Source organism: Pseudorca crassidens, chromosome 6 (genome assembly GCF_039906515.1).
Source record: "Pseudorca crassidens isolate mPseCra1 chromosome 6, mPseCra1.hap1, whole genome shotgun sequence".
Lineage (NCBI taxonomy): Eukaryota > Metazoa > Chordata > Mammalia > Artiodactyla > Delphinidae > Pseudorca > Pseudorca crassidens.
In genome coordinates, this window is record NC_090301.1 from 77,487,944 (window position 1) to 78,015,500 (window position 527,557).

The following is a 527,557-nucleotide window of genomic DNA, read 5'->3' on the forward strand; positions in this document are numbered from 1 at the left end:
GAGGTGGGAGAGCCGAGTTCAGGATATTGGTCCACCAGAGACCTCTCAGCTCCATGTAATATCAAATGGTGAAAGCTCTCCCAGAGATCTCCATCTCAATGCTAAGACCCAGCTCCACTCAAAAACCAGCAAGCTACAGTTCTGTACACCCTATGTCAAACAACTAGCAAGACAGGAACACAACCCCACCATTAGCAGAGAGGCTACCTAAAATCATAATAAGGTCACAGACACCCCAAAACGCACCACTGGACACGGTCCTATCCACCAGAAAGAAAAGATCCAGCCTCATCCACCAGAACACAGGCACTAGTCCCCTCCACCAGGAAGCCTTCACAACCCACAGAACCAAACTTACTCCTGGGGGCAGACACCAAAATGAACGGGAACTATGAACCTGCAGCCTGCAAAAAGGAGACCCCAAATACAGTAAGTTAAGCAAAATGAGAAGACAGAGAAACACACAGCAAATGAAGGAGCAAGCTACAAACAAACCACACCAAACAAATGAAAAGGAAATAGGCAGTCTACCTGAAAAAGAATTCAGAGTAATGATAGTACAGATGATCCAAAATCTTGAAAATAGAATGGAGAAAATACAAGAAACGTTTAACAAAGACCTAGAAGAATTAAAGAGCAAACAAAGGATGAACAATACAATGAATGAAATTAAAAATTCTCTAGATGGAATCAGTAGCAGAATAACTGAGGCAGAAGAACGGATAAGTGACCTGGAAGAGAAAATAGTGGAAATAACTACCCCAGAGCAGAATAAACAAAAAAGAATGAAAAGAATTGAGGACAGTCTCAGAGACCTCTGGAACAACATTAAACGCACCAACATTCGAATTATAGGAGTCCCAGAAGAAGAGCAAAAGAAAGGGACTTAGAAAATATTTGAAGAGATTATACTTCAAAACTTCCGTAACGTGCTTCCCTGGTGGCACAGTGGTTGAGAGTCCACCTGCCGATGCAGGGGACACAGGTTTGTGCACCGGTCCGGGAAGATCCCACATGCCGCGGAGCGGCAGGGCCCGTGAGCCATGGCCACTGAGCCTGCACGTCCGGAGCCTGTGCTCCGCAATGGGAGAGACCACAACAGTGAGAGGCCCGTGTACCACTAAAAAAAAAAAAAAAACTTGCATAACATGGGAAAGGAAAGGAAATAGTCAAGTCCAGGAAGCTCAGAGAGTGCCATACAGGATAAATCCAAAGAGAAACATGCCAAGACACATATTAATCAAACTATCAAAAATTAAATACAAAGAAAAATATTGAAAGCAGCAAGGGAAAAGCAACAAATAACATACAAAGGAATCCCCATAAGGTTAACAGCTGATCTTTTAGCAGAAACTCTACAACCCAGAAGGGAGTGGCAGGACATATTTAAAGTGATGAAGGAGAAAAACTTACAACCAAGATTACTCTACCCAGCAAGGATCTCATTCAGATTTGATGGAGAAATTAAAACTTTTACAGATGAGCAAAAGCTAAGAGAATTTAGCACCACTAAACCAACTTTACAACAGATGCTAAAGGAGCTTCTCTAGGCGGAAAACACAAGAGAAGGAAAAGACCTACAATAACACACCCAAAACAATTAAGAAAATGGTAATAGGAGCATACATATTGATAATTAACTTAAATGGAAATGGATTAAATGCTCCCACCAAAAAACATAGACTGGTTGAATGGATACAAAAACAAGATGCGTATATATGCTGTCTACAAGAGACCCACTTCAGACCTAGGGACACATACAGACTGAAAGTGAGGGGATGGAAAAAGATATTCCATGAAAATGGAAACCAAAAGAAAGCTGGAGTAGCAATTCTCATATCAGACAAAATAGACATTAAAACAAAGACTATTACAAGAGACAAAGAAGGACACTACATAATGATCACAGAATCAATCCAGGAAGAAGATATAACAATTGTAAATATTTATGCACCCAACAAGGAGCACCTCAATATGTAAGGCAAATGCTAACAGCCATAAAAGGGGAAATCAACAGTAACACACTTACAGTAGGGGACTTTAATACCCCACTTTCACCAATGGACAGGTCATCCAAAATGAAAATAAATAAGGAAACACAAGCTTTACATGATACATTAAACAATATAGACTTAATTGATATTTACAGGACATTCCATCTGAAAACAACAGAATACACTTTCTTCTCAGGTGCTCATGGAACATTCTCATATCTTGGGTCATAAATCAAGCCTTGGTAAATTTAAGAAAATTGAAATCATGTCAAGTATCTTTTCCAACCACAATGCTATGAGACTAGATATCAATTACAGGAAAAAAATCTGTAAAAAATACAAACACCTGGAGGCTAAACAATACAGTACTTAATAACCAAGAGATCACTGAGGAAATCAAAAAATACCCAGAAACAAATGACAATGAAAACAAGACAACCCAAAACCTATGGGATGAAGCAAAACCAGTTCTAAGAGGGAAGTTTATAGCAATACAATCCTACCTCAAGAAACAAGAAACATCTCAAATAAACAAGCTAACCTTAAACCTAAAAAATTAGAGAAAGAAGAACAAAAATAGCCCATAGTTAGCAGAAGGAAAGAAGTCATAAAGATCAGGTCAGAAATAAATGAAAAAGAAATGAAGGAAACGAGCAAAGGTCAACAACACTAAAAGCTGGTTCTTTGAGAAGGTAAACTTGATAAACCATTAGCCAGACTCATCAAGAAATAAAGGGAGGGAGAAGACTCAAATCAATAGAATTAGAAATAAAAAAGGAGAAGTGACAACTGACACCGCAGAAATACAAAGGATCATGAGGGATTACTACAAGCAACTATATGCCAATAAAATGGACAACCTGGAAGAAATGGACAAATTCTTAGAAATGCACAACCTTCCGAGACTGAACCAGGAAGAAATAGAAAATATAAACAGACCAATCACAAGCACTGAAATTGAGACTGTGATTAAAATCTTCCAACAAACGAAAGCCCAGGACCAGATAGCTTCACAGGCGAATTCTATCAAACATTTAGAGAAGAGATAAAACCTATCCTTCTCAAACTCTTCCAAAATATAGCTGAGGGAGGAACACTCCCAAACTCATTCTACAAGGCCACCATCACCCTGATACCAAAATCAGACAAAGATGTCACAAAGAAAGAAAACTACAAGCCAATATCACTGATGAACATAGATGCAAAAATCCTCTACAAAATACTGGCAAACAGAATCCAACAGCACATTAAAAGGATAATACACCATGTTCAAGTGGGGTTTATCCCAGGAATGTAAGGATTCTTCAATATATGCAAATCAATCAATGTGATAAACCATATTAACAAATTGAAGGATAAAAACCATATGATCATCTCAACAAGATGAAGAAAAACCTTTCAACAAAATTCAACACCCATTTATATAAAAACCCTCCAGAAAGCAGGCATAGAGGGAACTTACCTCAACATAATAAAAGCAATATATGACAAACCCACAGCCAACATCGTTCTCAATGGTGAAAAACTGAAACCATTTCCTCTAAGATCAGGAACAAGACAAGGTTGGCTACTTTCACCACTATTATTCAATATAGTTTTGGAAGTTTTAGCCACAGCAATCAGAGAAGAAAAAGAATAAAAGGAATCCAAATCGGAAAAGGAGAAGTAAAACTGTCACTCTTTGAAGATGACATGATACTATACATAGAGAATCCTAAAGATGCTACCAGAAAACTACTGGAGCCAATCAATGAATTTGGTAAAGTAGCAGGATAGAAAATTAATGCACAGAAATCTCTTGCATTCCTATATGCTAATGATGAAGAATCTGAAAGGGAAAATAAGGAAACTCTCCCATTTACCACTGAAACAAAAAGAATAAAATATCTAGGAATAAACCTACCTAAGGAGACAAAAGACCTGTATGCAGAAAACTATAAGAAGTTGATGAAAGAAATTGAAGATGAAAGAAACAGATGGAGAGATATACCATGTTCTTGGATTGGAAGAATCAACATTGTGAAAATGACTCTACTACCCAAAGCAACCTACAGATTCAATGCAATCCCTATCAAACTACCTAATGGCATTTTTCACAGAACTAGAACAAAAAATTTCAGAATTTGTATGGAAACACAAAAGACCCCGAATAGCCAAAGCAATCTAGAGAAAGAAAAACGGAGATGGAGGAATCAGGCTCCCTGACTTCAGACTATACTACAAAGCTATAGTAATCAAAACAGTATGGTGCTGGCACGAAATCAGAAATATAGATCAATGGAACAGGATAGCAAGCCCAGAGATAAACCCACTTGCATATGGTCACCTGACTTTTTTTTTTTTTTTGCGGTACACGGGCCTCTCACTGCCGCAGCCTCTCCCGCTGCGGAGCACAGGCTCCGGACATGCAGGCCCAGCTGCCATGGCTCACGGGCTCTGCCACTCCATGGCACGCGGGATCCTCCCGTACCGGGGCATCAACCTGCGTCCCCTGCATCGGCAGGCGGACCCCCAACCACTGCGCCACCAGCGAAGTCCTGGTCACCTGATATTTGATAAAGGAGGCAGGAATATACAATGGAAAAAAGACAGGCTCTTCAATAAGTGGTGCTGGGAAAACTGGACAGCTACATGTAAAAGAATGAAATTAGAATACTCCCTAACACCATACACAAAAGTAAACTCAAAATGGATTAAAAACCTAAATCTAAGGCCAGACACTATAAAACTCTTAGAGGAAAACATAGGCAGAACACTCTATGACAGAAATCACAGCAAGATTCTTTTTGACCCACCTCCTAGAAAAATGGAAATAAAAACAAAAATAAACAAATGGGTTCTAATGAATCTTAAAAGCTTTTGCACAGCAAAGGAAACCATAAGGAAGACGAAAAGACAACGTTCAGAATGAGAGAAATTATTTGCAAATGAAGCAGCTGACAAAGGATTAATCTCCAAAATTTACAAGCAGCTCATGCAGCTTAATATCAAAAAGACCAACTACACAATCCAAAAATGGGCAGAAGACCTAAACAGACATTTCTCCAAAGAAGATATACAGATTGCCAACAAAGATATGTAAGGATGCTCAACATCACTAATCGTTAGAGAAATGCAGATCAAAACTACAGTGAGGTATCACCTCATAACAGTCAGAATGGCCATCATCAAAAAATCTATAAATAATAAATGCTGGAGAGGGTGTGGAGAAAAGGGAACCTTCTTGCACTGTTGGTGGGAATGTAAATTGGTACAGCCCTTATGGAGAACAGCATGGAGGTTCCTTAGAAAACTAGAAATAGAGCTACCATACGACCCAGCAATCCCACTACTGGGCATATAGCCTGAGAAAACCATAATTCAAAAAGAGTCATGCACCCCAATGTTCATTGCAGTAGTATTTACAATAGCCAGGACATGTAAGCAACCTAAGTGTTCATCGACAGATGAATGGATAAGGAAGATGTGGCACATATATACAATGGAATACTACTCAGCCAGAAAAAGAAACGGAGTTGAGTTATTTGTAGTGAGGTGGATGGACCTAGAGACCATCATACAGAGTGAAGGAAGTCAGAAAGAGAAAAATAAATACCGTATGCTAACACATATATATGGAATCAAAAAAAAAAAAAGGTTATGAAGAACCTAGAGGCAGGACAGGCATAAAGACACAGACGTAGATAATGGACTTGAGGACATGGGAAGGGGGAAGTGTAAGCTGGGACGAACTGAGAGAGTAGCATTAACATATATACACTATCAAATGTAAAATAAATAGCTAGTGGGAAGCAGCTGCATAGCACAAGGAGATCAGCTGCGTGCTTTTTTACCACATAGAAGGGAGGGATAGGGCGGGTGGGAGGGAGATGCAAGAGGGAGGAGATTTGGGGATATATGTATATGTATAGCTGATTCACTTTGTTATAAAGCAGAAACTAACACACCATTGTAAAGCAATTATACTCCAATAAAGATGTTAAAAAAATGTATTAACAACAACAGAAAAACTAGGATAATTGCGTAAGAGACTACAATAAAGATATTACACAACAACAACAACAACAAAATGCTAAGCTTTCAGCAGCAAAGCCAACATCTACAAAAGTCTGGAGGGAGTCAGGATTTTAAGTTTGAATTGCTCTTAGGAATTCATATCTTTCCTGACATATCACAGTATAAACTGAATATCCAGGTCCTTTCTAGAGCTGACCCAAAGCCACTAACTGGCTGGTCTTGCAGTCTTCTCTAAAGAGAAGGAAAATATGAGTTCACTGAGTCCAGGATCGGCCCATCTCAGCAGTTAGTTTCATATAAGCAGCTGTAAAACGGTGCCAATTTCTGGGAATATGGGGAGGAACAGGGAGTATGTTGCTGGAAGAGGTGGCAAGGAAACTGTGTTTTATTAAGTTTTGTTGCAAAGAAAAGGCTGTTAGGGTAAATGGCAGTGATTTTCATTCAGTTTAATGCTCTCTCACAGTGGTAACACAAAACAGCTCTCACTTTCCAGAACCCTTTTTTCCCCACAAGATTAATTATATCTCTGAAGTATTCCACCTTCAAAAACTGCAGTATTCATCTTTTGTGGTTTTATAAACTTTTATCAAAGCTATCTAGATTTTTAGGCCATACTAACTATAGGTAGAAACTATCATAACTGCAATGCACTGAGGATTTTTCTTCTAACACTACCACGTACAAGCTCTAAGGATCCTTTATTATTTCATATATATATTGGGAATTTGCCCATGTCCATTTTAATTCTATTCATTTCTTTTATGATGTTTTAATAAACCACTAGTGACTACTCCCCCCCCAGACCCCTCCCCTCCCAAAACATGCTCTTCAACTTAAAACTTTGGTCCATCTTTTCAGCATGGGTTTGAAACATTTCTTTTTCTTGAGTAGCAGAGGCTACTTTAGCTCAATGTATGTATTTCGATTTGTTTCTAACACTTTTCCTCGTGGTCCTTTATGAACACATTGGATTCCCCCCCACCCCTGCCACGTTACCAGGGTGTCCACTGTTAAACATCTGTCATTTTTCTGCCCACTTGTACATCTTTCTGGGATATTCTTGTAGTTTTTCCAAATTCCAGTATCTAGGGGAGTTTAGTGTCATAAATTTGGGTGTTTTATTGTATACAACTTTTTCAGATTATAAGTAAAAACATTATCATTCTAAGCACTGATGGTTGACTAACCATCTTATGTTGATGGCTACTTCTTTACTCAGAGAAGTGACCTGTAGTTCTGTACAATTCAGGTCTTTATCCCAGTGACTTAATATTTAAGACTAATTTACTGTGGAGGCTGGTTCTGATACATGAATTTACGAAAATCTAATTGCATTCTGATTTTCCTTTAATTATACCACTTGTCTGCTCAGTCCTATGTCACTGCAAATGGTTAGACCTAAAGGAAATCCAAGGGTATGTTTTATTTCAAATCTCACGCTATTTATACATTCCTATTACATTCCTTTGTATTTCTGAAAAAATTTTAGCCTTGTATAAAAAGATATTTGTACTAGTATAAGGAACACTTATTTGTTTGTAGTAAGTTTTCTTATTGTCAATTTATGTATTTATAAGATATGTAAGATCTGAAGTCATTTCTTTCAAAATTAAAAATTTTTTTTTCCTTTACCACTTTGTAATTCTATGTACAAATTGTGTTCAAAACATGTCATACAGGGCTTCCCTGGTGGCGCAGTGGGTGAGAGTCCGCCTGCCGATGCAGGGGACGCGGGTTCGTGCCCTGGTCTGGGGAGATCCCACATGCCGCGGAGCGGCTAGGCCTGTGAGCCATGGCCGCTGAGCCTGCACATCCGGAGCCTGTGCTCCACAACGGGAGAGGCCACAATAGTGAGAGGCCTGTGTACCGCAAAAAAGAAAAAAAAAAAGTCATACACAATTACTGAGCACCTGCTGTATGTAAGCTTCAGCCTAAGTACTGTATACATTTGAAAAGAGTCTAAAAGACTCTTTTTAGAGGAAGATGGTAGAGGAAGATGAGTCATTATAAAATAATAAGGCTGGATAGCATATGATAATTTTTTAAATTAGTAAAAGAAATGAGTCTAGGTGGCTGAAATCATGGTGGAATAAAGTTTTTTCAAGAAGCTTCATGGACAGGCAGTGATGTAAAGTTGATATATGAATTCTCAGTACTTGATTTTAAACATCAGAATCTAATTTTAGCTGGCTAGGAAGAAAATAATTTTATTATAAGGTTGGGAGTAGCTCACAGAATTGAAGAAAATATCAGAAAACCAGGATCATAAAATGACAGAAACCAAGGAAAGCCTGGTAGCAGAGACAGCAAAAGTCATGCATCAAAACAGCCTGATTAGGAATCTGTTACTGGCCCAATCACAGCAGAACGCTGCTAGAAACCATTGCCAATGCCACAGAATGGCACAACTATGAATGAATTCTAAGTTTTCTGTTAGTTATGGTGCCATCCATTCACAACTCAAAACTCAGGCAGGAGCAGTACAATTGGTGACACCAAGGTTACATATTAGCAATCAGTTTGGGAGAAAGAAAATATCTACTCTCTTAGCCTTTTCTAATGCAACACGGAGGCTTGCCTTCTAACAGACACTCACATTCTCCCAAAATAAAAATGGGTTTTGGGGTTTAGTAGTCAATAAATGACAAAATACCCACTAAAGTCCACTCCTTTTCCTGCCCAATATACACATACTTACTACACATGATTACACTTCAAAAAATTATCTCATCTACCATAATGTACAACCATTGCTCGTTCAATTCAGAATGCACTGATCTTTCTTCACAGGAAGACAATTAAAAGTCTCACAGGTTACTATATTTAGTTCCATATCCAGGATAGCAGGGAATGTCCATTCCTCCCCAATCCTACAGTAATCCCATCACAATATATTCTGCAAACAATGCCCTGCATTGTAGTTACAGCCATTGTCAAAATCTTTCATACAATAATGGGAGAAACAAAGAAAAAAAATAAAAAGGAAGTTAGTTAAAATACACGCATGCCACAGGAAAGAAAGAAATACGGGTGAAGGCTCTAGCTTTTTGTTTCTGAAACTGGTTGTGAGACCCAAAATAATACCTAGCTGGTATTACTTTGTCTAATATCTATTTCATGTTCCCTTGCTTTCATCCAGAACTCTCAACACGTGTAGGTTTTCAATCCAGTGGCGTGACCAAAACCTCATTCTTGAGGGATTTGAGGCTCTGCCTGTGTAAGGCTGTTGTGATATTCCACTAACTTAATATGAGAGTCTAACAAGGAAGCAACTCGGGGCCTTTGGGGTTTTGTCCATACTCCTCCTGGCTCCCATTGTGTAGCAGTAACTCAGTTTCCCCTTGGTGGGTTCTCAGTCACTCCAGTCAGTACCTTAACATCCATTTTGCCTGTGAGCCCAGTGCTTAAGGAATTTTAAATGGCCAAATATGTTCTCAGCTTCCAATTCAACAATAGCATTGTTGTACATAACATCTGTGGAAGCATTTCTCCCTTGAGCACAACAGGCAGCATATGGAGATAGGAAGAAAATGTTTTGTGGGTAGGTTTTTTTATGAACTGAATTCTTTGACTAGGAGTAGTATCATGTGGGGAATCTTTAATAATATACAAGGCCATAGTAGTTAATGACTGGTGTCTGTGACAGACCTTGCCAATCAGAGGTCCACAGGGTTCTGGCACAGAGACAAGTTCTCTTAGGCTAATAACTTCCTTCTGAGAAATAGGCTCTTTGTATTTGTCCTTTTTGGAGAATGAACACCTGATCTTGAACTCCAAATACCCTATGACTCCAGCTATCCATTCTGAACAGGATATTATCTGATTCACTTAGTCATGAATATAGATCATGGTTTCTCAGCCTCGGCACTACTGACATTTTGGCTGATTATTCTTTCTAGTGGGAAGCTGTCCCAGGCATTACAGATGTTCAGCAGCATCTCTGGCCTCTATCAACTAGCTGCCAGTGGCATCCCCCAATTATGACAATAAAAAATGTCTCTAAACACTGCTAAATATTTAGCTAAATTGCTAAATTTTGCCCCTGGAAGGCAAAATTGCCCTCAGTTGAGAACTACTGCCTTAGGCCATATTTTGAATTCCATCATTCAGGAGAACTAGTCCTAAAGGCCTGAGTAGTTGTATGATCACATTCCCAGTATGCATTCTCCTGTCACACTGCCTCTTTTCATTCAACTCAAAACTATGGCCTCGGGCTTCCCTGGTGGCGCAGTGGTTGAGAGTCTGCCTGCCGATGCAGGGGACACGGGTTCGTGCCCCGGTCTGGGAAGATCCCACATGCCGCGGAGCGGCTGGGCCCGTGAGCCATGGCCGCTGAGCCTGCGCGTCCAGAGCCTGTGCTCCGCAACAGGAGAGGCCACAACAGTGAGAGGCCCGCGTACCACAAAAAAAAAACGAAAAAACCCCCAAAAAACTATGGCCTCATGAGAGTTCCTTATGGATAACTGACTGATTCGGAAAAAAACCCAAGCTTGACTCATAGGTAGTTTGGATATTATGTTACTACCAGTCAAAAATGAGGTGGTAGAGGGCATTAAATCCCCTGTTAATGGGTGGCAGTGAAGAACAGGGGAGGAAAATCCTCCTAGGGAGTAGAACTTCAAGCAGTTCATATTGTTGTCTCCTTGGCCTGAAGAGATATGCTATGAAATAAGGATTATGCATATTCATGGAGCATGAACTAGCAGTTTGGCTGGATTGTCAGGGGCTTAGAAAAGAACTGGTGCCAACTTAAGAAAGGTTGGGAAGGGGTATACAGATGGATCTCTTAAAATGGATCCAGAATGTGAGAATACGTCTGAGCTATGTTAATGCTCACAGCAAAGCCCTCACTGTGAAAGAAGCTCTGAATAATCAGGTAGACAAGATAACATATTCTGTAAATGTTAGTCTCCTTCTGTCAAGCCAGTGCTTAATGGGAGGATAAACAAAGTGCAAGGATGGAGTCTACAGATAGAGCTGCACTTTCAGAGGCTTTCCTGGCTACTCTCACATCCCCTCCCCACCTTCACTCCCGTACCCCCACTTTACTAAGAGCCCTTTTATGGTATCATATACTGGGGGGGTCAGCCCTGCAACCTGGTAGCCAACTAACTGCATTAGAAGGGGTAACATTTTAGCAGTTTTGTCCTCATTGGTAGACATATTATGGTCTTAGATTTGCTTTTCTTGTCTATGATACTTCTAGCAGCACCATCATTTATGGATTTACTGAATAGTGTATACATTATCATGGATTCTCACACAACACTGCTCTAGTCAAAAGAACTTACTACACAGAAGAGGTCAGATAATGTACTTAATTCTTGTTTTGTTAACCTATCGCTTATCAGCTGCTGGTTGTTTTTTAGTTCCCCTACCAGGGATCGAACCTGGGCCCCAGCAGTGAAAGCGCTGAGTCCTAACCACTGGACCGCCAGGGAATTCCCATTAGCTGCTGTTTCTGAACATTGGGATAATCTATTGAAGACTGGTATGAAGCCAGTTGAGACACAACATTTAAAGTTGGGGTCTTTGTCATACAGAGTGAAGTTAAGTCAGAAAGAGAAAAATACCGTATGTTAACACATATATATGGAATCTAAAAAAAAAAAAATGATTCTGATGAACCTAGGGGCAGGACAGGAATAAAGATGCAGATGTAGAGAATGGACTTGAGGATATGGGGAGGGGTAAGGGTAAACTAGGACGAAGTGAGAGAGTAGCACTGCCATATATACACTACCAAATGTAAAACAGATAGGTAGTGGGAAGCAGCTGCATAGCACAGGGAGATCAGCTCAGTGCTTTGTGACCACCTAGAGGTGGGATAGGGAGGGCGGGAGGGAGATGCAAGAGGGAGTAAATATGGGGATATATGTATACATATGGCTGATTCACTTTGTTATACAGCAGAAACACAACTCAGTAAAGCAATTATACTCCAATAAAAATCTTAAAAGGGGGGGGCAGAAGAACTGAATAGACATTTTTCCAAAAAAGATATACAGATGGCCAACAGGCACATGAAAGGATGCTTATTATTGCTAATCATTAGAGAAATACAAATCAAAACCACGAGATATCACCTCACACCTGTCAGAATGACTACCATCAAAAAGAACACAAATAACAAATATTGACAAGGGTGTAGAGAAAAGGGAATCCTAGTACACTGTTGGTGGGAATGTAAACTGGTAGAGCCACTGTGAAAAACAGTACAGCGGTTTCTCGAAAAACTAAAACTACCATATATGATTCAACAATTCCATTCCTGGGTATATATGCAAAGAAAACAAAAACACTAATTCAAAAAGGTAAATGCACCCTAATGTTCACAGTAGCATTATTTACAATTGCCAAGATACGGAAGCAACCCAGGTGTCCATCAATGGATGAATGGATAAAGAAGTGTTTTACATACATACATATATATATATATATATATATATATATATATATATATATATAAATGGAATACTCAGCCACAAAAAGGAATGGAATATTGCCATTTGCAACAACATGTATGGACCTGGAGGGTATTATGTTTAGTGAAATAACTCACACGAAGAAAGACAAATACTGTATGTTATCATTTATTTGTGGAATCTAAAACATAAATAAATGAATATAACAGGAAGAAGACTCATAGGTACAGAGAACTAGTGGTTACCAACGGGGAGAGGGTAGCAGGGAGTGGCAAGATAGGGATAGGAGTAGGGGATTAAGAGGTGCAAATTACTTTGTATAAAATAAGCCACAAGGATATATTGTGCAGCACAGGGAATACAGCCAGTATTTCATAACTTTAAATGGAGTATAATCTATAAAAAATTTTGAATCACTATGTTTTATACCTGAAGCTAATATTGTAAATCAACTATACATCAATGAAAATTAATTAATTAAAAAAAATAAAGTTGGGGTCTTTCTGGATGTAGTGTATATTTTTATCTAACAACTGACTTTTGATGCTGTCTGAACCTTGAGCTGATCTTGCAAGGAACAATAACAAATGACAAGGATTCATTTTATCATCCTGACCAGGCTTTTCCACTAACAAATAGTCCCCTTGCTTCCTCCTCCTTGACCCTCTAATAGTTTTTTGATTCCTGCCTACCAGTTCTGAGAGTCACTGGATATCCTTCCAATAAATTCCTTTTCCTTAAGTTAGTCAGATGGTATATGTTGCTTGCAACATAGGGTCCTGATATAATGAAGTAAACAGAAATGGAAAAATGGAAAAATTTCTTTTAAGATGTTTTACTGGAAGTCCGTCTTTTTTTTTTAAATAAGTCATTATCTTGGTGTTTTAGAACCTGAAAAAAATTTTTTTAATTTATTTTTATTTTTGGCCGTGTTGGGTCTTCGATGTTGAACGTGGGCTTTCTCTAGTTGCGGCGAGCAGGGGCTACACTACGTTGTGGTGCGCGGGCTTCTCAATGCAGTGGCTTCTCGTTGCAGAGCACGGGCTCTAGGCACACAGGCTTCAGTAGCTGTGGCACACGGGTTCAGTAGTTGTGGCTCGTGGGCTCTAGAGCTCATGCTCCGTAGTTGTGGTGCAGGGACTTAGTTGCTCCGCAGCATGTGGGATCTTCCCAGACCAGGGCTCGAACCCATGTCTTCTGCACTGGCAGGTGGATTCTTAACCACTGTGCCACCAGGGAAGTCCAAGTCTGTCTTATCTTTTCAAAGACCCCACTTTTGGTACTGGATATTGTTGTGGACTGCACGTTTGTGCCCCCCAAATCCCACCAAATTCATTTATTGAAACTAACTCCCCACAGGATGGTATTAGGAGGTGGGGCCTTTGGGAGGTAATTAGGTTATGCATGGTAAAGCCCCCAAGGTGGGATTAGAATCTTTCTAAGAGGAAGAGAGCTAGCCCTCTCTCTCCCCACCCAAGTAGGATACAATGAGAAGACAGCTATCTTCACTAGAACCCAACCATGCAGGCACCCTATTCTTGGACTTCCAGCTTTCAAAACTGTGAGAAAACCAAATTTCAAGAATGGCAGGGTCACCACTGGGCTTCAGGAACTAGAGGAATGTCATCAGTAGCATCAGTGTCAGCCTTATTCTTTCCCACTGAGTTTGGCTAAACCCTGGCTGCCAGCATCTCCTGGGCTTGTATCTTCCCAGCTTAATTTACCTTAATTTCAACTTGAAAAATCCTGGGAAGGGACTGGCCTAATTTAAGTCATGTCTCTATTCCTGTTGAAATCACTGTGGCCAGAAAAGATAAGAAACTAGAATTGGCCCAGCTTTGGTTAGGTACTTATCCTCAATCACTCTGCTAATGAAGCAGGATAGTTTATATCTGGATTCTATGTTAGACTGGAGAGAAAAATTTCCCAAGAAAGAGGAGTGCTAGTCCAAAATAAACAGAGTTCCGGAAGAAGTATCTTACAGATATATATCTATATTATATATAGATATAATGTCTTACAGATATTTACATGTAAAGGGTCTACTATATGTTTCTTAGTCATAAGACAGAAAGATCTGGAAGAAGCTATCCAAATTTGATGATGGGGTGGGGGAGGGGGGACGACTTGGGAGGTGGAGAGAAAAGCCCTTTAGAGCCAAGGTTAGGGGGAAAGGAGGAGGTTGGGTGAGGAACGCAGGAAGTGAAAATAGGTTCATATGACAACCGCTCTGGAAGGAATACTTAAGCCATGGGATTTGTGTATATGTATGTGTGTATATCTTACACCTCCCCCCATATTAATCTAAACACTTCAGATAATTTAAATTAGAGCAGCATTTGGCATTTCCAATAAAAGGTTTTTGAGTAGTAAAAAAATGTTAAGACTTTTAGAAACATTATTAAATCATTTACTCAGTAACAACAATCAGCAGATAACAGGAACACACTGCAGATACTCATTTCCCATTTGGCCTGAATAAGCAGTTTTGCTACACAATGCTATCCTAATGCAGGTTTTTCTGTGGCCAGGGAAAACAGTATTTAAAATAGTCCATCTTTCTAAAATTGAAGTGACTATTCTAAACAGGTATTTAGAAAGGAAGTGGGAACAATTAAGGCTTAATTACTATGAAAAAACAAAACAGCACAATTACAAAAGAACATTTAAATAGGAAAATAAGGAAACTATACATTAAAAAATTATACATGTACACACTGTATCAAAATACCTTTTCTATTTTGGTAACCAAATTTTGGAGATTAAAAACAAACTAGTTCAAGCATTTCTAAACATAAAAACTTCAGGTTTATATTTATTAAAAACAAGATAATATCAGTTTTGTTGAAGTAATCATATATACACCATGATAAATATTTGGAATTGTGAAAATGGAAATAGTGAATAGCTTTAAATTTCCTGAATATTTTCATGGCTTAAATAATTAAACTTTTTTGTTGTTTTTTTAAAATAAGTTTACTTAGTTTTAAACTCAGGCCAGTGTGCTTTTCTTAAAAGACAAAATACTTATTAAAAACGGTAGGTATTAAGGTTTGCACGAGCTAAAAAATAACATTTACATTTGCCTAGATGTAACAATTTAAAAACATACAAATTCAAGATATAGTAGGAAAATATGTAAAAAACCACATAAAGAACCATAGCCCATTAAAAAATATAAATGCACCTTCTATATATCGAAAACTAAATATTCTGATTTAAAAGTAGCTTCTGTAAAATGTCAAAGTAGTAGGCATTGTTTGCTTTCCTAATATAATGAATAAATAAGAAATATTTCTATCTCAAACAGTACTATCAGTATTTCTTAGCAAAAATGTAGTATATACATATACATGAGAAGGCAGGCATTGATACAGGATGTTCTGCATCCAAGTTTTCGAGTTTGAGTTCCATTAAAATGTGTTCTACAACTTATAAGGACAATGCACACAAAAGTAAAAAGATGAGGTAAACGTCTTACACTTTTAAGCATTACTTGAAACTTAATACTTAGATATTCCCAATGCCTAGGCTCTAGAACGATGCTTAAAAAGTCCTCCATAATGATGATGATATGACACGTATCTGAAGCACATAACGAGCAGCAGGTTTCTTGGTCTTCTGAGTAGGCAATGATGTTCTTCCCTGTTATTACAAAGCAATCGTGACTAAGTTTTGTCAAGAATATTGCTTCAGTGTGGGTTTACATGAGGCACCAAGCTACAGTAAGAGCAGCTACAATGCCATTCAAAATTGCCATACTATAGCCCATGTGGAAAGAATGTCCAGTCAGTTTCCTAGGGGGAGAAAAAAACAAACGAAAAAAGGAAAATGTAATTTGGTATAACAAAAACACCATCAGTTTTTATCAAATATGCTTACAATCTGGAAACATGTTTCCCAAATATCTTTTATACATTAATATACAAGTTAAAGAAGAGTATTAGACATCTTCAGAATTAGTAATAGATCTGTCAAATATAAGTCTTGGTTATCAAATGTAATTTTTTCAATTTCATTACTTAGAGCAAAATGCTCAGTTTGATCCCTATAACTTCTTTACTGTGCCTCATAATCACATGCGTGTACCATCACCTAATTCTAAGGTACATATCTTGTTACATTACAAGCATGTTCTTTCATTTAAATTAGCATTGTGTTTCCCCACTCTCTTGTTCTCACTTATAACTTAAAATACATATTATTTCAAGTCTTTGTCCTGTTTGTACCATTTTTTTAGATTACATGAAGGAATTCTACTTTTTCTTTGAGCACTAAAAACAGCACTTGTCCATATGTGAGTCATAAATCAGATTATGTCTTTTATAGACATTTCAGTTCTCAATAGGTTACTTAAGTGGCTTTCAATGAGTTCCTAGGTGTCAGCAAAGACACTGTTTAATGGTTACTATGAGAGCCAAATAGCTCATGTGACATTTGTTCCCTCTATCAAGCAGCAATTTTACTTATTTTACTACATTTTCTTAACACTCCTTGCACTAATTGTATTGCAATAATACTCTTTGCTTATCCTAATAAGGATGAGACATACTAAAAAGAATAGAAGGTAGGGTCCAACTGGTGTCAGAGACAGAAAAGAATCTTCTCACGGGAGCAATCCAAATCAAGGACATATGAGGAGGTACACACCAGCAGTACTAAGAATGGAAAGTCCTAAGTAATAAGGGCCCTGGGCTGAGAGGGTTATCATTCTCCTTGTCCTCTTCTTTCCTAAGCACAGATCAAAGCCAGGGAAGTACTTAGATCAACATTAACATCCGAAGACACCTCATTATAATGATTTCCAGTCCAGTAAGATCAGTGGCAGAGAGTATAGAAGATACTCTCTTTGAAGAACAACCCCGTTGCATTCACCTGAGACTATAGAAGACCCTGACGTATCCTGATGGCCCCCTGTTTTGGTCCATGGGAGTTATTATTTACTCTCTCCACTCAATCTTACTCAACTGGGACTAGTTTAAGATGCTTCTCATGTGCCATTAAGGGCTAATCTACCTAGCTGTATTACCTACTGTACGGTAAAATAAAATAGATACACTAAATGCTTTGCTCCTTTTAAAAAAAGAATTCCTCCAAAAATTGATTAGGAAAAAGAAATCTAATCATAACTATCAGCATTATCATTCACTGTAAAAAAAAAAAATACTACTGACCTGAGAACATTTAAATTCATACTAACAAAGTTAATCATGGAACAGAATTTCAGGAGTTAATTGTTCTCTTCTACTAGTTTGAGAACCTGCATTCCCACAAAAATAGAAGAATCTCTAAAGTACAGTTTACTGAACTTTAGGAAATTATAATAACTACAATGTTGATATAATTGAACTTTACTGAGATATACAAGTTCAAATGCTTAGTGACCGTCACAAACCAGGCACAACAAGGAAATCTAATGGCAATGAAGAAATACTCCAGAGCAGTGATTCTTAGTCTTTCTACCATCTCAAACACACCATACTCCCACAGGGAACGTTGTAGCCATTGTCACACATGTACTGCCAGGCAAGGGACTAAAAATCTGACAAATCGCTTGATTTAAATCTCCTTTTCAAACACCCACCGTGATTTTTCTCCCGAGGAAGATACAGAGAACCCCTGGTAAGTCTTCCCTCCTATGCCTCTTGTGATCTTTGAAGTCCTGTAAAAAGCTGAAGGTATCTTGATTCCCCTTTGTCAAAGCCTTTCATTTATTTCTTGTAGAGGGCACATTTTGAATTGAAAAATTATGACTAAGTATGGTGCCTATTTTACTCAATCTCTCTTTATATATATGCATTTTACTTTTTAAAGTATACACACTAGGGCTTCCCTGGTGGCGCAGTGGTTGAGAGTCCGCCTGCTGATGCAGGGGACACGGGTTTGTGCCCCGGTCCGGAAAGATCCCACATGCCGTGGAGCGACTGGGCCCGTGAGCCATGGCCGCTGAGCCCACGCGTCCGGAGCCTGTGCTCCGCAACGGGAGAGGCCACAACAGTGAGAAGCCCACGTACCGCAAAAAAAATAAAAAATAAAAAAAAATATACACAGTAAAGTGCAAATGCCTAACATATATACAGATCAATGAATCTTTATTATGGTATACCCTCATGTACCTACCATCCAGATCAAATACAGAACATTTCTAGCACCAGAGAAAGCTCCTTTGTTCCTCTCCCCTGTCAATATCCACCTTCCCTCACTCAAACCCTCAGATAACTACCACACTGTCTGCTATCATGATGACTTGTTTCACCTGCTGTTGAAACTCCATTTACATGGCATCATGATGTATTCTTTTGTGTCTGCATTCTTTCTCTCAAGTAGTGTTTGTGAAATTCATCCATGGTGCTGTAGTAGCACTGGTGTGTTCTTCTGTATTACAGTTTAGTACTCCATTGTATAAAAATACCAAAATTTATTTATCCATTCTACTACTGGGAATTCAGGTTGTTTCCAATTTGGCGCTCCTATAAAGAGAGCTACTATGAACATGATACTATGTACACACCTGTGGTGGGTGGTAAGCATCTGCACTCATTCCTCTTGGGAAGTCCTAGGAATGCAATTGCTGGGTTATAAGGTAGATGTATGATAAATGTGGCTTTAGTAGAAAGCATCAAACATTTCCCCCAAATAGTTGATTACTTTACACTTCTACCAACAACATATGAGAGTTTCAGTTGCTCCACAGTGTCACCAACATTTAGTATTGTCAGTCTTTTTTAATTTTAATAGACCTACAGATTTTGTTGTTGTGGTTTTAACAGTTATTTTTCTCATAACTAATGTATTTATTGCCCAATTATTATTTCATATATAAATGTGACTGAGAAAATAAATTCATGATGAAATTTTTTCCAAGTCATTCTCTCCTTATACCTAAAACATATTGTACAGATTAATTTCCCTAAAATACCCCTTTGCTCAAAATGCTTTTTTGTCAACTGGATATAAAATACAAGTGAGCAGAGCAAATAACAGAGTTAACAAGGTCAACTTTCCTTGATGTCAATTTTCAAAGATGTGGCAATGGACTAGCAAATGAGATACTGTGGTATAAAGGGAAAAGGACAAAACCAGGAGAAGTGAACTTACACACTTAAGATTTCATGGTTATCAAGTAAAGGACTGGATCAGATAAACTTAAGATCCCTTACAGTTTTAAATTTCTATGACTATTCAAGTAGCAAAGACAGAATAAGTAAAAACACTTGAATGAGATTATGTAGTTTTTTTCCTACCTATTAAAATTGGTTAATTCATCAACATTACCTGTGCTTAAACTGAAACAATGATGTAGGGAGTATAACTATCAATACATAAATATTTTAGTCCCAAAGAATCAATCCAGGAGACACACAAATATAATGAAAATTAATATATGACCTCACTTAACATACTAATCCAAAATTTTAAGACCTGACTATTCAGTTGACCATTTAAAAATAGGTAGAAAAATACACAGAGAACTCAATGACAAAACCAGAATGTTTCCCAAAGTAAATGTTAGGATTCTTAAATATGGATTTTATTATCCTGAGATAAAGTTCTAGTCCACTGCAGTACATTTCTGAAATCAATATGGAAATGGGAGATATTGCTCAATAAGAAAAAATTACTAGAGAAAACATGGTTACAAAGAAAGGCTCATTATAATAGAACTATTTCCATATCCTAAAAGATTAGTTATAAAAAGGTACTATTTTGTTTTGGTTCTAAAGAATTCCCTTCTAAGAATAAAGAATCCTACAAAAAAGTACTCATGTGGTTCCTATTAGTGGTTAAGAGTTCGAGCTCTGTAGCTAAACAGAGATGGTTTGAGGGCCAAGCTTTGCCACTTACAAGGGGTATGAAGCCAGAATTATTTGACCTCTGAGCCTCAATTTCCCAAAATGGAAATGAAAATAAAATCTACCCTTATAAAGTTTTTATGAGAATCAAGTGTCTGGCACATACCAAATGATCAATAAACGTTAGCCACTATCTAGTACAGAAAAGAAAGCTTCGCTACAGATGAGATTTTAAAAAATTCTTTTCATCTTCTACTTCAACTCTTCCTTCCTTCTAAGTAAAACACCTAAATCCAGACCCATCCCCAATCCAAAACAGAGAAGAAAACAATAACATACAAGCAGACTCAGGAGGTGGAGGGAAGAATGAGACTGAAGAATTATAAGTTTGTGTGCATTTCTGCTTGGTATTACCCTCTTCCTATGAGTTCTTAATCACTCCTCCCTTTATAATTCACTAGAGAACTCAGACTTCCACTATTTATATCTAGATTTTGTAGTCTGGAAATGTACTTTCTAGCAATATATTTATATTTAACAGAAACTTGTAAAGTGAATAAATCATCATATACCTTAATTATTTTCATTTATTCAGGAATGGAATACATTTCAAATTTAAGATTCAAATTAATTCAATGATTCTGGCAATTTAAGTGACTATGCTCTTACTTTTGAACCACAAATAAAAGCACTGAATAAGCCACTGTCAAAAGTTTCATATAAATTACCTTTGTTTATTTAAGAGAGAGACCAAACAGATTAGCAGCTTTTTTTTCATTTCATGTTGTTTATTGTTTTTACTCTAGCCTTGGTTTGGCTGACTCCAAACTGAATCTCTGTACTACATACTAGACTCCACGTTCTTGAAATCTTCATTCCTTACCATATTAATTCCTGTATTTCCTTTCCCTCACATATATTCCCACATTTCAGACATGTTTTTATGACAGAACTCCTGCAATTTAATACAGTAGCATCACTGCCAACTGATTTTGCTCTAAGCAGAAAGCTCTCTGCTTGTCAGAATAGGAAATTATATTAAAGTCCTACATTAAGAACCAGCTGGCTATTTGTTTCTGTGTCTGACTGACTCAGTAGGAGACAGGATGAACTAGCTGGTACTAATCTATTCCTTCTTCACACATCTGAGCTGCCTTTTATTTCTCATTCTATACCTAGCCAAGAAATCTCTAATTCCTAAAGAATTTTAAGCTGTGTGAGCTTGGTTGGAGTAACTATCAGTTCTTTATCTGGAGTCAAAAGTTCTTAAGCCAAACCCAAAATCTGAAAGAAAATACTAAACCTCACCATATTTCAATCACTTACCAAGCATTTTTTATGTTTCTTTCAGAAACACAAAATGATACAACAAATTACTTACAGAAATTGCTGGGGAACTGTGTGTATTCCAAATAACTTTACCAGTGTTATTTAAGAAATAAGGGTTAGAATTTCAAAGAGAAAGCTTTCTTCACTGAGGAAATGCTATATCTCTCATTTAGAAAAAAACATATATTACATTCACCCTTTATACTCTAAAGTTCTTTATTTTATAATTTTCTTAACTTTCTTTCCATTATTTTACTTCACCAAAATTTACAGTATGAATTTCCTATATCAGGCATTATATATGGGAGACAGAGAAGTAAGCAAGAATCAATGTTGTCCTCAAAGATGTGTCTAGTCACACAGTGTGCTAAGTAAAGTTCTGTAGACAGCATTACCTGGAAGACAAAAGAGCCATTCGATTTGTAGAAGGGGAGAGATTTTAAAGAAGAGTCAACACCTGAGCTAAAACTGAGTATGACTAATTTAGAGTTCTAAACAAATACAATATGTGCAGAAGCAACACACAATGGAGAATGCAGGAAATCGTTAATAGTTTGGTATGGTGAGAGTGAAAGACTTGGAAAGCTAACTTTATTCCACAGGGTGTTTAAACATGGCTCTATTATTTACAGGACTACTTTAGCCTACCTGGAAATCTAATTCCCCATCTTTAAAATAAGGTTAATAATTCCTCTCTTTAGTGTTCCTGTGAAGACTAAATGAGTTACTATTAACAAGCACTTGTTGCAGTGCCTCCCATTTACTGAGCACACGATCATAAACACAATAAATGTCAACCATTATTTTTTATCCTTAACTGGCTGGAGTTACTGGGGGAGAAGGAAGAACTGAAGGTGATGCCAAGTTTCTCATTTGAGTTACTGGCTGGATGAAACACCGTTCACCATGATAGGGAACCCAAGAGAAGGTACAGGTCGGTGGGAAGTGGGAAATAATGAAGTCAATTTAAGATGTGCTAAACTGCAAATACCTGTGGGACACTGAAGTAAAAACTCCCAGTAAGCAACAGGAAATACAAATGAAAACCAAAAGGAAGATTCTCAGGACAGAGGCTCAAGACAGGCTAGACAGACTAAGAAATTTTTGGCCAGACTTCTGCTACTCAAAGTAGTAGCTTATGAAACAGGATTCCACAAGTGAGAAATAGTGATCAGAAAGCTGGACAGGAGGGAGTGATGCCAGAGAAATTAAGAAAGAAAGGCATTTCGAAAAGGAATGATAAACCGTTTCAAATAATGGATTGAAAATGAAAGTTAAATTTTGTAATTAAGAGTTCTGCAGGCAATTCAAGGAGAAAAATTGTAGTGTAGGAGTGAACACACGACACATGTGGTAGCACCTACAGTCACTGTGAAACAGGGACTATCTCTTCTCTAGTCTTATAAGATATTTAGCTATGGAGAGATCTGGGCATGAGGATTTTTTTCTCTAACACAGGAGAAACTTGAATGTTTAAAAAATATCCTAACAAGAATATTGGATATAAAAGGAAAGGCTGAAGGTATATGAAAAGGGGAGGTGCGGTGGGAAAGGGGGGCGGTGGATCTACAACAAAGGAAGTAAAATTGGGAGAAGAACACTTTATTCTGAGATAAAAGGAATGGGTGGTATGATGAAAGTGGATGTAAATTTAAGTTCGTAATCATGAAAGGGGGAGGGAAGAAGCAGGAAGTACTCTCATGATGACCTTTCATGAAACTGGAAGTGAAGTCCACTGAAAACTAAAATGCAAAGTGAAGATTTAGAATAGCTACAGAAAAAAATGGGAAAGGGATGTAAGACAGACGGATGGATGATTGATAGTGCTAGCTAATACGATTCTAGTTCAGACTACAAAGGTTGTGAACTCTAGTTACTCAGATCTTACTTTGGATGATTCAGCTCTGCCTCTTGATCCATTTTATATGGAACATCACAGCCCTTGGCCTACTTTAGAATGGATTTCAGGTCTTCTGCTTTTACAACATTTCGTTAGTTCCAGGCTCTCTCCTACCTGACCTTTCTTTGACCTCTATAACTTTGCAATTTTACAGGGCAGGCACTTCATCCTTCCTTCTCTGTACAAGGCCTGGTAAAAGGAAGCTAGTTTTACTTATAGTTCCTAGTCTATTTCTTAACCCTGAAAAATTCTTCCCATTCTTGGCAAGGAAGTAACTTGTAGACTCGCAATCTAAAAGAAGTGAGTAAAATTAATACAATGGGTTTTTTTTATAACTCATTTATTTTGTTATAATTTTAAACATCCTCAAATTGTAAGCTTTCCTGTTCGTTCAAACAGCCTTTAGCCGACCTTTCATCACTACTTCATCATCATCATTTATTCATTAAAACTCAGATATTCAGGAAAAGTTATTATGTTCACCATTTAGGTGTGCAGTAATTATTATAAATTAGTATAAAGTAGTGTAAAATGAGATTTTTAGAAATGTGTGTTACATCCTAACAACTATAAAACTAACCTGAACAAACAAGCCCACTCCATCTTACACTGAATATATATAAACATATATATACTTTTTAACCAAAAATTAGAAATTTTTTATAAGCAATATCTAATTTCAAAGTCGTCTCCTAAAGGAGGGCTTGGCAAGCTAAGGTACACCTATCCTGCCACCTATTTCTTTTTATTGGAACATAGTCTCACTCATTCCTTTAAGTATTGTCTTTGGCTGCTTTGGTGCTACAATGGCAGAGTTGAAGAGTTGTAACAGGGACCACATGGCCCACAAAGCCAAAAATACCACTTGGACCCTTACAGAAAAAGTTTGCCAAGTTTTGTCCTAAAGCCTTCCTCTTCAAAGTGTACTCCAGAGATCAGCAATATATTGGCATTGCCTGGGACTTTCTTAGAAATTCAGAATCTCAGACCACACGCCAGACATGCTGAATCAGAATCTCTCTTCAGCTAGAACTTCTGGTGATTCTAAGATCCTCAAAGTGAATACTACCACTATCTGGAAATATATAAATTAGCAAAGAGATTTCCCAGGAGATCATCACTTGAAAAATCTATCCCAATTGCTTTCTACATGAAAATTTCAAAAAATACTATAGTTTTAAACAAAAAAAATATATAAGTTGAACAAATACTTTAAAAACTTGTTTGTTTCATTGTATCATCATGTTCCCATACAGATTTTGACTTCTTTAAAATGTTATATGACAGATAACTCAAATAAGAAATCAGGTAAGACTATGCAGGAATTAAAAAAAAAAAATTCCCCCATTTGTCCCTCTCTTCTTTTTGTATATATTTACCTTGCTAGGACAGTTGGCTACACATTGGATGTATTGTATAAGTGTGTATGCATATATACATTTGTATTTCTTTCTTTTTTTTTTTTAATACATTTGTATTTCAAAGTAACCTGTCAGGATAAAATACAGCAAAATATTTTTTTAGAATCAAGTACCAGAGAATAAGACTAAAACTATCATGTTAGCTAGTTTACCAGATTTTAAGGTATAGTTATATTTGGGTGGAGTGATGTATTTCAAATGCATATACCACACAAACCATATACACACATACATATGTGTGTGTGTGTATATATATATATATACACACACACAGTCATAAGGTTTTAGTAATCAAGACTACAAATATAGAATTATTTTAAAAATATGTGTGATATGATTATACTATTATAAAAACAGAAATATTTGCATGTGTATAGATTTTTTAAAAATCTGAGGTATAATTCCCCGTCTGTTAACACTAGTTAGTTCAGAGTTATTTGAAATCAGATTTTGCAGCCTTTAACTTTCTGAGTTATATAATTCTGTGATGCATGTATTAATTCTGTAATCATTAAAAAAAAACCAGTAAGGGGAAATTTTAAATCAGTCACTGTCCTAGCAAATAAATTTCTCAATTATTATTTAAAATAGAAAATGCTATTAAAATATAAAGTCGTGGGCTTCCCTGGTGGTGCAGTGGTTGAGAGTCCACCTGCCGATGCAGGGGACACGGGTTCGTGCCCCGGTCCAGGAAGATACCACATGCCGCGGAGCAGCTAGGCCCGTGGGCCACGACCGCGGAGCCTGTGCTCCGCAACGGGAGAGGCCACAACAGTGAAAGGCCCGCGTACCGCAAAAAAAAAAAAAAAAAATATATATATATATAGATATATATATAAAGTTGTGAGAAAAATGACCACTGGCTTCAAGGTTTCATGATAAATCTGAGGTAAAGACTATCTGGAGAAACATATACTTAGAAGATGTAAAAAGTGAGGAAAAAAGTATAAAATGTATATACACTTAATGTTGAGCTATAATGTATCATTCTTAATACCTAGAAACTGATGTTGAACATTTTAAGCATTTACTCCATTGCCTCATTAGCCCTGTAATTAGGCTAATGATGTGCATTATGAATAAGTATCAGTTATAAAGTAGCCACCATTTTAATGGAGCAAGTTGATTTATCAATCTACACAATATGTTATAATGGAATTCAAAATTTCAGCTTTAAGGATTATCTCATTTTTATTTTGTTTTCCCCATATACTCCTTTATTATCCTTTTAATGTCCATGGGATCTGTAGTGATGTCCCCTCTTTAATTTCTTTTTTTTTTAATTTTTATTGGAGTATAGTTGCTTTACAATATAAAGTGTGTTAGTTTCTACTGTACAGCAAAGTGAATCAGCAATACGTATACATATATCCCTTCTCTTTTGATTTCCTTCCCATTTAGGTCACCACAGAGCACTGAGTAGAGTTCCCTGTTCTATACAGTAGGTTCTCATTAGTTATCTATCTTATACATAGTATCAATAGTGTTTATATGTCAATCCCAATCTCCCAATTCATCCTAACCCCCCTTCCCCCCTTGGTATCCATACGTTTGTTCTCTACATCTGTGTCTCTATTTCTGCTTTGTAAATAAGATTGTCTATACCAGTTTTTTCAGATTCCATATATATGTGTTAATATATGATATTTGTTTTTCTCTTTCTGACTTACTTCACTCTGTATGACAGTCTCTAGGTCCATTCATGTCTCTACAAATGACCCAATTTCATTCCTTTTTATGGCTGAGTAATATTCCATTGTATATATGTACCACATCTTCTTCTTCCATTCGTCTGCTGATGGACATTTAGGTTGTTTCTATGTCCTGGCTATTATACATAGTGCTGCAATTAAGAATGGGGTGCATGTATCTTTTTGAATTCTGGTTTTCTCTGGGTATATCCCAGTAGTGGGATTGCTGGGTCATATGGCAGTTCTATTTTTAGTTTTTAAAGGAACCTCCATACTGTTCTCCATAGTGACTGTATCAATTTACATTCCCACCAACAATGCATGAAGGGTTTCCTCATTTTTAAAAGGCTTTCTTTACCTTAGCACTAAGTTTCCTAGCTATACTGCCAACGTCTCTGGTCCTACTTCTGCTTCTCAAGCATAAGGTTAGTCTTTATGATCTCTTTAATCCCTTCTGGATCTCAATTCTGCAATAATTATGCCTCCATATATACACTAAAGTCCTTCATCTAGAATTTTACCGACTAGAACTTTTAATTGAATCACAACCCTATGCTTTGCTGGTGTGATATTAACTAACTTAATAACGTACAGGCTCTGAAAGATCCTAACAATGAACAAAGTTCCTTAACATGGAATTAAAATGTATACATTTAAGATATCTCTCATTGTACTACAACTCCCTGAAAATCAGTCAGAGAGAAATAAATGTATATCTGGTTGGATGAAACTGCATACTAACCTACACTCTACTTTACTTATATGCAGCAGTCTACTTGGTTGCAAATTGAATTATGTCAAACATGTTAACTTTATTCACCAGTATATCGAGGTAGCAAAATGCCTTAGGATATCTATCTGTCCTGGACACTACCTTGGTTAGACAAAGTCCTTATTCATTAGAAAGTTAGGCCAAACAGTACAAAAAGTACAAGAAAAATGGGATTCCCAAGCCTTTAGATTTCATGAGTCAGTTTAAAAATGATTTTTTTTTAAAAAAGGAAGTAACTGACTCCATGTTTTGTTGTCAAACTTGTTTTGCCAGAAACAGGTTTGAAAACCACTACAATCTACTATCAGCATAATTTCATACAAGAAAGAGCATCTTATTATCAAAAGAATAAAAAGGAGAATAACCAAAAGGATAAAGATCTCAAGATAAATAACAATTAGTCAACAAAAGATAATTGGCAACCAGTGGTAGGCCATAGTCAGATATCCAGCTTGAAAAATCTCAATTAAGGAAAGGAAAGAAAAGCTCTGGGACTATATCTGCTTTATCATCTGATGTATCTGTTGCTTTAACTAGTAAAGTTATACTTTTGCCTATGAGGGTAGGCATCATTGTTTTTAACCCATTTTGGAGAGAGGAAATTAAGGCTCAGAGACACCAGCTGACTTTCTCAAAAGCTCTTCTGGCAGTATATGGTATAGCCTGCATTTGGAAGTCACTTCCTGACTTATAAGCCCTTTTTAATATACCAGGCTGCCTAGTAATTTATAAAGATTGTTGAACACACAGAAAGGGTTCCAAGTTCAACACTGCCACGTGCTATCTCTTATGTATTTCTTATCAGTGCTATTCTGTACATATGGATACCCATGTCTTTTCAGCAGCCCAAACATAACACATTGTAAATTAGCATAAGCAAAAGCCATAGCAAACAGGTGCAAACACTTACTAGCTATATTGCTTTATGAAAATAACAAAGAAACCAAGAATATTTGATGAGTTCTTATAAGATTTTGTTACATCTATTTAAGTCTCCATTCAGAACTTTAATAGAATATATTTTATAAGACACGCATATATTTTAACCTTCACTTCAATAAGCCACAGTTTGGTGCCATCAATACATTCATTAATAGTGACAGCATTACAACTGCTGGCTCCAAACAGTCCCTAGATAATGAAACTTCACGATACTCAAATATCAAGGCCAAGTTCTTGATCTATCTCTTTTGTCAGTAGTTTTTCCTCTCCTACTGCAATTAGCCATCTGATATCTGTTTCATCAGTCCATGGCAATAAAGAATCTGATCTGACAAAGAGGCAGCCCTCCAAAGTCTGTATGAAAGAGTCATAGCATCAATTTATTGTGCTCAATGTTAAATCTAGTGTGCTTAGAAAAGAAACTTCTAATTTAAATACTAAATCACCCACTTTTCCTGACCTTCAAGACTTATATTACTGCCCAAGAACCCACAACCCCTTTTCTATTATGATTTTACTATTCTGTTTTGTACTGTATTTTAACCCCCAATAATTAAGGCCCCTAATGTCAAGAAGAGCAAGAAGTCAGAGAAGACCCTTTAATAACATAGAAAAATAAACTTAATGTTGAGTAGAAAGGGTATTATTATAATACAGCAATGGCAATCCTAAATCCTGAATCTGCTTCCCTCCTACAACAATAGTAACAACAAACACATTCATATACAAATGTAATGGAGATTTAAATGTTTCAGCATCTGATTACATCCAGAACTTTACACAGAAAATAACACATGAAACAGTATCAGATCACATGTGTTAATTTTTATTCTGTAAAAATAGTTACCAAAAAGAGTTTACCAAAAAGCAATTCGAATGAAAATCAACTGTTCCCATTTCTTTCTTACTTCAAATTTACTTTGCAAATACCAAATACCACTGTAAGAAAATACAATTTAAAAAAAAAGCTGCAAAAAAATAAATTTAAACTGAAGTTAAAGCATGTGTTTATTGACATTGAGTGTCCTGATATTTACCAAATACCATTAGTGGTTGGAAGAAGAAACATAAAGGTGAATAATTCAGAGTGATCTAGACAAAAAGACCAAGAGCATCAGCAGTAGATACCCCTGGTTTGTATATTTACTATGAAACACTGTAGATTGCCAATCAAATTCTATAAATTATATTTTAAGCAGGCTTTAGTGAAGACACTACTCTCTACCTTAGCACATCCCTAGAAATCATGACATAATAACCAATAATTGTAAAGGTTCCCTGCATTTTGACCATAAGTCCCACATCAAATAAGTCATAAATACAAGCAATAATACATTTAAAAGCAAATACCAAACTTCAAACTTCTCTACCAATATAAAAGTGAATTTATGCTCTTAGTTCTATAAAATGAACATCCAACTATGCCTTCCTATCTGCCTCATTTTAGGAAATACACAGATGTGACCATCTCAGAGGCACTCAAAAGACAAATACTAACTTTGATTTTGAGTCTAATTATAACAAAAATACAGTATTTTGCTTATTTCTGATAATTCAAAATGGCTACTTCAGGGATAATTTTGAGGGTTTTGGTCTCTTTTAAAGCTATCTAAGAAAACTTAAAATGATGTCTCCTTTTTCCTTTAACAAGTATTCCTATATCCTTAATAACTTGAAATACAAGCATTGGTTTTTCCTCCTTGGAAATGAGTCTCTGTGGGTATTACCAGCACAAAATAATAGTTCTATCCCTATAATGAAGTAACACCCTTAACTTATTTAAGAATACTGGCCCTTAAAAAAATTGGTCCTTGAACTCTGACTCTACGTAAAAGTACTGTAAGATAGACAAACTTAATGATTTATTTAACTATTTTTCATATCACTTTTTTTGACTCAATTACAAAACTAATGAGCTGTCTACATTGTGCTTTTTGCTAGACCCATCATATATATTATCATTTCCCCAATAAATTTATTTTTAGACTATAAAGTAACATTTTTACCCTAGCCTGGACCTATTATAATCACTGAGTTATTTATTAGCAAGCTGATAATTATAAACCTGCAGCCACATCACTGCACCACTAGATGGGGCTTGTGCACACGTAATGTGAAATGCGAGAGCAGTCATTCTGAAGGGGAGAACTCTGATCACTGAGAGAAAACAGTGAAGGAGAGAACAAAGAGTGAGATTTTAAGAACAGATTTTAATTGCATTTGGCAATATCGCATTGGCAAAAATGTCATAGAGCAAAGGCCCACAGCAAGTGCCTTTAATTGTCAATAAAATGATGCTGTTTCAATTAGTGAAATTCCTCCTGTTGATTCTTTTCATAATAAAAAGGAGGTGGGCAAACAAAAACAATAAACATAGAGTTAGGTGCTAGCTATGACACATGCAAATTATTTGGCTTTGTGCAAGGTACTTAAATTCCTTGGGCCTCAGTTTCTTCATCTGTTAATAAAAATGATAACCCCTAAGGATGACTTAGCAGAGACTCAGTTCTCCCATAATCTTTAATAGGAATGTCTAAGACATCCCTAGCAATCCTAGAGTATTCATTAAAAAGTTGTACTTGTTAGGAAAAACGCAACTTTGGGGCACATCTCCTATCCATACCTATCTTCATCCCCAACCAGGAGGACTTAAATAAAAGTTCTGGTGCTGGGCTTCCCTGGTGGCGCAGTGGTTAAGAATTCACCTGCCAATGCACGTGACACGTGTTCGAGCCCTGGTCTGGGAAGATCCCACGTGCCTCGGAGTAACTAAGCCCGTGTGCCACAACTACTGAGCCTGTGCTCTAGAGCCCACGAGCCACAGCTACTGAAGCCTGTGCGCCTAGAGCCTGTGCTCTGCAACAAAAGAAGCCATCGCAATGAGAAGCCTGCACACTGCAACGAAGAGTAGCCCCCCATTCACCGCAACTAGAGAAAGCCCACGCCAGCAACGAAGACACAACACAGCCAAAAATAAATAAATAAAATAAATTTATTAAAAACTATAATATATATATATTTAATATATATATATATTAAAAAAAAAAGTTCTGGTGCTGCCATCGGCCCAGCCTGGAAACAACCCAAAGATTCTTTCAAGCTCTGGGTTCTCTCTGAATGCAGTATCTTTACATGGGTAGGTCACATATTTATATGCATTAACTCCTGGAAACTATAATTAAAGCAGATCACCATAATGTGAAATATTGATTACATATACACTGCTAAATTTGCCTGCTTGGAAATCACTAACAACACCCAATGAGTAAACAGGGAAAACTAATGAGAAGTGAACTAAAGATGTTGATTAAATAGTGTAGGAAAACAGGATAATGAATTATAAAGTAGCAAGAAGTAGGCAGTGCCTATATAGATACTCCAAGGAATCTAAAGTTACTGCCTCTGCCTCTTATTAACACTTTAACAGATTTTCAGAAACAACTAAGAAAATAATTTAAAAGTACAATTGACCCAAATTTTCTTTTCCACAAAGTAACTGCATCCTAATGGAGTTTGCATATTTGACATTGCAGTATAACTTCTAACCCAGAAAAGTTTGCAAAGTGAGCATGACATCCATCTTTCTTAAAATACGCCTTTGAAGCCCATTAAGTACCTGACTGAAAATACAACTTGCAAACTTTTTTAACCATCTTATTTCCTAAAGGTCTGTGCCTATGTAAAAGTGAAAGTTTCTAAGCTGTATCTGTTATGGACTATGTTTGTGTCCATTTCCTTACCACCAAATTCATGTCAAAACCTATTCCCCAATGTGATGGTATTAGAATTTGGGGCCTTTGGAAGGTAATTAGGATTAGATGAAGTCATGAGAGTGAAGCCCTCATGAATGGGATTTGGGATGAGTGCTGTTGTAAGAGTCACAAGAGAGCTTGCTTCCTCTCTCTGCTCTCTGCCTTGTTAGGATACAACAAGGTGGAGGCCATGTGCAACACAGAAGATGGACCTCACCGGAAACTGACCATGCTGGCAGCCTGATCTTAGAATTCCAGTCTCCAGACTGTGAGAAATAAATTTCTGTTGTTTATAAGCCACCCAGTTTATGGTACTTTGTTACAGCAGCCTGAACTAAGATAATATCTAACAAATAGGAAACAGTAAATAAAAAAACTTTTTTAATGAGTACAAAGGTTTTCTTTTTTTTTTTTGCGGTACGCGGGCCTCTCACCGCCGCGGCCCCTCCCACTGCGGAGCACAGGCTCTGGACGCGCAGGCCCAGCGGCTACGGCTCAGGGGCCCAGCCGCTCCGCGGCACGCAGGATCCTCCCGGACTGGGGCACGAACCCGCGTGCCCTGCATCGGCAGGCGGACTCCCAACCACTGCGCCACCAGGCAAGAACCTCTTCTTTTTTTAAAAAAATTAATTAAATTTATTTTTGGCTGCGTTGGGTCTTCGTTGCTGCACGTGGGCTTTCTCTAGTTGTGGTGAGCGGGGGCTACTCTTCGTTGCGGTGCGCGGGCTTCTCATTGCGGTGACTTCTCTTGTTGTGGAGCACGGGTTCTAGGCACGCGGGCTTCAGTAGTTGTGGCTCGTGGGCTCTATAGCGCAGGCTCAGTAGTTGTACTGCATGGGCTTCATTGCTCCGCGGCATGTGGGAACTTCGCAGACCAGGGCTCGAACCCGTGTCCCCTGCATTGGCAGGTGGATTCTTAACCACTGTGCCACCAGGGAAGCTCCAAAGGTTTTATTTCTTAACTCCCCTAATGAATTATTGATCCAAATTGTGATTTCATTAAATGTCTCATCTAATATTTACTACATATCAATAAAGATTATTATTTTCTTCCCTTGAGGAGTTTATGTCCCTAGGGAAGTACAACTAATTGATAGCCATAGTAAACATGGTCTTCTCAAATTTTTTTCCCACTTCTACTAATTAGTTTTAAAAAATGCCCTTGTATTTTAATCTGCAAAGGAGAACAAACGACTTTTTTTTAACAAACCAGTTAGACCTGATTATTTTATTCTCTTCATGCCTTATATTCATGGAGTTAGAAACGGAATATTTTAAATAATAATCCTAATCTTAAAAAGAAAAAGTAAAGGGCTTCCCTGCTGGCACAGTGGTTGGGAGTCCGCCTGCCAATGCAGGGGACACAGGTTCGTGCCCCGGTCTGGGAAGATCCCACATGCCGTGGAGCAGCTGGGCCTGTGAGCCATGGCCGCTGGGCCTGCGCGTCCGGAGCCTGTGCTCTGCAACGGGAGAGGCCACAACAGTGAGAGGCCCGCATACCGCAAAAAAAAAAAAAAAAGTAAAGAGAAAATTCTCTTCATTTTATGTCTCAATTATCTTGCCTTTCTTTAGTTTCTAATTAGTTAAGCAGACCCGTTAATAAATTATCTTAGAATTTAGCCATCATTTGTTAGATTTCCCTTAAAAGATAGATATATATAATGATTGGTCTTTAAAATATATTTAAAACATTGAAAATTCCAAAGAAATATTCCAATAGAAAGAGTATAGAAATATTCCAATAGAATAGAAAATGTTCCAACAAAATGTTAAATAAAAAATGGATTACAAATATGTATATTGTGATCCCAGTTTTAATTTTTAAAAATATGCTAAGAATGGAAAGATATACATTAAAATGTTTTGTCACTGTCTCTAATTATGGGTTTTTCCATTATTTTTCTTTTTGTCTTTTGAATTTTCAACAAAGAACTTATATTACTTTTATATAATCAAAGAAAATATTTATATTAACATCACTTTATTTTAGATAACAAAAGAATACATAACCTATTATAAAGATATTTTTATAAAAGTGTGATATTACAAAATAATAAAATATATCAATCTGATTTCTAAGAAAATACAGTCTGAAGATTTCAACTTTCTCAAAAGGTAGAGAAGTTGTTTCCCTGTACAAGCACTCACTCTACTGGTGACATAGAGAATACTTATATTCTGCCATTTCTGAAGTAATTGCATTATTTTCTACAAACGCTAGAAGGCAGGGTTTTCACTATAAAACAACTGTACCAATCATCACTATTATATGCCTTTCTGGGTCTGTGGTTTCTGTTAATATGTGATCAAATATCACTGTATTTATTATATGTCTTTTTTAGACTGTACTTCTATTAAGCATATGATCATTTTAAATTACAGTCTGACTCTCATGAGATTTAATAGCTGATTTATCATATATAAAATTAACATCTCTACTTACATACTGAAAGGAATTCAAATATATATGTACACACAATGTACCTATTTCAAAACTGCATTTTTTGGATTGTATTAACAAATATGTAACTCTCTGATCTGATACCATCTCATATTAAATTTGAATGACTAATAAAGACGTTGAAAACTGAGGCCCATCTGGTTCTAGTCTAATAAAAAACGCAAAGATAATTTTTAAGAAATTAGTTAAATACCCTCAGAATTCCAGATCCTTAAGAGAACAGAAATGCTTTTCTCTAACTCCAAAAGCATCTAACATATGAGTCTTAGGAATTCTGGTAGTAGTGGAAGAGAAGCTGAGAGGGAAAATGACATTCCAGGAAGAGAGAACAGCAAGAGTAAAGCCATGGCATCTCAAAAGTTCGTAGCTTATTTGGGGGATGTCAGAATAATCTGATATGTGGCTACAGGAGAGGGTACACTGTAGAAATAGCTGAAGATAAAGTTGGAAAAGTAGAGTAAGGTGGAAAAGTAGAGTAAGGTCACTTGGGGAAGGACTGTTAAGCTATACTTGGGAGCACAGACTTTATTTTGAAGGCAATGGGAAAGCTGCTGAAGGCTTTTAAACCAGGGAGAGCTGTGACTAAGATCTGTTTTTAGAAAGGTTATAATATACAGGACAAATGAGAAGAGTGAAAGCTTGTAGTAGGGGACTTCAAGGAGTGAAGTACCCTAGCCAAGATCTGAAATAGAGCAAAAACACTGTGGGTGCTAAGACAAAGTATTCCAATAACACCTCAAAAGGCAAGAATGACTAGACTTGGCGAAGGGATATAAATACAGTGAAAAAGGGTTTCAAGCCTTGATAAGTGAGTGGATACTTATGTCTTTAAGACAAATTGAAGCTTTAACAATTCTAAGTGCCAGGTGCTTTCTGAATCCAGGTTGCAAAATCTACTTAATACCTGGAAATGTACGACTAGAATTCAGGGGAGAAGTGAGACATAAATAAGTAAAAGAAAAAAAATAAAATTAAGAGTTTTTGTGACTTATGAAAGTAGTCTCATTATGTCATCTATATTAGACTCATACCCCCTATTAAAGTAACTAATTGATGTCAATGAGCAGCAATAGAATATAAATTTGAACTGAGAGCAAAATTAACTTTCCAACTGAATGGTACCCATGTAAACTATGGGATGGTACTGCACCGTTAGGTATAATTTAGTCAATTTAGATTATTAATTAATCATTATCCACTCAAAATACACATAAATGTATTGGCAGGTATGTGATTTATGTTACATTTACAGATAGGGATTTATTAAGATGTTTAAAATACACTTATGCATTTAATTGGAAGTGATTAAACTTATTTACAGAGTCCCTCAAATAGATTTTATTTTATCTCCACGAGTTGTCCATGGGGTGGGCTGGAACTGGTAGTAACAACAACAGTAACAACTATAATACTCTTAATAACATACATATCATTAACAGAATTTATTTTCTACTCTTCATTCTCTCCCCCTACTCCTTCCACCCTTAGTTTGTAGAATAAACTAGAGGTCTTAGATGCTTTTATTTGGCAATTTATAAAACCTAAGTCTTCCCAATATAAATAAACTAGATTAGAATGCTGATTACTGAATTTTCTGGAACTCTTTGAAACAGAAAATATAGACCAAAGAAATATAATGTTTCACTATGAAACGCATCTAATCTGGTCTAGGCATATAAACTGGGTGCCATAAATGCCTGCTAATTATTATACGAAGTTTAAATCTGAGGAAAATTTCAATCCAATTATTAAGCTGTTACAAGTCTGACTATCTATGCATGAATCTTGTAAAACTTTCATACTGCTAACATTAATTCAGCCTTCATATACTGTTTTAAATGAAATTCCATCCCAAAAGGACAAATAGCCATCAAAGTTTCCTACTTATTAGATTATTCCTTGAATTAATTTTTTTAGACCACCATTGAATTATCTACATACAGAGTTTAAAATATTCTTCTCCACTTATCTAAAGGCTGAGGCAAGCTGAAAACTTTGAGTCATCTGTATTTTATAGATTAAAGACTGGGGCCTCAACGTATTATCTCACAAGCAAGCAGCCTCTTGCTTCTATTTTAGTAGGTTTCAGCAGAATGGCTTGGGAAAAAAAAAGAAGAAACAGGAATACTTACTTGAACCTGGCAGGTGAAAGAGGAGTAGGAGGAAACATTCCTGGTTCAAAAGAATCAAAATAAGTCACTGTCCAAGAAAAGCTGCAGCAGGAGAATCCGGCAGCTAGGGATATTATAAGTAGAGTCCAGAATCCTTAATGGGAAAAGAAAGGGGAAAACTTGAATTATTAACATCAAAGCAATTTAAATTAACCCAGTAGATCATGTTCAGAAGATCACACGTATTTCTGATCTTCTAAATTATATGTAAGTGATAAAAGAGATATGAGCTTAGTAGAAGCTCTCCCATGTGGAAGTGTAAAATATTAAAGCACAACTGGAAGTCATATCATTGAATATTTTAATTCAATTATAATTTACTATGTGGAAAAGAGTACAAATTCAACTTAAAAATATAACTTTTAGCTTCAGTTTTATAAAATTCAACTGTGGAAAAAATGGCAAAACACTTCACTGTTAAAATGGCTTGCCCTTTTTCATTTAACGTTGTGATTATAGCTTGCTGCCTTTTATTACTTAGTACTAAGCGATCCCTTTCCATACCATGCACTATTGACATATGAATCAATTTTAGTGTCTACTCTTTATAGCTTTCCTATAAACATTACAAACCAATTCTGATTATTTAACCTTGCTCAGTATATGAACAAAAGTTAATGTCCAATTTATAAATGAGCTGGGATCCTAGACTTTATTTTCAGTCACACTGGAGCTGCATTTTGTAAGGGATATCAAGTCAAAAGCACAGTACTACAGGAGTTGCGAGAGAAAAGGGTTAAGAAATGGAAGAATGTGGGGAATAAACAAAGTGACAATAGAGGGAACAATTTAATTTGAAGGATTTTAGATACACATTCAAACTGCCTCCTTAAGACAGTTTACTAAGACACTAATACTGGTAAGTGTGTGTGTCCCAGGCCTCAGTAGTACACAGAGGAAGGAAGGTTGAGAAGACAACAGTAGAGAATGGCTTACGAATTATCAGATTTACTGGTTGCACAAAATGCACAACCAAAGATAGCTTTATTTTAGCAAGAAGCAGGAAAGAAATATGTGCATTGGACCGTCTGTAAACCATTTGAAGCTCAGTAACAGACTGAGCTGCTAAAAGATAAACTCAGAGGAATGAAGTATTAAAAAATCAAGCCAAACAAAAAACTATAGCAAAGTATTTTTGAAAGATGAACCTAATTTTTTTTTCCTGGAAGACCCCTTCCCTTACCCCCTTTTAAAAAGATAATGGACTTTGTATTCACTGCCCCAGAAGAAGGATGTGGCAAAGAAAGGAGAAACAGCTCAGTACCTCTTTGGTTTTCATGTTGCAAAATAATTAAGGGAACTAGTAGGATAGATAGAAGCAGGAGGAGGGTAGATAAAGACAAAACGTCCTGAATAGATAGCAAGGATAATCAATTGACTGGGGTGTAGAAAAAACATTTGTGTAGAACAGAGAGAGAAAGTGAGGGTTTTATCTACAGGTGAGAAAGATTCCCCCATTTTGAAGAGTGTTATGTGTGTGTATATGGGGAGTCGGTAGTGCTGCTGGGGCTTCCTGGTGGAGCCATCAAGCCACACAACACCAGAGAGGAATTGGAGTGGTGTACAGTATCCTGGCAGATGGACCCAGAGCCAAGCTTGCAGATGCCTCTAAGATGGGGCATAGAAACAGCAGATGGTCATGTGCCTGGAAGGTGCTACACCTGAAAGGCCATCCTGACCAGAATGCAAAATATTTCAGCAGTAACTCATTTGAGCAAACGTCTTGAGGACTAGATTGCACTCCTATCCCAATATCCTTGCACAGATTCTAGAACCTTGCCCAACCTGTGACTGAGTAGAGAGAACCTTAGTAAAGACTGAGGTGCAACCTTCCTGCCAACCCAGAGACTATATGTTTGGGGACTGCTGTGGAATGATGGAAACTTCTCAGTATCTAAAAACGTGAGAAAGACACAAAATAACCCAAAATAACAAAATGTGAGGCTCCCTAAAGCCCATCAAATTTTTTCACATAGGTGCTTTAACAGAACACCTGCCAAATTTAGTACAAAAATATTCTTGAGTTTTCAGAAATGACTACTATTCCATGATCTAAGTGCTTGCCTTACTTTGGACATTTTAGTTATTTTATATTCATTTTGAATTAATCAACAGTTATATCCCTAATAAAACTCAGGTCACAAGGACAGGGCTAAAAAAGTACATTGCAATATTGTGGTCTAGAAGTGCTTATGCTTCTGAAATTACTCAATTCATGTATGAACAAGCAAAAAAGCCACAGAAGTTGGCAATTTGCAACTAAATTTTTAACGAGGCCCTACCTTCAGAATCCTGAAGCTACAATAACTTATGTTTTGTAAACCCATTTTACCAAGTATTAACATAATTTTTAAAAGGTACCTAAAAATGAAGCTAGTCTCCCTTCCCCAATTTACCAACTCCATTCCTGAAAGCAATCATTTAAGAGTTTATTGTTCACCTTTTGTAAATTTATAGGTAATGTAGATAGTCATGTACAAGAATGGGGCCAGTTATATACAAGAATGTATACTATGTATATATTTTCTCAGTTTATTTTCCGCAAATGAGATTCTCAGCAGAAAAACTGTCCTGAACTTTTTCACACAACAATTTTGGAGACCTTTCATATCACTACACATAGCCACAATTCCACTGCATATTTTTAAATTAATTAATTAATTAATTTTGGCTGTGTTGGGTCTTTGTTGCTGCGTGCATCTTTTCTCTAGTTGAGGCGAGCAGGGGCTGCTCTTCATTGCAGTGCACAGGCTTCTCATTGCGGTGGCTTCTCTTTGTTGTGGAGCACGGGATCTAGGCGCACGGGCTTCAGTAGTTGTGGCACAGGGGCTCAGCAGTTGTGGCTCGTGGGCTCTAGAGTGCAGGCTCAGTAGTTGTGGCACATGGGCTTCATTGCTCCACGGCATGTGGGATCTTCCCAGACCAGGGCTTGAATGTGTGTCCCCTGCACTGGCAGGTGGATTCTTAACCACTGTGCCACCAGGGAAGTCCCCATTGAATATTTTTATTATTCCACTTTTTCACTATTAAAAACAATACTGCAAGTAACATTATTATACTTAACTATAGTTACACAAGGATATCTGTAACAAATTTCTGAAGAAAGAACTGCTGTGTCAAAGGATATAGGTCTTTTAAATAAACACACATCCTTCTTTCTTCTCTACAGTTCAATTTTCATCAGTTGATGATATGATGGGAATTTATCTCTTCCATCCTCTTGGACTCAATATTTTCACTTAAAGCAAACATAAGGGTAGGTGGGAGGGACTTCTCTGGTGGTGCAGTGGTTAAGAATCCACCTGCCAATGCAGGGACACAGGTTCGAGCCCTGGTGCAGGAAGATCCCACATGCTGCAGAGCAACTAAGCCCGTGTGCCACAACTATTGAGCCTGTGCTCTACAGCTCACGAGCCACAACTACTGAAGCCCACGCACCTATAGCCCACGTTCCACAACAAGAGAAGCCGCCGCAATGAGAAGCCCACGCACCACAACGAAGAGTAGTCCCCGCTTGCTGCAACTAGAGAAAGCCCATGTGCAGCAAGGAAGACCCAATGCAGCCAAAAATAAATAAATTTATTTTTTAAAAAAAGGGTACGCGGGAAACTCCTATTCTAATCCCTTTACTGGAGTTGTATATTCACTTATCTAATTGGGAGATCATTTTTCAAAATAATGACTTTTGTTTCAAAGTGTAGTTACTTTTCTAAAAATATGGTAGCAGCTTTGTGTATTTCTATAAAAGCTTCTAGCAAAGAAAGATTATGATATGTTCTAAATATTTTAATGTTATTTAGCAGTTTCAGGCTTACAGTGATGAGATGACTTTTAGAAGTTTTATAAAGTCAGAGATGTGGAAGGTGGTCAGCACATGTTAAACGTAAGCAGAAAAAAACAGAAAAACAAAACCCTCCCATATTCCCATACTGGGAAAGGTTTCTTATTAAAACAATGTTAAACAATCAATTACACATTCTTCATAAGGTGTATTCCTGCCATAAATAAACAATGGGACGAAATGTGACAGCACATTGCTAATTTCAAGGACTGTTTTACAGTTTGACATTTGAAATGTTTAAACAAAGTAGTATACTATGAAATACAATAATAATAAATAAAAAATAATAAATAAATGTAAATAAAAAAATAATAAATAAAAAATGAGGTAGATCTATATATACTGATACAGAATGAACTTCAAGATACTTTAATAAAGGTACAGCATATGCATGATTCCAACTGTTTTTTCTACAACACTGACAAAACCACATATTTTAAATTATCATATATATTCATATTTCTATATACCATATATAGAAAAAGACCTGAAAATATACACAAGTATATTGTATATTGTGTACAAGTAGATTAGTGGTAACCTTTGTTTAATTGTCGGAATTTTTTTTGTAGTGAGACTATATTATAACTTACATAACTAACTTATAAAATTAAAAATGAAAATTAAATAGGTCATTTTATGAGTTGTAAAAGCTATAACCAGCTGGCTACTAATAAAAGTTTCGACGTACTCATGCATAAAACTAATCAACAACTTTTAAAAATTTTATCTAAGCAAATTTTTGCAACTTTATCATAAAGCTAGACAGCCTTGGATCTTCAAACTTATTATTTCCAAGTACAGGAGCAGAGGAAAGGGATCTTCCTCCCCTACCAGTGCCACCTGAACACACAGTTGGCGTACAGCAGCTACATTGATAAAGGTCCCTACCCAACTGCCTGTCCACCTGCCACTCAGCTTGTAGCAATTCCACTCCCCTTCCTACTAAAAAGGGTAAAGAGTAGAAGGGGACATTCTGACTGGACCTGGTGAAACTTGAAAACTAAGTAACATCTGTAGTTTCCAACCATGTTAAATCATCATATCCACATGGGAAACTTTAAACTTTTTTATTACGGACAATTTCAAACATACACAAAAGTAGAAGGAAGAATACAATGAAACCCCATATACCCATCACTCACCTTGCAACAATTAACTCATGGCAAATCTTGTTAAACCTGTATTTTCCCCTGAAGCCTGTAATTTTCAGTATACTAGGAAAAATAGTTATCACTATCATCTTGTTCCAACATATCTTTTCCCTTATTTTTTTAAAATAAATTTATTTTAAAAAAGACAATTGTATCCTAAGTAGTCATTTGTTAAATGTCAAATCAGTCATGCAGAATAGACATCAAGTACTATTCAAAAAAGGGCAAGAAAACGGGGGTTACAACTCATCAGGAAATTCTTCACGACTAAGCATGGTTTAAGAAAAAGTATAGACTCTGCATCAGACTCTGGGGCCAGAATTCCAACTTTGACATTTACTCCCTCCATGAATTTGGGTAAGTACTTTAACTTCTCCAAGCCTCCTGTAGAATGGGAATAATGATACCTACTTTGAAAGGTAAGTAGAAAGGATTAAATGAGGTTATGTATGTAAAGTATCTGGGAGAATACCTGGTTCATGGCAGATGTTCAACAAAGAGTAGCTGTCATTGGTATAAAGGAAGAATAACTTCAGCTGGCCTTTGAAGGATGGCAGGGGTGGGGGAGGGAAGGTAGGCACAGCGTGACCAAGGCCTGGACGTGGAAATATCTATGTTGGGTTTTGCAGTAAATAGTCTGGCAAAGAGGGTGAGAGTGGGAGGCACGATCAGCAAAGTGGGCACATTTAAGAGGGTGCAGCCTTGAATGCATGGCTAAGGAGGCTAGCATTTCTTTTTTTTTTTAAAATCAATCAATCAATTAATTAATTAATTAGGCTGTGTTGGGTCTTCGTTGCTGCACGCGGCCTTTCTCTAGGGCTACTCTTCATTGCAGTGCACGGGCTTCTCTTGTTGCAGAGCACGGGCTCTAGGCGTGCGGGCTTCAGCAGTTGCAGCGCATGGGCTCAGTAGTTGTAGCTTGCGGGCTCCAGAGCACAGGCTCAGTAGTTGTGGCGCACAGGCTTAGTTGCTCCACAGCATGTGGGATCTTCCTGGACCAGGGCTCGAACCCCTGTCCCCAACTGCATTGACAGGCAGATTCTTAACCACTGTGCCACCAGGGAAGTCCTCTAGCATTTATTCTTGTTGGCTAAGAAGACAGTGAACGTGGAGCAGTCCTAGACATAACCTAGGTTAGAACCGAGTGCAGACAAGCCCAGCAAGAGCTACAGTCCTCACTGCTCTAAAGAGCTGTGTTCTCCACCAGGTGCTTCTCACACTGCTCTATGCCTCAGCTGAGGTGAACTGATGTGGCCTTGGACTGGAGAGCAGCCTGTCCAGTAAGCTGTGACTTATGATTAAAAAATGTGTCAGCAAAACTGAGCTGTGCTAATCCAGATTCTTCTTTTTGGAACAAGAACAAGACAGCAGCTGCTAGAGCTGAGCAGAAAGGTCTTGAGGCAGACCTGGGGCTGCGGTGTCTGCTTGGGACCACAGGTACCCTGAGGCTAGGAGGATGCCGGGTGATAGAGAGTGAGGAACCTGACATGGATGGATGGTTGGTCAAAACACACAAAGGACCTGCCAAAGGTAGATCCTAGAAAGAGCAGTCCTCGCACCCCTGGCCTCTGCAGCATCCTCCAGCGTCGTGCCCAGCCCGGGACTTTCTCCTGGCCACTGGCCGCCCACGGCAAGCCTCGTTGGGGCATGCTGCATAGAGACGTGTCCTCCGACGTGCAGTGCAAGGCGCTGGATAAGATGTTCCAGAAGCAGAAGTACATCAACAAGCCCAACCGCAAGAAGCTGGCGGCCAAGCTGGGCTTGAAAGACTCACGGGTGAGGGCAGTCTCCCCAAAGGCCCTCCCCGCACACATTGTACAAATGGGAAGGTTCTCTGAAACTGCTTAGGTCCCACTGTACAGAGGGGGTAAGGTCTAGAGAGGGAGTAAGTGCACGAGCCAGCTTCGTGGAGGCTTCTCGCGATCTATTTTGCCTTATTTTTAATCATTTAATGAACAATTTACAAAAGAATAAAAAGCCTGAAAAAACTGTTAGAAATTTTAATAAGATATAGTAAACGCAAATTTTTATTCTGAGTTTCCCTGATTTAAAAACAAACAAACACACTATAAATGGGCATTTCCTCTAAGTGCAAATAACTGCTTACTATCTTCATGCATGTATCTGGAACATAACCATCCTGTAAATACTGATTTTAGACTTCAGATACATCTCTAATTGGTTATAGCTTATTATTAGTTTTGCTTTTTCTTTATGCACTTGCATCATCAAAACACAATGCTTGAAGGAATTTTTAAAATCTTTCATGGCTTATAAGACATGGAAGACAACCATCTTTGCTCCATAATTTGTATAACATTTTCACTTTTAGATTTACAAACAATTTGAATACTCAATCCAATGATTTTTTTTCCATTCCTTTCCAGTCACCTTCCATTAGCATTTCTCTACTTACAAACAGTATCAAATAAATTAGCATGCACAGATTCATAAAAGATAAAGACTGTTATACATTCTTTTAGCAAAAGGGGATGGTTCTTGTTTTTGCCTGAAGTCCTTTCTGTTGAATGACTAACTGGATAAGAATACTATAGTTTTCTGAAAAGAATCAGATAGTAAAATATCTTCAGCTTCACTTGCCATCAGGTTTCTTTCACAACTACTCAACTCTGCCGTTGTAGCATGAAAGCAGCCATAGTCAATATATAAAACAAGAGGCAAGGCTATGCTACGATAAAACTTAATGTACAAAAACAGGTAGCAGATCAGATTTGGCCCAGGGGCCACAGTTTGCTGACCTCTGCTCTGGAGGATTCCATCATGTTATTCTTTTTAGCATAGTTGAGAATAATTGATGAGTAATATTAGATGATTCCTAAAATAATGAAATAGCAAATGTATCTTAGGTTTATAAAAGGGGCCAATACACAAATATGGTAATTTCAAGATCAAATATGCTTTATTCTATAGAAAAAAATATAACTCAATTTTCTCTTTATTTTCTGGAAGGTCCCCTAAGAAAAAGTAAATGACATGAAATAACAATTCTTACAAATAGAACTGCTCAAGAAAATTTAAAAATGAAGACTGGGTCCAATGGACCCTGATGGCATACTGAGCATGCAGCCAATTAAGTGACTTTAACTTTGATTCAGGAGATAAGGATAGGGTCTGAAATTTTATAAATGCAAAAAAAGAAAATCTTCAGGTTTTTGTTTGTTTGTTGTTGTTGATACGCCTGGGGGATGGGAACTACTAGACCAGTGGTTCTTGTAAACTAGCAGCATCAGCATAACCTAGAAACTTATTAGGAATGCAAATTTCTGGGCTCTACCCCATACCTGAATCAGAAACTCTGGACCCAGTGCAGCCCAGTAAAATGAGTTTTAACAAGTTTTCCAGGTGATTCTGATGCTAGCTAAAGTCTGGCTTTGTTAGCCTCAGAAACATCCCTCCTGATCACCAAAGTTGGGCCAGGCAGTATCACACTAACAATAACAAACCAATTTCTTGAGATTTAGAGGTCCTAATGTCTGGTTCGCATTACTGCTTTTACGTGTTAAGAGGAGATCTGCAATGATTTCATGACTAATAATTTAGCTGCACACTGATAATTCTTGCTAATAACCTGTACTGCTTCTGCCTTGCTACCATGCCTAAACTATCTCATGGTTTAGAAGGGAATATTTTATACTGATGGATGCAGGATAGTTGGGAATACCAGGTGAAACAACACGTTTCTGGCATACTGTAAAAGTTCAACAGTGTTGTTAATTGTTGAACGTGTTATTCACACTTGCATAAACTTGTGCTTTCTTTTTAAACAAAGTTTTTCTCTTTGGGAGTTACAGTCATTCATTATAAAGACTAAAAAGAGATTTTAAAAAAACTATTATTCCAAAACCCATTTTGGTTGTATCCTTCTAGTCTTTTGGGGCTTTTGTTTTTCTCTTCTTTTTTGCCTTGGTTCTTTTACTGATATGAGTAAGCAATTACACAATTTTACAAAGACTGTGCTGCAGAATAGGATAACATATTTGTAAATTTTTAAATTAAATATTAGAGTTACTCCACCCAGCTGCAGATAGCACTGTATCATTTCCTTAATAGACTGTGGGCTCAAATTACAAGGTTCGTACATTCCCTAAAAAGCTCAAGTTCATGGTTTCAATCATCTTTCACTGCAAGGAAGAAACTGAGTGAGTTGCTCCCAACTTGTGCCTTTCTAAGGGAATGGGTCATTTTGCAACACACCCTTTCTCTTGGAAATTTTTACCATATTTCTAATGTTCTGTATCATGAAATTATGATGGTAAAGTCTCACTTATCACTCTGCAGAAGAAAAGTAATAAATCATCAACTCTTTAAATGAGCTGGCTTCATCTCTGATTGAACTCAGTATATGTCAGTCATCTCTGTAAATGTGTAGAAGCCTGGAAACATCTCAGGCATAAAACAGGCAGTAAATGGGCAGCTAAAAAATAAGAATAGCCCTTGACACTGCAAGATGCTAGGAATCTGCTCCTAGCCACAAAAGGGACTTAAAGGTAACTATTAAGCAGTAGGTGTCAAGAAATGACAGGCACCAAAGATCAAGTTTAAAAGCTTTTTAGACATTGAAGAAACTCCATCAAATCTGATTACAATTTCTGTATGACGCTATTTACAATGTTTATAAAAGTACTAGACCTACATTTAACTTGGTAACAATATTCTTAGATTAAGTACTTTCTGCTAAAGGCAATTCCTTCTATTTTTCTTATGTACTTATTTCAAGTTTGCCTCAAATAAAAGGTCATTTTATCATACTTTATATTGACTAGGAAAAAATGCAAAAATTGGAAATAGGGCTGTGTGAAATGTGGTAAAATTTGGGAAAATGTGACAGATACAAAAGCCAATGTGCAAAAAAGAAACAACTCAATGTCTTATATGATTAGTTCAATCCACTTGGCCGGAAAATAACTTCAAGGAGGAATGAGTGGAATGTGATTTTAACTAAATAATCAGAAGTTTTATTTTATTAATCTCCTTGAAAAACAGGCTTACAGTAGTGGATGGTTTGCAGGATAATTATAAAAGGAAAGCCCTAAGAACTCTGCAGTGTGACTCTAATGCTACCCAGGGAAGATTTGGGGAGATGAGTTCTAAAATCAGCTGATAGTATTAATCACACCTCCCTGGCTGGGCTACCTCACTAGTGAAGATGAACACTGTGACAGCCTAATCCTGTTAGCCATTAGGATCAATTAACTCTCCAAAGGCACTTATACAATGCTCATCACGAACCCTTTTTGAAAAACTATAAACAGGTCTTCCCATGAATATTTCTTTCAGAGAAACAAGGATGACAAGAGAATAGCAGTGTCTCAGGTCCTTAAGTTTCTTAACAGGCATTTAGGCTTATATATTGTTTCCTGTTAGCCTGTTAGTCCTTAGTCAACTCTCAAGAACTTTTAACTACTTTTGAATACATTTTTAAAAACTGTGATTCTGGCCCTGCAAAAGTATTTCTCAAACTGTGGTTTATCAGAACTTGTAAAAAAATGAGGATTCTTAGGTCCTACCCTGGGACTGAAACAAAGTCTAGAGATGATTTTTAAAAGAAAGCCTGGTGATTCTTACACATACCAAAATGAGAATCACCGCTATAATCTGCTCTTACTGAGCTATGCCAACATTGGACTAGGATTAAACTGCAATAAAAGATATTTGTAGTGTGCAAAATTTTTATCAGTCTGTCTAGAAAGAAAACTGTTTCATGGAGAGTAGTTACTGGGCTCACATTTGTTTCTAAAAACCAACCCACTTTCAAACAAGAATTGAGGCAGTGTATGCATTAAAATTTAAACATTAGTCACTGAAATATAAAGATAACAACATGTATAGACAGTACTATGATTAAAGAAAGGTAATACACAATCAACATTACATTTAGCTGTGAGGTTCCTAGTAGACAAGACAAAATAAATACAATGAAATACAACAGTAAAAAAAAAAATCAGTATCATCTGATAAAAGGCTGCATTCTGATTTTTCTGAATGGATGACTTCAACAAGAATGTTTATTACAGATTCTGGATTCATGTGAAAACTTTTACATCAATTGTAAAAACGTAAGGATACAATTTTATAGGCATTTCCTCAGCTGTAATTTGGTAATCTTGCCAACTATTAAATAGCAAGTTAGAATTCATGTCTAGTTCTTACGATTCAGTTTCTACTGCAGCAAGAGTTGACAGATCAATAAATGCTGTGAAAAGTCTTAAAATCTTGGTTGTTTTTTAGAGATGAAACAGTTTAACAACACACACTGACAAAATGGGTAACTAAAAAGTAAGTGTTTTTGGAAGGCCAGCAGGTCCGGGGAAGGGCCCAGGGAGCCAGACGGAACCCCCACCAAGGTGGTTGATGCAGCCGACCCACAAGTGGCATCAGCCCGGGACTTTCCACCTGCCCAGGAAACAGACCCGGGACTTTCCACTTGGCCCCGGCTTTCGCGCTCCCCGAGGGGCGAAACCAACGGCTCTATGGCTTTCCCGCTCCCCGATTTCCCGCTCCCCGAGGGGCGGAACCAACGCAACCGGCACCGACATTGCCACAACACCCGAGAGATTACCAAAAAAGGGGCTGCTTCACACAGCAAGCACCTCCCCTGCGTCCACCCCTATAAATTTGGTTCGTGCCTGCACCCGGGCGCGACTTCCCTGGCCCCTTTCTCTCGGACCAATGAACCTCGCCTGGGAGCGTTCCCAAATAAAGCTTGCTTAAGTTCTCCTCCGTTTCTTGGTGCCGTTCCTTACATTTGGTGCCGAAACCCGGGAGGGGTACCCAGCCCCACAAATTACCGCGGGGCCACCCCTCACACCCCCTAGGGGACGACCGGGGACCTCTGCTCACCCACCCGATCCGGCAGAAGCGGGGTAAGTCCCTCCTTCGTTCCCCTCGACCCCCGGGGTCCCTACCTACCGGACTCCCTGTCCTTAGCCGCGGCCGCGTCAGGGAGTCCTCCATCCTCCCTGAGCCTCGAGCGGTTGTGGAGACGTCCCAACCGCCTGACTGCTCTCCGATCTGCCGTGACCAGAGATTGAGACCAGAGACGTCTCTCTCTTTCTCTGTTCACCCGGGGACAGACCGGAGGTCATGGGGACCTCAGAATCTAAACCAGATCCTAAGACACCCCTGGGGGTGTCTCCTGGCCAACTTTACAAAACTCGGCTTTTCTCAAGACCTCCGCCGCAGGCGGCTCATATTCTATTCCACCGAAGCCTGGCCACAGTACCCTCTAGACAATCAGTCTAAATGACCTCCTGAAGGGACTTTCGATTTCAACATCCTCCGCGATTTAGACAACTACTGCCGCAGGACGGGCAAATGGTCCGAGGTCCCCTATGTCCAGGCCTTCTGGTATTTACGCTCCCGCCCTTCCCTCTGCGTCGATTGTTCCACTTCCCAGATCCTTCTTGCCAAACAGACATCTCCTACATCCAAGCCCCTAAATTCCTTTGACGATGACCCCTCTCCACTAGCCGACCCACCCGAATCTCTCACCTCTCCCCACTCCAGAGCTCCTCTCCAACCCCCACCCTACCCTGGACCGGCTCCTCTCCCTCCCGCTCACTCCAGCGCCCCCCACCGCTCCCCCGCACCAGGCAATCTCCCCCTTAGCCCCGCCTTCCCCCGCTTCCTCTCCCTCCGTTGCTCTCCCACCACCACTCTCCTCGCCAGTGAGCTCACACACCCGCTCTCACCACCACGACTCCCAGGACCCAAACCTTCTCTGTCCCATAAGAGAGGTGGCCGGAGCGGAAGGATTAGTTAGAGTTCATGTTCCCTTTTCCCTCCAAGATCTCTCTCAAATATAAAAGCGATTAGGCTCCTTTTTCTGCCGACTCTTCCCGCTACATCAAAGAATTTCGCTACCTCTCTCAAGCTTACGATCTAACCTGGCACGACATCTTTGTGATCCTATCTTCTACTCTGACCCCCGACGAGAGGGAAAGAATTCAAACTGCTGCCCGAAACCACGCAGATCAGGTCCACCTCACTGATAACTCTATGCCCGTCGGAGCCACTGCCGTTCCTGGCACCGATCAGGGCTGGAGTTATCAGTACGGCCAAGACGGTCGCCGCAAACGCGATCTAATGATCCAATGCCTCTTGGCTGGTATGCAGGCTGCCTCCCACAAGATTGTCAACTTCGAAAAACTAAAAGGGATAACCCAAGAGCCCAATAAAAATCCGGCCATCTTCCTCAACCGCCTTACAGAGGCCCTAACTCTCTACACCCGCTTGGACCCTGACACCCCCGGAGGCGCAACGGTCTTGGCCACCCACTTTATCACCCAATCAGCCCCTGATAGCAGAAAAAAACTTAAGCGGGCAGAAGACGGCCCCCAGACTCCCATCCGAGACCTGGTAAAAATGGCCTTTAAAGTCTATAACGCCCGTGAGGATTTGGCAGAATCCAGCCGACAGGCTCGGATGCACCAAAAGGTGGCCCTCCAGACCCAAGCCCTCGTAGCCGCCCTGTGGCCGGCCATCTCCCATAGACAACATCCACGGGACCCGCCAAAGGCAACCCCACCAGGGGCCTGCTTTAAGTGTGGAAAAGAGGGACACTGGGCTCGCCAATGTCCCAATCCCCGGCCTCCTTCCAAGCCCTGCCCTGGCTGCGGGCTAACAGGCCATTGGAAGAGTGACTGCCCTATGGCCGGCCCTCCCTCAGCGCCTCCATGCGGAGGGCAAACCGACCCAACGGCCCTACCTCTCGAACTCCTGGGATTGGCTGACGATTGACAACACCCGGACTCGAAGACCCCCAACACCCTCGCCGAGCCCAGAGTAACGCTACAGGTAGCGGGTAAGTTCACCTCATTCCTGGTGGACACGGGGGCTACCTATTCGGTCTTGCCTACATATTCCGGGCCAGTTTTTCCTTCCCAGGTCTCGGTAATGGGCATCGACGGTAAGCCATCCTTCCCCTTCCAGACCGGCCCCCTTTCATGTTACATCGAGAGGTTCCCTTTTACTCATTCTTTCTTAGTCATACCGTCCTGCCCGGTTCCTCTGCTAGGTCATGATGTTCTCTTCCAATTAGGGGCCTCTCTCCAAGTTGCCAAAGTTGACCCTAAGGCCCCCTCCTCTCAACTCCTGCTCCCCCTCCTCGGTCTGGCAGCGGAACCCTCTCCCTCCTCTCTCTCTTCTCCCATCCTCCCCAATCTGATAGACCCCCAGGTCTGGGATACTTCAAAACGCATACTAGCAACCCACCACCCCCCTGTCCTAATCCGTCTTAAAGACACCTCCAAGTTTCCACCCAGGCCCCAATTCCCCATTTCTGAGACTCATCTAAGGGACTTGCGACCTATTATCACCAGACTCTTAGATCAGGGGCTCCTCGTCCCCACGGACTCGCCCTGCAACACCCCTATCCTGCCTGTCCGCAAGGCCTCAGGAGATTACCGCCTGGTCCAGGACCTCCGACTGATCAATGAGGCGATAATTCCCCTCCACCCAGTCGTGCCAAACCCATACACTTTGCTCTCCCATATTTCCCCGTCCACCACCCATTTTACGGTCCTAGATCTCAAAGACGCCTTCTTTTCAATGCCCCTACACCCTGATTCCTATTTCCTTTTTGCTTTCACCTGGACAGATCCGGATACCCAGGCTTCCCGCCAGCTCACCTGGACAGTTCTTCCCCAGGGCTTCCGCGACAGCCCCCACCTCTTTGGCCAGGCTCTGGCACGGGACCTCGCTTCCTGCCCTCTCACCCCCAGTATAGTCCTCCAATACGTGGATGACCTCCTCCTCTGTAGCCCATCTCTCAGCCTCTCAGAACAGCATACTGCTGATCTCCTCAATTATCTCGGCTCTCGCGGCTATCGGGTCTCTCCAGCCAAGGCCCAACTGTCTACACCCTCAGTAACCTACCTGGGAATCCACCTTACCCCCACAAAAAAGAGCCTGACAGCCGACCGCACCCAGGCCATCCCCAACCTCCAACCTCCAGAGACAGCTGACCAGATTCTCTCCTTTCTGGGCCTAATAGGATTTTTCCGACACTGGATCCCTAACTTTGCTCTTCTTGCTAAACCCCTATATTTAGCTGCTAAAGAAACCCCCCAAGGACCCCTTACCTCTCCCTCCACTGTTCGACGGGCCTTTCTCACCCTCAGAGACACCCTGATATCCTCCCCTCCCCTGTCTCTGCCTAACCCAGACCGTCCTTTCCACCTCTTTGTAGATGAACGGGTCGAAATAGCTACTGGACTCCTTGCCCAACCCGTAGGGCCTTCCAATCGCCCCGTGGCCTACCTCTCCAAATAACTTGACCCAACCATTCGGGGATGGCAACCACGCCTCCGAGCTTTGGCAGCAGCAGCCGAGCTGACCAAACAAACACTCAAACTGACCCTGGCCCACCCGCTGACTGTATTTTCCTCTCACCGACTGGCCGACCTCCTCGGCCATAAGTCTCTCTCTCTCTTGGGCCCCTCTCGCATCCAGGAATTCCACCTGCTGTTCATCGAAAACCCTGCCATCTCCCTTGACCTCTCCCCCCGCCTAAACACGGCCTCCCTCTTGCCCATTTCCGACACGGGGACCTCCCCTTCCCACTCCTGCCCCCAAGTTGTAGAAGCCCTCAGCCTGCCGAGGGAAGGACTCTTTGATACTCCACTGTTAAACCCGGACCGCACCCTCTTCGTAGATGGCAGCTCAATACTCGGCCCTGACGGACGCCGCCGGGCAGCCTACGCGGTAGTAACCATCTCAACCATTATCGAGGCCAACCGCCTCCCAGAAGGGACAAACTCTCAAAGGGCTGAACTGATCGCACTCACGCGGGACCTTGACTTCTCTAAGGGCCAAAGGGTCAATATCTATACAGATTCTAAATATGCCTTCCTGATTGCACACAGCCATTCAGCTCTTTGGAGGGAGTGTGAAGTTTTGACCACTAAGGGCTCCCCGGTGGTCAACGCCTCCCTCATCGCAAAACTCCTGGATGCCCTCCAACTGCCTGAGGAGGTGGCAATCATCCACTGCAGGGGCCACCAGTCTCCCTCTAACCCAATAGCACAAGGTAACTCAAAGGCCGACTCCGTGGCCCACAAGCTCACCAAAGGGGCCCCTCCAGCTCTGATCTTGTTCCTCACCTCAATCCAACACGCATATGACCCCCACGAAGAGACAGCACTACTATCCAAAGGGGTCCACAAGGACAACAAAGGATGGATTTTTATGGACAACAAAGTTGCCCTCCCTTCAGCTCAAGCGGCCAGCCTCCTATAAGACATCCACAAGTCCCTACACATTGGCCCAAAGGCAATGTTCCGTTTCCTAGATCCCTTCTTTTATATGCCTGGACTCAGAGATGCCATCTCAAAAACTCACGCGGCTTGCCAGACTTGTGCGTCCATCTCTCCACAAGGAGGCCTACGGCCCCGAATTCCTACTCACCAGATGCGCGGACACCAACCTGGCAAGGACTGGCAGACTGACTTCACCCACATGCCCTGCTGTAAACGCTTCCAATATTTCACCTTTTCAGGTTGGATCGAGGCCTTCCCAACGGCCCGAGAAACAGCAGATACGGTCTCCACCATTCTTCTCCAACATATCGTCCCCCAGTTTGGCCTGCCTATCTCCATCCAGTCGGACAACAGACCCGCCTTCGTCTCTCAGGTGGTTCAGCAGGTATCTGAGGCTCTTCAGATCACCTGGAGACTCCATATCCCTTACCACCCCCAGTCATCTGGTAAGGTTGAACGTGCCAACGGGATCTTGAAGGACCACCTCACCAAGCTGTCCCTTGAGGTCCATATCTCGTGGCCCGATTTGCTCCCTCTTGCCCTTACCCGAATCTGAGCCTCACCTCGGACCCCTACTGGTCTCAGTCCATTCGAACTGCTCTACGGCCGCCCTTTTCTCCTCCATAACCTACCAACCCAAAACCCACCCCTAGCTTCCTACTTCCCCTACCTGTCTCTGCTCCGCCACCTTCTCCGTGAACACACTGACCGCAACCTGCCGACGGTCACTGCCTCTGAAACTTCCCCTCTCCCTCTACAACCTGGCGATAGCATCCTCCTCAAAGAATTACACCCCCAATCTCTCAAGCCACGGTGGACAGGCCCCCATACGGTGATCCTCACCACTCCTACGGCAGCCAAACTCTTGGGACACCCCTCCTGGTACCATGTCTCCCGCCTTAAAATGGCCCCAACTCCAGAGACTTGGACGGCCCAACCGCTGGGTCCCACAAGACTACGGCTTGTCTGTCACCCTGTCTCTCCTCCTGCTGCTCCTCCTGCCACCCAGGACTCACCAGATGTCTCTATGGCGCTTCCATGTCCATGGGACATGGCAAGCTAAAGGTCGGACCCACACTCGAGTCTTGGGCACAGGGGACTGCCAACCAGATGGGTGCCAGGCCCTGGTGACAGTCCAGATCCCCATCTCTAACATAGAAGGTGTTCCCCTGGGTTGGTCCACCCCCGCTGTCTGCTTCACTTACGATCAGACCAGAGACTACTGTCAATGGTGGGATGAGACCTACGGGGGGTGCCCCTATCACTCATGTAACATCCATGTGGCAAAACTAGATACCAGGAGCTCGCTCCAACAATCCCACCTGCTCACCACAAATGGCAAGGGTCAATTATTCATTAACATCAAAGATCCCTGGGACACAAGATGGGTAAAAGGGGTACAAGGAAAAATCTACCGGTGGGCAACTGATGCCTACCCTGTGGGCTCTATCAGGGTCTTCCGCTCATACGTCAGAGTGATCCCTGAAATTATCCAGCACTTGAGCGAGCAGGCCACCATGGTCCAGGAGACAGAACAGGCCCTAGAACGCCAATTACCCCACCATGACCATAAGACGGACCCTTTTTCTTGGTTGGCCCTCATCCGCCAAGGGGTGCAAATGCTTAATCACACCGGAATAGGCAACATCTCTGACTGCTTTCTATGTGCCTCACTTGGCCGACCACCATTAACTGCTGTCCCACTCGACCAGCCCTTCACCTCTACCCTCCTTAATTCCTCCCAGAACTTACCTTTTCCCCCTTTAAGAGTCCCCATATTCCTTGATTTAGAAAAAAAGAACCTCACAATTTGCTATGGCAGCCGACCAAACTTAACTAATGATGCACTCCCTTGCAACTCATCCCTCCCTGTAACTACGCCAATGGGGGCCCCACCAGGTCTGTTCTTTTGGTGTAATGGCTCCCTTACAAAAGAGATCAACTCTTCCTCCCCCTTTCCATGTATCCCCGTCACCCTTGTTCCACAGCTCACATTATATGGCGAAGCCGAATTTCTCTCACTTACCACACAACTCTTCGGCCGACAGAAAAGGGCCATCTTTCTCCCTATGGTAGCAGGCATTTCCCTCGCCTCCTCCCTCGTTGCTGCAGGCATCGGGGGAGGAGCCCTGACACACAGTGTCTCAACATCCCGCAACCTAGAAGAGAAACTCCAGCTAGCCATTGAGGCCTCTGCCGCCTCCATCACCTCCCTCCAGCGCCAGATCACCTCAGTAGCCCGAGTTGCCTTCCAAAACCGACGCGCCCTGGACCTTCTGACAGCCGACAAAGGAGGTACCTGCCTCTTCCTACAAGAAGAATGCTGCTACTATATCAACGAGATAGGGGTCGTTGAGGACAATGTGGATGCTCTCCGACGCTTAAAAGAAGAACTCCAACGCAGGCAGCGACAATCCACCTCCCCCATCCCCGACTGGTGGCGGTCCTGGCTGACACCAATCCTAGGCCCCTTAATCCTTATCTGCATCCTATTCATGCTTGTCCCCTGTTTCCTCAGGTTTCTCCGCAATCACATACAAGAAGTATCTCGGGTGGCGGTGAATCAGATGCTACTCCACCCATATACCTTACTACCCACAGAACCCCCCGCTGCCGCCCTCCCCTAATCTCCGGACTGTTGGCCGCCCGACTCCCCTCCAGCGCCCCCATACAGCAGGAAGCAGCCAGAGAACAAACGTCGCCCCATTACACCAAAGAAGTCAGGATGTAAGGCCAGCAGGTCCGGGGAAGGGCCCAGGGAGCCAGACGGAACCCCCACCAAGGTGGTTGATGCAGCCGACCCACAAGTGGCATCAGCCCGGGACTTTCCACTTGCCCAGGAAACAGACCCGGGACTTTCCACTTGGCCCCGGCTTTCGCGCTCCCCGAGGGGCGAAACCAACGGCTCTATGGCTTTCCCACTCCCCGATTTCCCGCTCCCCGAGGGGCGGAACCAACGGCGGCTCTAAGGCTGATGCAACCGGCACCGACATTGCCACAACACCCGAGAGATTACCGAAAAAGGGGCTGCTTCACACAGCAAGCACCTCCCCTGCGTCCACCCCTATAAATTTGGTTCGTGCCTGCACACAGGCGCGACTTCCCTGGCCCCTTTCTCTCGGACCAGTGAACCTCGCCTGGGAGCGTTCCCAAATAAAGCTTGCTTAAGCTCTCCTCCGTTTCTTGGTGCCGTTCCTTACAGCTTTCTCATGCAAGAAGTTGAGACAAGCATAGACAAGTTTTCATGGGACAAGCAAACTACGTTGTTTGTAATCTGAAGATAAAGGTTCCCCTTCTGCAAAATCAGGTGAACTATACCTTGTATCACCATGAGAACTTTAGCCTTGAGGAGGCAGTTTAAATAGGTTAGCTAAGATTGGAGGAGGGAGCAACATGTGGCCTAGGAGGGCAACCATTTCCCACCCGCCCCACCCTAATTCAGAGTGGTCAGCCAAAGAAATTACAGCAAACAGGAGCAAAACATGCCAGACAGGTCAAGTTCTGAAGTCTTCATAATCATTTTGGCGCAGAGAGAAATAAAGATAAATAACAACTGAATTTTTCACTACAAACCTGTAAACTGCAGCATTCTACAGACATACTATAGAAACTCAGGTTGACTCTTTCCTAGTCATGATTAACCTGTGTACGTATGCCCAATGCTTTTCATATTTTTTGAAAAACCAAGTTGCTTATAAGGGGATCTGAACTTAAACTTCTCATGAGGTCTGCTTAAGATGTTATCTTTGTTAAGTTTGTGAGGTAAGGTTTTTTTGTTTGTTTTTAATTCCTGGGAAGAAGTGTAGAGAGACTTTTCCAAAAGGTAACTAAGAAACGTTAAGTATTCTCTGAGTCTTTGTTACATACAGTTGTATTCAAAATGTATTCCTAGTATGTCTGGTATACATACATATACACACGGAGATACCCCCATACACATGTAAAAAGAGAATCTAATAAAAGTTACCACACACAAATGCAAGTGAAAAAGAGTAAAACCAAACTGCACAGGGAATATATTAAGTATTTAACCAAAATTCTGCATAGTTTAAGCATAATCTAGAAAAACAAAAGTGAGCTCAAAAATCAAATTAAGTGACAATAAAGTCCATACCTAACAGTCCAGTGTGTACATCATCTTCATTCTTCAAATTTTCAGCATGTAACTCTGTAAGTACAAAAAGGGCTTGGGTAAAAAAGACAGTTTTATAATTTGAAAAGTAGCTCAAAGGCCAGAAAGACATTGTGGAGTTGTGGAAAGCACTCTGGAGCCCAAAACAACTGGGTTCAAATTCTGATTCCATTTACTAGCTAAGTGACCTTCAGTAAGCAAATAAGATGTCTTTATGAGTCAACTGCCATGTATATAAAATGGGAATTTTTATTCCCTAGACATTTTATGTAATGCGAATTACTAGGTTTTGAGTTCAGCTCCTTTCTCTACCCTCCAAAATAAGCACAGCTCAATGTGTCCTGCAATGTACTTCAACTTCTCAGGTTTTGTGACTTTATGAACAAAGGCAATCTTTCAGAGCAAAAGAATTAAACTACCTACAAGACAAAACTCTGAGCTGCTTTGAAAAAATGGGGGAGGGAAGTGATAGAGGAAAGAAACATTGGCACCCATATTTAACATTGACAATTTACACCCAGTATCATTGTTTGAAGAGGTAAAATTCTCATATTAACTTGCCAATCTGTCTTGTGCATGAAAATCAAGCATGGTAAAGTGTTAGATGCCATCTACACCCCACTAGGGGCTTGGAAGCAATGAGGAAAAGTAAAAACTGGAATTAAATAGATTTAATTCTACTTAGTGAAGTAAAATACTTGAGTGGCAATGTGTTGGGTGCTTTTCATACAACAAACTAAGGTATTTTTTCTTGTTTTAATTTTTCTTTTTCAGTAACTTAACCAAAGTCACACACCACTGAGAACTGAACTTTAAACTGACGTCTGACTCTTTCCACTGCAACATAAAATATCCAACCACATAATACATCTGTATAAGCTTTGGAAAACCTTTCAAGGCACATCTCTTTCTATTCCAACCTGGCCAATATTTCAACTTAAGACACGGAAAATAACACCATTAATCAGAGAAAGAACCTACTATCTTGCTCCTGCAACAGAACTTCACCACTACACTGGGTTGCAAACCTAATTCAAAACCCAAGAGGGTCTATTTTACCTATGCAAGTATAAATTTGGGTTGGGATGGAAATCCTTGTCCTTCAGCAATTCAACGTGTACAGAGGAATCAGTGGATTGTACATCTTTAACCATTTGTGGATTAAACGTGTATAACCTAATATTTACACTTTGCACCGTTCCTTTAATGACGGTTGTTATGCATTTTGCTTGATTTTGCCAATATTTTACCGCAAGTGTTCACCGACTTTAAGATATTTTTTCTTCAAGACTACCCACTTATCAAGACCTTTTCTTAAAATGGGTCTCCTGATCACGGACCAAAGTCCTCTACCTTTAAGGAAAGAGAAGACAAGGGAGAAGATCAAAGAAAGGTGCGGACGAGGACTCTGGATGAAAGCGGCTACCAGCTTGCCGGCCTTTGACGGAGCGAGGGCGACGAAGGGGAGAGCCACGTCCAGGCTCAACTAAAGTAAACTCTGGACACACTTTCAAGGCCTGGGCTTCATTCCGTACCTTTTACGATCAGGTAGGTGATAGCGAGAAGGAAGGCGAGGAGGATGGCAAACAGCAGCGAACAGAGAACTGAGAGGACCTGAACCGGCCAGCGCCGGGCTTGGGCTCTGCCGCCCGCATCCGCCGAGAAAATACCATTGCGTTTATCGGGCAGGGCGGGAGACCCGTCCCCATCTGGCCGGAGTAGCGAGTCCTTTCTAGGTTCCGATGACGCCCCGGCCGAGAACTCCGCCCGCAGGTCACGGGCCACTCGGTTGCATCCCTCCTCCTCGTCGACTTCACCCTCACCCCAGCTGTCTCCCTGAGTGAAAGCGGAAAACGCCGGTTGATCAAACGGGACAGCAGTGCCTAGACGGCGGCGAGAAGGGGCTGGGCGCCTCCCACTCTCCACGAACGACATGGCGGGAAAGACAGTTAGGTCCGCAGAGGTCAGGCGTCGCCCACCTGCCCCGCCCCGCGGTCGCAACAGCCAATCAACGGCCAGGCCCTCCACGGCCTCCACCACCTGGCCCCGGCGCGCAGGGGTGCACAAGGGTGCGTGGCTGGGCGAGGAAGGGCCGTGGGGCCCGAGAAAAGGCTGGGCGCCCCCGGACCAGAGCATGACCCTCAAGTAGTACAAAGGAAGGGGCGCAGTGAAGTGCGCGGAGAGAGACAAGCCGAGGCCCAAGGCAGCCGAGTGTCCTCTCCCTGCAGTGCTTAGTCCGGGCCAGCGATCTCCGCCGCCGCCGCCGCGTCATCTCCATGCAAGCTCGCGCCCCGGCAGCCCCAAAGCCGCACCTCCCCGATGCTCGGTCCTAGCGCCCGCCCATGCCCCTCTAATACACATTCCCGAACCTATTTGCTTTCTCTCTTCTTCCCCTCTACGCCTGCACTAGCCCCGGCTTCCACCATTAACGGCAGCTCACCTCGCCACGCCCTCGCCTCCCTTAACTGCCCTTTCCTCCTTCCCTGTCGCATTGTTCTCCCCGCCCCTACCACAACTTCCCTCCACACCGCTCGGCACGCCTCCTCCCCCCACCCCGGCGCGCGCTCGCCAGCTGGTGCGTACAGAGCTCGAACCCGCTCCTCACGACCCCTCCTCTCGCCTTCCCCGCCCCCTCCCTCCACCTCGAGCCCCGCGCGCGCGCATCCAGCCCCGGCCACCGCTAACGCTAGAAGCTGCTTACTCCACCCCCACCCCACCCTACCCCACCCCCGGCGGCCTCAGGTTTGCGGGGCGTACGTGACTCGGGCGGGGGGTGAAGGTGGCAGGCCCCCACTGCCCCACCCCCTACGGGGTGAGGCTGTCTAAGCTCGGGAAGCTGGGATACAGTTGTCTTCCCTTCCCCGGGGGAAGTTGGTGGAGTTTTCCCGGCAGAGGAGTCGGCGCAGAAACTTCCTCCGTCCCCCTATTCCCCCCTCCATGCAGGCGACGCCGAGTGAGGCTGAGGCTGGGGGCGAATCGCCGAAGAGCTGCGTGTCGGCAGCGCAGTCTGATTGGACAGCGGGGAAGCCTGTCAGCTTATTGGCCCCGCTGATCCCGCCCCGTAGCGCAGGGCAGCCTTTAACCTTTAGCCCCAGTGGGCGCCAGCCACTCAGATCGCTTCTTGTTGGTATGTGTAGCGGCAGTGGCCGCCGGCGGAGCAGTCTGAGTCCGACGATGAGGCCGGGGACGGGAGCCGAGCGTGGAGGCCTCATGGTGAGTGAAATGGAGAGCCATCCTCCCTCGCGGGGTCCCGGGGACGGGGAGCGGAGATTGTCCGGCTCAAGCCTCTGCTCCAGCTCTTGGGTCTCTGCTGACGGCTTCCTGAGGAGACGGCCCTCGGTAAGGGATCGGTGGGGCAGGGGGAAAGCGGCACAATGAAAAACGGAGTCAGAGACAGGAAGCTTTCTCCAGGAGGAGAAGATGAGAGTGGACGAAGGAAGAGCTCGAGATGGTGGGATATGTTCCGAGGGAGAGAAATGGGAGGGCGGGGATGCACAAAGGAAAGGAAGTGGGACCGTGGAAGTTCCCAGTGGGTTTGGCCTAGGCAGATGCGCGGTGGAGGTGCTGGGCCCTAGGCGGGGTGAGCATTTTGGAGAGGTAGGCCCGATTAAGCAGGCGGGGGGAAGGCAGAGACTTTCTTCGGTAGACTTTAATAGAGGCTGCCAGAATTTCTTCACTAGTAGTAGTGTTGTCTGCAGCGGGGGGACAGCTGGGAGAATTGGCAGGAGATAATTTCCTGCTTTTAAGACCTGTAACAATAGACACACAAGTAAAGAAAGTAGTTGTCTTATAAAAGCGCGTTAAGATGGATGAATTAGTTGTTTGCATTTAGTGTCCGTGAGTGACAGACCTCATTCTTTGGGTTTTTTGTTTTGTTTTGTTTTTTGCAGGAGTAATTTTAGCTGTGTTAGAGATTCTCTTAGGAAATAATATGTTTGCTTGTTAGGAGGGAAGTGTCCCCGGGTATCCAATACTGTTTGTTTTGTGTAAGACCAGCCCTCATCTGAGTTAATTGGGTAAATTCAGCGTTTTAAAGCTTAAAATCATCTTAGACATGAATTTAAGAATAAATGAAGTTATAAAATAAAAATAGTTGACTAGCTGATATCTGTGTGAAGTAGGACAAAGTTGTGGTTTTCACCATAACAGTTAAGTTGGCCTTCACATGCATTTCCTCCCAGTTTAACAAACTAGTTGGTAACTGATTAAATCAGCATACTTAAAACAACAACAACTACGAATGAGGTGTCCAGTGATGATTTTAATTTTTTCCATTTTGTTCTGAAATTTGGTCAGGTGCAAGCTCATAAATACTGGTGTTGTACATTTTATTTAAGACAAGAAAGTATAAACTAACTCAGTAATTGAATCACACATTAGCCAGATATTATGTCATGCATATAACTGATTTGTAGAAATCAGATTTTTGAGAAGCATTTATTGGTACTTACTAATTTTTAAATTGTCCCTCTTTTTCAGATGGGGCACCCTGGCATGCATTATGCCCCAATGGGAATGCATCCTATGGGTCAGAGAGCGAACATGCCTCCTGTACCTCATGGAATGATGCCGCAAATGATGCCCCCAATGGGAGGACCACCAATGGGACAAGTAAGAATGTTTTGTTTTGTATTTCTTTGTTTACTTTTGCCCATGGTATTCTTGTGTCAAAGAATTTCAAAATCTGGGTCAATACTTACAGCTGTTTAAGTTTCAGTTTATGCCAGAATAATGTTTTTAAGTGAAATGTTGTATAATCATGACAGTAACCAAATTTTGAGTGTAATGAAAAATCTGTATAAGAGATTTACTTTCTACAGCAACAAAATTGAGTTGTTTTTGTTTGTTTTTTTAAATTTAAAAGTAGCAAAGTACATGTAGGCTTTTTAGTTTAATGACTTTCCCCCCAAGTATGTCAATTGAAGTAAATATGCTATGTCAATATAATTTTTGTTGGTGGACCTTGTACATGCATAGAATCTGAAAACAGCAGTTGTTTAGGCCTTTGGCTTAAGATTAATTTTATTCCTGAAAAAGCTTCCTGGGGGGGGGGGGGGGTGTGTGTGTGTGTGTGTGTGTGTGTGTGTGTGTGTGTGTGTGTGTGTGTGTGTGTGTGTGTGTGTGTGTGTGTGTGTGTGTGTGTGTGTGTGTGCGCGCGCGCGCGCAATGGGGGTGGAGGTGGGAAGGTTCTACTCTGATTTGGTTCTTCATAGGACGGTGCCAAATAGGTAGTTTATTTTCCACTTATACTATTTTGTTTTTTTAAAATGATTTTTGCTTCTGCACTTCTGCTTTTGAGCTGTCCCTTCCATCTCCAGCATAAATTGTAAACATTTTGTGGGAGTGATTTGGACCAAAAGGTTTTAATGCTGACTCAATGAGTTCAATAGAACTTAATTCCTAGAAAAGCATCCAAGAAAGGTAACAGGTTCAGTTACCGTAAATAATTTTATGCCCCCTGTTAGGTTCTATAATACACATATCCTTTGGTGGCTGGGTTCTTTCCATTTAGTGTTTCAATAAATCATCAAGTATTTAGGGTAACAAAATATTTTGGAAAGCCAGTCAATTAGGTATGATCTTTCTGCCAGTTGGGGGCATCATTTGCTTTGATAATCATTTAAGCCTTGATGGTTTGAATTATTGGTGAAATTGTAGTGGAGAAAGGAGCTCGCTCTGTGTGTATGTTTTTGTTTTTTTTTTTCTTAAGAATAGAAGGGCTTAATGTCAAGTGGTTTTCTTCTTTTTTATTTAAGGTATTTAAGAGTATAGCCCTTAATTTTGTATAAAAAGCTTTATTCAGAGGCACCAGGCCCAAAAGATTCTGCCTGTAGGAGTTCTTTAAATAAAAGAACTATTTATTCTGTTACTCTAGGATAGCACAAGTTTTAAAACTCCCTAGGTGATGGAGAAACAACTCTGATTCCTCTTCTGTTTCTTTCCATCTCTAAGCAGCAAGGAGCTCTTCTTGTTTTCTCAGTAGAGCTGCTCTAACTAGATAATGAGCTTTAAAAAATATTTATTCTTTAAATGCTCTGGTTCTTATTTAAAATTAGTTTCTTTCCACAGAAAGATAAAATAAAACAATTTGCTACTGCCAGATGCTTCTCTCTTTTCTGGGGCCTTCTGTTTCCATTGGGCCAATCAAGGTAAGTTTTGCAAGGGATTGACCTGCTTGCCCTTGCTGTATTGGTGCTGTTGCACTACCAAAACCAAGATACCAGCTAGTCATTTTGAGTAAAATGCAGATTTTATTTTTTAAGTACTCATGTATCTCATTGACATAAGCTGGTCACAGTTTGCTCTATGGCCCTTTCTCTTTAGCTCTGTAGTGACCATCTTCCTAGTAAGGTTATTTGCTACTTGGTACACATCCATTCAAATACTCTGAATTTTACCTTGTGGTTTTCTTCTACTTCTTTCCTAGACCAGTATATGCCATGTGCCTTTAAGCGTACCTGACTGTTTAGATGTTCAGAAGTCTCTCTCTGTTGGCTCCTGTTAGGATAACGATTGAATGACTTAAGAATCCAGCTCTGAGGAACTCAAGAGAATACCCATTTTTTTTTCCCTTAGATTATTCCTTTTTTTCCTCTTGATATCTAACAAATATGGGGCCCAAGTCTTGGTAAAACAAATTCTTGTTTTAGCTTTGATAACAGAGTGGGAGGGCATGGATAATATAAACAGTCATGTATTCAGAAATCTAATTTAAAGCCCTATAAACAACTACCTTAAAATAAAAGTTGATAATTCGCAAACTTGATCCTTTTTTCTGCATCATGTCTTCTGTCTACCCGCCCTCAGAAGTATAAGTGAGCAGTAAGTGATCAGAAGATAATGAGAAGAAGCAGGATGCCTATATAGCTCACTGCAGTGACACAAAGTTGGTAGGGTTCTGTCATCAAATTTTAAATAGTTAATTCACAAATTCTTTAGACTTTGCAATTGAAGGTTATGGAACCTTCATGTATATTGCCTAGTTCACATTAAGATCTCATTCTGGGACCAGCTGAGGACTAAAATTGGTGGCAGTCTTACTTGCTAAGTGATTGTGGTCTTTGGGATGTTACTGAACATGACATGAAATTTTAAAACTTGTTTGTAAAATAATATGCAGACTGGACATAACAGTCTACAGAAACCAGAGTTTGTACTTTTTGAAATGCAGCAGATGATTTAGATTAGAGGAGTAGCATGTTTGTTTTAGTTCAGGAGATAACCTAGAATGCCTTTTTAGAATTTAGGATGAATCTATTAGTAGTAATAGATATTTGGAAATTATCAAATAGGTCTTAATAATATTCTTTCAAGTTTATCCTGTAGGTTAAACTTGCCTTTCTTATTGTACATTAACTTCAGATGGGAAAGTTGTGCTTCTACTTTTACAGAGTTATAGGATCTTACAGTTGGAAGGGACCTTACAAGTTTACAAATGTTAATGATAAAATAATTTTCCTGCTTGGTGGCAGTAGAGATTTGTATTAAGATATAATTATGTATGAAGCTGTCCTCTTTCTCTATGTGTATTGTAAATAATGTTTTGCTTTAAAATATTTTCACGTCTTATTCTTTTGTTGTCTTTTCTACAGCATAAACCATCCTTATCACAGGCAATTTGGCCTTCACTTAAGCCCAAGAGTCTTTCTGCCTGACTTTGTCTTCTTTCTTTAATTCTTAATTTTCCTCTTCTTTTAATGAGAAGAGTAAAGTAAAAGAATTAAGGTCCCTTTCAGCTCTAACAACCTATGATTCAGTTTAGATCATTTGATAAGGATAGGTGATATGTATAAGATTTTATGGGTTGATATGCAAGTAAAAATAGGAAATTCTTTTAGTAATGCCCCCCTAATTCTAATTATTCATTATTTTTTTCTTGTTGCCTTTGTTCAATAAACTGATAAATGAATAATTCCTCTTTAAAAATAAGTCAGATTTTCATGTTCTCGTACTGAGTAAGGCGGGTTTTTATAGACCTTATTTCTGTTCCTGCTGCTATCTGAGCTTAAATCATTACACTCTCATGCCTAAGATACTCTTTACAACTTTTGAGCTGGTTTTCTTGCTTCAAGCTTGTCCCCCAAAAAACTCTTTTTAGATTTCAATGAGTTATCTCCTTGCCGTAGAACTTCCACTGTTTTTCTGTGCCTATAGCGTAATGTCTACGTTCCACAATTTAACTTTCAGTTATCTCCCATAGTATATAATTCAGAGCACGATTCTGAGCTGCATGTCTTCACATTCCCTAATATGAACGCGGGCTGGTCTTTTCATGGTATTTTGAGTAACTATATTAGTTCATGACCAAGGTTGTGCTGTTTTTCTTGCTCTCCTGCCCCCCAGCTCTCTACTACCATGAGCTTTCCTTTATTTACCTAAATTCTGCCATTTCAAGTCCTGCCTTCTCCAAGAGGTCCTCAACAATAAATTTTCCCAGCATATACCTCCCCTTCAGATTATTAAAATAAAATCCTACGTAATCCGCCCATAACTCTTACTATTTCACTTATTTTAGCACTTGTTTTGTTTTATTATGGTTTATTTGCTTTGCCTTTCCAACAGTTGTAAGCTCTTAGGGGGCAGGGGCTATGTTCTGAACTTTTAAGAAGTCTATAGGTGCTGAGCACAGTTCTTGGCACATCATGGGTGCTCAGTAAATTACTTGTTGAATGAATGAAACAAACGCAGATACCCTTTCCTACAATATAAGCCAGAAAGTTAGTCAGTGTTACATGTGACTTTTCAGCGGTTACTTATGACTTCACACTGTTACCACTTATTCTTGTTTTTAGGGTCTGTCTCTACTGTTGATTTTCAATTTGACAAAAATGGAAGATAATTAAGATGAAATAAGTAATTTTTGTTTGGTGAATAAAACTAAAGAACTTCCATTTACTTTAAATTACAGGCAAATGTATTTCTGTCTGTATGACTTCATTGGTGATCATCTCTTTAAGTTTTACCAGATTTTTCCATACCCTAGGGAGAAATGATGATTTGGAATATAGGCCTTCCAGAGAAATCCAATATATTGATTGGTGTCTTAGATTTATCTGACTGACTTGATAAATTGTTATGCTGTTGTTGCTTGTGAGTTATCCTCACTTTTGGGTGTTATAGGGTCCTTGCCATTGAATTGAACATTAGCCAGTGAAAAAGATTTTTTTTTTAGCTTATCTGCTCGTAGATTGTTGAATCTAGGTAACTTTCTTTATGTATTTATATTACCTAGGTGAGTGCATTTTAAAACATAGATTGACCCATACCTACTGTGTTGGTATAACTTTTGGGCTGTGTATATGGTTAGATTTTGATAGGTTTTAGTTTCATTATCTTTAGATAGCAACTCATTTAAATATGAACTCATCTATTCAAAAACTTCAACTAGAGTAGTATTTCTGAGTATATCGGGATTACTTGAAGAGATGTAAAAAGACCATGTCACTTTGGAAGAATGAACTGCACCCCTCCACCCCTTTGAGATTCGCAGGGTGCAGTATTTTCTAAAGATGCTAAGAAGTCTTGCAGAAGCCTTTTAAAACTTTTTACTTAGTATTTTTCGGTTTTAGTTGGCCATCTTCCTCTCCCCCACTTCCACAGTCTCCCTTGCCCCCGTTATCTGTTTATTTTGCTTTGTCTAGCACATTGCATAGAACTAACACTGCCTGTAATTAACATTTTGCGAGAAAAGCTGAATTGGGATCACTTACCCATTTAGTCTGCTCTTCAGGATAAAAGGGCAATGTGGAAATCAGTATTAACACACATAAATGTAGCAGCTCATAGAGTTGTAGAGTGCAACAAATGTATTCATTAATGGTGGAATCAGAAAGGAAAGAAAAAAAAAGGGACTTCCCTGGCAGTCCAGTGGTTAAGACACCACTCAGGGGGCACGGGTTCCATCCCTGGTGGGGGAACTAAGATCCTGCATGCTGCGCAGCCTGGTCAAAAAAAAACCAAAAAAGATCTCAATGGGTTAACCTGTTGGTTTTTGATTGGGTTTGTTAGAAATGTTGATGACATGACTTCCAGTCATTATCAAGTGGTATATCAGTAGATAGTGCACATTTGGCATCTACTTATATCCATAGCTATGCACTTGAGTTTTTGTTTGTTTTTTTACCTAGAGAAAGAATTAGCCTAAGTTGTGAAGGTTTCTAAGTTGGAATGAGTAGATATACACTGTCTCATTTAAAGTTGTTATTAGTCTTTCATTCTTATTTCCTATTTCCATATCTTCATATTTCCATTGTCAGGTCAATTTAGCCAATAGACTTTGCCCATTTTCGTCAATAGACATTTAAGCCTCTTCTTGACCGTGTATTAGTACAAAGGTGAACACTGTATATATATCATGCACTCAGGGAACTTACAGGTATCACTCAGGTGCCTGGCCACACTGTTTTCTCATCTTTTAACTGCTGATTTGACTGTCACGATACTTGTAGACATTCGAATATTTAGTGGAGATGAATCTTTTATATTTGTATTCTTTTTCTCCCTGGGCAAGTCGTCATGTTTCTTCTACTTATTAAAAAAAGTTAAGTATAGTTAGCGGTTACTAAAGATGTGGTATTTTGTATGACAGGCTTGAAAGAAAATCCTCTATCTGCTTCTTTCTTACTTGGGGCACTACACTCAAAGTGGAAATCTGAATCTTCTCCAAATCTGAGTGTTGCTGTTAGCCGTGTCTCTTAAAGGACTAAACATGCCAGCAAGTGAGAACTGAGTTGAAATACAGTTTGCTTTATCTTAGGCTTTCTTTTTTTTTTTTAAACAAAATTTTCATCTCATTTATCTTAGACTTTTTTTTAACAAAATTCTCAAATCTTATTTATTAGCTCCTGATCTGTTTGGGTTAAGACTTTTTAAATTATCTTTTGATTAATGAATGAGCATTAAGTTTCTGTTTGAGAACGTGGGCTTGGTATACTTTCTTTGGTCATTGGGTATCAAGAAAGTTGTTAATTCTCTGAAAGATGATTTTTTTTAGTACTTTTAAGATCATTACATATTTATGATCATATATTTGTTGAATATAATAGAAAATTACCCTCTCTTTCCTTATACAGAAATAAGGGCTAGTCATAAAGTTGTCTACTACAAGTGTTTGAGTCTCTGCTATGTCTATGTAACTCTCTTCTGTACGAGTAATACTTACATAAATTAAACATGCTCTTTGTCCTAAAGGTGCCCACAATTGAGAAGGAGCTAAAAATTTTCATATGGACAAATATTTAATGATTTAGCTAGATATAATACTGAATCTAGTTTAAAGGAATTGGGGAAGAAGATAGTAATAGTCTTGTGTTCCTCTGTACTTGCGTTCTGGAGGGCTCATGTCCAAAAGGAGGTTTAGATGATTTTTAGAGTAAGTTTTATAAAATCTTTGGTTCTATATGACTTGAGACACCACAATCTGTGTGTGTATCCACAGTATGTTTAGAGCTTTTTAAAATTCAAGTGATACAATTCATTTTTATTCAGCTCCTTTTCTAAGTTTTTGTGTCACATATCAACACCCAGTGATTTTCTTTTTATATTTTCTGTACCCTCATTTAAGAAGTTTGGGGTTTAGCAAGAGACAGTGGACTAAATAATTTAAACTATTTACTTGCCTTTTTTTCACATAGTTTTGTTTTTTAAGGTTTCAGGGAATAGAACTGTGATACCTAATCTGTGTTAGAATTATAATTTTTATCAGATGTTTGTATATAACTGATTCATATACCCTATTGAATTTGATCCTCCTGACTGAAAAGTGGATTGGCTAGATAGATGTCCAGTTTATAGATAGGAATAGGAAGGCCTAGAGAGTTGAGTGAATTGTAAAGCGACATTGAAGAGCCAGCACTAAATGTGATCCTTAATCTGGGATTGACTTCTCATTACGTGTGTTGATTCCTACTGAAGGTGATGGTTTTACAGTATTTACTAGATGCCTTTAAAGAACCAAAGTGCCTAACTAACAGATAGCTAGGGAATAGATGAGAGAAGGGGCAACATGAGAGATACTTTCATTACATGAGTTGAAGGAGAGCAGTGGTAATAAAACAGCTTTCATTTATTGAGCACTGTTCTAAGTGCCTGTGTGTATTCATGTATCATTCCATTTAATCCCTACAACAGTCCTATCAGATAAGTACTATTTTTTCCCCCATGTTGCAGGTGAGGAAATTGAGGGTTAAGTAAAGTTGCCCAAGATCACATAACTGGTGAGTGGCCAACTGGGGTAGGAATTCTGGCAGTCTGAATCCAGAGTATACTCAATAGCTGTACTAGGCTGCTTCCCTATATAGCAGTATGAGATTATGCCATGTTACACCTCCTTAGAATTTGAAGGAATAGTGTATACTATAGTGAATTCTAAAGTCTCCAGGTTGAGAGAATTTAGCAAACTAAATAATTTTGAATACTGGCAGTTGATTTATTAAATGGTAAGGTTCTACTCCCTGTGGGAGCACTTTGTGCAAATAATGTCTATTTTTTATCTAAATGTTTCTTATATAAGAAAATGACATGTTTTGAGTTTATATATAACTGTAGATGAAGAGGAAGTAAGGTTAAATGATTGTCCGAAAATTAAGCCACTTTGGGTTGTTAAGGACATGCCTTTAAACAGGTATTTCCATTTATTTCCAATTGAATGAATATTTAGTTACATTCAAAGATGTAGTTTTTGCATTTATTCAAAACTTAATTTTTTGCATTCATTTATGTATTTGTTTATAAGGTAAGTTAGTGGTGTAGGGAATAGTTGTTTTAAAATACTGTGTGCTTAATGTTAATAGCCTCTGTAGAGTGTATTTGTGGAATTGACTTTAGCACATTTAAAAGGAACAAGTATAAAGGCAAGAATCAAACTTTTTAGGTAATCAATTTGTAGCTACAGGTTGGCAGCAAGAGTGATTTTTAAAAATCAGCCAAATTCAAGAGTTAATATTTAGACAAAAAATAGGTTAGATTGTGTGATTTCTTTCCAGCAGGAAAAACTTCAGGAAATAATTATGAAGAAAAGAACTTTTGAGGTACCCACATGAAGATGTACACTTTTGTTTTCATATCCTAATAAAATTGGGCTAATTTACATTTTGTATAACTAATTTGCTGTAGCACTGATAGGATTACTTTTATTACTGTACCTTTTTTTATAATTCAAATATCTAGAGTGATCAATGAATCATGCTTGTTTTTATCTAACATTAGACATTTTCTAAACTGGGATGCTAAGAATGACTGAGCGGATTCTGTGGTGCTCCCTAGTTTTTACTCATTTTTAATTTTCTTCAAATGGGTGATTCTTAGAATTTTCAAGAGATTCTTCTTGATTTAACTTTTATCATTAAAAGAAGAGAAATAGAAACATCACTCAGATCGTTGGCCACTTTGAATAAAGCATATCAAGTTGTATATCTGAGTTACTTTTTAAAGGTGCCAAAGTGTCCATTAAATTTAGATGTTTAATATTTTAGGCAATTTAGCTTACATCTCACATATATGTCTTTCACCCATAACCATTCTTTCTCTGTCTCCTAACAACTGAAATGCTTAATTACAGCACTTAATATATTTGCCAAAGTAGCTTAAATGGAAATTTATGAAGCTCTACAAGGTTATTGTAATTTTATACCGTGCTTCACAATAAGCTTAGTATGAGCTACCACTTTGTAGCTTTAAGAATGATCTGGCTTGTGGAATTTGTTGTGGCATTACTGTAGCAACTATGTTAAGAATTTGTCCCTGTAACCATTTTGAACCAACATCCTGTTTTCATTGAATTTAAGATGTCATCATTGATGAGACACTCCATTATATTAGGTGCCCTGTGTGAGAAAAAAACAAATGAGAAGTCTACGAATAAAGCTGGGATGCCAAAGGGCTATTCCCTCCGTGTGAAGCAAGAAGTAAATCTGCTATGGAAAAAAGGACAGCAAAGTAACTTGAATGTCTCAACTTTGTTTATTGGGCAAAAGGAGGGAAAAATCACTTCTGATCAGGATTTAAACCACACGCCAATTCTCTCATAAGCTTGCAGCCTATATTCCCATTATCAGTGTGGTGTTAAAACAAGTAAATAAATAACTTAGAAATTTTTAATGGTCTCAGGTTGATGGTGCTGCCAAGTGACTGGCTGAAGTCAACACAAATCCTCTGAAAGAATTCAACTTCAGTCAGACGGGTTGACACATGCATCTCCATATTAGGTGTATCCTAGAATTAATGAAAAATGGAAATCATAACATTTCCGCAAAATAGATTCCTCAGGCTTTGGGAAACAGGCCAAATTCTTGTAATAGCTTTTCATAAAAACATAGTATTTTGCATATTTATATTTTTGTTCTTTGGTTTCATGTTAATAACATCACAGTTTTGCTTTAGAATTATCTATTTACTTTTAGAATATTCGGTTGTACATAATTTAAGAATCTTGCCAATTTTTGTCAGGTTGAACAAGCTTAACTAGTTGCTACCCCTCAGAATTTACAGAGATACAGAGGGAGAATTTAGCTTTTTATTTGACATTAAATCTCATTATATAACCGATACCATGAGTTCTAGTCTAAAGGCAAAGTTTTGAGATGTTTTAAAGTTTGAAGTGTGGGAAGAAGAACAATTGAGAGAACTCTGTCAAATTCTGTTCTTTAATGATTTTCAAATATTGTTTGCTGTGTCATTGCCTGGTCTAGTAAACATTTGTTATATGTAAGCTCTTTTGTGCTTTGGTTTTGGATGGGCTTTGATCACTGTGTCTCTTATGAAGTAGAGTACTTTAATTTGAAATTACATTTATTTGTACAGTCATTTGTACTGCTATCGTGTGGAAATGCTGTGTTGCATGATGGAGATTTTTCCCCCTTTTTAAATGTCTTTAATTCTTTTTTTAAGATTTAGCACAGAATTCTTCTAATTTACATTTTTAGTTTTAAATACATCATTCCAGAAAGTTTGAAAGTAGAATGAAAAATAAATAACCCATATTCGATCTCCCTAATTATCATTTTTGGTATATTTTATTCCAAATTTTATTGTGTGTACATCTCTGTTTAAAAATTTTAATCGTAGTGTACACACAATTTTGATTGTGACTTTTTTCTCTTAACATGGAGTCAGAAGCATTTTTCATGTTGCCACAAAGTCTTTGTAGTCATAGTTTTGATATTTGCTTAATGTGGAATTTCTTTTTCTTTTCTTTTAATTGGAATATAGTTGATTTACAATATTATGTTAGTTTCAGGTGTACAGCAAAGTGATTCAGTTATACATATATATGTATGTATCTATATTCTTTTTTTGGATTCTTTCTCATAGTTTATTACAAGATACTGAATATAGTTCCCCGTGCTATACAGTAAATCCTTATTGTTTATCTATTTTGTGTATGGTGGAGTGCATCTCTTAATCCCATACTGCCAGTTTATCCTTCCCCCCACAGTTTTTAATTCTTATGAGAAAATACTTTGATTCATTTTTCTCTTAAGTTTTCAAATTTCAGGTTCTCCATTTAGATTAGAAGTCTAGTTTTTGGACATGTTATTAGCTTTTGATTTTATATGCAGACCATTTTAATAGCAGGCCATTTCTCTCTGTGGCCCACTGTGCTTCCCCCCATAATTACTTAGTTCTTAAAAGAATTCAAACATATTTGCTATTAGCCTAAAGCAGAATTAATTGTGAGGGTATATCTGTTGAGGGGAGAAGGGGAAAAAGCCTAGTTCTCATTCTGTTAGTTTGAGTTGTAGATGCTTGTCACTGCTTTGTTTTCAAATTCTGCACTTTTATTTTTGTCAACTATTATTTGACCTGTATTTCAGGTTCTAGTCACATTTCTAGTCAAGTTCTTGTTTAGTGATGTTTTAACAGTTTATTGAATATTTTGTGGAACAAAAAGGCTTTTTTGGTTTTTTCATCCATTAGTACCATGCTACTTCATTTTAATGATAAGTTAGCCTGGTTTTGCTTCATGAGTTGACTTTCAAAAGTAATAAACGTCAGTGTTCAAGTGTTTTCTACCTTAAGTAGGCTTTATATATTCCTGTTGACCAATATGCTTATTTCTTTTTTGTTGTTCCTATTTCTCAGATTGTTCATTTAATTTAAAACTGTTGAATAACTGGTTACCTTGTTCCAGGACCTATGATTGTTTTGTATAATTTTATCTCCCTTCATGTTTTCCTTACATTCGTTCATATTAAGATTAAAGTTATGATGTGAGATTATACTAATATATGTGAACATTGTGTCAGAATCCTTTGGAAATTTATGTTAATCTTCATGATTTTTATTCATACTAAGTAGTGAAGATTGATTCATAGATTTGGATAACAGTTATTGGTAGATGAGTTTAAGCCCCCAAACTAATATATTCTTTCCCCAGATATGCATGTGTGTATGTGCTTTATTAAGTTTTTCTTTATAAGAGACAGCATAGATGACTTGAGTTAGAAAAATCTGTTTTTTATGTATTTGTTTAAAGTCACTGAACTATAAGCACCTTTGAGCTAGAAGTTTTAAAAAGACCAGATGGCTATAAATATTATTTAATCAGATATTAAAAATCAAAGGTGAGAAACACTGAAAAATTTTTTTTGCCTTGCTCCAAAGAAGAGAAAAACATGGGTGTTGAGTTAAAATTAAAAGGAAATCAATATTCTTAAATTTTAAGTTACAAATAACATACCATAGTCTAAACTTTTAAATGTATTAAAATAATTATGACAATACATATAAATAATGACATAAGTATTAAAATAGGTCATTAAAAAAATACTTCATTCATTCAACAAGCACTTACTAAGCATACTATTCATGTAGTGTAGTATTCACTGGGTTTTAATCCTAAGTTGTACATATTAGTTTTAATAACCAGATAGATTCTTAAAATCCTATTAGGTGCTTTGGTCTTATATAGTAATCTTTTTTTACTTTTGTTCTAGATGCCTGGAATGATGTCTTCAGTAATGCCTGGAATGATGATGTCTCACATGTCTCAGGCTTCCATGCAGCCTGCCTTACCGGTAATCTTGTGAAAGTAACTGTTTTCTGTGATGTTTTGATTTCTTTTGTCTATGAGATAACATACGTATTTTGTAGGCAATCATGTTAGCTTTTTAAGTGCCTCCTAAGTACTACACGGTGGGAATTACATGGACTTTTATTTTTAGTTTCTTGAATCCAGGCATTTACATTTTTTCCTATATTTATATTATAATTGTTGTACATCCTTAGTTACTAAGTTAATTCTACATTAAACAAGTCTAGAATTCTAAAAAGCATAATTCCTTAGCCAGAAGCACTTTATTGTTCTTGTAGCGTTCTAATCTGAAAGAGCAGACGTTTGCTTTACCATATACTAATTAAAAATTGATAGGATGTGATTTAATACTAGATCCTAAATTTAGAAATCAGAAGATTTCATTTGAAATCCACATTTCATGAGACTTCAGCTGTGGCACATTACTTAGAAAAATCTTTGAATACTCTTATCACCCTTATTGGGTGGTATAGCAATATAGAAATCATTATGATATTCAAGTTAGCATGACTTATTTATTAGTTATAATGAACAGATGTGGCATACTCCACTGGGGTAGGCTTTCAGTGTCGTATCCAAAACCCCTAGGGCCAGATACATTTCAATTTTTTTTTATATTATAAAGTAATACATTGCATATAGTATATAATAATTATGTAAAAATTTCCCACGGGATCTTGGGCCGTGCACTTTAATTTCTAACACAATATTTCTAAAGCAGAACTTAAAGATACTCATTCTGATGTGGGATAAATAAGACTGTAAACAGTTCATATCATTCAGGATAAGTTTTGCCACTGATGAGTTTTGGTGCCAAACTTAAAAAAAAAAAAAAACTTGTTTTTCAGAGCTTTTTGGATCTTAGAATTGTGGGTAAAGGGTTGTGGATCTTTATATAACCGATAATTATATAAATAAAACACTTAAGATTAAAGTGCTTCAGTAGTCCCAGATTACTGCAATTTTTTTTTTTTACAATTTATAGCAAGCTCAGGGAACTGAGATCACTAAAACTTAACCAAGAATCTTTGAGTCAGTGGCTAGAGAATTGATACATAGAGGGGACTGATTATGCTTTAAGAGAATCGTATATAAAATACAGTTTAAGCAAGGTGAATGTTACTAATTTCATTTTTATTCTTACAGCCAGGAGTAAATAATATGGATGTAGCAGCAGGTATGTATACCATTTATGGTGATATATATTAGACTTAATTTGGACAGTAGCAACCGTGTTACAGTGAGGAATAAAACAGTGTCTCTTGGGCACTATAATCAGCTCCTGATTCTTTTTTTTTTTAAGCAATGGAAAATGGAAATCCATAAGAAATTATCACAATTTTAGATATTGGAATTCTGAGACCAGATTTGATCTTCAGATATACTTTGGCCCACGGGATGTTTTTAAATTTTATAATTAGTTGCTGACATTTAAAGTCTGCAGGCTTACATAAAGATTGAATTTATCATTCTATACAAAAATTTAATTTATCTTGAGAAGTTGGATGATCTGAACTTTTATTATTTACAGTGGTCTTTCTCAACACAGTAGATACTCAGAGAATATTTGAATGGAAAATTCTGGTTGAGTCCATATTTGCACTCAATATTGCACTCATTTATTGCACTCATTTATTTGCACTCATTTATTGCACTCAATAAAAACTTTAGTGTTTATTCCACTAAACATTGTGGAATGGGTAGCAACTCCATACTTCAGATATCGAGCATGTGCTCTCAGACTTCTGGACTACTTCACTCATTTTTCTGATACCTGCTTGATCCTTATAGTCATTGCAGTTTGTAAGCCCTGTGATAATATATTTTTTTCAGCTAGTTACTAATAAGTGTTTATTATGACTAGTGTGACTTTAACATATAATAATGCTTCAATTATACATGAGTAAGTAATGTTCCATGTAATTTAGTATTCCAGATGGTGAACTTTGTCCCATGATTATGCCAAAACTTTTTTTTTTGAACGTTATGGGTCGAAATATGTTTAAAATGCACTGTGTGCTTTCCTGGAGGTTTATATGGGCCATAACTGATCTTTTTAAGATGTTTCACAGATTTCATTCTTTAAGCTGTAATGATGTTCTGATATATCAATACCTCTGATATATCAATACCTTAGAATAGTATTTTAGCCTATTTAGATATCTAGAGGTGGTTACTATTACCCTAAATAATCCTGGAAAATTACTTTAAAGTTTTTTTTTTAGTTACTTTTAAATGCTTTGACTCTATTATTGATGTTCCATACTAGCTTTTTTTAATTGCTCTCTGTATATATGTACTTAGTTGTTTCCTTTTTACAGTCTCTTGTTTTTTTTACATATAGTTTTAAGCTACTAGTTTCCTAAATTAAAGATTATTCATATGAACTTTGTGACTAATAGGGATTTCTCCTTATGTCTTAAGATGGCTTTGATAGTTTAGGACAGTACCATCTAATAGAACTTTCTGTAAGTGTAGAAATGTTCTGTAATCTGTAGTGTTGTATACAGTAAACACAGCCACATGTAATTATTGAGTACTTGAAATGTGGCTAGTGCAAAGGAGGAACTGAATTTTAAAATTTTATTTAATCTTAATTAATTTAAATGTTAGTTTAAACAGGCATATATGGTGGCTAAAGGATTCTGTATTGTACAGCATGTGTTTGGAACCTAGATAATTAAACTTGTCAGAAATCTAAAGCATAGAATCAGAGTTCTGACACATTACTGTACTTCAGCAGTATAGCAGAGAAACAGGAATTAGTTAAGATAAACACCTATTTAGCAAGAAAAGGAGAAACAAAAGGCAAGGGTGTGAATACTGCTCAAACAGCTCCCAAGTGAGTTTGCACATTGAAAGTTCAAAGTGCCAACTTAATTCTGAAAGTGCTTTGCACTATCGATGTTTTTCTTGTGGGAAAGAGAGCAAGTACATAGGTGATATGGGACAGTCTTAGGATATTTAGTCTGATGGGATGAGGAGGAAAAAATAGTATGAATAAATATTTTAACACTGTTAACCTAAGGAGAGCATAATTTATCACATTGTAATATTGTTCCAAAAAATTTTTTTTTAGGTACAACATCCGGTGCAGTAAGTACCTTTGGAATATATTTATTTCATTATACTTCTTTAGCCTACTACGTTGATGCTTATTTCTGTTTTGAAGATTATCTACTAAGTTGAACCCTTTTCCTTTATCTTCTGTGCCAAAGGTTGAAAATTTGTTTGAATAATTTATTTTAAAATCTGATTTTTGTGAGACTTAATCAGAGATATGGGAATCACCAAGGTTTTTTTGTTGTTTTTTTTTTAATTCCTTAAAACTCAGTGAAGAGTTTATGTGTGTAATCTCATTTCATCAAAACAGTAGTCCTGAGAGGTAGCTGTTATTCTCATATGGTTGAGAAAATGCAGAAATCTGAATGAATTTTAAGTATGTTAGTATTTTAAATTTGGGGTGAAAGACTTTTAATTGTGACCTGTATTTAAATATTTTAAACTTTTATCTTTTGCTTTAAAATTGAATAGTTATAAAATATCCATTTGGTATTCTTCCATTATAAGTGTCTTTTTTTGTTTTTGACTAATAATAGCTTCATGTTTTTCCTGCTTACTTAAATAATATGGGCTCACTGGGAGGAAAATGAAGCAGACTTAAGTTAAAAAGAAGAAAGTAAATTACCCTAAGTTTTTCTACCATGAGGGAACCACCATGATTAATATTTTGGTTGTGTCAGTTGTCCGTCAAACTATTTTTTTTCCTCACTTAATTGAAACATCTTTTTGTCATATGTTAAATTCTCACATATTCTGACATCCATTTCTGGGTTTTCTTTTCCACTCTATTTCTAATTCAATATTACACCATTTTCTGATTAGAGTAGATTTAATATTTAATAAGACAAGTCTTTCATGGTTTCTCTTTTCATTATGTCCTTTGCTGTTTTCAGATATTAGCATATGAATTTCCCTGTCCCCCACCAAAAGCAGTCTTTAAATACACACACAGAGACATGCTCAAAAGGCAAAAATTGTGTTTTTATCTGGGATTAATTTAATTCTTTCCATTTTAAGAGAACTGACATATTCATACTTTCCAATTAAACTTTCCCATCCAAAAATATTGTGTATTTATTTGAAAACTTGCTATTGTTTTATTCTTTTTTGATTTCAGGTACACAAATTTCAGTTACTTGTGCTTTTCAGGCTATGGTCATTATTGTTGATCCATGGCGGTTCCCTCATATTTTTTCCCTCTATTCTTCCCTTTATTCTTTTTCCCTTTACTCCAGTCCACCCTCCCCAGTAGGTGCTTACTTGGATATATGTCCTAAGACACGTATATTGGGAAAAGCTTATGAAATTTTTTTGTGTAGCTTTTTTGTGTGTTTTTTCTTTTTTCTTGATCTTCATCCTTATTTTATAATTGACATACAGTATTATATTAGTATCAGGTGTATAATGCAATGGTTCAGTATTTGTATACATTACAAAATGCTTACCAAAAATAAGTAGTTAACCCATCACCACACATAGTAACAAAATTGTGTGTGTGTGTGTGTGTGTGAGGAGGACTTTACTCTTCAAAGATATAATACAGTATTACTAACTATAGTCACCGTGGTGTACATTTTATCCCTCATGACCTACTTATTTTATAGCTTGAAAGTTTGTAGATTTTGACCCTCTTCACCCATTTCTCCCACACCCCCAAACCATCCTCCCCTATGGCAATCATCAGTCTGTTCTCTGTTTCTATGAACTTGGTTTTTTTGTTTCATTTTTCAGAATCTACATGTGAGATCATACAATACTTGTCTTTCTCTCTCTGGGTTATTTCACTTAGTATAATGCCTTCAAGGTCCATCCATGCTGTTGTAAATGGCAAGATTTCATTCATTCTTTTTTTTATGGCTGAATAGTTTTCCTTGTGTGTATGTGCATTTTATATATATCTTTATCCATTCATCCATGTATACTTAGGTTATTTCCATATCTTAGCTATTAAAAATGATGCTTCAGGGCTTCCCTGGTGGTGCAGTGATTGAGTGTCTGCCTGCCAATGCAGGGGACACGGGTTCGTGCCCTGGTCTGGGAAGATCCCACGTGCCGCGGAGCGGCTAGGCCCGTGAGCCATGGCCATTGAGCCTGCGCGTCCAGAGCCTGTGCTCCGCAACGGGAGAGCCCACAACAGTGAGAGGCCCACATACCGCAAAAAAAAAAAAAAAAAAAAGATGTTTCAATGAACTTTTTATAGGAACTTCCATACTGTTCCATAGTGGCTATACAATTTACATTCCCACCAACAGTGTAGGAGGGTTCCAGTTTCTACACATCCTTGCCAACATTTGTTATTTCTTGGTTTTTTGATAATGGCCATCCTGACGAGTGTGAGGTGAAATCTCATTATGGTTTTGATTTACGTTTCTCTGATGCTTAGTGATGTTGAGTATCTTTTTATATACCTGTTGGGCATTTGTATGTCTTTTTTGCCCATTCTTTAATTGGATTATTTGTGGTATTTTGCTGTTGATTTGTAGGAGTTTCTTATATATTGTGGATATTAACCCCTTATTATGGTTTGCAAATATTTTCTTCCATTCCAGAGGTTATATTTTCACTCCGTTTACTGTGTGGAAGCTTTTCAGTTTGATGTAGTCCCACTTGCTTTCTATTCCTAAACATGAGGAACTAGTTCAGAATTACTTTAACTTCCTTTTAGACTCCCTTACAATGAGTGGTGGTTTAAGGATAGCAAAACATGGTTCTAACCAGAACTCTAATGAACATTCTATGTAATTCAGGCTATGAATATGTACCTGGCAAGAGAAATTCCTGTGTATTTAATCTGTGGTCAAGCAGATCCAAGAGAGTCACTTCCCTAGGTTTCCTCTGCTGTCCTCGCAATTCTTTTTGCCTTCTGGAGTCAAAAATTCAGGTATTAGTTGCCTTGACATTTGTTAGAAGAAATTGACTGTTTGGATCTTTCTAGTCAGTCATTCTGACAGGCTTTCTAAACAGAAATAGCTTTTTCTGCATAGCACCTGGTGCCAGTGCTGTGCAGGTTGAGGTGCTCACTACAGGCCTATCGCAGTTATTGGTTCAGTTCCAGACCACTGCAGTAAAGTGAATGTCAGTCACGAATTTTTTGGTTTCCCAGTGCATATTAAAGTTATGTTTACACTACACTGTAGGCTATTAAGTGTGCAATAGCAATATGTCTAAAAAAGCAATGTATATACCTTAATTTAAAAATACTTTATTGTGAGAAAATGCTAACCAATCATCTAAGCCTTTAGCAAGTCATAATCTAAAGATTACTGATCACAGATCACTGTAACAAATATGATAATGAAACGTTTGAAATATTGTAACAGTAACCAAAATGTAGCACAGAGACACAAAGTGAGCAAATGCTGTTGGAAAAGTGGTGCTAATAGACTTGCTCCACAGAGTGTTTCCACAAACATTCAATTTTTTAAAAAGGCAATAATCTGCGAAACACAATAAAGCTAAGTGCAATAATACCATGTAAATGTGTAAAGTTGCCAGATTACAGCAAGTTCAAGTTTTTCTTTTTGGAGATTTCTGGAATTTTTAAAATATTTTCAATCTATGGTTGGTTGAATTCACTGATGTGGAGGGCCAACTGCTGTAGTTCAGTCTTCTTTTAAGTCTGTTTTATGATAGAGTTTTAAATATTCTCCATTAAATACTGTGCATTCTTCATTCTGTTAGATTACAGATACTGTATAAGATTTGGAGCCATTTTGAATTTGTTGTGCTTTATGTTATCATTTTTCTATGTGCTTATCCAGCAGGCTTGCTGAACTCTTCTTGCTTAGTGAGTTTTCTGTGTAATACCACTACCCTCAAATGACCGTTTTGGCACCTTCTCTTCTGGTCCTCATATTTGTGTCTACTATTATTGTTTCAGGCAGAACCTCTAGTGCTATGGTGAGTGGTAGCAGTGATAAACTGGCATCTTGTCTTCTTTCCTCTCCTAAAGGGAATAAGTTTAAAATTTCTCCATTAAATATGATGTTTACTATAGTTTTTTGGTATGCAGTCTATGTTAAGTTGAAGTTTTCTTCTATTCCTGATTTGCTGATAGTGTTCAATATGTACTTATTTTTTAAATTCTTCAGTGTTTTTTTCCATGTCAACTAAGATCATATGATATTTCTTTTCTACTCTGTTAATGTGAAAGTACATGGATAAGTTTTCTGACATTGCCATCTTTACATCACGAACATGAACCCTAGTTATTCATTATGTGTATTTAGTGGTATGTATATGTGCATACATGTGTGTTTAATTTCTTCTGAATTTAGTTTGCTAGTATCTTTTTTAGGTTGCTTGTTTCTGGAGAATAATCTCTCTTTTCTGGTCCTTAGAACAACTTAATAAGTAACTTATTTCTTAATGCTTGATAGAACACAACTAAAAACTGACTGGACCTAACACTTTTTTTTAAATTAAAGTATAGTTTCTGTATAATAATATATGTTACAGGTGTGCAATATAGTGATTTACAATTTTTAAAATTTATACTCCATTTAGTTATTGTAAAATATTGGCTGTATTCCCCATGTTGTACAATATATCTTTGTAGTTTATTTTATACAAAACACTTTGTACCACTTAATCCCCTACACCTGTATTGACCCTCACCCCTTCCCTCTCCCCACTGGTAACCACCAGTTTGTTCTCTGTATCTGTGAGTCTGCTTCTTCTTTGTTATATTCACTAGTTGTATTTTTTAGAGTCCACGTGTAAGTGATATCATACATTTGTCTTTCTCTGTGTGACATATTTCACTTAGCATAATGCCCTTAAAGTCCATCCATGTTGCTGCAAATGGCAAAATTTCATTCTTTTTTATGGCTGAGTAGTATTCCATTGTGTGTGTGTGTATCACACCTTCGTTATCCATTCGTTTGTTGATAGACATTTAGGTTCCTTCCTTATCTTGGCAATTGTTAATAATGCTGCTGTGAACGTAGGGGTGCATGTATTTTTTCAAACTAGTGTTTTTATTTTCTTTGGATATACACCCAGGAGTGGAATTGCTGTGTCATATGGTAGTTCTGTTTTTAGTTTTTTTGAGAAACCTCCATACTGGTTTCCACAGTGGCTGTACCAGTTTACATTCCCACCAACATTTACGAGGGTTCCCTTTTCTCCACGTTCTTGCCAACATTTGTTATTTGCATTCTTTTTGATGATAGCCATCTGACGTGTGAGATGATATCTCATTATGATTTTGATTTGCATTTCCCTGATGATTGATTACTGATGTTGAACATCTATTTTCATGTGCCTGTTGGCCATCTGCATTTCCTCTTTGGAAAAATGTCTATTCGAGTCTTCTGCCCAATTTTTATTGGGTTGTTTTCTGTTGTTGTTTTGTTTTTTTGTTCATTTTTTTGTTTTTTGATGTTGAGTTGTATGAGCTGTTTATATTTTGGATATTAACCCCTCATTGGTCATATCATTTGCAAATATTTTCTTCTATTCAGTAGATTGTCTTTTCAATTTGTGAATGGTTTCCTTTGCTGTGCAAAAGCTTTTAAAGTTTAGTTTGGCTCTAATAGTTTTTGAGGATAATGGTTTTGCATTACCATTTCAATTTCCTTAGTGGTTATTGGGCTATTCCAGTTTTCAATTGCTTCTAATAATTTCATGTTTTTTCCAGATTTTTATCTATGTTATTGAGGTTTAATAATTGTTTAGCATAGAGTTAGAAATCATGATTGCTATCATTGTCCGTTTTTTGGGTTTTTTTGAAGAGGGGAGAGGGTAACTATTCAATTTCTGTTGTCATCTTTACTTCCTTCTTGATTACTTACTCTCTCGGTCTTTTTCTAGCATCTTGAGTCCTTTTAATTTTAATTTGAGTCCTTAGCTCACTGGTTTTCAGACATCCTTAACTGTGCTGCTTAAGTTTTTTTTTTTTGTTTTTTTTTAATAAACTTATTTATGTATGTATGTATGTATGGCTCTGTTGGGTCTTTGTTACTGCGTGCAGGCTTTCTCTAGTTGCAGCGAGTGGGGGGCTCCTCTTCGTTGCGGTGCGTGGGCTTCTCATTGCAGTGGCTTATCTTGCTGAGGAGCATAGGCTCTAGGCGCACGGGCTTCAGTAGTTGTGGCACGCAGGCTTAGTAGTTGTGGCACACGGGCTTAGTTGTTCCGTGGCATGTGAGATCTTCTCGGACTAGGGATCAAACCTGTGTCCCCTGCTTTGCTAGGTGGATTCTTAACCACTGCTCCACCAGGGAAGTCCTGGCAGGCAGATTCTTAACCATGGCGCCTCCAGGGAAGTCCCTTAAGTTTTGACATAAAGAATTTTTGTTGTTATTCAGCTCTCAATATCTTGTTTTCTTTTTTCCTCATTTGATTTCTTTTTTTATTAGGTATTAAGTGGTTGGTTTTTTTGGTTTCCAGATGTCAGATTTTTTTTTTTCCAAATTGACTTTTTTTTTTTTCCTAGAGAAATTTTAGATTGAGTGCAAAGTAGAGAGTTCCCAAATACCCCCTATCCCTCATACATACAGCCTTCCCTTCTATCAACATCTCTCCCCAGAGTGGTATGTTTACTACAGTTGATGACCATACATTGACACATCATTATCACCCAAAGTCCAGTTTGCATTAGGTTTCACTCTTGGTGTTATGCATTCTATGAGTTTGACAAATGTTTGGTGACGTGTATCTCTCATGATAGTGTCATACAGAATAGTTTCGCTGCACTAAAAGTCCTCTGTGCTCTGTCTCTTCATCCCTCTCCCCATCTCCCCCCACAACCCCTGCAGCCACTGGTCTTTTTACTGTCTCCACAGTTTTACCTTTTCCTGATGTCTTATAGTTAGAATCTGAAAGGGTATGTGACCCTTTCAGATTGGCTTCATTCACTTAATTTTCCTCCATTTCTTTTCTTTGATAGCTCATTTCTTTTTAGCACTGAATAACAAAATAATTATAATAGAGGTGAATAATATTTTGTTGTCTGGACATGCCACATTTTGCTTATCCATTCAGTTACTAAAAGACATTTTGGTTGCTTCTAGGTTTTAGCAATTATGACTAAAGCTGCTAAAAACATACAGGTTTTTGTGTGGACTTAAGTTTTCAACACGCTTGGGTAAACATAAAGGAGCACGATTGCTTGATCATATAGTAATAGTATATATACTTTTGTAAGAAACTACCAAACTGTCTTCCAAAGTGGCTGTACCATTTTGACTTCCCACCAGCAATGAATGATAGTTCCTGTCGCTTCACATCCTCACTAACATTTGGTATTGTTGGTGTTCTAGATTTTTTTGGTGTTTTAATAGGTGTGTGGTGCATCTCATTTTAATTTGCAGCTCTGTAATAGTGTATGATGTTGAGCATCTTTTCATATGCTTACTTGTATCTATGTCTTTTTTTGTTGAGGTGCCCAGATTTTTTACTCTTTTTACAGATTTAATTTTATTTATTTTTGGCAGCGTTGGGTATTCGTTGCTGCGCGCAGGCTTTCTCTAGTTGTGTTGAGCGGGGGCTACTCTTCATTGCATTGTGCGGACCTCTCCTTGCAGTGGCTTCTCCTGTTGCGGAGCACCACCTCAAGGCCGCAGGCTTCAGTAGTTGTGGCGCGCAGAGTCTAGAGTGCAGGCTCAGCAGTTGTGGTGCATGGGCCTAGTTGCTCTCTGGCATGTGGGATCCTCCCAGACCAGGGATTGAAGCTGAGTCCCCTGCACTGGCAGGCGGACCCTTATCCACTGCACCACCAGGGAAGTCCCTACTCATTTTTCTTAATAAGTTTAAAGAGTTTTTATATATTTTGGTTAACAGTACTTTAACAGATGTGCCTTTTGCAAATAATTTCTGTTTGTGGCTTTTTGCATTCTTTTAACTGCATTTGGCACAGCAGAGGTTTTTAATTTTACTTAAGTCCATCCTATCAATTGTTTCTTTCATTGATCATGCCTTTGAGAGACTTATTTTTTATAAGGTATACCTTTTTGCATTATGATCAGAAAGCACAGTCTATAAGATGTTGATTCTTTGCAGTTTATTAAAGCTTCCTTTATGTTCTATGTCAACACCAATTTTAGGAGTTTTTTGTGCTAATAATTTAAAGTTATTTTGTTTTTCTGTATCTTGACATATCTTTCATCTAAGGAGAGGGGTATATTAAAATCTTTAACTTGAAGGGATGTCATCTTTTTCTCCCATATTTTTCTGTTTTTGCTCTGTATTTCAAGGCTCATTTGCAAATAAATGCATATATGTTGAGGATAAGTTCTTTATCTGTTAACTCTTTATCAATATACAAGTCCCTCTTTCTATTTCGGTGGGACAGACAGTTATTATAGTTATTTTTATTTCTTTTTACCTTATAAAAACTTGTTATATTGTAAATAGAATATTTTTCCCATTTTTATTACAAGCTAGTTATTGTCATTCAAAAATTTTTGTATGTTTATCTTATAGCCAGCTAGATTACCAGAGGCACTGGATAATTAGTTTGTTTTTTTTATTTGAGTCTTTAGCAGTAAAGGCAAGAGAATTTATCTCTTTCCCAATCTTAATACCAGTCATTAATTTTATTGCCATAGTGTATTTGTGAAATTATAGTGATTGCAGACTTATGTTTTGGTCATGATTTTAATGGAAGTGGCTTTAGGATAATTTTTATTGGCCTTTGATAAGCTATCATTTAAATGTTTTTCTCTTTATTATTGTATTATTTGAGGATTTTTTTGTTTTTATTTTTTGAAGACTTATGAATTGTCATGATATTCGGGATATAATTTGATCATACCAAGTCTATTAGTGTGATCATGTGGTGTTTTCTTTTTTCAATTTGTTAATAGAAATACTTTCTTTTATAGATATCCCAATATTGAACTACCCTTGCACTTCTACAATAAATTCTACTTTGTCAGAGTGTATATACTGAGGATTCTCTTGGCTTTTATTTAAATTCTTTCATTTATATTTATAAGTAACATTGCCTGCTTTTCTTTTTTTGATACCTTTTCTGTTGAGTTTTGTAACTGATAAAGAGCTTTTCATCTCTTTCTATGATCTGAAATAATATTGTAATCCTCTGTTCTTTAAAGGTTGCATAAGGTTCTACTATAAAATCATCTGGTTAGGTATCTTTCAATTGCGTCTATGGTAATTGGAATATTCAAGTGTGACGTGTTTCTTCTGGGTGAATTTTGGTGAAGTAGTTTGGGAGGAAATCATTTCCTCGAAATTTTGAAATTGGTTGTGAATCTGTTCTATGTCTGTGGTTATTTTCCTTATTTAGAGTAGTGAGGGGATTTTCCTATCTGTCTTAGTCTTTGGATTTAGTCATTTTTTTTCTCTTTCAGTTTTGTTCAGCTGAGCTTATACATTGTATAAATGTTTACATTTTGAGTTTGAATGTACTGAATTAATTCACAACCCAATGGTTGACTAGCTTTTTTGAATCTGAAAAGTATATTAGCTCTCTTGATAATTGCTCTCTTGATAATTATATATGTGCATTTGTTTTCCTTATACCCCAGGTTTTTGTTTTGGGGGTTTGTTTTGTTCTTGCCTTTCAGATATTTTCAGTATCTATTGTGCTGCTACATCATTTGTTACAGTGTTTTGCTTTTTTTATTTAGTGCTGCATCTTAGACATTTTTCATTATATTAAAAATAGACCTGGGCTTCCCTGGTGGCACAGTGGTTGAGAGTCCACCTGCTGATGCAGGGGACAGGGGTTCGTGCCCCGGTCCGGGAAGATCCCACATGCCGCTCTGCGGCTGGGCCCGTGAGCCATGGCCGTTGAGCCTGCGCGTCCAGAGCCTGTGCTCCGCAACGGGAGAGGCCACAACAGTGAGAGGCCCGCGTACCGCAAAAAAAAAAAAAAAAAAAAAGACCTGTATAAGAGAGTTTGTAGTATGAATGGACTGTAATTGAACTGTCATTGGGGGGTTATTGATTTATCTCTATCTTGTCACCACTATTAGTAATCTGGAAGAGACTATCCTTGTACAGTCTTTGCAGCTATACAAATGGGATTTTGTAGAGTGAAACTTCAGGATCAAGAGATTATGTTTGCATTTTTGATTTGATAAGAACTACTAAATTGACCTTCAGAGAAATAATACTAATTCTGTTCCCAACAGTAGCCTGAGAGTACCCTTTTCTTCACACCCTTTTAACATTGCGTACAGCTGCTCTTTGTCATTCATCTGATGAGCAGAACGTTTCATTTTAATGTGCACTTTCTTCATTTACTAATGAAGTTGAACATCCAATTATGTTATCTGTATTGAGTTCTGTTAGTGGCCATGTTTATATTTCCATTAGAATGTCTTTTCTTATTGATGGTAACAGAGTTGTGTATGTTAAGGGCAATGATTTTTTAATCCCTTGTTTTGTAAATATATACTCCCAGTTTATCGTTTGTAAAAATGTTTCCTTTCCGTTGATTGTCCAGGACTGCCATTTGTGTCATCAGTTTTTTATTATTACAATAAGTGTGTCAGTAAGAAAATAGTTTTGTGAATGGTGTCATCTGTGATGAAAGTGCAGAGTAATACTAAGGCTCCAAAGCAATGAATATCTTAATAACTCCTGCAGTGCCCCAAAGAAACTAACGTTAAGGTTAAAAGTAGTGTCCTGGCTTTAGCTCATTTAGAATATACATTTAGGTCTTTGTTACGTTTTTCCCAGTTTTGCAAAGGCAGTCTAAGTCTTTGATAGGTAGCATTTGCTTATTGCTCTAGAGAGGTCTTATGTTTAAAAAAAAAAATAGTAATTTTGTAGGAAAATGAGTCTTATTAATAGACTATGCTAATATGACTATCAGTACTTAGTAACTACTTGCATAGGTCATATTTTATACTATGAAGATAACTCTCCAGTTGTTAGTTGTTGATATATTCTTTATGCCACTCTTCATCTTACACTCAACATTCAGATACATTTGTTTTTAAATTTTTCTTTTAAAATATTAATTATTAGTTTTGGCCAGAAGCAAGACATTTTATAATTTTACTTTAAGTTGCAAATCAGATATTTCTAAGGAAAAAGAGCAAAAAATTTATCAGATAAATTACTTTTTCCACTCCAAACTTGACTTTTATAAGTGAATTTGATTATTGCTTAAGACATTTGTACAGAATTTATATTCCTGTCTGAAATGATTTCATTTCTGTTGATGCAAACAGTTGGAGCCTTGATCCATAGTAGGACCTTAGTTTGGGCTAGGACAATGTTGTAATGAACTTAAGCTAGCTATGTTACCATGGTCATATTACTTTACTTTCTTGTGCTCCATTTTCTCTTCTATAAAGTGGGGATAATAAATGGTACCTGTCTCATAGGGTTATTAAAAGAATTAACTGATAATTGATGCAAAGCAGTTAGTACAGGGCTTAATACTTAGTAGTTGGCCAGAATTCATCTGTTCTTATTGATAATTAGACTGTCCCTGAATACAAGCTTGAAACAGTATTTCACGGTGGGTAAAATGTGTTTTTTTTAAGGCAGAAATTACTGAACTGTTCTAGTTTTATCATTTATTTCCTGAATCATTATGAGCAAGTTGTTAACCCTCCTAAGCCTTGATTTTTTAATTTGTAAAATGCGGATAATGGTCTTACCTGCTTTGTAGTACAGTTGTAAAATTCAAATAAAGTAATAGATAGTGAATACTAAATTGCTTACTATTTGTTTTACTAGTTTGTATACTTCTCTTCTCATGTTTGGTCAAGTGTACATAGTCCCTTTCTTTTTCATTCCATTATCTCATATGTTTATTTCTGGTGAACTTCCTCTTTCCTTGATGCCTTTAGCAAATGTGACTTGGGAAGTTTAAATATAATTTTGGAACTTAATAGATTTCTTCTTAGTTAGTGCAATCCTGAGTTGGTACTGAGTTCATTTTTATTTTAATAAGAAATACAGACCTCTTTATCTCTCTTAATATCACTTAATTTATGAAATAAAGCATTATGCATATAATTGAAAAAGCTTCCATATATGTCTCTTATTGCACCACTTTTTCATTATAGGATGTTAAAATAGGTGAATAACAGCAAGCTAAATATTTTTCAGCAGTTATTTAATGTTTGCTCCAGAGAGATTATAGTTGTCATATTCTGCAGAGGTACTAGAACAAGTTAAGGAATTTAAATACACCTTTGGAATTATCTAATCATCCTGGTATATCATTCAGAAATCTGTAAGATTCTGTAAGTGGTCGTGTCAGACTCTTTACAGAATGGACTTAACAAATCTCTATAGCAAGGGCCGTTTTGTATTAAACAACCCAAATTTGGTTAAGTTCTTTTCTGTGAATTCTAATGGCGGTCTGTAATTTCTTCACTTAACTCTAGTTCTTTTCTCAGAAATTACAGAAAATAATCATCTTACCTCATCTACTTTTGTTAAAATTACGTTGATTTATGTCCTCCTTAGGTCGTCTTTTCTTGTTCTCCATCCCCACAATTTGCAAATATTCCTTATACAGTTTTCAATTAGCATATTTCAACATTTAACACATCTGAAATTGGAATGCATTCTATCATCCATGATGTCCTATGATCTTCGTTCTCCAGGCAGCACTTATCACCTAGTTGTGCATGACTGAACAGTAAAAGTGCCAACATCAGAAGACTGAATGTCCGTGGTTTGCAAGAAAATCCTAGAAATAATGGCACAACACTCTTTTATCAGCTAGGAATAAAATGATTATGTGAGAGAGTAGGAAAAGCAATGAATCACATGTGTTTAGCCACATTCCCAAAGCAGAAATCAAAAGTAGATCTGCTCCATTACTCAGTAAAGTTGATAAGGAGGGAAGAAAGGTAAGCCAGTTTTAAATAGGTAAGGAGAAAGTTAAGAACCAGTAGCAGTGGTTTTCAGTTATTTTATGGCTTGTTTCGTTTTGCTTTTCAGAAATGCTGCATTATTAGTAGGATTCTTGGTATGCAACAGGGGATGGATGGTATTGTGTGGAAATATAATGGACATTAGCACCTTGGATACAATAAGGGGTCTGAGTGTAAAGTTTAAGGAATAGATTAATTATTTTATTTGCCTATTTTCCTTTTTATGTATTCACAGGAGTGATAGGAGATAAAACCTAAGTCTAATAAGTAAGAATAAGTCCTTTCAAAACGTTTAACATAAATCTGAGTGATAAAAAATGTGATGGTTTGACAGTGACTTTACCTTTTCTTCCTTAGAGGAATGTACAACAATCTTTTGTTTCAGATTTTAAGAAATTTGGTATAGATCATTTTTATAACCCTTTTTTGAGCATACTTTAGTCTGAAAAATCTGGTGCCCAGAATTGGGCTTAGTACCTTTGATCTCATCCAGTAATTCATTCATTCATGATTCTTTGTAAAACTGCTTTTTAAAAACCACTTTATTAAGGTATGATTGACATATGAAAAGCTATACATATTAAATGTGTATGACTGGATGATTTGGGGAATAAATACACATCCATGAAACTATCACCAAGACCATAGACATCTATCATCTCTCAAAGGTTCCTCCCAGCCCCTTTTATTATTATTATTATTTTGTGTTTGTGCACATGTGTATATATGGTGACCTTATAAAACTCTTAACCAACCTTTTATTTATTTATTTTCTTTATTTTTTTGACTGTGTCAGGTCTTCGTTGTGGCGCGTGGGCTTCTCTCTAGTTCCAGTGCGCGGGCCTCTCTCTAGTTGTGCCGTGCAGGCTCCAGAGCGTGTGGGCTCTGTAGTTTGCAGCATGTAGGCTCTTTAGTTGCGGCCTGCGGGCTTAGTTGCCCTGCAGCATGTGGGATCTTAGTTCCCCGACCAAAGATAGAACCTGTGTCCCCTGCATTGGAAGGCGGATTCTTTACCACTGGACCACCAGGGAAGCCCCTTACGCAACCTTTATTTGAGCTATCATGTCTGTTGATACTTGAGGTCTTACTAATAACTTTTAGTAGTTTCTTACTAGTTCTTTTGGACCCCATTAGTGGATTTATATTCTGTATCAAACTAGTTTCATGTAAAACTTTATCTTACTCATCTTGTGTTGAGGCATTTGTATTCACATTTTATCCCTGTTAAATTTCATCTTGTTGATTATTAAGTTCTGATTGTCATACAAAGGCATCCTTTCTGATTTTGATGCCTGCATCTTTATGGCATGTCAATTTAGAACTTTGTCCAACTTGATGTAAATATTCTTTGGGTTAGATATTCTATTTTCAGTTACCTCCCTGCTTGCATTGATCAATTATTCTAAATAACTGTCAAAAGTATGCCCATTTTATACTTTTAATTTCTTCATATATTGCTTTGAAACTAATGATACTGATATTTATTTACAGTGGCACTGTTAAATAATTTAAATCTTTTTATAATTATTTTTCTTTAGAAATCAATGTGGACTGAACATAAATCACCTGATGGAAGGACCTACTACTATAATACTGAAACCAAACAGTCTACTTGGGAGAAACCAGATGATCTTAAAACTCCTGCTGAGGTGAAAGTTTGAGGACTGGAATTTAGAGATTAAATAGATTGGGTCTTTTTTTTTTTTTTTTTTTTTTTAGGATTTTGGTGGGTATTTGGCTTTCCAAAGAATAGTATTGCTTATATCAGAAAAGGATGGTACAAAGGCATTCAGAGGAGAAAAGGGTTTATACAGTCACACCAATCAGCAAAAAGACAAATAAAATTCATTCCCTTCTATAGGCAGACCAGTTTTGTTTACTGATATTTGCCCCTTCTCAGGAACCTTTGTCAGGTGGTATCAATTTAAGAAAGGTATTTAAAGAATAAATTGGAAGAAAAAAAGTACTCTCTCTCTGCTTGCCCTTTATTTGTTTTCCTCTTGATAGCAAACCTGAGTGATTTCAGATATCGTCTACTGGGCTCTTACATTTTTCCAGTGGGGCTAGGATAATGGAGATGAAGTTAAATTACAAATACAAATACTTCCATCTTTTAGAATGGGAAATTGTCTCTTTGGAAAATATCCCCCCCCAAAGTATGTATATTTAATTTTATGTTGTAAATTTTACCATTCAAAATATACAGATATGAAAATAAGATTGAAGGAATAAACTAAGTAAGCAATATTACCTGTGGTTTAATTAGGAAGTCTGGAGTCCTAAGTAAGAGCTGATCTGGCATTTCAAAGCTATACTTGAAGTTTTTCCTAGTAGGCAGCATATTCTTTTTTTCCTTCTCTTAATTAAGAATTTGAGGAGGTAAAAATATTTTCCAGGCCACCACACTAATTATAGAACAGCAGTACTTGGGAGGGGAAGTTGGCAGATGATAAAATTTTTTATTTATCCCAATACTGACATAGATATTTGCCCAAGACACTGATTAAATTTGAGTTTTCAGTAGCATTCTCATTCCACCCTAACAGGTTCTGTATATTAGGTTTTAAGTATATCATACATAACAATGCTTCCTTACATAAGGTAGTTCACATAGGTTTGTAATAAATTGTTTGTGAAACTGAAATCTAAGCATAACCAGATCAGACTTTGGTTTCTTCCAAATTTTATGTTTTTCCTACTTGTATTAGTATTTAAGAAGCCTGTTTGTGAAATATGGATGGTAATTTTTACCTATGGTGGGATGTAAATGGCAAGAGCACATAGGGTTTGAAATTCAGATAGACCTGGTTTTGAATCTTGTCTTTGCCCCTTAATAGGTACATTACCTTAGACAAACATAATGTATTCAAATAACATTAGTTAGTAAGTGTCCTATAGTTGGTAGCTTATATTATCACCATCTCGCAAGCTTTAGAATTGTATGGGTTGATAGTATGTAGTAAAAACAGTGATGTAAATGATGAAAGATGCTAAGTATATTACTGTTAACTGTAGGTTTTTATTTTGCTTTAGCAACTTCTATCTAAATGCCCTTGGAAGGAGTACAAATCTGACTCTGGAAAGCCTTACTATTACAATTCTCAAACGAAAGAATCCCGCTGGGCGAAACCTAAAGAACTTGAAGATCTTGAAGGTAAAACAGGGAAAGATAATTTTTAATGTTACTTTTTTATGTATATATGTCATTCACATTGGAACAGTCCTTCATAAATAGGATTGTTCAAACAAAGGCCTTATATTTTTTAATTAAGTGATTAGAACGTTTTAAATGGTGTAACAGTTTTATGGGCTCTTATTTTCTTGTTGCTCTAGAACTCGGTTCTATAGATTTTAAATAGATTTTTATTTGATTTGATTCCACTGAAACTAGGATACCAGAATACCATTGTTGCTGGAAGTCTTATTACAAAATCAAACCTGCATGGTGAGCTGCTTTGATAATTCATTTTCTGTCATTATTTAACATTTTAAGAGTATGTCACGAATGTTCACTAACCATAATTGGATAAATCTGCAGTGAGAAATCTCTAATTCAAAGAATTCCTTTCATTTAAGGGTTATATTATAAATGAGCTTGTAGCTTTTAACATTGTACTTTTTACTTTCTTTTTTAAACAAAAAACATCATTTACTATTGGAAAATTGAACAAAAACATCATATACGATATTTCTAAAGACAGCTATGAGTGTTGGTGCACACATGGAATATGTGACAACTCAGCAGATAGCAGAGAACCTTGAACTCTTATCATTTAAAATTTTGTTAATATAGTGTAAGACTCTACATTTAATGCTGATTTTATTTTAGCACAACACTGCAGAATAGCCTTTATGTTTATTATGGGAGAATTAAAGTAAATAGAATACTATGCCTCACTTACAAAAGGAGAATTTTCCAACATCCTCAACTATTCAGAATATCCCTGAGAATCTAGAAATACTACGTAATATAAAACCTAGGGCTTAAAATAGCAGAGATTCAGAGTAGGAATTGAGAATTTAGTTCTTTTACTCTTCTAATAGAATCTGGTGTCATAAACTATTGGCTTAGAAGCAACAGATTATAGGAGAATGGGGCTAATAAAGTAGTCTGCAACGTATAACAACTTCTGACAGGAAAGTGAGAATAAAAATTTCTTAAAGGCACTGTGGTCTTACGTCTATTTACCTTTTCCCTGTGTCATCTCATTAGCTTGGATGGTCATTATCCGAAATATTTGTTAATTCGTAATGATAACCCCTTTAGTATGTTTTGTCAGCCATACTAAACAGATTTCCTTTAAAAGGGGATAAGTTTTAAAACTATTTTCATAGAGTTAAGCTTATATTATCATTTACATGGAGCACCTCATTCCCTAATAATGCTGAATAAATGAGATATCTTTGTTACCCGTAAAGGAAAATTTACTTTAACTAGAATGAAAGCTGAAATATTGAGTACAGATCTTTAAAGCTCAATTTATACTTCTATACTAGCATTGGCTAATAATAATATTGTAGATAGGTAGATTCTGAGTTCATTCATGTAAGAAATATCAAGCTCATTTCTGATATAACCCTATTACAAATAGTTGGTGTGCATAACTATCTATCTACCTGTCAATGCTAGTATATATGTGCTGGAATTTCATAACATACATTCGACCCCATTTTGAATTTAGTATCTTTAAAAAAAACAAAAAACAAGTAGTTTTATCCCTGGGGAAAGTAACTATTTTATTCAGAATTATGCAGATACTTTCAGGGAGTTTTTGCAGTAGCCAACAGCCTTTGAGAAAGTAGCATTGTGGGAAGAAGCTTTCCTAAAACTTGCTGTTATTTAAAGTTTGTTTTTATTCTTTAATTGCTGCCCTGGAATTTACAGAACCTTTGCTCTATAAATGTAGTGATTTTTTTTTTTAAAGGGTGGTAAATCTTACTGTATAGAACTTTTATCTCCTTTTAAAGTCTGTTTTCATTGATTGTATTTAAAAGCTATGTAGTACGTAACTGTTCTTTTTTTCTCTTTAATAGCAATGATCAAAGCTGAAGAAAGCAGGTAAGCAGTTTTGGACATCAGTACATATTTACAAATTTAGTATCTCCTATAACATCCTTGTTTTAACTGTATAAATAGTATTTAGCATGGTAGGCCTGATAGTTTGATGTCTTCAGAGGATTTGGGGTAGGGAAAGAGATATTTACTCAAGATACACACTTGATGCTTTCCTAGACAGTTATTAGAATTTGGACAGCATTCTTAACAAAAACTGTTACAGAAAAGTCCAAAATTTGATTTGAATTAATTTGGGAACGGATGAAGTATTGTATCAGTATTATCTCCCTTCCTTTACTCAGGTTTTCCTTTTAATGGGTGAAATGAAATTAATGATATAGGTCAAATTTTATGGCATAATACAATCTGATAGGACATTTTGTAAATGAAAACAGTTATTGGACTTTGGGAAATGCAGATTGTTGCATGAGTGCCTATCATACATTATCACGAATGTTTGCTGAATTAAATCAAAGTAATTCAGTTTCATACTGTGGTTTTAATCTTTTTGAATGGCTTAATAGTTTGGCAGCACTGCCGTTTTTCCCTTATAGTAGTTTCTCTTATTCATTTGATTTTATGATAATTTAAAACTAACTTTATTTGGCTTTGCAATTATTCATAATGAACTGACTAGCTTTCTCTTTTTTAAATACATAGTAAACAAGAAGAGTGCACCACATCAACAGCCCCAGTTCCTACAACAGAAATTCCAACCACAATGAGCACCATGGCTGCTGCAGAAGCAGCAGCTGCTGTTGTTGCTGCAGCAGCTGCAGCAGCAGCAGCTGCTGCTGCAGCCAATGCAAGTGCTTCCACCTCTGCTTCTAGTACTGTGGGTGGAACTGTTCCAGTTGTTCCTGAGCCTGAGGTTACTTCGATTGTTGCTACTGTTGTAGATAATGAAAATACAGTAACAATTTCGACTGAAGAACAAGCACAACTTACTAGTACCCCTGCTGTTCAGGATCAAAGTGTTGAAGTGTCTAGTAATACTGGAGAAGAAACATCTAAGCAGGAAACTGTAGCTGAGTAAGTTTAGTAACTTGTTTTCTGCAAATCAGTACCAGACTTCATTAATATAAGAAATTGCTGATCTAGTCAGTGACCATTAAATGTTTAATAAAAGTTTTTTGAGAATCAAAACATAAGCCTTTAGATAATGGATAATTTTTGAGATTGAGTTTTGTGGGGTCATGCTTTCAAACTGTTGCAAAACTAATCCACACAAGTTTAGGAAGCAGAGCTGGTGATAGGGTAAGAGACAAATTTGAAGGGGTGCCAAAAACTTAGTAATCAAAATGCAGTATTTTAAATCAAAATCAATGCAAAAATCCCATGATTAATAGAATAAAATTTTAAGTAAAGACAGGATCAGAATTATTGATTTTCTTTCTATTTCATTCTGAAATATGGCTTACTACAGCACTGCAGGGAAGTTGCTGTAGTTCAGTATTGAACAAACAAGCAAAAATCAAGTAGACAAAAATCAAGATAACACTTAACAGTGTACAGGAAAACTGTTAGTGAGGTTAAATTGGTACAACTTTTTAATAAGGCCAAATAGCTGTATCTCTAAGTTTACAGTTTGTATGTACCCTATGATCTAGTAATATTTCATATGGCTGTGCTTTTTATAGCTATAAAAAGTAACCTTGAGCTGTGCTTCTTGATTTTAAAGATATCCACATATATTAAAAAATATTAAAAAATCATGATGTCAAGATCCAAACATGATCACCCATCTTAATATTTAAGTATATTGATTTCATCTTCCTACCCCCTTTTATAAACTTTTTTGATTAATTTTAATGTTCATTTTCCAAAGTATGAAAATAGCTTTATAATTTTTTCTGATGTTTTAGAAGTTTAAAAAGATATCTATATAGTATATTTGAAGGCGTAAAAGAGTGAGTTAACATTTTAATTATATCCTTCTTCCTTTTTTGTGCATTTAAAATACATGCATATTTTAAATTTTAAAAATATATCAGAGATGTCTACATCAGTAGAGATCCAATCCTATCGTGTTGATTATTATTATTTATATAATTAATATTCAACATGATATTATTTATATATACATTAATTTCAGTATTCTCCTACTGATAGACATTTAGCCCTTCTAGAATAATATTGTTTTACATCTTTTCATACCTATTGTATTTTTTCACAATAATTTGTTTTTCACATTTTTAACAAACAACTGTTTTCTGCTTCCTTTTTTGTTTCCTTATTATAGTACTTGAGTCAGTATAATGAACTTGATTTTAATTACTTTGAACGTAGATCATTTACAGCTCGTAACTTTTGGCTGTGCTCTTTACAATATTTTTGATGATTTTAAATAAATACTCCAAAGTAAGGTTACTTGATTCAGAGGGTATGAATTAATTGTATTTTTTATTAGTATGTATTCCAGAATATGCATTCAACTTAAAGGTGGGGGGTGGGGTTTGTTTTTTGATTTGTCTTTTCCTGCATTCTCTTCTATAAAGGAAGAAATGTTAAGATTATACAACTTTTTCATAAAGATCCCTCAAACAAGTACAGTTGACAATTCTTGGGTAATTCTTTCTGTTTGAGATCAGTGTTAGCAGACTTTTTCATAAACCTTCAAAGAGTAAATACTTTTGGTTTTGTTGGTGATACAGTCTGTCACAATGACTCAATTCTGCTGTGGTAGTACGCAGTCAGCCATAATCAGTATGCAAACTCTTGAGCAGGGCCATGTTCCAGTAAAGCTGTATTTACAGAAATTGGCAGCAGGATGGATTTGACCCATGGGTTGTAGTTTGCCAATCCCGATTTAGATTGATCTCTACATCTTTTTTATATTTTATGCACACTTGTCCAAATCCTATTATTAAGACACTAAAATGAGGACGCTGAATAAGTTTTATAAGCCATTTGAAAGTATTAACTTGTGGGCTAGTGAAACTAGTGTTGTAGTATAAATGTTTATTTTAGCCTTTGTACAAGGTCTTAATAACCAAATGTTAGAGGAAAAAACTATATAGTACTTTTATTTCTTTATGTTGCATTAAATGTGTCTCATGGAGACTTTATTCTAAACTTGTCAAATAAGTTTATTTGTTTACCTCAACAGCAAACAAATAATAATAAAATATTATTTTCCTAAATGAAGCAAGTGTTTATTTAAATTGTAAATACAGTGTATAAATTTCTCTCTAGTTTTACTCCCAAAAAGGAGGAGGAAGAAAGCCAACCAGCAAAAAAAACATATACTTGGAATACAAAGGAGGAAGCAAAGCAAGCATTTAAAGAATTATTGAAGGAAAAGGTATTTATAATAGAGATTTTTATTTTAAGTATCTAATAAATGAAATTATCCTTCAGTGCAGTTTGTACCTTGATGCTTTTATTAAAAATACTAATCTTATAAACGGCTGTGACTGAAAATTAGCTAAAGTTGTCTTTTTTCTCTTTTTAACTTTGAGAAACTGACTTTCAACCAAAAAGAATGTGTAAGGTACTACACAGCACATTCCACCTCAGTATTTAATATAAGGTTTTTTATTCATAAAAATTGTTCTGTCTTCTAATCAATAGTCTGAGAAAGAAGTATTCATGGTCTGTTTAAATTTCAGTTGTTCTTTTTAGTCTATAGATACATTACACAGATTTGCTTGCTTCAATGAATTATTTTTTAGACCTTTTTTCAAACTCCTGCAAAGGGAAGTGATTGATGTTTGCAGTGAGTATTATACTTTGTTCCCTGTTGTATGACTTACTATATTTGTGTGAAATTTTAACTTTTCATTAAATGATTTTCAGCGGGTACCATCTAATGCTTCATGGGAGCAAGCTATGAAAATGATCATTAATGATCCACGATACAGGTAACAGTTTGTTTTTTTAATTTACTTTCCACCTTGAGCAAACTAAGCCTAGAAAATTTAAATTATGTAAAATAATACAACTTTTCACTCCATGGTCTTCTGTTATTTTGGATACCAATAATTGAGTTGCTTTATGTCTGATAAGAACCAAAAAAGTTAAAAGGCTTGTCATATAGTCTGGGCACCCTGCTATAGATGTTAGAATTATTTTTAAAGTAGAAATTATTTTCTGTAATTATTTGCTATCTTTAATAACTTACATTTTCTTAATTTGTGAATGAAATTTATTGTTTTTTCAAAGCACTAACACTTGATCATCTTACGTTCATTTACTCTTATATGATATTTTTCTATTTAGTGCTTTAGCAAAGTTGAGTGAAAAAAAGCAGGCCTTTAATGCTTATAAAGTCCAGACAGAGAAAGAAGAAAAAGAAGAAGCAAGATCCAAATACAAAGAGGCTAAGGAATCCTTTCAGCGTTTTCTTGAAAATCATGAAAAAATGACTTCCACAACTAGATACAAGTAAGATTTTTACTGATCATGGTATATGTTTACTGTACTGTTTCTGTGTCAGACTTTTTACCAAGTGCAGTAACTGATTCAGATGTTCATTAAAGCTAAATGATTGTGAATGTGACAGTTTCATAAGGTAAAAGGTAAATCAGTAGTTAAATGTGGAATTCATAGACTTACTGAGTTTTTAATTAGGGACTGCAATAAAAAAGGGAGAAAGACTTTATTTCATAATGAAAGCTTGACTCCTTTCTCCTTAATATAAGAATTCAAGATGCAAGTTGGGGGAGAGATAGGGGAATATATGTTTATGTATAGCTGACTCACTTTGTTTTACAGCAGAAACTAATACATCATTGTAAAGCAATTATACTCCAAAACAGATGTTAAAAAAAAAAAAAGAATTCAGATTTTTTTGTATTTGTGGAATAGAAATAGGCTATTTTCATTATGTATATAGCATTTTTGAAAATTTACATTTATATAGCATTCTTCTTTTTGGAGTGCTTTGTTATTTAAAATTGTAATTCATTATTAACATCTTTGCAATAAGCTGTTACGTTCATTTTCCCTATGTGTTTTCTTATTTTCCCCACTTTTCCAGAAAAGCCTTAGTGAAGAACTCTTCCATTTCTTTCAATAGTCCTATTTTATCTGTTAACTAAATTTCTTACAGTTATTGAAGTCTGTAATTTAGTTCCATGGGCAGTTTGTCGCTACCCTGAGAAGTACAGGTAGTCTTAACTACAAAACATTGCTCAATTGGAATTATCTCCTCTATCTCTAAAGGAGAAAACAAGGCCTAAGCTGTTTTGTTCTTTTTCTTAATTATCCAAAAGTTTTCTTTTTTTTTTTGAACCAGTGAAACCACATCTTGTTTATTTGAAACAAAATCAACAAAATTTATACAAAAGTTTTCTTTTATAATACAATCATGGACTTAAGAGTGGAAAAGAGTGTTCATTTGGTGGTATTAAATTTAGAATAAAATTAAAATGGTTTAAAATTTTTATGGTATAGTATAGAGTAACATTTAATCTTTTTAACAAACAGAAAAGCAGAGCAAATGTTTGGAGAGATGGAAGTCTGGAATGCAATATCAGAACGTGATCGTCTTGAAATCTATGAAGATGTTTTATTCTTTCTTTCAAAAAAAGAAAAGGTATTATTCACTCTTACTGGTGTTTATTGATAAAACAAGATTTTCTTCATCCTGTTTAGGAGTTACTTTATAACATGTTCATTTTTGTTGGTTTATTTAGTTTATATGGTGCAACAGATCTATTTATTAGAAGTTACATTTAAAAATAGCTCCTATAATAATAAGTACTGATGTGAACATAGTAGGTAGAGATTTGTGCAGCTGATACTTAGGTTGTCATTAATTGGCTGTCTTATGCCCACTTTGAAAAATACTTATTTTTAGCTTGTTGGTTTGAAAAAATGCTCAGTGTTTTTGCTTATAAGGCATTTATTTATGATTATTTTACAAGAACAGCAGTAATGTGTAATTATTACCATTAAAATGTATTTGTAGGATAGTGTTTTAAAACACTAAAATACTATGCTACAAATACATTTAGTTTTGCTCATTTCTGTTTTGTTATGCACTAAGTTGTATGCTGTCCAATCTTCCAAGAGACTTACAGAAATGTAAGTAGTATTGACAAAAATTTGAACATAGCTGAAAGTGGTTGAACACATTATCATTTACCTGTTGTGTGATTTGTAACTTTTGTTTGGACAGTGTCTACAATGCATAGTTGTGGGAGGAGAGATTTTGCAAGGGGGTGAGGGAGGTGGGATTCCAGCTTTAGACGAGAGGTTAAAAAAAAATTTTGAAGGTAAGAGCCAAGCAGTTAGGCAAGAGCACTGGAAAGGTAAAGAGTGTTGATATTTAAAGTAAATGGGTAACATTTGAAATTTGGACATCAGTTAGAATGTGAAGAAACCTTCACTAATTACAGTTTATATGTCATACTTTATTTGAAATTCAAAACATATATTCATATTTTTGATTTAGGAACAAGCAAAGCAGTTGCGAAAGAGAAATTGGGAAGCCTTAAAAAACATACTTGACAACATGGCTAACGTGACATACTCTACTACTTGGTCTGAAGCCCAGCAGTATCTGATGGATAATCCAACTTTTGCAGAAGATGAAGAATTACAGAGTAAGAATGATGACTAAGTGGAAGGAACAGTTTTTTAAAAGTTGTCCAGCAGCGAAGAATGGTCACTTTTTTTATGCAATCACTAACTGAATTTTACATAATTGTTTGTCCATCCCTGAAAAGCTGTTTTGTTTGTTTCCAAATAGGATATTTCTTTCTAATTGAGTTTTGTGATTCAGGACAAAATATTTCCCCCAAAATCTGAAGTTAGCTTTATCAGGTATTCTTCAAATGTTTATTAGGTAAAGCCTGAAATTGTCCCTTGCCATTTATATGTGACTTAGTGGTAACCAAATTAATAACCACATTTTACTCATGCTGTCCTCTCGAGGTAATGACTTTAGAGATTTGCTTGCAAAAGGCAAAAAATGGATTAGCATTACTTTACAGTAAGCTTCCCCAAGTTCTGTCTTTTTCTGATCTACCTAGTTGCTTTTTAAATTACAGCTTTCTTGATTATCCTTTTGAATACCATACTTCAGTAAGTTTGAGGGAGGGCCTAGAATTCTGTACTTTGAAAAACTCCTTGGGTAATTCTGATATTGCTGACAAATTTATCACAGCAGTTTTATTTTCATTTTATTACTTGTGTCATATGTGTTTTCTCTGTTTCATCCTCGGATTCGGGGGCTATGATTTAATGAGGTCTTTTTGAAATTTTTCATATGGGAATTCCCTGGCGGTCCAGTGGTTAGGACTCCGCACTTCCACTGCAGGGGGCGCAACAGGTTTGATCCCTGGATCGGGGAACTGAGATCCCACAAGCCGCACACTGTGGCCCAAAAAAAAAAAAAAGTTATAAATAAATTTTCCTTGAACACTTCCTATTTAGATAATTAGAAGTCATATTTGAGTTTAAATATAAATATTTTGGTAAAACGAATTTGAACTTTGTAGGGAGTTAATGCAAATAAGTAAACTGCTTTCTTTACTGATATTTGACGTTTTAATTTTTTTTAACTGAAAAAAATTCTAGACATGGATAAAGAAGATGCGTTAATTTGCTTTGAAGAACACATTCGGGCTTTAGAAAAGGAAGAAGAAGAAGAAAAACAGAAGAGTTTGCTTCGGGAAAGGCGACGACAGCGTAAAAACAGAGAATCTTTTCAGGTAATTTTAAAAGCTCTGTTTTCTAGCTTAATTGTATAATATGGTTAAAGACCTGTAATAGTGATGTAAACAATTTTGAGAATCTTGATCTCAGATCATTAACTTGGGCTTTTGCAGAGGATCCATACAAATTTAACTCTTAAGTTCTATATTTAGTTATGAATCCACTTAAGGAGAGTAGCTATTTCAGGCTAGGGGAACATGGAAGGCTATAGCAGATTTGGTATTTAAAGTGAGCACTGATAGATAAGGTTTCACTTGGGAAAGAGGAATAGATATCATGAGGGGGGACTGAAAATAAAATGTGTGATGAGTTATTAGTACTAATTGATTTTTAGTTTCTAGAGAATGGTTTTGAGGATGGGCCATAATTTTTAAACACTATACAGAGGAGCTAAAATTACATGTTCTTTATATAGGCCAGTGGCTTATTTTGACCTCCAAGTATCACTTTTAGTCTCTCAGTAATGGAGCCTATCACAGAGCAATGAATTTTTGCATTTTATATTTCACCAAATTTCCATTTCAATAATAATTATAATAGCAGTTAGCATTATTGCTTATTGCTGTGCATTTAAAATTTATAACCTCTTTTTATGATAGCCTTATTTTATGATAGTAGGTACTATTTTTGTTATGTCCATTTATATAGGTAAGGAAATGGGCTTAGAGAGATGAAGTGACTTGCCCAAATTCAGCTACTGAGTAGTGGAGCCAGACTTTGAATCTATGCTGTGTTTTAATTACTGGGTCTCTTTCATTAAACACTGTATTAGGGTAAGTGCTAAATTACAGTGACTTAAATAAGAGGTTTTATTTCTTGAAAGAACAGTTGTTTTGGTTTAGGGTAGAGCACATTGTCATCTCCTAAGGCAGTGGTTCTCAAAACTTAGCATGTATCAGAATCACTTAGAGGGCTTTTAGAAAACTCCCCATGGTGCCAAAGATCATTAATCATCTTAAATGCCATAGCCAATAGCATTATTGCAGTCTTCATTCCATAAAAACGTAACATTTACTACTCTCTGTGGTTTCCTCTTAGTGGTTTCCCAAAGGATCATTCGGAGTATTGTTAAAACCAGGGACTGTTGAGCCTCACCCCCAGAATTTGATTCAGTAGGTCTCTTTTAAGTTTTGAATATACGTTTTAAAGGAGGTATAGTAGCAGAGGAAAATTACTGAGCTGAATATCTGAAGCAAAACATGCTAATACCAGTTATATCAATAGTAATCAGAAACGATGCCAGACACATAAAAGCCATATTTTAGGCTTAGCAAAAGATGCTTGTGGCCTTTATATTAGGATTTCTGACCCACGTTCTCCAGTTTCAGTATTGACATTGTACTTTCTCTTATATTTTCTGTGACCCAGATTTCCTTATTTTTGTTATATTTTACCTTATAGTTCTCCTTATTTTAAACCATTGCAAAAGCTTCATAAGAGATATTAAAGCTAAGTGGTTGCAGAAGAGTATAATCAACCTCGTGAAAATCTGTTCTCCCCTTCCTAGGCACATGGCTCCTTAGTTAAAATCTAAGTTTTCTAGCCTCGTTTATAGCTACTTGTGGTAACGTGACTGAATTTTCAGCTGAATGTGAAGGAGACGAGTAGAACTCCAGCATCATTTTTTAATTAATTAATTTTTTAAATTTTTTGGCTGCATTGGGTCTTTGTTGCTGTGCGCAGGCTTTCTCTAGTTGCGACAAGTGGGGGCTACTCTTCGTTGCGGTGCACGGGCTTCTTATTGCGGTGGCTTCTCTTATCGCGGAGCACGGGCTCTAGGCGCGTGGGCTTCAGTAGTTGTGGCACGTGGGCTCAGTAGTTGTGGTGCACGGGCTTAGTTGCTCCGCGGCATGTGGAGTCTTCCCAGACCAGGGCTTGAACCCGTGTACCCTGCATTGGCAGGCGGATTCTTAACCACTGGACCACCAGGGATGTCCCACAGCATTGGTTTTTAAAAGAACTACCATTTCAACTTCTTCCAAGCTGAAATGTGGTCATGGGGATAACATACCCTAATCATGCAGAGAAAGCTAATGGCCTCGGGCAGTTCTCTAAGTATGGGCCAGCATGTCACTGTCTCTTGGAAACTTATTAGAAAGGCAAACTCTTAGAACCCCACTGAGACCTAATGAATCAAATTGGGACGGGGAAGGGGACTACAATCTGTGGTTTTGTTTTTACCATTTCTTCACATGATTCATTGAGATACCACCTAAGGTAATTTACCAAAAGTGGCAAATGTTGAGATTCTTTATGAAATAAGACTGAAAGAACTATAGTTAGATGTGACATTTAAGGTCAGTGACTGTCGACATCTAGGGGAAGTTAAAGAGTTGCCAAATAGTTTAAAGGTAAATAGAGGCAAAATCAGACCTTTCTCTGATGTTTTGATAAGACAGTTCAAGAGTACTTTCAGGGTTAAGAGTGTGGCTTTTCTTTGGTAAGAGAGAACCAGTCAAGAGGGAGAGAATGGGGCTTCCCTGGTGGCGCAGTGGTTGAGAGTCCGCCTGCAGATGCAGGGGACACGGGATCGTGCCCCAGTCCAGGAAGATCCCACATGCTGTGGAGCGGCTGGGCCTGTGAGCCATGGCCGCTGAGCCTGCACGTCCGGAGCCTGTGCTCCGCAACGGGAGAGGCCACAACAGTGAGAGGCCCGCGTACTGCAAAAAAAAAAAAAAAAAAAAGGGAGAGGATGAAGAAAGAATTGAAGGATAGGGGTATTCTGTTATTAAATAAAATCTTTGAAGGTTTATTCAAGCATATGTGAGTGGTTACATTATGAACCTTATATGAGGAGACAAAAAGAAGGAAGATGAGGGAAAAGACATATTATTGAGTTGGCCTGAGGCAGTGAGTGGTGTTCAACTAGTGCTTTTGTTGATGGTCATGATTTGGGGAGAAGTTGCTACTAGCATCTAGTTGGGTAGAGACCAGAGGTATTGTTGAACATCATCCAATGTACAGGACCAACCCCCCCCCGCCCAAAACAAAACAAAAAAGTTTACGAGCTCCAAGATGTCATTAGTGCCAACGTTGGGAGCCTTCTCCTCTAAGGGAAGGAGAAATAACCAGCCTCAGCCATCTTTGAAGCAACTTGGTTTCCATCTTCTCCTCCCCTTCCCAAGGTGGGGTTAGTAAATAAAAGAGAGAAAGAGCCATACAGTTTTAGCATAATGGTTTTCAAACCTGAATTCACATAAAACTTACCTGGTGAGTTTTAAGAAATAAATTACAGATATCTTTATTTTAATTCATATTTTCTTTAAAAAAATCTCAGGTGATTTCTAATTTTCATTCAAGTTAGGAGATTCACTACTGAAATGGATTCAGTGTCGAAATTCTATGACTTTATCAGCAACCTAGAAGTGAAACAAATACTAGCAAAGCAGGTATGATGAAGTAGATTTTAAGATCCTAGAGAGCATCATTGAAGATGGTTTCTAGGCTGTTTTAGGGACTCAAAAGGGAGTAGGTGAAGAACCTTGGTTATCACACAGCAGGGGTGGGTTGAGCTCCCATTATGTTGAAGGGTAAGGACTAAAGGATAGAAATTAAGTTTGAGGAATAAATTTTGGAAATAGAGACTGAATTGACATGCTTATTCCTATTTGGAGAGAAGTGGTATTATACATGTCTGGTGTCATTCAGGACAGTGCTACCCAATAAAAATTTGTATGCCACATACATGATTTTAATTTCTTACTAATTTTAGTAACCTTTTATTTCACCCAATATATCTAAAATATTGTCTTTTAACATGCAACCAATATATTTTTATTTAATTTATTTTGGTAATAAACCTTCAAAATCATTGTGTGTTATATACTGCTGGCGTTGAACAGTGCAGGTATAAGAATTTTAGAAGTAGAATTTGGCCCCTAATTTAGGGACATTTATAGAATTAAAACTCCCTAAGGATTTCAGGATATAGGAAATGTGGAAATTGCTGAGTACTAAAGTCCCACTATGTTGCCCTGAAAGTTGGCAAATAGTAAAAAAAAATGGATAAAGTGAGCATATAAAAATTTAAGTTGTAACAGTAATATGGAAGAAAGGAAATAGGTTTTAAAATCAGACATGGGGGTTGAGTCCTAGTTCCCCACACTATATGTATGTTGCTTTAGTAAAATTGTATATCTTCCTCTTAGAAAAGAAAATTAAATTAAAAAATCCTCAGAACACATTAGGCGTTATGTTTAAAAACAAAAAGTATATTTTGCAGTAAATGTGCATGCACATTCTTTAGCCTCATCATTTGAGATAACATCCAGTGTTTTGACTTTATTTGTATATGTTATTTGCAAACTGGAAATGATGATCTATCTTAAGGGACAGTAAACTGAAGCCTGGAAAGGTAATGTAGCTTTTCAACAGTCCTTTTCTCTGAAGTCCAAAATAGTTTTTTGCCTAAAAGCTGATTTTACTTTCATCAAAGAGCAAATATGCTTTGCACCTAAACATATTTGTGATAACATTGGCAGAAGAGTTTTAAATATAGCTGTTTTTAACATGTATCTTCGTTCATGTTATACCAATATTTCTAAAGTCCTTAAAGATGGCTTTTCAATATATAATGGGTTCGTTGTTGTTCTCCCCTTCCCCCAGATATTTTTAGATGAACTGCATGAACATGGACAACTGCATTCTATGTCATCTTGGATGGAATTGTATCCAACAATTAGTTCTGACATTAGATTCACTAATATGCTTGGTCAGCCGGGTGAGATTCTTCTCTTTCCTAATTTGTAGTTATGATAGTTGGAATGGGCCAGAGGGAAAGATGGTTGTGTTGGGGCATGGGGGGTGCTTTCTTTTGTTTTATAAACAAAAAAGTAATTGCAGCTCTTTGATTAGAGCTAGCTTTTGACTTCTTTAGTTTTTTCATTAGGATCAACTGCACTTGACCTTTTCAAGTTTTATGTTGAGGATCTTAAAGCACGTTATCATGATGAGAAGAAGATAATAAAAGACATTCTAAAGGTAAATAGTATATACTTGGTATTATTAACTAGTATACTTGCTGTTAACTGTTAATCCGTGCCATATATTTTAAAGTGATACTGTGTTCCTTTGATTAGTGTTATTAATATTAACAAGATTTCTGTTTTTTAGGATAAAGGATTTGTAGTTGAAGTAAATACTACTTTTGAAGACTTTGTGGCAATAATCAGTTCGACTAAAAGATCAACCACATTAGATGCAGGAAATATTAAGTTGGCTTTCAATAGTGTAAGTTATCATCTTTACTGTTATGAACAACTAGATTAGTAGTATAGTTTTTAATACATTTGGCCAAAAATACTTAAGTTGTATGTAAGCTACTGAAATAAGGGAATAGGAATAGTATTTTACAGAGTAGTGGACACTCTTCCAGGGTGAGGTAACAGAATATAATGTACTTAGATGATGGCTGATGGTAAGCTTCCTTTCCTAAAAATAATTGGCTCTCTAACTTATAGATGATAGGAGAATACTTAAATTAATTATAATGAATTATTTCAGTTAACACAGATTATATTATACTATTATAACTGATTAAATATGTTTTCTAAAAGTTACTAGAAAAGGCAGAAGCCCGTGAACGCGAAAGAGAAAAAGAGGAGGCTCGGAAGATGAAACGAAAAGAATCTGCATTTAAGAGTATGTTGAAACAAGCTACTCCTCCAATAGAATTGGATGCTGTCTGGGAAGATGTATGTATACTTGTAAATTTTTTCCTTTACAACCGAAGATAAAAATTTTTTAATTCTTTCTCATAGCCACAGAGATAACTAGAGGAAAGGAAATAAACACTTTGAGGGGGCTGGGCTGTCACAGTTTTCACTTGCTGCTATGATTCCTTTTAGTCATATTGGTATACTCTTCTCAGTATTCATATATTGATTCCATATCTGAATTTTTCAGATCCGGGAGAGATTTGTAAAAGAGCCAGCATTTGAGGATATAACTCTAGAGTCTGAAAGAAAACGAATATTTAAAGATTTTATGCATGTGCTTGAGGTAATTTTAGTTTTATCGTAAGTGGCTGAAATATTACAAAATACATTAAAATTTTTTAAAAATTGAAGAATTTAGAATGATCAAAGTACGTTTTTTAAATTATACTTTTAAGTAATTTTATACAAATGTACTTACTACCTGGGATGATTAGGGAATGGTTTATTCTATAGAAATTGCTTTTAATTGAAACAAACTAAGCTTGCATGGGAATTTAAAGATCTGTTTAGTGGACACTTTTCATATTTGTTTCATACTTATACAGTGTTACAGAAATTCATCAATTTAGCAGTCAAATGGGGTGACTTAGTAAACCTAAAAAGAAATCAGAATCTTGTAAAACAGATAGAAAACAGCTTTTAAGCACATTTCAGATATTATACTACATTAGATGTGTTGGAAGCGCAGAGATGTTCTGAAAAATAATGGAATAAGGTAGTAAGTTTTTGTTAAAATAATAAGTAATGATAAAATTGCAGTTATTCCACTAGCTGAATTAAGGGTATTTTGATGAAGATTTCAGATGGGCACTTGGAGATAGTAAATATGCTAAATTGACCAATAATTTTTGAATAGTAGTATTTGCTGCCTATATGGGCCAGGCACTGTTCTAATTGTTTTACAGATATTTCATATATGAGCTTAATCCTCATAACAACCCTATGCAGTTACAGATGAGCAAAATTGAGGCAAAGAGAAAAAGTAATTTGCATGGAAGGGATTCCAACATAGGCTTTTGATTCCAGGGCCAGTGCTTTTAACAAATAAGCTGTGCTATCAGTTATAGACAAACCAATACGTTACAGCAAGCCAACGTTAGCACATACTTAATATTATAGTGCTGCCGATGGTCATTGGGCATAGCAGGTCACTTAATTGACTGTTGCATTGCATTTATTGTTCTTGATGAATATCATTGTTGACAACAGTTTGCTCTGTTAACATGTCACACATGTACCATATATTGTTTCCCAGCTGCCTCTAGATTTAGTGCTGTTGACCTATAGATCTTTTCTACTCAAAGTGTGTTTCAGACCAGCAGCATCTGTTTTACCTGGAAACTTGTTAGAAATACAGAACCTCAGGCCCCATCGGCAGAAATCCTGTATCAGAATTACCATTTTAACAAGATTCTCGAGCACTAGAATGTACATTTAATTTTGATAAGCTCTGCTCTAGGTAGTGTCTTAACATTTTCCCCCAATTCAGGAATCTCCAACAAGATTCTTTCATGATCTGTGCTGGGGGGTATTAGTGGTGAGGTCATAAATGGAGCAAAATGATGGCAGCATAGGGAAAAGCTGAACATATCAGAATAGGACTTGGACCCCAATAATGTGGGCCTTGAAGTAGAAAAGGAAGAAGAGTTAACATTCAGTGACATAAAGAAAGAATGAGGACTGCCCTTGTGGTCCTTTGGTTAAGGCTCTGCACTTCCACTGCAGGGGGCGCCAGTTTGATCCTTGGTCAGGGAACAATTAATCAGTCAATAGAGAGAGAGAGAGAGAGAGAGAGAGAGAGAGAGAAACAGAGAGAGACAGAGACAGAGAGAGACAGAGACAGAATCCCTGAACCAGATTTTCTGTTTCCACTTACTCGTAAACTGAAGCAGAATTTATTTTCAAAGGCTTAGATATGTTTGGGGGCAAGGAGTTTTTACTGCAGCGTTTTTCCTTCCCTACTAGCCTCATAATTATTTTAGTGACAGAGTTAATCCACAGAGACAACATTTCCTTTTCTGATTTCATGTGTAGTTAGATTGCCTTTGGATATCTTAAGCTTGGCTAGGAAGGGAATGCTCCTTGGGTGAAAAGAGCTGATTTTGCATTTAATTTCTGAGACCAACCTCCTTTATGGATGATTCTGAGGTAGTTCTTTATTTCAGTGCTGAGCCACGTTCATCAGAAAAGCCACGTATGAATAACATTTTGTTGTTTTTGAAAGTAGTGTAACTATTCTGCAGATTATACCTTTATGGAGGGTATCAATTGTCCCTACTGTACCCACACCATTCTCATTGCTAAAAAAAAGTATTTTATTAATACTTTTGAACGTTGTGTTTAGATGTCCAAATGAGTGGGTACAGGATAGTTAAAATGTTCTCTTCTGTTCCTTGTTAAGTAACTCTTTGCACCATTTCAAGGGGGGAGTACATCCTAAATACGCAAAATGAATGCAGTTTTACTCTAAGAACCTATTTGTAAAGCTTTTAAAAATTCTCCATGATGTACTGTCTAAAGTGTGAACTTCTGAAATTTTTTTCTTTTGCCCCTGTAGCATGAATGTCAACATCATCATTCAAAGAATAAGAAACACTCTAAGAAATCTAAAAAACATCACAGGAAACGCTCCCGCTCTCGATCAGTAAGGAAGTTTATTAAAAATGGCACCATAAGTGTATTGAAATATTTGTTAGCAGCATTATGAATGAAATTATTTGTATTGTGTAGGGATCAGATTCAGATGATGATGACAGCCATTCAAAGAAAAAAAGACAGCGATCAGAGTCTCGTTCTGCTTCAGAACATTCTTCTAGTGCTGAATCTGGTAAACATATCTTTTAACTTGATTAAAATCATTGACACTTGGATGTCCTCAAATTCTGACACTTTTCTTTTTGTGCTGCTTAGAGAGAAGTTATAAGAAATCAAAAAAACATAAGAAGAAAAGCAAGAAGAGAAGACATAAATCTGTAAGCAAACTCTTAATTTTTACACTGTACCTAGGCTTTTGCCCTTCACTTTCTCAGTGGCAGTAGAAATTTCTGTCTAGTCCGATGCAGTCAACAGAGTTTAGGTATGTACCTAAACTCAAGAGTTTCATAGTTGTTGTTCACCTTAATCTTTCATTAAAATCTTTTGGTGAACTTTGAAAAAAAATAACACAGTGTTAAGACTTCCACTCTGGTTTTTTATAGTAATCTTACAGAAAGACCCAAGGGTGTGTGATTGTATATATATATATATTGAGCTGTTGTTGAGAACCACAAGTTTAAATGTTTAAACTTTTTCCTTTACCTTCAGCTCTTAATCTTAGGTACACATCAAGATACACCTAATCTTAGTGATGAAGGCACACTTAATTTAGTGACGCTCTTTTAGTGGTATTTTACCCTATCAGAATGTCATCTTTCCCATAGGAAAGACCAACTTCATCTCATGAATCTTGGGAATGTTTTAAATTCCTTGAGGTTATCGATTCAGATTCCACCACTCTAGGAACACATACATACTCTGTTATATGTGGGTGTTCTTAAATATTACCTATATAGGGACTTTTTTCTAATGGAATGGTTTCTTTATCAAAATGCTGACATTGTTTTTTTATTTACACAGGACTCTCCAGAGTCAGATGCTGAACGGGAGAAGGATAAAAAAGAAAAAGACCGGGAAAGCGAAAAAGACAGAACTAGACAAAGATCAGAGTCAAAACACAAATCACCTAAGAAAAAGACTGGAAAGGATTCTGTAAGTATTTAGAATTCTTTCATCTCTGCATTTTCATAGTACAAAAATGTCAGCTACTTTTCACACACAGTTTTCTAACGTATATGATCATGAATGACCCAAGTTAAGCATCCTAAATTTTATATTCCTTAAAAAAATAACATAGCATTCTCTAACAGTTGTTTAACCCACTAAGAAAGTATATATTCTTCTGCTTTGTACATTCTCACAAAGAAATACCAATGGACATTGTCTACCTAATTTTAGAATATAAACTTTAAGAGATTCAAATCAGGTTTTCCCTCCACCATATCCACAGTTGTCATTGTTACTAAATCCAGTTTCAAAAGGTAGCTTTCCAGCAGCTTTTAATCATTGGGAGGGAAGAGTTGAGGGCAAGTAGATAGGAGGATACAATAAGCCAGATCTAATGTTTTATTATCAAATTACATAATTAGTTTTCAGTTTCCCCTGTATGTGTGTTTGTGTATGTATGCCAGAGCACAGTAACACAAGCCTTCTTCACCTTGCCGTTCGTTCCACAAATGCTGTGGGCTTAGCAAGTATAATGCCTGTGAGTTACCAATTGAGAGTTTAAATTGTGTAGGTAAGCCCTGGTCTCCCTCTGGATATTCTCATTCAGTGGGAATAGGGTGGAGGGTTTTTTTTGTTCTTGTTTTGTTTTTAAAGCTGCACTGGTGAGTCTGATGCACATCCTTGGTGAGGAATGATGATTTCCTCTATACTTACTTAGCAACTTAACAGTTTCTTTTTCACAGTAGGTTAAATGAAATCCCTGAAGGGGGAAGGAAGATAGGTGAAAAATCTACTTTTGAAAAGTTGCTTCTCACAGTTGTTTTGGTTTTTTTGTCTGTTTTAAATTTTTTCCAGCCAAACTATTGTCCTCATAAATCTGGAATGTTTCTTTATCTGGGCGCAATAGTATGCTTAAAGCTTGATACTTTTATGTAATATAAAACACGTATAGGACAACCTAGAATCGAAAAAAATAGCAAGGAATATAATACTTAGGAAATGAACACCCAGCTTCCATTAAATGGAAACAAGGTGTTTCATATTCAGTTGTATTAAGAGGAAGAAAAACTGGTACTTACTATTCCCCCGATCTACATATTAATGTAAACTGAAAGTAAACACCATATAAAAGTCTCATTCTAAGTTAAGTGTCTCCCCTAATGTAACCAAGGAGTACTTAGTTAACAACCCATTGGTAGGCTTTTAGGAAAGAGATCAGTCTTCATACCCTATGATGCATTTGTTTTTGTGGAAAAGAATCCACATAGATGTGGCTTCTTTTTTCAAAGGTTCATTACTACTTAACCTTTTGAGTCCTGACACAAATATAATTGTATTCGTTGTCTTTTCAGGGTAATTGGGATACTTCTGGCAGTGAACTGAGTGAAGGGGAATTGGAAAAGCGTAGAAGGACCCTTTTGGAGCAACTGGATGATGATCAATAAATTATACCAAATATGTTTACAGTATGATTTAAAGTCTAATTCAGACCAGGGATTCTATTTTAAGTTCAATTGAAATAACACTGGGTTTTAATTATATCACAGAAAAAAAAGTGCATTTAAGTATTGTTATTGTGGACTTTATAAAAAGCAAAGGAAATTGAAAATAACTTTTGATTCTGTATCAAGAATCATATTTTCATACAGTCATAACTGTCTTTCTGTGACCCTTTCATAGGGCACTGCAGAATGGATTAAAGGTGGCAATTTACTGATAACTGCAGGTGTCTCTACTTTGTTCTAAAGTCTAAGTCATGAGGTGATTTGATTTACTTTATAGAAGTTGGATTTTGAAGATATAATGAAAATTTTTTAATATCTAGTAGTACAAAAAAAGCACCAGCAACTGATAAAACTGCTTTTTTGTGCACTATCCAACTGGTTGAAGCCGATATGATCTTTTAAGGTGAACTCAGACATAGGTGTTCTTAATGGAAACCTGGTAGACCCTTAACTATAGTGGTGCTATTGAGCACTACTATAATAAAGCCACCATTATTTTTTATGAAACATCTAAATACATTTTAAAAAGGCTATTGTGAGGGCATTATTTTGAGGTGATGTTTAAAAAGTTAACATCAAATCAAATTGTAAATTAGCTTAAATATATTGCCTTAAGGACCTACTAAAGAATGTGCCACCAAACTTTAAGTGATGGTTGCAATATCCTTGTCTAAAACAAATCAATGTTGACTTAAACGATTTCTTTAACAGTTGTCTTTTTTTTTTTTTTAAATCCGATCTTTCTCTTGCTTTTTTTCATTGAGGAAGTCTTTTACCTTCCCTCCTCACTGAGAAGTACTGACTTCGTGGTACACATTCTGAAGCATTTCTGATTTGAATATTTTTGTACATTTTTATCAATTATTAAATCTTCTCTTCTAGTGTGTACTAGTATTTATTTCTACTTAAACTGCTCAGCTGTAAAAAATTGTATGATCCTTTAAGGGTTAAGATACTAAAATCCCTGAAATTTTGCTTTAGCTAACCCACACAGCTAAGTTACTTTCCTTTTTTAATATTTAAGAATATTATAAATCAGTGCATTTGAGACCCCTGTATTTGTTTTTGATCTGTGAATTTCCTACAGAATACTCTACTCTAAGAAAGGCAATGGTTTGAAGTTTAGAATACTCTTTACATGCTAACTTTTGAAGGTTGGTAATGTAATTTATACTATTTTCCTTCAGTGCAGGAGATTTTTTTAAGTAAATAAATTATAGCACATAGTCTTTGGTATTATCTTAGGTATTTTTTTATTTTGGACACTTTGGGCAATCCTGTTTCAGGTTGGGATTCAGAAGAACAAAAAGTTTATTTTTCCTTCACCATCCTAATTTAAAAGTGGGACTGACCAGGATGACTCTTTTTCCATCCCTGCCCGCTTTGTTTCAATTAATCTAGCATCCACTATTGAAAGGCTCAAGGCAGGTTGGTGGGCGGGGCAGGGAGGGGGCCCTGAACTTTTCTCGCTGCCAAGTCATTTTTCTGTTGTGAAATATGACATGACTTTGTAGAAAGTGAGAGTGACTATCTTTAGAAAATGTGAAGTAACCAATTGCTTGCTTGAGGTTAGTCTCCTATTGTATATTAGAACCAAAACATATAACAACAGCTTTGGCAACAGGCAAGTTGCCTAGACTTAATTTTCAGAGGTCCCTTCGTAATGATAGTTAATATTGCTAATCATGTCAGACACTTGACATGGAAGTCAGAGTAAAATCTGCATATGATATTGGCAGAAATACTAGTGATGTTTCACAAGAGAATGTAGAATCTAAAACTTTTAATTACTTCCATGAATGATGATTTTTTTAAGTACAACTTTAAAGTTTTGATTTTTCTATTTAAATAAAAAGCTATTGATGTGGTTTAGCATGTCCTCAAATTAGATTTCTTATTTCTTATAGAGATACTGTCTTATCACAACCTCAGATCCCTACAAGACAATACAAATTCAAGTTTCCTTATAGTTAATCCATGAAAACTATTTGACCTAAAAGCGAAACTGATAAATTCTAACGCAAAATACAACATCCTTGTTATAAAACATGTAATTGAAGTGACTCTAATTCCTTAGTGATCCCATCAAATGATACTTAGTTGCCAGAAAGATACTATGGCCTGAAGGTACAGGCAATGGGAAGATTGTTTTAAAACAGTTGTGTGTGAATATTTTTAATCCATTTGATTAGGTTTCTAAATCTTCAGTCTGGTAAAAGTTGAAATGTCTTGGAATATTGGTTAGAGTTGAACAGATAATGTTAAAAATGTGTTCAAATAGGAAAGTATTGTTTATATTCAGATAAGGGGAATTTCTGCTTTTCAGTTAAGCCTCAGACTTTCAGGTAAATGTTAAGGGCTTATCTTCCCTCACTATCAATCATTAATGTTAATGAACTCTTAGATTAAATTCACTAATACATTTAATAATATCATGCTTAATAGTCAAAATCCAGAACCTCAAATATTTGATGTTTTTATTCCTCCCAGTACATAATTCCTGTGTGGGAAAATTGAATTTGTATGAAAAGTTAATGAAGTATAAAGAACTCTTTGCACCTTTCCCAACTGTATTTAAACAACGTAATACTTCTAAATAAAAGCAATGGTCCCAACATTTTTTTTTTAACACAGTGACGGCATTTCATTATCATTACCCAAAGGAGCTTCAGCATATAGATTCATGGTTTTCAACAATAAAAATACTTTTTATGCCTTGGGAGTAATACTTTTTATGCCCAGTAAATTTGAAAATGATCAAAGTATCACAGCTATTTCATCTTTTAATTTTTGCTAATTGGGCCCCATATTATCCAGCTATAAAATGAAAGGGATTGGCCTAGAGTAAAGCAGTCTTAATTCACAGCATTAAGACTGTAAAACTTCTTGAAATATCTGTGTACATTTTTCTGGAAGGATGGTCCATAGTTTTCATTCGGTTACCAAAGGGCCTGCGTCTTGTGTTAAGAAGCATTTGCCTAGATGATCCTGGTTTTCTTCGCATGTTAATGGTCACCTGAGTGCTGACTAGGCAGCCACTTTTATTTTTGCATCCAGAAAGGGGTAGCTTCTTTATTTAAGGATTTTCATTTAAAACTTGGATACTAAAAAAAAAACAAAACTTGGATACTATTTAAGAGAGAGCTGTTTCTAATCAGAGTACCCAGGGAAGAGTAATGAATGCTTTTTTTAAGAGTTTATAGGGTATTTAAGTATATTATGTAATTTAAATGTAAATCACAAAGCCAAAGAACTAAATAAGCATTTCTGAAAGCAAAATGAGGCAAAGCACGTTAATTCCTTATACCTGAAGTCAGACTTTTTCTATTCCCTTGGGGATTTCTCTCAATACTAGGTAGAATTTTCTTTTACATTTTCTAGGACTCATTTTACATAAAGGAAAAACAAAATAACGTCATGAGTAATTTTCATGGAACTGTGTTCTAAATCTCATGCTATGGTTCTAGTAATGGCATATAGCAGTCTAATAAATTCTTACCTTCCTTGTTAATTTCTTACCTTGCTCTTAAGTTTTTCAATTGTTTTGATGTAAATGATGGTCAGATTCCTTGGGGGCAGGGATTTCTGTTTCACTCACTGTTTTATCCTGTGAGTTAGAACAGTGCCTGGTACATACATAGTAGGCATTTACTGAGTGAATGTAAAATCTTAGTTGACAGACGTACTCATCCAGCATCCATGGTACTTGGCATCTGTTAAAGGGCTTGAAAAAGCATCGTTGCAATAAACCATACTAAACCCCAAACTAATTGAAGTACACTAAAGATAAGTTCTAGTGACTGTACCTCAATCTTAACTGTTACTTCAGAAATGTCCAAAAGCTTGTTACGTGAAAACATGAAACTTTCACGTGGTTTTAAGTAGGAAAGGCAATCCCTTGTGATGATTTGAAACATACCTTCTTTCATATCATATTCATACTACTATTACCACAGTAGTAGTTTAAAAGTAGTAACTTTTGAGGAGCTAACATTTAGCTAGATAAGAGTTGATCTAAAGGCCCTAATGGACAAAAAAAATTCCTATTTTAACTTCTGAGAAGGGGTGAATAATGGTGACAGGGCATGCACTTCAGTGTTCTTGGAGCTAACTTACAGGTGAGGTGAGAAGTGAGCAGATTTTGCTCCAGTTACCCACACACTCCCCCCTAACCCTCCAAACATTACTTGGTTTCTCTCTACCTGGCTTAAGTTCCTTAACTGCAGATTTTCTGTGCTTTTTGAACTTGCTGTATAAAAACTGCTCTTATGATTCAATATGATCTCGTTCAAGGCCACCTCATTGTTAGTGACTGGTAATTGACTATTAATTTGATGGTAATTTGTCCTAGGTTTAAGGTTGATGTTTGCATTTCATGGAAACTGGCTAACCTCGCTCCAGTTTTCATTCAGACTATGAAAGTGGCTGCCTAATCTCACATCAGATTCAAACTAAGCCATTTCTTGATGCCCTTCTTTTATGCTGTTCTTTGGGGGTATCTAAATGTGGTATTCAGAAATATCTTTTTTTTTTTGGTCCTGCCTGCAAACTTTTCTGGTAGGTGTTGATCTCTTGCCTACCTCTGCAACTAAACTGAAGACTTGTTCTGAAAGGTGAGTAATAGGGGGAACAAGGTTTCTACTTTGTGTTTATAATTACCAGATTTTCTCTTATGTTCATATATTGTTCTGATGTAAAGAACATCAATTACATAAAAGTAGACCTTTTGTAAATAAATATAATTTATTAGAAAAAAATGGCATCTCTTACTAAGTTGGATTTGTGTCAGCTTTTTCCTTTAAGCACTGTCATATGCAGCAGTTCTGTGCTGTAAGATGATAGATGCCCACATTCTGTTTTCTCAGTGTAATATTTGCTTTTCTCTATAAAAAGATCAAAGAAAAGTTTGTCAACTTTCGTTCACACATTTGTTTCTTCAAGTTTTTTCTTAGAAATAGATGATGGGGTATTTTAGAAAAAATGGAAGATTACTCCTTTGGTATGAAGTGGGCTGATAGTATATTCACCTGTGCACACATTTCTGATAAAAACTATATTAGGGCTAAGAATTTAATAATCAAATTTAAAATTAATAGATGTGAATTATAAAGCTAATATTATGAAAGTATTACAGTGTAAAATTAGGTAATTCTACAAAATCCAATACCTTGAACCAACGAAGTCAGTGATATCAAGTTATGTCATCTACTGAGCATTGTTGAGTCATCAGGGTCACCGGACATTCATTGCAGTGTCATTGCAGTGACTTTTAGTGGGTTAAGATTTATATTTTTAGTCACAAAGACTGGGAGAGGGAAACAAATGGGCTTAACTCTGAGTCATTAGGAAATATCTTTTAAAATGGGTGCTGGGCATTCCCTTACTCTCCAGTGGTTAGGACTCCATGCTTTTCACTGCAGGGGGCCTGGGTTCATAAAACAATCCCTGGGTGGGGAACTAAGATCCCACGAGCCACACGACGCAATCAAAAACAAAAACGGGGGGTGCAACTGATAAAAGATGTCCAAACCCAACCGTATCCACTTCATTTGACCTTTCTGTAGTTTGGGTTTGAAACATTCTGAATTTGTAGCATATTAAAGATCTTACTTCCTTTACCATGAGGCACTTCTGGTACAAAAAACATTTTTTGCAGTCTTACTAACTGCAAAATTTAACTTTTTTCCCTTCTTATAAAATAAAGCTTCAACTATAAGTCTACCTTAGGGATATCACAATAAAGCGAATCACTCAAAATGTTTGGTTTTTTTGTGCATGAAAGTTATGTTTACACCGTACTGTAGTCTATAGTCTATTACATGTACAATAGCATGTCTAAAAAACAATTACATGCCTTAATTAAGGAATAATTTATTGCTTAAAAACGCTAACCATCATCTAACACAGGGTTGCCACAAACCTTCAATTTATTAAAAATAAAAAATTATCTGCAAACACCATAAAACAAGGCATGCCTGTACATTGTGTAACTGTGGTGCAGTGGAAAGAGCACTGAATTGGGAACAAAGACCTAAATGCAACAATAATTCCTTAAAAGACTGATTTACGCCCCTCTAAATAAGTTGTTTTTAACCACTTGGACAGTCTCCTAAAATAAATTATAAATTTCTTTGCTTCCCTAAAAAAAATACTAAATGAATATACTAAGAAGAATATACTAAACTTTTCTGATAACTTGGAGTTATTACAAATACCAGTATGTGTGTGCAGTGGATCACACGGCTTGTATTTACCTGGCCAACCAATGTGGTCAGATGCTTGGTACTTCTGTGCAGTCCACGTGTAGCCTGTGTATATATATGCAACATCCTCATTACAACAAATGTGGAGAGACGCAATATCTCACCAAAAAAGAGTGCTATTTCTCTGGAAGTAATAAATTCATAACTAGGATTTTGGAGATACTAAATCTCAACACTAAAATACTCAACACTATCAAAATCTATTTGGTTCCTACATTCCATACAGCAAGTGATCCAGAGTTTGTAGGGGGAGGGGTTTTTGTTAAAATTTACCAAGTATATTTAGATTATGAATTCAAGCAGCAAGACATACCTGTTTGTTTCTAGAAGATAAGAGTGTACATAAAACCCCCTAAAATACAACATTGAAAGACTGCAGCATATTACAGGATAGTAGTGTAAATAGTTTATTTGCTCATATGCCATGAAAAGACCAGAAAAGTAACATGAACTGCTTTTATAAAACATTTCTAATATTGCTAAGAAGCAGGCCCATTAACAGACAGAAAAGAGCATGCCAACATTATTGTCTATTTGTAGATTAATAAATAGGCAATTATTTTAACATGTTCATCAGTATTGAGCTTTGGAAAACAGCTGCTTTGTGGTGAAGGACCACCTATTTGTGTTGTATTTATGGTCAAATTGCTTTTTTCATCAAAATGAATGTTGAGTCAGACAAAATCTTGGCATGTTCTTTTTTAATGTACACATTATGAAAATGTGCTAGCAGGTGGTAGTTTAAAGTAACCTTTCTGTAAATATGCTAAAGTGAAAATGTAGTAACTGATCCCTAAACTGTCCTTGTAGTTAAATATATATTAAAAAAAAAAAACCCTATAAGTTAAAATAACATTCAGATTGTATAGCATAGGCTGATGCATTTTTAAACAATATTTACAATATTACCCCAGAGGCTTAGGTGGGAATTAAAGAGAAGTGTAAAAACCATAAAAAACTGCACCAATCTTATAGCAAAATATCTGTACATTTAAAAAGAGATATATAACTACACATTATCCAAGGGAAATGGGACCTTCACCAGAGTTCACATAAGCACAACAAAATAAGAAATTCAGTGGTTAAATACTATACAATAAACTTTACAATTAATATAGTGATGTCATGTACCAAAAGGTAAGCCAGAAGCAGAATGTATATTATGAAAAGTACAAATTAGCTTCAGTCCAGTTTTTGACTTTGGAATGGATCAAGTGCCCTGCCAGAGAGGAAGGAAAAATAGCAGTGGCTTTGTTGGCCATTTAGTCCCATTACATATCACTTAAACTTAATCGTGATGTATTTCAGAAATTTAATTGCAATCCCCCATAAAGTAATCTTGGAAATGCAAGAATTTTTAGCTTTGATATATGATGCCAAATAAATCTCCAGTCTACAAAAAGAAGGGGGGAGGGGGAACCAACCCTGCCGATTGTCAGGATAATAAGGCCAGGATTCTAACACTACTCTGCTAGCAGAAGTAATCTTAAATGCTTGTTGCTAGAGCTAGTGAACCTCTCCCTGGCTAGCAAGGCACTGATTTCTATTCTTAGGATTGACCCAAAATGGTCCTCAGAAATCCTAATACTGATTACTGAGATGTTAATTTTAGTGCTAATTAATAAACATTTGCATTATTTTTTTAAAGCTGCCTCTAGCTGAAGAACACAGTACTGCAAATAAAGTCTTATACAACATCTGTGTGCCATCATATCGTCGCATTCATACCAATGAATGTCTCTCATAGGGCATCGTACCCCAGCACAGAAGCAGAATGTGAAACAAGAGTTGACTGATTCTGTGCCACTGCAATAACATGTTTGTACTTTGCTGGGGCTTGGTTATGGATAGAAGGAGTTTATCGTGTGACTTTTTCCTTCTTCCACGTTGCAAGCCCTTAAAAATACCAAGTTGATGGGTATGGCTGAAACACAAAATTAACTCCTTAAAAGACATGTCAGCAAAGGAAGCCCACAGCAGATGCATCCATGTTATTTACAACTTATCAGGAAACCAGGGTGGGCCATCATGGGACAATCACAATGGCAGGTAATGAATGTAATATGAATTTTACATTTTGGTTAAAAATTGAATAACACACTGGTGTAAAAAGATACCTAATCAAATCAAATCCTATTGCTTTGATTAATCTGAGCAGGTACTTCCACTTTTAGGCACTTGTTAACAAAGGTTGAAAGGAGAGCCCATCATTTTTAAATTCCTATGTGTTTGCTAAATCTGAGCCCTTAGAATATTTTCATCTATGTTCAAGGCTGCAGTTAAATGATAGAATATTTTCATCTATGTTCAAGGCTGCAGTTAAATGATAGCACATAAAATTCACATGGTCAGTTTCATTCACACACACCCTCTATTCATACAGGCAGGTCTCAGGTTCACATGGTTATTTCGGCACCATTAACAGAACGCAAGTTCTGATCATCAAAGCGCCGCCTGACACTTCTCCTCACCGCATCGGCTCGTCTGTATGGTTGGTTTCTAAGATCTGTGAAGAGGAGAGCACCAATAAGAGAAGTGGAACCTTTAATATCATGTTTCTAAGCAAGATAAAGGCCAGCTGGCAGCCAATCAAAGCAGCTTGTGTAGAAGAGTCAGCTAATGGGCCCTTCAAACTCATTGAGAATCTGAACCAAAACATGTACTTTGCCCTCAGTATTTACAGTCAAACAAAACAGCATGTAATACTGGTGTGATTCTGGGCTCTTTTAGAAAACTATATGAGAGACTGCTTCTGTCACTGGCCAGAGTCTAGCTGAAGTCTTATTTTGAAATGTTTCTTCCATTGGAAATAGCTATTGCTTAGTAGTTATTTTTCTTTCCAGAAACCTGAATACCAACAACAACTGCAATGAATTTTAAACTGCAAAACTAATAAAACAGACTGCCCTGTCCTGTCTTATCGGAAATTTTTACCAAGGAAGGAACTTATGCTTAGTTAGCAGACACAGCTTCTATTATTTTTATTACATTAAAATTAGCTGAAGTCAGATTTTTATTTTGCGAATTAGAAACATAATACTCAACCACTGAATAAAAGTAATCACTAAATCAAAATAACACTCCATTCCTGAACATTCTTTGCTGCCACCCAAGATTTTTTGTTTTTCATTAGAGGGGCAAGGTGGTATGGGCCCTCCAGATTCTCCAATTTGTACTGCCAATGAACAGCAGGATGCCTGACAGACAACAACAAAATGCCTCGTTGAATGAATGAATCAACCACTGCACATCATTTCAAGCAGGCATTGTTCTAGAGGGATGAAGTGAGATGAACAGGATGAATTTTAGTATATGTAAGCACTCTTAGTGTGAAAGCATGCTTTCTTGATGAATAAGGCAGGTAGCCTAGCCAGCAGGTAGCCACCATTTAATGGAGTCGGGACATGGTGAAAAGAAAAATAAAGCAGGCTTCATACTTTTTCCCCTTGATTTGTTTAATTAGTTTGTATTTCCCTTTCATTAACTTAGTATTGTTGATCTCTGTTTAGAAACAGTCTTACCTTTAGAAAGGGAAACACAAATAACAGAATTAAAACAGATTTAATCTTTTTAATCCCTTCACCTACTCAGATTGAAAATGGATGGGCCATACCTGGTCCACAGAATGTTTGGCCCCTGACTTAAATTTTTAAATACGGTTTCCTGCTATTTAAATTGGTGATTAACATAAAAGCCAAGGTTTCTGGCTTCTCTTGGACAACTGGAGGATCTTGCAGTACTGGGCCCAAATTCTAACATGGCAAAAACTGAGTGACTGCTCAGTTAGGCACAGTCCCCACCAGCTCCTGACTCATTGGAATCTGTGACTCTGCCCTACTCCTAAATTCAAGCCAGGAATAGTTTTGCATGCCCTAATCCTCTCGAGCCTTTGCTTCCTTGCCCAGAGTGGTAAATGGAGGTCAGAATTCCATTCTTGGCTAGGGATATGCAGGGACCTGCAGTTTTGTGGTTCCTGAGTCCTCTGAGCAATTAGTTCTAAGAACCCTAATCCTTCTTCAAAGACTACAGATCATGTTCCCTGGCCAGGACTTACTCTCAATTTCTTCAGATCAAAATGGGGTTAACTGAATAACTTGAAGGCCAAGAAGGGGTAAAGGGAAGGACAGCCTAGCACCCAAAGCAAGTATAATCATCAGCAAATACCCGTGCCCAAGCCATCACACTTGAGAACATGGAAGCAGACCAAAAAGTCCGAGAGAGAGGCTCAGCCTCACATCATTGGAATGTGAGGTACAAAGACTTCTCCCTGGTCAGACTCTCACCAGTATTACCCTCAGCCATAGATTGAAATCATTAATCTGCATACAGAGAGAGGAGGAAGCTAAGTAAAAAGTGATGCTTGCCAGCTCTGTGTATCCTCCACCACCGGTGTGCTAGAAGAAATCCTTACCCTCGAGTGAACATTTGGAAATTTAGTGATATTATTCTTCTTTAAAGCTAAACAGAAAAAAACAAAAACACAAAATGATGGTTAAGTAAAAATGGGATGAAAATGGAAAGCAATTCAACTTAGTGAATAACATTCCCGGGCATGTTAGCCAACAGAAGAAGAAAACAGGAGGCCATACTACAAGAGGTGTTAGAGAACACAAGGGAAGGGTGAGCATGTCTTCCCACCCAGCTCTCTGACCACCCAGATCCAAGCTGCTTTGAAGTTTGGCTCCAGAACAATAGTTCAGCAGCAAAACTGACAATAAACAGTAGCCAAGTAGATGACAGCTTCTAGCCTTGTTAATAAGTACTGGTGAGATAAGTACACTATAGAACAGGCAACAACACACCACATCCTTTGATATCTTCAGAGAAAGAGGAACATACATAACAAGTGCAATTCATAGAAGAGTTAACGCCACAAAATAAACATGTAACCAGTTCCATGTCAATCTCAGCATGGGAGTCAAACAATGGCTGTTTCACATACTCCAGTTGGAGTGTGTGCTTCCCTTGTTGTTATTCTAATCAACTGGGCACTACAGAGAAGTCTGTTCCTTATTTAACCATCAAGAACTAAGCCCAGGCAATTACTTCTTGGGAAAGTTATTATTTCTGGTGCCCCCATCTTGACCAAAGGAGCAGATCCAGATATGATCTCATCACAGAAGAAATGCTCGGGGTTTGACATGGAACAGAGCCACCAGTGAAGAAGCATGAATGAGATAAGACAGTGGGAGCTCCTAAGCCTTTGTTCTCATTTCTTGCTTTGCAGTCTTGCTCCAACATGGAATTGCTGATAGCTGAAATTTGGGCATGACACTCGGAAAAGAGGTGAGTGTAAAGCTATAGATTGCCTATATCAGCTTATACAGGCTTTCTAGGTCATAAGAGCTCCCTGAGTTTAGCTTGTACCATGAGCTCCACCACACTGTGGATGATGGCTACAGACTATATAAGACAGTTAAGAGAGACCCAATTTAAAGCTGTGTGTAGTTCACAGCTCCTTCTGCAAATCATTTTGCAACTTTAGAGCACCTTGTATTCCTGAGAGTTTGTATAGCAGCTCATTTTACAATCAAAGCATGCTAAGTACAAAAAGGCTGGTTTAATATCTGTAAATCTATTCAAACACACTAAGTGCTCCATAAGTGTTAGGTATAGTAATTACTGTTATTAATGACTGTCATTTTGTGTTCAAAGATATTAGCCCCCAATTCTTAAAAGCAACCTAGTTGGTCCTAATCCTGACTCTCAAAGAAGTGTTCTATTCATCGTTTTCTGAAAATTTCTATAAGTAATTGTATTAATTCAACTCGCACACACCATCACAGCCATGTGGATTCATAGATGTATTGAAAGTGCTAGTGAGTAAGCAGTTATGACTGAAATGCAAAACCATGCAGTGTGAAGACAACATAAAATACAACATGATGGAGATGGCAATTCCATGCTAGGATGTTGGGTGGCCCTGACACACAAACAGAGGGTCATTAGGGGTCAAAAAATCTGTAGCAACCTTTTAAGAGCATCAGGTGAGAAAGAGTAATAGTTTAGTAATGGTATTCCTCAGTGAGAACAGGTTCGCAGAAAAATCGAGAGCCACGCTTGGCGGTGCGAGCAGTAAAGGGCACAGTCTTCAGCACTGCATCGAAAATGACAGCCAAACAAGACAAACAGAAGAGAGTAAGAAGCCAAGGTCTACTGCATTAGTACACGGTTAGTGCTTTGTTAATCATACCTGGGGTAAGGGTGGCAGAGGTGAGCAGGAAGGGTGTAAGGCAATATATACCCAAGTGAGCTAATAAAGCCTAGAAGAGCTACTCAGTTTTTACTCAGTCTGGGATAGAACATGGAAAATAGTCCAAGGAGAAAAAAAAATCTGCTCCACAGACAGATATTCATTTACCTCCTATGGCGTATCAGGTCAGACAAACAGAAACTGTACATTTCACAAGCCAGGTGTCGCTAAGCTGGAGAACAGACTGATGAAAATGGCACTCTAAGTTCTTCATGTGCCACGGCTGGATGCTTCTCTACCTACAAGTCAATCTTACTGTGGCCCTGAGGCTAAGCGGTGCCACCCAAGGAGATCTGTTCCTGCTCCTGCTCATAGCAGAGCTGCTCCCTCAATGTGGGAGAGGCAAGGAGAGAGGCTAAACAAGGAAGCTTTATCTGGGAGCCATCTGCAAGCCACTGCAGGGTGAACACAGACACGGGCGGGCACAAATGTACAGAACACGTGTGCACCCTATGTAGACACCCATCCCACTGCGTGTGCACCCTATGTAGACACCCATCCCACTGCTTACACTGGTTTACTCTGGGCAAGGAACTCTTTATTGACTTCCGTTTTAGTGATTTATTCACGTATTTTATTTCCTTGGGTCTGAGCTGATGAAAGAAATCTGATTTGGGCAGTTGGGGATCCCTATTTCCAATGCTGACTAAGCTATTCACAAGAAATGAGAAGTCAAAAGGCTAAGAGTTATATTTTTTTAAAAATTAGGACAATTGAGGAAATGTGAATAATGACTAGCTATTTGATATTAAGGAACTCTTAGTTTTGGAGGTGTGCGATAATGGTCTTGTAGGTATGCTTGTTTGCTTTATTAAAGAGTCCTTATCTTTTGAAGATATATGTGGAAATATTTCCAGATGAAATTGTATGTCTTGGATTTGCTTCAAAATAATTCCAGAGGTTGGGGGTGGGGAGTAGGTAGAAGCAGACGTATAACAAGATTGGCCATGAGTTGAAAACTATTCATGGGTGAAGGGTACGTGGGAATTCATCATACTAATCTCTATACTTTTGCGTAACATTTCCTACAAGAGAAGTTTTAAGTACCTTGGAAGCTGATAAACAGTATTCCTATGCAACAAATGTGAAAGGAAAGTCACTTGTAGCCACTGCCCCAAATTATTGCCCTGATCCTTAAGAGGGAATGCAGAAACTCAGAAGAACTGGTTCGAGCAGCAGGCACTAGGCTACAACTTAATCAGACAAGAACCAATCTGGGTTAGGCACCATTCCTAGCTGAGAGAATGACCATCCCCCAACCCTGGGCTTCTGGCCTGTTGGTCTATCTGCATGAAAGCACCAGCTCCTGATTTCCTAATATCTTCACTTACTTTGGGTGCGTAAAAAGGCTTTTAAAGAGCATGTTGGAAAAGCATGTGTTGACTGTGCTTAGTACAGTATGGGTCCTGTCCATAGTAGTTATTAATCAGGCAGGTGGGTAGGAGTGGTCATGAGGGAGAAAATGGAGCATGGTGACAAATCGAAGACAACGGAACATCATTAGGAAAAGGAGCCCTGGTGAAATCTACAGGGTTCCAACGATATTGAGAAACAGAGATTTTTTTCAGAGAGAGTGTTGGGATTCTTTGACAGGCAGTATACAGGCTACTATAAATATACTTCAAATACTAGCATGGAGTTTCTCTGTAGTTCTGGATCTGAATAAAATCAACTGAAGAACTTGTAAACCCGGGACAAAATCGGTAGCATAATCTGTAAATGGCCTAGTAACGGTGAGGCCAGTGGGATCTCCATGGGCCACAATGAGAAAATAGCCTTTACCTGTGATAATATCTTCAATGGCACCGTCTTTTCCTTCGTATACGTGTCTATTATCTTTAACTTGTCGCCTTCTTAATTCCGCAATTAATTCTTGCTGCTGCCTCTTTGATTTGTGGGAAGGAGACTGAGAAGAAAGAAGAATGGCAGAGATTAGTGGGATCAGCACCCACTGGAGGTTTGAGAAAATCCAAAATGTGTCTGAGCATTTTGTTACTAACAAGCAGCCTCCGTCCGAAACACAAACAGCACCATCCCAAACATTCTGCTCAGCAGAGGAAAACTCAGAAAGCTTCTAGGAAGAAAAGCTTTTGCACTAAAGGACGCACAAAACTGGCAGCAATGGGAAGGCTGGACACCATGGCAACAAGAGGCAGCTGGTAATAACCAGTGACTTGTTAACCTTTGGTCCAGAGGATCCTGAGGAAGAATTCTTCGACCTGCCAGCCTTCGTGGTCTTCACCTATGTTGTTTCCCTCCATAGAATGCTCCCTCCCGTTCCCAGAGAAGCCCTCCCACTATCAAGGCCAGCATCAATGGCGACCCCGTGAAGCCTTCCTGTCCCGGGACACTGAGCCGTCCAATCATCAGGTTACCCGGGACGGCCTCTCTGTGTATCCAACTGAGATTTAAGTTCCCGATCTCTATAAACTTGGAAATGCCACACAAACATGCTCTCGGCCCCATTCCAGTGACTGCTGAACAAAATAACGAACGAACAAGTGTCCATCTGCCAAGTTTCCAAGGCCTAGAAGGAAGCGGAAGGCATCCTGTGCAAATCTGGCTTTCTGGCCTCTTGACGGCTCCATCTCAGGAGCCTGGCACACCTCACCTTTGGGTCCTGCTGCTCGAGCAGAGCTTCCTGCTCCAGGAGTTTCTCCATCAGCGCTTGTTCCTGCTTTTTCCTCAGCTCGTTTTCCTCTTCTGCTTGCTGGGTAAAATCAAAAGTGGCAGAAGATTATGTCAGTGGAAATGCCAGCAGTCAAGATTTTTAGAAGCCATTCTTAGAGAGTCCTTGGTTAGCCAGGAATTAGAGTTAAGGGAAGGTTTGGAAGATCTACACTATGTGCCTGATTCTAGGTTTTGCTGTCGGTCTGTATCACACCTCGTCATAACCTAGTAGTTGAGATTCACCCCCTTCCAGAGAATTCCTTTCCTGATGGTTCTCTCCCCACTCAGGCTGCTTCTCAGCCTCCATACCATATATATCGGGGTAACTCCCCTTTTGGCAGCTCTGCTCAGTGATTTTCATGTGAGATTGTTTTTCTTACAGAATCTCTCCCCTCCCTACAGCTTCTCTGAAAGGAGGGTCTCAGATTCCTCTCCTTTTGCCCATTGTTAGGGGAAAACCTCCATTCCCTTGCCTCTTGTTTCCTCAGGAGCCTCACCAAGTTGACACTCCTGGGCTTTCTTCCCACAGCTCACTCATTTCCAAGGGAGGCAGTGACAAGTGTGATGAATTAGGGACAAGGAATCCAACAGGCCGACCTCAGCTCAGTCCCGCGGGGCATCCCCTCTTTTGAAGCCAGCCTCCTTAAAGCAACTTCCAATAGTCTAGCTGTGCACTGGTAAGTCATCTAATTCAGGGCCGAAGGGTAAGCTCACAGAGACACACCCTGTCCTCCAATCCAACTTTTGTCAGTAATAAAGTTTACATTTTCATCTCTGTTGCTTTTGTCTCGTTTCATTTTGGTTCAAACTTAGGAAGGGAAATGACAGATGACATCCTAAAACCCTAACATCTGCCCATCAAGTCCCTGGGTCAGTGACAGGCTGGGCAGTTATTCACTAGGTAATATGTTAGGGCAAACAGAACATCCTGCCACGTCCCTGCCTGAGAAGCGCCTCACACAGCCAGCGAACAGGACCCCGGGGAGAAATGATAACGTAGAAGGAGCACCTGATGGGCTCTGACCTGTCACACCCCACAGACCAGCTTCTCTTTTTCCTCTGCTCTATGCACGACCCCGCTGAAGGGCCAGACTTGGAGACCAAACAGGGGCACTTCCCAGCTTGTATTATACAATTTAAAAACAGCATATATTTTCTTTTGAGACCTTAGACTTACAATTTATTTATTTATTTATTTTTTGCAGTACGTGGGCCTCTCACTGTTGTGGCCTCTCCCGTTGCGGAGCACAGGCTCCGGATGCTCAGGCTCAGTGGCCATGGCTCACGGGCCCAGCCGCTCTGCGGCATGTGGGATCTTCCCAGACCAGGGCACGAACCCGTGTCCCCTGCGTCGGCAGGCAGACTCTCAACCACTGCGCCACCAGGGAAGCCCTAGACTTACAATTTTTTTTAGTGAAGAAGCATGGTCCCAGCTCATACCAAGAGCTACCTTGAGTCATCTCGGTAGCACATCAGGGGACCCCAGAGCACCTCAGCCAGCAGCCCTGGTGACCAGTGCTTCTTATTGCTCATGGCCCCCAGCCTCTCGCACATGGGCTTGGTGCTGTATTTGTGTTCATCCTCGCTGCCAGGGACACTTTCTTTTTGCTTGTGATATCACTGCTACACTAAGCCATGCTGAGAGACGATGGCTAAATATCGTAATCTTGTGAGTTTCAAGTAAAAGGCCCAAGGATGGTTCTCCAATGCCATCAGATGATGGTGAAGTGACCCACTGTTTCCAATCACATGTTTCTCAAAGATGTCCACAGCCCTGCCGCATCCCTCCCCGCTCCACAATCACACTCCTCCTTCCTAGACCAACATTACCCAGCTTATACATAGACAAGCCTGGAGAACACAGATCGCAACGTCTCCTAAGAGCACTGAAGTCCCCTCATGCCCTGCCCTCCTTGTCCTCCTTTCTCAAGGGACAAATTCTTCTGACACAGATCTTTCTGGGTCACACGCTTTTTCAAGACCACGGTCCCGGATTATGTCATAGAAGGCCTCCCATTTAAAGGAAGGGCCGTTATGGGTCCAGATAAAGAAACAGGGATCAACTGTCCTTCCTAGAGCCATCTTTTGGTCCACACTAGAGAAATGTTGGTCCAGAGGCCCACGGGCCTGGGCAGAGCTACGACACAAGCAGGCTCTCCCTGACCTCAGCGACAGTGCCGCTGCCATAGGCCAGGACTCACTCCTTCTACCCTTTACCCACTCAACAACTCCACGGGAGGCCTGGGTTTCTCAGTCCTTCAACCTGCCTGCGAGGGTCAACAGTCAACGGGGCAGCAGTGGTCCTGGATCTCACTTTCCCACAGGCAGCCAAGAGCTTTTGTTTGGGGGCTGAGCCCCCAGCTGGCCGGGTAGAGACAGGGAGCATGACGGGCTGAGGGCCTCAGGAGCAGGGCCAGAGACCGCTATCTCGTCCTCACCACCCATATCTGCTGCCCGAAGGCACAGGGGAGGTCTCTGCGGAGCCACCGAGACCCAGACACAGCTCGAGGAGGGCACCCACTCGAGAAGTAATGCCAAGGAAGGCTTGACAGAAACCAGGCTCCTGCTTACCTTATAGGCTTTCACAAACCGGACAAAGACGGGAAAGAAGACAGAAGGTGGTGTCGTCTTGGGGTTTTCTCCAAAATACTTCACCACATCATCGAAGGCATCCTGTGAAGAAGCGAATTTCTCTTGAATGTCATTTTTCCAGCATTTGAACTCGGCACTCTGGGAGAAGAGCTGCAGCATCTCCCACAGGTCTCTGGCCTCCATCCTCCCTCACCTCCCACAATTCTCTACAGCCTGTGTTTCCTCCCAACACCCAAAGGCAACCAGAAGAATGCAACACTGCTACACTGGGACCTCCTGCCACTTCTACACACACACACACACACACACACACACACACACACACACACACACACACACACACAAATGAGGAACTACTCCTTTCAAAAGCGTCCTAAAGCCATGGGAAGACTCCTTAAAGCCAACCAGGTTAGAAGGGACCTTAGAAGTTTGCTCAGACTCTAGATCCCAGCTCACTGCTTCAATGCTCCTTACCGTAGCCACTCACTCACTCAAGTCTCTGCTTGAACCTTCCCGGGACACAAGGAAGCCAGCCTCACAAGGGAACCATCCCACCACGTCTGCTTCCTGAGTTTCCACAACGCTCTGCCTTCCCTTCTGGTGTACAGTCCATTCTGGCTGCTTCTCAGGTGTGTAAACTTGACCCCCAGTGTGGTATAAGATTTCAAGGTCAAGGCCTCCTGGAACCCAACATACTGGGGAACACTGCTGTGCTGAGCACAGGCCTACCACACGTTGGTTGAAGTGAACACAGGACCCACAATAAAGGGAGCCTAGGAGTGGAAGGGGAGGGGGCGGGGAGGGCCTCTAGAGAAAACGGTGAAGACCTCAAATTAGAAGAGACAATGAGAGCACAGGGGCATCTCCAGGTACAAAATGCAGAAAGATCCCCATCCCCCTTAATAACAGCTACATAAGAAATCTACCCTATGGGGCTTCCCTGATGGCGCAGTGGTTGAGAGTCCACCTGCCGATGCAGGGGACATGGGTTCGTGCCCCGGTCCGGGAAGATCCCACATGACGTGGCACGGCTGGGCCCGTGAGCCATGGCCGCTGAGCCTGCGCGTCCGGAGCCTGTGCTCCGCAACGGGAGAGACCACAACAGTGAGAAGCCTGTGTACCGCAAAAAAAATTAAAAAAAACCCCAAAGAAATCTACCCTCAGCAGACAGAGGACAATTCCCCCTCCGCCCCCAGAGCCTGGGCCAGCACCCCAGGTGGCTTTAACGGATCCAATCCCTTCTTCTTCATGGGTGTTGGGGGCACAGACACTCACCTGTGCAATCTTGGCATCATCCTGCAGCTTCTTCAGCTTTCCCTCATTGTTGAGGATGAACTCCTTCAGCAGTGTGTTGTGGTCATGCATGGTGTACTCCCTCTTGGTCAAGTCCATGCCCCTCTGCAGCTCCTTGACGTCCAGTAAAACATTCTCAAGGGAGACTGAAGTAGAGAAAGCAATGTCCCCGTGACTTCAGCCGGGAAAGTCAAAGCCACAGTGAGTCTGGCTGATGAGCCAAGTTCTCAGTGGGTTTCTAGGGTTACACAAGGCCCTTAGCTCTAGTCTCCGGCCTTCAGTGCAGACATCCTTTAATAGGAATAATTTACTAAGTGCTCACCATCAAGCACTGCATTAAATCCTTTACCTGCACTAATTCAGTTGCACCACTAGCCCATGTTGCCAACGAGGAAAAGCAACACAAAGAGGTTATGTGGGCTGCCCTAGGTGACACAGCTAGGAAGTGGCAGAGATGGAGTTTGGATAACCAGCACGGATCCCAAATCCTGTGCTTGTTCCCAACTATTCCATTTCTCTTACTGGAGATGATAACCTATTGGTTGGCCTGTAGGGTTAGAGGTTCCTTAACTGACAGGCCCAAGAGCTTATCCTCTACCTGACTCTTTGAAGTCCTCTGCATTTCTGTGGCTCTCCAGCAGGGGGTAGCATTTTACCTATTGAATTTTTAGCTGTACTGTCCACAGGGACCCAAAGCAACTCTGACCAGCTTCTTTTTGCTAAACAACCCTTCCGTGCGTCAGAAGGGGTTATTAGCACAAACCTTTCCATCTGCAGTGTGGCCACCCACCCAGAGTGGATTCACTCCTGCAGCCTCCTGCAGGAGGTCTGGGCGCCACCTCTGGCTCCCCACTGCCTGACGCAGCTCTGCACATGGATGGATTACGGAACAACGTAGCATGCTTTTCCCTCACTAGACCCACACTGTTATTCATCTTTGACTCCTCAGTGCTTAGGCCTGTGCCAAGTACAAAGCAGAAACTCAGAAAGGTTCACTGGATAAAGGAAGGATTGAGTAAATAAATGAGTGAAGGGATATGGAATCCATGTCAGCACACCTGGGCCCCAGAGTGAGAATACAGAAAACAAGTCAGCCAGAGAGCACCTCAATCTCCCCATTTTCCTCCACTGACTTTTCTGAAATGACACTTTAGGGGAATCTCATTCGGGCCAAACAAAATGTGCTATAGGAAAATTTTTTTCACTTTTTTTCTTAATTAGAATGGTGATGCTAAAGAACCCCTCATTTAGACAAAGGGAAACTTGAAAGGAGGAAAACCACTCTACCAGAAGAGAAATCCTGGTAACTGCCTAAGTAAGCCCTGAGCCCTCAGTAGGTCTGGCACGGCCTGCGCTGCACAGTCCTCTGTAGTCAAAATATCATTTCCTCCTGCCTCTCAGCCTCCTCTAGGGCTTCAGCAGCGTCTATCCCAGTAACAGGGCATCATCTCATTCATTAATTCACTCATTCATTTGTTCCCAACCATCAATTTGCCAGGAGCTAAGGAAATTATAAAGATAAATAAAATGATTATACCCATACATGAACAGGTTGCAGTGGACATGCAAAATGTTGTGATAAAATTTATTATATCTTGTATGAGAGGCTTGTATGGAATGCTCTTGAGTAAGAACACAGAAGCAGCAGCCATTTACTCTGAGGAAGGCAGAGAAAGTCTTGTCCTCAGAGATTCAATTCGCTAAGTCTGGGGTAGGTCTCAGGAATACAAATTTACAATAAACACTGGCTGCTTAAGATCATCATTTGAGAATCACAGCCTGTATCCAACTCCGAGGTCAATCTGCATCTTGTTCCTTTTTCTAGGCTAATGTTCTTTTGAGAGGATGTGGTACACTGGACAACATACCATATGAGAAGACTATCTGAGTTCAAGCTCTGTTTCTATCGTTTTCTACCCATGTGACCTTGGGCAAGGCATTTAATCTATAAAAATGTCAGTTTTTTTCATCTGTAACAGTACAGCCCAACTATCTCAGAGCAGCCGATGATTTAAACGAGAAAATGCATAACTGTCATAGCAAAGTAACAACCAAGAAGTACCGATAATTTAACTTGTGCTCAGGCTAAACACAAAATGTTTAGAACGGCCACACCTGAGCAAATGGGACAGCACAAAATCTAATTCAAGTGTTTGTTGAGGGGGGTGAGTCTCAGAGTCTCTCCTTTCAAATGACAGCAACAGAATAAAAAGGGCAACAGATGGAAGAGGGAAGGCACATGAAGCCCAAAGACCTGGATCTTTATAAAGAGAACACTGTCCTCTTCACGTCCATGTTTGTTATTGCTCCCAGGCGCGGGCAACACCAGAGGCGATGTGTTTCAGCTCAGAGCCTCTGACGTTTTAGCCTCCCCTTTGTAGAGGGGTTCTGAAGAGTGTTGTTTAAGCAGGGAAGGGTTCCCCCATGATTCAAGGCATTCATACCCAAGAGTAACATTAAGAGCTGAAATCAAGTACCTGAGGCAGCTTTCTCCACGTAATGAAGCTCATTATAAAATAGGGACACTTGGTGATATTTTTCTTTCACGACATTGGATATATAGTGCAACAGTGTTTGCTTTCGGTCCGTTGACTTTGTATCTAAGAGCTGAAAACCAAAGGGGATGAGGGTTAGAGTAACAGATGATGGGAGAGTTACCTGCCAGATGATGCTCCCCCGCTCAGGATAAATACCTGAGCACAGGTGCCCCAGAGCGGAGAGAAAACATTCCCACAGGAGAGTCAGCTCTGTTCTCGGGTGAACCAGCCCATGGATTATTAAGTGACAAGAGGACTTCCTGACCAGGGGACACGCTCAACTTTAGGGACGACTCTAAGCATGAGAGCTGTTCACACGTCTCTCCTCACGTGAACTCCCCGCCCCCACCTGCTCCACCACCTCCCTGACTTACAAGCAGGAAGACTCCAGTTTCAGTGCTCTCCCAAGTGAAGGCCAGAGTAGGAAGTGAGGCTGGAGCCGGGAGTGTGCATAGGTGTGCACAGGTACACCTATGCCATAGTCCTCACATCTGCTCAGCCCCACTTACTCCCCAACTCAAAGCAGATGTGCGTAACGTACGTACCATGGCCTTCTGGGGCCCAGACCTGTGACTAACTAGACAGTCCCTATCAAATAACCATGTACCCCCACACCGGGGGCTGGGGACTCCAACCACTGCCCATCCTGCTCCCGTGGAAGCCACGTCTGCCAGTGCAGCCTGGGGGACAGGGCTCCATAGAGCATTCTCTCTAGTCCTGTTCCTAAGTCAGGTGACTCTGAAAAGCAGAGCACCCTTCTTCATCCAGGAAAAAAAAAAAAAAATTTTTTTTAGAAAACACAGAAAAGTATAAAGAAGCAGCTCAAGAAACCTTCCTAATTCCATTCAACCTCTCTGTTAATATCTTAATCTACTTCCATTCGGGTTTTTTTTCTCCATATTTTACCTAGTTAAAAATCAAACTGTACAGAAAATTTATACCCTGCTTTCCTTCCTAAACACAAAATTACCTATTCCTTTGAAAACTCTTCACAAATATTCTAACAGTTGAAGAATAGTTCACCGTATTAACTATCATTACAGCATATGTAATCATTTCCCCAACTGTTGAATCTTTACACTGTTGCTAATTATTTGCAATTATAAATAAAATATAGCACCCATAATTCAGACTCCTGAGGAAAGATTCCTAGAAATGGAAATATTGGGTCAAAAGGTATGAGTATTTTTAAGGTTCGAAGTGCTTGCTGCCATATGGCGTTCCAGAAAATTTGTACCCACTGCTCCGCCCACTAGCAGAGAATCTTCATCAAAACATCCCACCCCACTTCCAAGAGCAGACTCTCTCTGCTCCAGGGCTTAATCTTTGCCAGCTGTTTTGTCTCTCATATAGCTCTTGTACTTCTTTTAAACTCTGAAGTTTAAAAACTCACCAGATCTAAACTCTGAAGTTTAAATCCATAAACTGCTCCTCGTTTACTGCTATTCATATAGTTGCCAAGGGCCAAGATGATCTGCAAAGAAAGAGAGAAAAGAGAAGTCCATCGGTACAGCATCCCAGGCATTCCCAGGCTGAGGAATGCAGCTGACAAGTCAGCTCTTCCATACACGTATAAGAGGAAAACTTCACTTGCCTCCAGAATTTTCTTGAGTTTTTGGGACGACTTTATAGAGACAGATGCTGCTATAATTGAGTGCAGTTGCTAGATTCCAGTCAAAGGAAAGAGGAGGGGGGGAAAAAAAAGACATGTTAAAAATGGGAAACTCCGATTGAAAACTAAAACTTTAATACAGAAGAAAACAGACCTGCATTTAGAACTTAAAGCCTTAATGCTGAGATTCTATTTTTTCCTAAACATAACAATTTTAAGTTGTCCTGCTAGGTCTTAGGTAACTAGAGCATTATGTGTAAGCTCTTCTCTAAATAGGAAGTATTATCAGAACTAGCTTATCATAAAATCTGTAAGCAATGAGACTTAAGTTAGGAGTCAACAGCGTCGTCCAGGAGAACTCAATAGCCTGCCCACCGTCTCTAATCATGTAATACAATTCATATTTTTAAATCAATGGAGCTAGCCAAGAACAAAAACAAAACAAAACAGCAAAGAAATATAATCACCGTGCAGAAGTTCTCAGAACATATTTTGGACACACATGCTACTATAGTCAGTAATTAACAAACATTTATTTAGAAATAGAACTGGGAAAGAACTATTTATGATATTCATAAGTCTCTACCAGATTAACACAAAGGAACAAGCGATGGTTAGCTATTATTTCTACGTCACCACAGTGTACTGTAACAAACTTCCAAGGAAGAAGACCCCCATGGCAAATTTAACGCTTCCAATGAAAGTCAATAAGCCTGTTCACTAAAGATATGAGATGGTTTGTAGAAATGAAGTTAAATTTTCAGTCTTGGTAACCCAGCCAGAGGACTGGTACCCTGAGGAGGGGACCAAATTTGAGAAAATTATTCTCCTTGTCCTCTGTATTGAGATGTCCTTTAAAATCCAAAGGATATCTGTAGACACAGGAAATGCCATTCTCTAGGGAGAAGAGCAATATGGAATGGGGAAATTCACCGTTTTCAATTTTACTTGGCATACACAATGAGAAAAAGAGGGTAAAAATAAAAATGCCATGTCGAAAGTTCTGGGAAGAAGTCTTAGAGCCCATGACATTAAGTGCAATTCTGTGAGAAAGTTAAAAGAAAACAAAACAAATGCTATCTGTTTGGACCCCTTCCCTTGCCAGAGTTGGTCCACTCACAGGAGTCAGCATCTGAATACTTTCGGCAAAGTTCCCAATGAAGGCCATGATGGTCATCTTCTGCATGAGCCTCTCAATTTTACTGAACTGCATCATGAACCGGTCTTCATCTGACAAGTTTTCCAGGGGCTTCCTTTCCCGCTCATAGAGCCGCAGCACTTTCACCTCATTCTCAGTTGGCAAGAACCTCATCAAACACTCTACAAAGTCTACAGGCAACGTCTTCAAGTCAAATCTGAAGACAGAGGTGGACATGTCAGTATTAAAGAGAAAACCTCCTCCCCTCTCAGCCACACCTCCACCTGGTCCAGGTCATGAACCACCATGTCGATGAGTTGATGCCCACAGCTGGACGATGCCTACAGATGTGAACATGCCCCTTGGTGCTGGCTCCTGACCGTGCATCAAGCACGTTCACTGGTCCTTCCTGGAAACCTGGACCTTATCACAACTGCCACGCTCAGTTTTTAGGCTATTAGTATAGCTCTAAGCCTCTAGACATCAATAGTAAATGACAGCAGGTAGAAGCAGAAGGAAAGCTGAAGTCTCTGGTGGTTAAGTGGTTCAAGGACATGTTTTTTTTTGGCCTGTGAAGTACTGCTAATTAAGGAGATGTAATATTATACACACAATTACAGAATATCTGATGAACTCTGTAAAAGATTTCAATTAAACCAGGAAGTCTGGGGTATTTTTTCTCCTTTAGAAAAAAATGCATCCAAATGTCTGTACTATATGATGCTTTGGCTTAAATGCATACATCCCTTGGGGGAATACTCGGTCTTTGTGGACCTATACTCCATCTGAACTAAAGAAGTACCTGCTACAGTCTCTATTCTATTCTCTGGGCAACCTTTGTTCAGCAATAGAATTACACTTAATCATCATGACAAACAAGATATGCGAAGATTAAAAACCAGAATTCATACCAGGTTGCAACACTAGAAATCGGAACAGATGACAGGGTGCACTAAACTACTAGCTTATGATCCCGGCTGAGGACATGAAACTGGAACAAATGATTTCTCTGTGTCTTTTACTCCCCTAAGAACCTCTGATCAAAATTTAGGAAATACCAATTAATGATGAATTAGTTCCTAAAACATCTAATAACATCCCTATCATATTTGAAAGTCACCATGACTCAAAGAGTAGAAAGATTCTTCTAATAGAAGAGTAAATAAAATCAATGCCTTCTCTGCAGTTCAAGGATTAAAAAAAGAACTAAACTTGCTTTAAGAGGCCCTGAAAGGGCTAAGGAGCAACAGGAATCACATTCCTATTGTTACGAGTTAAGACAAGCCTCTGTCTCCTATTTGCATCTGGCATTGGGTTGAATCATTCCACAAATGCCATCAAATTTGTACTCAGTGAATCTGGATAAAATTCAGATACTCCACAGAAAACTGATATTTTCTCCCTTTTCTCAGCATCTGCAATACTTCTCTCAACTTTCCTTTTATGTAAGCATTGCTGCAGGCATATGTAAGAGAACAGACCAAGATAATAAACGATGTCACGATCCAGTTGTTATTCTTCTAAAACAATTAATTACTCATTCTAACATAGCACCCCCGAAGGTCATTTCTGGTCCACCTCTTCAGCGTTACCATTTTCATTCTAAATTTACTAGGATATAATCTTTCAGAATGCCCTGAACTTACACATGAATAGCTTTACATATTTCATCCGCGGTCTTTCCAGCTTTCCTTAAAGTTATGGCAAGATTTTTAGCCCTATTTGCTTCTAGTAATGTCACTTTGTTTGACCCCTTCTGCGTTATCTTCTGTTTGCTTGAAGAAAGATCAATGGCAGGACCTTGGGCTTTTGTCTTAAATATTTCTTCAAATTCATCTACATTTAAGTCCTGGGTTGGAGAGGAATGAAATAGGCAAATTAGATTATACTTAAAAATGAAGTCAGGAAGCCACCATTTAGACAGTTTCTTAAGCATCAAAGAAGTTACTTTTTCTACTAAGTACTGATACTTGTCTTGGGCCATGGCTTGCTCTATTTCTCTATTTGTGTCAGTGTTGTGTGACTTATGCCACATATACAGACAAAAATGTCTAAAGTAGACAACTGTTTCCAACCAGTTAACTCAATTGCCTTTCAATTACTGCCTTGTAGGGATGGCCAGCACAGACTAAAACTATCCACCAAACCAGCTAGTAGGCGTGATTACTGAGTCCTTTTTCACTTATAGTTCAATAAAGGGTTTTTATGCCCCTTTATAAATTAAGGGCAGAGATTGGGTCAGATGTACCTTTTGTGACATACAGTGAAAGATGTTCAAAACTATTCCATTTTAATGTATAATATGTTTTTAAACGTAGTTTTAGAACCACCTTACAAAACAGCATCCAATTTTATTCTCCTTTTCTCCTTTACATCAAGACACTTAAAACACTAGCTTTTATTGCAGAAACTTTCAGGTTAACACAGCACCCATTCTGGCTTTGCTGCACAGAGAGGGCCCCTTGTTTCTAACCCATGAGAAAGATACCTCCAGAATTCGCTCATCATCAATTTCGTTGAAGACTGTGCCATTGATCTGATTTGGCTTCAGGGCAACCCAGTTAAAAACTGGCATTCTGAATTTCGTCTTGATTGGCTTCTTAATTTTCACAGCTACAGAGGTCAGAGAGAATGAAATTAAGATTCCACCAAAACCCTCGAGAACAATCAGACAACAGTCCTTGCAGATGACACTCTAACACTGGAGGAAGGCTAGCAAGAGGTGGCCAGGTGTTTTAAAATATGGAAAACATCAGGCAACACTGTGGCCAGGGCAACTTGAGGTCATCAATTGATACAACAGTGTGTTACAGTTGCCTAAGAGCTGGGGTTTTGCTTTTATTTTATTTTTTTAATGCAGGCAACTGGGTGGTTGAAATACAGTCACAGTGTCAGGACAATGCTTAGGACAAATAAAGAGTTGGGGAATAAAAATGATTCTTTATATTATTAGATAGCAGAGAGGGCAAATACTCTGTGTCACTTAGTTTGACACTGGTGAATGTGAAGTCGCATTCTGACATCCTAAATTTCTGGCTCTCTAACACACATTTCCAAAACAAATCTTCAAAGATGATCAGAGACTGCAGACAGTGTCTGCTTAAACCACCAGGAATGAAATGTCAAGAAGGCTGACTTCCAGCCAGAGCAATACACTCCTGTGGATGATTTCAATAATGGGGATGATATTGGCTGTTGAGAGTTATTCCAAACAGACTAAGGGCCACAAATGGCCCAAAATAGAATGTTTAAGAAGACAAAAGGGGTACTTAGAAATCTGGGTTTGTATTGCTTTCTGGAGAAGGGCCACAGTCCCCTCCCCCTCTCTTTTAAGTGCAACCTCTCGCCAGGAATCAGCTACTGCTGCAACTAGAAGGTAAGAATGCACCCATTAAAAATACTGAAAACCTCTTAATAGAGAGGAAGGGTCCCACCTTTGAGGGGATGGGGGTGGGGGGAGTGCCACCTCCTCTTACTTTGGGGAAATGAGCTAAAAAAGGCAATCCACTAAAAATTCCATTAATTAACTACACACCATAAAGAAGTCTTCCCAAACCAATTCGCTATAAATATTCACCATCTTAAGTCTGTCTCAGGGATGCCCACCACACTATTTGGGAAGGGAGGGAGAAGAAATTCAATGCAGAACAAAAGAAATGGAACACACAACTGGGCTTTTACCTGGCTGCCTGCCTTACAGAAAAAAACGGAGACAGTGCCTCTCGTTCCTCCAGAGTTACAAAGGCCACGTAAACAGCGGGAATGTCATCTGACAAATCCACACAGAAGCATGCAGGAACACAGAAACACAGCTTTTGCCAAAACAGGCTTTCCACCACCAAATGTGACACTTCACTCTCTACTACCCAACAGTGTCCATTTCTGTCCTTGCTACCCAGGAAAGCCCATGTCCTCCAGGGGACAAAGGACCAGACCTTCCTCTAGTCTGGCACTTCTGCAGAGTTGAGGGAGAAGAGGTGGACGGGAGCGGGGGTGACAGGTCAGCGCCATCCGGTTCCATCATCCCTCCACAGACAACGCAGGCCTCAGGACACTCCCTACAAGCAACTCCCTGTGCAGCCACCCTACTTTTAACTCTTTAAGCAAGATTACGTATAAGCCTGAGATCAGAGCACAGGCCAAAAAGTTCTCTTCTGAAAGGCTGCCCTGATTCTGACTGGGGAGTTGGGGGGCTGGGTCAGCAGAGGCGGGGTCTATAGGTGACCACGATACGCACCATGTTCCCAGTGTTCAAGCTACAGGAAGTGGCTCTGCGTGGGTGGGTGGGTGTTCTGTGGAGAGAACCGATCACCAGAGGAAGGGGACTAGGAAAGCAGCACCCAGCAGCTTTCCCTTGTTCTGGGGAGGAGACTTCCTCTCTCCCTCAGGATAAATCTAAAATCCTAGGGACTTCCCTGGCGGTGGTCCAGTGGTTAAGACTCTGCGCTCCCAATACAGGGGGCACGGGTTCGATCCCTGGTTGGAGAACTAAGATCCCACATGCCACGGCGCATGGCCAAAACCAAACAAACAAATAAAATTTTTAAAACCCCTAAAATCCTTCTAGAGTTGAGGTCTTAGATCCAACTTTTAAAACTAAACTAAAAAACGTTCCTTTCCCCAGGGAGAAAGGAACAGGGCACCTGAAACCCAGGATGCCTGCTTAAAGGGCCATAACCTCTTCTATAGGTTCAACTAAAACATGTGGGCAACCCTGGAATCACAGCAGCCAGCCAGCACCACACCTCCCCGCAGACACAGAGCAAATGCAACGGCTCAATGGGAGATGGGGTGGAGATGTCAAGGCACAGCGTGACCCACAGGAACACAGGGCAGACACTCAACACACTCAGGGAGGAGCAACCTACAGAAAAGCTTGATTGGCCCGTCTTTTGTGGAAGCAGAAAGAACAAAGAAAATACAAAAGAAAAATTAGATACGGTTAGCGTTCGGCGGCTCAGCAGTCCACACACTCTTAGCAGAGAATTCCATGCTTCTGGGACACATCTCACAAGGCAGCCCAGAGCCAAGAATTCATTTCCATTCAGACCTGCCTTAAAGACGCCCTTATTATTTTATTTTAAAAAATAACTCTTTTTTTAGAAAAGGGGGAAAAATGATTTCATTATAGTGCTGCCAAAGAGCCATACTGCCCTGTGCTAGGTATTCCGTAAGACATAAACAAGGTTAATGAAAAGATAATCAGCTGAAGTCCCAATTCTCACTGTGAAGTTCCAAAGCATATTCTTCCGAAGAGGAACAGCAAAGGTTACAGACTACCCAGGGGTCTGTCAGTGATGACCTGACCAGGCAATGGGAACCAGGTTGGTCTAACAGATTTGAGGAGGTATGCCTTACACTTCAAATGCACATGTCACACTACTAATATATTCTGTATAAAATGCAAAGAAAAGTCCACAAGATAAACTCAGGGGACCTCCTCCTGGTCCCCTGACTTGGTCACCAAGAAGACACTTGCTCATTGCCTGCTGAAGAGATAAGACATCCATTTGCCTGTGGATCTAGGGGTCTAGTGATGTCACAGGTTTTTGGCTTCCTGGGGGGTCCTTGGCATATTATCTCAGCTGTCTCTTGGCTCTATGGGGACATCCTGATGCTGTCTGGCCTCTTGGTTCCAGAGAGAGAGTGTTACTGAATACACTGGCAAAACATCTCACAAAATGGGTTACAACCACTAAGTATTAACGGCCGAATTAAGGATGAGTAATGAAAAGAGATTAAAGGCCTTGTAGAAACTACCTGATCTCAAGCTATCAAAGACTCGTAAGGATTTTATAATCCTTATGTCTTGTAAAACACAACATCATGTAATTGTTTAATGGACGCTTATGGCACTGAAGAGGAGTTTCTTCAGTTCCACATACAGTCCTTCAAATTGCATAAGACACAAAGGGGACAACTTCCAAATGTAGGAATCCTGAAGGGAGCAGTGAGGGATCAGCTGAACACAGAGCTTCACACTGTAAAACTGAGGCAATCATTGGAGCCAACAAATTATAAAGATTAAGTAGGAGGAAGAACCCAGGCAAAAAATTTAACAAGAGAGGCCAAGACTCGTTCAGAAGGGAGTCCTGGACGTGCACATCTGAGACTCTTGGCTCTTCTCTCCGCCAAGGCAGTTCTGAGGTCCAAGTTGGAGCCCAGGTGAAGGGAAGTAGAGGCCGTATCGCACATTAGGTTTTGTCAGACAGAAAGGAAGCAGGACCAAAGGAGAGACACGCTCATGGTGAGCGCTCCTGGGAGGCTACAGGGAAAGCCTCATCAGTGGGCCCAGATGCACATGACAATGACACTATCACTGAAAACAGCCTGTTGATGTAACAGATTCCTGGGGCTCCTTAACAGGTCTTCTGTTTGTTTACGTTTCAAAATCCAACAGTTTCATGATGACGCTCCTTTAACTTTTGTCCTTCAGAAGCAATAAAAGTTCTAGAAGAAAGCGGTAGACGAGGGAGACCTTGAAAGGTCGAAGTCAGTCATTGGTTTACTGCCAACACGACTTTGAACAGGCATCTTGTTTGACAGTTTTATACGAGCTGGGGTGGAAGTAAACACCACAGATCTGATGTGGAACATGTTTGTTACAGGTGGTTTATTGGTGTCGAAAAGGGCTTCAGTCACCAGGATAAACTAGTCCTAACGACTGGCTGGTAAAGCTGTAGATGGGATGGACATGCTAAGAGATGGAGACTGGGAGATCATTTACAGCTGAGACCATCATTTACACTGGGGCAAAAGGCTCTGAAAACCACTGCAGCCTTGGAAATGAGACCATTATTGTGCTAGTTCATCAGAAATAAGAGACCTCACGAAGGGACTGAAATGGTTGAGGAAGCAGAATTATCTGACGTCACAGGAACGGCTTGGCAAAGCTCAGAGCAATTCCAAACGCCAGGGGAACACTCCGTGACTGGGAAAATGGCTTGCGGTATTTTAGAAAAGAGTAAAAATTTATTTTTGTGAGTCAAAAATAAGAACTTATATTTCAAGACATTAGAGCAACTCTCCCCCTCTCACCCACACCCGCCCCGTTTTATTTCTGGTGAGGGAGGGATGCCGCATTCTATCCTGGGCAGTGGAGCACTTCAAGGCAAGAAGGTACTGCTGGTGGTAATGCTTCCCTTTGAAGCTTAATTCCACTGTAGTGAATTGTGATGCCCTCAAATGCTCGGAAGAAATGCCTGGAAGCCTACATCAAGCAATTAACACAGAGAGGCATTTTCCCCTTTTATAGATGCCATCGAAAATAGCCTCAAAGAAAAGAGCCATAAGCACTGAAAGCACGCTGTGTCAGAGCTTGGACTGTCATGTTTTCTGAACCCATGAAAATGCACTGATCCCTAAGAAGGTAACCTGTCTCTCTTCCCTTCTCTAGGTGGGGAGAGAAAAGGTAGGAAAATGGTGTGAGATCAGAACTTCCTGTCAGGGAAAGAGTGACAAAGGCTACTGAAAGAAAAACGCCTCCTGTGCACAATTTCCCCTTTACTGGCTGCATTAGCAGGAATGTTCTTATATTAAGAGGAGACACATGTGATTTTGCAAGAGACCTGGACTTTGAAAGAATGGCCTGGACCCTCTGGAGGTCAGACAATTGAGTATTTGTATTAAATATCTGGGTCTTAAGTCTGCACTCTTACCTGCTAATCCTGAGTTGAAAACCACTGTGGGTGAAGACGTCCCGGGCAGCGGGGGTGCAGAGGGAGGAGGGGGAGGCAAAGGGGGAGCCGGCACAGTCTCAGCTGCAGGACCCGGGAGAGGAGGCGGGGGCGGAGGGGGAGGTGGGGGAGGGGGAGGTGGGGGAGGGGGCATAGGCGGCGTGGCTGGACCATTTCGCGCTAGCAAAAGAAAAGAAACAAATCGACTTTGAAAACAGGGGAACGGTTTTTCCTGCAATATGCCATGTGTACATAAAGGACCTGAAAACAAACACTGAGGAGGACAAAGGGTTTTTTCCCCAAAGACTACAAAAATGTCCTCGGTAACAAATGGGGAACATTCTGTGCCATGTGTGAAATGAAGACGTATACCCTTCATCTCAAAAGGTAAAAGTTCTTAGAATCAATCAATAAAAGAAATGCCAACAGAAACAGACAAAGGACATAGATGAACCGTAGGTAAAAGAAGTACAGATATCCCAATGCTCTACCTCAGCTCTCTCGCCAAGGCTTCCTACCTGCTTCAGGTGTGTCTGACAACAGAGGCAGTGGTGGGGGAGGAGGGGGCAAGGGTCCCGAGGCGGCAGCCCCCGTCACTGGCCCCACAAAGTCACCCACCGCCACTTCGGACCCCGTGGGCAACGTGCCAGAAGCCACAACCGGCAGGATAGCGATGTCCCCATCCCCTTTCTTCTGAATTTTAATGGTCCCTTGTTTCTCCAGCTCATGAATCTTTTTTTCTAGGGTAGACTGTCTTTGAATGGCTTCTTCTTTCTCTTTGACCATTTTCCTTAATGTGTGAACCTGGGTATTTGCATCTTTGTAGATTTCCTGCAAAAAAACCCATGGTCAAGAGTTGGTCTTCACGTGACATTCGTGCCTATTACCGTTAGATTGGCAAATTGAGGATAAAGAAAATAACAAAAAAAAAAAGGAAAAAAGAAAAAGGATACTTATAATATATATATATACACACACACACACACACACACACACACACACACACACATAGGATGGAACTCAGCCAGAACTTATAAAGTCCCATTCGTTATCAATTGTTCACTGGTAATGCATGCAATACATTCTAGCAGTTGTTACTGTTGAGGTAATTCTTTCCATTAATAAATACAGCTGAGTCAGTTTTCCCCACAGGTGAAGAGGAACAGGGCAGAGAAGACCCAAAAATAATTTTATAGCTGACTTTGGAATATCCTGAGGGTATTCTGGTGGTGCAGCATGTTTTCTTTTCACTTTTGTTAAAATTCGTTTGTTACTCCTAGATACATATCAGCTAACAGTAGACAAAAGGTCCCTAAATCAGACTTGAACCGAAGTCAGACTGGGATTAAAAATCTGCAAATCATGGAATAATCCACTTATGAGTAACCAGCGGCTGACTGTTTTGAATGGATTTCTCTGGCCTTCACAATGCCCCCTTGACCAAGCTCAGGACAGCAACTGTTGTAACGTTTTCCAAAACAGGCCAATGTTTCCCTCCACTAATTCCTTATTTCTGTCTAGGTTCTTCACAGAAAACAAAGAAGTTACAATTTTCAATTCAAAGGCTGTCCTGGTTCCTTTTATAAGGGGTCCACAGAGGTTCCAGTGGAAGGAGTTTATGGAACCCACTTGCTGGGCCTTACACACGTGATCTCTCACCACAAACCTCCAGCAGGTAGGGAAACATTCTTCACACCCTGTCTATTATTAACAATCTGAGAGTCTGAACTTGAATTGAGTCCATATGCTACAACTCTGTCTCGATGCAGTGCCAGAAAATAAATTTCCTAGAGTTAACTGTAGGACCTGTCAGAATATCAAGCAACACACACAGACATGATAACTATCACATAAAATGTGCCACGTCATTAACGGCCGTGTAAAGGCAAGCCATTTGCCTAAAAGCCCTCCAGGCATTTTGGTGTTTTTATGTTCAAGCACATGGATGGCGCTCCATAAATACCTGACCTGTAAGGTAAAACAATGCTAAAGCCAAACAAAATAGCTGGAATTATCTGATAATAAAATGGACTGATTTTGCTTTTGACTTTTTTCTTTCTCTCTCTCCTTTTTTTTTTTTTTTTGGTGAATGCCAGTAGGTCTTGTCTATGTTGTGATTTCACCATTTCCATAGCAACTACCAAATCTGGTTTCAAGCAGAAGCAAAGCAAAGAAATACAAAGAAGTCCAAGTCCTAAGAAAAATAAATAAGGGGCATGAATTAAATCCATGCTGTGTTTTTATTTCCAACCAAATGGGTGATCCACAGAATTCACTCAGACTCGTCCAGATGGGAAAATACTGTTGCTCCCAAAACCTGTGATAAGGAAGTAATGAAGCCCCAGCATTGGAATGCACACATATGTGAAGACATACGCTAACTATGTGTACTTTTCATTTGAGTTTCACCTCTGAAATGGTTCCAGTAAATATGCCGCATCCGTGCCTCCCTCTACTGTGAACATATGTGGGTCCTATCTACTAGGCTAAAGCTACAGCGCATGCCCTGCAGTGCCCACCTGGTGTGGCTACCATCATCACACGTACCCGAACAACATCCAGCTCCTTGTTCCTCTGCATGAGCTGCTTTTCCAGTTCCACGATCTTGGACATGGCTTCATTCTCTGTGTCTTGCAGTTTTTCTGACAACTGTAAAGTTTTGAAAGGGAAGATGTGTCACAACAAAGGATCATTCTCATCAGGTCCTTGGTTTTCAGAAAGTGTAGCTCAGAGACCACTAGGGGCCCATCAGAGTCCTGCATGTGTTCCCCAAGTTGTTTTCTGAAAATGTTAATATTTATAAGATGGTGCTGAATACATACTTGTTTCTAAGAGGAATTCATTTACAAGGGATCCTTAATAAGACCCATAAGTCAGCTCCTTAGTGTTTTGACATACACAGTGTGTCTTTCTCCATTTCTGCAGGGGCCAGCGAACGTAGAGAATAGTAGGTGAGGGAGGAGGTCGAGTCACCTTTCCCTCCCTAAGAAAAGGCCATTAGGCAAAAGCTTTTGAAAACTGTTGACCCAGAAAACTTGGTTTTGTTGTTGTAAGTCACCAGTTGAAAAAATACTACTGCTTGTTTTGACTCAAACTATCCAAATAATAAAAGTCATTTTGGAGGGGTAGTTCAAATAAACAGGTGGTTACTACAATAGCAGGTTATGTAAGTATGGTCATGCAATGCCAGCTAAGGCTTCAGAGAAAGATGGGGTGAGCCATGAGTGAAAGTTACTTTCCACATAAGGCTCTAAAATTGGGCACCTTCTGATTTCTTACATCTCACTGAGAATAATCACACATAAAGAAAATCAGGGAGGCAAGGTAAAGAGGAAGAGTGGAGATTTATGCTGACCAAGTTCAGAATATAATATAAATATTTTAAGGGAAGAGACAAAAAGAGAAAAAGGAAGAGCCTATAAGTGCTCTCCTAAGCAGGTACCAACTGAGTCAGCACAGCACTTACAAAGGGAGGGCTTTTGGCAACTTGGCTAAACCACAAGCCATGAAGATGCCCCTTTTCAGACTGATGGGAAAAGAGGAAGGACATTAAGCACAAGTAATACTCTTAACTAAGAAAATGCAGAGAAAAATAAATGGACCGTTCAAAGAGAAAAACCACATCCTTCCAAAAAGAGACAATTCCTTTCACAATCAAGGACACTTTCAATCAGAATTCAGTAAAAGGATGTGGTCCTCACAATGTCTGGGTTTTAAGACACACCATATTCCTGTTCATTATACTGAGAGGACACTTCTTGCAAGAAAAGGATATATGGGAAAACTTGCTGATTTCCTTGAAAATGCTACCGTTGAGATGAAGCTATTTAGAACTTGAGTGCCCATGAGGCAGGAAAGTGAAGACCCGCATCATGAGGACACTAGATCAGCCCGTCCACAGCCTGCATGGACACATTTGGTAGAAGATGACTCACATTCAGAAGAAGATACTTCTTCACCAAACGGACATATTTTAGTTGCATTTCTCTTCAGGTAATGCCCATCTTCTAACTCTCCTGTTCTTATAACTAAGGTGGCCAGGGAATCTGGACGCAGCAGAAACTGAGCAGTGAACGAAGGCAATGGGTTCCACTTAGTCGTAAGTAACATACCTGCCTTCGTTGAAAGAGCCCAGAATGGCTTCTGATTGCTCTCTAGCTCAAGTTGCATCTCATTCCTAGACTCCAAATCCTTTCCTTAACTGCCGTAAAAGCTAACATCTGTTCTGCCTTGCACCTAGCTGAAACATTAGCCATTTTTCTTTTTCTGAGAGGTAGTTACATGAGAGATGTTTTCTTCCAGTTCTTCCACCCTCTCCAAAGCTGCATTCTTGGTTTCCGCGTCTTCCAGCAGAGCTCCCACATCAAACACGTTGTCCAGGTAAGCCTGAATCTGTACCTGCAGCTTGTCACTCTCAGTATGTTTCAGCTTCTAAAAATCAAAATGCAGGAGAACGTGGTGTTAGCATATCTGTGGAAACACAACATAATTACCCAAGAGCCTACATGTTTTTGTTTGTTCCTTCCAAGAGAGTTTTTTGTTGGTTGGGTGGGTGGGTGGGTGGTGGTTGTTTTTTTGGCCATGTCACGAGGCATGTGGGATCTTAATTCCCCAACCAGCTATGGAACCCGGGCCCCTTGCATTGGAAGAGTGGAGTCTTAACCACTGGACCACCAGGGAAGTCCCCCAGGAGAGGGTTTTGTATCTCATTCTCCTTAAGAGACCTCTGGAGTAACCATCTAAGAGGGTACCATCAGATTACTTTCTGGTGCTTACTGTCTCCCAAATACACACACATTTCCTCCCTAATCCTTCCTGTAGATATATTCCCCATGCAGATATATTCCACCCTAAAACATTTTTGATGCAGGTGAAATCAAGATAACAGAAAAATCAAAAGGGAACAACAGGGCTTCCCTGGTGGCGCAGTGGTTGAGAGTCCGCCTGCTGATGCAGGGCACATGGGTTCGTGCCCCGGTCCGGGAGGATCCCACATGCCACGGAGCGGCTGGGCCCGTAAGCCATGGCCACTGAGCCCGCGCGTCTGGAGCCTGTGCTCCGCAACGGGAGAGGCCACAACAGTGAGAGGGAACAACAGTCACAAGTAACATAAAACTTGAGGGGTATCTGTGTGATAGAGGAGATTAGAGTGGGTGGTATCTTGCTTGGGTAGTGATGGTAGTTCTGGTTGAGGGTGAGGGGTACATGGGAGTAGAGGAAGACACTGATACAGCATATTAGACTCGGGGATTATTTTAGCACTAGTTCCTAGAACCCATCCCCCATAATTACTTGGCTAAGACACTCCCCCAACATGAGAAGTTCAGGGCTCCCAAAGCACAGATCAGGAACCTTTCCCCCATTCACTGCATTCTAGGGCCAGGCATCCCAAAGGAAGTCAACTAGCTCTAAGGTAAAATTAGAGGTCAAGTAAATCAGTCAATTCTTCTTACAAGTAGCATAAGTCATGTCTTTCCCTGGGGAGCAGATGAGTGGTTAGAATAATATCTGGCACATGGATGATGCCAATACACATTTACTGAACAAGTCAATGATGACTTACAAGGTTGGGTTTTTGTAAACTAATGAAGCATTTATATATTATATGCTTATGTTATTATTCTTCTAACCACTTCTATCAAAGACTGGAACCAACAGACCAGGAAGTTAGAGAAATAAAGAGTTTTGGGAAAAAATCAAATTTTTAAGAGGAATTCTACTCTACAAATAAATTCTCAGGACAACAGATTTTCTCCTAGGTCTAATCCAGAATTCTACATCTTAGCTGTCTTGAAGAGAGTATGTTCCGTCTTAGTTTATGAGTCAGAACCGAAAAAAAAATTCTGAACAAGGGCAAAGCCTAGAAAAGAAAATGAAGAAGCAGCTTAGCGGGATTTTTCACAAGATTCACAGTGAGTAACAGGCGCTGATGTTACTACCTGTTATTGTATCCTGGCGCCTGAAATGAGCTCTGTGCAGCCACAACAAAACTGACCCTAAAACCCCATTAGGAATACACCCAACTTTCATTCAAATATTGCTACTCTCAGGACATGTGGAGAAAGAGAAGAGAGGAACCCTGATTTCAAAGTAGAAACAAACTGTTGAATACAATATTCTGTCAAAGATATTAGTCATTCTTTAAATAGGAAAGCAATTCAAACAAACTTTTCAATGGAAATCTTCCATGGTTCCACCTGAGTAGAGTCTTTAGACAACATTAGGCCAGTCTACTCGAGGGCAGCCCAGCTGGTCTGATAAACAAGGCCATGAGCTCAAGAGTAACCAACTCTGCAACTCCACTTTGTGATAAACTGAGGATACCCCCTGTGTAATCCCTGGCTTCACTCGAAAGGGAGATGGGCAGGTGAGCTCTGGAGATGTTCAAGGGAAATATTTCTATTTTCTTCACTGTTAGAAACAGGCTTGAAATTGAGGTCAACAATTCTTGCCCTATTACTAGTGGCCTTTCAAATTCAAGCAAATCATTCCCTACACAGAAGGGAAAACAAAACTTCCTGAGTCAAAAGACAAGGGCACATCCTGTGCACACACAGCTACTTAAGTCTGTTTATGATTTTCACATCAACTTTGTTTTTTAGGCAAAGAAGTTCAGGGAACTGGCTGAGCACTTCTGTAAGGGAGCAAGAGAAAGAGAAACTTTAGATCCCTCTTCTCTCAAGAACTAAAAGCAGAATTTCTAAAGACACAAACACTTTAAGCAGAATTTAACAGCTACATGAGGAAGTCTCTAGTGTCCACTTCCTCATTATTTTTTGATGCTCCAAGCATTTATTCATTACTCTACAGCAGTCTTGGTTTGACTTTCCCAGAGCAGATGGAGTCCAAAGAGTAACTAAGAATGCACATTGCCCAGCAGCCCGGATGAAGGGTAAAATGAGACTTGACCCAGACAGAGTTCAAAAGCAGAGGAAAGCTGTAGCAAGGCTCTAAGAAGTTATTTGACTCCAGTACTAAAAGGCTGCTGGCAGAAGACAATAGGCCCTAGGAGGTCTGCAAGAATCCAGCTTCTCTGGCAGATCACATCACTCAGATTGGTTCTTTTAACTAGCACTACAGCACCTGATTGCATGGAGCCTTAAGTGTTCTTTGGTCATTATGGAAGTGCATCTTTGAGGGTAGGCAATAAATCAAGTCTCATAATGCAACTAAAGGTTACAGCTATACTTACATCCAAGTATTCATCCAGGCCTAACTTGGTAAATTCATATTGGAGGTGAACTCTGAAATTCATGTCTTCTACTGAATGGACTACAATATTAATAAACTGCATAGAGGCCACCTGAAATGAAATTGTCAACAGGTTAGATGAGCTCCAAACTTGTTTTCTCAGTTTAATCATAGTCACATATTTTCAATTTCACAAATCTAAGCTCACTTACCAATTTCCTTTTCCTTTGTTTCATTGGGTCTTTAAAAATATTTTACAATTTTTAAAAATTCAAAAGTTATAGAGGTACCACAATAAGATACCACTTCATATCCACTAAGATGCTATCATCAGAAAGAAAGATAATAACAAGTGTTGGCAAGGATGTGGAAAAACTGGAACTCTCATCCACTGCTGGTGGGGATATAAAATGGTGTAGCCACTTTGAAAAGCTTGACAGCTCCTCAAAATGTTATTCAGAGTGTGTGACCCAGCAATCCCACTCCTAGGAATATACCCCAGAGAAATGAAAACATACATCTGCATAAAAATTTGTACACAAATGTTCATAGTAGCATTATTCATAATAACCAAAAAGTAAGGGGAAAAACCCCCAATGTCCATGAACTGATGGATTACACAAATGTGATAGCATTCATGTGAAATATCCAGAATGGGAATATCTATAGAGACAAACAGTAGGTTAGCAGTTGCCTAGGACTGGGGGTGGGAAAAATGACCGCTAATGGGTACAGGAATTCTTTGGGGGTGGGGGGAGGAGGCGGCAACAAAATGTTCTAAATTAGATTGCAGTGATGATTGCACAACCCTACAAATACGCTAAAAATACACTGAACTGAGCACTTCAGATGTGTAAGTTGGATGGTATGTTAATTGTATCTCGGTAAAGCTGTTTTTAAAAAGTCTTATAGGCATATAGAACACACGCAGTTATTACCAGTACATCGTAGAAATGTGATAATTATTACAACAAAGAACATTTAAATCACCTGTAATCACACCACAAGGTAATCACTTCTAAAATTTTACTGTGGGCCCCGCCATACCAACAGGACAGTAACAGAGCTTCTGACCCATCTGTCCATTTTAAACAATCAACCAGTTTCTGTTCCATAAAAACCCTGGATTTGCTACATTCTCCCCACAACTGCATCAGTGGCTCTGATCTGCCACAGATAAAACCAGTCCCCAGCTTAGTAAATAACAGAACAGAGTTTAACATATCTATTTTGTTTTCAATAGGGACAGTCAGTTTATTTACAGTGAAAATATCTCACTAATGCTTTCCCTCTATGGTTACCCAGAGACTTGCAAGGAGGTATGACTGTGGGACCCACATTCACACTTACTCTGAAAACTGCCTCCCTCTTCCTCTCTCCCCCAAACCCCACTTTTTTTTTATCTTGTTTAAGTTGTTTTTCTCGAGTTAGATTCTTCTTTGAGTATATGTTATCCATTGGGTATCTGTGGAAGATGTGTAAACTCTCTAGGTTACATGAGAAATCTATCACCATTTACTAAAAAATTACGTCAGTTGCTATGGCTCAATAAACTAAAAAAGATTTTGTCACTTTGTTTTCTTTTGCCCACTAAAAAAACATAAATACACAGAAGGGTCTTGTGCTACATGTGAAGCATTTATGTTATGTTTTACATGGAATATGTTGTTAGGGAAGCTGTGCAACTTAATTGCATTCCCAAGACAGTTTATGAAAAGCCTCATTTTCTGGAAAAAACAAATATGGCTAGATTTTGGCATCTTTCCATTTCTCTTCTAAAGCAGGTCTAAGTGATCTATTGAGTGTTATACTATGCCGAAGAGGCAACTATTTGCTAGACGGCACATGACTCAAGCACATATATATACTCGAGCACACATATAGTATATCCATACACTAACAGCCTCTAAATAAGATTCTCCAATGCATGTTCATAGGAATAAATGAACCGACAGGAAATATGCTCTCATTTGTCAACAGTGCAAGTGTTGTAAAGGGCTTAACATCATTATAATTTCAGTGGAAACTCAAATGGCAGAGAGATCTGGTAGGTATGATAAATGAGTGAAGTGGGCCATGTGTAATACAACAGGGAATGGTGTGGACTGTGACAGACTGGAAAGGCTATCTTCAGACTTGAGGAATAGGGACCACTTGGCTCCAGCAGCTGATACTCTACGAACAGGGACCTAGCGTTACCAGAACTTTTTAGTTCTCAGGAAAATCAGAAATCTGTAATTTAAGGCACAATTTTCAAATTTTTTAATGGAAGGACATCACTGTCAGACTAAACTCACAAGCCTGTATGTATGTTGGCTTCAGCCTGGGAGGCTCCAGTTTGCAATGTCAGCTCTAAAGGAACAAATAAGTTCCCCCTATGAAGGCAGAGGAAAGATCCTGGTCAGGTGAGCCAGGGCATGACTTCTTTACATATTTGTCACCAGTGCAAAAGTTAGCCTTAAACTCTCCAAAAAAATCCCAATAACAAGAACGAAAAAGTCAATGTAAAAGTATTCCTTGTTTCAAATTTATTTTTTACCTTTTGAAAAAGTACCTATACATATGCTTTATGGAACAGAAAAGCTCTGTAAAAGATTTCAACCGATACTGATTTGGTAAGGGGCTGAGGACTACAAAGTATATAAAATTTGAGGACCCAGAAAACATTTTTCATATAAAAGTGTTAGAAATCTGCAAAGCTATGTTCCATGTTTTATCATCACTGAAGCAATTCAAATGAAAACTGCCTGGCATCCCAAGCACAGGTTTTAGAAGACTTGACGACAGAAGAACTGAACAGAATATCTGCTCCAGGCTAGAAGGGATCTGGGAAATTAAGCCCAAGTAGAGAATCTCCTGGGTCCAGAAGTTTCCAAGGTCAACTGAATTAGGTCAAAGAAAGCAGACCTGGGTGTACTCAAGGGTAATCTGGCTCTGGAAATTCTCTACAGTGGATTCCACCTTCAGTCCAGGATTAAGATCTAGGTACATAGATTCAGAAGTGCTCAAACTCCTTTTGCTTTTTGTACCTGAAGATGACAGTCCTGCCGCTGAATCACACATGTTTGTATGTGATTTACCCTGCTAAGGAGACCTGCAGTATGACCACACCCTCACAGAATTACTAGAGCAGGAAATCAAGGGAGGAAAAAAACAATCACTGCTATGTTGGGGGATATATACCGTCAGTTCTACAAACCAAAGCACTTCAGTCTTTGAGAATACAGTCTGGAGAAAACCACTGGCTGGGGTGCGCAAAAGGCAGAATGGTTAACATTCTTGGTTTCTAATTTAAGGATTCTTACGAGCACTATTGACAGCTAAAGCTGGCTCTTGCAGGCATTTGTGCCAGGTGTTAACTTCCTTTTCCCAAATGCATGGCTTCACCCTTTGCTATAAATACAGTTGACCCTTGAACAACATGGGTTTAAACTGTGTGGGTCCACTCACACGCAAATTTTTTTCAATAGCAAATAGTAGGTACTACACGATTCACAGTTGGTTGAGTGTGCGGACACGGAACCGTGTAAGCAGACAGCCAACTGTAAGTTAACAGGCGGGTTTTCCACTGTAGGGAAGGTTGGTGCCCCTAACCCCCCGCATTGTTCAAGGGTCAACAAGAGTACTGTAATCAGTACTTCTGGCCTTTACTATAGTGTATACATAAAGAATAAAACCACAGATAAATGCCATAAAGGTAAAATACAGATTAAAAGAGCAAGTCTAAAATGGATCTTTAGCATATTAAACTCAGTTTCCTATCCTTTATAACATATAATACATATGTATGTATAATATATAAATATAAATGGAGTTAGCAAATAACTGCTAAAAACTGAGTTTGCTTTATTGAAAGTCGTACTGAAATAACTCACCATAAAATCTATGTTATTGTCCTCATTTCTGAAATGTTCCATCAACTTCTCAAAGCGCTGTTTTTCTCCACAAACCTGAAACACACATTATCATCATGCATGTGAAATTCCAAACATAAGCACTCCAAAATTAGATGCAGAAATTTTAGCATTAATAATTATTTCCAGAACATCTTTTTTTTTTCCCCTCTCTCGCAGGCTATTTACTTCTCTTCCTATAGTTAACACACAAACAGCAAAGTGAGTCAGGACCAAAGCTCACCCTTGGTTTCTCTTGCATGTTCTCTTGCTATTTTGAAATCCATACCGAATGTGCTCTTTTTTCACTGGTCATCTTTGTTTGTCCCACCAATCCTTTTAGCTGGCATTCAGAATCCCAGAATGTTGTTTATGGTTACAAAGAAAAAAAAAAAAAAAAAAAAGACCATCCTTTTCCTTTTTACAAAAGTACTTTTGAAACAGACATGCTAAAAGATTTTAATAACTTTGTATTTAGATTATTTGAGAAGCAGATTCAAAATGTTCATATCATGTCTAACCAAATCAAATAATTTTAAGCATAAACTACAACACAAAAACTCTGGGAGGCTATCTAACCCATTCAAGGTGGGTACAGAAATTTGCAGTAATCTGTAAAGCAGCACTCCAGAGGCCTGAAATACACACATTCAGCTTGAATTAATGCTTTTGCTGAACAGGTGAAATAAGCAGATAAAATACTGTGAACTCCAGAGCCGCAAGGTATTCTGCTTATACGTGGAATTAAATACATGGAGTTAAGAACACAGAGTCAAAGAAAGATTTGTACCAAACAACGACTCTCTGGAGACTTATGCCCCAAAAAATCAAAGGATGAACTTTAATTCTCTCAGTGTCCTTGTCTACCTTTTTTGGAGCAAAGACCTAAACCCACTGATTGATTCATTCCACCTTCAGAAACTATTTGCCCGGACACCCGTGGGCTCCTTGTTATGTTAGTAAGACACAGTCTCTGGTCTTAACATTTTTTGTGAATTTAATCCAGGTTTCACATGCTTAACGAAATTTTCTGATTCCCTTTGTGGTCTTAGGAATACTCAGGCCAATCCTAAATCCTAAAGATTTCTCCTAAAATGATATTTCATAATGCTATAATGCAGCCATTTAATTCTGTCATGTTAAATTCCGTGTGTGTGTGTGTGTGTGTGTGTGTATACACATACAGACACATACATTTTGGTGAAGAGAATGTCCAATGAAGGTAGGAATTTTATGTTTTGTTCCTTACTCTATCCTCAGCATCTAAAACAATGCTTATTAGCATGTTGTAAATTCTCACTATTTGTTGAATTGCACTGAATAGAGGATAAACAAGCAATTATGTTAAAATACTCCATTCCATTATGGTTTATCACCGGATATTGAATATAGTTCCCTGCGCTACACAGTAGGACCTTGTTGTTTACCCATCCTATAATAGTTTGCATCTGCTATATTCAATATCCAGTGATAAACCATAATAGAAAAGAATATGAAAAAGAATGTCTGTGTGTGTATATATATATATATAAATAACTGAGTCACTTTACTGTACAGCAGAAACTAACACAACATTGTAAATCAACTATACTTCAAAAAAAATTTTTTTTAAAAAGAAAAAAATACTCTTAACGAAAGGGTGAATGACTTACTACTACTCCCCATGATGTTCTAGAGCGAAACAAGAAGCCTCAGACCTCCGTAGACAGGGACTACGAGTCAGTCTTTAGTAGTGGTTCCTGTGCCTTAACCGTGTGCTGGGAATGCTAAGATGCAGCTCCCACCTTTGAAGGACTTCTAGTCTCAAAGCAACTTAATTTTCTCAACAGATTCAGACCACAGTTTACTATATTCTGATGACAAGTTCCCATTTACCTATACCCACCTAAACAAAAAATAATTATAGAAGATAGGAACAGTGCATGGGTCGGGTCTGGAGGAAGGGAAGGAGGCTCCAGACGGCAGAGTTTAAAGGAAAGCCTTTAAAAGACACGTGTGTCCAATCCCACCCCAGAGAGCCCAATGCAGGAGGCCCAGGTGGAGCTGGGGTGACACAGGCAGGTACATTTGCAAAGCACTACAGACCGTTCTGATGCTCTGCAAAAGCTGAGAACCAGAGATTTAAAGGATGCCATGTTCAGCCCCGGGGCCCACCTGCCCCTCTGCACAAGTTCCTGGAAAAAAAGGTTTGTTGAATGGTGCACGGAAGTGCAGGACCAGCTCCCTAGACCGTGACATCAGTCACATCTTGTGCCCAAAGGCATACGTGTCTCTAGCCTGCAAAAAAAAAAAAGCCCAATGGGTGAAAACTGGCAAGGCTTCGTATAGAAAAGGTTAGAATTACAACCTAAATTTTCTTTAAGAGAAACCTCAACATAAGAACTTGCGTCCCAGCAGAATAATTTACTTCGATCTGTTTTGGGAGGTGGGTAGCGACAGGAGAAAGGAAGAGAGGTGGCTCTGGGTGTGGGGACAGCTACCAGCTCTCCTGAGAAGCAGGCTGGGATTAATGTTCTGTTGAGCAGCTAGGCACTCACTGAACCAGGAGAGGTAGCGGCCATCAGTGAGCAGTGACGATGAAGACAATTCCTAGCAGGGCAAAGCCTTGCAAATCAAAGAATGTCAGAAACCTGCGAAGTACCCTGGGGAGTCTGGGGCCCTCAATTTATGAATGAGACTGACACCCAGACAGATCAAATATCTCCAACTTGATGAAACGTCCACACAGAGGTTAGAACCAGGTCCCCCACTGCCAGCCTGATGTTCCTTCCTTCACACAGCCCAGAATGTTCAGATAAACATATTCAAGATGATAGTAAAAGCACTCCAGAATTATCTGAGACACCAACAGAGATGGAAAATGTTATTATTAAAAATCGCAATCAGTGATCGCTTCGACAGCACATATACTAAAAACCGCAATCAGGGACTTACCGGGTGGCACAGTGGTTAAGAATCCACCTGCCAATGCAGGGGACACGGGTTCGAGCCCTGGTCCAGGAAGATCCCACATGCCTTGGAGCAACTAAGCCTCGAGCGCCACAACTACTGAGCCTGCGCTCTAGAGTCCACGAACCACAACTACTGATGCCCGCGCACCTAGAGCCCGTGCTCCTCAACAAGAGAAGCCACCGCAATGAGAAGCCCTCGCACCGCAACGAAGGGTGGCCCCTGCTCGCTGCAACTAGAGAAAAGCCCGCACACAGCAACGAAGATCCAACGCAGCCAAAAATAAAAATTAATAAATAAAAATTTTAAAAAACCCCAATCATTCCATCAGGCATGCACTTGATGTCCGTGCACCTGAATCTCCCATGGAACTTCTAAAAATGGACGATTCTTAGGGTCTAAATCAGGACACACTGAATGAGAATCTCCATGGTTAGAACTAGGAATTTGTGCTTTTAAATAAGACTCAGATTTGTTGGACCAGCATTTAGAAACCAATGGCTTATACAATATTAGACTAGCTGATTTAACCCTCAGCCTTTCTGACTACCAACTGTAAACTGGATAGCTACATCATTAACTCCACAACTCATTCAACTTCCAATTTAACTACACAAAAAAGAAATATAGTTACTATAACTGGGTGTCATAGGAATGCAGCAGGGATTCGTCCACTGTCCCTGCACTGGTACAGTGAATAATAAGGTTAACTCCCAAATAATCAGGGATCGTGTCCAGGACATTTAGGAAAGTGGATTTTATATAGCCAAGGAAAGCACATGTGGGCAACAACAAAACTACTCAGATTGTTAATAGAAAGAGATGGCATCAACTCCAGAACAAGCGATATTAGATTAATTTTAAGCTGAGTTAAGATCCCAAAAGTCATAGTACTAGCCTGGTAGATAGGACTGAAATAGACATTAAGAGGAGCCTTGAATATATGCCTTTCTTTAGAAATCCCTCATTCCATCAACAGACAAATGCATGCTGAGAACATGTGCTATGAAACAGAGTATTAAATACCTTTAATCTTTAAAAATAATAGACTTCAATGTCTTCCAATTTACAGCTCCTAGGAACTTGGTGAAAAGGATCCAAATACATGAAACAACACGTTGCCAACATAGATGCCAGCTTGGGGAAACTGTGAAAGATTGACCACTCTCCTCATTCACTATAAGAACCAGAAGGGCCCCTCCTATCAGCTCCACCAAGTCCTTCTCTGTAAAGGTTTAGACTGCTCAATCTCAACTAATGAATTCAGGGTGGTACTTTCTGACACTGTTCTACAGGAACAGCATGGATTCCCAGGGCCCCCTTCATTTCTGCTGGGGGAAAAATAAAAGGAAGCATATGAACAAGATTCGTATTTGTTTCTATGTTACTTTAGCAATCATTAAACCAGAGTATACTACAATCCCACAGGAAATGGGAAGATGTGTTTGGGGAAGGTTGGTAAAAGTCGTGTCCCACATCAAAGGAAAGTTATCCTAGCTCATACAGCTCACATCTGGACCACCCCTGCACACTTGTTTCAAATAAGATCATCATGGCTGAACATGCCTCTTCTCTCCTTTGAAACGGCCTCATTTAGAAAATCTGATGAGGATGAAAGGAACAAGACACTGATCCCGAATGATTTTCCGAATCTACACAATGGCCTTCGGGGGGTGTTCTCAAGGCCTCCATCAAACGTACAGGAGGGCGAGGAGCATGTTTGCACGTATATATTAGTGTACATTATAAACTGCTGCATATAACTTCCATCTGCCAACAAAGACCAGACAATATATGATCTGAAAACTTTCAAGTAAAACAACTGTACTATTGCAATTGAAACCTGTCATTTCTTGACTTTTCTCTTCACTGGTATTTCTCATTCCCCCACTAGCTTTGACATCGGTTTCCTATATCAGTAACAAACTCCTATATCACTGGAGTAGGGAGAGTAGGGAGTGAATTTAAGAGACACGGCCATAGAAGGCTGAGCAGAGACTGGAGAGAAGCCTACTGCATTAGGAATTAGACTTCCACAGCCAGGGCCACCAGAAGTAAAGTCAACAAGGCAGAAAGAAGTATATGCTTTGGAAAAGCATATATTCTACTGTAAACTTAAGAGGCACCTTCATGTATAAATCATTTATAAATCAGTCTCATGTGAATAAATTCACTGACCCTAATTAACAGTATGTCAAGTGAAAACACTCAGGCAGGGATCAATCCTGGACCACTTGTCTGCAAACACAGGCACCCATCTACCCATCCCTGTGGGGTCCTGCCTAACACATCCAGCCCTCTTTGCACCTTTAAGCTCTAACACTGGTGGGGGGTGATGGGATATGAGGGCAGAAATGAGTCTATGTGGAGTATTAAACAGGGGCATAAAACCTAGGTTACAAGTCACAGTACCACCATTACCGCACTGTGCGCTTGGGCAATTCCGTGAACTTCCCTGGTTTTCACATCCATTGATTTGAGAACCTTAGATTACACTGTTCGTTGTGAAATCCTTTTCTAGGAAGCTGTAAGGGTTACAGAGGAAAGTGTTGGGGGTTCCAAGGATGGGGGCGCACCAGGGATGGGGGTCCTGGCAGGGGCAGGAAAAGCACAAATAAAGTTCTTGAGACTTCTATCCTCATTCATCCAACTTGCATTATTATATTGAGTTGCCTGGTAAGATTTCTTCTGGGGGACAAAAAAGATTCATTGAACGTTTTCATTGCTAATAAAAGTTTGAAAAAAATTCTCTCTCTCGGTTTCTTGAAGCTCTAAAATTCTAATCTAGTCATGGCAATATAACATGATATTCCCAAGCAGACTGGCCTGGAAGCTCTACACAAAGCAGATTTAGAGAGATGCACTCGGCTCTGCAGGCCCTGAGTACCAAGCTTGAAGGGCAAAGCCCTATCTCACGGCATCTTGGCTCTCTCTGCTTGTGAAGTGGATAAATCCTGCCCTGCCCAGATAAAACGGGCCACACCCAAGGCAAGCAAGATACATTTTCACTTCAAGGAGAGCTGAAGCAAAAGCACAGCTCCTGCGAAAAAACAACTCAACCCTGTTCTCCAACATCTGTGAAAGATATTTCTGACCAGCGTCCCAAACCATTTGGATAAACCGGAGGCTCTGGAATGCAAAAGAGGCAGTGGCTTAAAGCGTCTCTAACGGTGGGCAGAGTTTAGGGGATGATTTCCCTAAAGGCTAACAGCGGAGAAAAGATGGTTTTACAAAAGCCTTGTAATAAAGAGCATTATCTTGCTAGCCAGATGTTGAAATGAACAACAGACTGCCGTCCTTCAGCCATCTCTCCTTCCCCTTCAAGGTTAGTGACTGTCTTTGGCTTCCCCCAGCAACAGCTCCCAGGGTACCACACAAAGTCTGCAGCCAGACTGAGGCCTGACTTACAAGGTGGCTATAAAATATGCTTCAGGGTTACTTATATAAAAATTAAAGGCCCCTCGCTTAAGTGTTTCCTTCTTGCCCTGTTGGCGCCTGCCTCAGTACTTTCTTTTTCTCTTCTCACAATAGGCACCTGCGATCCGCAGGGCTCCCTTCGGGAAGGCCCCGTTTTAAAGGCACCGTCTATTATGACTGATTAGACTACCCCTCTCAGGGCCTGCCAGGGAACAAAAGTTCCGTTTTCTTTTTGGGGCCACATGAAGTAAGCAGTTATTGCACCGTTAGTCCTAGGGGAAAGCATCTTTTACCTTCTATCAAGAGCACCAGCAGTCTATGGATTACTGACGCCATGGTGGCTCAACTTTTCTGGGGTGTTCTGTGGTTGTCGGGGTCTATTATCGTTTCCCCTGAGGTGACCAGACATTTCAAACACAGACACTGGGTGGCTGCCGTGTCAGAGGCTGACCACGCCAACCTGTTGCTGGCTCTCCTGTCTCCTTGGGATTTAAAAGCGGAAACGGTCATCAGATGGAAGCATTCGGAAACAAAACAACCTGATCTCACTCCACTGAAATAAAAACTAGCGAAAGCTAAACAACAATGTTTCTGCAATGGATCCTGCCTCCTCCCTCATAAATTAATAAAGCATTTGTAACCATCTTGGGCTGGCAGACATCTGATTACGAACCAGAGGCTTTGTCCACATAATGCTAAACACCCTCATGAAAACTTCAGTTACTTTTCCAGATGTTTCCAAATATCCAGATGTTTGGCATCAGGTACACAAACAACCAGATGACTGTTTTACTTCCCATGCATGTATTTTGCTGTACTGAATAAAGAATCCTGACTTAGAAGCAAAGGGCTAGTAAAATCCCCAGAGGATAACTTGTTGACACACCACACCTTAAATGAGAGATGCATTTTTATCACTCCCCTTAAAAAAAGATGGCCTTCATTAAATTCTAGAGAGTAAGGAAGGCTCCACAATACAATTCGTCATCAGTGACCTCTTTCAGAAATACTCCTAATGGTGGACTCGAATCTCTCTGGCTTCACTGCAAGACTCACATCTCTTGGTCATCAGTAAGGATACAGATTCTTACAAGGCTTCTATTCCTACAGGAAGGCCAAAGTACCTTCTAGTTCTTCAAAAAAGGCTGTTTTTTAAATTGGTAAATGATGAAGGCCTTCAGTCATCTCTGGGACAACTTGCCAGTCAGATCCCTCAACAGTAGAAAAAGGTCTATTTAACACTGCTTTATTACATTCATTTTTTCCTCTCCGCTTTGCCCTTTGAACACATACTCAATTTGGTCAAGCAAGGCAAGGGAGGGGACACAACGACACATTTCTAGGGGTCATCACGTGTTCACTAAACCACAGCAACAGCACATGGTAGGAGCTGTGTAAGTCCTGTGGCATTCCCACCACAGACCTTGGGACCTGCTCAGGAGGCAAACGTCAACCCATGCTCTCTCCTCTTGCATGAATCACGACAAATCAAATTAAATCAAACAAAGATGTGCTAAGAATTCAGAGCCCTTGAAGACAAGGACTCTGTTTGCTAGATCAAAGACCTCAGCCCACAAATAGGCAAATGCCTGAAGTTTGTCCACTGCTCCCTCCTAACTCGCATTTCACATCTCTTTTACTTTCTTCTGTGCTCTGCCCCAATTCTGGGTCTTCATCAGGAGGAACCTGCTCTTAGCTTCCTGTAACCACCTCCACCCGGCCCAAGGTGACAGCAGACAACAGACTGGGGCAGCAGTTCTTAAAGTGGGCTGTTTGAACCCTGAGGGCCCCTGCCACCCCATGACAGGGTCTGTGAGATCAAAACTATTTTTATAATAATACTAAGATGTTACTTGCCTTTTTCACAGAGTTAACATTTGCACTGGTGGTGCCAAAGCAATGGGAGGTGAATAAAACTACTGGTGCCTTAAAACAAATCAAGGCAGTAGCACCAAATTATATCAGTAATCACTGTATTCATCACAGCCATGCATTCTCAGTTGTTTATTTTTTAAAATTAAAAAAAAATTTTTTTTAATATTTTAGCCACACCGCTCATCATGTGGGATCTTAGTTCCCCAACCAGGGATCAAACCAGCATCCCCTCCATTGGAAGCACAGAGTCTTAAACACTGGAACACCAGGGAAGTCCCTCAGTTGTTTTTTTTAAAAAGCCAGTTTCACTTAAGAATACCCTTGATAATGCAATAAAAAGCATTAATTACATTAAATCACAACCCCTGAAAACACACCTTTTTAATATTCTATATGAGGAAATGAGATCTCTGCATAAAGAACTTTTGCTGCATATAAACACATGGTTGTCTTGAGGGAAAGCACTTCTGTAATTATTCTAGTTGCAAGATTAACTAGCCACTTTTTCGTTTTTGTTTGAAAGAATGACTAACTATTTAGTCATTCCTGGCTGTTATTTTCTTCAAAACTCAATTAAATGAACCTTCTACTTTAAAGGAAACAACTGACAATATTTGTTTCCAATGATAAAAATTAAGCTTTCAAGAAAAAATGAGAATTTGAAAACTTGTATCCACCATGAGCTTAACACAGCTTCCTAATATTTAAAGACTTTTCTGATAGGATTGGTGGCAATAATAACGAATGTGATTTTTAAAACTATTGCATTATAAGACGTGTCAATATTTAGATGATCTGGATAATTCAGAAAATTGCCATTTTCCAAGTGACCATTGCATATTGTTACAAAATTATGCATACATTCAACAAAGTAGAAGATAAGCAAATAAATTTTAATGTAAGAGAGTGTAAGAAGTTCATTAATATGGTTTCAGATTCTACTTTGCAACTCATTTTTAAGAAACTACTACTTATCCAATGTTTGTATAGTATAGTATCAAAAATGAATATCCACTATTATCTGAAAATGCTGTTCAAAATAATTCCTTCTCCATCTGCACATTTTCATGGGGCTGGATTTCCTTTGACTACTTCAACCAAAACAACACAAGTGACTAAATGCAGAAGCAGACATGAGCATGTAGCTACCTTCTATTAAGTTAGACTCTAAAAGATATATAAAATAATGCCACTATTATAGACTGAATTGTGTCTCCACAAAATCCATGTTAAAGCCCTAACCCTCAATTCAACTCTATTTGGAAATAGGGCTTTTAGGAGGTAAGTAAGGTTAAATGAGGTCATAAGGGTGGGGCCCTAATCCGATGGGATAGGTGGCCTTATAAGAAGAGGAAGAGAGATCTCTCTTTACACAGACACACCTAGAAAAGGCCATCTAAGCACAAAGACAGAAGGTGACCATCTGAAAGCCAGGAAGACTGCCATGCTGGCATGGGGACTTTCCTCTATAACTGTCAGAAAAATAAATTTGTTGTTTAAGCCATCCAGTGCACGGTATTTTGTTATGGAAGCCTGAGATGACTAAGACAACCACTGTTCTCACTGATTACTGGTTCTTTTAAGTTTTAGAGAGCAGGTGTTTTTTTTAATAGAAAAAGTTAACACATAATGAGTTTATTATGTTATTTTAAATGAAATTAAAAGTTTATCAAAATTTTATTTTAATTTCGAATATAGTAAATACCAATGCATAACTTACATTAACAAAAACTTTTGGGGGTCTTCAGTAATTTGTAAGGATGTAAAAAGGAGTCCTGAAGCCAAAAGTGTGACAACTACTGGACTAGAGAAACAGCCTCTTTATTTCTACAAAGACAATAAATTCTTTTTTTTTTAATTTTATTTTTTTATATAGCAGGTTCTTATTAGTCATCAATTTTTTTTTTTTTTTGGCGGTACACGGGCCTCTCACTGTTGTGGCCTCTCCCATTGCAGAACACAGGCTCCGGACACGCAGGCTCAGCGGCCATGGCTCACGGGTCCAGCCGCTCTGCAGCATGTGGGATTTTCCCGGACTGGGGCATGAACCCGTGTCCCCTGCACTGGCAGGCGGACTCTCTACCACTGCGCCACCAGGGAAGCCCTAGCCATCAATTTTATACACATCAGTGTATACATCTCAATCCCAATTGCCCAATTCATCCCACCCCCACCCCCACCCCACCGTGGCTTTCCCCTCTTGGTGTCCATATGTTTGTTCTCTACATCTGTGACTCATTTTCTGCCCTGCAAACCGGTTCATCTGTACCATTTTTCTAGGTTCCACATATATGCGTTAATATATGGTATTTGTTTTTCTCTTTCTGACTTACTTCACTCTGTATGATAGTCTCTAGATACATCCACGTCTCAAAAAATGACCCAATTTCGTTCCTTTTTATGGCTGAGTAATATTCCATTGTATATATGTACCACATCTTCTTTATCCAGTCGTCTGTCAGTGGGCATTTAGGTTGCTTCCATGACCTGGCTATTGTAAATAGTGCTGCAATGAACATTGGGGTGTATGTGTCTTTTTGAAGTATGGTTTTCTCTGGGTATATGTCCAGTAGTGGGATTGCTGGATCATATGGTAATTCTATTTTTAGTTTTTTAAGGAACCTCCATACTGTTCTCCATAGTGGCTGTATCAATTTACATTCCCAACAGTGCAAGAGAGTTCCCTTTTCTCCACACCCTCTCCAGCATTTGTTGTTTGTAGATTTTCTGATGATGCCCATTCTAACTGGTGTGAGGTGATATCTCATTGTAGTTTTGATTTGCATTTCTCTAATAATTAGTGATGTTGAGCAGCTTTTCATGTGCTTCTTGGCCATCTGTATGTCTACTTTGGAAAAATGAAAGACAATAAATTCTTAAAATCTAAAACTTGAAGAAGCAAACAAATGGATTTCTAACAGTAAAATGTCTTGCAAGATTGTTGGGAGTCAACCACACTATATAAAGAACAACTCATCTGCCATCTCTCCATGAAGAGGAAGTCACACTATTCAGAGACAGGATAGGTTTCTCTATACAGAAAAGAGCTCTTCACCAGTTTACAAGGTAGGAAAAAAGAAAAAAGACCTTCCTTCAGTTCTTATGTTTAACAAGGCAAGGTGCAATCTCTGGCATTTACCAGGCTGGACTGCAGCAATCCCTAACTGTTCTCTGGTTGTCTCTGGGATGTGTCCACCTCTGTCACATGGAGGCTCATTACAAGGCTAGATTTTTTTTCCCCAAAGCCAAGTAAATGTTAGATTTCAAGCAAGAATATGAGAGAAATACAGAAACAGTTTTCTCCCACATGGTCTATAGGACATGCATTCCCCAAGTTCAGGGAGAATCAGACTCAGTGTATCTGCCCAAATAAACAAATTTGTCCTGGAACACCTGACATGCTATAACATCAAACAATCAAGAACAAACATGCAAGGAGCCAAAAGATGATTATCTTTTACCAAAGCACTAACCATGCCCTTGCTACCTACCACATAGAATATACTCTTCCCTAGTTTTATACCTATTCCTGGAAAATACTTCAACATGGAAAATTCAGCATTGTTCTTAGTAGTATACCAGCGAATCTGGGCTACCACATGTGTTGCTGGCATGAGTACTGGGGAAGGAACCGTTACTTTCCACGGCTAAAACCAAACTGCTGAAGCTACAGCTATAGCTCAGTGTTCCTGTGATTGGTCATTTCCACTCTGCAGTGACACAGAGCTGAGGGGGAAACTCTGTCCGAGAGCTCAACTTCATGCTCATATATAACATGAAAGAGTTGGGAAGGAGCCACATGCACCACTGTGGCTATGGACCTACTGTGAGCAGGAGCTGAAGAGCCGAAACAATGACTCAAAAGCCCAGCCTTTGAAACACTGCCCAAGCCAGGATGCTTTCACAGACTAGACCTTCCTAGGGGCAGGTACCCGCAGTGTGCCCAGCACATGCAGCTCACTTCCTGGTTAGGGAAGCAGCAAACTTTGACTATGGGTTTGACTATGGGTTTAGAGACTAAAGCAACCATTTCCAGGCAGTTATAAAAGGGAACTGGGGACTAAAATCACAGTGTAGCCTAAAACCACAGTGATCTATTTCTATCCTAAGCTTGTTACTATCTTACCAAATGGCCTTGCACATGTTACTTTTTGTTCGTGTTCATAAATTTTTGTACCTATCATTTTATTATCTAGGTACCTTGCTTTTATATCTGTAGTCAAAGAAGCGCTTTATCTTTCTCAGCTGTAACGCTTTGAATATACATATTACATAGGCACGTGTAGGCAAAATTTTACATAGAATCATAAAACTATAGAATTGGAAGGGATATAGAGGTCATTTGACTAACTTGTCACCTAAAGCAAGAACTTGCACCACAAGATACCAGACCCACCAGATATCCTCTTCTCCTCTTGACTACCTCTGTGTTGTGCGCTTCATAAAGCACAAAGGCTCTTCTGAGCATCCTTCTAGCTCATTCTAGCCTGGTGCCCTTTGGAGTTCAACTCCTTAGTACAATTCTATTCTCTACTTGGAAAAAACACACACACACAATTCCCAGTCACCTCTGTTTAAGCCTGTTCTCTCATTCATTATCTTCAGTTCAGAACTAAGAATCTGACCTTGGACATTTTACCATCACTAAAAAAAAATTAACTTAATAAAAAATCAAAGTTAATTTTCTTCACCCGAAAAAAAATTCCCAGATCTTATTTGTTCATTGTGGCTGTGCTTCCTTCTTCTTAATTAAATGTATGCTGTTTGAATAGATTCTTGCTCTCCAATTATGTCCATCCCCATATTCAGTGGATCACTCTGTCTCTTGTTGACTTTTCTTCAATTTTATGGTTTCGTACCCATTGTCATGGCCACAAATTCGGTCCAGGGCCCAGTCGTTTAATGCCTGACCTGCCTATCTTCCAATCTCCAGCATCTCTCTGCTCTGTTTTTTATGCATATGTGATAATTTTTAAGATTTATCAGAATTACATAAAATGCCCTTCTCAGGTTTCCACAGAATCAAATGGAGTAGATATAAAAGCACTTTATAAACTGTAAAGTACTACAAAAGTATTAGTTGCTTCCCTTATCATTTTTCTTTTCCCTCCTACTTTTATCTGTCGTCCATTTGAGATTTTTTTTTTTTTTTTTTTTTTTAAATCACAGTGAAGGGACTTCCCTGGCGATCCAGTGGTTAAGACTCTGCACTCCCAATGCAGGGGGCACAGGTTCAATCCCTGGTCAGGGAACTAGGATGCTGCATGCCGCACAGCATGGTCAAAATAAATAAATAAATCACAGTGAAGATTTTCTGAATCTCCACTCTTCATCAGAACCTTAATCGTACTTGCCTCCTGTCGTGCTTTATTTTGTAACATGGGCCCCAGTCAAATATTTTTTCTTGTTGCTAGCACATTTATTTTGACATATACTGCCCCTAGGACGGACTTCATGCCCATCTCTTCCTCTGTTCCCAGAGTCGCCTCCACCAACCAAATCAAGTCTCTTCCTTTGTAACGGTGCTCAAGACCGATCCTCTCTCTTTGGGCCCCATAAAAACAGCCCAGTTTGTCCTGGCTTTTACTAATAACTTCAAACACTCCAATAATCTACCCAGTCAGTAATGTTTTGTTTGCCTTTTAGTAGAAGATCGAGGGTGTGTATCAACTTGTGTAGAAGGTGTTTGATAAGTAACAATATGTTATGTAACACTGACTCCAAGTACGGAGCCTTGGAGATCAATGGATCTGGGTAAAAACTCCAAACCTGCCAGTTACTAAAGTATGTCAGTAGGCCTATTTACTCTGAACCTCTCTTTCCTTATTCCTACTTCATAGGGTAGAGCTTATAACTAAAGTAATATATGCTAGCCTGTCGGCACTCAGCAAACAATAAATGGTAGCCTTACTCTTTCTATATATGCATATGCCTTTTTAATACATTCATCAAATATGCTAGCTAATGTTTATAATGTGGAATAAAATGCAACAGTTTCATGAACGCTGCTCGTGTTTTCTTTCTGAAGATGACTGTTTGCTAGTTTAAAAGAAACTAAACAAAACCCTTCTGTATTGACTATGGAACCCAAATAAATAAAAAATATGCTTATGTTTTACAAGTATTTAAATTTCAAATGAAATTTGAACTTGACTCATACAGGAAATCAAGCTCAATAAGCATATTCATTGGCAAAAGCAACTAAAACTTTAGCTTAAATTATAATAGGGAATAAAAATGCACATAAACACAATTCTAAAAGTTTTGAATTGTTGTTAACCTTAGCACACATTTGGTCCTTAACTAAATACCTATTAAAGTCAGTCCTGCCTTTTTCAAGGCAATGGTAGTTTTGTGGGACAAAAATCATGCCTTTTATTTTCTGTCAAACTCTCCTGATCTTATAACAGTGCTTTTCTCCTGGTAACAAATATATCTGGCTCAACAACTCCCTAGAACTTCCAAAGAATTCTGGCTTTATTAGTTCTGAAAAGAAGTGGTAATGATCAGTGCCTTTATTTTTGGAGAGATGTTACACAAAAGATAACTGAACATCTTTAGAAAGTACAAGAGAAAGCAAGTAAAATGAAATGTTCCTGGAAGGGAAAATCTCACCCTGCACAATAGGAACATTTAGCCACACTAGGCAAAGTGTTACTTCCCAAACAATACAAGCAATAGAAATAAACACACATACAAATTAGAAGCAGCACTGCCACTCCAAACCCTTTCACTGGTTTCCCTTTAGGGCATTACTACGCATAAATACATCTTCCTACTGTCACTCATAATACATGTACATACATATATATACACATAGATACGTACATATGATTTGTCTTATCATTTCCCTAGTTAACATATCCAGCACAAGCACTTTCGTAACTATTTTAACGGCTCTATTTGAAACTAGAAGCTTATTTAGTGAGATGGTGGATGTGGTCCTGTGCCTTGGCCTAGTCACTGCTTAGACTGGGCTTAATAACAACTGAAATAACCTGCAACAATATAATAATAACCTATAACCTACTGACATCTAAAAACAATTCTTTCTATTTCCACTTATTTAAAACGACTTAGAAAACAGCTAGAACAAACGTAGAATACTAAAGTATACTTAAGTCCCAAGATACAGGCTTAAAAAACATATATCCTTACTATGCAAGTCAGGGTGGAGTGAGGGAGACAGAGAATAAGAAGGCAGTTCTTTCTCACTGAAAAAGAAACCAAGGTAATCCTACAGTTAAAGATCCTTTAGCCTTACTCTGCAGAAATAAAATGCCAGAATGGCAAAAATATCCTGACCGGGAACTGAAACTCTCATTCCAGTGGTTTCTGGTGATGATATTACCAAAGCTAGAAGAGTTTTGACCCCAATTCTCATACCAACTCACGGCAGAGTGCTTTATACCATCCTTATGTACCCGCAACCAGAGCATCACTTAAGTGTCAAAGAAACACCTCCCAAGTGAAAGCTCCACGTGGAGGGCCCTGTGCCAGCCTCTGCTTCAGGTTCTCTGGGGCCTTAGAGTGACACACAGCTCTCGCTGCCTTCTCTCTAGGTCTTTTGTTGCTATCGTCCTAGAATATGATATCAGGGCACATAGGCCTACTGTTTTACAGTTGGCAGAGGGCACAGGTTTTAGAAATGGCATTTTTACATTAATAAAAACAAGGAGGTAACACCCTGTTTAAAAAAAAAAAAAAGAGTGGCTGCTACAAATGAAATGGAAGGGGAAGCTCCCTCTTGTGCAAAACTGCACTCAGGCTTGTGGAGAGAGAAGAGGGCCTAATTAAAGTCAGATTGAGGGGCTTCCCTGGGGGCACAGTGACTGAGAATCCGCCTGCCAATGCAGGGGATATGGGTTCGAGCCCTGGTCCGGGAAGATCCCACATGCCGCGGAGCAACTAAGCCCCTGCACCACAACTACTGGGCCTGCGCTCTAGAGCCTGCGAGCCACAACTACTGAAGCCTGTGCTCTAGAGCCCGTGCTCCACAACAAGAGAAGCCACCGCAATGAGAAGCCCGTGCACTGCAACAAAGAGTAGCCCCCACTCGCCGCAACTAGAGAAAGTCCGCACGCAGCAGCGAAGACCCAACACAGCCAAAGATAAAATTAAATCTTAAAAAAAAAAAAAAAAAAGGGTTGAGAAGCAAAGCATCTTTACAAATCCTCGCCAGATAGCGTGATAATCTGCCCCAGGTACCATTACCTCCTGTATTTCCTTTATTATTATTTTTTTGCCTTTTTAAACAAAAACTGTGTCATATATTTTTATTAAATCATAGAAAACTCATTTGTATACAAATTTTTCCACTTTGGGGACACTGGAATATTAAACAGCTGGGTAACAAAACAGTTGTAAGATATACCTCACTTTAAGCAGAGACAAGTTTTAAGTTGTCACATTTATTTTTTTTTTAAATGTTGAAATAATCAGTAACAGGTTATTGGCTTTTTTCACTTTGGGTCAGAAGAATAGTATCTCTTATAACTCCCCAGTTCTCTTTAAGGATGATTTTCATTACTCAAACCAACCATGAGTTTAAAAAGGTGATTAACTTGAAGTTTTAATACAAAATCCATTTCTTTTTCCCAACCATGGGCTTTTAGGGTATTGTAAATGCTGAATTTCAGGAGAATGGTCTCCTTTCACAGGACCAATTATGCTTCTTTTCTACAACAGCAAACATGTATAATGGTACAGAATATATTTCAGAATAAGTTAAATATTAAGACATACAGTATGGCAATAATGTCCTACTTTTCTTTCTACCATGTAAATTCAAAAGTTCATCCTAACCTTTCACATTTATAAACGGGTGAAGACTGAGGGATTCAATGATGATGAAAATGCACAACCATCAGAACCACATTTTCTAAACACTTTGGCCAAATATATCCAAGTGGTCCTGTCAGAATCACGCCTGCATTTGTTCCACAGGGATCTAAATGAACAGATGCCAAAGGTCACCAAACGAAAACGGGCAGTGGTTTTGCAGTTTAGGTTGTCACTCGTTCTGCTTTTGAGCAGAGACCCAGAGGTCACACTGTGACATGTCTGCACTCACCCCAAACACTCACATAACATAAACACAAATTAAATATTAGCAAACTTATTTTAAATTAAATTGAAGACCGTTATTTTCAAGTGCATGAAGTATTTCCCCCTAGCTTCTTGAACGCATGTTATAGAGCGAGAACTAACATCCTGGGTTAACATCCATGTTCCTACATATTAGGGGCCAACCCGCTTCCTGTGAGAACTCCCTGGAGTAACCCATGAGACCTTTAGGGGGAAGAAAAAGCAATTCTCCAATCTAAATGGAGGGATAGTCTCAAATAGTCATTTTCCCAAACTCCAGTTTGGATTTCAGACTCATTAAAGCAGGAACTCAAAAATGTGATCTTTGGGACTGGCTCCTGGTGTCACCCGTGGTGACAGTCTGTGTCCCAGGACACTCGACTGACCCTTAATACTACAAAGCCTCACTTCAAGCCGCCCCCAGGTCCTGGGTCCCTGCTGTCAACCTGTAGCCCTGGAGCTCTCCCAGGGAATGTGTAAACAAATCTGGGGGAAACCACGTTTCTGCAAGTTTTTGTTATGTCAGTGAAAAACCTCCTGGGCTAAGAAAAATAATAGGAAACGCCACCCCAATGGCAACTTCTCACAAGGCTCGTCTTCTGCTCATCCTGCTGTAGAAGACCATGAAGCCAACTCAAATATTCTTTGCCTTGCTTGCCCCAAATGGTAATTAAACAGTTAGAAACTTTTCTTTGAAATACCTTATTCCTGAATTACGACAAATGCTTATCTGAGCAAACATGGTCCCCCATCTTGTTACTGGAGGTGACTTGGAGAGGAGGCTAGGCTTCTGTGCAGGTTGGGATTCTGGCTGTGTCTGTTTCAACTGCAAACAGACAAGAACATGGCGCTGCAGAACTTGGACTTTGCATCTGTGGAGCTGGTGGAGGTGCACAGTTTTGTAGTGGGCCCTGATCTCCTGTATTTCCTTTAAAAAAAAAAAAAAGGCTTGGGGCTTCCTTGGTGGCGCAGCGGTTGAGAGTCCACCTGCCGATGCAGGGGACATGGGTTCATGCCCCGGTCCGGGAAGATCCCACATGCCGCGGAGCGGCTCGGCCCGTGAGCCATGGCCGCTGAGCCTGCGCGTCCGGAGCCTGTGCTCCGCAACGGGAGAGGCCACAACAGTGAGAGGCCCGCGTACAGCAAAAAAAAAAAAAAAAAAAAAAAGGCTTTCCCGGGCCCACATCAAAGGAAAGTCCTGAAGATGCTAGAAGTGAATGACTATAGCGGCTGAGGGAGCAGACGACTGTCAGTGGAGAAAGAGGCCCAAGGAGTGAGAAATATGAAGGGCAAAATGTCTGAAAGAAACCTCAGATCCCAACCACAGCCTGCTCTGGCAAAGTGACCTCATGCTGGGCCCACCCAACAGACTTTTGCAGCAAAATGTAACAGCCATTTCTTTACTAACTGAGAGAGTTAATCTAAATAGCCAATGCTTGGAGAAGACTGAGGAATACCTTTCCTGCCACTGCCCCTTGTGACCGTTAGGCCATTGGGCCATACAAAGACTCTGGAATAAGTAATGGGGTATTTCGTGACCTGCCCCTAACTTCTTATCCCACCTGTTCTCTTCCCACACATCCCTCCTTTAAGACTGGAGATGCAAGGTAAACAAAGACATGTATGTCCTAAACCCTGTTACCTGTGAATATTTACCTTAAATGTAAAAGGCACTTTGCAGATATGATTAAGTTAAGGATCTCGACATGGAGAGATTATCCTGGATTCTCTGGGTGGGCCCAATATAATCATGATGGTCATTAAAGAAAAGAGGCCAGAGGATGAGAGTCAGGGAAGGGGTCACGAGCCAAAGAATGTAAGCAACTTCTGGAAACTTGAAAGGGCAAGGAAATGGGTTCCCAGAAGAATACCACCTGTAGACTTATTTTATATACATACGACAAACAGAACTGTAAAATAATAAACTTGTGTTGTTTTAAGCCACTAAAGCTTGTGGCAATTTGTTAGAGCAGTGATAAGAAGTGAATATACCTGGTTAATTCTTATTCATCCTAAACTCAGGCACCCTTTCCTATAGGATGCCTCCCCTGAAAGCTCGGACCCCATATCTGCCCTCCTTCCCACCCCTCTTCTTGGTTAGCTGTTTCTCTTCTTTGTAAAGGAGAAACCTACAGCCTGGCATTACCTTCATACAGCCTAGTAGGATAACTATAGAAATATTTGTCTCCTTAACTAGATTGGGATGGTCCTTCTTAAGGGTAGAATTCTTAAGGGTCATATTTCTTATTTCCAGTGTTTATCAACGTTTCTGACACACAGGGGCACTCAAATATTCATGATAATTTTTTCCAGTAAGTTAGCATCACTCATCCCTTGATGATCAGAAGGGTACCAGCCTTCACTTCCTTACTACATGATAAAGACACAGATGATAAAGAAGTAACTAGTTCATTACCAGGGCCTCATAAATCCTATATAAATGGCTCCTTTCTCCTCTGAAAAGTCTCTCAAAATATTGTTTGCCCATTGTACACTGCTTCAAAGTAGCAACCATCCTTTCTATCACCAATGAAAGAGTTTATACAGTTTTCAGTCCAGAAGAGAAACCAAGTATTACACTGGGTGAAGAAGAGAGAGAAAACAGAAGAGGAACAGCTAGAGATAAATTGATAAATTCTCAAAAATTCATTGCGGTGAATTGTATTCAATATTTTCCAAAGATGACCACAGGAGTCCCTCCTACCTACATGTTCTTCTGCACTGTGACCCTCACACTCCCCCATCAAGAAGTAAAGTTACTGCCTTCCCCTTTGCACCTGGGTTGGCCTTAGTGACTCAGTTGAACCAACAGAATGCAGAAGTGACACTGATGACTTCAGAGACTAGTTCAGAAGACATGTGATTTCTGTCTCTTTGAAGCTCTGAAGCTGCTCCTTCCTGGACACTCCCTCCTGGAAGCCAGCTGTCAGGCTACGAGAAGCTCCAGCCACATGGAGGCCTGCATGGAGGCACTCTGGTTAACAGGCTCTGCTGAGCTCAGCCTTTAAGTCATCACAGCCCAGAAATTAGACACATGAGTGAGGAAGCCTCCAAGTGAATCCCTGCCCCTAGTCAATCAGATCTTCCTTGATGAGACCCTAGATGCAATGGAGCAAAGACAATCATCCATGCCATGCCCAGACTGACCTCCTGACACACTGAATCCACAGCCTAATAAAACTACGTTTGGGGTAATTTATTAGGAACAAGGAATAACTGCCACAGTGAATACACAGTCCAAAAGATAATCATGGTGACCTTGCTTCCCAATCCTAGGAAGATGGACTCGCCGGAGAAGAGTCCAGGTGAATTAGATCCATCTAATTCTGGCCTGATAAGGTGAAATACGTACATGCGCTAGAAGTGTCACTCCCAGAGTTTGAGATTTGAAAGAATACACTGCTTATAGTTCAATGAGAGACTGAAAAAACTAAGTACCCTGCCCTCTATGTTGAGAATTTTACCACTGAATGCGTTATCTGGATGGCTTGTGCTGGATTTATAATCCTACACCCTTCAAATATTTGAGAGGTTAGATTAGATGGGACTAGATTCTGAGGGATGCTGGAAGCCCACCAAAATGTCTGCTCTCCTTCCTGCCCAATTTGACCCGTTGTAAATAAAACTTGACAGGCCTTCTTAAATCAACGTAATAATGTGTAGCACAAGTGCTTTCAGATGCCCAGTAGCTAAACCACATCAGCTTACTTAGGAAGCCTTCTAGCAATACGTGAAAAAAACAATGGCTCCTGCCAAGAGTGTTGCGTACAAGAGAGCTGGTGGCCTTGAGTGACTCATTTCACAAGGCTCCGTCTATCTGTGCTGAAAGGTCGAAAGCGGGAAGGCATTGGGCCTTTAATAACCAAACTCAGGCCTCAGGCTTATTTGTTAAAGCCAGATGCTGTCATTTTGGAAGCAGATGAGAACACAGTTATAATAGATCTGGAATCCTGATGAATTCCAGGCGCACCTCCCAGCTGCCTGGGGGAGCTGGTAGCTCAAAGTCCCCAGAGGGTTTTATTACTAGTGTCACAGTGAGCTATTCTGTTGCAGAGTCTACACAGCCTCAGTAATTTTACCCTTTGATTCCAAGGTTTCTTTTTTTTTTGCAGACTTTTGGGGACACTTTCTTAAAGGCAATTTCTCAGATATATCAAAGAATATAATAGAAAAAAGTAGGAAGAGTAAGAAAAGTTGAAGAGAGTAAGGTCTAGGTAGGAGACCTCAAGGTTCTTAAGGGAAACTGGATTAAATATAGTGTTCCTAACTCCAAAATGGGGCCAGTTGATCCTTAACCAGTAAGTGTAGTTTTATGACCCAGCAGATTGCAAGCTATGGCCCATGTCATTTGAGAGAGAAGAAAAAGCATGACCAGAACCCCAAATAGTGTTTATGGCGGCTAGGCTTCAAGGTCACAGCCTGAGAGTCCAGCCACATTTTAGGAATGTCTGCCCATTTTCTAGGCCTGTTTCTCCAGGCTTCTTGTCAGCTCTGTGCATTGCTTGACATCCTTCCAATCAACCCTTTCTTCTGTATGCTAGAGTCAGTTTCTGCCTCTTGCAAACAAGACCCTGAACTAATGCAAATACCAACAGAGCGATCTTTACTTTCAAACGTATTCTTTTTTCTGTCTGGTAGAGCAAATGCTCATAAATATATACTGCCAGGTAAGTAAGAAAGCATCAATTTAGGGAAGGTGGTAATCTGTCCTTCCTTGTGGCTAAATTAGCCAATAAGGAAAAACAGATGGATGACTCCTTGCTCTCACCCTGGTCCTCAATTCAGGACCACAAATTTTCATGGGGAGATGTTTCAACATCACAATTAGATATGCTAATTCCCTTTATTTAAAAAAAACTTGTTTTTTGGGCTTCCCTGGTGGCACGGTGGTTGGGGGTCCGCCTGCTGATGCGGGGGGCGCGGGTTCGTGCCCCGGTCCGGGAGGATCCCGCGTGCTGCAGAGCGGCTGGGTCCGTGGGCCATGGCTGCTGGGCCTGCGTGTCCGGAGCCTGTGCTCCGCAGCAGTGAGAGGCCCGTGTACCGCAAAAAAAAGAAAAAAAAAAAAAAAAAAAAGAAAAAAAAATTTTTTTAAGGGAAAAGAATTCAAGGAGCATAATGGATGACTAAAGGTTTAGTCTTCAACTACTCACTACACTCAACATTTTAAGGCATGTTACAAACCATGCTTGGTACAAGTTTACTATCTAAATTTATGTAATTAACACTCATTTATCATCATATACATTGAGGTGATATATGTGCCTGCTCAGTGATGTCAGGCTTAGGCCCAAACCCCCAAAACCACCAAAAGCAAGGTCTTCGATGACTATCCTTCCCACCATCAGATACCATTAATTTGGAAGTGCTATTTTTCTAAAATATGTACTACAGATGTTATAAGATACATGGCATAAGATGTCTTTGCAAAAACATAGAAAACCACACTGGTTGGGATTCTGAATATTAATTGAAATATGAGAAATTAATGTAATCATACATTAAAATCTATGAAAAGCTAAAAGATACTTTCTTTTAATCTAAATCTGAATTAATTAGTGGTAGTCAAATAGGACAGAATGGATTTGTTGGCTCAAGAAGTAGAGGGGAAAACAATCGTGCCACATACTTAAGATGTGTGGTCTTTAAATATCCTTTTAGCATCTGGTGCCACACTGCAGCAGTATGCTTGGCTACACTCTAGCGGTGATACAAGCCCAAAGGGTCTGGCACTCTAATGCACATTATTTTATCTGCCAAAACAGATACTGATATCTGATACTGAAGCCCACCATCACCCTACACCATTCCCCCCAGTGAAAACAGGGATAATCCCTTCGTCCCTTCTTAAGGAGATGAATGGAATCCCACTTACTAAATGGGATAAAAGCATTAAAAACAATGTTCTTGAGGGCAAAGACTCTTCCTTGACCCTACTCCCTAGGACCCCCGTAGCTGGTATGGTGCTCTCTCGGCCATGGGCAGCTCAATGGGCATTTCTCACTGACCAAGACCCTATCTGCACAGGCATCTGACACCGTGAGGACAACTTTTCCTGATCAGGAACAGCTGGCTCCCAAACCTCTCTAAACCCAAAAGATTCCACTGACATTTTGTTAAAATGATTAAAGAATATACTCTTCACTAGGATGTATACGAAAAATAAAAACCACATAAAGACAGGAGAAAAAGAGAAAAGGAAGAGCTTCAAAAGATGCTGGCCTTTGTGTGGCATTACATTAAAAAAAAAAGAAAAAAAAAACCAAGGTCAATATACACTAACTTTTTTCACCCTCAAATTGAACAGATAAACAAGTGGATGTCTTTTGACCTACCGCTAAGAATGCAGTTTCTCAGGAAGGGGCTCCTGCCCTGGCCTCCTGCATATGGCTATTAGAATAATCCTTTTCCTGGCCTGTCTACATGAACACCACAGTCTGAGGTCAATGCAAGCCAAGAGCACCCACAGAACCAGCTCTGTCCGTGTCCCCTCTCCCACGTGACATGGTTTGTTTTCTGAGATGCAATTGCCAGTCCAAGGAGAAATCAGAACTTAAACACCCACCATCATTCACAAGAAATTCCAGAAATGAGGGAGATCTTGGTTAAAGCTCTAAATTCAAAGTCAAAATTTAGTCCTCTTTACTATTAGCCAACTATTAGATTTAGCAGGATAGCTCTTTTTTTTTTCCAACTAAGCACACGCAATGCCCTAAATGGCTAAACCATATACAATTCTGACACCAGATAGTTAAAACTCAATCCTGCAAGTATTTCTGTGCCTATTATGCATAAGAAAGGCACTCTACCTTATCTAAGAGAAAACAAATTTAACATTCATCTCGTGATTTACTGGCTTTAATGAACACTGATTCTATACAATTATAATTTTAGGACAGAATTTGACCTGCAGTATAATCAGTTGCTTGTTATAATATGACTTTTATTATAACAAGGGTCACTGATAACTGTATGGTAAGTGCTTCCAGTGTGGAAAAGATTTGGCATGTGGTATGTTCAAAATATGATCTAATGATAAAGATGTGGGAGTTATATTAGCTTCACATGCTGTTTTACTTTCATTTTAGAATCCACCCACATATCTCCTTATTTATAAATATAAGTTTTATGTCCTGTAAATGATATACAAAAACATTCACGGACAAGCACTCACACATTCTTATCTCTAAAGACTCTATTTGTTTTGGAAGCCAGAATATGAATTTAAAGAATCACTACTATTCTTCATCATTTTCTTAGAACCTGAATATTTTTCACTACTAAGGCTGAATACATAAAAAGACAATATTTGCTTCTGTCCATGGTTGGCATTAGCAAAATGGAGGATATCAAAATCTAAAGGCAGTGACTGCAGGGGAAGGAGGCAATGCAAATGAAGGGGCAGGAGGACTGTTTCCCCTGTTGACTGAAGTATCTTTGAAGTTTGCCAGCCCACGTAAAGGATTATGGGTTGCTCACTAGTACATCCTTCAGCTGGGGTAGTGAGTCCAATTAAGGGGATAGGGCAGGGGGATGGGCTCCTAGGTCCTGTCTCAGGAGATTCACACACAATGGGGACCAAAAGTCACTGGAAACAGAAGTTCAAGGTCAGCAGCACCAAATCTTAATCCTGGCTCTGCTGCTTATCTGGCCATGGGACCATGAGCAAGTAATGTATTTGAAATTTTATTCTTCTATAACATGGAGATATTAACATTTATCTGTAAGAACCAAATGATTTCATGTGTGTACCTGGCACAGCCCCTGGCACATAGGAGTTCTCCAATAAATACTAGCTGAGTTCTACTCCAGAGGTTCCCAGGAAAGATGAGAGGGGGTCTGGAAGTTCCCCTGAGATCTAGATTTTAATCCAGTTGGGGTCTTAATCCAAAAGCATCTGGAATCAAATGGGACTGCCAGGGAAAGGCACAACTTGGCCGATGCTATTGTAATCTGGGGCTCCATGTGCCTTCAATTACTTTGGTCATGTCCCACCTCAAAGTAGCCTCAGATGTTAGACACTTACAGGGGAGCTAGCAGGCACCCTTCCTGGCTATCTAAGGCTGCACACCACCACCAAGAGAAACTGGCTATGAGTTCAGTTGTGATGCCTTGATACTTTGGTTCAGAATTCTTGGTGGCATATTATCTATGTGTAACTGTTTCTTCTTTTGTAGTCATTTAGTTTCCATTTCAATCATGCATGTCCATTGGTTTACTGTTTTCCTGTGACAAGATCACCTGATTAAGATTACAGACTGCTAAAATCAGTGTCTGTAGTTATTTGAGTGACTTCTCATAGCATCCAGCAAAGCAGGGATCACACATATGATTTGAGGAAAGTAACTAGGATGAAAGAGTTCGTAAAATTTACAAGGTGGATGCTCGAGTAACAGTCATATGAAAACAACATACATTTAACAAAACCAGTTTTCAAACTTGGCTATTCTGTGTTCTCCAAAGGAAAATGAGCCCTGCAAATAGTTTTTAGCTCTTCTTAGAAATGAGACACCAAAAACAGCTTAGTGCATCCATTTATTTAGACTAGGTTCATTACTTCTCCCTCAGTGACACCTTAGAAAATTAACTATTATACCCCTTAGGCCCTAAAATAAATAAAAACGTGAACCATGGTGATGGATGTTAACTAGACTTACTGTGGGGATCATTTTGCAATATATACAAACATCAAATTACTATGTTGTACATCTGAAACTAATATGTTATATGTCAATTCTATCTCAATAATAAAACACACACACACACACACACACACACACACACAAGGCAAATCATTCTGTTCAAAGATGTCCAAATATGTTTGTGTGATTATTCTTTTTAAAACTAGAATATCCTACCTCCTTAAAGTTGTCAAATGCTGATAAAATGATTTCATGCCCGCCTCTGACAAGACAAACGGCTGCCAACAGCTCTAAGACAAGAGCTTTTGTTCTGTCAAAACAAGAAGGAAAAAAACCACACATCAGTGAAAGTGAATGAACGATGAGTCTGCTGTTCCTTCCAAGATGAATATGATATTTGTCCATGTATTTTTTTAAACTTTTACTAATTAAGGCATAGTTATATTAAAGCACATACATTTTAAAACCTTTACGAACTTCTATACATGTGGCTTATCTAGGGTAGCAAGTTTGGAAGGCATGTTTCCTATTCCCAAGATTACAAATTACTCACAAACGAAAATTAATTATGGGAAGATTAAGTCTTTTAGTCCTATCATCAAGTGACTCAGTGTAATGTGGTTAAAAAAGTATTTTTAATGAGCTAAAGACAACAGGAAACATGAGAATATTCAGTAAAACCACCCATTAGTTAAACACTTTCTCTGGTCCTAGAGTCAGAGATAAAACATTTGCTGAAACAGTTCAAAATCAACGGAAATCAACACCTTACATTGCAAATCTGCTAATCTGCAACGGCTCCATAAAAATCCCCACAATAATGCAAGCTTCCATCACTTCTTCCCACACAGGAGATCTGAAAGGAGCTGGGCTTACAGCTGTGCTAATACAAGAAGATTTTCTCTGACTCAAGAAAATAAAACTCCATCTGAAATATTTTTAGAAGGAAAACCTTAGAGATACAATCTAAGTTTTCAAATACAATGTCAAGGACAGTGTTGTTACTTCAGAGTACGATTACTTCAGTATTTCATCTTTTTTCTGGAATAAAAGCTATTGCCAACCTCTAAACAAAGATCATTCTGATAATCCACAATATCAATTGTCTTAAGAAAAATGAATAATGACTTCCCTCAGTGGAAGACAGTGACAAAGAAGCATGACTCCTTGGGATTCTAGTAAACTAAGGAAGCCATCAGAAAGTTGCAAAAGCGTTAACCAGGGGAAGTATGAATAATAAAATCCAACATTTAAATAGGATTTAGGGTTTGCATTGCAAGGATCTAATTTATAATCATATTTTTCAGCTGAATTAACAGTTTTCACATATGCAGTCTTATCAGAGAGGTCTGACAAAAGGGAGTAACAGTGTGAAATGCAGAAATGCACTAGAATGGAAAGTGCATTACACTGATGGAAATAAATTGACGAAAACAGGCTTCTAGAGGTAATCTGTGAAATGAATAATATATGGCACTTGCCTATATAGGAAAGTGAATATGAAAAGAAATCTGCGTGCAGTTATTTTTGTTTTGTTTGGGTTTCTCTTTTGGTTTGGCAATAAAAGCTACACACGTAAAGGCTGCAAATGAAGTGTAGACAAGCGGTAGTAGTTTTAGTTAGCTTTCAGCAAAAAGTGGTGTGGCTAAGTCTGTATCAAGACTCTCCTGGCCCCAGTCCTGACAACCTGGAAGCTTCATGCTCTAAATTTGCAAGGATGCTGAGAACCAGGCCTCAAGAGGAATGAAAGCTTGAAGACAGGGCCAGAGTTGTCACCAGTTGTAAAACTGTAACATAGCTGAAAAGAAAATTCTACTTAGCCAGGGAGTCTATCGACAATCTTAATTTGAAAAGTCATGCTTGGGCTTCCCTGGTGGCGCAGTGGTTGAGAGTCCGCCTGCCGATGCAGGGGACACGGGTTCATGCCCCGGTCCGGGAAGATCCCACATGCCGCGGAGCGGCTGCGCCCGTGAGCCATGGCCGCTGAGCCTGCGCGTCCGGAGCCTGTGCTCCGCAACGGGAGAGGCCGCAACAGTGAGAGGCCCGTGTACCGCAAAAAAAAAAAAAAAAGTCATGCTTGAAAGTTTCTCAACTCTAATTTGATTGTCGATGAGCTCTCTGGTGTCCCTAGTTCCATTCAGATTTGTACATTACAAAGCCAGCTTACCTTGGATTCTTGTTGTTCAAGCTTAGTGCAATCTCGTTGACAGCATGTGGATGAGACATGACCATGTTGAAACCATACTGAAACGGATGTGGAAAAAACAAAGCATTAGGAGTTAATTGAGAGGACTGTCAATGCTGATTAAAAAAAAAAACCCTGAAGTTTCTACCTAATGTGATTTTATACCATCATAAATGCACTTATGTCTCTAGCACATCAGTGTCTGCACATATTTCTCTATGAAAAATTTCAGGAATGATGTTATTATCAAGGTACCATATTCCTATTCTCCATGAATAAACTATATATGTGTCTCTTCATTAAAATGATGAAAAGGCTCCAGGGCCAGTGATTCTCAATCCTGACCGCTCGGCAAAATTACCTGGAACAGTCAACAAAACAAAACACCAATTCTCCAGGACCCACTTCAGGTCAATTTATTCTGAATCTCAAGGATGGAGCCCTGGCATCTGAATTTTTTAAGCAGCTTCACTGTGCAGCCGGGGTTGACAACCACCACCTCTGGTCCCTTCTCTTGGCAATGGTTATCGAGACCAAAAGCCTAGGAGAACCTTCCTTGCTCTGAGGCGTGGTACCTCATGCTTCTATAAAATGAAGCGAGTTCAATAACGGGATCAAGAATCATTCTTGATTCTGCCGAATTGAGGAATTATTCCTTCTCCTCCAATTCACTCTCAGCTCATGACCTTATTTCCAATTACACCGAGGAAACATAAGCAATCAGAAAAAAAACTTCCAAAAGCTCCCACCACCACGTCAATCCACCCACACAGATCTGTGTCTTCCCTCCTCACTTCTTCCTAAAGATGAACTCTCCACGCTCCCACCTAAGGCCATTCCCCCCACTTGAGTTCTTGATCGCATTCCCTCCAACCTACTCAAGAACAGTATATGCTCCAGCGATTCTCCCATTCCCCCATCATTATTTTTCCCTCTCTGATTCACTACCATTAGCGTAAAAACATGATGCAAATTCTCCTTTCTTAAACAACAAAAACAAAATCTCTCTTGACCCAATAACCAGTGTCCAGCCACTCTCTCATTTTTCTGCTATTCTTTTACAGCAAAACTCCAACCACTCGTGGTCTCCAATTCCTCTCCTCCCGTTCTCTCTTGACACCACTTCCGTCAGGGATTTCATCCCCAACACTACAATGAAACTGTACCAGCAATGATGGGCACTTTGCTGGAGCCCATGGCCAACTCTCTTCATCTTGCCTGACTTGGCAGCAGCACCGGACACAGCTGACCACTCTCTGCTCCATGAAATACTTCCTGTGCTTGGCTCCTACTTCCCTGGCTGCTTCTCAGTCTCTCTAGCTAGTTTTTCCTCATCTCTCTGACATTAAACAGAGTGCCCCAGGGTTATTTAGGACCTCTCTGCTTCTTTGTCTATCCCCGCTGATCTCCTTCACTCCCTTGGGTTTATATACCATCTGTTGACTCTCAAACTTTTATCTCCAGCCCAGACCTCCAGATCTTGAACTCCTGACTGGCATATCCGACCCCTATTTAAGATCTCTATTTGGATATCTATGGACACCTCAAAGTTAACATCCCCCAAACTGAACTCCTAATCAGGTCTCCCAAATCTGCTCACCCTGCAGCCTTCCCCATCTTAGTAGACGGCGACTCCAACTTCGAGGCACCCAGGACTGCTACTGTCCTTACCACCAAAACGAAACCAGAATCTGGCCACCTCTCATCACCTCTACTTCTATTCTCCTGGTCCATACCACCATCAACACTCACCTAAATTAATGCAACAGCCTCCTAAAAGGTCTACTTCCTTTTGTCTTTGCCCCCCAGGGTGATTCCTAATACAGAAGTCAGAGGGATCATGTTAAATTCAAGTGTCAGATTAAGTCACACTTTTCCTCAGAACCTTCAATAGCTTTCTAATCATAGCAAAGCCAATGTCCCTTCATTGGCTTATAAAGCCCTGCATAATCAGGACCCCCTTGTAACTTCAGATTTCATCTTCTACTTCTCTCCCTCTTATTCATTCTGATCCAGCCAACCTGACCTCCTTTCTGTGTCTTCAGTACATCAGACCTATTCCTGCCTCGGGGACTTTGCACTTGCCCTTCTCTCTGCCTGTAATTTTCTTCCCTTAATATTCCTTACCTTGTTCCCTCATTCTAGTTTTACATAAATGTTATCTTCTCCACGACACTTTTCTTGCTAGCCTATTTAAAACTGAACTCACATTTCCCGCACTTATTCTTATTTCTTGATTATTTTTTCTATAGTACTAAGTAGTAGTTCTCTGGAGGCAGTCTTCCTGGGTTCAAATCTGAGTCCACCATTTATTAGCTGTGTGATCCTGGGCAAATTACTTAACTTCTCTGTATTTCAGTTTCCTCATCAGTAAAATGGCGAGGGTAATATTATCAATCTCACAGGACTGTTATGAGGCTCAAATTAAGTAGTAGGTTTAAAAGTACTAGACTTTAGGAAGCACTATTTAAATGTCAGCTTTTATTTCATTTCATCACTATTATTATCTGGAATGCTATATAGTTTACCAGTTTAATTGTTTACCATCTGTCTCCCCTCAATAGAGAGTAAGTTCCCTTGGGCACTTATTTATTTGATGCTGTATTCCCTGTGCCTAGAACAGGGTCTGTCTGGAAATGTTCAAAATATATTAATTGGTTGAAAGAATAAATGCATATTTCCCTTCTTAAATTCAGTTTGGCATGCTCATGTTGGGTTTGAGCTCTAATACTGACCTATGCAATTTACCACCCATTTCTACTTGGACCCATCTATAGGATCCGTTTCAATGGAAATCAAACCCTATTTTCTGATGTGAACAATGTTTGTCTAATTCTCAGCCCTGGTTTGCTTTTACAACTATACTTTTGACCCTGTCAGCTCACCCTAGATACTTCAGGCTCTAACTCCCACTTTGTGGTTAGGATTAATCCCACACACTGTAGTTAGTTGCTCCCGTTGTTTTTCAGAGTGGGGATAACCTCTAAGGAGGACTCTGCACTTCTACCAAGAATCCTCCAAGTGTTTCTTATGAAGATCAGCAACCACAGGGTCCAACACACAGTAATTATAACTCCTTGCCTATTCATCATATAACCCTTTGAGAAGCAATGACCTGTCCAGTGTGAGAGTCTATCATTCCTAGGGTCCTAAGGCTGCTCCATTATTGCCCACAACCAGTGGCTTACACTGTCTTTAATAGTCACAAGTAATCTAGACAAGCTTGCCATTATAAGAGGAAAATGTCTTCCCTTAAATACATTGTAAATTATAAATGCTAGTTAAAATATAAGGGCGATGAATTATGAGCACTAGAATGAACTAGACCTTTCTTTTTTAATAGAATTTCATTAAATCCTGCTATTTACTTCAGATAGAAATAATACAAAGTCACCAAAGAGAACAAGATCTGAGCCTGATGAATTCAGATTTTTTTAAAGGATTATAAACAGAAACATACCTGATAATTCATGATGGCACGTAAACACATGATACAGACATGCACGTCATCTTTCTTACTCACTAATCTTGAATTTTTCAGGGTTCTTCTGCTTGGCAAAGTATTATATCTACAAATAAAAAGGGAAACTTCTATAAAGCTATAGATTACTTTCTTAGCAGAGGCAGATGCGCTTTAAAAATGGACACTGTTCTCTACGTGTACCTACAGCTAAATGAGGATTGCTGGTCAAACCACCACTAAGTAACCCATCACCACCAACCACCCCATCACCACAAAGCTGTTTCTGTAGACTATGAGGCCTACACAGTTCCGTGTACTGGCTATCATCTTGTCAGGCAATATACCCACGGACAGTGAAACAACTCCACTCGCTGCATATAATGAATCAGACTATACATGAGACTAACCAACAATCCAGGCTCTAATCAGCAGGCCAAGCCAGATTTGCAGAGGTGATTTGAGACAACACGCATACAGACGGCATTTTTAAACAAGTGAAGGGATAGAGCTCGGCTAATAGGTAGACCTCCTATCATGTGACCCAATTTTAACAGCACCTTCCCATCACTGTTATCAGGAGTTCCTGCTTCAGAGTTTAAACCTAGGCAAGGTCATACATTAGCAACTGTGATATCAGCCTGTGATACTGAACCTTAATAGTACGCAAAACCTAAATAGTATACAAATGCCTCCACAGCCTGATCCTTCACCCAAAGCCTGGTATGGCAGCTGAAACTGAGATGGAAATATGCTGACATTTCAAAGGGTTAGGATGTTTTAACATTAGGGTTCATTCTGGAGACCCTACATTGCTAAGCCTTAGTTCTCCTTTCTGCAGATTTATGAGAACCTGCAAGTCATAAAGCAGTGACAGTGTAAGATGGGGCAAGTAGAAAGATGACAATACTGAGGGCTTCGTTATGAGCTCTAAATGACTGCTTCAGAGGGGAAACAGATAAGTTTTCTCTGCAACTCCAAGCCTGAAATGAAAGCAAATTTCAAAAGTTGTCAACTACTTTCCCACAGAGTCAATGACAGAAATGTCCCACAAAAGAAGCTATAGGCCTTCCTTCTCCTTGAATTAAGCTAATTCAACATTTTTAAAGAAGGCATAATTAATATTAACTGCTTTCAAAAGTCTCACAGGTGCAGGCTAAGATTTGAAAACTGAACGGACAGGTCTCCCCAACTGTTCAGCTGAGCAGCTCTTTTACATTTTCTATTCAAAAACCATCAAACAGAAGAAAGATGATTCTTTCACACAAGCCTACTAATACACCAAATACATTTTTGAAAAGCACCTTGGTAAGTCACTGGCCTCAATATACCAGACTGTGCAAAACCTGGTTTGCTCACATTACTTTTAAAGAAGAATGCTTTGCTTGAGGACTCCTGCTTTACTCACACTGGAAAATAACAATTCAGCAATGGAAGGCGGCCTAATCCAGTTTTGAGTGCAAAACACAGTTAAGGAAACACATGCAGATTTGAATGTTACAAGCCCAGTTTCAACATCTAAAATACAACTTTAAAAGATGTCACTCTGGGGCTTCCCTGGTGGCGCAGTGGTTGAGAGTCCGCCTGCCGATGCAGGGGACACGGGTTCGTGCCCCGGTCCGGGAAGATCCCACATGCCACGGAGTGGCTAGGCCCGTGAGCCATGGCCGCTGAGGCTGCGCGTCCGAAGCCTGTGCTCCGCAATGGGAGCGGCCACGACAGTGAGAGGCCCGCATACCGCAAAAAAAAAAAAAAGATGTCACTCTGCCATAACCCTAGCCTGAGCATGATGGCTAACACACCAGACAGAAGTCTCACAGGGACCAGTGCCCCTTCAAACAACTACATGACCTGCCTGACCCAAGAATCCCTGGTCTGCTTAATCTACACCCAAAGGTCTCTCCCTTCCTCCACCCTTCTTAATTTAACCTCAGGTTTGTATTTCTTTAGTGGAATCACGTGTTGGCTATATAACAGCTGATTAGATAGTTCTCATTTCTAACAAAGCAATGGCTGCTAGCATAAAACAAAGTCATCTAAGATTAAGCTTGAAAAAAGAAAAGGTATTATCAAGGGAACCAATCATCCTTTGCTAAATTATATTTATGTGCAGCAGTAACTGCAGAAGATGGACTGGCCAAAGCAAATTATTCTTTAAAGAAGATGGGACAGGTCATCACACAGGCACATACTTCTGCATCACTTCCAAATAAAATTTAATGATTCCAGCAAGTAGACCAAATGTACACATTTAATGATGCTTCCTAAGAAGTGTAAAGTAACATAGCAGTTCCTTCCTTTTACTTATTAACCCACAACTTCAGCTATATTGAAATAAGACTCTTCCTAAGAAGACAAAATTTCTTTGTCATTACTAACATTATTTGCAGAAACCACTAAAAATTGATTCTAATATCCTACTTACTAAATAGTAACACAAAAGGCTTGTATTTGTTTTAATAGGTGGTTAATCTCAAATCAATTTTCTGGATCAATATTTGAAATGCATTTAATATGAAAAAGCACATGCATACTTATCAATATTAAAGGAGTTTAGAAAGTACACAATACATAAGATAACAATAAATAAAAATGTGTATTTTATTTATTAATGATACTCTATACTTAAAAGCAACAGAGCTAAGCTTTTTTCTAAAGTGAACGATATTTAATATAAGATTAATCTTCCTCTAATTTTTGGAGAATACAATATACAAAATACAATATTTTTTATACAAAAATACAGTGAGCATTAAAGGCAACATTTGAACTTGTATTTAAAATCATAGCATTACAGTTTTGTTTGTTTGTTTTGTTTTTCTGCGGTACGCGGCCTCTTACTGTTGTGGCCTCTCCCATTGCGGAGCACAGGCTCCAGACGCGCAGGCTCAGCGGCCATGGCTCACGTGCCCAGCCGCTCTGCAGCATGTGGGATCTTCCCGGACCGGGGCACGAACCCGTGTCCCCTGCATCGGCAGGCGGACCCTCAACCACTGCGCCACCAGGGAAGCCCTGATTTTTAACTTAATAGGAAATTTTGCTCTATATTTTGGAATTCTCATCTAAAAATTTTTCCCCAATTAAGAAAATGCACTCCTAATTAATTCACAACTCTTTGGCAAACACAAAGTATTTGCAAACACCTTAACTGAGGATCTCCTTAAACCTCTAAGGCTAAATTTTAGGGACTGTGTCATGGGTTAGCATGTATATTAATCTACTCTTCAGCATGAACATTTTGTGGAATTTGACAATTTATGTAATTAAATATTTGGTTTATTTGCTTTAGTTGTCATCTGAGTAATTTATTACCTTTTTTCTTTTTGAACATGTTTTAAATTCAGCTCCAATGCACAATGTTGATACTATCCAAAGAACACATCCCCATGGCGCTAGTTTTACTAGATCCCCCAACTTGACTAACAGAATTAGGACTAACAATTTACTACATATCCACTTTCCACAAGGACACCTGGACGAGGTAAGCAATCTATAAGAACTGGGCTCTGGTGCTCTCTACCAACCACAGGAAATCAAACCAAACCTAGTGTTTAAGGTCCAAAGTTGATTTTACCAAGCATCTACTGTTCATGCTAAACTTTATTAAGTGCTAAGGGAAAATGAAAGATTAAGATGTTCCTTCTGCCACCATCTAGTTTAGGAAGCAAGAGGTTATATCGATAGCCCCTGTGTTAAGATGTTCTCTGTCCACACCAGCCCACCCCTTCTGCTGCATGCACATTCTAACGTGTAAAATGAATTCAGTAATAGTACACATACCTGCACAGCACAATATGGTGGAGCGATAACAGTCACACCTCAAACGAGAACACTTTTTTGCAAAGCAAGATACTTAAAATCCTCATATAACCTTTTCTCAATCAAGCCATATTTGACTGAGTTAATAAGACAGACCTACTCTTAGTAACTGTCTTTAGGCATATGAAAGTTGTTTTAAAATGAGGCTCTAATTCAAGAAGTAAGTATAAAAGGAATGGACAAAATTGTGGGATAAGTTTCAGAAATGTGACATACAATGAACATAATTGAACATGAAATATTACTAATGCAGATTTAAAACACACCATCTCATGAGTCTTTGAACAGTGGAGTTATAAGACACTTCCATTCATTATTTTTATCTATATTGAAAATTTTCTACAATTAATGTATATTACTTTCCAAATAAAGAAAAAAAGTTGCACAAAATACAAACCCTTACAGGTGGTCTAGGTTTACATCCATCTAAAGACAGAAAGCTAACTAGATCGTATGATGATAATGCTTTTCCCACTTTGGTTACCCCACAGAAGAATGTTTCCTAAAGGCCTCTTAAGTAGAGAGCTGGTCCTTAAGTGGAAAGCCAAGCTGAGGGTTTCTCTGAAGAGCCCCAATTCCACCACAACACAGGCAGCAAAAGAACCAAGTATCATCAGAACAGCTAAGTTTTTAAAATCCTATTCCCTGATGCTGCACACATCCACCTGGATGCCAATTGACCTGAATACAATGATAAACAGTTTCCAGAGAAAACAGATGAGGTCAACTGATTAGTGCCACAAATCTCTACCAAATGTATGAGTCACACTGACTCACTCAGGCAGGGCTGGAATTTCACAGCAATGATCCATCACCAATCAAAAATGCGAACAGCTCAGATGAGATGTGTCATCACAGCCAAACACTGTGTGTACAAGGTGCTGCTGCATGGTCATGTTAACACAAGTACATATGATGCAGTGCATTATCTTTAAAAGGGTAGATAAGGCCGCCTCCAGTTCTATGTCACAGCCCTGTAGGCTAAGCTACCTTCACCTTTCACAAGCACTGATCATCCCGCTTTGGCTATTTGAATCAACTTTCCACAAAGACCTGAGCTTCACAGGGATTACATCAGTGACTCAGCAGAAGATATGGGTGCTTCTGTGGAAAATGAATACCGTTGGCGTGTGTCCCATTACAGAATTACATACAGTGAAATCAAGTACTATGATGGTTTCTTCCTGAAGTTATTTGGAAACAACTAAAACAGAGCCAACAGGACAGGTGGAGACTGCCCCCAGTTCACTGTGATACATTCAAAAGGCCCCAGTGGGAGGCAGCAATAGTTGCCCTGTGGTCTCCTACGGATGACTGAGGCAGATAAGCTCTAGTCCTGCCCTATCTAGTATGTCTTAAGTGATCCTAGATGTCGTCAGCAGTTAATGGGGTATGTTCCCTCAGCTAAGACTTGAAATTGGCTTCTTCACTAGCAGTTCTCAAATCTCAGGGTACATCATAGCTTAATGTAGAAGCAGGAAGAACAGGGGCTTAGAAAGACCTTTAAGTCCATTCTGCCCCCTCTCCACTGCCTACCACACTGATGGTTTGCACTGTGATTATGGAACTATTGGTTTTTGAGGCGACTGTGGATCTGGAGAGGAAAAACAGCACAAGCTAAAATCTCACAACGCCAGCTGTTCTGAGATTCAGTTGTTTTTCCTAAATAGATGCGCCCCAGATTGTTACAAGACTTTAATCTCTAGAGTTCTGAAAAAGTTGATTCTGGCATGTTTTGCCAGTTTTCTCACTGCTTTGATGGATCCTGTACTCCACCATTTTCAGTGACATTCCGTAACAGACACTTAGAGATCCTGAGTAACGTACTCATTCTGAATACACGGAACAATTCCTTCAAGTTAAAGGGAACAGTCAAACAAGGTGCTGCAACAATTATGTTTCTCTGGTAGTGGGGGGAGGTTCCCCAAGACATCAGGATCAGAGAACTACCTCAGATTCCAAATGGATAAACAGGGAATGACATATTTACAGAGAGGTTGTGGCCCAACGCCTGGACCACGGGATGGGGGCACTAAATTCTGTCCGAGAACCTTTCCTCCGCCAGACAGGCAAGCAGAGTTCTGAGGCTCTGGATCCGTGGACACAAAAGAGGGGTTTCCCAGAGGCAGAAAACAGCCCTGAGTCTAATTTTTGGCGCTCCTGCCATTTGTAGGAAAGGGAATGGGGAAGGGATATTTAGGGCTGTCTTTCTGAGGTCTCAAGGGTTGTAAGGAAATCCTGTTTTTTGAGAGGTCATTTTGACAGAAACACCACCAAATTTCTCAGGCCCTCTTCTCCATCGACTGTGAGAACTGCCTGCTATCTTGTTACTGAATGAAAACTAAACCTTGCCCTTATAATTCAAAGACAAGACATTATCTTGGAAGAGATGCCAGGCAGAATTCACCAAGTTCTATGAATGTGGAAACAAACAGATGCCAACACTGACTTCAGATCAAAACCAGAGAAATGACTCTAACCACTTGTATTAATTTTATGCACCAGGGGTTATAAGTTACATGAAATAATAATAAATGAAGTTATAGTCAATGCTAGTAGGAGTAAGAGGCACAAAAAACTAAGCAATTGTTGCAAATATCTTTTAAGAAACCTATACAATGTGTCCTGTTTAGTACTACAGTGACAACTGCGCTATCTGCCCAGGAGCCTGTAGTGAGCACCTCGACCTGCACAGCACTGGCAGCAGGTGCTATGCAGAAAAAAAAATTATCTCTGTTTGAAAACCTGTCAGAATGACTGTTTCGTGAGATCAACCAGTTGACTTCTTCTAAGAAATATCAAGGCAAGTAAAACCTGAATTTTGGACTCCAGAAGGCAAAAAGAATAGAGGTCTGCAAAGGAAACCTGGGGAAGTAGCTCTCTTGGATCTGCTTGACCACAGATTAAATACACAGGAACTTCTCTTGCCAGGTACCTATTCATAGCCTGAATTACATACAATGTTCATTGGAGTTCTGGTTAGAGCCATGTTTTGCTATGCTTAAACCACCATTCATTGTAAGAGAATCTAAAAGAAAGCTATAGTAACTCTGAACTAGTTCCTTAGGTTTAGGAATGTAACAGACAAGTGGGACTACACAAAATGAAAAAGCTTCTGCACAGTAAAGGAGACAGAATGAGAAGGTAACCTGTGGAATGGGAGAAGATATTTGCAAACCAAATACCTGATAAGGGCTTAATATCCAGAATGTACAAGAAACTCCCACAAATCAATAGCAGAAACAAACAAAAATCATCTAATTAAAGAATGGCAAAGGACTTGAACAGACATTTCTCCAGAGAATACATACAAATGGCCAACAGGTATATTAAAAATGCTCACTAATCATCAGGGAAATGCAAATCAAAACCACAATGAGGCAGCACCTCACACCTCTCAGATGGCCATTATCAAAAAAGACAAGAAAAACAAGTGTCAACAAGAATGCGTATAAATTAGAACTCATGCACACTGCTGGTGGGAGTGCAAGTTGTACAACCACTATGGAAAACAGTATGGAGGTTCCTCAAACAAAAGCAGAACTTCTATATGTAATGATCCAGCAATCCCACTTCTGGGTATTTATCTAAAAGAACTGAGACCAGAATCTTAAAGAGGTATCTGCACTCACCTATTCCTTGTAGCATTATTCACAAAAGTCAAGATGTACAAACAACATAATGTCCATCAACAGATGAATGGATAAATATAGATAAAATATGGTTTAAAAAAATAGCAATGATGTGGTGTGATAGGAGTTTTAGCTGATGCTATGGTAGTAATCATTGCAATGTACAAATATATCAAATCAACACACTGTACAACTTAAACTTACACGATGTTATACAACAATTATATCTCAATAAAAAATTAAACTAACTTACATATTCACATACACACACAATATTAAAGTCATGAAAAAGAAAGGGTTGCCAATTCCCTGGTGGTCCAGTGGTTAGGACTCAGCGCTTTCACTGCCATGGCCCGGGTTCAGTCCCTGGTCGGGGAACTAAGAAAGGGTAAGGAACTGTTCCAAGTTAAAGGACGCTACACAGACACAACTAAGCACAATAAATGATCCTTGTGTTAGATTCTGGACAGAATTTGAAAAAAATGTTATGAAACAGACTGGGATAATTGATGAAACTAAAGAAACTGAACTAAAAATTGTGTCAATATGTAAAAGTTCTGATTTTAATAATTATACCATGGTTATTTAAGAGCATGTTATAACTAAAATTGTAACTAAAATAATAATTTTAGTGTAGGTATATTTGTTCTTAGGGTACCTACACTAAAATAATTAGGTATAAAAGGGCATGATTCTGTAACTTATTCTCAAATGGTTAAAAGGTGTGTATGTTTACAAAGCAAATGTGCAAATGGTAGAGTAAATTAAGGTACAAAATGTTAAAACAATTGTTGAATCTGTGTAAAGAGCATAAGGGGGATCATTGTACTATTGTTGCTTTTTTTTAAAGTTTTCAATGATATCAAAATTTAAAGTTACAAAAAGAAAAAGAAACTGTGGTAAAAACATACACTGGAATATTATTCAGCCTTCAATTAAAGGAAATCCTGCAATATGTAATAACACAGCTGAACCTTGAGGACATTACTCTATGTGAAATAAGCCAATCACAGAAGGACAAATGCTGCATGATTGTATTTATATGAGATATCTGAAATAGTCAACCTCACTGAAGCAGAGAGTAGAATGGTGGTTGCCAGGGGCTTAAGAGAGGGAAAAGTGGGGAGTTAAAGGTATAAAGTTTCAGTTATGCAAGGTAAGTAAGTTCTAGAGATCTGCTGTATAACATCTTGCCTATAGTCGACAACAATGTGTTATACACTTAAAAATTGTGAAGAGGGTAGATCTCATGGTAAGGGTTCTTACCACAACAAAATAATAAAAAATAAAAGCAGTATGCTTAAAAAAAATAACAATGGGTGATAACATAAGAATGAATGATAACTAACATGTCTATGATAATTCTGGATGTACAGGAGAAAGACCTACTCCTGACGAAAAGCTAGATGTGATCAAATCCTGGATTTGTTTAGAGATCTACATCTGCAAAGCACCAAGCTCTTAGTCAACACCAAACGGAAGCCACTGATCACCCAGTGATGCCTTAAAAAAAGTCTGATCACCCATCTATTATCTTCACAACATATGCTTATTTCTAGACATATTCTTATATGTGAGTTTTCTATATGTCTGCCTCTCCCTCTGAGCCTGTATTATCCAAGGACAGTATGTTACTGCAGAACCTTGAAAGGAATGTTTCCTGAACTGACCTAACCAGGTTTTCCCAGAGTCCAGCAAAAAGGTTTTCAAAAATATTCTGTGGAGTCTCCATGCCAACATTTGTGGGATTTGTAATATCTAGGTCCAAATGGCAACAGGAAAAAGACAAGGTATATATTTTTGCCTCTTACCAAAAGTGTCTTCAAAGGTCTAACTATTCAGAAATTAAACTAATATCTACCTATAAATAGATAAATTAGAACTCCCCTGGAAGCTAATGTAAGGGTTCGGCCCAACAGAATGCAACGCCAATTAAGTATGTCACATCGTTTGGCATAACTGTAATAGTCTTTTATGGTTCCAAGGTCTGGCTAATAGAACTTTACCAAGATTTGGGGTTTTAGGTTTCCTCTCCCTTACCGTTCAGACATGACATCACCTGGGCATATTTTTTCTATCAATTAAACTCATAAAATACTTGATGCTAAAAAAAAAAAAAAAAAAAATGAGCCAAGCACTTTTCTGTCTCTACAGCCAAAAGAAACAGAGCTGAAAGAGTAGAACCCAGATAGTTCAAAGTGGGGGTGAAGGAGGAGGGGAAACAGAGAGACAAAGACAGAAACAGAGACATGGGGGGGTGAGTACACAAAACTCCTTATGAACCTTTTTTCTTTTAAATCAGTTACTGAAATTTTCTGTTGATCTGTATTTCCTGTTAGAGGACCAGGTGATAGCTAGAACACAACCTGTAAGTCAAAAGGTCTCATTACATGCTTTTTGAATGGAATCAGTGAATCAACAGACTCCATCACATGAATGGAGGGTCAATAGTCTGAATTTTCTGATTTTCAATTATATTCCTTTTGTCAAAGGCATTTGCTATGGAGTGGCTAATTAATCAGGATATGACCCTAGGTGAGAAGTGTCCAAGGAAACCATCTAACTCCTGTGACTTTTCAAAAGAAATATTTCTATGTTCATCCAAATTTGGCCCTTCTTTTCGTAAATCTTCAATAAAATATTGTCGATGAGCTAAAATGACAATTCCACTGCCTGGCCTTCAATGCAGTACATAAACTGGCTCTATGCTACTTCCAGCCAGACTCATCTATTCACTGTTTCCTAAACAAACCACGCAGTCTCACCACTGACCCACTGCTCATACCACTCTCCCTTCCTCTCCCCTCTCCTACCCACTCCTCCCAGCCTTCCTCATGTTGTTTCACATGCAGACCAAGTCACGACTCTTCCCTAGGTTTGACTGTTCACTCTAGCCTCTAAGGTTCCATATCATTAGTTCTGGTTATACACAAGTGATACTTAACACGTGTTAGTGCGTATGTGCGTGAACACACACGCTTCTCAATCAAATCATATATAAAGACACTGACAAAGTGGAAAGAAGTCAGAAGACTTTGATTATAAATCCTGGCTCTATCACTTACTACCTATGGATAACTTCTCTGAGCCTCCTCATCTGTAAAATGGGGCTAATAACTCTTGAACACCTCCCCAAGATTTCATGATGATATAATGATGTAAGTATGAAAAATTCTTTTATCAGTCATGAATCATGTACAAACATATTATTCCATGTATCCTTCTGTATCCTCAGCACTTGACAAAGCACCCTTCACATATTAAGTATGCAATAAATCTTGCAGATGAAGACACTAGACCACGCCTGTAGGAATTTGCTGAGTCATCTTTAGTATTTTCCTCAATTCTATGTAGTTATTTACTGACTACTCACTGTTGCACCAGGTTCTTTATAGGAATTGTTAATTTAATCTCACAACCTATGAGGCAGGTCCTAGATCTGATCTGAGAATCTGTGAGACAGAACCCAACAATGCCCTGGCCAGGTGACTTGTTTTTCCATTTCCACATAGCCTCTTCTAGTCAGTTTTCTATCAGAGAAAAGACCCAATAAAGAGGTGGAACAAGTGAATCAGTCTTTCTCACAGTGGGAAATGTCTGGCAAATCTGCCGGTATGGTGCACCCACAAGCTACAATTAAAGCTGTCACCATTTTCATAAGCAAGGCCCTTAATATAAGTTCCAAGCTGAGAATGTGGAATGTACACTCTTAACCCAAGTACAATTTTCTCTGTTTACAACACAAAATAAAAAAGAAATGCACAAATCTGAAACACAACAACCTAACACTTTCGACTTGTTTCTGCTTACAAATGTGCTGAAAAGGCAAAGTGACAATTTGTAGTTACAGATTATTTTTGGAAAGTCTGGGACTTTAGAAAGTCTTTATTTTATAGATGGGTACTGGGTACTGCATTTTCTGCGACCTTTGATCTTCAGGTCAACAGTCTAGCAGGTTAAGGAATGTCTTCAACAGTTCTCCTTCCTCAGAAATAAAACTCAGGTGTTGGCTATAATGATCATCTCATTGTTCTTTTTTCTTCCACTTCTTTGTAGTATTTTCTCTCCTTCTAAAGTAAGTGTTAATGAAAATTTTAATCAGCACCTGCCATCTCATCTGGTGAAGAGAGAGAATTCAAGCCTTGAAAATAACTGTTTAAATATATTTTTCTTTGTAGAGTTTCCCCTTTAAATTGGCAGCTAGGGTAAATTCTTCAAGATCCTTCCATAGGGAAATATTAGAATAAACAAAGTTAAGGAAACTGAATAAACGTAGAATAGAATACAGATTACAACTCTCAGTCATGACAACTGTAAAAGGTCTGAGTTGATTTTATAGAATTTGGGGGGAGAAGAAGGAAGAGAAAAGAGAATAATGATTGTTTCAGAAATTACATTCTTAATTTATAGAAGCTGGAAAATGAACAAAATTGAGTTCAACCTCCTTGTTGGGAATCAACATAGAAAGTGCTTTGGCTTCTAACTATAGAATTCGAAGATTTTTTTTTTTTTTTTTTTTTTTTTGGCGGCTCGCGGGCATCTCACTGTTGTGGCCTCTCCCGTTGCAGAGCACAGGCTCCGGACATGCAGGCTCAGTGGCCATGGCTCACGGGCCCAGCCGCTCTGCGGCATGTGGGATCTTTCTGGACTGGGGCACGAACCCGTGTCGCCTGCATCGGCAGGCGGACTCTCAACCACTGCGCCACCAGGGAAGCCCCCGAAGATATATTTAATGTGATATTATAACAGTTTAAGTTAAGAGGTTAGGTGATCTTCTACCCCCAACAATTAAAACTCAAGGTAAAATGCTCCTGCTGAAATAAAAACTTGTAAGAACTTAAAAGAACTCAACTCTTTCAAGATACCACTTACTTTATAAGCAAACTGGTACAGAGCTGGTGTTTCCATATGTTTAAATAGGATCACTGTTACAAAGAGATCAAGAAAACTGCTTTGAACAGAAGTATCTATTGCAGTGAAGGCCAATGAGCCATATGGGCCAGACATGGAAATAGGTCTGCAGCACCTAATTCCTTAGGTCTTAGAGAACAAGGTCTTCAAGCTGGGCCTCAAGTGCCTCATCAACAAAAAGAGTTGAACAAAAACCTGAAAAGAAAAAAGTTTATTCATAATCTCCCCTTCCGTAAAAAGTCACTATCTTCATTTAATAAACTTTCCTTTCAGTGCCTTCCCATTGCAAATACGTGAAAATAAAACTATATTAACAGAGAACTTTCCATCTTACTCTTGTCATTCATTTAGGAAACATTCTTCATGTTTCTATATGACCTTATCTTCTAATAATTATAAATATTCCAACACATTGATCATGGTCTCCACTAGAGCATTTGGCACCTTTGGATAAAGTAGAAAAAGGCACATCTCCTGGGAAGGATTAGCAAATCCTCTCCTGCACGGTACAACTTAACATAACTCCATGTGGATACGCTGATATTAAAACAATAATATTTATGGGGGAAAAAATCATCCTCTGAATATACAGGCAGGATCACATGGTGTGACAGTTTGAGTCAGGGCACCTCACTTCAAATCCTACCTCCTTCACTCACTGTTTGATCCCAGGCAAGTGGCTTAACCACTAGAGGCCTCGGTTTCCTCGTAGAGATAGTAATAGTAACAGCTATCTATCTCATAGAGCCATTGTCAGCAGTGAATAATCACAGAAGGCTCTTAGGACAGTGCCTGGTACACAGTGGACACTCAGCAAAAGCTTTTTTCCCCAATAAAAATTATATCAATGCTACCAATATCTTTGTGCCCATTTTAAAATAATTTTTAAAAATTACTCCTATGAAAAACATTGCCAAGAATGGGATTACTGCATTAAAATGTGTAAACAAGGATGTAAACTTGAACTCTTCATGTAAACCCACTAAGTATATAAGTGCTAAATAGTAGATGATGACTATTCAAGAGATGCCATTCCATTAAGATAATTTCAGGAAAAGCAATGAAATTTGTTCTAGGAAATCTTAGAAAGAAATATAAGTAAGAGTTAATATATTAAAGGAAACGTAGATCTTGGTTTCCTCACCACAGTGGGAAGATCAGTTCGGACGGCATACAAGGTCTACCCAGCTTGGTATGTCTATGACCCAATCTCTCCATTAGACAGCCCTCCACCTCTCTGTACCAGAAATGACAGGTTCTCCCCTCTTTCCCAAACATGTCTGATCTTTGATGTAAGGTTTTGCTCATCGTATGCTCATTCACTTTACCTCTACCTGGAGCAGCCTTTCCTCACCCTGAGGAGCAACTCTGGCCATCACCCAAAGTCCCAGTTTATATCTGATCCCTTCCTCCAGGCTTTTAGTGCTCCGCCCTTTTCCTTTAAAATTTGGAACACTGATTTATTATCTATGGCACTGCTTACTTAAGCCTAATAGCATTAACCATGACATTCTTAAAAAATAAAAATTACTTTCTCTTGCATCTGAATTAATGCAACCCGTGTCTTCAGAAATCTAGTGTGCACATATATGCATATACAGCATCATTTAATTTAGCTAGATCTGTAGCCACGTTAACAGAAATCTATCTTAACTGAAGGTACACCAGACTCTAAGCTTATGAAACAGCACAATCCAGGTTTCTACTGCATCAACAAACATTTTTTACAACTGCCAACCTGACAAATTTATGATAATACAGAATCTAATAGTTGATACAACTCCAGGTGAGTGTCATGTCATAAAATACTTAATCATCTACTTTAAATAGCTAAAAAATAAAGTCTAAATATGAAGAGGAGAGTGTGCATCATTCGAATTTTGTTTAAAAACAGAGCGTTTTTCCTTTTCTTTAATCAAGCCCCATTTATAAATTGTATGCTTTTTTTAATGTATTTATTTATTTTTATTTTTGGCTGCACTGGGTCTTTCATTGCTGCGTGCAGGCCTTCTCCAGCTGCGGAGAGTCGGGGCCACTCTTCATTGCGGTGCACGGGCTTCTCATTGCGGTGGCTTCTCTTGTTGCGGAGCAGAGGTTCCAGGCATGTGGGCTTCAGTAGCTGTGGCATGCAGGCTCAGTATTTGTGGCTCGTGGGCTCTAGAGTGCAGGCTCAGCAGTTGTGGCACACGGCTTGGTTGCTCCGCGGCATATGGGATCTTCCTGGACCAGGGCCCAAACCCGCATCCCCTGCATTGGCAGGGGAATTCTCAACCACTGCGCCACCAGGGAAGTCCCTATAAAGTGTTTTAAATTTCTTCACATCTCATTTCTTCCTCCAAGTTTAACCAACCCTTTTGCTAAGTGATACAGGGTAAGATTACTGAATCTACATTATTATCTGGAGATAGAGATGAGGGAACTAAAATCTGTATTTGGATACAGAAAATATATTCTAATCAAAAAAAGCTACCAGAATAAATCATCTCTACCGAACGTGACTTAGTATCCTTTTATCCGTCAAAAAAAAGAACTGTAATAATATTTAAACTGCAATATAGCCTAAAGGTTCAAATTCTTAAAAGGAAAAATCATAATATGATAACAGAGTGTATCAAAGTTTAAAAGGCACTGGGCTCTACCCCAGTAGAGTGATGGCATGAGCCATGCAGTTATCATATTATAACACGGAGAGCAGCTGCCACACTCTGTCGCCATGCACTATAAGCTCTCTTGGGCGACATTTTCACCCATGACTTATGAGATTTTCCAGTTTGAAGCCTCAACATCAGTGTGTAAACTGAAGCGACTCCAGAGGCAACAGGGAGAGAAGCAGCTCTGGTGGCATTTGAAATGAAGATACTCAGGCAGAGAAACCAATCTGGCGGTGATGCAAGAGATGAATGGAACCGGAGGAAGAGGAGACAGGAGGACAAGACGATCAGAAATGAGATGGCAGAATGAAAAAGAAGGCCAACAAAAAGAAAGCCAAAAAGTAGAGGCAGCAGAGGAAGAAAGGGGAGAGAAGAAGGAGGAGGAAGAGAAAAAGACATAAACAATCTTTGGGTCTATGAAAAGCAACATGTACCGTGCACCTGCACTTCTGATTGCTGTTTTTATAAGTCAGAGATGCTATCAAATGACCAAATACAGAATTAGAATCCATGCACACAAGAGCTGGAATATCACTGATATACATCATTTCAAAACAAAAACAAAAATCCAAGCTTCAAGTCAACAAGTGGCATGAAAGTTACTGCCATATTGGTTTTCTTGAGAGCCCATGACGGAGAGCCAAAGGAATTTCAAATGTTCCATTCCTGAGCTTGAAACTGTTTAAACACAAAAAAGAATGTGACGCTCATTTCTTAATTGGTCATCTTCGAGCACACCTGCCAACCAGAAATGTCACAACGGTTCCCAAGTTTCTCAAAACAGCATTTCCATCGTGTCTTTCTCTCTATACTTGGGGTTTCTTTTTTTTTTTTTTTTTCCAATTTAAAATGAATTCTAGCAGGATCTACCTTAAGCCAACCGTGAGGCAAATCAGGCTGGACATTGATGTCCCTATATCGTACTGTCCAGGGTCCAGGATCATAACTCTCCTTGGATGTGAGATGTTTCCCCTATTTTCCCGACTCTTCCACTCTACCAGAAACAATGTACTCTCAATAACAGTCTTCAGTAATTTGAAAATAGGTGTAATGAGTTATTAATCAGAAAAATGACTTCCGGTTAAGATGGTAGCTGGCCAATATATGATACTTTCCAGCTGAGAAACGAGGAGAAAGCAAGTTAAAACGTACTTTGTCAGTTAAATTCCTTACACATAATTATAGCTAAACTAATGGCAAGAGTTTCCATTCGAGTTACAAGGTGATTAGGGAATTCTTCAGGCACAATTGGCCTTCCTTCAACTTCTCTATCAGCCCACATATTCCTCTGTCCACATGTAAAGTTCACACAGACCAGCAGGTTATATAGCCTTTGGCCTATTGCAAATACTGTGAGATGAACTGAAACATGGTTCTTCATTATTACTGAATCATTCCAAAGCCGTTAATATTTTTGGCATTTCCAAGCAAGGAAAATCTGAATGCTTGATAGGAAGCATCATATTCAAACATCAAATCCCGGAGCAGAACTGAACTTCATGATAAAGACTTTAACTTTCCATGACCAAAACCCAAGTCAAAGGGACAAGAGGTAATAAAAAGGCTACCAAATACAAAAGGTCTGAAAGCCACGTATTCACTGATCACAACCTGACACATGGACTTTACTGCAATGACCCAACACCCATGGTGATCTTAAATAGTGACAGGAACAACGTCCACTTGCCAGATCAAGCCTGAAATAAGCGAGATAAAATTGTCAAGCTACAAAGAGTAAGCAACATTTGGGAATGAGGGGCTTATTAATAAAAATTTTTATTAAACTCCTGGAACATAGAAACCTTTATGAACTTGCTCTAGATGATAACTCTGTCTTGTCGGGCAGGAGTTTTGATTTACCCACCCATGTATACTAACTCTGAGTACAGTGGCTAGCAAATTACAGAAGCTCAGAAGTATTTTTCAGTGAATGATTGTAGGTCTGAGTGAATGAACAATCTCAGTGATATTACACCCAGGTGTTCATCCCCCATCCTTACTTAGCATGGTGGTATTTCAGCCAGAAAAGACAGGAGAAGGAATCCTTAGGAGGAAATAGAAGGTTGACAATGGAGAGCACACCCAAGCAAAGGAGCACTGCTTAAAGGCATCTCCTTAATAAAAATGATCACTACAGCATTCTGTACCTATGTCTAAGAACACATCCCACAGAACACACACCTGAGCTATCACGGGAGGAAGGGAAGAGAGGAGTCGGGTTTAAACAGCATCAAGTTCTTGAGATCCTCAGATCTCGATGTGCTGCCTCTACCCAGGAAACAGAGTCCAAGTCAGTATATCAGCATCTTCCTGGTTTCAGAAACTTATCTGCCTATGGAGACTACTCTGTTGTGTCATTTGGCAGCAGAATTTTTTTTTTCTCTGCTGAATGAAGGAGTGGTATTTGCAGAAAGCTATTGAAAGTGACTGAGTATTGCCCCAGTGATGATTCCATGAACTCCCGAAGAAACCTGCATTTGCAATCACTGACAACACAAGTGCTGTGTGGCAAGATACAGCAATACATGGCCCAGGATCCTCAACAGAAGCTGTCCTGACATATCTGCCTCTTTCCTGAATCAAGGCACTCACCGCAGTGCAGGATGTCTTCCTGAGCGGGATACACTGTTGCCCACGGGGGAAGGCAGGTTGCTCCCTCTGTGCAGGTCCTCGATGGACCGACTCCAGGGCTTTGATTTGTCCACTGAGCTCTCCACAGTGCTTTCCACACTTTCAAAGTCAAAACTAAAACAAAAGAGAAATGCCACTAAAGACTTAATTCACATTCACGCAAATACATGGATGTGCAAAACTCACTCCTTCCAACTATACATCTGCACCTTAATATGGGTTAGTTTTTGCAAACAAAGAAAACTGAAAATGGAATACAAACGAATTTTCATGGACTGAGCGTTAGCTTTGAAAATACAGAATGACAAATAGGGATGTGTTATTCGTATCTTATTATAAGGCTTGCTGACTTACCGATTACTAATGAGCTATGGTGGGATGGGGAAGAAAGATCTCAGAGCTGTCTTCATTTTGCTTTAACAAGTCAATATGTTAGGCTTATACTAATTTATTCCTCTCCATCAAGTTTCACTGAACACTTTCTCCTAGTGTGTTGGCAAGTGTACTTTTCCAACCATATGTGATACATTACTTGCAAAGTTATGAATTTGCTTTGATTTTGGAATCTCTTCCCAATGTGGTGCTCTTTAAAGTAGGGCTGTTGTTTCTCTGACATTTTTTGAGGTTATTACTCATGTTAACCATGTTAGAATAAATGGCTAGTTAAATTGCTCATTCTTGTATAATTTTAGGAATTTTTAAACAGACAGGCCTTTGTGTTCTATGCATTTTTCCCCTTCCAAAGTCAGTAGCTCTGCTTTCTCAAAAATACATTTTATCAACTGTTTCAACCCATAGTTCCATCAAGCAACACCTGATCAGACAGAAAATAAACACAATGCAGCTATAATTAATAGCATCTGGAAGATATTGGAGGATATCGTGGGAAAAAAACATCAACAACACATATTGCGAATAGCAAGTATGACTTTTTATACAAGTATGACTGCCAAAATTAAATATTTGGTTAGAACTACCATCTGTAAACTAGGTTATGCTCTCCATTTATTAAATTGTAATCCAGATAACAGAGACCGATGCACAAAGTCATTGAATGGGTCTAACAATTCTGTCATTCCTTAGGATACAGGAAGCAGTGAACAGAAAAGGGGTGGAATTGAGGAATCTAACAGATCCTTAAGGACTAAAAATAGAAGCCTATAATTGACACTGGAAAAGGTAAACCTAGGGGGCATCCCAAGGTCACTCATGTCATTACGACTCCCGCCAAGCCACTCTGCAGCCCCCATATGTTCAGTTGTTCAGCATCCTTATGCTCCTCTCAGCTCATCTCCGACTCTCACTGAGCAGAAAAAAGAAACACACACCTTGGTGAAAGCTCCCGTTTTAGGGAAGGCACATGAGTCTGTTATTTCACATTACATGAGCCAGAAAATTGTCACATGCTGAGGAATAGTAAGAAATTTTTTTCAGCCCATTTAGTTTCAAGAAAGTATGTACATAAACTATGTATCTATATATAATTTTTCATGTAATTAAAGTATAAAATTTCATGTAATTAATTTTGTAAGAAAAACAAAAATAAAACTAATAAGCAAAGAATGTAAAGCTAATGCCCACCCCACCCCCCCAAAAAAAGTAGAAGATTAGGAACCAAAAGCTCTGAGCTCTGATCTTTCGTTGTCTTTGCTCTTGGACTGCAGACCAGAAGAATTCCCTCAGAGTAGCACTACCTTTTCCCATTGGTCTCGTGTGTAGGTGCATTTGGGAAAGCTGCTTTACAAGTTCTATTGTGATGGGGTAAAGGGTTAATTACAGCAAACATATTACAAACAGCATGCAATTCTTTCCCATTATTCCTGTAGTTTCTTAGCCCTTCCTTAATTCCTCAATAAATATTCTTCCAGATTTTAAAATATGCAACAGGATAATATTCCTATTCTGTTTTGTCATATAATATAAATTGTAAGGGAGATTAGCAGTTTTCAATGTAATGGAGGTAGATAAGGAACAACGTTTGGAAGAGCATGCTATAAAAACTAGAATTATAAGGAAGATAAGAACTTATCTACTGGGTTTTCTTATTATATTCCATATCATATATGAGTTATCAAAACTGAAACTCATCAGGCCAGTTTCAGTTAACACTTTACTTTCTGCAGCTATAAGGTAGGAATAATTATAGTTTTCTCTTCACAAATTCTCCAGGAAGCGATGAGGATTATAAGATAACATCTGGTTAGATCTTAAAGTGGGGCAATATAAAAAACAAGTTCCTGCTTTGAAAAGAAGAGTTGAGAAGGAAAAAAACACCACCTAGGCTGAAATGTCTTCCAATCAAATTAAAAATACAGTATTGGGACTTCCCTGGTGGCGCAGTGGTTAAGAATCCGCCTGCCAATGCAGGGGACATGGGTTCGATCCCTGGTCCGGGAAGATCCCACATGCTGCGGAGCAGCTAAGCCCGTGCGCTACAACTACTAAGCCTGCGCTCTAGAGCCCACGAGCCACAACTACTGAGCCTGCGCACCCTACAGTCCGTGCGCCGCAACTACAGAGCCCACGTGCCGCAACTACTGAAGCCCATGCGCTCTAGAGCCTGCATGCTGCAACTACTGAAGCCTGCGTGCCTAGAGTCCGTGTTCCACAGCAAGGGAAGCCACAGCAATGAGAAGTCCATGCGGAACAATGAAGATCCATCACAGCCAAAAAAAATAAATAAAAATTTTAAGAAGAATACAGTATTATTTCCTCAATCTGTGTGTGTGACAGTGGACACTGGAATAGTTTTTGATTAAAGAGGAAATGTGGAGAAGAGAACGTCTCATTCAAATGTACACTTTTCATTCCTGTTGTAAATCTTTCCAGAAGCCTAGCAAATGAGAAAACTTTATGAATAAACATAGGAAAGGTGAAATAAGTAAAATTTTTTTCCTGCTCTGCCCCATTTTTTCCCCTTCCCCCTATGAAAGGGAAGTCAAAACAATACAAATACATATAAATTAAAAAGGGAAAACCTCTTGCTGACTCCGCTTCCTCCACTTCCACTGTGTTTGGTACCTACTTCTGCAATCATTTTCTCTGTATTTACTAGCACCTACAAATATACATATACAAGTTTGTTTGTTTTTTTAAATAAAAAGGGAGTCACTCCTCCGTACTTTGCTTTATTCGCTCAACAATATATCATATATCTCTTCCAATAATTGCTAGAGTATTCTACCATATGGATATACATAACTTGAGCACTAAAGAAAGCACTTCTTTTTGAAATAAGCACTCCTCTAAGGGTGGTTTTACTCCCCTGTTTTATTTCTGCCTTAAAAGCATTTCTAACAACAATTATGAGATTTGCTTTTAGTTACTTGAATATAAACAAACCTCCTTAAACCTTACCACATCTGCTTCTGGGTGTCTCCCCTCAGTGTGGTACCTAATTTTACCACTGAGATGCAACTTCTGTGACCACATAAAATTTTAAAGGAAACAAGCCAAGTTTTACTTACGTTACTGCGTATTGTGCAAATGACAGATATTCTACTAGAACATCAAGACCTTTATTTTCTTCATTCAGAAACTCTCTGACCCATCTGTTCAAAAAAAAAAAAAAATCATTGGCAAAGTTCATCGCATGCTCTACCATGAAAAGGACACAGTGAAAACTTGTTTTTTTCCACCAGAAACATTCACCGCCTGAAAGGAACTATGGAGTAAGGCCTAGAGTATAACACATGAGGTAGGAGCTTTTAAATATGGCAACTAAGAAAACCATAATATTTCAGCATGAGCGACGAGGGGTCAAAAAGTGTACGAGTTTCTTCCTTGTATTTTACTGCTTAGGAGACTGACGATAACCTGTAAGGAACTTTCTGAAACAGGAACTTGCTAACTGTCCTTTTCTTCCACCATAATTGATCTGGAGCCTGCTTGTTTAAGGAGCCAAGACTGCACAGGGAATCAGGCAGACTAGGGACATGACAACATAACCACTGAAATCCAGGCCGGATTCCAAATCCACATTCAACTCCTTGGCACACTGAGCTGTAGAAAACACTCAACTAGCCAATGAGAGACCAGTGTTTATGGGCTTCTGGAAATTCAATAGGTATAATGACCTACTTAATTTTTTCCATTAATGTTAAAACCTTTTAAAAAGTCGCAGGCACCACACACCATCATCAAAGCCAAGGCGTGACAAATACCATGCTTCTTAAAATTCATTTTAAAATGATACCACTTTGCATTTGAATGGTGGATCTGAACGCAGTTCACTGAGAATGTTTACACGTTTTTATTTGTTCATAACAACACCTAGAAGATGGAGCAGAGTGGTCAGGTACTGAGGATAAACACCTGTTACCGCATGTCACAGATTTCCTCCAGGACATCCACCTTCAAAGAACATGTGATACCCCATCAAGCCTTCACTGGGTTGGAAGCTCCAAGAAGTAATAAGTAAAAAGCTGTGCTATTCTATCACAGAAGCGATCTTGGGGTACATCTGCCAACAGCAATGCAAAGTGGTTGCCTTCCTCCAGGAATACCAAGCTAACAAGGTCCACCAGCTATGCACACGATGGCTCCTACGGAAACCAGTTTTGACAGCTATTAGAACAACAGTGGGACAATTCTACCATGTGTCTTTAAGGATGAGCAGTCCCTTGAGGTTTCTGTCTTAAAGGAAGGAAAAAAACCTAGTGGATTCAGAACGCCTATTTTTAAAATTTTGTTTTTAGGGGGATTTTGTGGTGGTTGTTTGTTTTATCCTCCAGCTCATCCTTTCTTCTAGTCCTGTCATCTGCATAATGTAACCTCAGGTCTTCAGGCAGTTCCAGAAGACAGTAAGGTGGAAAGAGTAGATAGCTTGCCTCGTACTTCCCCCAAGTGCCTCAGGCAGGCTGTGACAAAACGTATGCACTTAACATAGCCATGTGTAAGTATATAACATTTAATCTAAAAGAGACCTAGGGAATTCCCTGGCCATCCAGTGGTTAGGATGCCGTGTTCTCACGGCCAAGGGCCCAGGTTCAATCCCTGGTCGGGGAACTAAGAACCCACAAACCGCGTGCCCCCCCCCTAAGAAAAAGAGAGAGGCCTAAAGTGGAAACACTGGCAAAGAAAACACTACCTTTTGGGTCTCACGAAGTGGCTGTGTTATGAGAGCTGACCAGAACTAAGGGGATGGCTATTAGGAGAGGCTGAAGTTTCATTTCACCACCACCACATACACGCTCTCACAGCATCTACTTCTAGATCCTTATTTTCATTTGATTTATTTTAAATTACTCCCAATATGGCTAGGTCTCAGAAGACATTGGACATTTTTAAGTGTTGATAATTAAAAGCTTAGAAATGGTAAAAAAAAAAAAAAAATTTCCCTTTTAAAACTGGTAGGAGACTGAAGAAAGCTAGAACTCACTATCAAATCAGATGACTAGCTGTGCTCTTGAAATTCAAGCCTCTTAGCCTCTCTGAGGCCTCTCCATTGGTCAGATCTATGGGTTCTGACTGCATAATTTAAACTAGCCCTCCTTGGTGGCTGCACAAAACCACAGGGTCCAGATTTTTCAGAGCAATCTTGGTTTCACATATTCTGTCTCAGTGACCCATAAGAACACTCTAATTTAGGAGCTGAGAAAAACAGCCATTATAGTTCCTTCTGGTTGATTTTCCAGACACTGCCTCTAAAATGTAGAGATGGTCCATGACATCCTAAGGACCTGCTAGCACCTTCATCTCACTTAGTTTAGTCACAGACTGGAGAGAAGGCAAATGACTCATGGATATTTAAAAAAAAAAAAAAAGAGGAAGGAAGGAAGAAAGACATGGTAGGAAATAGCCAAATACAGTCAGAGCTACATTTCTCTTGACTCAAAGTACTAATATGCATATATTTTCATGCAGTGATAAAACCTATTAATTGGCTTTTACTTCAATTTAGCACCCTTATCAGTGCCCCTGCCCTGACTTGCTGACTTTGAATGAAAGCGCTTTAAAAATAAATTTCAGGACTTCCCTGGTGGAGCAGTGGTTAAGAATCCGCCTGCCAATGCAGGGAACACGGGTTCGAGCCCTGGTCCGGGAATATGCCACATGCCACGGAGCAACTAAGCCCGTGCGCCACAACTACTGAGCCTGCGCTCTAGAGCCTGTGCTCCGCAACAAGAGAAGCCATTGCAGTGAGAAGCCCACCCACCGCAACAAAGACCCAACACAGCCAAAAATAAAATAAATAAAAACTTACTTTTAAATTAATTCATTCATTAATTAATTTCAAAGTGAAAGTCAGGAGCCAGCTGCTCCGTTCCTAAAAAGTCAGCGACAGTGTAACACATCCTGCCTTTGAGAGGTTTAATTTCATTTTTAACCTCTTTTTCTAAGCTGTGAGATCTTCCCTGGGTCTCTGTTCTGGCCCAAACCCCTGCAGGTGGTTTAGAAAAGAATAAGATAGAGATCCATCACAGCTGACTACCTTACCCCCTTTGTCAAGAGGTATCAGGTTAGTAAAGTCATCTCAGCAAAAAGGCTATGGATTACAAGAAAAGAACAGCCTTCTCTTCTTGTCCTCTCAATCCCTATCCCTTCTTCACTTATGATATTCTGTATAGGAGAAAACAGAGGCGAGAGTGAACTTCTGTGGAAATCAAATAGGTAGAGATGAAAAAAGGGCAACTTTCCAAGCAGTATCTTTAATCTAAAGGCATAAAAAAATGGATGCCCCGTTCTGCAGATTTATGTACATGATCATGACATATCATAAATGGAGGGTTCCCATAGTAGATTTCCATTTTCACCTCTGCGCATGCTACACACGCTTTAATATAGTGCCAATATGCAAACAGTTTCAAATTGGGTGATTACAAGTTTTGGAAAGTAGAATTATTTCTGACTCTGACAGCATGCATCACTTACTGAGTACCTCACAGATTCGATGTAATTACCATATGTTGTAAATTTGAATTTACGCAAATTCCAAATCAACTGCTTAGGAGCTGGAAGGCACAGTGATAATGAGAAATAGCTCTGGAAAAAAAAAACTTATTCAAGGAAGGGCTCTAAATGCAAGTGCCAAGAGTTACTGTTTTACTGTAGACAGGTCAAAGCTTTGTGTCCAAATTGCTATTGTTTTCTCTCTGCCTCCCAAATCTCAGAACCTCATTGTTCTCATCTAGAAAATAAAGTCTCAAAGGACATTACTGGCTTTAAATTTCTAAGATCAAACAACAAAACAGACTCGAGACACACAAGATGAATGGACAGATGGTGAATTCCCTCTGCCAGTTTCCTTTAGAGAGATACTACAGGCATCCGGTAGGAACTGCAGTTGCTGACAAATCATGAAAAAAAAATCACAAGAAGCGAGAGATAGAAGGTAAACATCACCCAAATTCATCATCAGCTACCAAATCTATTCTGTGAGACAGCATCTCAAACTGGTTCTCAAAATATAGCCCATGGACCACCAGGGGTCCCTGAAACCCTCTCAGGGGCCTGTGAAGTTAAACCTATTTTCATACAAATATTTAGTCGCTTTTGTCACTGTGCTGACACTTGCACTGATGGTACAAAAGAAATGTGAATGAAACTGCTACCACCAAACAAGACACCTTTTTACTGTATTCTTCACCCCAAGCACTCAGAAAGGGAAAAAAAGTCAGCTTCACTTAAACCTGTCCTTAGTGAAGTGCTAAAAATTACTGACTTTATTAAAGCTTGCTCCTTGAATATATGTCTTTTTAATTCTCTGTGTGACAAAATGGAAAGCCCACATATAGCACTTCTGCTGCCTGCCCAAGCACCACGGCCGTCTCGAGGAAAAACGCTGGTGCAATTGCTGGAGCTGCAAACTGACCCAGCCATTTTCTACATGGAATGTCCAATGACAGACACATTGTGGTTATTCTCTCTTGGGTATTTGGCAGATATTCTCAAAAGTGAATGAAGTGAGCCTGTCATTTTCAGGAAAACAACTGACAATATTTTTTGTCAATGATAAAATCTGAGCTTACAAACAAAAAAATTAGAATTCTGGAACACTTATATTTACCACCATGAGTCTGACAGCTTCCCAATACCTAAAGTAAATTCTGATGACACTGGTGACTATTAACAAATATGATTTTATATTGTAGAATAAAATGTGTTGATGTTTGAAAGATCAGGATAACTCAGTGAAACAATATATTTCAAATGATTTTTTCATGATGTTAAAAAGTATTCATGGGTAGAAATACCCATTCAAAGTGAAAGACAGCACAATGGATTTTAGTATCGACATAACAGAACACAAACGCTCACTGATTCGGTTTCAGATTCTATCAATACATTGCAACTAACGTTAAGAAATTACACCTTTAAGTTTTGGTGTGATACCAAAAAATAGCCACAATTGTCTGAAATGGTTACTTAAAAACTCTTCATTTTTCCAAGTGTGTATCTGTGTAAGGCCAGGTTTTCTTCCTATACATCAACCAAAACACATCATAACAAATTGAATGCAGACAAAGATGTGAGAATCCAGCTGCCTTCTATTAGTGAGACAGTAAAAAGATTTGTAAACGTGTAAATCAATGCCACCCTTGTCACTAAATTTTTTTTGCTTTGGAAAATAGTTATTTTTCATGAAATATGTTATTTGTGCTATATTATGTTTATTATTTTATATTTATATATTTACATTAAATATTTATTGTTAAATAAATATTAAATTTTATTAAATAAGCATATCTAAAATTTCTTAGTTTAAATTTCCAATATGGTAACATTAATAGCTAAAACCCACATAAAAACTTACTGGGGCTCAAAATAATTTAAGACAGTAAAGGAGTCCTGAAATCAAAAAATTTAAGAACTGCTGGTTTAGATAACAGGCTTTAGATTTGGACATCTCCAGGTCCAAACCTCAGTGCTTCTCAATTGTGTGGACTTGAGCAAGATATTTAATTGCGGACTCTCAGTTTCCTCATCTGTAAAACGGAGGTTCAGAGGAAAAGGGCAATAATAAAAAGATTTCTGTAAGAAATAATACATTTAACTTACCAAATACAGTGCTTAGTAACAAATACAGTGCTTAAGAAATGACTAAATGATTATGATCTTGAGGACTTCCAAAAAGCACCATCTAAGGATGAATTAATCGTAGGGTAGCTTGAGGCACACATATACGTGTTAAACCCCAGAGAAGACACTCACTGCACATTCCCCAGCATCTTCCTCCTTCTACAGATCTCCTCCTCTCCTTGCCAACTTGCACCTCCTGCGTGTCACCTCACGCCCATTCTTCTCATCTCCCCCACCGAGATACAGTGAAGCAAGCACCTTTCAGGACGTCTATGACCTTGCACTCAGGATGAAAAGTAATTTTCCATCATAATAGACAGTTTTACTCAAATGACCTACCTGCAAGGAGAGTGAGCCTACACCTCAGTTTCATGGACTAACATCCACCAATCTATCCCAACCGCCAGCACCTCTGGAATCTTACCACCCCATATCCAAGACATCCCAACGCCCGTCTCCCAGTAGAGCACAGCCAAGTCAATGTGCTCTAACAGTGCTCAGCTCCCTTCAAGGGTATTTCAAGTCATTGCAAGGGCTTCGATTAGTCATAATCCAATTCTCCTCGACTGTTATAGTTCCTAAGAGTAAGTGAATGAGATTATTTCTAGTCCAATCCTTATTTCAATTTGGCTCCCCCCCAAAATTAATTATCTTTCTCACGAGACTGTTCCATTTATAGTTTTAGGCTGACCCTTTTGCTTGACAAAGCTGTAGCTTGGAATGTTACTTCAGCAAAGCCCCAGATTTTAACCTTGGAATGCAAGCATATGCCAAAAATAATTTTTTTAAGAGAAGCAGACTTTAAATATAATTCTTCCTTTTAATTTCTGAAAATCATAAACTCCTAGGTAACAGGGTCCTTTTAGACAGAGAAGGTAACATTCTCTGCATGGATTTCCTTAGGGATATATTACACAACACTGTCCAATAATTATTACATTTAATATTATTTTCAACAAGCATAACAACAAATAACAGCTATCATATATTGAGAGTAATTACTATGTATTAAACCCTATATTAGGTCTTTCATAAGTTATCTCATTTAATCCTTACAACATTCCTATTAGATAAGTATTATTATCCTCATTTTATAGATGAGAAGTTAACTTAGGTCACATGATAAATACAGAGAGTTTATGTAACTTACTTAAGTCAAATAACTGATAAGGGGGCATGGCAAAAATATGAGCCAAGATCGCTCTTTCCCTAAGGAAAATGGGCACCCAATTACCTTTCTAATATAGTGCCCCAAAGAGTGCAATAAAAATCTAAGGATTCCCTATGCAGCACCTTGCACTCCCAGAATTCCTCACTGTACTAATTGATTACTTTCACATTATTTAGTAATTCTTCAGAAGTTTTCCCAATCAAATACGGTCAAGCCAGTTAGTTTCCATCAAGAAAAGTCCCGTTCAGGTTTGGGTTTTCAGGACAAGCAAATCAGGTCAAAATCCTGGTGTGTGTTTTCACTCCGTATAAGGTTATGCCAATAATTGGTTTCAGACAATCAGACAATGCACTTCCATGAACTTTTGTGCTGCTAAAGCCAACGCTTTCCAAGTGTCTCACATAGATAGTAGACAAGGGGAAACTTCAGCTGGTGAAGATGAAAGAAATGCAAGAATCTTTCAACATGCCTAGAGTATCCTAAACAACAAACCACTCCAACTGCTTGCAGATTTGCACTGGCTTCCACCCAACCAGACCTCTTCTACTCAGCCAACTTTATATTGGAAATGATCGTCTTGCCTTGGTATTTGATGGTCAATTTCACATTATTTCAGCAATGCTTAAAGAAATGCTTTCTGACAGTTTGTAGAAATTCTGGCTGCAGCTCATGCCACCATTTTCAGTCAAGAAGAAGTGCCAACAGTACTGGGTTGGACGCTACCAAACGGAATCTAGCTCCTGATCCACAAATATTGGAAAGTATTTGAATTTCCTAAGCTTCGGATGCCCAGCTATATTAAATCACCAACACTTTCACCCCCCAATAGGCAAGCCTCGTTGTTTTGATCCCAGAGTCCCGATTATCTTATTTCCTTTCAAGGAAAGAGCTGCCAGATTAGGCTAGATAAGAAAAAGAACATCGCATTTTGAACAAAACGTCTGGCTGGCTCTACAGCTGTAGACTTTGTGGAAGTCTCTCACCTTCTCTGGTCCTTAATTCTTTTAATTTGTAAAACGAGGGTCTAGGCAATCCTAAATTTCTCTTCCACTTCTATTTTCATGACACTCTGATCCACTGTTCTATAGCCCATTTTCTGGGACAAGGGTGATTATCAACCTTAGGTTAGAATCAGTTCATCTTCCAAATATTTCATTCTCAAGGTGCCAAACATGTGAAATTATCCTTAAGGAAATGAATATTCTCACTCAGGCTATGGAGCTATAAATTAACCTTGCATTTCTATGACTTAAAAAAGCTTATTCTGAAATAACTGTAGAAAATAACCATTTGAATGGCTTATACCAAACATACTCAGAAGTAGAAGTAAACTGCTACTTAGGTAATTATTTTACAAAGACGCTGAAAAACAAAAATGTAATATATATGTAAAACTTCATTTCCAATAGACCTATCACAGGGGAAAATTCTAAAAGATCTAAAGTCTACAGTCTTTCCCTTGCAAATCTCAAAGAATCAAAATCCAGAGGGGTTAAATGATTGCCAGATGTTAAACAGGTACTTTAGGAAGAATTGAAGCTATATAATAAAATACTGACATCATTCTGCCTTAGAGTGAAACCATCTTATTTGAAGGTACTGTACAATTCTGATTATCTCAGGAGGGAGGGAGTGTGTAATGAAGTTGTACTTGGCTTGAGGCAAAGCAACCATGCTGTTGTATGAAAAACTCTTCGAAATGCTTAGTGCAGAGATTCCCCAAACTTTACTTTCCAGTGTGGATTTAAATTTCATGGTCCTGAAATTTGGGGATGTAGGAAGAAGAGACTCAGAATGAAGTATCTAAACGCAAGGGGGTATGTCAAGTGACACCACTCCAGCTTCTGTCCCCTTCTGGCCAGGGAATTGAGAAAAGAATGAAGCAGCTTCAAGTAACCAGGTCAAAGACCTCCAGGGCAGGCTTCAAGACCTTCCAGGATCTCAGTCTACATGACTTGGGGGTTCCTGACTTCCCAGGGAATCACTATACACACACCATCACTGCATGCAAGCAGAGAACTTTACAATTAGTATGAACATCCCAAATCAAGGACTGTCTGTCCTGCTTCTGATTCTTGCAGAGTGAGCAATTCAAGAACAAAAACAAAGGTTCCACCCATCTAAACCTCAGTCTCAACTTATAACGAACAGCAAGGAAGCTTAATTCTTTGGATATGATTCAGTCACTTTGTAAAGTGTCCAAAAGCTTTAGAGCTAAAATGTTCAGTGGGCACACTTACCCAATATGGTTGGTTCTTAAAGAAATTTCCAGTTCTCTTAGCACTTGTGTGGACTCTTGAACACGCCGTCTGAATTTCTATAATTCAAGAACACATACTCTCACAAAACATATTTTAGCAAGTGCTATAACTGCAGCTTACTTGTAATAAGTTTAACAGAATATGAAAATATCTCTGCTTCTAAAGTGGGCTTCTCACACATTTCTTTTTGCAAAGCACACAAATTTTTCTCATCGTAACAGTCAGCTTATGTGAAAGGACTGGGGAAAATGACTTATTTCATATACTAAGTGTCTCTGAGTAAGTAGCTTATTTTTTTCCCTACCCCACAATACAACAATACTCACTGACATACCTATGCTGGGGTCCCTAAAATCACCCGTTTCAATGATTCGCTAGGGCTCACAGGACTCAGCATACAGTTGTTCTTGCCACTAGGATTTATTACATCAAAAAGATGCAAGGTGTAATCAGCTAAAGGAAAAGGTGCATGGGGTGAAGTCCAGAGGAAACCAGATACAAGCTTCCAAGAGGATTCGCCCATAGGAGTCATAAATGACAATATTCGTGAAATGCTGTCAACCAGGGAAGCTCATTAGACACTTAGTGGCTGGGGTTTTTACTGGCTCATCACTTGAGCACTCTCTGCCTAGCACATACCAAAAGTGCAGCCTCCCAAAAGGAAAACCGGCATTCCGCATAAACCATGTAGTTGGCATCAACAGTTTGGGCACAGTGAGTCATTATTAACAGGGAATTCTGGGAACTCTCCCGAAATCCAGGTCCCCAGTTGCCAACCAAGAGCCAAACTTGCAAGCAGGCCTAAGGTGGCAGTCTCATACCTACTATGCTTGTTCTCTTCTGACACCTCCCTTCTACTTGAGGAATGTCCTTCCTCATTCCCCTGCCTATCAAAATGCCACGTGTCCTTCCAGAACTCCCTCAGGTCTCCCTTGCCCCAATGAATCCTCCTCTGATAGTAAATGTACTCATTTCTCTATCCTCTCAACTCCAAATAATCTCCAAGGGATCACTGGGTTGCACTGCACGTGAGTTCTTTGGAACACAATTTCCTACAAAAATATTTCTTTACAGTCACTAAAGTCTTAGGCCAGTCTGGAAGAAGGCCATTTGATGTGCAATGCCTTCTGAGAGGCGTTCTATGCTCTCTGTGCTAGAGACCCAAACCACCTTCAGGTTACACTGTTTTCAGGAAGAGCCTTTGAGAATCCTGGCTCAGGATATTAGGGATCCTTCTCCTCTGCTCCCATGACTGCAGAAGGAACAGGGTCATCCAGCTCCAAAGACAAAGGCATCCAAGGACAGGAAGGACAGGAGGAAGGTTAGAAAGGAGGATTCCGGGATGTGGGGAAAGGAGAGCCCTGCCACAGGCAGGCCCGGGTGCCCCAGGGAAGACTGGACCCCTGCTCAACACTGACGGGTTCCTGCTACCCTCTTCCCTTCTGAAGACCCTTTACTTCTCCACCAGCTGCTTCTCACCAGAGCAAAAAGTCTGTTTCCCCGACTGCCACTCCTGAAGCACCCAAAGATCTTCTCAGGTGTATAGCATCCACAATATGTGAAATAAAAGCATCCCTGATGCCATGAAAAAAGAGAGCCACCCCCTCTTTTGTCAAGAAAGGCTTAAGAAACAACAGAGTCATCCATAGGTTGGAGGGACATCCAAGCCCAGTGCTTCCTAGAGAGCCTTCCGGCAATGAGGACTGCCAATGAGGTAGGGTCTATGGCCGCACAGCTGAGGAAACCATTTCCAGGTGTGCTGGATGCTCCAGAGGAGCCAGTCCCATGTCAGAGTCACAAGTCTTGGGCTGTCTGCACATGTGGCCTTTAGGAAACGACTCAGCATTCCTAGCTACGCATTATGCATAGTTGTGATTCGTTCCCTGCTGCCTGTGCTGGTTCCCTAACTGAGCCTTATGCTTCCTCAGGGCAAGGTCATCCCTCACATACACTGTGAGCTACAAGGGCACCCAGTGTAGCACGGAGGACCTAACAGTGTGAAAGAGGATCTGCAGAAGGACTAAGAGGCATGTATCAAAACAAAATAACTCAAAACACTGAGATAAGAGAGGCGACAACAATAGCAGATAACAGTTATTAGGCATTTGCTACGAGGCACTACACTTTTGCAATCGCAGGAAAACTGAGGTAGAACTAAACTGACTTCGCCCTGTATTCTCTTCTCTTGGCAACCGTTTGAATTTCAGCTGGTGGACTTTGGACCGCAGAGAAATCTTGGCATCCACTTCCCTAACACATAAACAAGGGCTGCCAACACTCTGCACTTGTACAACGCACCCAGAATGCTTTAAAACACTTCAAAGGGAAATCGTGCGACTGTGGGAACCAGCGAACAAGAGCCGGGTACCACTTCTTAGCAGCGTTCACCCTTCCCCCAGCCCTCTCTGTACACGGCAGGCCCAGGGAGGAGCCCACGGAGACAGCTGAGCCCTGGAGACCTGTATAATAGGGTTTCTTTCACAACTGCAGGGCCCACAGAGGACCAGACTCCTTTCTTCATGGCTTGTCGCCTCTCCCTATGCCAGACATGAGCACATCCCCCCAAAGCACAGACTGAGAGCCTCCTGGTATTAAATAAGGAGACTGGTTTGGAGAGATATCTAATTTAGGCTCTTCCTTCCCTGCCCTACAGGGTTTCACTTAAAACTACTTAGAAGAAAATCGAAATAGAAGATGCTTCAGAAATTTTTTAGAAGACAGCAAATTAAGTATCTTCAATTCAATGTGAACAAAAGATTAATGAATGAAGTGCCTGAGGACTCCAGATGCAGTTAAGGGTAAACTGCTCAGCTTAGACTGTCTGGCTAAAATGGAAAGGCTGATTGGAAATCTCTTTCTCCCTGACTCTAATTCAGCTGAGAATCGTAAGCTCATTTTAACTGCAAGCCATGCCTTACTCCAAGCAAAATCTCCTTTTTTCCAGGCTTTAAGCAGGACAGTTATGGTGAGTGGAACAGATCATTTCCTACTGCCAGCTCCTGACAGAACTCTTACTAAAGCAGGGATGGTTGATCCAACATCCATTTTATTTTCTTCTGAAAGCTGAATGACTGATCTTGAAATGTGAGGCTCAGGCCAAACACGGCCATTCAGGTGAATACACTCGGGTAGGGCAGAGATTTCAGGAACGAAGGTCAGCCCAGACAGACATCCTCTGTCTTGGGCCTCTTTATGAAGTTATTTGCGAGGAAGCAAAACACTTTCTGAGCAGCTGATTTGTTGTTGTTTTTCATCTTACATTCCCAGGAATAATTGTTCCGAGGAAGAACTGGGACTTGGCCAGGAAGAATCCACCTCTTCTCTCCAACCATCTTCGTCCCCATGGGGCTTGAGGCTGGAGTCTAAGAAGCGCTCTCTAGGAGTTTACGTATTTTCCTTTTTTAAAGAATTTGACAAATGTTGAGATAACTGTCAGGGGCTGGGACACTGAGTATACTCTCAGTCTTGTGTACGAATACGGCATTTCTGCCAGACTCAGCTCGGGACGAGTGTGCCTAATCCTGGGTCTGGGCTGTCCAGCCAGAAGGTTTACGAGTTGGGGGATTTCTGAAAATATTCCTCATACAGAATCTTGCTGCCCCTGTGCAAAAGAAATAGTCTTTTTTTTTTTTTCTGGGTTGTGTTTTATGTATATGGGTATGCCTTCCTTTAACCCTCTCTAATGTGATGAAATTGAAAGGTGCTGTATCCTTGGGGAGGGGGACAAGAAAGAAACTAAGAATTAAGCAGCTGTCTCACTTAGCAGGCCTGACAGAAGCTCTTTTAAAAAAAGAAATGTGTGTGCCGTAGTTATGAGGAGGGTATTAGGATACTTTGATAGGTACATTCTTAGAAGAGGAGGCTATGTCACATATGGCGCCTAGGCGACAGCAAAGGTCCACAACCCATTTGCATCATCACTCCTAGACTTTATTTCCGCTTGTCTGCATAGTAACTACAGGACAAAGGGCCAGGAAACATCCAAAAGGAAATAATAGTTGTTCTCCTTTACTTGATTTCTTTCAGCGGGGGGTGGGCACAGTGTTTAGAATGTAAGCAGAAGATGCAGAAAAAGGAGCTTAAAAAATATATCTCAGAGCCAAGAGCCCTGGAAATAGGAGCTAACTAGGAAAACTGTGCCTTTCTGCTCTCATGAGTCACACACTGAAACAACAGAGGGAATTCAGCTCAAGATATTTCCAGGGCAGCCTTGAAAGCAGGAGCTGTGGAAGGTCAACCGAAAAACAAGTGCTGTCTGGTGACTAGCCCTTTATCCATCTTGAGCAAGGGCGGCTCTGCCCTGAGACATCCCAGGACTGATCCAGGCCCCAGGGCTGTGCCAGGCTACATGCTTTACCACAAGGCATCAGTTTAAACCAATTGTGTGGCTGCACAAAGCAGGGCTTGTTTGTAAAAGGAGAGAGTCCACTGAGAATGGAATCAGCTATTCTCTCCTTACCTTCTTGGGGCCAGGGGCACGGCTGGGGCGGGGGAAGCCGCTAAAAGCATCAACACAGGATGTGAGTGCACAGCTGGGATGACAAAGCCCCAGTGATTTTTCAAGGTCTCTGGAAATGCACCAAGGCATGAAAGACAAGTATTCCCTTTGCTAGGCCTGTTTTTCTGGGGGCCTGAACACCTCTGGACTGAACCTACCGCCCTGTGTAACTGCAAATGGCAGCAACTCAATAACCATCAGAGGTACATGACTCCCAACTCAGGAAAGTACTTTTAAACACATTCTCAAGCCAGGATGGCCTTTTTCTTTGTCTTTTCATGTTGTCCAGCTCCAACAACTCCAAGGTTGTTTTCCCAGAGGCTCTGGCAGAGGCTATAATGGAGAGGAAGGAAGGTCTCCTCCAGGGCAGGAAGATTCTGCCTGCTAATGAGGAAGCAACAACACAAAGTGGAAACAAATCCATCTTACCTTCCGGGTTACAGCTGGATCCAGATAGCCTTTGAGCTTTTGAATATAAGTATGGGGAGGGTTCTTCACCTGGAATCGTTCCTGCAGGAAGCATGAAAGTAAAGTAAAAGCATGAAAGCTCTGAAGGCATGACGGTCAGCCATATTCACACAGATTTATACTGCTGACCCAAAGCCAAAACGCACCTGCCGCATGACCATAGCCCTGCAAAGAGTCACTGGTTTTGAATCTTTACAGTAGATGTTCTTATCCCCTCCCTCTTTGCCTACGAGGAAACTGAAACTCAGAGCAGATCAGTTCTTTCCTAAGATGATGCAGCAAGTCAGGGGTACAAGTAGATTCAAACCCATGTTTGCCCAACTCTAGAGTCTGACCTGCTTTCTCGGTGGGGCTCTGCAGCTCTCTTTCTCAGAATAATGTTCTGCCCAACCTGTGTTCAGGGACCTCTTTTAGCAGGTCTTCCATCTATTGCATATTCTTTGAATATCTTCAGTGTTGGCAAATCTTTTTCTTTTGAATATTTATTTTATCTTTGAAAACACCAAAAATTTGTCTCAAACTAGATAAAACTAATTTGTTTCAAAAATGAGTCTATTGCTCAGAGACTGCGGTGAGTGTGTATTTGTGTGCATGTGTGTGACCATTAAAGTGTTCCTAAGGCAGTTTCCAAATCAGAAGACTTCAAAGTATTGTGAACAAAGGCACAATCATTGAAATAAGCAATTTATATATATATATATAAACACATATATGCCAAGGTGATATTTGACTGTGGATCTGGGGTGGGGCCCATGAATCTGCATTTCTAACAAGTTTCATGCTGACAATGTGGATGGAGGGACCACACTTTGAGAAACTCATGCCCACGTGTATCAGGTTTTACAGACCATAATGTCCAAAGCAGAATAAGCATGAGTAAGCTGGGCAAAATCCAAAGGCCCACACTATAGAATGGTAAGTACTATATTATAGTCATATAATGATATATGACATTCTGATAAAAAAGAACACACTGTATTGCATGGTTCTATGTGGATGGATTGTTGAGACAAAAAAGAACAAATGATTTCTTTCACAAAAGAGGCAAAATTAAATACTAACTGTTAGGGACACATATATAGGTGGTTTATTCACACACACACACACACACACACACACACACACACACACACACACACACACACACAAGAGGTGGGGGAAATTTGCATTAAAATGATAGTCAAGGACCAAGGAGGGGGAAGGGAAATACAGATTGATCCTGGCTGGCAGTGTTCTTTTCTGACCCTAGAAGTAGTTACACAGATGTTGCTTTTACCTTACTTATTATGCTATTCTTAAGTTTCACAACCTTTCCTGTATATACACTATATTTAATACACCTAAAAAGTTTACATAAAGCAGCTCCAAAAGGAAAAAAAGATTTGTCATGAAATCAAGACAATTCTTATCAGGTACTTTTCTGCATACAACTCAAAAGATATTTTCCTAGTAATTCTTTTTAACCTGATTATTGCTTATGCCAAAATGGAATTTTTTAGTATTTCACAACACTGACAATTGGCCAGTATGTTAAGTGTTTGTTTATCCCATATAAATTTGTATTTCTCCAATACAAGGAACCACAACATTCTTCCCAGTCCACTCAAGCCTTGCTCACTTACAGATTTAGAAATGCTTAAGATCATCTTACTATTATCAAAAGATCTTGTTAGTGAAAAAAATATATTTTATTATTGTTTAATACTACTCTAAAATAAAAGAAATTGGCTTAGAGTGAGACACCTATCAATACTTCCCCTTTATTTAAAAATGATCATGGTAAATTTCATAGTATACAAACTATCTCTCAACAGAGCTGTTTTAAAAAATGATCAGCTTATTATTTCTAATTATTCCCCCCAATTTTCTATCCCACAAGTAATTTCTAATTAATGATTCACGCATATTCGACATCTCTGGCGCCATCACTGTGTCTATGTACCAAGTCCTAATTTTTTTAAACAAACACTATCACTTTACTAAGGGATCAGATAGGATCCAATGGCCACAGGGTTTTAGCAATAGCCCAGCTGAGGGCTAAAATAATCACAAAAAGTTCCCAAAAAACTGAACTGACAAGCTATCTAGAAACCAGTTACTATTTCCAACCTTGTGTATGAAAACAGCTGATGCCAGAGATATATTGGCATATAAATAAAATGCTTTTTAATAATACAATCCAATTACCCCAACTTTTATATATATATATATATATATACACATATACTTTTTAAAAATTTTATTTATTTATTTTTTTTGCCATATGCGGGCCTCTCACTGTTGTGGCCTCTCCCGTTGTGGAGCACAGGCTCTGGACGCGCATGTCCAGCAGCCATGGCTCACGGGCCCAGCCGCTCCGCGGCATGTGGGATCTTCCCGGACCAGGGCACGAACCCGTGTCCCCTGCATCGGCAGGCGGACTCTCAACCACTGCGCCACCAGGGAAGCCCCAATTACCCTGATTTTTAAAAATCCCATGACAGAGACAACTCACCCTGTGCTCCATTCTACTATAGCAAATACTACCTACCTCTAAATATAAAGTTCCTAACATATGAAACTCAATGAATTTTAACTGTGGCTAATGCAGCATTTGCTTGAGGACCTAAAATTTGAAATCTGTGGACAGTTACTGAGAGATTTCTAATGTTTGTTCTTGCAGGCAATGTCTTCACACCATAAAAGCCGTATTTATTCCTTTAAAAATAACAAAATTTAAGGAATTCCCTGGCAGTCCAGTGGTTAGGACTCCACGCTTCCACTGCTGAGGGACTGGGTTCGATCCCTGGTCAGGAAACTAAGATCCCGCAGGGCACATGGTACAGCAAAAAATAAATACATAAATAAATAAAACAAAATCTGGCTGACTAGCATATATAACATATTGACATTCACTCAATTAGTAAAATCTCCCCCCCCCCTTTTTTTTTTTTGCGGTACACAGGCCTCTCACTGTTGTGGCCTCTCCCATTATGGAGCACGGGCTCCGGACGTGCAGGCTCAGCGGCCATGGCTCACGGGCCCAGCCGCTCCGCGGCATGTGGGATCTTTCCGGACCGCGGCACGAACCCGTGTCCCCTGCATCGGCAAGCAGACTCTCAACCACTGTGCCACCAGGTAAGCCCTAAAATCCCATTTTTGACAGTCATAAATATAGCTTTCTCTGTTTCTTACTTAAGATTGTGTTCACCCAGAGGGGCTTTCTCAAATAGACACATTTGCTGGTCCTGCTGACTTGATTAATTTCCTTATAATTAATCCCTTGAAATTATGAAGAAGGTCTAAATTTAATAAACTCATACTTTTTCAAATGTGCTTAGCATTTGCTGTTGTGTTTTAGGCATTTTTTCTTCATGTGTTTGAGTAACTTACTAACATATTTCCAAGAAACAGAAAATGAAGAAAACTGATGCTTTAAAACACATCATACATCGTAGCTACTTCTCCAAAAACTGCACCTACCTCCAGGGATTCAAGTGAAACTCTTATGTAGGAAAAATACAAAGCCCCAACGATTTTCCTAAAACTTGGGGGCTGCTTGTCTCATCTCAAAAGGAGCTACTGTTTGAGTTATGAATCCAGCACCTGGCACACCAAACCTTTTCAGTCTGTCTGTCTTCAACATGGCCATTCGGACAACAGAAACATTTGGGGGAATACACTGGAGAATTCCAGCACCTTGCCAAAACACATTTATTTTGAAGAACTCTGGATGGATTATTGGTATTTTACTTATTTAAATTAATAATTTTTTCCTCTAAGTATTAGAATTTTAGATTTTTCACTGAAACCCAAAATTGCCCTGGCTGGCAGATTTCCATCATCCTCACTTCTGGGACCGCTTCATACCCCACGTGCTATTTTCAATAACTAGTTACCTCCTTGTCCAACATCACTTGTAAGCGTAGCTTAATTAGATTAAGCCCCTAACTTGAGTTAGGTTATACAGAAATATTGTTCTTAGGGATAAATCATGCTGATTTGTCAATAGGGATGCATAAGCCATCTGAAAGAGCTTTAAAAATACAAATTTCTTTCAAAATATCTAATCATACAACATCACCACCACTCTGACCTCTTGCCATTTATATCTTTGTGTGACCAAACTTTCTTCATGAAATGTTTCTGGATGAGAAATAAAAATGGCTCTGAGGGTTTCAATTGTTCTCCAAAAACATTCAAAGAACCAAGCCCAAAGCCATTTCTTAACATTCAGAACACTATGCTGACAAACTGCACGGAAAGAAGAGTGGGAGGAAAGAGAGGGGAGAACAGACCTTAAAATCTTCATGAAGTATCTGTGTCATTTGCAAACAGTTTAATAAATTAGAGTGTTAGGAATTCAATTTGTCTGGTAACGAACAGAAAACTTCTCATTGCTAAAAGCGACTTAATTTTACAAGCCCAGGAGCACAATTACCCTTTCATCTGGGGCAGCACTTCTTGTCTCTCAAAGATTATTAACTTATCTTTCACTAACACTTTACAGTTTAGCATATTCTTTAGGCCTCTTAACTTACTCAAGCTTCCCTATCTGCCAAGTAGATGTTAAACTCCATTTTATAGATGAGGAAACTGAGGCTCAGAGTGTAAATGACTTGCCTTAAATCTCACACACACACACACACACATTACACACCAACACCCCCCCACCCCGATCAAGGATTAAAGCTCAAGTTCTCTGACTCTCTAATCCTTGTTCTTCTCATTACACTATAATAAGTGTACTCATCTTGCTTTAGATAGAGTTTTTATTTTTTTAAACATCTTTATTGGAGTATAATTGCTTTAAATGGTGTGTTAGTTTCTGCTGTATAACAAAGTGAATCAGCTATACATATACATATACCCCCATATCTCCTCCCTCTTGCACCTCCCTCCCACCCTCCCTATCCCACACTCTAGGTGGTCACAAAACACTGAGCTGATCTCCCTGTGCTATGCGGCTGCTTCCCACTAGCTAGCTATTTTACATTTAGTAGTGTATATATGTCAATGCTACTCTCTCACTTCATCCCAGCTTACCCTTCCCCCTCCCCGTGTCCTCAAGTCCATTCTCTATGTCTGCATCTTTATTCCTGTCCTGCCCCTATATTCATCAGTACCATTTTTTTCTTAGATTCCATATATATGTGTTAGCATACGGTATTTGTTTTTCTCTTTCTGACTTTTTTCACTCTGTGTGACAGGCTCTAGGTCTATCCACCTCACTACAGATAAGTCAATTTCCTTTCTTTTTATGTCTGAGTAATAGTCCACTGTATATGTGTGCCACATCTTTTTTATCCATTCATCTCTCAATGGATACTTAAGTTGCTTCCATGTCCTGGCTATTGTAAATAGAGCTGCAATGAACACTGTGGTACATGACTCTTTTTGAATTATGGTTTTCTCAGGGTATATGCCCAGTAGTGGGATTGCTGGGTCATATGGTAGTTCTCTTTTTAGTTTTTTAAGGAACCTCCATAATGTTCTCCACAGTGGCTGTATCAATTTACATTCCCACCAACAGTGCAAGAGGGTTCCCTTTTCTCCACACCCTCTCCAGCATTTATTGCTTGTAGATTTTTTGATGATGGCCATTGTGACCGGTGTGAGGTGATGCCTCATTGTGGTTTTGATTTGCATTTCCCTAATGATTAGTGATGCTGAGCATCCTTTCATGTGTTTGTTGGCGAACTGCATGTCTTCTCTGGAGAAATGTCTATTTAGGACTTCTGCCCATTTTTGAATTGGGTTGTTTGTTTTTTTGATATTGAGCTGCATGAGCTGCTTGTAAATTTTGGAGATTACTCCTATGTCAGTTGCCTCATTTGCAAATATTTTCTCCTATTCTGAGGGTTGTCTTTTCGTCTTGTTTATAGTTTCCTTTGCTGTGCAAAAGCTTTGAAGTTTCATTAGGTCCCGTTTGTTTATTTTTGTTTTAATTTCCATTTCTCTAGAAGGTGGGTCAAAACGGATCTTGCTGTGGTACATGGCATAGAGGGTTCTGCCAATGTTTGCCTCTAAGAGTTTTATAGTGTCTGGCCTTATATTTAGGTCTTTAATCCATTTTGAGTTTATTTTTGTGTATGGTGTTAGGAACTGTTTTAATTTCATTCTTTTACATGTAGCTGTCCAGTTTTCCCAGCACCACTTATTGAAGAGGCTGTCTTTTCTCCACTGTATACTCTTGCCTCCTTTATCAAAGATAAGGTGACCAGATGTGCATGGGTTTATGTCTGGGCTTTCTATCCTGTTCCATTGACCTATATTTCTGTTTCTGTGCCAGTACCATACTGTCTTGATTACTATAGCTTTGTAGTATAGTCTGAAGTCAGGGAGCCTGATTCCTCCAGCTCCATTTTCCTTTCTCAAGATTGTTTTCACTATTCGGGGTCTTTTGTGTTTCCATACAAATTGTGAAATTTTTTGTTCTAGTTCTGTGAAAAATGCCATTGGTAGTTTGATAGGGATTGCACTGAATCTGTAGATTGCTTTGGGTAGTATAGTCATTTTCACAATGTTGATTCTTCCAATCCAAGAACATGGTATATCTCTCCATCTGTTTGTATCGTCTTTAATTTCTTTCATTAGTGTCTTATAGTTTTCTGCATACAGGTCTTTTGTCTCCTTAGGTAGGTTTATTCCTAGGTATTTTATTCTTTTGGTTGCAGTGGTAAACAGGAGTATTTCCTAATTTCTCTTTCAGATTTTGTCATTAGTGTATAGAAATGCAAGAGATTTCTGTGTGTTAATTTTGTATCCTGCTACTTCACCAAGTTCATGATTAGCTCTAGTAGTTTTCTGGTAGCATCTTTAGGATTCTCTATGTATATAGTACCATGTCATCTGCAAACAGTGACAGTTTTACTTCTTCTTTTCCAATATGGATTCCTTTTATTTCTTTTTCTTCTCTGACTGCTGTGGCTCCAACCTCCAAAACTATGTTGAACAGTGGTGAGAGGGGGCAACATTGTCTTGCTCCTGATCTTAGAGGAAATGGTTTCAGTTTTTCACCATTGAGAACAATGTTGGCTGTGGGTTTGTTATATATGACCTTTATTATGTTGAGGTAGGTTCCCTCTAGGCCTACTTTCTGGCGAGTTTTTATCATAAATGGGTGTTGAATTTTGTCAAAAGCTTTTTCTGCATCTATTGAGATGATCATATGGTTTTTATCCTTCAGTGTGTTAATATGGTATATCACATTGATTGATTTGCATATATTGAAGAATCCTTGCATTCCTTGGATAAACCCGACTTGATCATGGTGTATGAGACTTTTAATATGTTGTTGGATCCTGTTTGCTACTGTTTTGTTGAGGATTTTTGCATCGATGTTCATCAGTGATACTGGCCTGTAGTTTTCTTTTTGGGGGACATCTTTGTCTGGTTATGGTATCAGGGTGATGGTGGCCTCATAGAATGAGTTTGGGAGTGTTCTTCCCTCTGCTATATTTTGGAAGAGTTTGAGAGGGATAGGTGTTAGCTCTTCTCTAAATGTTTGATAGAATTCGCCTGTGAAGCCATCTGGTCCTGGGCTTTTGTTTGTTGGAAGATTTTTAATCACCGTTTCAATTTCAGTGCTTGTGATTGGTCTGTTTATATTTTCTATTTCTTCCTGGTTCAGTCTCGGAAGGTTGTGCTTTTCTAAGAATTTGTCCATTTCTTCCAGGTTGTCCATTTTATTGGCATATAGTTGCTTGTAGTAATCCCTCATGATCCTTTGTATTTCTTCAGGGTCAGTTGTTACTTCTTTTTCATTTCTAATTCTGTTGATGTGAGTCTTCTCCCTTTTTTTCTTGATGAGTTTGCTGAAGGTTTATCAGTTTTGTTTACCTTCTCAAAGAACCAACTTTTAGTTTTATTGATCTTTGCTATCGTTTCCTTCATTTCTTTTTCATTTATTTCTGATCTGATCTTTATGATTTCTTTCCTTCTGCTAACTTTGGGGTTTTTTTGTTCTTCTTTCTCTAATTGCTTTAGGTGCAAGGTTAAGTTTTTTGAGATTTTTCTTGTTTCTTGAGATAGAATTGTATTGCTATAAACTTCCCTGTTAGAACTGCTTTTGCTGCATCCCATAGGTTTTCGGTCGTCGTGTTTTCATTGTCATTTGTTTCTAGGTATTTTTTGATTTCCTCTTTGATTTCTTCAGTGATCTCTTGATTATTTTGTAGCATATTGTTTAGCCTCCATGTGTTTGTATTTTTTACAGATTTTTTTCCTGTAATTGATATCTAGCCTCATAGCGTTGTGGTCGGAAAGGATACTTGATATGGTTTCAATTTTCTTAAATTTACCAAGTCTTGATTTGTGACCCAAGATATGATCTATCCTGGACAATGTTCCATGAGCACTTAAGAAAATGCATTCTGTTGTTTTGGGATGGAATGTCCTATAAATATCAATTAAGTCCGTCTTGTTTAATGTGTCATTTAAAGCTTGTGTTTCCTTATTTATTTTCATTTTGGATGATCTGTCCATTGGTGAAAGTGGGGTGTTAAAGTCCCTACTATTATTGTGTTACTCTCGATTTCCCCTTTTATGGCTGTTAGCATTTGCCTTATGTATTGAGGTGCTCCTATGTTGGGTGCATAAATATTTACAATTGTTATATCGTCTTCTTGGATTGATCCCTTGATCATTATGTAGTGTCCTTCTTTGTCTGTTGTAATAGTCTTTACTTTAAAGTCTACTTTGTCTGATATGAGAATTGCTACTCCAGCTTTCTTCTGATTTCCATTGGCATGGAATATCTTTTTCCATCCCCTCACTTTCAGTCTGTATGTGTCCCTAGGTCTGAAGTAGGTCTCTTGTAGACCACATATAGGTGGGTGTTGTTTTTGTATCTATTCAGCCAGTCTATGTCTTTTGGTTGGAGCATTTAATCCATTTACATTTAAGGTAATTATCGATATGTATGTTCCTATTACCATTTTCGTAATTGTTTTGGGTTTGTTTTTGTAGGTCTTTTTCTTCTCTTGTGCTTCCTGCCTATAGAAATCCCTTTAGCATTTGTTGTAAAGCTGGTTTGGTGGTGCTAAATTCTCTTAACTTTTGCTTGTCTGTAAAGGTTTTAATTTCTCCATCAAATCTGGATGAGATTCTTCTTGGGTAGAGTAATCTTGGTCATAGTTTTTTCCCTTTCATCACTTTAAATATGTCCTGCCACTCCCTTCTCGCTTGCAGAGTTTCTGCTGCAAGATCAGCTGTTAACCTTATGGGGATTCCCTTGTGTGTTATTTGTTGCTTTTCCCTTGCTGCTTTTAATTTTTTTTTGTATTTAATTTTTGACAGTTTGATTAATATCTGTCTTGGCATGTTTCTCCTTGGATTTATCCTGTATGGGACTCTGTGCTTCCTGGACTTGATTGACTATCTCCTTTCCCATGTTAGGGAATTTTTCAACTATACTCTCTTCAAATATTTTCTCAGACCCTTTCTTTTTCTTTTCTCTTTCTGGGATCCCTATTATTCGAATGTTGGTGCATTTAATGTTGTCCCAGAGGTCTCTGAGACTGTCCTCAATTCTTTTCACTCTTCTTTCTTTATTCTGCTCTGTGGTAGTTATTTCTACTATTTTATCTTCCAGGTCATATATCCGTTCTTCTGCCTCAGTTTTTCTGCTATTGATTCCTTCTAGAGAATTTTTAATTTCATTTATTGTGTTGTTCATCATTGTTTGTTTGCTCTTTAGTTCTTCTAGGTCCTTGTTAAACGTTTCTTGTATTTTTTCCATTCTATGTCCAAGATATGGATTATCTTTACTATCATTACTCTGAATTCTTTTTCAGGTAGACTGCTTATTTCCTCTTCATTTGTTTGGTCTGGTGGGTTTTTACCTTGCTTCTTCATCTGCTGCATATTTCTCTGTCTTCTCATTTTGTTTAACTTACTGTGTTTGGGGTCTCCTTTTCACAGGCTGCAGGTTCATAGTTCCCATTGTTTTTGGTGTCTTCCCCCAGTGGGTGAGGTTGCTTCAGTGGCTTGTGTAGTCTTCTTGGTGGAGGGGATTGGTGCCTGTGTTGTGGTGGGTGGGGCTGGATCTTGTCCTTCTGGTGGGCAGGGCCACGTCCAGTCGTGTGTTTTGGGGTGTCTGTGAACTTAGTATGACTTAAGGCAGACTCTCTGCTAATGGGTGGGCTTGTGTTCCTGTCTTGCTAGTTGTTTGGCATGGGGCGTCCAGCACTGGAGCCTGCTGGCCATTGGGTGGAGCTGGGTCTTAGTGTTGAGACGGAGATCTCTGGGAGAGCTCTTGTCATTTGATATTATGTGGGGCTGGGAGGTCTCTGGTAGTCCAATGTCCTGGACTCAGCTCTCCCACCTCGGAGGCTCAGGCTTGACACTGGCTGGAGGACCAAGACCCTGCTAGCCACATTGCTCAGAAGAAAAGGAAGAAAATAAAGGAAAAAAAAAGAACAGATAGAACCCCAAAGCAAATGGTAAAAGCAAAACTCTGACGGGTCGCCCTCCACATGGAAAAATCCTTTCTTTGTGTGAATAAAGGTGGCCTTTGAGGTCCAGGTTTAGGGAACTGTCTCCCAGTCCCAAGGACAGTCACGGCTTCGGCCAGTGGGGGCCCCCTCCAGAGCCGGGAGCTTCAGTGAGGCCACCCTCCCCTTGGGCTCTGGGGCAGCTCGGTGACGGCGGAGGGGAGAGACCCCAAGCCAGGAGTTCCAGCCTAGAGTAAGTTTTTAAAAGACAAAAAACATGTTCTACTTTTCCTTGAGTCTCAGTATGTAGATGAATACTCAGCACCCAGTCCTTAATAATGTTCAAAGAATTAAACTTCTTTTAAATGTCATATACAAGTCACTTCTCACATAAATTACGAGTAAGTTTTTAAAGTTTAAAAGTACTCAGAGAGGCTGCAAACACTCTGTACAAGGCATACACCCAGTGGATTCTGTGCTAGATATGTCAGCCAAACTACTATCATAGTGAAAGGACATTTGCTGATAAGCTTGTGTTGTACCTCTCACAGCTCTGAAACTGCCTAGTGCCTTACATAATTATACATTTCTCATTAACTGAATCCACTAAGGCTTACATCAGCCTCCCCTCTCCCCACTGGCCACTAGGAAAGTCACTCTGCCTATACACAGGCCAGCCCTGCAGATAAGGAAAAAAACAAAGCATTGATTGGATTCCATTTAATGACCAAGGTTCAAATCTACTGCAACTCAAATTAGAAAATCAGGCCATTCATGTAATGACCTATATGGGAAAAGAATCTAAAAAAGAGTGGATATATGTATAACTGATTCACTTTACTGTACAGCAGAAACTAACAAAACATTGTAAATCAACTATACTCAACTAAAAATTTTAAAAAAGAACAGAAAAAAAGAAAACCAGGCCTTTTTTTTTTTTTTTTTTTTTTTTTGCGGTACGTGGGCCTCTCACTGTTGTGGCCTCTCCTGTTGCGGAGCGCAGGTTCAGTGGCCATGGTTCACAGGCCGAGCCGCTTCACGGCATGTGGGATCTTCCCAGACCAGGGCACGAACCCGTGCCCCCTGCATCGGCAGGCAGATTCTCAACCACTGTGCCACCAGGGAAGCCCCCAAGCCATTCTTTAAAGGAGCTTAAATGAAGGGCTGTGACAGGGAAGTGCTAGATTTGTTGGGCAAGTCACAGGACATGGAACTCTTCAGCTATGCTACAACACGGCCTTCTCTATGAGACACAGGCAGACTCAGTCTTGGTTCCTTTCTGACCAGCTGAACTGTTTCTCTGGGGCCTCCCTCCACACCCCCCTTTCCCCACCTGAATCTAATAAACTTTGTCACTGAAAGCTTTTTTGCATAAAGGTTTGGAACTGGACATTCCACTCACCTAGCACAACATTTCTGATCCTTTGCATCCTCTCTATCCATGTGTATAATTACAGGAGAAATTACTTAACTGAGGTTAATTTGGCATTGGCTGGACTTACAACAAGCATGTCATAAGCATTTCTGCTCCATAAATTCTATTTGGATAAGCAGCTCCAAAATCAAACAGAATTTCATTTAAGTTTATCTTATATCTTCATATTCTGAGGTTTAAGAAAAGAAATTATAGTGAGTCTCTGGGAAATGAATGGCTTGTGGGGGACACACTTAGTGTTGAGTTTCTTCCCTGTTTGGGAAAGTCACAGGGTCACTGGCTGTATTTCAATAGTGGATTAAGCAAAGCCACACAAACTGCTTCAACACCCTTAGGGATGAATTAGACGTCACCATCATTATACCATTACTAATGTTTCATTATTCTGCTCCTGTAATAAATTTAGATGGTGAAAATTCAAAGGGCTTTGCTTTCGTGCACATAAGCTCACTAAGCTTGATTTTTCTTCCTAGAAGCTGACAGTAGTTGGCCTTGCTTTGCCAAGGCTGAGTAAGCAAACTGTTGTCTCTAAATGAGCTCTAATTACAACCAGCATCATTGCCATTAGTGAGTACTAATTTGCAGGACTTAGCTTGGTGCTAAATGCTCTTCAGAGCTACACTGACAGGAATAATCTATGTCCTCCAAGGGTTTACCCTCTAAAATGGAGAACGCTGACAAGAGTAGATGAAGAGGAGGAAAGACAAAAATAAAATATTGCATTAATATTGTATATAGACAGAAGTGAAGTGATTTACACAATATAGCAGAGGCCAGGAAAGAGTGCATGTGTGGGAGGAGGAGGTGCCAAGACCAGAAACCAGGTTCCTAAGCAGGGAAACTGAGGTTAGCCATAACATCTCAGTTCTCACAGCAGCAACAACTTATACACACATGAAGAAAATGTACGCAAACAGAGCCAGATTCCCCCAAGGAATTGAGAGTACCAAAGTTCCCAAGGGAATGCATATTCCATGTTTCCCAAAAAGAAAAAAACAAATTCTGACACTTTGGAAAGGCTGCCAGATGACTACCCCACCTACGGAAAGTATGCATATGAAAGAAGAGGACAATGAAGAGAAAATGAAGAAAAAGTATTAAGACTCTACCTACTTATAACAATTGATGGCCAAGAAAGCACATTCAGATGGGATTCAAATTTTGTCTAACGACTACCAGAGGCAGCTAATGCCAGCTGTGCTACTATTTAGAAGGATCCCTGCGGTTATTATTGGATGACAACATTTTGCTAGACAAGTCCCTGCCTCTGAACATCTTAAATCTTGCTATCACATTTAGGTCTCCTGTTTCCAGGCACTAACATGAAAAATATCAAGGTGAAAAAAAAACTTTTTGTTTTTGGTCGGTCATTTCATTCTTCCATTCATCCAGAACATATTATGCGAGACACCATGTAAAAAGCACAAAACGAAACTAATTCGATGCCAAAGCATTAAATCTCATCTCTGAGATACAACAGACATTTATGTAATACAAAGCAGAATATGATAAGAGCCATATGGGATCCTCTGGAAGTTCAAAGAAAGGTAAGGCTCTTTCCAACCGAGATGATCAAAGGAACTTCCCTGAAGAAACTGGCTTTTGAATTGTGTTTTGAAGGACAGGCAGCATATAGATATCCTGGGACAGTGTGAGAGGCAGGAGTCAGAGACTTCCAGATGGGGGAACATGGAAACAAAGGCAGAGAAGCACAGGGCATGTGCCAGCAACTTCAAGGCTTTAGCTGGGTTCCAGTAACACAGTTTATGAAAGGCAATGGCACAAAAGGATCTAAACAGTAAGTTGGAAAGGACAAAGGCAGATGTCAAATAATAAGCTAATGCATACAGAACAGACAACAGGGAGTCAATGAGGAGTTCTGAATAGTGGAAGAGCATACAGTTAATACCATGTAACTCCCCTTTCTCCGTTCCCAACTTTAAAAGTTGGCCATTTCTGCACTTAAGACTAGTGCAGAAAAATCAGCATGTCAGATGCATTCCACAGCCACAGTTTCTTGGAGGGCCGTGAAGCATTCTTCAGCTCTGAATATGAAATCATTTTCCTAGTCTGAGAGGAGAGGACAACTTTCCAAGTGTTCCATTACAGCTCTCAGACTGAAAATAACTTTTGATGAGACTTTTCCAAATGATTTCCTTTATTTAGACTAGCAAAAGTCTCTTCTAGTTCAACAGGTCTTTCCTAATCAAAACATCCTATAATTCATTCTTTAATATTAATTTGGCTTCTTTAATCCTATTCATTGTTCATCATTTTCCCCTATTTAAAGTGTTTTAATTGAATTTGTTGAATTTTTAAGGAAGGAAGCCATACTAATAAAGTTAAACTAAAACAGCCTTCCACAGCAAAGATGATGAGTTAAATATCCAAGTGTTAAAACAACATAAAGTAGTATTTGTATTAATTACCTAGTCGAAATTCTTGGCTACTACACCTTAATAAATAATATAAATTATTTTCTGAAAGATAGTGTCAAAGGTCAACCTCAGTCTAGCCTGTATGCCTTAAACTGGCTACATGATTCTTCATTTCCTGTAACAGCATTCCCAAGTTTACAGAAGATACTCATACAATCAAGTTTATTTCAAACAGCATCACCAAGTTGTCTGGGTCAGCTCAGGCAATTTAGTTGTTTTAAGGGGGGTTCGGGGGATCTGTAATTCCATTTGTATTACCAGGCAGGAAGGCAGGAAATGCGATGTTCATTCTGGCAAAAGATAACCTGAACTCTTCATATCAGACTGAGCCCCAGGCCTCTTGCTTTAGCTGCTAATGCCGAATAGCATTTCTGAGAGAGCATTTACATCAAGCTGCCAAAAAGGATTCCTTTAAAAAGGAATAATTCCCCCCTTGTTTAGTTAACTTTCTCCCCATTTTCTGTCCCTCTCTCAGTCCCTGTGGGATAAGCCAGCATCTTTTCTCCCCACTATAAAAATTGTATGACAAAGGGAAATTCTGGAAGAGGAAAGATGTAAACTCACTTCTGGGTTCAGACTCAATTTTCCATGTCTCCAGAGATACTAAACTCTAGAAAGCTCAACATATAGAGAGTTGGCATCTGCTCCTCTCATTGCTTCTCCAGCGTTTTAGAATCAAGAAATTGGAGGCCTGGAGTAAGTCTTAATGGAAGAGAAACTTGCTTTCTGGAGGGAAACTAAAACTTGTCTTCTTTTTAATAGCAACTAACTCAGGTTTGGCAACTTCAAGAAAAGGACAACAGTCCCTTTAAAATCTCAAGGAGATTCTGAAGAACCTAGAGGCAGGACAGGAATAAAGACGCAGAAGTACAGAATGGACTTGAGGACATGGGGAGTGGGAGAAGGGTAAGCTGGGACGAAGTGAGAGAGTGGCGTGGACATATATACACTACCAAATGTAAAATAGATAGCTAGTGGGAAGCAGCCACATGGCACAGGGAGATCAGCTCGGTGCTTTGTGTCCACCTACAGGGGTGAGATAGGGAGGGTGGGAGGGAGACGCAAGAGGGAGGAGATATGGGGATATATGTATATGTATAGCTGATTCACTTTGTTATACAGCAGAAACTAACACACCATTGTAAAGCAATTATACTCCAATAAAGATGTTAAAAAAAAAAATCTCAAGGAGAAGATAACTCAGAGACAATTTTTTTTTAATTTGGCAAGAATGCATGTCCCAAAGCCAATTCATGCCTGGCTTGGCCCCCTGCTGGAACTCAGAACAGACTGATACTATCAACCATTTAGAGTCCTTTCCAGACTCCAAGTATCACAGGAGGTATCTGTTTTGGGAGAACTCAGACCCATACCCTCTCTCACTTTACTCTTTGCTTTCCCTCACCTATACAACTAAATGCTTATTCAATGAATAAATTAATGAATACATAAATAAAGGCAAGGTTTTGTTTGTTTGTTCGTTTCTTGCAGTATGCGGGCCTCTCACTGTTGTGGCCTCTCCCGTTGCGGAGCACAGGCTCTGGACAGGCAGGCCCAGCGGCCATGGCTCACGGGTCCAGCCGCTCCACGGCATGTGGGATCTTCCCGGACCGGGGCACGAACCCGTGTCCCCTGCATCGGCAGGAGGACTCTCAACCACTGCGCCACCAGGGAAGCCCAAGGCAAGTTTTAAAATTGAATACAATCTAAAACAAATGAAACTATCAGACTATCAAAATTGGTAATCATAGCAGAGACTAGCTGTTTACTAACACTTTCTTCTCTTTCCTGGGTATTCAGCTAGGCTACATTTCTCATCCTCCTTGGCAGGCCTAGCTAAAAAAAAATAAGACTATAACACATGCCACTTTCAAACCTGGCCCAAAAAACTCTGCAGGTGTCCACCTGCATTTTCTTTCTTCCTTTGATTTCAAAGCTGAAACTATGTTGAAAACAGCCTCAAGTGGATCCCTGATTAATTCTGTGTAATTTAACCCCCAATGATCAACAATACCAACTTGGATTGTTATGTGAACACCAAGCTTGTTTTGTAAATCATTATGTGTCTTGGCATCTATAGTGGGTTGAATGGTGTCCCCCAACCCAAAATATTTGTCCATGTCCTAACCCCTGAACCAGTGAATGTGACCATATTTGGAAAAAAGGGTCTTTGTGGATACAATGAAGTTAAGGATCTTGAGATGAGATCACCCTGGAGTATACAGGTAGGCTCATACCCAGTGACAAGTATCCTTATAAGAGACAGAGGAGAAGGATCAGATACAAGGAGAAGAGTTTGGGAAGGCCATGTGAAGACGGAGGCAGAGACTGAAGTTATGCAGCCACAGGCCAAGGAACGCCAATAGACACCAGAAGCTGGATGAGACAGGAAGGATTCTCCCCTGGAGCCTTTGGAGGGAACACAGCCCGGCAGACAGCTTGATTCCAGACTTCTGGCCTCCAGAACTGTGACAAAACCCTTTCTGTTGGTTTAAGCCATGGAGTTTGTGGTCATTTGTTATGACAGCCCTAGGAATCTCATACAGCATCTGTTTGTTATCTATCGTTACTCTAACTTATACTGGAAGTTAATAACAGAAAAGGTATCAACATCAAGTGACTTTAAATGACAGTACTCGGCACATCTTTAATAGGATGCATTCCGAGGACACAAAGGTACAAGACATTTATCCTTCACCTAGTAACTTTAGTTAGTAATGATATTGGTAGTTGTTATTTTGAAATTTTTAACATTATAGGAAAAGACAAATAATTGATGTTAGGAATCAAATATTTCACTGAAAAAAAAGTGATAATTATAAAATCAAAAAAAAAGTGAATTAATATTAAAAATTGATTTGGAAATATCAATTTGAACTCATAATGTTTAGACATACATTTTCAAGGTCCAGACACTTAAACTGAGACACAAATTCACCCAGCAGCTGTGACAACCTAATAATATGACAACTTCTAATACCATCCCCTGGGAAAAAGAATAGGGCTCCTTGAAGAAATGTCTTATTCTAGGTCAGGTGCAAGGAAAGTATAAGTTAAGCCTAAGAAATGATTTTTGCACCATACAAAAAGCTTGTAAGGATTAATAGGGTCATGTCAAAAGGATAGACGAGCCAGCACGAAGGAGCTCCCAAATGTTAAAATGTTGTTAATGTGAGCCCCCCCCAAAAAAAAATCTCCTATTGATTGTGACACACTCACTATGAAAATCCATGGGTTCACAATGATATTCACAAAATGAACCTAAAGAAAACATTTGTCGCCTTTTGAGGTATCTATTAAACTAAGCCCTTACTTTGAAAAATGACAATTGAGGGAAAGAATTACAGGAATAGTTAATTCCAGGGTAAACCAGGACCAGGTGAAAGCTCTAGCTGCTGGCTTAATGTTGAAGGGAAATAAAATTAGAAAATCGGGTTTGTCTTTTTTCCTGCAACTCCTAATGAAACTGATTCAGCCAAAAATTATCAATTGGTTTTAAAACTCACTAGGTACAAGGGTGATAGGTAACGAGACGACGTATATATGATGCCAAAGTAACACTGCACAGATTCCTTTCTGCGTAAGGGAAAAACATAATTATACAACAGAGGAATCAGGTTGCCATCTGATCCTTTGACCTTTATTATCTAATGGTGAGATATCAGATATTATTTGTCTCTTATATTCCAGACAAAGACGTTCAACATCAATCTATCATATCTTTACATCTAACTTCTGGTTAACAGGAAATTCAGGAGCTCAGACACCTCTAGGAAACAATCAGGTAAATACAGGAAACAAGATTTCCTACAAAATGGCTTGTCTGGTCGCTTTACTATATGAGCATCATGAATAAAAGTCTGTTCTAGATTAAAAGAGACTTAAAGAACGTAACTGCCAGATGTAGTGTGTGATTGATTCTGGACTAGTTTGAACAAAACCAGGTGGGAAGAACATTAAGAAAACTGAGAAATATGAACCGGGAAGTAGATGATATTAAGAAATTATTACTCATTTTAATTGTGATGACTTTATTTGGATACAAGAGAAAATTCTCATTTTTATAAGATGCATAGTAAATTTTTTTCAGATAAACTAGAAAACAAAATACCAAACAAAAAATCCAACTAACGCATAGTCAAAAGGAGGATTACACAGAAGGGAAAGACCAAATATCAAAACGATAGAAGAAAAACACTAAGGGTTTGAAAGATAGAATTTCAAAACAATTAAACAGATCCCAAAACCTAACAATGATTTTAAACTAAAGAGCATTTCAACATACCACATAACTATGGAAGTACAGTAAAAATGTAAACAACTTAACACCAAATAATATTAAATATAGTAATAGAGGAATGAATAAGGGGGAGAGGGCAGGGAGATGGCTGTCTGCTGTCCCGACAGCTGGGAAAGCCTCAATGAAGTGAGCTGGGCTAAATGTAGAATCAAAGCCTGGAACTGGGGGATAGCGGCTAAAGGCAGATTAAATCGGGAGTCTTGGAGCAAGAGGAGAGGGGGTAGAGCAAGGCGAAGGCTACTGCTGCATCACCATCTTTTCCTTCTGCTTCTTTCCCACACTATCTATGCTATCCATACACTGCTCCAATGACTAACATGACAGCCGACACGGAAGCAGGCTACAGCCATCCTTCCCACCCTCCCTTGTTACGACTCATTTATTTCCCCTGGGGCTCCAAGGACAAGCCCTCATTAACTGAATCTGATGGTCTATAAGAAATAATTTATCAGTATCCAGTAATATTTGCTTACCTGGCAGAGAAGAGCTCTAACTGGCTCATAAAAACATGTACAGTTAATAAAACAAATCAGAGATATATGTGTGCTCTTCAGTATTTTAGGAAATTTGATTCCAGTGGCAAATTGGCTTAGTAAGTTATCCAGTAAGTAACTTTCTTGTCTTTCAGGAGAAATAGTATTAGAAAGTAAGTGAAGGGTTTAAAAATAATTATATTCTTGATGATTAAATACATTCAAATGGTCTGGGTCAGTTGTGTTGAAAAAGACAAGAGCAACTCTCACTGTACTGGAGTATCTTAGTACCACTGGCCTGGCTCAGCTCTGGCTGAGTGGCAGCAAGGGCCTTCCCCTTTCCTGACTAGGACACGTACATGCCAAGCCTTGAGAGCTGCAATCTGATCTCCCTGAAGTGCTGAACACAGGAAGCTGAGTCTAAGTGGGTATGATTTTCTGCCACCTCTTCACTCTCCCCTTTTTTGTCTTTGTTTTTAATCTCCTTCTCCCATATCATTCTATACAAGCAAAGGGAAGACACCCATCTCTCACGAGGCTACAATGCAAAGCAATAGCCAGCCATTAGGGGGCAAGGTCGAGCCGTGCCAAACCACCGCCCCCTGCAAGAAAAAAACAAATTGTGCCATCGCCAGCAAAGCCACAGGGGAGTTTTCTGACCCAGCTCAGGTATGCACTGCTAACATTTTGGGACGGGATTACGTACATTCGCGGAATCTACCCCCCTCAGTCTTAGTCATCTACAATGTCCTGAATTTTTGACTAACCACTTCCACTTATTCAGCTGAGGCACATTACGAACCAAGCCACCACCACCGCTAAGTTCTACAGACCCCATTCCCTCCCTGCCAACATCACCTGAGAAGCCACAGAATGAAGCCTTGGTGATAGCCCCTTACCTACTACAATTCAGGTTTCAATGGATTGTTTCTAGGTCCCTAATAATTGAAACGGCTCATGACTGGAGTTTGGAATTGGTGTTCTTGTCTAACTAACCCGGGTGGCCTTGGCACTGGCCTAGTCCTTTATGTTCTTGAACCTCCATTTCATCATCTATAAAATAAGGAGTTTAGTGAACAGGCAGGAAAGGCAAAAGGATTTCTGGTTTACTTCCTGTGATCCAATACAGTTAAATTTTTTTTGACAAGCATGCGTTAAGTATTCTTTTTGAGAAGAATTTAAAGAGTGGCTTGAAATAAATGATCTCTAACAACCCTTCCAGATATAATGATCTGAAAGTCTTAAATTCATCCAGGACCTTTGCAGCTCCCTATATGCAACCTTCATCCTTAACTTGTGGGAAACTGCCAAGACCCCAAAGCCAACCAGTGCAGCACAGGGTCTTGTGTTCAGGGAGCACTGAAAATTGAGGCAAGAGTGAGAGCAAGGGCCTTCCCTCTCTGCATAGATATAAAGACCATTGAAAGAGCCCTCTTATTGCTACACAGCTTGTGAGTTTTCATTTGCGTTTGTCAAAAGAGCTTAGTATTTCCAGCTTTTTACTCTCACGCTGTCATTTCATCTATTATAAAATTAGCCTCTGTGTCCCCACCGAGTCCTCGAATGGATGTCCTCATGGAACTCTGCCCACTTACTACAGCACAGAAATAAGTTCCCTGGGATACACCTCATACTGCCCAAAACCCAGTAGGGAAGCCTCTTTCTTCGGCTTCTATCATCCCACTCAGAACAGACTTACACGGTTCTCCCATGTCTAACCTCTGAGACCCACTGGAAGCGCAGGTCATCTTTATATTTATGCAGTAATCTAGGAAAGGGCTAAAGGGTACTGCTGGAATATATGATGCACTGATTTGCACAATGCCCACAGCAGATAGAAAATTTTAGTATTGTTATCTGTGCAAACTTAATTTTTGTTCACTAATAATGCTGATATATTTTATGTTCATCTTGTTCAAAAAGAAGACTTCTGAAACTTTACAGTTTCATACAAGATTTTTTTTTTAAGTGAGGAAATCAATGTGGAGGGAAAATGTGGGCAAGAAAAATTCAATGAAGCCATGGATGAGGCTGGTAAACAAAACGTAGGCTACTAAGATACTGTATACTCGGTAAGGGAAGACCACAGATTTGGCTCCGAGCATTCCAGCAGCCAAGGGAAAAAAGGAGAAACATGACCAGTTCCATGATTCACAGTGTCCACATGATAATTTTTCATGGAACTGAAACCTGAAGTAATCTCTCCCTGTGTCATCCAACACTCTTGTTCACATACTTCTTTTTAGAATTAAATTTCTTTAATAGCCAATTTTACTTTGTACACCTTGCATATAACATATATTTTAAGATAACAGATAATGTATCTGCATTATTGTTTTGAAAGAAATAAAATTAATATTTGTATTTAGTACGTTATTTGTGCACAAAGCAACAGGGGCCAGGGAATGGGTTGTGTGTCAGGGAGCAATGACAACACAGCACGATCATTGTTTTAAGACTTCACAAAAGAGAGGTTCACCTTGATGTTTTCTTGGACTGAAATCTATAGCTGTGGCTTTTCCTGACAGCATCATGCACCATGTATTCAAACCGCAAAGTATGTTTGGGGAACATATGATGATTGATTCAACAATAAATTTCCCTGAATCTTTTGAAGACAAGTTGACAATAAAAATAATCATGATTCTAATATTTAATATCTGGGCCCCTCAGCCACAGCAGAAGCAGCCCTACCACTTATGAAGCACTTACTATATGCCCAGTGTTAGTCTACGTACTGTACATATATTGCCTCCAATCTTCAAAATAATTTAAGGATGTTAGTATTAACTATATTTTACAGATGAGGAAAAAAATGAAGGTAGTTAAGTAGCAAATATCTTTGTTTTTAAATTTTATATTATAAATTTTCCAAAATTCACAGAAGTTGAGATTTTACTATAATAGACCTCAACATATCTCACCAAGATTCAACAACTAAAGGTTCTTCCACATTTCCTTTATCTACCACGTTTTTTCGATGAAGTATTTTACAACAAACTCCAGTCATATCATTTCATCCTTGCACAAGTACATGTTTCTTAAAAAGTAAGAACAGATTCTTATTTAATCCAATACCAAAACCAAAACCAACAAAGTCAAAGATAATTTCTTGGAATCATCTAATAATTACTTGGGAGTCACAAGTCAAATATCCCCAATTTTCCCAAAAAGTCTTTTTATAGTAATTTTTGTGTAATTTTTGTCACACTAAAGAGAAATCCACACCCATTAGCAGTCACTCCCCATCCCCCCTCCCAGGCCATGGCAACCATTAATCTACTTTCCGTCTCTACAGATTTTTGTATTCTGGACATTTCATATAAATGGAATCATAAAAACAAATGTATTTTGAGTGTCTATCAGTTTAGGTACCACTGACAGATATAGATAGGTACCAAATATATATATGACATGGTCCATGTAGGTAACAGATAAACAGTCAACAAACACCAATACATTATATTTGCCATATAAATACTACATTATGAATGCTCTAAGCTCATGGTTTTTATCTTTTCCCTCACAAACATACATAGGAGAAATGATATTCATGTGTGTGACATACCAGTGGGTTACCTATATGTGACAAAAAGCCCAGTTTTCTGCTGGCCACAATTCTCACAATGACTAATGGTTAACCAAAAATGGTAGTTCACCATAATGGCAGCTTAGTGCCTGTGTTAACAACTTCCGGCTTTCTCTCCCTCTCAGGAAAGCATGACAGAATGCAAGTCGGAGAAACAGAGATAACATGTATTTTTAAGTTTATTTTTAGTGTATCATTCACAAACTTGAGCACTTTATAAGGAAGGGAGCAAAGAGCTAGTGGTTAAGGGTATAGACCCCAGAATGTACATATTCTCCAGATCAGAATGTGTACGCCCCTTTACCACGTAACAGCTATGTGAGCTTCAGCAATGATATCTCTAAGTCTCAGTTTTCCCTGTATGTCAAATGGAGATATTAATGAGTATGACTGCTTTCGAGATTTAACACAGAACTCTTATGAAGACAATCTGCTTATTAAATGTTGGTTACTGGCAATAATAATTATTATGATTATTTCCTTATTAACAAATCACACATGCCTCAGAACTGATGGAGCCACTTCCGTTTGCAGCTGTCAGCATGTGTGAAAGTGACCACCAGAAAGGAACCAATGAAGTAGCTCAATTCTCCACATCCTGGCATGTTAACATTTAAGGGCAATAATAACCTGAACATCGAGGATTTGAGAATCAGAAACATAATCAAGATAACTGACTTGTTCCTCCCTCTGCCTCGAGATTCCTGCTCGACCCCATCACTAACTCCATGAAGCTACTTATGGGCTGAGAAGAGCACAGCTGTTAGAAATGTCCATCATCAGCAGGCTTCCCTCTCTGGCACGTTGGAGATGCAAACCATCACCCAAGAAAACCTTCCTTTGCCTGAGCTCTGTGCTCCATCACCTGTCATACGCAGGATTTCTAACCACCCCTGGACCTCTCTCATTTGTGTGGTTATTTTCCCTTTGTACTAATTACCCCTATATGCTTTGTTCACTATCATAAAATCATTTCTCTTGGCAGTAATAGGTTTAGGTAATACTCATTTAAAATTAAGTCTCAAGGAAGAAGACTGTGTCAGCAAAATTTTATTCTTTTGCATCATGGTCCTATAAGCAATAAGCTTTCTCTTCAGCTTGTATCTACTCGTGGTGCTCAATATAGCATGCAGAATGGAGTATGATGTCCCCACCACTGCTTTACTGTTTTAGTTCAGAAGATAAAGTAAAGCAACACACAATGGGCACTTCAGAAGCTCCATGTAAACTGCAGGTATCTATTCCTTAGGGAACATGGACCATCTACCTTTGGGGAACAGAAAATGCCTCTGCTCCCCTGACGCATCTGTCCCACAGCAGAGACCAAAGGGTTGGAAGGAAATTACAACACTACCAAGAATTTTCAGGGTGGCAAGGGGTTGGGGGGACATGACCACCCTGAAGACGCTCATGGCACAAAATAAAAGAGCTAATATATAATATACAGAGCTTATCTTTACTTTACAGGGTGAGCCTTCTAAGCTTTAAACAATTAGCCTGTACCTGCCCAGGAGTGAAGTCCCCCCAAAATTACTACCAATTACAATAAAATACTACATACTATTTTAAAAGAATGACGTAGAGACATCCATACTGAAGAAAATATCAAGATGCAGAAGAGTATGTACAGGTATTCACATATTGCTTTTAAAAAACAAAAACAGAAGAAAAAACTAGATGGAAATACTTCAGAGTCTTACCAGTGGGCCTCTGAAGTGTAGAATTTGGAGGGTAGAAAGAAAGAAAATGGAGAAATCCCCCTTTTATTATATATCTCTCTGAAGAGTCTAAATTTGTTATGAGTTAATGATAAAAACACCTGGGGAATTGCTATAATATGAAATAATTTTTTATCAGCCCAAGCAATGTTTCTTTATAAACAATTCACCTTCTTGCATCAGTAAACATCAATACACATGAATAAGAAAGCCAACTAAATTAGAGGACCTGCATTATCCAAGAAGCATAAACTGCTATGTAAGGTAAATAGAAAAACAGATCAGCTGAATTTGATTTGTCCACTTGACCAGAGTTACCAGAAATTTTAACTAAAAAACATTTAAAAATAAAGTAGAGAATTAAAATAATGCAAGAATAAAATGTCATTTTCTAACTCTTCCTTTGGTCATAATCAACAGGAAGGCAAATCACAAGACAGAAATTCATGCATCTCCTGAAAAAAGTCTGATATATTTAGGGAGGAAATCCGGTTCTCTTCTCTCATTATTTCTTGAAAAAAAGCATCAATGTTTCTTACCTGATCACAAATCAGTTCCCACTTCTTCTCATTGTCATATTGCCGCAGTAATCTGGCTTTGTCAGGGGGTAGGTTCATAGCATTCTGTGAGAAAAAAAAGAGAAGAAATATGTCACATTCCACAACAGACTGCTAATGGGGAACTCATGGGCAGACCAAAGAATGCTACTGTGGTTCTTTAATGACTTTTCAAATCCTAGCATCTGATTAACATAAACACCCTATACAAGTCATTTAAACATCAAATCGGTTGAATGGCAGGAGAGAGACTCTGAAGTCCTATGTTGGGACACTGAGGTAGTCTGCTCTGAACTACAGACTTGCATTTCAGGAAAGATAATGCCTTATTTCTTCATTTAATTGCAGGCTCCCAGTCTCCTCAACAAAAGGTCAGAGGTTATTATTGAGAAGGTATTGGCCCAGTTTTTTTCCCCAGGCATAAGAGTCTTTCATTTTGGACAGTGGGAACTTGATTTTGTTATATCCTTACCAAAATTTCCTTAGAAATCACAAATCAGTCCTGGAAAAGTCCTCAAAAGACCATATGTCCAGTTTCCTGCCCCCAGGGTGTTTTATTGTCTCTTGCTTCCCCGGCCTTCCCAAACTGGGAGCACAGATGCTCTCTTTGGCAGTCTTTCCAGTACTTCCTTTTTTTTTCCTTTTCCTAGTAGCCCTTTCTTTTTAATTGAAATATAGTTGATGTACAATATGAGGTTAGTTTCAGAGTACTATAAAATGACTTGACGTTTGTATACATTATGAAATTATTGCCGCAATAAGTCTAGCAACCATCTGTCCCTACAAAGTTATTACAGTATCGTTGACCATATTCCTTATGCTGCATATTACATCCCCATGACTTATTATATAACTGGAGGTTTGTACTCCCAATTTCTTTAATTTCTATCTACCTATCTATGTATCTATTTATTTATTTATGGCTGCATTAGGTCTTCGTTGCTGCGCAGGCTTTCTCTAGTTGCGGTGACAGGGGGCTACTCTTTGTTGCAATGCGCAGGCTTCTCATTGCAGTGTTTTCTCTTGTGGCAGAGCATGGGCTCTAGGAACACGGGCTTCAGTAGTTGAGGCACGCGGGCTCAGTAGTTGTGGCACACGGGCTTAGTTGCTCCCCAGCATGTAGGATCTTCCCAGACCGGGGTTCGAACCCGTGTCCCCAGGCGGATTCTTAACCACTGCGCCACCAGGGAAGTCCCCAATTTCTTTTCAAAGCACTACAGCCCCACCAGACACAGAACAGAAAACACCAAAACTCAATGAACAGAACCACTGATAGATAGCGTCAACTTTGACTCGCTTTGATAGACAACTATGAGTAAAAGAACAGATGAAAGTAAAGAAGAAAACAGTGCAACTGGTTTTTGTACCCTCTGTGAGATGACAGCACTCCTTCAGGACATATGTTACCATCAGCAACCTCAATTCTCAGTTTAGCTATATCGGTTTATGAAGTTGGGTTTGCAGTGAGAAATGTACCATGAGCTAAAAGATGTCTAGACATCAGTCTTCATAAAACCCTCCTCCATCAATACAGCACACCCTCTATAGTGCTGATCATGATTTTCCCAGGTACATACATATGTTATTAGTCAAATGTCCCAAATAACCAATCATACACATTTTCAAGATACTTGGCTTCGGACTGAGGTGAGATCTTTGGGCACAGAACATGGCAGAGTGAGAGAGCCCCAGAAGGAATTCTTATCTGTTCCCCTGGTCTTCCTGTAAAGCTCCCATGCTCTAAACAACTGAGCCAAGTATTCAACTAATGTCTTACATGTTTAACTGCCCTAACCCCTTATATCAACACTCTAAATCATGCCTATCTCATAATAAACAATACAGCCCCTTGCATGGGTGAATATTCGAGTAGACAAATTCAAAGGTCTTGAACTTATAATGCTCAAGCCCCTAGTTCTCTGGAGGACTTGTACTTACAGAGAAACAGCTCCCTTTGCCACCAGTACTGTCTCATGTCATCCAGTGAAACAAATTTTTTTTTTGTAATAAATGTATTTATTTATTTATTTTGGCTGTGTTGGGTCTTCATTTCTGTGTGAGGGCTTTCTCTAGTTGCAGCGAGCGGGGGCCACTCTTCATCGCGGTGCGCGGGCCTCTCACTGTCGCGGCCTCTCTTGTTGCAAAGCACAGGCTCCAGACGCGCAGGCTCAGTAGCTGTGGCTCACGGGCCTAGTTGCTCCACGGCATGTGGGATCTTCCCAGACCAGGGCTCGAACCCGTGTCCCCTGCATTGGCAGGCAGATTCTCAACCACTGCGCCACCAGGGAAGCCCCAGTGAAACAAATTTAATAGAGGCAAGGGTGGGTGGGTTATTCTGACTTAATGGCAGAGAATTAACCTTTGATGATTTTGATAGATATAACTCAAGCATTTTCCCCAAAGCTCAATCTAGCATCCAGACTGGTATGCCTAAGTAGGGAGTAGATATCCCACTTACTGATTTGAATCTAATAATCTCTTCAGAATATTAATTTTTTAATAACCCCCAAAGCTGACAACATACTTAGAAAATCTTTGGACCCCAGAGATTTCAATGATACTACCAAGGCTTCTCCACAGAAATAATGTGAAATGGGAAAAAATATTTTCATACGGCCTATCTCCATGTAATATTTACTTGAACTAGAATAGAAAATAACTACTTGTATTTATTTGTAATTACAATTTTATAATGTTCAGCAACAACTCCTGGGATAAAGCAAAGGAGAATTCCATGTGTGTCTTTCTGAGGGAGCCCAACATTACTGACCACTAAATAACCAGTCTATCATTGCTTATTTGCACCCTAGAGATGGCTCATTTCCTCTTAAACTGAATTTGACGCTCATGTTAGTGCCCATGGGTGTGATTATGCATTAAATAAGAATAAGGGCTTCCCTGGTGGCGCAGTGGTTGGGAGTCCGCCTGCTGATGCAGGGGACACGGGTTCGTGCCCCGATCCAGGAAGATCCCACATGCCGCGGAGCGGCTGGGCCCGTGAGCCATGGCCGCTGAGCCTGCGCGTCCGGAGCCTGTGCTCCGCAACGGGAGAGGCCACAACAGTGAGAGGCCCGCGTACCGCAAAAAAAAAAAATTAAGAACAGTAAGATAATAAGGCAGGTAAAATGAGTTTTTCTCCAAGTCCTTATTAATCTCTCATGATATAAACGGGTAAGACAAAGAATGCCTGACCTCTTACAAGGTGCCAAGCCCTGTGTAAGACAGTCTGCATACACAATTTCATCTAATCTTCATAACAAACCCATGGGATAGATACAATTTTCCCCATTTTACAAATGGGAAAACAGGCCTGAGAGTGCTTGCTCAAGGTTGGACAGCTTTACAGAAAACAGGACCTAAACTTAGTCTGTTAGACTCCAAGGACAAACACTAAAAATGCCTCCAAGTGTTTTTTGTTTGTTTGGTTTGGTTTTTGTTTGTTTGTTTTTTTGCAGCAAAGTAAAATCGCAAATAACTGACCTTCTGTTACTACTCCACAAGACTTTCATGCAGAAGCAGTCTGCAAACACTGCTATGGAAATTAGATGCAGGCCCTGTTGTTACTGAAAAGAGAAAGCCAAGATGCTCCTTTCTGGACCAACTTTTATTTTAATAAAACAGTCTTTCTTTCAAATGTTTATGAAGCACCACCCTTGTACAAGCACTGTGTTCCACAGCACAGTGGGGAACCAGACAGATACGGTCCCCATGGAGCATCATATTATAATAAGAGAGGTAAAGATGAAACAAACTAATCTTCTCAAACTCTGATAAGTCTTGATAGAGGTTATCAGAGGGCAAGTTTAGATTGAACGATCTCTCAAGGAAAAGGTAACATTAAGATAAGACCTAGAAATGAGAAAAGGTGAGCCAGGTAAAGAGTGGATGGCAGCTTTCTGGGCAGAGAAAACACAGAAAAGACACTAAGGTAAGAAACAGCTGGACACATCAAAGAGCTGAAAGTGAGTCAGTGTGGCTGGAGAGAAAGTAAAAGAGAGGGAATGAGGGAAAGATAAAGTTGGAGAGGTGAGTCAAGGCTATGTCATGCCCAGCCACGGAGGACTGGGGTGAAGACTTTTCCTTTGACATAAAGTGCAGTGGGAAACCAGTGAAGGCTTGTAAGCATGAGATGACATAAACAGGTGAGTTTTCCAAAGATTGCTGTGGGTGCTATATGGAGAACGGATTAGAAACAACACAAGTGGAAGCAGGGGAGCCAGTTAGGAGGCCAGGGCAATAGTTCAAATGAATGGTGGTGGCTGGGACAAAGCAGAGGGCACATCAACTGAAGTAGGTGGACAGATGTTAGAAACAGTACGTGAAATTGACTGGGTAGACTTAAGGGCTGAGGAAGGACGTCTGGCTTCTACCTGGAGTCACTAGGTGAATGCTGGTCTCCTTAATGAGAGGGGCACACTGCAAAGGTGGAGCAAATCTGGAGGAGGTGGTGAAGAATAAGCCTTCTCTGTGGCCCTGGTTAGGTCTAAGATAGCTAGGAAACATCCAAGAGAACAGTCAAGCAGGCAAGTACGTACAGAGTTCTGAAGGTCAGAAGTAAGGGTCTGCATCTTTCTGAACGAGAAGAGTCTTAAGAAGTCTTTTTGAACCTGATGACTAGTTATTGTCAGAGAAGTTATTCAGCATCAATACACCAAAACTAAAACTGTACTTGGTAATCATTCACCAAGCATCTAAAATCACCCCTTCCACAGGGTCAAGCCTCTGAGCAGTTCAGGCGGACACTGCCCAGCTTAATAATTCTACAGGGACCGCAAGGAAGCAGCTCCATCTAAAATCAGACCCTGCACAGAGGCCTGGTTGAAGTTTAGGCCTGTTGTGATTAGCTGGCAAGAACTGCCCATAGACTTTTTAGAGGGAACTCATTCCCTTTGTGCTGTATAGGGCAGGCCTCTGGAGTCCAAGCTAAATGTTTGTGCAGGTAATTCCTAAGAGCCCAAGCTATTTTCTGAGGAAACTATTTTCTGAGGAAACAAGTTGTCCTAACACAGTGACAACTCCGCCTCATCCATACTTAGTGACATCTTGACACAGGGCTCTCCTGTCCTTCCTTTCCTCTGTCAATCCATCCAATAAGTAAGCACTGGGCTTTGACCACGTGCCAGCATATCTGCACTGCAGGCATAGGAGAGAATTTAATCACAAAGTTGCTGCACTCAAGTACACGCCAAAGGTCCATTGAAGACATATGATATTTGAGTTGAAAAGTTTAGTGGATGTTAATTATAAATTTTCTAGACTGTGTAAGTTCCTAGCACAAATAAATTAGATCATCCAAGAGCATTTTTTTTTCTGTAAGGAACGTCCCTTTCCTTTCCACCTGACAAACTTTAAGAATCAGCTCAAATATCATTTATCACTAGAACCTTCTCCCAACTACTCCAAGAAAATATACCTTCTCGTTGGGCTCTGACAGCAGTGTATACATCTCTCCTTTACACCACCACACACACTGTACCCTAATCATGTTTGCCTACCTGAATTCCTCCATGGACTAAGTACTTCAAGGACGACTTCTTTTGTTAATTCCCAATATCAGGCACAGTACATGGCAGACAGTAGGCACTAAACAAGTTGCTCAATCAATGAAAAGCAAACTAACTCAGTCATGCTGTTCAGTCTGAAAATATCTTCACTGATTTAGCATTTATGCTTCAGCTACTAACAAAGTCTACACACTTAAGAGCATTTCTGTTTCTTATAAAACCTCAATCAATGACAATGTCTATTACTTATTAATAATTATCTTTCAAACAGGAATTCATGGGGGGAAAAATCTTCAAGTTCAATTCTAGCAACATTTCCTTGAAAAGAAAAATATTTTAGGCATTCTTCTGCCACAAATAATAAACCATGCAACCTGCACTTTGTTTTTTGTTTTTGTTGCCAGTAAACTCAAATCAGTATCAACTGTAATAATTAGTCTAATCCAAGGGGTAGTTACCTTTATGGTCTATATTCTGGTTTTATCCTTACCTATACTATTTTACATTGCTTTTAAATGCGCTTTCTATCTTAGAAACTTTTAAAAATAGAAGATTTAATGACTCGATAACAACGGAATATGCAAGTTCCTGGCTACTTCGTGGAGAAATTAATTATGGTTAAAAGAGTCTCTGAGAGACTATACATTAGAAGTAATACTTATGGATGAATTATCATATACAACACAGAGCAGAATGAAGGTATCCAAACCATTCAGAACCAAATAAACCCATGCCCTAGAAATAGAGTTTTCTGGTCTCAGCTCTTGTCCTGGGTTCATGGGAACAAAAAAAACTTGCAAAATATCCTTCTTTTCCCCTGATATCCTCAAGGCTCCTGTTGAGAAACCCACAGCCATATGCAGTGACAGCAGTGAAAGTGAATCATATCAAATACACCTCATGTAATATAGTTTTGTTCTTATAATCTCTAAATTAAAGCTTTCAAGTATTAAGTCACCAGACTCCACAATGGAAACTCTTCTGTTACACAACCTCACCTGCATACACTTTACAAGCAGTGTTGCTTATGGAAGGAGGGAAAAGATGGCAGTAGAGTAAGAGCTGAGACCACCAATGGCACTTCTTGAATGATAAAGGTCCAAACACTTTACGAGAACTCAAATGAAGGAGCCATTACTCTTTTTTTAATGGGTGGTAAAAAACACATAATACAAAATTTGCCTTTTTAACCATGTTTAAGTGTACAGTTCAGTAGTGTTAACTATATTCACAGTGTCATGTAACAGTTCTCTACAACTTTTTCATCTTACAGAATTGGAACTCCATACCCCGAATAACTCCCCTTTCCCCCACTCCCTGCAACCATTACTTTTTGCTACAAAAAGCAAGGAAATGTGATGGATTCCAACTGGACGGTTGGGCAGTGCAGTAAAGAACTGCATTTAATGAGGCAGCGTGGGGCAGGGATTTACTAGTTGGGCTTTGGAGTTAGACTAGCTTGACTTTATCACTTATTATTGGTGATCTTGGACCACATAACTTGAATCAAAAAGCAAATCCAGAGTTGAAAAAGCCAGTAAATGAAATTCAAAACTGAAGGTCAGAATCCAGTCAGAGTCCAAGCTAACGGTTAAAAACAAGATGTAACATTTATTGACGGTGTGATACATCGCAGGCCCTTAAGCTCTTTGCATTCATTATCCAATATAATCTGCTTTAAAATCATGACAAGCAGGTATTATCTTCTCCATTCAACAGAGAAGGAAACTAAAGGGCAGGAAGGTTAAGTAGCTCTTCCACGCAGCAGACAGGTGAAAAATTCCAAGGCTCAAAAGAGAGGTCTGTATGATCACCCTACTTCCGTGACATTTAAGCTATAATGTTTCTGAAATATGACCTGAGTGAAGCAATCCAACAATTCTACTTGAATAACCAGAGACACAGTCATTCGCATGCAAGGGTAAGGCGAAAATGCACATATTTATTAATATTTTTAATAAGCTATTAACATTTTCAGACAAAATACTGGCACTTTAACAGAATCCTTCAATTTCTTTAAAAATATAAACTACAAAACACACCCCGGGCCAAAGTTAGTGGATCAAATCTGTAGATAGCCAGGTACTGTCTCATTTCACAAACACTTAATAAACCCTGTAAAATATCAAATGAAGGCAGAGATACAAATATGAGGTAAACTCAGGCTTCAATGATGCAGAAGGAGAGAAGATAAATACACCAATACACAACTGAACGTGTTATGTAATATAACCGAACTGCAGAGAAGAAGCCATTACTTTCTGTTAAGGAAAGCAAGAAATGCTATGGACTGGGCTTGGATGTGCGGGGAGAGCCATAAAGATTGGCATTTAACGGCATAATATGGTTTTTAATATTTGGGCTCTGAAGATGGGCCACTTGGGGTGCGATCCTAGGTACATTATTTAAACTAAACCTCAGTTTCCTCACTCGAAAAGCATGGAGATGGTGTTGGTGATACGAGAAGGATGATGATGGTGGCGATGATCCTACTCGTCTCACAAAGTTTGAGAAAAATTAAATTGGATAATGCTCATAGTTAGCAAAGAGTAAGTATGTGGAAAGAAGTCAATATATTAGATGTTTACTCTCATTATTTTAGGTGAACAGAGGTATGAATATAGCGTGAACAGAGGTATGAATATAGCGTGAACAGAGGTATGAATACAGAAGGCAGAGGACTGTGAACCACACAGAATAAATCAGAGGGTAAGGAGTGGGTCCTGTGAGAGCAAGTTAGAAAGGCAGGGTCCTGGACACCAGAGCACAGACTTTCAAATCTACTCTACAGGCAGTGGTAAATCGTCAGCCAAGGAAATGTTTAGGAAAAGCCAGCCTTGGGGACCTCAAAGCACACTAGGTAAAGGGTTGCTCCTCCTCTGTTAATTCTTCCCAGATTGTCATTTTTCCTTATACCATAATTGGGACATCAAGTTGAGTCACTTGATACTGAATAATGCACCAATTCTCCTATGAGTTCACTTAAAGTTGCAACATCTGAGGCAGCAGGAGGGTAGCTGCAAATTCAATACATGACCCACCCCTCCATTCAACTAACCTCAAAGCCATTTCCTTCTATGCCCTATGCTCTTGTTCCAAGCAACTACCTGACATCCTAAATTTTAATATACTCCTAGCCTAGAGAATGCTGCTGAAATACAGTCAGCTTCCTTCCTGGCACGGGACTCAGGCAGCCAGCCAAATAGTTCCCCAAAGTGAACCATCAGTCAGTCATCTTTCATTGTCACTGTTATTTTTATTTAATCATTGAGGGTATTAATATCATTCATGTGCCAGCGAAACCCACAATAAGAGAAATCAGCCTCGCCCCTGATCTAGTTACATCTTCAAAATGAAATCTGACTAGAAAGCTGTCCTTTCTGGGGAACCTGTGAGAATGAGACATTTCTCTTATCTCCCATTCACAATTTTCGCTACAGTCTGCTTTCTTGGAAGGCTTTCCTTTAGGACTGACCTAAATACAAAGGACTCCTCCATAACATTTTTATAATCGAAAAAGTACAGAGCTGGAAGCTCGTGATATTTTAGTCCTATTCTGTTTTTTAGAGGTGACCAAACAGACTCCAGAAAATGAAGGCAATGTTCAAGTTCGTTTAACTGGTTATTACCAGAGACAGAAAAAGAATCTGGGCCAACATGCCTTCTATTCTTTTCCCACTATCAAGTAAGAAAGCCCACTTACATCTGTCGCGTGTGTGCGTGCACGTATGCACATATATTTTAGAAAATCCAATCAGATAATGCCCGTAGAGTAGTTAGCACAAAGTTCTGCACACAGTAAGCACTCAGTACATGTTTGACATTGCTACTCTTGTTATTATCATTTTAAGGAATACATGGAATTACTATTATGCTCTCCTCCTACTTTAGTAAGCCTCCATCCTTCCTGACTACACAAGTTTACTTATATCATAATAATAAGTACCAGCACTTGCCACTGTCTCCACCATTCCTCCTTGACTTGGGGCTTTGTATTCAGAGAACAATTCATTTTATTTGTAAAATTATAAACCTCTACAAACTTACACATTTGTTTTTACCGATAAACACAAACTAAAACAAAAATTTCCCGAAGTCGCTTATGAATTACCTACTGTTTTAAATTAATCACACTTTCACTACCCTTAGTAAATCGGAATGAACAAGTGTTGATTGTATATATATGTTCATATTATTTATATTTAATTGGAAGGTCAGAGCATCATCAAATAAGGGTGAAGTGGATGGGAGAGCCCATGGTATCTACAGAATAGGAGGGCATAACTATAGTAGTCTAGGCCAAGTTTTCCTGTGGCCCATCTTTCTGCTACTCCCTGTATCAGTAGCTTAAGTGATTCAAAACCCAGCAGATGCCAAAACCACACATCCCTCCTCTGGCCATCATGCCAACTCCTGAAATACAGATTCTTACCATATTCAAACACAAAGGGAATAAATGGAAAGAAACACTCATTCAAGCTCTTTCAAACCTCGTATCTGATTTCCATTAGAGAGACCTGATGTCTGATTCCTTGACATGTTTCCGGAACCCAGTTGTTTACCACCTGTCTGCCAACTGCTATTCCAGGAACAGTGTCCACCTGCACACGCTTGTGTACTCGGATGGGCAGTTACACAAGAGGTCACATTTAAGATGTTAGAAAACTACTTCATGGGAAATCATTTGACAATATAAGAGCGAATATAAGGTTTGCTGGCACAGTCAAAATCCAGAGAAAGGGTTCTTGGTCTATTGATAAATATCAACATCCTATGACATAAAATTCTTTAGAGTAAAAACGTTTTGAGAATTGAAGATACCAAACTCAAATTAATTGCAACATATTAGATAGCTGGATTCCATCACAATCAAGCCATAAGAATGGTACCTCTATCACCTGCTGACCTAAAACAAGTATATTTTTTCACCCTGCCCAATTCCCCTGAAAGCCTGGCCTCCTTCTCCCCCAACCCTTCCCCAGCAGCAAGCCTTCCCTTCTTAGATCACTAGGATCACCGATAGTCGCTTCTCTCCTTTCACAGCAATCACTCTGGAAGACTACTGAACCTGCGCTCCATATTCAAGGTTGGCACAACTTACTGCCTCACGCGCTTCCATTTCACAATGTAGATAATCAAAGGAAGAAAACAATTCAAGTTTATGCTCAACTAACATCACATCTTGAGATAACAGGAAAAAGATTATACTTTGATTTAAAAATAAAGATTTCTGGGCTTCCCTGGTGGCGCAGTCGTTAAGAATCCGCCTGCCAATGCAGGGGACACGGGTTCGAGCCCTGGTCCAGGAAGATCCCGCGCACCTAGAGCCCGTGCTCCGCAGCAAGAGAAGCCACCACAATGAGCAGCCCGCACACCGCAAGGAAGAGTAGCCTCCACTCGCTGCAACTAGAGAAAGCCCACACGCAGCAACGAAGGCCCAACGCAGCCAAAAATTAAAAAATTGAAAAAGAAAAGCAATTAGGATTAAAAGTTTCCATTTAAAAAAATTAAAAATAAAGGTTTCTGCCATGATTGTGACCAAAAATTACAGCCTCAAATCTATAGCTCTTCATTTGTAAATAGCCACAACTTCAAGGGCAGACTTGCTGTCATAGACAGAACAATGGCCCCCAAAGATATCCTCACTAATTCCAAGACCTGTGAATGTTACCTTACATATTAAACTGATATTTGTAGATGTGGGGTGGGGGGGAGGAAACCGATGTAATCACAAAGGTCTTTAAAAGTGGAAGTATAATAATTTTCTTAAAAACCGGAGGTTGGTGAAGACATAGAGATATTGGAACCCTTGTATGTACATTATTAAGAATGTAAAATGGTGCAGCCATTGCAGAAAACAGTGTGGTGATCCTTCAAAAAGTTAAGCATAGAATTAACAGCTAACCCTACACAATTTCCCTCCTAAGTATATAACATATCCCAAAGAATCAAAAACAGAGATTCACACAGATACCTGTACACCAATATTTACAGCAGCATCATTCACAATAGCCAAAAGGTGGAAACAAGCCAAGTGTCCATCAACAAATGAATAAACAAAATGTGGTATATATTATATATACAACAGAATATTATTCAGCCACAAAAAGGAATGCCATTCTGATACATACTATAACATCGACGAACCTCAAACACACACTTCAATGAAAGAAGCCAGACACAGAAGGTCAAATACTGTATGATTCTATTTATATGAAAGATGTAGAATAGGCAAAAACAGAGACAAAAAGTATATTAGGACTTATCAGTAGCTGGGGGGAGTGCAGAATGGGGATGATTGTTTAATGAGTATAGAGTTTCTGTTTGGAGTGATGAAGAATTTGGGAAACAGGTAGTGGTGATAGTTGCATGACACTGTTAATTACTTAATGTCACTGAACTGTACACTTAAAAAATGGTTAAAATGGTAAACTTCATGTTATGGATATTTTACCAAAATAAAAAAATAGTTTAAAAAATCGTAGAAGGTGGCAGACCAGAGTCAGAGGGGAGAAGTCAGAGTAATACAATGTGAAGGACGTGACCAGCCAATGCTGGCTTTGAAGATGAAGGGGCCACAGGCCAAGAAGTACGGTCAGCCCCTAGAAGCTAAAAAGGGCAAAGAAATGGACTCTCCCCTAGAGCTTCTAGAAATGGAGCCCTGCTGAAGGGCCTGATTTTCACCCAGTAAGACCCCTGTCAGACTTCTAACCTACAAAAGTATCAGATAATTAAATTAAGTTGTTTAAAGCCACTATGTTCACGGTAATTGGTTACAGAAGCAATGGAAAACTAATACTTTGGCTGACAATATTTTGGCTCCCCCAATGCACAGCTTCCCTCTTTCCGCAACACCAAACTCCAAAACTTTCATGTCCGCATCTCACTGCCAATGATCAGATGCATGGTTTCCATTTCATACGTTGTAGATTTAAACAGATAAAAGCTAGTACTTAATTCAATTACAGTAGGAAATGGAAAACCTTGCGGGACTAGACAATGTCCTAAGATTAAATTACTGAAAAACCTAAAAATAAAACTACCAGCGCATGAAGATAACATGGTAGGAAATAAAACTTGACACTATCCATACAACCAGAACAACACTAGCACAATTTAGGTTTCACCGCAACAAATGTTCATCAGGCCCCGTTTCAAAAGATTCATAGCGTCTCTGAAGACAAGCCCCGTCAAAACAAGCAGGAAAATTAAGTCTTGAATGGCAGGGCTTCTGACATGAGACAAGTCTTTGCTGTTCTGATCCTGATTTTCCCCTCGTTAACCTGCTAGGTAGCTTTTTGGTCCTTACCTCATAATTGTGGAAAAGACCATCAAGTAAAGTTTTGTGTCAACGTGAACAACCTCCCGGTATTATAAGCACTACTTTAAGTACAGTTTATTATAAATCAGTTAATTCAAAAAAGCTGTTAAAAAATAAATTAAAAAAAAAAACCCTGATAAACTAATTTGAAAACTTTAACAAGTAAAATAATGTGTGGGCAAAACACCCTTTACTGTTTTGAATTACTATTTAAATGCCTTTATTTACTATTAAAATGTCCTGATTTTTAAGTAAAAAAAAAAAAAAGCACTACTTTACTGCTGCTGGTATTTTTGTGGTCAGTATCAACCATCAGCAAGTTAGTTCACACACATGATGTCTAATGGGAGACTTTTCTATTTAAAATTTTTAAAAGCGCTTAACTGTCATAAAAACTGAAGAATTCCCCCAAATAACTGACATTAAGAATAAAAACATTCAACAACTTCAAAATATTTTTGAGGGTACCACTGGTCACATTCTATTTTACTGATTTATCCTTCTGCCCCTACAACACTGCAAGTCCTTGGACAGAAGCCCTCTTTATAGCCCCAGCCCCCAGCAGAGAGCCTAACACTCAGGTGGTACATAATAATTGTGTGCCAAATTCTTCTCAGCCACACAAGCCATATTTTAATAAACTAAAGACACCATTCCTCCAAAACCTTTTACCTTCTTTTTAACTAATAAAAAATCAGGGCCACAAGAGAAGTGTCAGACTCAGCCATCATCTATTTGCAGGTAGTTATTAAATATTATAGAATACTACCAACAATGCCTATTTAAATCCTATAAAGTAAATATATATATATATATTTAAATATATATATTTAAAAGGTCCAAAATGTATCTTCTCCTCTCATCCTCCAGCTGGTACCTGATCTGCCCATTCTACAGCCCCTACTCCATCCTACTCCTCCACCAAAATCGACATCTCCACCTAGGTCCTGGGTCTTCCATATACCATGCTTAGAGTTGCCTTTTCTATGTATTATCTCCAGTACTACAGTCCACCCTTAAAGAACACAGTTACTCAAGGGGGGAGGGGAGGGAACCCTCCCCACAGTCAAAAATCCATGTATAACTTATAACTGGCCCTCCACATTTGTGGTTTTGCATCCATGGGTTCAACCAACTGTAGATTATGTAATTCTGTGGTATCTACCACGAAAAAAATCCACATATAAGTAGACCCATACAGTTCAAACCCGTTTTCTTCAAGGGTCAACTGTACTTGTTTTGGGGACCAAACATGACTGTGTATGTTGTCCTACCGTTTCACACGTGTAGGCTTTTTCTCCAATGAGAAGGAAAGTTTCCCAGCATACTGTGATATCTTCTACAGTACTTAGGACATGGGTAGACACATAAAACATTTAATAAACATCCATTAGTTAAGTAAACACTCCCAAAGTACCAACCAAACCAAAACCTTCTGATGTTTGGTATATGGTACTTTAGATTTTACACATGTACTGCAAAACAACTATGACATTAAACAATGGAGTATTTATTAAACAGCTGAACTAAATCATATATTACAAACATGAACTCTCAGATACTGGGGAAGAGGTATCTCTTGTTTGGGGTGTAGGTTTTCAATCTTTGTTGTTTCTAACTAGGAGAGTGTGAAATAAGATACACGTCATTTGATTTATTCCTGGTTTTATATTCTCACAATACAGCGATATGTTCCAGGCATAAAGTGCTACCTAAGTGTATGATCTGGTCTCAGTCTAAAATGAGGAAGAATGGTCACATTTGCACTGCATGCACCAAGAAAAGCAACAAGAACAAAACACCTTCCAGGGAATGCAAACACCTCCATTTACAGACAACGGATTTCTGGGAAGCAGCCCCCAGGGCGTGCACTACTCAATTCTAAGTGCTAGACTTGGGTGTGTGCGAGAAAAAAGAACGAGAAAGCACACAAGCAAAGAGGGGTGAAGAAGCGGAGGGGCAGGGGTGGGGATCCATGCAGTCGGATCCCCTGTGCTTCTTAGCTGGGTAAACCGCAACAGTAGGCCTGGGGGACGTGACCCTGGCTGCTGAACTCAGCACACCCCCTCAATATGTTCTGGATGTAAACACGTTTCTGTTTCCTACAAAGCAGTGTTATGCTTCTCCAAGAGAGCTAGAAGTATTTGGGAAAATGCCAAAATATGACAGTGGCCATTTAATCTTTGCATTCTTACATTCTGTAACAACTCTACTCTCCTGACTTGAGATAAACCATACCTAAGTCACCGTGAACCAATTTATCCTACTGAAAATTAAACCTCAAGTTCAAGTCCTAAGGATCCCAGGGGTAAAGCAATACAATGTATTCAGTAATCTCCACCCGAAGAGTGTGCCAACTTGGAGCGCGACTCTGATTTGGATTTGTCTTCTTCCAGAGAGAAATTCAACTCCACATGAACTCCAGTGTAAATGAACCCCTGTTGGATACTAAGCTTTAAGGAGAAGTGACAGGATCAAGAGAATTTCCAATTTGTGACTTGAAAAACTACCTAGTACTTACTTTACTTCCTAAGTGAATCTTTATAACCTGGTCCTGAGATGCAGCCCTCCACACACACGCTCCTACCTCAGGGGTCTGTAGGCCTGTGCCACTGCAATGTTGCATCCTAGCCAGCTGGTGCACTGACAAATAGGTCCATTCATTCTCCCTTTTTCTCTTCTATACATATATTTATAAATGGTAAGCACAATATATTCTCTGTTATTCCACATGGTTGGCCAATAAAGACACTGTTTAATAGAGAGGTGCCACACATACCATGCATGATTTTAAAATGAATAGGATTTATCAAAATATATTAACACAAAAGCCATATTATCATAACTTAATCTTTCTTTAATGACTCTGAGAAAACTCCAAGATTTTACAGTGTTTTCTGGTCATCCCTATAGATAACAATAATAAGCTTTGTGGTTGGAATTACTGAGGTCTGGGTTCAAATTCCAGTTCCTAGCAGTTCATTTCGGCAAGTAAATAAATTTCTCTGAGTATCAGCATCTTCTTCTGAAAATAAGGACAGAAGAACCTCCCTGTTAGGGTCACTGTGAAACATGTATACCTCTCATAGCAGGAGACACATGGACAGCAGTGTGGTGTCTACAGAAGAGACTGTGGCTGGGGACAAAGACTCTGGCCTTCAGAGCTCAAAAAAAAAAAAAAAAAATAGAACTTGAGTTTATATCCTAGAAGTGAACTTACTTGCTGTATGTTCACTAGCAAGTCACTTAACTTTTTTTAACTTTAATTTCCTCACTTGTAAAATGAGGATGCTATCTACTCCGGGGTGTTTCCAGAGAGGGCTGACAGAAGAGGCTTTATACAGTAGGGTTGCTATGAAAACTAAACATTCAATGAGTGAACACATGTAAAATGTGGCATTAAGTTCAGTGCCTGACATAAAGGTTCAATAAACTTGTAGCTATCTGTACGAGAATCCAATACAGCTAAATTCAAGCAGGGGGGTGAGGGAGATGGGTACATCCCAAAGACAATGTCTTTGAGAGCTTCTCAACACACTGGTAAGACTTTCTGGCACTATAAATACAATGCATTTTAGCCAGTAGTCCAAATGATGAACTTAAGAGAAATGTCTATATTTGTGGTTCCTAAACTGGGTGCCAGAGCATCCCAACACACTATGACAATCCCACAGAGAAACTGCAGAATTATTTTAAATTTCTGAAGGAAGCAACAAAACTCAAACTCTACTGACACCACTACTACCCTGAAGTAGCTCAGTTTTTATTTTAATTGCACTATATTCCTTTCCATAATGGCGTACCTTTGCCAAGTTGATTTTCTTTTAGTGGTTGCTGTGACAGAAAGCAAGTCTTGGGAAAAAATGGAAATTCAAAAGGAAATGAGAGTGACAGTATCGAATTGGAATTCAAGGTTAGAGAAGTCATGCAGTGCCCCACAGATACATACATCATCTATATGTAATTGTGTGTCTTTTTTTTTTAAGGAACACAGCGAAAGTATTTTTCTTTCAATTTACATGTAATTATTTTTTCAAACAGCCACTAAGTTATTAGGACATAAACACTTATTAAGTTGCTTGGATATACACACTTATCAAACAGAGTACCATAGGTATTCCTTTTGGCCTCACGCACCATGAAAAATTGCTGAGACACCAAAGGCACTGTGAACCGATAAAGTGTAGAAACCTCTGGTCTAGATTACATCCACGCTTTCCTCCTATCACACCTGATTACAGCTTTCTGGAGGTATTCTAAAATAAAAGGAACCTCTATAAAGAATTTTAAACTTTCATCTTGAGCCATATATGTGAAGTTGACTTGAGAAAAATATACATAAATTTTTTTCAACTAGATATATAAAATTTTATCATGAAGAGATTTTTCTGGGGTTCCATGTAAACAAAGTATCACATGATATGTATCACCCTAATCACCCTCGTAAACAAACTTCATTTTAGATCATTTTTTTTTCACGTGTAGTTTCTAAAGAAATCTTTCAGGCTAAACACTGTGCTTCAAAAACCACAGAACTTAGTTTTGTGATAGAGTATTATTCAGAAAGCCCTGCGGTTCTGGCATAATTATTAACAGTGCCTTTCACTCTTAAAAGTACTCCGATGTGGAAGATTAATTTATGGCCACCCTATCTTAAAGAACAATCACATGCTGAAGAAATTAAGATATGATTGTTTATTTGGAACAAAGCAAGAGTGAAAATTGTAAGACTGGATTTTAGTTTTTAAAAAACCCAATAGCAGACACTCAAACGACTAGGCTGGGGGGCTTCCCTGGTGGCGCAGTGGTTGAGAGTCCGGCTGCCGATGCAGGGGACACGGGTTCGTGCCCCGGTCCGGGAAGATCCCACATGCCGTGGAGCGGCTGGGCCCGTGAGCCATGGCCACTAAGCCTGCGTGTCCGGAGCCTGTGCTTCGCAACGGGAGAGGCCACAGCAGTGAGAGGCCTGCGTACCGGAAAAAAAAAAAAGTAAAAAGTAAAAAGACCAGGCTGGGACCAGATGACCCTTAGTATCCTCCTTCTAATCCTGCAGTCCTGTGACTCTGAAGTCACTGGGGGTAAACAGTGAATCAGTACTTCCAGTGGCCAGACCTACTGATGACATCAGGCTCTGCACTTTGCACATTCTACACAGGTTTTTAATAAATTGTTAATAATAATTAATGATTTGTAATAATAATAATCCATAATAATGTCAAGTAATAACTTGGCTTTACTTAAAGGAAATACCCCAAGAAAAGCAATTTATTCTAAATTCTCATTTGTTCAAAGGTTTTTCATATTTCACTTTATTTATCCAATTCACTGCAATTGGATCTTTTCACTAATTCCACCAATCTTTTTTCTTCTAACTCTCCAACTCACCCTCAAGCAAATCCTAATTGTTTTTTCATAGAAAAACACACTTCTTATACACCAACACTTTACTTCCTTCCCAAGAAATTCACTGACTGGAAAGTTTTCATGTTGTCTCCTGTTCTCTAAAAATGAAAGACAAAACGATTTTTTTTTTCTCCTCATCAAACCTCTTATGCCTCAGGGTGAAAAAAAAAAAATCTTTTGACTTAGTAAAATACAGACTTCTAAAGATTTGACTTAGTAAAATACAGACTCCTAAAGAATAAGCATACTCATGTCTGACTGTCCATAACACCCAGGCCAAAAATACTACAAATAATTTCAGCTAAATAGAGGGAAATATCATGAGATATCTTCCCTCCATTTCTGCTGAACTGTGCTTCAAATGTGACAGTATTTCAAGACAAAGTTAATTCACTGGTTTCATTCTTGCTTTTCCCTACAACTTAGTACTTTCCACATTTAAGGCCTAAGATGAAGGTAAATAACAGGGGCATTTCCCTGAATGTCCTCAGTGGTATGAACATGCAGATATGCACATTCCTAGGCCCCAGCCCAGAAGTACTAACTCAGGAGCCCTGGGATCCAAGCCCAGGAATCCACACCGCCTGCAAATCTCTGGGGGAATCCTCATATACATAAGGTTTGAAGATATGATTAAAAAAAAAAAAAGGTGCCTCCGTGCATAACCGAGAGGCTTGATTCAGTACATAGCCCATTTACTCTTTTCTTTTACAGTTTTGAGCATGAATACATTTATATATTTTTTTAACATCTTCAATGGAGTATAACTGCTTCACAATGCTGTGTTAGTTTTCTGTATAACAAAGTGAATCAGCTCTATGTATACATATGTCCCCATATCTCCTCCCTCTTGCGTCTCCCTCCCACCCTCCCTATCCCACCCCTCTAGGTGGTCACAAAGCACCGAGCTGATCTCCCTGTGCTATGCAGCTGCTTCCCACTAGCTATCTATTTTATGTTTGGTAGTGTATATATGTCAATGCCACTCTCTCACTTCGTCCCACTCACCCTTCCTCCTCCCCTGCATTTGTATTTTTAAAAAGCATAAAATAAGAAACAGCTATGAGGGAGACAGACAGGTTTTTAAGAAGTCTCCCTGCATGTGGATAGGAGGAACCAGGGGAAAGGAAGTAAAAATCAGAAATGGACCAACAGCTTCTCACTGTGAAAAATGTACAAACAGATCACCTACCAGAAGCAAGGGTAGAAACTCATTTGTAGAAACTCAGCTTGGCTCTTATTTTAAGGATTTTTCCTTCTATACTATCATACTTTCCCCAAATTTGCAGACCCTTAGTAAAGAACCCCAACAGCTCATTCCTATCTGCAGTTCCCTCCTTATGAGAATCTATGGTCCAGGTAAATAACATTCTTGATAACACACTAAAGTATTTTGCTCCACTAGCTGTCTTCTCAGCACAGCCACCTAACAAACCCCGAAATCTAGACAAACTTGGTTACCAAATCCGCCCACCCAGGTATGTAAGCAGCATTGCTACAGGGTACCACCAACAGGTTAACCTGTTTACTACAGAGTGACAACCACCACTTCTCAATGGCACTCAACACTGCCCATCCAACCGTCCTCATTTCTCTGACCAACTCGCTCTGCATACACACTGCATTAACCCTTTCCAGTCTCTTCAAATCTCTGTCCCCTCTCCTCATTCCCTCGTCAATCTAGCCTCACCTGCTATGCCTCACAAAGGAAATGAATGAATGCCTTTCCACCAAAACTCTCTCTACTTCCCGCTAGGAAATGTACAAACCTACCACACAGCTGTACCCTCCTCTTCCCTCTCCTCACTGTAAATAAAGGAAGTATTTCTTCCTGTCTTTGGAGACCATCCTATCCTGTATTCTTTACTCACAGGGCCATTGTGAAAAATAAAGGTTAGATCCATGCACAACGAGTGGTACATTAAAAATTATTCAGTAAATCGTAATCGTTTTCACTAGTAAGGTTTCCAGTAGAGCTCTGTACAAGTGGGAGCTCCAGGGATGAAACAATCCCATATTCAAATAGCGAGAGAGAATCAGGTAAACATGTACTTCAAACAAAATGCTCACTGCTACCACCTTCCTCCAAACCTGGGAAATAACCCAAATATTCATCTCCACGAGAAAAACTTACCTCACAGCTCAGTATGAAAAAGAAAAGGTAAAAAGTTGAGGCACCAATATTTTGTTGTCTTTGCTGATTTTAGAATTCCTCTGGACTACTTTTAAATGGTGGGATACAATAGTGAAAACTAATCCTATACCTTCCTCTCCATACTTGTTATGATACACTCACTTACCAGTTTCTCTTTTGGGAAACCGTAGCTTATGAAATTTAAATGACCTAGAGCATTTGGATCACATTCAAAGTATACACCATACCTTGCTGCCAATATCTAAATCACAGGGTGCACAGGACGTCAATAGAGAAACAGTACAGCGCACACATTCATAAGACCCACACGGCAATCTTCCTTCTAGATGGAGTCTTGATAATTAATCTCTCAAAAAGAAAGAAAGAAAAAGGAAAAAAAAAAAGCTAGACAAATGTATACAGAGTGAAACAGATTATTCAACTTGTTAAAGCCAGAGACACAAATCAGGCTCTTTGCTCATTGCTGTGTAAATATTCCTAAAGCCCTCTCACTCAAAACCCTGGACAGCCTAGGGATTTCACTTCTCAGGCATCAGAGTAAGCTGAGTGGTTCAGGCTGGAGCCTCTGTACTGGCTGCTCACTCAAGGTAACTTGAAAAAATGAACAGAGCCTTGGTTACCGTGTCCATCAACCCACCTGGTGCCCTCAATATCAGCTCAGACTTATGCTTTTAAGTTACAAACCATGTCTTTTAGAAAAACCAGAGGTACATTTTCCAAGCTACCTTTTAGGAAGGTTTCACTGAATGTAGGGAAAAACTACCTTCTTCCCAGACCCCCACCAGTCATTGTATGAAAGCAATTACAATCTTACATCAACAATATAGTAAGGATACAAATCTCAGAAAAAAAATAATAAGTCCTGAGTTAAATAAATTTAGCTTTAAGAAAGCATATTACACCATGAACTTCCATTTAGGAACTACCTACCTACATGGTTTGACTGCAGGGGCACTGCAGACCTAAAGAGGCGTTTTTATCGCCCACAAAACTCTTAAAACTGTGAAATGTTACGAGATGTGGAAGATTTCATGTAAGAAACCAAATTTCTGCCTTCTTGTAAAACTCCGGAAGGCCCTGCGACTCTGGCCTGCCTCGCCGGCGTAGGCTAACGCTGAGTGGCCGGTCCCATGGTCGGGCATTTACTCTCTGGCTTACCAAGGAGCCACCACTCCCTTCTGTCTTAAATCCAGGCAGTGTTACCAATTTAAGGAACCCACCCTACCCCTGCAGAGCTTCTATCCCTGTTTGAAGGCATTGTTAGGGGCCTGAGGTATGGCAGAGGGTACGGGATCTATTTGAAACATTCAGCGGCTATTGATTCTTCAGCAGAACAAACCTCAGGTGTTTTCTGAGGAAAGGTTTTGAGGGAGTATATGGGAAGGTACTCAGGACTAAGTGGAAACAAGGAGGGGAAATACAATAAAGTTTAGCCCCCAAGTCAATTTTGCTGGGAAAACAACAATCTGTTTTCTTTTTTTTTTTTTTTTTTTTTGCGGTACGCGGGCCTCTCACTGTTGTGGCCTCTCCCGTTGCAGAGCACACGCTCTGGACGCGCAGGCTCAGCGGCCATGGCTCACGGGTGCAGCCGCTCCGCGGCATGTGGGATCTTCCCGGACCGGGGCACGAACCTGTGTCCCCTGCATCGGCAGGCGGACTCTCAACCACCAGGGAAGCCCTGTTTTCCTTTTGATAAAAGACGTGTTGTACAAAGAGCATCAGACTGATTTCTTTCAGTTTATTTGAGAGGACAACTTAGTTCTCACTCTCTGGCTCTCTTGGTGGGCCAGAAATAATCCAATGACCGTTATCACAGTTTGTCAATTTTCCTCTGGGTGTTGCCTATAACAACATGTTATCTTCAGAGATTCCCCACCCAAGTGGTCCTGCTCTGAGTTCAGCACTGTCTGATTTACTGTTCTGCTTTCATTAACATCGTGTGAGCTCTAATAACATTAGACATTGCTTCAGAGGTCACAATTCTATCCCAACTGTGCAAAAGAGAAAGCAGCAGTAAAACTCAGATGAATTCTGTAATCAATCCAGAGTTGGGTTTGGGGTAACACAGTACAACTTAATTCTCCAGAAACCAGTATCAAGAGAACCAAAAGCGCCAGATTACCAAAATAACAAAAACAAGAACTTATAACTCAATATGCTGCTAGCTAATACATGCTCACACCAATATGTTCTTCTCAATCACACATTTTCTAGGCTTGTGCCACAGAAGAGAATCTTATTAGAATCACAATCCTGGAGGGCTGATGGCCAAATCTGCCCATCATCCACTGGTAGAAACTCATTCGCACCCAAGCTTCCTCAAATAGACTAGAACCAACTCAGGTTTAAAAGACACACACCTTGAAAGAGCCTGTATTAGGGCCAAAGGGATCTATAACCAAGTCAGGAAATCCTTTCACAAATTAGGTATTCTCAGTTCTCTCCATTCTAGTGATTTCTTTGATGTAGATTTTGGTTATTAACTAATTCACGGTCATGAAAAATTCTAGAGCTGTATTACATAAGGTCCTGGACATCAGGAACCCCAGCACTGCAAACACTCGGCTATCCTCCAAAACAGCAAGTCAAAGCCCTGTAGACCAGGAGGCCAGGCTTCAAAGCAGTCATCTTCAGGATTCCTGACCACTATTTAGAAAATACTATCAGTGCAAATTCTGACCATTCATTTGTTCATTTCATTTTCCTGAACTTCAACAGCTTTTCAGCTGTTGAATTCCAGTGAGCTTGAAGGGACACCCTGAATACTGATCCTCTAGGATCTACACTATCGTCACTAATACTCTCCAATGGGCAGACATTCACTCCCTAATCAGGCTTAATGGGAAACGTAGCTTACCAAGCTCCCGGAGAAGAAAAGTTGTTTATTAACTCTCACTTTTTCTATTTAAAGAATGCCATTGGTTCCTCCCATCCTGCTTAGGTTATAAATAGCCAAAGGTCCCCCTTCCCTCATGCTTATTGCCTTACAGAAAGCCATATATTCACCATTAGGGCCTCTATATTTACAAAGATGCCAAATATCTGCACTAATTAAGTTGATTAAGGAACCATTCCTTCTCTTTCTAAAGTAGGGACCATTTGCCATGTTTTTAATAACACACATAAACGGTAGAGTCTTTGAACTTTCAGGTAAGTTTACCCGTTTGTTTTCAGTACTTTTTTCTTTAATCATCTCCAAAACTCAGTATTCTCAAGATTTTAAAGAAAAAGAGGGGGGGGGGAACACTCCTGCTATAAAAATAGCCATATATTTTACAAAAATTATGCAGAACGAAAAGTCACAAAAACCATGCCAGCAGCAAAACTGAAAACAAAGGATGAAATGCAGATCTGGTAGACTAATGTAATAATGCTGTATGTTGTGTCAACATAGAAACAATACAACTAAAAACAAAAAAGGAGGAAGGGAGAGTAAAAGAGGAAAACAGATTAAGTTCCTTGATTGTTGTACAGGAGATAGGTAAGAGTTAAAGAATACCATTAAAAGCTGACAAACCAGATAATATAATGTTAAATAAGAAACCAGTGGCTGAGGACTTTTTTTTTCTTTTTATAAAACAAAGGCATCCACTAGAACAGAAATTCAGACCTTCCTAAGTACCAAAAATAATCTTTTAATAAATTAAAGAACAAAGACAATACATGTCATAGAGAGGCATAGCAAATATAACAATTCTTTTTTCATAACATCTCATTATATTATGTAAAGTGCATAAGAGTACCTACTGTGTGCTATCTGGTAAGGCAGAAGTCTAAGAGAGTTCCTAAGAAGCCTGCTCTCTGGTGCACATGTCCTGTTATCATTTCCTCCTCTAGAGTGTGAGCAGGAATTAGGAATATGATAGAAGGTCACCTGTGATTAGGTTACATTATATGGCAAAGGTGGAAAGAGGTTATCCTAGGTGGGTCTGATCTAATCAGCCAAGCCCTTAGACTCTACAGTGAGAGAAAAAAAGTAGACAGAAAAATTTTAAGCAGCAGGGACACTCTCCTGTTGGACTTGAAGAGGCCAACAGTATGTGTAGAGAAGGCCATGTGCCAGGGAGTGGTAGGCAGCTTCTAGGAGATGAAGGCTTCGTCTCACGATCACAAGGAAGTGAATTCTGTCAACAACCAGTGAGCCTGGAGGAGGACCCCAGGCCTCAGCTGAGATCATGGCCCTGGCCCACAAGGTGATTCCAGCCTGTTGAGACCCTGAGCAGAGGACCCAGCTAAGATATGTTCAACCCCCTGACCCAGGGAAACTGTGAGATAATAAATTTGTGTGGTTTTCAGCCACTAAGTCTATGGTAATTTTTGTGCAGCAATAGAAAACCAAGAAATATATCACCTTTCACATAAGAAAGAAATAAGGAAATACCTATGTGTCTACTAATTTGTGCAAATATATATATATATATATACAGGAAGGATAAGCTAGGAAGTAACGAGATTATTTACCTATAGAGAAAGGGTGGGAAAGAGGGGGGAAAGAATGGGGGAATGGGAAAGAGGTAGAAGGGATGAGGAGAAAATGACCCTTTCTGAATACACTTTTTATATAATTACAACTCCTAGAACTAAGGCAATATTTCACATAGCCTAACAATAAATAATTAAAACCAACTAGGATTTGGCAGGAATCAAAACAGTAATAAGTGAACCTAACTGTACTACAGATGAATAACAAAAGCCCACCGAAGTGGGTAGAGAAGAAAAGAACTAACCCAGATAACTTTGGAAAACACTAATCTGACTAAATACTCTAATGCTGAAAAAAAAAATTGTCCACAAATATTGTATCCTAGCGAGTAAATTTTTTTCTCCCAGGAATATATGTTAGCATTCTCAAACTACTTTATGTGTAGTTTAGGATTGTACAAATAAGTAAATATACTGTGGCTAATGAAAGCCAGGTTTCTCACTTTCAGAGAAAGGAGTTACAAATAAAGGGGAAAGCTAGAATGAACCCTGTGGTCTATGATACATAGATACACATGTATACGTACACATATATATTTCCTAACTCCATCTGCTGAGAGGGCCTAGAAGTAATGCTGTCTCAAAAGGAATGGACATACCTAGCACCCAGATTTTGGTTTCTATATATTATACCTTTCTCCAATAAAAGGAACTAGAGCTTCTTGGAGAAATGGCTGATCCCAGGGCTGGAGAAGGAAAAATTCAGGATGAGCCTGGAACATCTTAAAGTGTCACAAAGTTAAAAATGGCCCCTAAAAATGATGGGATTATGTCAAAAGGACACAGGAGCTAAACTGAAGGGGCTCCTGATGGCCAAATCGGGAACAATCTGAGCAACACAAAAAAAATGACACTAACAGATTATAACTCATAGAAAAATATCCACAAGTCTGTACTGATATAAATAATTGAATAAATAATGAGGGGAGAAGGAATAGCTCTTCCTCATGGTAGAACTCCAAGTGATAAAGGAAGGAAGGATGATAGAAGTTTAAAAATCACTACTTGGCAAGCACAACAGCAAAAACTGTTTCAGACAAGGAATCAATGGATGCAAAATTAATGAGCAAAAGTAACATAGCTTCAGAACAGCTACCCGTGTCAATCTTTATTTTATTTATTCATTTATTTTTAATTTATTTATTTTTGACTGCATTTGGTCTTCATTGCTGCGCGTGGACTTTCTCTAGTTTCAGCGAGCAGGGGCTACTCTTTGTTGTGGTGCGCAGGCTTCTCGTTGCGGTGGCTTCTCTTGTTGAGGAGCACCAGCTCTAGGCATGTGGGCTCAGTAGTTGTGGCTCTTGGGCTCTAGAAGCACAGGCTCAGTAGTTGTGGCACACGGGCTTAGTTGCTCTGCGGCATGTGGGATCTTCCCGGACCAGGGCTCGAACCCCTGTCCCCTGCATAGGCAGGCGGATTCTTAACCACTGCGCCATCAGGGAAGTCCTCAATCTTTAGTTTAAAATACTAAACAAAGCATCCTGGTCAACTGACATTTGGTATATGCTGCCTACAGGTGTGTTTGTGTATGCACATGTGTGTATTGGGGTGCATGTGTCTGTCCTGTCACTTCACCTAGGAGGTAAAAATTTTTAGGGCATGAACATCTATCTCATCAATCTTCAAAGTCCCTCTGTCTGGTAATGTGATCTTCACAGAGCAGGAACATGATAAAACTACAGGTGATATGTTCCCATTACATCAAAGGAATTGCCTGGAATAACAGTGGTACTCAATGATTCTTTAACCCTGAATGGCTCTCCTGCTGTCTCTTAGTATTGCTTTTAATAAAAGCTTTTCCTAAAAGAACTCTGAACTCCCCTTTACATTAGGAGACTTTGTATATAATGATAAAAGTAGTGGGCAGACAGCACAGCCAAATAAGGTGTTCCAGTGAAGAATTCCCAACTGTTCCATGTATTCCTCAGAACAAATTTTTTCCTTGTTAGTCAAACTGAGCTAAAACAAAAGAGCTGACTTTGTAGGAGTGACTCATGTGTTCCACACACACTATCTACAACACAATAGGTATACAATAAGTATTTGTCAAATATCAATAAATAAAATCTATATGGCCCTGATCATGTGTTTTCAGAGCCAAGAAGCCCAAAGCATACCACGTCACTGTTCTAACAGGCTGATAACCTAGGACTTTCCTTGACAAGAGCCAAGGGACTTGAGAAAGCGCACTTCATAAAACTTTTCACTCTGAATCAAATTTCACTCTGAAATCATCGTGCAATTGTTCGGACAAAAACTCGTTCACCACAATGAGGTTAACATCTTTAAAACAACTGTTGCTTAAACCCAAATGATAATTCTCAGGTCAAATTAGTATCCTTTCTCTCTAGAAGGAGAGAAGCTAGCAGCAATTTAAGAAGTTTTTGTTTAATACCACGAGTTTCTGAAGCCAAATGTAAACACTACTGAAACATGAGAAATGCAATTACACATCAGATCCGAAAACACTGCAGCATTATTATCATGGTGGTAGTTTCCCTATCAATTTGGCTCCCATCTCACTTTGTGTAGTTTATGATCCTTATTTTACCCTCAGGCTCCTTCTGTATTTGATTGCTTTTTATCAGCTTTGTCTCGTTTCTAAAAACACACGTTATTTGGGGTCAGATCTTGACAGTGAACTAGGAAGTACAGCAACACAGAGGTCAATGGCCCTTTATAATTTTGGTCCAACAAAACACCCTACAAAAGGAAAAGCTCACGGCTTCCTGAAGATGGCCCCCTTCCTCCTGTGTCACACTGGCTGGCCCTTGTTTATCTATCATTCGTTTCCCAGCGGCCTCAGTCTGACTTACCCAGTGCTGCATCTGTTCCTGCGGTAGATGGTTAAAAGAATTCACCAGGAACTTCAGCTAGCTTTCTTTTCTTATAAATCAACAATGTGTATTCTCTTTTGTTTTTAACCAAGCCTGTGTCCTCACCAAGCAGGCAACCTGTGTAAGCCAAATGATTTGGTAATACCTGAAATGGGTATTTATGATTTTCTAAGAAAAACTTCAAGATTCTGACTGCCAGCTATCTTACACGCCCAAATTAGAAGTGACTGAGACCATGCATTTTATCAGCACCTTAGTTTCTTTTCTTTCCCCAGTACACATTCTTCTAGAAAGGACAGCTGAGTTTTAAAAGACTCTGCTATCTTTCCTTATAAAGAACATTTTCAGAATTCTCAGGCATTATGTAAAAGGGGAAAAAGATATTAAATTGGAAGCCTATCAAATGCTCAATTTAAAATGAGGACAAGTTCAGTGAGAAAATAGTTCCAACTCTCAACTTCCTCTTTCTCCAGAACACTTTCCATAATTGCACAACAATCTCAGCCTTCTTGAAATTCTTGTAGCTCTTAGAGGCTGCACCATACCATCTATAACCTATTCTTACAAAGCCTATTTTAATCATTAATTGCTTCTAATCATCTAATCACTACTTCACAATGTACTTCTTGTTAATCTAACAAGATTACACATTCTTTAAAGCTAGGAAATAGACATCGACTCTGCTACCCATGATTATGGCTGCTATCAAATTGGGCAGTAGTAGGTACAGAGTTCTTGTTGACTCTGTTTTCATGAAAACTGTTAGAGAGGCAATGAAATAATCTTGCACAACAATGTGATAGGGAAGAAAAAAAATAGAACAGTCACTAACATCTCCGCTATTTTCTTTTTACCACCAACCCATGAAAACTGCTTCTTGGTTAAAACTTTTTTTTTTTTTTTTTTTTTGCAGTACGCGGGCCTCTCCGGTTGCAGAGCACAGGCTCCGGACGCGCAGGCTCAGCGGCCATGACTCACGGGCCCAGCTGCTCCGCAGCATGTGGGATCCTCCCGGACCGGGGCACGAACCTGTGTCCCCTGCATGGGCAGGCGGACTCTCAACCACTGTGCCACCAGGGAAGCCCAAAACAAATTTTAATTAGGAAGTTCAATAAAGTAAAGGAACAATATCTGATTTGTTTAGGTCCTGAGAAAAATTTAGTGTCAGTAGGAACAAGGGATGATTAACACCCCAAAAATGCTAAGACCCCAGATCTTTTAAAATACTAGTTTCTTGTCTGATTCAAAGCTAATTAAGACAACACAATTATGGAAAAGGGTGAAAGATAAGGGGAAGAGGATTTTCCTGGTTCCACTCTGTACTTGAGCATCCCACTTACAAAGCATTAGATTAAAATGGATGAAAAAATTGGTCATTTCAAAGCACTTAAACTAAAATTGTTCTCCAGCTGATAAAAGCCAGAACTGTAAAGACAACAGAGCATATCTATTACTGAGATGACAAAGCCAAAAATATTGAACTAATTTCCTTGCTAAAAAGCATTACTGAAATATTTCTGATACTCTATTTTAGCAAGTGATCTTAAAAAAATCTTCCCTGAAATGAAGTTCCTGTTTTTATAGGCTGACCATGAGCTTCGATTTAATCTATCCCAGTTGCTTTTGAAGGTAGAGATTATTCTAACAAGAAATTACTTAAAGCAAGGAAAGTGTTCTGAGGGCAGAATGAAGAGATGTGTTACACAATGACCATGACTTAAATAGGCAGGACCATCCCTAAACCAGAATTTATTAAACTACTGATCCCCAAAACCCCTTCAATAGGAACAGTGTTAAGTCCCTATTCCATTAAAAAAAAAACACACAATGGCTTGCTTTTCATGATACATAAGTTATTAAGTAGACATATGTACTTTAGATCAGTATCATTCTGTTGTATTACAGAATTCATTTTTAAAACCACTCTTAATAGTCATTATGAAGATAAAATACTTCAAGGAAAGGCGGTAAACAAAGCAAAATTTGAGATGAGCAGGTGAGATTTACGAGACTGGAATTTCTTGTGGCCCATGTGCCTTAACTCTGGTGAATGATCAAGAGGACAAGAGCTTTCAATTCACACCCACTGTCCTTTCCCAAAACTGAATCAGGATAGAAAACAACAGCATCCTGGCAGGCCAGCAGCCACTCAGCTGATGCAAAATGTTTTTCCGGCCTAAGCAGTAATCCCAGTGCCCCTACTCACCCCACCCCGGCCCCCTGACCCCTGAATAACTGTGTAGCAAATTCTGTCTCCAGTTTATACTTGAGCAGAAAAGGGAGCTCATAAATCCAGGGAACTTCCTCCTTAAATCAGGACAGCTTCTTTGCCAGATGCTCGTTTTTACTGGCTTTTTTTCACAATAAAATGGGGGGGATGGAGGTGGGGAGGAGATGAGAACACAATCACTGTACAAGTGATTTCCAAGAGAGAGCAGGAGGCAAGCACAAATATCACCAAACCTCCCTGGGCTCCCCCAAGCAGTACAATAGAGCGACACAGTGAGCTCCAGAAACAGCAGCATTATTTGAAGCAAATGGCAAGCAAGATGGAAGGAATAAAAATAATGTAATGCATTTATGATGATTTTTCCATTTTTGGACACAGCCAGATATTACTTGGCCAGCTAAGTAACACATTTGCCTTTCCATCCCCACCCATCAGTAATTTTTTTTTTAATCTGATGTTCTGTTCACACACTGGTCCATCAACAACTTGATTGGAGCCTGATGATTTTCCTTTTGCTTATTTATTTTCAAGCCTAGGAATTGTCTCCTGAAAATAGTTTTCTCCAATGTGGAAGGCAAGGCCGAATGTGATTCCCAAGTGTAGGCTGTGGCTCATCACCACGGCATGGAATCAACAGGTTTTCTAAGATACACACACACACACACACACACACACACACAATCTGGACCACAGAAGCTGAAGAGACGCATCTGTGGCCTGTGCATGTATCAGAGCCCTTACACTCTTAGCTCAAAAACAGGTCAGCTCAGAGGCCAAAGATTTCCAGGAAAGTTTATGTTCAAGTACATCATAAACTATGGTAGTAAAGTCCTCACAGAATCTGCCTGAGCAGGGTGGTAGTAAGTTTTTAATTTTCAAAGAAAAAACGGAACATAAACACCACAGACCTGCATTTTATTGTCCCTTATCCCCCCAACCCCTAACCCCCTCCTTGCCCTGACCACTTGTTTAACTCATTCCCTTCTGATGCTTTATGTTTAATTCCATCGCACCCATTACTCCCCCGCTTCCTTTTTTGTAAGTTTCCTCATCACCTCTGTCACAGCAAAATTAACAACTTCAGACATTTTTAGTACAAGTTTTATATCTACCCCACTAACAGGCAAAACTAGAGATACGGCATCTGGTTTTCTAAATTAGGGAGATCTAAAAGGGTCTATCACACATTCTCCTCACTTATCCATAAGTAGCAACAAGATGCTAATTTAAAACCCATTCTATTCGTTGTGGTTTATCACTAAAACACAGGAAATGTTTTTATATCCCATAGTGGTAAAATTTTCAGTTCCTATGACTAAAACTCTCAGTATTTTTTTTTTTTTTTTTTTTTGCGGTACGCGGGCCTCTCTCTGTTGTGGCCTCTCCCGTTGCGGAGCACAGGCTCCGGACGCGCAGGCTCAGCGGCCATGGCTCACGGGCCCAGCCGCTCCGCGGCATGTGGGATCTTCCCAGACCGGGGCACGAACCCGTGTCCCCTGCATCGGCAGGCGGACTCTCAACCACTGCGCCACCAGGGAAGCCCTCTCAGTATATTCTGACTGACAAGATTTTTTATTAAAACGATCGATCATGCAAACTTTTCTGACAATAGAATCTTTGGCAGGTCATCTTCACAACATCATCTCTCTCCTAAGCTCAAGATGCAAACTACGCATTTTTTAGAAACTTGTTCAAGTTTAAAATGTTCACTGTAATCCATGAAATAACCTCAGTGCATAGGGGTAAGAAGTTTAGTTTCCACTTCCCACACCCACCTCCTCAAAGGAGATCGTGTGGCAGGCATCCTTCCCCAAATCCTCTGCTCCACCCTGACAAGCATTATGGTTGATACACAGGAAGCACAGAGGATCCACAGCTATCCTGTTTGCTCTGGGGTCAGTCAGCTGTTGCGTTCATCTTGGTTCTTCTTCCATGCTGTTCATTTTCCTTAAACGTCACATCCCTTTTGGTACAGGCAGCCGAGGGAGGGCTTCCTCCACAGTAGCGTAAGGCATTTCTACAGCTGGCCCCTCCCTACAAGGGGGAGGCTGAAAAACAGACTCTTCTAGAGTGGCACTTAGAAGGCATGAAGCAGAGGACAGACAAGCTGGGGCCCCAGAACTGCCAAATAAGGCAGGCCTAACTGCAGGTGCAGTATCTCCTTCCTTTGGGGACGCTGCCTTTCTTTTTCCCTTTCTATCTGTTTTGACAGCCAGGAATTATTTTGCTGCTGCTGTTCCTTTCCCTTCAATTCTTCCCCACTACAAGAAAAACACCTGCTATGCCTGCTCCCCTCCCCCTAAGAGTTTCTTTCAGTTGGAGAGATCTTCTTATGCTTTTGGCCTGAGAGCAAGTATCAAACAACAACTCCTTACTGAGCAGGGGGGCAAGTGCCCCCCAGATTCTACCATTCTCCATCCCAGTCTCTGACCACTCCACTCCCTCCCCGTGCACCCTGAACTCACACACTGTTTGGGGTTTGACAAGAAACTGCTTCCTGTTTCTCCAACGGCCTCCTCTTCTCTTTATGGGAAGGAATATCATGAGTGTTCTTTGACCCCAGCTGCCAACTATTTTCCAGAAATTCCTCAGTATTTCTTGCCCTCTAAGGATTCCTTTCCTATTTCTTATGGATTTATTCCTTTTGTGTTGTTCAACGGGAAGAAGAGAGAGAACCCACGTAAGTGGATGCATTGTAAATCCATCCACCCTCTAGAGAGTTCCACAATACCCACAGTCCCCCACCTCATTCTCCAACTGACACCAAAACCTTGTGCGAAGATCCTGCAGATCGTTTCAAGCCAATCTAATTTAACTCATAGGCATTAATCTGGCTACTAGGTTTAGAGATAAATTATATAGACTACAAGAAAGTACTACGATTAAAAATATATATGCACGTTGGACTTCCCTGGTGGTCCCATGGGTAACACTCTGTGCTTCTAATGCAGGGGGCCTGGGTTCGATCCCTGGTCAGGGAACTAGATCCCACATGCATGCCACAACTAAGAGTCCGCATGCCGCAACTGAGAGTCCACATGCCGCAACTAAGAGTCCACATGCCGCAACTAAGACCAGGCACAGCCAAAATAAATGAATAAATTTTTTTAAAAGATTGTTAAAAAAATATATATATGCATATATATGCATATGTGTGTATATGTATATGTGTATATATGTGTGTGCATGTGTATATATATAAATATAAATGCATTCTGGATCCAAAGTAGATATGCAATGAGCAAATTCTTTGAGTGTTATCTTAGTATCACTCATTTTTCTTGTATGACCAGCATCTGTCTTGGAAAAATAGCACTTTTGATTGAGCAAGTGTTGCTGGTGTGACCAACGCTTCAGTGCCAACAATATAACTTGGCTCAAGCAACTAAAAAGCTTATTTGCTGACCTGCTAGCTCTATGGGTTCCACCAATAGCCTGGCCTTTCTCTTGCCCCAGTTGCAAATAATAAGATGATTACCACCCACAGGCAAGTTCTTTTAAAAAGACCTGACAGACATAGACTGCTTCATCTTGAAAGTGTGAAATTTAACATCTATAAATCACAAACCCCAACAAGACCCAGCATATGGTCCATTCATTTCACAGTACTAAAATAAAACACTTTTGCAGACATGTAAAAAATAAATTTCTAAAAGAAATGATTCACCTAAAAGTGTTTTTATTATGTTTCAAACACACATACGTATAGAGAATTTAATGCATTCCCCATGAACCCTGACTAACCACTTGTCAAATCCTAACCTTTACTACATCTTCTTCAGATTTTTCTCAGTTACGTTTTAAAGATTATTTTTGATAGTTACAGTATGACTAGATCAAGAACTAAGGGGAGAAGTCATTAGAAAAGGACTCCATTTTTATATAAACCAAAATCTAGAATATAAACTATTACTCTTAGCTTACTTCCTAATATTCTTAGCTCTCACTCATTATCAACAGATGATGTAAACTCTATCTTTATCTGAAGACATTCAACTCAATGACATACTTGAAAATCAGTATTAGATTTTAGATGAAATTAAAGCAATCCTTTCACCTAAGTTCCCTACCTATCTCCAGGAAAAATTTCTATGTTCTTAAATATCTGTAACTTACGATTAATGAAAATGGCAGTACTTTAACTTTGGGAATTAAATTTCTTTTTAAGTGCAAAAGAAAAAAGCAGGCAAGTTTAACGATATTTCAAACAAGGAAATCAGAACTGCTATGACCACAAAGTCCCTCAGGGACAAGTTTCCCTTGCTTTCAGAAAATAAGATTTAGGCAAAGGTTATCAGAGGTTGATACATTTATGCTCTGACATCATTACTGACATTAAAACTCCCTAACATGGTATATAAAGAGCACTGAGCAGGGGCCTGCTAAATAGCTGGATGCATTTATTGTCTGGATTATACAGAAGAGCTACTCAACAGCCTATTAAAGCAAATACAACTTGACCGACTAACACTGAAGAAAAATCAATACCTTAAGCAGTTTATTTATTTAACATCTTTATTAGAGTATAATTGCTTTACAATGTTGTGTTAGTTTCTGCTGTATAACAAACTGAATCAGCTATATGCATATGTATATCCCCATATCGCCCCCCCCAAGTCTCCCTCAGACCCTCCCTATCCCACCCCTCTAGGTGGTCACAAAGCACCGAGCTGACCTCCCTGTGCTATGAGGCTGCTTCCCACTAGCTAGCTATTTTACATTTGGTAGCGTATATATGTCATTGCTACTCTCTCACTTCATCCCAGCTTACCCTTCCCCCTTCCCGTGTCCTCAAGTCCATTCTCTACGCCTGTGTCTTTATTCCTGTCCTGCCCCTAGGTTCATCAGAACCATTTTTTTTTAGATTCCATATATATGTGTTAGCATATGGTATTTTTCTCTTTCTGACTTACTTCACTCTGTATGACAGACTCTAGGTCCATCTACCTCACTACAAATAACTCAATTTCGTTCTTTTTATGGCTGAGTAATATTCCATTGCATATATGTGCCACTTTTTTTTAACATCTTTATTGGAGTATCATTGCTTTATAACGGTGTGTTAGTTTCTGCTGTATAACAAAGGGAATCAGCTATACATAAACATATATCCCCATATCTCCTCCCTCTGGAATCTCCCTCCCACCCTCCCTATCCCACACCTCTAGGTGGACACAAAGCACAGAGCTGATCTCCCTGTGTTATGTGGCTGCTTCCCACTAGCTATCTATTTTACATTTGGCAGTGTATATATGTCCATGCCACTCTCTCACTTCATCCCAGCTTACCCTTACCCCTCCCTGTGTCCTCAAGTCCATTCTCTACGTCTGCATCTTTATTCCTGTCCTGCCCCTAGGTTCTTGAGAACCATTCATTCAATCATTCATTTATTTAAGATTCCATATATGTGTTAGCATATGGTATTTGTTTTTCTCTTTCTGACTTATTTCACTCTGTATGACAGTCTCTAGGTCCATCCACCTCATTACAAATAATTTTGTTTCTTTTTATGGCTGAGTAATATTCTATTGTATATATGTACCACATCTTCTTTATCCATTCATTTGTTGATGGACGCTTAGGTTGCTTCCATGTCCTGGCTATTGTAAACAGTGCTGCAAGAACATTGTGGTCCATGACTCTTTTTGAATTATGGTTTTCTCAGGGTACATGCCCAGTAGTGGGATTGCTGGGTTGTATGGTAGTTCTATTTTTAGTTTAAGGAACCTCCATACTGTTCTCCATAGTGGCTGTATCAATTTACATTCCCACCAACAGTGCAAGAGGGTTCCCTTTTCTCCACACCATCGCCAGCATTTACTGTTTGTAGACTTTTTGATGAGGCCATTCTGACTGGTGTGAGGTGATGCCTCATTGTAGTTTTGATTTGCATTTCTCTAATGATTAGTGATGTTGAGCATTCTTTCATGTGTTTGTTGGCAATCTGTATATCTTCTGTGGAGAAATGTCTATTTAGGTCTTCTGCCCATTTTTGGATTGGGTTGTTTGTTTTTTTGATATTGAGCTGCATGAGCTGCTTGTATATTTTGGAGATTAATCTTTGTCAGTTGCTTCATTTGCAAATATTTTCTCCCATTCTGAGGGTTGTCTTTTCGTCTTGTTTATGGTTTTCTTTGCTCTCAAAAGCTTTTCAGTATCATTAGGTCCCATTTGTTTATTTTTGTTTTTATTTCCATTTCTCTAGGAGGTGGGTCAAAAAGGATCTTGCTGTGATTCATAACATAGAGTGTTCTGCCTATGTGTTCCTCTAAGAGTGTTTTCCTTTTACAGTGTCTGGCCTTACATTTAGGTCTTTAATCCATTTTGAGTTTATTTTTGTGTATGCTGTTAGGGAGTGTTCTAATTTCATTCTTTTACATGTAGCTGTCCAGTTTTCCCAGCACCACTTACTGAAGAGGCTGTCTTTTCTCCACTGTATATTCTCGCCTCCTTGCAAAGACAAGGTGACCATATGTGCGTGGGTTTATCTCTGGGCTTTCTATCCTGTTCCATTGATCTATATTTCTGTTTTCGTGCCAGTACCATACTGTCTTGATTACTGTAGCTGTGTAGTATAGTCTGAAGTCAGGGATTCTGATTCCTCCAGCTCCGTTTTTCTTTCTCAAGATTGCTTTGGCTATTCGGGGTCTTTTGTGTTTCCATACAAATTGTGAAATTATTTGTTCTAGTTCTGTGAAAAATGCCATTGATAGTTTGATAGGGATTGCACTGAATCTGTAGATTGCTTTGGGTAGTAGAGTCATTTTCACAATGTTGACCCTTCCAATCCAAGAACATGGTATATCTCTCCATCTGTTTTGTATCATCTTTTATTTCTTTCATCAGTATCTTATAGTTTTCTGCATACAGGTCTTTTGTCTCCTTAGGTAGGTTTATTCTTAGGTATTTTATTCTTTTTGTTTAAGCAGTTTATTGACAACTCATTTCTGTTATTATATTTTGCTAGAATATCTGTAAACCCTCAAACAACAGGATTACATAAATAACTAGGCCTACTGATGCTGGGTGTGGTCAGATAGCTTTTTCATTTAGAACCTAAGATACAAGAAAGCAAAACAACACAAAAAGGGATTTATTACCACCCAAAACAAACTTACAGAACTCAGGAGCCACACCCTGTACCTCTTCAACCTCTGTAGAAAATAAAGCCTGAACATTAAGACTCGTAACTCATAAGGATGTTCCAAAAACTAACTCAAAGAAACCATTTTCAAAGTCTTGACGTCTGAATTCCAAAAGCCAAAGAAAGTAAGTTAATAGTAAGGACTGAGAAAAGATAAAGTGTTTAACCTTCAATTCAAGAGAAAATTCAATTAACCAGAAACTGCCCTTTCTCCAAGTAGTTGCAACTAATTGAGGTTTTATTGTATAGCACAGTTCATAATAACCAAGAGATGATTTCTGAGTTAAAACACTTAGAGCCCAGTGCCCACCTCTCTATTACCCAGCCCCAGCTATGTAAAGAGAGCATCAAATATTGTTAAGAACATAAAAAGTTCTCCTTTAATAAAGAGTGGCAGGAAACTCGAGTCTTGTGACACACACAAGCATACAGTGTGGCAGGGAACATCCTGTAAATTAGATTAATTTTACAGCAATTTGCTGATTCCAGAAGGGGAGCAAATACTAAACAGCTGAAAGGTGATCACACAGGCAGACCTGACACAGGTCAAGCAGGACAGCAATCCACTTGAGCTGGGCTCCTGGTAACCATGGGGCCAGCATGACCCATTGCTACCCCTGTATCTTAGATTTCAAGATATCTATGCCTTTTCCATGAAATCAAGCAATTATTCCTAAAGATGAGAAGTGTACCAATTACACAATAAATTCCTACCTTTATATACTCTTTCAAAAGTTGCATGTTCCTCCCATGTCCCTGCACAGCCTGAGGTGTAGTTTAACAAGCAAATAAATATGTTTGTAAAGCTTTCTCTTGGCAGTGAATTCACTAAGCTTCCTCTCAAACTGTTCTTTCCCTGTAGGATGGGGGTGGGGTAGTCTCTTGCTTAAGACAGTGAGGCAAATGCAGCCTCTCCCTGCATCCCCCAAGCCCCCTCCTCCCCACATCCCAACCAGAAAACAATATCCTTATTCACAGACTCACTGGATTTCCCCTTAATGGAATACTCTTACCACACTTAAGTTAAATATGCTTGGGGTTTTGGGGGGGTTTTTTTACATTTATAAAGTTATTTGTATGGAGGAAGTATTTTCAGTTTTCAAACAACCATCAGACAAATTTTCAAATGCACACACACATACACTCTCACTTTTAAGTTGAAAACTACCCATTTCAGAATATTTTAAATTCTAGAATAATTTTACTTTAAAAATAACCAACAGCAAACATCAAATACCTATTCTTCTACCACTGGTGAGCGACCCTGAACATGAGAATTTCTCATGTCCAGAAGCTACCAGGAAAACCGAAAGACACTCTTCCACAACTGGCTTTTTTTTTTTTTTTTTCCAAGACAGGAAGCATTAATGCACCAGAGACTCCCAATTCCCTAAGAACATCTTGTTTTCCTTCAGTTAAGCAAATCTCTTCTGCATCACTGCTTACAGCCTGAACCCTAAAGCCATTGATCTCTCTTTTTAATTAGGCTTGTTCATTGAGAAAACAGCAACACGGACTTTCAAAATTACATGAGCAAGAAAAACGTACTGGGTGCCAAGACCCAGGACTGAAGCAAATATTTAAAGTCATTTTGTAAATGTCGGGTATCTGATGGAAAAACTGAGAAATTCTGGACCTGCACACCAGTGGCACTGTTAAAATTCAGCATGTGAGGGGGGAAGGAGGCCAAAATAAACCACATGTGAAGTGACTGGAGCCATTACATTAGAAATTGCTTACCCGGGAGCTTCTGGCAATAGTTTGATTCAAAACAAGTGCCCAGTGTAGGGGATCCATTATCTGGCCCCAACTCTGCGGATACATTAAGCACCAGTGACGAACACCTGCACCCTTTACAAATATATCATAAGCGTCTGGCTCATGCAAACTGCATCTTCCTTACACAAAGACGGAAGCCTGGATCATGGGTAGTTTTTTCCCCCTCTGCAAGGAAAAGAGTCTGTGTATGCATTTCTCAAGAGTCACCAAATTTTTGTAGCTATTAGCTATTAGCTACAAAAATAGCTTCAAGAGATGAACAATCCCTATAGTAAGGAGTCTAGAAACACATGTGTACAGTTACAGTGCTGGAGCCTTGGCAAGCCCTCTGCTAGTAAAGGAGAGTTGGAGAGCGTGGACACAGTAATGAGCTATTAAGTGCAAATAACGTCAAAGCGGAATCCTTCCCTGGGGCTCGGCGTCAGGGAGGGAGGGCACAATAGACACAACAGAGGACAGCAGTCTAACTGGCCATCTGCTGTTCAGCTCCTGATGACAACTCCTAAGGAGTTGTCCGTCCCTGGGAAGAGTTCTGAGCTTCCAAGCCTAGGCTTAGGAAGTCTGCCATGCATGTCATGTACCAAGTTCAGGGACAGAATCCAATTGTAGTTAGCTGAACTGGGTTGAAAACCTCTTGAACCCACAAGCAAAAACTAGTAGAACTGTCACTTTTTTTTTTTTAACTTGTCTGTAGTTCCAGTTATGGAAATAGCTGATTCTAATTTTAACCAGCACCTACTACTGTTTCAGCACATTCCTCTGGTTAAAGGCAACGATGACTTTCCAGTCAGTGACTACAATGACACAGACATGAACTTGGAGAATTATGCTTACAGTTTTCAGCCACACCAAGATGTTATTTTAAGTATTTCTTTTTAAAGTTAATGTATCATGAGGAAACGTTGTCTGATCTTTATGGAATTCCTACTGCTATAGGATTATACCATAAGATTTATATTTAATAGCCTCATATACTCAAATACAGCTGATACACAAAAATTTTGCATCCCTTGGCAGGAAGAGATGGATTTTTCTTTTTTCTTTCTTTTTTTCAAATAGAATAAACGATTCGTACCTTCAGTGAGCCTGTAACCACGGAGAGATATGCTTCTGACTCACGAAACAGAAGACCACATGAGAGAACTCACAAAACAAGGCCTAGAGAAAGACAGCTGATTCTTTTTCTTAATAATTCATCAGTGACCTCAGTCTACCTGATGTTTTATAAGACTATAAAAGACTAATAACTGGAACAGTACCAGGAAGAGGTTGCAGCGGCAGCCAACATTTATAGACTGCCAGACACTTTCAAAGGCTTTGAAACATATCATTTAATTGTCACTACTACTCTATGAAATAGGTAAGTACAATTACCCCATTTTTGTAGGTGAAGAAAATAAGGCTTAGAGAAGTTTAAAGAAAAAACAAACTATCTAAGTCACTCAGCAATTAAGTGGAAAAGCCAGAATTCAAATCCAAACTGTCTAGGTTGAGAATCTATACTCCTCATCACATGGTCTTATATGCAAAACCCATCGAATCCAGTCTTACAAAAATGATCATACACATTTCTCCAGAGATGACATACAGATGGCCAATAGGCACATGAAAAGATGCTGAACATTACAAATTATTAGAGAAATGCAAATCAAAACTACAATGAGAGGGCTTCCCTGGTGGCGCAGCGGTTGAGAGTCCGCCTGCCGATGCAGGGGACATGGGTTCGTGCCCCGGTCCAGGAAGATCCCACATGCCACGGAGTGTCTGGGCCTGTGAGCCATGGCCGCTGAGCCTGCGCGTCCAGAGCCTGTGCTCCACAATGGGAGAGGCCACAGCAGTGAGAGGCCCGTGTACCGCAAAAAAAAAAAAACTACAATGAGGTATCACCTCACACGAGTCAGAATGGCCATCATTAAGAAGTCTACAAATAAATGCTAGAGAGGGTGTGGAGAAAAGGGCATCTTCCTACATAGTTGGTGGGAATGTAAACTGGTGCAGCCACTATGGAGAACAGTATGGAGGTTCCTCAAAAAACCAAAAATTGAGTTGCCATGTGATCCAGCAATCCCACTCCTGGGCATATATCTGGACAAAACTATAATTTGGAAAGATACATACACCCCTATGTTCATAGGAGCACTATACACAATAGCCAAGACATGGGAACAACCTACATGTCCATCGACAGATGAATGGATAAAGATGTGGTGTGTGTGTGTGTGTGTATATATATATATATATATATATATATATATATATATATATACAACAGAATACTATTCAGCCATAAAAAAAGAATGAAATAATGCCATTTGCAGCAACATGGACGGACCTAGAGATTATCATACTAACTGAAGTAAGTCTAAAAGAAAGACAAATATCACATGATATCACTTCTGTGTGGAATCTAAAATATAACACAAATGAACTTATCTATGAAACAGAAACAGACTCACAGACATAGAGGACAGACTTGGGGTTACGGGGGGTGGTTGCTAAGGGATGGACTGGGAGTTTAGGGTCAGCAGGTGCCAACTATTACATACAGGATGAATAAACAACAAGGTCCTACTGCATAGCACAGGGAACTATATTCAATATCCTATGATAAACTACAATGGAAAAGAATTTTAAAAGAATGTATATATGTATAACTGAATCACTTTGCTATACAGCAGAAATTAACACAACATTGTACATCAACTATACTTCAATTTTAAACAATTTTTTAAAACAAAATCAACATTTTTTAAAGCTATAAAGAGAAAAAATATGATCATAAACTTCCCCCCAGGCTGATGAGCGTCAGAGAAGAGCAAGAATGACTAAGACTCGGTGCGTCACATTATCACTAATTACTGTATAGTATGAGTCCTGCTACTTGTGGAATATGCTGCTTCAGATACGAATGGAAAGGAATCCATGTACATGCAGTTAGGCTGTAACCAGAAGACAAATATTAACTGGAGGAAAAAAAATCCTATCCTCTTCTAAAAAAGATTTATACGGTAAAAGAAAATACACAGTTCCAGTTCTGTGGATTTAAGTATTACAAAAAAAAAAAAAGGCACACATGCTAAGGCTTTGTATTTCTTCCTTTCAAAGCTTAGTATTCATTTAGGTATTTGAGACTTCTACAGTGACCTGTCATTGACTGTTTACATAAGCATCTGGCAGAGAAAGGTAAGATGCTGCCTCCTGGGTCCTTAACAAGGCTCTACTGTGCTCAGTGTAACTGAGGTCACCTGAGCAAATCCACTGGGCTCCTCTCCATGGTGAAGGAAAGTTCACAATTGAAATCAGTTTGTGTAAAGTTGGCTGAGGCAGTGTGAGTTAAACAACAAGGTCCTACGTATAGGACCCAAATGGATTACCATTTGGGAATTGCCCAAAGGGCGGAAAGGAGTCATAAAGGAAGGCAGTGATCCCCCAGACTAGTACTAAGGCTTTATTTATGCAACTAATTTTCCTCCGTCAGTCTACCAAGAATGGTCCAAAAGCAGTAGATTGAAAACAGGATATAAATAAAACTGGTTCGACATGATGCTAATTCCCTAGAAGATCTGACAATATCAGATTGATCTGAACAACAGAGACGACCTAACTGGACAATCCTAGATGTAAAACAGATATCTAACCTGAATTGCTTAGTTTACATAATACAGTTTGCAGGAAGGCTGTATCTATGTCAGTGGTTGTCAACTCTGACTACAAGTTAGAATCACCTGAGAAGTTTTATTAAAAAATATCAATGCCTGGTCCCTGCCCTAGCAATTAAATCAGAATCTCTAGGGAAGGAGCCTGACCATCACTGTATTTTTACAGCTCCCCACTTGTAACTCATATGAAACCAGGGTAGAGAAGTACTATTAAAAAGGCCAATATCTTGCTTTTTGGCTGTTGACAGTGCTACATTAGTCAGAGGCATGAGCAAGTTAATCTTACGAAAGGAAATGGATGATTATGAAGGGGGGAGTGTCAAAATTTGGTCAGTTAAATATCAATATTTTAAGAAAACATAGCACAAACTGGCTTTTTTCAATTAAATTACCTACTGGGGGATCTAAATCTCTTGAGTAAACTGGGTAAGCAGGCAGATAAATGCAGACAGAGGTATTTTATCTAGAACTGCTCTCGCTGAAAAGAAGGTTTTAAAATCATAAACCTAAACTTTTTATACAGGTAGTGTTTTCTTTAGAGAGCAATAAAAGAGTACATACAATAAATTTATTTAAACACCCACACAGAGTCAGACTGGCTATGCAGAAACACATACATACGCTTAAAACGTGCCAACAGATACAGGAGATGTTCCTGGGTATACATGTATGTATTTTACAAAATTTGATGAATGTGTACAGACTTTGAAACTGTGCCTAACACTAAAGTCAAAATTTTGTTTCTACTATGCTCAAAAATGAGTCATCCAGGAGGAAAACACTAGGCTCCTATTCATAGACCCTCTGGAGGTCTCCCTGCAGAAGTGAACAGTACACTCAAGTCTGGCAATATTTTAACTGCATACATCTGGTTTTGCTGTATGGAGTATTCTTGAAAATGCCTACTATCACGAATCCTAGGTCACTGCACAGACCAATTAGCCCTTGGTAGATGGTCAACATTCCCAAAGTTATTTCTGATATAGAAATTATCTAAGTAAACCATCTTGGGTGCAACTCCTAGTTCTAAGTCAGACAAAAGAAGAGTAAGAATGTTATTCAATTTGTGAGTTGTGGTAGTCAGATTAGATCTGCTAGGCCAACAGGTAGTTGTAGTCTGATGCATCCTCAAGATGTGAGTCTGTCTGCTCAGGGTCAGCTACACCACCTGGCTTGATTCATTGTGGGATCCAGGCTGAAGAGGCAGTAGCTAGCTGGAGCATATTTTTCTCATGACAATCATAGGAGCACAATAGCCCAATGACACTTAAGGCATCTGCTTGCATCATATTCATTTATATTCCATTGGCCAAATAGGTTACAGTCCAAGCCCAACATCATTGGAGCAGGAAAAATACTCTTATGCAATGTAAGTCACCTAGCAGAGGAGAGAGGAGAGACATGAAAATAATCTAATCTACAGCATCCACGATCCATGGATCTGCCAGTTATAAGACAAACCAAAACACAGAGGGTTAGTGAAAAACTGACATCATACAGACTCTAAAAGTGCCATATTTTTAAAATTAGGTGGAAATGAAGATGAGGTGCTCTAGAACTATAGGAGGAGTTCTGGTGATGAAAAACTTGGTTGTTGAAGCACATGTAAGATAGTTTAAATAAAACAGCTTCATGAAAACAGAATGGAAAATGCAGATTTTCTAAATTAATGTTTTGTGTATTATTTTATATATATATCTAATCCTTAATATACTTTCCATTGTCTTATCTATGTTCTGAGAAGCCTATATATTCAAACTCAACACTCTGGATATCCTTCTTGAGAAAATAGGATACTGCCTTATTTGAGGGTTGCCTTATATTCAGACTCAAACGGTTTTTATTTACTATATTTGCTTTAAAATCCACCAGGCCACATATTTTAATCTGGTCTTTCTACTTAGTCCACATGAATTTTTTAGTAAAACTCATCTTTGTCTTTACGATACTTTCATCAGTAAGTACAAGGCAATAAAACTTCCTGAAATTCCACTCTCATGCTGCATCTGCCTTTATATAATGGATATTTGTTCCAACCACGCAATGTTAAACACACACGATTTTCAATGTAGAGGACTAGTTCTTACTATACTAAAAACAAACACAGTTCAACACCATAATACTGGAATGATGTTTTGTAATTGTGTTATTTGGTGTATTTTACCTCCTTATAATGATAACTGGGAGATATTTCCATCAGGTTATTCAGACAATGTAACCTCAGTCCTTAAGGTCCCCTGAAGGCCCTAAACGAGCCTAGGGAAGTAGAACTGTTTTGCTTTTAAGTAGTTTATATACTGTGGTTCTGTGTAAGCTTTAATTTCGGAAACAAAGGTTCTATTTTAACTTTTTTAACGATCAATTATGAATTATCAATAGTGTTTAGACCAGTTTAAGCAAAGGTTCAAGTTTCCTGAGGCTTGGTTTAGCAGACTGTGCTGACTCAATAAAAATTACATGTGGTATGAAGGTATGAATCAACAATGGGGCATTAAATTTAGAACCTGCTATGTTTACATGTATATATTTTGTGTGTATATATACACCATGCATCACTTCATTTAACCAAAGACACCTTTACTGGAACCATGTCAGACCATAATTATAAAGGATCCAAGTCATTTTTATATTGTTATTGTCCAAACTATATTCAACATCCATCTTCTGCTTCCCTCTGCCTTTTTAAAGAAATTTTTCAGTGTAAAATTATGTAAGAACCCCACCTATGTGGAGTGGCCAGGACCTGAGAGGCTCCAAAAACCTAATCAATCAACAATCTGCTCAAGACTCCAATCTTGTTTATTGCCCTTTTTAATTTTTTTCTGAGACCCTAATTTGTCATGATCTCAGATCTACAGCAAGGAAAACTGAAAGGAATCAGAGAATCAATACCCAAGTTCAAGACAGGGTGGGTAGCCCAGCACCAGAATCTGGACACCATGGTTTGTTTTTCTTTGGGAGACTTTTCAATGGTCATGTAATCCCAACCCCTCATTTTACAGATGGTGAAGAGACTTTCCTAGTTCACACGGGTATTTCTTTAGCTCCCACCCATCCCAGAATTTACTAAGGAAAATTTTAGTTCCACAAGTGAAAAAGCTAGTGATGAGTAGACTTTTCTCTAGTAAGTTTTTTTTTTAATTGGAGTATAGTTGATTTACAATGTTGTGTTAGTTTCTGCTGTACAGCAAACTGAGTCAGTTATACATACACATATATCCATGCTTTTTTAGATTTTATTCCCATAGAGGTCATTACAAAGTATTGAATAGAGTTCCCTGTACTATTCGGTAGTTTTTGTGGGTTTAAGGAGCTCACTATTGGCCTATAATCCCTGTTAACTAAGGCACCGAAATATTTTCTTAATTGTGCAGGATCAACATGACCAACTTTCCGACTAGAGAGATATCAAGCTACTTGCCATATCTTTTCAGAAAAGTTAAGCATTCCCATACCTTCTGTTTCTAACCAGGGGCATTTTCATGTCTTGGGAACTAAATGGTGTTTATAATCGTGCTGTTTGAAGATTGCAAAGGTTAATAGCATGTTATACAAATTATCAGTGCAACTTCCCAGACAGGAAATTCTGCCCCCAAATTAGTCAGACAAGGGACTCACCTCTCAGCCCAGACCTCTTCCCATGAGCTCTTACTTCTTAGAGGTGAGGATTTCATGGTCAGCACAATTATTATTTTTCTAAAACCCCATAAACATCTGTCAGACTAACTTCAGGCAGGGTGTTCAGTCTCAAGTGGAGAGTTCTTGTAGAGTCTGTTATTTAGGAACTGGATGACCTTTGTGCAAGTCAAACTCCATCTCTCATCTATAAAATGTTGGGAATACTTTTCCTTTATGGGAAAATAAACAGAAAACAAACACAAATGGCTAATAAAAATATATCACCAAAGAGTAAAGATAGCTGGTCCTTTAAGTACAGCCATTCCTGGAATGGTGAAAGCTTGGGGTATTTCAACCAGCTGCCACCAAAGACTCTTTGAAAGGAAGCCACGTTGTTGAAAACATTTACAGTCTCCTTCGGGTACCATTTAAGGCAGAAACTTTGAAATGAACTGTTGTTGTGCTCATAAAAGAGAAGGGACTACCCCATCCCCCAAAACCCTGGCATGGCAGGCGCCCTACTCAAGGGATAGTTGGCCTTTCTAGAAATGTATAATCACCCAAGATGTTAAATCTAAGACTGAGTCCATTTTCAGTGTCAATACCTCAGTCTAAGAGGTTGAACATCTAGCCTCATCCTCTTGGCATTCACATCTAAAAATTATAAAGAGAAATAAAACTAACAGCTTTCAGAGTCACTCAGAGGCAAACTAACATCCCAGAATTTACTCAACAGCTACAAAGCATTATGTTAGCTGTATTTTATATGGATGTGAAGATGAATCAGATACAAATACTATCTCAAACAACTTCCAGTATTCGATCACCATGCATTTTACATTTGAATAGCAGTTACCAATTTCTGAAAATGACTTCACTCACTTTCGCATAATTATTCAAGGTGAGTTATGTACATAGAGTTTCCTTCATTTTATAGATAAGCAAACAGGTTTCAAAAGATTAAATGACTTGCGCATAGAGAGTAAGCTGTAGGGGTGAAGCTCCAAGTTTTTATTCACCCACTATGTTACGTAGCCCCCCAAAAAGACAAAAATCCCTGCAGTCAACTTAGTGATATGCATAACACAACACCTGACACCCCTTCAAATGGCTGTGACTGTTTTCCTCTGCTTTCCAGCCTTCAGATCAAGAACTGTTACATAAAAGCTCCACGGCTACATAGGTCCACTCAGACCCAACTAATGGTCATTAATCCTTGTCAACAAAGCTCAGTCTACACATGCATCTGAAATAAGTGCTGACTGCATCTTAATTACATCAAGTTACTTAAGCTCATTTTCCACTTAATTAAAATGCTTTGCATTTAGAGGCAGAACTCTTCAGTCAACATTCAGACCAAAACAAACTGTGAGTCAGAGCTAATAGCCTTTCCTGATGTTGAGGTAGAGTGGCATAGGGACACGACCACAAGATAACACTCTGGTTGGGAAAGCAAGATGGGACAAGAGCAAAGACAGTTCCCTGGTTTGGTTCTAAGTAAATTTGGCCTGTGATGAAACAAACTCCTGAGGGGCAGAAAATCCCAAATGGGATAAAATACACAAATATTCATGGTCCAAGAAATTCAGTATGTACCTTTCTTACACTAAGAGTTTCCTAACAGAGGAGTAATGTCAATATTTTCTATGGAGACGTTTCAATGCTGGGACTGCACAGGCAGCATGAAATGAGCGAAAGCAACTGTTCAGTCAAACAAAATGCGGTGTTTGGCCTTGATTTTTTGGATATTATAAGCAAAAGGAATTTCGTTCGACTCATATCATCCCCATAATTTTCTCAATTCTCTGAATCACCATGTGAGTATTACATATGTATTAGACATCTCAGTACATTACCAAAAAGCAGACCACAAACGATAGTTTGGGGACTCCTGTATCCTCTGTTTTCCATCCCCACGATTCAAGGACGGTGACTCAAAACACACATATACAAACGTACAGCTATTAAAAAAAAATTCACACACAAAAATCACCTTGACTTTATGCTAGGCACAAGTTCTTCTTATTCTATTACTGTATTTCTTTCCTGTACCAAAGTGGTCACAAGATCACAACCTACTACATAGATTACAAGATCCAATCTTGACGTACAGCTTGAAAAAAAAAAAAAAACACTTCACTGGATCTCACAATACACAGTGGCCCCCCACCCAGAAGGAACCTATATTTGAGGCTCTGCCATGTGCCATTATAGTTCCCAAAAGAGGAACTCGTGGTATTCACAACTTCCTTAAACTTCTATGTTCATTATTCCTCTTAATCTTCACAATAGCCCTTAAAGCAGATACTATCATTTGCACCACTTTGATGGGAAACCAAGGCTCAGAAAGGTCAAGTAACTTGCCCAAAGTTACATAATCAGTAGCAGAGCTGGAAGGCACAGGCAAACTGTGTGACTGCAAAAGGGGACTCTAGGAATGGCATAAATCACGACACGACACAGATCTACAATCCCTTATCTGAGTCAAATGGAATTCAGAATTCACAATTCTTTCAGAATTGAGAAAAGTAACAAACAGTGCCATGTCTTCCTTAACCCTCACAGTGGTGTCTGGGTTAAAACAGTAGTCAAAACAGTAGCAGAAGAAATGTGCACACCAAGTGAGATAAATCGAAACTGTAAGTAGCTTCCCTTTAGCTGAGGTCAGGGTGACTGCCAGGCGAGCTCAAGTTTGGCCAGGCTCTGCCAACCAATGAATTATTGTAAAAGAAAAATTCTTTTCTGAAGCTTTTAATCTGAAATATGTACCAGTACAGGGTTGCAGACCTGTACAAAAAAACACAAATTGAAGATGTAGGTGACTGAAGTGGTTTCACATGCACTGACTGGACATCGAGAGCCTGTTGATCTTTTATTACCAGGAATTAGAAGGTACTACATCAGGTAACTGAAGACACTTCAGGACACCACTGGGAGGTTTCTATTTCAATAAAGGAAGATTATGATATGTCTGATTCATAAAGACTCCGCTACTGTAATGTAGAAAGGCTAGATTAATCAGAGCAATGAAATCACTCAGCTTGACCATATTATCATAAGAATGTCGCTATTATACTGTCACTTTGTATTTGAAAGGAAACTCATCTTTCTTCCAGTGGGTAGTGCACAACCCAATCTTTAGATGACAGCAGATCTGATGACCTATTCTCAGTGTTGGCTGTGCTCTGGAATCCCCTGGGGGGGGGTTAAAAAATCTTGACGCCAGGGTCCCTCTCCTGAGATTGTGAATCAGTCAATATGGGCTCAGTACAGGGCACAGCCTGGTGTTTGAAAATTTCAAATGCTCCCCAGAGCGCTCCTATTATGCAGCTAAGTTTGAGAACCACTGGGTTAAAAAACACATGCCAAGATGGGCTCCTTGTCTCAAAGAAACGACCTGGCGATGTCACAGGCGAAGAGTACTATTTCCCAAAATATCATCATCCTTCAGAACCCCAAACTAACTAATAACCGGTCTCCAAGTGATCCAGCATAAGAAGAGGTTCCTATTTATAAATTTCAGGGAGTGTGAGAAGACAGGGTTAAAAGTTTCTAAATCTAACCACAAGGAAACAAATGCTGGCTCCCGCTCTGGAGCGGGGCTGCTACAGAACCAGACCCAGGCGCCGACCTCCACACCCACGTGGACTGTACTGAGAGCTCATTCTTCTGCTTATTTTTGGTCCCTTGCTTTTTTATGGCACCCTGCAGTCAAGTGCTAGGTACAGGAAGCTAAAGAGCTTTCTGGTAAATAATTTGGCTTTCTTTGTCCAGAAAAATAAATATATCTTACTTGCTCAATGTAAACAGCCTTTCACTCCTCAGAGGATCAAAATGAGGGGCTTAAACAGCCTCACTTTGTTTAGTGAAAGACGTGATTTGTAACTGCATTTTCCCGAAGGCAGAATGTGGTCCCAACTGCCAAGGGAGTTAAGCTCATATCCCTTGGATGTTCAAATGGAACAAAGGGCAAAAATGAAAGCCCAGCTCAGATAAAAACTAAGACAACAGCCTCCAGGACTTCTCTGCACGCTCTCTCTCTTTTCTTTTCTTTTCTTTTTTTTTTAATGGGACAACTTGGAAAATTAAACCTTCCAAACAACTTAAAGTTACATTCCTTGCCTCTTTAGACATGAAAGGGAGGTCTCTTATGTGAAGCCAAACATTCTCTAACACTTCCACAGAACAGGGTTTGGTCATACCATGAGAAATCAAGGACAAGGCCAGTTAACTGTTAGTAGGAAGCCAATCCTTCACTTTTAAAAAACAATTACATTAACAGCTTTCATTAAAAGAACATGCGGCTCTAAAGTTCCAGCTCTGTTCCCACTTTCAAATGAGAACTGTATTCATTACAGTTTCTCCAACTAGATGTCAAATTAGCTAACTGAACTCTTGAGTCTTCCGTTCACATAATAACCAGAACGTATGATTCACTCCTTCCTGGAACTGTATATGACCATATAATCACTTTGATTCCATAATACAATTCAAATGCTGCATATAAATCTGAAATTAAGCCTGCAAGGGGAATCTAGAAGTGGCACTGTGAGAAGACTGTATTATAAAAACCTTTACTGGCAAGACTGTATTCATTATGGCCATAGGAGGAAAACAGGTTCATAGGGATTGTTTTTTCATTATAAAGTATTATCTACAGTTTCTAATCTAGAAAAAAGAAATTTTCAATCTCCTTTATCAATAATATTTCCATCTTCACCAGCTTTTCCTTTGCTTTCTTAACACCTAAGGAAAATGTCTTGATTGTAAACTATGGTTGACAAGACATAAACAGCAATCTTTCAAATACTTTCATCTAAATCTTCAAGCAATGGGCTAAGAAAACAGCCAATCATAGTGACTGATATTTATTGACCAGTTACTACATAACAGACCTGTTCTAAGGGAGATATATATCATGTGAGATTAAGGAACATGCTCAATTCAAACCATGACTGAATAAGCAAAAACGGAAATAGAACTCAAGTCTCTCCACTTTCCAAGCATATGCCCTACACACTGCATTATTCTGCCTCAGATACCACCTACCTATCAAACAGCCACCTTCATCCTCTATGAGAGGGATGGGAAAAGGCTATCGTTAAAGCTAAGAGTTATTCACATCTACCTGAAACTCTTAAAGTAATAATGCAGACACAAAGCAAGGGTAAGGGTAGGAAAGAGGAAAGAAACAGACAAATTAAGTCATTCATCTTCAAAAGCTTATTAGGAATAAACTCTCATCGGTAAATTCAGTGTCTCGATTTACTGCACTCTTTCAAATCCAACAGCAGGTAACTAATCTGAAAATTCAGCACAGAGCCAAATGTAAGGTGTCACAGGTTCACTGTGGTTCTCTAGGATGGTGCAGTGCTGCTTCAGGATATCCTTTGGATGTAAATACTTCTCCCATTTTACAATGGAAGAAATTCAAGGACTGAGACATTAATAGCAAAAAAGATTATGACCAGAAAAAAAAGGAGCAGGAAACATTAGAACACATATTTTCTGACTTTAAATTGCACGATCAATTAAGCATAGAATTTGAAACCGTTGGTCCCTCCAAGAGGAGTACAAGGACACATGAAGTTCAGCACTTCCCCCCCGCCCCAGTTTGACCAGCCACTGGGAACCCAGGCAAAAGGAGCTGAGGCTATGAGAGTGCGTGGGAAAGCTCAGGAAGGGTGGAGAATGAGAGAGAAATGAAATGGGGAAGAAGAAGGCGTACAGGGCATACAAACATTTAGAGGGCATGTAGAAAAAGACATACTGACCAAGACGGCTAGAGAAGAGTAGTCAGAGGTAAAGAGTTATTGAGGAGGGGTAGGGAAACAGCTCTGCGTCATCACTTAGGGCGTATGGCTTCCCAAGGCAACACACTCAACTTTGATTCAAGAGACACTGTCTACCTGCCTCCTAGGTGTCACACATGATAACAAGGAGGGCTGAAATAGCATGTGTGTAGGGATTCTCAGATCACAAGAGAATTGGTGAACAGCAGGGGAGAAGGTGGGAGAAGGCAGAAGAGGCTGGCAAGAGGCTGGCCATGACAGCTTCATACATTTAATTGCCAAATCGGGTCAAAGGGAAGGAAAAACAAATCAGGTGCTACAGTGAAATTCAGCTCACAGCAGAAACAGGAAACTCCTCTTAACCAAGAAAGTAATTGATTCATATTAAATTTCTTCACCTTAATTTTATTACATGATATTCCAAGTGGTAATTTATTCAAAAGGCCATAAAGCATTATACATGTGATGTCTAGCTTATTATGTATCATTATTATGTCATTTATATCCTAAAATAAGACACCAATTGCAACAAAAGTCATCAGGTTACATTAGCTCTCCCCACTGAATCAATACTCTCAGACAGCTCCCACCAACAAATTACCCATTCAGTAATTATCTTTCAAGCACTTGCATTAGCAAAATATTATTCTATAGAGGAGCGTTCACATCTATGCTCCAAAAGAGCACTGCCAAGCAGAATTATAATACGAGCCACATATGGAATTAAATTCTCCATTACCCACATCAGAAAGTAAAAAGGAAGTGAAATTGATTTTAAGAATAATATTTTAGATATGTTGCTTTAAGTAAGGCGGATCATTTCAACATGTAACCATATAAAAGTTATTAATGAGATAATATGAAAAGAGAATGCAAAATTTGTTTTCAAAATCCTGAGTGAATTTTACACTTAGAACACATTCCAACCCAGAGGCTAAATTTTCATCAGATATACTTGATTTATGTTGAGATTTCATAAAACGTACAGTTGAAAAAAGCAGATTCACATACCAAAGTTGTTCCAAACATAAAGTTTTCCATTAACTGAACTGGGTATCTGTTTTTAAATTTAAATTATTTAAAGTGAAATAAAATTAAAACGTTTGGTCTTTAGTTAAACCAGCCTCATTTCAATGCTCCGTAGCCGCATGAGGCTACCGGTTCCTGAACTCGATAGCATAGCTCTAGATCCGTGCAAACTTACTCTTGAGGAAACCAGGCAGGAATCTCATTATATATCAGGGAAAGTTGTTTCTAATAAAAGTCCTCGAGGGAAGTAATGAAGTCAGAATTCTGCAGAATCTCTCAAATAAAGACATCACTGTTAAATTAAAGCCATGACTATTCTCTGTTTTCTCATTCAGGGGCTAAATCAATTCCTTGCATGATAACTTGAGTTAGCAATTTAAGAGTAGCAGTTCAGATCTGAGGGGAAGCATGGGCTCTGGAGTCTACTGCCTGTGTTTAAAATCCAGACCACTAGCCATGGGACCTTGGGCATGTAGCTTAACCTCTCTGTGTCCTGGGTTCCTCACTGGGAAAATGGGATGATGATGATGATGATGATGATGATGATGATGATGATGATGATGATGATGATGATGATGATGATGATGATGATGATGGTGATGATGATGATGATGATGATGATGATGATGATGATGATAATGATAGTATCCACTAAAGAAGGTGATTTTGAGGATTAAATGAGCTAAAACACATAGCTGAGCACAGTGCCCAGCACACATTAAGAGCCCAATAAAAAAATGCTATTGATTTGCACCACCTTCCACCAAGAAGTAAAGCACTAAACCCATTGCACATGCACATACCATACACACACTGGAAAAAGACCACAGCTCGCTCGCTATCAAAATGCCTAGCAGAATAGACCCTATATATACCGTTAACAACTTCCACAAAATAACGTGTACACAGACAGTTCCTGAAACAGTGTACACAATCAAAACAGGGTGCACAGGATCAAAAAAAGATGCAGCATAACTACACAGACATGAGTCACTGGAGAAGCTCTGTCAGCCTTCCATCTGCAGAAAAGAGGGAGGCAGGGAAGAGGCAGGAGAGTGGGAGAAGTACCGCTTACCAAACAGAACAAACTAAATTCCAAGTGTAAGCACATGTGGTCTTTATTAAGTTTGAGGAGTCTGGTTACATCTATTTTGAGATTTTTGTGTTTCTGTAATTTCAGTTTGCCAAAAGGAATGACAGTCCATCAAGAATTACTGATGAGCAGGTTTAGCACATAGAGAAATATTCTGGCACTTCCAGGAAAAAAGAGGAGGGCAGTGAAGTGGATGGGCAGGGTCCATGATCTCACCTCTTGTTGAGAAAAGAAAAAGAGACAAATTACCAGGAAAAAAAGGAGACATGAGATTTTACCCAGACACCAGGCTTACTCAAGGGTTAAGGTAAGGTGGGTGTCAGTCCAGGGAAGAAATAAGTACAGGGGTGACGACAAGCACGCTACCGCTTCTCTCATGACAGGAGCAGCCCTACCTCACTTGGCCCCTCTGGCTCGAAGTGAGGCTTCCCAGGCTGGAGGAGCAGGACGAAGAAGAAGGAATAATCCTCTGCAGCGCCAGCAACTTCAGAGACACAACGCGAGCAGTCTGATACTCAGGAAGAGAAGCCACAGACTCAACGGCACCAACCCAACTCTACAGACAGATGTGACTAGTACTGCTGGCCTCCTGTTACAGCACCTCAAGGGAACAGCAGATGTTGCTGTTTCTTTGGATCAAGCTGAGAACAGAAGATCTCTTCTATCAAGTACAAAGGAGGAAATCTGTACACATTTATAATGCTTTAGATATGAGTTCAGGAATACCACAGTTATCGGACTGTCTGCTCCACCACCTCCTCTCCCCACTGCCCCTCAATGCTAAGGAATAGTTGAGGGGTCTTACGTGGGAGAAGGACAAAGGGGGTCAAGTGTTAACAGAATGGCCCAGGGCCATTTTCATTTCATGAGGTGACTTCAGCTCAACACTTGAACTCCGCTTACTGGCCAGACTCTCAGTTTGATGACTCAATCCCAAGTGGTCCAGACTGTATCTACCATTACTTAGAGATACTCAAGTGGTAACTGGGGATAGAGAGGCTATAAATGGTGAAGGGAGAAAACAGAATTCCAGACTCTTCTTCGAAATCATCTCAGTCTAAGAAAATCCCGAAGATTAAGTTTCACTGGTAGTGAAAACGTTTTCTTCCAGATAAGGTGGTTTGCAGAACAGGGAGTCACCCAGAGGCTGGTCCAGCCCTGGCTCACTGAGGGGTATCTCCTCCCTCACCACAGGCAGATGGCACACGGGGCGGCCAGATGGAGGTGTCAAATGACAGGAGTCAGTCAGGGCTCACAAACTGTAAAGTGCTGTGTCGTTTTCTAGGCTTGCTTGGGTATTGCCTGTCCTATTTCGTAGAGAAATATGCTCTTTCAGATTCTTCCAACTCTATTTTCCTCCTTTGTCTATTAGGAAACTAAGGCTCAGGAAGACCTAGGTCATGGGACTAGTTAGGATAAAACAATGATTAGATCCCAAGGTTCCCAAACCCTTGTCCAGTGCTTCTTTCCACAACACCAAGTTGCTTCTTGAAAACAACAAACCATAATTCTCTATTTAGCAACCTTCCCAGCAGTCATTCTGGTCCCTGTTACAAACCCTCATCTCCACTATTAACTGATGCTTTCATCAAGGATAGTCTTCCAATCATACCTGTATGTTCCCAGAACAGAAAGGAAATTCCAGGGAACCCCTTCCCTTTGCTGTGGGTACAGGGCCACTAGTGTCCTGGGGCCCGGGCATTAAGATAAGTTTGTTGACATCATTCTTCCATGGAAGAAATGTGGCCTCTCAAGAAAAGCAAGTACTTCCAGTCGAGGATGCTGAGCCTTCTGCTCCCTACGCAAGCAAACTGTTTAATCTGGGCAGCGGGAGGATAGATCCATTGTCACAATCTGGAATAATTCCTGGGGTTGAAGTTAATAAACAAGTCCTTAAAGACAGAGGAGCAAAAACAATCAACATAGAGTGCTGTATTTGAACTCATACCTAAAAGACTCATTCAGGACACTAAAAGGGCCACATGTCTCCCCTTACCTCCATAAATTCCTTCCTATCTTATGACTTTATCCCACTTTAACCACTTTGTTCATGCAGCCTGCTGATCTGGAACATTCCAGCAGTATATTTCCAAATCTGGCTAGCTTTGCTCTTGGGCTCCTCTGTACTGCCTACCACATACAGAATAATACGCAAGGTTTTCCCCTACTCTTGTGGTACATTCTCCAACACACCAGGCTGCCTCATACCTCAGTGCCTTTGCACATGGTGCTGTTGCCTCCGAAAATGCCCTGTCCCACAAGTTTAAGGGGAAACCTTTTCAAAACTCTGCTCAACTCCACCTCTGTGAAGTCTCCCTGACTGTCCTGACGGAGTTTACCACTTGCTCTGGGCTGTGAGCCCTCACTGCTTCTTGTTCACTCTTCTGTGCTAGTACTGATCACACTGTTACACGGGTCATGGAGGACTTCTCTACTAAGCTGTAAACACAAAGAGAGTAGCAACTGTGGCTCTTTTTTAACCTTTGTACATCTTGTGCCTAGCAGAGAGGAGCTAGATGAGTGTCTAGCAAATAAGGTCGTCTTCCCAATTCTATAGGCTTCCTGAGGCCGGGATAAGAACACTTTTTTGCATCCCTCACAGAACTGAGCACAAATGTCAAAGGCATAAACAGCAACTGCATGCACATGCTAGTGTATTTCTCTACAAAATAGGACAGGCAATACCCAGAGCGGCTCTTAGGGAGATACTTTTCAACCCCACTGAACTAGAGGACTTAGCGTCTGAACATCCTCCTCGTGGACGGATCTGTTTCTGCTTCATCTGTGCTAACTCATTTTACACTCAATAGAGTCTGTGCTAAGATCCAAGGTTATCCTCTAGGGGCAAGGACAGTGAAATGGAAATAATAAAAGCTCATCAACAGACGAATAGCAGGGGAAACCTTCTAGAAAGTGTATTCTGCTCCCTTTTCCCCCAAACAATTTCACTGGAGTAGACAAAGTTGAGTTCATAAAGATGCATTCCCAAGGAGCGACAGAAACCTTGAAAATGATCATACCCAGTGAACGGGAGCCAAATAAGAAATGTCTGCATCAAGCTTTTAGAAAACTTATAAAGCTAAAAGAAGAACATGTTTAAAGCTAGCCAAAGAAGAAGATAACAAAAGGACTGGGCAATCAACTACACTCCAATAAAATTAAAAAACAAAAAGGACTTGGCTTAAAGCAAAAGAGAGGGGAAAGAAAATACATACAGTATTTGAACTTTAACCACCATAGAAGGCAAGTACCTAATTGTAGATTTAAAATACCCTTCTCCAAGGGCGAGGAGCCAGAGAGAATGGAAAACAATATTCAATTAGTTATTAACTAATTCAATTCAAATTAAATTCTGGATGAATGGTACTGGTATCTCCAAGGATCCCTATTAGAAAAAGCTGGAGGGAAGGGGACAGTGTGAAAGCTGCCTTTGCACAGCAAGCTCACTGCTCGTAAAGTCTGAGCCATATGAAGAGCAATATTTTCTAAAGATGCTTTTATCCACATTTTACTGGAGACTGAGGAAACAGCCACCATCTATTTCAAGCCTAAGTACAGGAACTTCAAAGTCACTAATGAATCTTGCCACCTCTTGGTACCACTAATATAGAACACAGTAGACACCCTATTGAAGGCAAACTGCACTCAGGCCACAAGGGTATGACTTAGTTCTCTGGAGCAGATGTTACCGCAGGCTTTGGAGCAAAAGCACCTCGGTTCGAATCCCATCTCTGCCTCTCCTAAGATGTGTGACCTTGGACAAATCACTGAATGTCGATTTCTTCAATAGTAAGATGGGGTAATAAGCTCTATCTCCCAAGGCTGCTGTGAGGGTTGACTTAATTCATCTCTGGAAAATGAAAAATGCTCTTTATTATCTAAAGAGAATGAAGGAAAAAAATATTTTACTCTCATAAGCATTTCAAGGACAATTTACAGAAGTATAAATAGTCTTTCATTCACGGCAATGACATTTTTTTTCATAGCAATCCTTTAAGTTATAAAACAGGCAGGTTTGATAATTCCTGTTCTGGCAACTAGAAATCAGATGCACCAGCTAACTAACTGACTGGCTTAAGGTCATCGAGCTCATATGTTGTACTAGGAAACGAGCAGAGATCTCCCAACATCCAGCACAGTGCTCTTTAGAGGATCATGAATCTGTTGGACTACAAACATCCAATTGTTAATGAGATTTTTTTTCCTAAATATCAAAGGAAACATTCTTTATAAATCTAAGCACAAGGGCTCTATTATGAAGAGAGAGAAAACAAGTCGTGAATTGGAGGAAGCTGGATACTCTATATTGCTCTGCTCATGTGGCGGCAGAAACACAAGATACAGGTTCAAGACACAACATTCGCCCCCCCCCCCCCACAGCTATGTGACTCTCAGCAAGTGAGTTAACTTTTGAGTCTTTTTATTATGCAAATGGGAATCACTTCTGTTCCATCTAATGCACAGGGTTTTGTATGATCAACAAGGAGTATATATTCCATAGTCTTAGAAACCTAGAAAATACCAGGTACTGATTTGGTTTCTTCTTTATTTGTGCTTGTTTCTAGCAAACTTATGTATGATATGAAGAGAAAATAGATTTATATTGCAAGCACAGATCTGTTCCTAGGGAGCTTTGGAAAGTTCTAATAACTAGGTCACCTACACCAATTAAATCAGCATGTCTGGATGTGGTAGGTGAATACAGGGGGGTTTTTTCTGCAAGATCCCCCTGTAATTGCAATGTGCACTAATGTTTGGCAACCACTGGTCTATGCTGTTCCCCACACAGTAAAGTCTTATCCTTTTCTCACTGCCTATATTAATTCATGCTCATTTATGAGACTTTAGTGTAGCACTATCCAATATGGCAGCCACCAGCCCAAGTGGCTATCTAATTTTGAATTAATTAAAACTAAAATATAGTTTCTAGTTGCATTGCCACATTTCAAGTGTCCAAAAGCCGCACAGGGCTAGCGGCTACCTTACTAGGCTGTGCCTACCTTACTGGGCTGTGCCAATATAGAGCATTTTCATCATAGAAAGTTCTATTGGACACCACTGCTCTAGCCCACACTTCTCTTAATTATCAAATACAAATACACAGGAATCCATTTTTCTAACTACATACCATCTGCAATTATTTAAGTATTGAAGATGTATAAAGTCTTGTCTCAACATCTAAATCTGTGCTGTCCAGTACAGTAGCCACGAGCCACATGGGGCAACTGGTGCTTGAAATGTGGTTAGAGGGACTGGTGTACTGAACTTTTAATATTAATTTTTAATTCAAATATAAAACAGATGTTCACTTCAGTTACTGGGCAACTTTAGTATGTGACTGTACTTTTTCGACTCTGCATTTTGTGGTCTAAATAAAGATCAAGTACTTCCAGCAAAAATTTAGCATCCAAACTGAGATGTGCTTTAAGAATAAATCAAACACCAGATTTTGAAAAGTTAGTATTTTTAAAAGAATGTAAAATCTCATTAGTAATTTTTATATTGAGTACATGTTGAAATGATAATATTTTTGATACTGTGGGTTATATCAATACACAATTAAAATAACAAAAATCTGGATTTTTAACATTATTAATTTTACCTGTGTCTTTTTTATCCTTTAATGTGGCTACTGGGAAATTTAAAGTTATGTGGTTCACATAATATTCCTATTGTATAGTTCTGTTCTAAATTATCAATTCTTTGAAGGCAAGGATTACATTACTCTTCTCTTATTCTCTACAGAGAGTGCCATTGTGTGGAGGAAAGATATTACACAAATATTGACTGAATTTAATTCAATACTAGGCCAAAATACCTTGATCATTCCTAAGTTTGGTTATACAGGAGTGAATTTTAACTGTGAGCTTTGTGTCAAAATGCAGATTTCCATCCAGAAGAAACAGTGTATGCAGGAATGACTTAGTGATAACTTCCTTCAGCCTTTCATTTTATTTCATCTAGAAGGACACTGTACACATAATTGCTGCTTTAAAGAAAAAAGAAACTGAAGCATTTGAAACCAAACAATTGCATTAATTATCAGTATTTTAATTTAGCTCTAGATGCACAGCACATGCTCCTCCTTGCCCCTGTTATTCCCACAGGGTTATTAGTTCAATCAGAATCAGAAATCATCACAGAACCAACTGAAGAGGAAATGACCATCAGAAAGGCAAATGAGCCCACTGAAAAAAGAATGAATTTTCACGACTTACTCAATTTATGGAATATTTTTAAAATTTAGAGAGCACATAGAGAACTGGCTTAAAATGAATCAAAACTGTTATTAAAGTGCCTAGCCCAATTCATCTTAAAACACAGCTCTTTTCCGTTAAACAAAAGACAGTAAAATAAATGCTTCTGTTTTGTCTGGTGACTAGGGAAGCAGAAGGAAATTTTGGTAATTTCCAATTCAAGTATATCACCTCTGTGACAGCTTCCAGCTCACAGAAACATCTGTTATTTTTAATACTGCCTATTCTGATCCAGGTTAAATTCATTTAATTATTTATAATGGGTAGACTCCTATTATAATAGGAACTCTAAAATAGCTAGTTATTTAGAGCTCTACTCTCAATAAAAATTGATGTCTTCCCTTTCTGCCATAGTTGATAGAAAATTAATGAGAAGTAGAACACTGAAAGAAACAAAAAATATTTTTGCTTCATTAGCTTGTTAATAGTTTCAGTTTATGCTATAAGATCCCCCAAAATGGGAAAAGGCAAAAATCAATTTTTGTAAAATAAATCCGTTCATTGGATTTAAACTCTCCAGGAGGTCTAGGAAATAATGTAAAATAACAAAGACTCCATTCCAATCTTAACAAAAGCAGAAATTAAAATCATGGCATATTCATGAATGGCCTCATTCCAAAAATGCTTGGTTCAGTGGGAATTCAGATTTTGGGGTATTCTTTGCATTCCAGGCATCAAGAAGAACTAGTGATCAGAATGGGCACTAAAAGCACACAGTTCCCTCTGCATATTCCCATGAATTAGCCATCTTTCCTTTTTCAAATCTTTTCCACAACAAAATTTCTGCTTTTGATACATCATGTTAGGTCCCTGAAACAAAGACAAGTTAAAATAAAGTAAATCTAGAGGTATGGCAATTTTGCCGTGTTAACAGGTTATTTCCAAATCACAACTGTACTGTTGATCTTACCCATTTCCAACAGGGTGCACAGACTGACTCTCTGTCCATCACTGAACTTTCCAAAAAGATGGTGCAGTTTGGTGCCCTTAACTCTATTACACACTTCCCACAAGACCCTCTCTTTCTCTCTAAACTCACCTGCAGAAAACTGGCATTCATTTCCACAAAACATCATCATCTCCCCCTACAAGGACAACATGACGTCCACCGCTATGAGAGGACAGATCATTCACCCCCGCTCTCAAGGAGTTCCCAGCACATGTTGCATGTGGGCTGCCTCTATCATCACCCACAGGGTCTGTTAAAAAGCCAAACCCCTGGGCCACATCCCAAGCCATTCAATCAGTCTCTCAGGGCGAGTCCCAGGACGCTCCCTTTCTAACAAGCACCCTAGGATGACTAGTCTATATGGGAAGATCAAATGCACTCACATAAAAGTTAAATAATAGTAATTATGATAAACTCCAAATGTGGAATAAAGATGATCAATGTCACAGGATTTTATAGGAAGGATGGGCAGAGATAAAAGACGGTAGTCTGGTTTGGCAGGGACAACTCAGGCAAAGGCGTGGAGTCAGGAATGTGTAGAATGGAACAGGGGATAGAGGGCAACGGCAAATAAACACATCCAACCAGAACAAGGAGTTCTCGCTCAGGACCAGGATGGGAAGGGGTGATTAAGGACCTCCTGTGGAGTGACCTGAATGTCTGGCCAAGGAGTATATTCTGAGCCAAGGAATGACCTACCAAAGAGGACTGTCTAGCAATTATGGCAGTGGTGTAAAAGCTTGAAGGAAAATTAATGTGGAGGCCCATTCACCCTGGTTAAGAACCACAGGCACAGTAGAAAGAATCCAGGCCTCCTCTTCTCGTAGACAAAGACGTCCACACTCTCATCCCCAGAAATTGTGACTATATTACCTTACATGTTGAAAGGGACTCCGAAGTTACGATTAAAGTTAAGGACCCTGAGTTGGGGAGATTATCTTGGCTTATCTGCATGGGCCCAATGCACAACATGAGTGCTCAGAGTTAGAGAATGTTTCAAGGCTATGGCCAGAGAAACAGAGAGATGGCAGCACGAGAAGGACTCAGACTGACATTACTTGCTTTGAATATGGAGAAACATGGACAACTGGAAGAGGCAAGGAAACACGTTCTCCCCTAGAGCCTCTGGAAGGAACACGGCCCTGCCAACACCTTGATTTCAGCCCAGTGACATCCACGTCCGACCTCTGACCTCCAGAGCTGTAAGATAATAAACTTGTGTTGTTTTAAGACAGTTAAGTCTGTGGCGATTTGTTACAGCAGCAACAGAAAACTAATGCATCTTTTGATCCTTTTTTCTTACCAAGGCCTTCACTATATACCATCCTCTCAGGCCTATACCCGCCCACCACAAACAGTTACAGAGAGATCTCCTGAGTTGAATACAGACTCCCAACTCTGTGTAACTGTCACTAGTTTTAGAGATTTTTAAAGTCACAGGTGTGAGGAAGGGGCAGTTAGGCACCACTCTAGTTCATGTACCTTCCCCTAATATCAGCTTTAAGACTTCTTCCTTAACTACAAACAAGATGAAAAGACAACCCTCAGAATGGGAGAAAATATTTGCAAATGAATCAGTGGACAAAGGATTAATCTCCAAAATATATAAACAGCTCATGCAACTCAATATTAAAAAAACAAACAACCTAATCCAAAAATAGGCAGAAGACCTAAATAGATATTTCTCCAAAGAAGACATACAGATGGCCAAGAAGCACATGAAAAGCTGCTCAACATCACTAATTATTAGAGAAATTCAAATCAAAACTATAATGAGGTATCACCTCACACCAGTTAAAATGGGCATCATCAGAAAATCTACAAACAATAAATGCTGGAGAGGGTGTGGAGAAAAGGGAACCCTCTTGCACTGTTGGTGGGAATGTAAATTGATACAGCCACTATGAAGAACAGTATAGAGGTTCCTTTAAAAACTAAAAATAGAACTACTATACGACCCAGCAATCCCAGTACTGGGCATATACCCAGAGAGAACCATAATTCAAAAAGACACATGCACCCCAATGTTCATTGCAGCACTATTTACAATAGCCAGGTTATGGAAGCAACCTAAATGCCCATCGACAGACGAATAGAAAAAGAAGATGTGGTACATATATACAATGGAATATTACTCAGCCATAAAAAAGAATGAGATAATGCCATTTGCAGCAACATGGATAGACCTAGAGATTATCATACTAAGTGAAGTAAGTCAGACAAAGATAAATATCACAGATATCATTTATATGTGGAATCTTAAAAGATGATACAAATGACCTTATTTACAAAACAGAAACAGACTCAAAGACACAGAAAACAAACTAATGGTTACCGAAGGGGAAAGGGGTGGGGAGGGATAACTTAGGAGTTTGGGGTTAACAGATATACACTACTATATAAAAAAAGATAAACAACACAGGGAACTATATTCAGTATCTTGTAATAACATATAATGAAAAAGAATCTGAAAAAGAATACATGTAGTCGAACCACTCTGCTTACACCTTTAACACATTATAAATCAACTATACTACAATCGCTCAATCAATCAATCAATCAGCAAGCATCTGTTCATGTTTGTCACCCCATTTTATCATGGGCTCCATGGAGAACTGTGCTATATTCACCTTTATTTTGCTCAGTCCTAGCAGAGTGCCTAGTCTATAGTATTTGCTTAATGAATAAATTGAGACAAGTCTTAAGTTCTCAAAGTAACCTCCTACCCTATCCAACTCTGACAGCTTCTTCATTTCTTGCCCACAACTCTTCTAATTTATTTCAGATATTTACCAGACTCTGATTAATAGCCAATTCCATTCTTTAGGCACTAAAAGCTACCTTTAATCATAACCAAAATATGTTAGCAAGTAAACAGTGTCACTCAAAAATATTTTAGTAACGAAACCACCATCAAATGGTATTCCCCACTGGCAAGTGCTTTCAAAATCACCACTTCTCTCTAAATTCTTTGTAGCAAGAGTAAGCTGAAGGGCCTATTATATACAAAGGAGTCTTGACTCAGCACATTCTCCGGAATCTAGTGTACACACGATGTATTAAATGCAACATTCTGGTATTTCTTCTTATTTCTGACTCGTTGAAGGGTAAGTTAAGAGATGGAGCCACTCATTTATTGGACTTCTTCAAACCTCATTTACCAGATCTATGATTCTAAGAAATGAGGTTAATGAAGTCTTCCTCTTTCTATTCATAGGATAGTTGGAAAGAAAATTTGATTAATACAGGAATTTACCAAAGAAACAGATCTACAGGGAGCTTAGATAAAGAAGAACAAAGTTCCTGGCTCTCTATGTTCCTCATCTCAAAACCTTCCCTTCCTGCATTTATCTAAGTTCTGCCTTTACATTCAAATGCATCAATCAATATATATGATGCCCCAAAATACAGGGAGCCTACTGGGCATTATCCAATGAAGAAAACTATGACATGAAATATACCGATGGTCCCCCTCCCAATGATGTCCCCACCTTCCAAGGCCCAATCTTTTAAAGCACTAGCCTCATTTTCAAACACGAGCTTCCCTCTCTGCTATACACTAGCTGGAACTCTCCTCTGGCACTTCCACCAGTGTGCTTGCCCTCATTTTCCGTCTACAGATTTGCTTTAACACCATCCTTTCCTTAAAAGAACTTCATCTGATTTGATCCCATTTCCTTATTTGTTTTCTCTCCCTAAGACCTTGTTCCTCTTGCCTTTAAAAGATAGTAAATCCCCACTCCCATCCCTTTTAAGTGCACTTTCCTCTCCGCTTCATTTTTTTTCTTTTCTCTCTGCCTTCTGGTACAAGGTTTCCCCTCGCCCTCCCTCCTGGGCCTCCCTTCTGGCTGTCCATATAAAAGGAGGGTTGTCACCCCACTCCAGGGGTCCCCTCCAGGGAATCTCATCAGAAGAGAAAAACCTTTGAGGTGGGCGTTGAATACCAGGCCCTTTGTGTGCAACAGCTTCTACCCCCATATCTAGGGGGTATCTAGGGACTCCCCACAAAAACTTGGAGAATCTTAACCATCTCTCTACTTCAAAGGGAGGTATCTGGATAGGGTTTTCCCACCCTGCAGTAGCATGGGATGCAAGCTTCTACTCAGGGAGCTCCTTGAGGGACACTGCTTCTTATGTCCCAGTAGAAACAGCTACAGGTGGGGAGTGCTTCCCCCCGCCCCCCGGGGTCAGTCCTTGCTCTGATTAATTCAATGGCATTAACACCCACCTTAGGTCTCTTCCTCATGCACGCTGATTAAAGTTCCAATCATTCAGTGGCCCTTGAAGACAGGGAGGCTGAGCTTAATGAAAAGCTCCTGGGATCTCCTTAATGCCCACATTCTTTCACAGCAAGCCAGCAGTGAGCAAATCTGTGTGGATGGCGACAGCAGCAAGACAAAGTTTGTCATCTGACAAGGCTCAGAAAGCATCTGCAGTCAAAACCCAGCTTTTTCTGTGCCTTTTGCACTCTGTTACCTGTGATCCCGCAGGATTTTAACGGTTCTTTTTCAAGTGAAACATTACACCCACCCAAAGAGAGATATTTTCAGCTTGATGTGTGAGGATTTTCACCTAGGTGTCTCCAAGAACTAGTGATAAGTCTACGGTCTTAAATTTAATACAAGACCAAAAAAGATTACGAAAATACTGAAAATGAGCCGTCTTTATCAGTTTACTGCATATCCTCTATCCCAGCTACAAAGAAAAAACCAACTCTAATATTATTAACTTGTTCATTTCCTGCCACACCGTATCTGGGCTATTTAAGCTTTCTTAAGTATTTTTCATTGCATTTTCCTATTGTTCAAGTTTTTGAAACCATTTTCTTGGCTACTGGAGAGCACATTTTAGACATGTGTAGGCTCTAATTCTGTTCCCATGCCTTGTCTCTTTGTTACAAAGAATCTCCCTTTTCACTTTCTGTTCCTAATGGCTCTATCCCCAAAGAGAGCATGCAAGGGACAGAAGGGCAGACCAGTCTAAACTAATCGATAACCCACACGGATCATTCAGATCTTCACCTTCCACACTCCTGACCCACCCAGCTAACCTTCAATGCAAGCTGCTCAACCAGAAGCAAAACCAGAAGATGAGTTTTAACTCCTTTTGTTTGTTTCCTCCTCTAACAAAGAGGCTCATAAGCAGTAAAACAGTCAGAAAGCTGGGCTGCAGGGGAGGAAAAGAACAAAACAAGCATCCTGCAATCGACAAACTGGACTGTCCCCTCCTCTGGGAGGAAGGGCTGATGATTCTAGACACCTACCCCTCCCCACCAAGTGTTAATAATACCCAGTAATTCACCTTTCAAGCGCGATAGAGAAAGCTCTTTTAAAATATATACATAAGGGTTATTTCTTAGCAGATGGCTCCTAATTAAGGAGTCTGTTCATGATCACACGGGGTCAGCCAGGCCCCAGAATCCAATCCTGACCTTTCATCCCGCCATATTTTCTTCCTAATCCTGCCCCACACTGAGGCTAAGCTCTAGTTTATACTTGGACTGAGCAGCTGAGTACCCAGCCCTGCTGCTTCCCCGGCCTGCGATCGACCACTAATTGCAGGTCACCTGGCACAACACCCCTCCCATCTGGTCCCCACAAACGTCTGCAAAGACAGCCCTGGGCTGGAGGCAGACCCTCCTCTGCACTTAAAACAGTTGCTCCAGTTGCTCCATTACTTCACATCCTCAAACTGCCCCTCACCTGAGGGGGGGGGGGGGGGGGTGGTGTGTGTGTGTGTGTGTGTGTGTGTGTGTGTGTGTGTGTGTGTGTGTGTGTGTGTGTGTGTGTGTGTGTGTGTGTGTGTGTGTGTGTGTGTGTGTGTAGAGAAAATATATTCTAAAGGGCCCATGTGGGAACGATATGAGCAGTCACATTTGTCCCATTACAAAAGTGCTTTTTAAAAGACCTTTTTTTTTTTGCACAAATTCCTACCAACCCACATTTGTCTTTGTAAAGAAGTTTTTGCTCCATCAACCCACTGCGTAGTGGCTTCTGCCCACAAAAATAAAGTGGCAGCCTGGCTTTGTCCTCCAGTGGTGACCCCCAGGAGCAAAACATGTGTGAGAGAGACAGACAGACCGACCGACCGTTCTGAAATGTGACCAAAGACAGGAGGGGCACTGGGCACAGAGGCTGCCTTCTGCCAGCCTTTCTGGTGGTGCTTCTGGTGGTTCAATGAGCCATGCTCCTGAGAATCTGATTTCAACGATCAGAGATTTTCCTTCGCCATCTGCCAGCCCCTTAACCATCTCTGAGGACGTGGAGAGGAAAGAAGATCCTAACACCTGGAGCGACCAACACAGCAAACCTCTTCACTGAAGAGTGAACAGAGTGAAGGGCACAGGGGAGCCCTACACTGGGTCAAGGGACCATGGGCACTGTCCTGACCTCAGAAATCGATGGTCCAGAGACTTCAGATCAAGGCTGGGGAGCGCACTGGCCAGAGTCCTTCTGGGTTGGGGGGAGCTGGCCAGTGGCCTCTGCTTTCCCGACTTCGTGGCCCAGTGCCTCCGATCCCATCTTCCTCCCTCTGCCTATTCCCGACTTGCCCCACACAGGCCTAGGCTCAACAATAACGTGAGGATACATTTAGCCCCAAATTGAAAGTTCAGCCTGTAGACAGAAGTGTCTGATGGCTGTGCTTCTTCCAGACAAGTCCCTAAAAGCCACGTCACTGTGTTAACGCACCGAGTGTCTGAGAGTGGATTCTGCAGGAGGTCTCTGAGCTCAGAATCCTGGCTCTACGCTTACTAACTATAATACCTTGGGCAAGAGAGTTCAGCTCCGTGCCTCAGTTTCCCCATCCATACGATGGTACTAAATAATAGCACCGACATCCATCAAGAACAGATTGAATAAATTAATATGCATAAAAGCCCTAATCACAAAAAACACTCAATAAACATGAGCCCATGGACTGGAGAACTGCGAGCGATTTGAACATAAACATACAATGTATTTTGGAAGCTTAAGAAAACAGAATGCCAAAAGTCAAAGTTAGCACCTCCGGCAGAATATGGGAGAAGACGCAGCATTTTCGTAGTTATCTGATCCCATGGTTGGCAAACCTTTTTTTTTTTTTTTAAGTCCTGGAACATTTTGTTCAACAAAATCCTACTCCAAGTTCAAAAGGGAGAACAAAGGTGAAGCTGCTCCAGCTGAAGCTGTGAGGAGGCGGGTAGTGAGAACGACAACCTGGGAACCCAGTGGCCCAGCCACATCCGAGAAAAACCTTTGAAAACCTTCACCATAGGCAATGGACACACAGAGCAGGGACCAGAGCTCATGATCTTGCCCTGTTTTTTGGCATGACAACAGTCAATGATTTTGAAGTGTGGAGCAAAGAGGTAAGAGGTTGAAGACAGAGACGGGCTATGAGCTTTTTGTGAGAGCTCAGGCAGGAGACAGTGAAGTCAGGCAGAAGAGGAGACTCCGGGCTGACTTATTCAGAAGTGGGGTGGGGAAGGAGGACAGAGAAAGGGGGAGAGCTGAAGATGACTGCTTTCTGGCCTAACTCTAGGTATGTGTGTGCTATGGGGTGTTATGGATATGAAAACTGACCAATCACTTTTTAACAGGAAAGTTTTAGGGGAATGGTTTTTTGAATAATCAATCTAGTTAAAAGCAGAAAAGATTTGGGGTCTTCATCCTTAAATAGAACACCAACACTTACTAAAGTTTCTAGCTGTCGTAATTACAATATATAGAAAGCATGTAGAACCTTAAGGTACTATCCAATCGATTCTCACTGTAGAATACCACAGAAGTAAAAATTTAAGCTAGTCGTGTCTTCACGACCTCACTAGTTTAAAGTAAGCTTGAGTTCTTAGTAAACCTTTCTTTCAGCTTTTCTAATATCTTCTCTTTCCTATCAACACAAAGCAAAAAAAAAAAAAAGTGACTTTAACTGCGAGTTCTGATTAATACAGGTCTTATGTATTTGGTTTTGAAAGGTAGATAATCATCTGTGGTATATTTGTCTAATTGTTTTGCTAAAGCAAATACTAAAATCAGTTTTTACTCCCTGAGCACTTAGTCATTGAAACGCCTCATGGGGCGTTTTTCAAGAATTAGATTATTTCCACATGGGTAACTGAGAAAGAGCTACAGCTATAGAGGCCTTAAAATTAGAGGAAAGAGTACAGAAGTGGCAATGGGTAGATATGGAATAGGGTATCACTCAGCCTTGAAATATGTTTGAACGAGGAAAAGTCTACACCTGGGTGGTGATAATTCTTCAGACCACTGTAGGAAAATACAGGGATTTTAGGTGGTCTATTAAATGTGGTTTAGCAAATAGATTCGACACCGTATCAGAGAAGCTTCTTCTATGAGCAAATTTCATTTTTAAAGCCTTTGGATTTTTAAATGACTGCCTCTATTCTAAAAAGCCACAACTCCTTAAAAAGTCTATTTGCACTAGGTGACCAGGCAATTAAAACAAGACCTAAGTAAGAACATTTGCTCTGTGCAACCCCAAAGTCCCACCCAAATGGTGTGGACTTCACTGGAAGGTTTTCCCTCAGCTCTAGAAGCTAACAGCAGGTAATTTCAAACATCTGAAAGAGACATTTACCATGAAAGCCTTGATGGGTCCTTCCCTGCAGGGCTGGGAGTACCACCATTCCTGCCATAAAACTACAGATTATTTGGGGAGCAGGGGGTGAAGAAAGTAACTAATTGGGAGATTGGGATCGACATGTATACACTAATATGTATAAAATAGATAACTAATAAGAACCTGCTGTATAAAAAATAAAATTTTTAAAAAAAGGAACTAAGAAATCCTACACTTCTTAATTAATTTTGCAGAAATCTTTAAGATGGCAGGGAAATCCTGAAAAGGGATCTTATATCCCAAAGCCTATGAGTGAAGAAAAAAGAGAGAGAGAGACAGAGACAGAGACACAGAGAGACAGAGAGAGAGAGAGAGAGAGGAAAAAGTAGTACCAAGCAGAGAGTCTGCTCCTTGCATATAACCATGGATTAAGCTTAAAGGTTACACACCTCAGAGGCCTCCTGCAATAAACATCCCATCATTCGGGAGAGGGAAACCAAAGAGTGAAACAAGAAAGAAAAGAAAGAAAGAAAAAAGGGAGGGAAGATATATGTCTATAAAATAGATGGCATCAGGGTGAGCTGTGACAAAGCGAGAGAGATGCATGGACATATATACACTACCAAACGTAAGGTAGATAGCTAGTGGGAAGCAGCCGCATAGCACTGGGAGATCAGCTCCGTGCTTTGTGACCGCCTGGAGGGGTGGGATAGGGAGGGTGGGAGGGAGGGAGATGCAAGAGGGAAGAGATATGGGGACATATGTATATGTATAACTGATTCGCTTTGTTATAAAGCAGAAACTAACACACCATTGTAAAGCAATTATACTCCAAGAAAGATGTTTAAAAAATAAATAAATAATAAAACATATCCACTGAAGGATCAAAAAATAAATAAATAAAATAAAATAGACGGCATCTAGTCCTTTCGAGCAACCAAGAGGCACAAAGCATTCACAAAAAGAGACACATTTGACAGCCCCCCTCTGGTGCCCTTGACTGGTGAGTTCAATGTTGAACTTGACTACTGAGTGCCATCTGACCCAACGACATTGAGGCTTCAATGTGCCGTTGTCAGGCACAGGTCTTTCGTTTTTTTCCCTCACAAAGCTAAAGAGCAAGGCTTAAAAGCACTAAACAATTCTGTATTTCAGACTCTTCAAGGGACAAGAGCATGAGAGAGAGAAAATCTAGACACGTGCATTGAATCAGTAATCTGGGGGCAAGCTAATAGATCTTATCAAAGGAGCACTCCCCAAGGATCTACTTTTTTCAAAATTTTTTCTTATCCAAGTGGTCACTGACCTACTTCTAAATTCATCACTGAAAACAGGGCAAGGCTTCAAGAGAATTGCACAGCCTAATACCGAGGTGTTCGACAAATGCTTTGATGAATGCATCCAGGCTCCGAGAGCATGCTCAAGGTATAAAAGGTTTCCTCTTACATCATACTAAAAACCCCCAAAAAGAGGAAACCCCCAAGAACTGTACTCCACGTTTTGCCTGTCCTTCCAAGATCAGTCAAAAAAAGGAGAGGTTTCTGAGCAAACTCCTGGTCTTGTTGGTTTGACTGAGGGGCAGTCTAGGCTTGTTCTGACAATTCACATTTCGTGTCCCTGGGCGATTCTTTTATGTTACTCTTGTATGAACATTGCTAAAACTCCATGCAAGAGACAAAGGTGCCACGTCCTTTAAAACACACACACACATACAGACATATCAGGTCCAAACAGGTATTAACACTTGTTGACTAATGCTTTGCACACTCCCTTAGAAGCAGCTCCATAAAAGAGCAATACAACCAACAGTATTATCCAAAAGTATGAAATCAAGCAATAAATACTTAAACACCAAGGACTCCTGAAACAATCAAATACAGAACAGCCTTTTTGTTATTGTATGTTTTTTTTTCCCAAGCTCCAAATGCTAGGTGCAAAAATCTCTGCTGCAAAATATTTATTTGAAGCAGCTCCCTTACAGATGAAACGGTGTGTTTCAACGAATTCAACAGGTATAGGAGAAGGTCTAGAACTGCATTTACAACCACTAGTACCACCTGCAGGCTTGGAGGCAATGCCTTATACTGACGAAGATGCCACCTTTGAAAAATTTATTCTCTATAGAATTACAGGTAAATAATAAAACCAAGTAGAGCCTGGAAGTTTTATTAGATTTCACAGGTATTTTCTACTGAACACCAGCAGTGTCAGGTACTTTAAGAGATATCCCACTGTTATACACAGGCATACTACCTGCGTGATTGGAAAACAAAGGTGATGCACATGTCATAAAAAAGCAAATGAATGCTGAATTATGTGGTCCAAGTACAGAAGACAGTCAAAGAAAAGGGAAATCACTGGAGAGAAGGAGGGAGAGGGGACAGGGCACTACTTACGGGCAGTAATCGAGGCAGAGGGTGATATGGCCTGAACTAGGGGGTGAAGGTGATGAGGGATAGAAATGGGATGGAAATGCATTAAAGGGACATTTCAAGTGGGGAAAGATGGATGACAAACTGGCTATATCAAAGGGAAAGAGTAGGCCTAGGTTATATACTATAAACTGGCATGACACTCACTTTATAAACCACTTCTTATAATTATCAAGATAATTTTAAATACTCAACTCCAACTATCATCTAGTTAAAGAAAATCTAAGACCATATCCTAAACCAAAAACAAGTTGAATTTATTCATACAGCCTTTTGAAGCTCAAGAAAAGTCTTAAAAAAAAAAAAAAAACTCTCCTCTCCTCCTTCAGGGTATCATCATTCTACTGGAAAAATGTAAACCCAGCCATCCAAGAAGGCTTAGCTGCCTACAAACTCCTGTGATATGATCTGCCACCACCTCTCCTCCTCCCCCACTTCTTTTTAAAACTTTTCAGAAGTTTACCTTTGTCCAAATGAAGGAAAACTCTGACACATCAAAGTGAGCACCACTGTGCTGGGGATGTATATTTGTAAAAAGAGTTATCTATGGCGGTGTGCAGAAAAATTAGCAAGGGTGTAGTTCCCCCTCCTTAAATACCACACACACACACACACACACACACACACACACACACACACACGAAGTACCTCACTTATCTGCAGTTTCTTTGTTAATGATGGTCTTTAATCCCCTACACTGCAGCAACTGCTATTCTCTTCCATTTAAGTTAAAATTTTACTCCAGTTGAATTCCCTAGAGGAAAACCAACGAACTACTTTTCATTTTCCGCTTCAACTATTCACCTGGTACTTAATAAAAATGCTATATTTAGCTTCTCTAAGAGCATTTTTTCTTAGTATGTAAAGTTGCAAACAATCACAAAAGTAGAGAGACTAGTGCAGTATACCTCACCTCCATGGCCCTTCTACAATCATCAACAGTTTTCAATTTCGTTTCATCTACCCTCCCTCACCCAGTACTCTAAAGAGAATTTCAAACAGCATGTCATGTCACCTGTAAACACCTCAACATGTATTACGAGAAGGATCTTTTTATAAGCAATCATCCAAAAGAGAATGCTTAATTATAGAAACTTATTTTATTTGATGGCATTTCTGATTATTAAAAAATTACTATCATTTGCTTAAAAATAAAGGTTACTGGTTAAAACAGGATTTTAGGGACAGTTCATCTGAGCCCAGTCCAGCCAGCCAGAATGAATGCAGAAATCATTCACTGTAACGCCAAGTATGAACTTGGCAAAAACAAAATTACACTCTACATACGCCATACACATGGTCTAATTTCTTACAAGGTTAGAATATGAATTAGTAAAGCTGGAATGAAAACCAAAGTCTGTTCAAGGCTGGAACTTCCCCAGAAGGCCATTGTTTCAGCCACTGTGGCAGCTCAGAAAGTGTCATGAGTTAGCTTGAAAGGTGAGCTGTGCTGATTTGGAAAAAGGATCTAGTGTGGGTTTGCGCGGAGGTACTAGGCTGCTTGTCAACTAGCTGACCAGGGCCCTGAGGACGGGCTGATGGCATTGCTATCTGTATTAATGAGTTGAAAACTAAATGCTGGAAACAGGTCTGCAGTGGTGGTCCTCCCCAGACCAGCAACAGCAGCACCTGGGAAACTTATTAGAAAAGCAAACTCTCAAGCCCTAACCAGACTTACCGAATCAGAAACGTTCAGGGCCCAGCAACCTATGCTTTATCAAGCCCTCCTAACGATTCTGCTCTACACCAAAAATTTCAGAACTGCTGGCCTAACATGGTGGCCACTAAGCACATGTCACTCTCTCACTTTAAATTTAAAGTAATTACAATTAAATAAAATTTAAAATGCAGTTAGCTGTGGCTACCATATCAGCACAGATTACAGAACATTTCTACCATCGCAGAAAGTGCAAACGGGCAGCAATGGTCTAGAGCATTTAAACTGAACTTTAATTTATAACCTATAGACTGCAACGGCTTCTCTAATTCTGAGGGACCCAAAAGTGAAATTCTGAATCTGGCTGGATCTCAAGAGCCTATAGCCTCCAGGTATCTATTGCATGACTGGATTCCACAGTGGAAACATCAAGAGAATTGGGGTAAAAAGGAAAGCATGGTGAATGTTGCCTAACTTGGCCACATAGGCCAGGTCTGGGTCCATGGAAAACAGATGTGGCTACAGGCAGCTGCTGAAGCTACTGTTTTCACCAGGCACTTTGTGAAACACAGACTGGAGCAAGCAAAGCTCTTTGGTTCTTTAAAGAGATGAGACTCTGACATACCGGGACCAAAGTTATCCATATAAATTGGCTCTGTCAAAGTTTTGCAGATAGGGATTCAATGAGACTCCTGGGAGGTTTCTCCGTCCTCCAGAAAGGCCCCTGCAGCAGCAGCAGAGGTGAGAAACCTCCCTCCAGTGGCTTTGCCAGAGGAGAACATGGCAGGACTGTTTGTGTCTCTGTCCTGATCCTCCTAAATCCAGTGCTGTCTGGCTTCTGCCTCTTCCCAGTCATTGAAAAATCTAGGTCATGTGTGTGTCTAGCACAGAGCCTGACCCCAAACAGGCTCAGTCAACACTGAATGAATGCACGGGGGACTTCCGTGTGGTTAATCAAATAGACCCTCCTCAGTGCTTACCTTCCTGCATTCCCGGCAGCATTTGACATCGTTTCTACACCCCTCCCTCCTGAACCACATTCATCTCTTGGCCTCCAGGAGAGAAATCAGTGCATACCCCTGCGGGTATTTTTTTTTTTGGCGGTATGCGGGCCTCTCACTGCCGTGGCCTTTCCCATTGCGGAGCACAGGCTCCAGACGCACAGGCTCAGCGGCCATGGCTCACAGGCCCAGCCGCTCCGCGGCATGTGGGATCTTCCCGGACCGGGGCACGAACCCGCATCCCCTGCATCGGCAGGCGGACTCTCAACCACCGCGCCACCAGGGAAGACTCACCCCTGCGTTTTTTCACCTCTCTAGCGGCTCCTCATCTTCCTCTGCTAGCTTTCCTTGATTACTGTGACCCTCAGGGTTCTGTCCCAGGCTCTCTTCTCCATACTCATTTTCCTACCGATCTCGTCTACTCCCATGGGTCAGCTCTCAATCGCACACTGATAACTCCCAAAGCTGTATCAGCAGCGTCACTCCCCTCTGAGCTTAAGGCAGCGTCCCAGCAACCGACTCAGATGCCTCAAAGGCACACAACCTCATCACCATCCTGCCCCTTGACCGCCCACAAAAAATCTGATCACTGTATGCTTTCTAGTGAACGGCACCACCATCCACCTGGCTGCCCTTGTGAGAAACCCCGGGCTTCAAGCTTTTCCTTCATTTCCCATATGTAAGCAATCACTATCTCTTAAGCATCTCTTGACAGACCGTCTTCTTCTCTTCATCCTCATATCCTTATTTCTCACCTGAAATAGTGATACAGCTTCCAAATTGTTTTCCCTGCGTCCTGTCTTGCCCACCCAGCCCCATGCATTCCCACTTCAGTCTGAGTGGTCCCTCTAAAAGGATAATTCTACAAGTGGGGTCCTCAGACCAGCAGCAGCAGCACCTGGGAACTTGTTAAAAATGCAAATTCTCAGGCTCCACCCCAGACCCACTTAATCAGAAACTCTGGGGGTGAGGCCCAGTAATCTGTGTTTTAATAAGCCCTCCAGGAAACTGTGACGCACGATAAAGCTTGAGAACCACTGCTTTAAAATATCAATCTGCTTACGTCACTTTCCTCATTGAAAGCCTCCAGTGACTTGTGACTGTCCCTACAATAAAGATCAATTCTTCAGTATCATTTATTGTAAAAACAATTACCCTCAATATGAGAACTGAGGGGTAAACAGGGACTTAACAGACAAATGAATAGGTCAGCCTACGGGTGGGGGTATGAGAAAGGTATTCCTGGCAAAAAGAACAGCATATGGAAAATAACTAGAGAGAGGAATACGGCACACTGAGGAAACTGGTAACACGTAGAATGATCAAGAGATGAGGCCGAGAGGACTTCCCTGGTGGCGCAGTGGTTAAGAATCTGCCTGCCAATACAGGGGACATGGGTTTGAGCCCTGGTCTGGGAAGATCCCACATGCCAGGGAGCAGCTAAGTCTGTGCGCCACAACTACTGAGCCTGCGCTCTAGAGCCCACGAGCCACAACTACTGAGCCCATGTGCCACAACTACTAAAGCCCATGCGCCTAGAGCCCGTGCTCTGCAACAAGTGAAGCCACCGCAATGAGAAGCCCAAGCACCGCAACGAAGGGTAGCCCCCCACCTCGCTGCAACTAGAGAAAGCCAGCGCACAGCAACGAAGACCCAACGCAGCCCAAAAAAAAAAAAAAAAAAAAAAAAGCCCACCCTACCTGCCTATATCTAAACATGGTGGCAAATGATACTTTCTTTCCTTCCTTTCTCAGGTGTCAAAATGTTACCTGTTCCTCATCCAGTCCTCCTGTCCCCCTTCACCAACCAAAAAATCTGCCACAACAAAGATTTACTACACAAAACTCCCGAGTCACTATTTCCTGCTTAAAACCCCTACGTGGTAAGAACTTACACTCTCAATATCTGATCCTATAAATTATACACACACTTCAAATTGGACTTTAAGGTTCTCACCAATTACTCTTTTCCCATCACAGTCCTACATCTGCTTTAACGCTACTGCCCCAAGTCCCTCACCTTTTGCTAAAATTGGTTCAAATCTCACTCCTCCTAATAAATATCCCTACAATCAGGCAACCTCTTATCACTTCACAGATCCTCAGTATTTAAATGTGTTGTATGCGTCTGCATAACTCAATCACTTGCTACACCATAAAACTCAAGACTGTTTATAAAGACACGTGTATCTGTTCAATAGTTTGACTTCTTCAAGGGCAAAACTGTTTCTCTTCTCAATTGCCTCATTTTCAAATTAAACAGGTTGAATAAAATGACAACTGAGGTCAATTCCAACTCTAAAATTTCATCACCCATAATCACATTTAGTGCTCTGTATATATTATATAGTCCATAAATGGTGTTGATTAAGGCTCCAGAATTCACACTTCTAAAAAGTCACAGAGGACCTTGCCTTCCCGGTATCTCCCTCTCTGAAAAAAACAAGGTAAAGGCATGGGACTTTCCTGGTGGTGCAATGGTGAAGAATCCAACTGCCAATGCATGGGACACGGGTTCAATCCCTCATCATCCAGGAAGATCCCACATGCCATGGAGCAACTAAGACCACAAGCCACAACTACTGAGCCTGCACTCTAGAGCCCACGAGCCACAACTACTGAGCCCATGTGCCACAGCTACTGAAGCCTGTGCACGTAGAGCCCGTGCTCCGCAACAAGAGAAACTACCGCAATGAGAAGCCCGCGCACCGCAACGAAGAGTAGCCCCTACTCTCTGCAACTAGAGAAAGCCAGCGCACAGCAACGAAGACCCAATGCAGCCAAAAATAAATAAATAAATAAAATTATTTTAAAAAAAAACAAGGTAAAGGCAGTTTTTCTTTGATTCCCACCTTCTGAGAAGTTTACATTTCAATTACCTCTTTGGCTAGTAAAATTTAGCCGTATTTCAGATTTAAGTAAACAAGAATTTAATAACCTTTCCATAATAGCATTTTATCATTCCTATAAAAGTAGTCTCCTATCTCTGGTGGGGAAAGACTCAAGAAAACACTTCAAAGGTAAAGAATGAAAACCTGGGCTTCCCTGGTGGCTCAGTGGTTAAGAATCTGCCTGCCAATGCAGGGGACACAGGTTCGAGCCCTGGTCTGGGAAGATCCCACATGCCGCGGAGTAACTACGCCCGTGAGCCACAACTACTGAGCCTGCGCGTCTGGAGCTTGTGCTCCGCAACAAGAGAGGCTGCGATAGTGAGAGGCCCGCGCACCGTGATGAAGAGTGGCCCCCGCTCGCTGCAACTAGAGAAAGCCCTTGCACAGAAATGAAGACCCAACACAGCCAAAAATAAATAAATAAATAAACTTTCATTTAAAAAAGAAAAAAGAATGAAAACCTGTCAGCATCTTCTACATGCAGATTCTCCCCTAAGGACTCACAGCTTGATAAAGAATGTATTCTCCACATGGCTCTAACTGTAACAAATTATTCTTTTTTGTTTGTTTTTTAACCACAAAGTTAGTCATTGTTGTGAACTACAGATAACATATCAAGGAGGGCTTCTGAAACGGATGTGACAAGAATTGAATCTTGTGAAGACAGTTTCAACTTGACCTTCCAAGAAAACACTTTTTACTTTAAGGCAAAAGGAAGAATTCCTGACCCCAAATACAGTCAGTCATGCTGTTTCCCTTGTCCTTATCAGCAGTATGTTTGTCAAGAAGGACATCACAGTACTTACAACCATACTAACAAGCGGAAGATTTTGTTTCTTTGCAAGCACAAAGTCACAGCACACACATTTATCAAACTTTTCTCTTTTCCACGTTTTTCAACAAGCAAGCAACTTCACAGCTGAGTTTGGTACTAAATGCCACATTAATACCCAATAAAGCCCTAACTCTTCCATCTGGGAAGGCAGGCTGACCCAAGGGTCTTACAAGCCCACTTCTCACCTTGCTCCTCTTCCTTAGACGTTCTCAGTAGAGAGGATACACTCGGCAGTATTGCAAGTTCATCATCTGCTTTCTACTAGTGGTTAAGATGCCAAGTCTTCTGTCCAAATCTACAAAGCATGTGATCAAAATTTATTTATGGTAAAAAACACTTTAAGTACCCACTATATGCCTATAACTTCCAAGGAGTTTAGGAAAAGAGGTCAATGCTGCATAAGAATTATAGTCAAGGCATACTAGAGCAACCAAAGTCAAACATGACCCCCCACCCCCCAAAAAAAGGTCCAAGTTATATTCTTTCCCCAGCTAGGATCAGTATGGTAGGCTCCTTAGAAGTCAGTGCCCTGATATCTTTAACCCTAAAGACATTGGAAAAAGGAAGGAGTTCCTATTATGTGCCAAGTACTGCAACAGGCACATTATATAGTTACTCATTTAATGCTAAAGAACAATCTGCAAGATACAGGAAACTATTCCCAATTTACAGATGAAGGTTCCCAGAAAGAGACAATGACTTAGAAAGGTCACTTTCATACATTCAAAAAAACACCTGTTAAAATAAAAATGCTTGTTTTAAAAGCTGTTTTCTTACTTAATTTCAACACCCATCATGTAAAATAAAGTTCGGCTAAGAATGAAAAACAAAGCGCAAAGCCACACACACACACACACACACACACAAAGACTTTTCTAAGGAAAAATAAATCTTGAACCTAACATAGCATTCAGTTCCTGACGAGTTGTTTTCAGGGTTTTTTTGTTTGTTTGTTTTGCGGTACGTGGGCCTCTCACCGTTGTGGCCTCTCCCACTGTGAAGCACAGGCTCCGGACGCGCAGGCTCAGCGGCCATGGCTCACGGGCCCAGCCGCTCCGCAGCATGTGGGATCTTCCCGGACCAGGGCACGAACCCGTGTTCCCTGCATCGGTAGGCGGACTCCCAACCACTGCGCCACCAGGGAAGCCCCAGGGTTTCTTTTTTATGGAGTAGTTTGTTAGATTTTCAATCCTCAAACTAGCAGTTTTTAAATAGACACACAACACTCAGTTTATTTCTGATTATATTTCATCTTTGCCAATTTCCATATGTTACATGGTAATTTCCTTTTTTTTCTACACTAAGGAAATTTTTTCCCCTAAATGCCAAACCTCCTAAAAAGATAGGGATATTAAACCCAGAACACTTAAATTAGCTATGGCAACTCACATACACAAAAAATTAAACTGAATTCCATCTACTTTATAGACCAGCCAAGAACTTAAAATGCTTTTAATTTTACTTTCTTTTCAGTAACTGAAGAGATTTTAAACTGGTTATGCTTTCAATCCCAAATAAACCTTCTTTATTGATTCCCAATCTCAAGTACCAGAAACTTAAGTGTGAGCAACTGATGATTATGGCATTTCTACACAGTAAATAAAATTTCAGTCTATGAAAGAGTATCAAATAACAGCAGGTTCTCCTTACAGCTCTATAACCTTGTATATTCAAAATAACATTAGCACCCTGAGGGCAAAAACTGAGCCTGACTGTTTACTCAGAGAACATGCTGCTAAACCAGGGAGGCTTCCCTGTCCATCCCATGCCCAGAAGCAAATACGGCTTCCCTTGCCACTAAAATGAAAACCACAGCCAAGCGGCTCTCAGGACAAATAAGACACGCAGATCAATTTTCACTCACCTACACAGTACAGGCCTCCCTCAAAAAACCCAAATTCCGGTCTTCCCTGGTGGTGCAGTGGTTAAGAATCTGCCTGCCAAGGCAGGAGACACGGGTTCGAGCCCTGGTCCGGGAGGATCCCCCATGCCGCGGAGCAGCTAAGCCCGTGAGCCACAACTACTGAGCCCGTGCACCTAGAGCCCGTGCTCCACAACAAGAGAAGCCACCGCAATCAGAAGCCCGCACACCGCAACGCAGAGTAGCCCCCCCGCTCGCCACAACTAGAGAAAGCCCGCGTGCAGCAACGAAGACCCAACACAGCCAAAAATAAATAAATAAATTTATTTAAAAAAAAAAAATTCCCAGCTTCTCTTAAAAAATCTGAAGATCTGACAACATTGGTCCTGTATTTCTGTATAAAGTTTCAATACCTACTTTCTCTCCCTTCCTCCAAAGATTTGATCTCTCCCCCAACCCCTCTCCTCCAAGCCTGCATCACTCACTTAGGTTAACTGCATGGCCCCTGCACACCTTGTGAGTTTGTGACCCTTTTGCTTCTAGATACAAGAGGAAGCTGTACAAAAGCCAATTGCTTTTGATTTCTGAATGACTGTGTCCAGAAGGAGGATGAGTCAACAACGCATGACACCATTTCCTATTTACTCTACTGAAACCCAATGCTGAACAGGCTGCCTCATTCTCCCTAATGTCTGTGTGGTCTCATTTGAGCACATTTCCCACTTTCTATCCACGCTTCCCTTTCAATATATCAAATGCTAGCATTTGGGTATTCTGCCTTCTCATTTTGGCACTAAGAAGAGAGAAGACAGACTTCAAGGGCAAACTTCTCTAAAAACACCTTCCAAAATGCCCATGTAACTCTCATTTGTCATGGCCAAATTTGAGGCAGACAGCTCTCTTGTTTCAAGTATACATTTTACAAGGATTTTTCCTGCCCCACACATTTTACTATGCCTTTTACAACAGATTTGAGAGGTACAGAACTGAGTCAATAGTCTCAAATTGGCCTCTCTGAATACATAAATCCAAGAAACGGCCAAAAGGCAATGATACTTAAGGACCAACTATATGGTTCTTGTAGATGTGATGAAGAACGGCCAAGAGGGGACTCCGGTGTCATTTTTGTTTCTACCGTTTGAATTTGGGGTTTTTACTAATGGACCATGGTATCCTAGCTGTTCTCACTGTCACTGGGATTACACAAAGAGTTTCAGACAAACTGACAGACTATAAAAAGGCATAATCAAGATTTATCTGATTTCAAAAAAGCCGCGTTAAATCAATCCAGCAATCTGCTTCAAGTCAGGAAAGGTTTCATGAAGTCACTGTCCTTCTTTTGCTGGGCTAGAGCATCTTTTTCACCACAAAGAGGGCTCACTGTCATCATGCCACTGCTGGGCAGCTAGAGTCAATTTCCTCTTGTCAATATACTCGCTTTCTCTCTTATTTGCAACAACCTGTGCAAACAGGCATGGCAGATAGTAAAATATACTCCAAGAAGTTTAGAATTTGATTCCACCTCAGATATATAGTGACAAATCTAATGCCAAGGCCCGTGATACTCAAATACTGTCCAATCTAGATTCTTGGAATGTATAAATGCGGGCAGAGGGGACAACGTGTCCAACAAGATTCCTACTTCCCCTTCATACTGTCAGCTTGGGACGTGGGTTTCTAACCGGGGCACTATTTCCCAGGCCCTTTGCATCTAGGTGGCATACTGGGATTATTCCTCGGTACCAGAGATAACAAGGGGAAGTGATGTACATCACTTCTGAGCAAAGGTGGCAAAGAAGTGCAGTGTCTTCACCCGCTCTTTCCCATCTGCTAGCTAAACTCTGAGGAGTCCAAAGCTGAAGGGACAGTAAGACAGAAAAAGAAAGAAGTCTGACAGCCCACCCACCTAACAAGAATACCAACACTGAGCTGTAACTTGAGCAGACTAACAATGGGCCGGTGAAATTCTGAGATACAGTATAGCAGAGAGCATTCAGTTCCTAACTTCTATATTAGGTTTGCAATGGTGTGAGGCAGTGGGGAAAGGTCTGAGTTTAGCAAGCATGGGATAGCAATATTGCACGGTGTCTTCTATTGGAGAAATCTTAACTGAAAAAGATGAGAGGGAAAAAAACCAAACGGGTCTTCTGGTGGTAGGGACGTTTTTCGTACACACTAGTACAGTGGAAGAGTGGAGGGAAGAGAATGTGGAAGGAACAATCTAGGGGCTCCAGCGGGTGGAGGAAGCATGTGGTGGCGGCAGCCTCTGTAAGTCTCTGCTCCCTGGCTTACTTCTAGAAAGGGAATAGTCAGGCTCCCTCTAACTCCAATCAAGTATCACAGTAAAATACTAAAATATCACAACAGCTCACTGAGGACATCATTACCAACTTAGTTTGTTAAATTATTTTTCATTTCTCTCAGTCCCAACTAGGTATACCTCTCGATCCCACAATGAACAAAATTAAAATGCTGGAAAATCTATATTCAAGAGGCATAGTCTAGATCAACCCACCCACCTCTTTTTATCACCTTTACAGACACACAATGCACCATCACTTGTTAGGGCTATTTTTCCCCCCCTCTCTCACCCCCTTTCCCCTTTGGTAACTATAAGTTTGTTTTCTATGTCGGTGAGTCTGTTTCTGTCTCATAAACAAATTCATTTGTGTCATATTTTAGATTCCACATAAAAGTGATATTTGTCTTTGCCTGACTTATTTCACTTAGTATGATAATCTCTAGGTCCATACATGTGACTGCCAATGGCATTATTTCATTCTTTTTAATGGCTGAGTGATATTCCATTGTACATATACACCATACCTTCTTTACCATTCATCTGTCAATAGACAATTAGGTTGCTTCCATGTCTTGGCTATCGTGAATAGTGCTGCTATGAACACTGGCGTGCATGTATCTTTTCAAATTATAGTTTTCTCAAGATATATAGGGTGCTTTTTTTTTTTAACTATTTATATTTGGTCTCTGAGGTTCTACCGAATAACAGTTTACAGCCCACCAACTAGTACGGAAAAGTATCTCTTCCGTGATAGTACTTAGGAATTTACCACATGTAACAACAAATCCGAAGGACAAATGATGAACTGGAAAAAGATGCCCAGGTATAACCAAGACGGGATATCTAAATATAATTACCTTGGATGTACAGAGAACTTAAATCCCAGACGATTTTTACATAACCCATCCCATTTCCCCTTAAACAAGTGTGTGAGGAGAGCCCCGTGAAGGGTGCGTATGTACAGGTATCTGAGTAAAGAAATCGAAGCCACGTGACTCCAGTGCCTCCGGAGACACGCAGTATAAGAACACCTTCCAGACTGCACCTCGGATCTCTCTTCGAGACTGACAAATGCGCCAAACCTCCTAGGCCACAACCACGCAGCCTAGATATGAAGTGCCAGAGCTTGTTCAGCACTGCTAAGCATGTGCTTGTGAACTCTGGATGGGAAAAACAGGCATGTGCGTGCACTGCTCAGAGGGACCGTCCCAGGGATTAGTATCACATTCATGCTAATTCCACAGCTGGCCTGGCCGAAGAATTCCCACTCAAATCCAGGCCCCGGATCTCTGAATAGGCAGTTTATGCTTTCCCAAAGTGGCATGAATAACTAAAGGAGCTAAGCCTACCTGCCTCATGACAGCCAATAACAAACCAATCGGCCACCTAAAGCCAGGTTCCAGCCCACTGGGGCAAGCAGGGCTTGGGCTGGTTAGTCAACCGACTGCTGTGTCCTGCAGGGGCCCTTCAGCTTTATGGGAAGATTCCGCCATCACCAAGGTGCCGCCTAGTCACTGCACACAAACTAAAATCAAAGGCCAGCAGGGATCCAGTTCGTGTCAAAGCTGAGGAAGCACTAGGGTTCCTGTGTATTGGATAAGATGCAGGAGATCAAATGTTTAATTCTTACACTATACCTAGTTTGATTCAGATCTTAAAATCTCAAAATCAGATTGAGCTGCAACTAGAAACATGAGCCCCAAACATGCAGTTTTCAAAGAGCCACCATATACAGTCCTAATGCCTTCATCCGCCTACAGCCCCTGGCGTTTGTAAATTTTAAAAGGGGCTGATCTAATATGGAAATTTACTGTACATACTTTCCTGCTATACAACCCGGTCTGCACAAAATTTACATACCTGACCCTTTCCCTTCCCTGCTGCTCTAGGTCAGAGCGGATTTTTGCTAACGGCTACTATGCTGATTACTAGACAACTTCCAACAGTTTGAGGAGTCCTTCTAAGAAAACTCAATGGAGTGATTATAGTTAAATTTCCTACTGCTCAGTTTTGCCACCACCAGCCGACTTTTCCCTCATAAACATCCTTCTGTTTCTACTCAAAATGGGCTTTCTCCTTCATGACATTAATAGTACCAGTTTCCTCTATCATGTTAGTAATAATGCACTGTTTGGCCTTGCATTTGAGATTTTCAAAGCTCGGGGGGAAAGTAGGGCGGGACACAAATTTTCTCCAGACTACATCAGACTAATTTTCTCCCACTGCCATCTACAGAGCTTTTTCTTTAGAAGGACGGAGCCAACAGTGGGGAAGGACCAGAAGAACACAGCAATGAGAGGAGGGGAAATGCCAACCCTGCTTTAACCACCACCCTCTGATCCCAGGCTTAGTCAAGCAGTCATAGCCGACTGAACGTGGTGACATGTTTTCCTCGAGGACTCCCAGGCCATTATTTCCTCCACAACCTCATTTACTTCTTCCAACTTTTCCTGTCATCTCTCAACCAAACGTCTTACGCAGGAGCATTTAACTTCACGGTCAGACCAACCTTGATACCCTTACTACACTACATCAAGAGTCAACCCCTGCAGGAGACAAGACTTCCCATTCTCAGCCAACCCCTCAGCCTGGTGGCAGGAAGGGAAGAAGTTGGGTTTATTTTCTCTCCCCCAGAATGAGCACATCAATTTCCTTCACTCACCTTCAGGTCTTTTGTCTATGGACACATGTAACCTATATGATTCCTCCCCATAAAATGAGTTCTCACAAACAAGGGCATGGCACTGCTTTAAGACAACTTGCATTCTCTCTTGGTAGGGTTACAATAGTTAAAAAGCGCCTAAGGCAATGAATTACACAATAGATGATAAAGGAGCTAATAAAATTACTTGCTTGATTCTTTTTCTGATTCTCTGCTGGTAGCACACAACGTCCCTTCCCTTGATTAGTTCTAGAGCCTCCTGTTCTTAAATACAGAGATTTAAGAATGAGCTCTTGGGAGAAGATGTTAAGTGACCTACCACTTACTGAGCACCCCTTAGGTCCGATCAGCTCTGGGCTGAGTATACATAGGGCCTCAATTCAAGGCTAACAGCTCTACAGGGTAAGGTTGGCTAGCACACAGCAGAGGCAGAACTCAAACCCAAGTCTGCCTGACTCCAAAGACAATGCCGGGCAGCCTGAAAGCTTCTTTTAAAGCCAGCCCTCAGCAGAAGCTTACTGAAGCTTCTTCTATATGCTGTCACGCTGCAGGACTCAGGAACTACCATGGAGCGTTCTCCAGTTTCATCTCACTCATCTTTAAATTTGTTACAGTCCCAAGAAAGCCTATGCTGTGTAAACCTCAGAAGGAACAGCCAAAGAACTGAATGTATTTATGACAATTGACAACAGATCTACTGGTGATGGCCTGAAGTCTACTCCCAGAAGAGATCTGCTTTTCTCCAGGCTAAAGGTCACGCAAGGTACAAATTTAGAGCTTTGGACAGCCATCTGCTGATGCATCTGGAAAACAAAGGGAGGAGACAGGAAAAGAACAGAAGGCAGCCAAGTCCCTTCAGATGTTTCACTGGGGTGTGTGTGTGTGTGTGTGTGTGTGTGTGTGTGTGTGTGTGTGTGTGTGTGTGTGTGTGTGTGTGTGTGTGTGTGTGTGTGTGTGTGTGTGTGTGTGTGTGTGTGTGTGTGTGTGTGTGTGTGTGTGTGTATTTCCTGGTGCATCTTTAGAACAATCCTGTGAATTAAGATGGGTGTGTCAAACCTTAAGAAAACTGGCATGATTCTCATGATGCTTCCACTCCACTTTGCATTACTGCAAAATCAGAAAATGATTAAATCATGATGTCAAGCGTTCACATGCTCACTCAACAGAGTCAATAACAGAATGAAAGTAGAGATGAAAACTGAATCATCGCAGACACTTTAAAAAACGCAACTGCTGAGCCCTATTTACGAGAAGAAAACACATATTTGGCATAGGAGGTTCCCACTTCCTTCTACACAGGTATTAGCCAAATACTGATAAAAAACGATAGCATAAAGCCCATTTCATAAAATTTCATACACATACAGATGGGGAGAGGGAAACTTCTCATTTTGAAAATATTCAAAATACTTCTCAGATTTAATTTTTCAGATTTAATCTTTGAAACAGCACATGGCATATTAATTTCTATTTTGTCAAGGTACTCCAAATTTTATATAATAATAACACAAGTTATGATACTAAACCTAAAAATGATATATTTGATGTTTAAATGACTAATTCAAAATCACATTAGTTTCAAAAACATGTTGCTTATTTACTGTGGCAGCTAGAATAGAATATGTTTCATCTCCATAAAAAAATGAATCTTTCTCCATTTGCTGAAAAGCAGTCTCTCAGATTAACTGTGCACAGGCAACAAGCTGGTAGACAAAACACCTTTTAAACTTGAGGTTACTGAGACATTGATAAGTAAAGCTAGATTAACTCAATTTCTCTTAAGTATGATTTTCAAAGTCTTCACACCATTATCTCAACTGAACTTTATAATGAGCCTATGAGGGTACGGATTAATTTCCTCCATTTTTGGATGAAACAACAGAAAACTAACACTCAAGGAAGATGATTTAAAGCAGTAGTTCCTAAAGGTGATCTCTTTTCCTTTGTGTGATAAAGAAAATAATAACTGACCTAAAAAAAAACAGTATTTTCCAGATCCCTGCAGAAACCAGAAAAAAAAAATCAGCTAGGCTTTCAGCCCCCAAAGTCACTTTGCCCTTTGTAAAGCAAAACACAAAACATAATCATTCAAAACAGAGGCAAGGCAGTGTGGGAAATGCATTTTTAAGGTCCACCTTTAACCATCAATGAGCAAAAAAAACCCTGGAGATTTGTAATGCCAGGATTTGCTGAAATAAATCCTGAATCAAACCTGTAAAGATGAGGGATTAATGGATCTGAACGTAGGTATACAAACATTAACTTGCCCTACAACGTTCCTATCTTCAACCTACCCCATAGACCTGGGCTCTAAGCCACCCCTAGGGCCATTAGGAAATGGTATTTCACTTTCACCTCAACTAAATGACTTGAGTAAAACACACGCAGCACAATGTTTGTTTAGCCCAGAACAGAACATTAACAAGGGGTGAGCGCAAGCCCAAGTGCATGTTGGTAAAGGGGTGCCTTTCGCCAAGGAATAGACAAAGAATTGCATGGCCCCAAGATCCAAAGAGGGCTAATATGAGGACATTTCCTAATCTCAGGCAGATGACAATCTCTCAACTCCCACATGGAAAATAAACACTACTGTACTTTGCTGAGTGAGAGGATAACAAGTCATTGTTTGATAAAACCAGTATTTAAAAAATCCCCAAATTACCAACTGTTCAGAGTACACATCTGCTGCCACATTTTTTTTTAAAGATTCAAGAAAGATACGTAGATGCAATATATGCACGGAACTGTTGAGCCGAATGAAAAAGATGGAGCTAATCGAGTCCAGTACCTTCATTTTAGAAGGTAGAGAAAACTACAGAAAGGAAAAATAGACATTTCAACCTGAATAACATAGCATTCACGGCCCTGGGGAGCAAAATCCGGTCTTGGATTCCTATCCTACTGTGTCAATTCAGAGACAAATCTTAAAGAATCAATTTCTAAAAGCTTAGGAAGTAAAGAATGAAAGAGCAGTCCACCAAAATTGAAGGCAAGTTGAAGACAGTCACCATATAAAGTCTTAGAAGGGAAAGAAATAAGAGAAGTGGGTCATCTAAGGGATCTGTCAACAAATACCAGCCACACTGATTTGGCAACAGTTCACAGCAAGTCAGCAAAAGCTGGCAAATTCGAATACTAAACTTTTATCCTGTTCTCCCTTTAACTTTCGATAAAGCCTCTATCTCTGAAAGGGTGTGTCTGAAAGGGTGTGGAAAAGAAAAATGAATCACTAGAGGCAGGACGTTATTACCAATTCATGCTCCAGTTCTCACAGTAGGCCCTTAACCCGATTCTAGAAAGGAAGGGAGCAGGAGTTTAAAAGGCAACAGAAGGCAGGAGCATCGGCTCAGGAGGGGCCAACTCTGCATGGGTGCATCTGGATGGATACTGCACCCTGCCTTGGGCTTTAACCATTTTCATACAACAGTCGTTAGGTAAATCTCTAGACAGACCAGAAAAATAGCATCAGACATTAGATTAAGCTGTATGTGACATACTGTAATAACTAGGAACACTTTCTACACCACAACTTGATTTTCATCCAACGTCATAATGGTTAAAGTCCAACAGCCACGTTACAGAATTACAAAACACAATTTAGTTAAAACACAGGGTTTCTATAAACTCTTGTTTCAGATTACTAGATATTTCTCAGCTTCCCAACACAACGTATAGTAGCCCACTAAAAAAGAATAAAAATGGTATCATTTCAGAAAAGTTTTAAGAGTCTCTAAAGACTTGGTACCTACTGTATATTCGATGTATCTGGAGTGAAAGGAAAAGGCTCTGAATTATGGAGATGAGTTTACTTAGAAGACACAAGAAGATATCAAATGGAAAACATACTACAAATAAGAAAAACACTGCAGCAACATAGGCAGCAATAAGGCCTATTTCTGTGACATTTTTAGCTTTAAATTAAACCATACAGATTACTACAGCTGCCCCTTTGTTTCCAGGGTAAATTTATGCATAAAGTAACAGTATATTGTGATTTGCTTACTTTTCTGTCCCTCCCTCTCACTAAACCATAAGCTTCTATAAGAGCCAGAAACATGCCTCTGATTTACTGTTCTTTTCCAGCACAGAGCACACGGAAGTCACTTAAAACATTTTTGGAACGAGTATTTTATCAAACAATTGACGAACATTTGATAAAATGCAAAGTTGGCAAGAATGGAGGGAAAAGAACAGTTACTAACATACACGGTTGGTAATGTAAACCAGTACCACCTTTTAAAGGGTAATTTGGCAATATCGCAATACAGTAATACCATTTAAAAACAATGGCAAAGTTTCCATTATATATACTGTTAAATGGAAAAGACATGGGATATAGCACAATACATTGAGTGAAATCCTATTTCGTTTTGTTTTAAAGGCAGTGTATACTTACTCTGCATATGGGGCAACCACAGAGGGCAGGGGGAGTCATTCAAAGTGTAACCTAAACGTAATATACATATCCAGTCCCAGGGGCCCTGCCTGAATACATATCCAATTCTGGAAGGATTTATAAAAAAGCTTCACACGGGCTACCTGGAATGGTAATACTGGGGAGTGAAACTGGCATCATAAAGAGGAAGAAGTCTTCTCTTCCATCATCTACCCTTTTGAAGTGTCTTCCCTTCACATATTAAAGTTTTATTCTCCTTTTTAAGAGAGATGTTATGTTGCTAAAAAAGAAAGAAAGAGCACGAGAGAGAAAGAGAGAGAAAGGAAAGAAAGAATTATAGAAAGGAAAACAACAAATGATTTTAAACCATAACTTTTCCCTGCTTGTCTCCCACCTCGTCCACATAATATATTTTAGGAGTCAGTGGTTAGAGCACCGGTTTTCACTTTACGCTTGTTTGGGGCCTAATCAGATTCATTTCCCGTTTCCAGTCCTCCAACATCACAGTGGGAGAAAAACCTGGTTGACACAATCCTCCCCAACCCAGGGTAAGAAAAGGTCCACTGAGGGGTTCTATAATACAAACATAGGCCTGCTACCTATGCCACCTGACCCCGTGGGGTGGAGGCCAGGAGGCCAGGCACAAAGAGCCTGGGCAGCAAGTGCTTGATTTTTTGGGGTCTTCAGATGGAGCAGTTGTGCTTAAAATTTTACTTTTCTTACAAATACCTTCTAGGTGTCTTGAAATATTACCTAAATGTGAACAGGTGATGAACTTGACCATTAAGTATATTTCCTTACCGTAGTTCAAACTAAGAATTAGAATATAGGCTTTTCTAAAACTATGTAAAACAGCTTTTCTAAAACTATCCAGGAGTGAGCATATGTAAAATATATCATTGCTTTATACGCCTCTTTGTGTTTTCTGAGGAAAATACACTTCAACTTCAGCTGCCCATTAGAATCACCTTGGGAGCTTTAAAAAAAAAATCCCAATACCTGGGCCCCGCGCTTCAGACCAATGAAATCAGAACCACTGTGTCCTAACTGATGATCAAAGAACACGTTTCACATCAAAGCTGAGTACGTAATCATCCTCCTCCTTGACAAAGTGAGGGATGAATTTTCAAAAATTATACATACAAATAATTCTTGGCCTCTTTGAGTGTCCAGTAACACGGCCTTTGTCTTTGGGGCTAAATGCTAATGGAGGAAGGGATAAAACAAGCGACACAAGATACTGAGATGCTACAGCAACCACCACTGCCGGGGGGGTGGGGTGGGGGCGATGGGTTGCCGTTTTAGGTCTCTTTCCACTACCTGCTTGTCTGTGCTGCTAGTGATGCTTAAAAGGTCTTCTAAATACAGAAGCGCCTTGCTACACTGCTATTCCCAATGCCTACAGCTATTCTGGTGAGCGTCTCCGCCACAGACAACCACAAAAATGAAGAGCCCTTAACTCACAGCTCAAAGCCCATTGCGGGCCTCGGTATATTGAGATGCCATAACACTTAAATTGTTTTACCTGACAGCAATAAGGTAGGTGAAAAAACGCTTCATCATCCTAGAAATGATGCGCCACTACCATAAACCTTCTACAAGGTGTAACCAAATGCTAACAGAGGCTAAGGTTCAACCTGTGAAGTTAGACACCTCCAACCAAAAATTGCTAAAAAGCCTTGCAACCCTCTCTGTGCATTCTAGTCAAAGATTATTCAGCTTGTTTCTTGGAACGCTCATTCCAAGGAGATGGGGGTGGAGGGAGTCATTTGGAAACTGCCAAGAAATAGTCATTGGAAACATATGGAAAACCACAAAAGGCATTACCTTGACTTACATGAGCCTGAAGGGTGGGTTCACATCTCTTCCCAATGTTACAGACATGCCCTAACTAGAATGACATTCCAGATGTCAAGGGAGGGGGGCACATTTCACAATAAAATACCTGGTAAAAATGTGACAAACTCTCATTGATTCTAGCATATTAGGATACAACAGTTTTGTTATTTTACTTCCATTATAAATAAGGAGTATCATCAGTACAATCATAAGTAGGACTCCTTATCATTTTTACTTTTGGTTTCTGTTTGGAAATTAAGCCAAGGAAGAATTCAAGAAGAATTTTTGGAAAAATGTTGTGTAATAAATTAAAATGCTCCAGAACTATCATTTACAGGAATTTTACCAACATTTCTGATATATGCACTGGAAATCCTTATTAAGTCTGACTTAGCATTAATCAGCAGCAGAGAATGGAATGAAACCGTAAAACTATTTGCAGTTACTTGATTTCAAATGGGTCTGTCTCCAATCCCATTATTTCAGTAGCACATGGTGCTCTTACCTAGAAAGTAAGCTCTCACAGGTCTGAGTACTTAGCTTTTTAATAAGGGTCTATATTGGATTTTCTTGGATGAAAAAGCACCAGAAAATGAAGTCAGAAAACTGTACTGCTAATTTCAACTAACTCCCCACAGAACTTTGGAAAACTGACTTAACCATTCTAGGCCTACGTATATAAAATGAGCAGGTCGTGCTTGAAGATTTGCTGAAGTTCCTTTCAGCTTCAAAAATTTCTTCTATTTTTAGACTTTTAAGGAACCTCCACGCTGTTCTCCATAGTGGCTGTATCAATTTACATTCCCACTGACAGTGCAAGAGGGTTCCCTTTTCTCCACACCCTCTCCAGCATTTATTGTTTGCAGATTTTTTGATGATGGCCATTCTGACTGGTGCGTGGTGATACCTCATTGTACTTTTGATTTGCATTTCTCTAATAATTAGTGATGTTGAGCATCCTTCATGTGTTTGTTGGCAATCTGTATATCTTCTTTGCAGAAATGTCTATTTAGGTCTTCTGCCCATTTTTGGATTGGGTTGTTTGTTTTTTGATATTGAGTTGCATGAGCTGCTTGTGTATTTTGGAGATTAATCCTCTGTCAGTTGCTTCGTTTGGAAATATTTTCTCCCATCCTGAGGGTTGTCTTTTTGTTTTGTTTATGGTTTCCTCTGCTGTGCAAAAGCTTTTAAGTTTCATTAGGCCCCATTTGTTTATTTTTATTCCCATTTCTCTAGAAGGTGGGTCAAAAAGGATCTAGCTGTGATTTATGTTATAGAGTGTTCTGCCTATGTTTTCCTCTAAGAGTTTTATAGTGTCTGGCCTTACATTTAGGTCTTTAATCCATTTTGAGTTTATTTTTGTATGTGTTGTTAGGAAGCGTTTTAATTTCATTCTTTTATATGTAGCTGTCCCGTTTTCCCAGCACCACTTATTGAAGAGGCTGTCTTTTCTCCACTGTATATTCTTGCCTCCTTTATCAAAGGTAAATCCATGCACATATGGTCACCTTATCTCTGGGCTTGCTATCCTGTTCCATTGATCTATATTTCTGTTTTTGTGCCCATACCATACTGTCTTGATTACTGGAGCTTTGTAGTATAGTCTGAAGTCAGGGAGCCTGAATCCTCCAGCTCCGTTTTCTTTCTCAAGATTGCTTTGGCTATTCGGGGTCTTTTGTGTTTCCACACAAATTGTGAAATTATTTGTTCTAGTTCTGTGAAAAATGCCATCGGTAGTTTGATAGGGATTGCACTGAATCTGTAGAGTGCTTTCGGTAGTATAGTCAGACACTATAAAACTCTTACAGGAAAACATTGGCAGAACACTATGACATAAATCACAGCAAGATCCTTTTTAACCCACCTCCTAGAGAAATGGAAATAAAAACAAAAGTAAATGGGACCTAATGAAACTTAAAAGCTTTTGCACAGCAAAGGAAACCATAAACAAAAGAAAAAGACAACCCTCAGAGTGGGAGAAAATATTTGTAAATGAAGCAACTGACAGAGGATTAATCTCCAAAATACACAAGCAGCTGAATATCAAAAAAACAAACAACCCAATCCAAAAATGGGCAGAAGACCTAAATAGACATTTCTCCAAAGAAGATATACAGATTGCCAACAAACACATGAAAGGATGCCCAACATCACAAATCATTAGAGAAATGCAAATCAAAACTACAATGAGGTATCACCTCATACCAGTCAGAATGGCCATTATCAAAAATCTACAAACAATAAATGCTGGAGAGGGTGTGGAGAAAAGGGAACCCTCTTGCACTGTTGGTGGAAATGTAAATTGATACAGCCACTATGGAGAACAGTATAGAGACTCTTTAAAAAACTAAAAATAGAATTACCATATGACCCAGCAATCCCACTACTGGGCATATACCCTGAGAAAACCATAATTCAAAACGAGTCATGTACCACAATGTTCACTGCAGCTCTATTTACAATAGCCAGGACATGGAAGCAACCTAAGTGTCCATCAACAGATGAATGGATAAAGAAGATGTGGCACACATATACAATGGAATATTACTCAGCCATAAAAAGGAATGAAATTGAGTTATTTGTAGTGAGGTGGATGGACCCAGAGTCTGTCATACAGAGTGAAGTCAGAAAGAGAAAAACAAATACCATATGCTAACACATACATACGGAATCTAAAAAAAAAAAAAAAAAAAAATGGTTCTGAAGAACCTAGGGGCAGGACAGGAATAAAGATGCAGATGTAGAGAATGGACTTGAGGACACGGGGAGGGAGAAGGGTAAGCTGGGACGAAGTGAGAGAGTGGCACTGACATATAAACACTACCAAATGTAAAACAGACAGCTAGTGGGAAGCAGGTGCATAGCACAGGGAGATCAGCTTGGTGCTTTGTGACCACCTAGAGGGGTGGGATAGGGAGGGTGGGAGGGAGATGTAAGAGGGAAGGGATATGGGGATATATGTATATGTATATGTATAGCTGATTCACTTCATTATACAGCAGAAACTAACAACATTGTAAAGCAATTATACTCCAATAAAGATGTTTAAAAAAAATTTTTCTTCTAACTCAGAAAGACACCTGAGGGGCTTCCCTGGTGGCGCAGTGGTTGAGAGTCCACCTGCCGATGCAGGGGACACGGGTTCGTGCCCCAGTCTGGGAAGATCCCACATGCCGCGGAGCGGCTGGGCCCGTGAGCCATGGCCTCTGAACCTGCACGTCCAGAGCCTGTGCTCTGCAACGGGAGAGGCCACAACAGTGAGAGGCCCGCATACCACACACAAAAAAAAAAGACGCCTGAAAGGTTAAAAGTGAATAAACATTACAGACTCGGCACTCTCACCAATGCTGTCTTTGATCAACATTCCCTGTGGGTGTCTGATGTATGCATTTTATACCAGACATGACGGGAAACAGAAAGGAAGGGATAGCTTCCTAACCTCTACAAATCTAGGAAGATATTTCATAAACGTAAATATTTACACACACATATATGAAGCAGTTAAGTTATGGAGCAAGGCAGTGTGAGACTACAGGACAGAACAAGTCATACAGACCAAAAGAAAGGTCAGTGTGAACCAAGAAACAGGTCAGCAAGTAGTCTGGGGTGGAAATGTGGCAGGAGGAATTACCTATGCAACTACCAAGTACCAGAAACTATAATCAGTGTTTTAGTTTCATCTAATTTAAACCACAGGGCAATCCATGAGGTGGCTAGCGCCACTGCACAAGTAGGAACACTAATAGCTCTTCATGTTAAACAGCATGACCAAGGCCTCTCACAGAGCTAATAAAGAAAGGCCACTCAAAGGAAGGGGGAGTTGAACTTAATCCTATAGATTGGCCTTTTGCTTTACTGGAAACCATCTGTGCAGGGGCAAATGCCAAGAAAGTCTCTTAAACCAGGTGCCTGACCCATTCTACTTACCAAAGAATGTCCCTAAATAAGTGAGGCACAAACCCTGAAAGAACTATTTCAATTGTGTGCAAACTCAGAAGGGCAAAGGCTAGAGCTTTCCACAAAGCTTCCCATCACCCAATCCACACCATCCCTTGAAAAGAGGCGACTTTCACGCTCCTGAACCCTCCCTCTTCTAGTTCTCAAATCTCATCTCTGCTGCTCCACAGGTCAGGCTAAGACTCTACACCTAGGACTTGAAGGTTCTAGCAAACATTGGACCAAACTGTGGTTCTAACAGATACAAACCCTCTGAGAGCTACAGGGAGAGCACAGGACCAATTATGTTCATTTTTTCAGATAAGGAAGGTTCAGAAAGGTTGACGATTCAAACTCCAAAGCCACACTGCTAGTGAGTCAGTACCATGGACCCCTACGTTCTTAGAGCAGAGGCTGCATAACCAAGAGGAAAGTCCTCTCCACCAAGGTACATCGTCATCAATGTTACTTAATCTCTACAAGCAAAACACGGCTAAGCTTGACACCTAGCTCATGAGTTCGACAGAAAGCTGATTAACACAAGACAGAGAAGCCAGACTAAAAACTCATTGATCAGGAAAAAAGATTTTTATTACATTTCAGGTATTCTCAGCACCTAGCACTCAACAGAGGTGCCCAAATGCTGTTGCTGTTGTTGAATTTATAAAACTAATCAATAGAAATTACTTAAGACCTATGTTCTCATTTGAGTCCCAGTCAATGTCCATACTTTGCTTTTAAAGTCTATAACCCAAAACAAACCCACATGAGCTGGTGCAAGGAAAAAAAAAAAGCAGTGGGGTTTCAAGTTGAGCAGTTCTCCAAGTTTCAATACATTCAAACAGTTCCGACATTACCATGCATTCCACATACTATCTGATTCCCTCTTGGGCATGTTTCTGTGATTTTTCTTAAGATACCCTCAACTGATGAAAATCTGCCGACAGCAAGATGAGGGCTGTACCTAGCAGAATAAAAAGATGGTAGCCCCTCCCACCAAAAAGAAAAAACACCCAAAAGCCAGTATATTTGAAATGAGAAAAATTATTGAATCCCAAATACATTACAGATTAAGTATGAAGAGCCAAATCCTTCTCCCACCAGAATGCACTAATCAATTAACATTTATTAAATATAAATGTGAACACACACCCAGCATGGGGGTCTCCTCATTTATACTACCCAATACTTCCAAAACCTTTCTGTGCCCTAAAGACACGGGGGAGCGCTAAGCAAAAATCAGATTGGCAATTTTCCCTTGGAGGCTAAATTACTGCCACGGTTGGCATTTTCCAGATTCCCCCACTTCCAGAGTTTGTTTCTGGCAGGCAGCTGAACTCAATCACTACCATCCTTATGAGCTTGCCTCCCCAGAATTCTAGTACCCTGAGTGACCCCGAGACCACCCCCTTAACAAAGAAGGGCTCCCAAGCTTAAAGTAAGCAAGGTTAGGGCTTCCCTGGTGGCGCAGTGGTTGAGAGTCCGCCTGCCGATGCAGGGGACACGGGTTCGTGCCCCGGTCTGGGAAGATCCCACGTGCCGCGGAGCGGCTGGGCCCGTGAGCCATGGCCGCTGAGCCTGCGCGTCCAGAGCCTGTGCTCCGCAACGGTAGAAGCCACAACAGTGAGAGGCCCGCGTACCGCAAAAAAAAAAAAAAAAAAAAAAAAGCAAGGTTAATGGGGAGACGACACCCAACAGCCATAATATAACCATTTGTAAGAGAAGAGTTATGGGATCAGATCAAGGACAGGACACAGGGCAACAGACTGGGCACAGTTCCTCCCCCAGATCACGTCAAGCCAGGCGTCTCAGATCCTCATCAAGGACCTTTTCACCAGAACACAGACCCCACCTCCAATTCCCCCAACATACACCCCTCTCAGGTAAGGAACCCCCAGCACAACACTCTCTTTGGTGCCCAGTACATAAACCAAAGTCCATGAAAACATGTTTTGCTCCCTGTGACACCAAGGCAAAAGGGAGAGTGAATGGAAGGATGAATCCTAGATGACAGACAGTGCTACAAAGACCACCAGGATAGATTTATCTGGCTAATTCAATACCTTACACTAAGGCATCTAAGAGAAGGGTCTGACTAAAGGCCTTGACTCTTTCCTGGAGGGCACTAGCTTACTCTTTCTGATGCCTTCCATCCATCTGGCTCACCCTTGCTTCCCCTACTCTTTCTGGTCTCATCAGGTTATTTCAGAATGTTTAGAATAACATGTCTGATTCCTGACTCCACCGTTAACTAGTGCTGTGACGTTGGTCAAGGTATTTAACTTTTCGGTACTTCTGTTTCCTCATCTGTAAGATATAAATAATAAGAATACCTATCTCAAAGGGTGTTAAACGGAATAAATGAATTAATAAATAAGCTGATCTTCACAAAGCACTTGACCTTCACAAGGCACTTCAGAACAGTGCCTGATGTGGCAAATGCTGTATTAAATGTTTGCTAAAACTGAAAGATCATTTTTAAAAACGGTTTCTTCCTCTTCACAGCCAGCTCTTAGAAAACCTGATCAATCCGGTTTTCAAATCAGAAGAGGGTACCACAAACGAGAAGTTAACAAATGAGACAACCAGAGCACAGTTTCTTTTAGGGGCCATGAAAATGCTCTGAAATTAGATTGTGGTGATGGTGGCACAATACTGCAAACCTACTAAAAATGATTAACACACTTTAAAAATTAGCGAATTTTATGGCATATAAATTGTGCCTCAATAAAGCAGTTTTTTAAAAAAGCGGAGTAAAATAACCACATATCCACCTAAGTCAACTATTTAGTCAAAATAATGGAAATCAAAATGCTGAACTCAGTTGAGGACTGAATCCAGGATGCAAAACCCCTATTCCTGGTACCTCTTCACAGGACAGCATAAACACAGGTGACCTCCCCAAACTGGGTATCCAACGACTTAAATAACTGGCAAATACGGGAACAAGAGAAGCCCTAGGAAGCTTTCGGATTCTGGGAAGAATGTTTCACGCAAGCACAAAACAATTTAAGCACCTGGTGACTGAGAACACATGCCTCAACAGCAAAGTAATTTCCCTGAATTTAAGCTTATTCCCCTAAACATGGGAGGCAGCACAGTATGACCTACCAGCTCAAGCCTTCTGAGATTCACAAAGGTGATTTCCACCCAGCCTGCTTGGCCTAGAAAAAGTTTATTTTTACCTTTTCAAGCCAGTTTCCTCATCATTAAAGCCACCTATCTTGCAGGTGTTACTAAGGATTGGAGTCAATCAGTGACAAGCACCTCGTGTATGGCACGTGGTAGACACGCAGTAACAGCAATTCATTATAATTACATACAAACATAATAAAATGTACATGGAGGTACCATCACACAAAATAACAAGGCAACTCAACCTTTCCACTTACCTACACTTACACTGTTCCTGTAATATTATTCCTGAGTAATCTCTCTGTACAAAAGGTAATGAGCTCCATGGTAGCTGAGGGTCAGTAGCAGGAAGGCATGCTGAAAGCAGAATGAGTCCTCTTACATTTCTAGAAGTTTCTAGGTGAATTAATGGTCCTGTGAATAGCACCTGGGGGAAATCCTACGAGGAAGAGTTGAGGGAGTCTGAATGTACCGACCACGCACTCACTCTTGGCCATGTCTGTAGATTTCACAAAGTAAGCGGCCACCCCTCCAGCCCCCACTTTGCCGGCCCTGTGAACGGACACTTACATTTCACAGTTTCACCCAAGTTTCCCAGCCACTTTAGCACTGACTTGATGCCCCAATGCGGCTGCACATTATTAACTGTTCAGAAACAGCACGACGAGGCTGTGAAGCTTAACACTGTCACGGAAAAAGGAAGAGAATTAATTCATGGCTGGTTCAAGTACCTCACGTTATTGGCGATGTGATTAGGTAAACCACAGTAAAGTTCGTAATAAACCAACAATTTGTTTTTCGAACTCTGAAGCCATTCATTCAACTCTGACGTCTTCTGAGCCAAAGACTTTAATGGGAGCTTTGCACCTGCTGACAAGAGAACCCTAAGCGATGCCAAAAGAGGAAGTGAGTTGATGAGGGCAGGGCGGGGCAGTTATTCTTTTCAGTTTTACTATTTGACTTACTAAAAACAATGCTTATCGTATTCTACAATTGCAAAATGATCCACATACACGATGCCTCCGACAGTTGCCAGCAAACCTTGCAGAAAGATGAAGCAACCAACACCAGATATCTCAGGCCTACGACAGGCAAACCTGAGTCAGGAACCCGTGCCTAGTCTTGAGCTCAATCTCATGCTGCCTCTACAACTGAGATACAGAGAGGAACCTGGTCAAGCTCCTTCCACCAGTGGGTTTCTAAGTATCTTTACAGAGGCACCGTTACCATGGAAGTAACCCCCTGTAACCACCGCCATGGAGCTGAATTATGCAGACATGGAAAAAGTCCCTCGGGCCCATTCAATTCATTCTTCTCTTCGCTCTCGTCTTCAAATCTCCACATAATCAACTGGAATGACTATGCAGCTCAGAGCTGACTGTCTGTCTGGCAATGTTTGGACTCAGGTGAATGGTCAGCTACTTCCTGACACACGGATGAATTCGCCACTGATGCCAAATGGCCCAGTGTCAAGTGTGATCCCGGTCACCTCCGCCTCGTAGGACAAGTATCCAGTCTCTGGGAGGGACCTGATTAACAGCTGGTTCTTTCAGATAAGACTGGGAAATAGATGCTTCTTTCCAAAAACCGCAGGTTAAAAAGCAGTCAGTAAAAAAGTGTTTTCCTACTGGCATTGTAAGTAATATTTGGAATTGGTTTCAGAAATGTTTACAAATGAAGCTCCGTAAGTAAACTTTTTTTAAAACTCAGTTCTACAAAGAGTTCCATTTCCCTTACAAGCATTCTCTGTATCTTCTGAAAGTTTCTATAATTTTTGGTGACCAAATTAGTCTTCGCACAAAGCACTCATTTTTGCTTCACGATTCTCATTTAAATACTCTGATGTTTAATAACCATACTCTGTCATTGCTCCTAATGGGATATTTTAAGATTCTTTTTCAAAGGCTTTGCTTAATCACAGCCTTAGCCTTTTGGTAAAATTGGTCTTTTAACAAACTGGCCTGTAGGGGACAAGTTTTTAAGTTACTCTCAAGCTTTCCCTCCCCCTTCAAAGTTTTCCCAAACTACTCAAAAGCCTCTCAGCCCTGGACTTGCCTGGTGGCGCAGTGGTTGGGAATCCACCTACCAACGCAGGGAACACGGGTTCGAGCCCTGGTCCGGGAAGATCCCGCATGCTGCGGAGCAACTAAGCCCATGCGCCACAACTACTGAGCCCGCGCTCTACAGCCTGCGAGCCACAGCTACCGAGCCCGCACGCCACAACTACTGAAGCCCGCGCGCCTAGAGCCCATGCTCTGCAATGAGAAGCCACCGCAATGAGAAGCCCGCGCACCACAACGAAGAGTAGCCCCCACTTGCCGCAACTAGAGAAAGCCTGTGTGCAGCAACGAAGACCCAACGCAGCCAAAAATAAATTAAAAAAAAAAAAAAAAAGCCTCTCAGCCTTGGGGGAAGGATGATAAATTAGATGGTTTTGCTCTCTCTCTCTGTTGCTTGGCATTGCCCTGTTCTAGTCCCTTTTTGTCTCACCAGGAATTTGCTTCTTGCAAGCAGACTCCCTCCTATATCCTGAAGCATCCAGCACATAGATTTACTGGTAAAGTTGCTAAGAGGCCCAAAATGGGCATAGGAAACCCTTCAGTTTCCTCCTGGGGTGGTACTCTTTTACTCGGCCCTTTCCCTTTCTGTAGTGAAGGACACGTTTGTATGGTTGGTTCAAATTCTAATTCTTCAGATACCTGGTAACTTCCAAGTGGATCCAGAAAAATGCAATTAAAAACAGTAGTTTAAAGGCAAAACATGATAAAAATATTAACAAATAAGCCAGGGTGCAAAATGACATATATGCTCTGTTGAAACTTTCTAAAATTTATGCACACATGCAAATCAAAATCACAAGATTCTGTGTGGGATACCACTTCACACCCATTAGGATGGCTATTATCAAAAAAATTAAAAGTAAGTGTTGGCAAGGATGTGGAGAAATTGGAACCCTCGGGCATTGCTGACGGGGATGTAAAATGGTGCAATCACTGGAAAACTAAACAAAGATTTACCTCAAAAAGGTAAACGTAGAATTATCACGTGATCTAGCAATTCTACTTCCAAAAGTAATGAAAGCAGAAACGTAAACACATGTAAAGCACTATTTTCAGAGCAGCATTATTCACAATAGCTAAAAGGCAGTAACAACCCAAATGTCTCCCAATAGGTGAACAGATAAACAAAATGTGGCATACACATACAATGGAATATTATTCAGCCCTAAAAAGGAATGAAATTCTGACACATGCTACAACTTAGATGAAGCTTGAAGACTTGATGCTACGTGAAGTACACCAGACACAAAGGACAAATATTGTATGATTCCACTTATATGAGGTTCCTGAAACAGGCCAATTTGTAGAAACTGAGAAGTAGAACACAGGTTACTGCGGCTTGGGGAAGGGAGGAATGGGGAGTTATTTCTTAATGGCAGATTCTCAGTTTTAGAAGGTAACAGTTCTGGAGATGCACAGTAGTGATGGTTGCACAACAATGTGAATACACTAAATGCCACTGAATTTCATACCTAAAAATAGTTTAAATGGTATATTTTGTCTTATGTATATTTTGCCACAATAAGAAAATATGGCCGAAAAATTCTTTGTACACAAATGAGGAGGGAAGGGAAATTACCCCATGAAAAGCAATGGAATAATAAAGGGTTACTTTTCTAGGTTCCAACTGTTCTAAGAGCTGTTGTATTTTTTTTTTTAATTGGTACATTTATTCACACACTCACTGGTGCACAAAGAAACAGATGGGGCAGCTCAAAATAACAGTTCCAGTTCAGCAAGATTTTAGCACTGACGCAATAAGTTGCATGGAAGGTAACGTTATACGTGAGGGCAGCAAACGTAGACGGGAGCAGAGCAAGAGAGGAGGTATATCACGTGTGGCATGTTTTCTTTCTTCTAATCTTTTGCCTTGAAAGCCAGCCTCTCAGGCCTGAGGCTCAAGGCCCTGGTTCTCTTGGATATACGTGCACAGATCACAGGAACACTTGTGTCTGCACATCCAACGGGCCCCATGCCCTGGACTATTGCCTAACGCCCTCTCGGTCCCACTGTCAGCCCACTGCGCTGACCAACGGCAAGGATGTTGCCCTGCCCCAACGGTCTACCCAGCTGGCAGATTCAGCTGCCAGAAAGCCAAGGAATTTTGTGTGTCAATTCGCAGAAAAGAACTCCTAAACTCTTCCAGTTAAGCCAGAATCTTGAACTTTTCTATCTGGAAACTTCAAGCACAAGTTCAACACAAACCTTAGTCACCCCTCAATCACTGGCCTCTGAGGGGCAGAAGAGGGATATGAATCAACCAGATTCACAGAGAAACTCACATATTTTCTCCTCAGTTTAAGGAACCTCACACCTGTCAAATGTGAGTGTCTATGTTTGCTCAGATGACTCTGAGTCCCCTAATGAGACTGGGATGACAAATGGCGACGTGGCAGCCAACACAGGATTGCAATTCACTGCAGATACCCATAGAGAACAACCTATACCTGAATCATTAAGGTTTAACTACCCAGATCTACAGATCCAAGTCAAGTCCTCTTGAAAGCAGACTGCCAATGTGGGAGACACTGAGTCTATTTTTCCAGACTCGTGAAACATTCACACAGGTTAGAAACCACTGGTTGCTCTAATTAATTGCCTGAGACACACTGGTAGATTTTAGGGCTTGTTATATTGTTGTGGGGTTTTTTTAATTCTGTTAGTTTACTTGACCCACATTTTCATGTCTTGGTTGTAACACTCGGGAAATTAAAACTTATCCCAATAGGGTATAATTAAAAGTTAAATATAGCAACTAAAATAGCATCTCATTAAAAGTCTCCTCCAAATTGTAGAAGCGTCACTGTGTCGGACTGGCTAGAAGTCAGCACGGACAAGTCTGGATTCAGGCACTTGCAACCACAATGCATCTGTAAAGGCTGCAGCTGAGAAATGAGAAGCCCACATCCAACATATTCGATTAGAGCTTCGGTCTTTCACTTCAAATGCTTGAAAAACTGAGATTTCATGGAAGTTCTGCCAACCATTCAGTCAGCCCTCCATGGTGAGGGCTAAACAGGTGCAGTTTCTTACAGAAATTAGAAAATGAGTTCATCCCTCATGAAAGTTGAAGACAAAGTACTAGTCACTAGTTACTGCCACTATCTACTAATCTTTGAAAAATGAAGTGAACATCACTCCTCAAAGTCAATTCCAGGAATACGCTAAGTACGCCCAACCCCGTACCCTGTCCCAGGCAGTGTCCTAGCCTCGCCATCCTTCTCCTGCTCTCACAGAGGTACCTGATAAGAGAACAGCTTTGCCTCTTCTCTCCTAGTTACCTAACAGTTTTTCAATAGTGCCTCGGAGTCCTGAGCAGAACATCTATAAAACTAACCCTCCACTTATCCATCTCTCAAGAAGTAGTTTTGCAATCCTGAAAAACCTTCTTCCATCCATGTTTGGCAGATGCTCCAATAAATAGGGTTTTCCAACACCCAAGGAAGCTGCCACTGAACATGCATTTTCTGCACTCCAAACTCCAGACCAGCTGGCAGCCCTAGGAAGGGGCATCTGAATTCAGGACTTGCACTTGTCTAGATAAAGACGGCTGCTATTGTTGCCCCTGGTGACCACAATTCACTTTGGCAGAAGCAGTGGTGGTAAATATTTCTCTAGAGAGTCAATTCACATCAACCGGGTGCCTTTGTTTCAGGAAATAACTTCTTGGTAATTTATCTTGAGAAAACTCTTCTCTGAAAGTTTACAATGCTTCAAGGCAGCACTCTCTCTCTCTCTCCCCTCTGACTTCTGCATATCTCAGAACCCAAAACTGGCTCATTTGAAACAATATCCTTGGAGTAGATTTCAAGTACAGCATAGTTAAGAGTAGGAAAAAGATTCTCTTGAACTCAGTATAGTAGTTGTGGTTTCACTCTTCCACCACCTACCTCAAAAGTACATAAATCAATATTAGCAAGCTCTACCTGAGTGGTGCCTGTATTCTAAGTTGCCCAAATGGAAAACGCTTAGAGAAAATAGCATGCACAAATCGCATATGTAGAGGGACTCACAGTTTTCAGAAATACTTTTAGGAACCAATATATAACTTTAGCCTTACAACAAGCTGAGTTTCATTATCCCTACTGTACAAGTTAAGCTGACAGGGGTGATGTAACTTGCCCACAGGTACTCAAAACCTGTGGCAGAGCTGGACAGTGAACTTAGGTCTTGACAAATTCAAACTACTTCTGCACAGACTATGTTGTCCCCAAGGAAAGAACATGCATGATCCAAAAACTCCTCCATCATTGACAGGTAGGTTTTCACTTCATCATGATAAATCTCTGGGGTTATTTTAAAAACCAGTAATATAACAGAGCTGACAGAAAGCTGCCACAGGGCAACAAGGTTCACACCTCTGCTGTAGGCTTTCCTTACCACAGCTTAAAATAACTGAAATATTACTGACCTACAGCACAGCTGACTCTCTGTTAAGACATTTTGTACTGGGATTTTATAATATTTTATATGCTTCAGGCACAGAGCTCAACAAGTCCAAGAGAAACTCTAGGATCTTTCCACACAATATTTCCATGCATATGGCTCACATGTCCCTGAAAAACAATGGTAGTTACTAGATACTCAGGGAGCTCTATCACCTTATTAAAAATTTTTGTAATACTATTATAGGTAGCAACTAGTGAGTGAACATGGGTGAAATGTAGTGTGTGTATGAACCAGAGTGACATTAGAGATAAAAAAGGATGTGAAGAACAAGCTTGGGGCTTCCCTGGTGGCGCAGTGGTTGAGAGTCCGCCTGCCGATGCAGGGGACATGGGTTCGTGCCCCGGTCTGGGAAGATCCCACATGCCGCGGAGCGGCTGGGCCCGTGAGCCATGGCCGCTGAGCCTGCGCGTCCGGAGCCTGTGCTCCGCAACGGGAGAGGCCACAACAGTGAGAGGCCCACGTACCACAAAACAACAACAACAACAACAAAAAAAGAACAAGCTTGATTCAACTGAAACAAACCAGCTAGATGAGACTGGTAAAAGCTGGTAGAGTTTTAAAGATTAGAGCTCACCTAAAATGGGCCAAAACCCCCCAGCTTGCATCCTGACTCTGAGGTGGGCCCCAGCATCTGGTTTCTGGGAGCCTAGTCATTCAGATTTCCACTGATAATCTACCGTGTGCCAGATATCATGGTACAAAGGACAGGAAAGGTCTTGCTATGGGAGAGCTGACAGCCTCACGGGGATACTAGAAAGCTTCCATCCCTATTCTAGAGAGCCACAACCCAGCAGTGGGGCTGCCTGGAGCATATCTCCAAGGGCAGATGATTCTGGGCAAGAGCTTTGATGACATTTATAAGCAATTTCAGAAAATAAGAGCTACTATGGGATGGATTCAAGCAGGAAATAAGGACAAAATCATTCCACTGCCAGTGGCATTCATTAAGGGTCATGAACTTTTCCAAATGAAAGCAATGAACCAAAACAAAGAGACAAAAGGAAGAGTTTGTATTAGATTGTAATAAGTCAAGGATGCAACCTTGTAATCTCTAGGATAATTACTAAAAGAAGAGCAAAAGAATTAAGTCAATAAACAGAAAATGGAATAACTTTTTGCTTAACCCAAAAGAAGTCAAAGAGAAAAAAAACATCGAACAGACAGGTCAAATGGAAAACAAACTGTAAGATGGTAGATAAAATCTCAAATACATCAGTAACTACATGAAAGGTAAACTGAAAGCTACCCAATTAAAATAATATATAAAAACAAAAGTTGGGAAGAAAGGAAGGACCCAAGTACGTTTCAAAAAACATGAAAGAGGGCTTTCCTGGTGGCACAGTGGTTGAGAGTCCACCTGCCGATGCAGGGGACGCGGGTTCGTGCCCCGGTCAGGGAAGATCCCACATGCTGCGGAGCGGCTGGGCCCGTGAGCCATGGCCGCTGGGCCTGCGCGTCCGGAGCCTGTCCTCCGCAATGGGAGAGGCCACAACAGTGAGAGGCCCGCGTACCGCAAAAAAACAAACAAACAAACAAACAAACAAACAAAACATGAAAGAGGATAGATGCCATCACTTGGGTCTGTCTTGTTGCCCACAATGAAGATCCTGCCAAGTTCTCTAGCGCAGTCCTGTGTGCATCAGCATCCCTATCTGTCACAGCTCATTTGTTCACCTCCTTGCACTGTTAGGAAAGCAAATCACTTCACTGGAAAAGGCCATAGAAAACTCTGCTGTCTTGCTGATTCTTTATTGAGAAAGCCCTTGTTCTTCCCTGCTAGGAAAAATTCATTTAGTGCATCCTTGCATATGCATATTAAACCCTGCATTGTATCCAGATTATCATATTGTTTTACTGGAAACTGCCTAACAACTTTTCTGGGGGTCACCCCTAATCATGGAAAGGGATTCTTTTTTCCTGCCCACAATCCTTGCCCCACTTTCTCTCCCTCCCCCAAGCCCCCGCCTCCAAGTACCAGGCTCCATTAGTACAGTAATAAAACCACTACTGTTTGGTTAGCAGTAATGAGTTCTAACAGCATCAATGCAGTGCTTCATGGAGAAGGGCTATTGTTAGGTGCAGCAAACCTTTCCGGCATCAATCAACTGCAGTAGATCGTAGCAGCCTTTTTTTAAGCTTGCCGGGAATGCAGTGAAAAATTGCACAATCCGTGCTCCTCAAGGACAACACGATGTGGCTCATACACAATCAAACAAAATGACCAGTGACCGAATACACTCATTTCTATACAGGCTAGCTCTACTGCACGCTTGTCTTAAAATCTGGGTACGGTGACTGTCCTAGTGTTGAGTGGTTGTGTTCCTACTGCTGTCTGCTCACCCCGCCCCCCCAAAATATCAGTCACCTTGATTTCCCAACAGCTTCTCCTACAAAGACACCCTTTATTCCTTTATATCTGTTAACTTTTCAAGATAGATAGATAGATGAAAAGGAGAAAGAGAAAAAGAGAAAGGAAGGTTGGAAGGAAGAAAGGGAGAAAGAATCCAGTAAAATAGCTTTATCTCAGTTTACTGCCTCCTGGGTTGAGGCCAGGATGAGGGGATTAGCGGATTAGCCTTCCTGGGTCTCCATTTCCTCATCAGGTTCACTGGGCTGATTCATGTAAGATTGCTGTTATTCAACTATTTTTGACCTATAACAACAGCAAGTTCATATGATTCAAACAGACAGCATTAGACACACTTAATTACTTGGTTAAGCTAGAACATGGAAATAAATTTCCATTCCAGTTGGGCCCTCCCATCATCTTCTTAAGAGATTAACTTCTTCACCTTTAAAAAAACAAGTTTTTCTTTAATACAGCGACTAGCTAGAAGTATTCTGATAACTTCAGGCTTTGGTCAATCCAAGTTCCTCCATTTTTGGCTACCAAAAATGTCGGTGGAGGTGGTAGGGGCTTTATTTTGTTTTGTTTTTTTCTTATGTAGGTACAAAGGGACTCCACCTATGGATGAAGAAACACTAGGAAGACTATCCCTCATTCCTTCCCTAAAGATGCAAACCACCTCAATCTCAGTACCAAGGCCAGTCAAGGGCTGTCTTGCCTTCTGCACAAAAAGGAATAAGGAGAAAAAAAGAAGAACAGAAACACATCAACACCTGAGTGAGCATGGAGAAGCTATAGAAATGAGCAAAAGAAGGCAGGCTGAGAGAGGAAGTGGACATAAAAGAAGGAAGAGTGACAGAGGAAATGGACAGGCTTAAAATTTTCCATCAAAGTCTTTGTTTTGATATGTGTCAAAACCGAATCTGTTAGAAATGCCTGTTCTAAAATTGCTGCTTCTTGATGTGAGATTAAATACCTTTAAATACCTAATCATTTAGCCACAGAATTTATATCAGACTGGAACTAAAATTTCTTTCCTTCTTTCTCCTTCCCCATATGAGTTTTACTGTCATTAGAAAGACATATGTCTCTTACTAATAGGGGCTCTAAAAATAAGTTAATCCAGGAAACAGTTAAAACTAAAATAAAATTTAATAAAAGTCTGGCATAAATTTTGCTCCTAATTAAAAAAAAACTAATATATACATACCTGCAGGGAGGAAAGAAGAAATATAAGACTGAAGAGAAGACAAGACAGAATCAGAAAATATTCTCTTCTGAAGGGAACTCAAATAAGATTCACATGTAAACTGCAAACTGTCCTCCCTTTCCCTTCTAGCCCAGGGAGAAAGTCTATATTTTGGTTTTCTTTCTGTGCCTTATTTAGCTTATGAAAACAATACACAAGGACAGCCTTCACAGGGCTCCCAGTGCCACCTGCCATGAGCTCAAAGACAATACAAAAGAGCGAGAACCGGTCTCATTTACATAGGTGAGACAAAGAAGAAAGAATTTAATGAGTGGTAACACTGTAAAAGAAATGGAAGTTTACAGTTAGCAGTCAAGCTGATAAAGAATCACTGGGTACAAAATCTTAGAAAGGAGATTAACCCCACCCCCAAAAGGCTATGTAACCCAGCGTTTGACTTCCAAATGACACTTGGGATATTTTTATGACCTCAGTTATGGGGCTGCCATAATGGGGGTCACCTCCCCTGACCGCAAAAGCTACACAAGTAGGGCTAACACATACCCCTGCTCCCCTAAAACATCCACCGGGGAATTAGCTGTAAGCTTAATTGAAAGCTCAAAGCCCAAAGGGTACAAAGGTTATCTTGTGACATCAACAGGGTACCACCACGTGCTCAGCTTGCCAGGAGCTTGGTCACAGCGGAGTCCTTCAAGTAAAGGAGACTGTTCAGGGTGTTGGGAATTGGCTGAGATTTAACATGAGTGGATGGAGGGGGAACTGGAGGGTTAGGGACAACACCAAGCCCCAGTGCATGAACTGAGTCATAATCCTACCTAAGGTAATGGAGAAAAGGAGCTGGCTGGCCCTTGACCTAGCTCAAAGTGGGTTAACCATATAGAGAGCCTATTAGGAAGATGGAAGGAGTGGATATAAGACTGACTTCATACATTATTTCTCTCTCCTGAATAATACTATCAAAGAAATGAATGAACACTATGAGTGAAAGGCAGGCAATGGGCAGATCCCTAAGGGAAGGGTTTATTTCTTGTCCCAGGCAAACATCTACCTCTCTTTCAACACTCTTCTTCCCACTGACGGTAGGTATGTCAAATACTCACCACTTCACTGAAGCACATAACCAAATACACAACCAATTACACCCGCTATTTATTCTGGTTTTTATTAGGGAACACAATGTCACTTTCCCTTCCCAAAATTTCTCTCCTTTTCTCAACTCTTATCAAAAACTTACCTGCCGGGGCTTCCCTGGTGGCACAGTGGTTAAGAATCTGCCTGCCAATTCTGGGGACACAGGTTCGATCCCTGGTCCAGGAAGATCCCACATGTCGCAGAGCAACTAAGCCCGCAAGCCACAACTACTGAGCCCACGTGGCATAACTACTGAAGCCCGTGCACCTAGAGCCCGTGCTCCGCAACAAAAGAAGCCACTGCAATGAGAAGCTTGTGCAACGCAACGAAGAGTAGCCCCCGCTCGCTGCAACTAGGGAAAGCCCACGCGCAGCAACGAAGACCCAGCACAGCCAAAAAACAAAACAAAACAAAACACCTTACCTGCCTATATCTCATTTTCTCTGGACAGCGTATTTGGCGTATTTCCTATCCCTTAGGAAAGGAATTGCAAATTATCCGATGGCTTCAAATGTTTCTCCTAATAGCAAAGATTTGGTGGAGGTGAGGAGGGAAGGAAAGGAAAATGTTTCCTTTAAAGAGAGTGTTGCTTTAAGTAATCCAGAGACCACCTGGGGGGCAGGTGGCTTGCTCTTCTTTAACTAGAGGTAATTAATAGCTATCAGTACATTGGGTGATTTTGTAGCAAGCAGGTGGAAGAAATCATTTGGACAAAGGGCACAAGGACATCTATAGGCAGCCGGCCAGCTGCCCATAAGGCCATGTTGCACACAATATTAGTATTCTCTCCGAAGGGGAGGCTTATTTTAATGAAGGAAATACTTCATTGGGAAAGATTCACTTTTTCACCCAGAAAAAAAAAGAAGACAGAAGCTTGCAAGAAGGCAATAAAAACACTTAATGATTCACAGTGAATCCAAAGAGCCACGCATGTACAGACATGGTGGGGAAGGGATGGTGGTCAACCAGGCTCGGGCCCTTGACAGATCCACTGTTGAAATCACACTACTGAAGTCGAGATTTAGCCAGCATCCTTCCTGAGACAATGAGAAATCTGATCAGCCACAGGTTGCTCACTCAGGCCTGAGAATCCTGGGGCCTCAACACAATGGCTTTCAGAATGTGACATCCACTCAGTACGAACTGTGACCAAGAGCTGACTCTCCTCATGGTCCTAAAAGGGCTGGCCTGGAGACGTTAGGATAAATGTCACCCTCCCGAAGGAGGGTCTTGTCAATCAGTGACTATCACTGTCCTGCTGCAGTGAGATGCACAGGTTAGCTAAGTCAGAGGACAATGTGATGGTCTGATGTGTGAACCTGGGCTCCACTGGGAAGGGGGTATTGGTCTGCTGCTAGACTCAACACCCACATGTGATAGGAGGCTGGCACAAAAGCACTGTGCTCACAACTTGTGTTCCACGTTGACAGCCAGCACTTGGAGTGACAGCTGTTTTCTTAAAGTCAAAGATGAAATAACACAGGTAAAAGGCTATTGGCTGTTTTCTAGGAAGAAGAGTCCATAAACATGGCTGAGACAGAGCCTTAGTCTTCCCACCCCCATCACTAACACTATGATCTTGCTTCTCTCCAAAACTGTAATTTTAAAATCATCTTTCTCCTTCTCATTTGGCCTCAAGTTCACACACCTAGTCTGTTACTAAACACTGTGGCTGCTGTCTGTGAAATATTTTCTGGTTCAATTATTCTTTGAGAACCTTGCCTTCACCTACAGGTGCAGTATTGCATAATGGCTTCAGATCCAAGCCCTATCCCTAACTGTATAACCCTGGGCAAATTATTCACTCCTCTAAGCTACCACCTGAAAACGGTCATTGTTAGGATTAAACGGGAAAGAGCCTGTAAAGTGCTTGGCAGGTGCTAAGTCCTCAATAAAGCACCAATACCAGCAGCATCGTCAAAAACCAGGTTTTGATCTCTGCTTAAATGAACCATACCAACATGACCTAGAGTCACTGTTAGCAGCCTTGTTGGTGCCAACTTCAATGAACGCTCTAAATTACATCCCACGTGAAACAGGAAGCCTATACCACAGACTGTAAAACCCTCCACCACCACCAACTGCCCTTCCCATGACCTCCATCCACTCCTTTCCTTAACTTCTTCCATAGTCAGGAAAACTTAGCTCCAGCCCTTGGTCTTTTTTCAAGCTTCTAGAAAATGCTTTCAGACCACAGTTTAGTCCAGAGCAGGGGCCATGATTTTGCTTCACGTCTCTACCTCCTTACTCAAAAAAAAAAAAAAAAATTGCTATATATACAAATGAATGAATAAGTGGTATTATATCACCTTTGTTTGTGCCAGCTGCCATTTTCCTAATCCTCCACAGAAACTGAATTGTTTGGGCCTTGTACATGGCGGTGGAGTTAGGGCAGAAAATAGCTAATCATTTGGGATAATATTCTGATTTCTTTGGAGCACCTTAGTATCTCATTATATAGATGGAATAAGGGATACGAAAGTAAAGGATGTACCTCCTAGTGTTCCCTCAAAGCTTCTTCTTGACTCATGACTTGAAAAGCCTGAGAAGAACTTTATGAAGTTCTTAAGTGGCCAACTTCTAATTTTTTTTTAAGCATCTGCTAAGGACTGGCTTTAGAAATCACTGCACAGCAAGCATTTCTCCCAAGTCTGGCAGTCAGAGCTAAGTACTTCAAGGGAAAAAAACACAAAACTCACACACAATTACCAAATTTCATTTGATTTCTGATTGATAGAGTCTACAGCTTGGGAAAAACACACAGGAAAAGAATGCTAAGCCAGCAGTTAACCAGCAAATGTGAAGCTGCAAATTCTGTCATTTCAATTCTCACTCCCCAGAGACTTTAACTTCATAAATGTTTTATAAACCAATCGGCAAGGCTTACTCACTCATCCTAAGAAACATAATACAACAAAGACACGGAAGAGAACATTAGGCTATGATAAAGAACACAAGGTAGAATCAATGTTTAAAGTGTTTTGTTGTTTTCTTTTTTTAAGTTCTTTGAAGATAAAAAGACCTAAGTGGTGTGCATTATAACCTATCACAACTATTCAATATCTGTCAATTACTCTATAAGGAGAAGCTAATCCAAGGCACTCTGTTAAGTAATTTTCAAATATGTACCTTATTCTGAATTGGGAGCTACACTAATCCACTTACCCCGAGAAACTCTCCAAACCCCTCCCTATTCCCTGCCATCCTCCCATCCTCAGGTGTCACTCAGAGAGATGAAAGAGTAATTTTCCAACCCAAGTTACTGAATCTAACTCTCATCCTTCGTAAACCACAAATACTGAACAGGGACTGTAGTTGTCCAGTTTCTTTCATCTACTGAGCACATATTGTGTGCCAGGTACCGCACTGGTAACTTTAATTAACTCATTACTGTGATACATTTTCTCTGCCTAGAAAATCCCTTTCTGTCAGGAAGCTGAAGGAAAGGTACTGTTTATAAACAGGTTTGTTTCTAAGATAGATGGAACAGAGCAACGAGGCTAACCCAACCCACGAGAAGTATACCCCAGTGACTTCTGAACACAGAAAATAGATGGTTGGTGACATCAGCGGTAGGAGCCAACAGACTCAGCGTAGCAGATAAAAATTCACATGCCAAAATGCTGACAAACAAGGGAAGAAACATAGGTTCCTCTCCATTTAGTGCACAGGCTACTGTCTGGCTACTGGGCCACACCAGCAGAAGAAAAGCTTTGAGGACTTTTCCAGTGAACTGAGATATGTGAGAGGGAAGGAAAGCATGAAGAAAAGAGACTGATTACCATGCAAGCTCCACCCACCCCCCTGGAGAGGGGCCCTCCAGGAATCAGCCCGCAGAGCTGTAGCTAACACTGCAGTGCCTCAGGCTACTTGAGTTTTCCCTGAATGACTGGGGAAAAAGGGCATCAAAAGAAATGGTATCTGATAACATTAAGCCCTCATATTCCATGGATGATATGTTCATCCTGTTACTGAGAACTCCCTGAGGGTAGCAGGCATTTAGGGGAAATAACATGCTCTACACTTAGGGGGTTAAAAAAAAAAAAAGTGAGAGCAACATCTTAGGTTTTAATTAATTTAACAGCAACATAACTATAACAGAGACCACTCGTTAATTACCCATTATGTGCTAAGCACTATACAGTGAGTTTAAGGTACTCCGTTTCTAATGTCACAATAGCCCAGTGCAGCAAATAGTAGTTTCCCTACTTTTTCAAGTGAAGAAACTGAGAATTCTTTTTTTTTTGCTCAAGATTACAAAGTGACGAAGTATAAATAAGTGAGTGACTCAGAAGCCTCTGCCTTTCTTTTCTCCTTCCAGTTCATCATTCACTACCTTTAAATCATTAATATTTTAAAATGTTTCCATTATGGTCCTGTGCCAGGCACTGGAGAATAATGTGAAAAAAAAAGAACAATGAACTTCAAATCAGTAAGAAAAAAAGTGAAACATATACTAAAAATGGAGCAGAATGTGGCACCTGGAAGGTACTATGGATAAAAGCATGAACCCTGAAGTCAGGAAGACTTGGGTTTGAGGACCCATTGACATCAGCTATACAATTTGGGGCAAGTTACCTAAGCTCCCTAAGACTCACATTTCTCATCTGTCAAATGGAAGTAATAATGGCAAAAGCAGTGATTCAATCTCCAACACCATTCAGACAAAAATTATACTACCATCATAAAAGTCAGAATCTAAAAGGAGAAAGTGTGGGCTGTGGACGGAATTCTGAGTATCATGGATACAGAACTTGCAAAGTATCTTCAACCACAGCATTTAAAACACCTGGGGCTTCCCTGGTGGCGCAGTGGTTGAGAGTTTGCCTGCCGATGCAGGGGACACAGGTTCATGCCCCGGTCCGGGAAGATCCCACATGCCGCGGAGCGGCTGGGCCCGTGAGCCATGGCCGCTGAGCCTGTGTGGCCGGAGCCTGTGCTCCGCAACGGGAGAGGCCACAATAGTGAGAGGCCCGCGTACAGCAAAAAAAAAAAAAAAAAAAAAAGACACCTGAAATGGGAAATCAAATGATGGGTCCATAACTCACACACAGATTGCTTTCTTCCTCTTCCCATGGCTCTTACCCTGCTGTCACACCACCTCGAACCTAACTGACCTCTAAGCTGTTAGAGGTCTAACAGGAACCCAGTGGCAAGCTTACTCTGTACCTCTCCTCACTCAAATACTACCAAACACGGTAGAAAACTGTGGGAACTGAGGTAGCCCCTTCTTTAACAGAAACAACATTCATGGCAACAACATAAGCCCATGTTCTATAATACTGGAATTAATGAGTAAGTATTTACCCATGTTGCAGATATTCTGTATCATCATTGGATAGATATATAACATACCTTTATAGAAATATAAAATTGAAAATTTTCAGAGCTCGAAACAGCAAAAGCAACAGTCTAATCCAGCCCCCTTCTGAGTAAAGTCCCAAGAGGTAGGAAATGCCCAACACCTGTCTTGAGACTAAATTGTGACAGAATGTCCTGACTCTCAGAACAATTCTTACCCCTCCCCATCCCCTTAGCTTCTGAGTAACAGCAATATATGATGCCATGTATTCTTAAAGATTTTACTATATTATATGTGGTTTTAAACATCCACCAACATCGGGACTTCCCTGGTGGCGCAGTGGTTAAAAATCCACCTGCCAATGCAAGGGACACGGGTTCAAGCCCTGGTCCAGGAAGATCCCACATGCCGCAGAGCAACTAAGCCCGTACGCCACAACTACTGAGCCTGTGCTCTAGAGCCGCGAGCCACAACTACGGAGCCCACGTGCCACAACTACTGCAGCCCATGCACCTAGGGCCCGTGCTCTGCAATGAGAGAAGCCACTGCAATGAGAAGCCCGCGCACTGCAATGGAGAGTAGCCCCCACTCGCCACGACTAGAGAAACCCCGTGCACAGCAACGAAGACCCAATGCAGCCAAAAATAAATAAATAAAATTGAAAAAAAAAACCATCCACCAACATCAGCAGCATTCTACAAAGACAGAACTTCTAACTAGGCAGCCAAATGAACAGTTCAAAATCTCAATGTAAACCACAAAGTCAAGGCCACAGAACCAGGAATCAGGAGACTCGGGTACTACTTAGTCCTGGTTATCACTGACCAGTTTTCAGATCTCAAATGACTTTGCTTCGACTGGGCCTTTGTTTCTAGAACGATACAAAGGAGTTGGACCAGCTGGTCTCCAAAATCCTTCCCACAGCTAAAGCTCCCAAATTCTCAATCTCCTGGCACACACAGCAGATACAGCAAAACCCAACAGTTTCTTTTTTTTTTTTTTTGAATTCTCACGCACGCATGCACACACACACACAAAATCACAGACATCATATAAGGACAACTATGTGTCAAAGCAATGCTTGCTTTGGGGTTTTTCCACAGAGGTGAGCACTGTGTTTTCCAAAGGCAAACTGTTCCCTCTCTCCAGAACAAGGACAGGATGTTGGGGACATGAGTCATTCTGTTGATATTCTAGGTGCTGGTCAGTGAGAGGACAGGAACCAGATCAGCTTCCTAGAGAGAACAGAAGACAAACTCGCTCTGTAGAAAAACAAAGAGATGCTTTGAATGTCAGAAGGATCTTTGCTTCCCAAGCCCTTCCTAATCCAGCCTTCTATTTAATAGTAATACTCAACCTCATTTTGGCAAAAGGAGTGAAAGAACTTACTCTTCTAGAACCCCAGAGCCCATACGAGCAACCAGATGCTCTATGGAACATGCAGCTTCCCAAACCAGCAAGACCACCAACAATTTACTCCTCACCTTTTGTTCCCAAGCACCTACTCTTTCTCCCAAACATGTCAGAATATAAATGTGCCCTTTACCACCCACTCTCTTCAGAGGCAAGAATGAACAAAGACCAGTAAGAATCCCTGACAGGTTTTTTAAAAAGGGGGAGGAAGAGGATGAACAACGGCCACAGTACTCAGCACTCTGGGCCTGTCACGTGGAGGGAGGGCCCCGCTTACCTTGTCATCCAAAACTCAACCCTTTGGGAATTCCCTGGCGGTCCAGTGGTTATGACTCGGCAATTGCACTGCCAGGGCCCGGGTTCAATCCCTGTTCAGGGAAGTAAAATCCCGCAAGCCGTGTGGTGCAGCCAAAATAAAAAGTTTTTTTAATTAAATTAAAAAAATAAACTCAATCCTTTGAGAAACATCAACATGGAACATCCTCCATCTCATGTTACTTTGGAGCATATGTTAGAAAATATCACATCTGACCATCTCGCCCTCCTCAAAAAAGTTTTTTAATTTGTATATAAAATATATATATTTATATGTGTTTATAAATATATATCTATTCCTGCACCTCCTCTAGGACAGTGGCTGACCACACCCTAACTCCTCACCGGATTTAACAATGCAAATAGGGCTTCCGTCCTGCCTTTGCCGTGTTTAATGCCACCACCACGTTGCAATGGAGAGTCTAGGATGACTTGCGGATGAAATACCCAAAATATACTTCCTCTGAATTCCTTACCTAATCAGAATTCTGTGTAGTTCCCAACAGGCATTCATTCGCCCATCACTAGTAATCTCATGACACAAGCCCTTGATTACAAGTAATGGAGAATTTGAAAAAGAATAGATACATGTATACATATAACTGAATCACTTTGCTGTACACCTGAAACTAACAACACTGTTAATCAACTATACCCCAATATAAACTACAAAAAACTTTTTTATCAAAGGAAAACAAAATTAAAAAATAAAATTTTAGGGCTTCCCTGGCGGCACAGTGGTTAAGAATCCACCTGCCAATGCAGGGGACACAGCTTTGAGCCCTGGTTCTGGAAGATCCCACATGCGGCAGAGCAACTAAGCCCATGCACCACAATTACTGAGACTGTACTCTAGAATTCACGAGCCACAACTACTGAAGCCCACACACCTAGAGCCATGCTCCGCAACAAGAGAAGCCATCACAATGAGAAGCCCACGCACCGCAACGAAGAGTAGCCCCTGCTCACTGCAACTAGAGAAAGCTCGTGTGCAACAGCGAAGACCCAACACAGCCAAAAATAAATAAATAAATGTTTTTTAAAATTCAAAAAATAATAATAATAAAACTTTTAATTTTTTACAAAATAAAAAAACAAGTAATGGAGATCATTTTAAGGGTTGAGCTAATAAGAACAACGAGGAAACGACACTATCCCAAAAGCTTATTTATAGTTTTTGTTTTTTCTACTTAAATTCAGTTTGGTGTTCGCTTTCTCCATTTTTTTCTTCTCAGCAGATGTAAGTCAGTACCTGTGAGCCCATGCTATGCTATGTGAAGTGAGGAGATACAAGATAATTAACTCAGAAGACAAAATGTTTATGTAGAAAAGGAAAAGCTCCTCAATTAATATCCATTAAATTGGTCAAACAACTGACAAAATGCAGTGCAGGAGTTGCATTCACTGAATGAGCACTGGTTCATTCAACAAACACATACTGGAGCCGCAGGAAGACCCAGAGATGAAGTCGAAGATGTGCTTCAATGACAAAAAGATACTGGGCATGGATTGGTAACTAACATGGTAAAATTCTCTTACATTCATTTGATTTTTACAACTCTGTAGCTAGAGACTTGTGGTAAATTTATTCTAGAGACAAGAGAGTCACACAGGTGAGGAGAAGTGATCAGCTGAGCAGAAGCCAATCCTGGGCTTCCAGGCCATCAAGCGTGTGATCTGTCACTACTCCACACAGGGCAGAAAGCATCACAAGCGCACATCAAAAGCCAGAAAGGAACCTGTAGTGTCAGAAGGTAAGGGAGAGCTTCCAAAGAAAAGAAAACATGAGGGTACACTAAAGGGACACAGTAGCCAACCTAAAAGCTCCTAATGGCCAAAGCTGGAACAATCTGAACAAAACAATGTTGGATTATAACCCAAAGGATAAAATAAAAATCCACCAGTCCATACTGACATAAATAAACTACTGAATAAACAAAGGGTGGAGTGGAGGGAAAGATGCATCTCCCATGCAGAAGAATTCCAAATAACTTATGTAGATTCTCCACCCTCAAGCACTGGAGCCCAACTCCCCGCTCCTTCGGTGTGGGCTATGCACAGTGACTTCCCTCCAAAGTGTGCAGTGTTCAAATGGGGGATGGAAGGGGGCAGGTGGGCGTGTGTTACAGTTTACAGTGGAGAAACCTGGCAAACACTACCTCTGCCAGGTGAACAAGGTCAAAAGCAACAGTGCTAAGTCATGTTAATTTTGACAAGTGGTGGAAATGTCACTTTACCTCTGTGGCCTTCCTCCCCCCGAACCCATAACCCCAGTGTAACCATCAGAGAAAAACCTCAAACAAATCTGAGTTGAGGGGCATTCTACAAAAAGCTGATGAGTACTTCTCAAAATTGTCAAGGTGATCAAAAAAAAGGAAAGTCTGAGAATGAGAAACTGTCACAACCAAAAGGAGCCTCAAGGAGACATGACGATTAAATATCACATGGTGTCCTGGATGGGATCCAGGAACAGAAAAAGGACACAAGGTAAAAACTGAGGAGTGAAGTATGGACTTTAGTTAATAAGAATGTATCAACATCGGCTCATTAATTCTGACAAATGTACCACACTAAGGTAAGAAGTTAATAAAAGTGAAACTGGGTGCAGTATATAGGGGAACTCTCTGTACTATCTTCTCGATTTCTCTATTAATAATAGTAGAAAACTATTCTACAATAAGAATTTTATTTCAAAAAAGAAAAAAAGTTACAGAGGAGGGAATGAGAGAGCGGTGTCCAAGGGAAAACTGAGAGAGCCCTGCAAGCTCACTGCAGAAGCAACTGCCCACCTCGCCCCTTTCCCTCTTCGCTCTCCTATCTTCAAGGACTAGAAGACACCACTCAATGTCTTGAAGGCAGAACCCTGTTGGGGTCTAAATTGGCTTCCTCTAAGAGCTGGACCACACTCAGAGGGTAGTCCAGATCTTATTCGCTGACCAGAGGTGTAACATGCACATCCTGTTCTTTTCTAAGAGAGAGGATCCCCAGAGCCTACTCCCCAAAACCCCACTTGGAATTAGGGGGTCTGCCCGGCCCGCTGAGGCCCACCCTCGCCCCCAGCTCCCCCTGCTGACGAAGAGCACACCCATTCACATCTCCTCGCTTTTTTTCACCACTATCTATAAATGAGAACAACTCTTCGCATTTGTGGGCTTTGGAAGGATTAAACACAACAACAGAAACTACTTAGAAACAGTTCTCTTTTTCCCTGTTTGCTTCTCTTTTCTGACAGCTTCTTGAGCCCCAGGAATAGCGGGCCAGACAGACCCCAGTAACCACTTCTTCATCAAGCACCTGTCAGAAATCAATCTGAGGTTCCAAGGCAAAAGGGGAGCACCTGCAGAACTGCAGGGAGGGGAGGAAAGCCCCAACTTCAGTAAGCATCCTCCTCTCTGCCGACCTGAAAAGTACCCCCGAATCCACAGGCAACCTGAAAATACAGGTTTCACATGAAAACACGGACACTCCCGACATCCTCCCAAACTTGGCCTTTGACGTCTTGCATTGATGAAGCTATCACTCTGCCTCCCAACACTACTTCTTCCTCTTTCAAGATCAAAAAGGAAGAATCCACAATGGACAGCCAGGATCTCAATTCAACTTCAATAACTCATCTACAGGTAAAAGGTAGTGTTCTGGCTACACAGAAACCACTGGAACCCCGCGTGCCTCTTCTGTCAATTCATTTAGTGAGGCGGGGTGTTCAACGTCAACTTTTGGGGAACTTTATTAGGACACATGTCTGCTTTCTTTGATAGGACACATGGAAATGAACGGTTTTTCCTAAAAACACTGAAGAACTGCACAGGGACTTCTGTAAAATAATACACTTTTTGAAACTGATAAATTCCCCAAACTTCCAGAGCTGAAGTTCCCCCCACACCCCAATGTCCAAGCGTACAGTCACATTACAGGCCCGGGCCTGCTGAGAGCTGAAATGAAATTGTCTTGCAAACCACACCTCCTCTAGTACAGGAAACCACTTCACAGTATAGGTTCCAATGTTTTTCGATGATTATATTGGGAACCAAGTCACAGAACACCTACAGCCCAATAAAGGTTCAAGTCTTTTGCTGTCATTGTCTGCCCCATCATTCCTCCCTGGCTGTCGTTGGGAGGGATATATATGGAAAAAAAAAAAAAAGACAAACATCCAAAGCCATAGCTCTCAATGATGGGTGACTGTGCCCGTCCCCTGGCACACGTGGCAATGTCAGCAGACATTTTTTTTTTTTGTGGTACGCGGGCCTCTCACTGCCGTGGCCTCTCCCGTTGCGGAGCACAGGCTCCAGACACACAGGCTCAGCGGCCACGGCTCACGGGCCCAGCCGCTCTGCGGCATGTGGGATCCTCCCAGACCAGGGCACGAACCCGTGTCCCCTGCATCGGCAGGCGGACTCTCAACCACTGCGCCACCAGGGAAGCCCCCTCACCAGACATTTTTGATGAGCCTAACTGGGAGGAGAAAGTGCTACCCACTGGCATCTATCTAATGTGTAGAGGCCAGGGATGCTGCTAAACATGCTACACACGATGTACAGGACAGGCCTCCACACACAGCAGTTATCCAGCCCCAAATGCCCAGCTAGTGCTGAGGTTAAGAAACCTTGTTCAAAAGCCTTAAAAGAAACTTGAAAACTGCCTAAGAAAATACCTGTAGAGAAAAATACAGTGATTCCTCCTCAATCCTCTTTGCAGCACCTTCCGTCTGCCCCCTAAAATGTAAGCTTTGCTCACAAGATCCTGTCTTCTGTCCTCTTCCCTTGAAACTCTACAGGTTTGTGATCCCCTTTCATCAACTGCCTTCTCCAACCTCAGCCCACGGTGTCTCATTTTATAACTGATTACTTGCTATGATCGACCTCAAACTCAACTCATCAAAAACGTCATCGCTGGGGCCTCTGAGCCGAGTCTTCACTTCCTGCCCTGTTTCAGTAAATGTCTCACCACTTTCTCCATGACAGAGGTTCAAAACCTCAGAGCCGCTTTTCCCTCTACTCCTCCCCACCTATCCAGGCACACAGTTTTGCTCAGCACCGTGTATACAGTACCTAGCACTTTGCCTGCCACTAGAACTCGTGCAAATATCTATTAAATGAATAAACCCAGTATTAAAAACATGAAGGTCACATGTTTACTCCTTCCTTAACTCCCACCCTCCAAATCAACTGCAAAGCCTTATGAATTCCACCTCCAGATATAAAAGCCAACTCAAATGCCTGTCTGAAAAATCAAAACGGTGTCATCCATCCCCACACAAATGCCAGATTCATCTCCCTCAAGCGTCACCCCCATTTTGTAACCACTTCCCGCTCCCAAAACCCCCCCAAAAAGCTTTCAACTGCCAATCAGAATCTCCCAGTCCAAATTCAACACTGGCATCTGGGTTCCATGTTTCCAGCACCAGCACCTCAAGTTACCTACCCAGCCTTGTGTCTCCTACTTGTCGTCAAGACCACGAAGAGAACACTGAATAAATTACTCTCACCCACATCCAGAATCACCAGCATCTATGAAAAAGACACAGTAGAGACCATCCTTGGCTCAGAGAATTCTCTAGGTTCCCCTTACAACCACTACTTCAAACAGTCTCACTCATGTCCTGTTTTGCCCCTTTCCACTCCCGTCAGGTTCACAGCTTTTCTTTGGCGTGGTCACCTGGCTTCTGACTTGACTCGGTCTCTGCCATGGCTACACCGCAGCCTTAGACTGGGGAAGCCTTGCCCCCAAACCCCGTATCAGGTCTGTGATCCCGGTACCAGTGCCCAGGGGCTGCCTCATAAAGCCAGCTAAGCTGTCTGCTGCTCCTGGGCACCACCCAAGCTTTCCTATCTCTGTGACCATCACATTCTTCTCTCTTTGGCTCCATCTCTGCCTCTCCACAGCACACGCATTCCTTCTATACCCAGCTCAGCGACACATTCTCCCTGAAGCCTTTCCTAAGTTTCCCACCCAAACCAAACAGAATTGTTTGCTCTTCTAAGTCATCTAGTCATTTTCACTTTTTTAAAAATTGGGATAGAATTTGACATATAACATTAGTTTCAGGTGTACAGCATAGTGATTTGATATTTGTAAATACAGCTGACCCTTGAACAATGCTGGGATTAGGGGTGCCGACCCTCTGCACAGACAAAAACCGTATATAATTTATAGTTAGCCCTCCACATCCACTGTTCCACATCCATGGATTCAACCAACCATGGATTGCATAATACTGTATTGAAAAAAATAAGTGGACCCATTAACTATTGAAAAAAATAAGTGGACCCATGTAATTCAAACCTACATTGTTCAAGGGTCAAATGTATTTCAAAATAACCACCACAGTAAATCTAGTTAACATCCATCAGCACGCAGTTACAAAATTTTCTTGTGATGAGAACTTTTAAGATCTATTCTCTTAGCAACTTTCAAATATACAGTATTGACTAAAGTCGCCATGCTGTACATTACAACACATGACTTACTTTATAACTCGAAGTTTGTACCTTTTGACCCTCTTCAACCATCTTGCCTACCCCCTGACCTCTGTCAACCACCAATCTGCTCTCTGTATCTATGAGCTCGGTTTTACGTTGTTTTGTTTTTTAGATTCCACCTATGTGTGAGATCACACGGTATTTGTCTTTCTCTGTCTGACATTTCACTTCGTATAATGCCTTTAAGGTCCATCCATGTTGTTGCAAATGGCAAGATTTCCTTCTTTTTATGGCTGAATAATATGCCATTTTGTGTGTGTGTGTGTGTGTGTGTGTGTGTGTGTGTGTATACCCCACATCTTCTTTATCCATTCATCTATTGATGGATGCTTAGGTTGCTTCCTTATGTTGGCTATTGCAAACAATGCTACAATGAATATATAGGGATGCATGTATCTTTTTGAATTCATGTTGTTTGCTTCAGATCAATACCCAGACGTAAGATTGCTGGATCATATGGCAATTCTATTTTTAATCTTTGAGGAACCTCCATACTCTTTTCCATAGTGGCTGCACCAGTTTACATTCTGTCCAACAGTGCACGAGGTTCCCTTTTCTCCACATCCTGGCCAACACCTGTTATTTGCTGTCTTTCTGATGACAGTTATTCTGACAGGTGTGAAGTGATATCTCATGGTGCTTTTGATTTGCATTTCCCTGATGATTAGTGATGTTGAGCATCTTTTCATGTACCTGTTGGCCATCTGTATGTCTCCTTTGGAAAAATGTCTATTCAGGTGGTCTGCCCATTTTTTCCATCAGATTGTTTGGGTTTTTTGCTATTGAGTTGTAAGAGTTCTTTATGTATTTTGGCTATTAACCCCTTGTCAGATATATGATTTGCAAACATTTTCTCCCATTCAATAGGTTGCCTTTCATTTTGTTGATGGTTCACTCTTTCTTAGAATAAGTACAATATTGTGCCTTGTATAACACTCATCAGTTTCTTTTTGCCTCATACAACCTCACATCTTACTAGCTATGTGACCTCAGGTAAATTAATCCTCTACACTCTTTCTTCATCGAGAAACTGGAAATAATGATGCATATTTCACAGTCATGTAGAGAAGATTAAACTTGATAAAATGTACACATAGCTTAGAAAAGTCTTACACTGTAATTGCTCAAAAATTATCACTTGAATGTGAATTCAGTCATCCGAAATTACAATTATTAAGGCCTGGCAGGAAAGAAACTAGTATTTCTTGAGGACCTACCATGTGTACCATGCAATGTATAGAGCACTTTACTTCCTATTTAACTTACAGTTCTCACATCTCTTTGAACTAGACATTATTCCTATTTTACAGATAAGGATCAGAGAAATTAAGTATCTTGCCTAAAGTCATATAACTAGTCTAACTACAAATACCATGTTCTTTCCACTCAGCCCACTGCCTCTATAATGTGACATTTTCCTCATTCACAGACCAGACATTTATGTAGCCCAGGGAGACAACAGTGATTAAATACCAGGCTCCCACCAGCAAGTTCTCAGGCCACAGGACAAACAGGCTGAGGCTTTTTACCAATGCCAGCTCTCAGAGAAGAACAAGAAGGTAACCAGAAGCTTACAGATGCTGTATAGCGGCCACTGTTCTCCAAAGACCTTACCTTGATGGACGGGAGCGCTAACAGAAGTAAGTGAGGGAGAAAAGGGGAGGGAAAAGAGAGGAGAGAAAACTATAAGCTGCACGCCTTGGCCAGGAAACCACCTGAGGTTCACAGCCTGGAAGTGCTCTATCACTTTCCCCAGCACGTCTCAGTTTATTTATTGTCTTATACTGGAAAATTAAACTTTTCCCTTTTAATGTTTACTCTGGAAAGCTCACATACAATTCCAGCAGGTAATTCTGACACCCCAAAACCCAATGTACTCTAAATGGCTCAGAGAGTTCAAGAGAAAGCCAAATTACGCAGAAAATTTCCCTAAATCTCTCCCCACATTCTGCCCATCTGGTTTCCACGCAAATTATCCAGGTGAACCATCTGTGCTTGATTTTTTTTTTGATTTTTTTTTTTGATTTTTTTGATTTTTTTTTTTTTAATTCTCCAAACCCAGTCACCAAGTTCTTCCACTGGTAATTTATGAATTAAAAAATATACATTCTCACTTTTCCTTCCTGAATATCCCAGGTGAAGCAGAATTAAGTCAAATCTAACATGCTTAAGTAATGTTAAATCTAAAACATACATAACCCTGGTATATCATCTTCCATCGGCCAATTTTAGAACAGTGCTAATTGCAATTTTAAAGGATGACGATGTCTTCTGGGTGAGCCACAGAAATAATACATTTAGTCAAGAAATTTGTGGAATACTAACCATGCCAAGTACACTGCGCCTCCATGGTCTTATGATTCCTTACGTGAGACAGGTGTTAAGAGAGCTTCAGAAACAACGATGGGGGTGGTGGGCAGAGGAGGCCACAAGTTTTTTAAAACGATGAAATTAGGTAATGCTCTTTGAACAACTGCTACTCCAAGTGGCGACTGGAAATGTCACATGAGGATGAATTTAAGACAAAAGAACATCCTCACAAAAAGGCATTTCCCAGTTATTTTAAATCTCACCTGAAAAGATGCTTGGAAAATGTCGATGAGACAGGAGTTAAAGCTTGACTTAAATGAAAACATACTTGTTAATTGGGGAAATAAAAGAAACAAGACAATGTCTGAATGCTGAAATACTTGCAGAGGCACCAAAATCTGCCCATAGCAGGATCTATCTATGCCAGGACCTACAGGCACTTGGTTATACTTTATCTTCATAAAGGAGCAGGATATGTAGAAATGAATTATCAGAGCCACAGAGGGTTAAGCAGCAGACTTGGATTTCATTCTTAATTGGCAAGTGTTGAAACAATGAAATGGTCAATGACAATACTGCCCACTGTATAAGATCAAGAAATGATGAATCAGTTTCCTAAATTTAGTAGCTAGACTCATTCTTGTTTGACTTTTCAAGCCAGTTCAGCCCAAATAGCAAGTACACATGATATGACTTCTAAAGCAAAAAGGGGAAAGATAATTCCCTCCCATGAAAATCAGAACTGTACCTAGCCAAGTTCCTCTCATTTCCTAATGTGGAAATACTTAGTGATGGCTGTTCAAATGCTTAGTCTATACCTAAGACACTAAAAGAAATGAGGGTGAGATGCAAGCGCAGGAGTTCATTTTTGCAGAAATGCCATGATTAAACAACAAGGCTTACATTTACAAACCACATTAAAGACTCTAGAATCCCATTTACTCTCTGTATTGACAAATATGCTTAAGCAATGACTTTCTGACTCTGAAAGAAGCTCGTAAGAGTTACTAAAAAAAAAACAAAAGATTCCAGATGACTGTTTTGCTTTCACATTAAGAAAAAAAGAGACTTTTTTCTTTTACTCCCCTAGTTCATTTTTCCTATTCATCTCACAGTTGGGTCTTTGGTTGAAGCAGATTTGAAAGAGGAGGACAAAGCCTGGGTCAATTATCCAAAGAAGAAAAAGCTGTCTTCCGTTAAAGGCCTATAAAAATAAATTTGGTTTACAAACAGGAATTCAAGGAGATTTCCACATTGCCCTCTCATTTCAAGTGAGTCTGCTGATTTCTTACTCATCCCTACTTTTCTCCAAATTTGTACAGGATGGGGGATGTTGAACAACAATTCTAAGTGTATCATTGTAGTCTAGCTAAACACAAACACAGGTCTCAAATTTCAAACCAAAAGATCACATCTAATTTTAATTTTAAGAGATCTGTCCAGATAGTAGCTGAAGACCATTGTAGAGACACAACATTGGAACTAGTTTCCCAAGCGAAGCTAACAGCCCATCTGGGGCATAATCAAGCAATGACTCTCATTTAAACCCAAGGCACCTTGGAATGGAGTTCTTCCTCTCTCAATTAAGACATTTCATTCAACCTCTCACCTAGAACTCATTGGCAAGTTGTACTTTCCGTCATCTGTATCCCAAGCACTACTCATCTCTTTAAGTCTTGTACGGGGTTTGACACCTCATGTCACCCAGCACCATGGCAACTCGGCTTGAACATACAGACATGCCTGAGTCTGAAAGAACACTCAAACTGCTAATACAGGCTGATCAGAGGACGGCTTCTGCAGCAGGGTTTTTCTTCTGCGAACCAAAGAATCAGAAAGGCATTTTAACAGATTTTGTAAAAATTACAGCTTGGTGGGAAAAAGACAAACCCATCACTGACACTCTAACAACATTTTGGTTCAGCAAGAAAAACTTGGTGCTATCAGAAAATAAAAGCATTATATCTATTCTTCATAGTCAAGAGAATTGAGAACAGTTGAGTTTGTTTGTTTGTTTTTTTAAGTCTTACGAATAAAAAAGCCGTTCCTGAAAATTTGGTTTTGCAGTTTTCAGTGCAAGAGGTTTTAGCTTATCCTCAAATTATATTTTGAGTCATTTCAGCACACCTCTAAGGACTAAATAAAAGATAATGCCTACCAAACCTCACAGGGTATTCTGTGATAAGTTACTTTACTCACAAATTTAAGTACAGTATTTTCCAAAGGCAAAAAAAACCCCCAAAAAACTAACAGATAATATTTTGTAATATGAACTATTAGTGGAACGTTTCTTTCTTAGTGTGGGAGATTAAGTTGTCATTCTTAACAATATATATCTATATAAGACCAACTTTTTTTTAAGAGAACAACTATTTCCCCATGTACTTAATATGCCTACAGGGGTTCCAACTGACTATCCTATAAATGCCAGCTCAAATGGAAAACAGATAAGGCAAGAACTAAGTGGAACTTATGTCACAAGTTGGTGCCATACTTCCAGCACATAAATGAAAAGTGGGGACGTTATCACCGCGCAAGGCTGAGCTCAAAGGCACCCAAAGCATAGCTGGGGAACCCAATATTAACTGTGAGTATTCAAAAACAATCCACAATTGGTTTGCTACTTGAAAAAAACTAAATTGAGACCTCCGAATCCCACTATACATCAAAATTAATTCCAGATGAATAAAAGTTAATTCTTTAAAAAATAAGTTTCTCAAGCTAAAATAAGTCATGTGTATTTTGGGGGTCCTTCTTTAACAAAGACACAAATGTTTCAAAATAATGACAAATGATCAGAAATTTAAAAATTCTTGATTATGTAAAGAAGTTCTATTTCTGCAGGTCTGAAATGCTGATCTAAAAAGTAAAGTGAGAACAACGGTCAAAAATTAAATGAGTTATCATCTATTACAGGGGTTGGTAAACTATAGCTCAAAAGACCAAATCCAACCCACAGCCTGTTTTTGCACAGATCATGAGCTAAGAATGGTTTTTACATTTTTAAATGGTGAGAAAAAAAAATCAAGAGGAAGATTATTTCAGGACATAAAAACTACATGAAATTCACATTCAGTGTCCATATTGGAGCACACCCACACTACTGCTTCTCCTAGTGTCTGAGGCTGCTTTCGCCCTAAAACGGCAGGGCCGAGTACTTGGGATTGAATGTACAAGGCCCACAAAGCGTAAAGCATCTACTATCTGGCCCTTTGCAGAAAAAGCAAGCTGATCTCTGATCTATTATACAAAGGGTTTATGCATAAGAAAAACAATGAGGCCAATAAATAAGTGAAGGAGATTTTAAAAAAAACTTAAAAAAATTTAACTGGTTAATAAACTAGAAAATGTTCATTTTCACAGCCAAATTAAAAGAATCTCTCTGGTCTATCAAATTAGGAAAGGTTTTTGGAAATGTCCACATACAATGTGAAACATACAGTGAAACAAGAGCTAACACTGCTGGTGGTGGCACTCTAAGACAGTTCCAACCTTCTAGAAAGTCATGTGGCAGAAAGAAACAAGTCTCAAAAATGTCTGCTTCTCATGTATCAAAGGACATAACCTGGAATCTGGGCAAGTTTGTATACAAAGATAATTATTACAGTATTAGTAATACAATTAAAAAAAACAGTAACTTAATAAGCTTCCCTCAATTCCGAGTCTTTTTTTTTTCAAATTTTATTTTCTCCAAAATCACGATGTATCTTATCATACATTTAATGCACTATTTATTTCCTGATACTAAAATGGTGATACGCCTTTTAATCAATGGTGTCTTATGTATGCTTGATTACTACATAGAGGCAACTTACAGAGTTCCAAAGAAGAGACTTGGCTGAAGGACTGACTTACAAAGATGTGGGGAGGGTGAAAGGAACCAACAGGGGATGTTTGGGCAGAAAGTGACCTGAAGACACCAGGGGAGGAAAGCATGCTGCTAGAGCCCTGAGGAGTGCCCACCTGGCAGAGTGCTCCCTTGGTAGACACAGCCTCTGCTCAAACTGCAGCAGAGAAGCAGGGAGGGTGCAGGGTCATGATGCCTGCTATCTCTTTCCTCCCACCTTCAGCCCTCCTCATGTGCTCCCACTGGCTGATCCAACTGAAAGCCTAAAGGATACAATCAGCACCACTGTCCACCCAAGAGGAGGGTGGAGAATAGATTTGGGGATGGAAAAAAGGAATAACCATCTCAGTTACTCTCCATTCTTTCACCTGTGTTTGTTGTCAGCCCTCAATCTAACAGAATCTCCCAAAAGGTCATTACCAGTTTCCAGAGTGTTTGATATTCTCTAAGTCACACCCACCTTGAGAGTTCAAGGTCAAGTGGCCCAAAAGGCACAAGCCTCTGAATCAAATTTAGACACTAATGTCCACCTCCAGACATAGTGCTGGAAATCAGGCTGGAAATTTGGGAACCTTCTTTAGCTAGAGCTGCAAGAACAGATGGTAATTGAAGAAATAAAACACAGCAAGAGTGTGGTTACCACTGCTACGGTATTTATTCATGCCTCAGCTTAGCCAAGAAAGGGAAGTAACAACGCTTTCAAACTAGAGTGTGAAAACTGCCAATATCCTACCTGCTTTTGCCTCCTACATGTCACGTATTTTCATGCCTCAGCTGAACAACTAATTACCTTAAGCATTATAATTTGGTATCACACAAGAGGAAATAAATCAGTTCTAATTTCCAAGACGTATGTAAGAATTCAGAGTTAAAGACCTGAGTGTCTTAAGACAAAGTAAGTATTTCCCTCATAGCCTGTGAGCCGTTTTGGGGAAAAAAACAAAAAACACCCCCATTCATACCACCTCCCAGTTCAGTCTGAATTGGGAAACAGCACTTAGACTCTAACCAAAGATGCCTTGACCATTCATACGTTTACTTTACTCATGACTCAGTTTCTTTAGTGTTTATTGCCTCATACTTCTGGCCACCTTAACTTTGATACAATTCCTGTTTTTAGGGGAGAATGAAGTGATTATTTTCATTTAAAAATACATTAAAATACAAAGTAGACATCCACAAAGTGACATCCAAGTGACAACCTCAGTAATTTTCAATATCTGGTTCACTGGTTCTAATGGCACTTTAATTCACAAATCTCTCTTAAAAAGTGACACTAACTTCCTTTATTTTGAACACCTGAGGTCCTTCAATGGCATTAGAAAGTCAGCAACTTGAAAAAAAAAGAAACTGTGGTGACCTTAGGTACTGTTATTATCAATAGCCTTTTAATTCTTGCAGAGTCAAGCGAAGATAAGTGACCCAGGGAATGTCATCTTGAGACATTTAAACTGATCCCTGACCCACCAGCATTCTCCTCCTCTGAGGGCACTAAGCTCAACCAGGGCTTTCCAGCTCTAGACGCCAGCATCAGGAAGAGCAACATCAACTCCACTAGAATCTTTATGAATCATCGACATCAAAGTAAAGAGGATAAAGCAGAGGCTTCCTAATTATTAAAATGTTAGCTCAATTATCAGCAGCACAATGAAGCTTTTTAATAAAGAAGAACAAAAATTTTTTTGAGAAAATGTTCAAAGTCACAGGCATTCCAGGCAGATATGAGGAAGGATTCCTTGATGGTAAACACCAGAATGACTTTGAAGGGAAGGTCGAGAATGTCTATCTTAGTTTAAAAATACAGAGGTTACCCTGATGTCCTCAATAAGGTGTGATGGTAGAAGTTCTAGAATCCTAACGTAGCTCTTGGCTCCACAGATAGTAATATTTACAAAGCTTATCTTGGAAATCACGGATCTCTAGGTTTACCAAGATAGGAGTAAGAGTACCTAGCGCAACAGGCAGATTCTAGAAACAAACATAAATGAAAGCTCTTCTTTTAAGATTACTTAAAAATTAAGTAATCTCTTAAGTACAACAATAATTTGTTTAGCAGTAAATTGTTTTAATTGTATTGGGCGATTGTTGGAATCAGGCCATGGTCCACCGAGAACACGAAGTCCAGACTTCTAGGAGACAGGACTCTCCACGCATATCAGAAGAGCAGGAGAGAGCCCAGGGGAACAGGGCCATCAGAACAGCTGCTGAGTTTCCAACAGGCCCAACCCAAGAGATCTGCTTGTGAAGGGCAAAGCCCCCAAGAATAGAGGAACACTGCTTTCAGAGGGCTGTTCTCATTCAACCCATGGGGAAGTGAAATGGCCAGCAAGGAGTTTTCCAAGGCATTCCTCAATGTTATATTCTGTGCACTATGTCTAAGAGAAACGTATTTCACATGGCGCATTCTGCCCTGTTCATCAAACCTCTATTGGACAGGTTCCATGAAAAAATATTTTAAATCAACTATGCACGGAGTTCAAACTCAAACATTAACATGAATTGAACCTTAGCTATTGAATGCAGCATCAACAGGACACCCAGGTTTCTCCTGGTAAGTCACAATCTTCCTCCCCTCGGCTTATTTTATAACCTTGTTTTATACTTCATATATTTTTTAATAAAATAATTTTCCATTTTGTGACTGAATGACAGTTCTTAGTTACAACATATTAGGCTTAAACTAATCACACCTCAGCACTCAACAAACTGGCAAGCAATTAAATTTAACAAACATTTATCAAAGGCCTGCTACAAAGCAAAGCCCTGGGCTGGTGCCTGTCATTAAGAAAAAACATCTGCATAGAAACTCATCCAATAGGGATAACACAAAAGCATCGTTTTCAACCTCAGCGTGGTCTGTTCAACTACAACTTTACTGGGAGCTTGGCAACAACACAGACTTCACAGATTCACCTACAAAGCAATAAACAGCCCGTTCTCACGTCCCAGGAAGGGCTTAACCCCAAGACAAACCACAATTTTCAAGAATATCTAGGAACCAGTCCTTCCCTCGTGACCTTTTTCTTTTAACTATACTATCCCTCGAGCTTCTTGGACAAATGGTGAAGAGGGAAGATGACTCAGGAAAAAAGAACAGCAAACTCTGCCCAGGAGGGTCCTCCAGCCTCATGAAGCAACAAAGTGTATCTCTACCTACTGTTGAGAGGAATTAAACACACTCTGAAACCAGAAACCACTTCATTCTGTATTACTATTAATACTTACTGTATTTAATTAAACTATGGTGAATATTTAACACAGAAATGGGGTATGAGGGGATGTCAAAAGTCAATGATTTAAGGTAATTTGCTTTTGAGTTTACCCAGGTCAATGGAAAACACCTCTGTGTAAAGTCCCCAGGCCTTGAAGCAATAATATTAAATCAGACAACAAACTGTGGCAAGAGTAGGATCACCAAAGTCCTACAGGGAAGAAGAAGAGTCATATTTAACGTCAAGGGCATGAAAATCAAAGTAAGATAATTAGCAAAGGAGACTGATAATTAAAAAGCGATCAACTGAAGCCTGAAGTTCGTTGAAGGAGTTAACGAATGGATGGCCAAACTACTTCCCACACGCACAGACCCCACCAAGTTGAAGTATTTAAAAATCACACAGCTTACCAACTACCATGGTACAACATCCTCAGGGAAAAGGTGAAGACACGAGTAGCAACAGCAGAGATCTCTGAATAAGGAAGCATCACACAAGTGAGCTAAGGTAGGTTCTAAGCAGACCACATTCAGGGTCCTCAGAGGAGCCTTACATCCAGTGACACCCATGCCACACTCCCACTTACAGATCAAGGAGGAAAGCAGCCAGCAGAATCACAGGGCACGGGGAGAACTCCAGGCATTACTTCTTCCCTTTTGTTGAGACCACTGGTGAATAAATACCGAGGCAACCACCCACAGTGGTGTTAGTAATAAGTCTCAGCAAGCTCAAGTCATTTTGTCATTTCCCTAAAACTGTCCTGCCTTCTATTGTCACCAACTATGGAACGTTTCCTGATACTCTTATTTGTAATATCTTCTGATCTATTAGCAAGCAAGCACCGTCCCTCCCAAGAGAAGTAGGGGACTTACGAGACCTCCACCTCTGAGATGCTGACAGCCTGCTGCCTGCAGCGCCGAGCGAATGCCACTTAGGCTTAGTGAGAAGACGGCAGATCCAGGAAGGGTCCAAGAAAGATAAGACACTACTGACAGCCTTTCCTTACAATTTTGCAACCATCCTGCTGATGCATTTTCACACGGTTTTAAGTTGGTCATTTGAAACAAATCCACAGCGTAAGTGCATACTTCAGGCCTTCAGGGCAACCGTTTTGACAGTTCTCATAAGTCATTTGAATAAAAACTTCACGAACAAACCATAAAGCAGGGGACTACAACTCCAGTTAATAGTGAAAAGCAAAAAATACTGACAAACGGCTACGGTGAACTTTTGCAGAGATCAGATCAGTTGAATGCAACTCTGGCCCTCAGACAGATCTATTTTGCCTTACCCCATCTTTTCCCAGCCAAGGTGGCCCACCATAGGGTTGGGAAACAGGGTCCTCCTTAATTCAAACTCACCAGGACAGTGAATATTATGTGACCATCTGGTCTGACAACATCTTACACATTCACAGAGTATGGTTCTAATCACAGCACAGTTTAAACAGCTACCCTAGATCCCAGCAAGGTGCTCCTAAATGAAAGAATTTTACATTTCGCCTTTCAATTTGTTTTTCCTGGAAGCATATTTGTGAGAACACTAAGAAGTAAAAGGTCTCAGCCTGAGCTTCAAAGCTGCAAGCGTTTCGCAAACCCACCAAGCTCATTTTCCCACCCCCAGCCTTCCTCCCTCCTGCCTTCTATGGACGGGATTCTATTTCATCTTTACTCTCTAAGAGAGCATGTACCTGCCAACCAACAGCAAGGGCAAATCACTTCATTCCCGATTTAGATGCTGCTTCTTGCGCACTTGCGTGCTTTTAGCACCAAAAACAGATGCTTCATTATTCAAGGGTCACTGTTAACTCTTCCAGCAAATAGGCATTAGCAGAACACATGAGCAACCCCAGGCTCTGCGAGCCTCTGGATTAAAATTCTCATCACTAGAGTCACCAGCGAGTTAGAGTATGGCCTTTGGAGTTCACTGCTACAAAAGAGTTCCTCCTCTAACACATTTTTATTAGCCCTATTAAAATGGATTCGTTTTTTAGGTCGGCTGATTACAATTTTAGGACTAGGAGATAAAGGAGTATCATTGAAGAAACAAGAAAACAAATAAACCTCGGGTATAGCTATTTTTTTTTTCTATCTTTGGTGGGCACAGCAAGGAGTTTAAGGTTTTAGGACAATGTGCAGGCCCTGGACCAGGGAAGGCCAACCCTAGCTGAAGGTATGATGGCCCCTGCACCAGAGGTCTCTGCTTTCCAAAATCTAGATACAAGTCTCCTAAGAACTGAGACACTAGGGCCGAAAGAGAACCTGAGCGACAAGGCTCAGCTTCTAAGCCAAGGAGAGAAGTATCCTTCTTTCATGCTTGAAGGATGCTCTAACTACTTCGTTAAGCCTGAGATGAAAATCTGCTTCCATACTGAGGAACCTGCCACTGGGCAAGAGGACTCTGCTGCCTTCTCATTAATGTCAGCCATCTATCAGACCACACCTCCCACCAGCTGACTTCAACCCACGATAATTCCCTGGCCTGGCCAGCAATACTGATGACTATACCCCACTGCCCAAACTCTGCCTCAACATTTCCAACTTCTACTGTACTCCACAAAGGCTGGTAACTCAGACACAATAAAAAGAAATATGGGAAATGTATAAGCTAAATCACTGTAGTAAAGAGAAAACGGGCTTTGGGATATTTGATTCCAACCTGGGTGCTGTTATTAATGTCACAAGACTGAGTAAATTATGTCACTCCTCAGAGTCTGTTTCCTCATCTGTAAAAGATTAAAATGCCTTGCTTTGCCAAGCTGCTATGAAAATTAAACAAGTATACGCAAAGTAGGCATTCAGTAAGCGGTAATTAATATTCCTATTTCTTAATTCTATCAAAGGGCAATTCCAAATGCACACCAGCCAAGACTGAGATTTTACTAGACACCATTCTGACAATACAACTCTAGAAATGTAAAGGATGAGATCTGTATAACATATGGTTGCTATCCTGATGTAAGAAAAAAACCACACACAACAGTTTTACAAATTCCTAGTTTATGATGTCAAAATTCTCTAACAAAACAGATGCTAATGATCAAACTGCATGATAACTTCTGCTCATTTCTTCAACATAAATAGTCAAAACCCTGGAAGATGAAGTGAATGTCCTAATTTACTTTCTCTAAGTTTGGGGATGGCTAGGAGGTCTTCAACGACCTTGGTTTCCAAGGTTAACTGTCATGGTAATTTTTAGAAGGAAAAGAGCACCAAGTCTGCTATAACCATTCAGGAAATATAATAATAACACATTGTAATTATACTGTTATTAACAGCAACTCTCACAAAGTATTTACTGCACTGAGAGCTTTATGTGGGTAAGCGTCCAACATTTTGCACAGAAAGCAAATAAATGATTATCACTGCAAGAAAAAAATTCCAAAGGAAAAATAAAATGTATTTCATAAATGGAAGTTGCAAAACCCAAATTTAGAGACTAACAGTACTGGTTCCCAAATATGGAGGGAAGAAAGGGAGGAAATATTACCTCTCACGAGTTTACACCTAAAAATTGTCCTCTAGATTTCCAAAGCCTACTTGCTTTACCCCATTCCCAGGGCTCCTAAGGGAAGTAAATTTAACATCAGCATCTCTCCTCCCAGAAATTAAGACTCTTCCCTTTCTCGGCCCTCTTGGTCCTCCCTCATCACACTCCTATTTTTAAGAGCCTTAAAGAATGCAATCAAGAGGTGAAGCCTAAAAAGTGACTCTTCAGCCAGCCTCTGTTGGCTTCAGGTACTCTGTGCAGGGGACCCCCTTCTAGCCTCTGCTAAGTCCTGCTTTTCATGCTAGGACCCTAAAAGCACTGAAAAGGGTCAGAAAAGACCTTGCGCACTTTATTAACAAGAGCCTCCCAGCATCTCCTACTGGAGAATCCAGACTAATTCACTTCAGGAAGTCCAGAGGCAGCGATGGCAAAAAAGCCCACACACTTTCCTTAAAGGCAGCCTCCCCTACATCCTAAGACATGTTGGCTGCAGCAGTAAACGCAGTTGGCTGGCACAAAACTTCTGTACAAAAATGGAGCACATCCTCAGGCTGAGTCAACTCTTTAGGAACCATTCATATGCTTGGGTTTCCACTAAGCATGTCATTTCCAAGTACATTCACCTATTAAGTGTTTCAAAAAGCAGGACAAAATCATTAAAACTGCTAGGTAAAGATCTATTTTGCTATTTGTTATGCTAACTCATCAAGAGTTACATGGCTTCTTGACATGGTCCATTTAAAACAGTACTTTAATTCCTTTTTTAAAAATACAACAACTGTATTTTGAGTACAGCCGTCAGGAAGTTCACAGAAACAGTTCTCACTTTCCTAAAACCCTGACATGCGTTTTCAAAAATAAAACAACTGTTATTTCAGAATCCAGAATAAAGGCCATGACTTGTGACTGCACGCAGAGCGGGAACCCCAAGGGCAGGAATATTAAACCATTTTCCATTCTGCCCTTTTTGCTAAAGAGAAAAACTTCAAATAAGATCTCTGCTGTGAACAAAGATATTCAAACAAGAAGCTCATCTCAGTGCTGCCCCCATAGTGAGCATCCCTGGAGATCCGGCCCCTTCTGGAAGAGGCACAACACAAAGGACTCATGTGAGTTCACGCGTCACGAAACTCCTTCAAGGAGCCCTGGACACTGACCTGAGATTTAGGAAAAGCACCACGGCTGACACTGCAAAGTCTCCTGCTCTCATGATCATTTCTGCTTCTCAGGCTACCAGTCTTTTGTGAACTATAATCTTAGGTAACATCAATCCCAGGTACTTAAAGAAATCCCACAGCAATTTAGAAAACAAGTCAGATGTTACCAAACCATAACAACAAGTATGTAGCAGTCGATATCTGTTGACAAGACTTGGTGAGATTAGCAGCCCTGGTTTCAAAATAAGGCTCATTTTACACCATTTGAAACAAGGGGAACGGAAGGAACCTCTACTTATCAGGCACCTACTAAGAGCCATCCTTAAGCGTCATGTTCATTCTCTCAGTCAGGCTAAGTTACCATTTTGCTTGTGAGAAAACAGAGGCTCGGTTTAAGTAATGCACCCTAAATCCCACCATTAGTAACTGATGATGCCAATGTCACCTCATTGTTGCTACCCTTCATGCTCTCACACTGGCATGTTTCCACAGACACTATAAACTAGCCATAGTGCGACAGACCCCATATAAACTAACCTACACATTCATCTGCAAACCAACTATATTGATTACATGGGGCAGCAAAAAAGTTTTTCCCTCAGTGACTTAAAAGATAGTCTTCTCGGGCTTCCCTGGTGGCACAGTCTTTGGGAGTCTGCCTGCCGATGCAGGGGACGCGGGTTCGTGCCCTGGTCCGGGAGGATCCCACATGCCGCGGAGCGGCTGGGCCCATGAGCCATGGCCGCTGAGCCTGCGCGTCCGGAGACTGTGCTCCGCAACGGGAGAGGCCACAACAGTGAGAGGCCCGCGTACCGGAAAAAAAAAAAAAAAAAAAAGATTATCATACTAAGTAAGTTAGTGAGACAGTAAGAGACAAATATATGATATCAATTATATGCGGAATCTAAAAAATACAAATGAACTTATTTACAATACAGAAACAGACTCACAGACATAGAAAACAAATTATGGCTACAAGGGGAAGGGGGAAGGGATAAATTAGGAGTGTGGAATTAACAGATACACACTAATATATATAAAATAGATAAACAAGAATTTACTATAGAGCACAGGGAACTATATCCATTATCTTGAAATAACCTATAATGGAAAAGAATCTGAAAAAATATATGTGTGTATAACTGAATCACTTTGCTGTACACCTGAAACTAACACAATACTGTAAATCAACTATACTTCAATAAAAAATAAAAGACAGTCTTTTTTGCACAAGTTAGATATGAGCTCAGCCTAGGATGGCTATAACCTCGAGAGTAATCTACTAGGAGACAGTCAAAGGGGAGGCAAGAGAGGACGGGCATTCCAGCTAAGAGGGAACACTTGAGCAAAGGTGCACGGGTGGGAGAGCCCAGGCTGCGGAAGGAAGAATGAGCCATTACTTCAACCTTACTCAGACTTCTCCCTGCCAGGATTGTGAAAACTTTTAAGGTTACAAGCACCTCATAAACTTCTGAGAAGTTACTACATACAATTAGGAGAGTGTGGATACAATATTGCTGTCTTAATAAAGATCAGAAAGAGATAACTCATTGGAAGGTGTTTTCACTTTTTACAAAAGACCTCTGCTGCTAGATAGCTGCACAAGCAAAACGCTTTCCCAGCAGTGTGCTGCCAAGGTTGACAATGGGCTCCTTTGGCTCAAACACAGGGATCTGATTCTGCACGTACAAATGGTTCGTTCATTCAATCCAGTTACTGAATGCCTTCTAGGTGCCAGGCACCGTGCGAGATGTTAGGGATACAAAGATGAACTGATCTTATTCTTGGATGCTCAAAGCCCAGGAGACGGCTACAATAATTAAAAGGTGATGAGTGCTATAAAAACAGCAAATACGGAGTGACTAGTGCCAATTAACTAGGTCCATGTTCAAACAGGAACAGCAGAGGCATTTTTTAACTTCCCCCTTTGTCCACATCTAGACTGCATCTATTTCTAGTTTACATATTTGCAGACACTTTCATAAAGCTACTGATATCTCACCCACCTCTCCATTTTTACAGATTTTATTACTTTTTTCTGTGTCCATAACAGCTAAGAGAAATAATCAACTTGATCAGGTAAGGGATTAAGTCTTTCAAACAAATGCCTTTATATCAGTTCTGTATCACTCTCCACATTCGTGTGCCCTATTATCTATTTAAGAGAGTCAACTAAAAATTGTCAACTCAGAACGTATAATAATATCGCCATCCTCCCAAATATTTAAGACTTCTCTTTCCAGTCAGTGTTCCTAGAATTCCACTTACCAATGCAAAGCTCGGAATATGGCATGTGCGTGCATGCATTCGCGCACGCGTGCACACATACACACGGTCCTGGGAACAGACTAACATTTTTTAAACCTGATGCAAAGCATTCCCTTCTAGCATTACTGCATCTTTAGCAGGTTGTCAAAATATTGGGGTTTTAAAAGGAAAACTAAGTTTAAAATGACATGTTAACACCCTTAAAAATACTAGATACAAGTTTAAAAGCAAAATTAAAGGATGTAGAGCTAAAGAGACAAATAATGGACTTATTAACCATATCCTGAGATGAACTTCACTTAAGCACTGATCTACACTGATCATATCAAGATGGCCCAGATATCTAACTCTGAGACCAGTAAAACAATTCGGAAATATATATGCCTCACCACAGACATTCTTAGTTTTAAATGAAGTTGTTGCAAATAGACTCTCCAACAGTCACAGAGGTCATTAACATGGTGGCACTGATATTGGTCTGTGGGATAAATCAAAGCAGTGCTGTAATTGTCCTAGCTCCCACATCCCAGCACCTGCCCTGAAGCAGGAGACTGGCTTCTGACTTAAATGGCTCGTGTCTAGTGCATGGTCTCACTGTATAGACCTTTAAAATATCAGTCTCTAAACAAATCTCCTTTCCTCATCCCCAGGGCTCAACATCACTCTGCTGACCTCAGTTTCCATTTCTCCTACACTAGAGCCAAAGAAAACACACAGACAGCAGGACAGACAGCTGGGTTTCACCTCCTTTCCCCTGCCCAGGCTTGGCTCTTCCCCTGCCCTTCATGGCTCTTCCATTCCATCCTTCCCTAGTCATCCCTCACACCAGGAATAGGTTCTCCTCCCTCACCTGCTCCAAGGCACACCTCTCTCCAGAAAACCCACTCCATGAAGACTCTCGTTAATAGCCCACATTTCCACCTATCCTGCTGATAACAGATGATGTTTGTGTAACCATAAGCAGTCTATGGCATCTCACGTTTAAGTTTCCAGTATATCCACTGACAAAGCAAAAGGAAGACAGACCATGCATTACTGTCCCCACTTCACACATGAGGGGACTGGGAGCCCCTCCAGAACAGAAACCACATTGGGATCATTTTTGCATCCTCAGCAATTCACACAGACAATGCTTAATAAATAAGAAAGCAAGAAAGGGATTTGGGATGGTGGAATAGAACAAACATGAGGTGTTCTAATTACTAAGCCGATGCTGAAAAGGAAATAGAAAAGAAAAACAGAAGAGTAGGTTAAACATGAAAGCAAATACATGTTACAAATATCTAGTTACTTACATCCAAATGTGACCAGCCTGACAGATTTATAAGCCCACATTAGGATATGGGTATATAGTTATTCCAGAACTAAGAAAAACAATGGAATTCTGAAAACGATGTATCATGTTAGTTTAGATGTTTCCACAAATGCAAAAAGATAGTAAAGTGTTAAATACTACTCACAGCAAACCCAATTCAAATACATTCTTTTTAAATGATCCTACTTGAAAAGACGCTTGTGTACAAACTTTCACCCAAAAGCAAATCAATCCCTATGACTTGGTGGAGGTCTGGAGAGCTGGTGAGATCGTTTACAGGGTAAATATGGGCTAAATGTATCTTGTAGCTTTAAGTTTGAAACTTTGAGGAGACTTGAGAAACATGTGTCTGAACAAAAACAGTATTGTGGGTCATTACTGCAGGTATCAGTCATTCTGGCAATCCAAAGTGAGGGGATGAGAGAGTTCTAGCCACAGGTTGATACAAACAAATATAAGAATGAGGTTTTATTGAAGTTCCCACTTCTTACTCTACAGAATAAGAACAGGCCTGAGCAACAGAACTTTCTGTGATGATGGAAGTGTTCTATATCTGCACTGTCCAATATGGTAGCTACTAGCCATATGTAGCTCTAGGTACTTGAAATATGGCTAGTGTAGTTGAGAAACTGAATTTTCAGTTTTATTTAAGTTTAGTTAATTTACATTTAAATAGCCACATGTGGTGCAGAGAAAACAGTACAGAAGATGAAAAGTGCATTAAATTTCAACAAGAACTCTTTTCAACCAACACAAATTCACTCCTACAAAGTCTAAAAATAATACCAGAAGCCTATCTAAGAATTTTAATACTAATGCAGACCTTCAAGATCTAATGAAGGGAACTAAAGTCTTGTCCAAGGTCAGATGAAGTCTAACAGTTACAAGCTAGGCTGGTCCTCCACCCCAATCTCTCTCAAGAAGACAGTTTGCCTAAAAGCTCAGCAATGGACCAGATGAAAAAGGAAATTAATTTACATTTACAAATCATCTATTGTGTCAGCCACTATGACAGTTCTTTACAGTCACTGTCTTATTTCATCCTTGCCACAATTCTAACAAGTAGTCGTCACCACTCTAACTCTAGAGAGACTATCAAAAGCATGATTCCAACTCAGATCTATGCAGCTCCCAAGAGCACGTTATTTCCACACCACCATACTGCTTCCTTCTCAAGGTCTCTATCAGTCCTCTGACCCTCAGACTTTCATTGAAATTGTTGCTCACATGCCTCTAAAGTTTCCAACATCCAATATTCTCCACCTAGAATGCTGGACATTAACTGGTGTCCTATCCAACCAAGCACAAGGTAACCCCCCATTCCCAAGAAAGAAATGAGAAGTTGCATCTGTCCAGCCTTGTTATAGATCTTACTACTTGCGGCTCTTTAGCAGGGCTGCCTCTGAGATGGAAAGAAGTCAAAGGAAGAGCTTAGCACAGCCAATATCTACTCATTAATCCTCACTAGTGTTTGGAGGAGGTCATTGATTTCAATAGTAATATCACTCTTCCCCTCCAGATAAGGCAGCTGGCAGGTTGATCACCTAAGGCCACACTGCACCTGTGCCTGAGCTCTCCATTCCTCATACACCCAGGCTCAAAGCTCTTTCCTCAAGTCCTATCTGACCCCTAGTAGAATTCCCAAGGGCAGATCTTTTTGACTCTCCTCTGACAGTACCAGAGATACATGCAGAGCTTAAAGCATCCGAGCCCTGGAAGCCTCAGACAGAAAGAAAGCAAGAAAAGCTCCCAAGAAAACGTATGTCCACACAAAAACATATCCATGAATGTTCATAGCAGCATCATTCATAATAGCCAAAAAGTAGGAACAACTCAAATGTCCATCCACTGATGAATGGATAAAGAAAATGGGGTATAGCTATACAATGGAATATTATGCAGCTATTAAAAGGGGATGAAATACTGGTAACACACTACAACATGGACAAACCTTAAAAACATCATGCTTGTTGGAAGAAGCCAAGTCACAAAGGGCCACAAACTATGTGATTGATTCCATTTATATGAAATATCAAAATAAGTAAATTGATAAAGTAGAAGAGTAGTTGCTAGCGGCTGGGGTGGGGTGGAGAGTAGGGAATGACTGCCAGCTGGTAAGGGATTTTTCTTAACAGCAATAAAAATGCTCTAACATTAATTACCGGTGATGGTTGCACAACTCTGAATATACTAAAAACCCCTTAATTCTATGTTTTAAAAGAGTAAATTTTATGGTATGTGGATTATATCTCAATAAAGTTATTTTTAAAAAACTCCTAAGATAATCATAACAAAGCAATAACAGGAGCCACGTGGGATATAACCCAGCCCAGGTGTGTTTAAACTGTTAATTAAAATGAGAAAGCCAAATGGTGATATTTTCAAGAAGTCTCCCCTAAATTCAGCTAAAAACTTCACAAAGTGTCTTTCACTGAAAGCTTAAAGACACAGAAGTCAAAAAAGAGCCGAGATCATCTCCAACTGATGGACAAGGAAGCTAAGTCCCAGGTATACGTGAATTTAGATGACCCACACAGAGTGGAATACCAAAAAAAAGAGGTGTCAGAAAGACCTTGTCCAAATTAAACTCAACATTCCCAGCTACCATTTTTTCATCTGAAATAATATGAATGGATTAGACTGGATCATAATCAGTCACTGAGGACTTGCTGTGTGCCAAGTCCCGTTCTAAGACACACACACTCTTATATAACTTAATCCTCATAACCCCCTATCTTCAGGGGAGAGCATTTAGGGTTATGTGGGGTCCTGCCCCAGTGCCTCTGTCCATTCCTTCGGAGTCTGAAGAGCTACTGTTTGTCAGCAGTGAATAGTGGACAGGACCCCAACTGTCAGGCCTCCAGAACTAGCTTACTGCTTCTTCATTAACTGCAAACAGACTAGATCTCAAAGCTCTTCCTCCATGAGAAGTTTCTGTAACAAAAATAGGCAGCAGTATTCTTGGGCACTAGAAAGTAATAAAACTCAGCCCTCCAGGGACTTAACATATTGGAGAAACAATATAAATATATATGTACTGATAAATATATATACAGTTATATATTATATAAAACTGTAATAACATCTCACTTCCACTAATGAAAAACTATAATTCCAGTTCTATACCAACAGTGAAGAATGGTGACCACCTCAAGGCATAAAGGCAGACTAGCCTAGCAGGGAGTGGAGCAGAATAAATGCTGGTAACTCACTCCTGCTTTCTGACTTCCACTGGCTAAAGCCGACTGGTCGTGAGAGCAAGGGACCCTATGATATAGTCTATAAAGGTGAACCAGCTGGGGAGGAGGGGTGCACAGAGCAAATGGAGAATGAATCTGAGTGCAAAGGAAAATAATTAGCACATGGGATCACAGGCCCAAGAGAAGATGATGTGGCAGCAAACTACCTTATCTAAAACCATATTCAAATGTAAGGAAAGTGGGTTTCAACAAATGGCAGTGATGGGGTTCCCACAGAAAATCAATCGTAAAGCATATTTTCACAGTCCCTCCCCTCTGGTCTGTGTCTGTAGTTATTAAATATTCTGAATTAGGCCTGAATAAGTGTAAAGCCATTAAAGACTTTGCCGTTATCTACCTCTTTTACAAAAACCTTGGCTGAAATAACCCACTGATACAACACTGTCTTCTAAACTCACATATTTACAACTGGCAGAAGATCAGCATTCAGTTTTCTGCAACTGTCAAGGTACTATCTAATCAAGAATGTCAGAGTGCTAAAGACGACAATAAATGACTTTCATCCACATACTTGTAGCAAAAATATTACCTGGCCCTGATGACCAAGACCCTCCCCCACATGCCAAACAGGATAGTTAATCTCCCCTTCAGGACCTGGAAAATACAATGCCCCAGCCTCAAAGAGGTTAGTCCTTCATCTCAGTCTTCAGAACTTAGGGGAAGGATTCCCCTTTGCCACCTGTCTCTTTAAATGCTAAACCAGTCACTAAGTCTCTTCATTCAAGAGGTATTTAATGACTATTACATACATAATTGAGATGTTTTCTACCCTGAACATCACCCCAAAGGGAAAAAGTACCTAGAAGCAAAGCCTCTATATGTCCACAATCATGGTTAATATAGATTAACCATTGTTTCAAATATTCGTTCCCACTGTCCACATAACCAATCACAACATCTAGGAAATTCTATAATTTTGTAGGCAAAGAACACCTCCTAGCCTACTTCTCAAACCCAGAAAACCCTCATTCAATCATATGTCCTGATTTTTAGTCCAAAAATATACTATAGGGATTAATCATGCTTCATAAATTAGGTTGGACTCCCACATCCCAGATTTCTAAGAGTTAAAAATAATCATCTCCACCTAAGGATTTCAGTCTCACTGAGCTAAAGTGCTTCAGAAATACCAAACCCAATTCTACCCTTCCATCCACATTTTGGCACATAGCCAAACTCTCCTAAACTGTTCATGGAGAAAATCTTGCATTAATTATACCTATCATGAGGGACCAGATTTCTCCCATCACCATTAAATGCCCAAAGAACTTCTTTTAAAAGACTGATTCTCAAAACCTCAAGTTGAAGAATTAAACTTGATTAGTCTTGTAACATTTCATATCACCCATGAGGAGAGGAGCCCATTTTTAACAGAATTTTAGCAGCAGAGGGGTGATAAAGATAACTTAGTTTAAACTCTTTATTTTATGGATCAGAACAGTTATGCAGAGAGAGATGAAATGATTCATTCCCACCCACACAATCAGTTAGTGTCAAGGCTGGAACTAGAACCCTGACCCCTGACTCAGGTTCAGGGCTATTTGACCTTACCATGTTCCCGTATATGCCCAACCCAGCCCAAAGACACTCGCAGTAAGGTAAGAACAGAGCTCACGTCTTCCAATCCCCAGACACCTCTCCTCGAGTTCAAAATACCCCTCCTATCCTCAAACGAGCATTTGCCTCTTTCTCAGATTTTATCAGCCAACAACCACCGAAAAGGGAGCTAAACAGTCTTCAATGAAACTAGAGGAAGCAGCTCCGTCTCAGATGACTGGAATATGGGCTGTAATTAATCACAATCCATTGAGAGGAACAGCCCTTGCATTTAATTGGTTTTAAATGGCCACAGTTCAGGCTGCCCAGAGGAAACTGGAAAGAAGTTCTCAAAAGTGCAAGGTCAGCCATAAAAACCTTGCCAAGGTTAGAGCACAATGGATGAATTCAAGATCTTTATCAACTGAGTGAGCACAATTCAATGAAAACGTCACTAACATGTAGAAGGCACCCCAAAAATAAATCGGTGAGATGAGACTCATTACCAACACAGGTCCTTTGTCAGATGTGGTAATAAACTTTCTCCCATAGGACGCTATGCCAAACTAGAAATCTAAAAATAAACCAAAAGCTCCAACTAACTACAAAGAGAATAACTATCAATTCACAATGGGTAGCTGTAAGAATTTATTTCAGCTATCTGAGGGCAGGCAACTAACCAAATTTCCACAAAAATCTCCCATGTAATGAAGACATTATAAACCATAAATCTGCCTCAAATACTAAATTAGACTCTCCATTGGTGGACCTCTAACTACATTTCATCCCTACAGTCACCTTAAGGCTCAAAAATTTAATAGGCGAGTCACGTGTGCTAGTAATAAGTACATGCCTTTGTATTACCTGAAATACTTTCATTAGCCACAGGAAGATCCTTACCCTGAGGTGTATGATTTCCCCCCACTGAACTGAGAACTCGTCTCCCAAATACTCTACTCCATGTGTGAGCTTAGAGAAGCGGTAAGTTAGTGTTGTTGACTCACCATTAGAAGGAAAATGGCACCTAAGATTTAAAAAAAAAAATCAAACGTCCTGTGGAAGTCAGGCTCCAAGACAGTCCCTATGATCCCAGCCTCTTGGTACAGTTACCACCCACAATGAATAGGGCTGACTTGTGTTACCAACGGGATACCACAGAAGTGGTAGTGTAGGAATTTCAAGGCTAGGGAATCAAAAATATTGCAGTTTCCAAGTCTCTCAGACTGCTTACTTGCCCTGAGGAAATCAACTGCCATGTTGTCCCCAATGGCGAGCAGTCAACGGAAGTGCTTCTCCACTGAGAAGCACTGATGCCTCCTGGCAACAGCCAGCAGCAACTTACCAACCATGTCAATGAGACACCTTTCAAGCAAATCCCCCAGCCCCAACCAAGCCTTCATATGCTGGTAGCCCCTTCATAGGATGACCACCTCATAGGAGGCCCTGAGGCAGAACCACCCAAATTCCTGACCCACAGAAACTTAGATTAACCATGTTTACTATTGTTTTAAGCCTTTAGGCTTTGCCTAATTTGTCACACAGCAAGAATCCTAATGTACTTTTCAACTCAACCCTCAGGAAATGAAGGACAGCATCTTGTGTTTTTAAATGATTTTTCATTTTGTCCTTTCCAATCGTTCAAAGTGACCTGTGTTACTTCTTGATCAGCTCTTCTCTGCACAGGACGCATCATTCCTAGGTGACCAACACAGGTCCTATCATTTACTAGCCATCCTCTTTACGGTATCAATAGATGCTGGACGTTATTTCTGAAAATCCACTTCAATCAATACAGTCCATCCTAATGCTAATAAAAGCTCATATCGTCTGAAGGCATGTTAAGGCCATAACTATATATTGACAAAACATCTTTAGTCACCTAACTTAACTAAATCAAATTAAATGCCTGTACTGAACTTCTAATGCTTCTCCATCCACCCTTCTTCTCCTAAGGTTTCATACTCTACTCCTTACTCATAATATGGAGAAAAGAAGAAATGAACAAAACTACCAAAAATAAAAAGGACCCAAAGAGATGCATATAACCAACAGTCCAGCATTTGTTGTAAATGCCCTATCATCATGTTTTTATTATTGATTTTTACAGTGTCCCTAGAAAATAAGCTTCTTCTCCCATCTTAAAAAAAAAGGGGGGGGGGGGGCAATGGCAATGTTCAAAGGACCACAGAAGCATTAAGAAACTTGAGGTTCCACATCCTTGCATTCTTTCACACTAACTCTGACACCACGTGCTTGCCTAGGGAAAGAGAAATGCTTTCATGTTAACTATGTACATGTCCAGTAATGGAAGGTAAATTACATGTCTCAGTGGCTTAGACAATCAGCATTCAGTGTTTACACAAACGAACTTCTACCTTCTTCACCTATCAGCCTTCCTAAACCTACAAATTTTGAGGATTAACAGGGATGCAAACAAACTCAATAAAATGAAATATCAAAGGCATAACAAAAGCAAGTAGACATCACTGTACAATGAAAGCCACACAAGGTGAGGAGACCGTAATTTAACTGCATGGCAAGCACCTCCATGTCTGATTTGCCAATCAGGCATATGGCTTTTGTAAGTAGTAATCTGAACTTGAGTAAGACAGACTTAAGATACTTGCCTAGAATATGGTCCCCTTCTCAACTGGATACTTTATTTCGGAAAACTAAGGAGCATCTCATTTAGAGCTACAACTAAATTCAAAGATGCCCAGACTATTTAAAAAAAAAAAAAAAAAAAAAAAAAAAAAGATGCCCAGACTAAAAACATACAAAAGGAAAAGATTTAGATATATCTCTGAAGCAAAAGGAAAAAAAAAAGACCACCGCAGACACAATTTTAAGACATTTTTCTTCACCAAAATTGAACTTTTTATATAAACAGGAGGTGGATAAAGCTACAATATTCAAAAATCAAGAGAAAATGCTAATTCTTCAAGGAATTCTCCTTTGAATCCCAAAAACAGAAAATTTATAAAACCAAACTTCTCACTTCCCATGTGACTGACTTTCAATAGTTCTGCTTTGGATTATCAATTTAGTTTCTTTCCCTCACTTCTTGCCTCCCTTTATTAATTTTATTAATTTCTTATTTCCTTTCTTTCTTTTAAAATAAGCCTAAAGAACCAACCCAAAGGTAGTCCAAAGACCACGTGTCAATTTGTTCCATTCTTAAGAAACAAGAGAAGCCAGTACTTTTGGGGTTTGAAGTTCTCTCAAGGAAGAATTAGTTGCTACTTATTACTGCTTTAAAAATAACCTTTCAAAATGAAACCAAAAATATAGCAAATGTCCCTAGATCTTAACAGCAGGAACACAAAATCATGGATTAGGAGTTACTTTGCTCACTTAGTAGCAACCAGACCCTGATAAGAGTATTTTCCCTATTTCAGAAAAAAAAGTTTTTAATCATCTAGGAAACAGTGACCAGAAGCATTACAGGATGAAAGGCTAAAAGACAATCTTCTCTATGAGGAAAGAGATTATACAAGCTTCAGTTATTAAAGCTTAAGAGAAGGCTAAAAGGCATCTAAATCTTTTTTTTTTTTTTTTTTTTTTTTTGCAGTACGCGGGCCTCTCACTGTTGTGGCCTCTCCCGTTGCGGAGCACAGGCTCTGGACGCGCAGGCTCTTCGGCCATGGCTCACGGGCCCAGCTGCTCCGCGGCATGTGGGATCTTCCCGCACCGGGACACGAACCCGTGTCCCCTGGATCGGCAGGCGGACTCTCAACCACTGGGCCACCAGGGAAGCCCCTAAATCATCTTTAATTCCACAAAAATTTAAATATGAAAAATGGCAACTAGATGTTCCCCATCACTTCTGAGTAGAAAATAAATGGAAGAAGCCTTGAACCTCAGCAAAAGGGCTCTAAGAGCCCAGGTTCCTGTACAGTAGGTAAACTAGTCCAGGAAGCCTCAAACTTAAATGTGCATATGAATCACTTGTGGGATCTTGTTAAAATGTAGACTGGAGCTGGGGCTGAGAATCTGCATGGAGTTCTAACAAGTTCCCAGGTGACGCCAATGCTCCTAATCCTGGCACCACACTCTGAGAAGCAAGCAGCAAGACCAGAGTGATGTGACAGTTCATTCTGGCTGTCAATTCAGTTGAACAGGGTCACCACGGGACCACTTAGGCTACAGTCATTGGGATGAATCAGGAAAGTAGACCAAAGGGAACAGATCCTGTAAAGGTCCCTCAACCATGAGCTTTAAGATGAAAATCACAATGAACATTGCAAAGTAGCTGCTGAATAACCAGAATACAAAATCTCTTTGAACCAGGTGCACAGTCAGCTTCCCGGAGCCCTGAGGTGTGGCTTTAACCTGGTCAAGTCTGGAAGCAAGATGAGATGATCTCACACACCTGGAAGACAGACTGATTTCACAATCCCTTTCCAACCCGTCTTACAAATTCTCAATGCTCTTGGGGATCCAAGAAATACTCCAGTGACTCCTCAGATGCTGAAATTGTTGCTTAAGAACTTTGTCAACTAAAATATGGCACATCTGAGTGGAAAGGCATTAAGTGTGTAGAAATAGGACCTGCTTAGATGTGATAATCCACATTTTTGCCAGACTCATTTCAACTAGTCTCCAGCAATGAACCACATTTTCATCAAAGATTAAGAACACACATGCCTACTAAATGCCTGAAGTCAAAACTGACAATACAGATTAGGAGTTAGCCTCCTATACTAAACAAGCAAAATAAAACCATTGCTTAGAGCATTTTAAACCAGGGCGCACTATCCTTGAAGCTGCAGCTCTACTAGTAGCCATACTTAGTCTGTGTGTCTAGACCCTGCATCTAGTCAGGTATGTGCTATTACGCTTAATTCAGTAGGAGGCAGTCTCTATCACAAAGTATACGCTCAACAAACACTTTAACAGAGGCAAATGCACTGTTCTAACTCTAAAGGGGAAATCTCAATACATCCTTGCCCTCTGTGACACAAGATACTCTACCCAATGGGCCCAGACCGTTGGCTGTACTAATAATCTTCCAAATTCCCAGGCTCAAGGACACATGGAGTTATTCTTTTCTCTCTACCATCTACCGATCAAGGGTTCTGAACCTGGAATCCACAAACCACCAACACTCTGTGACTAGGTTTCTGGAACTGCATGTTAATCTTTACTTGTAGATATATCTATGGACTTCTCTTGGGCTAAGGATTCACAGCTTTCCTAAGAATGTCAAAGGAGTCCCTGACCTAAGTAAGAACCAATTTGAATCCAAGTCCCTTCTTCTCAGGCCTCCCCTTCTTCACTCTTACAGTCGCCTGTCTGGTCTATCTCCACACTCATTCACTGCCAGATTATGGCACAGACTTGTGACTGGGCTTTCTGACTTTGTCCACTTTGAGCCATCCTAAGATTGCTCACAGATAACACTATAAAACATAACTTGTATCACAACTTCTCTTGTCATCTCTACAGGCACCCTATGTTCTAGCCATATTAACTACATGCCGTCCCTCAAAACCCACCACACCTCTGTGCCTTTCCCTAGAGTGCCTGCCTCCATAACTGCTCCCCACCTGTCCCTAACCTCAAGCCATCCAACTCATCATTCACTCTCCAACTCAGGAGTTAACTTTTCTTCAGTTTCTTTGCTACTTCCTTGTCGATCTCTGCCCCCAAAGACCATACACCGCCTCCGGACTGCCATCTAATACCCATTTTTATTACAGTAGTTAGAAAATATAAGTACATTGTCTTTTCATCTCTGTATACTCCAGTATAATGCCCAGCACACCACGGCCACCCAATAAATCCTCACTGATGAATAAATCACATGTTATGTGCTGGGCACACAGTAGGTGTGCAATACGGCTATGTGGACTGACAAGTCTTCAAAAATACTTGTACTTCATTTTATATCTCAATTTTCTGAATCCTTACAGCTTAAATAAAATATTTAGGGTTTGCAGGAGGGATGGTCTAAATGGGAGGAAAAGACCTCTCAATCTCCCAAGAACCTGTTGTTCACAAATGTCACTCAACACGAGGCAACTTGGAACTCAGTAACAACACAGAAAACAGTCCAGCTAAAAACTTTCTTGAATAAAGCTGGATTTATTTCAGATACTAAACAAAAACATCAATGAAGAAACGCATTTATATAAGATCAAAGTCACAGGCTAATTCCAAGATCTGAGTTAGTCTTCTCTAGTTGCACAATTGACCATTTTGCCAGGAAAAGTACCCAAAATATATCTAAATAGACTAATTTATTGGAAATACTCATCATGGAATTGCTTCAGAAATTCTGCCAAATTTGTTCTTGTTGTATTAGATTGTCTCAAGATATATTTTATGTTTAATATTTTGGTTTAAAAGCCTGGCTCTCTGGCCGCTATCATGAGAATGTGCAATGGCAGAACAAGAGAGGCTTAGGACAAAACTGTCAACACTTTCTTTCATTCACCTCTTAGGTAAATCTTCTGTTTAGTAACTCCATGCATATCCTGTAAACCTTTGTAAGGAAAAACAAAGTTGCTGACTGAATTTTAACCTTAATGTTTATGGATCTGGTAAAGACTACTAAAGGATGTGAAATTTTCACTGAAAATGACCAAACATGGTCTAAATTTCCAAGGAAGCCTATTTTTACCCCCTAATTCTGCCTTCCCTGGCTAAACTCACTTTTCCATGATTAATACACCTAAAAGGAAAAAGTACCCAAGTAGAGGAGCAGTATCTGAGGCTCTTCAGGCAACTACCTCATGAGCAACTCATTATTACCCTCAGGCAAATAACCTAGAAAACCCAAGGCTGTGAATTCCAATGAAACAGCATTAAGAACAACAAAGATCAAGAATTAACTCCGAGCTATTTGGGGTCTGCTATGGCAAAATTAACCAACAGTATTGTCTATCAGGTATCAGATATCAAATATAAAACTCAGCCCACCACTGAAACTATCAAAATATTGACTTTTCAGAAGCATCCAGAGTGAGTATTTCCTACAGGCACTTCAGAAACCCTGAGAAATAAAGGTGACAGTTGAGAAACTGCTGGGATTAGTAAGTATCTCAGTAAAAACCCCCCAGAAGAAACTCCAAACGGGAACAGCAGAGCTTTATAATTCAGTCTTCCTCCCACACTGAGATTCAAACAGACTCTCAGGAAAGGAAATAACCCATAAGAACATTAATATCAACTTCCATGTAGCTATAATTCAAACATCTAGAAATTTGAAACAGAAGGTTTTTAGAATCTGACTTTTTGTGTGGGGGCGGTTTTCTTGGTAACAGCTTTACTGACATCAGTCACATACCACACAATTCATTCATTTAAACTATACAATTCAACAGTTTTAATATATTCAAGAGTTGTGCAACCATCACCACAATCAATTTTAGAACACTGTTATCACCTCCACAAGAAAACTTGTCCCCTGTAGCTATGGCCCAACATAACACCTCCCTCCCAGGCCACTGCCTCGCCCAGCCCTAAGCAACCACTAATCCACTTTCTGACTCTATAGACTTGCCTATTACAGGCATTTCCTACAAATGGAATTCTATGATAGGTGGTCCTTTATGGCTGGTTTCTTGGACTCTGCGTAGCGTTTCCTCGTTTCATCCATGTTGCAGCATGATCAATACATCAATTTTTTACAGCCAAATAATATTCCACTGTATGGATATCCCACATTTTATATCTCCATTCATCAGCAGATGAGACTGTAACTTTGAAATCAATGTTAAACTAAGCAATAACTTAGTAAGTGAAATTTTGTCAATGAAGGGGTTTCCTGAAGTCAGAACAGGCTTAGCTTCAGACACAATTAATCATAATCAATTATTGAAGATTATGACTCAAAGCACCACAGGCTGCTCAGTACCTCCTATATCACTTAAAAAAAAAAAAAAAAAAAGAGTAAACCACCAAACAGAATTCATTAGAAGCAGAGACACTGGAGTCCATTTTAGTCCTAGTTTCCTTCGCTGTAAAATATCCCAAATGACTGCAGTCAGAATTAAAATTCCCTTCTGGAGTTAGCTCATTTTACCTGCTACTGAGAAAGAAAATGAAGCCCAGGAAAGAAAGCGATTTAAAGGTTACAGCAACAATTAGTGGCAAAGTTGAAAGTCAAATCTAATTCTCCTAATGCCCTTTTTATTTTTAACCCTCTGAACTGCCTCTTTAAACTGTATTCAACATCATCCTAAGGAAATGATTTAGAATGTATGCCAAGACTCAGCTACATGGATATTCATCACATACCATACAATGAGTGGAATTTAAGAGAGACAGAGACAGACCATCCTGAGACTCAAACAATAAGCAACTAGTTAAATAAACTGTGAAATGCCTATCACTGGAACAGTTTGCAAGCACACAGAAATTCTAAGTAAAGAAAAGATGTTCACCTTGTGGATGCACACAAGAAAACAAACCATACTGGAACAATACACACCAAAGTAGTTAATAGTGCTTATCTCTGGGCAATGGAATTAGAAATGTTTATATTGGTTTCTAAACTGCATTTCCTAATCTTCCACATGAGAATGTATTATTTGCATTAGTAGAAAAAAAATTACTTTTAAACGTGTTTAGCATTCACATTGAATGTAAACTGTTATGTTCTATTTGATGATGTCACAGTAACAAGACTTTGAATGTAATTCCTCTCTCCACTTGATTGCATATAAAAGAATTTCCTTCTACCCGAGCTCTTTGCAAAATTTATCCCACATCAATGCTCTGAGATGCTAAGAGCAGTATATATTTCTGCTTGCAGATGATGAAGTTAAATTAAATACAGGAGATGTTAGGGATGTGGCTGGCATAGCTGGGATTAAAATCCCTGGGTTTAAGTCTCCAGCCCCCATAGTTAAACTGTGAAACAGAAACCCAGGAAAGGTAATGATTTTTTGAGAATGGTGCTACCTTGTGAGATCTACAAATGTAAAATTTAGGCATAGAGAAACAAAATATCAAAGCACCTTCCATTATGATATATTTTCCTACTGAAGTCAAGAGGAGCAGATGTGAATAGCAAAACAGACGTAATAAATGAGGACAATTATCTATAAAGTTATCAGAAACTTTAAAAGCATACTTGAAAGAAAGCAAAAAATATAGCTCCAGAAATCACCTACAAACAATTCAGCACAGACACCCCAAAAGGCTGACATGTGATTTTGGTTTTTCATTTTTATTTTAGGGGAAGCATTTCACTGACTTAATTTTAAGTTGAAGATATCAAGCTAAATTTCAAACAAAAATGTGCACAACTGTGTTATCATTATCCAGATTCCCATCACATATGCAAAACTAGGACACATATATCAGAAGTTATCAGAATAAAAACTGTTTCTTTTACTTTGTAAGTATAGTATTTTCCAGAGACATGTATTTCTAGGGGAAAAAATTGAGGCTATAGATCCAAAGATATTAACATACCTGCTAAAATTAAGGGCTCTTCTCAATACCCTCTTGAGTCTTAATTCTTCTCCACTGTTTATTATGCAGTCAAAACTTTTATAAAGCAAATGTTTCCAATCTGAGCATAACCACAAGGAATAGATATTGGCAACTCATCAAGGACCTAAGGAAGAGACTAAAGATCAAATCTGAAGAGCAAACAATTTCTTCGGTGTGGGCTTTAATGAGGTAAGGAGGTTAAATGATACCTGACCAGGTTGCTTCAGTATTGTATTACAAACGATTTCTGGAATTTAATTATCACATAACAGATCTTTTCCATCTAAAACAACCATGTTTCAAAAGAATAGAGTGGTATAAAAACTGGAGTACAATCTATTTAGTAAAGATAAGTATTCTTTTATGGAACTGTTTTTTTATTTGGATTTATAGAACTTGTACATATTAGGTCATGAATGTAAAATGTATTGTAGCTTCAGTTGCAGTCAAAAGTTAGAAAGACAATGATTCAAAGAATAAACTTAACTCTTTCAGAGTCGGCCATGAACATTTACTTCCAGAAGATAACGTATAGATGCTTTATTAATAAGAAAAAAGTCACTGATTCTAAGAAATGACATCAATTGTTCTCATTCACCTTACTGTGAACTGAATCTCATTCAGTTCATTCGCCTTCCTAGGAACAAGTGAGATCTCTCTGAAGAATGGTGATGCTATTGGTGGCTTATAGAACCCCCTTCATTATGCGTTAGTTGCAGCTTCTCCTTACTGATAATGAGAAATTAACACAAATAGTGGCATTCCTTTTCAATAAGCAGTCCTTTGGGTTCACCGCCTGCAGCTTGTTATTGAGGGATGGCACCTTCCTAAGTGATATCTACTCCAGGCCCACTCCATCCTCACTCCTAACCCTCCATCTTCACCAAGAGCGTACATAGCAGAATAGCTGAATGTGTGCTGTGGAGACAAGAGTGCCTAGTTCAAATCATGCTCAACCATTTATTAGGTAAATTATTAAAATACCACAGGATTATTCTCAGAAATACACATGGAGCACTCACAGAGGGCTTGGCCCATAGAAAGCCCTCAAACAGTGGTAAAAATTATCATTGCAACTCTTGTAGAAGGAGTGAAATCCTCACTTGAGCAAATAAACAAGGTCAAACAGACTCCACAAGTTTTCCCCTTCTTCCAAAACTATTCAATGACTTTGGAAATGGTGATTAAAAATAGCAGGATATTAAGAATTCCTCCCACCAAAATCAAAGATGAATTGGAAATTCGGTACTGAAGCCAAGATGGTCCCCTGTACATCCTACAGGGGGTTAGGTTTCTGTCCTACCACTGGTTAGGTTTCTGTGAGCCTCTGGTCACATCAATACATAAAACTGTTACATGCGTTTCTGTTTAAAGTTACCGTAATATATATTGTTGATTCATTACCATTGAACTCAACCCAACAGCTCTCTAAGTCATGACCGAACAGAGCTTATCCAACAAGCATACTTTCTCCATAAGCACACTTCAGTCTGCTTATGCTCAGGAACACTAGACCAGGAACACCAGCACTCCGGTTGGAGGACATTTTACACAGCAAAATCACCAACAAAACACACAAAAATGTGAAAAACGTGGCACTAAACAGAACTCGAAAGGACACTTGCAGACAGACAGCAAAAACAAGAAGCAGAACGTCAACTGTTCAACCTCAGCAGGGAAATTGCTCATCGGGTGACTCAAATTTTTCACCACCCTGTGATCCATGAATGACCACAAAAGTGCCACAGTGCTGACTTTGGGATTATAAATGTTTATCAAATAGGCAAACTTTTAAATCTAGAATCCCCGAATAAGGAGGACCAACAGTAAATAATTTATGGTACATTCATTCAATGAATATGACTCAAAAGTTAATTGACCTAGAGCTACATGCATCAACATGAATACTTCTCCAACCAAATGCATAAAGATTCAAAAGGACACATGGGTTATGATACCATTTCTATAAATTCAAACAACTGGAATTTATTTTTGCCAAATGTGCATAGGAAGGACACATGCCAATTCACGGTATGTTTCCTCTGAAGAGGGAAGGAAGGAGATGAGGAGAGAGAAGCTTGGACTGTATTTCTTTAGGTCTTTGGGTATTTCATCCTACTATTCAGTAATGTTGGGACTATTTCATTAAGAACATACCATTTGGACTAGTTCTCATAGTGAAGTACACATGCTGCAAAGTACACATGCACTGCACAGCATTAAACTGCGTGGAAGTAGATTTCTGCATGAAACTGCAGCACATATTTGGAGCAGTGATGCAAACCACTTAACAGCAGGATAGACGACAACGATTACAAGGGTCTGTTTGCACAGAAGGAAAGGATGCCTGTAAGAGACAGAGATGAAAAGGAGAGAGACAAAGGGTCAGAGTTTTATTTCTGGATACACCCTGTGTATCTGCTGCTCCTTTGAAGTGCACGGAGTTTCTTCCCAGAAGGACGACATGCAGTCCAGGGTGGAACAATCCCAAAGCAAGCTTAGTCACCAGGACATCAGGAGAAAAACCTTAAGCCCTAAAAGAATGATTCCTAGCGTAGAGGAGAGGACTTGGGAAGGAAAACTCTTGAATGGAAACTATCATAAGAAGCACCGTTGCAATAGCCAAAGACTGGGGATGACCCATCAGTCTTATTTTCATTGGGATAAAGCAGTGGTTTTCTTGGGGAGTGACGGACAAGACATCATTTAACTCCCAATTTTGCTTCTGCTCAAGAAAATAATAAATGTTTGTGATGCTATTATGTTTCATTTATAATTTTCCTCTTTGTTCACTTTTGGCAGTTACCATTACGAACCTTAGGCTAAAGTCTAGCAACTCTGCCAAAAATACCAACATGGTGACTGATGCGTAATTCAAAAAAGCTGTCAAAGTGGATACTCGAAAAGGAATGAGTCACATGGCTAGGCCGGGCATGCTAATATTTTTGTACCATGTTATAATCCTTTTCATCTGGACCTTCTTAAAGTTGGCTTATTACTTCCTTTCATGCAATCCTAAGCTGACTAAGGGCTACAATAAATGGCATAAGAAGCCTGACAGATTGGGTTCATACTTTCATTACTAAAATCCAAAACTTAAGCCTATTTGATATGGAAATAGGCCACCAAGAAAAATACGCACATAGCTTCAGCCCACGAGACTTAAGAACCCTCAAGGGTCTGGGAACACAGACAGTGTTATCATACTAGTCTGACAGTTCTATCAAATATTCTTTTATCTCAGTAACTTTAAAAAGTAGAATACCACTATAAAATTTAGGGCAAAAGTGACATTTATCAGCTGAGAGAAAAAGAGCAATTTTCCTCACTGGAAAGCGAGGAAGAAAGAAAAATGTGTAAAAGCATCTTCAGAAAATTCTAGGCTCTCATTCCAGGATGGTGGTAGTATATTGATCTGGTTTGGGACTGGCCTCAGTTTCATAAGCTCTGTCTGATTCAGCAAGATCTACTGTGTAGATAATAGATAATCAAATAGATAATAAGGAACCTTCTAGAGAAAAAATACAGCAAGGGGTTACTGGGGTAATACAACGCGTAATGACTTACAACTTTGTTTCCTAGATGGAGTCAGGTGGCACTGTATTCTCGATTTGAAACAAGGACACAACTTTTATTGGACAATGCTCTTATCTCAAACAGAAGGCCATGTACACAAGTTACACAAATCCTTTTTTTTGCCACTACTGGAATCAGAATAAAGTCCGAATGACTCCATCCATCCCAGATTGAAGCTGGAGCCTTCAAAACATCAACTGCAGTTTCTTCAAGGCCCAGAAGGTCATGATCTTGAACATATTTTCTCATCTGAACTAGCTGCCTAGTGGTCACACTGTAGTACACTGCATGTTGGTCCTCTGCTCCAATTATGAAGATGCTAACACCTCCACTGGCTCTGAAATGGAACAATCCAATGCCCTGAAACAACAGGCTTTTTTTCCCTAGATAGGACAAAACATACAGGAGTCAGGATAAAACACCCAAGTAGAGGCTGCACTCCAATGGACCAGACCTTTGGAAACATTCATTTGTGAAAGAAGGTCGGTAAGTGCAATCTAAGGTGGAAAAGCCAACGTAAGCCATCATCAGTTCAATTCCAGGTGCTCTTCACATTTGTGGCTGATAACGATTTCACTAAAGTTATCTGTGAGATTCACAGGAGCCCTGTTAGAGTCCACAGCCTAGCCCCTCAAGTCAGGGCTTTAATAAAGGAAGATTAAAAGGGTACAAAGTAATCAGAGCCACCACTTTTTGGGAAGTGTGTCCCTGAGTGCCACAACTTTACCGGACTAAGCAATGTCACTTAATATTCACAACAATCCAAAGAGGTAGGTCTGGAGCTCATACAACATGCGTGTCTACCCAGGCTTAGAAAGGTCACCCAACTAATAAGCAGCAAAATCCTGATTCCAACTCAGGTCTCATCCCAAAGCCTATGCTCAGAAACAAGCGCTTTTTAAACTAAGCCTTTTTTTAACAGTTCAGTTAAATGCCCGATTCTGGGTCCTGATGGTCCAATGCCATCCCTCCCTATGATAAGCTTTATAGAGAAGGCTGCCAACTTTCTAGCAAAGCGAGTGTAATGGACATTTCCTTGGTTTCCAATACTTGCAACCGAGAGGAGGAAGACTCCTAGTCTATTGCTCTTCAGAGTAGAATCCTCTACCACCTTAAAGGTTGTCCCTGGGAATTAGGACTTTTTACCAGATTCTTCCAAGTGGTTGGCACGCTTACACACACCTGAATCTTTAAGCATTCAGGCACAGAATTCATTTTGTCTGTACTTTATGAATTACGACTTTTGGCCATATTAATTAACTTGTCAAGATTTATCAGCTTACCTGAAATGTTACAAGACTAACCTTAACATACCCTTCTATAGCCCATTATATACACAGCACATACGTATATGATAAATGCTTTTTAAAAAGGCTATTATTTTCATTTTCTTGCCTATCTCTCCCATTCGGCAGTTAATCCTCAAAGGCAGAGATGATGCTTCATGCACCTTTGTGTCCCAGCATCTTAACAGTGCCTGGCTTAGAGCACACACCCAAACAAAACATTTGTTGAACGAATGAATGGGATTGCATGGGCTCCGTTTATTAAAAATAAGCAACCCCCCAACATAAAGCCTACCAATACAAGATAATAAGGGTTGTTCCCTCACAAGGAAGTCCAAGTCTGTGGGTTATCACTGAGGGCTGATCAAAAGGCTTATTCCACAGCCTTCAAGCTGTAACAACACAGCCATTTTACTAGGGACATTTTTTAAAAAAAAAACAAAGGTTCAGAGACGGTTGTCTGAAAGAGAGCCTTCAGAAAGCCTTCAGAGGACAACTGTTATTAGAAAAAGCCAATTTGATCACAAGCTTACTTGGTTGGCCTCTACTATTTCAACAGTGGACAGTGGCTTATTCATCCAGTTCTTATTTTATCTTCAATTTTTTTTTTTTTTTTTTTGGAAGGACATATAGTTACTGTTGGTTCTGGGTATATACGAACAAAATTAAAAGAGCCTGAAAAGTTACTGAACTTATCCTCACAGGGCTTTCAATTTACTCTGAACCACTATGTTTATACGTATCATATTTGTATTGTATTTTCCTAGCTAAGAGTCAAAACAGTATGTTAGGAGCATAGCTTTAGAGTCAGCAAAGTTTGATTTTCAGCTCCAGTACCTCCTAGAAATGTGTGTCCTGAGGCAAGCTCCTTTACACTTCTGGAATCCTGAGTTTCTCCTAGATGAAACAGGGACGATCCCTACCTTTCAGGTGTCCTGAGTCACCTTTCGTGTTTACGGAAATGATTAAAGAAATGCACAATAAGTGACCTCTACTGTTACTACTGCTGTCCGTGCATCCAACCCACATTTAACTTGAGGCCTGCCTTTAAATCCTCGCAAGAAACAAATTCACTGATATGTATTAAAAGGCTTAATGTGATACTGAATGGAGTAAATCTAAGGCAAGAAGAAGGCAGTGTTCCCACCCATTTTCCGGTCACTGCTGGAGGTTTGAGAACCAAATGGTCGGGATATCCTGACATCTGCACAGAGACTTTTCTTCTGTGGCTGCTCCTTTAGTCAAGCTCAGAGGTTTTTAAACTTTAACACGCCTAAGACTTACTTTCCAGGGTTGTTCATCCAGAATTGTGCATACTGCACCTTTGTGAGCAACTTAAGGGACTTCAGGGATAATTTTATCTAAACCAACTTTTATCTTATCCTTAACCTCGGATTCAAACCTCTATATAAAATTCCCATATGCCCCTTAAAATTAAAAAAAAAAAATTAAGGAAAGAAAGAAAAAGGGGAACGATCTGAGCAACAAGCTAGTAGCAGTTATAACAAAGTGTCTTTTCAACCAATGGCTTCAAGTAGATAAAAAGGGCATTCCAAGTACTGGATGCCTTCAGAGAGCCTTTACTTAGAAGGGCACTGCTACACTAATCAAATACTCCATTCCCCAACTGGATGTCTCATGGGTCCAGAACAGCGACAAGACTGCAATTTGCTAAAAATCTTTTGAATTCAACAAGTGGCAGAGATGTGACTACACAGAGTCACTTACAAGAAACAGCTCTGCTATGACAAAGGAAACAGACTCCTGCACCCCTGGTCCCAGCCTCCTCCAGCCTTCCCCAGAGGTGAAGTCTGAAGCCTTCGGGGCTGAGGACATCCCCCTTGCTGTTCCCTTCAGTTGCTCCGGGGACCAAGGAATCCCATCCTGGCCCAGCAGGGGAGAAACAAATCAAGCCCTGGTTACTCCTGCTTGAGGGCTCTTACCTGCCTGCTCACCATCACTCAGATCTTAAATGAGAGCCATCACCTCACACTGTCCTATTTTATTCTCCTCACAGCACTTGCCAGTGTTGGAAATCCAGGTCCATTTCATGTCTGGCTCCGCCTCCCCCCCCCAACCCGACTCCCTCCCACCGCTGGAATGTAAGCTCCTCGAGGGCAGGTGACTGGTGGGCCTCATGCAGCACCACATCCTCCAGTGCCCATGACACTGCCTGGCACATAGTAACTGCTAGATAAACATTTCTGGACTGTTTGATTAAAGTATAAGCCCTTGTTAAGCAGTGACAAGTGAGTAAAACTGTACAATATAGAATAAAATGTGCAGTCTAGCAGTGACTGGGACCAAGCTGGCATCGCTCTACTTCCTATTCCAAGGAAGCTGTTTCTGAACACTCAAAATACACAAATGACACTTTCTCTCTGAACCCTCAGAGTTTGGTACATCTATCACTATACTGATGCAATACTCACAATGGACAGTCATTGTGTGAATGAATTTAGTCTAGAGGGTACATGAAGAACAAAGAACAAAAAGCCAACATTTAATGACATCTTATAACTTGAAAGTATACACAGTGCAGAAGAAACAAGTGAGTTCTCTCATAGGACAGGCCAGGATTCAAATCCTGCCTCCATACTTTGGGAGCAGCTACCTTACCCCTCTGAGCCCCACCGCCTCATTTGGAAAAGGAAGATAGTATCTTCCGCCGAGGGTGGCCAAGAGCAAAGATAATGCTTATAAAGCACAGAAAACATAAACAGCGTCTTATTTGACACTGGAATGTCCCTGGAGTTTTAGTGACCGAGGACCTAGGATGGGCTCACCAACCTCACCACCTTCTTCTGTAACTTCAAGCCACATACCTTCAGACCCTATTTGCCTCATTTATTAAGAACTCTTAGAATCACAAAAGATCATTTGCAAGCACTTTGCAAACAGCAAAGCACTAAAATGCCAAAATAAGGAATGCTGTTCACTGAAACCTGCCTCACTCCCAATAACAAAGGGACTGTCATGAAGGATGTTTTACTCTAGAGTCCCATGGTACAGTGCTACCACTCACTCACTTGATGACAGCACATCATGACGCACCAATCTGGCCTAGTGACAGTGAAAAACCACGAATTTCCTTTGGCCACTTCTACTGCCCTCCCCCTCTTCTCCTAATTCACCAGTTTTCCATAAGGAGTCAGGCAATAGCACGATTCCAACTTATCATCTCTGAATGCTTAGTGTTCTTGGGCACCTACTAAAGTCAAGTGATAGGGGGAATACCAAGGTGAGTGGCAAACTGCGACAAAGTGTCATTTCAACACAAAGGCAAGCTATGTGCAATTCACAGTCAGCCCAGAATGGCCAGTTAGATAGGTTCTTGGAGCAGCTGCTCAATTCCCGGGCCTGTTTCAGGGGGCACCATTCTCTGATCAAGTCATTAATTATCTACTAAGATCGTCCCTGGGCCAAGCACTGTGCTGGATAAGGAGAAGCTTCCAGGGCCTTTAAGGTGTGATCCTTACCTTGCAGGAGCCCACAGTGCAAACTGGCAAATAAAACAGGGACAAAACAGATGGCTGACAGTGTAAGGAGTGACTACAAAGCGATACATAAAAGCATCCCCTTATTTTACAGTCACACCTCCCACAAGGTGATATTTAATCCAGGGCCTCATGAGTAAGAGAAATAATTCATACTATAAAGAGATCAAAGAAGAGTCGTTTTCCCCACCTCCCCCAAGCTGATGCGGGTCTGCAAGGACACAAGAAAAAAGTGGGATTTCAGAAGAGCCTTGAAGGCTGGATATAAGTTCAATAAGCAGAGAAACCAAGAGAGCACATCATATGTAAGAGAATCACGTGAGAAAAGGCATAGTGGAGGGCAAGTACAAGCCTGCTCTGTGGACAGAGATAAAGCAATCTCCACGTCTGGGCATAGGAAGGAAACAGAAAAGAAGATGGGTCTGGCCAGACTGTGGACGGCTTCAATGAGAAAGCGGGTGGAGGGTAGGGGGTGTACAGAAGTTACAGAGGAGACAATGGAAGGTAAACCATTAACAACAAACACAGCCAAAGAGCCTCTCAAACTGGATCAACATCTGCAGTAATGTAACAGGACTTTGATGGGACAATGGAACCAGAAGATGAAATTTACAATCTTATACTTTTTATTTTTATTATTTTTTAAAATCAACTTTATTTTTCCATATTCTTAATCCTTTTTCATATAGTACATATATACTTTTAGACAAGGGCTTGGCAAACTTATTGTTGTTGTTGTTGTTGTTTTGTGGTACGTGGGCCTCTCACTGTTGTGGCCTCTCCCGTTGCGGAGCACACGCTCCAGACGCGCAGGCCCAGCGGCCACGGCTCACGGGCCCAGCTGCTCTGCAGCATGTGGGATCTTCCCAGACCGGGGCATGAACCCACATCCCCTGCGTCGGCAGGCGGACTCTCAACCACTGCGCCACCAGGGAAGCCCAATCTTATACTTTTTAATATTTCAAAAGAATCATCAAGGTGACAAAACCTAAAGGCTGAAACTTAGGTGTAAAAGGGAATACACAAAACCTGTGCCCAATGCCAAGTACTGAAACGCAAAAGGGCCGATGCTCATTGTCAACTGTGGAAATCTCTCCCTGCTTCATGCTTTATTCTAGGAATACAAATCAAAATATGTTCTTCTCACTATTATGAAAAACAGAGATACTCTACAAATACAAAAAAAATACCATTAGGGTTATCAATAATGATGTAACTAAAAGCAGCGGTATCCTGCTGTAATGTCAATATTTCCTAACGGTTAGGCCTCCTCGGACTGAGGAAATCTCTGGAAGGAAGTGGTGGAAACCTCACGGTTAGAATCATTTAGAATCAGACCACAAGGCACAATCCTGTGGCCTATTTTCTTCCATGTAAGTCGGGCCACTTGGAAAGTAAGTGCAGCTGGGGAGGCAAGGAGCCAAGTGAACCCATGTTTAAAGAAAAACAGGGAGACTGAGATTCCGATTCCTGAACTCAGGGCTGGTTACAGCAGTGTGTTCAGGCTGTGAGAGTCCATCAGGCTGTACACTTACGATACGGGCCCATTTCTGTTTGTATATTATTTGTCAATTAAAACAACTTTAAGGATGATTAGGAGATATCATCCCAGAGAACAACAAAAAGAGGAATTTTTTTATTTCTCCATTATCGATAGAAAAATTAAGGGAACTTCTGACAATCATTGGTGAAAGAAAATATAGATGTCTAATGTTAAAGAATTACTCCATTAAATGAAGACCACGACCTGGTAAATTCACAGGTGATCTGAAGATTTCTAATCCAAATAAATGCCTATCCCGAGACTCAAAACTTTTGCGGTGAAAGGACACTGAAGCAGCTGAACACTGGCAGGCTGAATGGTTCCACAAACCCAGGAGGCCACACAGTTCTAAATGGTCTCTCTAGGTTTGCATCTAGATGGCCTGATTAGTTGGCAACAGAATCATGATTTTGTGTTAGGCCTGGGGAATCACCACTTCCAAGTTTATAGCATCCTAGTCCCAAGACATCTGGACTGAATTGGCTTCCTAGGTTCATCAGGCAGAAATCCTTGGGGATAAAGAATCCTAATTAGTCAACATTGTCACTAAAGAGGAAAAGCTTCCTTAGAAGAACCATAAGGCTGACCATACTGGGGACTGAGAGGGCCAGAACTCAAAGGGACCTACAAAGCTATTCACATGATTCATCACCTTTCCATGCAGGTTCCCCAGCTTTCACAAATAAGACATTTAGTGGTACTGAACTCACAGAGCAATGTTGCCATGGTGCAGGTCCAATCATGTTCTATCCAACTTCTCCTACTATTAGTTATCCTAAGGCTTCCTTCTATACACACACACACACACACACACACACACACAAGATCATTGTTCGCTGAAGGCAGATGAGATTATTTTCAATCTTTCTGCCACTGTAAAAGTCATCTTCTTAACCTTCCCCACCAAAGTAAAACTCCATTATTCTTTAATATTCCCATCTAAATCCATGCCTTCTTTTGCCCTGTCCCAATTACTAGAAAGTTTCATCTGCTCATAAACCAACTACCTACATTTCCTGGAAAGATTTATATTTCTAGACGAAAATGAGACAATTGCTGCTATCCTCTCTGTTCAGAAAACCACATACGCTGTTCCTCTAACCCCAAACCACAAATGTTAAAGATTATGAATAAGGGGAATGTCTATTTGCTTATAACTATTAAAGGAATAACCAGAGTCTTGCACTGAGAACAAGCAGCTCATTCTTGACCTAGCAACCTATTTATCTTTCTATTCTCAAAGCTAATTGCTCATATAAGCATGCCAATTTGCCTTGATTATAGGATTCTTAATAAATGAATGTTGTTTACATTTCACAAGTGTATTTGAATTTCACTCGGGGAAGCCAAGCTCATGAGTCTTTGTAAGTGGTAAAACCAGAGATCAAAGCAAAAGGCCTGCACTGAACCAACAAACAGTTAGGCTTGAGAATAGAGGCCTAAGCAAAAATACAAGTGATTTATTGATTGTTCTGCCCCAGAAGTACACTTCAGGGTCACTGATCACTCTTTAGCTATAATATGTAGAACTTCCTCTGCAAATTTTCATTATGGTTATTTCTTAAATGCATAGTTAAATAAATCTAACATTCAACAGGCTTTGATCCATCTCTTCCGTATTTCTCATCTTGGTGCTTTTGGTTGGATCAAATGTCTTTAAGAGCTATTTTTTTTTTTAACCCTTCTCAACTTTGCTTAATTTCTCTAAATTTTTGCTGTGGTTTTAACTCTTTTTTTTTTTTTTTTTTTTTTTTTTGCGGTACGCGGGCCTCTCACTGTTGTGGCCTCTCCCGCTGAGGAGCAACAGGCTCCAGACGCGCAGGCTCAGCGGCCATGGCTCACAGGCCCAGCTGCTCCGCGGCATATGGGATCTTCCCGGACCGGGGCACGAACCCGTGTCCCCTGCATCGGCAGGCAGACTCTCAACCACTGCGCCACCAGGGAAGCCCTGTGGTTTTAACTCTTATGCTTGGTCTTTGGGGCAGGTAGGGAAAGGGGAAAAACTGCTCTAGCACGTGGCTTCTGAATCATGGCTGCTTGCTCACATCTCCTAAGGAGCCTTAAAATATCCTGATGCCCAGGTCACACTCCAGACAAACTTATCAGAATCCCTGGGAGTGGGACCCAAACATCTGTTTTTGAGGGTTCCAGGTGATGCTGATATGCAGCCCAGTTTGAGAAGCACCACTTTAGCCTGTCAATCCCTTCGTCACCTACCTGAATAAAGTGCTCAGCCAAACTTCCACGGGAAAAAGAAAAACAAAAGAGAAGGCAGGTTCCTGAGCAAATCCTCAACTCAAGGAAGGACCTGAGATAGGTGACTGACCAGCACCGGGCAAGGGGCCAAAGTGTGAACGACTTGACACCTTTCCCAAAGCCAACCAGTTTTTAGGATAAACCAGGCCAGGCGTACCATCTACCATATGGAAGTCAATCAAGGGAGATTACCCCTGCGATAGCAGGGTGTAAACACCTCAAAGTTTTCAGCTTCTGTGGTGATGGATGCAGCAGCTTATCAATGCAACAAAGCTTCTTCAGCAAAGAACAAAAGTGGACTAAGGTTACATGTGAAATAAGAGTCACTGAAGTCAGTTCCAGGCGGCGCAAGAATGCTGAAGATGTGACCAGGGGAACAGCTTTGCTGTGCCCTAGAAACTATAAAAAGTTTGTGATAAGGGGCCAGACCATGAGCTCTGATGCCACTGGTCATGTTTCCTTGGTCAGTTTTTTAAGAGTGTGAAAAGAAAGTGCACTGCTATCTGTTTACAACATATACCACCATACCTCCAAGTAGGGAGTTAGTGTTTCCCAATTTAGGGATTCTGAGCCATCCTGGTCCACATTTGTGGGCCTCGGTTGAATCACAGTTCATGAAACAGCTCTCTGACCTACCAGCTCTTCCCTAGACATCCCTTCCAAATTGTATACACCAGAAACTGCATAGTCCTTGGTGTTGTGCTGAAAGGATGGGGTCGGGGGAGGCGGTAAGGGGTGTTGGAGAAGAGGATGCAGTGACTGGGGAGGGAAGATCACCCTGCAGTCTGAGCAGACACCATCTTAAAGGGAAGACAAGAGATGAGTTACCTCTGCCTGCAGTGTTCAAGTAGGTGAGAACCAAGAAGGTGCATGAGCCTGTCTACAGAAACCAGGTCCCCGAAGTCTACAGATATACTTCCTGCAATGGAGGAAGGTAGGAAAGGTCCCCCACTGTAGAGTGGAAGAGCCACTCTGCAAGAGCGGGTCCACCAAGCAGCTGCACAGCTGGGAACCCACCCTCCCTTCTAAGCAATTCCAGTCTGTTCTTTTATAGGGATTCACTGCCTTGTTTCTAAGAGGAGTCCAGGTACCACTGCTCTCTTGCAATGGAGAGAGTGTCTTCTGGAATCAGTGCCTCTTTAATTAGCCACTTGTTTGTGTGTTACTTGCTCAGATACAAGGGCCAGGGAGCCCACTTCACCTTGTCCTTATTCCCCAAGCCCTAAGGATGAAAAGAAGAGCACAGTTCATGAAGACCAAGCCCTTCAGGCAACAGTTTTTGTAAAGTCGAATAAATTTCCAGAACAAGCATGAGCCTACACTACTTTTTCTCTTCTTTGAGCCCAGGAGGAGCCTCCAAGTAGACCCTTCCCCATTCTCAGGTGCTATAACTCTTTTTCCAAAACCTGCATGTGGCAGACTCACCTCAAGAAAGGCACCGTGCAAGCCATGAACTTGCTGGAGCCTGGGCTTAGAAAGACCTTCCAATTATCAGCATTTTTCATACAACTTCTGTCTAAGCAACTCTAATGGAAAGCTCAGTCTCCATTTTTTGACAATTCTGAATATTAGAACACTTTTCCTTATGCTTATGCGACTTTCAGTCACTGACCCTGGAAATTCTACTCTCTAGATCAGACAGAATATAGCTACATACTTTTCTACACAAAACATCTTCAAAATGAGAAGTCGGCTAATGGCTCACAATATATCACGTTCCAGAAGTTTTACACTTCCAAGTGCTATGATTTCAAAAATCTCATGACTATCCTAACAGTTCTATCAAACTGTATTCCCATTTACAGAGGAAGAAAACCGAGGATCACAGGAAAGAGTTGCCCAAGTTGATGCAGATTATGATTCTAGAAATTGGTCTCCTGCTCCTGGAGTCAATGCTGTTTGCTAAATGAAAGGCCACAAGTGAAAGTAATTCTTATCACTTAAGGGCATGCATACCTTCTCTCCCCCGCATCTCATCTGTTTACAGGGCTGCCTGTCTCTCAATGGAGCCAAGCATTTGCAATTCAGAGAATAGCCTTTGATCATCTTATATCCTAAATACCCAAATGTATCTTCACACTTTTTATTGGTATTATTAGGGGGGAAATGCACCCTGATAATGATGAAAGGCACCGCCCTAAGCACATATTCCCACTCTGGAGAATAAAACAACTCAGGGGTTACTGCCTAGATGAGACTGTAACAGCTCAAAGCGCAACACTCCATCCATCCCCCTTCTCCATCTCCCTTCCCTCTCAGCTGGAGAAAAGTGAGAAAACAAATCAGCATGCATCTGATGATGGCCTCACTACACACCTACCCATCCAACTGCTCAGCAGACTTCATGGCAAAGGCTCTCCTTGGAAATGGTTGAAAGGGAACAACCCCTTGCAGAGGGAAATAGATTTAAATGTTAAAACTTGACCTTCCTCGTCCTTTTCACAAGTAATTACATTTGGAGCTTGTGTACTATACGGACGGGTTGTCTCTCCCCTCTGATGTGGAAAACCTGGACTTCCCAACCAAGGTAGTTCAAGACTGCCTTGAAAGGAAAAACTGAAGAGTACACTTTTGGACCAAATCAATATTTAACTCCATGCCTGAAAATAGAACAGCACAGCGAAGATGCCAAAACGGATGTCATCTAAAGAGAAACAGTACAGTGCACTTGGGTCGCTTCGAAGAAATTTCTGCCAGCTTTATAGTTTGAAACTTGCACTTACCACATTTAGATTTTTTTTTTAACAGCTTTATTGCTAGTTCCAGACCTTTTTTTTTCTTTCAGTCTTTCTTTCCAGTTCTAAGCCTAAGGAAGCATAATATAATGGGGGCGGGTGGGGGGTAGGGGAGGAGATCTCCAAATCTGGCTAAAAACCCTAGACTGGTTATCTAATAACTGCATGGCCTGAGGCAACTTAGGGAATCTTTATTTCCTCATCTATAATGTTACTGATAGCTGGAGTTACTGTGAGGATTAAATGAGAACATGGAAGCATAGGGCATACTCATAGTAGATGCTCAGAAAATGTTCCCACTTTTTCCTAAGTACAGTGACTACATTCAACCTCAGGGCAAGAAAAAAAAACTGAAAAGGAAACTGACTCAAATTAATCAAACACAAAAGTAGTTCCTGGTGTTAAACATAAGATACTACTGGCCCTAAACCATCACTTCCTAATCTTTTTTAATCTGTTTGCAGAGCAGCCTGACATCTGCTATCACACAGATATGGCAGCCAGGATGGGGGGCTTACAATTATCTTCCTCTGAAACTCAGAAAGGATCCTTAGGACAGCTCCTTGACAATGGGATTGAGGGGCTTACATTTTAAATTGTAAACAGTGACTGCAAGCCAAAAATTAGTGAACAATATACAGAGCATCTAACGTCCAAAGAGGTATTCTTGGACAAAGACCATCAATTGTTCACCACACCCAAAATCACCTTCATAGCATCATCTTAAAGAATAAACGACATGGGGCTTTCCTGGTGGCACAGTGGTTGAGAGTCCGCCTGCCGATGCAGGGGACACGGGTTCGTGCTCCGGTCCGGGAGGATCCCACATGCCGCGGAGCGGCTGGGTCCGTGAGCCACGGCCGCTGAGCCTGCGCGTCCGGAGCCTGTGCTCCGCAACGGGAGAGGCCACAACAGTGAGAGGCCCGCGTACCGCAAAAAAAAAAAAAAAAAAAAAAGAATAAAGGACATGGAAGTATGTGTGTGTGTGTGTATTCCCAACAATTAGACAATATTTAACAAATACAATGGAGAGCCACTTAGATAATTATAAATGTGTGGGACCCAAAAAACACGGACAAATATTACTTGTAAAATACACAAAATATATACAACTTAAAGGAACAAAGATTGAAGCAGATGATTGAATTTATAATTTATGAAACACTTCCATGGAAGAGTGTAACAGAAACATCCTACACACACAAAGGCATATCACCTTATAGCTCTACCTGACAGGCAGGTCCAAGGATGCAAATAGTTAAGTGTATACAAGGAGTCAGTAATCTTTTCCCTTAAATATAAGTTTTATAGTTACTATTGTAATGATGCTGAAGACAAGTTCAGGGAGGGAGAAGACTCCTCAGGAGAATGAAACTCCTAAGATTTGGATCCAATTTTTACTAGTCATTAATTACAGGAAGTTCAGTAACTCAAATCTCTACTCAAAAATCTCATTTTCTTTCCTATTTAAAAAAACCTTTTTGGGGCTTCCCTGGTGGCTCAGTGGTTGAGAATCTGCCTGCCAATGCAGGGGACACGGGTTCGAGCCCTGGTCTGGGAAGATCCCACATGCCACGGAGCAACTGGGCCCGTGAGCCACAATTACTGAGCCTGCGCGTCTGGAGCCTGTGCTCCGCAACAAGAGAGGCCGCAATAGTGAGAGGCCCGTGCACCGCAATGAAGAGTGGCCCCCGCTTGCCACAACTAGAGAAAGCCCTCGCACAGAAATGAAGACCCAACACAGCCATAAATAAAAATAAATAAATTAAAAACAAAAAACTGACAACTGATTTGTATCCTAAATAAAGTACTCTTATAAAAAAAAACCTTTTTTTAAAGTCTATCCCCCTCTACTGATTTTTTTTTAATTTATTTTATTTATGTATTTTGGGCTGCATTGGGTCTTCATTGCTGCACACCGGCTTTATTCAGCAATCTTTTACTCTCTCATCCTTCCATTCATGCCCACTAATTTTTTAGATACATACGGTTTAACTCATGTGGACTGATGGGGGTGGTGGGGGACAGTCACTGAGTAAGTTTCATCTCCAGATTTTCCAGAAATAGATGGACTTCTGTCATTTAAATTTTTATTTACTCTTCCCCAATGCTTTATATAATCTAGAGCTTGGTGAGATGAGAGGAATTGTTTTTCATTCCTGAAATGGCCCAATTATTGATGTAAGCCATATTTACAATGAGGTGCTTGTATACTTTCTTGTACAGTATTACTATCCTGTTTTCCTCCCCAAACACTTATATGATCTTTATCATATAGGAAATAAAACTAGTATCAGTAATGCCCACAGGATTCCCATTGTCTCTGGGCAGAGAATTTCTCCATATATATATATATATATATATATATATATATATATACTTTAAACGTTACCACCTATATTCTGTCCTTCAAGCTTGATCTTCAGAATTAAATGGTTTGATCTATTTCTTAAGCAATTCATGAAGAAAAGCACAGATGAGAGCTTTTCATGTACAACTTTAGAAAAAAACTGACCACAAGAAAAGTCACCGTAACTCTGTACTTCTATCAGCCCATAAAGATGATTCCTTTTAACTCCTCTTACAGCTTACTCCAAAGAGCAGCTGGAGCTGACCAGGGAGTGTTACATGAAACACCAAGTCAATCGTCCAAGTGCATCCCTAACAAGAGGGCCCCCAAGCTGAGACTTTCCCAAAAGCTTTGTTTTAATCCAAAAAAGGTCAGCCTGGTATTTTTTGGTTTTGTTGTTTGTTTATTTGTTTTGAAAGGTTTAAAATATTCTAAGCAATTAAGAAAGGAACCACATCCAGTACTTGTGTGACACAGTAGAGTAAAAGTAGCCACACGACCAACCACTGCCCCAAAGAGCTTGTGATATACAATCATGAATTTCTACGTACTGAATTTGTGACTTCTAGACTTAATAGTAACACAAACCCACCATGTTAAGGATGGGACTTTTTTTTCTAAAGAGTAATTCATACCACGTGTCACTAATCAGCAGGGTAACTGAAAGCTCATGCAAAACATGCTATCCCAGTTGAGAATTTAATTGCATTACTGTTATTATCTGGTTTTCCTGTGTCACTGGCCCTCCCACTTCAAGTGTACACACACACAGACACACACACAGACACACACACACCAGCACAGCATGGATGGAAACACAGAAAACCCAGAGCTACGAGGTAAGAACTATGTTGTCCGGTAGGAAGAGGATTTTGAATTAAAAAGGTTTGTCCCTATAAAGACAGGTCAAGTATGCACCCAGGCTGCCTTGAGAAGTAATTAAGCCTATGCTGTTTCATTTCAGAGTGTCTCATTCTGCACAACAGTGGGAGCAGCTGCGGGAGATCACAGACCATGCAAAGCAAGACAGGCAGCCTCATCTATCTCTCGACTGCCACACCAGAGTTTCCAGGTGGTGTGAAAAAGCTTGTGGCCTCTTCTTCCACACAGCACAAAGCGAATCTGCCATCCAGAACATTACTCCCCATATCAAACCAGCCCCTTTTAAAGGCCTGAGGAAAGGCAATTTAAACGTCCCAGTGTTCAGACTCTGGTCGGTTCCCAAAGTTGTCAGGTTATATGCCCAAAACCCGCACACAGATGCAGAATTCGACTGACTTCAGCACAAGTTTCTCTTGCTGCCTAGAATGTAGAGATTACTAGCTAGGAAGAGGCTACAAGTGTACACTTACAAGTGTAAGTATTAGAAACGCTTCCAATCTTGCCTGTTTCCCTCCCAACACCCCTTGAAAGAGGCTAGGACACTAAAAATCGAAGTCTGGGGACCAACTGCAGTACAGACTCTGGCTGGGTCGACGGGGGAGGCCACCACACCCTCCTAAGCTCACAGCACTGACAGGCTCTGGCTGGGAAGGGCCCAGAAACTTAGTCCCAGCAGGAAAGGGAGAAAGAAGGGAGTCTTCAATGTCTCAGATTTGCGAAGCTGGAAAGCTAGGAGAAGCGGATTTCGGGAGTCAGACTTGGCTGGGTGTGCTGGGGGAAGAGAGGGGAGGGGTCGCCCCTGGAGTCAGGTCAGCTCGCAACATGTCCCCGCAAAACTGCACATTTTTGTGGTCTTAACATTTAAGACCAAAAGGAACGCGCCGAGACGAAGCTTCTCTCTCGCCTGATGTCCCCCTCCTCGCTTAGGGACGAGGGTGCCGCACCGCCACGCGCGGGTTTCCTTCTCTTTCCCTTTTGGGGGAGCTCCCCTCCGCCAAGCCGCGACGTCCGCCTCCAAGTTCGCCTTCCCGCACAGCGCAGCGCGGCACCCCTGACCGGCCACATGCGCCCATCTGCCCCGCACCCCTCAGGACCCGGGCTGGGCGCCCGCTGGACGTCCTCGAGGACTCGGGGTTTGCGCGAATTTTTTTTTCTTAAACAAAAAGCCTCAGCGGCTCGCCGCCCCCTCCTCCCCGGCCCGCGCCACCTTCCCTTCACGCCCACGCCACACCTCCCGGGCACAAGCGCTGCGAGGTGCCTCTCCCGCCAGACAATGGGTTCGGGGCCGACCCGCCAGGCAGCCAGCCCCGAGCCCCCGGCCCCATCCTGGGACGCAGAGAAGGCCGAGCGCGGGGGGCTCGGAGGAGGGCGAAGAGGAGGCGGGGGAGGCCACAATGGGAGAGGTGGGAGCCTCCCCCTTGGGACAGGAGGCTCGCTCCCGGCGCCGGGAAAAGGGGAGGGGGCTGGGGTCAGCTGCACCGCCTGGTCGGAGCCCCGGGGCCCTGCTCCCGGCCGCCGCCGCGCACTCACCAGCACGATGGCAAATCGCTCCTCCAGTTCACCTGGCTCGGGCATCGGCAGCTTCAAAGGCACGTTGTGCGCCCTGAAATCGGTTTGCTGTGAATCCATGCTCCCGGCGTTGCCCATGTTGGCTGCACACCGGGGCCAGGGGCTGCTCCGGGCCCCTTGCGTCCGCGTCGGAAATCAGAACAGCTCCCGGCGGCCGGCTTCCAGCGCTGGCGCGACCTCCCCGGCTCCCCGCCCTCCGCTGCGCCCCGGCGAGTGTGCAGCGCGCGCCGCTCTCTAGCAGCGCTCCGAGCCAAGCCGCCCCCCGGCCTCCCTCATGCTCCCCGCCGCCCCAGCGCCGCCCCGGCCTCCTTTCCTCGGGAGGGGTCGTCAGGGCGCCGGGCGCCTATCTGCATGTTGCTTCGCTGGCACGCCGCCCCCTGCCAGTAATAGCGGCCAGCGGGCGCGTGGTTGCTCCGACTCAGTCTTCCGCCTGGACCGTGGCCGCCGCTGACACTTCCAGCTCAACGCCGGCGAACACGACGCTCGCTCTGCCAGCACCTAGAGCAGACAAATGCAGCCTCGCGCTCCCGACACAATGCCCCCTCTCGCCCGGCCCCCGCCCCCGCCCCCGCCCCGGCTCCGCCCATTCGCCCCGTGGACTGCCGGGACCAGTAGTTTCTGCTCAAAGTGTCCACACTCAGAAACCACGCCGCTCTGGAGGGCCAGGCGGGGGTTAGGGCCGCTTGCAGCAAAAACAATCTGTACACTTGTGGAAAGAGTTTATGTCACTTTTGAACCCCCTCTCCCACTCCAACAGAAGAAATAACTACCTCGTCTACATCGATTCTGACACTTAGTAGGCACATTTGGCAAATGAATGAATGAGCCAATCAGTCAATGATTGAATGCACGCATTCCGATTTAAATTTCAGGAGCTGTTCGATAGGATCTAGTTCAACAGGAGACCTCAAGGGTATTGGCAATGTCCTATGTCATAAACTGGGATGTGGGTCCATAGGTGCTTGTTTTATTATTGTTCTTTCTTCAGTATGTATGTTACGTATTCTTTTGTGCGACTGAAATGTTTTATAAACAAATATATACTTTTATGGATATTTATAAATATCCACTATGGATATATGCAAATATATCCTGGTCGGAACCCAGGATTTGGATGAGAAGAATTCAAAACAAACACCTGTCAAACAGCTATTATGTGTGGGTTACTGTGTTCCTTCACTAAAGAAAGAAAGAAGAGAGCTCCTGCTCTGGAATACTTTCCAATCTAGTGAAGAGAAAATTTACACAAATAACCATACTTTGTGTGAGATAAAAATAAGAACAGAGTGTTTGCGAAGACTCTGAAGATGGTCTTTGGCTGTAGTTATCTTATTCCTCTACAGCACTCTTGTTCCAGGTGTTTTACAGAGAAGATTGGGCCCAACCCTGTTCTACAGGATGCTCTTCAGACTATAACTATCCATCCTGAAGCAGTGGAAATAGAAACACCCTTATAAACGACTTTAGCCAGCTGCTCACTGTAGATTTCAAGGGCATCCTCCTGGTTTACTTGTGGCTAAACTCCTGCAGTTAGTCCTTTCTTAGCTTAAAGCAGTGTTTCTTCATCCTGGTTTGTATATGAGATTCATGTGGGGAGCTTGTTGTTAAAACTGCAGGCATCATGGGCCCTGACTATTATCAGAATTTCCCTAAGCTAAGAGCTGGGGCCTGGGCAGATGTATATTTAACAAGCTCGGCAGGTACTTCTGATATGAAACTAGGGTTGTTACCCTCTTGTTAAAAAGCAGCTGCTTCCATTTAACATAACACACCAAGGCTCAAACGTGAAGGACCACGTTCCATTCAGCTTTGTAAACCCCAAGATGACTTGAGCATAGCAGATGTTCAATGACTGTTGAATTTTTACCAAAAGCCTATGGAGCAGATACACACAAATACATCTTGTGTATGTATGGTCTCTTAAGCAAATCACCTATAGGTTTTTTTTTTTAAATAAATTTATTATTATTGGCTACGTTGGGTCTTCGTTGCTGCACGCAGGCTTTCTCTAGTTACAGCGAGTAGGCTTCTCATTGCGGTGGCTTCTCTTGTTGCAGAGCATGGGCTCTAGGTGCGCGGGTTCCAGTAGTTGGAGCACGCGGGCTCCAGAGCACAGGCTCAGTAGTTGTGGCGCACAGGCTTAATTGCTCTGCAGCATGTGGGATCTTCCCGGACCAGGGCTCAAACACGTGTCTCCTGCATTGGCAGGCAGATTCTTTTTTTTTTTTTTCCCAACATCTTTATTGCAGTATAATTGCTTTATAATGGTGTGTTAGTTTCTGCTTTATAACAAAGGGAATCAGCTATACATACACATATATCCCCATATCCCCTCCCTCTTGCATCTCCCTCCCACCCTCCCTATCCCACCCCTCTAGGTGGTCACAAAGTACCGAGCTGATCTCCCTGTGTTATGTGGCTGCTTCCCACTAGCTATCTATTTTACATTTGGTAGTGTTTATATGTCAATGCCACTCTCTCACTTCATCCTAGCTTACCCTTCCCCCTCCCTGTGTCCTCAAGTCCATTCTCTATGTCTGCGTCTTTATTCCTGCCCTGCCCCTAGGTTCTTCAGAACCATTTCTTTTTTTCTGGATTCCATATATATGTGCTAGCATACGGTATTTGTTTTTCTCTTTCTGACTTACTTCACTCTGTATGACCAACTCTAAGTTCATCCACGTCACTACAAATAACTCAATTTCGTTTCTTTTATATGGCTGAGTAATATTCCATTGTATATATGTGCCATATCTTCTTTATCTATTCATCTGCTGATGGACACTTAAGTTGCTTCCATGTCCTGGCTATTGTAAATAGAGCTGCAATGAACATTGTGGTACATGACTCTTTTTGAATTATGGTTTTCTCAGGGTATATGCCCAGTAGTGGGATTGCTGGGTCATATGGTAGCTTTATTTTTGGTTTTTTAAGGAACCTCCATACTGTTCTCCATAGTGGCTGTACCAATTTACATTCCCACCAACAGTGCAAGAGGGTTCCCTTTTCTCCACACCCTCTCCAGCCATTTATTGTTTGCAGCGTTTTTGATGATGGCCATTCTGACTGGTGTGAGGTGATACCTCATTGTAGTTTTGATTTGCATTTCTCTAATGATTAGTGATGTTGAGCATCCTTTCATGTGTTTGTTGGCAATCTGTATATCTTCTTTGGAGAAATGTCTATTTAGGTCTTCTGCCCATTTTTGGATTGGGTTGTTTTTTTGATATTGAGCTGCATGAGCTGCTTGTATATTTTGGAGATTAATCCTTTGTCAGTTGCTTCATTTGTAAATATTTTCTCCCATTCTGAGGGTTGTCTTTTTGTCTTGTTTATGGTTTCCTTTGCTGTGCAAAAGCTTTTAAGTTTCATTAGGTCCCATTTGTTTATTTTTGGTTTTATTTCCATTTCTCTAGGAGGTGGGTCAAAAAGGACCTTGCTGTGATTCATATCATAGATTGTTTTGCCTATGTTTTCCTCTAAGAGTTTGATAGTGTCTGGCCTTACATTTAGGTCTTTAATCCATTTTGAGTTTATTTTTGTGTATGATGTTAGGGAGTGTTCTAATTTCATTCTTTTACATGTAGCTGTCCAGTTTTCCCAGAACCACTTATTGAAGAGGCTGTCTTTTCTCCATTGTATATTCTTGCCTCCTTTATCAAAGATAAGGTGACCATATGTGCGTGGGTTTATCTCTGGGCTTTCTATCCTGTTCCATTGATCTATATATTTATTTTTGTGCCAGTACCATACTGTCTTGATTACTGTAGCTTTGTAGTATAGTCTGAAGTCAGGGAGCATGATTCCTCCAGCTCCGTTTTTCTTTCTCAAGATTGCTTTGGCTATTCGGGGTCTTTTGTGTTTCCACACAAATTGTGAAATTTTTTGTTCTAGTTCTGTGAAAAATGCCATTGGTAGTTTGATAGGGATTGCACTGAATCTGTAGATTGCTTTGGGTAGTATAGTCATTTTCACAGTGTTGATTCTTCCAATCCAAGAACATGGTATATCTCTCCATCTGTTTTGTATCATCTTTTATTTTTTTCATCAGTATCTTATAGTTTCTGCATACAGGTCTTTTGTCTCCTTAGGTAGGTTTATTCCTAGGTATTTTATTGTTTTTGTTGCAGTGGTAAATGGGAGTGTTTCCTTAATTTCTCTTTCAGATTTTTCATCATTAGTGTATAGGAATGCAAGAGATTTCTGTGCATTAATTTTGTATCAGCAGGAGGATTCTTAACCACTGTGCCACCAGGGAAGCCCATCCTATAGGTTGTTTTGACTGATCAAAGAAAGAAAAACAGGGACACACACACATACACAGACACACACACACCCCAACTAGTGAAAATGAGCTAGAAAGAAAAGCAGTTAATTCAGACCAAGTGAGACATTTCTGACCCACAAATGTATTTATTTTCTTTGTAATCTCTAGACATAAACTTTGAGTCTGATTGACTCACAAAATCAGCCCACCCAGAGGGTTGCCCATATGGATGGAAAAGCTAGACTTCTTTTCTGCAGTTGAGAAATCCTTTTTTATTACATTTATGGCTCCATCCAGCCATATTTCTGCCAGTAACCAGGACCTTTTTCCTCCCCTTAAGTCTTATCACATCTAGTCTCTCTCATAATCTCACACTTTGAGAGGAGCCAGGACAAAGTATGCCAATCCATGAACCAAAGAACCTATCTGCCATTTCAAGGTTTAGAGTCTCTAATATTTGGTTATTATTTATAACTGTTGTTAAGTGCAAAAATAAATAAAACACTCATATTATACAATTTGTGTAGGAAATTCTACCAAAATCTCAGGAAAATGTTTGGAGGAGAGTGTGGAGAAAGAAGACATTTCTATTCCTTTAATTGAAGACCTCCTCATCCCTCCCCACAAAATTAAAATCAGGTGATCATTTTTAAATATGTATTTCATTTTCTGATCACTAATACATATGATTTGCTATTTTGCAATGTTGCAAAATGTTGACAAAAAAATGTCTGTTAAAACTATCCATGCATCGCCCATGGAAAATGAAATATTAGAACTTTATCTTCCCTGTGCCAGGCATTCGGAAGCTATACCAGGGGTAGCTTGATCAGGAATTCCCCCATAATGGTGTAATTGCTTTCAAAGGAGCTTTCTATCATTCACAACAAATGCTCCTACAAGATCAGCTGAGTTTCACTGGTATCTCCTCAGGTTTTAAATGTAAGGTCATGCTCTGTAGCTAAGTTCAGTTAGCTTCTTTAAAAGCCACTAGTGTTACCCTAAGAAGATTCTCCTTATGTGTATAATTATATAGAAATGAGATAAATGCCATGTGATGAACTAAACCATCAATAGCCCTGAATCAAAATTGCATAGTAGTAGTAGCTGGGATTTTAGGAGGATTGCTTCATGTCAATTTACATCCATACAAGTCCTGCAAGATTCATATACCCATCCATATTTGTTTTTTAAATATTTATTGAGCACTTACTATGAGCCAGACACTGCTGTTGATTTTAAACAAAATTTAAAATTTGGTTTATCCAATTTCTGCTTCATATAAACTTCCTCAAACAGTTAACTTACAGAGATACAACTTGACTCTTCCTTCTCCTCCTGAATCAGTTAAGACTGAATATTTTTGCCATCAAATAAAAGAGAACCCAAGTGATAATTGCTTTAAAAAGATGTCTTTCTCATAAAAGAAGAAATCCAGAGAAAGGTGGATTCTAGTGTTGTTCAGCAACTCTGTAAGGCTAGGACCAGTATCTGTGAGATAGCTTGGTCTTTCATAGTACTTACAAAATAGCTAATAGAGTGCCATAAATCAAGTCTGTATTCAGGGCAAAGAGGAGGGGGGAAGAGGCAATGTCAGTTAAGTCTGCTCCTTTTATCAGGAAGTCAAAGGTTTACCCAGAAGTACCACTAGCAGACTGTCCAGTTTTCCTCATTCTGCAGATCTGAATTACATGGCCATCCCCAGCTACAGGGAGAACTGGGGGAGTGTGATAAAACCTGGGTCTGGACACACTTCCTCACCTGGACAGAATCAAGATTCTGATAGCAGGAAGAGGAAGGGAAAAGACATGGGTAAACACTGGGCAGACAACATCTTCTAACCCTCCCCCACATATTTTGCATCTTTGAATATTACTTTACATTTGCCTATGGCTTCATATTTTACAAAATACTTTATCTTATTTTATCCTGTCAGTACAACAACGAGAGATTTAAGGCTCAACAAAGTGATTTTTTTCTAGTTTATACAACAAGTCATAGAATTAGAACTTAGGTATTTTGATTCCCAAACCAGTATCCTTCACCGTCTTTTTTAAAAAATAGATCTCTGAAATTATCATGTAGAGGTAGAAATATAATGAAACCTATGCTTCTGATCAAGATAGAGTAATAGACACCAGAGTTATCCTCACATTTGAAACTAATAAAAAACTGGCCAAAATAATATGAAACAATGGCCCTCAGACATTGACCATCAGACAATGAAGAACACTGATCTCTAGAGATGGGAAATAAATGAAGTGAATGAATAAATGAAGTGAATAAATGAGGGGAATTACCCCAGCTTACTACCTGGAGAAAGTTTCCACGCCTGATAGAGTCCCTGCCTTGAGAAGGCAGAGCTGGGAGTCCAGTGACCCCAAGGAGGCTAGTGTTCTCAGGACAGAGTTCTGGAAAAAGAGAGCTGCAAGAAGAGAGAACTGCAGAGGTCTGTGGAAGTTTCCATTCCAAAATTTAGTCGAGTACTGATTAGTAAGTGCATGTGAGGAAAAAACCCAGGCTGGTCATTTTATAATAATAAGTGAATGAATTGATCAAGAGAACATAACACCTCCAAAACAGTGCTTCAAAATACATGAACTCCAAGGACAAATACACAAATCCACAGTTATAGTTGGAGAGCTCAACACTTTGCTCTTAATATTTGTTAGAACAAGTAGACAGAAAATCAGTAAAGATGCAGAAAACTTCAAAAACACTATCAATAACTTGATATAATTGATATTTATAGATCACCTCACCCAACTACAGCAGAATACATAACTTTTCAAGTGTACAAGCAACATTTACCAAGATTAACCATATTCTCAACAAATTTTAAAAGATTCCAATATTACAATGTATATTTGCTTACCAAAATGGAATTAAATTAGGAATCAAGGACACAAAGATATTGGGAAAATACTCAAATATTTGGAAACTACATAACACACTTCTAAAAAAACATGATCAATTTTTTAAAATTAAAGAAAATTTGTGGGTGCAGGTAAAGCAGTATTTAGATAGAAATTTAGAACACTAAGTGCCTATATTAGAAAAGAATAAAGGGCTCAAATCAATGTCCTCAGTTTCCACCTTCAGAAACCAGAAAAAAGAAGCAACTGAAAACCAAAACTAAGCAGAAAAAAGGAAAAACAAAGATGAGAGCAGAAATCAATGAAATAGCAAACAGGAAAATAATAGGAAAATTGATTAAACCAAAAGCTAGTTCTTGAGAAGATCAGTAAAATTGATAAACCTCTAGTCAGAGTCATTAGGAAAAAAGACACAAAAAACCAATATCACAAGTGACAGAATGAACATCACTCTACATTTTACACATATTGAAAAGGATAATCAGGGAATGTTTTGAATTTTATGTCAATAAGTTCTATAATGTAGGTGAAATGGACACACACATCCCTTGAAAGATACAAACTACCAAAGAGGATTCAAGATGAAGTAGATAACCTGAATAGTCATATACTTATGAAGGAAATTGAATCTGTATTTAAAATCTTTCCCCAAAGAAAACTACAGACCCAGATAGCTTCACTGGGAATTTTACCAATCACTTAAGGTAGAGAGAATACCAATTCTACCCAAACTATTCCAGAAAATTGAAAATGAGTGAATATTTCCTGACTCATTCTGAAGGCAAACATTACCCTGAAACCAAAACCAGCCATTATGACATTACGAGAAAAAAAAAAAAAAAAAAAAAAAGCCAACATCTCTCATGAACATAGATGCAAAAATTCTTAACAAAATTTTAGCAAATAGAATCCAATAGCATATAACAAGGATAATACATCACGAGAAAGTGAGATTTATCCCAGAAATGCAAGGTTGTTTCAGCATTCAAAATTCAATGTAATTCACCATATCAGCAGACTAAAAAAGAAAAACACATGATCATCTCAATAGATGACAAATAATCATTTGACAAAAATCTAACATCACTTCCTGATAAAAACCCTCAGCTTCTAGATATAGAAAAAAAAAAAAAAACTTCCTTAACTTGATAAAAGACATTGACAAAAAACCTACTGCCAATATCATACTTAATGGTAAAAGATGAAATGCTTTATCCCTAAAATCAGTACTAAGCAAGAATATCTCTTTTTCACCTTTCCTTTTTTTTTTTGCGGTACGCGGGCCTCTCACTGTTGTGGCCTCTCCCGTTGCAGAGCACAGGCTCCGGACGCGCAGGCTCAGCGGCCATGGCTCACGGGCCCAGCCGCTCCGCGGCACGTGGGATCTTCCCGGACCGGGGCACGAACCCGCGTCCCCTGCATCTGCAGGCGGACTCTCAACCACTGCGCCACCAGCGAAGCCTTTTTTTCACCATTTTAATTCAACAATATGTGGGAGAGTCTAGCCAGTGTAATAAGGTAGAATACAAACAACCAAAAAGGCATCCAGTTTGAAAAAGAAGTAAATTGTCTTTATTCACAAATGACAAGATCTTCTATGTAGAAACTCTTACAGAATCTAGAAAATAGCAGAACTAATATGTGAGTTTAGCAAGGTTTTAGGATACAAGATTGATATACAAAATTAAAATATATTACTATGTAGTAGAGATAAGCTTTCAAAAATTTAAAATACCATTTAAAATACCATAAAAAACATAAAATATAAAAATATAAAATTTGTCCTTTTCCCAGGGATAAATCTGACAAAATATGTGCAAGCCCTGTACACTGAAAACTACAGTATACTGTGTACATGGGTCAGAAGACTCAATATTTGTAAGACGCAATTCTCCCCAAATGGATCTATAGATTTCATGTATTCAAAAACAAAATCCCAGCAGACTTTTTTTGTAGAAACTGACAAGCCACTTCTATGATTAGTGTGGAAATATAAAGGACCTTGGATAGCCAGGACAACTTTGAAAAGCAACGAAATGGGAGGACTAACGCTACCTGATTTCAAGACTTATTACAAAGCTACAGAAATCAAGGGAGCATGATCCTGGTATCAAGATAGGCAGACACATCAATGGAATAGAATGAAAAGGCCCACACGTATATGGACAACAGATTTTTGACCAAGTACAATGGCAATTCAGTGGAGAAATGATAGTCTTTTCAACAAATGGTTGAAATAGTGATTGTGGAGGAATTCAATATCCATACGTGAAAAATGAACTTCAGTACATACCCCACACCAGGTTCAAAACAACTCAAAATGGGTCAGAGACCTAAGTGCAAAACCTAAAACTATATAACTTCTAGAAGAACACATGGGTAAAAATCTTTGCTACCTTGGGTAAGGCAAAGATTTCTTAGACATAGCAAGAAAGAATTGATAAATTGGACTTTATCAAATGTTGCAACATCTGCTCTTTGAAAGGCACAGTTAACAGAATCAAAAGACATACTGCAGACTAAAAGAAAATATGAGTAAATTATATATCTGATAAAGGACTTGTACCCAGGATACATAAAGAATTCTCAACAATAAATGGGAAACAATTGACAAAAAAGATCTGAACACTTAACACAAAGGAATATATTCGTGACTAGTAAACACATAAAAAGATGCTCAACATCATGCCTTATCAGGGTATTGCAAATAAAACCGCAGTGAGATACCACTGTACACCTAGTAGAATGGCAAAAATTTTAAAGACCACGCCAAATGTTGGCAAGAGTTTAGAGTATCTAGAACTCTCATTCACTGCTGATGGGATTGTAAAATGATATAACCACTTTGGAAAACAGTTTGGTGTTTCTTAAAATTTTAAACATACACCTACCATATGATTCAGCCATTCTATTAATGGGTATTTACCCAAGAAATATGAAAACATATATCCAAACAAAAACTTTTACATAATATTCATAGCAGCTTTATTTGTAATGACCAAAAACTGGAATGATTGCACGTGCCCATCAACAGATGAAGGAATAAGCATACCGTGAAATACTAATTGGCAATGAAATTATGAACTATTGATACAAGCAATGTGGTTGAGTCTCAAAATAATTATACTGACTGAGAAAAGCCAGACCAAAAAAATTGTATGTACTATATGATTCCATTTATATAAAGTTCTAGAGGATGAAAACTAATCTATAGAAGGAGAAAGAAGACTGATGTTTGGGAGAGGGAGGGCAGGCAGAATTCCAAAGGTCCTGAGGACACTTTTGAGGGTGGTGAATATGTTTATTAACTTGATTACAGTGCTGGTTTTGTGGATGTATACATATGTTAAACACATCAAATTAAAAACTGTAAATATGTACAGTTTATTGTTGGTTAATTATATCTTAATAAAGTTCTTACAAAAACTAAGTCAAGTCAGTCGTTTTCTCTCTCCTCTTCCTTCAAGAAATATGAGAACACTTTAATTCAGATTTCCTCCCTCCTACCTCCCATGTTAATGTTGTCTATTATCTTAATTCCTCTTTATTTATTCACATCAGCCATTAGTAGTAGTAGTATTGCTAGCATAGACAATCATTATTTCAATTTACCAATGTGCTTACCAATTCATTTGCTTTTGGCCTGTTGCTTTTTTCTCCTGGATTAATTTTTCATTGCCCAGAAGTACATTCTTTTTTTTTTTTTTTTTTGCGGCACGCGGGGCTCTCACCGTTGTGGTCCCTCCCACCGCGGAGCACAGGCTCCGGACGTGCAGGCCCAGCAGCCATGGCCCACAGGCCCAGCTGCTCCGCGGCACGCAGGATCCTCCCGGACCAGGGCACGAGCCCGTGTCCCCTGCATCGGCAGGCGGACTCCCAACCACTGCGCCACAAGGGAAGCCCCCCAGAAGTACATTCTTTAGTGTTTCTTTCAATGAGAGTTTGTGAATGGCAGAATTATTTGAGTTTCTTTTTTGCCCTCAGTCTTGAATGTAGTTTATTTGGTTATATTATGCTAAGACAGAAGTTCTTTTCCCTCCCCATTTTGAAGATATTATTCCATTCTCTCCTAGCCTCTATTGTTGGTAATGAGAAATCTACTGTCACTATAATTGTCAACTTTTTGAAAAATTGATATTGCATCTTTTTCTCTCTGGTTTCTTTTAATATTTTTTTCTTTGTCTTTGATTTTCTGCATTTTTACTACCAAGAGACTATGTGCTAATGAATCTATTTATCCTGTTCAGGTTTTGGTTTGCTTCCTCGGTTTGAAGACTCATGGGTTTTGGGGTGGTTTGGGTCTTTTTCAGTTCTAGAAAATTCTCAGACATCATCTTTTAAAATATTGTTTCTCCCTCATTCTCTCTTTTTTTTCTTCTCCTGAAACATCCATGTGTTGGCCTATCTATAGTCTCTTAACTATTCTTTCATATACAGCCTATCTTTGTCTCTGTAGCAGTCTAGCTGATTTTCTTCAATCTTCCAGTTCAGATACTCTGTAGTTTTGTCTAATCTATTGTTTCCTTTATCATTAATATTTAAATTTCATGGTTGATATTTTGGTAGAAGTTCCAGTACTTTGTCACATGTGCCTGTTTCATTTTAATTCTGCTCCAATCCATCATTTCAAGAGATTTTCTGGAAGAAAGAAAAGATAGACATATATTCCGTTCACCATTTTGCTAGAAACCTATTACCTGCTTCTTTTTTGTTTGTTTTAATAGACATTAGGACTTTTAACTGTATCTTAATTAAATAATGCCAATTTTATAATTTAAAAAATTTTAGTAGATTCTCCAACAGTGTTCCAGAGAATTATTAACTACTTATAAGTTTTAAAATCCCAGCTCTTATCTTGCCTATATCTCTGAGATACTACCTTCTGTAGGCCCCACAAAGTATAACTTGTCACATAAACATACGTTCAAATTTGGCAAAAATCCATCTGCATCATTTTTGAATGATATAGAAATAGTAACACAGAAACTTAATTTCCTTTATATAAGTTTAACACACATTTGTAAATATATGTACATATAGAGAGAACATGCTGAAACTTCTTTCAATATAGCTCGTATATTAAACATGTATATCTCCATAGAAATCAAAACAACTTCAAAAATTATAAGTCAGTGGTAAAGAAGGAAAAACAGGAGAAATACTGAGGCTTTTTGAATGGACTCTCAAATATTGGTACCACCTTCCCCCACTGCTTTGCTTCACCAATTGGTCATTTAAAGGTAGCTGAACTAGGTGAAGACTATCTTCTAGAAGTCATTTGCGGCACTCTGGATGCAACTCTTGTGCGAAAGAAAAGAAAAGAAAGAAAGGAAGGAAGGAAGGAAGAAAGCAAGGAAGGAAGGAAGGAAGGAAGAAAGAAAGAAAGGAAGGAAGGAAGGAAGAAAGAAAGAAAGAAAGGAAGGAAGGAAGGAAGGAAGAAAGAGAAAAAAAGAAAAGAAGGAAGGAAGAAAGAAAGGAAGAAAAAAAGAAGGAAGGAAGGAAGGAAGGAAAGAAAGAAAGAAAGAAAGAAAAGGAAAAAAGGTCACAAAATTCAGATAGCCTTATATGAAAAGTCAAGTTCAGACTATTTTTCCTCATTCTCCCCATTCTGTGACCTACTTTTTCCCTTCATCCTGCATTCCTCTACTGTATTACCACCTCCAAAATCGTCCTTAGCCTACTTTCAAAATGACTGGATGGGAGGGTCTTTGCTTGTGATATCAGCCACAGAGCAACAACAAAGGAATGTGCTGCTGTCTTATAGTGTCTGCTTTTATTTCAGGGAGTCCTCATAACTTCCCCCCCTTAATATTAACTGTCATCCAGGAGGGCCAGGGTTCCTAATCTGGGCTGCGTGGGAAGCCCAGGATGCCCCATGCACACCTGCCCTCCTCTGCAGATAAATACAGCCCTCACAGTCTCCAAGGCCATCCATCTGGCACCTTCCAACAGCTTCAAAATCTAAGAAAACAAACCCTTTAAAAAAAAAAAAAAGGTTTTTTAAACAAGAAAGCCCAAAGGGGGCATTTTTGTTTCTGGCTGCAACCACTTCAACCAGAATAAACAGCATGGGGAAATAAGAAAGAGAATGAGTGGGAGGAAAATCCAGTTCCACAGTTATATATCACACATGTTACATATCCAGATTTACAATTTTATTAATTTTCTCATTTGTTCTTCAGAGAGGTAATTTTTAGGGGAGAATTGTAGATATCTTTCTGATTACAGGAAGAAAAGAGGCTTCTCATCCTAGAAGAGGCAATCAGACTCTGAAATCTGTCCTTTCCTCCCTCTTTGGCTCAGCCCAAATACCAAAAAATGCCCCCTTTTTGGCCTTCGGAGAAGAAATGTTCACAAACCCATGATTATTCTGCCTAGTGAATTTGAATTCCTTGATTTGGAATTGAAACTCTAAAACCTAGTATGTGGTAAGAACATGTGCTTGGTGGATTTGACCCCATCTCTCTGCTTACTGAGTGACCGCAGGAATATTCGTTAACCTCTTCAAGACTCAGTTTCTGCATTTATAAAATGGAAATTAATACTTACCCCATCAGTTAATCGTTAAGGTTAAGGTAAATAACTTACATAAACCAACTATCAGGATCATGCCTGGTGTATGCTGAGATGTTCAATAAGAGATATTTCCTTCCTTGTGTTCTTTTTTTCAAGGTGGTAATGAATTTAATCTTGGGCTTATTATTGAAGGAATAAAAATTTCTGCAGTACCTGAATGATTAAAGGGAAAATATATAAATCCATGGTATTTGTTTCAAGTAAAAAGATGTATTTATAAAGCAGAACATGCGTTGGTTTGTAATCTATGAGCACTTTCTAATGTTCCAGTTCTTCCAAAGATAAAGCTCTATTCTAGTTACTCTGTATAACAGTAATTCAAAAAATTTATGCCACTGTAAAAGGAATCCAACGTTTTTCCCAAACCTGTCTGATAAAAAGATCCACCTGAGATGCTTACTGAACATACAGATTCCCACATGCCTTCCCTAGAAATTCTAATTCAATTGGTCTGGGGTGGGCTCAGGAATCCGTATGTTTAGCAAAAGCCCCAAGTGGTTCCTATTTTAGGCAAGTTTAGGAAACACCGATTAATTGCTTGGGGCTGGGGAAATGACTCATCTGCCATTAAACAATAATGCCTCTACTGAAGAAACAGTGCCAAGTTATTTTAAAGCCATTGAATAATTATAACATATACACTGCTCTAAAAATTGAATTAGGTATTATTTCAATCAGAGGGATTGTTCCTTTTAAAATACATTTACACGAATTTTCTAACTTTAAAAAAAATGGAAATAAAAACAAAAATAAACAAATGGGACCTAACGAAACTTAAAAGCTTTTGCACAGCAAAGGAAACCATAAACAAGACGAAAAGACAACCCTCAGAATGGGAGAAAATATTTGCAAATGAAGCAATTCACAAAGGATTAATCTCCAAAATATACAAGCAGCTCATGCAGCTCAATATCAAAAAAACAAACAACCCAATTCAAAAATGGGCAGAAGACCTAAATAGACATTTCTCCAAAGAAGATATACAGATTGCCAACAAACACATGAAAGGATGCTCAACATCACTAATCACTAGAGAAATTCAAATCAAAACTACAATGAGATATCACCTCACACCAGTCAGAATGGCCATCATCAAAAACGCTACAAACAATAAATGCTGGAGAGGGTGTGGAGAAAAGGGAACCCTCTTGCACTGTTGATGGGAATGTAAATTGGTACAGCCACTATGGAGAACAGTACGGAGGTTCCTTAAAAAACTAAAAATAGAACTACCATACGACCCAGCAATCCCACTACTGGGCATGTACCCTGAGAAAACCATAATTCAAAAAGAGTCATGTACCACAATGTTCACTGCAACTCTATTCACAATAGCCAGGACATGGAAGCAACCTAAGTGTCCATCGACGGATGAATGGATAAAGAAGATGTGGCACATATATACAATGGAATATTACTCAGCCATAAAAAGAAACGAAATTGAGTTATTTGTAGTCAGGTGGATGGACCTAGAGTCAGTCATACAGAGTGAGCTAAGTCAGAAAGAGAAAAACAAATACGGTATGCTAACACATATATATGAAATCTAAAAAAAACAAAGGTTCTTAAGAACCTAGGGGCAGGACAGCAATAATGACGCAGATGTAGAGAATGGACTTGAGGACACGGGGAGGGAAAAGGGTAAGCTGGGATGAAGTGAGAGAGTGGCATGGACTAATATATACTACAAAATGTAAAACAGATAGCTTGTGGGAAGCAGCCACATAGCACAGGGAGATCAGCTTGGTGCTTAGTGACCACCTAGAGGGGTGGGATAGGGAGGGTGGGAGCGAGATGCAAGAGGGAGGAGATATGGGGATATATGTATATGTATAGCTGATTCACTTCGTTATACAGCAGAAACTAACACACCATTGTAAAGCAATTATACTCCAATAAATGTTTTTTAAAAATCACCAGTTCTTCACATTTGAATTATTATTTTTTTTTTAGGTTTTGGAGGGGAAGAAAGCATCCTTGCTTCTATTGTATAAGGTGTCCATGACTGATCGAGGGGCTGATGTCAGATGTCCAGTTTTGAGATGGAATTTTGGTTAGGCAGATTTCTTCCTGCCCCCAACTCACATTTATATGCAAAAGTAGACTGAATAAATGCCAAACATTACATTATGCATAGAAGAAATAAAATTGTCCAGAGTTACTGAATGCTACTCACACCATTTGACTTTACCAAATTAATTTAACTAACAAATGTTTATTGTATTATATCATTTTAGTTGCAATTATTTCCATACACAATTAAGATCAAAGGAAAGTTTGCTGACGGAAGGAAGGGGGAGAGGGCTGGGCAGCTAATTAGAACTAAAAGATCTCCGTCAAAGGATCAAGCCCTTTGCCTGCTCTGTAATCACTAGTTACAAACACCTGCAGAGCTCACCTCTCAAGAGAACTAAACTCTGCTAACCTTATCCAACTGTACTAGAAAAGTGCTTACAGCAGGGGCCAGACAGGCCTGTCTCAGGTCCAATTCTCATTGCCTGGTTGCTTTGTTTTTGTCAGTTTTATGGAGTGGGACGTGTTTGTTTAAATTCTTAAAGAAACAATCCAAAATACTGAATTGAAATCTATGAGAAAGGAGAAAGCCCCCAAAGCAAAATTTTTTTCTTAATTCTCTATTGTACTGAAAATGATTAAAAATGGGAGGTCAAAATATTAAAAATGCAATGAGGCTGTGGGCAATGCATAGCCCAGACAGATGCGGTGGACACCTATTTTTTCGTCTGTTCTACACCCCTTCATCTTGGAAGAGCACCCCCTTCTTCTAGGAACTGTTCTTCCCTCCACTCCATCCTGTTATTAACAAAAGAGCTGCCATATTTCCTTAGGTGTCTTGGCCACAGTTGACCTATTAAAGCGGGGAATTCTAGCTCAGACTTGGCAGTAATCCTTCCTGCTCCCCTTTCTTTTTTACTTTGGACTAAAAGTATCAGGTTACATTTTCTCAAAGTGGTTGAAGCTATATGCTGTAAAGTTTATATGTGGTTGATGACAGTGGTGACTGATAAGCAGAGAGAAAAGAAGTAGATGAAAAATGAGATGCAAAGATAGGAGATGCTACTTATGCAAGAACAAGGCAGTTGGTAAGTTGGACACAGTTTTAAAAATTCTGTTTCCTTGTCTGTAAAATAAGGGCAATAGTAGTTTTAATTCAAGCAGTTTTTATGAGGAATAATTGTGATAATTCATATAAATCACTGACTGCTGGACCCAACACAGGGGAAATGCTCAGTAAACATCAGCCACTAAGCACCCCTAGCCAGGGCTTAAGAAATGGTTAGCGGCAGGAGTGCAACCCACTTTCAAAGGACATGATGTGACAAGATTTCTGGCACTGTTCATTAGAAAAATATCCCCAAATTAAAGTGACAGCTGACTAAAATATTAACAAAAGTGCCAGAAAACCCCAAGCATGGCAAAAAGTGGCCTATGATTGCTCAGGTCCTCAGGGAAACCCCAGAGCAGGGTTAATAATAATAATAAATAAATAATTTACCCCGAGAGCTAACTGTGGGCTAGGCAGGAAGCTAAATGGTTTACCTCTAATATCCTTAATAATTACTGCCACTAGATGAATTAGGTTTTATTCTCATTCCTACTTTACAGATGAGGATACTGATGCATAAGGTTGAAATATGCCTTCGAGAAGACTACTCAACAAGGGCCTGGTATTCCCAGCGCCTTGAGGGTCATTGGTCAGTGTATTTAAAACTCACTTTTCACTGTCACCTCTGTCAGCTTGCTTTGGTTAATGGTCAGTTGCTAAGTCAGTGAAATGGCCATTCCTACACTAAAGGGAGTTAAACTCAGGCCAGAGAAGAATATGTATTTCACTTTCCCAGGCGACATTCCTTCTTGCTCTCCCAATGTGAGCATGCTCGCTGGTTCCCTTTCAGCCCTTCACTTTCCTCTGGGCACCACTCCCCTACTTCTGCTTGCAAGCCTAGCCCTGGAACTGCTTTCTTTCCCATTGGGAAGCCTGTAAGGAACTTTTGAATTATCACCTAAATCATCTTGTTATTTCTAGTCTTTTTCATTAATTAATTTATTTTGTCTTTTTCTTTTTTTTTTTTTGGCTGCATTGGGTCTTCATTGCTATGCGCAGCCTTTCTCTAGTTGCAGTGAGCAGGGGCTACTCTTCGTTGCAGTGCATGGGCTTCTCATTACAGTGGCTTCTCTTCTTGTAGAGCATGGGCTCTAGGTGCAGTGGGCTTCAGTAGTTGTGGCACGCAGGCTCAGTACTTGTGGCTCGTGGGCTCTAGAGCAGAGCCTCTGTAGCTGTGGTCTACAGACTTAGTTGCTCCGCGGCATGTGGGATCTTCCCAGACCAGAGCTTGAACCCTTTTCCCCTGCACTGGCAGGCGGATTCTTAACCACTGCGCCAATAGGGAAGTCCCTGTCTGTAATTCTTGACTGCCTTTGGTTCCTGTGGCCTTCTGCTTAGTCTCAATTATTGCTTTGCCCTGACTTGTGGGATTATTATATGTTCTAATTGGGACTAGCTGTAGTTACCCGTGATCACAGCTTCCCAGAAAATGTCAGGTCCATCTGTCCCCCAAACCAGCATACTCTGATTTTTTAAAAATATTTATTTATTTATTTTTGGCTGCGCTGGACCTTAGCAGCAGCATGCAGGCTTCTTAGTTGAGGAATGCATGTGGGATCTAGTTCCCCGACGAGGGATCGAACCTGGGCCCCTTGCATTGGGAGTGCAGAGTCTTAACCACTGGACCACCAAGGAAATCCCTCTGCTTTTCTGCCTCTGCCTTGGCACCCTTCATCCTGGTCTGTTATCCTGTATCTTTGACCTCTTGAAATATATATTTTTTAATTTTTCCAACTAGGTTATAGGTTCTAGCTGGAGAATAATGTGCTTCACAGTGTGATTTTCAGTCCATCTGCTCTTGAATCATCTGGAGTGGCTGATGAAAATTTTTAGCCCCATTGTCATGAGTCAGAATTTCTATGGTAAGGCCAGGAAGTATGCATTTTTAACAAGCTACCCAGGTGATCCTTATGCATACACAGCTTGGGACCCATTGTATTGGAAGAGCAACAGGTTCCAAGGATAATCATGTACTTTTTTGTTTTTAATACTCCAGGTATTTCCAGTTCTGTGCTTAGCATCTGGAAGATTCTCACTAATTGCTTGTTGGTTTAAGAATGTATAAATCTAACTTTAGAAGAAAATCCAGACATGGGAAATCTTCCCTACTCTAAGGAAATATTTGCAATTTTCACTAAATGTGCTCATAATACCAACTTCAAATAGTTTAATCCTCATTCCTTCACAACTTAAACTGCTTAAATCTCCTTTGGATTTTGCTTCTTCCTAAAATAATATAATTTTAATTACTTTGGTCATGATGAAATATCACATCAAATTGGTTCAAAACTCTCAAGGTGTTCTTTAATTCAGTTTAGACCTCCTCCTGGGTAGAAGCAAGATGTTTCCTCCAATTATAACTGGAAGAAAATACCAAAATGATTTTATAAGCCAGGTAAATATTGTTATAGGAACTACTAAAAAGATTTTAATGTTCTAACATATCATTAATTCAATAAATATTTACTGTACTTAAACAGATTATTACAAGCAGTACAAAGAAACCCATGATTTCCTATTGCCCCCTAAAAATATTAATATTTTGACTTCTTTATTCAATTTGGTTTGGAAGTCTTTTTTGCTCCCTAGCTATAGCCCATTTAAGGCTGGGTGACTCTAGGTAGGCACTTCGGATTGCTGAATTTAGGAGACCTTTAATTCACAGAACTTCTATCAGCATAACTCATTAAACCCGAGCTTCCATTCTGTCTATGTCTTTCTAATAGAGGTTGCCTTGATCTCTTTGCTAACCTTACCTTGGCTCTGAACATATGAAACAGCAAAGGTGATATAACTATGAGCTCTAAATATGCTATTGCTTTTAATCTGTACAGTGACCTTGTGAGGAAGACAATTTCCTTCCCATATTATGGAAGAGATAGTTGAGGCTAAGAGTGGTTATATAATAGCACTAAGTCATATAGCAGAAAAAGTTGCAGAGTCAGGAACTCAATTTCCCATTTCTTTTGTCCCTAAGTTCATCTGCTTTCTACTACACCATGTTGCTTCCTCACTTTATTTTGCCACTTCTTTTTTTTTTAACTTTTAATTTTACATTAGCGTATAGTTGGTTAATAATGTTGTGATAGTTTCAGGTGTACAGCAAAATGATTCAGTTATACATTTTCCCATTTAGGTTGTTACATAATATTGAGCAGAGTTCCCTGTGCTATACAGTAGGTCCTTGTTGGTTATCCATTTTAAATATTTTGCCACTTCTTGAAGAGCTTTCTACTCTCCCCCTGGGACATGGGTCTTGCCCTTGGCTGTGTGTTGATATTCCTACTCTATACTGGTATCACCCAGGAGTTCCCTAGCAATAACATGTTCTGTTGATTCCCTGTCTCTCAACCACTCTCCTTTTTGCCCTCAGTCAGTTCCCCCTTCATGCCAGTCTTTCCGAAGCTTAGGCACCAGAGCACCACTTGCAGAATCAAAGCAATAATGTAGCCTTCTTCGATGACTTCCATATGTCTTATTATGGATATGACATGAAATCAGTTGAAAACAGGTTTGGCTGCATATAACATAAAACCCAACTATAGTGGCTAAACAAAAAGTGTTTTATTTTTCTCATATAACAAGAAGTCTAGAGGTAGGTGTTTGCACAAGATGCTGTAATGATTTCAGAGGTAATGTCTCTGCAATTCTGGCCTTTTCCTCCCTTGTGATGGCAAGACAGCTGTTGTAGCTCCAGCTATCACATCTACAATTTAAAGCCAAATGAAAGAGGGAGGAGCAGTGTTGTATTCCTCCATGTTTACCAAGAAAGTGAAATCTTTCCCAGAACATATCTCACTACACACATCTAGCAGACTTCACCTAAGACCGTGTTGAACACGATGGGTCACAAGCCCCCACATCCCCCCGCAACCAGCCATTAAAAAGGCAGAGAAAGCACTTGAAAATCAATTAATGTAATCTAATGCATCAGCAGGCTAAAGAAGAAAGATCATGTGATCATATCAATAGGTACCGAAAAAGCATTTGACAAAATCCAACACTCATTCATGATAAAAATCACAACAAACTAGGAATAGAGGGAAACTTCTTCAAGTGGATAAAGACCATCAGCTACAAAAAAACCCACAGCTAACATTATACTTAATGGTTAGAAGCTTTCCTGTTAAGACCAGGAACAAAGCAAAGGTGTCCCCTCTCACCACTCCTTTTCAACTTCATACTAAAAGTCCTAGCTAATGCAATAAGACAAAAAAAAAAAAAAGGAAAGAAAAGGTATACAGATTGGAAAGGAAGAAATAAAGCTGTCTTTGTTTGCAGATGACATGATTATCTACATAGAAAATCTGAAAGAATCAACAAAAAAACTCCTGGAACTAATGTGGAATTATTGTAAGATTTCAGGATAATAGGTTAATATACAAAAGTCAACTGCTTTCCTGTATACCAACAATGAACAAGTGGAATTTGAAATTAAAAAACAAATATCATTTACATTAGCACCCCAATGAAATATTTAGCTATAAATAATGAAATATTTAGGTATAAATCTATCAATATATACAAGCTCATTATAAGGAAAACTTACAGAGTTTTCTCTTACAGAGAAAACAAAACTCTGACCAACAAAACCAAAGAACTAAATAAATGGAGAGCTATTCCGTGTTCATGAATAGGAAGACTCACTGTTGTCAAGATGTCAGTTCTTCCCAACTTGATCTATAGATACAATGTAATCTCAGTCAGAATCCCAGGAAGTTATTTTGTGGTTACCAACAAACTGATTCTAAAGTTTATACGGAGAGGCAAAAAGATCCAGAATAGCCACCACACTATTGAAAGAGAAGAGCAAAGTTGGAAAATTGACACTATCCAACTTCAAGATTTATTATAAACCTACAATGATTGAGACAGTGTGATATTGGTGAAAGAACAGACAAATAGATCAATGGAACAGAATAGAGAGCCCAGAAATAGAAGCAAAAATAGTCTTTTCAAAAAATAGTTCTGGGGGGCTTCCCTGGTGGCACAGTGGATAAGAATCTGCCTGCCAATGCAGGGGACACAGGTTTGATCCCTGGTCCAGGAAGATCCCACATGCTGCAGAGCAACTAAGCTCGTGTGCCACAACTACTCTGAGCCTGTGCTCTAGAGCCCGTGAGCCACAACTGCTGAGCCCACGTGCCACAACTACTGAAGCCTGTGCACCTAGAGCCTGTGCTCCACAACAAGAGAAGCCACTGCAATGAGAAGCCCGCGCACCGCAACGAAGAGTAGCCCCTGTTCGCCGCAACTAGAGAAAGCCCGCGCGCATCAACAAAGACCCAACGCAGCCAAAAATAAATAAATAAATTAGTTAAATAAATTAAAAAAATAGTTCTGGAACAACTAGGCATCTTCATGCAAAAAAAAAATGAATCTAGACACAGACTTTATACCCTTCACAAAAATTAACTCAAAATAAATTATAGACTTACATGCGAAATGCAAAACTATAAAGTTCCTGAAATATAACATAGGGGAAAACCTAGATGATATTAGGTATGGTGATGGCATTTTAGATACAACACCAAAGGCATAATCTATGAAAGAAATAATTGATAAACTGGACTTCACTGAATTAAAAACTGCTCTGTAAAAGACACTGTCAAGAGAATGAGAGGACAATCCACAGATTGGAAGAAAATACTTGCAAAAGACACAACTGATAAAGGACTGTATCCAAAACATACAAAGAATTCTTAAAACTCAACAATAAGGAAACAGGGACTTCCCTGGTGGCACAGTGGTTAAGAGTCCACCTGCCAGTGTGGGGGACGTGGGTTCAATCCCTGGTCTGGGAAGATCCCACATGCTGCAGAGCAGCTGGACTCATGCGCCACAACTACTGAGCCTGCGCTCTGGAGCCCGCGAGACACAACTATTGAAGTCCACGTGCCCTGGAGCCCACGCACCTCAACTACTGAGCCCACGTGCTGCAACTACTGAAGCCCGCACACCTAGAGCCTGTGCTCTGCAACAAGAGAAGCCACTGCAATGAGAAGCCAGTGCACCGCAATAAAGAGTAGCTCCCACTTGCCACAACTAGAGAAAGCCCATGCGCAGCAACGACGATCCAACGCAGCCAAAAATTAAAAAAAAAAAAAAAACCCAATAAGAAAACAAACTACCTGATTAAAAAAACGAGAGAAAGACCCTAACAGACACCTCACCAAAGAAGATATACATGGTCAGTAAGCATATGAAAACGTGTTCAATATCATATGCCATTAGAATTACAAATTAAAACAACAATGAGATATTACTATACACCTATTAAAATGGCCAAAACCTAAAACACTGACACCACCAAATGCTGGCAATAATATGGAGCAACAGGAACTCTCACTCACTGCTGGTGCGAATGCAAAATGGTCCAGCCGCTTTAGAACATGGTTTGGCAATTTCTTACAAAACTAAACACACTCTTATCATGCAATCCAGCAATCATGCTCCTTGGTATTTACTCAAATGAACTGAAAAATTATATCTACCCAGAAACTTAACAATGTTTATAACAGCTTTATTCATAATTGCTAAAACTTAAAAGCAACAAGATGTCCTTTAGTAAGTGAATGTGTAAACAAAATGTGGTACATCAGGCAATGGAATATTATTCAGCAATCAGAAGAAATGAGCTCTCAAGCCATGAAAAGACATGCAGGAAGTTTAAATGCATATTGCTAAGTGAAAGAAGCCAATCTGAAGAGGTTGCACACTGTATGATTCCAACTATGACATCTGGAAAAGGCGAAACTATGGAGACAGTAAAAAGGTCAGTGGTAGGGCTTCCCTGGTGGCGCAGTGGTTGAGAGTCCGCCTGCTGATGCACGGGACACGGGTTCGTGCCCTGGTCCGTGCCCCGGTCCGGGAAGATTCCACGTGCCTGGAGCGGCTAGGCCCGTGAGCCATGGCCGCTGAGCCTGCGCGTCTGGAGCCTGTACCCCGCAACGGGAGAGGGCACAACAGTGAGAGGCCCGCGTACCACAAAAAAAAAAAAAGGTCAGTGGTTGCCGGGGATGGGGTGGGGGCAGAGAGATGAATAGGCAGAGCACAGAGGATTTTTAGAGCGGTGAAACTACTCTGTATGCTACTATACTGCTGGATGCATGTCATACGTTTGTCAAGACTCATAGAATGTTCCACCCCAAGCATGAACCCTATTGTAAACTATGGACTTTGGGTGATAATGATGTATCAATGTAGGTTCAGCAATTGTAACAAATGGTACAGGGTGTCAGTAGCTGTGGAGGCTATGGGTGTTGGGGGCAGGGGGTATATGTCAAGCCTCTCCGTTTTCTGCTCAGTTTTACTGTGAAGCTAAAACTGTCTTTAAAAACAAAGTCTATTTTCCTAAAAGGCAGAGGAAGGAGGAAATAGGATTGTCATTATTGACTTAGAACAATCGACTATTTGCCTGGGACTGGGAACACTGATGCTCTGAACTAAATTGAAGTTTTGTTAGCAGGGAAGAAGCAGAGAAATCTCCTCCCTGATGGTATTTCCCAGTTAAGATGAATTTTCTGGATATAAATTTGCTTCCTTACAACGTGTTGTATTTACTGCATGTTACTGCATGTTTACTAACAGTGTCTACCATACAGGTGCTTCCCCATGATTTCCAGTCCTGGTACTGAAAGGACAGCCAAGGGGCTCTAGCCTGGCTTCCCTGCCACCCGCTCTGACAGCCTCTCTCTCTGCTTCACTCTCTAGTGCGTCAAGGGTTCTTGTTTACAAAGTGAGCAGCAAGCGTTCCAAGTGCAGCCTGTGGTCGAGGGACCACAGCCACGGGCGAGAGTTGCGGGTCAGGGAATTCAATAGAAGACTTTGTCCTTCATAGCTCGGGGGCATAAAAACCTGTTCTTATCTTTGGATGAAATCTTTAAAGGGAGTGTAAACAAATGAATCAGATACCATCAGAGCTGCTTGCCTGAATCTAGAATGAGGTCTGGAGAAGCTTCCCTAAAACTCTTCTAGAACAGTTAAAACCCCTGGCTAGAACCGAAGGCCTACCAGAGCTAACTTTTAAACACTGCTCCCATGGCCTGAGAGAATTAAAAAGGATGTTATCTCTGCCCTCTGATAGTTAAAGAACAGACAGCAATGTTATTGGAATAGACTTACATAGATGATTATATTAAAAAGTTCATGTGTGTGAATTATGTTCAGCTGAAGTCAGAACTTAAGTCAAAAATCCTTTAAAAGGAAGGAACTGTTATACATTAATTAATTAGAATTTATGTTTACACCCTTATTATAACAAAGTCTGGCTGCTTGTCTAAACCAAAGTCTTTTAAGTTTATTACAGCAATCAGAGTAACGTGTTGGAATTTCATGTGTGTATGTGTGCGTGAATAATGCGAGTCTTGACATTCCTCAGTGGAGTCCTCTTTTTAGGTAGTGCTTTCGCAGAATGGCAGTTTTCACAGTAGCACAGTGTTTTCTCTTCAACAAAGAATCCCAAACAGAACTCTAATCAATGGCAGTCCTAATATCCCTTCTTTATTTGACATTAGCCTAAGTTCAGGATTTAACCTATAAGGTTTTTTTTTTTTTTTTTTTTTTTTTTTTTTTTTTTTTGCGGTACGCGTCCCTCTTACTGTTGTGGCCTCTCCCATTGCGGAGCACAGGCTCCGGACGCGCAGGCTCAGCGGCCATGGCTCACGGGCCTAGCCACTCCGCGGCATGTGGGTTCCTCCCGGACCGGGGCACGAACCCGTGTCCCTTGCATCGGCAGGCGGACTTTCAACCACTGCGCCACCAGGGAAGCCCTAACCTGTAAGTTTTAATTATGTTTAAACCAATATGTAAATTGATATTGCTGTAAACTAGAGTATTATGCTCTCTCCCTATGTCCCACTTCCATTTTCCACTCTCCTAGTTTCTTCATTTCCTCATGCCTTAAAAGATCCAAATGGAATTAAAGCCATTCAAGAAATATCCTCTTTGGCGGTGCTTCCTAATTAAAATTGTGGTGGGGGGATATAAATATGCCTTCTCACAATGTTATTGTAATCATTAATGTATTTATTATTTGTAATAAGAGTACATTTCTGGGCTTCCCTGGCGGCGCAGTGGTTGAGTCCGCCTGCTGATGCAGGGGACACGGGTTCGTGCCCCGGTCTGGGAAGATCCCACATGCCGCGGAGTGGCTGGGCCCGTGAGCCATGGCCGCTGAGCCTGCGCGTCCAGAGCCTGTGCTCCGCAACGGAAGAGGCCACAACAGTGAGAGGCCCGCATACCGCCAAAAAAAAAAGAGTGCATTTCTTACACAAAGAAAAAAGAGTGAGATTATATATATGCTGCTGTCAGAGGAGTCCTTTGCAGTGCAGGTTAATTTGTTCATTTATCCTACAGGCATTGATTGAGCGCTTGTTATGTCCCAGGCACTCCAGGAGCTGAACCCTTATTCTCAGAAGTTCACAAAGCGTAGAAGAAATAAGCTTGTAAGTACTATGGCATGGTGTACTAGCCATGACAGAGGTCTGTATAACACAGTATGCAAACCTTAATGAGGGGCAAGCACGCCCCCGCAGGACATGCTATTTGAACTGAATTTTGAAGGCTGCTTAGCTCCCAACCTCCTCCTGGTTGGGATTTTGGACTAGAGATCTAGTTCCCAGGTGGCAGGAGAGCTCACCTGAACGCCAGTTCTAATGGCAAGCTGAGATGCCAAACCTATTAGAGAAACAAGAACTCAGACTGGGGCAAAGATGGTTAACTTCACATGACACATAACTCTTCAACAATCCAAAAAAAAAAAAAAAAAAGATCATGTCCTCCAAGTATTCATTCAACAAATGTTTGAGTTCCAACTATGCTTATAGCAGTGTAATATTCGCTGGAAATATAGCACTGAACAAAATTGATATAAATCCTCACCCTGGTAGAACTTATAATGAGGAAGGAAATAATATTAAAGACTTGGGAAAATGTCATGTGAAAAAGTCTGGTTATGGAATAGTATATGGTATAATCTCTATTTTGTTACATATAAAAAGACTGAAGGATTATTTTATTGGTTAGCTTTTGCTGCACAACAGACTATAAAACTTAGTGTTTTGTTGTAAACAGCAACCATTTATTTAGATGAGGATTTGATGGGTTTGCACTCTGGGTTGGGCTTAGCTGGTGGTTCTTCTGCTGATCTCAGTTGGATTCACTAACATGTCTGTGTTCAGCTACCACTCATCTGGGCAGCTCTGCTTCTAGGGATTTGCTGAGCATTGTCTGATAGGACAGGGGCCACTGGGCACACTACTCTTGTCATTCAGAAGCTAGCATAGGCTTGTTTACATGTGGCAGTATGTTCCAAGAGCAGCAAGAGAGGGCAAGCACAATCATAAGCATTTTCCAAGTCTCTGCTTGTGATCCACTTGCTATTGTCCCATTGGCCAAGCCCAGAGTTAGTGGTAAGAGAGGAATACCCAAGGGCGTGGCTATAGGAAGGTATTAACAAATTTGGGATCCCTGTTGCAACAATTTACTACAGATGTATGCCAAAAAGTTGAGGGTGGTTGTCTGGGTAGTGGGATTATAGTTTATGGTTTCTTCTCTACTTCCCCTTTAATTTTTCAAATTTCTTTTGGTAATCACATAGAACTTTTATAATAGGAGATTGGAACAATAAACAGGGAGAGGCTTAAAACCCACTAGTATGGCCTAGGGTAGAAAGGAGGAGTTAAGAGAAGGAACTCAGGGGCCTATTATCAGATCCTGAGGGTGCTAGGGGACTTGCAACTTGGAGCATGGTGAAAGGGCCCAGGGTTAGCACTGGGGCACCATGTCCTGGCTCCTAGAAGTTCATACTATGCTATGTCTGGCTGAACCAGGGAAGAGAGGCCTTAGCAACTTGCTTCTTGGCTCAGAAATAAACTAGCTTATGTATAGTCTACATATATAAGAAATTAGAAGATCCAGGCAGGAGGAATAATGAAGGAGGGAGCCCTCTTATGCCAATCTGAACCTCCTATTGGAGTGGGATGAACTAGGGAAAGAAAGAAAGAAATTAAAAGTCTCTTTGATAATCCTGGAATTAGATATTAGGATATTATATGCTGGTAGAAACTCAAACATCATTATGTTCAAACTCTTCATTACATCAGCCAGAGTTCCAGAGAAGTGAGTGGTAGGACTTGACAGGGCCACTGACATCTTGTGGCAGAGGCAGAACTAGAGCCCAAGTCTCCTGAGAGCAAGTCTGGTGTTTTCTGCTTGCTGCACTGCTGCTGGGAGGGCAGCTGGTCCACTTGGGAACAATGAAATGTTGACTGCCTCCCTCTCTCCCCCTCCCTCCTTCCCTACCCCTCCCGCCCTCCTTCTCTCCCTCCCTCTCTCCCTCCCTCCTTCTCTCCTCCCTCTCCCTCTCTCTCTCTCTCTCTCTCACACACACACACACACACACACACACACACACACACACACACACACAGACCTTGGATATTAAGATGATCCAAGTGTTACCACTAATGATGGCCACCATTTCTCTTGCTGTGCTCTTAAACCTATACCTGGAGCTTATGAGCTAATACACTAAGCAAGCCATTTTTTAAAGACTTACAGTTAATGAGCACTTGAAAAATATAGGCTGATTTGCCAAGTTAACACTGGTCGCGAGCGTGGGATTTTGTCAGGGGGATAATTGTCTGCTGCATTGACGGAACTTTCTTAGCTTTGCTTGTCTTGAGCCTATTAGTATGTCCAAGGCTGTTACCTTGAAAGGAGCATAAAAGAGAATAAAAGTTATTGTTGGTGCAATGGATGTTTTGTTATTTATCAAGTCCAATGTTGCTCCTTTTTTGTGATGGTCAAAACCAGATATTTTGTTATTATATTAAAGGAATACACACAATTGCTTCACAAACACAAACCTGGGTTATAGCATCTATCTAAATATATTCAGGCTAAGGGTGTGAGCTGGAAGGAACAAGACAAGGAGGGAGAGATGGAAGAGCTACCAAGTAGGTCACACCATGTGCATGATCCACCTAAGTTTTTGGTAGCTAATGAATTTTTAAGTGAGCATCTATTCCAAACATAAGGCATTTGGTTGAAATATGTTTGGCTCTCAACTCAATATTGCATGAGGTTTCAAGATCTCTAACTGACCCTCTGTTTTTTATGTAGTGCAGCTTTGAGAACAGATGAGGCTGCTGGTCCCTAGGATCTCCTTCACCTATGGGCCCCTGAGCCACATCTAAAGCTCTAGCAAATGGGTAGAAACATGACCTGCAAGCTTCTGGTTTTCTACTCAGCTCTCCTCTGATTGCAAACAGCGCCATCGAGTGAGAGGAGCACAGGTTTGGGAAACACCATCCAAATCCCAACTTCAGTACTTCCTTTGGTTTTGTGCCTGTCCAGAGCTCTTCTGACCCAAATGGACAGATGACTCAGGGCAGAAATAATCTATAGACATTCCTGAATCTATTCCATTCACAAGTAATTAAAAAATAATTTGAATGATTTATTAACAAACATTTATTGAATATCTACTCTAAGCCAGGTTTCTGGGGTTATAGAATTAAGTAAATTAAGTCTCTCTCCTCTAAGAAGACCACAGCCTAAAAAGGGAGACACATATATACAGAAATAAATTATATAACATCTTGTCCTAAGTACATTCAACAGGATTTTTTTTTTGCCGCACCATGTGGCTTATGGGATTTTAGTTCCCCAACCAGGGATTGAACCCAGGGCCCCGGCAGTGAGATTAGAGCCCTAACCACTGGACAACCAGGGACTTCCCTCAACAGGAAAACTGAGTGGAGGGTATAGTAGTAGCACAGAGGGATAGGGATGCATTTCCTCTTGGGGCAGAGATGCTCAGGGAAGGCTTCTGACGTCTCATTTCAGTAGTGCAGGCCTAGCAGACCTGTCAAGGATCCATGAGATTTATCTAAGGTACACGGAATCAGAGAAGATTTGGGCTGAAAAGTATCTTTAAAAACCACACTAGTCTATCTTTCTATGTTTAGTCAAGACTGCATTTATAAACCATTCTCTGCAAACAGGGAAGGCTACATAATCTGTGAACCCTTTGTTCAAAAGTAGGAAAAAAAAAAGTGGTGTCATACATACTAAAATATAAAGGTTTTTCCTTTCTTCTCTGACCTCTCTTTTGACTTGTGATACTTTTTATTTGCTATTTAATGTTGTTCTAACTAAAAAAGAGTTTAAAAAATTATTAGCATGAATTTTACATTTCATCTTTATATTTTTCAATGCCAGTTTTTTTTTGTTTGTTTGTTTGTTTTTGCGGTACGCGGACCTCTCACTGTTGTGGCCTCTCCCGTTGCGGAGCACAGGCTCTGGACACGCAGGCTCAGCAGCCATGGCTCACCAGCCCAGCCGCTCCGCGGCATGTGGGATCTTCCCGGACCAGGGCACGAACCCGTGTCCCCTGCATCGGCAGGCGAACTCTCAACCACTGCGCCACCAGGGAAGCCCTCAATGCCAGTTTTAAACATAAGAGCACTAACTCATATGTGGAATCACTGAAATTACACAATTCTTATTTCATAGTGCAAATATGCACCTGCATTTCATTCTTACAGGACACTAGAAGAGCTGCACAAGATGAACTCAACTGTTTTAATTGCACTTCATGATGTGGGCACATTCTACCAACATTCCACTCTGGCTTAATGGTAAGTTAGCAAGAACGGAAAGCAAAAGGGTCTATGTGTTGCCTTAGCCTTTCCTTTCCTTTGATGTCATCATTTTCAGTGTTAAGTGGCTGGGGAACTAATAGGAGTGAGAAAGAATGCGATAACGTTCCTTGGCTTTCAGGCTTTTGAAACAAATTCTAGTTTGAACAGAAAGCATGGCCTCTTGGGCTGTAAGCACCTCCACTTACTCAGTCGTGGAGGTAACACTTACCCCTGCTTATTTTGAGTCTCACTGTGGGTTCACCAGAATTCTGTGCTCGTGGGGCATTGAGAATGCCAAATGCAAACGGAGTGTGAAGGGAACAGTGGATGTGTGTTGTGCGTATCTCCTCTATTCATGTACGTGCTCCGTTGTCCTGTCAGACTTCATTTAGAAAACACAAGTTCAAAGACAAAATCATTAAGACATTGATGATACCAGCAGAATATCAAACCAAGCACACATCTCTGTACACAAAAAAGGCTAAACCGATGTTTCGGCTTCAGGAATATATATTGAGGGCTTCCCTGGTGGCGCAGTGGTTGGGAGTCCGCCTGCCGATGCAGGGGACACGGGTTCGTGCCCCGGTCCGGGAGGATCCCACATGCCACAGAGCGGCTGGGCCCGTGAGCCATGGCCGCTGGGCCTGTGCATCTGGAGCCTGTGCTCCGCAACGAGAGAGGCCACAACAGTGAGAGGCCCGCATACCGCAAAAAAACCCCAGAAATATATATTGAATTATTACATTTAATGATTTTATGATTTACCACCATTGCAACTTCTAGATAAATTCCCTGTGTCTATCCACCTTGATATATTCATGATCTTGGTTCACAATCATTCCTCAAAAATACTACAATGTTATTATTACAACCATCATTTATGCCAGATATTTTGCTCTGCACAGAAAAGGGCAACTTAATCAGTGTGGTCTTTCTTCACCTAAAGCTTCACAATCTAACATAGGCCACAATGATAGGAATAGATGTACAAAGTACACAGACAGTGGTTTAATACTGAACACAATCCCTTATTAATAAATTATTTACCTTATATAATCTCTGAGGGATAAGTTTTTCAATTGTACAGTAAAGAACGAGTCATTAAGATCACATATTTAGAGGTCAAAGCACATATCTTGTTTACACACAAGGGGTTATTCATATAACTCTGCATAGGAGAGTGTTGGTAATAACTTTTCAGTGCCTGTAACGTGAAATGCTTTACTATTCATTTTTTGGTTTTTGGTTTTGTTTGTCTTTTTGGTTTCTTTTTAAACAGACTTTATTTTTTTCTTAATTAAAGTATAGTTGACTTGCAATGTCATGTTAGTTTCAAGTGTACAGCAAAGTGATTCAGTTATATATATATATATATAACTGAATATGAATATATAGTTATACAATATATAATATATATCTATTTTATATCTATTCTTTTTCAGATTCCTTTCCATTATACGTTATTACAAGATATTGAATGTAGTTCCTTTTGCTATACAGTAGGTCCTGTTGTTTATTTTATATATAATAGTGTATATCTGTTAATCTTGAACTCCTAATTTATCCCTTCCCCCAGGCTTTCCCTTTTGGTAACCATAAATTTTTTTTCTATGTCTGTGAGTCTGTTTTGTAAATAAATTAATTTGTATCACATTTTAGATTCCTCATACAAGTGATATCATATGATGGTTGTCTTTCTCTGTTTGACTTACTTCACTTAGCATCATAAACTCTAGGTCCATCCATGTTGCTGCAAATGGCATTATTTCATTTTTTTATGGCTAATATTCCATTGTATATATATGCCACATCTTTTTATCCATTCATCTGTCGATAGATATTTAGGTTGCTTCCATGTCTTGACTATTGTAAATAGTGCTGCTATGAACACTGGGGTGCATGTATCTTTATGAATTAAGAGTTTCTGTCGTTTCCAGATATATGCCCAGGAGTGGGAATGCTGGGTCATACGGTAACTCTATTTTTAAGGAACCTCCATATAGTTTTCCATAGTAGATGCACCAATTTACATTCCCACCAACAGTGTAGGAGGGTTCCCTTTTCTCCACACCCTCCCCTGCATTTATTATTCATAGACTTTCTGATGATGGCCATTCTGATTGGTAACTCATCGTGGTTTTGATTTGCATTTCTATAATAATTAGTGACGTTGAACATCTTTTTGTATGCCTGTTGGCCATCTGTATGTAAATACACTTTATTCTTAAAAGTAATTTTAGATTTACAGAAAAATTGCGCAGAAAATACAGAGTTCCCATGTATTCCCTGCCCCAACACATGCTATTATTTTTTCAATTATTTTTCACAGCATCCTTAGAAAATAGATGAAACTCTTAATTCCTAAACTATTTTTTGAGAAATCATGGCACAGAATTTTACTGCTTTAGACCAAAAGTATCTTAAAAATCGAGTTGGTGTTTCCTAAACTTCAGCCACGCAAGTTCCACCTCACAGATTCAGTGATATTCACGTTTCATGCCTACTTTATCAAAGTAGTGTTTTTCTTTAAACCTATTCACTTTTTTACTTAAATGCATTTTTTTAAAAAACTCATTGAATTATACACTTTATTTATATATTTTTATTTATTTTTTATACAGCAGGTTCTTATTAGTTATTTTATACATATTAGTGTATACACATGTCAATACCGATCTCCCAATTCATCCCACCACCAACACCCTGCTTTCTGCCCTTGGTGTCCATACGTTTGTTCTCTACATCTGTGTCTCTCTTTCTGCCTTGCAAACCGGTTCATCTGTACCATTTTTCTAGATTCCACATATATGCATTAATATACGATATTTGTTTTTCTCTTTCTGACTTACTTCACTCTTTATGAGAATCTCTAGGTCCATCCAAGTCTCTACAAATGACCCAATTTCCTTACTTTTTACGGCCGAGTAATACTCCATTGTATATATGCACCACAACTTTTTTATCCATTCGTCTGTCGATGGGCATTTAGGTTGCTTCATGACCTGACTATTGTAATGAATATTAGGGTGCATGTGTCTTTTTGAATTATGGTTCTCTCTGGGTGTATGCCCAGTAGTGGGATTGCTGGGTCATATGGTAATTCTATTTTTAGTTTTTTAAGGAACCTCCTTACTGTTCTCCATAGTGGCTGTATCAATTTACATTCCCACCAACAGTGCGAGAGGGTTCCCTTTTCTCCACACCCTCTCCAGCATTTGCTGCTTGTAGATTTTCTGATGATGCCCATTCTAACTGGTGTGAGGTGATACCTCACTGTAGTTTTGATTTGCATTTCTCTAATACTTAGTGATGTTGAGCAGCTTTTCACGTGCTTCTTGGCCATCTGTACGTCTTCTTTGGAGAAATGTCTATTTAGGTCTTCTGCCCATTTTTTTTTTTTTTTTTTTTTTTTTTGCGGTACGCGGGCCTCTCACTGTTGTGGCCTCTCCCGTTGCGGAGCACAGGCTCCAGACACGCAGGCCCAGCGGCCATGGCCCACGGGCCCAGCCGCTCCACGGCATATGGGATTTTCCCAGACCGGGACACGAACCCATGTCCCCTGAATCGGCAGGCGACTCTCAACCACTGCACCACCAGGGAAGCCCTTGCCCATTTTTTGATTGGGTTGTTTTTAATATTGAGCTGCATGAGTTGTTTATATATTTTGGAGATTAATCCTTTGTCCATTGATTTGTTGGCATATATTTTCTCCCATTCTGAGGGTTGTCCTTTCATCTTATTTATAGTTTCCTTTGCTATGCAAAAGCTTTGAAGTTTCATTAGGTCCCATTTGTTTATTTTTGTTTTTATTTCCATTATTCTAGGAGGTGGGTCAAAGAAGATCTTGTTGTGATTTATGTCAAAGAGTGTTCTTCCTGTGTTTTCCTCTAAGAGTTTTATAGTGTCTGGCCTTACATTTAGGTCTTTAATCCATTTTGAGATTATTTTTGGGTAGGGTGTTCTAATTTCATTCTTTTACATGTAGCTGTCCAGTTTTCCCAGCATCACTTACTGAAAACACTGCCTTTTCTCCATTGTATATCCTGCCTCCTTTGTCACATTAGTTGACCATAGGTGTGTGAGTTTATCTCTGGGATTTCCATCCTGTTCCATTGATCTATATTTCTGTTTTTGTGACAGTACCATATTGTCTTGATGACTGTAGCTTTGTAGTCAGGGAATCTGATTCCTCCAGCTCCGTTTTTTTCCCTCAAGATTGCTTTGGCTATTTAGGGTGTTTTGTGTCTCCATACAAATTTTAAGGTTTTTTGTTCTAGTTCTGTAAAAAATGCCATTGGTAATTTGATAGGGGTTGCATTGAATCTGTGGATTGCTTGGGTACTATAGTCATTTTCACAATATTGATTCTTCCAATCCAAGAGCATGGTATATCTCTCCATCTGTTTGTGTCATCTTTGATTTCTTTCATTAGTGTCTTATAGTTTTCTGCATACAGGTCTTTTACCTCCTTAGGTAGGTTTATTCCTAGGTATTTTATTCTTTTTGTTGCAATGGTGAATGGGATTGTTTCCTTAATTTCTCTTTCTGATTCTTCATTGTTAGTGTATAGGGAGGCAAGAGATTTCTGTGCATTAATTTTGTATCCTGCAACTTTACCAAATTCACTGATTAGCTCTAGTAGTTTTCTGGTGGCATCTTTAGGATTCTCTATGTATAGTATCATGTCACCTGCAGACAATGACAGTTTTACTTCTTCCTTTCTGATTTGGATTCCTTTTATTTCTTTTTCTTCTCTGATTGCCTTGGCTAGGACTTCCAAAACTACGTTGAATAGTAGTGGTGAGAGTGGACATCCTTGTCTTGTTCCTGATCTTAGAGGGAATGCTCTCAGTTTTTCAGCATTGAGAATGATGTTTGCTGTGGGTTTGTCGTTTATGGCCTTTATTATGTTGAGGTAGGTTCCCTCTATGCCCACTTTCTGGAGAGTTTTTATCATAAATGGGTGTTGAATTTTGTCAAAAGTTTTTTCTGCATCTATTGAGATGATCATACGTTTTTTCTCCTTCAGTTTGTTAATATGGTGTATCACATTGATTGGTTTGTGTATATTGAAGAATCCTTGCATCCCTGGGATAAATCCCACTTGATCATGGTGTATGATCCTTTTAATGTGTTGTTGGATTCTGTTTGCTTGTATTTTGTTGAGGATTTTTGCATCTATATTCATCAGTGATATTGGTCTGTAGTTTTCTTTTTTTGTAGTATCTTTGTCTGGTTTTGGTATCAGGGTGATGGTGGCCTCATAGAATGAGTTTGGTAGTGTTCCTTCCTCTGCAATTTTTTGGAAAAGTTTGAGAAGGATGAGCGTTAGCTCTTCTCTAAATGTTTGATAGAATTCACCTGTGAAGCCATCTGATCCTGGACTTTTGTTTGTTGGAAGATTTTTAAACACAGTTTCAATTTCATTATTTGAGATTGTTCTGTTCCTATTTCTATTTCTCCCTGGTTCAGTCTTAGAAGGTAATACCTTTCTAAGAATTTGTCCATTTCTTTCAGGTTGTCCATGTTATTGGCATAGAGTTGCTTGTAGTAGTCTCTTAGGATGCTTCGTATTTCTGCTGTGTCTGTTGTAACTTCCCCTTTTTCATTTCTAATTTTATTGATTTGAGTCCTCTCCCTCTTTTTCTTGACAAGTCTGGCTAAAGGTTTTTCAATTTTGTTTATCTTCTCACAGAATCAGCTTTTAGTTTCATTTATCTTTGCTATTGTTTTCTTTGTTTCTTTTTTTTTTAATTATTTATTTTATTTATTTACTTTTGGCTGCTTTGCATCTTCGTTGCTGCATGTGGGCTTTCTCTGGTTGCAGTGACTGGGAACTACTCTTTGTTTTGGTGCATGGTGGCTTCTCTTGTTGCAGAGCATGGGCTCTAGGTGCGCGGGCTTCAGTAGTTGTGGCACATGGGCCTAGTTGCTCCACGGCATGTGGGATCTTCCTGGACCAGGGCTCGAACCCGTGTCCCCTGCATTGGCAGGTGGATTCTTAACCACTGCGCCACCAGGGAAGCCCTCTTTGTTTCTATTTCATTTATTTCTGCTCTGATTTTTATGATTTCTTTCCTTCTACTAACTTTGGCTTTTGTTTGTTCTTCTTTCTCTAGTTCCTTTAAGTGTAAGGTTAGATTGTTTGAAATTTTTCTTGTTTCTTGAGGTAGGTATGTATAGCTATAAACTTCCCTCTTAGAACTGCTTTTGCTGCATCCCATAGGTTTTGGATCGTCGTGTTTTCATTGTAATTTGTCTCTAGGTATTTTTTGATTTCCTCTTTGATTTTGATTCCTCTTTGATTTCTTCAGTGTTTTTTTATTTATTTATTTAGTAACATTTATTTTTTTATTTAGTAACATTTATTTATTTATTTATTTAGTAACATTTTTTTTAGCCTCCATGTGTTTTGTGGTTTTTACGTTTTTTTCCCTGTAATTGATTTCTGATGTCAGAGCGTTGTGGTTGGAAAAGATGGTTGATATGATTTCAATCTTCTTAAATTTACCAAGGCTTGATTTGTGACCCAGGATGTGATCTATCCTGGAGAATGTTCCGTGTGCACTTGAGAAGAAAGTGTAATCTGTTATTTTTGGATGGAATGTCCTATAAATATCAATTAAACCTATGTGGTCTATTGTGTCATTTAAAGCTTGTGTTTCCTTATTAATTTTCTGTCTGGATGATCTGTCCATTGGTGTAAGTGAGGTGTTTAAGTCCCCCACTATTATTGTGTCACTGTCAACTTCCTCTTTTATAGCTGTTAGCATTTGCCTTCTGTATTGAGGTGCTCCTATGTTGGGTGCATATATATTTATAATTGTTATATCTTCTTCTTGGATTGATCCCTTGATTGTTATGTAGTGTCTTTCCTTGTCTCTTGTAACATTCTTTATTTTAAAGTCTATTTTATCTGATATGAGTATTGCTACTCCAGCTTTCTTTTGATTTCCATTTGCATGCAATATCTTTTTCCATCCCCTCACTTTCAGTCTGTATGTGTCCCTAGGTCTGAAGTGGGTCTCTTCTAGATAGCATATATATGGGTCTTACTTTTGTATCCATTCAGCGAGCCTGTATGTTTTGGTTGGAGCATTTAAGCCATTCACATTTAAGATAATTATCAATATGTATGTTCCTATTACCATTTTCTTAATTGTTTTGGGTTTGTTTTTGTAGGTCCATTTTTTCTCTCGTGTTTCCCATTTAGAGAAGTTCCTTTAGCACTTGTTGTAGAGCTGGTTTGGTGGTGCTGAATTCTCTTAGCTTTTGCTTGTCTGTAAAGCTTTTGATTTCTCCCTCAAATCTGAATGAGATCCTTGCCATGTAGAGCAACTTTGGTTGTACGTTCTTCCCTTTCTTCACTTTAAATATATTGTGCCACTCCCTTCTGGCTTGTAGAGTTTCTGCTGAGAAATCAGCTGTTAACCTTATGGGAGAGTTACCTTGTATGTTATTTGTCATTTTTCCCTTGTTGCTTTTAATAATTTTTCTTTATTTTTAATTTTTGTCAGTTTGATTACTATGTGTCTCAGCATGTTTCTCCTTGGGTTTATCCTGCCTGGAGTCTCTGTGCTCTCTGGACTTGGGTGGATATTTCCTTTCCCATGGTAGGGAAGTTTTCGCCTATAATCTCTTCAAATATTTTCTCAGGTTCTTTCTCTCTCTCTTCTCCTTCTGGGACCCCTATATGCGAATGTTGTTGTGTATAACGTTGTCCCAGAGGTCTCTAAGGCTGTTTTCGTTTCTTTTCATTCTTTTTTCTTTATTCTGTTCCATGGCAGTGAATTCCAGCATTCTGTCTTCCAGGTCACTTATCCGTTCTTCTGCCTCAGTTTTTCTGCTATTGATTCCTTCCAGTGTATTTTTAATTTCAGTTATTGTATTGTCCATCTCTGTCTGTTCTTTAATTCTTCTAGGTGTTTGTTCTTTAATTCTTCTAGGTCTTTGTTAAACATTTCTTGCATCTTCTCGATCTTTGCCTCCATTCTTTTTCCGAGGTCCTGGTTCATCTTCACCATCATTATTCTGAATTTTTTGGGGGGAAGGTTGCCTATCTCCACTTCATTTAGTTGTTTTTCTGGGGTTTTCTCTTGTTCCTTCATCTGGTACATAGTCCTCTGCCTTTTCGTTTTGTCTATCTTTCTGTGAATGTGGTTTTTATTCCACAGGCTGCAGAATTGTAGTTCTTGCTTCTGCTGTCTGCCCTCTGGTGGATGAGGCTATCTAAGAGGCTTGTGCAAGCTTCCTGATGGAAAGGACTGGTGGTGGTAATGCTGGGTGCTGCTCTGGTGGGCAGAGCTTAGTAAAACTTTAATCTGCTTGTCTCCTGATGGGTGGAGCTGGGTTCCCTCCTTGTTGGTTGTTTGGCCTCAGTTGACCCAGCACCGTAGCCTACCGGGCTCTTTTGTGGGGCTAATGGCAGACTCTGGGAGGGCTCATGCCAAGGAGTACTTCCCATAACATCTTCTGCCAGTGTCCTTGTGCCCGCAGTGAGACACAACTGCCCTCCACCTCTGCAGGAGACCCTCCAACACTACCAGGTAGGTCCGGTTCAGTCTCCCGTGGGGTCACCGCTCCCTCCACTGGGTCCTGATGCACACATTTCTTTGTGCATGCACTCCAAGAATGGAGTCTCCGCTTCCCCCAGTCATGTTGAAGTTCCGCAATCAAATCCCACCAGCCTTCAAAGTCTGATTCTCTAGGAATTCCTCCTCCCATTGCCGGACCCCCAGGTTGGGAAGCCTGATGTGGGGCTCAGAAGCTTCACTTCAGTGGGTGGACCTCTGTGGTATAAGTGTTCTCCAGTTTGTGAGTCACCCACCCAGCAGCCATGGGATTTGATTTTCTTCTGATTGTGCCCCTCCTACGGTCTCATTGTGGCTTCTCCCTGTCCTTGGTTGTGGGGAATCTTTTTTGGTGAGTTCCAGTGTCCTCCTGTCAATGATTCTTTAGCAGTTAGTTGTGATTCCGGTGCTCTTGCAAGAGGGAGTCTATACATTTTAAATATGTGCAGTTTACTATACATAATTCATAACACAATAAATTCAGCTAAAGAGAGAAGATAAAATTCCAAATATTTTCTTTCAAAAATATATTGTTAGAGTTGAGTTATTAATTAGTGGTGACTTCTTAGTTTTTAACCCTTCAATGTATTTTTAAAAGAGTTCTATGTTCTAATTCTTATCTACTAGCAACTTTTGCTTGAAAATGTAATCTAATTCCTTTGGAGAAAAGGAGAAAACAGATATTCATGTGAATCAGGAAATCAAAAGCTATTTATTTCCTGATTCAAAAAAGCTATATAAGAATTTTAAAATTATCTTCCAAGAAGAAATGCATTCATTTAAATAGAAACTCTGTCTATTCCATAATTAGGAAGGCAATTGTAAAATTGATGCAGAACTATTACAATTAAGAATAAGTCTGGGGCTTCCCTGGTGGCACAGTGGTTGAGAGTCGGTCTGCCGATGCAGGGGACACAGGTTCATGCCCCAATCCGGGAAGATCCCACATGCCACGGAGCGGCTAGGCCCGTGAGCCATGGCCGCTGAGCCTGCACATCCGGAGGCTGTGCTCCGCAACGGGAGAGGCCACGGCAGTGAGGGACAGGCCACAACAGTGAGAGGCCTGCGTATTGCAAAAAAAAAAAAAAAGAATAAGTCTGCACATGTCTACCACCTCAAATCAATTCACAGAAGTATGCCTGTCACAGTTCGGGAATAATGATTTAGTTCAGCATTCCCAGTAGTTTTTCTGCTACAATACTACTGATTGATGGTGTCCACAACATGGCACTTTCCCATGGTTATAAGTAGCCATTTTAAAGGCTTTGACATAGACCATGCAGAACATGGGTTAGTCTTAATATCTACATCCACTACCTGTCATTTCACCTCATTTTCTCCCACTGATGGTAACACCTCATTTATAGACAAAGCAACTGAAGCTAGGAAAATCAGGGGTCTGCCCAATTTATGCAGCCTGAAGGAAAGCTAAGACCCCCCCCCCTTCTATCCTAGTGCTCTTTGTGGTTTACCACAGCACCTCTCCAACTTTCAAACTGAGATCATCAAACAATAGGTCATGGACATTAAGGGAAATAGGAGATTAAAATGTAAAGTTGGACTATTCTCTTGAAAATGAGCACCAACATACAAAAATTGAGTAGTGCCTTCTCAAATGGCCACCCTATTGACAGCAAGAATTAGGCCAGTGTTTCCCAAAGCCTAGGACATATACACAGATGATTTGGGGGAGTACACAAATACAACTTTAAAAAGCATAGACGACCATAGTGAGGAAGTCACTCCCTTTTGAATTCTATTTTAATCTTTCTGATTATGTCAGGAGAAAAATCTTTCACATTTTTTAAAACTTTTCTAACATTTGTTAATTTACTTTTTTAACCTACTTTTTTTTTTTTAAGAGAAGAGGCATCACCCTCAAGGCATTTATCAGGTATTTATCAAGCTAGTACTTAATTAATGAATCATTTTTAGTTTTGTGTGTGTGTGTTTTAGTCTGATCAGGCTGCTATATCAAAATACCATAGACTGGGTGGCTTAAACAACAAGGATTCATTTCTCACAGTTCTGGAGGCTGGGAGGTCCAAGATCAACTTGCTGGCAGATTTGGTTCTTGGTGAGAGCCTTCTTCCTTGCTTGCAGAAGGGTACCTTCTAGATGTATCCTCACATGGCAGGGAGGGAGAGAGACAGAGAAAGAGAGCAAGAGAGCACAAGCTCTGCTCTCTTCCTCTTCTTATGTGAACACTAATCCTATCTGGGGGTTCCACCTTTATGACCTCATCAAAGGCCCCACCTCCAAGTATCATCACATTGAGGGTTAGGGCTTCAACAAATGAATTGGGTGGGGGGACACACAAACATTCAATCCATGGCATTATGTCTTATGGTTACTTTCTATTTATAACTGGTGATTTAAAAGGTTCTATTTATGGTAGATACATACAATTTACCATTTAAATAAAATTATTTATCTAAAAAAGTGAAGTGATTTAAAGAAAACTCTGAAATAAATAATAGTTCTGATGACATATAAATATGTGAAAGAGGTGAAAGTTGCATGGGAGTGGCTGCAATTTGAGAAACACTGGCAAAAGTAAATGGAATTGACACTGGTGTTTGCTATGTGTTGAGTATTCTCCCAAGCATTAGGCATTTGTGATGAAGATGGGGAAATTGGACAATTAAAACCCAAACTAATTATAGGTGCTTTTTCCTTCTGGAAAATTTTTTACTGGGGGCAGTATCATAATTTATGTTAGTGAGAAAATACATGTCTGTGTTGTTCATTTCCACAAGCAGAGACTAAAGAGAGATAGAGAAGAAAGGGAAAAGAAGGGAATTTCAATCCTTTGGCAACATTTCTGTGCTTCTAGAGAGAGGGGCAGGAAGCAAATCAACCATTGTCGGGAAGAGCATGTTGGTGGCTCTGGATATGGAACAGTAGAGAAGGAGCCAACTAGAAAGGAAAGAGTAATTGCTTAGCAATTAATGGGAGGACCCTGAGGGTAGGAGCACCAGCAAATGGATGGAGAAGAGAAAAAAGATGTGGCTGCATCTTTCCATTACCCCCAACATACAAACACTTTGGTTTTTTGCTGCTGTTTACCAGGGTGGAGGGTAGTTTTGGGAGGGAGGGGAGGTTAGAGAATGATTGGAGAGTGTCTGAAATCCCCTATTTATGTATTTATTCGATCAACAAATGTATTGATCTCCTTTTATGGGCAAAATGCAAGTGCCAGGCCCTGGGGACAGCAGGGGGCAGACAGAAATAGTCCTGATACCACAGAACTTACAGCCAAGTAGAGGGATGGCTGTTAAAAAATACTGACATATATAAATGCCATGGAAAAAAACAAAAACAAACACTGGGTGCCGTGGGACAGTGAATGAAGGCTTTCTCAGGTACTGGCTGCTTGCCACTTCAAATCCATCTAGCCTCACTTCCTATCCCAGTGACTACTGTGGTAACCAGTCCCACACGAGTGCAATCCGGCTGCCCCTCACCCAGGTCCGTACTGCTGGCATCCAGGCTCCTGCCCTGAAGCTTCTCTGACTGCATGGTGTGGCCTAACCTTGGGAATCTACTCAACACTCACACGGGTGCAACCCAGAGTGTGGGAGAATTAAGGTCACGTAGGAGCCACTGCACGCCTGCCTCCACCTTTCTGAAGTCTGCTGGCATGACAGTTTAAGACACATTTCATGAAGCCTCTCAGAAGGTCCTGTGAGATTGGGCACCCAGTCCCTCATAACAGTGGCCAACTCCATAGCACATCCCTACATTGTCTCTCCCTCATTCCATGATTCACCTCCCCCCAGTGGTGTCCTGAACTGGCTCCTACAGGCTGGTGAGAGCTGATTGTTAAATTTCAGATATTTTGCCATTTGGTAGGTAAAGAGAGTCATTATTTAAAATTAAATTATATAAACTTAAAATTAAATTGTATTAAAAACAAAAAAGTAAAAACTATTCAAAATTGATCGCTTCCTATTTTACTCTATTTTATTATTATCTGTGCTCTCAAGGTTATCTACATCTATCCTATCTGTTTGGTGGGAATACCACAAGGTATGTTACATTGGATCCCTTCCCATGGGCATATCATTTCAGTGACATTATGTTAGTAGCTTGATATCAGCCATGAAGGAAGTATCTATATCACAGAAATAGGCAAGTGCTACAAATTAGGATTTGATTAATTGTTTTGTTGATTGTCCAGACTTCAGAAAATGATGGAGAAAATGTTAATAATGTAAACTTAGAAGTGTGTCATGTTTCTAGAAATTACATTGTGAATGACACAAAAATTGTGTTCTAAATTATTATTCAATTCCGCAAAAAAGTCACTCGCATCATTTATGAATGAGTAAAGTTGACACACATCTTCTTAGTTTTACTTTCATTCTCCTTGTTAGTATAAATGAATCAACTTTTATATTGCAACTGTACTTTTTTGTCAGTCTCAAACAAAGGTTGGCTATGGTTATAAGACTTCAGCAAAAATCAAAGCATTCTGTGAAAATCAGTCAGCTATATGGGATTTACTATGAAGAGCACTGTATATTTTATTATAATTTGAAAATTATGTAACATACATTATTCATGTCAGTAAAAATGTGTAATAAACTTTTGTACATGTATCTACATGCATACGTTTTTCCTGGAGAGCTGGTTGTTAAACATTCACCAGCACCTCATCTCTTCTTATTCATGTAGAAGTCTTTATTTTAAACTCCTCTTTGGGAGGAACTAGTGCAATCAGGTATGGCTCTAGAAAGCAGACCCTCAGAATGGATATTTGGAGGTAGATTACTCATGAATAGGATGGCAATTGGCACACTGTTGCTGGTAGTGTGTTGATGAACTTTGGCATGCAGTAGCATCACAATCACCAAGACTGTTACTTGTGGTGATTGGGTTGAAATAAAGATGGAAGAAGCAGCACTGGGTTACATGATAGGTGTAACACTTGAGCAGTATAGGGATATGGTAGTCATAAGGGTTGTGGAACTTGAAGTTTTCTTGGTTCTACCCATTTGCTAGAGCTTTATTTATAGCTCAGAGGCTCAAAGGTGTAGGAGATTCCAGTGATCAGCAGCCTCACCTGTTTTCAAGATTGCACTACATTAAAAATAAGAGTGTTGTTTAGAGACCTTTAAACCTCTTAGCATTGAGCTGCCAGCTGAACCTTTTGCAACCAAATGCTGTACAGGAGCCAATGGATACATGGCCAAAAGGTTCTGAGATGCAGTTCATAAGATTCTCAGAACGTCCTGGGTGACCAAGCAACTTGTTGCCTACAGCAGTGGTCAACTCAATCATGCATACTGGTTGGCTCACCCTTCTTCTCTTTCATTCCCCAGTCCTCACTCACACAAAAGCCTTTGTTTCAGGCTCTACTTTGGGGGAAACTTGAACTAAATAAGACATGGGTTTTACTTAGATTGGGAACTAGAGACATGTCAACAAAACCTGAAAGATCAGGTGAGGAAGGCTGAGGGAGTAAAGGAGGCGTCCAAGTTAAGCAAATAGTTTATGTGAAAGTCCTGAAGGGGGAAAGAGCTGATCTATTCCAGGTGTGGAAAGAAGACCAGTGAGGCTGGAGGAGAGAAAGCAACTGGGGATAATGCATGAGATGAAGCTGGAGAGTGGGCAGGACCTTGTATTTCTCTCGCACTGGATGTTTCTTTGTCACTGGAAAAACCTCAGTCCACTAAGCTGCCTCCTTTTTTCTCCCTTATTCCTATTTGCAACGTCTTCAAAATCAGAGTTGCGATGAGAGCAAAACAGTGAAGATGAAGAAATCCTAGTTCATATTTTGGCTCTTTCATTGACTTCATGCGTTACTTTGGACAAATTATTAAAGCTCTACTTTAAATGGTATGGAGACAATAAATAAATGCGCTATGTAAAATACATAATATTACTATTAACATCACAAGCTATGAAACATTGGAGGTCAAGGACACAGTCCATGTTTCACAGATGAATGAAGTAAAACCTGAAAGCATTGTCAAGGCCCAAAAAAGACACCTTTGCTCACAGCAAAATCACAGAATTAGTGATAGAGTTTGGAAACAAACATTCATGATCAAGCAGAGCTGAAGGAACCCCATCCCGAGGCCAGAGGAAGGGAAAGCCTTTGACTTCTTCATATTGATAAAGCCAGAACATGTTATAGAACAAGAATTTTCCCCCATGGAATGAAATTATCTGTTGTCAGTGATATGAGAAGTGGGATAAAGAAAAAAACCCAGCATTTATAATGCTCTCTTTAAAGCAGTCCCCACCTACACAATACATGTTAAGCACCTGGTAATTATGGCCTCCAGCTTGTATACTCATGGTGGTGTCGCTTTATTTTTGAAAGCCTGCTTTTCTAGCTCATATTTCAGTAGTAGAAGTTCATGTGGCCTAAAATATGATGCCAACTAGTACTACCGGGAAGTAGGTCTGTTTCAGAAGCTATTTCACATGCACTGGGTTAAGTAATGCAATGGGTTCAGCCCTGTTCCATAGTCTGATCACTTCTCTGGTAAGCACAGATGATTAAAGAGACTTTAAGAATTTGCTTCACTTTGGAAATTCCCTGGCGGTCCCGTGGTTAGGACTTGGCGCTTTCACCAGGGTATGATCCCTGGTCGGGGAACTAAGATCCTGCAAGCCACACAGTGCACTTCATTTAGACGGTCTTCTACTTGTAAACAAATGCTCACCTGTGATGAACAGTTTACTTGTTACGATTAACACTGATCAATGTCTATCCCATACCTAGAAACCATAGCAACAGCTTGGAAGAAAATTATGTAAAGATTCTCAAAGCATTATGCTTTTATGTTTTTCCTCCTAGGTTAGAAGAATATCAAAATTCTCTTGTAGTCCTATACCCCACCAGACACCACAAGATTTTTGTTTTTGTTTTCTCTTTAGTTTTCATCAGTTTGACTCTACTGTGCCTGAGTGTGGATGTCCTTGTAAATGCTTGTTCTGTACATATTGAGATGATATTTTTTGTTTCCTTTTTTGGTTTGTTAATACAGTGGATAACACTGTATCAATATTTCAAATGTTAAATATACATTGCATTCATAATTATAATAATTATTTATTATAATCATAATCAATTTTTCTCTCTATGGTAGAAAAGCATTTATCACTTTTCTGAGATGCCCAAAATGTACTCTTCAGAACATTAGCTCTGTGGCATGTTAATGGAAATTGTGCAAAAAGAACAGATCAAATTAGTTTGGCAAATGATAGGCTAAATAGGTGACTTCTCAGGGGTTTTAATATCCTAGAGTGAATTGTTAATCTATAAGAGAAGGGATATGTTATACATAACTTTCCACATACTTATTTGACCATGGACTTATCTTTTCTTAAATCATCTCTCAAGACCAGAGTTCCATGGAACACACTCTGGGAAATGCAACTTTCTATTAGGTAGCCAAGATGTGTCTGATTTTCTACTTGGACCATGAGTTTTCCAATAGAAACCATCATACTGAACTCATGTTTGTAACATCTATCACCTGCCCAGCATTCTTTCACTTATTCATTTTTTTCAACAAATATTATTTGAACCCCTTTGTATGCTAGATTGAATGCTTGGGGGGAAAGAGGTGAAATATATGGTTTCTGCCCTCAAGGAGCTCACATTCAAAAAGAAACCTCAGTGAATGTTGGCTGAAGCAACATGCAAATGAAAGAGCACCTAGTGGTTTAAATCTAATCATAAGTCAGAGCACTTTGAGAGGAAAATAGAGACAATTCCTAAAAGGAAACTTATTTCAAAAGTCCCAATTGCCTGTGAGTGGCCAGACCCCATTCTCCTTGCAGAGTCTATCACAGAAATATTGAAATATTCAAAATCCCAGAAGAGTTAACAGGCAGTACAATTTTTATACATCATATATCTGAGTGAAAATTACATGAATTTCTGTTTGGGGTATACCCATCTGTACTGTACAATCTTGCCATTGAGAACAGCTGTCCAATTCTCTTTCAAATGAAAGTTACAACTTCTGCCTTTTGATTCTGACCCTTTTTAAACTGTTAGGAATGTTTGAGGAAGCTTTTCCCCGACACCAATATTGAATATGTACCCTTTTATGTGCTCACAAAGTGTCTTGTTCTTATTCTATCGCAGTTATTTTGTCACAATTTCATAAAGTTGCCTGTTTGTTTCTTTATTCCTCAATGGATAGTAAAACTATGAGGACAAATCATGTATTCATCTCTATGTTCCCAGAACTTAGCTTCAAATAGAGTCTGATACATAGTAGGTCCTCAGTGAATATCTGTTGAATGAATCAGCCCCTTTGACCTGGGTACCCACTTACATTTCCAGCCTCATCTCCTGCATTCTTTGCCTTGTACTTTTCCTTCAAGCAACAAAGTGTGTAGTTCTCAGTCCTTAAATATCCTTCTTCTTCCATCTTCACCCCTTACCCCTTTTGCCTGACTTGCTCATACTAAGCCTTCACGACTCAGTTTAGGGGACTTCCCTGGGGTGCAGTGGTTAGGAATCCGCCTGCCAATGTAGGGGACACAGGTTTGAGCCCTGGTCCGGAAAGATCCCACATGCTGTGGAGCATCTAAGTCCATGCACCACAACTACTGAGCTTGTGCACTAGAGCCCAGGAGCCACAACTACTGAAGCCTGCGCGCCTAGAGCCCGTGCTCCGCAATAAGAGAAGCCACCAAATGAGAAGCCCGTACACCACAACAAAGAGTAGCCCCCGCTCGCCACAACTAGAGAAAGTCCACGCGCAGCAACAAAGACCCAACACAGCCAAAAATTAATTAATTAATTAATTAATTTTAAAAAACCAACTCAGTTCAGGATTGACCAGAAGCCCTTGGTGAAGCACTCTTCCCCTGTGTTCCCTGTACTACTTCTCCACATTGAACTGACATTACCTGCCTATTTGTTTCTCTCAAGCTAGTCTGTGGGCTTCCCTGAAACAAAGACCATTTTACTAGCCCAGAGTCTGGTACGTAGGATGTGGCCAATAAATGCTTGTGGCATCCAATCAAATTAACTACACAGAAGTTCTTATTACTCCCACCAAGTTCCTAAGAAACTTCAGCAAAATAGTTAACACAAAAGCTCAGCATCTTCTGAACAGAATATGTACTCAGCATTAAGCTGTGTTGTTGGTAGGATGGCTGGGTACTCCTGAGAGGGGTAATTACTAACACCCTGGGCTGTGTTGTCCAATATGGTAGTTGCTAGTCATATGTGGCTATTTAAATTTTAAATAAAAATAATTAAATTTAAATAAAAATTAAACTTTAGTTCCTTAGTCACTCTAGCTACATTTCAAGTGCTTAGTAGTAGCTAGTGGCTATTGGATAGGCAGCTCAGAATAAACATTTCCATCAATGCAGAATGTTTTGAGGCAGCACTGGTCTAGCCTGTAAGACCCAAAGAAAATAAAAAGCACAACTTTCAGTAATTGTTTAAGAAACAATTCAAGGTTGTTTTGCAGACCTAGTGCCCAATACTGCTTTCTAGAGGGCATGTTAGAAAGTCATTTCTGGCTTAATGAACAGCCCAGGTGCTGAAGCTAGTTTTAGAAAATAATGAAAAGCCTAAGGATTATGTTTATAAAACACTGAACCAAGATGACTGTGGGACAAATTTAGATTGTTCCTAAAGCAATAACTTGGGAACTTGGTTACTTAAGCATAGTCTGCAACCAAGTATCATTAACGGTTTGTTTCTGATGTCCAAAATTTGAAATTCCATAACATCACCTAAGAAGAATTTCACAAATCTTGTGGGCTCCTTAAAGTGCTTGTCACGTAGAAGATACTTAAATACATGTGGGTTGAATGAACAACTTTTGGGGGAAACAATCCTGATTCATACATCCAGATGTCCTTTGGAATTAAACACAAGGATGTTTGACATGTGATGACTCTTGGATTGTTTTTGGAGATTCTTTCCTGCTCAACTAGTTTGTGGGCCAGAACACTATTGAATTTGGCAACACTAAAACTGAAAGCAGAGTCAAACCCCTGGTCTACTTGGAAGCAGTGAGAGGAAGTCTTAGCCACATGCTGTCCCTGTCATGATAACAATCAAAAAAAAAATCTTTACGAATACCTTTATATTCAATGACTGTAAAAGACTGGAGGAACAACCTTAAAAATGTAGGAAGATTCTGCATGTGAGATGTTTCCAAAGTGTATTGAAGTTCCTGCTGCTCTTTAAAAAAACTAAATGTGGAAATTGTAGACCATTAATTATGGGTGTTGTTTATAAAAGGCAAACAAACAAAACAAAAAGCAAACAACTCCCCCCAGAACTTTATTCAGCAGACTTATACTAAAAGAAAAGATGTTGACTAAACATCAAAAAAGATTGGCAGATGAATATAATTTCTACGTTGTAAGTTAAAACAAAATGTTTAAAGGTATATATGCATAAGTTTTGGGTGATTCTCCACTTTTTTTTTTTTTTAAAGAAGATGTTGGGGGTAGGAGTTTATTAATTAATTTATTTATTTTTGCTGTGTTGGGTCTTCGTTTCCATGCGAGGGCTTTCTCTAGTTGCGGCAAGCGGGGGCCACTCTTCATCGCGGTGCACAGGCCTCTCACTATCACGGCCTCTCTTGTTGCAGAGCACAGGCTCCAGACGCGCAGGCTCAGTAGTTGTGGCTCACGGGCCTAGTTGCTCCGCGGCATGTGGGATCCTCCCAGACCAGGGCTTGAACCTGTGTCCCCTGCATTAGCAGGCAGATTCTCAACCACTGCGCCACCAGGGAAGCCTGATTCTCCACTTTAATGAACTCTCTGATTTGTTGATGCACAACCAGTCCCAACTCAACTGTAGTTGAAAAGCTGCCATTCACTTTGATCAATAGCAATGCAAATTAGAGTTCTTTGCTCAGCAAGTGACTGGCATACGATAAAAACTCAAAACATCAGCTAGTACTATCACTATCTGCATTTGATGTCAGCTAGGACTAGTAACTGCTGGGACTTGACTTTGACAAATAAGGGTCAAATGACAATTATTAACCACCCCAAATTAATTCAAAGCAGATGTAGATCTCAGATTCTTGACCAAATATAATGATGCTAATTAGATCATTGGCCTTTCCCTCATCCAATATTAAAGTCTAGGAAAGCTTTGATTGAGCAGAGGAAGGTTTTTGTTTTTTTGTTTTTTTGTTCTTTTTTAAGAAATCTCATAAAATCTAGTGTGCACTGGTTTACATCAGATCCTGGCAGAGTTAACAGGGAGGGAAAACAGCCTCCTGAAATAAGTGACTTCAGTCAGAAGCTACAGCCCAGGAATGTTTTTGTAAGAATGCTGTTATAAGGACAATGTGTCTCATTACTGCCTCTCCCTACAGTCCATTTTTAATTATTGATGTCACTCTTTCCTTCTCTCTCTGCCCAAACAAATATAACATTTAAACATTAAAGAGGCTACAGAGTCAGTAACTGAATGGAAGAAAGAATGAATGATTTAAAGAAAGAGATTTCTAAACCAGGTTACCCCCGAGGTGTGACTTACTCCCTCACTTTCCTCACGGGCAGGATTTTGGGGACTTTGTCATATCAGAACACAATTCATTCAAGCCAACTCTAAGGGCCACAGCAGAGAAGAGCAGCAAAAGGAAATGTATATATTGGTGGGTGTGTCCCCGGGTCATCAGCCTCACCTCACTTCTTTCTCTCGTCTTACCCAACAATTCTCTGTACATTTTCTTATAGAGTCGGAGCTAGAGTTTATCCTTAAACGTATGACAACATTATCAATATATGTTTTCCCTGGGTCACGTAATGGGATAGTCTAGCCTTTGTATGTGTGTCTTGTGTTGAGGAAAATGGTAAGAACTTTGTATATGCGTGATATTGATGGACCCTTGAGGTCCTGTGTTACTTTTTTTTAAAGCAGAAAGCTATCCTACAAGTGTTTACCAGAACATTAGATATCTAGATCAAACACTTAAATTTTACAGACATTCGCACCCAAACTTCAAACCAGATGCACAGCGATATCATGGAGGAGGCTCTGCTCGGAATCTGCCTGCCACACTTAGGCACACACACATTCGTGGGTGTTCTGGCAGGACTCAGAGAACACAGGAAAGTGAATGAACCCATCAACTAACAAGGCCAGCTTCCTGGGCTCCTGACTCTTCTGACTGCTTTCTTCTCTGAGCACTTACTATCCTACAGCCTAACACCTGACTATGCACTGTGGCCCCAGCTTGGAGTGCATGTGCTTGAGGGTCTCTTACACAGCCAGACTATAAACTTTTTGAAGGCAGGATCATGCCTTACATTTGGCTTATCTCCTCCTTTGTGCCCAGCACAAAACTCAAAAAGGGATTGCTAGGTGTTGGAGGAGCAAATGCACAGAAATGACTGTTTTATGCTTAATCCAAACAACAAAGTCCTTCTTGGCTCAGATTACCAGCTATATCACCTTCACAGGGTTTTAAATGGCCCATTGGAGGAGTCTCTCTGCTCCTCAGACATTGTATTTATGTTTATAATACAAACAGCCACAGTGTAAGTGAAGGTAATTCTATAAATTTTCACCATTGCCAGAGTAGGGCCAACTGCCTATATCCTTTTCCAGAATCTAATTCATTTCAACACATTTTATTATTACCTGGGCCAGCTGCCAGTGGTGCCAACTGAAAGACCCAGGTCTGACCATGAGGAGTTACGTCAGCTCAGATATGGCCCAGTGGCCTCTTTAACTGAAAGGCCCATGAATAGGGTGAGGGTGAGAAAGCTGGCAGTGGAGAACTTAACCAAGCGTTTACGGTCTCAGGATGAAAAACTTAATGCCGCATTATATTCCAGAGATATTGTAACCAGAATTAGAGGATTGATGTTGCCTTTTAAGCTGGAGAAGCTCAAGCAAACCTGTTTAGCCTCACTCTGATTCCTGAAAATAATAGCTAATATTGATTGGACATTTAGCTATATGTGTTAGTGCTTGAGATATTTATCTCTTGGAAACTTTCTAAACTCTATGTGTTAGGTACTACTTTTAGTCTCATTTGCCAAAGAGGAAATAGATGCAAAGATCAACTAATAACATCCCCATGCCACATGGCTGGTTAGTAGTGGAGCTGGCATTCAAACCCAGGCGGTTTGACTCTACGGCTGCTCCTCCTTGATTGGCTGCCTCCAGTGAATACAAAGGACCCTCATTTTTCTCTCTCCTTTCACCCTCACTTGTCAATATTCTCTGTAAGGGGCACTTTCAAATGGTTTTGGGCCTTCTAACTTAGCCGAACTTCCTAGCCTCTCAGAATTCCTTGCCATATCCTGAGGATGGGATGGGGAACTATTCAAAGACCTTGGCCCATTTACAGGGCACCGCTCATGTGCTTAGAATTATTAAGGATGTAAGAGGGGCCTCGGATGATGGGCTCCTGCCCACAAGTTATATACAGCCTTGCAAACACAGGTTTCCTCAAATAACTGGAGGACAAAACAATATATAATCACATGATAGTATGATCTAGCTGTCTAGGAGAATGGGAGAGTAAGTGGAATAGGGAAATATAAAAAGATTGCCAGGCAGCATTAAGAACCCATTCAAAGTTAGTGTTCATGTATTCAAAATGAGACCAGTCAGCACGGTGACAGTTTTCTAGCCATACTCAGTTATGTGAGTGCAGTTACCCCACAGGCAGAGAGTTAGAACTATACCTGGATTGGGGTTTTGCTCAGCAAGTATCATAGTAAGAGTTGAAATATATTCATGGGAGTGATAATGATTGATCATGGAGGTCACTTATACCAGGTATAGAGGGAAGACATGAAGGATGTGGGGACAGTGACAAGGTGTCAATGGGTTGTAGATTCTAGGGCTATGAGGATTGTTGGAGTCAGGGTATGGGAGGGGCACCACGGGTCCTGCAGACACAAGTGCTGTGGAAAATCAGAAAAGGTACAACTCATATGGGCCAGAATGGTTGGGGGGAGGTTTCTTTGAAGGTGGTAGGATTTAGTCTGAGAATAAAGGACAGAGAAGAACTCAAGATGGAATATTTCAAACTGGGGACGTATCTGAGCAAGGTCATGAAGCCTGCTCTAAAGATAACAGATTTAGGAAATAGCAAGGAAATCAGCTTTACCAGGATGTGAAGTTTGGATTGGAGAGTTGGTAGGGCATAAATTTTGATAATAAGTGTTGCAAGATAATGACTCAGATACAGGGAGTACTAGGACTATTTCCATCTTCCAAATATTCCAAAAAAAATCTGTACATTTTATTCCTTTTTTTGCAGTGAATGTGGGTAAAGTCTCCACAATTTAAATGGACAATATTGCCCCTGTTTGAAAACCTTGTCACACTTTGTCAGTAACTTTTCCTCCTGTTTTTGACACCTTTTATTGGCTCCATATAGTGAATTTATGTGTTTGCCTTACAGTGTTCTGTGTTGAATAATTTAGTACAGCTAGAGTTGACTGAGGCAGAGATTCAATATACATTTCAAGGCTTCTAAAAACTTAACCAAAAATGTCCAGCTAAATAGATTTACACAATGACCTAGATGGTGATTGCCATTGCCAGTTAAAAACAACCAAACACAAATGATTAAACTTTATATAACTAAAACCAATTCTTCATGTTCCACATCATTCATTCAACATTTTTGAGCACCAACTATAAACCAAGAACCATGGTAGGTAATGGGGATACAGGAATTAAGAAACAACCCTTCCCCAGCTAGCGAGCAAGACAAGTGAAGAAGATACAAAGTGTTATGAGAGCAGCAAACACAGGAGCAGATAAGAAAAGTTTCCTTACCTGGAAGCAGATGGGAAGCCAGGAAAGATGTCTGAGAAGCATTTGCATCTGAGTTAAGTTTTAAAATTCCAGCAGCAGCTATTTAACCAGCTACAAAGCAGCAGAGTGGGTTCCTGGTGGGTGGAGGAAGCTGCAAATGCAAAGGCTCAAGTGAGAGAAAAGCTTACCAGAGAGAATTAAGAGAGCTCCTGAGTAATTCATTATCTTGGGGGATCAAGTAGGGGATAGTGAGAGAGATTAGCAAGACCAGATTTAAAAGATCATATGTGTTCTGCAGTGGAGGCAACTTGGAGCCATTAATCAAATTTAAGCAAAGGAAATTATTTACAATAGCCAAGACATGGAAGCAACCTGTGTCCATCAACAGATGAGTGGATAAAGAAGATATGGTATATATACACTACGGAATATGACTTAGTCATAAAAAAGAATGAAATATTGCCACTTGCAGCAACATGGATGGACCCAGAGATTATCATACTAAGTGAAGTAAGTCAGAAAGAGAAATACAAATAACATATGATACCACTTATATGTGGAATATAAAAAAAATGATACAAAGGAATCTATTTACAAAACAGAAATAGGCTCACAGACATAGAAAACAAACTCATGGTTACCAAAGGGGAAAGGTGGGGAGGGATGAATTAGGAGTTTGGGATTAACAGATACAAACTACTGTATATAAAATAGATAAACAGCAAGGTGCTGCTGTATAGCACAGGGAACTATACTCAATATCCTGTGATAAACCATAACAGAAAAAAATGTGAAAAAGAATGTATGCATATGTATAACTGAATCAATTTGCTGAACACCAGAAACTAACACAACATTGTAAATCAACTCTACTTAAATAAAAATATGTAAAAAATAAAAATAAATTTTAAGCAAAGGAAGGACACTTTAGAACATGGAATAGAAAGATCATTCTTGTGGCAGGGTGGAAGATTGGGGCAAGGAAATTAGTTAAGACACTTTTGCAGTCATTCAGTTGAGAAATGATAGGGCCTTGAACAAATGGGGATGGAGAGGAGCAAATCAATATGACAATCCTTTAGGAAGGAAAGTCCATTAGGTCTGGTGAATGATTACAGAAGAACTATCGGAGAAAAGGTACCAAGTGATATTTTCTATCTTCCAAAGATCTCACTGGGATGCAAAGCCCACTTATTCCCTTAAACATATCACTCTAGAAGTGTGAAATTCAAAAAGTTCAGTCATGAAGCTTCTCTTTTATCCAGGTGGGGGTGTGAGTTTCCCTGGGTTTGGGCTTTGGTCTGTGGTCTCCAGAGAAAAGTTTGGACAGACTATCTTTTTAAAAAGGTCTAAATTTACAATTAAAAATACAGCTGACTTATAATTAAAAATAAATTGCCAGCAATCTTTTATAGCTTTATTTGCTTTCTGATTGTCAGATCTTTAAAATGCTGTGCAGCCACAAATAGTCCACCTATGTACCCTGACTTCGTACTTCCTTCCTTATCTGATTAGCATGAGGCAGAGTACTAAGTAGCTCAGCTGTCTTCGTCACCTTTAGCAGGATGGAAAAACAAGAACGAGCCGAGTTTTCTAACATGTGTTTGATGTGATGAAATCACATTTGTCTTCAAAAAGAGAATATTGTTGCCTTTTTTATGGTTTGATTTTTTTTTTAAACTAAAAATTCATCCAGATGTGTGCAGATTCCAAATGACAAAAGCCATTCGTTTCAACCCCTTCAAGTAAAATGGAATCATTGTGTGAAGAAAAGATTACAGGATTATGGCTGTGAAGTCTTTTCCGCCAGGAACTGAGTGGCAGTTTGGTGGTAACTGAGCGGCTCCACCGCCTGGCTGGGTCACACCACCACCACCTCAAGCTGAGGGCAGAACTGACGCAGATGGGGTTTGGGGGTGGGCAGAAATCACAGGGGAGACAAAGGAAAAGAGCAATCTGTCATCTTAAAGAAAGAAAACTTCCCCAATGCCAACTTTTAGGTTTATGGAGACAATGTGCGATGCACAGCTGTGGGAAAGGCGGCTTACTTCTGTCACAGTTGCTACTTGGGTCCTGCCGACTCAACTCCTCCTTGTCTGGCTTCTCTCTGGAAACCCCAGGCAAGATGCTGCAGTGCCTGACTAGGAGAGTGACCTCCGTCCCAATGCCGAACGGATGACTAAAATAAACACAGAAAAACAAATCATTGTTTTTGGACTGAAACACCCATTTTCTTCATTTCAGGCCTCTGACTTCCTTTTGGAACCACTCTCTTGAGATGCCCAGATGTGGTCTTCTGAGTCTCCTTGTATGAGTTTGTTTTTTAAAGTGATATGTGCCATATGTTTGAGAGTCTAATAACAGTTCTTGTTATTGGCTGGAGCTAGAGGATGAATAGAAGTCCAGTGTAGGAAAAGAAGATAAAGAACAAACTTAGCTGCATCTCTTAAGGAACTGAAGCTGCTTTAAAATGAGTGCTTATAATTCCTTGCCTGATCTGTGATTTGAAAGTCTTAGTACTGTTGTCAATTTTTCACACGTGGAAAAGAAACAGACTGGTTAAGTAAGTCTGGTATAAAATTTAAAAATATTTTAGGGCCCATAGAAAATTTTTTTCAACCATTTTTGACCCTTTAATTCTTCATGGAGTTTTCACTTAAAGTCTAAAGTTATTATCTTTGTTTCATCCCACTATATTAAGCTAAGAATTATGGTTCTTAGGCCTTCCTCAGCTATTGGGAGTATATAAAAGCTATCTAAGGTCTAGCTGTATCAATTAGAACACTTTTGGTTGCAGATGACAGAAACCCATTTAAAATTGGCTTAAGCAAAAAGTAGAATTTATCGGCTCATATAACAGATAAGCCTAGGAGTACCCAACTTCAGGCATGGCTTGATCAAGATGCTTAAACAATGATGTATGGAATCTTTCTATCTCTCCAAGTCATAGATCTGCTTTTCTTTTTTTTGTGGTACGCAGGCCTCTCACTGTTGTGGCCTCTCCCGTTGCGGAGCACAGGCTCCGGACGCGCAGGCTTAGCGGCCATGGCTCACGGGCCCAGCCATTCCGCGGCATGTGGGATCTTCCCGGACCGGGGCACGAACCCGTGTCCCCTGCATCGGCAGGGGGACTCTCAACCACTGCGCCACCAGGGAAGCCCTGCTTTTCTTTATGTTAGCTTCATTTTCAGATGTGGTAGAAAGATGACTATCAACAATCCAAGGCTTGGCAACATCAATAGAAAGAGATTCTATTTCTATATAATCCTTTCTGCAATTTTAGGCAAGGTTCTCTTTGTCCTGACTTAGGTCATGTGCCCAGTCTTGAACCAACCACATTGGTCAAAGGCTTGCAGTGTGGTTAACCTGCTCTCACTAGAGCCAAGGATGGGTCCTGCCCCACTCAAATCACAAGGATAGTTTGAGAAGGTGCATGGTTCCCCAAAGTAAAATTGGGTTACTAATACCAAGATGGGAATGGGCACTGTAGCAGGCAGTGTTGGTTGCCTATCCAAAATTCACTTTCCTGGTCCTCCCTGCTAAACTGAACCCTGGTTATGTTTAGGTATTTACTCCACTCCATGCAGATGTGGGCTCAGGAAAGGGGTAAAGACTTGGGGAGCTGGCCAGGCACACAGTGTCAGAGTCTAGGCAGGATGAGGAAGGCATCCTGTTCACAGACCAACACTGACAGCATGTCACAGCCCAAATGCAGTGAGGTTGGCATCCATGCAAGGACGGGTGGTGATAACTTATGGGAGATTGGTTACGTTCAGAGGAATTGATCAAAGAAGTAATATATTACAAGTAATTGGGACCAGGTTTCTCACTGTCAGAGAAGGGAGTTAAAGAAAAGGAGAAAAATAGTGAACCCTATGGCGTTTGGATTGGAATTGGAGGTAATGTTGTGAACTCATGGTTTTCAACTTATATAGATACATACAGAAATATAGAGGAAAACAAGTGTGTGCATGTGTGTGTGCCTGTGTGTGTGTCTACACACATATATATAGCCTAGCTCTGTTCATAGAGAGGCCTGAGAACAGTAATACCTCATGGCAAAGAACAAACGTAATGCTCAGATGTTATCTTCTAAATACCATTCTCCACTAAAAGGAACCAAGCTTCCTAATCAATGGCCGATTCCTGGGCAAGGAAAGCATAAGATGAACCTGGGATATTTTGTAATACCAAAAATTAAGGAAGTGCTCCAAAAATGGATGAGAGCATCTTGAAGGGACACAAGGACCAATGTTAAGGGGTTCCAAATGGCTGAACTGTGACGACATTGAGCAACAAAATAAATAACCTTAGCAATGAATTATAGCCCATTGAATAAAATAAGAATTTGAGTGCATACTAATACAAATAAACAAATAAGGAAGAAAAGAGGGTTCTCCTGAACCATTAGCAGAATGGCAACTAATAAATGTTGAAGGAATGTTGAAAACAGAAAATCTCCATTTGGCAAACACTGCAGTAATAATTGTTTCAGGCAAGGGTCATCAATGAATGCTAAAATTAGAGAACAAAACTGTAATAAACTTTTTGCTTACATAGTCTCAAAGTATCTCCCCATAAGTTAGTAATTTAGTAAATATAAGTAACTTTACAGTGGAGAAACCAGGCAGACACCACCTGAATCAACTAATTAAAGTTAAAATTATCAAGGCAGAAGCTGGGGATAGGTGAAATGGGTAAAAGGGGTGAAAAGGTACATATAAGTCCTGGGGATGGAATGTACAGCTTGGTGACTACAGTTAATTATACTGTATTGTATATTTGAAAATTGCTAAAAGAGTAGATGTTAAAAGTTCTCATCACAAGAAAAAACTTATAGGGAGTTCCCTGGTTGCCTAGTGGTTAGGATTCTGGGCTTTCACTGCCATGGCCCGGGTTCAACCCCTGGTGGGGGAACTGAGATCCCACAAGCTGCATGGCACAGCCAAAAAAATATATATAAATATATGTGGTGATGAATGTTAACTAGACTTGTGGTGACCGCTTCACAATATACACATATATCAAGTCATTATGTTGTATAACTGAAATATAATGTTATATGTCAAATATATCTCAATTTTTTAAAAAGTTAAAATCACCAGTAATGGGGCAAATCATCATATGCCTCTGATATGATGCACGAAGAAGGACACCACAGCACTTCTGTAGCACTTGGTCCAAAACACATAAGTCTAATCATGGGGAAATATCACACAAACCAAAATTAAGGGATATCTGCAAAACAATTGGCAGGACTCCTCAGAAATGTCAAGGTCAGGAAAGTCAAAGATTATGGAGCTGTTTCAGATTAAAGGAGACTCTAGACTGAATCTTGGACCAGAACATCTTCATTAGTAGGACAATTGGTGAGTCTGAATAAGATCTTGGGTATACTGAGTTAAGTAAAATTTATTATTAAAATTAATAATAAATTATTAATAATATTAGTACCTGTTTCTTTATACCTTTTTAATGTGATTTCTAGAAAATTTTAAATTACACATGTGGCTTCCATTATATTTCTATTGGCCAGCACTGATCTAGATCTTTAATGTCCTCCCAGTACTCAGGGTCACACACTCTGAACAGCCTCCTAGTTACCCTACTGACTGCAGTGGTCAGGAATCAGTCCTTGTGAATGCATGCTGGGGACTTGTACTGGGCCCAGTGGTTGAGTCAGTCCTCAGTAAGGCAGCAGGGTAGAATGCCTCAGCAGTGGGGAATAAGTCTCACTTAGTGGCCCTTGGAGCATCTATCCTCTTTGTTATTATTCTTGATGTGCTCATCTAGAAAAAGAATGAAGCATCAGTGGGACTTACCACAAATGCAGTCAGATGGCCAGGATTCTTGCTTATTTGTCTGCTCTGTTTGTCCCAGCCAGTACTATCATAGTGGAGTAAGGAGTCTTGGACCACTATTAAAAAGTTATTACATCAGAACTTTAGGAGCATAAGTTCCACCAAAATGGTAGGAGCAAGGGTATGGTTTAGGCTTTTTCCCCCAGAAAAGGAAAGCACTGATGGTATACCTTAAATAATGTACCAGTACTTACAGGGTTAACATTCATTTTTGTGCCTTTGGTGAATACATTCTCCATGATATGTCTGAAAGCCAAATTGTTGTGATCTTCAGGAGAAGTAAAAGCTTTCTAGATTTTATCATTTCTACAGGTGAAGCACATCTGCTACAATCAACAATTCCTTAGGACGTTAGTCTCACCACACATGTGCTTTAGAAGTATGTCTCCTTTTTCATTAATTTATTAGGGTTCTAAGGTCAGTTTGCTGAACGAAGGTTCTGGCAACGTCTATGACATGCTATGAAATTCCTACCTAAAAAGGTAGCTTTGGAGGAAAAAACACTGATCTAACTGCTTAGCTGCCAACACTTCCAGAAAATTCCTTTGTGCTGTTTTTATCCAGGAACTAAAGGAGCAGCTAAAGAAGTGTATTTCTTGTATTGTGATTATGTCACACTTTATATACATTCATACAGGTCAATTAAAAGATATCCACTACAGGGCTTCCCTGGTGGCGTAGTGGTTGGGAGTCCGCCTGCCAATGCAGGGGACGCGGGTTCGTGCCCCGGTCCGGGAAGATCCCACATGCCGCGGAGCGGCTGGGCCCGTGAGCCATGGCCGCTGAGCCTGCATGTCCGGAGACTGTGCTCCGCAACGGGAGAGGCCACAACAGTGAAAGGCCTGCGTACCACAAAAAAAAAAAAAAAAAAAAAAAAAAAAGATATCCACTCCAGTGATTCTGTACATGGTACAAAAATAAAATATATTTTAGAAGAATCCCAAAGTTGTAACATTCACACAGATCTTAGTTTGCCTGAGTCTTTCTGTGTTAACCAGCAGCAGTGACTCAGCATGTCAGGGCATGAGAAGCTGTAAACCAAGGCACAACTCTTCTTGAGTTTCTCCATGGTTGTAGGGATGGAGGAAACCTGTATGGGGAAGGGGCTGATAAACTCATCCAAGCATCAAGAAAGACCAGCCAAATCAATTACAAAGGAAAAGGAGACTCTAGATTTAGAAAATGGGAGTATAGGTTTAGAAAAAAATTTGGCAATTCTTTAGATGTTTATATCATTAATTCCATTTTCATTATCAAAAAGTGGTCATGAATGTTCATTGAGTTTATAGTGTTATTCGAGTTTGCTTTGACACCTAAAGGGCCTTTGAAACACTTTTGTCTGTTTCAAGTGTTTGATGAGCTTAATTAAAAAAACAAAAAATAAAACAGTCACAAACTGGAGAGTTTTTGATCATTGATATGAGTTGTGTCTTCAATGTGTTTTCTGTGTACTTGAACATTATGATTGAGTTGAATGACCCTGTACTCAATTTCATCACTGGGTCAGTTCATTTGATGAAAGGCTGTATTAAAGTATTGTGCCATGGCCTACATGTTATCCAACTTCTTACACCTAGCTCTCTTCTGAGCAGAGGGAAAAGCCACTTGTGGTTTTCATTTGAAATTTTTCAGAAATCAGATTATCCAGATTTTTTTTTTTTTGCGGTACGCGGGCCTCTCACTGCTGTGGCCTCTCCCGTTGCGGAGCACAGGCTCCGGACGCGCAGGCTCAGTGGCCATGGCTCACGGGCACAGCCGCTCCGCGGCACGTGGGATCCTCCCGGACCGGGGCACGAACCCGCGTCCCCTACATCGGCAGGCGGACTCCCAACCACTGCGCCACCAGGGAAGCCCAGATTATCCAGATTTTGAAGCTAGTGATCACCAGCTAAAGGCATTGTCTTGGAATCCATTAAGTATTTACTTTTCTACTTCTACCTAAATTCACTCATGCATTCCTATTAGCCAAAAACCTGAGCAGAAATCCCCACAGAAGTTTCTCCTGTCTTTGTGCTCCAATAAAAACTATCCATCTCACAATTTCACTGCCACAATGAAAGGAAACTTGCGTGTGTTTTTCCCATAGCAGCTGCCGAGAGTCTCTCCTCTGTTTAATCGAATCTGGTGAGCCCCCTGCTCCTGCCCTTCCTGTCCTTTGGCACCATGGGTACAGAATGCCCTAGAACCATGACTGCCAGACCTCCCTAGGATGCTGGAGTGAGTCACTGGCTGAGTTCAACAGTAATGGAAGCTCCAAGCAGAGGAAAGTCACAGGGCCAGGGCTCCACAGGCAACATTCACAGCACGCAAAGCCATTGTCTAAACATAATCTAATTTTGGCCAAGAGGGTATGGAACAGATTGGTTTCTTTTTTGTCTGTTTCTCTATAACTAGGATCTATATGATCTGATAAATCCAAAGAGACAATTTTGTCTCGTGGCATTTCTTTTAAATTGGGTTTGCCGGGAGGTATGCCAGATGAAGTCCTTTCTTCCACAGTGGATTCAGGGCAGGCAGCAGCAAGCTGACCTTTCCCACCCTTTTCATTCACACAGTTCTAAGAAGAGAACCTACTTTTGTTCCTGGAGCTCATTCAGCCCTCAGCCTCTCTGCTGAGCCTACCAATTAGTGTTAATAATGGTGGCCAGAGTTTAAGGTCTGGACACGGGAACACAACTGAGTAGATGGATTCATTTCAGGACCTAGACTACTAAGAAGGCATCTGATAGAACATGGAGGAAGCAATTCATAAAGCTAAATAATAGCCTGGGGAGGATAGAGCTTCAAGTTTGGAAACTTTCTATCGAAGCCTTTTCATGTTATGTCGATCAGCTCATTCAATTTGCCTCAAATCTTACTTGCTACAATTAGAATAGCATAACAAGGCCAGACATTTGTTTACAATTTTCTACAATTGATAAGCTTACCTTAAAATACTCAAAAATACTTGCAGACATTTAAAATTCTGTATTGAATCAGGGTAAAAACTTTGAGAAGCTCATAGTTTATTTCATTCATTCCCACCCTACCACTAGGATGTGTTTAATAAAGAATAGCTATAAACCAATCATCTTTTAAGGAAGGTGACTTTGAAGCCCAGCAAGATGACAAAATTTGCTTTAGGTTAGGTGAACAGTACAATGGCTAGGACCAGAACACTATCAGGCACTATGGGCTCAGGCCAGAGGGAGCAAGGTGGAGTGACTGAATGCATGGGTTTTCACACCAGCCTTGCCTGGGTTCAAGTCCAGCTGGTTTACCTTAGGAGATCTACTTAACTTCTCTCTGCCTCCATTTCCCCTTTCTAAAACATGGCTAGTAGGAGTTTCTCACTTACAGGTTGGCTATAAGTACTGGATGAGCTAATGGGTGTCAAGTGCCCAGAACAATACTTGATACGGGCTACGTAAGTATTTATTCAACATAAAACGCAATGGGATGGTAAAGACCTTCTGTTTTGCTCCTTATCTACTTACATGATCTTAAAAAAATGTTTCATAGAAACTAATGTGTACAACATTCTTGGGATGTTGGGTTACTACGGGAGACCCAGGGTAGGGTCTGGCTGCTCGTCAGGCAGCGCTGTGGTGGAGTTGTGGCTTGTAAAGCCCATTGCGTAGTTCCCCATGCCCACCACCAGAACTCACTGTTCACCATAATTACAACAGGCTTTCATCGCCTGGTGTTAATGAGTATCATTGCATCCTTTGATCGGCGTTCTCACCTCCAAAGATGGATTCGTACTTTTGAAATTTTAATTTAAAAGGAAAATAAGCTCTTTGTCTACTGAGCACATATATTATGTAAATGTGACAATTATAGAGCTATAAAGAAGCACACATACATGTTTAATGTGCAAATTAGGGGTGAGAGGGATCTCAACAGCAACAACACACAAGGGTCTAAACCTCCAGTTTCAAAACTCCTAACAGAAACCAATGAAATATTTATGTTAGGAAGACATACACATCACATTTATATTTGTATATTCTACCATGAACAGACAATTTACACACATATTCACACCCACATATTCATATATCTATATATAAAATATATGATGCTTATTCCCGCTTCATTTGTACCAAACAATAACAAACAGTCCTTCAAATGAAACATCTCAGGAAGAACCTGTGGAATTACTAGGTAATAGTTGAAGAGTATAATCAGGCTCTGGATCATAAACCTAAATTCCAAGCTGTATGTGTCCTTATCTTCCTACCTCATTTATGTAGATGCACTTTTGTTTGGTAATTACAATGGTATTTTTGAAGCAATATAAAAAGGTTCAGAGGTGGGTGGGGTACTTATATACGTGTCTAATTCAGGAAGTCTGGCAAGCCACTGCAAGCCACCAACAGCCCTCCTTGCAATGAGAAGTGTGAATGCTGGGAATTTCTGAGTGCTCTGTGCTTACTCCCCAACATCCCTGGGGGAGGGGAGGCATCCAAGTACTAAGTAAGGGAAAGCACACATTCCCCTGGTCTCATATTTTCCATAAAGAGATGAGTGAAAGAGGAGATTTTCAGCCTCTCCCCACCTCCTCACTTACTCTACCTCCTAGAGAAACGACTTGTTTCATTGGTGACTTTGGCTACACTGGGCTCACCCCTTCTGGGATTTCTTGAGGATCCAGCCTGGCCACGTGACTCTTGCATTCTGGTTTGTCTCCATGATATGATAACCTTAGCAGGCAGGTTTCTGCAGGGGGAAAGTTCAACCTCTGGGGAAGGTGGGGTGTGGGATTTTTAGCAATTGCTTTGGCTACAGATCTAAAGCAGAGCTGCAAATCAGTAATGAAACTGACATTTACTTATAAAACTGACATTTTAATCTTCATCTGTTTTGACATTTTAATCTTCATCTGTTTGTCTCTGTGCCTTCATTCTTACATAGTTTGAACTTAGCTATCTCCGTTTGGACCCCTAAAAGGCCCAACACTGCAAAATAAGGAGTTAGGATCACGAAAGTTGCACATTTGCTGCCTCCCTCACCCCTCAATAATTCTGTCACATAGCACCTCTGATCAAAGAGCTGTTGGGTTAAGCAGTGAAGGGAACATATAACCAATAGTGGAATCCCAGGAAACAGAAGGCCACTGATTCATGATGAGGAGTAGAGATAATTTTGAGTGTGTCTCTAAATGATACCACCCAAATTCCCTTTGACCTGGAGGAATTTGACCAAAATACAGTGATGGAAGGACCCATAAGATTTTGAGGGAACTAAACTACCCTTTTGGGAACCTAATCAAAAATCCATAATACATAATCATTAGAGAAATGCAAATCAAACCTACAATGAGATATCATCTCACACCAGTCAGAATGGCCATCATCAAAAAGTCTACAAACAATAAATGCTGGAGAGGGTGTGGAGAAAAGGGAACCCTCTTGCACTGTTGATGGAAATGTAAATTGATACAGCCACTATGGAGAACAGTATGGAGGTTCCTTAAAAAACTAAAAATAGAACTACCATATGACCCAGCAATCCCACTACTGGGCATATACCCTGAGAAAACCATAATTCAAAAAGAGTCATGTACCAAAATGTTCATTGCAGCTCTATTTACAATAGCCAGGACATGGAAGCAACCTAAGTGTCCATCAACAGATGAATGGATAAAGAAGATGTGGCACATATATACAATGGAATGCAATATTACTCAGCCATAAAAAGAAATGAAATTGAGTCATTTGTAGTGAGGTGGATGGACCTAGAGTCTGTCATACAGAGTGAAGTAAGTCAGAAAGAGAAAAACAAATACCGTATGGTAATACATATATATGGAATCTAAAAAAAAAAAAATGGTCATGAAAAACCTAGGGGCAAGATGGGAATAAAGACGCAGACCTACTAGAGAATGGACTTGAGGATATGGGGAGGGGGGAAGGGTAAGCTGGGACGAAGTAAGAGAGTGGCATGGACATATATACACTACCAAACGTAAAATAGATAGCTAGTGGGAAGCAGCCGCATAGCACAGGGAGATCAGCTCGGTGCTTTGTGACCACCTAGAGGGGTGGGATAGGGAGGGTGGGAGGGAGGGAGACGCAAGAGAGAAGAGATATGGGGACATATGTATATGTATAACTGACTCACTTGGTTATTAAGCAGCAACTAACGCACCATTGTAAAGCAATTATACTCCAATAAAGATGTTAAAATAAAATAAAATGATCTTTTTACACTAAAAAAAAAAAAAAATCCATAATACAAATGCCAATGGAAAGATTCTCCCAAGTAAGCCAGGGGTCTTCCAATGAACCATGCCTCCCAGTACTCATGCCTGTGTGTACTTCCTTCTCTTGAATTCTATTGGTTATCACAGAATCAGCAGGTTGCAGTGAAAGTGATGCTGCATGGCTTGCAAGGCTAGGTCAGAAGAAGCCTTGCAACTTTCACCTTGGTCTCTTAGAATGTTCACTCTAGGGAAAGACTGTTATCATAAAAGAACTCTGATTTCCCTGAGACCTTCAAACTATCATGAAGCCCAGGCTAGCCACATGGAGGGACCATGTGAATTGATATTCTCAGGGAGGCCTCAGCTTTAAGCCACCTCAGTCCAGGCACCAAACAGGATGGAAAAAACTCCCTTGGACACCCAGGTGAGGCCTCAGAAAACTCCAGCTCCAGCCAACATCTAACTTTAACTGCTTAGAGACCCCAAATTAGAATCACCCAGCTGAACCCAGTAAATCCACAGAATTAGGAGAGATAAGAACAAGTTATTTTAAAAATCATTGATTATTTGGATAGTCATCTATAGCAGCAGATAATTGGAACAGCATTCACAACATGAGGTATGAAATTGTTTGTAGTAATATTGCTGAGCTGCTACAGCCAGATGGGATTGTAATAAAGTGGGCATCCATGTTTTACCCAATGGGGGCATCCACTTTCAATCTGGATTCCAAGCATGAAGTTACTCTTCCCTCCAAAAGGAGCAAAAACAAACAAACCAAAAAACCCACCCTTTCCATCTGAAAACAAAGGGCTCTCATTATGGACCAGCAAGAAAAGTATGTGACTTGTGGAAAGTACTTTCAGGGAATCTTTAAGAGTTTACACCTTTAAAAAAAAAAAAGAATTATAAATGTTTAAATCCAATACATAAAATGAATTTGGCACAATTCCAGATGGAAACAAAAAAAAAGTAGTAAGGCTCTGACATAAGAAAAGAATACCCTACCACAGACCACACTGGAATAGAAAGTAGGCAAAAGATGCAGGGCATACCACTGAGTTCAAGAGCTTAAGGTTTGGAATCACAGGTCTGGGTTTGAATCTTGTTACTGCCACCTACCAGTGGTATGATCTTGGTCTAGTAACTTAGTTTCCCTGAGTTTATAATCTTAGAATCTAAATATAAAACCATAAATAAGTATTAAATGAGATGATAAATGCAAAGTGCTTATTATCATGCCTAGAATGTAGTAGGTTCTTAATATAAAGTAGCAATTATATTATACTCTAACGATTTGAGTTGTTTTGTATATTTTTGCTTGAATAACACAAGAGTCTATTCATCTAAGTGCTTTCACCAATTTCTTATTGAGGGAGAAACTGGAAATTTACATCATAGCCTCACTGTATAATATTTGTGGAATGTTATATGAAATTATAAGTAAAATATATTAGTTAATGCTACTGAAATAAGAAATTCCTGAAAGTTCAGTGATTTAATGTGATAGTTTATTTCTTGCTCACTCAGTGTCCCAAAATGGGTGCTTCTTGTTGGGTCCGGACAACTCTTCTCCAAGTGATGATTCAGGAATCCAGGCTTGTTCCACTTTGTCATTTTGCCATCTTCAACATAAGACCTCCAAGGGCACCATATTCACTTAGATTGAACCAGACAGGGAAAGATTATAGAATATTATTACATGTGGGAGGCTTCTAGGAACCAGGCTGGGCTCCACATCCAATCACATTCTATTAACTAGAAATCAGACACATGGCCAAACCTAAGTGCAAGGGAGTTAGTGGTCTAGCTAAGGGCCCAGAACATTTGATAATTAGATAGTAGTCTCTGCCTCAAAAAGTATAGAACCGGGCTTCCCTGGTGGCGCAGTGGTTGAGAGTTCGCCGGCCGATGCAGGGGACACGGGTTCGTGCCCCGGTCCGGGAAGATCCCACATGCTGCAGAGCGGCTCGGCCCGTGAGCCATGGCCGCTGAGCCTGCGCGTCCGGAGCCTGTGCTACGCAACGGCAGAGGCCACATCAGTGAGAGGCCCGCGTACCGCAAAAAAAAAAGTATAGAACCAAAATGACAAATAACTGATATGAACAACAAAAAAGGATAATATATTCTATGGCAAAATGTATATACATTTTTCCCCTGCTGGGTGTTCAACTACTTCTACTAACCATAATCTTTTTATTTCCAATATAAAGAACGCTCTAGATCAAAATCTAGATTTGTAGTACTGAGCTGACTATCATTATCAAGATTCTGTTGCCCAGAGCAGGAAAAAAGAGACAAGTGACACTTTTAACAGATTGTTGTTTTAACAAGATTTATTTATGTTCAGGTCATATAAGTACCCATATTAAGGGCCACCTTAATTGTTTTTAAGGAAAAAAATCCCAAGTATACTTTTCTTGTTGTTTTATTCATTAGTATGCCTCCTCAGCAACTAATTTATTAGAATTGGGATTCCAATTCCAATGAGCAGACCATTCATTCATTCATCCATTCATTCTGTACTTTCCTATGTTCAGAGATGTAGAAGGTGTAAGAGGGAGAATAGAGGACGTGTTGCTCTTAAATCAGTTGGAGAGTTGAAAGTTATACAGCCCAGAATATCCAAAGAACAATTCTAGGAAAATATAAGGTAGGATAGCCTAGTCTAAATAGGATGACCATATTTTCTGTGTCAAAAAAATCAGGACATGTGGTCTAACTAATTCGTGAATTTGCTCATATGAAGTCTCACGAAGGTGTATTAAATTTGACGTTTCACAGACTATATGACGCAGTGACTTCCAGTTTAATATTTCATGTCTTCTGTCTGAAAACACTCAAGCAAACTTGAGATTCTTTCATTCCATTTCCATCTCCTTGAGGGTGACCTAAAACCTCAAGACACATATCACATATGTAATATCCTGGCAGGGAGGAGGAAAATGTGCTTGTCTTTGTGTGCCTTCCTTGAGTTATTCATTTCACATGTCTGTTCATTGGCCTCAGTGGCTGAAGGGTTCTAGGGACCCTTTTCTGCTGGCTTCTGGGTCCAGCAAGGTCACTCTGTATCCTCCACCCATCAGTGAGCCTCTCTAAGTCAGCTGACTACCCTCAGGCTCATCCACTTACACAGTTATTCTGCCATTCTTGTGTCACAGGGGGCTTTGCTGTGAGGTTTGCAAACTCCCAGGCTATATCCCAGGAAGCCATGTAATAGTCCTTCTGCTCCAAGCTTCAACTCTTGCCCAATTTACTAGGAGTTTCTCTCTTCAGTCAACCACCCCCACTCCACACTTCAGAACTTGGCCCAGGACCTTAGGCCCTTTCTCAAAGGCAATCCATGGCAAACCTTAGTCATGTTCACTTAGCTTCTTTCCCACCACTAGCAGGAAAAAAAAAAAAAAAACTTCCTGTTCTATCTGTGAAAAGCTTATTCTTGCCATCATGATGCCTTCTTTGCCACTCTGGTCTTTTATAAAGACTATTCTCTCTCAAACCTGGCTCTTGATCTTCAAAATCAAGTTTGTAGAATTAAAAGCAATTCACAAAGACAACACTTCTTTCTGATTCTGTTTCACACAACTCAAAAGTGCTTTAATTTCAGACTATTGCCTCTGTCACGAATTTTTTTAAGTCTTCTTAAAAGCTTAAAGCCTAGAATTTCACTAATTCCTCTCTCTGTGTGTCACCCCAATCTGGAGGAGAGTGCAAATAGAATGTTCTTAGTGTTGCTTGAATGATGTGGAAAGGGCAGGGGTAAATGGGTTTTTTTTTTCCAAATACGTGATTTAATATCAAAATATTTTTCTGCTACAGAAGTATAAAAGATTAATTCATTTAGATAGGCTACATTTATTGAAAAGAATGAAATGGTATGGAACTGTCCATACTATTGGAACTGTCCTGGAAAATTGCAATTGCATGGTTGCCATAAGTTGCATTGTACACATGTGAGTATTGAGGGAATTCACTGTTTGGGAAAGAGCACCAGGGGTCAGAGAAAGCTGTGTGGTTAGCCACTCAGTTACTGCCAGCATGTAGCTGTGCCAGTGGACAGATGGGCCTTTGTGCTCTCTTTAAATTCTGTAAAGCAATATGTTTGCATATGTTAAGTATCATCTCACTAATATTGAATCAATGGTTCTCAAATTTAGGGCTCAGAAAAATCAGGGAGGTTATTTTAAAATGTATCTTGGTAAGGGGGAAGGGGGGGTAGGATGAATTGGGAGATTGGGATTGACATATATACACTACTGTGTATAAAATAGATAACTAATGAGAACCTGCTGTATAGCACAGGAAACTCTACTCGGTGCTCTGTGGTGACCTAAATGGGAATGAAATCCAAAAAAGGGGATATGTATACATATGGCTGATTCACTTTGCTGTACAGCAGAAAATGACACAGCAGTGTAAAGCAACTATACGCCAATGAAAAAAAAATTTTTTAATAAGATAAAATGTATCTTGTTAAAAAAGTTTAGACTCCTGAATTCTATCTCCAGAGATTTATTGAATAAGCCAGGGATGGGACCCACTAAGCAGTTTTAACAGATACCCAAATGATTCTCATTCAAGTGGCCCTCAGACCACACCTTGAGAAACTATCTCAACTCAGGGAAAGAAAACACCCATTCATTCAGCTACTTTGTTTCATATCTGGGACTCCCCTAAATCAGTATCATCAATCACCACCCACACATGGATGGCAGTGATCCTATGGCTTGCCAGGGCTCACTTTAAGAGCCTACCTGCTGAGGAAGGTGCCCACCCACAATCTCCCATGCAGAATCAGCATCTCAGCACCACCTGTGATTCCAGGATTTGCTTGGCACTTTGGCCATCTGGACACAAACACACACAGTGGGTAGTGCTAGGATTGCCAAATAAGTTGCCTAGATAACAGCAAGCTTTTGTTCAGCATTTGGCCAGATTTTGTGCCTTGACAATTAGTTATTTTTAGGAATCTGACTTTTTTCCCCATAGGAAGATATTGTCTCTTAATTCTTTCTTTAAAAACTAGTTGTTATATGTGAAATACTCTTTCTGCTACCAAAATACCCTGAACATTACACTGGCTTCATTTAAACAGAAGATATGATAGGACGATTATACTTGTCTTCATGAATAAAAGCAGAACAGTGAAGCCATTGCTGATTTATTATTGTTCAGATTTGTTGTTTTTGTTGCTAGCATTTTTTAAAGGATCAAAATTCACTAGAACAATCTCATGAAATACAGATTTTTCTCCTTATTTATAGCACCAATAACCACAAAGATATTCAAAGGCATTTTATCCTATTCTAAAGGTGCTACAGGGCTTCCCTTGTAGCGCAGTGGTTGAGAATCTGCCTGCCAGTGCAGGGGATATGGGTTCAAGCCCTGGTCCAGGAAGATCCCACATGCCGCGGAGCAACTAAGCCCGTGCACCACAACTACCGAGCCTGCGCTCTAGTGCCCGTGAGCCACAACTACTGCAGCCCACACGCCTAGAGCCTGTGCTCTGCAACAAGAGAAACCACCGCAATGAGAAGCCCGCACACCGCAACAAAGAGTAGCCCCCTATCGCCACAACTAGAGAAAGCCCGTGCGCAGCAACGAAGACCCAACACAGCCAATAAATAAATAAATAAAAATTTTAAAAATAAATAAAAAATAAAGGTGCTACATTTGCAAACATTCATCCGGGTAGAACAGAGAGTGCTCAAGTTTATTATGCTGACTCAAATCGGGGGTAATAATTGGAACCAGGAGAGCTTTTAGGTAAAATATTGGACTGGAATGCAATAGAAAATCTTACAGAGCTTTGAGAAAACACAGTGGTGCTTATTTCAAAGTGCCATACTGAGAGAGGAATTATTTACTGTCACGAGTTATAAATAATGAGGTAAAATAAAATGGGAAAATGTAGGAAGCCTATCTGAATTCCTAGCAGTGAGACTTATTTAATAGTGAGGTATGTTCTGCTAAGAAAAAAAAGTCCATATCAAATGAAGCATTGAAAACCAGCCTGGACACTGCACTAGAAAATGTAGGGTGAAATCCTCTCCAAAGGGGAAATACATGGACTAACCCTCAGTGGTGCTCCTCATTTCAGCATTTTAGGACACAATATTCCTAAAGAAATCGTTTCTTTCCATTCATATGTCAACACAGGAAACTACTTAATCCAAATATCTTCAGAAATTAATTGTAAAGTTGCTATGGTACATAATGGTGGAGATGGTAGAAGACATCTAAGTAATTTAGGCTCAATAGGCAGTCCATAATGAGTCACTGGGCTTTTCCACTGTTAAACTCCACCTCACTGTCCATAATTTCTTTCAGTCTTGTCTCAGTCCCTAGGCTAATTCAAACATCCTGCCCTCTCACTCCTTCCCCTGCCCCCAATCTGATGGAACTTAACATTAAGTCCATTATTAGGCTGGGGCTCTCGAGACTCGGTGACTACCGCTGCACCCAGGGGTTTGTTGTCCAGATTCTTGGATTCCTGCTCACTGTTCCTTATTGCCATAAGTGGACAGCCACAATCACGTGTGCCTTATGCCCAAGTCCCAAGTAATGACAGCTACTTTTGCTGGCTCTTCCTGCTGTCATCACCCTTGGTCCCAGGGCTTCGTACTTATGGGCTAAGGTGCAAATCTCTTCCCCAGTGTCTCCCAGGTCCCTTCTTAAAAGACAATGTACTGTTTCTTTGCAAGAACACCACTTTTCTACAAGAGTGAGGGCCTATTAGGGTACAGTAACAAACATCTAGGTCCAACTCTATAAAGTAGTCTCTGTGGTCCTTGGTTTTAGATATATTTGCCCAAGTCTTTTCAGATTTAGGCCCTGTTCTGCTTTACTATTCAACAAATCCGGCTTCTCCCTATTTTATTTTATGTCTCTGCTCTAAACTCACCTGGCCACTAAAGAAATAGTGGCTTTACCATGTACTTAAGGTCCCATCAAGACCTCAAGTACACTTTACCCAAGATCTTTTACACCATCAGATCCTACCTTGTCTCCAGTGTTTTTACAAGACTCTGCTCTGTTCTAACTCTGACTCATCCCTTTCTCTGATTCTCCTCTTAATTTGTTATCTCTTTCTCATTTGGAGGCCCAGAACCGACCTGTCTTTCACTGGTGCCCAATCTCTCCCGACTGTGTAGAGTATGACTGCCAAAATAGCAGATGTAAGCGCAGAAATTTCCAAACAAGAGTATGAGATATAAGTGTGAGACACGCAAACTGGAGAGTTAGATGGGAGAAGGGCTTCCCTGTTCCCCCCACCTCAAATTAATTTAGGCCTAAAAAGTCTAGTAGCGACCTGAATTTAATATAATTGGATTTGTCTCAAATGTAGATGCTCAAGAAGAAAAATGCAAATGGCCATTTATTAGAGTAATGAAATTAAGCAGAATGCTAACATGCAGGGCTGACAGGGATGAGGGGAAATGAGTGCTTTCATGTGAGATTAATGGAAATGTCAAGGAGTATGCATTTTGGGGAAAGTAACTTGGCAATATCTATTGAAATTTAAAAGGTGCATACCTTTAGCCCAACAATCTCATTTTAACAAATATTTATTTAGTGGCGCATCTCTGTTAGAAGCAACAAAAACCATATTGAGCAAAACAGACAAGTCCTGACCCTTATGGAGCAAGTATTCATGAAGGAGAAAGATAAATTAATCAAATCACCAAGGAGATGAATGTTACTAAACCACAGCTATGATGCATGTTAGGAAGGAAGTGTACATGATGCATATACATGGGGAACCTAACCACGTCTGCAGGGCAAGAAAGGCCTCCCTGAGGAAGGGAGATCAAAGAATGAACAGGAGTACACTCGATAAAAGAGAGGACAGTAGGAGTTAACTGCGTAAAAAGAAGGGAAAATATTCTAGGCAGAGAGAACAGCATGTAGAATAATTTCTTCAATTTGTTCATTTTTCACCATGCCCAACCCTACCACCTTGGTCCAACAAGCCAAGCTCATTCCATACTAGGGTCTTTGCAGTTTCTGTTCCCTTTGCCTGGAAGGCTATTCCTCATGATCTCTGCATGGTTGGCTACCTTTTAATTGACATCCTTTAGAGAGGCCTTCCCTGCCCACCCAATAGAGGCCTTCCCTGCCCACCCAATAAGGAGCATCCAGTTAGTCATTCTCTTTTATATCACCTTAAATTTATTCTCAGCATAGAAATTAACAATTATCACTATCTAATAAACTGTCTTGTTTATGTTTGTGTTTTTGGTGTGCCTTCTCACACTTTACTCCTCTAGAATGAAAGCACCATTAGAAGCAGAAACCTTGCCTGTCCATCCCAGAGCCTTCACATAAACAAATAAAGATGTTCTGTAGATGGAGGGAACATGGGAGAACACTGGAGGAATTGAAAGAAGGCTGGTGTGGCTGAAAGGCAGAAAGTGAGGAGGGAAGGTCAATCTGGCTATAAATGGAAACTTGATTAGAGAGGGGCAAGAGTAGGTAGATAAAGATAGAACTTAATTAGGAAGACATGACAGTGGCAAGAGATGGTTGTAGCATGAATTAGTTGGGTAGCAGTGGAGGTAGGGAGAAATTGATGAATTGAAGAAACATTTAGGGGTAAAACCATGCTTGGTGATGAATTATATATGGGTAGTTATTTCTATTGTGCAACTTTTTGGATGCCAGTACCATTCAATAAAATAGAAATTGCTGGGGAGGACTATGTTTGATGGAATTATGAGTTTGATTTCAGATAAAATGAGTTTGTGGCAGTAGGAGTCACGGGTCTAGAATAATGAAGAGAGGTATGGAGTAGAAAAATAAATCAAAAGTAATCTAAAAAGTAATAAACATGTTGCAATATACATGGTTCTGGAATCCAGAGTCAAGGGTGAAGATATAAATATGGGTGCCATTCCTGTATACATGGTAATTAAAGCCTTGGTCATTGATGAGGTTATCTAGAGGTAAAATATAATATGCAAATAAAAGAGTGCCTAGACTGAGCTTGAGGAGTTTGCATTGAAGAAGAGGTGGTGGTGAAGTAGACTTAGAAGGAACAACAAAAGAGGTAGGAGGAAAAGCAGAGAAACTTCCAAGGAACAGAGAGGATGGTCGAAAGTGTGCTAAAGAAAACCAACGTCCCACTGGCTCCAGCGTCATGCTGGTTATGGTGACCTTAGCAAGAACTAGTCTGTGGAGAGATACATCTTACATACATGCTACACAACCACATAAAGCTACATATTATTCCCTGAAATAGTGTTTTCAGTAGCGTAAAAGAAAAACATCTATATTTAACAATTTAAATATCAATGGAAAATACCTACACAGATTATGATACATCCATACAATGGAATGCAATAGTTATTGAAAGTGAGGAAATCTATGTATGATGATATGGAAATATGTCCAGATATATAAGTAAGGGGAAAACCTATGTTATAGGTCAATATGGCTAGTCTGATCCATTTCTGTAAAACTTGTGTAGATAGATTGATTAATACAGCTGTATGAAAGGGAAAATTGAAAAGAATTTGTAGCACCAAATTATAAACAGAGGGCTCTTCTTGGACTGCTAATAAATGGTGGGAGCAGGAGGATAGGGATGGGGTAAAATTTAAATGGACACTTTAAAATTTAAATGGACACTTCTTTTGTGTATCTCAATTAAAAAAACATGGTGATGTGCTAAACCTCCTTTTCACTTTGTGATGTAAAAAGATATTTTTTAAAAATCTAAACCAATATAAAAGCTGAATCTATAAAATAACTGCTTCCACAAGTATGTCAGAGAAATGGATAACGTCACATAGGCCAAGAAAGTTCAACTGACACATTCACTAATTGGAGCCTCTTTTTAAGTACAAAACAATTATTTTATGATTTTAAGTCAAATGCTGGACATACCCAAAGTGGTAGCCGTCCTTAATAAATGCTTCTTTATCTAATATGAATTCCCATATTTTGCACAAACTTATCACAGATCTATGCTCGGTAAGCACTTCCTTGGATTAAATAGTTTTGTTCAGTTTATTTTTAAAATTAATGAATAGATTCTATTTTAAAGGAAGCAATGATGAAGAATAGTCCAAGATTCATGGTCTTATTAATTTTCCTTTTCTTTGGCATATGTATGGTGTGTGTATATCTGTGGGTTTTTAGGGGATGGATACACATACAAATGTACATTATAAATCTACTTATATTGTGTATATACAGTTGACCCTTGAACAACATGGGTTTGAACTACATGGGTCCACTTATACATGAATTTTTTTCAATAGATGCATACTATAGTATTATAAAAATAATGTTTTTTCTTCCCTGTTGGGGGCTGAAACATCATGTGCAAACGGAGACTGTTTTTTAAAAATCTTTATATACATATATCTATATAGTTGTATATGAAACTATAAATTGATTAGTTTATACATTAGTCCCAAACAGAATTCTCAATATTTACTTATTCATATAAGTAAGTCATATATAGAAATATATATTACAAAGCTTAGGCAGATGTGACATATAAGATACTTTAAGAAGTTTCTTTTAACATGTAAGCACTTTAATTTTAATAAAAAGGAATATGTCACTAATGGTATATTGTTATTTACTGTTTTAATTAATATAATTCAAAAATCAGGATGAATGAATTATAGAACCTTCTTAAAATGCTATAAATGCATTCTAAATATATTAGGAAGTATTTTCCTTAAGTTGCATTTAGTATCATAAATGGATCATTTACAAAATGTGTAAAACAGCCTTGACCAAAGTCTGCTAAATTTGCATACTTTCCAACTTAAGAGTAACTTAACTTGAATAACTCTCCATAGTTAAATTATCTAAAACATGCAAGAAAAGGAAGCAAGATGGGGCTTCCCTGGTGGCGCAGTGGTTGAGGGTCTGCCTGCTAATGCAGGGGACACGGCTTCGAGCCCTGGTCTGGGAGGATCCCGCATGTCGCGGAGCAACTGGGCCCGTGAGCCACAACTACTGAGCCTGCGCGTCTGGAGCCTGTGCTCCGCAACAAGAGAGGCCACCATGGTGAGAGGCCTGCGCACCGCGATGAGGAGTGGCCCCTGCTTGCCACAACTAGAGAAAGCCCTTGCACAGAGACGAAGACCCAACACAGCAAAAATAAATTAATTAATTAAAAAAAAAAAAAAGGAAGCAAGAAAGGACTTTAATGATAGAGAAGTTAAAATTTTTTTCTCATTTCTGTATAATTCACTAAGACTCCATCCATCTTTACCATATGATGTTTATACTTTGGATATAAATATAATTTATAATCATAGTGTATGAAGCACCATAGAAGCACACACACAGAGTAACTGAATTTTTTAAAAGACACAAAAGTAAATATTGATTTCTGATAATACATAATACCTAAGACTCATCTTGAGTATATGAATATAATTGTTTCGTTAGGCATCTTTACACTGTAGCTCTTGCAAGCCAAACTACTATTTCAAGCACAAAATCTCAAACATACTTTTGTAAAATTCTGAAATGTTTAGAAACTCAACACTAAAGCCTAATTTTATTTTATTTTATTTTTTATTATTTATTTATTTATTTATTTTTGCGGTACGCGGGCCTTTCACTGTTGTGGCCTCTCCCGTCGCGGAGCACAGGCTCCGGATGCGCAGGCGCAGCGGCCATGGCTCACGGGCCCAGCCGCTCCGCGGCATGTGGGATCTTCCCGGACTGGGACACGAACCCGTGTCCCCTGCATCGGCAGGCGGACTCGCAACCACTGTGCCACCAGAGAAGCCCTAAAGCCTAATTTTAAACACAAGTCTTGCATATGCCTATGAGTTGCTGAACTGAAATACTAAAGAAATTTCTCTTCCATCATCCTGCCTTTAGACAATGTCTAGCTAATCATCCCAAAGCCATTAGATGCGATTTTATTTTTAAATGTCTCAGTCATGATGATTTCACAACCTCCCTTGTAATCCATTCCTGTACTTAAAGTTCTTTTTTCTCAGGAAGCCCTTCTCTAGGGTAAACTAGGAAGAAACAGTAAAAGAGACCTAAAAGGACTTTAAAATATTCATTCTTCTTTAAAAAAACAAACAAAAAAAGATATTCTCTTAGGGAATTTCACTGTCCTAAGCCAGTTAAGAGAGAGCCATCTTGAGCAGGTAGATCAAAGTCTTACGGGACTGCACCTCAGGGACGGCCCTTTCCTATCACGGTTGCTCCAGAGCCAGGAAGTCATCCCAAAGAGTTTTCCTAGACAGAATCCCAAGGTTGTTCCAAGTTTGCGGCATCTCCCTTGGCTGGGCTCAAGCATCTGCCCTCTCAGGCTTTTCCTGCCTCTTTTGGTCTCCCCTACCTTCACTGTGAACCCAGAGATCTCATTACCATGAAAAACAAACAAGAGAAAACACCCTGCAAGTGTAAAGCATTATAGGATTTTAATGTCTTGTTTATACGGTCCCCAGGTATGCCCCTAACATTTCACCTTTCTGCTGTGTGACTCCTTCCACTACTGACTACCTGATGTACATTTATAAACCCCTGGAATTGGGAATTATTTCTAGAGGGCCCTGTTCTATCCCAATCAGATGGACAAACCCCAGCAAACCCAATTACCATTTATTATCATATTAATATATCACCACTCATATTTGCAATTTAAAAAAAGATACTTTCCTGAGATAAGATCTTATCATAAAAACACTTGGTAAGTCAGAGGGGAAGATTATTTTTGTTCAAAATGGTGGGTCTCATTAATATTTTACTCATGGCAATGAGAAACTAAGGAAAGAAAGCATTATCTTTGTAAAAGGCATTAATGTGTCCATGGAAAATGCTACAACGTAGTATACTGAGAGCTGTTTGTTAAACTTAGCGTGCATTTTATTCCTTTTTAACTTCTGGTTTAGTGTTAATTCCTATTCTATTTGTATGTTAAAGAAAGCAAAGTTAGTTATATCATTCTCAGTGCTAATAAAATTGATGGTGAAAAATCTGACAAAGAAAACAGACGGTCCTCCTAAGACCCATCAAATCTCTCTATCTGCAGCCAGGCCTTGTTTCCTGGATCCTACATGTTTTATTGTTTAATGTAACTGATGACTTATATATCATGGACACAATAGAAATGCCAGACTAATTTTCACTGGAAGGGCATTCTCTCACACTCATGTTACTTGTTCATTATAATTTAGAACAGTCAGATGACAGAATTCTGAGCTGCAGATCAGTAGAATATCTGAGTTCCAGCCCCAGATTTACTATCAAAAAACCCAGGGCAAACCACTCAATATCTCTTAATCATATTCTAATTCAGTAGGTCTAGGGTGGTGACTCTGCATTTCTAACAGACTCATTTGATGATGATGCCGGTTCTCAGATCACACTTAGAGCAGCAAGACCTTAGGATATCTGACTTGTGTGTAGATAAAAGCAGTTGTACTTATTATTACACAGTACAACTGCATGAGTAAAATAATAGGTGAGAAAATGTTTGGAAAGTAAAGAACTATGTAAATGGGAAGTTTTATGAAGATATTAGCACCTTGCTTTTGAAACAAACTCAATGTGAAAATCTAACTTTGCAAAATAGATCAATAATTAAGAAATAATATACTTTTCTTGATGATTCTTTGCTTTATAAGAGATGTCAAGATGATATTTCTTCAGTTATTGTATCCACTAATACATTTAAGGTGATTCAACACTTAAAAATTACATTTAGGGCTTCCCTGGTGGTACAGTGGTTGAGAGTCCGCCTGCAGGGATCACGGGTTCATGCCCCGGTCCGGGAAGATCCCACATGCCGCGGAGCGGCTGGGCCCGTGAGCCATGGCCGCTGAGCCTGCGCGTCCGGAGCCTGTGCTCCGCAACGGGAGAGGCCACAGCAGTGAGAGGCCCAAGTACCGCAAAAAAAAAAAAAAAAAAATTACATTTAATGCATGGCTTCTCATGAGCACAAATACCTCATAAAACTCTATGCCAATAATTTACCATAAATGTAAGTCATATGTCCAGTCAAATTCTATTTAATACCTAGATTCAGTTTCTGTCTATCTGATCTAAAGTGTTAACAGAACTCAATTCAAAGAACTAATTTGACTGTTTTTTCTCTACTGAGTGGATAAATGGCAGCTGCAGCATTTTGTGTATGTAAAGAGAGTGTGCGTTTATTATTGGACTGAAAGAATTAACACTGGCCAGAGCAGTTAATGTACCACACTAGGAATAATTAATAATTTCTATTTTGGAAAAATAAAAGATTTTAGTGACTCACCAAGGCAATATCTCTTTGTTAGTATGCAAAATTTCTTTATATCAATTTTAAGCCTATAGGTAGTCCAAGCCAGAACTTATAGTAAGATATTAAAAACAAATAGCTCAAAATTTGTGAACCATATGAAGCTAAAATCTAGGCTGATGAAGAAAATAAGGGAGCACTGAGTGCGAGTGTGAGTATCTGTGTGTGTGTTAATGTGAGGACTGGTTTTTGCCAAGCACTGTAGGTCCTACAAAGTTACACTGAGCCAATAAATCAATAGAAACAGTACACGGATCACTAAGACTGGTAAGCAGAGAAAATGGAATAAAACCACAGATGTCTTGGATATCAAGGACCAGGAATTGGCATGAAGTATTTATTAAGCTATATCTAAAAATTACACCATCAGTTTGAGTGATTTGGCCTCTGGACAGAAAAACAAAAATAGAAGTAAGAATAAACCCAGTTCTTATTAAATTATTGTATAGTGAAGAAAAGAAAAGTTTCCCACAAGTTGTAATTTAAAGAATAAAAATATATACAGTACATCTTTGCTGCCCTAACTGATCTGAATAGCAATAACCTGGCACTTTCATATTACTCCCTTTTCCAGTAAGTAATTGGTCAGTTGGAAACATTTTGTAAAACATGGTCTTTTCTTTTTCTGATGTTAATGGCTCCTTGTTTATATGACTGTATGTGGCATTGATTATAAGGACATTTGTTGGATTCTAGTTTTATACTTATACATTTATAGGAACACATCAAGTATTAGGAGATACTCTATATATTTTCTCAATTTATTGAGTAGTAAAACCAGGAACAAAGAAATGAGAGAAGTCAGAGATTCGATGACAAAGCAGTGGCTTTGATTGAATCCAGTTCAGGAAGACAGTTAACTGCTTCCAAAAGTATTTATAAGAGTCCTGACCATAAACTGTGTATTTGAGCCATATTTACTAGGTATTAAAAACTGCTTGATATACATGTATGTTCAGTGAACAGCAGCACTATTCACAACAGCCAAAAGGAGAAAACAGCCCAAATGTCCATCAATAGGTAAATGAGTAAACAAATTGTGGTAGGTATATACAGTGGAATATTATTTAGCCAGAAAAAGGAGTGAAATACTGGTACATGCTACCATGTGGATAAACCTGAAAAGTATTATGATAAGCGAAAGAAGCTAGATGAAAAAGGTCACATTTTATATGAAATGTCCAAAACAGATAAATCCATAGACACAGAAATCAGATTAGTGGTTAATAGGGGTAGGGAGAGAAGACAATTCAGACTGATGACTTAACAGGCATGGGGTTTCTTTCTGGAGGGGTGAACATATTTTAGAACTAAGAGGTAGTGGTTGTACAACATTATGAATATACTAAATGCACTATTGTTTACTCTAAAATGCTTAATTTTATGTTATGTGAATTGCACCTCTATAAAAACCATTTGAGAATGAACAAAAGTAAGAATAATTATCACTCAGTGCCTAGTCAGCAGAGAGCCTGAGTGACAGTAAGTGTTCAATAAACATTCACTGAGCAATGAATGAATAATAAGATTATAATTCTCTTGCTAGATGGCCTGTTTTCAGAAAGCCATTGTTCAGATTCTTAGATTTCTCCCCCCTTCTAGAAACAGTGGAACCAGAAAATAGCATGAAAATCATAGAATTTAGAAGGGGAAATGTTAAATGACAGTCTAACCTGGTTACTGTATGAGGCCCACAGGTGTGACTCACTTTAATTAGGTAACAGCCACTTAGTCTCAGTAGGCCAGAATCTGAGGCTCCAGACTTCTAGTTCTCTCTTTGCTACTCCTCACTGCTTCAGCCATGACCCAAGATCCCTGAGAAGGTTGGAGCCTGGTGGAAGAGGAAAGATTTGACCAGACAACGGCTGTAATGAAGTTAGTTTACTCTGTGGATCAGGACTCAGGCCATATTTGGGTGCAGAGGGAACACAGCTGTACTAAAAAGAGGAAAAACAAAGTGGGTGGTAAATAAATTATCAAAAGTATAAAATGCAAATATCCCAATGGTTGATGCAATTCTATTCCCAGTGAGCAAATATCTAGAATTGTAACTCTTTTTCATAAGGGAGTTTAATATTGCTTAAAAGGAGAAAGAGGGAGGTAGGTCCCATTCAAACAAAGCCAAGGAAAATAAATACATGTACACCTCATAAATTTATTAGAATTATTTGAAATTTGATAGAATTTTAGGATAAAGGTCTATCCTAAGAAATTTGGCTAAGAATAGACCTTATACGCTCATATTTTGTAATACTGTGATTTGTTTGAAAGTGAGTTCTTTTTTTGATTCCTATCCTTAAAGAATTTCCATTTTCAAAAAGCCAACATGAGGCTTTTCTTATAAGATAGTTCAGTGACAAGAGATAGAAATTGTCATTAAAAGGTATACTAGAAATTTTCTTTTTCAATGCTAAAAAAAAGTGAATCGAGCTTGCAAATTGTGTTGAGATGTGAGTGTGTGTGTGTTAAAGTTCAGTGCTGATGGAAATGTGCCAAGGACTGTAATACTAAGAACTGGCTTACGGCCAAGTGCCTTTGGTTTTAGAGAAGGCGAGCACGAGCCAGAGAATGCTCTCAGTACTGGTGGGAGGTTATTTGAAGTTGAGGGGGTCAGTGTATTTGATGCCCAGGAGCAGAGAGAAACAATGATTCTCTGATAATTAGGATAGTAATCCCAGCAGGGAAGCCCTATCACCTTTGTTTCTCTCAGACAGAAGCATCTCCAGGCTATGGCTTAATCTTGTGAGTACTCTAACTTGGAGAAATCATGATATCTTTGGTAGTATGCTGCGAGCTGACCCATGCTTACTTTGCAAACTCCTTCTTCCATAAACAGACATTATAGAAGGTGAAATTCTATGACTTGATCCTTGTTCAAAGCATCTTATAAACCATATCAGCAATAACACTGCAAAATCACTAAGATGAATGCACATTTCTTGTCAGTATACTTATATATGTTTAATTCTCTAAAATTTCTGTCCTTTATTCTTTTTTCTTTTGATATCTTTCTTTTTTTTAATGTAAAGTCAATTGATTCCATTTTCTGTTTCCTCAAGCCCTCCTTTCCTCTCTACTCTATTAGAATACTTTTCCAGGCCTGATGGTGTAATTGTACATACAATATTTCTTATCCTGGCACTTTCTAACAATAAATATCAAGATCAAAGTTAAAGTCCCATTTGCAGGATTTTTTTTTTTCATGTCAAAGACACACAGCACAAATCTGACCTTTTCCTAGGCCTAAAGCCTATGTTGGTTTTTTCTTTATTTCTATCATTTATAGTCCTGTTTCTGTGACTTTCTTTATTGATCTGACCCTCCTCTTTTCTTACTGAGAAAAATTCAGTTTTTACTATTAAAGATTCTTTTGACAGTGCTGTAAAACTCACACTTTAGTGATTTACATATGCTCCTAATTTAGTGATATTATTTGAATTCAACAATTTTTAACAATTAATTCACCTCCAGTTTCTGCAAATTCAGCTCTTGTACAGAGCCAGATCTCTTCATTGCTCAGGGAGCAGTCACCTAAGCCTTTGGGCATAACAGAACAAACATACTGATGTCTCTTAGCAGTTACTCATGTCTAGACTTTGCTCCAGAATCTCCTTAGTACTTCAGCTGAGCCTGAAGTCTCTAGTGGGATAAGCTAAGTTCTCTATTACAGATAATTTTCTGACTCACAGTAAACAAGAAAATGTTGGGTGGAAAGATGCCATGACGGCAGAAACAAATGTTGTGGGGAATACTGCAAAAGCAGACTCTTATAGGCAACAAGTTCAGGAAACAATGAACAGTAAGACGGCAAACACCACAGATTCACTGTACTTAGAGAGGCTGCTGGGTTTTACACATGCTTTGTGTTTAGCCTAGATTTGTGATGAGGCCCTTAATATGCTCAGGGAAACTGCTGAATATTTTTTTAATTGAAAACTTTATATGTGAATATTCCAACGAAGGATAACAAAAACACTGGATTTGCAGAAATTCTTTTCTACCAAGAGATCAAATACTCTAATACACAATACAGACAAGGACAGGTTACTAAAAGGAAAACTGAGAAGCCTAGAGAAGTACATTGAGTTGACAAAGCAAATCAGTGGCCAAGATGGAACTAAAATTTAAGTTTTTACTTATTTCAGAGAGTTGAAAATTATTTGATGAATGTGGAAATATAAAAGTGGAATATAAAAGTAATTGGCTAGACAGAGATTCAGAACAAATGCATTCAACCAGGCTACTGTTTAGTGTCTACAATATAGGAAAACTAGTATCTGACATATTTCATAAATATTTGGTATTAAGATTTTATAAAGGCATAATACATTAAAGAGATATAAAAGTTTATAATGCACAAGAGCCTTTTTATATTTAAAAAATAAGTTTATCGGGCTTCCCTGGTGGCGCAGTGGTTGAGAGTCTGTCCGCCAATGCAGGGGACACGGGTTCGTGCTCCGGTCTGGGAAGATCCCACATGCCGCGGAGCGGCTGGGCCCGTGAGCCATGGCCGCTGAGCCTGAGCGTCCGGAGCCTGTGCTCCGCAACGGGAGAGGCCACAACAGTGAGAGGCCTGCGTACAGCAAAAAAAATAAATAAGTTTATCACAGTGCTTGTCATATTTTATGCAGAGTATTACACAGCTTGTTGAAGCCAAGAGAATCCTACGTGTTTTTTTTAATAAACTGCACATAAGAGTTTATTAAGTCAACATTACAAACCAATGCTCAAAGCCAAAACATAAAGTTCCTGTTTCAATTAGATATACTAACTCAATCTCTGAAGACCTTCACATTTTCTCATGTTCTAAAACAGGGGTTGGCAAACTTCTTCTGAAAAGGACCAGAAAATAAATATTTTAGGCTTTGCAGGGCTTACAATCTCTGTTGCAAACACTCAAAGCAGCCATAGATAATATGTAAACAGATGAGTACAGCTATGTTCTCATAAAGTTTTATTCATGGACACTGATATTTGAATTTCACATAATTTTCACATGCTATGAAATACTGGTCTTTGATTTGTTTCTCTCCAATCATTTAAAAATGCAGAAACCATTCGTAGCTGCAGGACACATAAAAAACAGAAGCAGGCCAGTTTTGACCCATGCACCATAGTTTTCCAACCCCTGCTCCAAAATATGTATTTTTTAATACTTATTTAATTTTTAGGTTGAATATTCTCTCAATGACAGTGCCAGCAAAAGTATAATGAAAACTACAGCCTTATATGGAATTACTCTAAGAGGCTAACAGTGGAAAAGAACTGAAATTTAAGATAATAATAACATTTACAGAGAAGAGAATGAGACATTTATGTCATTATGTGAATGTATAACATAAGATAATCTTTACTTAACATAAATTGCAGACTGTTTGAGCAAATTACTAATTCAGTGTAAATGAGCTGGCTGTATAACTGGTTACTTGACATTCAGCTATTTTGCATCTGTTTAATAACATTTTATTTTTGGTTAAGAATTAAACACATAAAATTTAACATTTTTAAACAAATCCTTTGGGAAACCATTGGCTTCTTAAAAATTATAGTAAAAAAGGTAAAATAGCCATAAGTGATAGAACCCTAAATAAGTTCCAATTATTCAAATTTTAATTACCTAAAATGGGGCTATGTCTTGTGAAGTATATATTTCATTAAAATTTATCTAGCTTAGTCAAATTTCCAATTATTAGATGAATTCAGTAATTCAATCACTCTATCCTTGACCCATGATTACCTCGGGAATTACTTACTATTTTAACAGACTCTTAGAGGTTAACATTTATTACATTTGTGATTTATCAAAATCTGACATTTATGGCTACTTTTACTCTATTCCCAGAAAATGCTAGAATCTTAGAACAATTTACCAATATTTTATCTCTCCTAATATACTATTGTTGTGTATTTTTCTGCATACTATAAAGACCAGAAGTCTTTATTATTACTGTTTATGCAGTAAATACTCATTTATATTTACCCAAATGTTTAAATCTCTTTGCTTTCACTGCTATCTACATTTCCAATTAGGATCATTTTTTTCTACCCAAAGAATACCCTATAGTATTCCCTTTAGTGTAGATGTGCTTGTGACTAATTCTCTCAGTTTTTTTTTTTTTGTTTTTTTTTTTTGGTACGCGGTCCTCTCACTGTTGTGGCCTCTCCCGTTGCGGAGCACAGGCTCCGGACGCGCAGGCTCAGCGGCCATGGCTCACGGGCCCAGCTGCTCCGCGGCATGTGGGATCCTCCCCGAGCGGGGCACAAACACCTGTCCCCTGCATCGGCAGGCGGACTCTCAACCACTGCGCAACCAGGGAAGCCCTCTCAGTTTTTGTCTTTATTTGTCTTTATTTCCCCTTAATTATGGAAGAATGCTTTCACTGCATATCTAGTTTGGTTGTTATTTTCTTTCAGTGCCTTGAACTTATTATAACATTGTCTTCTGCCTTCCATTGTTTTTCTTTTCTTTTTTTTTTTGGCTGCCTTGTCTTTGTTGCTGTGCACAGGCTTCCTCTAGTTGTGGTGACGGGGGCTATTCTTCACTGTGGTGCGCGGGCTTCTCACTGCTGTGGCTTCTGCACGGGCTCTAGGCGCACAGGCTTCTGTAGTTGTGGCACATGGGCTCTAGAGCTCAGGCTCAGTGGTTGTGGCACACAGGCTTAGTTGCTCCACGGCATGTGGGATCTTCCCGGACCAGGGCTTGAACCCGTGTCCCCTGCATTGGCAGGAGGGTTCTTAACCACTGGGCCACCAGGGAAGCCTGCCTTCCATTGTTTCTGTTTAGAAGTTAGCTGTTGGCTCTTAGGCTAGTCATTGGTCCTTTGAAAGCAATCTGTCCTCCTCTGGCTGTTTCCTCCACACCCCTGGCTAATTTAAAAATTCTTTTCTCTTTATCTTTCCTTTTCAGAAAATTTTCTGTGATGGACCTGGCTGTGCATTTCTTTTGGTTTATCCTGTTTAGAGTTTGTAGGAAGTTATGAATTTTAAACTTATCTTTCATCAGTTTTTGGACAATTCTCAGCTATCACCTCTTCCAATATGTCTCTTAATTTCTCTCCTCTCCTTCTGGGATTCAACTGTACATATATATGGTTTTTTTTCACAAATCAACCTTTATGATTCTTACCTTTTCACCTATAATTTCAATCCTTTTGACTCTTCGTGCTTTATTCTCAATAGTTTCTTTTGTTCTAATGTGTCTAATCTGAGTTTTAATTCCAGCTATTCATTTTTCATTTCTAGGTTATATTTGGTAACATTTTCAAGTATTTTTTGTTCTGTATCTCCAAAAACTTTCAATATTGTCTTTTACCTTCTTGAATATGGTAAACATATTTATTTTAAAGTCTATTCTGATAAACCTAATGGACCCTAGGGCCTGTTTCTCTTCTCTATTGTTCCTGCTGGTTCTCAGTTATGTTGTCATGTTTCCTTGGGTACCTGGTTATTTTTTATTGTGTGCTAGACATTGTACTTGAAAACACTTATAGAGGGGAGTTGATCAAGATGGTGGAGTAGGAGAATGCTAAGCTGACCCCTCTCCCCATGAACACATCAAAAATACATCTAGGGACTTCCCTGGTGGTCCAGTGGTAAAGAATATGCCTTCCAATGCAGGGGCCCTGGGTTCGATCCCTGGTCAGGGAACTAAGATCCCACATGCAATGGGGCAACTAAGCCCACGCACCACAACTACTGAGCTCACACACCTCAACTAGAGTGCCCATGTACCCTGGAGCCTGCACATCACAACTAGAGAGAGAAAACCCACATGCCACAACTAGAGAGAGAAAACCCACATGCCACAACTAGAGAGAAGCCCATGCATCGCAACAAGGACCTGACACAGCCAAAAATAAAAATAAAGAAATAAATATTTTTTAAAAAGAAAAATGTTAAAAAAAAAAGGAAAAAATCTATATGGAACAATTCTCACTGAAAACAAACTGGAGACTGGCAGAAAGACTCTTATACAACCAAGGCTGTAGGAAAGATGGGGTAGGAATGGAAGAAAAGTGATCAGGTTAGGACCTGTATCCCTGGAAGGAGACACAAAGAGAAGGAGGATTACACAGGTTCAGAGATCCTCCCTGGGGAGTGAGCAGTTCGAAACACATATTGGGCTTGTGACTAATTCTCTCAGTTTTTTTTTTTGTTTTTATTTTTTGGTACGCGATCCTCTCACTGCTGTGGCCTCTACCGTTGTGGAGCACAGGCTCCGGACGCGCAGGCTCAGCAGCCATGGCTCATGGGCCCAGCTGCTCCGCGGCATGTGGGATCTTCCCGGACCGGGGCACAAACCCGTGTCCCCTGCATCGGCAGGCGGACTCTCAACCACTGCGCTACCAGGGAAGCCCAAGATTAACACATTTTTGACTGGAGACAGATTACAGCCACTGGTGTTAGTTTCTGCAAAAATCCCCCTGTCAATAATGTGTTAAAAGACAAAAATTATAAAATCACCTATAACTACAACAAACATTTAAGGGATAAACATGATGTTATAAAATAGGACATGAAAAACACAAAAATAGGGAGGGGAGTAAAAAATGTAGATCATTTAGAACATGTTTGAACTTAAATGAGTATCAATTTACAACAAGTAGAATAGTTATAGGTCAACATATATGAACTCTATGGTTACCACAAATCAAAAACCTACCACAGATACACAAAAACTAGAGAGAGAGGAACAGAAGCATAGCACCAAAGAAAATCATCAAATCACAAGGGAGGAAAGTAAAAGAAGAAGAAAAGAAGAGAGAAGAACTACAAAAATAACCAGAAAACAAGTAACAAGATGGCCATAAGTACATACCTATCGATAATCACTTTAAATGTCAATGGACTAAATGCTCCAACAAAAGACATAGGGTGGCTGATTAGATAAAAAAACAACACCCATCTATATGCAGCTTATAGGAGACTCACTTCAGAACTAAAGACACACAGACTGAAAGTGAGGGGATGGAAAAATATATTCCATACAAATGGAAATGACAAGAAAGCTACAGTAGCAATACTCCTATCAGACAAAGTAGATTTTTAAAACAAAGTCTATAACAAAAGATAAAGGAGGGCATTATATAATGAGAAAGGGAATAATACCAGAAGAGATTATATTTAACATATATGTGCATTAACATATATGCACCTAATATAGGAGCACTAAATATATAAAGCACATATTAACAAACATAAAGAAAGAAATTGACAATAATACAATAATAATCGAGAAATTTAACACCTCATTTACATAACACCTCATTTACATGACAGATCATCCAGACAGAAAATCAATAAGGAAACAGTGGTCTTAAATGACACAATAGTCAAGTTGGACTTAGTATATATCTACAGGACATTACATTCAAAAACAGTAGAATATACATCCTTTTCAAGTGTACATGGAACATTCTCCAGGATAGATCACATGCTAGGCCACAAAACAAGCCTCAACAAATTTAAGAGGATAGAAATTATATTGAGCAATTGTTCCAACCACAATGGTATGAAACTAGAAATAAATTACAGGAAGAAAAATGGGAAAAACACAAACACATGGAGACTAAACAACATGCTACTAAAAACCAATGGGTCAATGAAGAAATCAAAGAGGAAGTCAAAAAATACCTCCAGACAAATGGAAATAAAAACACAACTTTCCAAAATATATGGGTCTATGCAAAAGCAGTCCTAAGAGGGAAGTTTATAGTGATACAGGCCCACACCAAGAAACAAGAAAAATCTCAAACAACCTAACATACCATCTAAAGGAATTAGAAAAAGAAGAACAAAGTCCAAAGTCAGCAGAAGGAAGGAAATAATGAAGATCAGAAAAGAAATAAGAAATAGAGACACCCCCCCCCAAAAAAACAAAACATCAATGAAAATAAGAGCTGTTTTTCTGAAAAGCTAAACAAAATTAATAAGCCTTTAGCCAGGCTCATTAAGAAAAAAAGAGAGGACCAAATAAACAAAACAAGAAATGAAAGAGAAGAAATTACAACTGATATCACAGACATTAAAAAAATCATAAGGGGGGACTTCACTGGTGGTCCAGTGGTTAAGACTTTGTGCTCCCAGTGCAGGGGGCACGGGTTTTATCACTGGTTGGGGAACTAAGATCCTGCATGCTGCATGGCACAGCCAAAAATAATAAATAAATAAGGGAATACTATGAACAGTTATATGTCAACAAACTGGATAACCTAGAAGAAATGGATACATTTCTGAAAACATACAATCTCCAAGACTGAATCAGGAAGAAATAGACAATAGGAACAGATTGTTTACCAGTAACCAAATTGAATCAGTAATCAAAAAACTCCCAACAAACAATAGTGCAGGACTAGACAGCTTCACAGAGGAATTCCACCAAACATATAAAGAAGAGCTAATACCTATTCTTCTCAAACTATTCCAAAAAAATTGAAGGGAACACTCCCAAATTCATTCTACAAAGGCTCCATTACCCTGATACCAAAATCAGACCATGACACTACAAAAAAAAGAAAATTACAGGCCAATGTCTCTGATGAATACAGATGCAAAATGCCTCAACAAAATATTAGCAAACCAAATTCAACAGTATATAAAAGGATCATACACCATGATCAAGTGGGATTCATTACAGGGATATAAGGATGATTCAATATCTTCAAATCAACCAATGGGATACACCACATTAACAAAAAGACAGATAAAAATCACACTATCATCTCAATAGAAGCTAGAAAAGCTTTTGACAAAATTCAACATCTATTCATGATACAAACTCTCATCAGAGTTGTTAAACCAGGGACTATATCTTAACATAATAAAGGTCATATATGACAAACCCACCGCTAACATAATACTCAATGGTGAAAAGCTGAAAGATTTTCCTCTAAAATCAGGAACAAGATAGGGATGCTCATTCTCACCACTTCTACCTAACATAGTATTGGAAGTCCTAGCCACAGCAATCAGACAAAAAAAGAAGTAAAAGGCATCCAAATTGGAAGGGGGTAAATAAAACTGTCACTGTTTGCAGACAACATGATCCTATATATAGAAAACGCTAAAGTCTCCACCCAAAGGCTATTATTAGAACTAATACATGAATTTAGTAAAGTTGCAGGATACAAGATTAATCTACAGAAATCTGTTGCTTTTCTGTACACTAATAATGAACTATCAGAAAGAGAAAGCAAGAAAACAAACCAGTTTAAAATCACACTAAAAAGAATAAAATAGGGCTTCCCTGGTGGCGCAGTGGTTGAGAGTCCACCTGCTGATGCAGGGGACATGGGTTCATGCCCTGGTCTGGGAAGATCCCACATGCCGCGGAGCGGCTAGGCCCGTGAGCCATGGCTGCTGAGTCTGCGCGTCTGGAGCCTGTGCTCCGCAACAGGAGAGGCCACAACAGTGAGAGGCCCGCGTACCGCAAAAAAAAAAAAAAAAAAAGAATAAAATAACTAGGAATAAACTTAACCAAGGAGGTAAAATACCTATACTCTGAAAACTATAAGACATTGATGAAGAAAACTGAAGGTGATACAAAGAAATGGAAAGCTATCCCATTTTCATGGATTGGAGGAATTAATATTGTTAAAATGCCCCTACAACCCAAAGAAATCTACAGATTTAATGCAATCCATATCAAAATACCCATAATATTTTTCACAGAATTAGAACAAATAATTCTAAATTTTACATGGAACCACAATAGATCCCGAATAGCCAAACGAAACTTGAGAAGAAGGAACAAAGGTAGAGGTATTATGTTCCCAAACTTCAGACCATATTACAAAGCTACAGTAATCAACACAGTATGGTACTGGCACAAAACCAGACACATTGATCAGTTGATCAATGGAACAGAATACAGAGCCCAGAAATAAACCCATGCACCCATGATTAATTAATCTATGACAAAGGAGGCAAGAATATAAAATGGGGAATAGATAGTCTCTTCAAAATGATGCTGGGAAAACTGAACAGCTACATGTAAAAGAATGAAATTAGAACATTCTCTAACACCAAATACCAAAAAAACCCAAAATGGATTAAAGATCTAAATGTAAGAATGGAAATCATAAAACTCCTAGAAAAAAACATAGGCAAAAAACTCTTTGACATAAATCATAGCAATTTTTAAAATCCATCTCCTAAGGCAAGGGAAACAAAAGCAAAAATAAACAAAAGGGACCTAATTAAACTTAAAAGCTTTTGCACAGCAAAGGAAACCATGACAACATATAAATACAACCTACTAAATGGGAAAAAATATTTACAAATTATATGACCGATAAGGGCTTAATATTCAAAATATATAAACAGTTCATACAACTCAATACCAAAAAAACAAACAACATGATTTTAAAATGGGCAAAAGACCTGAAAAAACATATTTTCCAAAGAAGACACACAAACGGCCAACAGGAGGACGAAAAGATGCTCTCTAATCATCAGAGAAATGCAAATCAAAACCACAATATCACCTCACACCTGTCACAATGGATATCTTCAATAACAAATGTTGAAAAAAAAACAAATGTTGACAAAGATCTGGAGAAAAGGGAAACCTGGTACAGTGTTGATGGAAATGTGAATTGTTGAAGCCAGTATGGAAAACAGTATGATGGTTCCTCAAAAAACTAAAAATAGAACTACCATATGATCAGCAATTCTACTCATGGGTATATATCCAAAGAAAATGAAAACACTAATTAAAAAAGATACATGCAGGGCTTCCCTGGTGGTGCAATGGTTGAGAGTCTGCCTGCCAATGCAGGGGACACGGGTTCATGCCCCAGTCCAGGAAGATCCCACATGCCGCGGAGCGGCTGGGCCCGTGAGCCATGGCCGCTGAGCCTGCGCGTCCGGAGCCTGTGCTCTGCAACAGGAGAGGCCACAACAGTGAGAGGCCTGCTTACTGAAAAAAAAAAAAAAAAGATACATGCACCCCAATCCTCATAACAGCACTATTTACCATAGCCAAGATATGGAAACAACCTAAGGGTTCATCAACAAATGAATGGATAAAGAAGAATGGTATATATACATATATATATATATATATATATATAATATATAGCATAATATCCTCAAGTCCATCCATGTTGTTGCAAATGGCAAAATTTCTTTTTGGGGGAGGGGCTGAGTAATATATATATATAATATATATTTTATATATATATATTCCCCCAAATATATATATATTTCCTCCCTTGGTGGGAGGGGCTGAGTAATACATATTTCCTCCAAAACAGAAATTTTGCCATTTGCAACAACATAGATGGACCTGAGGGTACTATGCTATATATATACATATATATACATATATACATATATTTTTATATACATACACACACACATATGTGTATATACATATATAGTACAATATATATGTATATATACCACTCTATGTATATACACCAATATATATGTATATCTACCATATATATATGTATATATACCATACTGTTTTCCACAGTGGTTTCACAAATTTCCATTTCCATTAGCAGTGTACCAGGTTTCCCTTTTCTCCAAAAAGAAATTTTGCCATTTGCAACAACATGGATAGACTTGAGTGTATCCTGTTTAGTGAAATACGTCAGTCATAGAAAGACAAATACTGTATATGTCATCACTTATATGTGGAATCTAAAAAATAATCAAACGAGTGAATATAACAAAACAGAAACAGACTCACATGTATGGAGAACAAACTAGTAGTTACCAGTGGGGAGAGGGAAGCAGGGAAGGGCAAGGTTGGGGAAGGGGATTAAGCGGTAAAAACTCCTATATAATATAAATAAGCTACGAGGATATATTGTACAGCACAGGGAATGTAGCCAATATTTTACAATAACTTTTAATTTTTATAGATTTTATAACCTATAAAAATATTGAATCACTATGTTGTACACCTGAAACTAATTTTATAAATCAACTATACTTCAGTTTAAAAAATGCTTATAGAAATAATTTGATGCTTACAATAATATTATCATACTGCATGGTGAATTTATTTTTATCTTGGCAAATTGTATTTTTAAAAATCCAAGTATATGCTGTATATTGAGGTACACCTAAAATATAAAGACACAAAAAGTTTGAAAGTAAAAAGACAGAAAAAAATGTACCCAGGAAATACAACGCCCCAAAAACTGGTGCCACAATATTAGTATCAGACAAAGTACACTTTAAGATAAACACTATTAGGCACAATATGGTCATTACATCATGATGATATGAACGATCCATTAAGAAAGTATAAAAATTCTTAACCTGTATGTATCTAATTATATTATCATTAAAAAGGCAAAAATGGGGCTTCCCTGGTGGTGCAGTGGTTGAGGGTCCGCCTGCTGATGCAGGGGACATGGGTTCGTGCCCTAGTCCGGGAAGATCCCACATGCCGCGGAGCAGCTGGGCCCGTGAGCCATGGCCTCTGAGCCTGCGTGTCCGGAGCCTGTGCTCCGCTACAGGAGAGGCCACAGCAGTGAGAGGCCCGTGTACCACAAAAGAAAAAAAAAAAAAAGGCAAAAATGGAGAAAATTACAAGAAGAGAAGGATAAATACATTCAAATAGGAGAGATGTAAACATACTTCTCTTCATATTTAAGATACTATGCAGACAAGAAATTAGTAAAGCATAAAAAATGTGAAAGCACAATTAATATTCTTTCTGTACTGGACATACACATATATGTATGTGTGTATGTATATAACATACTGTTATATCCATCAAATACATAATATATAGTCTTTTCAAGTACATAAATAACAGTTTAAAAATTGATCATTAACTTGCAAACTAAACTAAATAACAAATACCAAAGAATATTTGTCATGGAGATAATTTTCTCTGATACCAATGAAATTACATTAGATAATAACAAATGAGAGAATAAATTTTTAAAGTGAAAATTCCTTTTATTCCACACATCCTCTCCCCTACCCTCCATCCTAAATAACCAAGATGAAGAGATAACTATTGTAACAGCTGGGCCATATCCTCTCAGATCTTTTTTATTTTTTTCTAATAAGATAGTAATATTCATCACATTATTTAGAAAATTTTCAGATTTTTAGTAAAATCATTTCCTCTATATTCTTTTTTAATTGAAATATAGTTGAGGTACAGTATTTTATTAGTTTCAGGTGTACTATGTAATGATATGACATTTGTGTTTATTTTGAAATGATCCCCACAATAAGTCTAGTAACCATCTGTTCCCACACAAAGTTATCACAAATATTATTGACCACATTTCTTATAATGTATGTTACATTCTCATGACTTATTTATTATACACCTGGAGGTTTGTACCTTTATATTCCTACACTTACTTCTCTTACCCCCCACCTTCCTTCCTTCTGGCAACAACCCATTTGTTCTCTGTACCTATGAGTCTGTTTTCATTTAATTTTTAATTTAACATCTTCTTTATCCATTCATCTGTCAGTGGACATTTACATTGCTTCCATATCTTGGCTATTGTAAATAATGCTGCAATGAACATTAGAGTGTATATCTCTTTTCCAACTAGTGTTTTTTGTTTTCTTCGAGTAAATACCCAGAAGTGAATGGCTGGATCACATGGCAGTTCTATTTTTAATTTTTTAAGGAAACTCCATACTGTTTTCCACAGTGGTTGCACCAGTTTACAATCTACTGATAGTGCACGAGGTTTTCATTTTCTCCACATCCTCACCAACACTTGTTATTTGTTGTCTCTTTGATGTTAGTCATTCTGACAGATATGAGGTCATTATAGTTTTGATTTGCATTTCCCTGATGATTAGTGATGTTGAGTATCTTTTCATGTATCTCTTGGTCATCTGTATGTCGTTTTCGGAAAAATGTCTGTTCAGGTCCTCTGTCCATTGTTTAATTGGGTTGTGTGGGTTTGTTTGTTTGTTTTGTTTTGGGGGGGTTTGTTGTTGTTGTTTTTTAGTTGTATGTGTTTTTTGTATATTTTGGATATTAACCCCTTGTCAGATATATAATTTGGGAATATCTTCTCCCTCAAGTAGGCTACTTTTTCATTTTATTGATAATTTCCTTCACTGTGCAAAAGCTTTTTAGTTTGATAAAGTCTAATTTGTGTATTTTTGCTTTTGTTTTCCTTGCCTGAGACAACATATCCAAAAAAATATTGCTAAGACTGAGGTCAAAAAGTATACTGCCTATATTTATATTCTACTAGGAGTTTCATGGTTTCTGGTCTTACATTTAGCTCTTTAACCTATTTTGAGTTTATTTTTGTATATAGTATGAGTAGCTATTCAGTTTTCCCAACACCTTTCGTTGAAGAGGCTGTCTTTTCCCCATTGTATATTCTTACCTCCTTTGTCATAGATTAATTGACCATTTAAGTGACAGGTTATTTCTGGGCTCTCAATTCTGTTCTACTGAACTATGTGTCTGTATTTGTAACAGTACCATACTGTTTTGATTACTCTAGCTTTAAGTATAGTTTGAAATCAGGGAATGTAATGGCTTCAGCTTTGTTCTTTTATCTCAAGATTGTTTTGGCTATTTGGGTTCTTTTGTGTTTCCATACAAATTTTTGACTTATTTGTTCTATTTCTGTGAAAAATGCTATTGATATTTTGATAGAGACTGCACTGAATCCTGAGGGGAAATAAGAAAGAGAACATGACACAAATACAAACAATATGGTAGAGAAACAGGGCTTTTTACATGTATTACTTTATTACATGATGAAAGTAGGGAAAGGAAGAATTATACAATGAATTATTGGGGATATTTGCTGAATAATTTGAAAAAACAATGTCATTGCTTCTGACCAAATACTGAAATGAATTCTCAGGATCAGAGTTAATGGTGGAAATAAACCATAATAATCTAAAAGAAAATTGGTCTAAATATCTTTCTGAACTGTCAGTAGGAAATTCAAAGAAAATACCACAAAATATTAAATGTGTTCTTTGCTTCTTCTTTCTTCTTTTAAAATACACCACACACAAATATATATATAGTGTATATTTTATATATATAGTGTGTATATATAGTTGTCATACAACTCAGTACATTATTGCCATACAACTCAATAGTGAAAAAACAAACAACCCAATGAAAAAATGGGCAGAAGACCTAAACAGACATTTTTCCAAAGAAGACATACAGATGGCCAATAGGCACATGAAAAGATGCTTAACATCACTAATTATTAGAGATAAGCAGATCAAAACCACAGTGAGAGATCACCTCACACTGGTCAGAATGGCTATCATCAAAAAGTTTACAAATAATAAATGCTGGAGAGGATGTGGAGAAAAGGGAACCCTCCTACATTGTTGGTGGGAATATAAATTGGTTCAGCCACTATGGAAAACAGTATGGAGTTTCCTTAAAAAAAACTACCAATAGAGCTACCATATGATCTAGCAATTCCATTCCTGGGTATATATCTGGAAAAAACAAAAACTCTAATTAAAAAGATACATGCACCTCAATGTTCATAGCAGCACTATTTACAATAGCCAAGACATGGAAACAACCCACAAGCCCATCAACAGAGGACTGGCTTAAGAAGATGTGATATATATTCACAATGGAATATTACTCAGCCATAAAAAAGAATGAAATATGCCATTTGCAGCAACATGGATGGATCCAGAGAATATGCCTAATGAAATAATTGAGACAAAGACAAATACTATATGATAGCACTCATATGTGGAATCTATACACAAAACAGAAACAGACTCACAGACATAGAAAACAAAGTTATGGTGACCAAAGAGGAGGGGGAACAAATTAGAAATATGGGGTTAATAAATATAAACTACTATGCATAAAATAGATAAGCAACAAGGATTTACTATATAACACAGGGAATTATATACAATATCTTGTAATAACCTCTAGTGGAATATGATCTGCAAAAAATAAAAAAACTGAGTCACTATGCTGTACACATGAAACGAATGCAATATTGTAAATCAACTATACTTCAATAAAAATAAAATAAAATACATAATTGTTTTAAAATATTATATATTGGGACTTCCCTGGTGGTCCAGTGGTAAATAATCTGCCTTCCAATGCAGGGGATGCAGGTTCGATCCCTGGTCGAGGAACTAAGATCCCACATGCTGCAGGGCAACTAAGTCTGCGTGCCACAACTACTGAGCTCACGTGCCTCAATGAGAGAGCCCATGTACTGCAAACTACAGAGCTCACACGTCCTGGAGCCTGCACACCACAACTAGAGAAGAGAAAACTCACACTGCCACAAGTAGAGAGAAGCCCACACACCACAACGAAAAGATCCTGCATGCCTCAACGAAGATCCCATGTGCTGCAATGCACCTAAGACCCGACCCGGCCAAAATAAATAAATAAATAATAAATAGATAAATAAATCTTTTTTAAAAAAAATAAAATATTATATATTACATATAATAATGATGTATAAATATTATATATAATTGTATGTGTATATACATATGCCTATAAGGTATTGAAATGTAATATATTTGCCAGTATACCGTATGAATATTGACGAAAGATTCTCCTCAATAAAATACTAGAAAACTGAAACCAGCAGCATATAAAAAGGGTATTATACCATGAGCAAGTGGGATTTATCCCAGGAACGCAGGTTGGTTCAACATATGAAAATTAATCAGTATAATACACCATATGAATGGAATAAAGGAAAAAGTATGATCATTTCAATAAACATAGTAAAAGTATCTGAGAAAATCCAAAACAGTTTTACAATTAAAACACCCAACAAACTAGGATTAGTTTAAGGAACTTCCTTAACCTCACAAAGAGCATCTACAAAAAACCCCACAGCTAACGATAAATTTAATGGTGAAAGACTAGATGCTTTCCCCATATGATAAGGAAGAAGAAAAGGATGTTTACTCTTGCCACTTGTATTTAACACTGTATTGAAGGTTCCAGCCAGGGAAGACTAGAAAAGAACTAACTCTCTTTGCAGATGACAAGATATTGTAACAAAGTCCTAAAGAATCCACTAAAAAATCTATGTCTGATGTATGAGTTCAGCAAGGTTGTGGAATACAAGATCAGTTGGAAAAGGTCAATTGCGCTTCTATACACTTGCAATAAACAATCTGAAAATGAAATTTAAAAAAATTCATTTACAATTGCATCAAAAATAAAATACTTAGGAATGAATTTAACAAAAGAAGTGAAAAATATATTCTGAAATATATTCAAATACATTTGAAAGAAATTAAGGATTTAGATAAATGAAAAGACAGCTCATGTTCATGGATAGGAAACTTAATATTGTTATGATAGCATTAATCTCCAAATTGATCCATAGATTTAATACAGTTACTCTCAGAATCCAAAAGTGACTGCTTTGTAGAAATTAACAAGCTGATCCTAAAATTCATATGGAAACTCAAGAGACCCAGAATAGCTAAAACAATCTTTTTTTTTTTTTTTTTTTTGGCGGTACGCGGGCCTCTCACTGTTGTGGCCTCTCCCGTTGCGGAGCACAGGCTCTGGACGCGCAGGCTCAGTGGCCATGGCTCAGGGGCCCAGCTGCTCCGCGGCATGTGGGATCTTCCCAGACCGGGGCACGAACCCGTGTCCCCTGCATCGGCAGGTGGACTCTCAACCAGTGCGCCACCAGGGAAGCCCTCATTTCAAAACTTACTACAAGAAACAGTAATCAACAGTATGGTGCTGACATAAGGATGGACATATAGATCAATGGAATAGAATTGAGAATCCAAAAACAACCCCCCACATTTATACTTAATTTATTTCCTGCAAGTATGTCAAAATAATTCAGTCGGGAGAGAATAGTCTTTTCAACAAATGGTGCTAGGACAACTGGATAGCCACATGCAAAATAATTATTTTGGACCCCTAACTCACACTATATAAATAAATTAACTCAAAATGGATCAAACATCCATTTTGTACAAGCTAAAATAATAAAATATTAGAAAAGACAAGATTAAATCTTCATGACCTTGGATTTAGCACTGTTGTTTTAGATATGACACCAAAAGCACAAGCAACAACAACAACAACAACAAAATAGATAAACTGGACTTCACCAAAATTAAAAACATTTGTGTGTCAAATGATACTATCAAGAAAGTTAAAAAACAACTCATGGAATGAGAGGAAAATATTAGCAAGTCATATATTGGACAAGAACTTGTATCTAGAATATATAAAGTACACATAACTCTCAATAATAAAAAGATAAATAACCCAATTTAAAAATGGGCAAAAGATCTGAATAGACATGTCTCCAAAGAAGATATACAAATGGCCAAAAAGCACATGAAAGGATGCTCAACATCATTAATCATCAAGGAAACGCAAATCAAAACAACGAGATACCAACTCACACCTACTTGAAAGGCTGTAATCAAAGAGACAGATAATGAAAAATGTTGGTAAGGATGTGGAGAAATCAGAACCCTTATAAACCACTGATGAGAATGGAAAATGGTGTGGTTACTTTGGAAAACAGTCTGATAATTCCTCAAAAGTTAAACATGGACCAATTCCACTTCTAAATATATAGCCAAGAAAAATGAAAACATATCCACACAAACACTTGAATTTTTATAGCAGTATTATTCACAATAGCCAAAAGGTGGAAATGACCCAAATGTCCATTAAATAATGAATGGATAAACAAAATGTGGTATTGTGGTCTATCTATACAATGGAACACAATGAGTATTACTTGGCCATAAAAAAGAATACTAATTAATACATGTTACAACTTTGATGAACCTTGAAAACATTATGCTAAGTGAAAGAAGCCAGTTGTAAAGGACCATATATGTTTCATTTATATGAAATGTCCAATATAGTCAAATCTATAGAGGCAAAAAGTAGATTAGTGGCTGCCTACAGTAAGGGTATGGGGTAGGAGGATTGAGGGGTGATAGCTAAAGGAGAGAGCATTTCTTTTTAGGGCAGTGAAAATATTCTAAAATTGATTCTGATAATGATTGCATATATCCATGATATACTAAAAACCACTGAATTATATTCACTTTAAATTGGTGAACTGTATGTGACTATATCTTAATAAAGCTGTCACCAAAAAAATTTAGATGTTAAATGTGGCAAGGTCAGGTCAACAACTTTTGAGCAGGAAGTGATAATGGTAAATGTAATATGTCTTGAAAGTTAGTCTAAATAAGGAAAAATCTAGAAAACCAAGGTGAGGAGAATCTGTACTTTCTTGAGATTGTACTTAAGGAAGGGGAATACATGAATTTCAGTAAAAAGAGCTTTAATTTAAATTACTTTATTGCCTATGTACTTAGCAATAGAAAACAGGTTAGTGATTTTTGCTGCTTATATACACTTAGTTTAGCTGAATGTATATCATGCAAATCTTAACCTAGAAAACAAGATATTCTCAGAGGTTTGGAAATATGTCTCTCTAATAACCAGGGTCAAAACCAGATTGTCATAGGTATGAACACTAAGAGACATCTTCTTGGTAATGCATTCAGACTTTCTTCCAACATAGCTACAAAACTAGCATAAAACACTGAAACTTAGTTTTCAATATTATGACTTGCTGTGGATAGGTCAAATCATAAACCTTGTATTTTTTTGTTTTGAAAGCAATATAGAAATAGACTTGAATCCTTCTTTGAAAATGATAGCATTTTAACTTTGATTCATTGGCATGTGATATGAAGTAAATATGGAGCTTTAGTGATACTTTTTATAATATAAGATCCTGGTCTGATTTTTCACATCCAGTTGTGTGATGTAGGTTTGATATTTAAAAATAAATTTGTAAAAGGGAAATCAATTCATCTATCATTTGGAGAACCTAAGTAGATATGAAGAAAGTAACTTTTTTTAAGAGCCAGAACAACAGGCTTTATAGGAACTTGGAATCTATAATCAGGATTCCTTGATCTATCAGGAATAATCTCTTTCAAGGGACCTGAATCAAGGTTCTTTTTTAGGATCTTAGTGTATCATTATGTGTACATGCTACTAAAATCATTATCTAGTGCCAAAATTGTTTACTGCTTCAAATTGAGTGCTTTACATCAGGAAGAGGTTTCTCCATAGAATAGAATTTGGATAATCTTTGGCTAATGAAGACCAGGAATTATTTTCATTGAGAACACTGGTGTGCTACATGATTAAACATAAAATAATATCAAAAATTTTGTGGAAGAATAATGCCTGGAAATTCCTATAACCTGGCAACCCACTTCTATTTTCCCAAATTACCACTTAAATGTCTTTTAACTGATTTCATATGGAATATTTTCATGGTGATTATTAGGCAAGACAAAGTGGCACCTGAAATTAGGATATGACAGTAGGGCTAAGCAAACTGTAAAGTTTGTGGTCTGCTGTAGTTTCCACACATACTTCCTGATTCCCTTTCCCTCCTTTTATTGCCTGCACCTCCTTGACCTCACATCCATTTTAAACTTCATGCTCTCTGTTTTGGAGGAGAACCTCTGACAAATGAATTCACATTAAGATGCCAATGACCTGAAGTTTCCCATCTAGAGATCTTTGTATTTTTAAAAAAGCAGTCCCGGGACTTCCCTGATGGCGCAACGGTTGAGAGTCCGCCTGCCAATGCAGGCGACACGGGTTCGTGCGCCGGTTCGGGAAGACCCCACATGCCGCAGAGTGGCTGGGCCCGTGAGCCATGGCCGGTGAGCCAGCGCGTCTGGAGCTTGTGCTCCGCAACGGGAGAGGCCACAACAGAGAGAGACCTGCGTACCGCCAAAAAAAAAAAAAAAAAAAAAAGCAGTTCCCTTCCACGTAAAAAATACAACTTCAGACTTACATGAGGAACATATTTCAGGTAAAATCTTGGCACATAAATTCTGCTTAAGAAGTTAATTAGTTCATCACCCCACATAATAAAAGAATCACAAGCAATAAACCTATTACATGTTTGTTTTGATATAGCTGTTGAGTGATTAAACAAGCCTAGAAATAAAGATAGCACAGAGATACGGTTAAAAGTAGAAAGAAAAAAGTTATCATGGTACATTGCCAACACTTTTTCCACTTAGCAACCAAGAACAGGGCACTAAGTGAAGTGAGTTTCTTCCCACTTACTCATTAGGAAGGGAGGAGAAGACAATGTTGAATTTCTCATGAAAATCAAATCAGTTGAATCACAAGGAGTGGATATGGGGAGAAAATAAATTAGGTTAGTGATCTGTGTTTTCCAATCTGGTGTGTGAAATGGTTTCACACTCTGGTTTTATTTTGAATGTCCACATTACCAACAAAGATTTAACATCTTTTCATATATTTGTGAGCCAGTTTTGATTCATCTTGGTGAAATTTCTGGTTCTTTCTATAGGCCATCTTTCTACTGGAGCATTTGTATTTTTCTTATTTAGTCATACCAATTCTTGAAACATTTTGGACAACTCCTTTGTCGGTTATATGTGTTGAAATTGTCTTCTCTCAGTTTATGGTCCATTTTTTCACTCTCCTAATATGTCTTTTTTTTTTTTTTTTTGCGGTACGTGGGCCTCTCACTCTTGTGGCCTCTCCCGTTGCGGAGCACAGGCTCCGGACGTGCAGGCTCAGTGGCCATGGCTCACGGGCCCAGCCGCTCCACGGCATGTGGGATCTTCCCGGACCAGGACATGAACCCATGTCCCCTGCATTGGCAGGAGGACTCTCAACCACTGCACCACCAGGGAAGCCCCCTAATATGTCTTTGATGAAGAAAAGTTCTAAATTTGAATGTAGTTCGTTGATTATTTTTTATATTTCTCTGTTTTAAGAAATCTTTTCCCACTCTAGTGGTATAAAGATATTATCCAATACTGTCTTCTAAAAGTTTTATTGTATTGCTTATCTGTGAGGTTTGTAATCCTTCTTTTCTGTGTGTGGTGAGAGGTGGGGGGTAATTTCATCCCCCTCTTCTATGGTTATCCAATTGTCCCAGCACCATTTATTGCAAAGCCAATATATTTCCTTGCTCAACTGCAAGATTTAATAATCTCAGTCAAGTATCAAACATCCACATCTGG

The 527,557-nt window shown here is 39.8% G+C and overlaps 3 protein-coding genes across 27 annotated transcripts; 1 reads left to right on the forward strand and 2 right to left on the reverse strand.

Annotated features, from left to right (window-relative positions):
• Positions 1-14,823: 14,823 nt before the first annotated feature.
• ARL6IP6 (ADP ribosylation factor like GTPase 6 interacting protein 6) lies at positions 14,824-59,721 on the reverse strand. Of its 5 annotated transcripts, XM_067741924.1 has the most exons (5): positions 58,610-59,715; positions 57,057-57,110; positions 36,630-36,762; positions 18,948-18,992; positions 14,824-16,233 (listed from the first exon to the last, which is right to left on the reverse strand). In XM_067741924.1, the coding sequence occupies exons 1-4, from the start codon at positions 59,208-59,210 to the stop codon at positions 18,974-18,976; spliced, it is 807 nt and encodes a 268-aa protein (XP_067598025.1). In that variant the 5' UTR covers positions 59,211-59,715; the 3' UTR covers positions 14,824-16,233; positions 18,948-18,973. The 5 variants fall into 5 exon arrangements, with proteins under 5 accessions (XP_067598025.1, XP_067598026.1, XP_067598023.1 ...); XM_067741925.1 differs by lacking the exon at positions 18,948-18,992 and having other exon boundaries at positions 58,745-59,706; XM_067741922.1 differs by lacking the exon at positions 18,948-18,992 and having other exon boundaries at positions 58,610-59,703.
• An 88-nt stretch (positions 59,722-59,809) lies between these two features.
• On the forward strand, positions 59,810-116,807 carry PRPF40A (pre-mRNA processing factor 40 homolog A). Of its 9 annotated transcripts, none has more exons than XM_067741912.1 (26): positions 59,814-60,413; positions 61,554-61,685; positions 74,009-74,089; positions 75,253-75,283; positions 77,186-77,202; positions 91,520-91,630; positions 93,015-93,135; positions 93,373-93,426; positions 95,016-95,040; positions 95,698-96,069; positions 98,233-98,341; positions 98,836-98,900; positions 99,259-99,423; positions 100,468-100,576; positions 101,438-101,588; positions 102,565-102,698; positions 107,308-107,422; positions 107,579-107,682; positions 107,815-107,931; positions 108,258-108,395; positions 108,607-108,702; positions 110,977-111,063; positions 111,150-111,246; positions 111,330-111,391; positions 112,035-112,166; positions 113,534-116,807. In XM_067741912.1, exons 1-26 carry the CDS (start codon positions 60,012-60,014, stop codon positions 113,624-113,626), a joined length of 3,120 nt encoding a protein of 1,039 aa, XP_067598013.1. In that variant the 5' UTR covers positions 59,814-60,011; the 3' UTR covers positions 113,627-116,807. The 9 variants fall into 9 exon arrangements, with proteins under 9 accessions (XP_067598018.1, XP_067598016.1, XP_067598013.1 ...); XM_067741914.1 differs by having other exon boundaries at positions 59,815-60,413; positions 107,591-107,682; XM_067741918.1 differs by having other exon boundaries at positions 59,820-60,287.
• A 3,533-nt stretch (positions 116,808-120,340) lies between these two features.
• FMNL2 (formin like 2) lies at positions 120,341-423,932 on the reverse strand. Of its 13 annotated transcripts, none has more exons than XR_010944439.1 (28): positions 423,367-423,932; positions 248,387-248,470; positions 223,441-223,521; positions 218,493-218,569; positions 209,528-209,611; positions 206,022-206,174; positions 188,417-188,525; positions 184,939-185,015; positions 182,988-183,081; positions 156,787-156,861; positions 152,913-153,023; positions 150,002-150,151; positions 148,268-148,369; positions 146,239-146,551; positions 145,703-145,900; positions 142,913-142,933; positions 140,533-140,657; positions 139,691-139,893; positions 138,027-138,261; positions 136,889-136,957; positions 136,688-136,768; positions 135,235-135,364; positions 132,740-132,903; positions 131,444-131,545; positions 128,814-128,912; positions 127,985-128,108; positions 122,262-122,455; positions 120,341-122,221 (listed from the first exon to the last, which is right to left on the reverse strand). XR_010944439.1 is itself a non-coding variant. In XM_067741908.1 (28 exons), exons 1-28 carry the CDS (start codon positions 423,481-423,483, stop codon positions 122,417-122,419), a joined length of 3,264 nt encoding a protein of 1,087 aa, XP_067598009.1. In that variant the 5' UTR covers positions 423,484-423,932; the 3' UTR covers positions 120,341-122,416. The 13 variants fall into 13 exon arrangements, 7 of the variants coding, with proteins under 7 accessions (XP_067598009.1, XP_067598007.1, XP_067598008.1 ...); XR_010944443.1 differs by lacking the exon at positions 423,367-423,932 and adding an exon at positions 327,216-327,320; XR_010944442.1 differs by lacking the exon at positions 423,367-423,932 and adding an exon at positions 276,086-276,112.
• Positions 423,933-527,557: the final 103,625 nt, after the last annotated feature.

Coding starts and splice junctions, on each gene's coding strand:
- ARL6IP6 (XM_067741922.1), bottom strand. CDS start 59,210: ATGCTCTGGTCCGGGGGCGCCCAGCCTTTTCTCGGGCCCCACGGCCCT. Junction 57,111..58,609: donor CACCTACCTGATCGTAAAAG/GTACGGAATGAA, acceptor TTGTACTTACAG/AGTTACATGCTGAAAATTTG. Junction 36,763..57,056: donor TGTACACACTGGACTGTTAG/GTATGGACTTTA, acceptor TTTCCCATTAAG/GATTCTGGACTCTACTTATA.
- PRPF40A (XM_067741912.1), top strand. CDS start 60,012: ATGCAGGCGACGCCGAGTGAGGCTGAGGCTGGGGGCGAATCGCCGAAG. Junction 107,683..107,814: donor TAATAAAAGACATTCTAAAG/GTAAATAGTATA, acceptor TCTGTTTTTTAG/GATAAAGGATTTGTAGTTGA. Junction 111,247..111,329: donor TTCTTCTAGTGCTGAATCTG/GTAAACATATCT, acceptor TGTGCTGCTTAG/AGAGAAGTTATAAGAAATCA.
- FMNL2 (XM_067741904.1), bottom strand. CDS start 423,483: ATGGGCAACGCCGGGAGCATGGATTCACAGCAAACCGATTTCAGGGCG. Junction 138,262..139,690: donor ATATGTAAAGCTATTCATGT/GTAAGTTCAGGG, acceptor CTCTGTCTTCAG/ATTTGACTTGAAGACGTTGC. Junction 136,769..136,888: donor AACTCAAGAAAATTCTGGAG/GCAAGTGAAGTT, acceptor CTTTCTTTGCAG/ATCATCTTGGCCCTTGGCAA.